We start from the raw sequence: 470,738 nt of genomic DNA on the forward strand, positions 1-470,738 counted from the left end.
CTTCTAGAACGAACACCAAAAAAGATGCCCTTTTCATCATAGGGGACTGGAATGCAAAAGTAGGAAGTCAAGAAACACCTGGAGTAACAGGCAAATTTGGCCTTGAAGTACAGAATGAAGCAGGGCAAAGGCTAATAGAGTTTTGCCAAGAGAACGCACTGGTCATAGCAAACACCTCTTCCAACAACACAAGAGAAGATTCTACACATGGACATCATCAGATGGTCAACACCGAAATCAGACTGATTATATTCTTTGCAGCTAAAGATAGACAAACTCTATACAGTCAGCAAAAACAACACTGGGAGCTGACTGTGGCTCAGATCACAAACTCCTTATTGCCAAATTCAGAGTGAAATTGAAGAAAGCAGGGAAAACCACTAGACCATTCAGGTATGACCTAAATAATATCCCTTACAATTATACAGTGGAAGAGACAAATAGATTCAAGGGATTAGATCTGATAGAGTGCCTGAAGAACAATGGACAGAGGTTCATCACATTGTACAGGAGACAGTGATCAAGATCATCCACAAGAAAAAGAAATGCAAAAAGGCAAAATTATTGTCTGAGGAGGCCTTATAATAGCTGAGAAAAGAAGAGAGGCAAAAGGCAAAGGAGAAAAGGAAAGATACACCCATTTGAATGCAGAGTTCCAAAGGATAGCAAGGAGAGTGAAGAAAGCCTTCCTCAATAAACAATGCAAAGAAATAAAGAAAAACAGTAGAATGAGAAAGACTAGAGATCTCTTCAAGAAAACTAGAGATACTAAGGGAATATTTCATGCAAAGATGGGCTCAATAAAGGACAGAAATGGTAGGGACCTAACTGAAGCAGAAGATATTAAGAAGAGGTTGCAAGAATACACAGAAGAACTATACAAAAAAATCTTCACGACCCAGATAATCACGATGGTGTGATCACTCACCTAGAGCCAGACATCCTGGAATGCAAAGTCAACTGGGCCTTAGGAAGCATCACTACAAACAAAGTTATTGGAGGTGATGGAATTCCAGTTGAGCTATTTCAGATCCTAAAAGATGATGCTGTGAAAGTGTTGCACTCAATATGCCAGCAAATTTGGAAAACTCAGCAGTGGCCACAGGACTGGAAAAGGTCAGTTTTCATTCCAATCCCAAAGAAAGGCAATGCCAAAGAATGTTCAAACTACTGCACAACTGCATCATCTCACATGCTAGCGAAGTAAAGCTCAAAATTCTGCAAGCCAGGTTTCAACAGTACATGAACTGTGACTTTCAATGTTCAAGCTGGATATAGAAAAGGCAGAGGAACCAGGGATCAAATTGTCAACATCCACTGGATCATCACAAAAGCAAGAGAATTAAAAAAAAAAAAACTACTTCTGCTATATTGAGTATGTCAAAGCCTTTGACTGTGTGGATCACCACAAACTGTGGAAAATTCTGAAAGAGATGGTAATACCAGACCACCTGACCTGCCTCCTGAGAAACCTGTATGCATGTCAAGAAGCAACAGTTATAATTGGATATAATTGATTATAATTGGTTCCAAACTGGGAAAGGAGTACATCAAGGCTGTATATTGTCACCCTACTTATTTAACTTATATGTAGAGTACATCATGTGAAATGCTGGCTGAAGGAAGCACAAGCTGGAATCAAGATTGCCGGGAGAAATATCAATAATTTCAGATATGCAGATGACACCACCATTACGGTAGAAAGTGAAGAGGAACTAAAGAGATTCCTGATGAAAGTGAAAGAAGAGAGTGAAAAAGTTGGCTTAAAACTCAACATTCAGAAAACTAAGATCATAGCATCTGGTCCCATCACTTCATCCCAAATAAATGGAGAAACAATGGAAACATTGAAATACTTTCTTTTCTTCAGCTCCAAAATCACTAATGGTGACTGCAGCCATGAAATTAAAAGATGCTTACTCCTTGGAAGAAAAGCTATGACCAACTAGATAGCATATTAAAAAGCAGAGACATTATTTTGCCAATAAAGGTCCGTCTAGTCAAAGCTATGGTTTTTCCAGTAGTCAAGTATGAATGTGAGAGTTGCACCATAAAGAAAGCTGAGTGCCTAAGAACTGATGCTTTTGAACTGTGGTGTTTGATAAGACTCTTGAGAGTCCCTTGGACTTCAAGGAGATCAAACCAGTCAACCCTGAAAGAAATGTACCCTGAACATTCATTGGAAGGACTGGTGCTGAAGCTGAAACTCGAATATTTCAGCCACCTGATGGGAAGAACTGACTCATTGGTAAAGACTCTGATGCTGGGAAAGTTTGAAGGCAGGAGGAGAAGAGGATGACAGAGGATGAGATGGTTGGATGGCATGACCAACTCGATGGACATGAATCTGAGCAAGTTCCAGGAGTTGGTGATGAATAGGGAAGACTGGTCTGCTGCAGTCCATGGGGTTGCAAAGAGCTGGACACAACTGAGTGACTGAACTGAACATTTGCAACTTCCTTTGAAATGTGTCCCTCTCCATCTTCTTTTTAATAAATTATTGATGGGTATAGAAATAATTGAGGCATAGAAAATTTATGGGCATATGTAAAGCAAATATAATAAAAACTAATCATAGAATTAGATGGTGGGGTGAACAAAAAAAAGATGGTGGGGCGATGGATACTTGTTGCACACCTTTCAACTTTTTATGTTTGCAAATTTTTATAATAAAATGTTGAAAACTGAAGAATGGTTTTCTTTTAGTACTGAGATTATGGGTTATATATTTTCTGCAAATCTCCATTTGCTATAATGATATATTTTAAGTAAAGTAGTTTGAATGTAAGTCAAGAGATCTTAATTTTTATTTTCAAAGAATTAAAACGACATCAGTCTATAATCATACAATATTTCCCACAGTTGAAAATGGATTTAAACTAGAAATCAATAACATAAATATAACTGGAAAATACAAAATAACTGGAGCTTAACTCTTTTCTAAGTAACACATGGACCAAAAAAGACATCTCATGCGAAACTTTAGAGTATTTTGAACAAATGAAAGTTATAATATAACATCAAAATTTGTGAAATGCAGTGAAAACAATTCTTAGGAGGAAATTTATAGTATTAAATGCATACATTAGAAAAGAAAGATCTAAAGTCAGTAATCCAAGCTTCTACTTTAGAAAACTAGGCCACAGGTGCAAGCCCAGTGCCAAGGTCACCTCCAAAACTGACTGAGCCTCTGTGTCACTGTTGACAAAAGGCCCCTGATCATCAACAGCAAGGTTCCTGACTCCAAATTAGGTAAAAGGCCCACCTCAGTGCTCACCCTACAGTGCCCTCACCTAAGGCCAACCTTAGAGCATGAACTTTATTTGCCTTGAGGCTATAAAAATTGGCTACTAAACCACAGGAACTGTTAACTCTCCCTGGTCTGTCAGGAGGTCGGTCCTCTGAGCTCTCAGTGCCCTCCTTATCTTGCTCTTTGCTCTTAATAAGTTCACTCCCTTCTGCAATGCTGTCTGGAAATTCTTTTCTAGACTGTGCTTAGACTGCCATGACAGAAAGAAGAAAAAATTAGTCCAAAGTTAACAAATGAAAATAAATAAATAATAAGAAATGCAGCAGAAATCAATGAGGTTGAAAACAGGATATTAGCAGGCAAAAACAACAAAACCAAGACCTGGTTCTTTGAGAAGTTCAAAGAAATTGATAAACCACTAAGCCAGGCTAACTAAGGGAAAGAGAGAGAGGACAAAAGTTACTAATACCAAAAATGAAGAGGGAACATTCATGACAATCCTATGGACATAATAGGATAATCACAGAATACTGTGAACAACTGTACATCGATAAATTTGATTACCTTGATGAACTGCATCCATCTCTTGAAAGGCACAATCTTCCAAAATTCACACAAGAAGAAATAATCAATATGAATAGGCCTCTATCTACTAAAGACATTCAAGCAATAATCAATAACCTTACAAAGCAGAAAATTTCAGGCACAGATAGACTCACTGATGAATTCTACCGAACAGTTGAGAAAGTAGTTATACCAATTCTCTAAAGTGTCTTTCAGAGGACAGAAGTAGAGGAGACACATCCTACTTCATCCTATGAGGTCAGCATTACCTTAATACCAGAACAGGAAAAGACGCTGCAGGAAAAGAAGACTATAGACCAACATCTATCATAAACACAGATTGAAGAGTCCTCAACAAAATCATGGCAAATCAAATCCAACAATGTATAAAAAGAATTCTATTTCACAACCAAGTGGGATTTATCCCAGGTATGCAAGGATGGTTTAAAATTCATCAGCTGACTAAGGAAGAAACATCAAATGATCATATCAACAGATGAAGAGAAAACATTTGACAAAAGCCAACACCCACTCATGATAAAAAAAAATGAATAAATTATGAATAGTGGGGAACTTCCTCAACTAGATAAAGACCATGTACAAAAAACTAGAGCAAACATTATACTTAACAGTGAGAATCCCACAGACAGAGGATCATGGTAGACTATGGGCCACAGGATCACAAAGAGCTGGACATGACTGAAGCAACTTAGCATGCACAAAAACTCAAAGCTTCCCCACTGAGAACAGCTATAGAGAAAGGCTACCCCTCTCACCACTCCTCTTCAGCACGATACTTGGAGTCCTGGCTAGTGCCTTCTCCAAGGAGAACTATACAAACTGTCCTTCATTTCTCTTAAAATCTGCAAGATAGCATTCTACCAGGTAGAAGAAGCTACTGTCCCTGTTGAATGACTTCTCACATAGGCATGTGACAAGCAAGGAGTCTCCATCAGTCACAAGAAAAGTTAGATTCAACAAAATCATTTAGTAAACTGGAATATATAAAATAAAAATCAACCAGTTAAAATAAACGTTACAGATTTATGACTACATTTTCTACAAGGACATTGTTGCTATTATTATTTTTATTATCAGCATCATTGTTGTGGTAGTTATCATCAACAACTACTCTTCGTTGAGTCAGTTCAGTTCAGTTGCTCAGTCATGTCCGACTCTTTGCAACCACATGCACTGCAGAATTCCAGCTTCACTGTTCATCACCAACTCCCTGAACTTGCTCAAACTCATGTCTATCAAGTTGGTGATGGCATCTGACCATCTCATCCTCTGTTGTCCCCTTCTCTTCCTGCCTTCAATCTTCCCCAGCATCAAGGTCTTTTCCAACAAGTCAGTTCTTCCCATCAGGTAGCCAGAGTATTGGAGCTTCAGCATCAGTCCTTCCAATGAATATTTGACTGGGGATCAAACCAAGGTCTCCAGGATTGGAAGGTGGATTCTCAACCACTGGACTACCAGGGAAGTCCTCTTTGTTGAGTACTTATCATAGCAGGCAGTCTGCTATGAGTTTCAAAAATAAACTTATATTTCAAAAATAACCTCATTTCAGCATTATGACTATCCTACATCAAGACAGTGCAATTACTATTTCATAACAAGAAAAACTGGGCTCAGTGGGACAAAGTAATATATCCAGTGCTAAAAGGCAGAGCCAAGATCTAAACTTAAGGAAATCTTATTCTAAGGCCGTTAATCTGGATACAAACATATGCAATATATTTGCATGCAAAACATCAGAAATCTGAATCATTTTGGAAACCATCTGGTAATGACACCTGTTGAAGGTCATAGGGAAGATAATGTTTTCCCACCATCACCAGACTGCTCTACGTAAGCTGCTGAATGGTCATTTATGTCCTTATCACTTTATAGACACATGGACACACAGCAGAAAGCTTCACGTTATTTTTGTTTCAAAGTACTTACCTAGCTTTTGCTATTTCGATCAATATTAATTTTGTTATTTTCCTGAAAAATACTGCATGATCTGCTAACTTTAAAAAAAGGATTATTGTGAACCATCAATACTTTCAAGATAAACACATAGTTTACTTATTGTTAGGGAAAGAAGAGAGGGCAATCCAATTATTTTTAATACTGTTGAATCTGAGGATCTCACAATATTGTCATTTTATAAGCTATAAATGTCAAAGGTTGAAAATTACCCTATTGTGGTTGCTACTTGGACCTTAGAATAGAATATTTACAAAATATGGCTAATGTTTTTTATTTTGTCACCTCTAAATTGACTATATTTTATGTAAATAGCATTCTTGGGAAAAAAAGAAAAATAAAAAATGCACTTATACTTACAATAACAAAGAGAATGAGCAAAAACACTAATGGTAACAAACTTCATGGAATAAACAATCTGGTGGCTAAGATGGACACTAATCAAATAATTACACAAAAAATTTAAATCATAAATATGACAAATGACACAGAGCTCAAAGGTAGCTTCCTTGAAGGTTTTGGGCCTGACAGCTGAAGAATCAGTACTCCCTTATAATCCGTCCCATAAAGACAGTAAAGAGTGACGGAGGGAGGGTTCAAGGTGGTCGCGCAGGAAGAGCCTGAATTCACGTCCTCCCAAGGACACCACAAACCTACAACTAACACAGTAATTCCCTGAACTGGATAAGCAGCCTCCACAACAAAGGGTAAAAAGACAGCCTCAGGGTGAGCAGAAGAGCAGAGACAAAGCTTTGCTGAGAAAAAAGCCACAGCCCAGTCTCAGGATGTGCGATAGATAGCTTCCCAGAAAAAGGAAGGATGACTCCAAGGTCAGAACCTCAAGGCCAGAAGGTAGAGCCCAGAGCCACAGAGCATTGTGTGCTAGAAATTTTAATGTCTTGGGACCAACCAGTAACTCCTTTTTTTCATTTTCTTCTTTTCTGAACAGGGAAGTTCATAACTGGCACCTGCCCCTGTCACAACACCCCATCTTGGGCACAGATGACCTGCCTTCTAGCTCCATGCTACTTTGATGGAAAGGATGTTGGCTGAGAATGGTTCATATGCAGCAGCCTCACCCATACTTGATTTAAATAATTTAACTGATGATATTTGGATGCCCTGAGCTGATAAGATTTAGATGAAAGTTTGGACTTGAGGTGATACCATCATGGGTTGAGGCTTTGGGGGACTTTGGGATGGGGTGACTGTATTTTTCATGTGAAATAGATGTGCGTTTTTCTGGGCAGAGAGTGGACTGTACGAGACAAATAAATGACCCCCAGTGAATGAAGTCCATGCCCTAATCTGCAGGACCTGTGAATATTACCTTAGATGGCCAAAAGAACTTGCACATGCCATTCATTCATTTAAGGACTTTGAGATGGAAGATTATCCTGGATTATCCAAAAGACCCAATATGATCTCAGGCAGGCAGTTAGAGAGGAGAGAAGTGCCATGCTACTGGCTTAGAGATGGGGGTGGGCACATGACAGGTATTGAGGAACCTCTACAAGCTGGAAAAGACAAGGAAACAGATCCCCCCAAACCCCCTGATGTAACACAGCCCTGCTAACACTTTGACTTTAGACTTCTGATTATCAGAATCGAAAGAGAACAAATTTGTGTGTTTTAATCCAATAAGTTGGTTGGAATTTGTTACAACAACAATAATTATTCAGTACAACTAACATTTACCATCAATTCCATTAAAATAATCAATCCACTTCCATCTTTGAAACACCTGTGAGATTGAGCCCACACCCCACTTCACTTACTCTCTTTCCCTGTGGAAACTTGCAGGGTGTACATGCTCCATCTCTACCCTTCCCCTTCAAACTCCTGAAGGCGGCTGAGTTCACCTACTTTTAGACCAAACTTGCACTAGAGCTCCTCTGCCAAACATCACCAGTGATGAGCTATTGACAGCTAAATCCAAACAGCCCTGTTTAGTTCTTGAGTTACTGACCTGTTGTCAATATTTGAGATGTTCATGGCATTTCTTTTTTGAAAGAGTCTCTTCTCCCTCGATTTCAGCTACACTATTCCCTTCCAAATCTACTCTTCTTATTACATCTCTGTGTGAATGCTCAGTCTCTCAGTTGTGTCAGACTGGGACCCCATGGACTGCAGCCCACCAGGCTCCTCTGTCCATGGGATTCTCCAGGCAAGAATGCTGGAGTGAGCTGCCATTTCCTCCTCCAGTGGATCTTCCCAACCCAGGGACTGAACCTCTCAGCCCGCAGTGGCCTCTGGCTCACACACAGCTGAATTCTACACTCTTACTGTATCGCCCGTTCCCTTGATGGGAATGAGCTCTGTGTTTTGTCTGCCCAAGTACTTCCTCCCACGTGTAAGCCTAATTATGTAACTCCCTGGTTTAAAATCCATTAACCATACTTCATAGCTTTCAGATTAGATCTGCCTGTTCATATTTCATCTTCTTTTAGCACTCCCAAACACCATAGCTTCATGGTGACAAATGAGTATTCTGATTCAGATGATCTGTCTCATACCAGCTCCCCTACACATTAGCTCCAAGGATAGCAGATGAGGTAGGGAACTGGCCTCAAATTCTCATCTGTGAAATCCATGCAGATAATATGGCCCAACTCATGGAGGTGTTAAACGAGTAAATGAATTAGTTCTTGTAAAGAGGCCAAGGACAAAGCGATAGGATGCAGGTATTATTATTGTTGTTGTTGTTCTTATATTATTATTATTCTCTTCAGGAACCATGAATGGGGCACTAGACTGTGGGTCCTTCCCTGAGCTGTGAGGTAGATGCAGGACTCAGTGCCTTGGTGTCTTTTTGTTTGCTGCATGGGTTTTTGTTTGTTTTTTTTAGCAGGTTTATGTTTAATCATTGTGGCTTCCCAAGTGACTCAGTGGTAAAGAAATCCGCCTGCCAATGCAGGAGACACAGCCTCCACCCCTGGGTCAGGAAGATCCCCTGGAGAAGGAAATGGCAACCTGCTCCAGTATTCTTGCCTGGGAAATCCCATGGACAGAGGAGCCTGGTGGGCTACAGTCCATGGGGTCACAAAGAGTCAGACACAACTGAGCAACTAAACAACAACTTTCTTTTATGGTTTTTATCTTTCAGTTTGTTAATATGATGTATCACATTGATTGATTTGTATATATTGAAGACTCCTTGCATTCCTCGAATAAACTCAACTTAATCATGGTGTATGAGCTTTTAGATGTGTTGCTGAACTGTTTGCTAAAATTTTGTTGAGGATTTTTTCATCTATGTTCAGTGATATTGGTCTTTAGTTTTCTTTTTTTGCGTTTAAACAACAACATTTAATCATTAAATTATTTTTACTAAAAATGATTCAATAATTCCAAATTCCAATATCTAATTTAGAGTTACACAGCATGTGGAACAAAACTGGGAAAGAAGTACTTCAAGACTGTATATTATCACCCTGTTTATTTAAATTATACACAGAGTACAAGATGTGAAATGCCCAGTTGGATAACTCACAAGCTGGAATCAGGATTGCATGGAGAAATATCAACAATCTCAGATATACAGATGACACCCCTGTAATGGCAGAAAGCAAAAAGGAACATAAGAGCCTCTTGATGAGAGTGAAAGAGGAGAGTGAAAAGGCTGGCTTAAAATTCAACATTCAAAAAATGAAGATCATGGCATCGGGTCCCATCACTTCAAGGCAAATAGATGGCAAAAAAATGACAGATTTTATTTTCTTGGGCTCCAAAATCACTGCCGATGGTGACTGGGCCACAAAATTAAAAGATGCTTGCTCCTTGGAAGGAAAGCTATGACAAACCTAGACAGCGTATTAAAAAGCAGACATCATTTTGCTGACAAAGGTCTGTTTAATCAAAGCTATGGTTTTTCCAGTAGTCATACGTGGATGTGAGAGTTGGACCATAAAGAAGGCTGAGCAGCAAAGAACTGATGCTTTCAAATTGTCTTGCTGGAGAAGACTCTTGAGAGTCCCTTGGACAGCAAGGAGGTCAAACCAGTCAATCCTAAAGGAAATCAACTCCAAATATTCATTGAAAGGATTGATGTCAAAGCTGAAGCTCCAATACTTTGACCACCTGATGGGAAGAGCTGACTCATTAGAAAAGACCCTGATGCTGGGAACAACTGAAGGCAAGAGAAGAAGTAGGTGATACAGAATGAGATGGTTAGATAGCATTACCAACTCAATGGACATGATTCTGAGCAAACTCCAGGAGATAGTAAAGGATAGAGGAACCTGATGGGCTATAGTCCATCAGGTTGCAAAGAATTGCAAACAGTTGGACACAACTTAAGTGACTGAACAACAATAAGAAGCATGTGAAAAGTGGATAATTTGATTGAGTGGCAACAGCAGCATCAGGCCAATTGCATCCAAGCATCATATTTTCCAGGCATTCCTTTAGGCATTTATTGACAATCTAAAGACTATGTCCCAGGCACTTGTTATACATGGTTGGTGGAAAAGCAAACAAAACACAAAACCCCTTCTTCAGAGCTTCTGTTCCAGCGGGGAATATAACCAATAATAAAGAGAAGCAAGACGAGCATTGTGTTAGATTAAGAGAAACTACAAAAGACAGAAAACACAGGCATGAAGGGACGTAGGTGCTAAAGGAGAAAGGAGGATAAACTGTAGACTGCTGGGTAGGAAAGCCAGCCAAGAGCATGACTTCTGCCTGAAGCTGTGAAGGAGGGATGGACCCAGTGTATTGTACTCCCTGGGAGCTGCTGTGTCTAGCAAAAGGGCAGCCCAGCACTGAGGCAGTGAGACCATCCAGGGACGGCAGAGAGGTCTGTGTGGCTGAACCAAATATCAGGTGGCCGTGGACAAGGGGAACCCCAAGGTAAAGTGAGGAGGCAGACCCCCCCACAGAAGGATGTCAGTGGTCTCTCTCAACATGGTGGGAAGTATATTGGACATTTTGGCCTTATTTAAGTTTCCTTATTTTTACTGAAAATTTGAATAATTCATATACATGTTTCTTTTGCTTTGGATAAATTTTCTTGAAAAATCAAGAAACAAAACAATATAAAAAAGAGCATAACATATTATACTCCTGAAGTGTTTGACCATATAACACTTTACATATGCTTTTTTCCTTTTAATACCGATAGGATCACTGTTGTAATGGCTTTTCTCACAAGTTGCTGGTGAGATAAAATTAACTCAAGGGAGTTTAATATTTTTTAGGATTAAACTGTCAACACCCTTTCTTTGAAAAGGTTATTCTGGATCACATTCATATATGTATCAGCTGTACAATCATGGGTACGATTTTCGATTGATAAATTGGAGATAAACATGGTATTGACCCTAGCATAGGCTGTGTCTATGGACAAGCAATTGCCTGGAAGTGTTGTAAATAACCTCCTCTGCTTTCCCCCTGCAGGAAGACTCCTTGATAAGAAACCACACATTCTAGCCAAACTACAGTCCCAGTGACAGGAGTAATATGAACCCCCGGGTGTGTGACATTTCTGACACAGGCTTCTCCAACACCTGCTCGTCAGTCCATCAGAGGAAACCTCGGGGCTGAAGACCTGCCAGCTCCCTGCAGATTCCTTCCCAGAATAGCAGGCGCTGAGCAAAGAGCAAGTCCGGCCGCAGCAGGCCAGGGCAGAGCCGGAGTTCCTGTGGACAGCAACTGGCCCCCACGCTGGCCTTTTCTCAGCATCTAAATCGTTCTCCAACAGCCGCTTTCCCCTTTTGATATTCTTCCTTCCTGTCTGCTTTCCCCAGGGAGTCCTGGCCACATGGTCCAGGGCAGGCTCCGTGGGGAGCTGCCCCTGAAGCTGTGGGCAGCTGTCCCCATGTCCCCACTTGTTGGAGCAAATGCTTCCCAGGCAAGTCTGATGCGCCTCACCCCATGTCTCCCCAAGGCAGAGAAAACAAGACCTCTAGGAGAAGCAGAGGCTGTCAGCTGGGATTGAGGCTGTGAAGTCTCAAAGCCACTATTAGACATCGAATTATCCTGGCAAATCTGCCTTCCCATCTAACAACAACAAAAAAAATCAAACAGCCTCGTACAGTTTGGAGAAGTCTTTACATTTGTTGAAAATAGTGAAGCATTTCAATCTAAACCATTAGAACTTTCAGCCATACAAAGATTGTTTTAATTAAGTTATATTCAAACTGTAAAAACTGTTGAACTCAATGGCTGATTCGTGTCAATGTATGACAAAACCCACTGAAATGTTGTGAAGTAATTGGCCTCCAACTAATAAAATAAAATTAAAAAAAAAAAAAAAAAACTGTTGGTTTCTTTCCCGTTTCCCTTTTTCCTAACTAATGCAAATACTTCAAAAAAGTCACTTTTTGTGGCCACTTCAAAACTCCCTGACTTTGCTAAGCTGTATTTGAATTGCTTCCATTTCCTGCTACTGTAAACAATATGAAATTGAATGTGTTTTGCATACAGCTCTTGCTATAGTTGAGATTATGTCCTTGGAGCAGACCTGGGATGAAGTGGGTCAAAGGACGTGCCATTTTGATGTTGGCCAGGTGAACAGGACCGTTCACAGACGCAGAGTCATTTAATCTGCCTTTTGCTCAGATTAAACAGCGGCAAATCAGCAAGCAGGGCCTGACCCATAGAAGAGGGACTCTGGTTTAGGTACTAACATCAGTGAAGTTTATTTTTAACTCTCTAAATTGAAACATACTGAATTCAAAATTTCTTGATTACTCTCTATTTTATACCCAAATGACTTCACAACTTTTTTACTCTCTTGCAGGTTCACCAGGCAAGAAAGGAGGTAAAAAAATTAAAATGGCTTTAGCTCATTGTGTGGTTAACTTGTTTGACTTTTTTTTTTTTTTGATGGTTCATGTAATGAATGCACACAAATGCCAAGTATAGGAAAAAGGAGCTGAAAGTTTTCTTTAACCCTCCACAGAGAATAACTAGGACGGAATGTGCTTGTTGCCCTTAATAATATATTTGGGACAGTTTTTCCATCTCACTTCTTGGTATATCAGAAAGTACATGTTAAGAATGACTACAATTAATTAGGCAAAGAATAAAGAGAAAGAACAATCAGAGTCAAGATAATGTCTGATGCCATTTTTAGAAGGAACACTGCATGGCGACCTTGGGGCCATGTCCTGCCCAGGCCTGCTCACACGGTCTGAGGGCACTCACTGCCAAGCTGACCACTGTCACCCTCCAGCAAAACGTAAGAATGTGTCAGTTATGTGCCAGAAAGAGAGAAATAACAGACATCGATATAGACATAGAGATGTATTTATACACATATCTATATAACATATAATGATGATGTTACACACACCGAAATGTACCCTATTCTTATCCTAATCCTGTCCTGAATATACTCCTGTAACTGCATACTTATTCACTCATCCCACGTCCCTTTTTCTGTTCAATTTGTGTGAGCCTAACGAGCTTTCCTTCTGCTGCAGGAAGTGAAGTGGATATCAGTTCTTAAACTGTAATGAGGGCCAGGTCAGTGGAACTGGACAAGAACAAGCAGCAGATGTAGTTGGTGACTGTGGGCAGCTGTTTGAGGGAAATGTTCTTCCTGTACCAAAGTAAGACGTCAGCCCATTCAAGCCAGCGCCCCTCCCTGTCTCCCATCCCCTGGGAGCTGGTGTGCATGCCATTGGTCTCAGAGCTCCCCTCCAGCCCTGGCCCCTTTCTCACAATCCTCCTGCATATTTTGCCACAATAATTCCTCTGGATAAACTCACATCAGTCTTTCCAGCTCCCCCCCCCCAAAAAAAATACTGTTTTAATTGAGGTTATACAACATTTGTAGAATATTTTTATAGAGGATTTTTTATATCACAAAATCAATTCTTCCCACAGCACTCCATCTATTCCCTTACTCTGCCCCCCTTTTCTTCAGAACAGGCTAAGGCATGCATTTTGTGGTTAGTGCTCCTTGGGTCACTACCTGATGCATCTTAGGTGCGTGTGAATGAATCTGTGTATATACAAGGCTGGACCACATACACATACCCTTCAGTATAATTAATGTACCATATGACAGGGGAATCCTCCTCTCCCCATCCCATTGAGGGATTTTTTTAACTGAGAGTGGATGTTAAATTTTGTCCAAAGGCTCATTAATAACCTATGGTAATGGGCATATAGCTTTTCTCTTTTGACTTATCAATATGGAGAATTAATTAAATCTTCAGGTGTTAATTAAGCCAACCTCTATAACTTGGATAAAACTCAACTGTCCATGGTGTAGTCTTCTCTCAATATACAATTTCTATTTACTAATTTTTTTTTCAAAATTTATATCACTATTTCAAACACAATCTGTACTTTTCTCTTTATTCAATGATACCCATGTTATTCTTTGCAAAAAATGTCAAATGTAATAATCCAATAAATGTTATTGGATTATCCAAAAAATGTTAAATCCAATAAACACCACTTTGAAATTAATGTCACTGGTTTTTAAGCCCTAAAGAATAAAACTTCTCTACAGTTAGGCCCTAAGAGTCAAGCTGAAAATGAGATTATTTCTGCTGAAGATCATAATTCCTAACAAGGCCACAATATCCATTTAAAATGTGCATTACAGAAGCTATTCTCAGAAATGTCAACTCTCCTTTGATGACTACTGTGATAAAATTACCTTTCTCTAGTCATTTTTGTGCACATACACAAATTGGCAAACATCCCAAGTAACAGAAGCCTGTGATCAAAAGACTACCTGTAGGCTTGGGCTACACAAATGCAGCAGATTTAATCACAGTTCCTACAGCATAACTCATGAGGGGCAAATCTCAAGTTTACTGCTATGTACAGCTGGACACAGGGCTTCTCAGATGACTCAATGGTAAGGAATCCACCTGTCAATGAAGGAGACTCAAGAGACGCAGGTTTGATCCCCGGGTGGGGAAGATCCCCTGGAGGGAGAGCCCCTGGAGAAGGAAATGGCACCCCACTCCAGTGTTCTTGCCTGGAGAATCCTATGGACAGAGGAGCCTGGTGGGCTACAGTCCATGGGGGCACACAGTCGGACACGGCTGAGCAACTGAGCACACATACACAGACGGACATAACCTGTTTAAACAAGCAAGGCTGTGGGTCACACCTGACCCTGTGACCTGTGTCCAAGCCACATACACGGGAGGGGGAAGATGCAGGGAGCCTGTCCATGGTTTGAAGGACACCTGTTCCCACAGTGGCCAAACGGACCAACAAGTGCTCATTAGAACAACTCTGCAAGCATTTTATGCCTCTAATTTTATTTTATTCCTGATTTCTCAGTTTACTATTTTATGTGCTGCTCCATGATCCCTGTTTGCTGGAGGACCATACAGTGAGTGAAGGGGGAAAGAAAATGTTCAGAAAGAGGGGAAGGGGATCAGCTCCTGGAAAACCAGAGGGTTTTCAGAGCTTTCTGGGCCACCTGGGTGAGAAAACATCAAAGAAGGATGAAGGGGTAGGTCCTTTTCACATCCCCTCTATCACAAAAGCTTTGATTACCTTCGCCTGGTGTTTGTCTGAACAACCAGGGTCCTTATAATCTAAATGGAAGTTTATACACCTGTGCACCAAAATATGCACATGAGTGACGCCCTTGGAGGCAGATTCCAGAGCCCAGTCCTGCTTTCAGAAAAAAGGAAGCACGTGTAACATCTGGATGTCAACTCATGATACCCCGACCTAGGGGTCAGCAGTCTCAGACTGGACAGCATTCCTGACACACAGAAACAGTGTGATGTGATATATATTTATTGTTCTAAGACACTAATCTTCTCAATAATTTGTTATAAAGCAGCAGTTAACTAGTACAGGCTGTTCAAGGGGGAGCAGGCCCCCTAGGTCACCTGTGAGGAGAACGGGGCGGGTGGGGTGGTGAAGCTAGCCTGACCTAGGCAGGTGGAGTGCACCTGGGGGCAGGGGAACAGACAGCAGGCTGACGTCACAGGACACGGGCCACACACCTGGAGAGAAGCAGGAGCTCAGCCAGAGCGGAGGCTCACCTGAGAACATGTGGACAGAGGGCAGACTGCTCAGTGCAGGCCTCGGAAGAAGCAGGAGGTTTTACACAAAGCAGCCACTTGGAAGATGAACTAAGTAAGATCTAGTGGCGGGGTCACACCCCCACCCCTGACTTTGGTGCTCACAGAAATGCTCTGACAGTAAATAAAGTGGGCCTCACAGGGCATGACTGTGTACACACAGGTCTCATCCTTAACATCCCCAGACCCTTCCCATGATAACTCAAGAGCCTTGGTCAAGAGTCTCTTCCAAGGAAAATAACTTTTTGTGTCCCGATTTTTATAATACTTGGTAAACAAGCATGGTTTGCTCCATGCTCATGTTATTCAGGAAAAGTCACTTTCTTAGTCTTTCTTAATAAAGTCGTATCTATCTTTGATGCGTCTCAGGACAACAAGCTATCTTTTTATTTCTGTATTCTTCTTACAGTCTCATGGCTTCCAGGCCTTTAGGAACCTGGCAGTCCAGGAACATGTGGGCCAGGCCTCCCTCTGGGCTGAGAAACAGCGCACCCACCTGAGATTCACAGTGAGACGTACTGTCCACCCCGAATCCGTTGGCAGGCGGAGGACCCCACCTCTGCCACTTGGCCGCCAGGCCACAGTGCTCTCATCAGCCTCCTGGGCCATCACAGAACCTGCCACCCCTCTGTCCCTCCAGGCTCTGAGAAGGCATCTTCCCCAGAAGCCCCATCCCCCACCTCCCTGCAGATACACCAACAATACTGTTCCCATCCTACACACCAACTTCAGTTGCTTTGATGCTTTTCACACCTGCAGCTTTTAACTTTTCATTTCTACAAAAAGGTCTGAGTTGTCTCCTGTGACCAAGGTACCTTAAAGATCATAAAACTTGGCTGTACTTCCCAGAAAGAGGATGGGGAGATGTACTTTCATTCCTTTGTGAATGACTCCACAACAAAAAAGGCTGAGCCGCTAATTTATCAGTAATATGTTACAGTTCTTTTTGTCATTCCATACAGCGAATGTTTACTAGACTGCATTCCCATCTCTTCTCTTCCTAAAAACTGCAAGAATGTGCATCTTCTTGGTAATGTGTTAATAAGAGAAAAATACTAGTACGAGTATGCATGTCCTAGCGCACACACACTTTAGGTGGGTTTTAAAATGAAGCCAAGATTTACAAGTTATTGCCTAGGTGCAGTCTGGTGCAGACAGAAAAAACACTTGGTCCCTCCTGAATAATTTACTATTAATACAACAGTAAAGTCTGTTAAAACGCTGACATGAAGCTTGGGTCATATGGTTAGCATCCACTTATCTTAAAATGAAGGAGGAGGAGGAGAGAGTGGGGGGAAGAGGGAGGGGAGGAGATTGCTACTGCATTCATTGTCCACTGGCCTTCGTAACCACCAGCCTCCTTGCTCTCAGGAACTCTTTCCTTAACTAACACCCTGGAGCGGTCACAACATTTTAATTCCTATCATCTCTTTCACTTGCACTTTGCTGCAGGACACAAGAGAGGATTTCTTTAATTTTTGATCATGACATTTTTAGACACCAGAAGCACAGATATTCGTGTCACAGACACAGCAATGCCAAGCTGTGTGGAATGTGACTGTCTTTCCACATCCCCATCATTCCTCTGTTCCAGAAATAGGATGCTAGTCCAAGCCCCTGTTCCCTCCCCCCACCCAGCTCCCAGAAATTTTTCTCTAGGCCTCACCCTTTCCTTCTGCCGTGTGGTGGTCCCAGTCCTGGGGACTGTCTTGTACACTCCAGAGAACACAGCTCCCGTCCTCTCCAAGGGTTAAGGGTGGTCTGTGGGACACGGAAACGGCTGCAGGTCTGACTGTTCGGGGGGGTTCTTTCAGTCAAATCCCGCTCTCAGCGCTGGCCTGCTCCAGCAACACCAAGACTTGCCAATTAAAATGATGTTCAGGGTGGGGCCAGGTGCCTCCAATTCAGTCTTTCTGTAATTCTGAACAAATCACTGCTTCCCCAAGGCACCTCCTCCTGCAGGCACTTAACTTCCCAATTTAATTAGCCCATTCATCTGTGTATTAGCCATTTCCCAGCCATTCTGTCCATTTCTAGAATCTCCCACTGTCCTCTCCCCCAACTCTTATCCTTCCAGGTTTTTTACTATTATCTTAAGGGCTTTAGTAAGAAGAATACATAAACACTTTTGTTTTTACCAGCCACCCCGCCCCCCACTCGCCTCAAGTCATTGAAACAGTCCAGGCATGTGCCTGTTTCCAAGGACTGATTAGAAAGGACCAGAACTACCTATAAAGGAAACTTTAAGAGCAGCCCTTTTTAAGTGTTCCACCATCAGAAAAAGATTTCTTCAAAAGCAAATATCTCCCAATAAAATTTTTTTAACGTTTTTAAAAAATAAAATATTTTTATAAAGAAAAGAAAAAATTTATCTAGATAAGAACCTGCATCGACTAGAACAATATTATCCAGACAAAGGAAGAAGTGGCCCTGCATTTCCAAATTTACTGCACCAGGAGCTTCTGTGTGATTATTTTCTGCCCCTTCTGTTCGACTCTGCTGCCTGACCTTGGAACAGAAAAGCTTTCTGTTTTGTTCTTTGGAAGTTCAAAATATTAGAACACGTTACAATGTGCTGTTACAGAATAAGTAATGAGACTTTTTTTTACAAGTGTAAGAGAGTTTCGACATGTCCTGAACAATATCTGTTCAACATCTATTTATTCCATTGACAGATACTTGCTGGATGGTGAGGATGTGCGAGGCCCTGGCCTGAGTGCTCAGCACTGCGATGTGCGTAAGATTCAGGCTCCGGTGTGTTCATGTCTGTCTCATGTCTGTTTAGTCCTGTGCTAGACTATGTCCTGCATACACAAAGTCATATCATAATTTTTAATTAACAAATTGAAGTGAGAGATCGGGGGGCTCTCTTCTCCATTTGACAGGTGCCTTAACTTCTAAATAGCTACTGGATATTTTAGGATAATCTACCATGTGACTAAGTTAAGTGCACAGAGCAGAAGATTATAGACAAAGAGCCTGCCTTCCTTAAGAGGGTCACTTTTTCTTCTTAGATTCACACACTGCACATTTTAATTGATTGAGAATATGTTTAAAAGACAGGTGGTGATTTCCAGTCACAAGGTCAGAGAGCAGAGAAACATGCGTAAATCCCATGTTTATTAGATACATAAATATAGTTCCCTCTACACCTAGTGCCTTTAATTTCTAAGAACCCGGCCCTTGGAGCTGGGCTGCTGGAATCCCTGGCCAGGGCCGTCTGCAGAAACATGAGTTCAGTTACCAAATATAGCTGAGTGGAGGACGAGGACAGATGGGATCTGAGGCCATAGTTGCCTCAAAGTGACCACAGACCAAGCAGTGTGTCACAAAGAGACAAGGCCACCTCCACTCCCCCGGGAAAGAAGAAACACTCCTCTGAGATCCATCACCTTTGCGGGGTCCTCGAGGAGCCAAGGATCGAAAAGGTCTGTAAAATGTGTCTTAATGTACTAACTAGTAAGGCAATATTTTTAAACTCTTTATTAAATGCTAAAAACATTACAATCATTTGCCAGAAGATATAGCACTGTTTAGAAGATGTCTTGATTTCTCTCTTATTTGGAGAGAAAAAGTAATGGGAATTTTGTACTCGTCTCAAGAACAGAGACCATATAAGATTCACCTGCAGGCTTTGTTTCTACCTATGCTGTCAGAGAACTGCCTTGCCTGTAATAATCATAAACTAAATTGGTGCTATTCATTCCAAAAGAATCAAATGTAATGATGGAGCCAACATTCATCAAGTCTGTGTCTGTTTTGTTTTATAGAAAGTAAGAATGCTGTTAATTTGAACCTTGCCTATACTTAAGCTAACGACAGACAAACGGCTTCAAATGATATAATTTAGGTTGTAGTAACATTTTAAGTTGTTAATTACACTTTCAGAGAACTTTTTAAACATTGAGAGTAAAGGCAGACATTTTAAATTCTATCTATGCACAAAGCTTGTCTTTTTTTTTTTTCAAAAGATAAAGCTTATCAAAGGAAACTATAGTGCAGTCAAATTTAAGCTTTACGGTAAAATTTTATATCATGTCATTGTAAGTTACACATGAAATTGTCTCGAATCCAACAGATGAGGTTGATACAGAACGATTTCAGGCTCATGTTACTTTTTCAACATTTGCTAAAAATACTAATTACCTTCTAGTATGAATAATGTGTCCACACCTAGAGACCACTGCCTGACAATATAACACTGACCAAGTTCCCTCGATCATGAACGTGCAGAAACGAAATCCTTATTACAGGATAGATAAGCTTTTCAATATACTTTTTACTCAAAGACAGAACCCACCTCCATTACCCAGATTTTAAATATCAGAGTCAATCTGACAAATTATTACGACTAGCCCATCCCCATGTGTGCTCAGCGTGGTCCGACTCTTTGGGACCCCATGAACTGAAGCCCACCAGGCTCCTCTGTCCATGGGATTCTCCAGGCAAGAATACTGGAGTGGGTTGTCATTTCCTCCTCCATTATGAACAGCAGACAAGGCCTAAGAGATTCATTAAGGCAACATGTGAATACATGATTACATTTTCCTAGAACACAGATCTGTCCTTCTGCATTCCCATGTCTAGTATGACTTAGGGTCCCCATCTCAGCTCCACCCAAACCACTGTGTGTTGCTAAAGCAGAAAGGGTCAGAGCATACTTAACAGTAGAAGAAAAATCTGGATTACATGGGACAGTTACAATCACTTTGATTTCTTTACCTCATTTTTGTTTAAATGTAGAGGGTAGAATTAGTCTAGGTTCAAAATAAATCTGACACATACTTAAAGAGACACCAGCTGAAATCTCCAAGGCCAAGACAAGAGCCTGCACTTCACTGATACGTGTGTGTGTGTGTGTGTGTGTGTGTGTGTGTGTGACATCAAAGGGAATTGTGATATCTGAGCTCTAGCCAGTAATTCAGGCATCTGGAGGCGATGGCCGTGCCCCAGTTAAATTCCAGTAGAGAAGCTCCCACAGATTCAATATGGTGGATAAAATGGTATCTGAAGAGGACACCAGTAACTGTGAAAACTTTCTCTGGAAACACTTCATATAACTGTTGTGGGCATGAAATCAGCTATCATGTTATGTCTCTGAAGCTGAGGTACAATACTGTCTGGGAGTACTTAAAGCTGGAGAAAAAATATGCCATGCCTTCCTATGATGACAACTTACTTAAAGATTAGGAAAGAGTGGAATCCACATGTGTTTATTAAAAAATAGTTGATAAAATTGGTGTGCATTTTTTTTTCATCAAACAGGGTTTAACAAAGTTTTCATATTTGCCTTTTGTCCTATAGGGCCCTTGGTAAAAAGAACATTAGAAAGAAAGAAAGGAAGGGAGGGAGGATTGATTTTAAAATGATGATTACACAGCTGATTCACTTTGTTGGACAGCAGAAACTAGCACAACACTGTAAAGCAATTACGTGCACTGGTGTGTGTGTGCACTCAGTTGTGTCCAATCCTTTGTGAGCCCGTGGACTGTAGCCCATAAGGCTCCTCTGTCCAGGGGATTTTCCAGGCAAGAATACTGGAGTGGGTTGCCACTTCCTTCTCCAGGGAATCCTCCTGACCAAGGGATGGAACCTGCATCTCTTACATCTCCTGCGTTGGCAGGCAGATTCTTTACCACTAGCGCCACCTGGGAAGACCCAATAAAATAAAAACATCTTTAAATACTTGGAGAAATTAAAAAACAAATAAATGATGATTAAAGAAGACAACTGAGGTAACATAAACATACTTTGTTTAACCCTTCATGAAGTGGACAGCCTGTTTTGGAAGAGCTGCACCCTGAGGAGGAAGGCATGAGGCTTTATAGGAAGAGAACAGGGAAGAGAAAAATGGAAATAAGTTGATTGGCTGGGGTTGCAGAGTCACTGGTTGTTTGGAGTGAGATGAGCAAGGAGATAAATTGGGAAGCCAGCACTGGTCTGGCTTGGGGCTGGCTGACCGCATGCAAATATTTCAAGCAGAGTGTCCCTGGTAGCTCAGCTGGTAAAGAATCTGCCTGCAATGGAAAAGACCCAGTTCGATTCCTAGGTCGGCAAGTTCCCCTGGAGAAGAGATAGGCTACCGACTCCAGTAGTCTTGGGCTTCCCTGGTGGCTCAGATGGTAAAGAACCCAATGCAGGACATATTAGAGACATGGATTTGATTCCTGGGTCGGGAAGATCCTCTGGAGAAGGGAATGGCAACCCTTTCCAGTATTCCTGCCTGAGAAATTCCATGGACAGAGGAGCCTGGTGGAATACAGTCCATGGAGTTGCAGAGAGTTGGACACAACTGAGCAACTAAGTAGAGAGTGTCCTTAAGGACACAGAAGTTCCCCATGCTTCAGTTTGCTGGCATGGGCCCCCAGGCAGGAGCAGCTCCATGTTGGACCTAACCTAAAAAAGTTAATTCAACAGAAGGAAGAAATTTCATATAAGAACTGTGTGTGCTTCCAGGACAAGAAAAAAAAAATGCTTTAAAGCTTTTTCAAATTTGGTTTTTATAGTTTGGGTTTTATTTTAAAATACTTTTAGTCCTGAATCTTTGTACCAATAGTTTTTAATACTTTTAGTAATTGTTTAAATAGGAAAATAAACAGAAGGCAAAATGCTAAATTCAATATTGAAATCACTCAGAATTTCCATTCCCACCCCAAATATAACAGCAACCAAAGATTCCCCTAACTGCATGACTCCTTACCCACCACAGATGTAATCAGTGCCCACTGCCTGATTCCCAATCTTGCAACCTTCCTGTGTATTTATATCTAAGTATCTATGTACTTTTAAATGCCCTGTGAAATGTTGCTGCCACTGTCTCGACTCTCTAAAGGACCTGGCCCCTATGGTTCAGAATACTGAGTGATCCTTGCTGTCAGTCTTTTTCTAACATCAAAGACTTTTCCCCTTCAAAGTTGTAGTAGCTTATCAATACCTGCAAACTATTCCATAAACTACTCCAAAAGCGCTCCCTTTATCTAAATTATTCGAGTAAATATACGTAATGTGCTCACCGGGAGAAGACAACGTGGCAGTTCCATGCAGGTTTCAACTGTTAAGTCTCCTATTTCTTGCCGGTTTAACTTTGGCCAAACAATTGGATGTTCTTATGCCACAGGTTAAATAATCAAAAGAAATACAGTGTTTACCCTATTATTCTCAGGATCCAATGGTTCACTACAGATTTTCCTGGACTTACACGGGGCTTCCTCCTGGCACACCCATCCCAAGTTGAAAATGCCTTGAATACACCTCATTTACTGACCAGCCCAGCCCACCTTTGTTACTAACCAGGGCTCTTGGACTCCTTAATCAATAGAAATTGATCAGAGGCCTGAGGAGAAATTCAGACAAGGCTTTACTAGGGCCCCTGCTGCAGAAGCAGGGATTGAGAACAACAGGTTCCCTTGCTCACTTGCTCCCTAAGCGGGTGGTCAAGCCGCCCCGTTATATGGGATAAGGGTGGTGGTGTGTCCAGGGGCCGAGCTGGAAGGGCGGCTTAGGTGGCGTGCCCCCCCCCCCCCACCCCGGCGTTGGCGTGTGCAGAGGGCATGTGCAGCGCCTGCTTGTGTTTCAGATGCTTCAGACGTGGCAGCTGGGCTTTGTGGTGTCTTTGTATCTTGCCATCCATAATTTAGGGCTTCCCAGGTAGCACTAGTGGTAAAGAACCTGCCTTCCAATGTGAGAGATGTAAGAGAAGTGGGTTCCATCCCTGGGTCAGGAAGATCCCCTGGAGGAGGGCAAGGCAACCCACTCCAGTATTCTTGCCCGGAGGATCCCATGGACAGAGGAGCCTGGTGGGCTATGGTTCATGAGGTCACAAAGAGTCGGACATGACTGAAGCGACTGAGCATACACGTCCATAATTTGCCCCAACCGCTCATGCAGTTATTTTTAAGCCCTTATAGCTTGTTTGTATTCTGTTGCTGGAAGAGACGACTGTCCAGGTGCAAGAACTGCAGCAAAGGGCCCCAGGTTGCGGCCTGTCTCACCGTCAGTGTGCCAAGAGCACTTCCAAGAGCCTGCAGTTGGGCAAAACCATCTAACGCAAAGCCTGCTTTTCAATAAAGTGTTGCGTATCCTGTGTAAGTGATTGACTACTGAACTGAAAAGCGGAGGAGTTGTCTGGGTTCAGAAGGGTTGTAAGTACATCAGTTGTTTACCCTCATGATCATGGGGCTGACTGGGCACAGTGGCCACTTCCCAGCATCTCCAGAGAGGATGGGATTATGTCACTGGCGTGGGAAAAGAAACGAGTTCAAAATTCCAAGCACAATTTCTACTGAAGGCCTATTACTTTCATAAGGGAAAGCCTTCAGCCCAAAACTTGCAAATGGCACTTCTTGGGGAAGGCAACCTATCATTGTTTGCAACTGAATTCTTCTTCCTCCAAGACTCTGTTGCTTCTCATGAGGTGCTTTATCTTCCTCAACGTCTCAGTCAGGGAATCTTTTTATCACTACATTTCAACAGCCAATGTGCCTTGCCTCTGGAGATGGTGCAGGGGGTGTTCACAAGTGTTTTCTGACCCACAAAATAAAGGGTTATCCTGGATAGCATAGGTCTTGTTTTCAGATAATTGTCCCCCAAGATCAGCAGCTCTAAACACAAATGTTATTCATAATTTTAAAATCTATCTTTCTGTCTTCTCTATTAGTTATGCATTCATCTGTGAATCATATACATTTATATGTCTATTACATATTGAGAAACTCAAAAATAAGTGTTTTCCCAATCACCAAGATAGCAATGCTGAGACAATTTAATAAAAATTGCTTATGTCAGAATGTGATATGCATAAGAAATATTAAATGTTCAGTGAAAACTTACTTATAGGCTCTATATTTCATAGTTGAATATGGGTCCAACAGACCAGATAATGTGAACTTAGGGAGAAGTTGTACACCATAAAATTAACAGTGAGAAATAACCTATAAATTGAGTGGCATGAAATTCCTTAAGAATGGATGAAATATGCACAGGGGTGCAACAGCATAGGTGACCACGTGAGTTAGCATCTGGCAGCAATGCTTCATTGGGGTACACCAGGTGTGGACAGCTGCCTGCCGAAGGTCAAGACAGACAGGCAGCGACGATGCCTCCTAGCATTTTCAGACCCTCCCAAACCCGTGCTTTACCGAATGTTTGCTCATGACTGACAGTCTGGTACCACGTGTGACTGTCATCATCACCGGCTGGAGGAGGGCGCCCGCAGCTCCTCCACTGCACAGTTCGGGTCTGAAGCACTGCTGGCCCGAAGTGTCCTCTTGCTGTCACTGTCACCCCGCCCCACCGTGGGAACAGCCGCAGTCTGTGAACACTCATCCAGCCGTGCCACTTCACTTGTTCCCTAACAACTTTGGAAGGTGATCCGAGGGATAAAACAAATTACAATTTCCCAAGATCAACTAACAGAAGATCAATGACCAAATCAAGCCTAAGAAATAAGAACCTGACACCTTCTGTTGCCTAGTTTTTGGGCGTGTGTACAGTCGCACAGTCATGTCTGAGTCTTTGTGACTCCATAGACTGTAGCCCACCCTCTGTCCATGGAATTCTCCAGGCAAGAATACCGGAGTGGGTTGCCATGCCCTCCTCCAGGGGATCTTCCCGACCCAGTGATTGAACCTGGGTCTCCTGCAGTGCAGGCAGATTCTTTACTCACTGAGCCAACAGTGGAGCCCTTCCACTTTTTATTTTTCCCTATTAAAATGGCAGCTCCTTAGGGCAGAGAAGCCCCCTTTCCTCATGGCTGTGTCCCCAGCCTGCAAAAGAGGCATGTAGTAGGCACTCAGAGAATCATTGCTGATGAATAAGAAAGTAAGACAGAAACATGCTTTGACTAAAACCATTTGTATTTCTATGACTCAGAATTTAACTCTGAACTTGCTGGGACCCATGATCAAGGGTATCAACTTTCATAGAATTCCCCTCATCTAATAGTAGAGATGCCAGAAAAGGAATGTCTATCTGGTTCTGAATATTTTCACAACAAACTTTTCTTGATGGTAATGAAAACCATAAAAATCACTATCTATAGATAATGGTTTTCTTTCAGACCTACCACTTTTGTTTTTGTACAGTAACACCTATATATATTTTGTGTGTACTTGTTAATGGCTATGAACATGCAACACTGATTACTTTATCAAGTCCTTCTCAGAAAGCAGAGCACAGGCGTTGAGTGACCACTGATAAGACAGGTGACAAAACTAGGCAAAGAGCAGAACGCCTCCTCAGTGAAGAGATCCCAGCCCAGGGAGGAGCAGGGGCCAGGGGCTGAGAGCAAGAGGAGATCACAGACAGGTCTGCATCTGCCATGGCCATGTGGCTCCCTCTCCTGTCAAATCCCACCCAGGACTCAAATCCAGCTCAAACACCAGGTTGGTTCTTCCTCAAGTGCCATGATCATGACCTACCCCCTGCCAGATGTCTGCCACACAGAGGCTGTCACACACCTGCGTTCCTGACCTTCACAGGGCTCTTAACTCATACTTATAGTTCAATAAAATGAGTGTATAGCAAAATAGCTGCAAACAAGGTTGTTGTTGAGTCCCTCAGTCATGTCCAACTCTTTGCAACCACGGGGACTATAGTTCTCCAGGCTCCTCTGTCCATGGGATTCCCCAGGCAAGAATACTGGAGGGGGTTGCCACTGCCTTCTTCAGGGGATTTTTCTATCACAGGGATCAAATCTGTAAGTCCTGCATTGGCAGGTGGATTCTTTACCTCTTCCCTGAGCCACCAGGGAAGCCCTCAGAAGAAGGAGTGAATTTGACTGACTGGGCGGTCACCAACAAAAAGTGAAATTAAGTACAGTTTTCAAGGAGCTGGAGTTGGAAACACAGAATAGACAGGAAGCGCAAAGAAACTGCATGCGCAAAGCGTGGCGATGTGGCAGAATACAGCTGTTGACAGCAGTGAGTGGACGGCTGGACACAGTGACACAGGACCCGTCCGAGTGACGTGGGGCGTGAGACCGGAGAATTCACGCTTCACTGGCCGTCCAGGAGCGCACAGGGAGCCTGCCTCCTACCTCCGGACCTCCCCTTCCTGGGGTGGGGGCCCCACTGGGGACAAAGGAGCACAGGAGTGACACGGCCAGACTTGTGTGACTTCTCCCACCGGCAGATCTCCCGTGTCAACAGCCGTCACCACGGCCCTCCCTCCTCCTCTTTGGTTTCTCTGACCTTGTCTAATCCCTCTTCCTGGGTCAAGGTTCCTGACAGAGGACGAACCTTGCCTGGCTCACCTTCTTCCTTGTATAGTCAGCGAGGAACAAACAGTTGTCAACGGAATTCATGCAGTTGGGATGAATGACCCACTCTGGGAAAGGATGAGTGACCAAAACCCACAAGAAACGTTTCTTCCCCTGAGGCGGCTGGACCCACAGGCTCTCGAGGAAACCAAGTGACTAACCCACTGACAGGGAAGACACGAAGACGATGGAGGGGAAGCGGAGGGAGCCTGAGGAGATTCTACTTCCCTCAGAGAGGAGACAGAGGCGGGCAGAGACGTACAGACGTCCAGGAGCCTCACCCAGACTTGCCCGCCATCCACGCTGCGCTGCAGCGGACACTCACCTCAGGCCCTCTTTACTTGCTTTTCCGTGAGCTGCATTTTCTTTCCGTTTTTGCCCCCATAAAGTTGCTTTATTTTGATTCCCAGTAAAGCAACGGAGAGAGAAGAGGTGACTGCAGGTCAGAGTGTCGACTCCGCCTGGGGCCCCGAGTCTCGGGCGGGCTGGGGCCGGGGAGAGCCGTCCGGTGGTGCAGCGAGCACACGGCTCTTCTGGGGGCGGGGCCCCGCAGCCGCACCCTGCGCGGAGGAGCACGCTCAGTGCGGCCGGACTTCCGCCCGACGCCCGGGCGGGGCCCGCTGAGGGCCAGCAGCGCCCGTCACCGTCAGCGGCGTGCTCAGGGGTGCCGCTGCCCTTCCCCGCTGCGACCCCTCAGCCCCGGCCCACGCTGCGCACTCGGAAGGCTACCAGCTCGGGCACGTGCGCGTCTCCGTCCTCCACCCCAGAGCAGGCAGCTGCCCTCGGAGCGGTGCGACCCACACGGAAAGCACCACCTTCCTCCTCAGGGAGCCCAACACCTTTCCACCCGCTAACTCCTCACGACGTAGTGGAAGCGGGAGGCGGGAAAAGGCAAGGGCCGCGGGGACACGCCATCATCTGAAAGCAGGCCTAGAGTCGGAGGCGTGAAGGGACCCAGGCCCGGTCAGTGAGCAGCCCTTAGTGGCCCACTCAGCCAGCCGTCGGGGGAGCGGTGGTCGTCAGGCTGAGCAGTGAGATAAGAGGCGGGTCTGGTCTTCTCACCCAGCCTCAGGCCAGCGGGTGTGCTGGGGGCCCAGGAGCAGTCTGGGGGCTCTGTCCTGCGGGCTCCGGAGCCTCACCAAGGCCGCTGCTGGCCAAGCCCAGGCCTCCGGGTGGCAGCGACCCTCTCCCCATGCCCGCCTCTGTGATCTGATGGCATCACCCATCTGCATGGCACCTGCCTGGCTGGGTGTCCTGAGGAGCCTGACGCCAGCCGGGTCCTAGGTGCCCAGCTCCCACTGGCTGAGCTCTGCCTTCTCTCCAGGACTGGGGCAGGGGAGGGTGACAGCTGCGCCTGGGGACCTAGCCTTTCTTGTCACATCAGAGAGGAAAGTTGGTTTGGTGGAGATTTACAAGAGCATTGTGACGGTGCCCTGGCTCAAAAACAGAGGCTGTAACACCTAGACATTTGCCACAACTCACCACGCCCTCCTTCCCCTTTCCAAGATATGGACTCTGCTGAGAGCTTTTGGAGTTTGGAGTTTTAAAGGCAGAAACCACCGGTCACCTTACAGGACCTGCAATAAACCTTTCTCTGCTCCAAACTTCCCAAGGTTTTTATGCTTTTCTGCCTCATTGTGTGTCAGCCACAGGGATCACAGATGGGGCTCTTGAGGTGCCTTGAAGTAGCTGCCCCTGTAGTAGGCGTTGGGGGTCCTGAAGATGCCCACCTCCCAGTCGTAGGTCACCCTCATCCAGCAGGGCACCAAGAGGCCCACCCCAGCTCCTCCTGCAGCTCCTTGAGTGGCAGCAGTGCCTCCTGTGATCTGGGCCACCTGCCCCCTCGGTGTGCCCCCAGCACTCGTGGTGTGTTGCATTTTGTGTCTTCTCACCAACACACAATTGCCAGAAGCACTGGGGGGAATAAGCCATGAAACCTCAGCACTATAATGGAGATGTCTGCAGTTGTGTTTCTTTGCTTGAAAGTGAAAGTGAAGTCGCTTAGTCATGTCCGACTCTTCCAGACCCCATGGACTGCAGCCCACCAGGCTCCTCTGCGCATGGGATTTTCCAGGCAAGAGTACTGGAGTGGGTTGCCATTTCCTTCTCCAGGGGATCTTCCCAACCCAGGGATCGAACCGGGTCTCCTGCACTGCAGGCAGACACTTTGCTTACAGCCTCTTAATCTGGGGATTGGTTGAATAACACGGCAATCTCTGAAGCATACTTTTCTGGTGAGTTTGGGCCACATAGAAACCTCTCCCTCCCACATTATGAGCACTTTCCTGAGTCCTGTGCATTTTTTAGCAGTAATATCGGGGTCACAGATTAAACCTGGACTATATATGCCCTCCTGCTATGATTTTCTCTTTCACCATGCAAGCAGTTTATAAATGACACCTGATTCAGACAACTGGATCCCATCAGGTGGCACCTCTTTAAAACCACAAGTGTGAGATGAACAGTATGGGCTCTGGGGTCATCATATGGGGTGGAGTCTTGGCTCCCTCTTGAGTTATTTTTCTTTCTAAACAGGGGCTGCCAGTTTTGCGGTCTTCTGTTTGGGGTGTTGGCTTTTTTAATTTATTATTTTTAGCTGCACTGGGTCTTCGTTGCAGTGCTTCGGCTTCTCGTTGCAGTGGTTTCTCTCGTTGTGGAGCACTGACTCTAGTGCACAAAGGCTTCAGTAGCTGCAGCTAGTGTGATCAGTAATTGTGGCTTCCAGGCTCTAGAGCACAGGTTCAATAGTTACAGTGAATGGGCTTAGTTGCTCCTCAGTATCTGGGATCTTCCCAGATCAGGGATCATCAAAACTCTGTCCCATGCATTGGCAGGTGGATTCTTAACCACTGAGGCACCAGGGAAGTCCTAGTTGTACAGTTTTTAAGGGAAATAATGTGTATACTGGCTGTGAGTAAATGCCTCCCCCATGCTGAGCAGTCCAGTGATTATCTGCCCCTTTATGAGGAAGTTTGCTGACTAGAGCAGAACTGTCCATTTGCACCTGAAATGCAGTAATCGATTTTCAGCTCTGCCTTGAATTAACTAATGAATGAATGTGAATGCACATATGGGCACACCAGGAAAGGAAGAGCTGAAAAGGTTTCAAAAATTTCTTCAAAAACTAAACACTAATGAAAACAAATCAAAGTGCATTTTGTGGTTTAGAGTGACATAAGCAGAGTCAGATTTGCTTAAAATCTCAACACACTCCTATTCTCATAACATCAATGAAATTAGAGCTGTAAGAGAGGTGGCTGGGGGGGATGGAGGGGGGCCTGAGAGGTGAAAGCCCTGGACCACTCACAGCACCAATGGCAGAGTCACCCTCCTGAATTATTTAAAGAGCTTTAGTGAGATGCTTGGGCTTCCCCAAAGTGCCAGGTGGAAAGAATCCTCTTTCCAGTGCAGGAGATGTGGATTTGATCCCTGACTTGGGAAGATCCCCTGGAGGAGGGCATGGCAACCCACTCTGGTATTCTTGCCTGGAGAATCCCATGGACAGAGGAGCCTGGTGGGCTATAGTCCATAGAGTCACAAGGAGTCAAACATGACTGAAGCGACTTGCATGGCACGGCACAGAAAGATGCTTAGTATTCACTCAGCGGCAAATATATCAAATTAAAATAATGAACAAGGAACTTCCCTGAGGGTCCAGTGGTTAGGACTCTGTGCTTTCACTGCAGGCAGTGCAGGTTCCATCCTGCACTTACTTACTTCCATTCTGGAAGTAAGATCCCACAAGCCAGATGGTCGAATAAATAAAAATAGAATTTAAAAAATTAGGGAAAGTAGTCAACGATAAACACAGTATGCTTGACACTTCTTCCAACTTATAGAGGAAAATTATTTAGAAGGTATGTTTCCCCTTAATGTTTCTCCCAACTTGTGGATGAGTAGTACCGTGGTCACACGCGCGCGCACACACACACACCCACACCCCCCCCCCAAGTCGTTCCTACTAACGCAGGTGTATCTCCTGTCCTTCAGAGCCTGTGTTCAAGACACCGGCCTTCCTGTGGAAGCTGACCGAGTGCATGAGCGCCTCTCGACTATGTCCGAGACGTCCTCCCACGACTCCTTCTACGACTCGCTCTCGGACCTGCTGGAGGATGGCGAGAATGCGGCCTTCTTCCCAGGGCTGTCGGCCTTCCTCAGCCAGGAGGAGATCCACAAGAGTCTGGACCTGGCCCGCAGAGCCATAGCCAGCTCGGAGACGGACGACTGCGCCTGTGAGGAGGTCCCGCAGTGCTGCAGCCCCTCGCCCAGGAGCCGCCGGAAGCCACCGGCCCCTCGGGAGGCCCGGCCGGGCGAGCGTGCATCGCCAGGGACACCTGGGGACGGTAGGCGGGCACCTGCCACGCCTCCACCAGCCGAGCAAGCCGAGCGCATCTCCTCGCCCGCATCGCGGAGGAAGCCCGGAGTCTCGCCCCTGCTGGCCAGGCCCAGCTATATCCGGAGCCTGCGCAAGGCTGGGAAGCAGGTGGCCAAGGCCCCCGGAGCCAGTGCCAAGCCCAGGGTCGCACGCCCTGGCAGGGCTGGCCCCCAGAGCCCGCTGGATGACAAGGCGGCCACCCTCATCGAGGAACTGACCTCCATATTCCGAGAAGCCGCCAAGCCCAGAACCAGGAGCCCGGACGGGGAGTCCTCGTCCCCGGACAGCGGGTACCTGTCCCCTAAAAACCAGCGGTCAGAACCAAGGAGCTCCTCGGCCAGCCACAACCCCACCCGGGACCAGCAGGACGTGGAGGCCAGGGCCAGGCTCCCAGCGCCCGGGCATCACCCCACCCGGGACCGGCAGGACGTGGAGGCCGGGGCCAGGCCCCCAGCGCCCGGGCATCACCCCCCGGTGGCCCAGGATGTGGCCCGGCCCAGCCGCAGCCCCTCGTCCCCACCGCCCCTCAGCACCCGCCAACCCCCAGCCGCTCCCAGGTTCATCCAGAAGCTGCGGAGCCAAGAAGTGGCAGAAGGTAGTCGGGTCTATCTGGAGTGCAGAGTCACTGGGAACCCACCTCCTCAGGTCAGGTAGGACTCTGGTTGCGGAGATGCGATGCTTTGCATGGACTTCCACTCTTAATGTGAGAGAAGAGATTTCTGTTACAAGGCAAGGGCTTGGCTCCCCAAGCGCACAGAAGCAAGTATTATGGCCCTGGCTTTTGAGAAAAAGAAAAAGCTCCATTGCGAGTTGAACCAGCAGGGAGACAGGAAGCAAGGTTCAAATCCAGTTCTCGATCCAGGGATCAGGGTGGAATTTAAGGGTTTAGGAAATTTCAAGCTTGGAAGCTGCCTTGTTGATAGTCCACAGTTAGCACCTCATGCTGGAGCCAGGTCGTCCTCACTGAGGGACTCCGCGCTTTGTAAAGCACAAGTGTGGCAGCTTTTCTATGCTCTGATATCTGCAGACTGCAAATGCTGGGTTTGTGGTCATCCTGGAGGCAGCTAGGGAGCAGGGGGTTGGGGGGGCGTGAGGTAGGGGGCCTGTCTTGTACTTGCATGGTGCTGTCTCTCTACAGTAACTGCAGGTTTCCTCAGTACACCTACGTAAGGAGCTATGTTCGTTTAAGCTCGGTGATATTTTACATGCGTTTTCTTTGTTCGTGCCTCAGTCTTGAGGGAAGTAGGGGTGAGGCCTTCTGTTAGTTGCTTCCAGCTGATGAGGGATTTGGGTTTTTATGAGAGGAATGAAATTGTTTTGCACTTGCCTATAAATATTTGTGTGTCCCACCTTGAACTCTTAAGTCTCAGGCAATCATCCTGTGAGTCTGGGCGGTGGGGGCGGGGGGTAGGTTGTGGGGGGCGGTGCTCTTTAAATGTAGGAGGTGGACAATGAGGACAGAATTTGACGAGGATTAACCCTGAGATACACAGAACAATGACTCCTAACTTTAACAGGCCTTCCAAACAGACCTTATTTCTTTGGGAATCCATGAAAACCTGTTTTTAACATTTTAGTGATTGAATTTGAATTTATGTAGGCCTGTCCCAGACTCTTAGGTCAAAATGGTCTGCTTTTGAGATGCTACTGTCTTCTCATCTTGGCCAGGTGGAGTCTTAGCTGTCTGTTTCCTTTTGAAGAGTTACTTAAAGTACCTGGGAGTGGGGTGGCCAGGGTGTGACTACTTTAGCTTTCCTGGAGGATGTGTAACCAGGAGGACGTCACAGGGGCTATTTCACATGCCTGCACGGATTCTCACTGTATGGGTTTGTTCAAGTGTGAGGAGGATGCAGTACTGGGGCTTGTGCAGTGCGAGCGGATGTCCGTGGGAAACCCTAATGGGCTAGACACATATTTATGTATAGAAGAGAAGACAGCTCCACATTTTATCAAATGTAATGCTGTCACCATTGAGACCTTTAGGAAGGTCTCCCGTAGAACATCGTGTACAGGCTCAACAGGAGCTTGTTTTCTGGGCAACTCTGACCCTCAGCAGGGAAGCTGGTCAGACCTTATCCCAGGTTACTCTGGTTTCTTGGCTTGTCTTGGCGACTGTCTTTTTGAAGGAATGATTCATTGTTTCCCCATGGACTGAGGTCTCCAAGAACCATGAGCTTCATCATGTTCCAAGGGCCTTGACACCTTTGAGTCACCTCAGCCATGAGAGCTCCTCTGTCATCAGTTTAAATCGGAAGAGGCGACCTTGGGGGATTATTTCTTGGGGGAAGGCCTCTGTTACTGCAGAACCTTTCTCTGTCCTATGTGGAAAAGCCTTGCCACCGCGATGGCATCACCAGCACCTAGACGTTTCTACAGTGTCCCTGGTGCTTGGTGTAACAGTGAAGTCTATTTAACCACCATCCCCTGGATCTGTCCCTCGGGCATGCAACCCTTTTATCATCAGGGTGGCCCAGTTTTAGGACTGTTTCTGGTGCAGATCAGCAGTTAGGATTACCTTTTGGATGCTCATTTGCACTTACCAACAATGAACTGCTAGAGTCCATGACATGTCGCAGCCCTCCCATCACGGGTTCCTTGGTGTAGATGAGTAAAATTCTGTCCATTAAACATTTGGGATAAACCCATCATAAACCCGGCCTCTGTGGCTGTTTGTCCTGACCGCCATCTAAGTCCCCAGAGTCTGCATGAACTCCCCGTGTATGCTGGATGATCCATTTCCAGATCCGAGGCTTCAGCAAGCATGGTCCACACTCAGAATTAGTGGTAGGGTCTCTGAATCTGGGCCTTTGGTTCTGGATGCTTGTTGTGCCGCCGGATCCACCTAATTATTTCCTTTAATTAACTGATAATCCATTTTGGGTGACCCAGGCAGCACCCATCGGCTGCTCCTCCTGGCATTTTAACAGCATTTATTAATAATAAGGCTTGTGTCTCCTCTGTGTGTTTCATTTCTCTCCTTCCTGACATCAGTGGAGCTCTTTTTCCATGTGGCCCCACACACAACAGAGAAGGCAGACTTGGAGTCAGTGTGTGTGGTCACTGTCTCTTAGCTCCTAGGCTCAGGGTGTGACGAGGGCAGTGAGCTCTGGGCAAAAGGACCCGGACGCTGGCTTATGCTTCCAGGGCTTCCTGATGAGCTACAACTGCACACCCCCCTCTTGTTTGTGAAACTGGTCCCATCCTTGAGTATTTCTAAAGGCTGACCAGTCAGGTCAGGTCTTCAGTTATTTGTATACAGTTGTGAGCAGGCTCTCCTGTTGTCCTGGGCAGCAGAGTGGCTGGGTCTAGAGTAGATACTGCCTGTAAGGTGACATTCAGGATGTCGAGTGGTGTGCCTGGTATTTGCCCCATCTCCCTGAAGTAATCCCATATCCACTGTTTTGTTCTAGTAAAGGCAGTGCATGTTGTGGGGTGTGCCGAGGGTTCATTTTTCAGCCTCTTGTGAAAGGCTCCAATCACAGCCCAGAGGCAAACTGGCAATCCTTGATGTAGGTGCCCGGTTGTTGAGAAAAGGAAGCTACAGGCCTTCTGTTGATATCTAAGTGTTAACTTAGCTCCAAGACTCATGCCCCGTCTTTCATGCACAAAATACCTGGGCAACCAAATGCTGGGCTCTTCAAAGTTTCTCCTCGGTGGTGTGGAACACATTATGACAGCTCAGAGTTCAGCTTAATGGCTTATTGTCATTTCCTTTAAGAGCCTCATGTTTGTGTTTGGCTGAGTCCAAGATCAAAAGTCCAAAGACGACAATACTCAGCCATTCCTAGGAATCCTCACAAGCGCCTTCTGGGGGTGACTGCAGTCACCCTAGTTAATGTCTGTCTTCCATCTGGCAGTAAATTTCTTTGTCCTTTTGATACTTCAAACCTTAACTTGTTTAGAGTTGGTTGAGAAATTATGTGCTCTTCCCTTGCAAACTTTATCTAAGCATATTTTGGTCTTAAGTTTCCTTAGTACTACTAGCAGTTATTCAGTCACACATTGGAGTAAGGTTCCCTCATTTAATGGGAAATCCATTAAGTCCATGCTGAAAGCTTCCCTGAAGATGGTGGGGGTGTTCTTAAATCCTTGTGGGAGTTCTATCCAGCAGTGTTGTTGTTTCACATCAGTCTCTGGATCGTCCCATTGAAAGACAAACCCCCAGGACTCAGGACTTAGGGGTATTCAGTAAAAGGCATCTTTTTTCCAATCCAAAACTATAAACCAGCAAAAGTCTCCAGATAAAGCTGTAAGCAACATCTACGGATTTGATATCATCACATTATTTCCTCTACAATTTGGTTAATGGCCTTCAAATCATAAATAGAACAGTTATCTCTGGTCCTGGGTTTTTGTATGGATGGGATGGAAGTGTTACATGAAGATCAACAAGGTCTGAATAATTGATATTTAAAGAAGGTGATTGTCAGAGGCTTTATACCTTCCTTCATGTGCCTCTTTAGATGCCTGTTGCTTTATATTTGGACTTCCTTGATGGCTCATAGGGTAAAGAATCCGCCTGCACTTCAGGAGACCTGGGTTCAATTCCTGGGTCGGGAAGCTACCCTGGGAATGGTTACCCACTCCAGTATCCTTACCTGGGAAATCCCATGGACAGGAGAGCCTGGTGGGCTACAGTTCATGGGGTGGCAATGAGTCAGACATGACTGAATGACTGGTACTTACTTACTTACTTAAATTTGGAACCTTGTCCCCTGGACAGAGTTTTACTGCTACTGGGACAGCTGTCTTGGCTCTTTCTGGCCTTCCATCATTCCAAACATCGCTCTTAACCTTTTGCAGAATTTCTTCAGGACGTCCAGGTGAAGCTTGATCTTCCAACTGTAAAGGTGAAGCTTGGAGGGCAGAGGCTTGACCTGGGAGTGCGCTTAATGTTCCCCACAAGGGAAGAGGGCATCAGGGCAGGTCCAGCTGCCCACATCCACAGCAGTGTATCATCTGTCAGCCTTCAGCCCTCTCAGGGAAGGGGGAGGTGCTTGCTATACTCCCTGGATCTCTGTCAAACTATTTGGTTCAGGAACCCCGTTGAGGTCTGGTTATTAAACATTCCTTAGCCTTGCTCAATCCCCTTAGGTCACTGGGGTCCCTTCTGGGTCAGCTCCAGGCATGGTCTGTGCCTCCCAAGTCCTGATTTGATGTCTTGGTTGTGATTCAGGCTGCTGCTGCTAAACCACTTCAGTCGTGTCTGACTCTGTGCAACCCCATAGACGGCAGCCCACCAGGCTCCCCTGTCCCTGCGATTCTCCAGGCAAGAACACTGGAGTGGGTTGCCATTTCCTTCTCCAATGCATGCGTGCATGCTACGTCGCTTCAGTCATATCCGACTCTGTGAGACCCAATAGACAGCAGCCCACCAGGCTCCTCTGCCCGCAGGATTCTCCAGGCAAGAACACTGGAGTGGGGCCCCATCTCCTTGTTCTGTGTGATTCAGGCAGCCTTCCCTAATACCATCCTGTGCTTCTCCACAGGAGGGTGTTCATGAAGGCCTGCATGCAGCCCACTTAGGGTGATGAGTAGTGAAACATGTAAAGAGATTCTCTGTTTTCTGAGGGTCATCTCACTAAGATGGCTTATTATTTCTCCAATTGTGTAAGTTCAAGCTGAAACTTGTGTTGGCCTTGGTCAGAGTCCCCTGTGTTGGCCTTGGTCATCTAAGCCTTCTGGGACCTGCCCTAATAGAAATGCCCTGCCTGGGGTAGAGTGCTCGCTAGGCAAACTGAGCACCCTGGTGGGTACGGGGAGGAAGGAGTGTTCCTTTATGATGATCGAATAAGGGCAGCCCTGGGAGGGCTGTTGGCACCCTTTGCACTGCTCACAGGAAGACCCCCTTCATGGGCGGGGGAGCCACGCAAGGGGCTCCTGGAGGGGCGTCTGGATGTAGTCGATCATTATTCAGCTTTGACTTGATGCACACAGGCTTTTCCTGAGGTTCTTCCCTCTGAACCACAATCTTACCTCTCTTCTGCAAATTCTTATTCCAATATAAAGGGCTGAATGATTGTACGATTAACCCCATTTTTCCTCTCTCTAACAAAACAAGTCTAATTTTAAAATAGTATCATAGTTCAAAGACCCATTCTCTGGCTATTTTCCCTGAGATTCCACCTACTACCAGGACCAGGCAGTGTTACAGAGAAAATAATTTTCTTCTTTTCCATTGGTTTATAGTTAACCATTGACCAGTTCTGCAAGAGTTCATGCCAAGGGACTACAGTCAGGTGTGCTATTAACATTCCCCATTTGAAAGGTTGCTCTCAGGATGACAGAAGCAAAAGGATCCCACGGAGGGGCCTTGGGTGGAAAGTCCTGTCTCCCAGGCACAGGGTAGGTTCTTCTCGGACGGATTCCTGTGAAACCACTACAGGTCACGGGGGCAACGACCGGCAGTCAGGGAGCAGTGTCTTCTGTCTCCTGAGTCAGAGGGCCTTCATTAAATCAGGCTTAAAACTTTTCTTTCAGTCATCCAACAGCCTCCCCCTATTAGCCAATGCTAACAAACAAGGCCCATCTAGTCAAAGCTGTGGTTTTCCCAGTAGTCATGTATGGATGTGAGAGTTGGACTATAGAGAAAGCTGAGCACCTAAGAATTGATGCTTTGGAACTATGGTGTTGGAGAAGACTCTTGAGAGTCCCTTGGACTGCAAGGAGATCCAGCCAGTCAATCCTAAAGGAGATCAGTCTGGAATATTTATTGGAAAGACTGATGCTGAAGCTGAAAACTCTAATACTTTGGCCATCTGATGCAAGGAACTGACTCATTGGAAAAGACCCTGATGCTGGGGAAGATTGAAGGTAGGAGGAGAAAGGGACGACACAGGATGAGATGGTTGGATGGTATCACTGAGTCGATGGACATGAGTTTGAGTAAGCTCTGGAGTTGGTGATGGACAGGGAAGCCTGGCGTGTTGCAGTCCATGGGGTTGCAAAGTCAGACACGACTGAGTGACTGAACTGAACTGAACTGAACAAACAGACATAAACCAACCTGAACAAAGGAATCCAAGGCTCTGGAGCTTTAACCCAGGGTTCAGGACTGTAACTTGAACTTTAGAAATGAATTGGGGGTACAGTTACCCTGCTGTGTTAGTCTCAGGTGCACATCAAAGTGACCCAGTTATTGTTGCTCAGTCGCTCAGTCGTGTCTGACTCTGCGACCCCATGGACAGCAGCACGCCAGATTCAGTTATACATATACATATATCCACTCTTCAGATGCTTTTCCCATTTGGGTTATTTCAGAATATTGAGTAAAGTGTTCCCTGTGCTATACAGTAGGTCCTTGTTGTTTGTCTATTTTTTTTATGTAGTACTGTGTGTGTGTTAATCCCCAGCTCCTAACTATATTCCATACATGAGTGATATCATATGATGTTTGTCTTTCTCTGTCTGACTTACTTCATTTAGAATGATAATCTCTAGGCTTATCCATGTTGCTGCAAATGGCATTATTTCATTCTTTTTTATGGTTGAGTAGTGTTCCATTGTATATATGTACCACATCTTCTTTATCCATTCATCTGTCAGTGGACATTTAGATTACTTCCATGTCTTGACTATTGTGAATAGTCCTGCAGTGAACATTGAGGTGCATGTATCTTTTTGAATTATGGCTTTCTCTGGATCTGTGTCCAGGAGTGGGACTGCTGGGTCATATGGTAGTTCTATTTTTAGTTTTTTAAGGAAACTCCATACTATTCTCCATAGTGACTGCAACAATTTACATTCCTACCAATGGTGTGGGAGGGTTCACTGTTCTCCACAGCCTCTCTAGTATTTATTGTTTGTAGACTTTTTGATGATGATCATTCTGAACAGTGTGAGGTGATACCTCATTGGAGTTTTGATTTGTATTTCTCTGATAATTAGTGATATTGAGCATTTTTTCAGGGCATTTTGGTCATCTGTATGTCTTCTTTAGAGAAATGTCTATTTATATCTTTATATATTTTTTTATTATTTTTTTTATATTGAGCTGCTTGAGCTGTTTGTATATTTTTGGAGGTTAATCCCTTGTCAGTCAATTCATTTGCAAATATTTTCTTCTATTCTGTGCGTTATCTTTTCATTTTGTTTATGGTTTCCTTTGCTGTGCAAAAGCTTTTAAGTTTAATTAGTCCCATTTGCTTACTTTTGTTTTTATTTTAAGTACTCTAGGAGTGGGGGTCAAAAAAAGATAGTGCTGCAATTTATATCTAACCAGAACTTTTGAGGACTTTTTATATTTCTCCCCAGGGTGGGGCTCTAACCCACGATCTTGATGAGGTTATTAGACAGTTCAGGCACAGGCATGTTCCAGTAGGGTTACGTCAGTAACTACATCTGACCCAAAAGCAGCACAAGGAGCCGGAGTCCAGAGGTGGGGAGGCAGGAAACTGACACCCGCTCCTGCAGACAAGTGCGGTCAAGGTGGCCACTCAGAGTCAGGGCTGAGGGCCCACATACCCGGGGGCCGCGGGGCCGTGGCAGGGGGTCATGACACCCGGGTCCCTTCGTGGTCACCAGAACTTATGACCGAGCAAGGGCTGGCTGCCAGACATGCACAGGAGCTAATATGGTCGCCCTGGAAAGCACTTCTTTTGAGGAAAGAAAGTGCTTCATTGTGAGGTCGACCAGCAAGGAGACAGGAGCACGGCTCAAATCCATTTACCTGCTCCAGGGATCAGGGCAAAATTTAAGGGGTTCAGGTAATTTCAAACTTGGGAGCTGATTTGCTAATCAGCACATGTAAGCTCCGGAGCTGGGAGTCAGGTCCTCCTCTGTGAAGGGCTCTGACGGCAGTACTTGCATGCTCTGTTCCCGGACTGAAGACACGAAGTTGGGGCCATCCTGGAGATGTGGTTTCCCTGTTACACATGTGTGTGCAGAGCTGCCTCTGTAAAATAATTCAGGTTTGACCAACCCACTAGCTACCTAAGGAGGCAAGTGAATTCCAGCTAGCCAGTGTTTCACGTCCTGCACAGTGAGCCCCCTGGAGCAGGAGGTCATGTTTTCAATGACCCGCAGGGCAGAGGTGTCCCGTCGTGGCAGACATCGGTACATGGTAGACATCAGTACTAGCTGTGCTCTGGTCCCTGGCCGGTGGGTCTGCCGTCCTGAACCAGTGCTGCTGAGGGGGCGGGGTGGGAGGGGGTGTTGGCAAAGGATGGGGCAAGCAGACAGAACAGCATGTTGCTACAGGGGGCCCAGAATTAAGGTAGCCAGTAAGATGCCCAACTGGTACAGTCAAGTGCTGGGCATAATTTGAATATTTACTGGAGATGGTTAAAGTGTGGCTGAAACCAGAAGTTTTCTGGCAGATGAAAGACACAGGGTGTGTGTGACCAATCACAAGGTCAGCCCCAGCTGTGTCCGGTCTGAGCATGGGGTCCATGGGCACGTGTTCACTATGCTGAGCGCACCACACCTTCAACGTGGCAGAACTTACCCATGAAGACAGAGACACCAGGCAGGGTGTGGACAGCCTGTTGCCCATGCCCAGGTTTCAGCCATGAGAGGGCAGACAGCAGACAACAGCAGGTGAGGAGTGTGCAGTTAGTGGGAATCGCTGATCACTGACACCACCATGCCCACTGTGATTTCTCTGCATCCTTCTATAGGCACAGAGGGTATAGCATCTGTACCTCCTGTGCAAAGAGGATGAGGAGCGACCCTGGGGTCAGACTCCAGGGTCTCCCATCACGACTCCACTCTTCACCAAATGTGTACCTAGACAAGTCATTTTGTGATTCAGTTTATTCATCTGTGGGAATTATGATACCCACTCCCACTGTATTTTGTGACTAAATAAAATAGCATGTGAAAAAATAAAACAGTGCCTTGCATCTAGTGACTGTTGTTTTACTATTACCTTTTATGGCTAATATTTCTCATTTCTTAATTTCATATGCCAAAATGAAAATAACAGTTCAAGTCAGGATTATGCTATGGAAAATAAGCCATTAATGCATTTATTTGGAAAGTTTTGATTTTATTAATGAACAGTGTTTTACCTAAATTACATAACTATAAAAATTAATTCAAAATTAAGAAATTCAGCAAAAAGGTAAGGAAGACACCACTGGCTACAAGCTGCAAAGGCTGGTACTTACTAATGTAGCATTTCACAAATCACAAACCAGCACCCACTGACACACACTTTGTTGCCGCTGGCTCCTTGGGCTGACAGACCATCACTCACAGACATGAAGTAAGTCAGCATCACTGACAGGAACTGATGGAGTCAGAGGCAAAGAATTTTTTTTTCAAACCAGTTTGCTCAACTAATTCACCTTGAGTCAGTTTTTACACAGCTTGTGTGCATGCTATGTCACTTTAGTCGTGTCCTGCTCTTTGTGACCCCAGGAACTGTAGCCCGCCAGGCTCCTCTGTCCATGAGATTTCCCAGGCAAAAATACTGGAGTGGGTTGCCATTTCCTCCTCCAGGGGATCTTCCAGACTCAGGGATGGAATTGGCAGGAGGGTTCTTTACCACTAGCGCCACCTGGAAGCCCTTTTACATGGTTTACATCTCTTTTAGAAGCTGACAGCAGGGGGCAGCAAAAAACTTCCTAATGAGTTTGTTTAATTAAATATCTCATCCTAAATTCTGCACTGGGCTTCCCTTGTAGCTCAGCTGGTAAAGAATCCGCCTGCAGCGCAGGAGACCTGAGTTCTATCCCTGGGTTGGAGAGATCCCCTGGAGAAGGGAAAGGCTACCCACTCCAGTATTCTGACCTGGAGAATTCCATGGACTCTGTATAGTCTATTATTTATCTTTTCTATAAAAAAATATTCTTATCACTTTGCTTGTGATAGAAGTGAAATTATTTCTTTTGGATTCTATTTAGATGTCTTTAACCCACTAACCATGGGAACAAATAATTATTTGTTAGAAATGCATTCATGTGTCACTCAAAACAGTTCCACAGGTTTTCAAACTGCACACTGCTCCACTGACGTTGACTCCAAAATAGCCCCCTTCTAAACACATTCTTAACAAAAAGTAATCCATTTACCCATCAAAGGATTAATTCAAGTGAGCCTACCTTAACTTCTGTGTTAAAGTTCACTTAACCATTTCATAGTTTGGGGGCCATCCAGTGCAGGCTTCTGCCTTTTCTCCTTGGGGGGAGAGGAGAATTAATGTAGTTAGTAGCTACAGGATTATTAACTAGTTTCTCTTGTCATCTCCCAGTCTGCCAGAGCCCATGACCAATGTTAGTCATTAATATTGTGCCTCTAGAGTAATTAAGTTTCTGATGAGAATGCACCATTTTTTAAAGTTAGCCAGGTTGTTTTGTTATCCTTTGAGGGTTTTTTTAGGGGGAAAGTGTAAATGTACATTGAAGTTTCTTAATCTCTGTTCCAAAGATCTGGTCCCTCTGCCATGCATTTGCAAATGCACCAAATGCCTAAAACCTTTGAGTTCCTTTCCCCCATGAGAATGGGAGATCCTGAAGAGGAAACCTCCTGGGAAGGGAATTTTGTATAAGGAAGACAAATTTTAATAAAGAGTTGCCTGAACTGGGGCCGGTTAGAACCCGGATCCCACTGAGTCAGTCCGGGGGTCTCTGAACCCAACACTGGGCAGGCCTGGTGCTCGGCAGGCCACCTCGCAGGGCCCCGGAACAGATGACAGAAGTTGTGGAGAGCAGGGGTCCAGGGAGCTGGACCCAACACGGACAGGGGCTGAGAAGTTGGTGACGGGTCTGGAGATGCAGGGTGGGGGTCCAGGCGGAGTTAGAGGCAGGCGCCCCAGGAAGGCAGGGCAGTGGGGACCAGGGACCAGACCCAGGGGTTGTGCCTGGGAAGCAGATCTGCCCTTCAGGACTCGAGTCACTGAAACAGGGACTCAGACGGGGCCGAGTGAGGACCACGCCCATGATCAACTCTTGCAGGCTCCAGGAGGGGACAAATGGCCAGGCCAGCCTGTGGCTCACCAAACTGCAGGCCTGGAGCTTCTTAGATTTGGCCCAAGTAGAGCCATTCAGACCTGGACCCCAAGCCAGTGAGCTGTACAGAGTCAGACGAAGGGGCCTAGCTCCAGGGAGGACTGAAGGACGCATGGTTGAAGGCGTTTCCTCATCATATCCAGTCACTTCACCCCACCCTTGTCAGGTATAACCAGCACAAGGACCAGATATAATCACAACCAAGACTGAAAAATCTCGTTTTCCTTCTTTACTTTTGCACAGTTCCACCAAAACCCCAGCAAAGCAGAGAAATGCTGATGGAACTAAAGTTTATCCACAATAACTGAAGTTACATACAATTTAGATACAACTTAAGTTATGTGCAAATTATTTGTCAACACTTTGAATTATCACCTCACATCAGATGTTCCCTATTTGTCATGCACAGCTGACAACAGGACAAAGACATAATCCCTCACCTCCCTGGCCCCCTTTCCCTCCACTCTCAACTTTTCAGAGTTAGTGAAAACTTTATGAAGAATTTTAGTTCAAAGTACCTCTGGTATTATTAAAATGAGGCCTTACATTTTCACCTTATACTTTAAAAATATTTCATCATGGCAACCATGTTTTTTGTCACTTATTTTTATTAGTTGGAGGCTAATTACTTTACAGTATTGTAGTGGGTTTTGCTATACATTGACATGAATCAGCCATGGATTTACATTTATTCCCCATCCCGATCCCCCCACTCACCCACCTCCCTCTCCACCCTATCCCTCTGAGTCTTCCCAGTGCACCAGGCCCAAGCACTTGTCTCATGCATGCAGCCTGGGCCGGTGATCTGTTTCACCATAGATAATATACATGTTTCGATGCTGTTCTCTCGAAACATCCCACCCTCGCCTTCTCCCACAGAGTTCAAAAGTCTGTTATGTACATCTGTGTCTCTTTTTCTGTTTTGCATATAGGGTTATCGTTACCATCTTTCTAAATTCCATATATATGCGTTAGTATACTGTATTGGTCTTTATCTTTCTGGCTTACTTCACTCTGTATAATGGGCTCCAGTTTCATCCATCTCATTAGAACTGATTCAAATGAATTCTTTTTAATGGTTGAGTAATATTCCATGGTGTAAATGTACCACAGCTTCCTTATCCATTCATCTGCTGGTGGGCATCTAGGTTGCTTCCATGTCCTGGCTATTATAAACAGTGCTGCAATGAACATTGGGGTGCACGTGTCTCTTTCAGATCTGGATTCCTCAGTGTGGATGCCCAGAAGTGGTATTGCTGGGTCATATGGCAGTTCTATTTCCAGTTTTTAAAGAAACCTCCACACTGTTCTCCATAGCAGCTGTACTAGTTTGCATTCCCACCAACAGTGTAAGAGGGTTCCCTTTTCTCCACACCCTCTCCAGCATTTATTGCTTGTAGACTTTTGGATAGCAGCCATCCTGACTGGTGTGTAATGGTACCTCATTGAGGTTTTGATTTGCATTTCTCTGATGATGAGTGATGTTGAGCATCTTTTCATGTGTTTGTTAGCCATCTGTATGTCTTCTTTGGAGAAATGTCTGTTTAGATCTTTGGCCCATTTTTTGATTGGGTCATTTATTTTTCTGGAATTGAGCTGCAGGAGTTGCTTGTATATTTTTGAGATTAGTCCTTTGTCTGTTGCTTTGTTTGCTATTCTTTTCTCCCAATCTGAGGGCTGTCTTTTCACCTTGCTTATAGTTTCCTTTGTTGTCCAAAAGCTTTTCAGTTTCATTAGGTCCCATTTGTTTATTTTTGTTTTTATTTCCAATATTCTGGGAGGTGGGTTATAGAGGATCCTGCTGTGATTTATGTCGGAGAGGGTTTTGCCTATGTTCTCCTCTAGTTTTATAGTTTCTGGTCTTACATTTAGATCTTTAATTCATTTTGAGTTTATTTTTGTGCATGGTGTTAGAAAGTGTTCTAGTTTCATTCTTTTACAAGTGGTTGACCAGTTTTCCCAGCACCACTTATTAAAGAGGTTATCTTTTTTCCATTGTATATCCTTGCCTCCTTTGTCAAAGATAAGGTGTCCATAGGTTCGTGGATTTATCTCTGGGCTTTCTATTCTGTTCCATTGATCTATATTTCTGTCTTTGTGGCAACCATTTTTAAACCATGTAAATATAAAGAAACTAAGAAAGTTAGGAAATTTTTTACCTAGGAACAGAAAAAGAATCAATTGGTCCTAGAGAACACAACCCAGGTCCTGAATTCCTGGCCATGCCCTGCAATGACTCACCATGAACATCTTCAGCTTTGGAATTCAGTCTTCACCTGTCTTTAAAGAAAATGGTACCCTGATGATTTCTGCGGTATTGATTTATATTTTTAAAACATAGCTATTTCTGGTTATTCTCTCTTATTTTGCATTCAGTTAATACTGTTAAATAAGTCAATCAACGTAAACCAAAAAATGTTTAAAGACAGGGAAGGAAGATACTATCAACTACAAACAAAGCAAGTTATTCCCAGTTTCTGAACAGTATCCCAAACCATCCTCACAGTCGAGTTACACTGTAAGCTAAATCTGTGCAAACTCATAAGGAAAAGAGCCAGTTCTAGACACCCACTTAACTGCAGTGAAAGTGGAATCCAGCCATAGTCCAGGAGTATTCAGTCTTCTAGGACAATGACTCATACCTGCTCATAATCATAAGATGCCTATTAGGTCATTATTAGCCTAATAAAGTTTCAATTAATATATGTAATTAAACATAATTAAATTCCTTCTTTTCACAGTCAAACCTCAGCACCTGCAATTAGTTTATATTAGTGAAACTTTGATCATCATCAAAGCCGGAACAAGAGGGATTAGCTCTATCAAACCTATGCAGTGCCATTGGCTGCTCAGTCACTCAGTTGTGTCCGATTTTGCAACACCGTGGGCTGTAGCCCGCCAGACTCCTCTCTCCATGGGGTTTTCCAGGCAAGAATACGGCAGTAGATTGCCATTCCCTTTTCCAGCGGGATCTTCCTGACCCAGGGATCCAACCTGTGTCTCTTACATCTCCTGCATTGTCAGGTGGATTCTTTACAGCTAGCGCCACCCGGGAAGCCCAACACGATTGGTAGAAATTCCCATCTCCTCCAAAGAAAGCAGACATGGAAATAAGCCGCTGACTCACTTTTCACTGGAAGGGGTTCGGGTTGCAATGCGTCCCCTTTATTGGACACTTTAGTTGAGAAAAACGTGGCAGGCAGCTAGTGAGGCTGCAGTACTTGCAAAGTCACGATCCACACGGCTTAGCCCAGGGTTGCTGCTTCTGCTGAAGACAGTTGTCAACATCGACAGCAGGCTGTACCCTCAGAGGAGCTGCGTGACAACTGACCACTCAGGGGTCGCTGCAGTGTGACAGGTTGAGTGGGCGCAGACAGCGTGGGGTGATGCTAGGGCATACAAAGAGTTAAAGCAGCAGCCTCTGGACTTTGTGCGGTACCCATCCAGAAGTCTGCCGGGCGTCTCTGCTTGCGTACCTGACAGGTGCTTCATGTGATGTAGTGAAGCAGGTGTGGTGATGTAGCCACAGGGGGATCCCACATCTCAGCTCCTCCAAGCCCTCTCTTCCTCGCTCTTCTCCAGGCCAGCAAACCACAGCCATCCTGCCAGCTTTTGCAGGACAAAACCTCGACCTGCTTCCCTCCCACGTTACATCTCCCAGTCTATCCATGAGTGCAGTGGGCGCCCCCTCCATCACCTGGAACTCGACCACCTTGTGCCTCCTTTCTGAGAGAGGCTCTGTTCAGTCACCCTCTCCTCCCACCCTGGGCATCTGCACACCTTCCTTATCTGCTCACTGTTTCCACCCAGCCACCACAGGCTGCACTGCGCCTGGCTTGGTTCTTTTTCATGGGCTTGTGATCACAGCACAGTGCAAAGCTGTCTGGTGCCTGCTGCTTGCTCTCAGAGTGAAATAGTCCTATACGCAGTGAAAGGCCCCGTCTCTCCACCACCACTCGTGATTCTCAGCCCTGCCTCATCCACTGCAGCCGCAGCGGCTTTCTTGCTGGACTCTGCATGCCCAGGGCCCCCACACCTGCTGTTCCCTCCACTTTCGATGTTCATCCCAAGGTGCACACAGGCCTGGACCTGCCATCTCTCTCCTCGAATGTTGCCTCAAAGCCAGTCTTCTATGACCGACCTGGGGAAAAGAACAGGCCTGCCCACTCTTTTGTTTTGCTTAGTTGAAGTAGGGTTAATTTACATTGTTAGTTTCAGGTATTCAGTAAAGTGATTCAGTTTATACAGTGAATATACATTCAGCTGTGTATATATAGAGATCCTTTTTCAGATTCTTTTCTCTTACAGGTTATTACAAAATATTGAGTACTATATAGCAGGTCCTTGTTGGTTATCTGTTTTATGTATAAAATAGATATACAATAGTCTGTGTATGTTATATATATAAACTGAAAGTGTTAGTTGCTTAGTTGTGTCTGACTCTTTGCAACCCCATGGACTAGTCCATGGAATACTCCAGGCCAGAATGCTGGAGTAGGTAGCCTTTCCTTCTCAAGGGGATCTTCCCAACCCAGGAATTGAACCCAGGTCTTCCACACTGCAGGTGGCTTCTTTACCCTCTGAGCCATCAGGCAAGCCCGTATATAAAAGTAGTCTGTATATGTTAATCCTAAACTCCTGATTTTTTCCTTCCTTCTCTTTCCCCCTTGGGAACCATGTTTGTTTCCTGAGAGTCTATTTCTGTTTTGTAAATAAGGTCTTTTGTATAATTTTTTAGATTCCATTTTGGTTTTCTCCATAGAACTTACTGATACACTCTACACTTGTTTTGTTTATTTTATTGTTTGTCTCCCTTAGTAAAATATAAACCCCTGGCGTGTTGGGACCTCCAGCTGATTCTCGCTGTTGTGTCCCTGGACCTAGAATGGTGCCTGTAGGTAACAGGTGCTCAGTGAGCATGTGCTGAGTAAATGAATTAATGGACCTCTCCCAGGTGTGTCTTTATGCCTGGAGGAGGTGACCATGTGGATAAGGATGCACGGATATGAATGGTCATAGCAGCGCAGTTTCCAAAACCTGGAAAGGACCTAAACAGTCATCAAAGACAGTGGACCTGTCTGTGAGAGGGTGACTTCATCTCCTTCAGGTAAGTGCCAGGAGCGGGGCTCTGGCTTGTGGGTGTCCTCTCTGTCGTGGTTTGTGCTACTGCCACGCTGTTTCGGGTTCCAAAGAATGCGGGGAAGGAGGGCCCGGGGCTGCGATCCTGCGGCGACATTCTCTGTCAGGTGGGTGGGGCAGACACGGGTGTAAGTTACCTTACTCTTTACTCACTGAAAAGTGTGGGCTTTGTATGCCCTCTACTCTCCCAGTGATGTACTGGGACCTTCCTTCATCAGTATTTCTGACGAATGGCACGTGCAACCCACAGGCACAGTCAGAAAACGCCTCGAGTCTGGGTGTTAAACAGCAAGAATTAAGTACATTCATGCTTACCCATTTGCCCTCATGAGATATGAGTTTTTTCTGGGTTGTTTTACTTATATTTTAGAGCTTTTGAAAATGTTCTTATTTTAAATTCATGGTGTTCCTCAAAATACTACATGTATTTGGTCTTATGCGAAAGATCTTTTATGGTGTCATCCACACAGTGCTGCTGAGGGTACAAAAACTTGTCTGTGAACTTCTTATTCTTAAGAAAGAATGGGCATGTCTAGACACAAATACACACACACACACACACACACACACACACACACACACAATCATTTTAGAATTAGCAGACATCTGAAGAGTAATGAGAATTGCAAAAACCAACTGTCTCCCCGCCACCATCATGTTTGGGTGACAAGAGCAAGCAGAATGGGACAGAAGCCAAGGGAAATGGCACCACTTAGTTTTATACTTTCCTATTGTCCCATTCTTAATTATCACTTCCTTTAATTCTTTCCATCGTTTTCCTTTCTCTGCACATTTGCACTGAATTGGAAATATTAATCTTTTATATTTTATCAATACAATACATGCTCTGTGGGACACTGAACTGCCAGTGAACCAAAAGCCAAAAGAGGTGAAGCAACAGGGCAGCATCTTCAGTTTCACCGCAAAGACAGAGATTTATCTCTGAGTCCTGCATTCCAAGAGCTAATAAATGACCGGGATACAGCTTGCCATGCTGTTTGTCCTCTTCCCCAGCCTCTGCATTCTTTCTCAATCCCTGCTTCCCCCCAGGATCGGCCCCCTTGTAATCTCACTTGAAAAGTTAGTCCTACCTCTGCAAGCCTTCATGCACTTGAAGACATCAGTACTAATCCTTCTGTGGACCTGTATGAACTCCTTGGCCCAGGAAACACTGCCCACGTTGTGTGGAGCTGCTGTCCTGTGGTTTGAACATTAGAGAGTGACGGCAGTTGCCTGTCGCCGCTGCCTTGTCGACCCATGGCCCACGATACTGTGACAGGCCCACTGCACATGAGGACTTGCACGTCTGACATCTCCATGATCCAAGAAGTACCTCTGATGTCCAAGGCAAACATGGGGTATCGCCCCAGCCAAAACCTGAATCCACTGTAAGTCATCAGTGTCCAGCTGTACAGCAGCCGCAGCCACTGGTGCTTGCTCTGATCCTTTCAGGGTCCATTTCAGTGGCCAAGTTTCTGAATTTAATGAAAAACCAATCAGTAAACAAACACTGGTATAAATTTTCCTAGGAAATAAAGGTCGTTACAAACAATCCCTTTAGAATTAAAAGTATGCTTATGCATAAAGTATTGTGTTGTTGTAGTTGTCCAGTCGCTAAGTCCTGTCTGACTCTTTGCAACCCCATGGACTACAGCACATGAGGCTTCCCTATCCTTCACCATCTCCTGGAGTTTGCTCAAACTCACATCCATTGAGTCAGAGGTGCCATCCAACCATCTTATCCTCTGTCACCCCCTTCTCCTCCTGCCCTCAATCTTTCCCAGCATCAGGGTCTTTTCCAATGAGTCAGCTCTTCGCATCAGGTGGCCAAAGTATTGGAACTTCAGTTTCAGCATCAATCCTTCCAGTGAATATTCAGGGTTAATTTCCTTCAGAATTGACTGGTTTGATGTCCTTGCAGTCAAGGAGAGAGTCCAGCGCCACGATTTGAAAGCATCAGTTCTTTGGCACTCAAGCTTCTTTACGGTTCAGCTCTCTCTCACATGTACAAGTTGTGTGGAACAAACAGCAGAAGAGCTTAGCGGCTGACAGTCAGATTCTGTGAATCTCTGGTTACCTCAGCAAGCCATTTACCCTGTCTGTGCCTCAGTTTCCTTATTGGTAAAATGAGAGTAATAACATTACTTACCTCTGGGGTTATCGGGCTTCCCTGGTGGCTCAGACAGTAAAGAATTTGCCTTCACTGCAAGATACCTGGGTTTGATCCCTGAGTTGGGAAGATCCTCTGAAGTACAGGATGGCAACCCACTCCAGTATTCTTGCCTGGGAAATCCCATGGACAGAGGAGCCTGGCAGGCTGCAGCTCACAGGTTCACAAAAGTCGGACATGACTGAGCAACTAAACCACCACCACCCTACAAGCTAGCTTTTCAAAACTCCCTGGATCTGTTTCATCTTTTTAAAGTCTTCATGCTGCAGCTCTCTTTTGTACTAAGTATCCACAATGGTGCAGAGCTTATGGAAAGGGAATGTGTAAACATCACAGGCTGAACAAACAATTCTTTCAGGAATATAATATTTCTTGGAGGTGTTCCTGACCCTGCTTGGGCAGGAGTCCCAGGTTAGTGTCTGAAAATCAGAATCAGCCCCCAGTCACGGTGGGTTGTGGAACCCTTGCCCTCTCTCTGATCTACTGTCCTCTTCTAGAACCTTCGCCTCATGTGGCCTTCTGTTCCTTCCTGCTGCAGGAGTGTGCTCTTAGCCAACGAAGGCGATTTCTTCCTATCGCCACCCCTCCCTCCTATGGCTAATTATTTCCCCATCCTCTATCCAAATGTCAGCCTTATTATACATGACTGTCAACTTGGAGAGCCTTCCAAAAATCAAATCTCATCAACTACTGTTTTGTTGCTGCTTTGAAAACTCCATGGCTGATTCATGTCAATGTATGGCAAAAACCACTACAATATTGTAAAGTAATTAGCCTCCAACTAATAAAAATAAATGGAAAAAAAAACTCTTCAACAATTTTCCTGAGTTTAATTCACAGTTGCTTGTTAAATATTTGCTAAAGCCTGTTGAAAAAGGTGGCCCAACAATTTGACCACTCCCTGTTTTTGTATTCCAATAATTTCAGCAGGAAGAAAACTCCAAAAGCAATCTGAGTAACAAAGGCAGGCTTTTCCCTCAGCTAAATAATTGGCTTTGATTTTGTATTTTCTTCCTACTAAGTATTTTACCATACAGCAAGGCTCTCAAAAGGAAAAGAATGTGCTTTTTGGAAGTTTCATTTACTCTCATGCAAACAACTGTGAAGAAGTCTTCTTGAAAGAATCTGACTCCAGTTTCAGATACTTTCACTGTGGAAACCGCTCAGCGTCTGGAATCCTCGCTGCCATGCTGCTTTAAGCACCCCTGCCATCTCTTCGTTTGCCGGGGGCAGTGCCACATGTGGACTTCTGCATCTGCTCAGGCATAATTACAACAGTCCTCCATCTCCCAGTGGAGGATGCATTCTTTTGATGGAGTTACTTTATAAACACAACTGTAGCAAATACAGTGATCAGTCTGCAACTTGCTCCAACTCTCAAGCAGACCAAGGTGCAGAAATGTACCCACTCCTGTGAGGCAATGGAAATGATTTTTTCCTATTTAAGTTTAGTTTCTTTAAGAGATTCTGGAGACAAGATGATGCAGTAAAAGGACATTGAGCCCACCTCCTCTCATGAAAATCACAAGTAACTGCTGAACACGTTTGGGGAAATGCATCAACTGCAACAGCCCTGCCTTGTCAGGCCCCACAGCAACCATCCCTGGGAGTTATTTTATGACAGGAGGCCCCAGGAAGGAACCCTAAACTAACAAGCAACCACCAACCGAAGGAGTTTGGGAGGGTCCAAAGGAGACAACAGGTGTCCCACTGCCTCCCAGAATCCTCCTCGCTGGCATCCACCTTGGCTGAGCAACACATGCACCACCAAGAAGGACCCTGAGTCAGAGAGACTAGCCAGAGACACCCCGGAAACTAACCACATCACCATAAAACCCGAGACTGCAAGCCACATGAGAGCAGTCCTCCCGGGCTCCCTCACCCTCCCCGCCCCCCCCCCCCACGCTCCTGGCGCCCCCCTCACGCTCCCGGGCTCCCCCCCAGCCACGCTCCGGGGCCCCCCTCACCCTACCGGGCTCCCCTCACCCTCCCGGGCTGCCCCCACGCCCCCCCGGGTCCCCCCCCCCACGGTCCTGGCCTCCCCCCTCACGCTCCCGGGCTCCCCTCACCCTCCTGGGCTCCCCTCACCCTCCCGGGCCCCCCTCACGCTCCCGGGCCCCCCTCACGCTCCCAGGCTGCCCCCACGCCCCCTGGGTCCCCCATTCACGCCCCCAGGCTCCCCCTCCCTCTCCCGGGTCCCCCCCCTCATGCTCCGGGTCCCCCCCCTCACGCTCCTGGGCTCCCCTCACCCGCCCAGGCTCCCCTCATGCTCCCGGGCCCCCCCTCACCCTCCCGGGCTGCCCCCATGCCCCCCGGGTCCCCCATTCACACCCCCGGGCTCCCCCTCCCTCTCCTGGGTCCCCCCCTCACCCTCCCGGGCTCCCCTCACCCGCCAGGCCCCCCTCACGCTCCCGGGCTCCCCTCACGCTCCCGGGTCCCCCCCTCACGCTCCCGGGCTCCCCTCACCTGCCCAGGCTCCCTTCACCCGCCCAGGCTCCCCTCACGCTCTGGGTTCCCCCCCCACCCCCACCCTCCCGGGCTCCCCTCACCCTCCTGCTCCCCACCCAGGCACCCCTTCCCAATGAAGTCTCTTGCTTTGTCAGCACGTGTCTCCTTGGACACTTCAGCTCCCAGTGTTAGACAAGAGCCCCCTTTCGAGTCCTAGAAGGGGTCCCCCTTCCTGCAACAAACAGTCATCGATTTAAAAAAAAAAAGATTGGAACCTACTTATAGTCTCTTTGAGTCAAGAAATAGCGTCCTATTTAATATCTGCTGGAAGAGGAGTAAACCGCAGAGTCACCTGAGCATTGATAAACCCAATCAGCATGTTCTTGCCAGAAAAATAACTAGTTTTAAGTGGAAACTTGGTTATAAGCTCTAACAGTGAAGTCTGGTTTTGTGTACCAGCATATGGCAAACTAGGCCACGTAAACAAGTTTCCAGTCATGGGTTATATAATCCACATATGGGCCAGAAACCCTAAATAAAAATAACCTCGGGAATGAGGATTTTTCCCTAAGGTAACAGCTTTTAGCCTTGATTGCTGGAATTAGAGAAGTATTCTCTGACGGAAAAATAGAAAACAAGTGTGGGGGGAGGATTTCCAAGTAACCAAGGAGAACCTCTAAAGAAGGAGGAGGGGATGAAGGAGAAGGGAGGGCTGGGGCTTGGGAGGTAATTCACAATCTGAGGTAGTTGATTCTTCCTATAAAAGACAGAAAGATCTCCAAAATCAGTTTTACCATCATAGATGTTATCACAGACCAGTTGCATCTTCAGAGAACACTCAAGTTATGCTTCTGTGCAGAAAAGGCAATAGATGTGAAGTCTGGGAAAGCTGGTGGCTCAGATGGTAAAGCGTCTCCTACAATGCGGGAGACCTGGGTTCAGTCCCTAGGTTGGAAAGATCTCCTGGAGAAGGAAATGGCAACCCACTCCAGTATTCTTGCCTGGAAAATCCCATGGACAGAGGAACCTGGTAGGCTACAGTCCATGGGGTCCCAAAGAGTCAGACACTGAGCGACTTCACTTTCTGGGAGGTGAGATGGCAAACGCCTCTATTTCCATTTTGGACTCTGAACCACTACCTACAGAGATTAAGAATTCTCCAGATAACTGAGTGAATTTGGTAATGACGAAGGGACCAGTATAGGGCAGCAAGATGCCTGGAATGACAATACTGAGAAGGCATGCTTCAGAGACACGAGGATGAGGTCAGGGTCAGGGCACCCCTTGGCCCACTCACCCCTGTCCAGGGCCGGCCAGACCCACTCAGGAGCCCTGGGAAGTTAATTCGGAGACTGAGGGTGGTGTGTGAGCAGCGCCACACGTGTCTGTGGATCCTCGCGCAGAGATGTCACACCACCAAAGCGCAGAAGCTTATGCTGCGATGCCCCTGACGTGTGTCTCAGCTCTTTGCTTGTCATGCTAGGTCACCGACCAGAGCACTTCCTCCTCATTTTTCTTACAGAGCTACTCATGTTGGCACCTCATGAACATTGCAGTCGTTTCCCTAGTAATAATAATAAATATAATGACATTAATAGTCAATACTCCTTGAGTACTTACCGAATGCCAGACACCCCTCAGTTCAGTTCAGTCGCTCAGTTGTGCCCGACTCTTTGCAACCCCATGGACTGCAGCATGCCAGGCCTCTCTGTCCATCACCAACTCCTGGAGCTTGCTCAAATCCATATCCATCGAGTTGCTGATGCCATCCAACCATCTCATCCTCTGTCGTCCCCTTCTTCTCCTGCCCCCAATCCCTCCCAGCATCAGGGTCTTTTCAAATGAGTTCGAACAGAAATGAACAGAGCCACCTGTTCGCATCAGGTGGCCAAAGTATTGGAGTTTCAGCTTCAGTATCAGTCCTTCCAGTGAATATTCAGGACTGATTTCCTTTAGGATGGACTGATTCCTTATAGTCCAAGGAACTCTCAAGAGTCTTCTCCAATACCACAGTTCAAATGCATCAATTCTTCAGCGCTCAGCTTTCTTTATAGTCTAACTCTCACATCCATATGTGACTACTGGAAAAATCATAGCTTTGACTAGACAGACCTTTGTCAGCAAAGTAATATCTCTGCTTTTTAATATGCTGCCTAGGTTGGTCATAGCTTTTCTTCCAAGAAGCAAGCATGTTTTAATTTCATGACTGAAGTTACCATCTGCACTGATTTTGGAGCCCAAAAAATAGTCTGTCACTGTTTCCATTGTTTCCCCATCTAGGAAACACCCCTGGGAGACTTTTATTTATAAACTCGCTTATTCCTATAAGGTAGATACTATCATAATTCTTGGATTCTAAGACGCATTTTGTCACATTTTCTCGTCTTTGTAATCAGAACACATTTGCAGTAAAGGGCACTTTATAGTCACTGCCAGACCACAGTCATGATGTGGTTGTCTTTGCTTCTGCACACACAAATTTGGTCAGAGCTGTTTATTTTGTTGCTTTAGTTGAGTTATTTGCATCATGGTTACTACATGCTCTCTTTTTCTTTCTTCAGGGTTTATAAAATAATGATGGCTTGTAGTGAGTGGCATGTCACATTCAATGAACTACAATATTATCTCTGGAACTAATGTTACAGAGTTCAAGCTCATACTGCTTATAGGGTAAGGGAGTTAGAGAAGGCGAGGTTCGGAAAAAGAAGGACACGGGCACTGTACAGGAACAGATCACCTTTAATGAGGCAGAAGTGGCAGCAGTCAGATTAGTGAGCTGCTGCACTAACCCAAGAAAAGAGTAAGTATATATACGCATATATGTCTTAAGGGGGCCTGTTCTTCTCCAAGGTTGTTTGGAGTAGTTATCTCTTAAACGACTGGGGCAAGGAATTCTGGAGATCGGCCAGAGGCTGGATCGGCTGGGAGCTGGGAGCAATCAACCTTAATGTCCATTTTTCCCTTCGGGTGAGAGAGTTCTTTGTCTTGCATAGAATGGTGGGGAGGACCGGGAGGGGAGTTTTAACTCCAGGCTATTTTGAGCCTCATAACTTTCCTTCATTGCTTATTGCAGGACAAGCCAATAAATTGAGAGGACGAGTTGGGGCAAATGAATAGTGACTTTAGTTGGAAAGCCAGCAGACTGGAGATGGACTAACATTCCAAAGAACATCCTGAGTTTGAGGTCAGGCTTCTTTTCTACTAAGATGGGAGGTGGTGTGGCTGGTTGTTGCTTCTCTCAGTGTCCCAGTCCTTTGTTCTTGCGGCTTTCCTCATAGGTCAGGGCATGATGCTCCCGTAAACTTCCAACAAGACAAACATCATTCTCTGCTCTGAAACGTTTTAGCTCTCTCTGAATGGCAAGTGTCATAGCTTTAAAAGTCAGAGCCTTGCGGATGGGCTCTCCTGTGTATTTCTGGCTGCAAAGAACAGTCTTTCGTGATTGCTGTGCTGTGCTATTTCTTCAGTTGTGTCCGACTCTTTGCGACCCCATGGACTGTAGTCTGCCAGGTTCCTCCATCCATGGGATTCTCCAGGCAAGAATACTGGGTTGCCATGCCCTCCTCCAGGGGATCTTCCTGACCCAGGGATCGAACCCACATCTCTTATGTCTCCCGCAGTGGCAGATGGGTTCTTTACCATTGCTGCTGCTGCTAAGTCGCTTCAGTCATGTCCGACTCTGTGCGACCCCATAGACAGCAGCCCACCAGGCTCCCCTGTCCACGGGATTCTCCAGGCAGGAATACTGGAGTGGGTTGCCATTTCCTTCTCCAACTATTAGCAATTAACACATAGCAAAAGCAACAGAATACAAAGGTTTAAGTAAAAGACAAAGATCCAATATGAGTCAGATTTGTTCTTCCCTAGTACATACAGTAAGACATGAGTTTAGGGAAAATGCCCAATTAGAAAAGATCCTGATGCTGGGAAAGATTGAAGGCAGGAGGAGAAGGGGACGACAGAGAATGAGATAGTTGGATGGCATCACAGACTTGCTGGACATGAATTTGAGCAATTTCCGGGAGTTGGTAATAGACAGGGAAGCCTGGCATGCTGCCGTCCATGGAGTCTCAAAGAGTTAGACACTACTGAGCAACTGAACTGAACTGTCCACTACACTATTCTGCCAGACAAAGTAGACTGGGATGTACAACACTTCATTCACAAGGGCACCCCCAAAAGAGAGAGATGAGCCCAAGTTTACCTTTACAAATGCCCAACACAGGAGTTGCTGTTTCTCTAAAAATAAATTCCCATCAATGGCTTCTTTCCATTGCCCCAGATACAGTTAAGGAGACCTGAAAAGGGAAAGGGTCATGGTCAAAGGTCACTGGTCCTCCTGAGAAAACAGTGCAGTGTCCACTCCCAGGCCATCGTGGTGTGGATGAGGTGGGGGTGAGCACCTCTGTGGTGATGCAGCTTGTGGTGGGTGGGCTGTAATATCCACTGGCAAAGCCACTTAGCCAGGTCTGTGGTAACCAGAGCAGCAATCCCCAGCAGAACAGACAGATGTGCTTTGTGATATGCAGTTCCTGTGTTCAGCAGCTAGCATTTTAATCAGGAAAGTGTTGGCATACGTTGACCAGAATCCTGCATATGGACCCATCTCTGCCCCAAGAGCAAGGACAGGTCATCACTGCCTGAGAGAGAAGGGGGACAGGCCTCAAGAAGCCAGCCTGTTAGTTTAATTGCAGATCAGCCTCTTCTTAAAAAAGGCCATTGTAACTTAACACACAGTAAGATAACTTTTCACAGAATAAATCATTTCAACTTTGGACAGGTAGCTATTAAGAAGGGGGTTTTCTTGGTGGCTTAGATGGTAAAGAGCCCTCCTGCAATGCAGAAAACCCAGGTTCAGTCCCTGGGTTGGGAAGATCCCCTGGAGGAGGGCATCACAACCCACTCCAGAATTCTTGCCTGGAGAATCCCATGGACGGAGGAGCCTGGCAGGCTACAGTCCTTGGGGTTGTAAAGAGTCAGACATGGCTGAATGAGTAACACTTTCTATTCACTTGATCCTTTTTAAAGAATTAAATGAACTTGTAGCAACACATAGGATAAGTGTGGTGATTACATGAAAAGTCCATGTATACAACCAAATGGCAGATACACCTCAGCCCAGCATAAAAGCCTCCAGGACCTGTGTGGTGTGGGCACCCAGGCAGGATGGCATTACCTGTGAAGCTGGGATTCTCTGGGAAAATGCCAATTTCCTCAGATTTTGGTCTATTTCATTCACAGAAAATAAGTGCTACCCTGTTGTATATACTCCTCTCCACAAACATCTTGACCAGTGCATTTCCATCCTAGGTCCCAAAGTTTGAGAACAATGTTAGTTGGGAGTGGGGGAGATGGAGCATCTGACTTAAGAACAATGCTAATGGCGGGGGGGGGGGGGGGGGAGCATCTGATTTAAGCGCTCCACTCGTCCCACTGTTTCCTAAGGGAACAAGGTAAGGTGCTGCCTCAGAACAGAGATGATGTTGTTTCCACTTAAACAGTGGCTGCACCACAGGAAAACAACCCATAGAACCACTCTGGTATGAGAACTACTGAATTTGGATTGCATTTCTTTCCCATTCCTAACAGGCCAATGCAGGTAGAAAGATGAATCCATTAACAAGGCGTGTCTCTCCCACACCGAGTCAAAGTAGCTTTACCAGCACTGTATAATAGACAGTGTATACCTGGAATACTTATGTTGCCAATTAAAAAATTACATATGCACCTAGTCCTTTCATCTGTGGATCTTAACATCTTAACATGCATTCATCCAGTGTACTGTGTAAAATGGCTTTAGCCCATTGGAATTTAAAGGTGTATCTTCCAAGGAGACCTGGAGGCCACCTGCAGCCTTCCAGTTCGGGGTGCAGCTGCCCACACACCCCCTGCTTCTCTGAGAGCATAGCCCCACTTTCCACCCGCTGCCTCCCGGATGCCCCCAGGGCCTCAGCGCTCCCTGACTCCACTGGTCTGCCTCGAGTTCTCAACTGTCACACATGTGTTTCTCTTCTCCTTTTGATGCTTTTCTGGCTTTCAGATTGTGACGAATCATAAAGAGATTAAACCCAGACGAAACCTGTCTTTCATTACAATTTGCTCAGGTTGAAATGTTATTTTTGTGCGTCTATGGAATCAGAGTAAATTATGACCCAAACTGAAGCAGAGTTGGGTCCATCCTCTCTCGTGCCCACACCGCACATCAGCTCTGTCTTTTGTCCCCTGGCCTCATGTTGGCGTCAGAGGCCAGCTTGCCCCCAGGTAGGTTTACAGAAACATGACCTGGTTCCCTCTCACTGTTAAACACAGCCCACACCTGGGCCAGCACCTCTGCCTCAAGCTGCAGGTGACGGATGATGAGGACGGGAAACCCCGCCAATCTGGGGCTCTGAGGTGGAGAGTGGTCCTTAACCCCTCACCAGGTGGCTGTTTGGTCAGTCAGACATGGTCCACGAAGCTTAGATTAGCAGAGCAGTGAGCAAGTTTGAAGTCAGGTTAGAAAATTCCCAAGGAAAATGAAAGCTCCAGAAAGAACCGGAAAGGGGCAGCAGAAGTGCTCCAAGGAGAAAGGAGCAGAGACGGCAAAGCTGGGGAGCAGAGCGCTGGGGCCGTGGGGGCCAGTGAACGAGCAGCCTCCCCTGGCTGCCCAGCCTCCCGGGGGCTGCCCCCCACAGCACTGACCACAGCCCTTCCCAAGTGTGGGGCGACACTCATGGTGGCCCTGTTGACATACAGCTCAGGAACCAGGGATGTGGAGAAGCACCCCCTGGGGTCCCAGTGCCTTCATGGATCAGAAGGGAAACCTGAAAACATCCCTTTGGCCCAAGATGCCACAACACTGCACCTGAGGTTATAAAAGTAAGAGTATTTCAACCTGAGGATCTGTTAGACTGCTCCTGGCACTTTTGCCCTGTGTGTGTGGGACCTCCCTTCCCCTCCTGCACCCTTCTCCTGCCCCGGGACATGACCTGCATGAACCATGGCAGACTCCAGACTCTCATGGGTGCAGCCCCCAGGGAGCCCTGGCAGGGGAAAGGAGGAGAGGAATTCGAGGTCCTTAGACCCCTGGCTCCCTCCCCACGAGCTTAGGCTCCATCCAGTGAAGGCCCCCTCAAGGTAATGGTGTGTGCCTGGTCTCGGAGCCCTCCTCCCTGCAGGCAGCCCTGGGGTTTCCTGAAACGCTGACGCCTGTGGATCCATCCTTTCACGAAACCCTCCTGTTACCTGGGATGTGGTGTGTCCTCTCCTCCTAGCTGGGACCACAGTGACGCGTGCTCCTTCTGACGGCCCATTCCACTCTTAGAAGGTGATCCATAGTCCTCTAACCCAGATACGGCAGCATGAACAGGTCCTGAAACCCTGTACCCTGAGATTGCTTAGGTGAATTCTGGGCCACTCATGGCTCAGAAGTGATTTTTCCAGCTCTTTGCTCCCTATCACGTCTCACTGTTTTAGACTTTTTAATGAAACTTCCACTCCAATTCTATTATTTGGTAAAAGAATCACATTGATGTGAAGGTGCAAAATACATTTTATGTCATTCGTGGATTCTCTGTCATTTATGTCATGTTATATCAACTGTCAATCAGCAAAATAATGAGGAGCATGGAACTGAGCATTATTTATGCCTGATATTCCTCCAAGGACTGTATATACATTCTCTCTTCCAGACCCCACGAGAGCTCCCTGGGGTGGGTTCACAAGTACTGCACCAGCATCTCACATGGGGGGAAACTGAGGCTGGAGGAGGTGAATAATCACACAGAGAGCTGGTTAATGGTGTATTTGGGGTTACCAAGGCCAAAAGCTGGCAGTTCGGCAGCCTTGCTAATCCTTGGTGGTTTATGTATTGAATATTTGAAGTGCTGTTTTGTACACCTAATGGGGCATGACAAACCACCCCAAAACTCAGTGGCTGAAAGCAACCATTTGTTACCTTCTTCCACTTGAGGACTTGGCCACCGCAGGTAAGTCCTCAAGTGACCAAGACGTCATCTCTCAGCCTGTTCAAGTAGAGGACACAGCAAGTTTTCCCCTCCAGAAAATTTACCTGGCAAGTTGCTACTTCAACTTGCCTCTGATTTATTAAAGCCAAAGAATTATTTAATGTGAAAAAAGTTGAGACATTTCATGTTTAAAAGCTACCTGAGGTCTAGGTCAACCACAGCTTCTCTGATGGAAGGTCTCAGAGGACAAAGACAATCACAAAACTGAAGGAGGTGGGAGAGATTTTAGGTCGAATAATTATCAAAGAAATGACTGAGTACTGACAATTTTGTTTTCCAAAATGAAAGCCATATTAAATAAATGAAATAAATCTTTAAAGAAATCAAAGCAAGATATATATCTTCTTTACCTAAAATATTGGCCCAGATGTTTATTTTCATTTTAAAGAAGACTGGCTTTCATACAGTGTACTTTTCAAAGTAGGTCTTCCCTCATAGCTCAGTTTGTAAAGAATCCACCTGCAATGCAGGAGACCCCGGTTTGATTCCTGGTTCAGGAAGATCCGATGGAGAAGGGATAGTCTATCTACTCCAGTATTCTTGGGGTTCCCTTGTGACTCAGCTGATAAAGAATCCGCCTGCAAAACAGGAGGCCTGGGTTGGGAAGATCTCCTGAAGATGGGAAAGGCTACCCACTCCAGTATTCTGGCCTGGAGAATTCTATCGGGTCGCAAAGAGTTGGACACACTGAGCGACTTTCACTTTCATGCTTATCACCCATTTTAAAAAATATTTTTATTTCAGCAGCTGCTGTGGTCCTCAGGTTCTGGTAAGAATAAGTCCACTTTGGAAGAATCTAATGAAATCTTGGGTGACGATTTACTCTCCAGAAGAGTAGATGAATTTAATTCTACAGAAATGGAAAAGTAACAGTTAATGCTAACTTATCGACTGGGCTTCCCTGGTGGCTCAGATGGTAAACAATCTGCCTGCAATGCAGGAAACCAAGTTCTATCCCTGGGTTGGGAAGATCCCCTGGAGAAGGAAATGGCAACCCACTCCAGTATTCTTGCCTGGAGAATTCCATGGATAGAGAAGCCTGGCAAGCTGCCATCCACGAGGTTGCAAAGAATCGGACACGACTGAGCGACTGACACACATACAACTTATCAACTGCAGTCAGCAACAGAGGACAGCTAGCTAAGATCTCAAAGACTGGGAGCCCAGTATCTTAACCAATAATCTCAACCTTCTCAGTAAATAAATGTCTCGTAGCAAATGGCCCAGTGGCCTTCCACTCTCATGCTGTTATTGAAGGTCTGTCGCATGGATTAGGAATGTGCTTTTCAGGAGATGAACATTTATAAACATGCCCTGAGGGTCAAGTTCTGTTGAGTGTCTGAGGTACAGGACTTGGTTCATCATCCAGGAAGCCTGGACTTTCAGGAGACAGACAGCACTGCTAGCTGTAATTGTGGGTTCTTGCCTCTCAAGAGATATATGATTATCTCCCTCTCTGGCCAGAACATGCCCTAGGGTTGCCTCCACGTCTCTCCTCACTCCCTGCACCTGAGGCTTCTGTGCTGCTCCCAGGGACTCTGATGTGGGAATTCAGCATTTCCCCAGGTTCCACATTTAGAATGTTTTCCTTCACGGGCTTGATCATCTTCACAGAAGGTATTGTGAAACAGATGCGAGATCACCAGAACACCACAGTATATGTGAGCTAAGAGAGCAAATAACCTGGGGATGAAATGACATCACAGAACTTCCTGGGCCCTCCCCATCCTGCTCTGGCCTCTCCGACCCCCTGCTCGGCCTCCCCTTCTCGCTTGGGTACTGACTTGTTTTCCTCCAATAGTCGGGATCACATTCTCCTCCTCTGAAGTTTTGGCACCATCTTTTTTAAAATTGAAGCATAGTTAATTTACAACTATGTGTTACAACACACAACTATTAGTTGTTAGTCAGTTAGTTAGTTTCAGATGTACAGCAAAGTGATTCATTATATGTATACATACATCCAGTCTTTTTCAGATTCTTTCCCATTATAGATTACTACAAGATATTGACTATAACTCCCCATGCTAGATTGTAAATCCTCATTGTTTATCTACTTTATACATGGTAATTTGCATCTGTTAATCCCAAATTCCCAATTTATCCTTCCCCCTGCTTTACCCCTTTGGTAGCATGACTTTGTTTCCTATGTCTATGAGTTTATTTCTGTTTTTGTAAATAAGTTCATTTGTATCTTTTTCTCGATTCCGTGTAGAAGTATCATCATATGGTATTTGTCTTTTTCTATCTGACTTCATTCAATATGGTCACCTCTAGGTCCATTCATGTTGCTGCAAATGGCATAATTTCATTCTTTTTTGTGGTTGAGTAATATTCCACTGTGTATGTACCATATCTTCTTTATCCATTCATCTGCCCATGAGCACTTAGGTTGCTTCCAGGTCTTACCTGTTGTAAACTGTGGACATTTGACTGCATGCATCACTTTGAATCACAGTTTTGGTCTTTTCTGGATATCTGACATCTAGATATTTCCAACTAAGAATTCTCTTCCTGGAAGAAATTCTTATATAAACTATAAAATATTATATTCTTTATATTTAAATATATATTATATATATTACATAATTATATAATAATTATTATATATAATATTTGTATTTAAATAGTCTCTTTCTTATCCATACTCCTAATTCAAGGCATGAGCAATAAAAAATAAGATGCTTTATTATTAGTGTTTCCTTACAGCAGGGAAATTTATTGATTTTATATGTACAAATATGTGTATATGTATAAATGTGTACAATTAGGGGACTGTGTGATGACTTTTCTTTTTCTACTACTTGTTAATGTATTTGGTAACAAGACTGTTTTAGAATAACAAGTAACATTGCTTAAAAGGACTAGATATAATTTTTAAACTGATGGTGATGAATCCAAAATTGGTAGTTAGACCAAGGGCCTTATGATTACCTTGTTTGAACAGTTACTAGACTAAATGTTGCCTCCAGGTCTCTGGGGGCTTCCCAGGTGGCACAGAGGTAAAGAACCCATCTGCCAATGCAGGAGACATAAGAGGTTAGAACTCGATCCCTGGGTTGGGAAGATCCCCTGGAGGAGGGAACAACAACCCAATCCAGTATTCTTGTCTGGAGAATCCCATGGACAGACTAGCCTGGCTACAGTCCATGGGGTAACAAAGAACTGGACACGACTGAGCATGCATGCACACCAGCTCTCTGGAGAGAAAGCCGGGTGTGGATGTCACTCCCCCTCGAGCACAGTGATGACACAGTGCCACCTGCTGACCTGGAGCACAGGTGGGGAGTCATGAGGGTGTGACTCTCGGTGGTAAATCCCCTACCTTCTGACCACCAGTGGCCTAAGAGCCTCCCCACATGAAGGCTAGAGATGAACCAAAAGAACAGGCCACACGTTCGGAAAACTCGCCAAACAATGAAGAACGCTGCTGGAAAGTCCTTCCTCAACTTAGTGCTGACACAACACTGTCTGCATAGACATGTTGGGCCCGGAACGAGAAGAGGGATCCCTGCAGGCCATCCGGGCAACAGTGACAGCTGCACTCCTGACGGCATGTCCACCGGGAAGGCACTCCATCCCTGGGGGAATTCCTTCCTGCCTTGACGTGTTGAGGGTGAGGTAGGGTATCTTCCATGGGAACCTCCCCCCCATAGCCCTGCTCTTACTGCAGAGAGCCCACAGGAAACCAGGTCTCGTCTGCTACCGGGTAACACAGTGCATTACTCATACCAGCCGTCCTGGGTCTTGACTCACTGTATGATCTAACACTGCGAGAATCGCCATGTATTGCAAGAAACTAAATAACATGAAACAACTTTGCTTCTCGCTCATCACCATGAACAAACAGGGCTGATCCCAAGAAGCGGCCAAGGTAGCTTAAGAAAAATTTCAAGATTTTTTTGTACTCCTAGTTACCAATAAGGAGATAGATCATTAGTAAGATAAAAATGCATCCTTCAGGGGAAAAAAGAATGGGACATAGTGACATCTGAAATAGAATTATGGAAATAGACATTTCAGTGGGTGGTCCAAATAATCAGAGAAGACTAATTATCTCATAAGAAAGGAAAAATGATGCAGGTTTTGAGAATGTGTATCACAAAGAAAAAGAGATGATAAATACAGACAAAAGGATATTAACTCCAGGGAGAGTCATGGGGCCACAGTCCATCCAGTTGGATAAGGAGAAATCAGAAGATGCAGGGAAGGAAAACACTAAGAGAAATAATAGAAGAAAATTGGTCTTTGTTGAAGAAATGCAGACGTCTCCAGACACCTGGGGCAGAATAAATCTTACAAGACTTACAGAGCTCTGAAGGAAATCTCAAGATGAAAAGAAAATTCTAAAGGCTTCTAAAGAATCAAAATGAGCTACCCAAAGGAAGGCTTGGACTAACACCCAACCTTTCACAGAAGCACAGAGCCCTGAGGGCAACCATGTTTCTGTGCACGTGTCTTAGAGCAAGGTCTGGAAGAATATCCATCAGACCTGCGGGAACTCGGGGAATAAGAGGAGGCTCACTTTTTCCCTTCTATCCTGCTGTTGTTCTAATTTTTACAACAATCTTTTATTACCTTTTAATTCAATTATTTTAAAAGAAAACATTAACCCTGGCAGCAGTGAATAGAATTAATTGCTGGGGAGAGACTTGAGGCTGTTAAATCAATTAGAAGGTCATTACGAAAGTTGCCAGAAAGAAGCGAAGGGAGAAAAAATCTAGAGCAAAAGAAAGGAGAGGCCATATGCAAAGAACATTTCAGAAACATGTGTGATGATCTGGTGAGTCACTGAAACTAAGAATAAGGTCTCTCGAAAAGGCCATCAGATGTCTACCTTGACTTTGAGCTCCAGAGACAGCATTCTCCTGAAAGGTCTTCCCTGGTCTGACATGGAGGCGGGAGCTGGGAAGGGTGTCCGGTGCATGCCAGCTGGGCCCTGGGTGGAGGGCAGACCAACAGAGTGTGGTGCCTGAGCCCCAGGGGAAGCCCCCCTGCTCAGGGCCCAGGGGCTAGTGCCAGGAGATGTCAGAGGGGAAGAGTCTGGGGAGTTTGATGTCACAGCTAAAGACAGGCATTTTCAACAGTGGGGAAGGCTTTGCCACATCAAAAGGAAGAGTATAAATGCAAGTTTTGGCCCCAGACAATGAGAAATTTCAGATGAATAAATATGTGGATAGTCAAATCATCTTTGACTCAACTAAACACAGAGTTTCAGAGAGTAACAAGGAGAGACAAGATGGCCGTCTTCACTCAACAATGCAGAGAAACAGAGGGAAACACAGAAGGAAAACAACTAGAGATCTCTTCAGGAAAGTTGAAAATATCAAGGGAGCATTTCATCCAAAGATGGGCACAACAGAGGACAGAAACAGTAGAGACCTAGTAGAAGTATCAAGATCAAGAAGATTAAGAAAAGATGGAAAGAATACATGCAATAACTGAACAAAAAAGATCTTAATGACCCAGATAAACACGACAGCGTAGTCAGTCACCCAGAGCCAGACATTCTGGAGTGTGAAGTCAAGTGGGCTTTAGGAAGCACTGCTATCAATAAAGCTAGTGGATGCAATGGAATTCCAGCAGAGCTATTTAAAACCCTAAAAAATGATGCTATTGAAGTGCTGCACTCAATGTGTCCACAAATCTGGAAGACCCAGCAGTGGTCACAAGACTAGAAGAGGTCAATCCTTATCCCAATTCCCAAGAAGGGTAGTACCAAAGAAGGTGCTAACCATCAGACTATTGTACTCATCTCCCATTCTAGTAAGGTCATGCTTAAAGTCTTGCATGCTAGGCTTCAGCATTATGCAAACCAAGAACTTCCAGATGTCCAGTCTGGGTTTAGAAAAGGCAGAGGAACCAGAGATTAAATATCCAACATTCGCTGGATCATAGAGAAAGCAAGAGAATTTCAGAAAAGCATCTACCTCTGTTTCATTGACTACACTAAAGCCTTTGACTGTATGGATCACAGCAAACTGTGGAAAGCTCTTAAACAGATAGAAATACCAGATTGTCTTACCTGTCTCCTGAGAAACCTGTATGCGAGTCAAGAAGCAACAGTTAGGACTCTGTATGGAACAGCTGACTGGTTCAGGATTGAGAAAGGAGTTTGACAGGGATGTCTGCTGCCATCCTGTTTATTTAACTTATACATTGAGCACATCATGAGAAATGCTGGGCTGGATGAGTTACAAGCTGGAATCAAGGTTGCCAGGAGAAACATCAACAACCTCAGATATGTGGATGATACCACTCTAATGGCAGAAAGCAGAGAGGACCTAAAGAGCCTCTTGATGGGGGTGAAGGAAGAGAGTCAAAAGGCTGGCTTAAAATTAAATATTAAAAAAACTAAGATCATGGCATCAGGCCCCATCACTTCATGGCAGGTAGAAGGGGAAAATGTGAAAGCAGTGACAGATTTCCTCTTCTTGGGCTCTAAGATCACTGTGGATGGTGACTGTAGCCATGAAATCATAAGATTGCTTCCTGGCAGCAAAGCGATGCCAAACCTAGACAGTGTGATGAAAGATAAGGACATCACATTGCTGACAAAGGTCCATATACTCAAGGCTATGGTCTTTCTAGTGGTCATGTACAGTTGTGAGAGCTGGATGGTAAAGAAAGCAGAATGCCAAAGAATTGATGCCTTTGAACTGTAGTGCTAGGGAAGACCCTTGAGAATCCCTTGGACAGCAAGAAGATCAAACCAGTCAATCCTAAAGGAAATCAACCCTGAATACTCATTGGAAGGACTGATGCTGAAACTGAAGCTCCAATATTTTGGTCACCTGATTTGAACAGCCAACTCATTGGAAAAGACCCTGATGCTGGGAAAGATTGAGGGCAGAAGGAGAAGAGGGTATAAGAGATGACTGGATAGCATCACCACTGCAATGGACATGAACTTGGGCAAACTCCGGGAGATGGTGAGGGACAGGGAGGCCTGGTGTGCTGCAGTCCATGGGATCGCAGAGTTGGACACAATTGGGTGACTGAACAACAACAAATAGTCTTACGTAATATATTGCATGGTTCATCAGGCTGTCTGAATGTGGGCGTCTCTTCAGGACTGAGGGTCTATGACCATCTTAAGACAGACAAGGGTAAGAAACCTTTTTCTGGCCTACACACTCACTAGACTTTCAGTTTGAGGCAGACCCTGAGGGTGGGTCTCCAGGGCTCCTGGCTGAGGTCAGACCACATCCGAGGGTGCCCGGCCCCCTAGTGCAGGACCCAGGGACCAAAGGCAGCAGGAGAGGACCAGAACCAGAGAGGGGCAGCAAGGGTCAGAGGACACTGGAACTGCAGCCTGGGGTCCTCTCAGCCCTCCTCTGTCCTCCTCTTGTAAGTGGTCACCCGCTTAGTGCTTCCCATAAAGGGCAGTGTTAATCACTTATATTCCCAAGATCTACAATCTATAAAAAATTCACATGGAGAAGACCGACACTGTTCTATTTGTATTATGATAAAAGACAACTGTGTCTCTCAAACAATGTAACAAGAGAGGTGGTTCCTTCATAGTTTTTAGGTTTTCCTATTTTCATTGAACACGTTTTCTCTTCTAAATGTCTCTAGTATGTGTTGCTAACATCACATGTCTGGTGCTAATCATTTACTATCCCTGTGTTGTCATTTTTAGATCATACACATTTATTCTTCCCTCTAGAGTATATTCCATTCCTGGTGGCTCAGATGGTAAAGAATCTGCCTGCAATGCAGGAGAGCTGGGTTTGATCCTTGGGTTGGGAAGAGCCCTTGGAGAAGGGAATGGCTACCTACTCCAGTATTCTTGCCTGGGAAATTCCATGGACAGAGGAGCCTGGTAGGCTACATTCCATGGGGTCACAAAGAGTCAGACAAGACTGAGTGACTAACTCTGGAGTATATGATCCATGCTTTATGCTCCTTTTAACCCTCTAGAGCCCCTAGAACAGTGTCTAAAACATAATGGTTTTTTCCTGCTAATTGTCATCTATTTCATTGCCTTAAAATAAAGACTGCTGAGAAATATTCATAATACTATTTCCCTATGGAGATTTTTAAATATTTTTTAAAGTATTTTAATGTACATAAGAGCTCTTGATTTTTAATAAGGATTTCTTAGCTAGGAAAGTCTATTACAATTTAACAGATCGATAAACTAAGGTTCAAAGAATTTAATGACTTTTTCCAAAAAATTCAGTATTAACACTTCAGTCTAGATTTCTTGAGTCTTCACTGGGTTCTCCTCCTACTATCTGAGCTGCTACTTACTTTCTGGAATAATTGAGAGTCAGGAAACTAAACTTCCTGTCATAGGCCAAGGGTTCTCAGGAGGTGGGGGTGGGGTGGGGGGGATGTTGGAGTGTGTGCATATATCACGCTGCAGTGTGTCATCACAACGGAGAGAAGATGTTTGTGGCACATAGTGTAAACACCCCAACACTGGAGGCAGGAAAGTGAGGGACAACCGGGTGGGACATCCAAGTGCTGCTCATCCCCACTGGAGAAACTCAGCAAGGTTAGGCAAACAAAGGGATTATAGTCATCCTGCAACTACCTGACAAATAATCTTCCCTTATGATCTGTATCAAAATCTGCAAAATAGTCATTGAGTACTTTCAGCCATTATCCTTTTCTTTAACTGAAGTATAGTTGATTTACAATGTTGGTTAATTTCTGCTAAATAGCAAAGCAATTCAGCTATACACATATACATTCTTTTTTATATTCCTTTCCACTGTGGTTTATCCCAGGATATTAAATATAGTTCCCTGTGTTCTACAATAGGACCTTGTTGTTTTAGCCACTATTCTTAAAAACATGGTAAGCCCATGAGGGCTTCCCTGGTGGCTCAGATAATAAAGAATCTGCCTGCAAAGTGGGAGACTACAGATGAAAGATAAATGTCCAAAAACTGGTCTCAGAGAATGTGAGTTAAGGAGGTGACAGAGCAGGCAGTGGACTCAGCCCACAGTCCAGGCTCATGTTTTTTCTATAGAAAAACATAACCAGTGCATCACCCCATAAATAATCCCATGAGCAGCATGTGTGTAATTTACAAGACTTGCAAGACTTGCTCCTTGGAAGAAGAGCTTTGACCAACCTAGACAGGGTATTAAAAAGCAGAGACATCACTTTACTGACAAAGGTCCGTATATTCAAAGCTATGGTTTTCCAATGGTCATGCACAGATGTGAGAGCTGGACCATAAAGAAGGTTAATCGCCAAAGAATTGATGCTTTTGAACTGTGGTGCTTGAAAACGCTCTTGAGAGTCCCTTGGACAGCAAGGAGATCAAACTAGTCAGTCCTAAAGGAAATCAACCTGAATATTCACTAGAAGGACTGAGGCTGAAGCTGAAGCTCCAATACTTTGGCCACCTGATGCAAAAGAGCTGACTCATTGGAAAAGACCCTGATGAAGGCAGGAGGAGTAGGGGACGACAGAGGATGAAATGGTTGGATGGCATCACTGACTCAATGGACATGAGTTTGAGCAAACTTCAGGAGACAGAGGAGGATAGGGAAGTCTGGTGTGCTGCAGTCCATGGGATAGCAAAGAGTCAGACAAGACTGAGTGACTAGATGACAACAAAAAGGACTCCAAGCACCTCAGGGTCAGTTAAAGACTTCCCTTCATCCAGGTTGTTTGTGAGTCTCTCCTGACACGCCTTCATAAAAGGAGAGTGAGGTAGAATTGCCCTGGGTCTTAAGGGAAGAGGTTTTCTGCTCCTCTTTCTTGGAGTATTACGTTCAATCATTGAATTTCTCCAATGCGCTTACTCTCCTGCTTCTCTCACAGAACACCCCTGACTTCAGTTTATCCTTTAACCCAATGAATGCCCTTTGCCCTTTCAGCAAAACAAAAGGAAACCACTGGCTACAGAGACTTTTCTCCCCACCCCTGCCAGGTTGCAGGAAGCCTTGCGCCAAGCACTCTTGGCATTTAAGGTGGAAACTTCCCATCTGATTCCCTCTCCCATTATCACCTCCCTGTATTAGCTTCTAAAATGCTTAGCGTTGACAAACATTTCCTAGAGGCTCGCATCTACAAACTGTCCTTACTGCAGACATTTCTTAAAATGAGATGCCTCTGGAATTTTTTTGTGCTGTTTAGGTGAGAAGGCAGAACAGAAGGAGCATTTGAGACCAGCACCTACAGCCCTTAACACGTTTGCTGCGACAACAAATGTTTGACTCCATCAACGGATAAAATGTTTTCAAACACTGAAACAATTCTTCTACATTTAATTTTCACTTAGCAGTTCTGGGAATGTGTCAATTTGCTTTATGCTCATCTGGATACGGAGCAAATTGTTTTGCTGGAATGCTCTATAAACCAACATGTATTGCCTTATATTTCCAATTAAGAAACCTCATAATTATCTTCTGTCAACCAGCCAAGAACAGAAATACCTCCAACTGAATCATACTGACACAAATATTGAGACCCTCAAGGTTTGGCATTTCAAACTCACCTCAGATAGGAGTCCAAAAATTGTGATGATTACCCAAACTCTTGAAACATCTTGAGTCTGCAGAATTTGGCTGGCAATCTTGTGGGAACAAGCTTTTTCGCAAGAGCCCAGTACATCTGCTTCAATTCCTGGCTCAGAGTCAAACTACAAAGGCAGATGAAAATGAGAGAGAAAATGTTATCTACTTATTTCAAAGCTTCAAAAATGGGTGACGGTTCACACAGGGGAAAACTTTGTTTTCTTTAGAAACCAGTTCAGCATAATTTATGCTTATTGCCACATCCATGCATAACCTGTTTCTATTGTCAGAAATCCCCTTAAAGTGAGATTAACTGTTCAAGATACTTTCTGCGAGAGATATTTTATATTCTTGGATCCCTTCCATGTTTTTTTTTTTTTCCTTCCATGTTTTAACACATGAGAGTGGCAATATCAAAGCTAGATGTTATTTTTTGTTTGAATTGCTCTAATATATAGGCTTTATAAGTAAATACTTAGTGAAATATTTACTTAAGTACAGTATTAAGATAAAGAAATATGTAAGTTGAAGCAAAATGAGAATGACTGTGGATAATGTACACAACTGTGAAATATGCCTCCTGATTAGAAGCACAGAACCAATTTTTCTGAGTCCGTTGACAATCCACTCCCTCTTTCCTACCTCGAATACAGTCAAATGTTTTAAAACCCTTGCCTTTAAAATGAAAAGGTGAGTCTACAAAGAGAACCTGAAGGTTTCACAAAGAAAAAAAGTCATGACATTCACAGTTCAGGTCAAATACATTTTAAAATTATGAACTTAATTTTAGCTCTAGACAGTCTTTGAAATGGCCCGTGTGTCAGTCCTACCTGCACTGTCCTGTCACAGCTTGTTCTCATCTGCAGAACAGAGGCTGTCACATGAAGGTGAACATGAAACAAATCTTAGTTTCTATTGAATGTCAAGTTACACCAGGGATATTTTTGGAATAATCCCAGTCCTTTAGGGAAAAATCTTCCTAATGTAAGCCACCGCCACTCTCACCGAAAAATTCTCATCTTAGGGCTATAAGAAACAGACCTTTCCCGAAGATCTAGCTAAATGTATAATGTGCGCCGAAGTTATTAAGAGCTTCCAGAATTGACATTTGGGGTTTATGTCTTAAGCCTGCTAAGGCCCTACTGAAGCGGAGACGAATTCTACTGACCTTATTTGTCACATTTAACTTGCACAACAGCTGTGCTGTCCCACTTTACAAATGAGGGAAACCGAGGCTCAGAGAAGTAAGGAACTTGTCCCCACGTGTCAGCTGGGAAATGAGACAGTCTAGGTTCCACTGTCGCAGTCTAAGGGGTCAGGGAAACTCTTTCACGGCCTCCATGGAGAGCTAAGTGACGGGACACTGGCCCTCGGGCGTCCTTCCCGAGCTCCTGCCTATTCTTTCCAACTAAACAGGCTGCATGTACTCGGGGTCTCCATCCTGTGTGGAGGAAACCATCCTGCACCGCAGGGACCCTAACCCTGAAGAAGCGCACTTCTCCTGACGCCGTCACAACCAGGCCCTTCCAGGGCGAGAACGGGCGCCTGAGGCGTTCCTGCTTCGCAGACGCCCCGGCAGGCCCACAGGCCTCCCGCAGTCAGGGCCCGAAGGGGCTGTCCAGGCCGGGGCCTCAGCAGCCAGCAGCCGTGCACGTGCCGGCGGGGCTGGGGATGAACGGCAGGCGCGCCTCAGAGTCCACACGGGCAGCAGGCTCTCAGCGCAGGGGTTCCGCTCTCCCCACGCCCCGCCCCACTTCCTGTGCGGGGCACGGCCTGACCGGTGACCTTCCGCCCTGGGGCTAAAGACACACGGACAAGTTAGAACGCGTTCCAGGCCTTCCTGGGTTTGTGCATTTTCCAGCATTTTCAAGAGAAGAGCAGGTATGTTTGCGTTTTCTTCACATTCTCCCTTCTCTGATTCTTTTACCTTTTAATGACTTCTTAGTATTGAAGGGAAGAAGTCCTTCCCTGGCTCAGTGGCACGGGGAACAGCGCGTGGGCCTGTGTCCTCACTTCTCGGAGCTTCCATGGGGGAGGGGCTGGTCGTGGTGGGAGGAGCTTCCTGCTGGTGGGAGGAGCTTCCTGCTGGTGGGAGGAGCTTCCTGCAGGGGCATGAAGGCTGTTGTGGTTCGGTTGCTCAGTCTTGTCCGACTCTTTGCGACCCCAGGAAGTGCAGCATGCCAGGTTTCCCTGTCCCTCACCATTTCCCAGAGTTTGCTCCTGGCCATCAGTGATGCCATCCCACCATCTTGTCCTCTGTTGCTCCCATCTCCTCCTCCTGCTCTTAATCTTTCCCAGCATCAGAGTCTTTTCCCACGAGTCAGCTCATTGCATAAGGTGTCCAGAGTATTGGAGTTTCAGCATCAGTCCCTCCAATGAATATTCAGGATTGATTTCCTTTAGGATTGACTGGTTTGATCTCCTTACAGTCAAGGGACTCTCAAGAGTCTTCTCCAACACAATAGCTCAAAGGCATCAATTCTTCACCACTCAGCCTTTTTTATTGTCCGACTCTCACATCCATGACTACTGAAAAAACCATAGCTTTAACTATATGGACCTTTGTTGGCAAAGTAATGTCTCTGCTTTTTAATATGCTAAGGTTTGTCATAGCTTTTCTTCCATGGAGCTAGTGTCTTTTAATTTTGTGGATGCAGTCACTGTCCACAGTGATTTTGGAGCACAAGGAAATAAAGTCTGTCACTGTTTCCATTGTTTTCCCATCTATTTGCCATGAAGTGATGGGACCAGATGCCATGATCTTTGTTTTTTTCATTGGCCTTCGCTTTTGAAGGCCTTTGGCACCAGAATAATCTGGACTCCAAAGCATGGAGCTGGAGTTTTTCTTTGGCCCTGCTCCTCTCCCCACCCAACCCTCCTCCCCTGTTGCATTTTTGTGAAAGGACTGTCCTTGTTGTGGAAACTGTTGACTCCTGGTGTAGTCTGTAGTTGTCTCTGTGTCCCAACTCCCTGGAGGCAAAACCCATGACACAGTCTCCCCCTTAATGAGTGTGTTCATTTCAATGACATTTATACTGAAAACAGTGGAAAATGTGGTACAAATGCACAGCAGCATTTATGCAGCTATGCAGACTCATTGTTACTTAGGGTGCAGTTCTTAATTCACCAGGGATTTGTTGTTGTTGTTCAGTCGCTAAGTTGTCTCCTACTCTTTGTGACCCCACGGACTGCAGCACACCAGACTTCCCTGTCCTTTGATATCTCCTGGAGTTTGCTCAAACTCAGGTCTATCGGAGTTGGTGATGCCATCCAACCATCTCATCTTCTGTCACCCCCTTCTCCTCCTGGCCTCAATCTTTCCCAGCATCAGAGGTTTTTGCAATGAGTCTGTCTTTTCCAGTGAATCAGCAGGAATTAAGCTTCATCAATGTATCTGCTCTTCCAACTTTTACTTTTTTCCTCTAGTTTTGCTTTTCTGCCTTTATTCAGATGAGCATTTCCAACAACAAAATCAGAGTCCTATCCTAGAGCTAACATGTGGTTTTCAGAGTCCTTGTTCATGACACCTACAACACCCATCCTTAGAGCGTGAGCCCTGGTTTGAAGGGCGTCCTTCCACCCGGCCATACACACACCACACCAAGGCGCCCTCCAACCTTTCCAGCCTTGGGACAGACCCCAAATCTGCACATGTGCATCACGGCTGATGCTGCAAGGACTTGAGTTCTCAACTGACACATCAGCGCTGCTCAGGCTTCCCCATGCTGGGGGGCCAGGGCAACTTCACATCTCCAGTTCTCTTAGGGCACAAACACACCACCACCACCATCCAGCCCAGCAGAGGCCAGTGTCATCAGGAAAAATGCAAGTCTGCTGTTCCAGATGGGGCTGTCCAGGCCTCGGACAGTTAGGCTGTGAAACGGAAGCAAGCGGTGGTTTCCAGAAACAACCCGCAGCTCTGACTATCTCCCCCAGGAGTTGTTTCTTTTCATTTTCACCCTCTCTGGTTTCCAAAACTCAGATTCCTTTCCTAGAGTCTAAAGCCTGAGCACCTAGCCGTAAATGACTATCTTCTTTACTTTCTTTTAATTGAGTTCAAGGTTGTCAAGTTTCTCTCTCTTCTGCTTCCTCCAGGTCAGAGGAAGCAAACTGTATCAAGCTCATGGCCACCTTCCTCTCCAAGCCATCCAAAGCCTTTTGTGAATCCTGTTCTCTCAGCTGCCCCAGCTCCATCCCATTAGTACGCCTTTGCACTGTTCTTTGATTGCATTGCTGTAACCCCCAGTATTCATTTATAATGACAGAACAACTGAGTTTACTTAAGATACATTTTCCATCTTCAAAATGAAGAACAGTTTCTATTCATACATGGTTACAATGGGGAAGGGGGAATTACAATGGGGAAAGGGGAATGCTCCCACACACTGCAATTTGAAATGAGCTAATTGCTTGAAATAAGTTAAAAGTATGAATTAGGAAGCCGCCATTTTCAAACCCTTCATTTTCCTGGTTTAGCAGAGGAATAAAATGCTACTTCAATGTCCATGTCCATTCTATAGAGAATGGCTCCTGCCTGGGAGAGTTGGAAGGGTTGGGGGAAGGATGCTTTAGAACTGCAGAGCGCGTGGAAACAGCTTCGAATGTGCACAGGTTGGCAGGCTGAGCTGGGGAGCCAGGCTGGAGGACAGTGGGCCGCCATGTGCCGTGATGGGAGAAACATGTGGAGTCCCACAGGAGAGGAGGGGAAGTGCCGGGAGCCCAGAGCAGGGAGCCTGAGAGCACATTAGCAGACGGAGGAGTTCCCAGAGGCAGGCCGGCAAGTAAAGCATCCTAAGAAGGGGATGTCTGGTTTTCAGTTTAAAATTCCTACTGCTCTTGCTCCATCAACCCTCCTTGTCTCCCCAAACTATCAGTAACATCTCTTAGCACTGAAGAGCCTCTTACAAGTGGGACTCTGAGGAAATCAAAACCAGAAGTCAAGTTCACGGGTTCTGCAGAAAGACTAGGAAGAGCACGGTGGGACCCTAGGATTCGACTCCAAAGAGGCAAGAGCTTAGAGCCAGAAGTGACAGGCAGCATTCAGCCCCTGTGAACTCACAGCTGTTCTTAAGGCCATTAAACTTTCCATAGGTGCTGGGGTAGGAGGGGTGGTCCAGGAGGACCTGGGATTTGAGGGTGCCAGCTGATGCAGGGTGACAGTACTCAGCCTTCTTCGAACAAGCACCAGTCTGGTCACTGTCCTCTCAAATATGGTGGCTCAAGCAGAGTGTGCCATTCTGATGGCTTCCCTCCAGCTCAGAGAAGAACATGGTATTCTTCTTAGCTCCGGGAAAGACCTCTCCTCCCATCAGTGCTATGAAAGCCACCCAACTTTGCACTAAGTGTTTCTGTCCGTCTCGTGCTTATCTCATAGTCGTACATTTAGTTCACGTGAACGGGCTAGGCCCCCCTGCCCCCACCCCCCAGAGCTGCACGTCTGAATATGGTTTCATAATTTAAACTGAAGACCTTATCTTCTTCCCCATTAAATTCCACATTTGGGGTTTTCTTGGCTGTCATTCCAAGCTGCAGAGATATTTTAGAGTTCTGATTCTGCCACCCTGGGCCAGCTGCAGATCTGACCACAGGCCCTCACCCTGCGGGGAGTCATAGGTGTGGTGGGTAGGGGAGGACAGATACCCACCTACACGCACCTCGAGCTGGTGTCCGCGAGCTTTTCTGCACCGGTTCTGCACTGCTTTTCTGCACTGTCCTTCAGCCTTTCTGAACCGGTTCCCCCACTCATGAAACAGAAAGGCTAACCTTACCTCTGGTAAATGTGCCTGGGATTATTGTGAAAACCAAGTGGGCTGTGTGTGTGTGCACATGAGTGCACACACACGCAAAAGCTCACAAAATCAGCTTTTTAAGCTAAAATAATTGTTATGTAAATATATGTATTAATAGCAAGCTTAGCAGCCCCTATTCTAGAAGAGCAAGAGACACTGTGGTGAGGACTTGGAGAGTGTGGGGCCCTCAGAGTGCCCAGAAACTTCTTCCCTGAACCTACTATTTCTTCTTGAGCACCTGCTGTCTACTAGACCAAGTACACCAGGGCTTGATGCACAACAAAACTAAAGAGACACACGTATCTCCCTTGCAGCCATTGATGAGACATTCTGAAAGATGAAAGAAGAGGTGAGAGTTCAGTCCCTAAGTGCTAATACTTACTATTGTTGCTCAGATTCAAAGGGAAAGAGCTGTTTCTCTGCTCTCATCAGATGGAAAAAGGGGAAAGGAATCATTTCCTTCTGACGCAGGAGAGAAAAAAGGAAAACAGGGAAAGCTCTAATGCTCTCGGCAGATCTTGTTTTTTATACTTCGTTTTCTGGTGTATCCAGAGGGAAAAAGCGATTGTTTGAGATGATTTTTGAAGACGTAAGTTCTTCCCAGTGATTCATTTGCTCTAAAGAGAGAGCCTGAGCATGAGTCTCAGAAGAGGCTCAGTGTGTCCCCCGCCCCAGAGGGTCTGATTGAAATGGCCTGGGTGTTATCCAGTGGGTGGTCCCAGTTGGGAGTCGCTGTAGGAGAGAGGAAACCTCGCAAAAGTCTAAGGGGAGAGCTCTGTGGCAGAGAGTCCTAAGAAACAATACAGGATAATAAAGGTCTAGTGAAATCACTATAAAACAATTTCCTCCATGTTGGTTGTTTTAAAGATTCTTAAAAATTATCTTAAATATTTGTGTTCTTGTAGTTAACTATTTAAATACAATCTGGGGAAGTTGGTAAATAAAATGAAAGTTACCATTTAAGCTTGAGGAGAAAATAACTATCCCAGGAAAAAACACCCACCTGATGATTTAAACCACATGAATGCCACCTACTGTTTAATTAAACTGCCACATTCTATGCTTTTTGAGTGAGTTTATTTTCTTTTGCAAAGATATTCCTGTAATACTTGTAAGTGATTGTAATATCACACTTCTTTTTAAAAAGTCAATGTTACAGCATTCTAAGCCAAAAGCAGAGAGCAAGTCAATGGAAAACAGATGTTCATCCTGGTGGGTGTGCAAACCATTTTTTAAAATCAGATGCTTCTCTGTAAGTGTTTGTACAGTCTCAAAACACAGATTCAAGCTAACAGTTTATATAGCTAAATGTGTGTTTGAGATGATAATGTCAATTAGATAAACATCATTTTTTTAAATCAACTGCTTGACTAGTTGACCTTGTCTGTCCTTATTCCCATGGATTTTTCAAATATCTAGTACTACAGAATCTTGACATTTTGAACCCAGTCCAATCTTTCCCTCTTATTAAGATTTCCCCCAACAATTTTTTTTAAATGAAGTATCCTATTTCTAGGGAAAAATATATCCCACAATTTATTTCAATATTCTGGTGAGAGATGAAAAACCAAAGATATGCATCAAATGGTTATTCAGTTTAAGAGAAGGTACCTATTAGACATTTGTGGTCATTTGTTCAAGGGAAAAAATGAGAGTTGGAACTTAAAAACCAACTCACTAACCCTCAGAAAACCAAGAAGTTTCTAAATATCTTATTTTTTTAGTGGCATTTGGCAAAACACATAGCAATTCTATCCCCCAAATGAAGAAGGTGATCACGATGCTGATAATAACCCATGTATTTAGAATTATACTATTTACAAAACTGTTTCATACATTTATTCCTCCCAATATTCTTGGGTAAACATCTCATAAATAGAGAAAAATCAGAGTAATTATATAACTTAACCAGAGCCAATGCAAAACATTGGGGATTAAAGCCCCCAATTTTTTCTAAAAGCATGGTACCTTTCCCTGGTCCAAAATATCCTGTTCAATGTCCAGCGTAAATGTGGAGCTGGGATTCGTGAAGGCTTGGAAAAAGGGCAGTGATCATAAAAGAGAAAGGGAGGGAGGTCCCCGGGAACAATACTAACCCAAAAGGGATGTGTCAGTACTAGCCCAGTATGCTCTGTCTGTTGTCACTGGTTGTTATCTGGTAAGTCATGTCCATCTCTTTGAGACCCCATAGATTGCAGCCTGCAAGCCTCCTCTGTCCTCCACTGTCTCCTGGAGTTTGCTGAAGTTCACGTCCATTGAGTCAGTGATGCCATCCAACCATCCCATCCTCTGTCGGCCCCTTTCTCCTCCTGCCTTCAATCTCTCCCAGCATCGGGGTCTTTTCCAATGAGTCAGCTCTTCGCATCAGGTGGCCAAAGTGTTGGAGCTTCAACTTCAGCATCAGTCCTCCCAATAAATATTCAGGGCTGATTTCCTTTTGGATTGACTGGTTGGATCTCCTTGCAGTCCAAGGGACTCTTAAGAGGCTTCTCCAGCACCACAATTCAAAAGCATCAATCCTATGTCTAAGTCAATGTCAAACCACAGAATCTTCAGCAGGGTAGAAAACAAAGAAAAGTGCTAAGTATTCCAATCACACCACTCACCAGAGAGAATTCCCATAACCAAGTCACCTGAGCTTCCTCAGCCTCAAATATCTTAGTTACTTTAGCTTTATCATCTTGGACAAAATATAATAAAGCCTTTCAGGACACAGGGAAAGCCAAATGTGGAATTAAAGCAAAAGTGACTTTTCTGTCAAATTGCAGCCATGAAATTAAAAGACGCTTACTCCTTGGAAGGAAATTTATGACCAACCTAGACAGCATATTTAAAAAGCAGAGACATTACTTTGTCAACAAAGGTCCATCTCGTCAAGGCTATGGTTTTTCCAGTAGTCATATATGGATGTGAGAGTTGGACTATAAACAAAGCTGAGCGCCAAAGAATGGATGTTTTTGAACTGTGGTGTTGGAGAAGACTCTTGAGAGTCCCTTGGACTGCAAGGAGATCCAACCAGTCCATGCTAAAGGAGATCAGTCCTGGGTGTTCATTGGAAGGACTGATGTTGAAGCTGAAACTCCAATACTTTGGCCATATGATGTGGAGAACTGACTCATTTGAAAAGACCCTGATGCTGGGAAAGATTGAGGGCAGGAAGAGAAGGGAACAACAGAGGATGAGATGGTTGGGTGGCATCACCAGCTCGATGGACATGGGTTTGGGTAAACTCTGGGAGTTGGTGATGGATGGGAGGCCTAGCGTGCCACAGTCCATGGGGTCGCAAAGAGTCAGACATGACTGAGTGACTAAACTGAACTGAACTGATTAATTTGATAGATTAAAAAGTAAATTCATTTTTATCTGCATTCTTTGAATATTAACTGTATTTAGAAATGTTTATCAGTCTTTTGATTTTCTCTTTTGTGACTTGTTTGGTCAGATTTTTCCCATCACATTAGTAATTTAAAGAAACTCAAGGCTCAAATTAGCAAGCGGTTAGCTACCTTTTTTTAATTGGCAGTATGACCTCATTCATAAGAAGGTTCCATGATTATACCTCAGACTATAAATCAAGAGTCACAATTTTTTGTGAGCAAGTTGAATTCTTGAGTACTTTATACATTAATTATTAAGAGAAACATGATAGTGAAACTTCAATAATACTAAACTGTGCCTGATTATCTTCTCTTTGAGGGGTACAAAACTGAACATAAATTTACTCAGACCTTCAAAAGTCTAGACTGCAGTTTAGAAAAACAAGGGTGATATTTTGGCTTTCACTTCTTTGTTTTTGTGTGTGTGTGTGTTGTTTTGTTTTAATTGGACCAGCAAACTGTTGGCCAATTTTGCTGAAAAGCAGCCAGTGTGAATGGTGGGTTTAGAGCATCCGTTCCACAGATAGTGAACTGGTTTGGAGGTAGGCAGCCAGGGCTCGATCTGTGATACAGGATGGAGCATGAGGCAGTAGTGTTCCCTCAAGACACCGCCGGAAATGCAAGACTCTGAGGCTGCAGTGAGCACTTTGCAGGAGGATGTGCGCTGTGACATTTCCATCATGCAAAGAACACTAAGCTACCCTGGGTTTTCCTTTTGAGACAGGAAGAGATGGGGAGTTTGGTTGGTTTTCTGAGTTGGTGAAAGAGAGGGAGATAGATTTGACTATGGACAAGTGTGAGATTTTATGTTTAAGGCAGTTTAATACTGAGAGACAATGAACCCCTGGAACCCTGAGCTATCTCACTCCACCCGTGAGGTGCAGGAGCTCCAAATACTAAGTGGCCAGTAGAAGTTCATCCAGCTCATCCATCCATTGTCCCTATTTGGAAACTCAGTGGCAAACGTTGTCCTTTTTGGTACAAAATCACACACACCATAGTAAGAGAGCTGTGGACATCTTCAGGGAAATTTAAAAGCTGACACTCATTATGTATTAATATTTAATAGATGTTAGATATCGTGCCAAAACAGGGCTCCCCGGTGGCTCAGTGGTAAAGAACCCAGCTGCCAATGAAGGAGGTGTGGGTTCGATCCTCGGGTTGAGAAGATCCCCTGAAGGGATAAAATAAGCTACAAGGATATACTGTACAACATGGGGAAGACAGCCAATAAACTATGAATCACTGTATTGTATACCTGTAACATATCATATTACTGCACATCAACTATGCTTCAATAAAAATCAGTCAAATGGACCAATGCCACTAGAGATTTACCCTGTAAATCGCTGTGCAAGTTTAATAAATTCCACACAATTTGCAACATTTTAGCCTGATCATTGTGAAGACACAGTATCTAACTCTCAGACCTCATCCTCTCTTTGTGGCATGTGGATGGAACAGCCTCAAGACGCGTCCTGTAGAGAGAAGCCTAGCGCACAGCACAGCTCCCAGCATGTACTCTGTGCTCACAGGATGCGCACCTCCCAAAGACGGGGACGCCTAAGGAAGTGAGGGAGCTTCCTCTCTGTTCACATGTACCTTTCTTTTCTTAAACACGTGTGTCCTCGAGGCAGAGTGCCTGAATGAGCACAGGCCGAGCACAGCAGGGCGGCGTCAGTGTGTGCAAGTTCATCTCTGGTAGCAGGACTCACCCCGAAAGAGCCAAAATACACACCCCACACATGGGGTGCAGGGCGCCCTCTGCCCTGGGAGTCACAGCAGAGAGGAGCACCAGCCTTCTCATCATCACATCCCAACTCAGAGCCGTCCAGGAGGGCTCTGAGAAAACAGGGACAAGCAGGCGTCAGGGCCTAGGAGCCAGGCATGCGGAATGTGTCAGAGTGCGGGGCGCTACCCTGGTGCTGTCGTGCCCTCAAAAGCTGGGCTGTCCCACCTCCCTGGGGACCACTGTGGAAAGTCTACAAGAAGTGGGCCTTTCAGCTTGTGGTCTGCAGCCCTGCTTCAAATACGGCACCTCCCACGGGCGCAGGGCAGCGGGACTCAGGGCACCCCTGCTCCGCGCCCCTGTGTCCATGGCTGCGTGCTTACCACACGTGGCCCCGTCGCGCTCCTTCCCGGAAGTGCTCGAGGACGCCCGAGTCCACTCCAGGGCACGTCTCCCTTGGACTCTCCGTGTCGCGTTGCTCTGGGCCGCCGCGTCAGCCTCGGAGGGCCCAAGTCTTCAAGTTACTTTTACTTGCTTTCTTTGAAAACCCAGATAGGCAGATTTGTGTCACACCCACACTCGGACGTGACGTCTACCACCCTTGTGCACCGGAAGCTGAAGCCAGAAAAGCCCGGAAGTCCCAAAGTGAACATGGAATTTCTCTGGAACGGCCTCTGCTGTCACGACGCCAGGGGCTCATTGTAATCAGCCTTCCAGAGGAAACGCCGAAGGAAGCAATAACGTCTGCCGTGTATTGTACCGCGCGACCCAGGTGTGTCTCAGGGTCAGTGCAACTCCGCAGAGCAACGGAAGCCGCGGGCCGGGAGGTTCCCACGGGGCCAGCTGGACGGGATGGATTATCCTTGATTTGATGTACTCCAGAGGAGCGCCACTAGTCCCAACACCACGCCGGAAACCCTCCCTCTAACTTGCCCTAGATCACAAACGCCTCTGGCAACACAAGCGGAAGTATTTTCTCCAGGAAAACACAGTAACGCTCAAAAGAAACCCTGGGTTTTGAGCCATAACAAGTTTTTCACACTTTATAGTTTCCGGTAAAGTACTGCCTTGAGGCTCTTTTCATGCGGGGTGTTTAATCCCTGAAAACCAAGTCACTTTCTCAGGTTAGTGAGCGAATGTCATGGCAAGACTACAAGAAAATGGAGATGCTCAGGGCAGTTTTTCTGAAAAGAGGGGTGACTAGGATACAGAGCATGGGGTATTGGCTCAACCCTTCTGACAAAGGGTATGAAAACAATTTGCTGTTGAACTGGGTAAACCACGGCCCCACCCTGACACTGGATTTTTATCTCTAGAAAACAAAATTATGTCAAAATTCAAACACAGCTGAAACATTTTAAGATAACGTGCTCAAATAGGCATGTTTCTGGTGAAGGTATTTATTGCTGTGAAAATATTAGAGCCACTTGTAGCGAACTTTTGAGTCTCTTAAAGAAAACAATATATAAGCATTTTACCTGATACTTTAAAAATAGTTGAGTCCATGTGAACTTTAAGTAGCGTCTTTTAGAGATTTCAACTTGTGTTTTATTGAGGTTAATACAAGTACCCTCAAAATGTAATGTCAGGTGAAACTTGAAGAACCATGGTTATCAATGCAGTAACCTCAGGACAGGTGACCTGAAACAGGTTCTAGAATATTCTTTTGAAGACCTATAACAAGATGTGTGGTCCCTTTGACATGGGGTGGTTAAAGGATCTGAGTAGATCAGATTCACACACAATCCGGGACAGACGGGGTTTGTTGTTGTTGTTCTTTTTGTGTTAGGGTACAGCTGATTAACAGTGTTGTGATAGTTTCAGGTGGACAGCAAAAGAATTCAGCCATACATGTACATGCATCCATTCTCCCCCAAACTCCCCTCCCATCCAGGCCACCATGTGAAACCGAGAAGGGTGCCCCAGGCCCTGCAGTAGGACCTTGTTGGTTATCTGTTTTAAATACAGCAGTGTGGACATGTCCATCCCAAACTCCCAAACTATCCCTTCCCCTCTGCCCCCCTGCAACCATAAGTTAGTTCTCTGAGTCTGTTTCCATTTTGTAAGTTCATTTGTATCATTTCTTTTTAGATTCCACATTTAAGGGATGTCTTACAATATTTTTCCCTGTCTGACGTACTTCACTCAGCATGACAATCTCTAGGTTCGTCCATGTTGACGCAGTATTTCATTCTTTTTAATGGCTGAGTAACATTCCATTGCATTAAGATATATGTACCACATCTTTTTTATCCACTTCTCCAGACAGATTTCTTTTGAAACTTCCTCTGAAAGGTTTTCCTTAACTGGAGACAGACTACAATTATCAGGACAGTGATTTTAGTAACCAAATAAATGAAAAACACTCAAATGGTTTGAGTCATAGTACCTTCCCGAGGGGTGTCTGTGGACCTGCTGTCGGGAGATCGGGGGAGAATCTCACTGAACCTTTCAGACTTACATCCGATCACCATTTACTGAACATCCAGTAAGTGCCAGGCTTGCAGTGAGGGCCAGGTGTGACCATGTTGGGGAAGGCAGACCCAATCCTATCCCCAGAGAACTTACACTTAAATACATTTTCACAGAAAGTGGATTTGCCATTTGTATATTCAAGCTGGAAAGGGACAAGGATTTTATTCTGTTGAAAAACACATGTACACACTTAACAGTTCTGCCACAGCTAGGCTGTTGGTTGCTGCGGTGGTTGTTTTGCGTTCACATGGCCGGGCTGAGGGAGTGCCAGAGCACTGATAAGATGTCACAAATGGGTGTGGCTGCTGAAGCCGTGTCCAGAGGAGACCAGCATTGAACCCACGGACTCAGTGGGGAAGACCTGTCCTCCCCGGGACTGGGGAGTGGGGTGGGGAGGTGACATTCAGTCTTAAGGCTCAGACGGAACGGACAGGTGAGGAAGGTTGAACTGTCTCTCCCTCTTTCTCTTCTCGACTGGACGCCCATCTTCTGTCCTGGACATCAGAGCTCCTGGTCCTCGGGCTGGCAACATGTTGCCATGTGGTAGCATGTCTCTGTATTCATAATTGTGTAAAGCGATTCATATAATGAGTCTCCTCTTTCAATAGATGGATGGATGAATAGAGGGTAATGGTAGATACAGATGTAGCCTGTTAGCTCTGTTTCTCTGGAGAACTCTGACTAGTAGATACAGAGGGTTGTGATCTGAATGTTTGTGTCTCTCCAAAATTCCTGTGTTGAAAACCTAATGCTCAAGGTGCAGGTGGAGCCTGTGTGGGAGGTGAGAGGTCATGAAGGTGGGATTAGTGCCCTTAGAAAGAGGCCCCTGCGCACCCCTCCCCCCTCCCCCCACATAAGGCCACAGGAACAGCTAGCGGCCACAGCCTGGCTGAGCCAAAGCAGGGATGCAGGGTCCTTGAGTGGTCCTTCCAGTGGGTCCTTCCAGTGGGGGGACGTCCCCAGGGACCACGACTCAGCAGAGAGGAAGGCAGAAGAGGGGGGTCCTAGGTGGGGTGGGAGGGGCAGGGGAAGAGTGGCACCGTGCATGGACCTGATGCTCTTGTTCTGGTTTCACTGGGAAATTCTAAGAGAGATAAGTGACCTGAGGTTTCTGATGTGGCTCTGGACTCTTAGGACAGACTGCGGGAGAGGATGTGAGTGGGAAGAGATGGTCCAACTAGAAATAGGGCTCGCCACAGCTGTGGAGATGGGGAGAGCAGAGCTCCTTATGATTTCTGGAGGCGGAGCTGGGAGGACTTCTGGATGGAGGGCAGGTGGCCATCGGCAGGGGCAGTTGAGCGGGCAGAGGATCTGGGGGCAGAAACGGGGCAGGAACCAGGATTTCTGTTCAGATCCTATCAGCGATCTACGCAGAGACCCCAGGGACATGGGACAGAGGGCCGTGTAGCTCAGCCTGAAGGGTGGAGCCGGGGTACAGTCGGCAGGTGGGCACACAGTCACTTAAGGAGCCACAGAGGTGCACCTATCGGAAACAAGCTGGACATCCTGCAGGGTGTGTGTCCTGCCATCAGACAGCTTTCACCCCATGTCAGTGATGGCAGCCAGATCTCATCACAACCAGGCACACCCAGCAACCCCTGTTCCCCTAGCGTGTAAAGCAGCTTGTTCGTTTCCTCCCTCAGCTTTCCCTTGCATTGTGTGCTGTGCTTAGTCACTCAGACGTGTCTGACTCTTTGCAACCCCATGGACTGTAGCCCTCTAGGCTCCTCTGTCCATGGGATTCTCCAGGAAAGAATCTGGAGATTGGAAACAGGAGTGGGTTGCCATGCCCTCCTCCAGGGAATCTTCCCAACCCAAGGATCAAGTCCAGGTCTCCCACATTGCAGGTGGATTCTTTACCATCTGAACCACCAGGGAAGCCCATGATTACTGGAGTGGGTAGACTATCCCTTCTCCAGGGGATCTTCCCAACCCAGGAATCGAACTGATGTCTCCTGCATTGCAGGCAGATTCTTTACCAGCTGAGCTACCAGGGAAGCCTTTATGTTGGTCATTTTAATATATGTGTAGATTTCAGGTGTGAAGTTCTAGCAAGAGAAGTCTATTCTTCCTCAATTAAAATGCATGTGAGCAAGTGGTGGGATCCCTGTCTGCAGATTCACACACATGAATGTTTTGCCTCCTGTGATGGGAATTACAACCAAGACCCCACAAAGGAGGCAGCTCCCCCTCCCAAGGTGCTGAGTTCCACCTGTGTCCTGCAGCAGGAGATGGACTGGGAGATGATTCTAGACATCCATGGGAGGCAAGCTGGCGTGGGCCTCCACAGGATGAGAGGGGCCACGCTGTCCTGCTCAGGGCAGCATGTGGTTCAGGCCTTCAGCTGGAACACCTGACGTTCAGGGCCCTTCTCCCAAGATACCGAATGAGCATCCCCAGGCCCCTCGCATTGCTGCAGCTGGAGGTTCTTATAGGTGAACTTCCACAAAGTCACAGACGCCAAACTGTCCCTTGCGAGGTGACCAGGCCCAAGCTTGTCTGGTGTGCGTTGTCACAATCTCCTTATAATTCTTTCTGTAAAAATGTCACTGCTTTTTTTTTTTTTTTGGCTGGACCAGTGGCATGTGGGACTGTGGGCCTCTGACCAGGGATGGAACCCTTGCCCCCTGCAGTGGGAAGTGTGGGGCCCTGGCTGCTGGACCACCAGGGAAGTCCTTAACAGTTTATCACTCATTCATCTGTTCACTTGTCTGCTCTTTGGGGCTCTGGCAATCTCTGGAGCCTGGCACTCTGTTCAGCCCAAACAGAAATGTGATGAAACACACAGCTCTCAGGTTGTGGAGACGCAAGATACAATCTGTATGTGGCCTAACAGGGAATAAAAATATAAGCCTGCCAACGTTCTTGACGGAGACTAGTGACAGGAGTCCCTGCAGGGATTAGGAGTTTGGAGGCTGAACCCAGGGATGGGGATCAGTGAAAACAGCAGGCTAGATAAGGTTGTATACTACACCCCCCAAGATTCCACAGGGATTTATGTAAGTGCTAACGTGAGGCCTGAATCTTCATGTTTTTAGAGAAAATCACTCCAGATTAGATTAAAGTCCTGGGGCTCTGGACTGATCAAAAACAGATCCAGTCTCATGATCTTTGCTCCCCAGAAAAGCCACTGCTGCTGCTGCTAAGTCGCTTCAGTCATATCCGTCTCTGTGTGACCCCATAGACGGCAGCCCACCAGGTTCCCCCGTCTCTGGGATTCTCCAGGAAAGAACACTGGAGTGGGTTGCCATTTCCTTCTCCAATGCATGAAAGTGAAAAGTGAAAGTGTAGATGCTCAGTTGTGTCTGACTCTTAGCGACCCCATGGACTGCAGCCTACCAGGCTCCTCCGTCCATGGAATTTTCCAGGCAAGAGTCCTGGAGTGGGTTGCCATTGCCTTCTCCCAGAAAAGCCATATGTTTTCCTAAAGTCAGCGTTGCTTTACCCAGGAGAAAACACTGGTCCTTCCATTGTTGTGGTTGTTTTCCTGACCAGTGCCACCAGCATAACATCTAGTCCTGCCCACTCTTGTTCCTTAAGCAAATATCTGCTGAGAGTTTACCTGTGCCAGCTGGACATTATCACAGGTTCTGAGGACGTGGCCCGGGACACTGACAGCTGTCCCGGCCCTTTGCGTGCAGGTAGTGACCCACGTGATGCGTGATGCGAAGAGGAAACCCCACGGGCTCTGGCAGCACAGGCCGTGCACGCCTCAGCTGAGGCCTGGAGACCCACAGATGAGACGTTCAGCTTCAGGCTGAGAGAGTCACGGGTGCGAGGCTGGAGGTGAAGTAGGATGCAGGGCCTTCATTCCAAAACCAGTCCAAGTGGGCTGCAGCAGGAAAGCTCCGGAAAGGGCCCGGGTGAGGCTGGAGAGGCTGGTGGCCGGCTCCAAGGTCACCGAGAGGGTGAGGAAGCCACGGGCTTCCAGCAGGAAGGCGCACTCTGAAAAGACCATGCCTGGCTTGCATGACTGCTGTCTCCTGGCTTTTTAGTGTGTTACTGAATCATGTGTTTACCGTATCACCATCACCTGCCATGGGGGAACAAAGAGGAGCGCAAAGAAGAGAATCTGTTTCAAATTGAAAGGAAAAGCTGTCATAATCAAAAGGCTGACTGCTTGCTCTATTTTTATATGCTCCATGAAATTTTATAGCACTGAGAAAATTTTGTCTTCTAAATGTAGCCAAATAATCCTGGTGTCTGTTGTGGAGTTAGTGTGGTTTATGTTGTGGAGTGCTTTTTTCTCCCTTTCATAAAATACCCACAGAACTTTTGACCCATCCTGTAACCAAATTCTGGACACAAAGGGAGTATTTTGATTATAATAGTGTGAAACAGATCAGAGATAAGGTAAGAGAAAGGCTCTGGCCTGTTAGCATTTAGCTAATCTGTTTGGCCATCATCCAACAGAAAATTTTCTCTGAGATTGCCAGAGTCTCAGTTACTAAAAGGTAATATATATTTAGAGACACCAATTTCAGCTCACACTCTTCTAGATTTAGACTTTGCTATAAACTTCTTCCAGTGCTAATAGGGGGACATGTCCTTGTCCATGGGACTCTCCAGGCAAGGACACTGGGGTGGGTTGCTGTTCCCTTCTCCAGGTTGTAGGGGGGCACTTACCTATAATGGCCGAATCTAAGTACCTGTAGTTTGGAAATTGTTTTGACCCATGAGTCCATGAAAACATAAACATGTTCTGTTTAATAAATATGGTTCTTCTTGCAGGCACAGGAGGATGGCAATCTCCATCTTTCCTTCCAACCCCAGTTTTACCAGGTGCTATAGGAATGTGTTGAGCAAAAGAGTTGTATGTTCTTTTTAACAAACTATAGTTGATTTACAGCATTGTATTCATTTCTGCTGTACAGAAAAGTGATTCAGTTATGCATATATATTCATATGTATTCATACATTCTTTTTATATTCTTTTCCATTATAGTTTATAATAGGATATGGAATATAGTTCCCTGTACTATACAGTAGGACCTTATTTATCCATTCCATATATAATAGTTTGCATCTGCTAACCCCAGCCTCCCTGCATCCCTCCCCACCCTTGGCTACCACAAGTCTGTTCTCTGTGTCTGGGAGTCTGTTTGTTTCATAGTTAAGTTCATTTGTGTCATATTTTAGATTCCACATAGAGTGATATCATATATTTGTCTTTCTCTTTCTGACTTACTTCACTTAGTATGATAATTTCCAAGTCCCTCCATATGGCTGCACATGGCATTACTTCGTTCTGTTTGTGGCTGAGTAGTATTCCAGCGCGTATGCACCACATCTTCTTCATCCATTCGTCTGCTGACGGTCATCCAGGTTGCTTCCATGTCTCAGCTGTTGTAACTAGTGCTGCAGTGAACATTATACAGGGTGCATGTGTCTTTTCAAATTAGAGTTTTGTCCAGATACATGCCCAGGAGTGAGGTTGCTAGAGCATATGTTTTTTAGTTTTTAGTCTTTTAAGGAGCCTCTCTGGGGACTTCCCTGGTGGCTCAGTGTTAAAGAATCCACTTGCAAGCTGGGAGTCGCAGGATATGCAGGTTTGATCCCTGAGTCAGGAAGGAAGGCACAGCAATGCACTCCAGCATTCTTGCCTGGAAAGTCCCATGGACAGGGGAGCCAGGTCAGCAGGGTCTGCAGGGTCACAGAGAGTCGGATACGACTGAAGCGACATAGCGTGCACGTAGAACCTCTACACTGTTTTCCACGATGGTTACACCAACTTGCATTCCCAGTCGCAGTGTAGAAAGGCTCCCTTTTAACAGCATGGGTGATAGAAACACCAGGATCATTCACGGGTGTGTTTCCTGTGTACGCAGCATGAAGAGTGCCCATGCAGCCCAAGAGGCCAGCAAAGGCACTGAGGCTGCAGATGCGACGGACCCTTCCCTGGAAACCCCTTGTCACAACTGGGGAGGAAACTCAGGGGACAGCGGGGGCCATGCCCACAGCCCCCTTCTGGGGGCTCTGCCAGCATCAGCACCTCACCTGCCCTGTCATCGTTCCTTGCAGCCCTATTTCAGAAATAGCCAACTTTCAGTAGCATCACTGGGTCGTCATATGTTTGAGCTCAAGAGATCTCTCTTTTAATGCCAGAAACTTCGCCTATTGGGATGTCCCCTGAAAAGTGAAAGTGATAGTCACTCAGTCGTGTCTGACTCTTTGTGACCCCATGGGCTGTAGCCCACCAGGCTCCTCTGTTCATGGGATCCTCCAAGCAGGAATACTGGAGTGGGTTGCCATTCCCTTCTCCAGGGGATCTTCTTGATCCAGGGATCGAACCCAGGTCTCTGGCACTGCAGGCAGATTCTTTATCATCTGAGCCACCAGGGAAGCTGCCCCCCACCCCTGCCCTGGGATGTGCACTGAGGTTCTTTTCAATTATCTGAAAACCTTTTCATTTTCACTTAGAAAAATACCCAGGATGAGAGTGGAGATTTCTCAGTATTCTAGCACAGAACTTAAAGCACCATGGTCCCTTATGGTTCTGTAAGAAACTTTATTAATCTATTATTATGAATCTATTATTTTGTTAGTTTTTATTTCTATTAATAACCAGTAAGCAAATATTTAGCAAAAAGTCCATTGTGCTTTACTTAAGCAGTGATAAAGAGCTAATTAGAGGTACATAGTATCATCGTGAATTAGTATCATCGTGAATGATCTTTTCGAGGAATTTTACAGCTGAGCCCTAAGAGGCATCCTACTTGTTAAGACAAGTAATTGATTCCACTTTTCTCTTAGTATTTGACACGCTGAGATCATTACCAGAAAGTATTTTCTAGAGAATATCTAACGTACTTGTTTTCCTGTGCCTCTGTTCATTACATGAACTTCAATTCAGGGCCTAAAGACTCTTCACACAATCCCACAAAAATGCACTCAGACTCAGTACAAGTTGAAAAAACAGTAGGGCACTTCTCTGAATACAAAAAGAAAAACATCTGCCTTTGAAGGTTTTAAAACCCTGCCTAAATTGGCATGTGCTTTACATTAGTCCTGTATTGCTCAAACTTCACGCATGTGTATGTGTACATGTACTCACAAGGCTTGGAGATGGGGTGTGTGCATGTACCTCTCAAGTCCAAGCTGCTTTCCTTGAAATTTTGGGAAATTTTCCTAATGTAAGCCTCCACTAAGTAGCAATAATAAATATATGTATATAGGAAGTGTATATTTTATATATACATGAAGGCACCAAGGAATGCTTTCATCATATTTTAGCGGGTTCTCAGAGTTGGGGTGGGTGAATTTTTCCACTGTATTTCATGTATAGTGTGCTTTGTAAGAAAGCAGTTAGGGTGATCTATTTAGATGTGCATTCCTGTAAGGGAAAACTCACTAAACAAGGAAGTCATCTCCTGGCTTGCAGAAAGTTCTGCAGCAGCTGTTAGGGGGACAGCAGAGAAATGTCTCCAAGTGACTCTACTTTGTCCCAGCAGAAAGGTCTCTCTGTCACTTCCTGGGTGAGCATCTTATCAGCACGCAGTGAGCGGAACAATAGGCGCCTTATCTGCAGAGGCCAGGTCCAGGCCGATGGAGGAGCTGGCAGCCGCCCTGTCTACATGGCAACGGGCAAATATTGTTCCCGGCTCCCGGGGACCAGTGTGAGGCCGGATGGTGCCGGAGGCGTTTCAATACCAGGAGCGCCGGTGCGGACAGGCCCTCCTCGCCTTCTCCTCTTGTGGATCCTGACCATTTCAAGATATGATCTCATCTGCAGACTGTAAATTCTCAGGGACTTTTATGAAGGGAAAATATTACCGATGCTGACGCCTGCGTCGAGAACAGCCTAGGTAGGCGTTCAGTTCAGCCCTGATGTCAGAAGTGGCATGGTGCTCGCCCATTTGTGCGATTTCTAAATGTTAGGGTGTGAATTGATCCTAGTGATAACTTCTGCGATTCTAGGAAGAGCTGGAGTGGCTGAAATGACATAGAGTGAGCACTCCTGACCAGTGGACAAACAGGCACCTTGTTCTGAGGGCCAGGCGGAGGCTGGGGCCTGCTGGTCTCTGGAACTCGGTGTGTAGGGACCTCACTGCTGCTTTCCGGAGGCAGAGGAGAAAAACTCACCAAGTGGTGATCTGAGAGGAGCTCAGAGAGGAGCCTCCACGGCTGGTTTCCCCTCGTCGCTGCACGGGCAACGCCCAGCTTCATCCTGCCCTGCAGTGCCCGCCCTGTCCCGTGTCTGTCCCCCGTCTGTCCCCCGTCCCCCTGTCTGTCCCCCGTCCCGTGTCTGTCCCCCGTCCCCCTGTCTGTCCCCCATCCCCCGTCTGTCCCCCGTCCCGTGTCTGTCCCCCATCCCCCTGTCTGTCGCCATCCCCCTTCTGTCCCCCATCCCCCCGTCTGTCCCCCATCCCCCTGTCTGTCCCCCGTCCCCCCGTCTGTCCCCCGTCCCCCCGTCTGTCCCCCGTCCCCCTGTCTGTCCCCCGTCCCGTGTCTGTCCCCCGTCCCCCTGTCTGTCCCCTGTCCCCCTGTCTGTCCCCTGTCCCGTATCTGTCCCCCGTCCCGTGTCTGTCCCCCGTCCCCCTGTCTGTCCCCGTCCCCCCTTCTGTCCCCTGTCCCCCTGTCTGTCCCCCGTCCCCCTGTCTGTCCCCCGTCCCGTGTCTGTCCCCCGTCCCCCTGTCTGTCCCCGTCCCCCCTTCTGTCCCCTGTCCCCCTGTCTGTCCCCTGTCCCCCTGTCTGTCCCCCGTCCCCCTGTCTGTCCCCCTTCCCCCTGTCTGTCCCCCGTCCCCCTGTCTGTCCCCTGTCCCCCTGTCTGTCCCCCGTCCCGTGTCTGTCCCCCGTCCCCCTATCTGTCCCCGTCCCCCTTCTGTCCCCCGTCCCCCCGTCTGTCCCCTGTCCCCCCGTCTGTCCCCCGTCCCCCTGTCTGTCCCCTCTCCCCCTCTGTCCCCTGTCCCCCTGTCTGTCCCCCGTCCCGTGTCTGTCCCCCGTCCCGTGTCTGTCCCCCGTCCCCCTGTCTGTCCCCTATCCCCCTGTCTGTCCCTTGTCCCGTATCTGTCCCCCATCCCGTGTCTGTCCCCCGTCCCCCTGTCTGTCCCCGTCCCCCCTTCTGTCCCCTGTCCCCCTGTCTGTCCCCTGTCCCCCTGTCTGTCCCCCGTCCCCCTGTCTGTCCCCCTTCCCCCTGTCTGTCCCCCGTCCCATGTCTGTCCCCCGTCCCCCTGTCTGTCCCCGTCCCCCCTTCTGTCCCCCGTCCCCCCGTCTGTCCCCCGTCCCCCCGTCTGTCCCCTGTCCCCCCGTCTGTCCCCTGTCCCCCTGTCCCCTGTCCCCATGCTGATGTTCCTTGAAAACAAACCCCTAGATGTTCTGTGGACCTAAAGTGAATCTTAAATATTAGATAAAGTTGCCAATTGCATTTTTCCATGTTTTTCTTCTGAGAGAGGAATAAAATTAAAGCATGTTACCTTGGCAGAATCTGTAACATTTTATGAGACAAAAGAGCCTTTTTTCCGCACAAATATCTGAGCCAGAGCATTACCCATTAAGGAAAGTAGACCCAGTTATCAGGACGTATTTCTACAGTCATGTCATAGAAATACTGAAGACCCAGTGTCCTGAGGCCAGACTGCAGGGCATAGCTGCTCACAGGCATCTCTGTCCTGGGCTGATAATCTCCTTAATTTCTGAACCTCAGTCAGTCCTTTGCCGACAACACACCTCAGAGTGCTCACATTTCAGGGGCAAGAAGGAGCCGAACAGGATGGAGGGCTTCTGGAGCACTATGCAGACTTTCTGCCGGCTCTGTTTTGAGCTTGATTGCTGTTCCCTGGAGCAGAGTCTTCGCTCTACTCTTTTAAACTAACGACAGACAGAACACAGTGATCTTGGGCCTTGGCCCACTCCCCTCGCTGCAGCCTCCCACCTTCCCTAGTCCTTCCCTAGTCCAGTGGCGTCCCACCACCGTCTGCTCTGCAGCCTCGTCTATGCCATGGCCCACACTCCACACTCACCCCCAAGCGCCTGTCTACTCCACTTGGGTCTGGCCACCTCCAGCAGGACACTCTCTGTAGAGCCATCTTGCAGGAGGAGAACTTGTCTTTTCACTAAACACATACACACTCTCCAAGTTATCCATCAAGTCCATCCATTTCAAGAGTTGATCTGATGCCATGAACACAATGTTAATATCTATGTAGCTTCTCAGCGAATTCATAGGCAAAAGTATAGCTAAGGAAAAATTTTAATGACAAGCCTTGAGTTCATTTGAATTCCAGCTGACTCCAAAAATGAAAGGTACCACTTTCCACAGACCTGGAATTTGGAAAAGTAGACCAGACATGTGTCTCTGTTTTCTGTATTCTTCTCGTTACCCACTGACAGTTTTTAGCATTTGTAGAAGTCCAGTTGTGTGTGGCAGAATGCAAGACTGAGGAAAATTTCACGCTGTATTGAAAATACAGCAGCAGCCTTGAAAAATTGCTTGCCGAGGGGGTTGCTGGCCTGAAGGACCTGGAAGTTTCCTCTGTGGATTCATGTTCTGAACAAGGCTGTCGCCTCCTGAGAAAACTGCGAACACTAAGGGGGTTTACAGACCTTTGTGTAACCATCGCACCATCGGTGCCAGCGTGAGCATGTGCTTGGGGAATGTCTGCTGAGGGAGAACATGAGCAGATGAGTTAATAGCTAACTGAATGCTTACGCTACCTCAGAACTCCTCCAGTGCAGCGCCCGTGTTCACAGCAGCATTTCTCACAGTAAGTGACAGGTGGGAACCGTCCAAGTGCCCCTGGACAGGTGATGGGGCAGAGGCAACGTGGCTGGTGTGTGCAGCAGAGGGTGGGGGTGAGGGCTGGGCTTTCCTGGTGGCTCAGACGGTAAAGACTCCGCCTGCCAGTGCAGGAGAACTGAGTTCGATCCCTGGATCAGGAAGATCCTCTGGAGAAGGAAATGGCAACCCACTCCAGTATTCTTGCCTGGGAAATCCCATGACAGAGGAGCCTGATGGATACAGTCCATGGGGTTGCAAAGAGTTGGACATGACTGAACGGCTAACACTTAGGGTTAGGGTTGGCGTTAGGATTGGGGCTACAAAAGTACACCCTGACACTCCTGAAACCTTAGTGATGAACCCAGAGGTCACTATACTCAGTGAACTGTCGCCGCAAGGGACGATATGGTGGGATTCCACTAATGAGTAGTCCCTTGAGGAGCCAGGTCGGGGAGACAGAGAGGGGTGGGCGGCTGGCTCTGGTGGAGGTGCAGGGGTAGGAGGAAGTGGAGTTTGTAAGGGGGACACAGAGTCTCAGTTTGGGACGATGAAAGTTCTGGAGAGGAACACTGGTGACAGCTGCCCAGCAATGTGAAGGCACTTCACACCACTGAAGTTACACCCAAGTGGGCTTAAGATGGTAGGTTCTTGGTTATGCATATTTTAGGGAAAATTTTAAAGCCTCAGAAACAAAAAGAAGCATTTTATTAGTATTCATATTACACAAACATTTTAGTCACTTGGGGAAGAGGCTCATGAGGCCTGAAAATAATGGAAAGGCAAAGTAGGAAGCAGAAGGCCCCTCCAGTGGGGACTCTGCACGCAGCCTGTGACCATCCACCCCACACAAGCCTGTCCTCACTGTGAGTCAAGCTTCCCCCATGCCTTATGTGCACAGTTTAATTCACGTCATGGCTATCCTGGGGTGGGTATTTGCCAGCAAGGAAAGTGGAGATTCCAGGAGGGTGGTTATCCTTGGAGCCTCGTCTGATTCCATAGGGAGCCAGGATGCAGATTCGGGCTGTCTCCTCCCAAGGCTGGATCCCGCCCACACGTCTGGGAAATAGTGGGCTCTCCTCCCATGGGCGCATCCTCCTTCTCGAGCCCTTCTGGCAGCTATAGACACTTAGCAGCCCTCCAAACCCACGTGTCCAGACAGAAACACCTGCTTCCAGTCTCCTTCTTGTGCAGTCTCAGCAGGTGGCTGCGCCATCCACACAGCCTGGGACCAGGCTCCTGTCAGTGCCCCCACCATCAACAGGGTAAGTGGGCATCCCCTCCAAGTCTGCCCACTCCCTGTGTGACCCTGCAGCCCCATCAGCATTGTGTCCCCCCCACCAGCAGACACCTCGGAAACAGCCGCGCCCTTTCCTCATCCATGTAACCATCAGAGGGGTGTTCAAAGACTATGAATCAATCGTGATACCAGCCTGCTGTCGCCCGTCAGAGGCTTTCTATAGCGTTTAGACCAGCGTCCATGCCAGGGGAGGCTCCTGAGCCCGCCACTCAGCCTCAACCAGCCCCCCTGCCTCACCTCTACTGTAACAGTGGGGCTCCGAGTCACGTCACCTCTTTCTCTTTCTCAAGACTCCCAAGCCCAGGAAAGCTCAGGGCATGAGCATTCACAACTTCCGCCTGAAATGCCCCTGAGAGCCTTCATCCTCTTGTGGTCACAGGTCACAGCGCAGAGACTGTGGCAGGAAGGCCGGCTCGGAGCAGGCTGATTCCAACCTCTCTCCCACCCCAGCTCTTCCCGACCCATTGGCTCACTCTGCTGACTGCATGCTATTCACCGCTACCTAAAGTTACTGAACTCAGATGAAAGAGTTCGTGCATCTCCCTCCACTAGAGCCTCCTTCATAGCCAGGGCTTCATCTCTTCCAATGCTGTGCCCATGCCTACAACAGCACCTGCAACACGTGTGAGCGAGTGAATGGCTAAGAAGACTGGGGTCATATAAGTGAACCTCCTGGCCTTCACCAGTGGGGAGAAGGGCACCAGAGAGGTCACTGCAGTTCAGAAAGGTGTATGTAGAGCAGGTGAGTGCAGAGAGGCTCCAGAGATGTGGGAGAAAGTCCAGGGGAAGTCCTGTTTCTAGAAGGCCCTCTGCCTAAGATCTGTTATTTTGTAATAAGACAGAGAAAGACAAAACCAAACAATATCACTCCCATGTAGAATCTAAAATAAACAAACAAGCTCATACATACAGAGAACAGGTTCGTGGTTGCCTTGCCTGAAGTGGGGGTGCGGGGAGGAAGGAGAAATGGGTGGAGGGATCAAAAGGTACAGACTTGCAGTTGATGTCATGTACATCAGATGACTACTCCCAAGTGGCTCAGTAGTAAGTTTGTCTGCCAGTGCAAGAGATGCAGGAGACGGGTTCGATCCCTGAGTCAGGAAGATCCTCTGGAGAAGGAAATGGCAGCCCACTCCAGTGTTCCTGCCTGGAGAATCCCATGGACAGAGGAGCCTGGGCTACAGTCCGTGGCGTCACAAAGAGTCAGACACGATTGAGCGACTGAGCACACACACACAGCATGTGACCATAGTTAACAGTAGTTCACTGTATATTTTATAGTTGCTGAGATAGTAGATCTTTAAAGTTCTTATCAGTTCATCGAGTCACTCAGTCCTGTCCAACTCTTTGCGACCCCTGGACGGCAGCACACCAGGCTTCCTTGTCCATCACCAACTCCAGGAACTTGCTCAGATTCATGTCCATCAAGTCAGTGATGCCATCCAACCATCTCATCCTCTGTTGTCCCCTTCTCCTCCTGCCTTCAATCTTTCCCAGCATCAGGGTCTTTTCCAGTGAGTCAATTCTTCACATCAGATGGCCAAAGTGTTGGAGTTTCAGCTTTAGCATCAGTCCTGCCAATGAATATTCAGGACTGATTTCCTTTAGGATGGATTGTTCGATCTCCTTGCAGTCCAAGGAACTCTCAACAGTCTTCTCCAACACCACAGTTCAAAAGCATCAATTCTTCAGTGCTCAGCTTTCTTTATAGTCCAACTCTCACATCCATTACATGACTACTGGAAAAATCATAGCTTTGACTAGACGGACCTTTGTTGGCAAAGTAATATCTCTGCTTTTCAATATGCTGTCTAGGTTGGTCATATCTTTTCTTCCAAGGAGCAAGCATGTTTTAATTTCATGGCTGCAGTCACCATCTGCAGTGATTTTGGAGCCCAAGAAGATAAAGTCTGTCGCTCACTGTTTCGATTATTTCCCCATCCATTTGTCATGAAGTGATGGGACCAGATACCATGATCTTAGTTTTGTGAATGTTGAGTTTTAAGCCAACTTTTCACTCTCCTCTTTCACTTTCATCAAGAGGCTCTTTAGTTCTTCTTCACTTTCTGCCAGAAGGGTGGTGTCATCTGCATATCTGAGGTTATTGGTATTTCTCCCAGCAACCTTGATTCCAGCTTGTGCTTCATCCAGCCCAGCATTTCTCATGATATACTCTGCATATAAGTTAAATAAGCAGGGTGACAATATACAGCCTTGATGTGCTCTTTCTCCAATTTGGAACTAGTCTGTTGTTCCATGTCCAGTTCTAACTGTTGCTTCTTGACCTGCATACAAATTTTTAAGGAGGCAGGTGAGGTGGTCTGCTATTCCCATCTCTTTCAGAATTTTCCACAGTTTGTTGTAATCCACACTGTCAAAGGATTTGGCATAGTCAACAAAGCAAAAGTAGATGTTTTTCTGGAATTCTCTTGCTTATGTGATGATCCAACGGATGTTGGCAATTTGATCTCTGGTTCCTCTGCCTTTTCTAAATCAAGCTTGCACATCTGGAAATTCATGGTTCACCTACTGTTGAAGCCTGGCCTGGAGTATTCTGAGCATTACTTTGCTAGCATGTGAGATGAGTCCAATTGTACGGTAGTTTGAATATTCTTTGGCATTGCCTTTCTTTGGGATTGGAATGAAAACTGACCTTTTCCAGTCCTGTGGCCACTGCTGGCTATTGAATGCAGCATTTTCACAGCATCATCTTTTAGGATTTGAAATAGTTCAACTGGAATTCCATAACCTCCACTAGCTTTGTTTGTAGTGATGCTTCCTAAGGCCCAGTTGACTTCACGTTCCAGAATGTCTGGTTCTAGGTGAGTGATCACACCATAGTAATTATCTGGGTCATGAAGATCTTTTTTGTATAGTTCCTATGTGTATTCTTGCCACCTCTTCTTAATATCTTCTGCTTCTGTTGGTCCATAATGTTTCTATCCTTTATTGAGCCCATCTTTGCATGGAATGTTCCCTTGGTGTCTCTAATTTTCTTGAAGAGATCTCTAGTCTTTCCCATTCTATTGTTTTCCTCTATTTCTTTATTGATCACTGAAGAAGGCTTTCTTATCTTTCCTTGCTATTCTTTGGAACTCTGCATTCAAATGGATATATCTTTCCTTTCCTCCTTTGGAGAAAGTTCTCATCACAAGGGACAAAATATCTGTATCTGTATCTAGTGAGGATGTATGGTAACTAGACTTACTATAGTGATCATTTCACAATATATACAAATATTCAATCATTATGTCATACACCTGAAACTAGTATAATGTTAGATGTCAATGCTACCTCATTTCAAAAAAAAGTCACAGAGAAATCTTTCTTTTCATTCATTAGTTCCTTTGCTAGCCATGCTACTAGCATTGTCATCTTGATGCTGTTCACATTATATTGTAGGAAAAGCAAATGATCATGCTCTTAGGGACCAAGATTCTCTGTAATAGAAAAGATATATAGAGTTGAGTTAGAATGCCATAAGCTGAAGTTTCAGTTGGGAAAAGCTCCTAGTATTCTCTCTCGCACAAAACTGCCCATGTTTCCTAGTTCTGTCCACTTCAAATGCCTGGAAGCAGTGGCGGCCCAAAAGTAAAAAGGGCCCAGCATCCTGAAGCAAGGTTTCTGATTCCAGTTGCCACAGAAGGATGAAGGTTTTTGGAGAAACTGCTGCTTTCAACTCTGGGCCGGAAATGGACAAGTTAAATGTTGGTCTGTCTTTTGAGCCAGGAAGGAGGAAAGCTGTCAGGGACCAAGGGGATCTTCTCAAAGGACACAGAACTGACTGGAAAGACTCCCACTCAGCTAAGAGGGGACAACATGAGCACTGAAACACAATGACCCCCGAGGTTGAAACACCAATTACATAAAACACATGATCCTTAAAGAAAAAACAAAACAAAGAGCACAAGAGCGCTCCTCTCAGAACATACGAAGCAGCGTAAGGTTGTTGCCATAGAGCATGAACTCTACACGCGGAGACATGGCCACTGCGATCTTTCCCCTAGAAATAGAACCTCTTACTTTTGGATCTTGCAGTTAGAGGGAAATGGGTCCTGGGAAACATCTCTCTGGTTTGTGAGCTTTGTCCTCAGCTGAAGGATAGCTTCATTTTTGGATGATCTGCACCATGTGCTGCTGTCTGATCTTATTGGTGTTGTCAGGCGCTTAATTAAGCATACTACTGGCATAAACAACATAGTCACGGAATGCTGGACATCGTAAAGAGGGTGTGCTGAGAAGCAGCAGACATTTACTGGAGAACTGAAAATATGGTTCTCATAAAACCTTCCAAAGTCAGAGATTTTTTTCACGAATGATTTTGAATCAGCCGAGTCACTTCTCATGCCCAGTCAGCTCAGTGGACACAGAGCTGACTGTAAGACGTCGTGTTTAGAAGAGGCTTGTATGAGTGTCCCAGTCACATTTTGTCACTGCTCAGAGTCCTGCTTTAAACCCTCACAGCAGATTTTCCCTGACCTTCCTCCTTCCTCTTCTCACCATCCTCATCTATCTTCGAGCTGCTGTTTGGCTGGTGGTTGTATAGTCAATGATGGCCTCATGCTTTCAATGCTCAGTGCATCTTATTGTGGTGAGATTATTTGCTGGCCGTGTCTGTCTCCCTAATTCTCTGGGTTCTCCTTGAGAGAAGGGGCTGCCCTTTCATCTTGAGTTCTCAGCGCCCCGTGTCACTGGACTGATGAGGGTGCTGAGGACGATCCAAACAGTCAATCATTCTGCAGACCCTTTGCGTTGTCAGCAGTCTGCTTCATGTAGTGAGGAAAAGGAGTGTTCAGGACCCACTCTTTCACCCTGAATTTGAGCTGGAGGTTGGCAGCATTTGAAAGTAGAAATTTTTAGGTTCTACAGGGATCTAGTAATAAGAAGCCTTTGTCAAGTAGATGCTTTGAAGAGTCTGGGGGAAAAATGCTAAAGCAAAAGATGAAAGCTAGAAAGATTCCTCAGGCTTAGAATGCATTTACTGTCTCTGACTCATTGAAAAATGAGAGCTGGACATTCACCAGTGTTACATTACCTGTCTTTTCCCAAGTGTTCTATCTGCTGTGACTTTAACATCTGGGATTAAAGGCTTACTTACCTCTTGAGATGCTACTTAATGCCTCTTAATCACCATGACTGCAAAGCTGGCGTCTGCCCCAGCCTAATCCCTTTGCCTTGACTTACCTTGAGCACTTGTTGTCAGGTGTGTGTAAGACGTGGCTGGGTGACAGCAAGGGTCCCCCACTTTGTCACGCATCAGAATCACCTGGAGGCTTATTAACACACAGGGAACTTGGGCTCCACCCTACCCCATCCCACAAGTTTCTAAATGACGAGGTCTGGGTTGAGGCTTAAGAATCTGCATGCCTAATGAGGTCCTGGTGCTGCTGTTGCTGCTGGTCTAGAAACTACCCTTTGAGAAGCCCTGGGGTCTGGGGCTTCTCTGACTTAAGTGGACCCATGTGGGTCACATGTGGGTTTGGCCTCAGTGGGTCTGAGATGGGGGCTGAGCTTCTGCACGTCTCAGAAGCACCCAAGGGACACCATTTTGTTGATCTGGGGCCACTTTCAAGTTCTCATCTCTGGCTGATTCTTAGAATCTCCTGAAAAACTTGAAAATTTGTGCTGCCCAGATCCTGCCACAGATTCTGCTCCAGTAGGTCTGCATGGGGCCCTGAAGTCTGCCCTGTAATGAGCAGCCCTGGGCAATTTCTATCACAGATGACCTGTGCTCCCCCATGGAAGGGGAACTGGTCTAGAAAGAACAAATCGCTTGTGGAAGTTTTGTATCACCACAACTGTCTAAAAAATAGGAACTACTTGTAGAATAGATAAGAAAATGCCAGTATGTTTAATTGGTTCTAAGATACGCTTTTTTCATATTTTAATGTCTCTCAAACGGGAAGATTTCTAGCCACCAGTGTCGCTTAAAGACATCATTGGCAGCATTTTATTCGTGGAACATAGATCATTGGTAGGTAAAATATGGAGGGTCTTACCTTCTATGAAATTCAGTCATTAATTTTAAATGATTTGAAGAAATACAAATAAACAAGTGTTATTCACAGAAGATCAATGCTTTCTGGTACTCTTTAATTTGGGCTTTCATTATATGTATGAGAAGGTTTTAAGATATATAAAAAGCATTTGTAATTTCCCTCTTCTTTCTACAGAACACAAAGGTTTTTTTGCCCTTTGTGTTTTTTTGGGGTTTTTTTGGAAATTTTAATTTATTTTTTTTTCTCCCAATTATTTTTATTAGTTGGAGGCTAATTACTTTATAATACTGTAGTATTTTTTGCCATACATTGACATGAATCAGCCATGGATTTACGTGTGTTCCCCATCCTGAACCCCCCTCCCACCTCCCTCCCCATCCTATCCCTCTGGGTCATCCCAGTGCACCAGCCCCGAGCACTTGTCTCATGCATCCAACCTGGACTGGTGATCTCTTTCACACTTGATAATATACATGTTTCGATGCCATTCTCTCAGATCATCCTACCCTCGCCTTCTCCCATAGAGTCCAAAAGTCTATTCTATACATCTGTGTCTCTTTTTCTGTCTTGCATATAGGGTTTTCGTTACCATCTTTTTAAATTCCATATATATGCATTAGTATACTGTATTGGTGTTTTTCTTTCTGGCTTACTTCACTCTCTATAATGGGCTCCAGTTTCATCCATCTCATTAGAACTGATTCAAATGAATTCTTTTTAATGGCTGAGTAATAGTCCACGGTGTATATGTACCACAGCTTTCTTATCCATTCATCTGCTGATGGGCATCTAGGTTGCTTCCATGTCCGGGCTATTATAAACAGTGCTGCGATGAATATTGGGGTGCACGTGTCTCTTTCAGATCTGGTTTCCTCGGTGTGTATGCCCAGAAGTGGGATTGCTGGGCCATATGGCAGTTCTATTTCCAGCTTTTTAAGGAATCTCCACACTGTTCTCCATAGTGGCTATACTAGTTTGCATTCCCACCAACAGAGTAAGAGGGTTCCCTTTACTCCACACCCTCTCCAGCATTTATTGCTTGTAGACTTTTGGATAGCAGCCATTCTAACTGGCACGTAATGGTACCTCATTGTGGTTTTGATTTGCATTTCTCTGATAATGAGTGATGTCGAGCATCTTTTCATGTGTTTGTTAACCATCTATATGCTTTCTTTGGAGAAATGTCTGTTTAGATCTTTGGCCCATTTTTTGATTGGGTCATTTATTTTTCTGGAATTGAGCTGCAGGAGTTGCTTGTATATTTTTTAGATTAATCCTTTGTCTGTTTCTTCATTTGCTACTATTTTCTCCCATTCTGAAGGCTGTCTTTTCACCTTGCTTATAGTTTCCTTTGTTGTGCAAAAGCTTTTAAGTTTCATTAGGTCCCATTTGTTTATTTTTGTTTTTATTTCCAATATTCTGGGAGGTAGGTCATAGAGGATCTTCCTGTGATTTATGTCGGAGAGTGTTTTGCCTATGTTCTCCTGTAGGAGTTTTATAGTGTCTGGTCTTACATTTAGATCTTTAATCCATTTTGAGTTTATTTTTTTGTATGGTGTTAGAAAGTGTTCTAGTTTCATTCTTTTACAAGTGGTTGACGAGTTTTCCCAGCACCACTTGTTAAAGAGGTTGTCTTTTTTCCATTGTATATTCTTGCCTCCTTTGTCGAAGATAAGGTAGGTGTCCATAGGTACATGGATTTATCTCTGGGCTTTCTATTCTGTTCCATTGACCTATATTTCTGTCTTTGTGCCAATACCATACTGTCTTGATGACTGTGGCTTTGTAGTAGAGTCTGAAGTCAGGCAGGTTGATTCCTCCAGTTCCATTCTTCTTTCTCAAGATTGCTTTGGCTATTCGAAGTTTTTTGTATTTCCATACAAATTGTGAAAGTACTTGTTCTAGTTCTGTGAAGAATACCATTGGTGGCTTGATAGGGATTGCATTGAATCTGTAGATTGCTTTGGGTGGTATAGTCATTTTGACAATATTGATTCTTCCAATCCATGAACACAGTATATATCTCCATCTGTTTGTGTCCTCTTTGATTTCTTTCATCAGTGTTTTATAGCTTTCTATGTATAGGTCTTTTGTTTCTTTAGGTAGATATACTCCTAAGTATTTTATTCTTTTTGTTGCAATGGTGAATGGTATTGTTTCCTTAATTTCTCTTTCTCTTTTCTCATTGTTAGTGTATAGGAATGCAAGGGATTTCTGTGTGTTAATTTTATATCCTGCAACTTTATTATATTCATTGATTAGCTCCAGTAATTTTCTGGTAGAATCTTTAGGGTTTTCTATGTAGAGGATCATATCATCTGCAAAGTGAGAGTTTCACTTCTTCTTTTCCTATCTGGATTCCTTTTATTTCTTTTTCTGCTCTGACTGCTATGGCCAAAACTTCCAACACTATGTTGAATAGTAGTGGTGAGAGTGGGCACCCTTGTCTTGTTCCTGATTTTAGGGAAAATGCTTTCAATTTTTCACCATTGAGGATAATGTTTGCTGTGGGTTTGTCATATATAGCTTTTATTATGTTGAGGTATGTTCCTTCTATTCCTGCTATATGGAGAGTTTTTATCATAAATGGATGTTGGATTTTGTCAAAGGCTTTTTCTGCATCTATTGAGATAATCATATGGTTTTTATCTTTCAATTTGTTAATGTGGTGTATTACATTGATTGATTTGCGGATATTAAAGAATCCTTGCATTCCTGGGATAAAGCCCACTTGGTCATGGTGTACGATCTTTTTAATATGTTGTTGGATTCTGTTTGCTAGAATTTTGTTAAGGATTTTTGCATCTATGTTCATCAATGATATTGGCCTATAGTTTTCTTTTTTTGTGGCATCCTTGTCTGGTTTTGGAATTAGCGTGATGGTGGCCTCATAGAATGAGTTTGGAAGTTTACCTTCTTCTGCAATTTTCTGGAAGAGTTTGCGCAAGATAGGTATTAGCTCTTCTCTAAATTTTTGGTAGGATTCAGCTGTGAAGTCATCTGGTCCTGGGCTTTTGTTTGCTGGAAGATTTCTGATTACAGTTTCAATTTCCGTGCTTGTGACGGGTCTGTTAAGATCGTCTATTTCTTCCTGGTTCAGTTTTGGAAAGTTATACTTTTCTAAGAATTTGTCCATTTCTTCTAAGTTGTCCATTTTATTGGCATAGAGCTGCTGGTAGTAGTCTCTTATGATCCTTTGTATTTCAGTGTTGTCTGTTGTGATCTCTCCATTTTCATTTCTAATTTTGTTGATTTGGTTCTTCTCCATTTAGAACAGGGTTTTTTTGTTGCTGTTGTTTTGTTTTCTTTGATTTATTTAGCTGCTCTGAGTCTTAATTGCAGCATGCAGAATCTTTAGTTGTGACATTCAAACTCTTAGTTGTGGAATCTAGTTCCCTAATCAGGGACTGAACCCAGGCCCCTGCATTGGGATCTTGGCATCTTAGCCACTGAAGCACCAGGGAAGTCCTTGGAAGAGAGTGTTTGCTGTGTGAGGGACAGAAGTGAAAATGGAGAGGTGATTTTGGGAAAAGAAAGAGGTGAAGTTGGTTTTTACTAAAAGAGACACCATGGAGGGCCCTGGACTAAGAGAGAAGGAAGTGAGGGTTGAACAGCAGGAGGTGATGGGAAGAGGGGCATGAATGATGAGGCTGAAGCAAGCATGCCAGGTGTGAGAAGCACATCACATCCTGGAGAAATGGCTCCAGAAAACCACACTGCCTTTCCGGGTCTTTGAACTCAATGTAATCTCCCTTTGGATGCAACACAGGCGATAAGGTGACTGGAGTATTCACCAACAGCCTGGTAATTTGAAGTGTGAGATATTTTAATGACTAACCTTGTTCAATCTCTGTCAAAAACCCCTTAGGGTAAAATTCTTCTCCTTTAGCGAATTTCTTCTTTCAAGTATTCCTTTCACCTTTAGAGAAATTGTGAAGCCTTCATCTGCTCATTGACAGTAAGTTTTCACATTTAGATGAAAACTTGGAGTGGATGCAGGTGCTTCTGGAAAGTCCTGAATACTGGATATTTCAAGGGTAAAGCTAGCTGCTCTCAGAAACACCCTCATTGGCCCTCAGAATGGCCTCTTGTGCAAAAGCTTTCATCTGCCCCTGTGGGTCATTTGTGATGGAACCAGATGGGAAGTTGTTGTTGTTCAGTGGCTAAGCCATGTTCAGCACTTTGTGACCCCATGAACTGCAGCATGCCAGGCTTCCCTGTCCTTCACCATCTCCTGGAGTTTGCTCACACTCATGTCCATTGAGTTAATGATGCCATCCAACCATCTCATCCTCTGTTATCCCCTTCTGCCTTCAATCTTTCCCAACATCAGGGTCTTTTCCAATGAGTCAGCTCTTCACATCAGGTGACACTTTAAGTATTGGAGCTTCAGCTTCAGCACCAGTCCTGCCAATCAATATTCAGGGTTGATTTCCTGGTTTGATCCTGGTTTCCAGAATTGACTGGCTTGATCCCTTGTTGTCCAAGGGACTCTCCAACACCACAGTTTGAAAGCATCGGTTTTTCGGTGCTCAGCCTTCTTTGTGGTCCAACTCTCACATCTGTCCATGACTACTGGAAAAACCATAGCTCTGACTATATGGACCTTTGTCGACAAAGTAATGTCTCTGCTTTTCAATATGCTTTTTAAGTTTGTCATAACTTTCCTTCCAAGGAGCGTGAATCTTTTAATTTCATCACTGCAGTCACTGTCGGCAGTGATTTTGGAATTAAGAAAATAAAATCTGTCACTGTTTCCACCTTTTCCTCATCTATTTCCCATGACGTGATAGGATCGGATACCATGACCTTTGCTTCTCAAAAGTGATCTCCCCAGTCCCTACTGGGAGCAGCCACAGGCAGGGTTCTCGCTGGTTCACCCCTCAGGGCCAAACAGCGTGGGCCAAGTCCTGTCAGGTGGGGGACCCCCCCCCCCAGGAAAAGCCCTGTCTGTCAGGCAAAGGACCCCCAGGGAAAGCCATCGGGCAGGGGACACCCAGGGAAAGCCCAGGTGCTTCTGGAAGCTTCTGGATGAGGTCACAAAGTGGCTCAACTTTCTCACAGAATTCTGAGCCAGAGTTTTAAAGGCAATTTCTTTCTCATTTCCTCCTGGGACTACCGGAGGGTTTTGAAGGCCCAAGATCTTTCCTATGTGAAACTGATTCCTTCCCTTCAAGCCCCCTCCACTACCAAGGTGGCCCAGAATCAATGTCATTGTCCTTGAAAGCTCAAGAGTGAAGGCAAGAAGTTGGAATTTCTATTCAGTATCATCACCTGGGGTGAGGTATAGGACAGAGAACCTCAGGGAGCTATTCAGGAGAACAGGCTCCATACAATTGTAAGTTGTGTTGTAATCCAGACTTGAGTCGAACCTTCCTGCCGCCAAGAGAATCACACTTCAAGGGCTCCTGGTGCCAGGCCTGTGGAAGCCAACACCCCTGAAGGCATCTGACAACCCCCTGCTTTTTCTCTCATGATCCCCTTTGCTTTTGTTCTGCACACGTGCATACTGTGGCTCTCTGGCCCCGTGGGTGTAAAAGGCAGCCTTTCACCAGTTTTTACAAGGACGTCCATGTGCACCAACTGCCACCCAAGGGAGAGTTTGCTGAGCCCTCCAGAGTGGAAACCTTTGCTCCCGGCTCTTTTTCCAGAAGTCTTAACCCTTTCTCATAGTCTCCACGTCAGTTGGCCTCCACTGTATATTTTAAGCTTTCCAACAAATAGCACTCTTCCCTAGAGAAAATCTGAGACTGTCACTGCTGACCTGGTATAAAATCATCAGGGACCCATGAGGGTAGCACTGACTTTCTGTGCTTTAATGGCACAGCACCAATCCATACTATCTGTTAGCCATCACATGGTCACTACCATCTCAGTCACATTGTCAGGGCCTTCTCAGTCACCTAGTCAGTGCCTTCCCAGTCAACAGGTCAGTGCCTTCTCAGTCACCTGGTCAGTGTCTTCCTAGTCAGGTGGTCAGGGCCTTCTCAGTCACCTGGTCAGTGCCTTCTCAGTCACGTGTGTAGTGCCTTCTCAGTCACATGGTCAGTGCCTTCTCAGTCACGTGTGTAGTGCCTTCTCAGTCACATGGTCAGTGCCTTCTCAGTCACGTGTGTAGTGCCTTCACAGTCACGTGGTCAGTGCCTTCACAGTCACGTGGTCAGTGCCTTCTCAGTCACGTGTGTAGTGCCTTCACAGTCACGTGGTCAGTGCCTTCACAGTCACGTGGTCAGTGCCTTCACAGTCACGTGGTCAGTGCCTTCTCAGTCACGTGTGTAGTGCCTTCACAGTCACGTGGTCAGTGCCTTCACAGTCACGTGGTCAGTGCCTTCACAGTCACGTGGTCAGTGCCTTCTCAGTCACGTGTGTAGTGCCTTCACAGTCATGTGGTCAGTGCCTTCACAGTCATGTGGTCAGTGCCTTCACAGTCACGTGGTCAGTGCCTTCTCAGTCACGTGTGTAGTGCCTTCACAGTCATGTGGTCAGTGCCTTCACAGTCATGTGGTCAGTGCCTTCACAGTCATGTGGTCAGTGCCTTCTCAGTCATATGGTCAGTGCCTTCACAGTCACGTGGTCAGTGCCTTCTCAGTCACGTGTGTAGTGCCTTCACAGTCATGTGGTCAGTGCCTTCTCAGTCACGTGGTCAGTGCCTTCTCAGTCACGTGTGTAGTGCCTTCACAGTCATGTGGTCAGTGCCTTCACAGTCACGTGGTCAGTGCCTTCTCAGTCACCTGGTCAGTGTCTTCCTAGTCAGGTGGTCAGGGCCTTCTCAGTCACCTGGTCAGTGCCTTCTCAGTCACGTGTTTAGTGCCTTCACAGTCACATGGTAAGTCTCTTCTCAGTCACGTGGTCAGTGCCTTCTCAGTCACGTGTGTAGTGCCTTCTCAGTCATATGGTCAGTGCCTTCTCAGTCACGTGGTCAGTGCCTTCTCAGTCACGTGTGTAGTGCCTTCTCAGTCACATGGTCAGTGCCTTCTCAGTCACGTGTGTAGTGCCTTCTCAGTCACGTGGTCAGTGCCTTCTCAGTCACGTGTGTAGTGCCTTCTCAGTCACATGGTCAGTGCCTTCACAGTCACGTGGTCAGTGCCTTCTCAGTCACGTGGTCAGTGCCTTCTCAGTCACGTGTGTAGTGCCTTCTCAGTCACATGGTCAGTGCCTTCACAGTCACGTGGTCAGTGCCTTCACAGTCACGTGGTCAGTGCCTTCTCAGTCACGTGTGTAGTGCCTTCTCAGTCACGTGGTCAGTGCCTTCTCAGTCACGTGTGTAGTGCCTTCTCAGTCACGTGGTCAGTGCCTTCTCAGTCACGTAGTCAGTGCCTTCTCAGGCCTGGGGCACTTGGCTCTGAGTCACTTCACAGGGGAGTCAGGGTTGACGCCTGGAGACCGCCCTGGGCCACCAGGCCAGGACGTGCCAGGGGCCGGCTGAGCTGGCAGGATGTGTTTGTAGCCCTCTGAACTGGTGATAACTAACATACTTGCTCACTCAGCATACCAGACTTCAGTGCAGAGGGACAGTGCTTCGTGGAGCAAAGTGTGGACAAAGCAGGAGATGAAGGGCATTTCTCTTCAGCCAGAGGGATCTAGGAAGGCTCACTCTCCATCACATCATAGCCTCCGCCAGCAGATTCACTGCAATGTTGCCTCCACACAAGGGCATCAGAGAGATTTGGGTAATAGTCTGGGTCTGCATCAAGATACAAAAAGCACAGGGTATCGTAATCAGGTGATGAGTTTAAATCCCAGTGAGTCAGATACCCTCCATGGACTTCTAAGGGTCCTTGTTCCCTCTAAGCCTGGATTCCCAATTTATGAAGAGAGAGCATAACCTCTCCCTATAAACCTGGGTTGAAAATTAGAGGTACAGGTTTAAATAACAATGTATCTTGGGCTATGATAGACACTCTACAAAAGGTAATCACAAGCATGGCTACTGTAGAATCCTTCTCATCACCAGTATAAACAGGCTTTCACAGACTCTCCCCTCACCCCTGAGTACAACCTGGGGAATTCACTCAACAGCATCAACCCTACATTTGTGTGTGGTTACTTCCTTAAGTTGATCTCTTCCAAAATTCAGGAACTCCACTGCATGGAGATGGCCCAGTAGCGGCAAAAAAATGAAGTTAAAATATCTTACTCCATTTCTCCATCTGACATTAGCTCATCTATCATGGCTTATTCCTTTGACATCAGATCACTATTGTCAACATAGCAATTATTAAAATTTATTTTTATCCAGAACGTGTGTCTCTTCTAACTTCACCTGATCTATCTTGAAGCCAAGGGATAAAGAACAGTGCTGGTGTGGCATGTGAGGCAATGCCCTGCAGAACCAAACTTGAACAGGACTGGAGGCCACTGTCCATACAGAGCTGAGCTGTAACATTCAGAAGACTCCCCTACATCTAGAAGGGTGAACTACACCACACCAGCACAGGAACAGAGGCTCTGCTTCTGAGACATACAGCTGAGCGAAATGCAATATTGTTGCCCCCTTCCTTTAAAACATAGTCAGCCAGTCAAAATAAAGAAATAAATAAAACATAGCCAATCAAAAACTACTGCAAGAGACTCAGCATGGTGTAACACACAGTGAAACGACTGCCTCCCCGATAATCTGCTCTGTGAAGTGTATTTTATAAGCTCTGTTGGATTTTTAAAGATTATAATATCCATTGTTCAGGGCTTCCTTGGTGGCTCAGATGGTAAAAATTCTGCTTGCAATGCAGGGGACCCAGGTTCAATCCATGGATCAGGAAGATCCCCTGGAGAAGGGAATGGTAACCCACTCCAGTACTCTTGCCTGGAGAATCCCATGGACAGAGGAGCCTGGGGGGCTACAGTCCCTGGGGTCACAGATTCGGACACGACTGAGCGACTAGCACTGCAGTGCATTCAGTGTTTAAATGTTCATGGTTAAGGGAGTCTCACACCTTCATAAGGTTTTCTGTCTCCTTGCTAGCAATGTCTCTTCTTCTAACTGAACTTTTTTCCAACCACAGTTGAAAGTTCCTGGATTCTTCCAAACACAGTGGCCTCCTCTGCAAGTCTAGGGAGGGAGCACAATGGCTTAGCATATTTTCCTCCTCAGGGCACTTCTCAGCCCAGAAAAGTGCTCTGTGTAAGAAAGCAATGAGCAGTCACCAGGCAAGAGCAAAGGAAAGATGGCACAGATAATACCAGGATAATCAGAAGTTTAGATCTGAAAGAGACAGCCAGAGCCCATGCTGGCTTCCGTGTGCTCCTCAGCACTTCCCTGCAGGCCCTTTCAGCAGCTTATCATCTTCCCAGAAACGGTAGGAGGAGGTCAGCGGCAGAGGAAGCTTGAGAGCAAATCAGTCGTCCACAGACCGTCAGAATGGAAACATGAATCTCTGCTGAAAGAGGACACACAGATCCCCAATTTTAAAACCCAGTGTTTTAGTTTACTGGTCAGTGGTTCTTTGGAACCAGAATATGCTTTCTATCAGAAATCATGGAGGGACTTCCCTGGTGGTCCAGTGGCTAGGACTCCACCTTGCAATGCAGAGGACGCAGGTTCAATCCCTGGTTGTGAAACTAAGATCCCACACGCTATGGAGCAACTAAGGCCACACCACAGCTCTAGGGCCCACACAGCGCAGCCAGAGAATCGGGGCGCAGCAGTGGAGATCCTGCATGCTGCAACTAGGACCCGACGCAGCTGAATAAATAAAGAAATCATGGTTATAGAGCAGGTGCATCACAAAAGCCCACCTAATTTGATATGTTGGGGCCTCTTTATGGACATGTGAGTTTGAGATGAAAAAGTAGATTCAGGGAGAGGCCTTACAGATCCTAAGACATAAAGGGAACTTTTTCAACTATTTTTCAGAAATGCTGCACTTCCGGAAAGATGCTGAGTTAGATGTGTTTAAACAGCTTGGAGAGTGGTGCTGTCTGAGTTCAGAGTGTGGGGTGTTTGCAGCCCTTGGTTTTAGGTGGGTTGTTCTTGGCTCTCTGACATTTCTCAGTCACCTGGGGGAAACTGGTGGAGTGATAGATGAAAATATCAGAAGCAGAAGTTACAGGAAAAGGAATTGTGTGTTTCTTTCCAAAGAACTGCGGAAGCTTTGAGAAAAGAGCAGAGAAGGAGGGAGTTACTTGGTGGGGTAAGTGGGAGTGGAGAAAGGTGCTGGGTGTAAGCAAGGGAGGCAGACATAGGAAGAGGGGCGAGCCCAGCCCTGGTCCCAAAGGGGCCCTTTGTTCCTGGATGCTTAGTTCCTATACCGGGCAGGCAGGGTGCTGTTTAAGGAGTCATCTTAGAAAGCAGGGGTCTGTGAGGGGAGAGGGATCCAGCATCCTATAAAATATCTGCAGGTGTCTGTAGCACAAGAAGGGATGCTTTATCAGCTTGTACAAAACGTAATGAAACCCGCATAGTGGGAAGGGCAGGCATTTGGGGCCAAACCAGCTTGATTTGAATGCAGGCTCTGTTCTGTAACCTTCGATGAATGGACTGACCTCTGTGGTCCTCAGTTGTGCTGTGTTGCCAATGAGCACACAGATGTCACCTAGAAGATCTTATGTACAGCTGGTGTCGACTGGACATTCAGTAACTGACACTTAATACGCTTCTGAAACCTGTCAGTAGCGACTTACAAGTTGTGTGTCCTGTGATGTATCTGTATTTGAAGCTGTCCCACACTGAGTAGACAGTGTTAATCTCTGGTACATTCAAGTAGATCACAACCGAGGAAGTCTAACTAACTCTCTGTAGAAACTTTGCTGGACTTCAGACTTTCAAAGAGGAATCCCAATGAACAGAATCTTCTTACGGAGTTATCCATTCCAAGTCTGTGATTTCTCTATTCCTACGGCTAGAAGTTGAATATGTTTGAACTTGTCACTGTGGGGCTCACTTTGCCGGGTGAATGACGGGTGAGCCGAAGATGTGGATGAACAGAGTGGACAAGAAGCCATTGGAGAACTAATGACTCCCTTCCTTCCCTGGTCTGCGTGGGGAGGGTCCTGAGAAATGTGGGTTCCTTAACAATCGCTGTCAGTGGGCAGGTCTAGAACCAAGTAATACCAGGCTATTTTAACCCCCCAGCTCCACTGTGCACCACAGAGGAAAGCAGGTAAGAGTAAATGAGAAACTCGCACCTCGCGAGCACAAGGATTTCCTGAGAAGGACTGTGTGTGTGTGTGTGTGTGTGCACGCTTAGTTGCCCAGTCATGTCCGACTCTTTGTGACCTGATGGACTATATCCCACCAGGCTCCTCTATCCATGGAATTTTCCAGCTTGCCATTACGTTCTCCAGGGGATCTTCCCAACTCAGGAGTTGAACCCGCATCCCTTGCGTCTCCTGCATTGGCAGGCAGATTCTTTACCAGTAATGCCACCTAGGAAGACCCACCCCACCCCAAGAAGTTCTGTACTGGGAAATAAACAGATGGGATGACACCAGAAGTATGTGATGTGCCCCCCTCACCCCCAACTCCCATTGGGATCTGCTTTCCTCTGCAGATCACATCACTTACCATATACGGTTCAAAGACTTTGAGGCCTTTATCCAACACACTTGCTATGTATAATTATATGATTGAGTATATATTAAAGTACATGAACTGTTATTTTGATGCCAATATTGTGCCTCTCTAGATGTTAGCAGTCTCACTTATGTAAAAGATGATTGTATTGGAGTAAATGAGTTTATAGTGAATAAACAGTGAATTTCCTGTTTATAGTGATTCGCACCCTTGTCTCCAGATTCTGGGGGATGTCCTTGAGCAGGAGAGAGAGTGTAGGTGCCCTCAGTCCCGGGGCACAGGCCTGAGACACCTGACTGTGAGATTCTGCCCTGCAGGTTTTACTTCCACCCCCTCAACAGAGCATTATGCGGTCAGTCACCACCACCTACCCACACCCACTTACACCATGATAAACGTGCCTGTGGCAAGATTTCCTGGTGGTTCAGGTGTACCACTTCATCCTCCCTTTAAATCATATTTCAAGATCTTGTGCATACGCCACAAGAATGTCCTGTTAGTGCCAGACCCCACACTGGGCTCTGTGGATTAAAAGATGGATGAGACACAGCTCCACCTGCAGAAGCTCCTGGTCCAACGAGGTGGAGGAAGTGAGCACAGAACACATCACACTGTAATGTCATGTCACGTTGCGGGGGGCGGGGGGTGGGCACCGTGACCTAGTGCTGGGGACTCACCAATACGAGGGAGACTCACTGCTCTGTGGGAAGCCTTTGAAGTGGCCTTAGGAGTGAGAAGGAGCTCACCAGTCAGAGTGAAAGGTCTTTACCAATTTGACTTAAAATAGCATATTCCCAACTCAGCTTCCTTTAAGCTTGGCCCCAAATGCCCCCCAGTTCTCCCAATTCCACCTGCCAGGTGAGGAGTATGATGGCAGGGGAATCACCACCAATTATAGTTAAAATATCTTACTTTGCTAATTTCCCAAAAATAATAGAAACAGCTACACATTTCAAGATTCCAGGCCTTGGAAGAAACCTATAGAAGTGAGGGATCTGAGCTGAAGTTTGATCAGCTCACCATAGACAGAAATGCTGGTCATGTATTTGGAGGAGAACTTGGCAGGATTGGCCACAGTTATGAATCACATCACCTTGGAGCCCACATTTCCACTCCCAGTAATTCACTTGGAAGGTGGACTCTCACAGGGATGGAAATTATGTAGAGGAATGGAAGAGACAAAAAAATGGAAACATTTCAAATACCGGTAGAGGACTAGTAAAATAAGTTATGGATAGTTGTACCATGATCAGAATAAGCTATGTGTGGATAGCTAGATACAGAGAGAGAGAAATGGATGGATGGATAGATAGATCAGTTCAGTTCAGTCGCTCAGTCGTGTCCGACTCTTTGTGACCCCATGAACCACAACACGCCAGGCCTCCCTGTCCATCACCAACTCCTGAAGCTTCCTCAAACTCATGTCCATTGAGTCAGTGATGCCATTCAACCACCTCATCCTCTGTTGTCCCCTTCTCCTCCTGCCTTCAATAGATAGATAGATAATAGATAACAGGGAGATAGATAATAGATAACAGGGAGATAGATAAATAATAGATAATAGTTAGATAGATAATAGATAAGTGGGTGGATAGATGGATGGATAGACGGATATAGAGATAGATACAGAGATGGATGTACAAATTATATTTTAATTGAGAAAAGTCAGTTGTAAAACAGTATATGTGTGGCATTACTGGTAAAGAACCCATCTGCCAATGCAGGAGATGCAAAAGACTAGGTTCAATCCCTGGGTTGGGAAGATCCCCTGGAAGAGGAAGTGGCAACCCACTCCTATATTTTGCCTAGAAATCCCATGGACAGAGGAGTCTTGTGGGCTACAGTCCATGGGGTCACACAGAGTTGGACATGAGAGCACACACACATCCATCCATATGTAATTCAGCCACAATAGAGTTTATACATAAATACATTTATGTAGACAATTTCTGCATAAGTACATATCATCCTACTTACAGAGGCCACTTCTGGGGCTTGAACTAAGAAGATAGAGGACTTCTACTTATAAATATTTGTATACTTTAATACTATTTCCTCCCTTTGCAAAACAAAACATTTGACTTTTATAATAAAAATATTTTAAATCTCTGCTCAAAAACTCTTTCCATGACTTCTGTTGCATAAATCACCACTTTCTCCCTTTAGGCACATCTTTTTTAAACGTTAAATAGAAGCTCATCCCCTGGAGAACTTCCACTTGGAAACAGCCAACCCCCCTTCTCACTCTTCTCTGTCATTTGGGGTTTTGTCTCTGCTTGCTCTATATTCATCTCAATCTTGTGACCCAACTCGAGGACAAAAGTAAACCCAAAATTTGTCAGGGTTTCTTGAATAATGACTGAGCAGAGTAAAAAGCCATGATGGTTGGGTGGGCAGGATGAGTTCTTCTCTTCTATTCAGAAAGCAGGATAGTTATTATGTCGTCACAATCCAGCAGGAGGTATAAGGAAGATCCCCCCCTGTGACTTGTGGCTCCTAGGGGACTGGAGGCTGGGAGTCTTGGGTTGTCTTGGGAGAGCAGTGGGTGTATTCTGGAACACTGGAGGGGGTCTTCCCTGCAAAGCAGCAGGTGACTCCAGAACAAGGGTGTAGTGTCGTGATGCAGAGCCAGCTCCACCTGGGGAGAGCCTGGCCAACAGTGTCCTTCCCTGACTCCTGTACATGATGGAACGGTATTGAGAAACCATAATTTATCACCGCTTTCTTGTCTCACTCCTTCTCCCTTCTGCAAGTTTGGATTTGCCATGAACCCTTTCTTTCCTTCCTTCTCTGCTTTAAAATATGCTTAGCTGGTTACAACCTAGGTCCAAAAATTCTAGCTTTCTGACACATTATTTATTTATCAACAAGAAAAGATCCAACACGTAATGTGCCTGTAGTCTAACAGACTGGAGAGACAGGATGGGTTGTTTCAGAGCAGAGCTGTTTGGGCACCAGTAGCCGCAGGTCAGCAAGGCAGCTCGTGGCCACTGTGATCCAGAGCATCTCGGGAGTGTCAGCTCAGTCCAAGTGTGTTAGAGCCAGTGGCCTTCCTTTTTTTATTGGCATGTACCTGATTCCCAATGTTGTGATATGTTTAGGTGGGTAGCAAAGTGATTGTTTTATATATATATATGTGTGTGTGTGTGTGTGTGTGTGTGTGTATAAAATAATTTTTCATATTCTTTTCTTTTATAGGATATTATTTTATATCTTTTATAGGATATTATAGAATACTGAGTATAGTTCCTGTTTCTATACAGTAGGTCCTTGTTGATTATCTATTTCGTATATAGTAGTGTCTATTAATCCCAAACTCCCAATTTATCTTTCCCCTACTTCCCCTTGGTAACCGTAAATTTGTTTTCAAAATCTGCGAGTCTATTCCTTTTATAAATAAGTTCATTTGTATCAGTTCTTTAGATTCTACATGTAGTGAAATCATATGATATTTGTCTCTCTCACTTCATTTAGTATGGTAATCTCTCAGCCCAGCCGTGTGGCTGCAGATGGCGTTATCTCATTCTCTTGTGGCTGAGTAATATTCCAGTGTGTGAGCACCACATTTTCTTCAGCCGTTCATCTGCTGATGGACAGTTAGGCTGTTTCCATGTCCTGGCTGCTGTGAACAGTGCTGCAGTGAGTCCTGGGGTGCATGTATCTTTTGCAATTAGTTTTCTCTGGGTCTGTGCCCAGCAGTGGGATTGCTGGATCATAAGGAAATTCCAGCGTTTTGATGAACCTCCACACTATTCTCCATAGTGGCTGCACCAGTTTCTGTTCCCACAAACTGTAGGAGGGGTCCCTCCTCTTCCCACACCCCCAGAGCAGTGAGTCTTCCATGCCACATAAGAAGCAGAGCCACATCTGGCTGGTGAGGAAGAGCCAGGCCTCGGCATTGTCAGCACTGACTGGGGGCCGTGCTGAGACGCCCTGGAGCTAGACACTACCTGGGAGGAAGGCCCCCTGCACAGAGCCCCCCGGATCCATCCTCTGTTTGGGTTTCCTCAGGCCTCAGCTGCCTGATCTGAACAAAGAGGAGGATGCATTTGTGGCAACTGAACAAGCTTCAGTCAGCACGAGCAGGAGAAGGTCAACGCGAGGACACAGGGGTGTGGAGGAAAACATGACCTCGGCCATCGCGTGGCCTGCTCTGGGATCTTGCCTGGCTCCCTTCCTGGCGAGGGGGGCCTGGCGAGTGCCCCTGCCCACTGGCCTGGGGCACAGCACTGCCCCTACTGCACAGTCTGGACCTCCAGGCACTCAGCCCTCCCTCCTTTCTGCCCTCAGGTCTCCCACGGCAGGAGGAGAGAGACAGACGGTGGGGACATCAGAGTCCAGGACAGGGCATCCCTGTAAGGGTGAGCCTGCAGACGTCCGTGCAGCCGTCATGGATGTCTGTAAGTGCTGAAACGGGCTGCACAGGAGCACGGGAGAACACACATCCTCCCCCTGCATGGCACTTGGTGTCCAGGGCGGGCAGCAGGCAGGTGGACACACAGGTGTATCCAGGTGACAAGTGCCGTGAGGGACACGTGTTCAGGAGCCAGAGAAACAGAATTCCAGAGGAGTGTCTGGAGGCGTGAACTTGGAGCTGTTCCACCCATTCAGGGACAGGAAGTGGGGAGGAAGCCCCAGCAGAAGGGGCTCCAGGAGCGGAGGCGCAGGTGGGTCACCCTTGACTCAACGGCAGCAGCTCAGCTGGGCTCCCCTCCCGCCTGTGTGGGCTTTCTCGGTCACCTCAGACGCTGGAAGAAAAATTAGAGTGAGGAACTGTTAGCATCCATGGAGCCGCAGAAATATGTGGCTCCTGGAGGGCAGCTTCGGGGGGTTACATGGTAAAACCAGGCTGTGACGTCCAGGTCTTCCTGAGCCGCCCTCAGCGGGGACTCTGCTCCCCTCGAGTCCGGGCTGGCCGCTAGTGACGTGCTGACTGGGGCTGAGAGCCTGTGCGGCCCAGAGCCGCCTGCCACTCCTGGTTTCCATCCACCTTCTTACAGACAGACCTCCTGACCTGCCTAAGCTACAGGTCACAGGCTCTCAGGACTGATTTTCCAGAGGCACAAAAAAGCAGCAGTCTGTTTGTCATCCGAGAATATTTCCGTAGGGGACTTCATGTCCTGAAGTCTTTTTAAGACTACTGATTTGCTCCTGAGTAGACTTGCAGGAGAGTAGCCGCATGTCCTTCACATGAAAATGTGCCCAGTTAATTATGAATTAGTAATTATGAACAATTTTATCAATAACATTCTATTACAGGTTATCAATAATTATAGGAAAGAACATTTTCTTGTATAATATAAGAAATCTCCATGTTTAGGTTTGCCTTTGTGTTTTCCTCTGGGTGCTGCCTCTCATTTTTAGAGTAATTCCCATTATAGGCTAGTATTATTCCTTCATTATGTACGAGGCCCATAGGTTTTATCAGGTTAGGGGGCTTATTCAGTGTGGTGGAGCTGGTCTCCTGCAATACTTCCCCAAATGTTCCAGGATGCCAAAAAGTGTCCGGAGGTCAAAGTATTGAGTTGGCCAAAAAGTTCATTTGCTCTTTTCCAGCTAACAAAAAGAATGAACTTTCTGGCCAGGCCAGTAGTCTGGGAAGCATTGGGATTAAAGGCACACAGTTTTTGTTTTTCCAATTGCTGACATTTCAGAGAGTGGATTGTGCTGATGCACCCTGTAAATCCCCAGCAGAGGGGAGACTGCAGCATTCCCCACACGTCCTCAGGCAGGAAGTCCTCTGGATCCAGAGCCACCTCATGGAGTTACTCATGGAATACAGTCTGGTGAGTGCTACCCTATGTTAGGTGCTGTTCAGTCATTATGTCCTGTCTGACCCTTTGTGACCCCACAGACAGCAGCTCGCCAGGCTCCCCCGTCCATCACCAACTCCCTGAGCTTCCTCAAACTCATGTCCATTGAGTGGGTGATACCATCCAACCATCTCATCCTCTGTTATCCCCTTCTCCTCCTGCCCTCAATCTTTCCCAGCATCAGGGTCTTTTCACATGAGTCAGCTCTTCACATCAGGTGGCCAAAGTACTGGAGCTTCAGCTTCAGCATCAGTCCTTCCAGTGAATATTCAGGGTGGATTTCCTTTAGGAAATCCTTTAGAGAAATCTCATAAAATCTCATCAATGGAAAGCACCACACAGCTGGCTTAACAATCACCCCAGGATTCTGACAAAACAAAGGACAAGCTTCTAAGCCTGAGCATCTGTGGACATAACAAAAGAAGAGCTGAACTCACGAACTCTTTGTGCCTGGTGGAGGCACAGAGTCTGGAGGGAGCAGAGGGCCTTTTTCTATAAAGTGAAATTTACAGTGTCACAATATGAGTGTTACTAGTGTGCGTGATCACAATAAACTGTGGAAAATTCTGAAAGAGATGGGAATACCAGACCACCTGACCTGCCTCCTGAGAAGTCTGTAAGCAGGTCAGGAAGCAGCAGTTAGAACTGGACATGGAACAACATGGTTCCAAATGGGAAAAAGAGTAGGTGAAGCCTGTATATAGTCACCCTGCTTGTTTAAATTATATGCAGGGTACATTATGAGAAACGCTGGGCTGGAAGAAGCACAAGCTGGAATCAAGATTACCAGAAGAAATATCAATAACCTCAGATATGCAAATGACACCACCCTTATGGCAGAAAGCGAAGAACTGAAGAGACTCTTGATTAAAGGGAAAGAGGAGAGTGAAAAAGTTGGCTTAGAGCTCAACATTCAGGAAACTAAGATCATGGCATCCAGTCCCATGACTTCATGGCAAATAGATGGGGAAACAGTGGAAAGTGACTTTATTTTGGGGGGCTCCAAATCACTGCAGATAGTGATTGCAGCCATGAAATTAAAAGACACTTACTCCTTGGAAGGCAAGTTATGACCAACCTAGACAGCATATTAAAGAGCAGAGACATTACTTTGTCAACAAAGATCCTTCTAGTCAAGGCTATGGTTTTTCCAGTAGTCATGTATGAATGTGAGAGTTGGACTATAAAGAAAGCTGAGCGCAGAAGAATTGATGCTTTTGAACTGTGGTGTTGGAGAAGACTCTTGAGAGTCCCTTGGACTTCAAGAAGATCCAACCAGTCCATCCTAAAGGAGATCAGTCCTGGGTGTTCATTGGAAGGACTGATGTTGAAGCTGAAACTTCAATACTTTGGCCCCCTGATGCGAAGAGCTGACTCATTTGAAAAGACCCTGATACTGAGAAAAATTGAAGGCAGGAGGAGAAGGGGACAACAGAGGATGAGATGGTTGGATGGCATCACTGACTCAATGGACATGAGTTTGAGTAAACTCCAGGAGCTGGTGATGGACAGGGAGGCCTGGCCTGCTGCAGTTCATGGGGTTGCAAAGAGTTGGACAGGACTGAGTGACTGAACTGAACTGAACTGAACTGAGTGTGCGTGATTAATAGGGAAGAGACTGAAGGAAGTGCGTGTCTCTGAGAATTCCTGTTGTGGTGACTGGGCAGGGCTGTCCTGGGGCAGCCTACTGCCAACTGTGTCCCTGTTGGTGACTCAGCCAAGACTCAGGCATGGCCCAGTGAGGCTGCTGGACCCCAGGCAAACAGAAGGTTAACCAGCTCTCAGCTGATTCACTTCTGCAGAGCTCTGCTGCTCTCGGAAGTGGAAACATAGCCTGACACTGGTCAGATGTCTGCGAGGCTGCCAGTGTCCACTCTGGTCATCAGGAGAGAGAAAAGCAGCGCAGTGTCAGTTTTATTCTATGTTTATTTGAAATCCTGCATTGGATGCCTTCTGAAGCTGAGGGTGTTTGTGCTGAAGGTCAAGCAGGCCATGACCCACCCTCTGGGACGTCCAGCAGTTGTCACACGCCCTTCAAGAATCTCCCCTGTGCTCCATCCAGGGCCCTGTTCTCAGTCCCTGGTGCCAAGGTCCTCCGGCCTGGCTGCCACTGGATTCCTTTTCGAGATGTTAACACTGCCCACGCCTGGTGCCTGGCTCAACCAGAGGCAGAACCTCTGGGGATGGAAAGTGTCTCTGGAACAAGTTCTCCAGGCAAGTCCAGGTGAAAGTCAGAGCCAGCCAGCACGGCCGTTCCCTCCAGGACTCAGGAGCCAGGCAGCTGTCTGCTTTCCAGTGAGGGTCCCAAACCTGCAGGGAGCGAAGTGTGAAGTCAGGGCTCCGGCCAGTGTGGAGGCAAGCGGACCTGAAGGCTGGCGTGGAGGCCAGTCCTGGAACCTAAGAAAATGAGCGGCGGACGAGCAAGGCAGCTAACTAAAGATGGGCCTGCGGAGCGTGGGCGCTGGGCCACAACGCCTGTCTGTGCCCTCACCCACCCCCGGCTCTGCACCTGGTGCCATTTGACCTCAGCACACTGTCCCCCCAAAACTAAAAAAGGACTTACATCTCATAAAACGTTTTAGGTAGCTTAAAATAGGTGAAAAGGGAATCCCCGCCACCAGAGGCCTTTACTGTTTATATTTTGGTGTTCTGACATTTTTGCTGTGCAAATATAAATGTAGGCTGTGGTACTTGTTTGAAGGTTTTGCCTTTTTCTTAGGACAGACTTCTAGGAATGTAGTTTTTTTCAATGAAGGAGAGGATGCAGTTTAAACTCATGTAATAATTGCCACGGTGCCTTCTGTGAAGATTGTGTTAGGTCTTACTGCTGGAAGCAAGGCGCTTCTGCCACGTTCCTGCCTGTAAGGTGGAAGCTGTCTGAACCCTTAACAGTGTGAGAGGCAGAAGTGAACACGTGTTTCTATTTGAATGTTTGTTGTATTCAATTTCTTTGAATATCTGGATGGACGTGCTAGGTAGACTGCTCTTGGTTTTAGGGTTTTTTTCCTTCTAACACTTTTAGTATGCCACCACTCCCTGCTGGCTGCAGAGTTTCTGCTGGAAAATGAGCTATTAGCTTTATGGGGTGATAGTTGATTCTTTGCTTTTTATTGCGGCCTTTAAAATTCTGTCACTTTTGCCATTTTAATTGCAACATTGCTTGGTATACATCCCTTTGAGTTTATCCTGTTTGGGGCTCTCTGTGCTTCCTACACCTACACATCTGCTTCCATCCCACAGCCAGGGAAGTTTTCACCACTCTTATGTCAATTCTCTGCCTTTCTTACTCTCCTCTCCTTCCAGGAAGCCTGTCCTGCTAGTATGAGTTGCTACTGTTTCTCCTCAAATTATCCTGATTGTTCTTAAGTCTTGTTTCCTTTTTGCTGTTGTGATTGGGCAATTGCCACTGATTTCTTCTCCTATATCATCTAACCTGCTCTTGATTCCCTGCAGTGTGTTTTTCATTTCAGGGACTGTGTTCTTCAGCTCTGATCAGGTCTTCTTTGTAGTTTCTAATGCTTATTTAAAATTAATTAGTTTTATTTGTCGGTGGTGCTCGGGTCTGTGTTGAAAGCTGCACGGGCTTTCTCTAACTGGAGGGGGGAGCTACTCTCTAGGTACTGCACAGGGGCTTCTCAGTCCAGTGGCTACTCTTGTTACAGAGCACGGGTTCCAGGGCTCACGAGCTTCAGCAGCTTTAGCACAGGCTCAGCAGTTGCCGTGAGCGGGCTCCAGCGCTCGCAGGCTTCAGTAGCCCCTGCCCGAGGGCACGTTAGCTGTGGCTCGCAGGCTCTGGAGCGCAGGCTCAGCAACTGTGCCACACCAGCTTAGCTCCTCTGAGGCGTGTGGGATCTTCCCAGACCAGGGATCCAACCCCGGTTCCCTGCATTGACAGGCAGATTCTTTATGATTTGTCTTGTATTTCCCAATGCTGTGTTGAAGTTCTGTGTTCCTCTGTTCTTCTCCCAAGTTCAGTGAGCATTTTTATGATTGTTCAACTTTTTATCAGGTAAATTACCAACCTCTGTTTCATTAGGTTTTTTTTTTTCTGGAGCTCTATTTTGTTCTTTCATTTAGAATGCATTCCCCAGTCCCCTAATTATTCTTTCTCTGTCTCTGTGGCCAAGGTAGACGGTCACATCTCCCTGTCTGAGCTTGTCCTTGGGCAGGAGCACCCTGTGCAGACTGCATGTGCTGGTGGCCTTGACAGGAGGCTGGGAAGTGAAGCGACTGCAGGTCAAGCGTCTTTCATGGCCACCGCCTTGACGGGGGCCGAGTAGGGCTAGAGCGGGAGCCCAGCAAGGCAGGGGCTTTCCCCAGATCCACAGGGGCTTCCGTGGTGTGGGGTGAGGGGCTGACAGGAGCCAGGGGCGCACCAGGGCCTTCTCTGCTGCCCCATGCTGGGACTCAGGGGAGTGAGTGTGTGCCTGGCCTTTAGGAGAGAAGTCCCGGCTTCCCACCACCCTCCGACTTTCCTGTCCTGAGCCCGGCTGCTTCTCAGACCCAGCTGAGCAGCTCATCGTCGTGGTGCAGGTCCCCAGGGTTGGGGTGCCCGATGAGGGGCTGGAACCCCTCATTCCTCGAGGGGGACTCTGCGTCTGTGACGTACCGTCGCCCTGTGTGTCAGCCGCTGCGGGCACGCGTCCGGGTCAGATCATGCCTCTGCCCCTCGTCCCCACTTCCCTTCCTTTACAGCCCTGGCGCTAGGAGAGCCATCCTGCTCTTTGACGGCTTTCCCAGAGGGAGTGTCCTCTGTGTTGTCATGACTCCAGTGCATCCTCGGGAGGAGCGGAGCTGAGAGTCTTTCTCTTGCACCTCCCCATTCCTGAGGGTCTAGAGAGAACTCAGCTATGCTAGCACCAGCAAAATAAATAAAACCTTGCAGTTAGGGTAAGAGACCCTGAGGACAGGGAGGTAACAGGGCCTCCATACCCTCAGGCTCTGCTCCTCTGCCTCCCGGATCACAGGGATGAGAGCACGGCCCGCCGGCTGCTCTCAAGTGTGGGTGCTGTGGGTCCTGCCTCTTGAAGAGCCACTCCCTGCCCAGGGGCTCACCCCGCAACTCCACAGAGAACTCTATCCCCCCACCAAGGGGCCAGCTTGCCCCTCAGCACAGGGTCTCAGCAGGAGCAGCATCTAGCAGTGTGTGGTCTGCACCAGGGTCCCCCACACACACCCAGCCTGCAACCCGCTCCTTGCCCTGGAAGCACAGTGGCCTGCACGCCTGGGGCACATCTGAAGCATGCCCACTGCCCTCCGCCTCACCTAAGACGTCTGATGTCATCTGCGTTAATCTTCTCCCGAACACTGTGATATTCATGGAGCGTCACCGTGTGAGTCTCCCTGAGACCTAGACCCTGTGGCCTGCATCAGCACAGCCTTGCTCCCCAAGAAACACAAGCCGTTACCAAAGCCCTTGAGCTACAACCGCAGCAGTGGTAGGAAGGTCGTCACAGAGGACCCTCGGCAGACGCTGCTCCTCTTCGCGCCCTTCTCCCATCTCACAGCTGCTGCTGCTGCTGCTGGTAGTGGCAGATTTTTGGTTTTGGGGCCCCAACTTACATGACATGCTCTGGTCTCTTTGGTATCTGTCCTCCTCTCGCTGCTCCGATCCATGTAACAGGTGCTGGAGGGTCAGGAAGGGGCAGCCTTCCCAGGGTGCATCCTCCTGAAATCCCTGCATTCCCACCAACTACAGATCATGCTTGGGGCCTGGGGCTTCTCCCGTCCTGTCCCACTCCTGCTTCCTTCCTGTCCTCCGCTGAGGGCGTGGCATTCTCTCCAACGTGCTGAGAGCAGGGCCTCTCCACAAAGCTGGGCGATAGAGAGACATCCATCCGGCTTCAGCACAGGCTTCCTCAGGGTAACGGTGGTAACTGAGCCCGGAAGAAGCTCCGCAGTTTCCCCTGATTTGGAGACGATGCTCCTGGGACCACAACAGTTTGTCGCCAATTGAGGCCTCAGTCTGTGTTTCCATAACTCAGCAATGGTGAGAGTGTTTCCTGAGTGTGTTCTGGGGTGATCATTCCATCCAAGGCGCAGCTGTGTCTGGTTCTCTGGGCCACACTCCGAGGCACTTCCCCAAATAGAAGCTGAACTAAAGCAGGCTCTTTAATTCAATTCGCCTCTGCTTCCAAGTCCATCTCAGCAGGTGACCCGTCCACAAGAAACAGACACGTGTCACCAAAATATCTTCAGGAAAAAATGACTTTCCTGTTTTACTGGCAACTCTTTAGAGGCTGAGCGCAAGGAGCTGAGCTCCCTGAGGGACTCAGACAGCGCCGCACTGAGTCCTCCTTAGAATGAGCAGGTGTGGGGGAAGGGGCGCTCAGCCTTAAGGGGAGTCTCCGGAGCTGTCCTAGAGTCTGAAGGCTGTCTGTGCTGCGTCCTCAGGACCGCTGGGCTAACAGCATCAGGAAGTCCCGCTGGCTGGTGCAGTGACTGAGGGTGCCACTTCTGAAACACGTCTCCCTCCTTCAGTGGCAAGTGGAGAATAACCACACATGTCCTGGGAGAAGACAGAACAGAAACATTCATTTTTAACATCACTCTGAAATGCACCACGAGCATTTACATTTCCAACACCTATGCACCCTGAAGGGTCACCAAACCTCTCATTTTTATTATGACTGAAGGGTCTCCTGGGACTCAGGGTGTTTGGTACTGAAACCAAGAAAGGTCAGGACAAACACAGATGAGTCGACCACCCCAGCTCCACACCCAAGATGAAGAGAGATGCTGCAACACGACTAAGATCAGTGTCCTGACCGAGGCCTCAGAGGTTTTGGCTGGCTGCAACGCATCAAAGCGCATCTACCATAACTCTTCTCAGAATCCCCAGTCTTCAGCTCTACCTATCCACATAATCTTTCCCTCATCTTTGGATGCCTGTCAATGCCCTCTCAGGTTAATTGTGCTGCACCCTGAATTCCAGATTACAGTGCCAGAAATGGATGCAGGCTTTAGGGATTGGTTGCCAGGGTCTGGTTGTGAAACATCTGTATTTATGTTCGAGAGAAAGTGGGGGAGACAAGAGCCCTCCCTCTCTTTGGCAGGCTCTCAAAATCTGAAGTCATTAGGAATAATGAGGGAGTGGCTGACCGGTGTCCTCCAAGAGATGCTAGCATGCCTCTGGCCATGCTGGCTGCGAAAACACGAGGACTCATTACAGACAAGAGCGGCAGAGTCAGACTGAACTAATTCATGGGCAGAGGTCCAAACATTATTTTAAAACGCAGTATTGGAACCACCTGAATAATACGTGGGTCACACAAAGTCAAGCTGGCATTGTGCAAGAAAACTGAGCGGAACAACTCTGTCCCGTCGCCCCTGGAAGCCCTAGCAACGTAAGTCTCCTGGTCCGTAGCTGGGAACTCATTTAATGGCTGCAGAATTCAGAGAATCTTCCTCTGCTCATGGAACCTCGTAAGGAACGTCCACCCGATAAAATTGTGAGGATGGCGCCCCACATAAACCCGCTGAGAGTCTCCCGTCTCATGAAGGAGATGGACAGTCTCTGATCATGTGACGCTACACTGGTCTTAATCGTTTTAAGAGTCCTAGACTTTAGTGTTATTAAAAAAGACACTGCCGACTCTGTTACTCATATTTAAGAAGTAATCATGGCAGTAAATTAATGGGACAGTAATAGTGCTGCCCAAGGGGGCCCTGCAGCCCCCACGGGGCCCAGCCAAGGGACAGGGCCGCCGCCCCGAGAGGCAGTCTGCCAGAGATCTTTTCTTCCCTGGGGACAGCTCACGTGTACCATACGGGTTTGAGATCTGGAAAACCATAAAGCAGCAGTAAACAGATGGAACTCTGGTGGGAAAAAGCTTTGGAAGTCCCACGCATGCTTTTACACGTGTTTATTGAGGGGTCTCATCTTGCCTTTGCTTTGGGAGGGACCCCCTGCTCAGGTCACTTCCAGATGTGTCTGGACCACTCCTGTCCACTGGCTGGGGTGTATGGGGCGCTATTCATTGTTTTTAAAAGATCATGAGAAAATATAAGCAGTACCTAGAATAGTCAGAAAGTACACTGGTGGATGCCTGGGGGCTGGGGAGTGGGGTTAGTGTTTAGTGGGGACTGACTTTCAGTTTAGGAAGGTGACAACCTCGGGAGATGGCTGATGGCGAGCAGGGCGTAGCACTGTGAATGTAGTCAGTGCCACAGCGCTGCACAGTTAAATACGGTTAAAGCAGTGTGTTTTATGTTATGTGGCTTTTACCACAATAAAAAAAATTTTTTAAAGAGCATAAGAAAAGAACCCAATGCTGGAAAAGGAGCCAAGAGGATAATAAACTAAGTGGATCCTCACAGCCTGGGCCCTGTTCTTTCCAAAGGGCTGTCCCTCTGCGGCCCTGGAGGGGCCCCACGCGGACGGGCTGTGCTGTCTCGAGGACCTGCTAGGGTCCTGCAGAACCAAGTGAATGCAGGCGTGAAGAGCCGTGCAGTGCTGATGGATTCCGGGCATTTAAGACAGGATGGCAGCAAGTTTCCCAGACTAGGCGTAGCCCGGCCCGCCAGCACAATGCCCGGGAGGAAGACACGGGTGGGCTGGAGTCTGACCGCGGCAGTGAGCCCTGTGTCTGGGGTCTGGCGCATCCTTCCTGCAAGACATCTGAGGACGTCTACCCTCACTCCTAGGAGAATGCTGAATTAGGGGGTGGGGGGAAAGTTACAACAGGTTACTTTAAAATTTCTTTCAATTCATGTGAAAGACATTGAGAATAGATACTGTATTCACACTTCAGTGTCACACGCTTTCTGTCCAAAAACAGACACATGGCTTTTATTCTTTTAAAGTTTGTTGTGGCCTGTTGTGCAGGGTTGAGGTAGCAAGCAAGGAGGACGTGATTTGTGCAGATTACGATCTAGTCACACACACTTTGGGGTCATGAAGATCGTCTCCTCATATTTCACACGGGCAGCAGCAGAGCAGGGGCGCCGAGGGCAGTAGGTGTCGGGCTGAGTGCATTTGGTAGGACGGGAGTCCTGAGGTTCTGAGACAGCAGCTCAGCGGGCACGGAGGCCGGGCTCACACTCCTGTCTGCGTGGGGTGGGGTCTTCCTCCACGTCCACTCTCTGCAGATATTCAGGAGCGTATGCTGCAAGCTCACAGGCGGTGGCCTGGATGCCATCACCAGGGAGGCCCTGGGGTCCTCAGGCTGAGGGCTGTGGCCTCTGAAGCCCCCGTGGCTGTGCCCAGCTTGGGGCGGGGGGGGGTGGCTTGTGATTCCTCTCATGTTTTCCATGGGGTGTCAGCCCCCAAAGTGACAAACATCAGTTGTTCTGAACCCCGCAGGGGACTCACTCTGAAAAACACACCAGCAGGAGCCTTCACTTTTAAATAATCACTGCCTTGTGGTCAAACCAGGGTGGAATATCCCAGTTAATATACGAGGTCTCTGCCTTCAGGCTGTGGATGAAAAGAATTTGCTGCTGGCTGGGGGAAGTTATTTATGATGTGATTGTTAAGGCAGGAATGATGGTGTTACCATTTTCCCTCTCTTTTCTGTTTTTCTTTAACAGTCCTTGTGCTTTGAGGATAACCTTAGTATTTTACTTTTGCCCTTTTATTTTACATATGCCTTTTGGCTGTGAATTTGAACTGGGATGTATTTCAAGGAGTCCACCTTAATTTTGTAACCAAAGAGTTTGTCACCATAGATTCCGTGCCTTCCTGTGGTACTCTGCACACCCTGGTTTCTTTCTAACTTACTTTAAATCATGGGGAGAAGCAATTCTAATGGCCGCGTGAGTCTCTTGAGATTGTTAAACCTTTTCTCATTTCAGGCTTTAAGGGTTAAAAACAAAACTACATTAGCTATTCTTTTTAAAGAATGAATCCTAGATTAGAAAAATATCCAAAATTAATTCAGAGGACTGTTCACAGAATTAACAGGCTAGTTTATCGACTTCATTCCTGTTTCTTACAAAGGAGAACTGACTTGCTTTCTTTCACTCCACAAGTCCCACAGTAGGGGTCAGAGAAGCAGGTTAGAGGCATGTCATTTCACTGGAGGAGATACAGGGGTTCATATTCTTGAATGTGAGTTGTGAGGGTCTCCCCAGACACCCAGTCTCTCCTCCTGGTTTCTGACTGGAGCCCAAGAAGCAGGTGGGTCCCTAACCCCTGGACCGGAATCTCCCGGATAAGGAGTAAGGGCTATGTGAGCAAAGTGGGGGCTCCTGGGCCCTGCCCCGAATCTACAAAACAAAGTCTTTAACCATGGCTCCCAGAATCGGAATCTTTCACAACTTCCCAGGAGAGGCTTCAGCCCCTAAGTCTCGGGGGTGACTGCCATGGGATGCCCAAGAGGCTCTCAGAGTGAGCCGGCAGCCCAGTCCATTTCTCACCCCACAGTTGCACCTCCCTCCTTCCCTAGGTGAGAGAGCACTCACGGCTGTCTAACCACCGGGTGGCCACAGAGCACGCCCAGGCCCTATGGAGCCGCGGGCGGAAGCAAAAGGCAGCTGCCACGAACCCTGCTGCCTCCCCCTTCTCTCCAGAAGAGGGGCGCAGGGACCAGCACCCAAACACCCACCTTAGAAATGAGGCCATGGGGCAACAGAAGGAAGCCACATCCCTGAGGTCATGATGCTGCTGTAGCATCCTAACCAGACGTCTCTCCCCATCCTAAGTCATCCATGTACGTGGTTCACGTTGCTTTCGGCCCGGAGGTAGGCAGGTCAGTGTTGCATACAGGTGCCCTCATCCTAAAGAATACAGACACTGAGGAGAACTGGCTCCTCCCCTCCGGAACCCCAGAGCCTGCCCAGAATAGATAGAGAGCCTGGTTTCTTAACAAGTGACCTAAGCCGGGGAAGCAGGCTGGGACTGGGCGTGACCATCTTCCAGCTTCAGAGAGAAATGCTGTGAGTGGCTGAGTTCTGGACAGAGAGGTGTTTAAACAGGGCCCTGAAGTCCCTACTGTGGCAGCACAAAGGCGTCACCAGCAACGTGCTTTACTGATCTTGGGGAAGAAGAGGAAGGGAGTGTGGAGAGAGCAGGGGAGGGGTGGGGGACAGGCCGGCTGCCTGTGGGTTGGGAGTCCCAGCCAGATCACGCCCTAGCCTCATTCTTCCTCCTGCGGGATGCGGATCCCAGTGTCTGCTCCCAGGATGGCTGGGGGGACAGTGCGGCGAGTGTGTGACACTGCGTGCAGCACAGAGAGCGGGAGACGTGCGGTGTTACCGCGTACTCACGCGGGGCTCAAAGCGGGTCTGCCCCCCGCTCTGTAGGGGAGTGGGCACAGAGGCCGTGTGTGTGCCCACCGCCTGGTGCTGGCGTGCGAGGGCTTACAGGAGGCCAACCCAGTAATGGGCACACAGCTCAGAGGCACTTCCGCTACACAGCCCTCTTGTGTTACTCGCCCGGTCACGTCCGACTCTCTGTGACCCATGGACTGCAGCCCGCCAGGCTCCTCTGTCCCGAGGATGCTCCAGGTGAGAATGCTGGAGTGGGCTGCCGTTCCCTTCTCCAGGGGACCTTCCCAACACAGGGATCAAACCCGGGTCTCCTGCACTGCAGGCAGATTCTTTACCGACTAAGCCACCCCTCTTAGTCACTATTTAATCCCTTCACTGGGCAAAGCGGAAGAGTTTTGAACAGCCAGTCAAATTCAACTATTAGGAGGAAAGACGGGCAACTCTTCTGAATGTAGTGTGTGTCTGTGTGTCTCTGTCTGTGTGTGTGTGTTTATGTCTATGTGTGTGTGTGTGTGTGTGTGTGTCTGTGTCTGTGTCTGTGTGTGTGTCTCTGTATGTGTGTTTATGTCTGTCTGTGTGTGTCTGTGTGTTTGTGTCTGTGTGTGTGTGTGTGTGAGTGTGTGTGTTTATGTCTATGTGTGTGTCTGTGTGTGTGTGTGTGTGTGTGTCTGTGTCTGTGTGTGTGTCTCTGTATGTGTGTTTATGTCTGTCTGTGTGTGTCTGTGTGTTTGTGTCTGTGTGTGTGTGTCTGTGTGTGTGTGTGTGTGTGTCTGTGTGTGTGTGTCTGTGTCTGTGTGTGTGTCTCTGTATGTGTGTTTATGTCTGTCTGTGTCTGTCTGTGTGTTTGTGTCTGTGTCTGTGTGTGTGTTTATGTCTATGTGTGTGTGTCTGTGTGTGTGTGTCTATGTGTGTGTCTGTGTCTGTGTCTGTCTGTGTGTGTGTGTGTCTGTGTCTGTGTCTGTGTTTGTGTGTCTCTGTATGTGTGTTTATGTCTATGTGTGTGTCTGTGTTTGTGTGTGTGTGTGTGTGTCTGTGTGTGTGTGTCTGTATGTGTGTTTATGTCTGTCTGTGTGTGTCTGTGTGTTTGTGTCTGTGTCTGTGTGTGTCTGTGTGTGTGTGTCTATGTGTGTGTCTGTGTCTGTGTCTGTCTGTGTGTGTGTGTGTGTCTGTGTGTGTGTCTCTGTATGTGTGTTTATGTCTGTCTGTGTGTGTCTGTGTGTTTGTGTCTGTGTCTGTGTGTGTCTGTGTGTGTGTGTCTATGTGTGTGTCTGTGTCTGTGTCTGTCTGTGTGTGTGTGTCTGTGTGTGTGTGTATCTGTGTGTGTGTCTCTGTATGTGTGTTTATGTCTGTCTGTGTCTGTCTGTGTGTTTGTGTCTGTGTCTGTGTGTGTGTTTATGTCTATGTGTGTGTGTCTGTGTGTGTGTGTCTGTGTCTGTGTGTGTGTGTCTATGTCTGTGTCTGTGTCTGTCTGTGTGTGTGTGTCTGTGTGTGTGTGTGTGTCTGTGTGTGTGTCTCTGTATGTGTGTTTATGTCTGTCTGTGTCTGTCTGTGTGTTTGTGTCTGTGTCTGTGTGTGTGTTTATGTCTATGTGTGTGTGTCTGTGTGTGTGTGTCTGTGTCTGTGTGTGTGTGTCTATGTGTGTGTCTGTGTCTGTGTCTGTCTGTGTGTGTGTGTGTCTGTGTCTGTGTCTGTGTTTGTGTGTCTCTGTATGTGTGTTTATGTCTGTGTGTGTGTCTATGTGTGTGTGTGTCTGTGTCTGTGTGTGTCTGTGTCTGTGTGTCTGTGTCTGTGTGTGTGCCTGTGTCTGTGTGTGTCTGTGTCTGTGTGCTCTGTATGTGTGTTTATGTCTGTGTGTGTGTCTGTGTCTGTGTGTGCCTGTGTCTGTGTGTCTGTGTGTGTGTATGTGTCTGTGTGCCTGTGTCTGTCTGTGTGTGTGTCTGTGTCTGTGTCTGTGTGTGGATGGGGCTGTACGCACTGCACCATGGTCAAGGCGGCAAGGGGCCTCATCAGGGCACAGAATGCCCCAGCCGCCTCGGCCGGCCACAGGAGTTCTTTCTGCACGAGGATGCCTGGGATATGAACATGGTGTGTCTGCTCACAAGGGTCACCCCGCTTCACACCTGCAACGCACTGTCTGTGGGGTCTTGATAAATCCATGTGCAGCGAATCCTTCGTACATGTTTTCACGTGACGAGCCCTTGCGCACTCATCCTCAGGTTTCTGGAAGGCACAGTTCTGTAGATCACATGCGTCAGCTGACACCCTGCGCCCCTGGATCTTATGCGCTGTGTGAGGATGTCAGGAGGCTGAGGCCCAAGCATGCTGGGCCTGACTGCCCTCCCCTGGGGGGAGTGGCCTTGGTGGGGCCAGCCCCTCCTCAGGGACACAGGGACCTCCGCTGGGTGGTGGGAAAGCAGACGGTGACTTAGGAGCTGGGCCAGCGGGGTGGGCAGGGGCAGGCGCTGCAGCTCTGATGGGACAGGCCAAAGGGAACCAGCAGCGGGAGAGGGGGGACCGACGTGGAGCGCGCCCGGGAGCTCTGCAATGGCCTTGTTCCCAGTCCAGCTGCAGTGGGAGTCGCTTCCTTACCCGACAGAATGGCCTGACCCAACCCCTAGTTGAGATGGGACCCCGGCAGTCTGGGGCTGAGACAGGGGCATCTGGCTTCTGCTCCTCGCATGCAATGGGGCTCTTTCCACACAGCCAGCTCGGATCAGGGGGGTCTAAGAGGGTGAGAGTGGCTGAGGAAGCTGTGTTGATCATTTATCACAGGCTTTGAGGTTATCTCCTCACGGTGTCTGAGAGGTCTGCTTGGAGTCAAGCTGACTCTGCGGGTCTCGCTGCTAACGGATTCCTGAAAAGAACAGGACCCATGAGTGTGGGCCACCTCGGGCCTCTTCAGCCAGCCTTCTAAACAGCAGCTTCTCCTGTGACCAAACCGAGTGCTGAATAAGACCCCAGGGCCTGGGGACGAAGAGCGCAGACCTGACAGGCTGGGGCAGGGCGCGTGCCCTCAGCGCTCTCCCCCACCCACAAGTTCCCCGGCTCTCAGCCTCCACACACAGCTGCCGAGGAACAGAGTGGGCCCAGGGAGTCCAAGCCACCACACCCCACTCACGACACCGTCAGCACTCCTGATCATTTCTCTGCTGCATGAAAGGCATCTGCAAAATCAGTGTCCTCCTGTGGGCCAAACACCAGGAACCCCAGGCAGAAAGTGTCTGAGAGGCCCTGCCCATGGACACCGAGAAATGCAGACTCACAGTGGTGCAGGCGGACTGCCACGGTCAGGGCTGTGTCTGCTGGACGGCACTGGGGGCTTCGGGGAGGGGCCAGGACGGGCTCTCCCACCCGGGGGTGCCAACCCACCTGAATGCCCTCCCATCCCAGGGAGAGCACACGCTCCTCGGGAGAACAGTCCAGACCTCAAATGCTAACCCTGACCACATGTCCAGCTGAGTATGCCTCTGAATGGCCACATGCCTCTGAATCGCAAAGGACAGGAGTGTGCCAACAGCGCAGGTAGTGAGAACTCAACTGGATTCTAACCCACATATCTTCCATAATGAAGTCATGTCAGGCTCTAGACCAGGGGGTCTCGGTGTCAGGCTTGCGGACCATGCCCATCAGCTCAACGAAGAGGCAGGTTTAAAACCCCAGATTGGCGGCCTTGCCCTCTGAGTCCCATCAGAGGGCCCGGTGACCTGCGTTTCTTCAAGAATCTTTGATTTGGACGCATACAACTTGAGAATCACATTTCAGAGCAGCACAGGGGGACCTAGTCATCCTGCAGCTGTTTCAAAGGCATGTGGGTTCGTTTTGCTGTGCTTACTCTGCCTGGCTGTGGCTAAACCTCTGGAAGCCTAGGGATGGGTTTTCCTCATAAGAGCCTGCAGAGGCCAGTTCTCCATAAGCACAGAGTAAACACTGGATCAAGCTGATGCACAGAGGACATCGTCCTGTGAATCTTCCCTCCTCACTGTGAGACTCAAACTCGTTCCGACATCACTACTGCCCTATAAACCCCAGTTGGAAGCTTCTTTCTGGTGAGAGGGAGGGGTTCCTTTATTGTTCAGTGGCTCAGTTGTGTCCGACCCTCTGCAACTCCAAGGACTGAGCACGCCAGGCTTCCCTGTCCTTCACCATCTCCCAGATTTTGTTCAAACATGCCCATTCAGTCAGTGATGCCATCCAACCTTCTCCTCCTCTGTTCCCCTATTCTCCTCCTGCCTCCAATCTTTCGCAGCATCAGGGTCTTTTCCAGTGAGTTGGCTCTTCCGCACCAGGTGGCCAAAGGATTGGAGCTTCAGCTTCAGCATCAGTCCTCCCAGTGAATATTCAGAATTGATTTCCTTTAGGATGGACTGGTTTGATCTCCTTGAAGTCCAAGGGACTCTGTTTGCTTTAACATGCAGCAATTTGAAGCTGATTACAATCTCCTTGTCCCTAGCCCCAAAGAGAAGTAGCATTCTTGTGCTGAGATTGGGCGCTGACCTCAGTTTGTCCATGAGGTAGCATCTTGTTACATAACCCCTGGATGATTTTAAATATGAATGTCAGTGATTACCATCTCCTGGCAGATCATCCTTCTGGGGCCTAAGTTTGGAAATGAAATGACACATCTGGACCCTGAGATGTCCTGCCTGAGCATTCCAGTGGAAGGGGACTCTGGAGGTTACCCAGACACGGGGGGCAGGACCATGCTCTCAGTGTCCTCAAGAGACAAAGCTTTTCTGCTACAGCTTCCTCAGCAGAGCAGATTCCACTAAGAAAAGCCTCCAGAGTTTCAGCAAGGTTAGCATTTCCAGAAGAAAAATAAACCTACGCTCACTTTACCTCTTATAATGTGAAGCTCTGCCTAGGGGCCCTGAAAAGCATCCATCCAGGCCCCTCTGTGGTACATCTGAAAGCTGCATTGTCTGACTGCTTGTTTAAGAAAGGATGAGGAACAAACTGTTGAGAAGCCTCAGCTCACCCTCTCCCGTCTGTATGAGGGGGATCCCCGCTCTGCACACTCAGTGCAATGGGAGGATCAGAGGGGCCCTGGATCAGGTTGCCCTCGGGGGTGTCATCTGTACCACCACCAGCATCACCATTCTAAACTGCATCCAAAAGCTCTCTTTTAAAGTCACTCTATTATAGAAATAGTGGGGACTCCTGAAAAACAATAGTGTAAATGTAAACCCAAATGACAGATACAGACACTTTGTTCAGGAAACAGCACATAGGTACTCAAATAAGCCCGCTAGCTGTGGGGGTCTCACAGAGTGCCAGGCTCTCCCTGAAGATGAGGGGTCCCCTGGAAAGGAGGAGCAGCAAGCTACAGTCCGCCAATGGTGAGAGCGGGTGCCAGAGGCCTTGAGGAGGTGGGGCGGCAGGGATCGCACTGCAGGAAGCATGATAGACACGGACAAATCAGGCGGCTCAGGACAGCGTGAAAGCCTAAGGAGAGACGCAGCAGGCGGGGGAGGCCGTGCCCGCACCATCAGAGGAGGCAGAATGCAGGCCACTGGACAGGTGGCTTATGAGAAAGGGCCCCTTGTAACGCCAAATGACACAACTCAAAATGAAGCTGTGACAGTTACGAATACACTGTTGTTGTTGTTGTGTAGTCGCTGAGTCATGTCTGACTCTGCAACCCATGGACTGTAGCACCCCAGGCTCCTCTGTCCATGGGATTCTCCAGACAAGAATACTGGAGCAGGTTGCCATTTCCTTCTCCAGGCGATCTTCCTGACTCAGGAATCAAACTCGAGTCTCCTGCGTTAGCAGGCAGATTGTTTACATCCCAGCCACCAGGGAAACCACCTATGAAGATATACTCACCAAATGATGTAGCATCCACCTTATAAAGCAGAAATTACAGTGGATGCAAGGAGAAATATACATAAATGAAAACTCAGTCCACTATAAATTCAAATCAAAATATCTGAAGTTCAAAGAAGACATAAATAACCTCATTAATAAGATATATGTTATTCAGGTCTATATCCTGAAAATATCGACAGCACTGTGTTTTCAAGTGACCAAGGAGCATACTGACAACTTCGCTGACAGCTCAGTTGGTAAAGAATCCACCTGCAGTGCAGGAGACCCCGATTCAATCCCTGGGTCGGGAAGATCCGCTGGGGAAGGGACAGGCTACTCATTCCAGTATGCTTGGGCTTCCCTGGTGGCTCAGCTGGTAAAGAATCCGCCTGCAATGCAATAGCATCAGGGTTCAGTCCCTGGGCTGGGAAGATCCCCTGGAGAAGGGAAAGGCTACCCACTCCAGTATTCTGCCCTGGAGAATTCCAATAGTCCATGGGTTTGCAAAGAGTTGGACACGACTGAGTGAATTTCACTTTCCTTTGTAAGGAGCACACATAAAAATTGTCTGTAAGTTAGGCTGCAAGGAAAGTCAATTGATCCCAAAAGACAAAAATTTTACAGATGATATTCTTTGATTGCAATGCAGTAACACACAAACTATTGTCAAAATCTCAATTATTAAAACCTATGCAAAATTTTTAAATAAAATATTAGCAAATAGCGTCAGTCAGCACATTAAAAAATAATTACTATGCATAAAGTTTATTATAGAAATACAATAACAGCTTATTCGTAGGAAATTTATTATATTCTATCAAATTGAAAGATCTAAAGAGAAACATTATATGATCATTTCTAAAGATACTTTAAAGAACGCATTTGGACAAAAGTCAATAATCATACTTGACCAAGAAAAAAAGCCCTCAATAAAATAAGAATAAGTTAATTATTCTTCAGCATAATAAAATGTGTTATTCTCAGCCCACAGGCCATTCCACACCTCTGGGGGAAACACTGGAGGCATTTTCCCCACTAAAATCAAGTATCAGGTGGCACTTCCCTGGTGGCCCAGTTGTTCAGACTCTGAACTTCCAATGCAGGGGTTACAGGTCCAATCCCTGGTTGGAGAACTAAGGTCCCACATCCCAGAACTTTTTTTAATGTGCAAAACATCAAATATAAAGCAAGAATGTCCACTATTACTACTGTTATTTAACATTGTGCCTAATAGACAATGAAATAAGAAAAGAGGAAAATTAAAATTATAAAATTTGGAGAGCAGAGTTAATCTTTGTTTTTAGATGATACTAGAAATACGTGAAAAATATCTATAAACAATAACAGAATTTAGTAACAGAATGGTACAAAATGAATACACTATAATTAGTTTATTATATCCAATAAGAAGATGAAAGGAGATAAAAGACTCCATTTATCCCAAATTGGGATTAGCAGATGCAGACTAGTATATATAGGATGGATAAACAGCAAAGTCCTACATTCAGCATCCTAGGGTAAACCATAATGGAAAATAACACAGACATATATCTGTGTACACACGGGTCACTTTGCTGTACCGCAGAGATTAACACAGCACTGTAAACCCACTATACTCAGTAACAAATCAAAATAAAAAACCTCATTCATGATCATAAAAAGTCAAATAGCTGAGAACAAATGTGACAGTAAATGTATAAAACACGTATGAAGAAAACTAAAAAATTCCTCAAAGTCATAAAATAAGTTTGAACAAATAGAAAGATCTTTTTTTCAACTAGGAAAACTTGATAACAAAAAGATGTTTTGTTAATTAAGTAACTTTATGTTAATCATGTAAATTTCATTCTAGTAATACAAATATTGTTAAGGGTTTCTACTGTTACTGTTTGTTTACTCTGAAGTTCATATGGGAAAATAAATAAGGATAAATGGGAACTCTGAGCTGGGATAGCCATAAGAGAATGAGCCTCACTGGGTACTGAAAGTGAAAGCCTCAATAATGAACACAAGTGACACTTGTGATCTGAACCAAGACCAGAAATAGCCCCAACCATACACAGGAATTTAATACCTGATGAAAATGGCATCTCAAAACAGTAGGTCAGCTCAGTTCAGTTCAGTCGCTCAGTCATGTCTAACTGTTTGTGACCCCATTGACTGCAGCATGCCAGGCCTCCCTGTCCATCACCGCCTTCCGGAGTTTACCCAAACTCATGTCCATTGAGTCGGTGATGCCATCCAACCACCTTATCCGCTGTCGTCCCCTTCTCCTGCCCTCAATCTTTCCCAGCATCAGGGTCTTTTCAAATGAGTCAGCTCTTTGCATCAGGTGGTCAAAGTATTGGAGTTTCAGCTTCAACATCAGTCCTTCCAATGAATATTCAGGACTGATTTCCTTTAGGATGGACTGGCTCAATCTCCTTGCAGTCCAAGGGACTTTCAAGAGTCTTCTCCAACACCACAGTTCAAAAATATCAATTATTCAGCACTCAGCTTTCTTTTTTTTGGGGGGGGGGTTGTAACAAATAGGTTTTATTATTTTTTTCCATTTATTTTTATTAGTTGGAGGGTAATTACTTTAGAATATTGTAGTGGTTTTTGCCATACATTGACATGAATCAGCCATGGATTTACATGTGTTCCCCATCCTGAACCCCACTCCCGCCTCCCTCCCCATCCCATCCCTCTGGGTCTTCCCAGTGCACCAGCCCTGAGCACTTGTCTCACTATCACATCCATACATGACCACTGGAAAAACCATAGCCTTGACGAGACGGACTTTTATTGGCAAAGTAATGTCTCTGCTTTTTAATATGCTGTCTCGGCTGGTCATAACTTTTCTTCCAAGGAGTAAGCATCTTTTAACTGCATGGCTGCAGTCACCATCTGCAGGGATTTTGGAACCCAGAAAAATAAAGTCAGCCACTGTTTCCCCATCTATTTACCCACGAAGTGATGTGACCAGATGCCATGATCTTAGTTTTCTGAATGTTGAGCAACGTCTTCACTTTCCTCTTTCACCTCATCAAAAGGCTCTTTAGTTCTTCACTTTCTGCCATAAAGGTGGTGTCATCTGCATATCTGATGTTATCGGTATTTCTCCCGGCAATCTCGATTCCAGCTTGTACTTCCTCCAGCCCAGCATTTCTCATGATGTACTCTGCATATAAGATAAATAAACAGGGTGACAATATGCAGCCTTGACTTACTCCTTTTCCTATTTGGAACAACCAGTCTGTTGTTCCATGTCCAGTTCTAACTGTTGCTTCCTGACCTGCATACAGATTTCTCAAGAGGCAGGTCAGGTAGTTTGGTATTTCCATCTTTTTCAGAATTTTCCATAGTTTGTGGTGATCCACACAGTTAAAGGCTTTGGCACAGTCAATAAAGCAGAAATAGATGTTTTTCTGGAACTCTCTTGCTTTCTCAATGAGCCAACAGATGCTGGCAATTTGATCTCTCGTTCCTCTGCCTTTTCTAAATCCAGCTTGAGCATCTGGAAGTTGACGGTTTACATATTGTTGAAGCCTGACTTGGAGAATTTTGAGCATAACTTTGCTAGTGTGTGAGATGAGTGCAATTGTGCAGTAGTTTGAATATTCTTTGGCATTGTCTTTCTTTGAGATTGGAATGAAAACTGACCTTTTCCAGTCCTGTGGCCACTGTTGAGTTTTCCAAATTTGCTGGCATATTGAGTGCAGCACTTTCACAGCATCATCTTTCAGGATTTGAAATAGCTCAACTGGAATTCCATCGCCTCCACTAGCTTTGTTCATAGTGATGTTCCTAAGGCCCACTTGACTTCACATTCCAGGGTGTCTGGCTCTAGGTGAGTGATCATACCATTGTGGTTATCTGGGTCATGAAGATCTTTTTTGTATAGTTTTTCTGTGTATTCTTGCCACCTCTTCTTAACATCTTCTGCTTCTGTTAGGTCCATACAATTTCAGTCCTTTATTGAGCCCATCTTTGCATGAAATGTTCCCTTGGCATCGCCAGTTTTCTTGAAGAGATCTCTAGTCTTTCCTATTCTATTGTTTTCCTCTATTTCTTTGCACTGATCACTGAGGAAGGCTTTCTTATCTCTCCTTGCTATTCTTTGGAACTCTGCATTCAAATGGGTATATCTTTCCTTTTCTCCTTTGCATTTCACTTCTCTTTTTTTCACAGCTATATGTAAGGCCTCCTCAGACAGCCATTTTGCTCTTTTGCATTTCTTTGTCTTGTGGATGGTCTTGATCCCTGTCTCCTATACAATGTCACCAACCTCCATCCATAGTTCATCAGGCACTCTGTCTATCAGATCTAGTCCCTTAAATCTAATTCTCACTTCCACTATATAATTGTAAGGAATTTTATTTAGGTCATATCTGAATGGTCTAGTGGTTTCCCTACTTTCTTCAATTTCAATCTGAATTTGACAATAAGGAGCTCATGATCTGAGCCACAGTCAGCTCCCAGTCTTGTTTTTGCTGACTTTATAGAGCTTCTCCACCTTTGGCTGCAAATAATAAAATCAGTCTGATTTCAGTATTGACCATCTGGTGATGTCCATGTGTAGAGTCTTCTCTTGTGTTGTTGGAAGGGGGTGTTTGCTATCACCAGTGCATTCTCTTGGCAAAACTCTATTAGCCTTTGCCCTGTTTCATTCTGTACTCCAAGGCCAAATTTGTTTGCTACTCCAGGTGTTTTCCTTGACTTCCTACTTTTGCATTCCAGTCCCCTATGATGAAATGAACATCTTTTATGGGTATTTGTTCTAGAAGGTCTTGTAGGTCTTCATAGAACCTTTCAACTTCAGCTTCTTCAGGGTTACTGGTTGGCATAGACTTGGATTACTGTGATACTGAATGGTTTGCCTCAGAAATGAACAGAGATCATTCTGTTGTTTTAGAGATTGCATCCAAGTACTGCATTTCAGACTCTTTTGTTGACCATGATGGCTAGTCCACTTCTTCTAAGGGATTCCTGCCCACAGTAGTAGATATAATGGTCATCTGAGTTAAATTCACCCATTCCAGTTCATTTTAGTTCACTGATTCCTAAAATGTCAACATTCACTCTTGCCATCTCCTGTTTGACCACTTCTAATTTGCCTTGGTTCATGGACCTAACATTCCAGGTTCCCATGCAATATTGCTCTTTACAACATTGGACCTTGCTTCCATCGCCAGTCATATCCACAACTGGGTATTGTTTTGCTTTGGCTCTGTCTCTTCATTCTTTCTGGAGTTATTTCTCCACTCTTCTCCAGGAGCATATTGGGCACCTACCAACCTGGGGAGTTCATCTTTCAGTGTCATACATTTTTGCCTCTTCATACTGCTCATGGGGTTCTCAAGGCAGGAACACTGAAGTGCTTTGCCCTTCCTTTCTCCAGTAGACTACATTTTGTCAGAACTCTCCACCATGACCAATTCATCTTGGGTGGTCCTACACGGCATGGCTCACAGTTTCATTGAGTTAGACAAGCCTGTGGTCCATGTGATCAGATTGGTTAGGTTTCTATGATTGTGGTTTTCAGTCTGTCTGCCCTCTGATGGATAGGGATAAGAGGCTTATGGAAGCTTCCTGATGGGAGAGACAGGTAGGTAGGTAGAAGATGACCATCGCAGGTAGAAGTAGGTGGAAGGTGACCATCGCAGGTAGAGAAGTAGGTGGAAGATGAGCACTGCAGGTAGAAGTAGGTGGAAGGTGACCATCGCAGGTAGAGAAGTAGGTGGAAGATGAGCACTGCAGGTAGAAGTAGGTGGAAGATGACCATCGCAGGTAGAGGTAGGTGGAAGATGACCATCGCAGGTAGAGGTAGGTGGAAGATGACCATCGCAGGTAGAGGTAGGTGGAAGATGACCATCGCAGGTAGAGGTAGGTGGAAGATGACCATCGCAGGTAGAGGTAGGTGGAAGATGACCATCGCAGGTAGAGGTAGGTGGAAGATGACCATCGCAGGTAGAGGTAGGTGGAAGGTGACCATCGCAGGTAGAGGTAGGTGGAAGGTGACCATCGCAGGTAGAGGTAGGTGGAAGGTGACCATCGCAGGTAGAGGTAGGTGGAAGATGACCATCACAAAGTGTCTGTGGAACAAAGCACGGCCAACAGAAGTAAGATCGTACAAGTCGGGGGACTACCCGAGAAGCAATGGCAGCCCACTCCAGTGCTCCTGCCTGGAAAATCCCAGGGACGGGGGAGCCTGGTGGGCTGCCGTCTATGGGGTCACACAGAGTCAGACACGACTGAAGCGACGCAGCAGCAGCAGGGGAACTACATTAAACTGCAAATCTTCTGTGTATTGAAGGACAGCCCACAGTGAAAAGCCAGATTATAAAATAGGAGCAAGTATTTGCGAACCATGTATCTGCTATAGAGCCAATATCCAGAATACATAAAGAATTCTTATATTCAACAGCAATGACGATAACATGATTTAAAATGGGAAAAGGACTTGAGACATTTCTCCAAAGATGATACTCAGTTAGCCAACTAGCTACTTGAATATCACAGAAAGGCAGTCAGAATCATCTTTTTTTTGTTTAATTTTTATTATGTTTAATATTTATTCTTGCTGATGTACAATGTTGTGTTACTTTATGCTGTAGAGCAAAGTGAATCAGTTGTGCATATACATATACCCACTCTTTTTCAGACTCTTTTCCCATGTAAGTCATTATGGAATATTGAGCAGAGTCTCCTGTGCTATCCATAGGCTCTCATTAGTTACCTATCTTATATATAGTAGTGTGGATATGTCAACTGCAATCTCCCAATTTGTTACTCCCCCCCACGCTTCCCCTTTGGTCACTGTAAAGTTTGATTTCAAGATCTATGAGTATGCCTCTTTTCTTTTTCCTTTTTTTCTGTATTTATTTATTGGCTGTGCTAAGTCTTAGTTGTGGCACACAGGGTCTTTGTTGAGGCAAGGGGAATCTTTAGCATGAGAACTCTTAGTTGCGGCCTGTGCGCTCTAGTCCCCTGATCAGGGATTGAACCTGGGTCCCCTGCGTTGGGAGCATAGAGTCCTAGCCACTGAATGCCCAGGGAAGTCCCTATGAATCTGCTTGAGACGTCACTCTTCACTCATCTGACTGGTGGACACTCTGACGTTTACCGAAGTGCTCTGCAGGCAAGGCCACAGTGAACAGGCAGTGGTCAGCATTGCTGGTGGGAGTGTGGGCTGGCCAAGCCCTTTGAGGGGCAATAGGGCCGTGTCCACCAGAATTAGGAATGTACAGCCCAGTAATCGCACTTGCTATGATGAATCCCTTAGACACATGCTGGAGAGGGTAAAATGTCACGTGTGGAAGCTTGCAACACCATTTAATAGCCGAATACTGGAAGCAGCTCAGTGTCAATCATTCGGGTCCTGCTGCAGTTGTGTGGCATCTGTCCAGGACAGTGCCCTGAGATGTGACACGAGAGCGATCCGTGTCGTGCCTTTCTCTGTCTGAGACCCTGCGACAGCTGACTGTGGCCCCCTGATTTCCCTCCCCTCCTTTGACATTCCACCTTGCTTTTCTCCAGCTGCATGGCCTGTTCCCCCTACCTCAAACATTCAGGTCAGCCTCCCCCATCGAGGCCTCTGTATAAGCCGTTCCCTCAGCCTCCCCAGAGAATCTCAGAGCTCACCCCTCACCACCATTAACTCTGCTTAAATGTCACTTTCTCCACAAGGCCACCTCTGACCACTCCATCTAAAATCTAAGTCCCCACCTGACATTTCCAATCTCCATTATCTTGCTCTATGTTTTCAATTATGTTTATTATATTCTAACACAACATATAACTTGTATGTTTATTGTCTGCTTTATGTGCCTCCCCCAAGATATAGATGCCATGGGGCAGAAATTGTCATCACTTTTGTTGACTTCTATAACCCTATGATAAACAACAGTACTTGGGCGTATTTATTGTTGTTTAGTCACTAAGTTATGTCTAACTCTTTGTGATCCTATTGACTGTAGCCTGCCAGGCTCCTCTGTGCATATAATTCTTCAGGCAAGAATACTGGAGTGGGTAGCCATTTCATTCTCCAGGGGATCTTCCTGACCCAGGGTTCAAACCTGATCTCCTGCATTGCCAGGCAAATTCTTTACCACTGAGCTAACTGGGAAGCCCTATTTGGCATGTGAAAAGTGAAAGCGAAAGTTGCTCAGTCATATCCGATGCTTTGCAACCCCATGGAAGATATAGTCTATGGAATTCTCCAGGCCAGAATACTGGAATGGGTAGATTTTCCCTTCTCCAGGGGATCTTCCCAACCCTGGGATCGAACCCAGGTCTCCTGCATTGCAGGCGGATTCTTCACCAGCTGAGGTACCAGGGAAGCCGCAATTGGCGTGTTGTTGTTGTTTAGTCACTATGTCGTGTCTGACTCTTTGTGACCCTATGGACTGCAGCAAACCATGCTGTCCTGTCCTTCCCTATCTCCTGGAGCTTGCTCAAACCCATGTCCATTGAGTCAGTGATGCTATACAACCATCTCATCTTCTGTTACCCGCTTCTCCTCCTTCCCTCAATCTTTCCTAGCATCAGGGTCTTTTCAAATGAGTCAGCTCTTTGCATCAGGTGGCCAAACTATTGGAGCTTTAACAACAGTCCTTCCAATGAATATTCAGGGTTTATTTCCTTTAGGGTTGTCAGGTTTGATCTCCTTGCTGTCCAAGGGACTCTCAAGAGTCTTCTCCAGCACCACAATTTGAAAGCATCAATTCTTTGGTGTGGCATGTAGTAGGTGCCGAATAAATGTACATTTCCAAATGAATGACTGATTGAGCATGTGATATAGAAAAGATCCAAAAGCATATTTAAGTGAAAGAGCAAATTAAAAGACAGTAATTGTTTTGCATATAATAATTTTAAGAAATAAAGAAAAAAGATTAGGAATTTATATTTGCAGGTATATGCATAATGAAACTTGGAAGTCTGCAGGAAAAAAATGGGTATCAGTGGTTACCTCCAGGGAAGGGTGTGGACTGGACAGAAGGGCCCCTGGTAGGAAGACTGTGGTGTCTGGACCTTTATTTAAATTACATGAATATTTCTTATTCAATTATGTGCGCGCGCGCGCGCGCACACACACACACACACACACACACACACGCACGCAGACTGACATCAGGACCCCCAGGCAGGATGATCCTGTGATTCAGCTGTTCTGAGCAGCGCCTGCGGAATTTGCATTTTCAGCAGGCTCCCCACCCATCCTGGAGACAGGTCTGCTGCAGAAGGCACTCTGAGAACACTCCCCGCTCCCTTGTTCCCTCTCCTGACCCAAGAAGCTCTACAGAAGGTTTAGCTCTGGTGGCTCCTCTGGACACATCAAAGGAGGGCAGGGGCACCAGGGCCCTTTGCAGCTGGGGCCTCCTGGTGTGGACCCTCCACTTCAGCCACAGTTGAACACAGGACCCCCAGAGGGCTGTCATCTTCAGCTGAGAGAGTTCTGCGTGGTGGCGCTCTCTGCACTTCCAGCTCCTGAACTGCGCCCAGGTCAGCAGAGTGGCTGCCAGGGCCCCTGTGGTCTTGACACACTAATCTTGACCCAGTTGGTCCTCCTGTTTGCCAAGGCAATGTGATCAGTGACGTGTCCCTCTTAATTCACAGAGGAAAGGTCGTCCTAACAGTCCTTCCTGGTGGTGAGAACATCAGTTAGGACCTGGCATGTCTACTAGTGATAGCCCCCTTCCCCAGGAAGGCCACAGCTTCACTTGATGCAAGTGAGGACACAAGTCTTTCCTTGGGTTATTCAGAGACTGGAGAAGCGAGTGCAGAGAAAACATAACAGGACCTCATCACACACAAAAAGGGGCTGAACCTGCCAGATGCTTCATATCTGAGAAGAATCTTCACTTCTATTAACCTTACATTGGTTCCCAAAGAAAGGGGGGCATTTAATAAGGGAGGATGCTGTTTCATGACCGCCACTTCCTTAGTGTAATAAAAAGGCACTAGACTCTCAACGTTTTACTTTCATTTCAAAAACTGTTTTTTGCACTATCTCTGTGTTAGAACTTTCAAGATGATTCTATTTCTGGAACACACTTTCTGATATGGTTTCTAATTGAGTTCAAGTCTGTCATGCTTTTGACATGTTATACGATACATTAAAATTAATAGCTTCATGGGTCTTATGAGTTTCTTCCTTAAATTTCCAAAGACAGCCCTGGCTTTCTCTCAGACTGACCAACCACAAGCAGTTCTGTGACTGCAAGGCAGGAGACAATTTTTGCAAATGTTTAAAAATGAGGCCGTGTCTGCCAGCGTGCTAGAGTTGGTGAGTCTTAGGTCTTTAAGACGGTTGGTCCTGTCTGTGCTATTGTCTCCCCAGCAGGCCATCTGTGTGGGAGCTGAGTCACTGTGGCGTTAGACTGCAGAGAAAGACAGTAGGATCACCGGACATACACTTGTCTGGCAGCCTTGGGTCTGTTCCCTGGATGGGGTGGAAAGGCTTGATTAATGACAGACTTGTTCAACATGAAAAAGAACAAAGCCTGGATTTATTCTTGGCATTCTTCTTCCTAGGGGCTTGTGTGTGTGTGTGGGGGGGGGGGGGTGATGTAGTAATTAATTTATAGCTTTGCAGCAAGGCAACATCAGAGAAGCAGTTTAATTCACAAGAACAATGCAGATGGAGAGTGTAATCGAGGGTACTGGGCACAGAAGAGTCTAGAAGGAAGCTCAGGCAGAAGGTGAGTTCTTCTATAAATGATACAGATTCACTACCAGTTACTACCTAGGTTCACCGCGCTCCAAGGTGTCCTGAGAGACACTTACCTTGACTAAAGGAACAGAGGTCTGTGGGAAATGCTTCTGAGACCCCGCCGGAGCTTGCTTGTTACCTGCTACGGGCTGATCGCTACCCTGCCGGAGGAGCAGGTCTCGCCAGGTGTGCAGAGGCTCAGAGCCCCTGAGGTTCGCTTGCCGTCCTCCCAGTTCCCCCAGCCCCCGCTCCCCACCCACCCACCCGCTGCGCTCGCCTCGCGTTATTTCTTACAGCTCACGGCTGTGCTCCCTGGGACACCCCTCCTTGGAAGGCACCCTCTCCAGCTCCAAGACACATTCCCCTCCCTTCCCCAGCATCTCCCAGGACACACCTCCTTCCCCCGCACCAGACCCAGGCACAGCCCTCCTCCTCCCAGCAACCCCTCAGGACACACCCCTCCCCCCTCCCCAGCACCCCCAATGACACACCTCCTCCCCCTCCCCTGCAAACCCGGGACACACCCCTCCCCAGCCCCAGGGTACACCCTCCCCCTCCCCCAAGACACGCCCCTCCCCCTCCCCAGCCGCTGGAGGACACACCCCTCCCCCTCCACAGCCGCCCGAGGACACACCCCTCCGCTCCCCAACCCGGCCCCGACGCTCAGGCACCCTCTGCCGCAGGCCGACTAAACCGAGAAGTCTTCCCGCCGCCCTCGCGCCGGCTTCAGGCCGCCTGTTGCGCGCTCTCCGTGCCCGGCGCTCCGCCAACGAGACCGAATTCAGAGGCCGGCGCTGCGAGCCGGGCAGGACTGAGTCCTGAGAGGCCCGAGCGAGCTGTTTCTGGGAGGAGGTGTCTGCGGCGCGACCGGTTAGTGCAGGCGGCGCGGTACGCGGGGTCACGCGGGGCCCGGGGGCGCGCGGAGTCCCGGCCGCCTTCTGGCAGGTCCGCGGGACCGGGGCAGCGCGTGCCGCCGCCTGTCCTTCTTCCTCCGTCGGCTCTGGGGGCGGGGAGGGGGTCCTGAGCCCTAGACTTCTCCGCGGTTAGGGCGGGATGGGGGAGGGGAGAGAGGCAAGAGGCTGAAGTCTCTCCCGCCCCCGTCCTTTTCCCATAAAAAGTGACACTTTAACAAAAGCTCTTTCAAGCGTTTGTGCTCCTGGAGCGGCTTGCACCGGTTTGGTGTAGCCCGATGTCCCTGCAGTCTCTCCATCGCTGGTCCAAGGAGACGGAACCTCTCCCAGGAGAGCGGTCCCTGACAGCCTGGCTGCGGGTCCGGGGCTGAATGAACTTCAGCTGGAAACGCCTCGCCCGAGGGTCGGGGATGCCTCTCTCCGCTAGGAATCCGGGAGCTCTCTCACTGAATGCTCTTCAGTTGCCTCCAGATTGGTTGCTTCTTTTCTTGGGTGCCACCTGGTTGCAATCCTTTGTCTGGTGGAGTCCTCCTGTTCCCCTGGAAGGCCCTGGGATGGAGTCCGCGCCTTGGTTGGTGTGCTGTTGGCTGCGCTCTCAGGGAACAAGTGGCAGGCTGAGCACAATGGGAAGAATGCATTCCTGATGACTCGCCTACCCTAGGAAGACTAGCTAAAATCTGATGGTTTTTATGGAAAGCTTTGCTGTCACTGTTTCATAAGTACTCGGTATTGGTGAGTTCTTGAAACTAGCTAATCCAGTGGTAGCCAGCATAATTTTTATGGACAGATTTACCCCAAACTTCCTGTGCCATGAGCGTGAAGACCCTGACACCTGGGCTCACAGGGATGCTGAAGTCACTGCCCTCCTGACGGGCAGGTGGTCTGTGGGTGGTCGAGGGTGACCTTGGTGATGGTGTTAGGCTGGGGGTGGGGAGGACTGCCTGAGGAGGGGCTGGAGCCTTCTGTTCCACCTTTGATGAAGGAGAGAGTCGTCAGGGTACTGGAATGCTGTGAGACAGGCTCGTAGGTTACCTTGAGTCTCTTTCCACATGATGAAAAGACTTTTCTGGCCCTTCTCACTCCTCCAGGTGGAGTTCACTGGGTGCTTGTTTGTTTCTGCCCCCAGTAAACCTGCAAGAGATCTCATGACCCCAGCAATTTCTTTTTTTTTTTTTTTTTTCAGTGGGTTTTGTCATACATTGATATGAATCAGCCATAGAGTTACATGTATTCCCCATCCCGGTCCCCCATCCCACCTCCCTCTCCACCCGATTCCTCTGATGACCCCAGCAATTTCTAAAGGCGGGTCCTGGCTCCTAACAAAGGCAAACAGGTTATTTTCATCAATTCTGGAGCCTTGCATTTTTCCCCGCCCATTGTTTTAGAGGTTCCATGAAGATATTATGAACGTGCACTAGGGCCCTCCCCTCACCTCCTCCTGAAATGGACAGTTATCCTTGGGTGTCTGGTGAAGATTACTGCCAGTGCAGTACAAGGCTATAAAATTGCATGTTTCTGAAAAGACTAGCCACTGGACATTAGTGCCACTAGCGACAATGTAATGTTTCACTGTTCCTTTAAGAATGAGGCCTGCTTTGATCAGCAGTGTTTTCATTTGTTGCTTGTTTCTGTGTTTGTGTGTGCTTTCACTGGGCCTGTATCCCCTTCTTGCTATTGATAATCCTTCACTTAGGTGGAATCACAGACTGGAATTAGCATCAGCCATGCTCCCTGGGGCTAAAATTAGAGAAGCCAAGGGAACTCTTCGGGCATATCCTTCTTGTCTCATAAAAGATTCTGCAGTCTCTCTGGAGACTCCCACTTTAGCACTTACTGTAAGATGCCGCTTAAATACTCTTTAAGATAGCATTTTTATTTGGACCATTTTTTCCCCTTGAGCTTTAATCATGCTTTACCAATACCTGTTGAACGTTGTTCCTCTGAGGTGCCCAGAGACACATCCAATACTTTTACCAGCCCTTCAGACACTGTATAGTTAACTCTTTGAACGCTTCCTTTAAAAACAATAAATAAATAAACGAGTGAAAGCTGCCGTGGCGCTTGCAGAATACAGCCCTGGTCCCCTGAGGTGAAGGCAGATGGCAGTCGCTGCGGCTTCCTTTATGCCCAGGATGCGCTTGGTGTCTTGTCAATTAATCATGAATTGAATAATGGATGTCTCACATTATTGGGCTGCTCTTGATCTCCAGCTCTAAATTGAAGGATAGGTTGCTCCCAAGGTCTGGTTCGTTTGAAAACCCTTCCAGAGTCTACTGAGCGGCTCCACAGCTGGGACCAATAAAGGCGTGACGCAGAGCACAGATGTGGAGAAGCGGTGATCCGCGTGGCTCCTCTGGCCCTCCGTGCCTGGCTGGGCTGCCAGGCACTCCTCACTCGCTCGCTGGTCGGCACCAGGGCCGTGGGGCGGAGGAAACAGTGGCTTTCTGTGAATGTAATTAAACTTGCCTCTGCCGGCTGCCTGCGGTATTCGCGAATGTTTTCCTAAGCAAGGCCATTCCCTGCTTTATCTGCCCGCTGTGGTTTGCGGCCCGCGCAGCCCCTTCCTGGATGGTTGAGCTCTGATGTCATGCGTGCTCTCAGCCTCGCGGGTTTGGGGGCTCCCCCCGGCGCCCGGGAAGCGGCCTGTCTGCTGCAGAGCATTCCACTGCCGCGAGACCAAAGCCACCTCATGATTTGCGGCTGGCGTGACTTGGGGCTGCTTGGAGATGATTTAAAAGGAAGGTTATGGGCACCTAAAGTGTAGGGTAAAGAAAATGTATCCACATGGCTCCAGCTTGGACTTTTAACTTTTTTTTTCAACATGGAAATTGTTGACTGAGTTGGCTCATGGGATTTTCCCCATTTTTTGCTCTTTTATTGCTTAGAGCAAAAGAGCTATACTGTCTGTTTTTTGTAGGCCTGACCTCAGCATTATTCCTGAAACGTGACACAGTTTTCATGCTTCAGAAAGCAGGGGACATAGGATTTCTCTGTGGGGCTCCTCACGGGCTGGACACCGTTGTCTGAGAAGAGGCTTGGCTCTCTCTGATGAGGAGGGAGGCGCCCCGTGTCAAGTGTGGGGGCCGTCAGGGAGGAAAGGGGCAGGTCTAGGCAGCCCCTGGGGCCCCATGGGCCGGTGGTCCTCGCAGTGGCAGGACGCACGTTCCCCGCAGAGAGTGCGGAGCTGGCGCCAGCCCACCTGCCGAGGGCACCTCACCTCCTGATCAGCCGAGGGGCGTGGACACCCTTTCCAGGCTCCAGCAGCCATGGGGTGGGCGGCATAGAGCCCTCAGAGGTCCATGCGTCATCCCCGGGGCCCGGCTGCCATCTCCTGCCTCTCTGTGCCCGACCACAAACGGGCAAGTGAGCCAGCTCTTGTGGCTGAGCGAGTTCCCAACTCTGTCCAGTGTGAGCTTTGAGGAGCCAGTATCTGTTACTTAGCTTGGTGACTCACCCGCGACCTCTTCCAGTGTTCAGGGTACAGGCTGTGGCCCACCAGTCCTCCACAGACCAGCAAGCAGCGCCCGCAGCACCCAGCCTGGGCCGCAGCGGCGGGAGGGCTCTGGGGAAAGCGCGTCCCGGCCCGGGCAGCTCTGGGTCCAGGTCAGAGGGCCATGACCCCGAGGCGGTGGAAGGCTACACTTCCTGAAAGTTGGTCTGTTTGAATCTGCACCGAGGGGCTTAAAGGAACGCTTGTGGAGATCAAATTAGTGTGGTTTACGAGAAAAAACAACCAGAGCCCTGGCGAAGCGTCAAGAAGACAAGACTCACACAACAGCATTCAGCCAGGGCCACCTTGAGCAAACCGCTTCATGTTGATGGAGCAATTCGTGACGTCGCCCCGTGTCCTTCACGGGTGTGCTGTCCTCGGACTGCCAGGACGAGGCGCGGAGGCAGCAGGAGCAGAGGGGCCTTGCCCTTTCCTCACTCCAGGGCACGCAGCGTGAGGTCAGACACGAGAGCACCTAGCTTCAAACCTTGTGCTCCTTCCACGGCTGCAAGTGGACCCCACGACTCTTAACCTCCATGCACTGCACTCTCCTTATTTGCAAAAATGAGACATTTGGCCTAGAATATAACAGTCCATTCCAGCTTCAATTCTAGGTCTGGTGAATCACTGGCTGGAAGGGACTCTAAGAAGTCATTTAGTCATATTGCTTGCTTCCAGCAGGACTCAGTCTAAACTATTTTGAAAAGAAAATATGCCCCCCACCTCGCTTTATTATCATTATTATTTTTAACAGTCCCAGAGCCAGAGAGTGTGAGTGCGTTCTGGAGAGAAGGGAGATGAGGGACGACGGCCCAGGGTCGAGGCCCAGGGCTGTGTGTCCGGCCTCGGTCGACAGGAGAGTCCCATCCGGGGGAGGAGGTGGAACAGGAGAGGCGAGTCCTGGACAGGCTCTGGGCCTGGGGGGCGTCCGGTGGGGAGAGCTCAGCAGGGGTCGTTGTGCCAAGAGGCAGAAAGAGCAGAGTGGCTCAGGAAAGACCTTCCAGTCCACTTGGGGCTAGGGAGAGCCGTGACCGCGACTCGGGGCCCGGGGCTCTGCTCAGAGACAGCATAGGCGTGCTCTTTGTCTGTGAGTGTGAGAACTGGCCGCTCGCGCCCGCCCTCTGCGTGGGGCTGGGAGGACAGGTTCGTCCCTGTGACAGCGCCTGCTGGACCCACCCGGGGGAACCCAGCGTGTTCGCCTTCCCAGTGCCAGGTGGGTTCTGGCGGGCTTCCATGGCTCAGGGTCGTTGGAGGAATGACCAATTCAGTCTCCTGTTCCCAAATTACTCAGCTGACTCGGTTGTCACTTTAGAGGATGTGTACACCTTCCACTTTCTCCAGGTTTCTCTCCCGGGGATGGATGTTGGGAGGATAGGAGCAACTGCGGAGCCAGGAGCCTGAGTGATGGCGATCTCAGCTGCTCAGTTGAGGCTCAGCTGCCCTGCTCCTCAGTGTCCCCGCCCTGAAGTGGGGAGGTAATAGCACCCCCTCCTAGAAAGTTCGGCGCTCCTGGGATCCGAGGGAGGAGCGGGGAGAACTGTCCACGTCTGCGGAAGCAGCCCGGCATTAGGTCTTGTCCTTGAGCTGTGAGTCACGGAGGTTTCTTTTTTCTCTGCCTTAATTCCATTCGCAGGCCCATCTCAGAATGATGGTAGTTTTTCCATCCTTGCTACGTGTCAGGCACATAATCATGTTTAATCCTTACGAAAAATACCATGAAGTGGATCTGTTACCCCCATTTTATTACGTGGAAATGATGTTCTAATGAGGATAAGCATTTTGCCCAAGATCACGGGCTAATAAACAGCAGAAGGAAAACGGAAACCTGGGCAGCCCACCCAGTCCCTTGCGGAGACCCAGGGCCTTCCTTGCCGGGCCCATCCCCACCCTCGTGTTCCAGCAGTGGCCTGTCAGCTGCACCAGGTCCTCCCCTCCGCTGCTGCCTGACCACAGCCTCCTGCACCTCCGAGTCTGAGCTGGCTCCTTGGCCTCCCCGTGCTCCCTTCCATTTGGGTCTCCTCTCCCCTCCTCCCCCCACAGAACCAGAGGACCTCCTGCAGGGCTGTGCAGCTGGTCTCCAAACCCAGATCAGGCCCCCACCCCACTGTACGAGTCCTGTTTTTGCTTCCTTGGAAGGAACATGTTTAACATGTTATTGAACACAGACACCACGTTCCCCTTGGGCCCACAGAAGGTGACTTTTCACGCTGAGGAGGGAGGGCCTGGGAGGCCGTCTGGACCATGACCTTACTTTACAGATGTGAAAACAGGGGCCCAGAGAGGTTAACTGCTTGTCCGCAAGCCCGGCTCCAGGCTAGGGCTGATTCTAAAGCCACTTGGCACTATCTTCCTTCCAGTTTTCACTGTGGTTTGAGTTGATGTTTCATCATCTCTGCCTGCCCAGGTTGGGCTGGACCCTGGGCTGCTGTTGGGAAAGGGGTCTTTCCTTTGCCCTGCAAGCCTGACCACACTTGGGATGCTCATCACAAACCCTCTTTTCTTTTCCTTAACATATACCATCCCGCTGAACCGGCCTCCTCCTCGGGGCATGCAGAGCCACGGTCACTCTGGATTCTGTGTCTCACCCTGGCTCCTCCTCTGGGTTAAGTGACACCAGATCGCTTTGCTTTTTCTCAGAGTCTTGCTCTCCATGGTCTTTTTCTGTCTGTTGAGCTGTGTCCAGTGCCCCAGGCCTCTCAAGCCATGAGAGGCATTGCAAAGGGTGTGGCAGCGATCCCAGCCTGACACTGCCTTCCCCCTGGGCTTCGGGGGTATGGCCAACTCCCCCGGGCTGTGAGTGGCAGCCGGCCTCACTATCATCATGAGCCATCTCCTTGCTTGCAGGACGTGGCTGAGCCTGTAGGTGATGAGGATCATCTCCTCCAGTGGTCGTCTGGAGCCTCCCTGTGGAGCTCCTCCTTCCTTTGCTCCTGACCACGTCTCCCATTCATCAGCTGCCCTGGGCCTCTAACCCTGCTCTTCCGCTTCTTAGCGCTTAACCCCAGCTACTGTCCCAAGGAGCTTAGCACATCAGATGTCCCTGGGATTCACCCGTGTGGGAGCCGACCCCTGAGACTACTGCCCCTCAAAGCCCTTCTCCCTCATGACTCCAGGATTTGAAAAGCATGGGTCCATCCCACAGCACAGGGCCTTCAAACTGACCACCAGCCAGAGTGGGAAGTGCCGGCTGAAGTGAGAGTCCTTTGGAGGACCTTCCAGGATACCCACAGCCAAGGACCATCCCCCTTAGGGACATCAGTTCAGAGATAGTGACCGACACCCGGAGCTGTCTCAGCTGCAGGGCTGGAAGCCTGCGAGATTGCACTTGGGCTCAGACATGACAATCGCGAACCTTCGCACTGACAGATTGCACTCTGCTCTCCATCAGCTCAAGCACTGTCCTGTGAAGAAGTGCGTTGTCCCCACTTTGCAGATGAAGAGCTGAGTCTCATGAGGTCCAGTGATCCCCAGGGTCACACGGCCGTGCTTGTAACTGAGCAAGTTTCCTGCCTTTAAATTCCTTGTGTTTGAACAGGCTTCAGTGGGCTTAAAGCTTTAGAATTCCTAAAAATCCCACGGTTGGGACATGGTGGGAGGGAGGGGTGTTGCTCGGCACAAACAGATTCCCAGGCTCTGAGTCCAAATGGTGTTGATTCCTGAAGCTCCAGGGGAGCTTTGGAATCTGTATTTCCCAAGCGCTCCTGAGGTGTTATCTCATCAGAAGAAACTGTCCCTTAAACTCCTTTCTAGACTTTTTGGCCACGCCTCCCAGCTTGCGGGACTGTAGTTTCTGGCCCGCCTATTCCCTGTGACAAAGCTGGCACACAGAAGCCAGCCATGGACACCCTACACCCAGGACCCGGTTGCAGCTCGCAGACTGGCCATCCAGCCCTGGCATACCCTGCGTTCAGGCCCTGCACTTTCCTCACTGAACTCCCGCCTCAAGGACTCTGCCTCAGTGCCCCATTCGGTTTCTGGGGAGCCAGGACCCCAGGTTCTGTCCATCTCTGCAGCTCCTGATCAGAGAGCCCGCCTCCCAGAGCCTGTCCAGGCACAGACACACGGTGGGCCTGCACCTGGGTCATCAGGGTCCTGTGATGACACTCCCCCCGCTGGTCCCTGTGGGGACCCCTCCAGTCCCAGACACCCAAGCTGGACATCACTTACTGACCTCTCTGAGAGAAGGCCCAGCAGCTCCCTCAGAAAGAAAACTCCTGGGGTCTTGCCACTCAGGAAACTCATGCCATTGTTCCTTGAAAGCCTGGTGAGTCCAGTGGGCCAGCAGGTGACCAGGGAACAGTGCGGTCAGCATCTGCCGGGGCCACAGCCCGCCAGGCATGACACTGGCACCTCTCCACTCCACGACGTGTGTCTCGTGATCCTTCCCTGATCAGACATCAGACATCCATCTAAGTGGTTGCCCAGGAGTTCGTTTCCCCATGTCTGGGCCCTTGGATCCTCTCTGTTCATGGCCCTGTTCCTGCCCCCTGGAAGTCACTGAAGGCTTGCGGTTCCCCAATCTGTGGGGTTCCTCCCTAGATCCTTTCATGTGTGCTTAATCACGGAGGAAGAGCAGCCCTGGAGGAAAAGGTTTCTGGGGTCAAAGCAGACTTACAGCGTGGCTGACAGTTTCCATGGGCCCATGACCTCCCAGGCTCGGGGGAGGGGGTGCATGTTCCACTCACTGCCCCCTTCACTACAGGCTGGCTCTTTGCAGATTTCTTAAGAAACACGAAGATTGTGATAGTGACACAGGAAGGACTCAGACACTTTCCCAGTCAAGGGCACAATGCAAAGACGGTGTTTTCCCCCAATGGTCCTGGCTGTTGTGTGAACCCAGGAGGGAAATTTCCAAATAGAAGCTCCTGAGTGATTGTCAGGTGTGTACGCCACCTTGTCGTGAGCAGAGGTGAGAGCCTGTAAGGAGACGGCTCAGTGTTTGGGCCGCAGGGAGAGGGATGTTTGGACCTTGGTGGAGCTCCATTTGGAGCCTTGGAATATTATCCAAACATGACAGCCAAAGTTTTGCTGAAATAAGCAGTTCCCTTTTATGTTATGACTTGGCCAGCTATGAAGGAATACTTGTTAAAGGCTCTCACAGCATTATGGCAGAGTTCTCCTCCCTGTCCTTAATTAGGTCAAATTAAACTGAAAAGGAAACGCAGTCTGGTTTGCTAACCGCTGGGGACATATTGCTTTTGGGCAGAATTCATACCCAGATTGTCTCACTCGAGGATAGTTCACAGGAAACAATTATTTTTTCTTTTGGTTGTGATATGTAAGCAACCAACAACTTGGAATCCAGAAACTGGCGTTTGTGGTGATAGTGGTGATGGCGGGGTGATGGCTGGAACGTCCCTGGTCAGGCTCTGGCTTTGTGCCTTGGCTCATTGCAGGCCAGGTCCAGTGTCCAACGCGCTCATCCTGGTCATCATCACAGCATGAGGCTCTCCTGAGCCAGGCATCCAGGCCCCCAGCGTCCTGCCAGGGCACTTTGAAACTCTGTCTGTTGAAAAAAACAGAATTCCCTTCCATGAGCTAGCATGTTTAGGAAAGCAGACTGGTGAGGGGTGTCAGAGGCAGCCAGGTGACAGCTCAGGGAGGTGTCTGTGTGTAGACGGGGGTGATCTCGTGGAAATTGGGGGGCCAAGCAGAGTTTCCACTGGGCGTCTCTGGAGGGTCTCCACTCTCGTGATCCAGTGTGTGCGGAGTCTGTCGGCAGCTGCTGTCCATGCGTCATCTCCCTTACTCTCCCGTGACTGAGGTGCTGTCAGCACCCCATCTGGCCACCGAGGGACTAGAGCTCCAAACCTGCCGAGTCTCTGGAGGGAAGGACAGAGCCAGGCTCCCGCCCAGCAGAGCCCTCGCTGCTGGAGGCCAGTCTCCTTTCTGAACCACGTGGTGCCTTCGGAGAGGGTAGCGGTTACGTGAAGGCCGCTGTTGGTTCCTGGTGCTGGGCACGAGCTCGACAGGAGCTCTCTGGACGGTGGTGTCCTTTAGGCCTTGGTGGAGCACCGAGTCTGTCTTGGGGTTCAGACGGGAGGTCCTTGAATCCTCTCCATGGACAGGCTTTTCTGGTGGGTCACCTGTCCTCTCCCACCACCCAGCGTGGCCTCTGGCCATGGGGTGGATGAAGGCTATTGGTGGTGCAGGACAGGGCATGGCAGTGTGAGTCCACATGGGACTCCGTGCTGGACACCCTTGCTCACGGTCACTCTCCATCACCCCCGGAGCGCTCCTTCTCTGCCACAGAGATAGTATTTCCTTCTGCCAGATAAGGAGTGTCACTCCTGGTGGCCTTGCTGGGGGGCTCCTGCAGAGGAGGGCTGTGGGGGGCCCTGACCATGAGCCCTTTGGTGCCAGAGGGGCCCCGCAGTCCACCCCCATGCAGGATTGTGGCGAGTGTGTGCCCAGGCCATGGCGCGCATGCTGGGAGCAGAGTTGTCGCTCTAAGGTGGTGGCCACCCGTCCCTCCGTGGCCCGTTACCATCCACCCCAGAATGTTCTTCTCTCCAGAGAGCCCCTGCTGACTCCGCAACAAGATCTGCTTAGACTGGTCTTCAGGCATCACTGGTGAAGTGAGAGCCACCATGGTGCCGAAGGGCCCTGCTTTCCCCTGATGTCACAGGCGTCAGACTGCTGTCCAGAGCTCCAGGCAGAGATTTGAGAAACGGCCACAAGATAAACAGTGTCTTAGCCTTGATGCTTGCAGTACAGCATCTCAGGAGGTTAGGGTAATGTCTGCAGGAATCTCATCATTCAAGAGTATAGTGCTCCATGACATGTAACATGTATTACAATATAAAAATACAGATCCTTCTCTATATAATAGTCTAAATATGATAGGATCTTAATCCTCAAAAAAAAATTGAAGGTGTTTAGGTAAATAGCACATAAAATATACCTATATGTAAAATATTATGAAAAAATAATCTGCCTCTCGATTTATGTAGTCAGAATAGTTTGGGAAAGAAACAAAGAAACTGGAAAGGTCACCACTGAGAAGCTTGTGGCGTCAGCTCTCTCTTGTGGACCCTCTTTTCTTCAGCCAGCTCAGAGGTGCTTTGCTGACCGTAAGATATAAAAGGAACTGAACACTGCAGTAGGCTTTAAACATTTTTTTAAATTTTATGTTGGAATATAGTTGATTAGCAATGTTGTGATTGCTACAGGTGGACAGCAAAGTGATTGAGTTACACATGTATATGCACCTATTCTTTTTTTCAAATTCTTTTCCCATTTAGGTTATTATAGAATATTGAGCAGAGTTACCTGTGCTATATAGTGGGTCCTTGTGGGTTATCTATTTTATTTGTAGTAGTGTGTATATGTTAACCCTACACTCCTAATTTATCCCTCCCGCCCCCCCCCCCCCCCGCCTTTCCCCTTTGGTAGCCATATATTTTTTTTTCTAAGTCTGTGATTTTTTTCTGGTTTGTAAATAAATTCATTTGTATCATTTTTTTTAGATTGTACATGTAGGTGGTATCATATGGTATTAGTCTTTGTCTGTCTGTCTTTACTTAGTATGATAATCTCCAGGTCTATCCATGTTGCTACAAACGGTATTATTTCATTCCTTTTGGGGCTGAGTAGTGTTCCATTGTATATATGTACCACATCTTCTTTATCCATTCATCTATCGTTGAACTTAGGTTGCTTCCATGTCTTGGGTATCATAACTAGTGGGTATCATAACAGTGAACATTGAGATGTATATACATATATTTTTTAATTTGTTGGAATATAATTGCTTTACAGTATTGTGTTTCTGCTATACAACAGTTGTGCAACTACATGTATACATATTACATGTATACATACTACATGTATACAACTACATGTATACATACATTCCCTCCCTCTTCCACCTCCATCCACCCCACCTTGTCTGGATGTCTGTCCAGGAGTGGGATTGCTGGAACATATGGTAGCTCTATTTTTAGATTTTTGAGGAACCTCCATACGTTCTTCATAGTGGCTGCACCAATTTACATTCTCACCAACAGTGTAAGAGGGTTCCCTTTTCTCCACACCCTCTCCAGCATCTATTGTTCATGGACATTTTGATGATGGCCATTCTGACTGGTGTGAGGTGATACCTCGTTGTGGTTTTGCTTTGGATTCCTCTAATAATTAGTGATGTTGAGCATCTTTTTATGTGCCTCTTGCCTATCTGTATGTCTTCTTTGGAGAAATGTGTATGTAGCCCCTCTGCCCATTTTTTGTGGTAGCCTTTGAAACTCATAAGAGGTCCTGGAAAAAGGTAAAAGTTAGAATTAAAATATTTCCTTGGACACTCAGTCAAGTTATTCAAAAAGGTTTGGCTGACTCTATTTACAATGCAAATGAGATTCTCTGGGTCACTTTTTATAGGGAATATATTATGCAATTTTTCTTCACTGTGCAGGTTTATTAAATTTTACAGAAGAAGAGATGTTTTTAAGGCTGCTAGACAGACAGCTCGAGACAGCAGATCCCCCAATAAGAAGCCTGAGTGGGAGAGGGGCTCTTGCACAGATAGGGGAGGGTGTACCAGACTGTACTGTCACAGAAGCCCTGCAAGTCTGCAAGATGTAACCGCCTGTCTTTGCACCCCCAGGGTAGAGAACTCCCGCCGTGTGCGAGTCACACATTTTCCCTGTTTGTCCTCACTGTGCGAGGAGAGCAGCGCCGCTCTATTCCTGCCTTTCCCTCTCCTTTCAGTGTGTTCTGTGGGGCTGCAGCAGCTTCGAAGGTGATGTCATGTGAACTCTCTGCTATTCTCTGGTTCGTGTGCTTCCTATGAAGAGCTGATACACCCCAGAGAGTTCCCGCTGCGCTTCTCACCCGGCCATCCCATAAACTACGCTTCTTTCTCTCACCCACCAGAGCCTCCGACATTCCAGACAGAGGAGAACTCTGAGCAGTTTGCAGGACTGCTGGAGGAAAGCTCCTCATTCCATAACAGCAGTTCAGTTCTCAGACCCAACCATATTCATTAAAAACAGATTGAGAGGAAAATCAGAACTCTGGCAGGCGACAAGGAGAACATGGGTCCTTTCTCTGTAGAGATGGACTCGAATTCTCCAGTAGGTCATGAGTAAAGGCTTCTTGGTCCTCGTGGGTATAAATAGGAGAGGATGTTCTCAGGAAAAGAAACTATAAATTAGGTTTGCCTAGAAGGTGAGGGATGTGCCAGTTCGTCCTCATACGTCCAACGAGGGGAATTTCTCAGCATGAATATTTTTACATCAGGCACCTGCTTTCAAGGCCCCCTCTTGAGGCTCCTACTGTGTGCTGGTGTCTCTCTTCTTACACAACTTGGTGGGAAGCGCCATTGCACTGTTGTAGCAGGAGGTGACCTCTGGTCCTCAGCTACCCTCCTGCCGTAGCCCCGTTGTGTGGCCCTGTCTGGAATACTGTACTTAGGCTGAGTGCTCATGCCCTTGCCCACCACGGCCCCTGGAGGAGCCACATCTGCATTCATCCAGGAGGAGCTGCTGTGTCCTCTCAGCTGGATCTTCACTATCCAGCCCAAAGGACGGGGTGAGGCAGGGGGCCCGGACCCCTGTGGCCTGCAGGCGTCACTGTCTCGGTTCCAGGGCATCCTTTACTCAGCAGAGCCAAGAATTTGCCTGTCAACTGTTGCTTGGTTGTTAAGGACAGACAGCAGAATTCAACCCTAATGTGCCACATTCTATAGAGGCTCATTTCTGGGCACTTGGCATTTTCACCTACTTTTGGAAGTGAAACAAGAGAATCCCCCGACTGGTGTGAATTTTTTCAGCATGTGTTTGCACCGTGAGATCCAGTCTCATGACCATCTATGTCAGTGTAGGGGACAGTCTACTAACATTTGGTTTTTTTAGTCAAGTCCCTTTAATCCTTGCTGGGACCATGTTTTTAGAAGGCATGCAGTGAGAAGCTTCGCAGACAGAGTAAGGGCAGGGGACAGGGAATAGACCCTGGGGACGAGGATTCAGCCATGCGCCCACACGGGTCGGCCCCCTTAGCTTTTGCCTGAAGGTGCAGAAGTTGGCAACCACTTTAAGTGCAGTACGTCCAGCCTCATACCAAAGGCTCAACGTGCACTACCTTATTTCAGCCTGTAACAACCTTGCAAGGTGGGGACAGATAAAATATGGGTCAAAGACCACAGGAAGTTAATAAGTGACAAAATGATAATGCAGGTCTCTTTTATTGTTCTCAGAAGCATAGATTCCTTTTCAGTTTGAAAATGCTACATAGCTTGGGGTTCTAATAGTACCATGCTTTTTCTTTAGTTTTCCTTCTTGTACACTTTTAACACATTTAATGTATATGAGGAATATTTGCTTATGGTAAAAAAGAAAATCATACAGGAAGCTACAAAATTAAAAGTGAAAATTCTCTAGCGTGCTCAGCATCAGTCTCTCCTCTCAATATAACTAAAAAGCTGCGCATTTCCTGTCTGCCCCCCCAGAAGTCTACTGTCCCTTCTCCAATCTGGTGGTTTACTGGATAGACCATGCCCTTTTACAGGTATTTTTAAAGCCTGCCTTGTATGGGATGCCAAAGTTGAACTGCCATTTCCTTTCTCAAGGACACTCAGGGCAACATGAGTGTGAAAACATGTTGTAATGAACATCCCTGTACATGTATGTGTCATGTGTCCTGTGCCCTTGTATGAGCCTGACTTTCCAAAAGTGAAGCCTCCAGGTCAGGTAAACCGGAGTCTAAATGTTACTGTTGCCAAATTGTCTTCTTAAAAGGTTACACCTGTCCCTGAGTAGTCCCATACTCGTTACAGTCATTTTCAGTGCATAGGAGCGCTTGCTTGTACTTTGCATTGCATTCACGTCTCTTCACACGCTCAATCAGCTCCCAGTTGGAACGCTCCTGACCCTGGTCTCTGCCACCTCCTGCACGAGGAGTCCAGCACGCCTTCCATGGACCACGTGTGTGTCACAGCTACACAGCACAGCAGTGCCCCTGAATACCCCGTTCTTTCCTGCTTCACAGGCAGTGTGCACCTTCTGATGATATTGTTTGCTAAGCTTATAAGATACTTACAAACGGCTTTCCAAAGATGAAATGATACAGTCCCAATTTTGAAAAAGCAAATTCTCTACCCCAGGGAGCAGGGGGAGGCCTTCTCAGGATCGTGATTTTAGTTCAATAAGTGCAGTTCAGAGATTGATGCAAGAAGGCATCAGGTTCAAGAGTGAAGTCAATTTTTCCTGAAGTTAGGAATAAGTCTGTAAATTCTGGTTATATGAACTGCTGAAGAATTATTGCACAGGGGTCAATAAATCATGTGCACAGCTGTGTTAGAACCATTCTGTCTCCTTAGTTTATTAGTTACAATTACATTATTAGGCTCCAGAGTGTTGGACAACCTCATTCTTTTAGCTTTAACATTGCAGCAAACGGCCTGGCAACAGATTTAACAATTTCTTTGAAATGTCTAAGATTAACTCTTTAGTCATTGGCTGAAAATCTGTTTATAATCCTACCAGAATGCTAGGGCTATTAAATACTTTGAGTTTTTAGTCACTTAGAAGTCATAATGATCCTTTTCAGAGGAAGAGGTTGGCGAGAGGAGGAATCTCTATTCCTGTCCTCTGTGGCAGGGGTCCATCCAGTTCAAGAGATGGGAGGTCATGATGATGAATGTCTGTGTATTATGTGTACTGATCACAGGTACACATTTTGCATCCTATTCAGAAGAGTTACTTTTGAACAAAAAGTGAAAACTTAAAGATAGTGATTCTGCACAATGACCTAAGGGGCTGATTTTCCTTTAGTTTTGTTGTTTTCCCTCAGCACTGAGAATGGACAGCATATGCCAGCGCAGAGGCAGGGGGGACCCTCTGCACAGAAGCTGAAAGGCTGAGAAGTTGCTGTGTTGGTGGGGGGGCAATGGGGACTGAGCTTGTCACACACACACACACACACACACACACACACACACACACACACACACTCCTGTACCAAATACAGACAAAAGTTGGGATTTTGTTCCAAAAAGGGTGGTATGACTTCTCCAAGAAGTGTGGGAAAAAATAAGGATGATATAAACAATGAGGGGAAAGGGTAGGATATTCAGAAAGCCATCAAAGAATCATTGCAAAATAAATTCCATGACAGCTGTTCTTCAGTTAAATGGCAAACATTTGTACGTCTCTTCAGAACTCTCAAATGCACTTTTGAAAAAGTAAATGACACCTCACTGAGTTTGAATTTGAGCATGTGATGTCCTAAGATACATCTTTAAAGCTATAGTTTCTTCACTGATGAAACAAGGCTAAAACGTGGACCACAGCAAAAGAAAATTGGAAACTCTAGCTTGTGTTAGTTGTTTAGTCGTGTCCAACTCTTTGTGACCTCGTGGACTGTAGCCCTCCAGGCTCCTCTGTCCATGGGACTCTTCAGGCAAGCATACTGGAGTCGGTTGCTGTCCCCTTCTCCAGGGGATCTTCCCGACCCAGGGATCGAACCTGCATCTCCTGCATTGGCAGGTGGATTCTTTACCATCTGAGCCACCTGGGAGACCTAGTACACTTCAAATAGATAAGGAATATGACTAAGTCTTGAAAGCCTTTATTTTAAAGGAAATGCTTAATGTTACCTATTGGCCCACGTTTTTGTACCAAGTATGAAATTGTTTTTTTAAAAGATACTGTGTGGTGCAAACTGTTTAGAAACTAGGAAACATAGCATTTTGTGTGTGTGAGTTTTTGTGGGCAGGGATCTCGAATGTGTTCATGTGTCCTAATTAAAAGCACCCGGAAAGCTCATCATTGTGATTAAATTAGGCTAATCTCGTCTGTGTGTCAGTGTTCAGCACAGCAGGCTTGGACCTTCTCTCCCACTCTCGTTCACCAGCTGTCGATCCATTGTTTGCTGAGAGAAAGGCTGTAGGCCCAGTCTTCCTAATCTCCCAACCACTTACCCATCTAGTTCGCGGATCTTTTCTATAAGATCCCTGCCACCTATTCCTCCAGCGTCAATAGATCTCATGACAAGGAACTCAGGAGTTCACATCTATCAGTTTCATCTCTGGGCACAGGGAATCATTTTAGCCATAAGAAGCTTCTGGGAACTTTTTCAGATCCTGAAAAATTGACCTGACCTCATATGTGGGCAAGTATTTTTAAGACCAACTTCATATAAGGTGGAAAAGCTGGACCAATGAAACATTAAGGGAGAGTGTGATTATTCTTAGCAAAGGAATTGAGAGGAAACACGAGTGTGACGCAGTGTTTATGTGCAGCTCAGGTGATGAAGAAGACTCTTGAGAGTCCTTTGGACTGCCAGGAGGTCCAACCAGTCCATCCTAAAGGTGATCAGTCCTGGGTGGTCACTGGAAGGACTGATGCTGAAGCTGAAACTCCAATACTTTGGCCACCTCATGCGAAGCACTGGCTCATTGGAAAAGACCCTGATGCTGGGAGGGTTTGGGGGCAGGAGGAGAAGTGGACGACAGAAGATGAGATGGCTGGATGGCATCACTGACTCAATGGACATGAGTTTGGGTAAACTCCGGGAGTTGGTGATGGACAGGGAGGCCTGGCGTGCTGCAGTCCATAGGGTCGCAGAGTCGGACACGACTAAGCGACTGACCTGACTGACTCATAGACGCCGCAGCTATCTACGGCACATGGCGAGCTCCTGTCTGCTCACTGTGCATGAATCACTAGGATGCTAGGTAGTGAGGAAGGGCTTTCTCATGAGGTACAGACTTGAAAGGACTGAGTGGGCCTCTGCTCACTCTTCCTGTCTCACAGTTCTTGGGAGCCAGGGGTTGCATGCTCCTGCTAGCCCAGTTGCGTCCTGGCTCTGAGAACCAGAAGCCGGCACCCGACACATTTCCAGGATGCTGTCAAAGAACACAGTGCGTCCTCTACAGCACACACACAGAGGCCTTAGCAGGAGTGACAGGTTTCAACTGCACAGGACGCATGTTTATTTTCTGTGTAAGGAAAGGAACTGCCACCATGTTCTGTAACTACTAAATATCACATGCTGAAGCCTTGTTCCCTCCCACAACCAATACCCTGTACTGGTTTTAGAGTTTTCATCTTGATTTGTCTTTTGCCAAGCACTTGGAAAACGTGCTTCTGAAGCTGGTTTTCAGACTGCGTCTTGTGTGATGACAGTAGCTTTGGGACAGGCGGAATATAAACTCTAAGCAGTGGAATATAGCAGGTGGCTGAGGGGCTCTAGGAGAAGGCAATGGCACCCCACTCCAGTCCTCTTGCCTGGAAATTCCCATGGACGGAGGAGCCTGGTAGGCTGCAGTCCATGGGGTCACTAAGAGTCGGACGGGACTGAGCGACTTCACTTTCACTTTTCACTTTCATGCATTAGAGAAGGAAATGGCAACCCACTCCAGTGTTCTTGCCTGGAGAATCCCAGGGATGGCAGAGTCTGGTGGGCTGCTGTCTATGGGATCGCACAGAGTCAGACATGACTGAAGTGACTTAGCAGCGGCAGCAGCAGAGGGGCTCTAATTGTCTGAAAGCTTTTTCATTCTAAAAGTCCACCTATTTTTCAAAGAGAAGCATTCTAGTCTGTATCCAAGCCTAACATTAATTTTAACATTTTTGAAATATGTAACCTGTTGGAATGAAATGCCGGCTGCCAGTAATTTGCTCTGAAAACCACTGCAGTGGAACCTGCCACTTTGTTCGTTGTTCAGATAGCCACATAAAATGAGGTGTGGCCGGCCCACCCTGCAGCAGCTCCTCCGGCTTGTAGCTGGGCTGGGGCTCTCCTGGAGAACAGAACAGTCTCTGCAGACTCTGAGTCAGTGATCGCTCCCGCTTGCTGGAGGAGGGCAGTTGCTCCTGAGGGGTCACCTGTGTGGCTGGAGCAGACAGGTAACTGACACAGTGTTTCTGGACTGTGGAAGGCTCTTGCCCAAAGTCCGTTCCAGGTGTGTGTCTGATGCTTAATCCAGAGTGGTGTGTGATTGTATGTGTGTGTGTGGTTGTGTGTATGTGCAGTTATGTGTGCATGAGTGTGTGTGGTTATGTATATGTGGTTGTGTGTGAATGTGTGGTTGTGTATTGGTTGTGAATGTGTGTGTGTGTAGTTGTGGTTGTGTGTGCTTGTGTATTGTGGTTGTGTGTGTGTGCAGTTGTGTGTGTATGGTTGTGCATGAGTGTGTGTGGTTGTGTATGAATGTGTTTGGTTCCATATGTGTGGTTGTGTGTGTGCTCGTGAGTGGCTGTGTGTGAGTATGTGTGGTTGTGTGTAGTGCGTGTGTGTAGTTGTGAGTGGTTGTGTATGAGTGTGTGTGGTTGTGTGTGGGTTTGTGGCTGTGCTTGTGACTGTGTGTGGTGGTTGTGGCTGTGTGGTCGGAGTGGTTTTGTGTGTGTGTGGCTGTGTGTGACTTGTGTGGTGCTTGTGGCTGTGTGGCTGACAGTGGTTGGGGGTGTGTGTGTGTGTGTGACCTGTGCAGAAGGCATCCTAGCCTGGGTTACGAGGTGGGAGGCCCCAGGCTGACCCGTGAGCGCTGAGCTCCCGCACTGCTGACCTCTCATGACCTGACTGTTTCCCTGTAAAGCTGGCTTCTGCGCACACTGCTGGAAGGCACACGGGGTGAGCGCCAGGGTCGGTACTGGGACGTGGGGCAGGTGGCCTTGCCAAGGGTATCCCAGGAGAAGCTTGCCTTGCAGGCCCACGTGTGCACAGGGTCCCTGCCAGGCCGGCGTGCGCAGGAGCTTAACTCACACGCACTCTGCTCTCCATGTGTCTGAGGCTCCTCAGGGTGCTCGTTGGCCTCTTGGAGGTTCCGGAGGCCGGATAAGGTTCAAGTGCGGGAGGCTGCCTCCCCCCTCTGGCTGAGGCTCCTTGGGGACGAGAGAGAGAACGAAGGTCTTTCTCCCCTAACGGTGCAGCGTTTCCAAGGAGGAGTGCCCCCCACCCCCAGCACCATCAAGGCAAGAAGCTGAGGCACAGGTCAGAAACCAGGTGAGCGGGGTGACAGCTCCTGGACGTGACCTTGGGAGGCATGTGCCCCTGCCGGGGGAGCATCTTCATGGCCTTGCTCGTCAGACACTTACTCCGGGCCCTGTGGGAGTGAGGTGGCCTGTTCTGTGTGGACTCAAGGACGCAGGAGGGCTGGCTGCCCTGTGCCTGCCTTGGTCTTCATCCTTGGGGTCTCCTAATGTTAAGGCAATCCTTGTGTGGAATGGACCCATTCCAGAAGCACCGTGTGCTTCTCATAAACCGCCTCCCGCTGTATTCCCTCCAGAATGCAGCCCTGATACAGCAACAGGTACCGACTGCCCACGGCCCTGCAACACGAAGCAGCTGAGGTTGCTCCTCTGGGTCTGGTGAGGCGTCTCCTGCCTGGGCTCCCAGGCTCGGAACATCAGCCCGAGTTACCAGGCAGGTAGCTCTGAAGCGACCTGTCGGGTCATGCTGAGCTTCGTGCTTGCATAGACAACTGCTGAGGAGGAACCTGTTTTCTCAGCTGGGAATCTGGGAGTGAGCAACAGGAGGGCTGGGGGCCTCTGTCCCTTCTTGTTCCTCATGTCAGTCAGTGAGTTAGTGGGGATCTGAGTGCCCATTCAGCACAGTCTGAGTCCCCGTCACGCTGGTCCTTCAGCCCGATTCTCAGAGCGTGTTTCTGTGGTCCAGTAAGATGGCCATCTTTCTGTCTGGAAAGTGCACATTGGCCCAGAGTTCTAAAAAGTTGTGTAGTGAAGACAGATGTTGAACTCTGTTCCCCCCGGTGCCCCATAAACCTATTTGGCCTCAGAATCCTTTCCAACGGTATCTGCCCACTGGTGGCAGAACTAGTTTCTAGGGATACCTAGGAGGAGACCCAGACAAGGAAACTCTGCCCCGGATAGAGATGGACTGGGTCTCCTTCAGCTGGGCTGGTCTATGAACCAGGCGGAACCAGAACCAGACTGCAGCCTGCCAACCCTAAGCCTCAGTGTGGAACTGATTAGAAGCAGCCTGAGAGTTTAAGAGCTCCTGGCAGCACACAGACTTGGTGTGGATCCCACTTGCCTGTTTTCATGTTTGTGTCTCAGGCACCGTGATTAAACATCTGTCTGCACACAGCATCCAGACGTGAGGCAACCTCTCATGGTTAGAACAAGACAAGGTCAGATCATTCTCTAGATTCTGCTTTATCTGAGCTCTTTGGTCCTCCTCTATTTTAATCTTCCCGTCTTGGGAGACAAAGTGATGATTAGAGGTAAGAATTGTTCAATTTGAGTCTGGTTTCAGTTCAGAATCTATTTTATCATTTCCTGTGCTTTGAATTTCAAGACATCAGTCTATTTATTGGTCTCTTTTGGACCATAAGGTTAAAGTACATCTGTTGTCCACACAGATTTAGCTGTTGGCCCTCGAGCTAGGCGGTCATGAAATTATAGACATAGTAAATTTAGCCAAGGACTAACTTCACTTTGGTCTGCCTATAAATCCACTCGACAGAATAAACATGGTGTGTCTTGCGGTTCATGTGAACACATGTAAAGAATTAAGAAATCTTTGGTGACAAGACAAAAAATGCTCTGTAAAAGTTAATTGCTGCTTAACTGAAGATGTATAAAATGGGATGTCTGCGGTCAGCCTGCCTGTGAGCTCAGCATGAGCGAGGTTCGTCTTGGGCAGAGGTTGCTGGCTCTGTGTTGGTGGTTCTCCACCTCAGGGCAGAGCACTGCCCTTCCTTAGGGAGCAGGAGCTCCTGGAAAACAGTCATTGCTGAACCACTCCTGTCTCTGGGCTCTTCCCCACCCTTGATTTCCGCTCTGTTAGCATTAAAGAAACTGGTTCCTTGGTTTACTCCCAACACGCGCTTCCACGAGGCCATGTGGCTGCTTGCACTTTGAAGCGACTGCTGTGGGCCCGATTTGCCAGCATGTGGTCACCACAGACGGGCTTACCAAGAGGCTCAGTGGTAAAGAATGTGCCTGCAATGCAGGAAACGCAGGTTTGATCGCTGGGTCGGGAAGATCCCCAGTAGGAGGAAATGGCGACTCACTCCAGTATTCTTGCCTGGAGAGTTCCATGGACAGAGGAGTGGTGGGCTACAGTCCATGGGGTTGTAAAGAGTCGGGCACAGCTGAGCAGTTGAGCACACACACATGATCACCACACACTTTTCTGAGAAGTACAGATCAGTGGAGTTGAGAAGCAAAGCAGAAATCTTTGAGCATAACTTGTTTTCCCCTTGAGCCTAAGGAAACTGCCTTATAGGAGAAAATGAGAACTCAGCCATTTTTAAAGGTTTGTATTTCATAAGCTCTCATTGTTTCAATTAACTGACTTCAGAGAGTTACCCTTTTTCTTGTCCGAGTTGGGGGGTATTAGCCAAGATCCATTGATGAGACTTTGTAAGTTTAATGAGTCAGATTTGTTCTTTTTAAAAGCCACATGCTTAAGATTCAGGAGGCAGAAAATTTCCATGACACATCATTGTGGTACAAAAAATAAGAAAACCCTCAAAAACCCGTCAGTCCCTAAAATATATATTTCCTTTTAAGTGATAGTATTATAATAGATACTAGTCAGTGTGGAAGTTGAGTGGTGCCATATGTGATTTTTTTAACATAAACTATCCATCTCCCATGCTGAGAAGTATACACTCTGCTTGGCCAGTGGATTTGTTAGTTCCTCTCAGTTAGCAGTTGGATTTATTGTCGTAAAGATCAGTGCTGTTGCCGTCTCGGAGGACTGGTGTTCTGAGCTTTCCCAGACGCACAGCCAGCTGCAGGGTGCCGCTCTGAGGCTGGCTGCCAGATGCCCAGGGCAGAAGGGCAGGAAACCGGGGAGGTGAGCCTTACGCTGCCCAAGACGAAACCACTGGTGGTCCCTAAAGGTGGCCGCTCACTCAGAAGCAGCTGCAGTGCCCCTGATGTTACTTATCCTCCTGCCCACTCCTTTCGCAAGCAGAGGCTTCCCAGGGCTGCAGTCACATGCAGGCCCTCTCTGCCAGCATCATACTCAGGCCAAGTCAGGCTTACAGCTCACCTCCCCTTGAAACGTAGAAAGTGAACAATTAAATAGTGAGCTTTTCTGGGTAAAACACCTTCTCAAATTTCAGTCCTCCCACATCCTGCGGTGCCATAAGAGCAACCTTGAATTTCTGGCACTGTCCCATGTTTAGGCTGGAAAAAAGACATTTTGCAACAAAAAGAAATATATGGGTTTGTATATTAAAACATTGTTGACTGCAAAATCCCAGCACAGAATAATATGAAGAAACATGCCATTTTACAGAGCTCTAATTACTACAATCCTTTTTTCCTATGTGTTATAATCCTTTCTGAGTAAAAAGGAAAACTACAAGACTCACGAAGTTCATCAATATAATCCCATCTCTAATAGATTAATTTCAGCCCAAGTATTCTATCCAGAGCAAGATGAATCTATTCCCACGTCCAGGTGGAAAAATCCCACGAGGGACCTTACTACTTAACTTGTCCCTTGCTTGCTTCACCTCAGTCATGTCCGATTCTGCGACCCCATGGACAGTAGCCCACCAGGCTCCTCTGTCCGTGGGATTCTCCAGGCAATACTGGAGTGGGTTGCCATGCCCTCTTTCAGGGGATCGTCCCAACCAAGGGATTGAACCTGCATCTCTTAACATCTCCAGCATTGGCAGGCAAGTTCTTTACCACTAGCGCCACCTGGGGTGGAGTGAGGGGGAGTCCCAGAACAAGCTGAATCTGTAAGTGAGAAGCTATAACAGTCTTCGGGCTTTTTTGGTGGCTCAGTGGTAACAAATCTGCCTGCAGTGCAGGAGACCCGGGTTCAGTCTCTGGTTGGGGAAGATTCCCTGGAGAAGGGAATGGCAACCCACTCTAGTATTCTTGCCTGGAGAACTCCATGGACAGAAGAGCCCGGCAGGCTACAGTCCCAGGGGTTACAAAGAATTGAACATGACTGAGTGACTAAGCGTACAATACGAAGCAATTTTTAAAGAGTTTTGAAGCGGTTCCTATTTCCATGTGTTGGAAAAACCTAATTTCATTAGATGAGCCAATGCCTATAGTCGTGGTTGCTTCTCTGTTTTCCCTACTACTAGTTTTCTCATGAGATGAGAAACCCAGTTAATCTGCTGTCAGTCGCTCAGTCGTGTCCGACTCTTTGTGACTCCGTGGACTGCAGCACGCCAGGCCTCCCTGTCCATCACCAACTCCCGAAGTCTACTCAAACTCATGTCCATTGAATCGGCGATACCATCTAACCATCTCATCCTCTGTCGTCCCCTTCTCCTCCTGCCTTCAATCTTTCTCAGCATCAGGGTCTTTTCAATGAGTCAGTTCTTCGCATGTGGTGGCCAAATTATTGGAGTTTCAGCTTCAGCATCAGTCCTTCCAATGAACACCCAGGACTGATCTCCTTTAGGATGGACTCGTTGGATCTCCTTGCAGTCCAAGGGACTCTCAAGAGTCTTCTGCAACACCACAGTTCAAAAGCATCAATTATTCAGCACTCAGCTTTATCATCCAACCCTTACATCCATACATGACCACTGGAAAAACCATAGATTTGACTAGACGGACCTTTGTTGGCAAAGTAATGTCTCTGCTTTTTAATAAGCTGTCCAGGTTGGTCATAACTTTTCTTCCAAGGAACAAGTGTCTTAATTTCATGGCTGCAGACACCATCTGCAGTGATTTTGGAGCCCCCCAAAATAAAGTCAGACACTTTCCACTGTTTCCCCATTTGCCATGAAGTCATGGGACCAGATGCCATGATCTTAGTTTTGTGAATGTTGAGTTTTAAGCCAGCTTTTTCACTCTCCTCTTTCACTTTCATTAAGAGGTTCTTTAGTTCTTCTTCGCTTTCTGCCATAAGGGTGGTGTTATCTGCATATCTGAGGTTATTAATATTTCTCTTGGCAATCTTGATTCCAGTTTGTGCTTCATCCAGCCCAGCATTTTGCATGATGTACTCTGCATAAAAGTTAAATAAGCAGGGTGACAATATACAGCCTTGATGTACTCCTTTCCCGATTTGAAACCAGACTGTTGTTCCATATCCAGTTCTAACTGTTACTTCTTGACCTGCATACAGATTTCTCAGGAGGCAGGTGAGGTAGTTTGGTATTCCCATTTCTTTCAGATTTTCCACAGTTTGTTGTGATCCACATAGTCAGAGGCTTTAGCATAGTCAATAAGGCAGAAATAAATGTTTTTCTGGAACTCTCTTGCTCTTTTGATGAGCCAATTTGATCTCTGGTTCCTCTGTCTTTTCTAAATCCAGCTTGAGCATCTGGAAGTTCATAGTTCATGTATTGTTGAAGCCTGGCTTGGAGAATTTTGAGCATTACTTTGCTAGTGTGTGAGATAAGTGCAGTTGTGTGGTAGTTTGAGCATTCTTTGGCATTGTCTTTCTTTGGGATTGGAATGAAAACTGACCTTTTCCAGTCCTGTGACCACTGTTGAGTTTTCCAAATTAGCTGCCATATTGAGTGCAGCACTTTCACAGCATCATCTTTTAGAATTTGAAATAGCTCAACTGGAATTCCATCACCTCTACTAGCTTTGTTCATAGTGACGTTTCCTAAGGCCCACTTGACTCTGCATTCCAGGATGTCTGGCTCTAGGTGAGTGATCATACCATTGTGGTTATCTGGGTCATGAAGATCTTTTTTGTATAGTTCTTCTGTGTATTCTTGCCACCTCTTCTTAATATCTTCTGCTTCTGTTAGGTCCATATTATTTCTGTCCTTTATTGTGCCTATCTTTGCATAAAATGTTCCCTTGGTATCTCCAATTTTCTTGAAGAGATCTCTAGTCTTTCTCATTCTATTGCTTTCCTCTATTTCTTTGCACTGATCACTGAGGAAGGCTTTCTTATCTCTCCCTGCTATTCTTTGGAACTCTGCATTCAAATGGGTATATCTTTCCTTTTCTCCTTTGCCTTTAGCTTCTCTTTTCACAGCTATGTGTAAGGCCTCCTCAGACAACCATTTTGCCTTTTTGCATTTCTTTTTCTTGGGGATGATCTTGATCACTGCCTCCTATACAATGTTACAAACCTCCGTCCATAGATCTTCAGGCACTCTGTTTATCAGATCTAATCCCTTGACTCACTCTGTTTGTCTGTACCGTGGTCACCTTCTATGTTGGAATTTAAGTACAGGGAGCCCTTTGCTGGTTGAATTAATAATTGGTTGATGAGGGAATGAATGAGTGACATTGCATCTGCTAGCCTGTTTACATTTTATTCCTAATTAATACAGGCTTATTTTCATACCCTGTTTATGACTTCAAAGTTTGACAGCCAGTCTCAACTGGCTTACTCTGACTTGAGCAAGTCTAAATACTTTTGATTGGGGATTTACCATGCTAACTGAGGTTCAAGGTTCGCTCCTCAGCAGCTGTGGTGTAGCAATCACATAGTTGCTTAACGACTCCACCAAGATTAGAGAAAGAACCAGGAAACTTCATTACAGCTTGTTTCTATCCATAGTTTTAAAAGCTTGATGAAAGAGGAAACTAAAAGTATTGAAGACAATGAAAGACACAGTTGAAGACAGTTGAAACACACAGCTGTCTGTGTTCTATGGCTAAATGGGAGCTGCCTGTATCTTCAGTACAGTAACAAACCACTTCATAAGGTTGATGGCAGATAAAAGGAGGCCATGTTTGCGAAGCATGTCGCATGTAATAGGCAGTTAATAAAGATTCATGCTCTTTCCATTAACTTGTATCAGATAAGCTCGTAAAAGCTGTCACAGCTCCCAAATCTTCTGTCATCTCCTCGTCCTAACTGTGAGATTGTATGAAATGTTTTACCCATTTTATACTAGCAGCTTAGTAGTATGCCGGAAGCTGAGACTTGGAGGTATCGAATGGGTGTGTAGATAGTTGGATTTGATTTCCCAGTCCACTGTCCACTGTCCTGTCCACTGAGTAAGTGGCTTCCAGGTTTTAGAAACGGGATGAGAAAGCCTCCAGGCATCCTTCAGTGGAATTCTCCCCAAGTAGGCGCTAAGCACAGGTCACGTGTCCATAGGCCACCTCTGCACCCAGCCCTCTGTCCACCCTCTCCTCCTAATGAAGAGAGGAGCTTTCAGGATCTGGAGGAAAACCAGTGTATTTTCTAGAAGGAGACCGAGGTGAGGATGGCAGGGCTGTTTCATTGCAGACTTGCACCTCGCTTGCTGTGTGACCTGCCACTGTAAGGCACTCGGTTTCATTGGCTGAGGACACTGTAACCCTTAGTTTCATTGGCTGAGGACACTGTAACCCTTAGTTTCATTGGCTGAGGACACTGTAACCCTTAGTTTCATTGGCTGAGGACACTGTAACCCTTAGTTTCATTGGCTGAGGACACTGTAACTCTTAGTTTCATTGGCTGAGGACACTGTAACTCTTAGTTTCATTGGCTGAGGACACTGTAATCCTTAGTTTCATTAGCCGAGGACACTGTAACTCTTAGTTTCATTGGCTGAGGACACTGTAACCCTTAGTGACGTCTGCCTCAGGATGGGGGTCGGGGGCGAAGGGACGGATGGGGGTGGGGGTGGGGGTGGGGGTGGGGGGTGAGGGGACAGAGTCTCATACCTGGGCTGTAGCTCCCCACCCGCCCACACACACACCTTTGTTGCACCGATTTTGTGTATTTATGCTGTAGCTTAAGCTGTGCTAGCAACAAGAATTTAATGGAGGGTGACTTTAAGATCAAAGTGGAATCAACAGACTTGACTGTTAACTCTTCTACTTTAAAGAAGACTAAATGTTCTTAGTCCTTTGCCAGGATGCTGTGACTGTGACAGTACTCTATGGATTAGTGAAAAACAGTCCATTTTCTAGATGGGAAGGTAAACCATAAATGTATTAGGTCTCAAATAATGGTATAAAGAAACCACACAGAGGGTAGGAAATGATATAGTATCAACTGCCAAATTAAATAATGCTATAAATTTTGCATTGTAGAGGAGAGAGAAACAATACAGTTTCACGGGCACTTGTGTGCAGAGGGTCAGAGATTAAGACATGCAGTGTGGTGTCTGTGCTCAAGAAGCGTGGCCCCTCAGGGGAGAGCTGGGGCGCTGTGATCAGGCTGGCCTGGCCCACTCGTGCCAGACCAGAACTTCTGCCCCTTATGTGCATGTGAATCACCAGGGTCCAAGCTGTCTCAGTGGGTTTGGGGTGAGGTTCTACATTCTGCATTGTTTTACATTTAGTTATTTTTTAACTTTGTATTGAAGTATGTTACTGCTAAGTCACTTCAGTCGTGTCCGACCCTGTGCAACCTCATAGACGACGGCAGCCCACCAGCCTCCCCCGTCCCTGGGATTCTCCAGGCAAGAACACTGGAGTGGGTTGCCATTTCCTTCTCCAATGCATGAAAGTGAAACGCGAAAGTAAAGTCACTCAGTTGTGTCCGACTCTTAGTGACCCCATGGACCGTAGCCTACCAGACTCCTCCGTTCATGGCATTTTCCAGGCAAGAGTACTGGAGTGGGGTGCCATTGCCTTCTCTGTGAAGTATGTTAATGTTGTGTTAATTTTGCTGTACAGTCAAGTGATTCAGTTATATGTGTGTGAATATATATATATATATATATATATATATATGTATACACACACACACACAAACACATTTTTTATGTTCTCTTCTATTATGGTTTATCCCAAGCTATTGAATATAGTTCTCTATGCTGTATAGTAGGACCTTGTTGTTTATCCATCCTGTGTATAAAAGCTTACATCTTCTAATCCCACCCTCCAAAGCCAACCCTCCACCGCCTCCTGCCCCTTGGCAACCACAGCTCTATTCTCTATGTCCAGGATTCTGTTTCTGTTACGTAGAAATGTTCATTTGTGTCATATCTTAGATTCCACATATAAGTGATACCATATGGTATTTGTCTTTCTCTTTCTGACCTGACTTAGTATGATTATCTCTAGGTTCCCTGTGTTGCTGCAAATGGCATTATTTCATTCTTCTTTATGACTCAGTAATGTTCCATTGTATATAGGTACCACATCTTATCTATCCAGTCATCTGTCGGTGAACATTTAGGTTCACAGTACGTGAATATTGCTGCAGTGAATGTTGCAGTGTATGCATTGTTTGGAATTAGAGCTTTCTCTGGATATATGCATGGGAGTGGGGTTGCTAGATCACAGGTCGCTCTATTTTTACTTTTCTCAGGAACCTCCAAAGATACTGCATTTCTAACAAGCCCCCAAATGGTGCTGATGTTGCTGGCCCAGGGATCACAGTTTTCCTATAAAATCCAGATGGTAACTGTTTCAGGGTTTATGTGCCATGCAGTCTGTACCAACGACCCAGGTGTCGCTGCAGTGTGAAGCCCGCCATAGACACAGGGTGAGTGCAGGAGCATGTCTGTGAGCCCCCAAAACTTCAGTTCAGTTCAGTTCAGTCGCTCAGTCGTGTCTGACTCTTTGCGACCCCATGAATCGCAGCACGCCAGGCCTCCCTGTCCATCACCAACTCCCAGAGCTTGCTCAAACTCATGTCCATCGAGTCAGTGATGCCATCCAACCATCTCATTCTCTGTCGTCCCCTTTTCCTCCTGTACTCAATCTTTCCCAGCATCAGGTTCTTTTCTAATGAGTCAGCTCTTTGCATCAGATGGCCAAAGTATTGGAGCTTCAGCTTCAGCATCAGTCCTTCCAATGAATATTCGGGACTGATCTCCTTTAGGATTGACTGGTTTGATCTTGCTGTCCAAGGGACTTGAATAATACCACAGTTCAAAAGCATCAATTCTTTGGTGCTCAGCTTTCTTTATGGTCCAACTCTAACATCCATATATGACTACTTGAAAAACCATAGCTTTGACTAGACAGACCTTTGTTGGCAAAGTAGTGTTTCTGCTCTTTAATATGCTGTCTAGGTTTGTTATCACTTTTTTTCCTAGGAGCTAGCATCTTTTAATATCATGGCTGCAGTCACCATCTGTGGTTATTTTGGAGCCCAAGAAAATAGTCTGTCACTGTTTCCATTGTTTCCCTATTTGCCATGAGGTGGTGGTTCCAGATACCATGATCTTAGTGTTTTTTTTTTTTTTGAATGTTGAGTTTCAAGCCAGCTTTTTCACTCTCCTCTTTCTCTTTCATCAAGAGGTTCTTTAGTTTCTCTTCCTCAAACTTACAGACTCTAAATGTGTCCTCTATGTAACTTCCACATGTCACAAACTATTATTCTTCTGAGTTTTTCCTAACCTTTAAAAACATGAGAACAGTTTCCTGACTCAGGGCCATGGGGAGACTTCTGGGGGCTGAGAGGCAGTGTGCTGCGTGAGATCAGGGTGCCACTCCGCTAGGGTGGCCGGCAGAGCTGTCCCCATGGAGCAGGTCTGACCAGGGCGATTAATTGTCCTTTCTTTTAAACCTTTGTTGCATTTTGTTCATGCTCCATTGTTCCTCTGACAGTTGGTTCTTATGGATGGTTAACACACTCGAGGTAACACACAGATACCTAGACTCTGTCTGGCTGGTTCAGAGTCCACGGGGCATGACTCCTGCAAAGGCCTCCTGTACTTAGCACAGTGCTGTCACACGGAGGGCACCCAGCCAGCCTGTGTCCGGAGACTTGAATCTGCTGAAGGCACCCTTCACTTGGCTGACAGGAGAGTAGCCCCAGGGTGGGATGAATGTAGAGGGTGGGGAGAGAGTTCCTGAGAGGGGAGGGGAAGCAGGAAGTACTTGAGGGCTGCGTAGGGAACAAGCAATCCATGCAGGATTCTATAGGAGTGTGATGGAAGAATCTGGGCCCAAGTTACAGGAGAGCAGACCAGAGAGACTGAAGTTGAGGGCACTGTTCATGGAGGGCAGTGTCAAGTGCACTCACCTGATGCGGGCTAGAGAAGGAGTCCTCAGCATGTCAGCGATGACAAGGTCAATTAGGAGACTTCAGATCAAGTAATATATAAGCCATAGTCAGTCCTCGAGAGTGAGGACCTGGATTGTGGTTGTGGAGAGAGCAGAGAGGAAGCAGCTAGAAGATGGTTGTAGGCCGGAATGTTCTCCAGGACTTTCTGGAAACAGGAAACCATCAGCTGCCCAGAATCAAGGAATACTGCCCTTCTCAATTGCCTCAAAAGCAATATGCCTTGCATTACATGATTGCTCAATTGGCTGGTTTTTCAGATGGTTTTTAATTCCCAAAGTCATGGCTGTTCTTTTCTAAGTATCCTGAGCTTGGTGTTTTTTTTTGTTTGTTTTTTTGTTTTTTTTTTAGTATAGTTTCTGTGGTTAATACACTGAGTACTAGCAAACTAGTTTGTTTTATTACCTTTCAGTTCAGTTAGTTCACTTGCTCAGTCGTGTCCGACTCTTTGCAACCCCATGAACTACAGCACACCAGGCCTCACTGTCCATCATCAACTCCCGGAATTTACTCAAACTCCTGTCCATTGAGTCCGTAATACCATCCAACCATCTCATTCTCTGTCGTCCCCTTCTCCTCTCGCCTTCAATCTTTCCCAGCATCAGGGTCTTTTCTAATGAGTCAGCTCTTCACATCAGGTGGACAAAGTATTGGAGCTTCAGCTTCAGCATCAGTCCTTCCAATGAATATTCAGGACTGATTTCCTTTAGGATTGACTCATTCAATCTCCTTGCTGTCCAAGGGACTCTCGAGAGTCTTCTCCAACACCACAGTTCAAAAGCATCAGTTCTTCTACGCTCAGCTTTCTTTATCATCCAACTCTCGCATCCATACATGACTACTGGAAAAACCATAGTTTTGACTAGATGAACCTTTGTTGACAAAATAATGTCTCTGTTTTTTAATAAACTGTCCAGGTTGGTCATAACTTTTCTTCCAAGGAACAAGTATCTTAATTTCATGGCTGCAGTCACCATCTGCAGTGATTTTGGAGCCCCCAAAATAAAGTCTGTCACTGTTTCCATTGTTTCCCCATCTATTTGCCATGAAGTGATGGGACCAGATGTCACGATCTTAGTTTTGTGAATGTTGAGTTTTAAGCCAACTTTTTCACTCTCCTCTTTCACTTTCATCAAGAGGTTCTTTAGTTCTTCTTTGCTTTCTGCCATAAGGGTGGTGTCATCTGCATATCTGAAATTATTGATATTTCTCTTGGCAATCTTGATTCCAGCTTGTGCTTCATCCAGTCCAGCGTTTCTCATGATGTACTCTGCATAGAAGTTAAATAAAGCAGGGTGACAATATACAGCCTTGAGGTACTCCTTTCCTGATTTGGAACCAGTCTGTTGTTTCATGTCCAGTTCTAACTGTTGCTTCCTGACCTGCATACAGATTTCTCAGGAGGCAGGTCAGGTGGTCTGATATTCCCATCTCTTGAAGAATTTTCCACAGTTTGTTGTCATCCACACAGTCAAAGGCTTTGGCATAGTCAATAAAGCAGAAGTAGATGTTTTTCTGGAACTCTCTTGCTCTTCTGATGATCCAGTGGATGTTGGCAATTTGATCTCTGGTTCCTGTCTTTTCTAAATCCAGCTTGAGCATCTGGCAGTTCATGGTTCATGTACTGTTGAAGCCCAGCTTGGAGAATTTTGAGCATTACTTTACTAACATGTGAGATGAGTGCTATTATGTGGTTGTTTGAACATTCTTTGGCATTGCTTTTCTTTGAGATTGGAATGAAAACTGACCTTTTCCAGTCCTGTGGCCACTGTTGTGTTTTCCAAATTCGCTAGCATATTGAGTGCAGCACTTTCACAGCATCATTTTTTAGAATTTGAAATAGCTCAACTGGAATTCCATCACCTCTACTAGCTTTGTTCATAGTGATGTTCCTAAGGCCCACTTGACTTTGCATTCCAGGATGTCTGGCTCTAGGTGAGTGATCATACCATTGTGGTTATCTGGGTCATGAAGATCTTTTTTGTATAGTTCTTCTGTGTATTCTTGCCACCTCTTCTTAACATCTTCTGCTTCTGTTAGGTCCATACTATTTATGTCCTTTATTGTGCCCATCTTTGCATGAAATGTTCCCTTAGCATCTCCAGTTTTCTTGAAGAGATCTCTAGTCTTTCCCATTCTATTGTTTTCCTCTATTTCTTTGCATTGATCACTAAGGAAGACTTTCTTATCTCTCCTTGCTATTCTTTGGAACTCTGCATTCAAATGGGTATAACTTTCCTTTTCTCCTTTGCTTTTTGCTTCTCTCCTTTTCACTATTTGTAAGGCCTCCTCAGACAGCCATTTTGCCTTTTTACATTTTTTTCTCTTGAGGATGTTCTTGATCACTGCCTCCTGTACAGTGTCATGAACCTCTGTCCATAGTGCATCGGGCCCTGTGTCTATCAGATCTAATCCCTTGAATCTGTTTCTCACTTCCACTGTATAGTCGTAAGGAATTTTATTTAGCTCATACCTGAATGGTCTAGTGGTTTTCCCTACTTTCGTCAGTTTATTACCCTTGCTTTCAGACTTAATAGAGACAGATACCTGTAGTCTGCTGTCCAAGTGCAGAAAAGACTAGTCTTCAGTGACATGAAAAGGCCGAATCCAGAGAAATCTCTGATGCTGATTAGGAGGTAACTGGACAGCTGTCAATCCTTTTAGTCATTGGTGGACATTCCTTCATATTTCTTTAAATCTCATTTTGAGGGGAGGGAGTTAGGGAAGCTTCATTATTTTCTTTTTGGTAAAAATCCTGTTGAGAGTTTGAAGTGCTCAGTGTGTGAGGAAGAACCCTCGTGAAAATGGTCCGACCTCTTGCCACCTCCCACATCGCAGACTCAGGGGATGGAAAGGGGTAAGACCCACAAGAATGAATCACAGACCGCCATTGGCCCTGCCCATACCGTGGGACTGGGTGTGCCACTGGAAAGGTCTCCAAGCAGCAGCGGTGTGGACAGTATTAATCTGCCCAGCTGGCAGCTCGGCAGGCACATTGCTGCCTGCGGCCGTAGTGTGACCCTCAGTCTCCCTGGACATACCACATCTTTTGAGTACCATGTTCATGTCACGTTCATATTTTTTTCTAGAGAAGAACAGTAGATGAAATTGTAACAGATGCAAGAGGCATTAGTGATAAAAATTTGTAAGACCTTGGAATTTGTGCTCCTGTCAGTTTGTAACTGGCCTGGGCTTTCCCAGCTTGATGATGCTCCTTCGTTCCACGTTGATGAAATGTGCAGGACGCTTTATGGTGAAGACCCAGGGGTGTAGTCTAGCCATGTATTTCATGGCCTCAAATGCAATAGCATTCAGTGATATCAGGAACTCGGGTCAAACAAGCATCTCATTACACAGCCTCTCACTCGTGCTAGTGCTTTGCTGTTGTAAACATCTCGTTTCCTTCTCTCCCTCCCATCCTGCAACTCCTGTTGGTCGGCAGATGGTTCTGTGAGGGGAGTGAGCTACACAGCAGTCCCGACATCCAGATCCTCTGGGACGGGGGCGACCTGCACAGCCTGGTCATTGCCGAGGCTTTCGAGGACGACACGGGGCGCTACACCTGCCTGGCCGCGAACCCCAGTGGCTCCGACAGCACGTCCGCCGAGGTGTTCATCGAAGGTACCCAGGGCCTGGGTGGGAGGGGACCCATCACTTCTTATGAACGTGGCTTTCCCACTTTGTGAATCAAACCTCAGTTGTCCCAGAAGCTTTATGGGTAAATGAAATTGTTCTGACACTTGGGCATACATCAATGATGTCTGATGTCAGCATTTGTTCCTTTTCATTTAAAACATTTCAGTTACGTGAACTTAAATTTATAACACTAAATATCTGACTTATTTTTTGTTTCTCTGGTAGATAAAGAATGGGAACATACTGAAGTACTAGGTCTGTCGACTAAAGTTCAGCTCTAAAGACTTAGGATATCATTCACGGGAAAGTTAAAGGATTGAATATTTTTGAATATTGTTGTTTTTATTAATTGTAGACCTCTTTCAGGGTCTGACCCTGGATGCCATGGTCTCTAACTTGATTTCACTAAATGTGGTCTTTAGCATGGCAGCCCCCCACACCGCAGTCCTGTTCTGCCTTTGGGGTCCCTGCATGAGCTACTTAACATGGGGAGACACCCACAGTTACACCGGCCACATGTGGTCGTGGGTCTGACTTCAGATCCCAGTGCTGTTGGGAGGATTGGTCTGGGCGGAACCAGATTAAAGAGCCTCCTGGAAAGCGCTGTAGGAAACTGCCGCTTGCCCCCGTGAAATCAGGGCGATAACTTTTTTAAAGCCTGGTTTTGGTGTATTTTTACTTTTAAGAATAATTACGTGAGATGGAAGAGAATTTCACACAAACTCTTGGGCTCCTCTTATGACTGAATGGAAAGGATGGTTCTGCGTTCCTTACTACGTGAGACTTGGGGCATCTCTGTTGTTTCCTGAACCTTGCTGCAATTGCTGTCCGCCTACAGCATGGGGCCGGTTACCAGTGGCTGGGAAATTTCTTATAGATTCAGAAATCTCAACGAAACCACCCCTAAAAGTGTAACAGCCTACTGGTTGGAAACTCTCTAAATTTCACTGTCTTGTGCATCAAATTTTAGAATGGTACTGAGAAAATTTCAGCTTAAGAACAGTAATGAGCTTTTCCTTGTTGTGTTAGCTAGGGACCAGGCGCTGGTCTTCATTTCTACGTGGATTATCCCATTTAGTCCTTAGGAAAATCACCCCCTTCTGTGGCTGAGGAAGCTACAGCTTAGGGAGACTTGTAGAGCTCCGGACCTCACACACACTGTGTCTACACACACAGATGCACACACAGAAAGACATACACACACTGTCTCTCACAGACACACACTCTCACACACACACACACGCTCACTTGAGTCATAAGGACTGGACCCAGGTAGTGTGAGCCCTTCTTAGCAGCCACGGAGGAAGACACAGGTGAACTCAGGATCTTGGGGCTACTTGGTCATTGCCCCATCCAGCACGGGCCTGGGATGTGCGTCTGGAACATCTCAGGACATCACTGAGCTTTGGGGCAGTGGCCGTGTGTTCCCCCGAGAGGCCCCTGGAGGGCAGGCAGAGGTCTGGGTACTGGGTGGGGACCCTTGCTGGACAGGCTAGGCCTCTGCCCTTGCTCAGGAATGCTCCAGGAGGGAAACACCCGCCCCCAGCAAGCTGGAAGAGAGCAGAGGTGGTGGGGGGAGTCAGAGGTCTTTCTGAGGGGTGGCATCTGCCCTCAGTCCCAGCTCTGAGAGGAAGTGTGGGGAAGGCCGAGGGGAAGGTGCTCCAGACATGGGGGCGTTGGGGGGAGGTAGCCGCAGGAGTGGCAAGTGTGTCCTGGAGCAGAGGGGGCAGCAGGGTGGCGGCCAGCTCACACGGGATGTGGGGCCTTGTGGGCACCATCGGCAAGCTGGCCGTTACTCTACATAAAATCATCACTTGTGCAGGTTTGCAGTGAAGAGCCAGAGTACCTGATTTCTGTTTTTAAACTGAAGTTTGGCTTGTAACTGGGAGCCCAGTAAGACGTGTGCTGCAGCAGGCCCGAGGAAAGGTGCTGGTACTGGGGAAGCACGCTGTGTAGACAGAGGGAGAGGCGGCCAGATCCACAGCCACGTGGTGGGGTAGGTGCGGGCCGTGGGGTCCCGGCAGCCAGCACACCCAGGGGTTTGGGCTTCTCCATTGGTGTGGATGATGTGGCCCGTCAGTGAGATGGAGGATGGGGAGCTGGGCACAGAGGGGAGTGGGTGCGGTGTCTGCATGGCCATCTAGACGGCTGAGTGGGCAGGCGGGCAGGAGTACGTTGGGTATAGTTAGGGCCCAGGCCGAGGACGTGTCCTGGAAGCTTCAGGAGGTAGATGGTAGGCCAGGGCACGAGACCGGACGGACCACGTCTGAGCCGAGGACGACCCCTCACCTGGGTGCGCCAGGGCAAGAAGGTGCCGCAAAGGAGGGGCCCGGGGTGGGCGGAGCAGGTCAGTGTTTGAGGAGGCAGGGAGGAGAGCCGGCCCACTCGGGCCCCTACTGCGGGAGGTCTCTCGCGAAGGACGAGGACACACAGCTCCGGGTGCCGATGGCAAGTTCAACAAGAGGGGCCGTGGGCACCTGGAGGAACCAGTGCCCCAAGGTCCTCGGACACGGAAGGAAACGTGGGGACGCCTGGGTGGCGCCCAGAGGCTCTGTCCAGACACTACAGGGCTGGGGCCGGAATTTGGACAGGAGCACAGGGTCAGATGCTTTTTGCAGTCTTTTTGCTTCTTGGTTTTCATAGCAGACTTAACTAGAGTCTGTGTGAAAGACTTCCTTTCCCTGCTGTGAAAATAATCCAAGGGAGAAAACAGACCCTGCAGAGGGAGACAGAGTAAGGTGCCAGGGGGCCAAGTCTGGGAAAGGAGAAGGAAATGGACTCCCCCAACAGTGTGTGGGTGGTGAGGAGCTGCTGTCAACAATTTCATGATGGTACCCAAATCCGTGGGTGCTCAAGTCCCTCAGAGCAGCAGTCCCCGACGTTTTTGGCACCAGGGACCTGTATCGTGGAAGAGTTTTTCGAGGGTCAGGGGTGGGGGTGGTTTGGGGATGATTCAAGTGCATTACATTTTTTGTGCACTTTATTTCTGTTAGTATTACATTGTGATACATAATGAAATAATTACACAGCTCACCACAGCGCAGAATCAAACGGATGGTCCCATCTCAGGGCAATGGGAGTGACAGGGACACCCGGAGTGTTTTCTCTTGTCCAGTCTACCCCATTGTCTCATTTTGGTTGCTGTCAGAAAACCCTGCTTCACAAAGATGGGATGTTGGAAATGGAAGCAGGCTTTTCAGTACTTTTGTAGAAACCTCAAGATATTCCACCTTGACTTTAATGCAGAGCAGATGGAGATTTGAAGTTGTATCAGACATACTCTTAAGGCCACCATCATTTGCAGTCTCAAGCAGTTGATCTTCTTGTAGCATGGACAAAGTTGATTCACCTGGCCTGTTCACAGATGGGTCATGGGTCCATTCTTCACAGCTCACGGGTCTTTTGTGGTTGGAAAGTAATGCTCAAGCTCCTTTGAAAAACTGAGGTAGGTGATCATGCTTCAGCTAGGAGAAAGAAGACCGTGGCTCAGTCTCTTTCAAAATCTCTGCTAATGTTTGAATTGTCCAAACTCCCAATACTCACTTGTCACCTTCACAGTTCCCGTTTGTTCTGAACACAGCTACTTTGTCTGCCAACTTGAGCACAGCTGAAGTGACAGAATGAGTTCATTGAGCAGGTTGAATATGTCACACAAGTGAGCAAGGTTTGCGATCCACCCTGTGTCACAGGTATGTGCTGCCAGTGGTGACAGTTTTTTCTAAAAGAAATCTCTGGAGTGGCTCTCATAACTCAGAAACTGGCCAGGGACCTGCCTTTAGAAAGCCATCTCACTTCTGTGTATAAAAGCAGATGTGTGCATTCATCTCCTCACAGGGCTGTGCCAACAGATGTGAGTTAAGGGCATGTAATTTAGTGTGGTTGATAATTTCAATCACATCCTGCAAAGAACTGTTATGTTCAGGTGGCGTTTTTTGGCTAGCCAGTGTTTCTCTGTGGATGACACAGGAGGTAGACTTATCCAGAAGCAAAATCTTTGACCGAGTAGTGAACCAGAAAGCCGCCCACTCTTGGCAGCCACTCCACCCATGTATATGCCGATACAGTGTATACTGACGCACAGTGACCCATTCCGTTTCCTGATATGTAGTCATTCCAAGACTTAACAGTTCAATGGCTGTGGTATTGACTGGCAACAAAAGTACACGTCACATGTCCGCTTGCACATCCTCCTGGAGAGCATATCACACAGAAATAAGCATTGCTGTCTGTTGCCCACGTCAGCAGACTCGTCAGCCTGGACTACATCCCACAGGGATTCCTTAACCCCCCTAGCAGTCCTGCCCCAGCACCCTCTGCTGTTTCATCAGCTCGTCTAGTTACGGAGCTGGCCACCTTCTGAGCTGCAGCGTCTCCCAGAAGTTCAGGACACATGTCCTTAGCGGCAGGCGGGATCAGCTCCTCGCCAATAATGAAGGGCTTCTTAACTTGAGCAATGCGGTTAACCAGTGAGAGTGATGCTCTCAGTGCAGACACATTAGATGAAGTGGTGCCCTTCAATAATTGCTTCTGTTTTTTGTGTTCATGTTTTTTCTTTTAAAAAAAACTCCAAAGCCTTGTCTATTTTTTTAAAAAGTAACTATTTATTTATTTATATTTGGCTGACCTGGGTCGTTGTTGCTGCACGGGCTTGTCTCTGGTTGCAGTGAGTGGGTGCTCCTCGCTAGCTGTGGTGTGCAGGCTTCTCACAGTGGTGGTTGCTCTTGTTGCAGAGCACTGGCTCTGGCTTCAGTAGGTGCAGGACGGCGAACTCCCACAGTTACCTGAGCAGGGCACTCACCCTCAGTAACAGCTGAGAAGATGCTGTCTGCAGGCAGACAGCCGACTGCAGAGACACATGTAGTGTGATTCTGTTTGTGCAAATATGTACACAAATATACAGTCTCCCCTCATCCGAAGTCTCAGGAAAAGTAAAACTGCACTGTGAAAATATTAAACGGAAAGTTCCAGAAATAAACAGTTGATCACTTTTGAATTTTGCGCCATCTGAGCAGTGTTGATGAGATTGCTCATCTCAGCTTTGGCCACTGGGCCATGAGTTATCCCTGTCCCGCCTGTCAGTCACTGAGGTTGTTAGACTGAGGGCCCAGGGCTTGTGTTTACCGACCATAGTTTTACTAAAAATGACCCCACAGTCCCAGGGTAGTGATGCTGGCAGTTTGGACATGCCACAGGGAAGCCACACAGGGTTCCTTTAAGTGAAAGGTGAGAGTGAGTGAGAAAAGGGGAGAAAACCATATGCTGAGGTTGCCAAGATGAATGGTGAGAATGACCCTTCTATCCATGAGGTAGTGACAAAGGAAAACGAAATCCACATTGTTTTGTTATCATGTCTCAAACCCTAAAATTTACAGCCAGTGTATAAAGGCATTAAATTTATTCAATAAGATATTTTAAGAGAGAGATACCATAGTCATATATGTTTGTTGTTATTTTTATAATTGTAATGTAACTACATCATCATAGTTGTTCTATTTTACCATTAGTTATTGTTGTTCAACTCTTACTGTGCCCAAAGTGCAAACTACACTTTATCTTAGGTATGTCTGTATAGGAAAAATACAAGTGACAGGGTTTGGTGCCGTCCATGGTTTTGGAGTTTTGGAATGTATCCCCCACTGATAGCAGGGCGGGCCACTGTACGTTTGTTAATACACTCAGTTTATCTGAAAATTGCAGCCAGATTGTTAGCCTATCCAGGATGGCATGAGGGACGGGATGTACTGTGCTCACTCTTACGTCACACAGTTCTGTGCCACTTGGTTACCTTTCTGTTGCTGTTCAGTCACTCAGCCGTGTCCAGTTCTTTGCAACCCCACGGTCTGCCAGGTGCCAGGCTCCCCTGTCCTTCACCATCTCCTGAAGCTTGCTCAAATTCATGACTGTGGAGTCAGTGATGCCATCTAACCATCTCATCCTCTCTCGCCTCTGTCTCCTATTGCCTTCAATCTTTCCCAGCTTTACTTTTCTATAAGTATATATTATTTTACTTTAAGATATTCTAAATAGGTAATTTAAATAACTCGTGTTAAATATGTCTCATCAAGGAATTATCAAGAATGTACTTCTAACCATCACAGTTTTTCTAAATGTCACCTAAAATCTCTTATCACAAAATACATGAGCATTAAAATGTAAATACAACCTGCCTTTTGGCCTGAAAACCCAACAAGGTGACCCTTAATTTAAACACAGCAATGAAGCAAATGAACTTGGGAGGGTATAATCCAAACTTAGAGACGCCCCCCCATTCAAGAGTGAAGCCACAGTCAAGTCCCAACTGATCAGAGTCAGAAAGCATCTCCTCATTAATGAGGAGTGAAGGTATTGATAATTCACACCATGTAATCTGGGCTTCCAGATGACACAGTGGTAAAGAATCCTCCTGCCAGTGCTTGAGGTACAAGACACACAGGTTCAATCCCTGGGTTGGAAAGATCCCCTGGAAGAGGAAGTGGCAACCCACTTCAGTGTTCTTGCCTGGAGAATCCCATGGACAGAGGAGCCTGGTGGGCTACAGTCCATGATGGTGCAAAAGAGTCGGACATGACTGAGCACACACAGGGCTACTGCTACCATGCTTTCTGCTGGAAAGCGCGGAAGTTTAAGGCCATGGCTGTCTTTACACACAGACACACACACATTGATTCCATAGTTGTTCAGCCATTTAAAAGTTTGGTTACAATGCCCAAAGGGACAAAAATGAAACTAGGAATAAATCTGACACTAAACATATACTGATTTGAAGAAAACTTTTTCAGGACTTCTTTTTTAAACTGATTATCTGAAAAAACAGACTCAGTAAAAATGGTATGAAACATTCTCTGTTTCACAGTAAGACTCTGTATGTTACTGTCTGAATGAAGAATATTACCCTTGGAAGCCGATATAGATGCTACATACATCTTTGTTTTTTTTTCACTCAGGTGCCAGCTCATCAGACTCTGACAGTGAAAGTTTAGCTTTCAGATCGAAACCTGGAGCCATGCCTCAGTAAGTGTGTTGATTCCGTCAGTTTAAGGAGAAAATGTCAGCAGGCTTGTGCTCAGTGGCGCTGCTTGCATTGTGCGCTGAAGGCAGAGGTCAGCCAATGTCAGTCAGAGATCAGATGCTTGAACCTGGAACACAGTCTTTGACTTTTGAACTTTGAAATCTACATTTCATCATCAGTGTCCCAAAATCTAACCATCCACAACGTTAGTTCCAGTGACACCTGACTGCTTATAAATGTGTAGAAGGAGCAGTCACATTGAGAGAAAATTATTTAAATCATTACTAAAATGTAAATGACAAACAATTTATCACATAAATTAGAAAATATCTAATTAGACTAGAAATGGGTTTCCATTTGGATAAAGTGTGTCTCCAGTTAGATCATGTCATAAAAATCTCAAAATTTCATTCTCCCCACAAAGACATAGGGATTATTAGTAATATGTTAGGATCTTAATTATTTTGCAAAGATAAAATCTACCAAGATTTTGTAGAAAACTCCATGAATATTGAGACTGTGCTAGTAAATTTGTTCAATTTACTAGTATATACATAACAATCACAGCCATTCAGCATCAAATTATCAGTGACCGTTCATGTTAAAGGGGGCTTCCCTGGTAGCCAAGTGGTAAAGAATCTGCCTGCCAATGCAGAAGACATGGGTTTGATCCCTGGGTTGGGAAGATCCCCTGTAGGAAGGCATGGCAACCCACTCCAGTATTTTTGCCTGGAGAATCCCATAAGCAGAGGAGCCTGGTGGGCTACAGTCCATGGGGTAGCAGAGAGACATGACTGAGTGCTAACTGAGCATTTGTGTTAAAGGGATCTTAATAAGATCACATACTCTGCTACCTGTGCATTCAAACAAGGATCTCAAGTTTAGTGAAGTTACATGACTCACTTGAGATTACACAGCCTGAGACTTAGCAAAATTGGACCTAGAAACAACTCTTAACTTTTATGCACTAAGAAAAGACCACAGTGCAAGACATTCTCAACTTTACACATTGTGGAACTGCAACGAAGAGCAGCTGCTGGACTGAAAACCAACCTCCAGAGCTTTGAATTAAATATAGAAGCCCAGTCCTAAACATTTCCTAAACGTATCTGCTTACTGCTATAGACTGGGCTTTTCTAAGTATTATCTTTTCTCTTAGGATTTTCCAGTTCAGTACTTTCTGCTTTCTAATAAGAGCTGAGATACATAGTTACATGACTTACTTTCATCTGTGTGTTTATTTTGCTGATGTCTGGGGGGTCGTCTGAATATATACTGAGCACCGCTGTTCTAACTATAGGTTGTGGGTCCCCATTTCTAAAGCAGTTACAGTTGAAGCAACTTGAGCAAACATAAAGAAACTGGCCTGTTCTGTGGAAATGTTTCAAAGAATAATCCCTGTTTAAGAAAATCTGACCCAAGATCTCACTCCTTACTTTACAGAGCTCAGAAGAAAACCACTTCTGTGTCCCTGACCATTGGATCATCATCCCCAAAGACAGGAGTGACCACAGCTGTGATCCAGCCTCTGTCAGCCCCTATTCAGCAGGTGAGCCTTATCCACAGCCCGAGGGGAGTCAGACTCTTTAGCGTAAAGACCGCAACTAGTCCTACCTTGAAATATCTCCTCAGTGGACACACAACTGGGAGAAAAGAAAATGAAAAGTTCTTCCTTTTAATGCACTAAAAATAATTTTTAATCCGAGACACACCACTGATTAATCAACATCTGCGTTTCCTTTGGGAATTTCTTTTTCTCGCAGCTAATACTCTAATAAAGTGGTATCTGTCTTGGCTGTTACTGCTTGATTCCCCCTCACGTATGTGCCATCTTCCATGTAGCCAAGTTCGTTAGCTCGTTTAAAAGAAAGTAGAAAATGAGAAAAGTCCACCTTATCCACAAAGTCCACCTGATTGATAGGGCTCAGAAGTCCACCTGTCCTCTGAGAGCTTAACAGATAATACAGGAATATTCAGATTCCTTCACTTCACTGTGCATTTTCATCCTGCTTTCATTTCATTGTAAGACTGCTTTATCCAAGAACAGTAGTATGCATGACTGGGTCACTATAGTGCCTTCACTTGGCAAACACAGAAGACCTGAAGCTTTTTTAAGTAAACAATTAGCATCTAGATGTCCCTAAGTCAAATGTGATGCTTTGCGTGGTGCTGTGATGGGCATCTGTAAACCGAGGAGTCTTGCAGCGTGAGCTCCTCCCTGAGTCATAAGTGCGTCTGACGAACACTGGTGTGCCCTCCGGCCACTGGACACCTGAGGGCGTTTTAACAAATTACGGGCCTCCCCTGGTGGCTCAGTGGTCAACAGTCCACGTGCAGTGCAGGGAGATCTGGGTTCGATCTCTGTGTTGGGGAAGATCCCCTGGAGAAGGGAATGGCAACCCACTCCAGTATTCTTGCCTGGAAAGTTCCGTGGACAGATGAGCCTACAGTCCATGGGGTCGCAGAAGAGTCGGACGCAACTGAGCGACTAGCTCTTACTCACTTACTCTGTGGCATGTTGGGTATGCACACCGTAGAGAAAGCACATCTGAGATGAGACACGAGGGAAGAGCCAAGCAGTAGAAGTCGCTCAGAGGCGGCACGTGTAGTAGACACTCCCTGTGCACCCCCGAAGCAGAGTGGGACTTACAGAGCCCGTTCTGGTTGAGCCAGCGGACTTGTTCGTGTTCGCTCTGTAGGCACTGGCAGGTCTGCAGGGAGCGCTTAGCCCTGTCGTTGACCGTGCCGCCCCCCACGCGGGTCGTCTTTTCCTGGTTTGCGTGTTCCGGGTCTGACCCATTGTGCCTCTGCCCTCCAGGCCCCCAGCCCCACCTTGTTCCTCTGCCGGCCGGATGGACCCACTGCCGCCTGCCTCCCGCCTGTCTTCACCAAGGTCAGAAATGGTCCCATGGGGTGTTTCTCCTGTCTCCTCCCCACCTCTTTCTGAGAAAATTATAAGTTTTGTAATTGGAGTTGAGTTGATTTACAGGGTTGTGTTAGTTTCAGGTGTACACAAAGTGATTCAGTGATACATGTACTTTTTTTCAGATTCTTTTTCCTTATAGAGTTTTAAAAAACATTGACTAGAGTTCCCTGGGTAATACAGTAGCTTCTTGTTGATTATCTATTTTATATAGACTGTGGTGTGTACATATCGTCCCAATCTCCTAGTTTATCCCTGCCCCCTTTTCCCTTTGGTAATAGTAAAGTTTGTTTTCTAAGTGTGTGGGTCTATTTCTGTTTTGTATGTAAGTTCACTTGTATCATTTGTTTGACTGAAAGATATTTAAAAGGCACAGTTGCAGAGGTGCCCCATGCTGTGACCAGCATACTGTCAGAAGTCACGCCCCAAGCCCAGTCTCTAAGTTCAGTGTAATATCGCTCAAATTCCAACAGATCCTTGGTTTTATCTATGTTTGTCCTTGAACTTGCCAGTCTGATTGTAAATCTTTTCTGGTTTAGAAAGTGGCTGAGAGCAGCCGGGGTCCTCCTACAGGGGCAGGCTGAGATGCTGTTAGGATCTGAGATGTCAGGGCTCCCTAGAGCAGAGCGCCAGGATGGCAGGGCTGACTCAAGCCTGGACAGACAGACAGATGAGGCCCCGAGAGCGCCCACAAGATGCCCCAGCACCACGAGGCTCACTGCGCAGGGTGGGCTCTTCGGAGGTGGGTGCCACGCCACCCACCTCACAGGACCAACCCCAAGTGACAGAAGACGAATGTGACAGTATTTTCTGCAGTCCATTATCTGAAATCTGTGAATCTTCCGCAAGGCAGCCAAGAGGAGGGTCTGTTTTCATCCAGGGATGATGCTTCCTCCTAAGCCAGCCTGCAGCCAGCTTGGTTAAAGACCTCTTCCTACAGCGTGTTTACGGAGGACACAGTCAATGAATGAGGGTTGTCGACACCAACAGTGACGGTCCACCTCCCCCTACCCAGGATAAAATGCCCGAAGAAGGAAAAAGTCCCGTCCTGCCTATGAACAGCGGTGTTGGGATAACAGCCCATGGGGCATCCATCCATCCATGCTCAGAGCAGGGGTCGTTCACAGAGCGGCTGGCACGAACGCTGCCTGGCGCTCAGGAGCTGCTCACACACAGCCCCATCCGTGAAATCTGTGTGAGCTGCTGAGCTGTTGGAACGCTGTCGGCTTTGGGGCCAGGGCCCCAGGCACCTCCAGGCTGAGCTGTCACATCCATCCTGGGGCACCCAGCGGAGAGAGACCTGAGACTTCCCTTTCCTCCCGCAGGGCTGCGGGGCTCCTCTGGGCCAGCCCCAGCCCATCCTTGTCCGCACAGCGCAGCCCAGCTCCGGGGGCAGAGATCCCAGCGCAGTGTCCCTTAACCCCAAAGAAAGCCGGGAGGCATGCTCGGAGCCTAGTAGTCCACATTTTTCTAAAGCTTGAGTTTTTAAGCCGCAAACAGAAGAGTGGCTGCAGCGCTGCCTCCTAGGTGTGGACAGTGACTGTCCCCGCCTGCGGTGCGGGCCTCTTCCTCCTCGAGTGTGCCTGCAGCACGCTTCCCCTGGGGGCGGTGCCCCTCCCTGCCCTGCCCCATACTTCAGGGGCCTGGGCTCTGCCAGTCCTTGGGCGCCTCCATCCGTGTCCCCCCACACCCTGGTGGGGGTCCCTGGGGCTGAAGCCGGAGCTGCCGACCTGGTGGGGACAGCAGCTCATGGGCCCCAGGGACACGCTCGGGGCCAGGAGAGCAGCCGCCCCATGTGGCATTTCTCCCTGGAGCTGTGGACCTTGCAGGGAGTCTTGGTACCAGGCGGACCCGGCAGCACGCGATGCCTTCCTGTGGACCTCAAAGCCCCAGGGCCCCGGACCAGCCTTCCAAGGTCAGCCGTGTTGGCGTGGCTTTGGTCAGGAGAAGCAGCTCCCTCAGGAGGAGCCGTGCGGCAGACTTGGAAAACTGCGGAGACCTGTGTGTGTGACACGCTTGCTTTCTACCCAGGCCTTCCTTTGTGATTTTCCAGTGTGAGCAATATGCACAGTCCTGGGAGCAAACCAGAGGCCCCTAGGTGTCTGGAAGCTCACACGTGGAGAGCATTTGTGCAGCGTCTGTAACGCGCTGTGAGTGCTCCCTGGACACACTGGGGAGATCAATGCCTCCATCCTCACTAGCCGGACCCCGAGGGCCACATCTTCCCTGCTGACCTGCGAAGTACTGCTCTCTGGGCCAGTCAGAAAGTGGAAGTCAATTTAAAACCAGAGACTTTTCTACATTTAAAAGTAAGAACGAAGAGAATGGACTCAGAAGTAGGTAATAATATTCACCTTTTCATTTACCAAAAAGGCTTTTGGCACCAAAATTCTCACCAGGTACATTAGACTTTCCTGCTTCTGCCCACATTGTGGACGTCCAGGGTTTACACAGGGCCAGGTGCACTGCAGGCCAGTTGCTACAGGACCTGCAGTTTTTCTGAGGATCTGTGTTTTTCCCCTGCATACCATTGGCCGTCTCTTGAGGAAAATGTAAAATAAAAAGCAAAAATGGAGACAGGAAAAAAAAAAAAAGCATACTTCCTAACGTGAATTTGTTTGCTTTGGTTCTATGCATAATCATTTATTGTATCTGACTTACTTCAAGAACTGTACGTGTCCTTTATCAGATGCAATACCCTGTAGGCACACATGTAGATAGTAGAACGTTTCGGTGGGCCCGTGGCCAGGCAGTCCCAGGGGAAGAAGGCAAGGGAGGCATCTGGAAGGGCCAATTATTCCTTTGGATTTCAGTAGCCGGTTTACAAGCTTCAGCTCTTTGCATCTGTGAAGCCTCCCTCATTTCTGGTCTGTTGGGCTGTAAAAGTTTATGGGTCTGGAGCTGGAGTGGGTGGGGCACCAGGGTGACGCGCTGGTCAGGGGGAGGAGGCAGGGAAGGTCAGGGGGTGCCGTGCTCAGAACCTGCAGGTGAGTGGGATCTGGAAAGGGGTCCTGGTGCCCCTGTCTGTGGGGCAGCAGTGCAGACACGGCGTAGAGAACAGACCTCCAGGCCCGGGGAGCGGGGCTGGCAGAAAGAAGAGGGTCAGATGAGTGGAGAGAGTAGTGTAGAAACATATACACTACCATAGGTAAAATAGATCGCCAGCTGGAGATTTGCTGTGTCACTTAGGGAACTCAAACCAGGGCTCTGTGACGACCTAGCATGGTGGGGCGGGGAGGGAGGTTCAGGAGGAAGGGGCATATCTGTACCTGTGGCTGACTCATGTTGATATTTGGCAGAAACCAACCTAATATTGTAAAGCAATTATCCTTCAATTAAAAATAAATTTAATTATTAATAAAAACAAAACCTGCAGGTGAGGAAATGCCAGCCCTCCTTCTGGTATAGCTGCCCCAGGACGCTGGTGGACAGAGGCGGGTCCTGGGGGAAGGTCAGGGCTTGGGGCACAGATGGGAGATCCAGGTTCAGCCCTTGGGTCGGGGAGGTCCCCTGGAGAGGAGTATGGAGACCCACTCCAGTATTCTTGCCTGGAGAATCCCATGGACAGAGGGGCCTGGCGGGCTCCTCTGGTGGACACGTGGCATCGCCTTCCCCTCCTGCCCGGTCCCCCAGGACTCTACCCCCGGATGGAGCACATCCTCGTGTAGATAAAGACAGGTCATGGCGACACTGAGTGCCATGGGTGATGGAGCGTGTGTACTGCAGTGCGGGCCAGGGGCCTCCCTCACCATCACCTGGGATGCAGCGCCCTGTGCTTGCTGCTCTGAGTCACGAGAGCGTGCCATGTGGCTGAGTGAGCCCAGCCCTGACGGGTGTGTCCTGGTGTTTCAGGAGCTGCAGAACATCTGTGCGTCCGAGGGCCAGGTGGTCGTGCTGGAGTGTCGTGTGCGAGGCACGCCCCCACTGCGGGTCTGCTGGTTCCGACAAGGCAGTGAGATCCAGGACTCACCGGACTTCCGAATCCTGCAGAAAAGTAAGCAGAGGGGCCGCCTCACAACGCTGCCCACAGCACCACCTGGGTCTGACCAGGCCCTAGTCTCCAGTCCAGGAGAGCCAGGAAGGGTTTAATCACTGACATGCATGGATTTCTTCTTTGTTTCTTTTTTATTTTTTGGCATTTTATTATTTTTTAATTATTTTTTATTCCTCACTCTTGAACCTCCCACCCCATCCCACCCCTCTAGATATTTTTTAATTTTTATTAAAACATAGTTGATTAACAATACTGAATTAGTTTCAAGTGTACAGCGAAGTGATTTAACTATACATATATATACATCCGAGCTTCCCTGCTAGCTCAGATGGCAAAGAATCTGCCTGCCATGCAGCAGACCCCAGTTTGATTCCTGGGCTGGAAAGATCCCCTGGAGAAGGGGAAGGCTACCCACTCCAGTATCCTTGCCTGGAGAATCCCAAGGACAGAGGAGCCTGGCGGGCACAGTCCGTGGGGTCACAAAGAGTCGGACACAACTGAGCAACTAAGCACAGCATACAGACATCCATCCTTTTTCGGACTCTTGCTCCACATAGGTCGCTACGGAGTATGGAGTCAAGGACCCTGTGCAGGACAGGCGGCCTGGTTGTTTGTCTGTTTATGGACAGTGGTGTGGGTGCATAGATTTGTGATCTCAGAGTTGAGGGGACATGAGTTCCAACACATTAAAGCCATTCTGCTGGCTGTGGGTCCTCACACGCCCTGACTGAAGTTTTCTTTTCTTCTTCTGTGAAATTGCACATCCACATTTGAAATCAAAGTTGGGCCAGTCATCTTATGAGGCTCTGAGCCTTCTATGAACTGCAGTTGAAAACCTTGCTAGTGAGAGCTGTTAAGGGGATTTTAGTTTATTTATGGGAATATAGATTGATCTACCGTCCCTCTCTCTTGTACGATGGGGCTTGTCTGCAGTATTTCTGCAGACATGTCCTAGACAAGGTCACAGGAAAGGATGGGCAAGTTTAGTATGAACGGAAACTGACTCAAATCTCTGTTTTGATTTCTTTTTTTTCCTCATGTGGGGAACAGAACCTCGATCCACAGCTGAACCTGGTAAGAAGCTTTTTCTTTTTTCCTCTCTGCTAATGTATCTCTTCAGTTTCAGTAGTTCTTTGTTTCCGTTTTAAACCACATGCGGAACAATGTTTTTGCAGTTCCCTGGAAATGTGAAACCCCCTTACAGACAATATCTTCTTTATTGTGGGGTCTGCACACTGCATTTTACATCCAGTTGTTTTATTAGTGAAACATTAAGTTCCATTCAGACAAGGAGATCGGGCTCAGTGACTTAAGGCTTTTAAATCCATGATCTTTTATACTCAGAAAGCAAACTAAGCTAGAGATGAAAAAGCATCCTGCTAAGATTTCAGTGGAAGAGTGGTCTGCGGCACATTTCTGCTGAACAGAACACAGCTAGACTGCGGCCGGGAGATGTGTCTCCTGGCAGAGCAGCCTGACGGTGTCGGCAGAGCGACCCCCGGGGCTCCGTGTGAGCGCCCTGAGCCGTGACCGCTTCCTGTGCTGCGGCAGGAGTAAGGGCATCTCACCCTGTGGTGTCTCGCTCACACACCCCTGGCCTCATCAGGGCCGTGTGCTCCAGAAGCCTGGTCTCCTGCCCTCCGCCTCACTCTTCTCCTGCTTGCCTGGCTTCTCACAGACAAAACTGAAGTCTAAAGAGAAGCAGAGATTTCTGTCCACGTGTTCCTAGCAGGTCCTCCTGGAGGACACTGTCTCAGTGTTTTTCCCAGCAGTGACGTCACCAGCTTCGGTCTTCTTGCTGAAGGTTAGGAATGATGTGTCTCTGTTTCACCATGGTTGCGTCTCTCAGGAGCCAGACTTGGCTCTGGCTCTTCTTGGAGAGCGTGGAGGCTCCTGGTCAGAAAGGCCAAGGTTGGTCCGGAAGCTCTCATACCCCAGCAGGCGGCCTGAGGGGCAGAAAGTGAGCTAGTGAGGATCCGAACGTGAGGGATGCTCAGTGCACCCTGAGGGGAGGCTGCACTGGATCTGATGCCTTCCGCTTCCTTTTAAATCTTTACTGGACAGTTGGTGATTTAGAACATTGTTAGTTCCTGCTGTTCAGCAAAGTGGATCAGAGCACAGTCCATGGGGTCTCACGGAGTCAGACACGACTGAGCGCTAAGCACAGCACACACGTGCACCCGCTCCTTAGGTTCTTTTCCCGTGTGGGCCACGGCAGAGCGCTGAGCAGAGGCCCTGTGCTGGCCGGCAGGCCCGCGTGCGCACTGTCGGTGTGTACTAGTGTGCACGCTGGTCGCAGTCTCCCAGCTTATCCCTTTCCCCCTTCTCCCCTTCGTAACCATAAGATTATCTTCTGCACCCGTGACTCGACTTCTATTTTGTACATTAGTTCATTTGTACCATGTTTTTAGATTCCACATATAAGCAATATCATATGATGTCTTTCTCTGTCTGACTTACTTCACTCAGTATGACCATCTCTAGGCCCATCCTTATTGCTGCAAATGGCATTATTTCATTCTTTTTATGGCTGAGTAATATTCCATTGAATGTATGTGCCACATCTTTTTTATCCATTCCTCTGTCAGTGGATATTTAGGTTGTTACCATGTCTTGGGCTTCCGTTGTAGCTCAGTCAGTAAAGAATCTGCCTGCAATGCAGGAGACCCGGGTTCGATTCCTGGGTCAGGAAGATCCCTTGGGGAAGGAAATGGAAACCTACTCCAGTATTCTTGCCTGGAGAATGCCATGGACAGAGGAACCTGGTGGACTATAGTCCCATGAGTTGCCAGAGTTGGATATGACTGAGCGACTAAACTACTAACTACCACTCTGTCTTGGCTATTGTGAATAGTCCTGCAGTGAACATTGGGATGCAAGTATCTTTTTGAATTATGGTTTTCTCCGGGTTTATGTCCAAGAGTAGGATTGCTGGTTCATTTGGTACTTCTCTTTTTAGTTTTTTGAGGAACCTCCAAACTGTTCTCCATAGTGGCTGCACCAATTTACATTCCAGCCAGCAGTGTAGGAGGGTTCCCTTTTCTCCACATCCTCTCCAGCATTTATTGTGTGTAGACTTTTTGATGATGGCCATTCTGACCAGTGTGAGGTGATACCTCATTGTAGTTTTTATTTGCATTTCTTTAATAATTAGTGATGTCAAGCATCTTTTCCTGTGTTTTTTGGCCATCTCTGTGTCTTTTTTGGAGAAATATCTATTTAGGTCTTCCATTTTTGATTGGGTTGTTTGTTCTTTTGGCATCATACTGTATAAGCTGTTTGTATATCTTGGAGATTAATCCCTCATCAGTTGCTTTGTTTACAAATATTTCCTCCAGCTCTGTGGGTTGTCTTTTCACTTTGTTTTTGGTCTCCTCTGCTGTGCAAGCACTGACCTGATGCCTTCTGTTGGGTGTTATACCCGGACCCAGTGCCCACATGTATAGTCCCCATGGCTGGTGCTGTGATCACTTTCCAAAGTATGGAAACATAACTGCATATTTTGTCTGTGACATGGTTTCATTAAAATTGATGCTGTTTAATGATGATGCTGTTCCCCGATAGAGGGAACTTCTAAGGCTCAGTCTCCTGTGTGAACTGGTGTGGAAACCCTATGGGAGTCAGGGCACATCTCTTACATTGCTATTTTAAATAGACTAGATAGACAGATGAATGGATATAAAAACAGGAGTCAAATTTCTCCTTTACCCACAAGAAAGTTTGTATGAAAAAATCTATGGAGAAAGTATCTCCTGATACTTTATTTATTTACAAATAAAACTAAGTCTTGGGCCAAACATTCTGAAAGCATTTCTGGTGGAATGGATTAAGAGTGCACTTGAGGTTGCATTTTGGATTCTATCTGAATTCATGCAACTCTTCTTTCATCGTGTTTTATCCATTGTCGTCACCTACTCAGGTGATGTGATTTATTAAATGTCTCTCGTGACCTGTGTTGGAAAATCAATTTCCAATCATCTGAAAATTCAAAGCGTTGGTTAGAAATTGCATAGTTCAGTTTCTGCATATGTGTGTGTTTGAAAATTGAAAACACTCAGTATGCTAACTAAGAAGGATTTGGTGAAGAGGGAGAGAAACTCCACATACTCTCACCCCTCACACAACATACACGCCTGTCTCGGTTATGTTTGCTGTTTTGCTTCTAGAATTTGGTTGAATTATTTAGTAAAACCAGTGCTGAGCAGCTTCTTTGGGTAATCTGACCTCTAGAGTGTCCTTGAATGCCTTTGGGTTAGTGACAACTCTTGCCAGGAAGAGCAGGATGCGGAAGGCCTTCCTCATAATCGGCACATCCTCCAAACGTATGGAAAAGTCGGCCCTTTCTGGCTCCGGTTTCCTATTTTTCTTTTCCCTTCGATTTGATCTGGAAGCATTTAAGAAAATAGATTCCTTCATTCCAACCACAATAATAGCATTTGCTGAAGACAAATATCAGTATTTTTTTGGTTGAATAGTATTTCAAGCAAATCTGTCAATACAAGGCAAACCACAGATATAGTCATCAGTTATGGAAAAAAACACAACTAGTCTTCTCTGACCTCTGGTAATTCCTCCACAATTGTGTTTCTCACAACACAGCTGGATTGCTCCTTTCTTTCATGGAGGACTATTACAGTATTTGGCTTCAGGAGTCCCCTTGGCATGGAGAATTACATAAAATCCATAAACATGAATAACGATCCAAGTGACCACTTACATGAGTTGTTGAGTTAGAACTTCAGAACAAGCAAATATTAACACATATTTGTAGTTGAACAGTGTCCTGGCTTGCCTGACAAAACCACATACGATTATGATTCCTTTACTGGGAGGCAGAGGTCTTCTAACATTGACCTTGAAGTTGACTGATGCTTCCAGGGTAGAAAACTCAACTTTTATTGAACCTTCTACATTCTTTAAATGACTAGATGGGTAGCTCCATCCCACAAACGGACCTGTGAGCTCTTCGACCTTTCGGAATGTATGTAGGAACTGGCTTCCCCCCTGGCTATTTTTAGCCACTGTTCAATGGAGAGGAGATAAATTTTGTTAAAGGACTAGGTTGAGGGTGGTCTCCAAATGCTAAGGCGTACGATGGCTTGAGATTCAGAATGCATCCAGCCTTCCCCCACTTCCTGACCCGCTCACTCTTGTGCTCTCCTCCCTGGCTGGCCTCTTCCCTTCCTTCCTTTCCCCATCTGCCCTCTCCTTTGTTTATATCTCTCTTTTTCTCTTCTCTTCATTCTCCTTCCTTTCTCTTCTTCGTGGGTAAGATAAAGACCTGGAAATGAAAATGAAATTCACTGGTGCCTGGACGCAGCCCCTGGAGGGGTTAGATGTTTAGATAAAGAAGGAAATAGCCAGTTCCCTCAGTTGTATTACACAATGGAAGCAGGTTTTTCTCGTCACTCCTGCACTGTCTGTCTGATGTGTCTCCGCTGCCTTCTCGTCTAGACAGAGGTCTGCCTGCATCACCCATCTCCTCAGCCGCTCAGTCCACAGCAGCCAGTGTGCTCAGGACTCACATGTCTTTCAGAGAGACTGCCCCACCTCCTTGACATGCTGAGCTTATCCTGATTGAGTCCTTCAGAGACCTGGGGGGTGGGAGGGAGGGGGAGGGGAGGGGAGCGGGCACAGAAGACCCGTGTGACGGCTGTCAGCACCCAGGCCCCGACTCAGCTGTCTAGAAATGGCCACAGCCTGCATTGAGTTACTCCTACGGCATTGTCTCATGGTGTGTAAAGTCCAAACTCCAAAAGTGTGCCTTATTGGTTGGGGGATGGTGCCTGAGAAAGTGTGGCTCTCTGCTCACCAGGGCCACCCGCCCTCCTAGCTCTCAGAGTGGAATCCTGAGTCAACGTGTGAATGAATTATATTTTGTTACATGAAGTGAGGTGCTGAGTGGTTGGAGGGTGACTGTGAGGATGTTTGAATGCAGTTCCAGGTTAAGATGGTAGATTAAACAGAAGTGGCTTGGATAAACCCTGTGGTTCCCAAACTGTGTGGCCAGACACCCCATGCACCATACCTGCCAACAGAGTTACTGGAGGTGGTGGAGATTTTCAACAAACACAGTGAGACTTGACATATAGATAAGGACTGCTGGCTTGAGACGGCTCTGCATCACAATGTTAGATCATTCTCTGTTCTCTTCGGTAATATGGTGGTGGTTGTTCAGTTACGCAGTCATGTCCAGTATGCTGCAACCCCATGAACTGCAGCATACCAGGCTTCCCTGTCCTTCACCCTCTTCTGGAGCTTGCTCAAACTCATGCCCGTTGAGTCGATAGTGGCATCCAGTCATCTCATCCTCTGTCGTCCCCTCCTCCTCCTGCCTTCAATCTTTCCCAGCATCAGCGTCTTTTCCAGTGAGTCAACTCTTCACATCAGGTGGCCAAAGCATCAGAGCTTCAGCCTCAGCATCAGTCCTTTGAACTTTGTGAAACTGAGTTTTTGGTGTGTGTGTGATGAAAACCAAGTCCCACATGCAAACCAGTGTGGACCGTGAGAGGAGGGTGGCGGGTCCAGCATGGACCATGGGAGGAGGGTGGCGGGTCCAGCGTGGGCCATGGGAGGAGGGTGGCGGGTCCAGCATGGACACAAGAGGAGGGTGGCAGGTCCAGCGTGGACACAAGAGGAGGGTGGCGGGTCCAGCGTGGACCATGGGAGGAGGAGGTGGCAGGTCCAGTGTGGACCATGGAAGGAGGGTGGTGGGTCCAGCATGGACACAAGAGGAGGGTGGCGGGTCCAGCGTGGACACAAGAGGAGGGTGGCAGGTCCAGCGTGGACCATGGGAGGAGGTGGCGGGTCCAGTGTGACTCCGGGAGGAGTTGTGCCATGGTCCAGGGCTGAGCACACATAGACACATACACACATGAGTGATCATGGGGATTTAAGAATAAAATACTGATATTTTTCCGTCAATTTATGTGTATTTTTAAAAACAGTAACTTCTTAAGACCTAGATATTATTACATTCTTGGGAAGAACTACTTAGTAAACAAGGCTGTTCACTGCATCTTTTGGTTTGGAACACCATGAAAAATTTCTGAGACAGTTAGGGTCTTGTGAACCATGAAAGTCTGGTTTAAGGTCTGGAGAGTGAGGGAAAGACTTCAAGCAGGAGACAGAAGGACCACATCACTCTGAGGACCTGAGACCTGCCTCCTCCCCCCCAATGCCTGCTGCCCTAGCCCTGGGAAGCCCGGCTGAGCTGAGATGCTGGGTCTCCTCTCTGGGCAGCTGGAACACCCCGAAAGAAAAAACCCCACCCGTGACAATCTAGGAGTTTCTTCAACACAGAGGCAGCTGCGGGAAGACCAAGGTGCCCAGAGCTCTCTGTTGCTCCGAGCTTCCACACGGCTCAGAACCATGAGGATGGGAAGAGATCAAAACCGGATGGAGAAACTGCCCTCTGTGGTGTACAGAAAAGCAGGATGAGCTCCCCAGAATGCACTGTGGAGGAAGCAGACCCACTAAGAGAAATCATGGAACACAGCAACGCTATCATCAGAGAGACAAGAGAATCACCACACCCAGGAAGCAAAACTAAAAATACAAGACCTGGGAGGAGAGGAGGGTGTTCAGAAAACGAGGAGTTCGTGGAATGAAAAGACTGGTAACAGAAAGAAAAGCTGGGAAAATGTCTGACAAAGGAGGAGGAAAAGACAGAGGAGGGATGTGAGAGAGAGAAGGATTGAAAATCAGACGGTAGAGACCCGCCAGGGTGGACTGCACGTTCGCACCTGGGATTCCAGGAGGCGAGGGTGATGGGGAGGGATTATCCGTGAGACACTGTGTTTATTCCCCAAACTGGAGGGAGTCTGTGTGCAGACTGAAGGGACCCTGAGCCTCAGTGTGTGGACACAGTGATGGCCACGTGTCGTGTGAAGTCCCTGCGCTCGGGACGAGGCCATGATGGCCCCACACCCGAGGAGGAAGCCTTGGCGCACAATAGTACGTGGATCGGAGAGACCGGGCCTCGGAGCAGGCTCAGAGCACTCAGAGGTGAGGCAGGCCTTCCACGTGCCGCTGTGATGTGCTGGACCCCAGCCGAGCCTCTGGCTCCACACAGAGATGCGCTCGGGATCTGTCAGACTTGCATGGCTTTCGGGGGGCCCCGTACCACCTGTCTGCAGGCTGCGCTCCTGGCAGCGAGAGACCTCACCGGCCGGAGCGAGACGCAGGGCAGCAAGGAGTGTGACAGCAAACGCGGGCAGGGCTGGGGCGCCCACGGGGCACGGCCGCATTGGGATGTGGCGAGGACAGACACAGTGAGGCGTTCCCCACTCAGAGCTCAGGGCCTGCGCCCATCTCCTGCCCTGATGACAGATGATGGGGGAGGCGGGTGCCTGACCCCAGGTCGCATCTCTGCTGGGCCTGACCCCCATCCCTGCCTGCGGGATCGGCTGGGAGCACACTTGTACCTGCTTATGGACGTGCTCTGATCTGACCCAGAGCTAAGAGCAGAAAGTCAGCCAGGTTAAACTTCAAAGCGGTCACATGACAGATGCAGACCCCGTAGGTCTTCCGGCCAGCTGCTCCGCTCCTGCCGGTGCTCAGCCCCTCCACACAGCCCCCAGCCAACCCGGAGCCCCAGATTTCCCAGGAGACCCTGCGGCCGGGACCACTCAGGACCCCTATGTGCTTTGGTAAACCCCTGGGGAAGCTCAACTTTTTTCTGACAGTGGCAAGTTGGCCTTTTCTTTATACAGTAAGATAAATGCTGGTTGTGCTCAGCCATGTCCGACTTTTTCAGGTGCTGTGGACTGGACCCCCCCAGACTTCTCTGTCCTTAGGATTTTCTCAGTGAGAATACTGCAGTGGGTTGCCATTTTCTTCTCCAAAATCCTTGTTAGTCAACATTTAAGTGAAGTCAGAAAAAATAAGTATCATATGACATCACTCATGTGACATCCAAAATAATGATACAAATGAACTTATTTGCATAACAGAAATAGTCACAGATGTAGAAAACAAGGTTCCGGCCACCAACGGGGAAGGAGGCTGGGCAGGGATAAGCTGGGAGATTGGGACTGAGATGTTCACAGCGCTGCTTGTAAGACAGGGAACCATCAGGGGCCCCCTGGGCAGCACGGGGAGCGCGGCCCAGGCTTGCAGCAGCTCGTGTGGGGAGAGGACCTAAAGCAGAGTGGGTCCATGTCCACGCATAACTGACTCACCCTGCGTTACACCTGAAGCAGCACGATGTGTGAACCACCCACGCGCCGATGAAAGTAAGTTACAAGCAAAGTGAACCTAAAGGGCGCACTGCTGAAGAGGCTACAGACGTGTGGTAAACATACGAGGACGTCAGACGGAAAGGAAGACTCAGCCGGGGTGGGTGTTGGGGGCATTTCTAAAGAACTGGTCATCTTTCTTTTCTTAGATTTATTGATGAGTCTGCTGTGGTTCCTTTCAATGTTACTCCCTAATCTGTGCATTTTTATTTTTTTAATTTTTTCATTGAAGTGTAGTTGATTTATAATGTTAGTTTTTGCTGTATGTTAAAGTAATTCAGTTTTATATATGTGTATGTATATATATATATGCATTCTTTTCATATTCTTTTCCACTATGATTTATCACAGGATACTGAATGTAGTTGCCTGTTCTGTACAGTAGGTCCTTGTTGTTTATCCATCCTATATATAAAAGCTTATTACATCTGCTAAACCCAGCCTCCCAGTTGGTCCCTTCTTCCCCCACCCCTTCTTGGCAACCACAAGTCTGTTCTCTATATCAGTGAGTCTTAAACTGTGCACTTTAAATATCTTTCTTTATATATGATAGAGTTGGTAATTTTTAAAAGTCCTTTAAAAAATGTATATGTCTTACAGTTACCCACACTGAATCACATCTTGCTAACTTTAGTCCAGATTCCTTTTTTATTATTATTAATAGTTGCATTAGCCAAATTATGTGGTTTGGAAGGTAAAAGCTGCATTTTATTTTTAGTTAGGCTGGACCCCACAGGGGAAAAACAAAGTCCCGTGAAGGAAGACATTTATGAAAACATCTCCCAGTTACCCAGAGGATCCAGTAATATAATCCATGCTGCTTCCTTATTTTATGTTTCCGGAAACAAAATGGTTTTGTTTGTATTTAATGAAAAGTTAAGCATGACCAAGAAGTTGAATGAAATTTGGGATAAACCTCTGAGAGGTAGTTATATGATTAAGTAACTTTTAAGTAATGGTAAAAAAAATAGAATTTACCACCAGCAAAAAGATTTCTGATTTAGTAAGTTGTTATATGTCTTCAAATCAAAGCTTTCCAGTTAGGAAAATTGGATTCGAATAGATCATAATTAGAGTCATTAGTAAATTTAAACTTTTCCATTTTTTAAAAGGACAGATTTTTAATACAAGCAAGTGAGCCTCTGTCTTTGAGACAAGCAGTCATTTCCTGATTCCCATCCCTCACCAAAATGTACCTCACAGATGTCTAAAGGTCTTTGTTCAAAGCAGATGCTCCCGGATGAGAACTGAGTGCTGGCGCTGGGCTCGTGCCCTGTCTTCCTGGCTTTCTTCTTCCCTTAATGTCAGAAGCATACGAGCCAAGATGCTGCTTTCTCAGCAAAACATGAGCCTGTTGTCACTTTCGGATGCAATTTTCCAAGAGAAGCAAAGCTGAACACCTTCTAGGGCGCTGGACTAAAGCTTCATCTTGTGAAAGCCCCTGAGACGTGGCAGTGTCTGAAGATAGCCCAGAGAACTTGGTCGTGCTTTTTTATTCTCTTTTGTTCAGTCTGTAAACTGTCCCGTCGGTCATCAGCTCTGTGCATGGACATACCTCATTTTATGCAGGTGAAGTGTCCCTGAGAATTTCTAGAAAATGAAGTTTGTGGAGTCAGATTTGAAACCCAAAGCCTTTTCAGTCTCTGAAGGGTCCTCTGGGTGAGAAGGGGCAGCTGAATAGACAAGCTGGGGTTTTCTTAAAATGGCATGACTTTAAAAAAAAGAGATCACAAAATTGTAGATAACATAAGAGGGCACTCTGAGAGTTAACGAGGTCATTGCTCCCAGACCGATTTCTCTCCTCCCTGCTAGGTAGGACCTTATCCTGATTTAAAAGGTACCTTTACAACACAGCAGTGTATGAACTGTAAACAGCATGCTTGCAAGGAAAGCTTCTCAGGCATTTCTCTGTCTCCAGAAGCTCCATCTTCCAGGACAGCGCGATGGGGAGGAGGGCACGGGCACCCAGCAGCAAGTGCTGCTGAGCCCATCTCCCAGAGGATGGCCAGCACAGGGTGGAGGGTGGGGGTTTTCCCCAGATCTCCATAGACTGGGCTTCTCTTCTCCTCTCTTCTCTTCTCCTACCAGCAGGGCCCTGTGACAGCGCCCTTGGGGCTGGACTGGCGTCCTCCCAGTGTGTCTGTCCCTGGAGGACGCAGAGCCCAGCTTTCGTGCAGGTGGGCTTGCAGTGAGTCACTTGGACACTGAGAGTAATTCAGATGTTCAGATCCAAGAAACTCCCGCTTTCCCACCTTTCGCAGCTTCATTTCCATTGAGCTCCCCATCTTCTGGATGAGGAGAAAATGCAGAACACCCAAAGGCCTTGTGCTAAGGAGCTCATGGGAGGCAGGGTATGACCTTCAGCATTTGAGCCTCAACATTAATTAACTGTGACCTTGGGAGGATCCCTTGGGACCTCGCCCAAAGGAATGAGCAATTTGAGCTAGTCCTCATAGCCCAAATTTGTGTGTTCACTTGACAAATCCCCAGTCCCCGATGCACTTCCGGATAAATCTGACTTTCTCCAGGATCCGTCTTACGTGACACCCCCCACCCTCCACTGGAATTGTTTCTTGCTTCGTGTCTTTCTTGTCGGTGGAAAGTGTGGAAGTGTGTGCAGGGCAGTCAAGACACACAGGGCACCCTCCCCCTCTTCCCTGTCTTCCTCTCCTGGTCACTGAGCCTTTGCATCAGGAGTAGTCGTGTGCTAGAAATGCTCTCAAGCCTTTCCCTGAAAACCCTTTCCCTAATACCCCAAATAGCTCCATCTAGCAGGATTCCTTGATGGTTGTTGAGCCAGGAACTCCAGTGGGCCCCCTAGGGCAGTGTTTTTAAACTGTAGATCATGACCTATGAAAGCAGATGGCAACCCCCCCCCATTAGTTTAAAACAAACTAGAAGAGAAAATGCATAGTTCCTGGCCTTTTCCCACTATTCATAGCACAGGAAGTCTTCCATGATACCGTTATTTCAAAAAGGGAAAATAATTTTGTTTGTTGAAAGACAGCAGTACATTATTGAGAACTCAGCATATCTTGTGATTGAAGTCAAGGTCAACAAGCTCTCTTGGGATATAAAGGAAGACTTACTTTCATTTTATTTACTGTTTCATTGGTCTACCTTTTATTTACTTATTTTTGGTTTTTGCTGTGTTGGATCTTTGCCGAACTTTTCTCTAGTAGCATCGATGGTGGGTTGGCAGGGTCCTACTCTCTACTTGCAGTGCTCAGGCCTCTCATTGCAGTGACTTCTCTTGTTTCAGAGGATGGCCTCTAGAGCAGCTGGGCTTCAGTATTTGTGGTTTCCAGGCTCTAGAGCACGGGCTCGATAATTGTGGTGCACGGGCCTAGTTGCTCCACAGTGTGTGGATCCTCAGGGATTAGGGATCGAACCCACGTCTCCTGCATTGGCAGGCAGATTCTTTACCGTGGAGCCAGCAAGGAAGCCTTAATTGATCTACTTTTGCATTTCCTACTTCTGTTGGTCTGTAAAAGTTAAGAGATGTAATTTTAATAAATAGCAGTATTTTTATCATAAGATAGTACTTCTTAAATTGTTTTGAGGCCAGTTTGCTGCTCTCATCACTGGTGGTTGACTCCAGGGGAGATGCCTTACTCTGAGCTCTGAGCTCTGAAAAGTGTGCCCTCCGCACTGTCAGAGGAAGGGAAGTGCGGCCCTCATCCAGGTTTGCCAGCTCTGGCTACAAGGCACAGGGCTCAAACACCAGTGCCTCCACGTGGCGACCCCCTGTGTGGCGCCTAATTCTGTGGTTCGGCCATCGGCAGCTCTGTCAGGCTCGGCCCCCACCCCCTAGGCGCACGTGGTGGGCATAGTCAGCCTTCAGGGTGGCTGGGAAGACAGTGGTCTCGGGTGGTGGGCAGTGGCCCATCTCAGCCCGGGGTGCCCTGAGCTCCAGGTCACCAAGGGTCCATCAGGGCTCTCAGAGATGGAGCAGAGGGACAGGGCCCCCAAGACTTTGGCTCTGAAGGGACATCATTCCTACCGCCTCCCAGGTTAAAGCGGCTGCCAGGCCAGCTGAATCTCAGGGTTGGGACAGAGCCCGGAGCAGGGAGGCCTGGGTGTTGGAGGGGAACCCCCAAGTCCCAAGCCTGAGACAGGACTAAGAGCCTTATGTGGGGGGACCTAGGTGTAGGAGGGGAACCCCCAGATCTCAGGACTGAGACAGGACTGCAGAGCCAGGTGTGGGGGGTGCCTAGGTGTAGGAGGGGATCCCCCCGATCCCAGGCCTGGGACAGGACTGCAGAGCCCGGGATGAGTGGGGCTGGAGTATAGGAGGGGATCCCCCGATCCCAGGCTGAGACAGGACTGCAGAGCCCGGGATGAGTGGGGCCGGAGTATAGGAGGGGATCCCCCCGATCCCAGGCTGAGACAGGACTGCAGAGCCTGGTGCCCAGGGCCTGGGTATAGGAGGAGCAGCCGCAGTCATTCCTGCAAACAATCCACAGTCTCACGTATTCCACATGATGTGCAATTAATCAGAGTGTCTGTGGAATCAGAAATACACTTTTCTTAACATTTACCAACACAGCCATCCTATGTCACTGATGCAACATAGACCATCATTCCATGTGATAATAGTTAACAGACTCCCAAAATGACACATGCATATTATGCATACATTGATTAACTAGGAAGCTGCTTTTTAGTGAAACCACCGGCAGTTGCTTACGATGCAGCGGTTGCCCTAAGTCACCAGGCAGTGCCCTGACCATAGTGCGTGTCTTGTCGCAACCATAGATGGTCGTGAGAGTGAAGTCTGGAGCCCGACCTTGTTCACATTCTGATTTTGCCGCTTATGAACCGCGTGACTTTGGGTAAATCAGTTAGCATCCCCGTGCTTCAGCTATCCTGTCTGTGAAACAGGCTAATCATAGCAAACGTAACTTGTGAGGTTGACATGAGGGTTAAATCTAAACTCGTGTCTGTTCAGTGCTGGAATTGGCACCTAGCACTGGAGCAGGGCTTCTGTAACTGTGAACGGTTGTGATGGTTACCAGCATTGACCCTCACGACAACCCTGTGATGGGTGATTTATGAGTCATGGTTCATACAAGACCCAGAAGGTACTTTCTCTTACTGTCTCCATCTTTAGGTAAGAGGTGGGCCAGAGTCACAAAGGCACCATGTGGCAACACCCTCATTCGTGCCCCAGTCTCTGGTCCCAGAGTCTGAGCTTCTTACCCCACAGAAGACAACCACGCTGCGTAACAGTAGCTTCCAGAGTAACTGTCTACATTTCCCCGTTATATTCTCTTTTCCCCATTGTCAGCTTCTCAGAGAAGCTTGATGTCCCCAGTAAGGGCTTCGGATGAGCAGCTCTTTTGTTATTGAGAAGTTCCATGAGCATCAGCCAAACTAGGCAGGGCTGGCATCTCCCACGTACCGAGCGTAGGGGCACACACTTTGCAAACCTCTTGTGTCCTCATCACAGGATCCTCACAAGGAGTACGTTATCCCTGCTTTATAGGCAAAGAAGCCAAGCCTGATAAAGACAGAGCTTGGTCACAATCACCAAGCATCCATCTGACTCCAAAGCTTTGCCACCAGGTTGAATAGCTAAATTAAATGTCAATAGATTACACTGTGAATACTTCGTAAAGTGACCCCATGATAACTGTTACCGAATTTGCTTGGGTTAGAAGGCAGAAGTCTGGCTTCTTGGGAGCAACCCTGTGGGTGCCCTCTGATGAGTGACTCGGTTCTCTTCCTTCCAGAGGAGATCTGCACCCTGGTTATTGCAGAGACGTTCCCCGAGGACGCTGGCATCTTCACATGCTCGGCCAGAAATGATTACGGCTCAGCAGCCAGCACTGCCCAGCTGGTGGTCACCTCAGGTACGCCAGGTCCCCACTGCAGAAAGGACTGCCCAGAGGACTGCCCAGCCTCCAGGAGTCATGCTAACAATCCATGCTTCATCACAAAACAGAAGGCTGGGGTGGGGGGCGCTGGGAGCGGGGGGAGTGGGCTGGGGACAGTGGGGAGGGGCTGAGGAGCCAGTGGGGGTGGGCTGTGGGAAACAAGTGATGACAGCACAGGGTGATGATAGTGTGGTGAGACACACACCTAGGCCACTGCTTCGGGAGTGTGTTCTCTGTCCTGGGAACAATGGAGCTGGCTGCCCATGTCCTCCCGCCTGCCAGAATGACATGAGCAGCAACCCGGGATGGGGAGGCACCAGGGCGAGTCAGTCAGTGTTTAACCCCGCGCAGTAGACCTACGGAAGCGGCAGAGATCGTAGAAACCAGATTTCACTGAGAACTGAGTCCTACGAGAAACTCAAGCAGTGCGTTTTATTGTTCAAACCAACCTCCAAGAATATCGGGGCATTTTTGTAAACTCAGAAACTTAGCACTTAGGGAAAGTGTGAAACCGTTCTTTTCCTCTGTTTCTTTGACCTTTAGTTAACTGTTTTCTGGGGCTTCCCTCATGGCACAGTGGTAAGGAATCCGCCTGCAATGCAGGAGACATGGGTTTAATCCCTGGGTGGGAAAGATTCCCTGGGAAAGGGAATAACAACCCACTCCAGTATTCTTGCCTAGAGAATTCCATGAACAGAGGAGCCTGGTAGGTTATAGTCCATGGGGTCACAAGAGTCAAACATGAGTATTCTGCTATTATTAACTAGCTTTACTTGGGTTTTATGGCATTATTTCTGTTGTTTATTTTACAACGGTTATAAATTACCTCTTTGACCAAGTCGGCACCTAGTATCGCAGTCCTCAGCTGGAGGTGGATTCAAAGCTCTGCAAGTTTCAAAGGGATTTCTCTGGAAGCCGGCGCGCTGGTTGGTAGGGGGCGGCAGAGACACAGACAAACCAGTTTAGGGCGGTAGGAGGGATTCCTGATTCTTCATCTTCAGTAAGAAAGGAACTATAAAGTTCTCCTTCACAGGGCTCCGTTGGCAGGATTGAGGACTGTGTTAACAGGAGGCTCCAGGGTTGTGATCCGAGCCACAGAGAGGGTCCAGTGTTTGATTTGGGGCTGAAGATGGCCCCAGCGAATGGCCCCAGCACAGGTGCAGTGCTCTGACCATGCAGCCAAAGCTCCAGCTCCACGTTTGTGTGACCGAGATTAGCAAGTAGGATTCCAGTCTTTCTCAGGGATAAACCTACTCTCGGCCAAACGTGACCAAGAGCTGTTTTCAAGCTTTCTGCTCACCCCAGGGAGCATCTTAAGGACACTCCAGAAGCCCTGCTTGGTGCTGGGCGGGGCACAGGGTCCTGGGAAGACACACCCTTGTGTCAGGATGCTCTCCGTTACCCACTGAGAGTAATGAGCAGTGTTCTGCTCTGAGTCACAGTTGCAGCGGTCACTTGAACGGGGAATAATTCCCTATGAGGTCGTAAGACATTTCCCTCAGAGCCTCGCTTGGCTTTAGGACCGATGAGTGAAGGGGTGACTTCCCACTGCTCAGCAGAGGACCTCTGTAGCCTGAGCTAACCTCAGCGAAGCACAGGTAGGGTGTTCTAGGCTGAAACAGAGAATAAGAGGATGAAGTGTCGTCTGTTGATGGTGTCTGTGTGGTCTTTTTCTTTTTTAAATTTATTTAAAGTGAAGTCACTCAGGCGCGTCCGACCTTTGCGACCGCATGGACTGTAGCCTACCATGCTCCTCGGTCCATGGAATTTTCCAGGAAAGAGTACTGGAGTGGGTTGCCATTTCCTTCTCCAGGGGGATTTTCCCGACCCAGGGATTGAACCTGGGTCTCCCGCATTGTGGGCAGACGCTTTACCGTCTGAGCCACCAGGGAAGCCTGAATTTGTTTAAGTGAAGGATAATTACTTTACAGTATTGTGGTGGTTTTCGCCATACATCCACATGAATCAGCCACTGGTGCACATGTGTCCCCCATCGTGAACGCCCCCCACCTCCGTCCCCCCCCCCCCCCCATCCCGCAGCGTTGTCCCCGAGCACCGGCTCTGAGTGCCCTGCTTCACGCATCAAACCTGCACTGGCCATCTGCTTTCCATATGACAATATACATGTTTCAACGCTGTTCTCTCAAATCATCCCACTCCCGCCTTCTCCCACAGAGTCCAACAGTCTGTTCTTTACCTCTGTGTCTCTTTTGCTGCCCTGCATATAAGATCGTCCTGACCATAGTCTGCTGTCATTTTTTTAGCTCTTGTTTGAAGTTTGTTAATGGCCTGGTAGCTGGGGTGCACTTGTGAGCCCCCTGGGAGAGGAGTCCCGCCAGGGGAACCGCCCGCCCCGCCCCCGCCGGCCCGGCCCGCAGCAGCCCCAGGCCCGGGCTCCAGGCTGTGGGCGCGGGGGAAGGGGCTGCGGCCGGCCGGCTTACCGAGCCCCCCTCACCTCCCTCAGCCAGCACAGACGCCTGCGGCTACGACTCGGCAGGAGAGTCCGGCAGTGGCCGCTTCCCGCCGCCGTCCCCGCTCTGGGAGCCGAACGCCTTGGAGCTGGCGCCACAGCAGCCGGCGGAGGCCCCTGCCGTGAGCGGCCCCGAGTCGGGGCTGAGCCCTGCCGCCGACAGGGAAGCCACCGGCGCGCGCCCCGCACGCGGAGTGAACGGGGTGGTGAACGGCCGAGCCGACGGCGGCCCCGCTCTCCCCAGCCCGCCCGCCCTGCTGTCCCCCGCGAAGGAGCCGCCGCCTCTGCGCGCCAAGCCCAAGCTGTGAGTACCCCTGCCGCGTGCACCGTCCGGCCTCTGCCAGGGGCCTGGGGTCCAGACCTCCCCCGCAAGGCCTCCTGCAGGCAGGCGTCCGGCTGGTGTGACCTCGCTACTCAGTGGGGCCCCTCACATGGAAAAACACCCCAAAGCAGAGAAGCAAGTGAGAGGCTTGGTTCAACCTGCCTTTTGCTAAAGACCGTCGCTGGTTTCAGCTGCGGAGCTGTCCTGCCGGGGGGCAGAGGGCTCCTCAGAGGGTGGGGAAGGGCCTGCTCAGAGCTGACCTATGAAAATCCTGCCGCTGTCTTCAGTGGAGGCGCTGGTGAAGAAATCTGACTGAGCACGGAGCCTGCAGCTCGAGATGGAGGTTGCGGGTGTGGCAGGCTGCCGGAGGGGTGGAGGAAGAGCGCCTCCCGCAGCCCAGGCGGCTGGGTGCAGGGCTCCAGAAAGGCGTGCTCCCACCCGCACCGCCTTCCTACGTGGTCCCCACTGTTACAAAAGGGTGGTCACGCCTGTATGGGCGGTTTGTGCCGCCACCACCCGGGAGGGTGCTGGTGAACCCGTTAGAGAGTCAGTTAAAGGATCCCTCTGAGCAGAGCAGAGCGGAGTCCCTGCCCTGACGGAGGTCGGCGGGAACCTCAGGGTCCTATCACCGAGGCCGTGATCCACGAGGGTGGCCTCTGCAGGGCCTGTGCTCCCCTCGCTGTCTGGGGGAGGGCTGTGCTGTGGGGCAGGAAGGCGGCCTCAGGACAGGAGTGACTGCTTCCTCCCCCTGCCTGTGGCTCCTTGTGGGAACAGGCCAGTATTCCGATTAGGATGGCATCTTACATTCGTTCATCACTTTATTGTTTTGGGGGCAGTTTCATGGGCATTATTAGACCACTTAAAGAACAAGTCAGCCAGACTAGTGCCTGAGTCAACAGATGGGAAAGGAAACTTCTGCACTGCCCTGAATCGCAGCTTCAGAACTTGCTTTTATTATGTTTTACAATGAACACCTCAGGCTTCCCCCTGTATCTGCCGGGCTCGTTTTGTGGGCGATGGGCTGCTCAGCTGTGTACAGTAGCATGTTCCTCACCTAGACGAAGCCCCCCTGAAATGCGGGACAGGTCTCAGCAACTCAGAGAGACCACCTGAAGAGAGGTTTATGCCCCTGTAGCTCCAGCCCTCTGAATTAATTGCCTCTGCTGTCTGCTTTTATCTTTGCATCGTGAGTGTGTATTTGCAGTGCTTTTGATGAGGCAAGGGACCAGCCCTCCTGGGGTAGGGAGGGCGGATGTCCACTGACAGCACCTGCTGGCTCTTGAGTGTAAATCACCGGAGAGCGAACGGGAGGGGCTGCTCACAGGCCTCGCAGCCTCCGTATCTCAGGGGTTTCAGCAGCTCTTCAGCTCTAACTCGACTGTGTGCGGGGTGTCTATAAGAGCTGGACAGAACACTTCTGTGGTTGTTAAGAGCTACTTGAATGGCTCGGGCACAGGTTTGCAGACTGACATGATCTGCTTACTAGTCAGGAGTTCAGTTAAAGTCGAGTCCAGGGAAGGTGGAGTTCAGTGTCTAAATTCCCTTCATGGGAAATTGAGGGAAACTTGGTAGCTTAGAAGTCACACTGCTGGCGGCAGGTTTTCGTCCTGCTTTCTGTTTTCAAGTCTTTGTGTGTTTAAGTGTATTCTTAAAGCATCCCTTCATGATGTCCATGTTGTATGAGTACCTTCCAGTCACTACGGAGGAAATAATATGTGATTGACCTTTCCAACATATATATCAATTTTTAAATTTTCTTAGGAATTATAGCATTTTTTGGATTTTGTTTTCATCACAAAGCGAGTGCATGCTTGAAGTGGCAGGTCAAACAATACAGAAGTGGTTGAGGGAACCAGTGCCAAGGTCTGGTATGAGGCCTTCCACCCCTTTCGCTGTTATCGTGGTCTTTTCTGAGAAGGTTGGCTTGTTGTTTTAAAGGCTGTATCCATTGATAGGAATGCCATTGAATGGCATCTATAATTGGAATGATGTCCAGGGTGTCAATGATTAATGTAACCACTAAGTAAAATTCTTACAATAAGTAAAATTCTTATAGATGTCTGTTTCTTTTCATACTTTGGGGGGAAAATGAAGCTTTGCATCTTATGATTAGCAGTGGAAAAACTGATCCACTCGAATCTTTTTTCATCAACCCCTGATTTTACTCCTTTTCATAGAAAAGGAGAGGCTTATATTTGGGGGGTGGGTAGGGAACTTTATAGCATACCATTCATCTGAATCATTTGTAAGCAAACGGGAAACAATTAGGAGGGACTAAAAATAATAGGAATTTAAATATTTACTCTTATTAAGTGCACCTGAAAAAGTATTTGATTTGTTAGATTCCTGAAAAAGTGTCGTTGTCAGAAGGAAAATCTCTTTGTATTTTTCCTCTCAAATAGCTCAGTAGCAATCATAGGACGGGAAAAAAAAGACTAAAATGAAAAGGTGGGAATGTCCTGAATTCCTTTCTGCAGCCAGGTTCTGGAACACAAACCCCCAGCATGGGTCTTGCCGCCCTCCCAGCCCCTGGCTGTCTGCCTCTGCCCTGAGGGAGCGCCCTGGCCCAGGGTTGTGGGTTCCCACGTTCACCCCCAAGGCGGTGTCCTTGGCTCAGACTCTGCCCTTCCAGTGTGAGTTCACTGGGGTTGAGCGTAGCCGTTCAGTGAGTTCCAGGTGCCCACACACCACACCACAGACCAGCGGGCACGTTCACTCCACCCAGGGAGAGAGTCCGAGAGTCTCCGTGTCTGACACCCAGCGTCGTCCCTCGCAGTGCACGGGAGAGAAGTCAAGTGCGGCTGAAATCATAGTGCTTATCAGAGCGAAAGAGGAGGGAAGGAAGGTAAACCAGCTTGTGAGCTACTTGTCATGTTGTCCTTGTTCAGAGCCCACTGAGTAAGTCTACAAATGCTGCCTGAAGAGGCAAAATAAATACACCACTCAGTTTGTTAATGGGAAATAAAATCCCATCTCTTTATTCTTGCCGAAAAGCAGTCCCTGAAAGACACAGGTGTGTAGTGTCTCCAGGGACAAACCTGGAGGGACCTCGGGGCCTCACTGAGCAGGGGCATGTGGAAAACACGGAGAAGCTGGTCCCGTCCTCTCACCAAGAGCATCTCCTGCGCCAGGCCCAGAGGCGTGGGAAGAGCGGACGCTGCTTTCAGACCCCGTCTCTTCCTCCTTCTTTGATGTTCTTCCTCTGTGTGTGGAAGGAGCTGATGAGGCGTCCGAGAGGAGATGAGAGGAGGGGACGCCGGGGCACGTCCCCGTGCTGGACGCAGGCCCGCTCAGCGGGGAGACGGCGCATGCTTGTACGCCGAGCGCAGGTCCTCCGCCCCTCAGAGCCCCCTCTGTGTCTGAGGATGGAGGCGTGACCCTGAGGTGCTCCCTGCTCCGTCACCTGCCAAAGGTGTGGATGGAGCTTCCTCTGCATGCTTCTCCCTGCCGTCTCCTCCCCCGGCTGCTGGAGGAAGCAGTGTCAGAATTCCTACCTGAAAGGGCCAAATGGCTGCTCAGAAGGGCTGCTCCTCGGGATCCTTGCGTCTTCCGTCCTCCTTGCTCTCACTCCCACCCTGAGCGCCGCGGTTCTTCCTGCAGCACTTGTCTGACAGCGGGACAGGCCCCATAGATGCACTGCTGCCTCCACGTCGCCTGGCCCAGTTCTGGGCTGACATCTGCATGATGAGGAGCAGTGGTGAGAGCGGACAGGAGGAGGAGGGGCAGCCTGGACCCCTCTCATCAGAGGGTCAGCTGAGCCAGACCTGCCCTGCCTGGAAGCTCCCCGTGGTCCCACCCCGCTCCTAGACATGATATTGGGCATGGGGCTCCCTTGCCTGGCGTGTCCACTCCCTGGCATGTCCTTGGGCTGCGGACGGCTGGCTGTGCCTTTCTTCCTGTTACCACCTGCCCTGCTGTGTCCCCAGCTGTCCCCATAAACCACTCTCTGCTGTCCCCACGGCACGGAGCTACTTCTGATCTCTGCTCACTTGCCTGCAGGCTGGTTTGGGTGATGTTTCTTCCACGGTGATGCTTCTTACTGTGGAAGACCTCACTGTCTTCTCACTGCGTTTTGCTGGGTCCTCAGTCAGGGCCTGACAAAGTGTAAACACGCAGAAATATTTTGAATGAATGAAACAAGAACAGACCCACAAAGAGAAAGAAGTCTCTTCTGTTTAGAGTGACCTCATTTGTCGGGCTTGCTTCTGACCCAGGTCCACTATAGGGTTTTTACTCTCTGTCCCCACCAACCACAGAGGTTTCTCACTTGATGGTACTTCCCACTGACCTGCTTGTCCTAGAAGCTGAGTGAATATGAAGGATCAAATCAAAACCCCACTGATGGAGTTACAGTAGAGAAGGACATCCAGGGTACTTGATGTGGGAGCCTTTGCACTTCCTCGTTTCTTCTATGTCCCCTTTTATGAATATCTTACTTTGCAACACTGTGGATACCGTGAGGTGTGTGGGGAAGCGAGGGACCCTTGCACCCTGCTGCCTGCTGGCCGGAGGCCAGGCACCCTGCTGCTTCAAGGTGTGTGTCCTTGACAGGTCAACACCGTCTGATGCAGATGTCTGCTTACCTTGCGAGAGCGGCCGGCTGCTCTTCCCCATCCCGTTTACGGGGGACGTGGCCCAGGCCCCAGGTACAGCCCTGTCAGCACACTGGAAGTTTTTCTTCCTTTCACCTTTGCTGTCTGGGGTTCAGGAGCTCACTCTTGCATTATGTCACTCTGCCAGTTTGGCTCTAGAACACAAATGGTCTCCTAGGTTCTAGCCTAGGTTAAGCCTTGCCTGCTAGATCTAAACACACACAACAACCAGAAGATAAGGAAAGCAGTTGGGGGCAAAGTAAGGAACAAAGGTCACATCACACCCTCTCCCAGCAGATGTGATGAGGTCCTTAAAGGTACAGAAATGTCCTAAAAGAAGCTTGAGTCCTCCTTGTGTCTAAAATAGAGTTGGAAGTATTTGCTGATAACACTACGTATATTTGAAGTAGTTCTCAGCACCCAGAAGGATGGTTTGTGTTCATAAGTGTTAGGCGCTCTCCGTGAACGAGTGCATGATGACGCAGTGTCCCTTCAGTGAATCCATCTCGTCTAAGTGCACATGAGGGCCCCTTGGGTGATCACAGAGTGAGCTGGAAAATGTAGTCCCTGCTGGCTAGATACTTTTATTTTTAAAGAGGCTGGGGAAAAGAAAAGACAGAGAAAAGACAGAGAAAAGACAGAGCCATGTATGAACCACATGCCCAGAGACAGTGCTATGAATCTGGTGTCCAAATATTAACAAAAGTGTTGAGCAAAAATTACTAGCAGAAACTGATGTATGAGCTGAATACTAATTTTGTGAAAGAAAACAAGTACCATTTCAACAGACTAAATGTGTATTATGTGGGAGTCTCTGGCAGTCCAGCAGTTAGGGCTCGTGTTTTCACTGCTGAGGGCACTTTCAGTCCTTGGTCAGGGCACGAGGATCCTGTAGGTCATGTGGCATGGCCAAAAAAATAAATCAGTATAAGCTCCTACTGTGTGTTAGAAGGAAACACAGCAGCTGTCACCAGGAGCTCTCAGGAGGTGGGCTGCTGAGCAGGTGACGTTTTCTTGTTCACTTGATTTCCCAACTGATTTTTCAACAATATGAGCTCTTTTATGCTTACAAGTGTTATTCTAAAGGAAATAAGCCCTGGGCCTTCCCTGGTGGTCCAGTGGTTGAGACTCCATGCTTCCAATGCAGGGGCCTGGGTTCTGTCCCCGGCTGGGGAGCTGAGATCCTACATGCCTCATGGCATGACCAGAAAAAAAAAAAGACAGTTTTTTTAAAAATCAAATTTAAAAAAAATTATTAACAAAATAAGCCCTTTTGGAGCCTGTCTCTCCTGTCCTCCGCCCTCTGTTCAGCCTCAGCTCAGTCACCAGGGTCAGTCGGCTCTGAGCACAGCTGGAGGCAGGAGGCTGTGGCCCTGTGAGCTCCCACCCCCCACCCCCGGCCCCAAGCCCTGCTCTCCCCCCAGACACCGGGGGCTCCTGGATTCCCCCTGGGCTGTGACCGCATCCCGGGAGCCCTCCCTGGAGAACACCCTGTGTTCCAGACAGACTCCGCTCCCCACTCATGTCTGTGCTCCTCTCCTCTCCGCCACCCCCACCCGCTTCCTCCAAAGGCGTCTCAGGAGCTGGGATGAAAGTGAGAGGAGTCAGAGATTGCCATCTTAAAGCCCAGATGAGCCAAGTATTTTACAGATCAGCCTTGCGTGGCCAGTCCACACAGGGCCTCGCCCAGAAAGTAGGGTGAAACTCCCGGCTCAGAAGCAGTGGGGAAGGAGAAGAGATGCAAGGAGGAAGATTGAGGTTCCGAGTCAGACAACAATGCTGTCAGGAAAATGCCTGCCGACAGAGGAAGGGGTCTGTGGCGAACGGGGTGAAGAAGAGCCAGGCTGAGGCCAGCGGTGAGAGAGGCCAGGGAGTCCAGGACAGGAGCTGTGTGCTTGTGAAAATGGGGAGGACCCATTGGGGTTGGACCCTGGCCCACTGGCCCCCAGGGAGCCTGGTCTCAGGACTAGGTTACAACTGTGGCCTGCCCTCCAAGGTGAACACCCCGTCACAGCTTTCTCCTTGGCCGGCACCACCGGCCGGCCCTTGCTGGGTCAGAAAGGGAAGCAGGTGAGGCCGCATTGGGACTTGAGGGGAAAAGAGCTAGGAGCCAAGGGAATGGACACCAAGGATGAAGATGACTCAGGAGGGGAGATGGGAGAACAGGGCGATGGGGAAGCAAGCGAAGTGAGAGAGGATGCTGAACGTTCAAAACCTCAAGACAGAGGGACTTGCAAGCGGTTGAGGTGCTGCAGGGAGGCCTGAGTGTCCAGGGGAGGTGCCGGACAGGATGTCACAGCCTGGAGAAGGTGGTCAGGGAGCCTGAGGTAGACACTTTGCTGGGTCTGACTCTTTGCAACCCCATGGACTGTAGCCTGCCAGGCTCCTCTGTCCATGGGATTCTCCAGGCAGGAATACTGGAGTGGGTTGCCATGCCCTCCACCAGGGGATCTCCCCAACCCAGGGATCAAACCCGGGTCTTCCACAATGCAGGTGGATTCTTTACCATCTGAACCACCAGGGAAGCCCAAGAATACTGGAGTGGGTAGCCTATCTCTTCTCCATGGGATCTTCCCAACCCAGGAATCGAACCAGGGTCTCCTGCACTGCAGGCAGATTCTTTACCAGCTGAGCTACCAGGGGAGCCTGAAGTGGACACTTTAGAGGGAACATTTACATGGATGACAACTAGGGGAAGCAGTGAAGCTGTCAGCAGAGTGAGGACCTGGCCAGGGCTGGCGTCGAGCTGGGGACAGGGATGGTGGGAGGGGCGCAGAGACCTTGAAGAGAGGGGGCCTCCCTGGGGGGGGTCAGCACTGTCCTCGGAGTGGACCAGGGAGTCCAGGACCACGCAGGATGCTCCTCGGTCAGAGAGGATCACGACAGATACCCTGACATTCTCAAGACTTCAGTAACGTGCGTCAGTACAGAAGCATTTCCAATGACACTGTTCGAGGAGGCGGGGTGTTGTGTGGGAACAAGGTCCCCACAGATAACCCTGCAGAGGGGCTCTGTGGGGCCAGAGCAGGGGGACCAGGAGGAGAGGCAGGGGCAGGCTGCCTCGGGGAGGGGTGGGGCAGGACCGGCAGGCGCCCTGGGTCACCTGTTGGGGTTCCACACTCAGCGCCCCAGGCGGTGTTTGTACTGAGAAGCAGATGGCCATCTCCAGTCCAGTTCACACTTTTTTGTTTGTTGCTTCTCATTTTATTTCCATAGTAGCAGTGTGTTCATTCTGTGGTTACCACCTCTTCCATCCAGGCAGAACCGTGAGTGGGTTTTTATTGCACAAGCCTCTCCCCTAGATTTTGATACTGTAAGACAGTCATTCTTAGCTAGTGACTCTCTAACCCATCGGTATTGAATTTCAGTTTGTGTCTAAAACTTTTACTACTAGAGAATATATTTCTGTCTGCTGCAACAGACCAACATTGGGTTGCCAGTTTTGTTTCTGGTTTTTTGTTTTTTTTTTTTACCATCCATTTCTTTTTTTCTGTGAACATGTAGATTCTTCACTGAAAGGAATCCATCACCTAATGGTGAAAATATTAGTCACAGGGAGCTTTATTTGAGTTAATTCCTCTTACATGTGTAAAAGCAGACTGCTCATTTTCTCAGCAGACCTAAGGATAACTGTTTCCTTACTTGACTTAAGTTATGATTACACAAACCTTGTGGAGAGCACTGGAATGGATGTCGGTTTTTGAAAAGTTTTTCCATATGTGGCAGGGAACTGGATATTCTTTCATTTGGTTTTGAGAATAAGGTCCTTATTAAATGAGTTGGATAAAACACGTAGATTTTCGTGAGACACATTGGCTGGATAACCGTGCGTAAATTGACACACAAGTTTGCTCCCTTATTCAAAAGGAAGCTATGAATTAATTGTAGGCAGGACGTGCAGCTTTGCTGTGCGAGGTTCACGTCTTCTGACCCTGGGTGTGCAGGTCATACGAGGGTGACGTGGGCGCCTCCGGTGATCAAGGCTGTGGGAAGGATGTGTATTGACTCTGAAGGTTTTTGATGATGCTCAAAAGCCTTTGTAAACAGGAGCATTCAGTTAGTGTCCCTGTGTCTCGCGTCTCTCCCCTATCTTAACTCAGAAACCCTGGAGTGTGCCTGCTTATGCCCTGCTTTGGTTCACAGCGTCCCATGGGTCCCCTTTGTATGTCTATGAGGGCGAGGGTGTATCTTTTCAAGTGGTCTTTGTGACTCCAGCCTCCTGGTATGAAGCTAGTGACACCGCGGATTCACTAACATACTCTCCAAGTATTTTTCCTCCTCTCTGCATGTTGGGAAACACAAGGAGTAGGTCCCGCTCACTGGTGTGCTTTTTTATCTCACAGGATTTTATAAATCGGTCACATATGGGTAATTATATGGCTCGGCTATCATTGCAGACTTTTCTGCTTTCCTAGTAATAGCCATAAAATGTGAAGGTTGTGAAAGATTTCTGGAAAGACCACAAATATTTTCTTGTCCTTGTTTCTTTCTTCATTGGAAAATAGTTCCCGTGCCATCTGGTTTCTGGGATGTATCATTGTGTTCAGTACCATCTGCAGCAAGAAAAATAAAGCGGTCAAACACGGCCTGAGTACCGTGCAGTGCACAGTGAAAGATCTCCTGTCTTTTCTAACTTGGACTTTGTAGCTTGGCCTCTGGACAGTTTGGCCTCGGAGTGAAGCCTCATTTTGGGGGACTTGTTTATCGTTGGTTCCCTCCTCTCCTTCACAGCTGTCGTTTCCTTTGAGCAGCATCCTTTACATCCAGTGTGCATTCTGTCACAAAGCAGCCTCACACTCAGAGGGGCCGGTTCCACAGTGAGGCCTGAGAAACAGCAGGAGTTTCACTTCATGTGTTCTCATTATCCTGCGTTTAAGAACTGTATTTGGTCTCGTCCTTACTGTGACAGTCTGACACTAAACAGCTGTCTTGCTAGAGAGAAAGATAATGAAGAAGTTTTAATTTTTACCCAAAAATGGCATACGGAAGTTTCTAGAAGCAGTGAGATGGCCCCTGTCCGAGCGTTCCTTGAGAAGTTGATTTCCGCCAAGGGCCACTGCCCCCGTGGTCACTGTGTGTCGCCCACGGGGAAACAGCGAGGCTTTCTCTTGCACATAACAAAAGGTCAAAGACCGCTTGCACACAGCCCGTAGGAAGCAGTGTAAGTAAACTGGCATTCTCCCGCAGTCGTGAGTGGGTGGAGTGAGGAAGGGACGGCTCTGCAGGGCCGCCTTAGTTCTGGCTCCTCTCACTCAGGACGGAGGAGGGCGCCTCGGAAACCGGAACCCTGGTGCCGGGACCACCCGCCAGTCCGCCCTTGCCCTGCATCCGGGCCTGCCCCTCCTTGGCATGCCCTCCTGCCTGAGTGCCTGGCAGCGTGCAGGCAGGCTGGTGATGCACTAGACCCAGATGTAGACCAGGCCTCAGACCTAGAGCTGGATTTGGGTGGAACCCCGTGGCTGAGGGGGTCCAGGCAGACAACAGGCATCGGGGACAGGGCCCAACTGGGTGTGTCTGGGGAAGCCATCCCGCCAGGCTGGCTCTATGTCGTGGGTTTGGGTGGGACATTGGCCTGAGCTGAATGTCCTTTTGCTTAAGAGCTTGACCTCTGGAAAATGACCAGAAGTCGCTCCAACACTGTATCTGTAGATGATAAATTAAAGTTTCGAATTGCTCTGTCTCCCAGATCCTTCCCAGCCTGCAGTGTACACTCCACAGGGTCTTGTTGTTCAGTCATGCAGTTACCCAGCCGTGTCCGACTCTTTTTGATCCCATGGACTGCAGCATGCCAGGCTTCCCTGTCCTTCACCATCTCCTGGAGCTTACTCAAACTCATGTCCATCGAGTAGGTGATGCCATCCAACTGTCTCATCCTCTGTTGTCCCCTTCTCCTCCTGCCTTCAATCTCTCCCAGCATCAGGGTGTTTTCCAATGAGTCAGCCCTTTGCATCAGGTGGCCAAAGTATTGGAGCTTCAGCTTCAGCATCAGTCCTTCCAATGAATATTCAGGACTGATCTCCTTTAGGATGGACTGGTTGGATCTCCTTGCAGTCCAAGAGACTCTCAAGAGTTTTCTCCAGCACCACAGTTCAAAAGCATCAATTCTTTGGCGCTCAGCCTTCTTTATGGTCCAACTCCACAGAGTCTAAAATAAACTAATTTAGGGTTGTATAAGAAAATAACTGAGTTCCTCTAGCTTGCTGCGTCCCACTTGGTTGTGAGCAATCTCTCATTTACTCTGGATTTATTCCCAGATTGAGTCATTTTCCCCCAGTGTCAAATTTCCCCTGTGATCTACTTTCACATGAAACTAATAGACATCAACTTTTTTTATCTTTTTTTATTAATTTTTTTCCTTGAGCTATAATTGTCATGGAACACCATATTAGTTAAGATGTGCAGTGTGTTTCCTATACATGATTGTGAAACGGCCACCACAATAAGTCCACTTAATACCCATCACTGTGAGGAGGACACTGGAGACCTACTCTCTTAGCAGCTTAGGATTGTACGGCACAGCATTGTTAACTGTGGCCAACATGCGATCCGTCACATCCCAGAACAACTGGAAGTATGTAGCTTTTGATCCCTCTTCACCCATTTCACTTACCCCTCACCACCTCCAGACTCTGGCAACCATCAATCTAGCCTCTGTATCTGTGACTTCAGTTTTTTGGGTTTGTGGTTTTCTTTTAAAGATTGCACATAAAGATGAGATCACACAGTTTTAGTCTTTCTCAGTCTGTCACGTACCATAATGCCCTCAGGGTCCATCCACGTTGTCAAAAAAAGCAGAATTGCCTTCTTTTTATGGCTGAATGTTGCGCGCACGCGTATGTGTGTGTGTGTGTGTGTGTGCGCGCGTGTAGAAGTGGGGGAGAGAGCGGGGACACCCTTCTGTCTTTATCATTCATCCATCAGTGAATGCTTAGCCTGCATCCATGTCTCGGCTGTTGTGAAAGGAGCTGTAGCAAATATTGGGGTGCAGCTGTCTCTTCAGAATAGTAATTTCATTTCCTGAAGATAAGTGTCCAGAAGTATAATCACTGGCCCAGAAGGTAGCTCTGTTTCTAAGTTCTGTGAAGTCTCACTACTGTTCTCCATGCTGGCTGCACCAATTTACATCCCCACCATCAGTGTGGGAGGGTTCCATTCTCTCCATGCCCTCTCCTGCGTTTATCACTTACAGACTTTTCGATGATGGCCATTCTGACAGGTGTGAATGGATACCTCCTTGCAGTTTTGGTTTGCGTTTCTCTAAGGATTAGTGATACTGAGCGTCTTTTCAGCTGTCTGTTGGCCATCTGTGAGTCTTCCTTAGAAAAATATCTGTTCACATCCTCTGCCCATTTTTAATCAGGCTGTTCGTTGTTTTTTTTTTTCTCCCTGCTGTTGAGTCCTGTGAGATGTCTGTATAGTTTGGGTATTAACCCTTTATTGGTCATATAACTTCTGTTTTAGTGGGTTGCCTTTTTGTTGATGGTTTCCCGTGCTGTGAGCATGTCTTGTTCTAAGAAACAATCTGTTCACTTATGGTCCATGTTGACTTGAGTGTGTAATCAGAACACTGTCTAAAGGTGAAACAGGATTATCGTGGAGATTACAGGAGGGAAAAACCAGTCTATACAGTCATAACCTGAGAGTCTCCACCATGGGTCGAACGCTCCCCCCCCCCCCCCGACAAAGGCACATGGTGGGTGGGTTTATCCTTATGGGAGCAGTGACTGCTGTCCTATGTGAAGAGTAAGTAGACACATTGGACATTTTTCCTCTGAAAATGCTTAATTGCTGCTACTTATACAACCTGGATGTGTCACACTGATGTAACATTTCAAAATAAGGAGTTGCATAAGTCACAGAGAAATTGTTTCAGCACTTTTTGCAGGTGCAGGAGACCCAGTCTGATGATTGGCGTGTCTGGGAGATGGTGCTTAGGCTCACCCAGTCTACTTCCCGTCTTGGTCGTGGCCTTCTTTTTATGATGAACTGTCTGTAGCCTTGTCGGGTCTTGTTGAGACCACCAGGGCAGCTAGTCAGCACCTTCTGAACACTGTTGCTGCTTTTTCTTTTTTAACTGAAAAAGTTCTTTTTTAACAGTGTTTTCTTCATTTCTGCTATGCAACAGAATGACTCAGTTATACGTGTACAAACACGTTCTTTTTCATATCCTTTTCCGTTATGGTTTGTCACAGGACACTGATTGTAGTTCCCTGTGCTGCCATTCCGTATGTAATGGTTTGCATCTGGTAGCCCAAACCCCCACTCCATTCCTTCCTCCTCCTTGACAGCCACAAGTCTCTTCTCTGTGTCTGAGAGTCTGCTTCTGTCTCATAGATAAGGTTGCTTGCATCATATTTTAGATTCCACATATGTGGTATTTGTCATTCTCTGACTTCACTTAGTATGATAATGTCTAGCAGTGGACCATTGCTACGGATGGCATTGCTTCATCATTTTCATGGCTGAGTAGTATCCCATTGTGTGTATGCACCACAGCTTCTTTATCCGTTCATCTGTTTATGGACATCTGGGTTGTTTCCTTGTCCTGGCTGCAGTGAACATTGGGGTGCATTAAACGCTGCACTTCTTGTGTTAGTTTCCTGCGGTGACAGTATCTGAAATGCAGGTGTGTCCCGTGCAATCCCCGAATTCTCTTCTCCATTCTTGACCAACTGTTCTATGGCTCAGGGCACAGCTGTTCCTCCTGACTCCTCTTCACTGTCATCCTGGCAGTACCTTCCCCTCTTTCTTTTCTTGGTTCCTGGCTCCTAAATGTCAAGTGTTTCATTTTTTCGTTTTCCTCTCTCATATGCCAAAAGCTCACACCCTCCAGTAGCTTTCAAAGAAAGCATAAAGGACCAGTGGCTTCTGGAACCAGACATGGAACAACAGAGTGGTTCCAAATCAGGAAAAGAGTACGTGAAGGCTGCATATCATCATCCAGCTTATTCAGCTTATTTTACTTATTTGACATCATACAAAATGCCAGGCTAGATGAAGCATAATCTGGAATCAAGATTGCCAGGAGAGATATCAACAACCTCAGATATGCAGATGATACCACCCTAATGGCAGAAAGTGAAGAGAAACTAAAGAACCTCTTGATGAAGGTGAAACAGGAGAGTGAAAAAGTTTGCTTAAAACTCAACATTCAAAAAACTAAGATCATGGCATCTGGTGCTATCACTTCACGGAAAATAGATGGGGAAAAATGGAAACAGTGATAGTTGGAAAGAAAGCTGAGACAAACCTAGATAATGTATTAAAAAGCAGAGATTGCACTTTGCCAGCTAAGGTCCATAGAGTCAAAGCTATGGTTTTTCCAGCAGTCATGGACGGATGTGAGAATTGGACTATAAAGAAGGTTGAGTGCCAGAAAATTGATGCTTTCCAACTGTGGTATTGGAGAAGACTCTTGAGAGTCCCTTGGACAGCAAGGAGATCAAACCAGTTAATTCTAAAGGAAATCAACCCTGAATATTCATTGGAAGGACTAATGCTGAAGCTGAAGCTCTAATACTTTGACCACCTGTTGGAAAGAGCCAGCTCATTGGGAAAGACCCTGATGCTGGGAAAGATTGAGGGCAGGAGGAAGAGGGGGCAAAAGATGGTGAGGATGGCGTCACTGACTCAATGGACATGAGTTTGAGCAAGCTCTGGGAGAGGGTGGAGGACAGGGAGCTCTGTGTCAGGGATGACATCATGCCCTGTCTCTCTCTGCAGCTATTAATCATTGGAGGGTTTTTTGGGGGGAAGGTGACTGTCATTACTGTTACTTAGCTGTCCCCCACCATTTTTGGCATTTTCTCTATTCTCTCAAGTTTCTTTCTTTCTTGCTTTCTTTTTTGTATCCACTTGCCCTGAATTCTGTGTTTGAGGTTTTCCTTAGATATCTCATGATCAGTGACTGGAAACTGTCTGGTTGGCTGCGACTTGCTGGCGGGTAGCAGTCCCCCTAGTATTCGGCAAGGACTCCAAATGCCAGGGTCTACAGGCCTTTCCTCATAGATTGCTCAGTTTCTCCAGAAGGAAAAGTGTTCATTTCCTTCCCTGGCCAAGACTGGACAAGCAGGGACTGCTTGGCAGACATCTGGAGGCTGGGAAGAAGGGGCTGGCCTCATCCCTAGGTGGACACGTCCACCTAATTCCTGTGCTCATCTTCAGCTTCTTTCCTCGCCCCTTCCCTCTGCTGGTCAGGTGTCGCTGGGTCTGACTGTCCCCACAGTGGAAGCCTCCTGACTCTGAAGGACAGGAGGAGGAGGTGTGGCTGAAGCTCCCGGAACGGGTGGAGCTGGTCTCCCAGGAACCCCAGGCTGCCTGCTGCCCTGCCGCCCCCCACCTTCGGAGGAGGCTAGTGGCCAGGCCTTCAGTTGCTCAGGGAGCGTCCTTCCTGTTGGTGTCAGCTCCTGGGGCACCTGGCTCCCACCCTGCTGTCTGGAAGTCAGTGAGGCTCCCTTCATCCTTATCCCAATGAAACTGCAGTGGTTCTCCCTCCCTCCCTCCCCTCTAACACCCCTGATCTAAGAAAGAAACAAAAATAGAATGCTTCCATTGAGCCCACCACGTTTTAGTAAAAGCCTGTTTGTGACCTTGGACCCTGTTGTTAAGGGGCACCGTTTCCAGTCTCAGGAAGCAGTGTGGACTGAGGAGAGTCCCCTGCTGCAAACGAGGTGACCTTGAACAGGCCTCTCAGGTCCCGTCTCAGTTCCTCCTTGAGTCAAGGGCGTGTCGATGTACCTGCTTCATGGGACTGTGGTCTTAGGAGCAATGTGCTGGGACAGAGCGGAGCCACAGGGCGGGCACCCAGCTGGTGCTGCCTACGTTTGTTGGCATTATTTTCATTAAGGCAATGTGGACAATGACTCTTTTGTTCCTTGACTACACATAGAGAAAGTTTCTGAAATAAGCAACTTGCAAATCTTGCAAAATACAAGTGAATTTTTCCTAGGTTATGTTCCCTCCCACCCCTCCACCCCAGCTTCACCTTGAAAATCTAGTGAGGAAAAAAAATTGATGGAAAAATCACTGACCAATTAGGAGTTCTGGTTTTCATTCAACTCCCCTAGAGTTCCTGAAAATTACATGTTTGAACCTTTTTATATGCTGAATATCAGAAATGAGGGGAGTAGGGACTTCCGGGCAGTTCAGTAGTTAGGACTCTTCCCTTTCACTGCAGGGGGAACAGGTTCAGTCTTTACTGGGAAACTAAGATCCCCCTGCTGCATAGCACAACCGAAAAACAGAGAGAGAGAGAGAGAGAAATGGGGTGGGGCGGGGACGCTTGTGCTTACATAAGGCTGCAAAATGTTGAGTCTGTCCTCTGGGGCAGGCTCAGCTCTGTAGCCATGCAGGAAACACTGCTCACGGACCACAGGAGGCCCTCAAAGCACTTTAGTAACCAACTGATCTGTCATGAAGGAGAAGTTTCTAAATTCACCAAGGCCTGCCTGCATCTCCTCCCGTGACAAAGAGCTCTGGAAACTTCAGGCAGCCCAGGACCCCTGCCCGTGTCTGTAGCCCAGGACAGACTTCCAGCGGGAGTTTCTGCAGGACGCTTACTGGTCAGCTCTCCTGAAGCCCCTTCCCTCTTTTGTTGCCATGCAGGTGAGTGACTTAAGCTCAGTGCCAGGGGGTGAATAACTCGAAGAACAAGCGTAGCGATGATTCAGAGGGCTGAAAGTCATGAGGGAGAGAGGAAACTTAATGTGTGTTGCTGGGGCTGAGCCCAGAACAACCTGAGCTGGTGTAGGGCAGGCTGGTGGCCTTTATTGGAGAAAGCCAGCTGCTGCCCACCCAGTCCAGAAGTTCAGGGTCTGTTGGAAATGATATTTAGGATCAGGGGGCATAATCAGAAATTTCAGAAGAGTGTAGGATGTTTATGAATGGCTCCAAAAGTAACCATGAGCTCAAAGGGCAATTCTTCCCTTTTCTAGCCTTAAAATAATGCCATTCCTAGTCAAACCAAGGTTATCTGAGGGCAAATCAAGGTGTTAACTGATGTAGAACGTGATTCATCAGAAACGTTAAAATATACATGATACGTTTATTTTATATAATCTGGCACTGTATTCTTCACAACGAATTGTTTTCTCCACTGAAATGAATTCACATGAAAGAAATCCTAACTGGAATGTGATTCGAAAACTAGGAGCTCCATCTTCAGGGTGGAATAGTTTGGAAAATTTACAGAAGTGTTTCTCACTCCTACAAGGAGAACATTGATATTATTTAGCACATAAATCAGATAGACTAGAAACTAATGGAAGGTTTTAAGGACCTCATGTTGACATGGATTCTTGGTATTCTTAATCCAATTCTTAAATATTTTCATTCCTAATCCTGAAACTGTATAAATTTATGTGATTCTTTTATCTTGTCTCTTCCTTTTAAGTGGATAAGTGCTGAAACTTAGCCAGCTTTTGTTAACTATGTGCCTAATTCATTTTCCTTGTTCTAACAGCTTTAATGAGACATAATTCACACACTATACAGCTCACTCATGTAGAGCATACAGTTCGGTGGTTCTCAGTGTAGACACAGTAGGCCCACCCGTTGCCACGGTCATTTTTTAGAACATTTTCATCAGAAAGAAATCTGGTGCTTTCTAGAGTAAGCCCTCCTCCCAACCCCCCATTTCCCACCCCTAAGCAACCTCTCTTCTGCGTGCTTCACATAAATAAAATCTTACTGTATATAACCTTTGTCTCTGGCTACTTTTATTAGCATGATAGTGTGATCACTTACCTAGAGTCAAACATCCTGGAGTGTGAAGTCAAGTGGGCCTTAGGAAGCATCACTATGACCAAAGCTAGTGGAAGTGACAGAATTCCAGCTAAGCTCTTTCAAATCCTAAAAGCTGATGCTGTGAAAGTCCTGCATTCAATATGCCAACAAATTTAGAAAACTTAGCAGTGGCCACAGGACTGGAAAAGGTCAGTTTTCATTCCAATCCCAAAGAAAGGCAATGCCAAAGAATGTTCAAAGTACCTCACAGTTGCACTCATCTCACACGCTAGCAAAGTAATGCTCAAAATTCTCCAATCTAGGCTTCAACAGTACGAGAACTTCCAGATGTTCAAGCTGGATTTAGAAAAGGCAGAGGAACCAGAAATCAAATTGCCCACATCCTTTGGATCATAGAAAAAGCAAGAGAGCTCCAGAAAACCATCTACTTTTGCTTTATTGACTATGCCAAAGCCTTTGACTATGTAGATCACAGCAAACTGTGGGAAATTCTTCAAGAGATGGGAATACCAGACCACTTTACTGCCTCCTGAGAAATCTGTATGCAGGTCAACAAGCAACAGTTAGAACCAGACATGGAAGAACAGACTGGTTCCAAATTGGGAAAAGAGTACATCAAGGCTATATATTGTCACCCTGGTTATTTAATTTATGTGCAAAGTACATCATGCAAAATGCCAGGCTATATGAAGCCCAAGCTGGAATCAAGATTGCCGGGAGAAACATCAATAACCTCAGATACACAGATGACACACCCTTATGGCAGAAAGTGAAGAGAAACTAAAGAGCCTCTTGAATAAAGTGAAAGAGGAAAGTGGAAAAAGTTGGCTTAAAACTCAACATTCAGAAAACTAAGATCATGGCATCCGGACCCATTGCTTCATGGCAAATAGATGGGGAAACAATGGAAATGGTGACAGATTTAATTTTTTGGGGTTCCAAAATCATTGTAGATAGTGACTGCACCTCCTTGGAAGAAAAGCTGTGACCAACCTAGACAGCGTATCAAAAAGCAGCGACACTACTTTGCGAAAAAAGGTTCATCTAGTCAAAGCTATGGTTTTTCCAGTAGTCGTGTATGGATGTGAGAGCTGGACCATAAAGAAGGCTGAGCTATGAAGGATTGATGCTTTTGAACTGTGGTGTTGGAGAAGACTCTTGAGAGTCCTTTGGATAGTGAGGAGATGAAACCAGTCAATCCTAAATGAAATTAGTCCTAAATGTTCATTGGAAGGACTGATGCTGAAGCTAAAGCTCTAGTACTTTGGCCAAGTGATGCAAAGAACTGACTCATTAGAAAAGACCCTGATGCTGGAAGAGACTGAAGGCAGGGGAGAAAGGGATGACAGAGAATGAGATGGTTGGATGGCATCACTGACTCAATGGACATGAGTTTGAGCAAGCTCTGGGAGAGGGTTAAGGACAGGGAGGCCCGGTGTGCTGCAGTCCATGGGGTCACAAAGAGTCGGACACGACTGAGCGACTGAACAGCAGCAACAAATACTGTAGTGTGGATTTCACTGTTCAGTATTCCCTTCTTTTTAAGACTGAGTAATATTTCACTGTATGAATTTACCACGTGTTGTTTATCCATTCATCTATTCGTGGACATTTGTACATTCTCTTTGGAGATATATCTTTTCAAGTCTTGTGCCCATCTTTTAATTGGGGTGTTGGACATTGTTTGTTCTATAATCTGGCTAGTTGGCCTGTATCAGATATGCAATTGCAAATATCCTTCTTATTTTGGGGGATTGTTTTTATACTCTCTTGGGTGTCCTTCGATATACAGAAGTTTTTAATTTTGATGCACTCAAAACTGTCCCATTTGTTTATTTTTGCTTTAATTTCCTTTGCCTTAGATCTAAAAAGAACATTGGTAGTGATTTATGTCAGAGCATTCTGTGTTTATCTCTTTTTATTCTTTTGTGCTTTTTGGTATCATTTCTAAGAAACCATTGCCAAATCCAAAAATTATGAGGATTTACTTCAATGTTTCTTTCTAATAGTTTTATAACTTCAGGCCTTCTTTTTAGGTCTTTGATCCATTGTGCTTTACTCTCTGTGTGTGCTGTGAGGTTAGGGTCAAGCTTCTTTCCTGTGTGTGAATATTTAGTTGTATTAATACCAGCAGTGTTTGCTGAAGAGAATGTTCTTTCTCCATTGAATGATCTTGGCAGCCTTGTGACCATTCACATACGAATTTGGATATACACCCAGGGAGTGGATCCTCAATCATATAGTAGTTCTATTTTTAGTGTTTTAAGAAGCGTCCATACTGTTCTCTATGGCAGCTGCACCAATTTACCTTCCCACCAACAGTTTAGGGGGGTTCCCTGTTCTCCATGTTTTCACTAACGTTAATAGTTTGTGTTCTTTGATGATGGCCATTCTGATAGGCGTGAGGTGATATCTCATTGTGGTTTTGATCTGCATTTACCTGATAGTGATTTTGAGCATTTTTTCACGTGCCTGTTGACCATCTGTCTTATTTGGAGAATTGTCTATTCAGGTCTTCTGTTTTTTCTAATTGGGTGTTTGTTTGTTTCTTTGCTGTGGAGTCATATGAGCTGTTTATGTATTTTGGACATTAACCCCTTATCATTCATATCATTTGCAAATATTTCTTCTACTTGGTAGGTTGTCTTTTCATTTTGTTGATGACTTCCTTTGCTGTGCAAAAACTTTAAGTTTAATTAAGTCCCATTTGTTTATTTTTGCTTTAATTTCCTTTGCCTTAGATCTAAAAAGAACATTGGTAGTGATTTATGTCAGAGCATTCTGTGTATGTTTTACGGTTTCTGGTCTTACATTAGGTCTTTAATCCATTTTGAGTTTATTTTAGTTTATGGTGTGAGAAAACTTCTAATTTCATTCTTTTAGCGAGTTGGCCAAGAGTTCATTCAGGTTTTTCCATAACATATTCTGGGAAAACCCAAATGGACTCTTTGGCCAACCCACTGCATACTACTGTCCAGTTTTCTCAGCACCACTTATTAATATTACAGTGACTCTCTTTTCTCCGTTGTATATTTTTGCCTCTTCCGTTGCAGATTAATTGACCCTGGTGAGTGTGTTTACGTCTGGGCGCTCTATCCTGCCCCATTCATCTGTGTGTCTGTTTTTGTGCCACTAATTCATCTTGTAAAATTATTGACATGTGTTGAAGAAATATGACCAATGTGATGAGTACAATTTGATCATAAATGTAATTATCAAATATTAGTGTGTTTCGTGCTTTGTACTCAGACACTCGGGTGTGTCTGACTCTTTGAGACCTCATGCACTATAGTCTGCCAGGCTCCTCTGTCCATGGAATTCTGCAAACAAGAATATTTCCTTCTCCAGGGAATCTTCCTGACTCGGAGATCGAACCCATGTCTCCTGCATTGCAGGCAGATTCTTTACCACTGAGCCATCAGGGAAGCCCATTATTGTGCTTTAGTCATTAGCAACTAATGAAAAGTGAAATGATTTTACCAGTTATGTCACTGTCACTAGCAGAATCTCAAATCCTGATTACCTGAGGTATCAATTTTATCCTTAAAAATCACAAAGTCTGGGAACATTTTTGAAATTGTACCTAAGATTCAAATTTACATCCTAATTAGGAAGCTCAAGTAACTATAGCTACTCATTTATTACTAAAAGACAGTGTTCAGTACTTTAAGTTTCAGCATTAAGTGGTGGTGTAAGTCCTGGAGTTTGGTTTCTTTTGGAGCTGAGAATGTTATGTGTCCAGCAGTGGAGGGAACCACGGGGGCCTTGGCCACACCAAGTTGGTCAGACAGCTCCGTCAGACAGCCCCGCGGGGTGTCTCAGCCACAGTCTGTATGTCCAGCCTTTCTGTCTTTAAAGGTTTGGTGGCGTGAGGTGAAGGCCTGGCATAGCCCGAGGTTGTGCAGAGTGGGTTTGGTGTGGTGAGGTGGAGGCATGGAATATAGAGTGGGTTTGGTGGGGTGAGGTGGAGGCGTGGAATATAGAGTGGGTTTGGTGGAGTGAGGTGAAGGCGTGGAATATAGAGTGGGTTTAGTGGGGTGAGGTGGAGGCATGGAATATAGAGTGGGTTTGGTGGGGTGAGGTGGAGGCGTGGAATATAGAGTGGGTTTGGTGGAGTGAGATGAAGGCGTGGAATATAGAGTGGGTTTGGTGGGGTGAGGTGGAGGCCTGGCACAACCCGAGGTTGTGCAGAGTGGGTTTGGTGGGGTGAGGTGGAGGCATGGAATATAGAGTGGGTTTGGTGTGGTGAGGTGGAGGCGTGGAATATAGAGTGGGTTTGGTGGAGTGAGGTGAAGGCGTGGAATATAGAGTGGGTTTGGTGGAGTGAGGTGGAAGCGTGGAATATAGAGTGGGTTTGGTGGAGTGAGATGAAGGCGTGGAATATAGAGTGGGTTTGGTGAGGTAAGGTGGAGGCGTGGAATATAGAGTGGGTTTGGTGGAGTGAGGTGGAAGCGTGGAATATAGAGTGGGTTTGGTGGAGTGAGATGAAGGCGTGGAATATAGAGCAGATTTGGTGGGGTGAGGTGGAGGCGTGGAATATAGAGCGGGTTTGGTGGAGTGAGATGAAGGCGTGGAATATAGAGTGGGTTTGGTGTGGTGAGGTGGAGGCGTGGAATATAGAGTGGGTTTGGTGGAGTGAGGTGGAAGCGTGGAATATAGAGTGGGTTTGGTGGAGTGAGATGAAGGCGTGGAATATAGAGCGGGTTTGGTGGGGTGAGGTGGAGGCGTGGAATATAGAGCGGGTTTGGTGTGGTGAGGTGGAGGCGTGGAATATAGAGTGGGTTTGGTGGGGTGAGGTGGAGGCGTGGAATATAGAGCGGGTTTGGTGTGGTGAGGTGGAGGCGTGGAATATAGAGCGGGTTTGGTGGAGTGAGGTGGAGGCGTGGAATATAGAGCGGGTTTGGTGGGGTGAGGTGGAGGCATGGCCCAGCCCGAGGTTGTGCAGAGTGGCCAGTCTCCTTCTTTCTTGTCCAGACGTATTTTTGGTCTGAGCGTCTTTCTGCTCCGGGCACCACTTTCTCGTGTTATTTCATGCCTGTCATCAGCGTTTATCACAGACAAGCTACTGGTTTTTAAAAAGCAGCCTTGAGGAACACAACATTCTCTCTAAGGAAACCTGCCAAAAACCCGTGCTATTCCTCTAAGCACCAGAACTAAGAGAAGGAGGGAAGAGAATGGGGGGAGGAGGCGGGGGTGGGGAGTCTCCCATCACTGGGGTCGTGACCTGGGAAGTGCTCTCCCTGGGGCTCAGGGTCAGGGTCAGGAGCATCAGAGGTGGAGCCTGTTAGCCGTCAAGGAGCTCGGACAGGAGCAGAGCTGGGCAGTTAGCCCCTGATGATGTCCTGTTGACTCAGGCAGCGTCCCTCTGAGCTCACGGCCAGACAGCCTGGCCTCCCCAGTTCCTGGGCCAGCCCGGGTGTCCGGCCCTCCGCGTGCTCCGTCTTGGGGGTGTCTCTGTCTGCATATTCTCTAGGATGGGCCCATCGTGCTCCAGACTCCTCTCCCCCGTGTCGCCATTTCGCTGGCTGTTTGACCAGCTTCCACAGGTTAACCTGAACCTTGCCGAAGGGGGACGCAGACAGAAGACCCCGAAGCTGTCCCGAGGTGTCGGGAGAGGAGCCGTGGCGGGCCTCTGCCTCAGAGCTGCTGTTGGTATCTCAGCTCAGTGCCTCAGTTTTGGTTCCATTTTTCCTCTCTCAAAATGCCACTGCTTTGTGGCTGGTAAGGTGTTTCCCTTAGTGATTATATGCCTTAGTTTTGTTATGTGTGCATACTGAGGCAAACATTATACTCTCTCTCACACACACACACACACACTGAACACATCCACACACATATACACGTACCCACTTCACACCCACTCATACACGTGCCCACTCCACACTTCCACACACAAACTCACATACACTCACACACTCTTGCACGTCCACACACACACCACCACATCCCCCCACACATACACACACATACATACTACACTCACATATGTATGCACACTCACACATACATTCACACACACCACACACACACACACACACACTCACAAGCCCACACACACACCTCCACACACTTGCACTCACATACTAACTCTCACACTCACACTCACAGATACACACACACTCACAACCCCACACACACACACCTATACTCTCACACACTCACACAGACACCCACACACACCACACACACACATACATATACACACTCACACTCACACATGACACCCCCCCACACACAGACGCACATACCCACACACACTTGCACATGACACGCACGTGTTGGTGGCCAGGGCCTCTTTTGGGAGCTCGCAGCCCTGAGGGTGCATGTGGTGTCCCCCTGCTTGTGACGTGGCTGCAGCCCCAGGTACCAAGTCCTCACACCAGCATCCAGGGCACAGGGCTATGTCTTGTGAGGCTCTGTTTATTTTATTCTGGACACATTCCTTTCCAGTGGATTTTCCCCTAAGTACCGTTGACCACAGCTGCATCTCGGGTCCATGTTTCATTCCCAGAAAGGGCGGGAGAGTGGGGCCCCTGGCAGTCCTGGGGTCCTAGAGTAACCCCATCCCTGAGATGGGTCACAGCTCAGGAACCCAGCCCTGAGAGAACCCCCGTCCGTTGTCTGAGAAAGCAGAACTGGACACGGGCAGTAGGGAGGCTGTTGGGGAGCTCACGCGCAGATCACCGGCTGCCCCAGCATGCTTAAAAACGTTCCGGAAGGGACCCTCGAGGGCCTGGGTCCAGTTACTAGTGGCCCCAGGGTCCAAATGTGCTGAGAGTGGTGGTGGGCACATGGAGAGGGGCAGACACCACGGGCAGCCTCGGAGGGCGGCGGGGTGGGCACTGACTGGCTGTCGCGCGTCCCAGCCTTCACCTGATGGACGCAGAGGGTGTGCACACGGGGCCCTCCCGAACCCCGTTCCATCACAAGCACGCTCTGAGCCCTTGGGGGCACACAGACGCATGCGGGTAGACACCCATGTTTGCTCTGCCTGCTGCCGGGGTTCTCTGCAGAGTGAGGTGCCAGTCTGCGTTCCCTCCCCTTCAAACACCCGATCTCATCTGACCTCCGAAGGGAGTGGGGCAGAGTGGGGACATGCTCATCTTTAGTACTCAGAATTGGGGGATTAACAGAATGCCCCCAGCTCAGATAACTCAAGAGACGGCTGATGTCGAACACACTGGAGCCTGCTTTTCTAAAAAATAAAATTATGTGCTCGCTTCGGCAGTACATATACTAAAAAATAAAATTGTATGTGAATATTACTATTTTTGAGTGTCAGATGCAGAAGACAGCTGGAGGGTGAGACACTAAAGAAACACTCTTGCAGCATCTGGGTTCATCAGAAGGAAGCTGTGGGGAGGAGGTTGCAGAAGGTTCTGTCTGTGTGCCCTGTGTTTGCCATCACACAAGCAGCAGGTGCCAGGGTGTTTGCTGGGAGAAACTCCCTTACTAACAAAGTGCTCCGCAGTAAGACGAGAACTCGCTGTTCCACTTTCCCCAAAGTCCTTGCTGTGACCCTACTCAGGTTCTGGTCTCTGCACAAAGTGGGGGCAACCTGTCGACTCACCGAGGGCCTCTTGGGGAGACTCTGCTCCCCAAGTCCCAGGGCCCAAGAGTCCTGAGCCCACCATGAGGGGCAGAGAGAAGGACCCCTCCGCTCTTGCTTCCGTGACTGCTGGGAGGTCCGCATCTTGCTTCAAAGGCCAAGGCCAGCGCCGCTTTCTGGGTCTTGGGGGCTCTGGCCATGCTGGCTGTGGGCTGCCGTGTTCCTGGCCGCAGGCCGGCTCCCTGGGGCAGTGTCTGTGAGCTCAAGCACAGACCGAGTCTGATCCCCTCACTCACATTTCTAACCATCCTTGTCCTAGTATCAGCTTTCAAAGCTGTTCCGTGGTGTATTTTTCCATTGATTTGTGATTAGAAGCTGATTGAAAAAGGGGAGCTTAATACCGGTCCGGAGTCGGGTCTGGACTCAGTGATGCTGCAGAAGTCGTTGGCTGTAACTAAGATCTCACTCTCAGCCACACGCATGAGGACAGTGACGTGACCACGGGGTGGGGGGCACCTAGGAGACTGGGGTGGGCGGCATCACATACAGCCCATGGCAGTGGTAATTGCAGTTTCCTTGCCTGACTCTGTGTCCCCTTACCACACGGCCCCTGCTGCCCAGCCAGTGCAGGCCTGAACGTCTGTCACCAGGCTGCTCCGTCTGCCTCTGGCCTCCCCCTGCATCAGTCCTTGTTGACCCTCGTGTTCACAGCAACTCCGACTGATAGCACATTAGTCACCGTCATTTCTCTTATTCTGCTTTTTTTAACTTAATATGCAGTACTGAGATTATTACAAGATGTAAATGGAAAAATGAATAAGTAAAGTGTCTGTTGGACAGTTTAAATTATAAAGCTCTCTTAGAAAATGAGAAGGCGGCTCTCAGGCCTAAAGTCCAGGCAGAGGAAACGGCCCCTTTGGTGAGCAGTGGCGCAGGAGTCGCTGGCTGCCTCCGCACGCGGCGTGGCCTCGGGGGCAGACGCCATCCCCGTGGGAAGCTGGTCCTGGGGCCGCGCTCTCGCTGCTGAGACCAGAACCCCCGGCTCGCCTGCAGCATCCACCCGCCTCTTCTCTTCCCTGACTAGCAGACGTCAGCGCTGTTATGTTGGAAACGACGCCTGACTTGCAGTTGCCAGGGTTCTTATATATACAGCAGGCATCATTCTCATCTTGTTTGCTCTTAATTAATTACTGTGTCAGGAGGGTTTGAGAAAACGGTCCAGGCCATGCTCAATAGATGGTTGAGTGCTGTGTGGATTGAGCCGTTGTTGAGGTAAGCTACTCAGAACACGTGTCCATTTTGCTGTGCTGTCTCAGACACTTGGAAAGAGAATCGTTCCAAAAGATGTTTGAAAAGATGATTTGGGGAAGAAGAGAAATAGTGATGAGACTCTGTTTTCCTTTCTGGTCCCTGTTAAACTGTCTGTATTTTCTTTCTATAAATGCACTTTTGAGGAAAGGAAACCTGCTTCATCCCACAGTCTGATTTGAAACTTTGATTGTTTCAGAAAGATGTGGCCACTTTGAATTGTGGATATAACATTGTAAAAAGACTTTACAAGTGTAATCATGGCTGTCTCTGCTTGTTCACTTTGATTTTTGTCTCCAACACACATCATCATGCTGTGATTTTTTTCTGAGCTGAAACAGATATGAAGTTTCTTAGGCAACCTAGCAGGTGCGTTCAGGATAACTGAGCATGGGATGACCAGAAAGGACCATAAAAAAAAGCTGAAGTCAGAGTTGCTGAGATGGAAATTTCTTTTGAGAGATGGAAAACGTTAACTTAAAAGAGTTCAAGAGTTGAAGCCAAAAGCGCTGGCCAGGTTGTGTAGGAAAAGACTCTGCAAGACTCCCTAGCCACACTTCCCTTTGAAAGGCTTGTCACGCCAGTGACATGAAGTGGATGCAAGCCGTCCCCTTCCCACCCCTCAAGAACTTTAGGGTGGGGAGCGATAGCAACTACAAATGAGTTTAAGAAAACAGGCGGGATGTCATTAAAATGTTTTTAATGTTCTGTGACATCTATTTTCCATTTTGCTGTGCTGTTTAATTAGCTTCAGTCTTGCACAACTGCAGAAATCTTACTTGCTCGAAATAGTATCTTGGAGGAAGTGACCTTTGTTTAATAGAGAAAAATGTTAAGTGCCATATGGGCTCGATTAACTTCATCCCAAGTTTTAACTGTTCCCCTGGGCTTCAGAGTCCATACGGCCCGTGTCCATACAAATCAAACTCGGGGTGGGGGGGGCTCCCCCAGTGGGTGCTGCTGTCATGTCTGAGATACCAAACATGGAAGAAATTTTAGAGAGAGCAGTGACACTTGAGAAGACTGTTCCTCTTTGCCTTCACATCTTTTATAGAGGTTGCTAGCTTCTGAGCCAGTGAGGAAGTCAGGTTCCGGGAGTGTGCAGGGTGTGCAATCTTTTTAAGAAGAACTGTGTTCTCGAGGGCAAGCAATATACGCTGGAGCACAGGCACCTCTTTGCGGGGGCCTGGCGGCCCTGGGAAGCTTGACTGGGACGCGTCCTGGAGGGCAGACAGGAACGTCGTGCAGCAGAGGGAGAGAGGACGGAGACACTTCAGCAGCGGCTGACTTCATTCTGCTATTTGCCCGAGCACTCCAAAGCCAGCCCCAAGACCAGGACGCCGTGGGGAGGGTGCATGTCGCCCTGTGCTCCGGCCCCCGGGCAGGCTCGCTGGTCCCCGCGGGCTCACATGCTCAGTGGTGCCCGGGGGCATGTGGGCAGCGGTGTGCACTGCGCTCTGCTGACTTTCTCTGCAAGGGAGTGCGTGCGTACATGCTCGGTCGCTCAGCTGTATCAGACTGTGCGACGCGGGGGTCTTCCTGACCCAGGGATCAAACTCATGTCTCCCATATTGCAGGCAGATACTTTACTGGGAAAGCCCTGCAGGGGATGCTGCTGCTGCTGCTAAGTCGCTTCAGTCAGGTCCGACTCTATGCAACCCCATAGACGGCAGCCCACCGGGCTCCTCCATCCCTGGGATTCTCCAGGCAAGAACACTGGAGTGGGTTGCCATTGCCTTCTCCAGTGCATGAAAGTGAAAACTGAAAGTGAAGTCGCTCAGTTATGTCCGACTCTTCACGATCCCATGGAACACAGCCCACCAGGCTCCTCTGTCCCTGGGATTCTCCAGGCAAGAGGACTGGAGTGGGTTGCCCTTGCCTCCTCCGTGCAGCGGATGCGTGAGTGTTAGTTACACGCAGGTCACCGTGCACCACCCTGGCGGTTCCCAGCTCCTCCTTGAGCGCTGCGCCCACTTCTGAGCACACCTGCCGTCTCTGTCTGACCCAGACTGGTTCCGCCCACCCAACTCCAGCCCCTCCTTCCCCCTCAAAGGAGGTGGCCTGGCTCTCCCACCCCAGCTCAGTATTGAGGCTGTGTTTGTCCTAGAGAAGGAAGCAGTCTCAGAGGAGAGGCGTGTGTGCTGAGAGTATCACAGTGGCATCGAGGTCTTTTATGGTGCAAACGCTTCATTGTCTGAAGACCACACCCGTGAGCATCATGGGGACAGATGCAGCTTCTGCCCTGTGAACACGCCTGACCCAGGACTTCTGTCTCCAGAGGCAGCCTTGTGCTTCAGACACAAGCCTGCTAGGGGAGTGTTTCCAGGGAGAGTGTGGGAAAGTCGGTGAGAGGAGTGACAGGAGTCTGAATAGTCTATGTAGCATTTCAAAAGATCTCGCAGTTGCACAGGTCAGCTGAGACCCCTGTGTTACTTGCACTTGACTGCCTCTCTCTTCATTCACCACACAGCCCTCCCCACACTGACCAGATGCTCCGGTGGATAGTTAGTTATCATCCCTGTTTAGCACCAAAACGAGTCGTTTCCTGCCAGTTGTTGGATTTCCTTTAAACAGCCGAGGACACTGGACCATCTCGCGCCCTGTTCTCAGTCACTCGGGTGCTGCCCCGGATGCCCCACCTTCCCACTCATGGGTCTCCAGCTCCGAGCCCAGCTCCTCCCGCCAACACTCTGTGCCCTGCTATCCCGGCACAGGCCGGCCGGAGGGCCTCCTGCCCGGGGACCCTCCTGCACTCTCTCTGAGGGTGGTCTCCCCACCAGACTAGAGCTCTCAGACACCAGGCTGTGTGTGTCTTGCTCTTGGCTTTGCCCCAGTCCTGGCGCACGGGAACACTCAGTAACCACAGGCGGGTTTAAAGGATGGGCTGTATTTATCATCGCACCGGGTGGCATCTGTCCATTCAATGCCTCATTACATCGCTATTGTGTCCTTTTCCGGAGAAGGAGCTCGTCTGTGAAGGCGTCAATCGTCACAAGTGTCTAGGACAGAAATTTACTTTAGTTCATTTACACTTGGCACTTTTACACAAGGACCCTCTAGATTTTGGTAAAGACTGTAACGATGCTGTCTCTTGTTCTATCATCAGGCAGTGCTGTGAAAAGTCTCTCCTTTGCTCAATATTCCACTCCCCTTGACATGAAGATTCTGTTGTGTCCAATTTCTAGTATATGAGCTGTGTGATCCGAGGTCTGTAAGCAGCTGACATGAAGATTCTGCTGTATCCAGTTCCTAGTATGTGAGCTATATGATCCGAGGTCTAAGCAGCTGACGTGAAGATTCTGTTGTGTGTGATTCCTAGTATGTGAGCTGTGTGATCCAAGGTCTGTAAGCAGCAGACATGAAGATTCTGCTGTATCCATTTCCTAGTATGTGAGCTGTGTGATCCGAGGTCTAAGCAGCTGACGTGAAGATTCTGTTGTGTCCGACTCCTGTATGTGAGCTGTGTGAGGTCTGATAGCAGCTTAAGGTCAAACAGAGCAGGCTGGAGCAGGTCCCAGGTCTCCGCTACACCGAGAGTGTGAACGAGGCCACAGAAGGGACGCCAGCCTTCAGCCTTCCTTGTTTTCTGCCTGTTTGGTTTGTTCTGGCCTGGCAGGGGGCTCAAAGATGAAAGGCTCCTTCAGCTGGACTTTGACTGCGATTCGGCCTTGCGGTCCTCAGCACGCCTTCAGGTGCCCTCTGTCTGTCTGTGCACATCTCCCGGGTTTTCCAAAACCAGCGCAAGGTAAATGGGGAGGGGGGTTTGGCAGTTTCCAAGTGTAGCAGATTGGAAGCTTCTTCCTCAGTCTGCGTGGCCTTTGAGCTCAATAGAGGGCTTTCTGGAGGAACACCAGCCAGTGAGCTCCACGGGGGTCTGTTTCCTTGGCCTCCTGACGGAGTGGGGTATGGGGAGCCACCCCCAGAGCCGGTCACCCCCACCCCCACCCCGTGAAAGCCCTGGGCCTGGAAGACCTCCCTCAGTGATGGGGGTCATGCCTTCGCAGACCACCCAGGAGAGACCCCCTGCCAGGGAGAGAGAGGGTCTGATTGACCAGAACCGTGCCATCTAGGGGAAAATGAGCTGCGGGGCTGCCCCCCGGGGGCCCTCCCCTCTGCTCCCCTTTGCTGGGCTGTGTAGGGACGGGGACCAGGAGGCAGGTGTCCCATCGCACTGGGGCTTTGCGCCCCATACAGTGGCAGGCCCACAGGGCACCTGCTTGGCCGCCCCATCCCGGTGTCACAGACATACTCCCCGAGTGTCTCACGGGCGTGAAACAGAACAAAACCGAGTCAAGCTGAAGTTCTGGGAAAAACAAGATTCTAGTCTCATGGGCTGCCAGTGAGGGACCAAGGGATTCGGACAACCTCACAGCTAGAGAGACCCTCCAGGGTCGCTTGTTCAGCACCTCCCTTCTTCTGGGAAACAAGAGGAGACCGCTGATCGTAAGCCTCTCGGCAGGAGGGGGTCTTGGGACCAAGAGGACTTGCAGGCTCTGGGGTCAGGCCTCAGGTGAGTCCCCACCACCTGGCCGTGACCTTGACTCGGTCCCTCACCCTCTCTGAACGTCAGTTTTATCATCTAGAGAATGATGTAATGGTAGTACTCACAGGACTGTTGAGATGACTGCCTGAGAGAACATTCACGTAAAGCCCTCAGCCCAAGGCCTGGCACATGGCTGCAAATCCACGGCATCATCACCATCAAAACCGGGGCCCAGGGCCCAAGTTTCCTGGCTCAGTGTTTCTTTTACTACACTCCTTTGACTCATCTTTTTGTGTAGGGAATACTATTTGGGGATACCGCACTCTATGAGGTATTTTAGTTAAAGTACAAACAGAGGTGATGTCATTAGTTTAGAGTCCACGAGACGCTGAGTAAATGATGATGCATTTTTTTTTTAGTAGTTTTATTTACTTATTTGTAATTTTTGGCAGCAGTAGGTCTCTGCTCTGCTGGCTTTCTCTAGCTGTGGCGAGCAGGAGCTGCTGTCTAGCCGTGGCACGCAGGCTTCTCATCGCAGTGGCTTCTCTTGCTGTGAAACACGGGCTCCGGGGCGCCTGGGCTGCAGTAGTCGTGGCTCAGGGGCCTAGTTGCCCCGTGGCACGTGGGGTCTTCGAGGACTGGGGGTTAAACCCGTGTCCTGTGCATTGCAAGGTGGATTCTTAACCTCTGGACCACCAGGGAAGCCCTGAGACAGTCTTTAGAAAAGAAGGTAACATTTAAAAAGAGAACTGAGATAACAGCTGAAATTTTACTTTAAATTATGTGTTTCTATATGGTTACATCCACATAGCTGTATTTTAATAATGTTTCCTTTTAAAAGCACTTTTTTTTTTCTTTTTGCTGTGCCTTGTGGCACTGTGGGATCTTAGTTCCCCAACCAGGGATGGAACCCGTGCCCCCCACAGTGGACGCTCCGAGTCCTAATCCCTGGACCATCAGGAAAGTCCCTAAAAACACTTTTTCTAATGTCTCATGAAGGGTGTGTTCAAACTAGTTCTCTCCTGCTGTTTTCATTCCTTCCTCATTCCAGTATGGTCAGTCAGCTTTTAAATTGAATACATTCCACTTAACAAGATTCCAAGTGATTGTCATTGTTGGTGATAAAAGCGTTATTGATACAAGAACTACCCGTGCTGTTTTCAATGTGATCTAAACCATCCCAAGGAAGAGTTACGTTTCGGGGAGACGCCTAGACTTGTGTGCAGGAGAGAAAACGCGGGTTGAGTAAACCTTTTCAAGTTTAATTTTTTTCCTGCCATGTGTGCTCAGGAACGTTGAGCTCATCCCTGAGACCCGCTTGCTAAGTTTTCCCTTATGGTGACCACATTGAGGCCAGGAAAGTCCTGGTCCAGAATGAAGCCAGCTGTGCACCCCACCTCCTCCTGGCCAGTAAAACGTCATTGTTCTTCATCACTTTACTCTCCTCTTTCACCAGCTTGGGTCTATTTTTTCCCTCTTTAGCACACAGCATGTGTATGGGAATTCTAGAAGACTGTGTGGATTATCAGATCTCCCTGGTCAGGCCATCCCCTTCTTCAGGAGAGGGACTGAAACCCCAGCATTCACAGTCCAGCCCGAGACAGAAATCAGGCCGGGACATAGAAGGTGCAGCCTTGAGGGCAGACGCTGTGTTTGATTATCACGTTTTCAGCATAAGCAGCGCTAAGCGCGGAGCACATCTCAGGAAATAAATATTTGAATGAATGACAAACCTTTCTCCATCTCTGGTCAGTTTATGGGCATAGCAGCAATTCTTTTCCCAGGGCAGAAAAATGTTAGGAACCTGTGGATCTTGTGCAAGTTGTTATTTCAGTGACTTAGACATTACTTTCAGAATTAATAAACTCTAGTCTAAACGGCAACCCACTCCAGTGTTCCTTGCCTGAAGAATCCCAGGGACGGGGGAGCCTGGTGGGCTGCCGTCTATGGGGTTGCACAGAGTCGGACACAACTGAAGCGACTTAGCAGCAGCAGCACAGTCCATCCAGATAGTGGAACATGATTCATTCCTAAAAAGAAGCGTACTATGAAGCCATGAAAAGACGTGGACACAACTTAGATGCTTGTGACTGAGTGAAAGAAAGCAGTCTGGAAAGGCACTATGTGATTCCAGCTCTGTGATATTCTGGAAAAGACAAAACTACAGAGACAGAAAAGAGATCTAGGGTTCGGGGAAGGGCGGAATGAATAGGGGAGCGTGGAGGATTTTTAGGGGTGAAACCACTTTGGCCATAGTGGCGGGTCCATGTCGTTTCACCTGTCTCCAAACCCATAGAACACACAGCCCCGGGAGTGAGCCCTTCTGTCAACTCTGGACTCAGGGTGAGGCTGATGCGTCGGCATAGGTGCATCAGTTGTCGCAAACATCCCATCTGGTGGGGGCATTGGTGGTGGGAAAGATTCTACATGTGTGTGGGGGAGGACAGTGTATGCTCAGTGACTCAGTCCTGTCTGACTCTTTGCGACCCCACGAACCATAGGCCGCCAGGCTCTCTGTCCATGGGATTTCCCAGGCAAAAATACTGGAATGGGTTGTCATTTCCTTCTCCAGGGGATCTTCCTGCCCCAAGGGTCAAACCCGTATCTCCTATGTCTCCTGCACTGGCAGACTGATTCTTTACCGCTGAGCTGTCATACAAAAGAACCTCTGTACTGCTCTGCTCAGTCTGGCTGTGAACCTCAACTGCTGTAAAAAAAAAAAAAAAAGTCTGTTAAAATACGGAAGAAGTAAGTTGGTATATCAGGAGGCCAAGAACATACATGGTAACAACTTGGAAGCAGTAAAGCTCTGGAGACCCTGGCTGGGAAGGGAGCAGTCACGGGAAGGGGAGACGGTGGCTGCTGGCTGAGAGTCTGATGAGGCTGCTGTGAGGAGGGTCTCAGAAGAGGACTGGAGGTTTGTGCGAGCGAGGAACCGGCAGGATCCACAGCTGTGTGCGGGCGGCACAGTGTTCAGAGCCAGCGCCCACACCGGGACACCCACCGCCGAGAACCAGGGCCGGTGGAGCTCCTCTGGTAAGCGGAGACTTGGGAGCTCAGTTCTGAAATGAAGCGGATGGCAGGCCCACGGGGAGTCTGCTTGCTACAACTCATCTCCGTGTGTAGACAGAGACGCACATAGGCACTTCCCAGCAGAGCTCTTGTCGTCACTACTGATGTGTGGTCTGTGCCCTGAGCTTTGCCGTCTCCCGGGCGGGAGGGCAGACATGGCCCCCGGGGGAGGATGTCCTGTCCAGGGCCCTGCCTGGGCCGCGGCTCTGGGCCTTAGTGTGAAGGCCAGTTTCCACTCACCCACAAAAGCACGTCCGCTCTCAGCAAAGGTGTGGAAATCGACAGGAGACTGTAAAGGGAGAAGCTCCACGGCCCGTTTCTATGCGCAGGTGCTATTCTCACCATGAGGGATGTGATGTGACGGCCGCAGGTTTGAGTCAGACACTGGGATGCGTGCTCTGACCTTGAGACAGCAGGTCTGGGTCCACAGCTGAGCCAGGAGATGTGGGCCGTGTGGCCCGTGTCTGTGGAGAGCACAGGGAGTTGAATCGTGTGTAGACAAAGAGGCCAGAGTCCCTTGCGGAGCGGATGGAGGGCCAGGGCGGCCGGTCATCCTGTCTCTCCCCTAGTCTGGGGGGGGGGGGGGTGCCAAATCGCTTATAGCTTTTCAGAGAATATTGACATCTTGTGGTTGAGGTACTGTTGATATCGTCAAAGGAATTCCAATATTTTGAAAAATTCCAACTTCTAGAAAAAGAATAATTATTTTTGCCACAGAGCCTGACCCTATTTTAGTAGAATTTTAGTGTCTTTACCACCACGTGATGACTCAAATATTGGGCATAGCCAAACCCCTTTTCTCATCACTTTTTATCCCATATTCCCACTGTGTTCTAGTCTCAGAATTCATTTGTAATTGTTTCATCAGAAAAGAGAAATATGGATGACGGATGCAGAGCGAGGAGAAAATGACATTGAGACAAAGGCTGTGGTATTTTTGATGGTAATATTTTGAAAACTAGTCACTGCAGTACTTTTGCTTTAGAGAGTAAACTGGAATAATACCATCCAGAAAGTAAATTGGTACAGATGGAGGTTTGCAAAATGCAGTCCCCAAACCAGCAACATCAGCATTAGGAACTTGTGGGAAAGGCGGGGCCTCTGGCTGGGCCCAGAGTCACTGAATCAGAACCCTCCTCAGGGCGGGACCAGCAGTGTGGAGTTACAAGCCTCCCAGTGACTGAGCACTGAGGCAGACGAGTCAGTTGGACAGACACTCCCGGTTCGGGAGGTGATTCAGAGCAGTTTGGGAAGCTTTGTTGAGTTGTGCAGTGTGCTGGCTTCCTAGCAGTCTTCAGCCAGCTTCTGCGTGTGGTCTCCCGGTGTCTGCAGGTCAGCGCTCCAGGCGGGGGCTGGCCGAGTCCTCCGCTCAGGGCCTCCAGCCGCCGACGTGGTGTCTGCAGGGCTGCGTCCCCTCTGGCGGCTCAGCTGAGGCAGGTGGGCTCCCGAGCTCTTCCGGGCAGTTTCCTGAGCTCCTTTCCCTCCAGAGCAGGGCGGGGGCCCCTTTTGCACCCCCCACCAGTGCAGGTTGGGTTGTTCCAGAAGTCCTGCCATGCGGCCGTCCCCACAGCAGGTCACAGGGGCAGCTTGCTGCCTCAGCTTCCAGGCTGGGGAGAGTTCAGCTCTGGTTCGCGTGAAGTCCCACGTCAGATGCCATGACATGGGGCGACATCCCACTGCCCCGGCCGTGAGTTGCGGCTCAGTCAGGTGGGGGCCTCCCTGTCACCGTCCCACACTGAGTGGGATGCAAGAGACAGCCCGCCTACACTTGGGGGCAGGCTGTGGCTGTGGTCGTGTCCACCCCGGGCGAGATTATTTGTTTTACAAAACTGACCGCAACCTGTACTTTTTGTACTTAGCGTACTTTTCCTTTTAAAGTGAAACCATTGGGAAAAGCGTGGGCTGCCCAGGTGGCACAGCAGTAAAGAACCCACCTGCCAATGCAGTAGATGCAAGTTTGATCCCTGGGTCGGGATGATCCCCTGGAGAAGGGAATGGCAACCCACTCCAGTATCCTTGCCTGGGAAATCCCATGGACAGAGGATCCTGGTGGGCTGCAGTCCACGGGGTCACAGAGTCAGACATGACTGAGCACACACACACACAAACACACACACATATCTGTTTCTCGAAAAAAAAAAATGATCTCTGAGATCTTAGCAAGTTGAGATCAAAGATGGTGTTTGCAGTCTTCAAAGACAGACCCCATCAGCTGCATCACCTGCTCCCCCCTCCCCCACCAAGTGCAGGTATTTACAAAGTCAGCCTCAGACTTTAAGGTCTGGCTGGAGCGCCAGGCTGGAGTCATTTCATTCCTGGTAGTAATCGAATTCGTTCCCATAAGTTTCTTTATAAAAAGGCGACCATTACAGTACTTTTCCCTAGAAGGGAGGAATTGTTTTCCTGTCCAAAGGATGCACTGGGGAGCCTGGGGCTGGAACGGTTCTGGATCTGTGTCTCTAAGCGCCTGTGACCCGTTCTGTGCTCCGAGACTGGGTGAGACCGTGCTGGCCGGGTTTTGCCCCAGTGTCCACATGGTGGACCTCTGAGACCCTCGTACGTGATCCCTCGTGACATCAGCATGGGATGCTGTGAAAATATGCTGATGTATTTTGCCATTATGTCTCCTGGCATCCTCTGTAATTCACAGCTAGATGTCAGCACCCTCAAAACTCCCTTAAATTCCCAGAGTATTTTGGTTGTTACTGCTTGGAACTCTGAGGTGGAAGGTGCAAATAAATATAAAATAGCATAGAGGTAGGCTTTTGAGGGAAAAGAGTAAGCAGAAGAGTAGAAAGTGGAGGATGAGGGAGAGGAAGCAACCTCAGATCATCACCAAAATTTGTTGGGGATAAAAGCCCTGAAATATGTTAATAGTGTGTTCACACAACAGGCTTCCTCGCTGGCTCAGCAGTAAAGAACCCGCCTGCCAATGCAGGGGACACAAGTTCAATCCCTGGGTCAGGAAGACCCCCTGGAGGAGGAAATGGCAGCCCACTGCAGTATTCTTGCCTGGAGAATCCCTTGGACAGAGGAGCCTGTTGGGCTGCAGTCCATGGGGTTGCGAAGAGTCAGATTTAACTAAGCGTGAGCATGCACGTGCATGTGCACACACACACACGCACTGTTGATGCAGCAGCGGCAGGGGAAATGAGCAAGTAAGTGAGTTTTTGCAAATAGTTGAAGCTGACATTGTTCACACCACATCTGCATCACGTCCCCTTGGAAGACACAGGAGTCATGAGATGACAGAGAGTCATGTCTTGACTGCTGAGAGGAGCTAGTGACTCTTCAGCCTTCTCCTTTTAATGTCAATAACCTGATTGCCAGCGTGAGGTCCATGTTAAGTGGAAGGAAGAAGTATGGGGTATGCATCTACTTAATTCTTTCAGTGTCTGAAAGCCCCTCTGGCCCCACATGCAGACACCTCAGTGTTTCTACTAGTCGCCTCCTCCCTGCCTCCCTCCGTGCTGGCTTCCTCCCTCCCTCCCTTCCGTCTTCTCCTCTCTCTCTCAGCCCGTCTGTTTTTTCCCTCGTTTCCGGTGGAAGGCGTTTGAAAGGCATGGGTTCACAGGCACATTCAGGACGGGACCCCTGTGGGCCTCCCACTGTCCCGGCTCCCCGTCATCTCCCACGCCCCCTTGCACTGGATGTCACCAGTAGTCTAGTGGAGGCCACGGGGCGTCCCTGCTGAGGCTGACATAGACAAGGGGCTGTGGCTGCCCACTTGGCTGCTCGGCCAGGCTCCATCTCCTGGCCCTCAGCAGTCTGTGCAAGAGGGCACATGCGTGGGGCCTCAGGCCTTCCACCGAACACCTGGACCCATCGCTGGCCATGGGCGTGAGCCAGCTTGGAAGGGGCCCCTCCATCCTCAGCCCTGCCAGCATCATGACTCTGCTTCACCAGGCACCATGGCAGAAACACCAGGCGGGGCCAGTGACAATGAGATAGTAAGTCTGTGGTTCCCTTACACCAGCAAGTTTGGGGGAAGTATACAACAAATATAGGGCTTCCCTCATAGCTCAGTTGGTAAAGAATCTGCCTGCAATGCAGGAGAGCCAGGTTTGATTCCTGGGTTGCGAAGATCCACTGGAGAAGGAAACGGCAACCCACTCCAGTGTTCTTGCCTGGAGAATCCCATGGACAGAGGAGTTTGGTGGGCTACAGTCCACAGGGTCACAAGAGTCAGACACTACTTGGCAACTAAAGAGAGAGAGATACAAGAAATACGTGCTATACAGTATGTGTACACTAGGAGACAATATGACAAACACTTTAAACAAAAACATTCAGAAAGGATTAAAAAGTCCCAAACTTTTTTGTGTAGTAAGAATTCTGCTTGTATGAATGCTCACAGTCTATGATAATTGCCCCAGTAAACATTTTAGAAGGATGCACCAGGACTTGTTTTCTTGGTTGTTTTTAATAGAAGAAGCTGAGAAGGAGACCAGAACTCATATAAGAAATCACCATTAATCTACCCTTGAGAACCTCATACATAGCTAATGTTTTTGGGCATATGATCAACACTGCTCCACCCAGTGTTTTTAAAGTTTTCATCATCTTGACCAAGTTAAGACTGTAATCACGAGCACACCTTTGGTGTACTTTCTCTTGACATGGTTTATTTCCTAGGCCTAGAGCAATGATTGAATTTATGTTCATTCAGATGAGTTGCTCTGAATGCAAATTCCTCAGTGTTTTTCAGTAAAATTACTATTAATGTCTTCCAGAACAAATCTGAGATAAGATCATTATTGTGGTTTTCCAAATATCGCTTTCCACATGCTATTAAGTTATGCTGACTATTATTTTCCGTTGTGAAGCTTCTTAAGCTTATTACATGGTGATGATTTTTATATGAGAGTCATCTAAAGAAAAACAATTGTGTGATTTTTAGATAGAATAAAAAATCAGGATTCAACCAAACTATCAGTGTCACCAGACTCACCCTCAGCCTGTGGCTCCCAGTGACCAGCCTTCATCCAGAAGCTCCACGTAGGCCACAGAAAGGCCACGGCTATACAAGGAGCACCCCCAGTGAGACAGGGCAACCCGGCCAGGACACCCCAGCCTCAGGAGGGGACGAGGCGCACCCCAGTGAGACAGGACTCCCCAGAGAGCAGTGCCAAAAGAAAAAGGGGTTTCCAGACAGACTGAGAGCTGGCCCCATTAGAGCTGCTGAGAAGTGGGGACTGAATTTGCCAAAAGGGGGTCCTATTAATTTAATAAGGGAAGCTTTGAGGAATCATGGAGACAAAAACTGGGGTGAACATGATGGAGTGAACTGAACGGTGGCAAAGCTGACACGGACCATGAACACATCTTCCAAGGGGTCTGTTTTGAAGACAAGCAGAAAAGCAGTGTAATGCCCAGCTAGGAATGCTGTTTGCTCAGGGTCACATCGCACAGCGAGAGGTGGCAGAGGCTCCGTTTCCATGTCAGCAAATACCTTGGAGTAAATCTTGAAGGGCCAGCCTGCTGGAGAAGGGCTGCCCAGGCCTGGAGGCCCTGTTCTGGCGTCCTCACTGCCCAGAGGCTGCGTCAGCATCCTTTGCATCAGATGGCTATGTGATGCCTTGGAATAATGATAGAAACTTTAAGAGGTTGTTTCAATATTTGATTCTGAGAACAACTTGCACTCATTAGTTTACTAATAGCCATGTTTATGATTCAGACTAGCACTGTGATCACTTTCTGACAGAAAGACCTAAGTCTCAGGATAGATCCTATGTGTCTGCATGCAGACCTCCAAGTGCATGGACCAGAAGGAAACGAAAGAACAACATGAAGGACTGACATTATGGTAGTCTTTTCACAGAAATCTATTGAGTCATAAGACCATTAAGAACGCTCTTTCAAATACTCCAGTCACCAATCAGTTTTGCACATGGCTCGGTGATCCCGGTGACACCTTCCTGCTTTCATCTCATTTTTAAAGTGTTTGCAACTGAAGTCTTCAGGCTCTAGAACTGTCGCTTTGGAGAGGATGTGGGTGAGTGTCTGAGATGTCGCCTTTTCACGTTTCTGCAGCTGCTCTGAATGCTTTCCCATGCAAGTCAGAGGTGAATGGGGACACGGCCGGCCCCTGGCTCTGGTCTTCTCTCCAGTAACAACTGTGTCTCGAGGGCGATCACGGGTAGGACAGCCTGGGTAGGAGCCCACCCCTGTGCTCCTAGGAGCTCAGAAGGCGCGTCAGGCATCTCTGGCACTGACAGAAGCTCGTCGGGGTGAATCATTCAGCCTTGGAGAACTGCAGACCTCTCCCCCTGTGGATACAGACTTGCCGGTATTTTAGTCTGCCTGGAAACAGTATGAGAAACATTAAACCCAGCTTTCTGAGGTTAGTCCAAGTTATTTTTTTAGAAGAGGGAAAAAATATTATGTCTCCCAAGGAAACTTGTAACCATGAACAATAAATTTGAAAGGTTTTCAAATGTGTGATTTTTTTGTTCCTCCCACATCCCCTGCTTGTGGATAGTTTCTGTCCCTCATTTCTCTCATCAAGAAATAAATGCTAGACTGCAGATCCACAGGTCAGCCTGTGCAAATGCATTTCCTAGGTTATGAGTGTAAAGACAGTATGTGCTGGGTGATGCTAACCCACCAGCCTTAGCCTGTCTCCAGCCCCCACTTCCGGAGTCCACTGCATACCCGTGTGTGGGAGATTTCAAACTCCCCTACCATGTAAATCAGCTGTACCCCAATGTAAAGTAAAATATGAATGGAATATAAAATATATTTTTAAAAATACACCACCATTCACATGCAGAAAAGCACCTTTATAGCGTATGAACTCGGTATGCTCTATCTATAATTAAGCAAGTGAAAGTCGCTCAGTCGTGTCCAACTCTTTGCAAACCCATGGACTGTACAGTTCTCTGGGCCAGAATACTGGAGTGGATTGCCTTTTCCTTCTCCAGGGGATCTTCCCAGCCCAGGGATCAGACCCAGGTCTCCTGCACTGCAGGCAGACTCTCTACCAGCTGAGCCACAAGTGAGCCATCTGGTGGGAAGGAAGACCTCAGCTCACCTGTTCAAGGTACCTGGCCCCTTCCTGCTTCAGATGTAGGCTTCTTTATTCCATGCTGGAGTGTAGCTGATTTACAGTGTTTCTGTTCGTTTCTCGTAGACAGCAAACTAATTCAGGTATACACATACACATATCTATTCTTGTTTAGATTCTTTTCTAGTATAGGTCGCTACAGAATATTGAGAAGAATTCCCTGTGCTGTACCAGAGGTCCTTGTTTACCTATTTTATATATAGTAGTGTGTATATGCGGAGAAGGCAATGGCAACCCACTCCAGTCTTCTTGCCTGGAAATTCCCATGGACGGAGGAGCCTGGTAGGCTGCAGTCCATGGGGTTGCTATGAGTCGGACACGACTGAGCGACTGCTCTTTCACTTTTCACTTTCATGTATTGGAGAAGGAAATGGCAACCCACTCCAGTGTTCTTGCCTGGAGAATCCCAGGGATGGCGGAGCCTGGTGGGCTGCTGTCTCGGGTCGCACAGAGTCAGACACGACTGAAGCGACTTAGCAGCAGCAGCAGCAGTGTGTATGTTAACCCCAGACTCCTAGTTGATCCCTTCCCCTTCCCCATTGGTAGGGGGGAAGAAACTTCCCCCTAAGAAACTTCCCCCCTAAGTTTCTTTTCTATGTCTGTGAGTTTTTCTGTTTTACATGTAGGTTTATTTGTATCATTTTTTTTAGATCCTGCATATAGTTGATATAGGATACTCTCTTTCTGTGTCTGGCTTATTTCAGTTAGTATCATCATCTCTAGGTACATCCAGACCTCAGCTTTTCCAGGTTAATTCTGTCTCTAGGGTAGATGCTCAGCCTTAAAGGAACACACCCACCTCTGTTCTGTCTCCTGGGAGGTGGGGGGACCTGTGAGAAAGGAAGGCTTCTTGGGGGGAAAGCATGTAGGGAAAGTTTCTGCTGCTCCCCCGGCCTGGGGTTGGCACCCACTGCCCTGCGGTGGGAGGCTGGCAGAAGGCTTTTCTATTTCATTCATCGACTGCCTGGCCCTGGACGCTGAAACCAGAACACACTGCATGTTGCTTTTCTCGTAACTTTGAATGATCTCCCCACTACCCACTGGGTTCTGCCTCTCGGAATGAGTGGACAGCTCAGCCTCAATGGGGCAACGGGAATTACTGGAAGGAAAGCGAGCAGTGTGACGTTTAGAAAATCATCAGACACATTTCTAGTTCTCAGTCTTTCTCTCAACCAGAGAACGGGTTGGATGTGCAGGGATCATGGATGTTAACCTGACCCTCAGATCTCACCGAGGTCCTTGTTCCTAAGAATCTTGGGTGGTGGTGCCCTACGGGGAGAAGAAAGGCCTCTAGTTTCTCATGCGGAAGAGGGTGAGGACACACATTCCTGCGGGCTGTGTCTTTCCCACAGTGTTTTCCGATGCTGGCCCTCAGGCTGGGGCCTCTCTCCAGCTGGAAGATCCCCGCCTAGCCCTGGCCTGTGCTCCTCTGTGGGATGCTGTCCAATCTCTGCTTTGTCTGTGTCTGAAACCCTGAGATCCTCTCCCTCCACTTAAGATCCTGTTCACTGATTCCTGTGAATGATGGGATCGCGTAGGGCCTTTTCTCGGGAGATGCCTGGGAGTCACCCAAGGAAGTGCTCCACCCTCGTGGCCAAGGGACCGTACTTTTCTCTGTTTCTTGGCCATCGGGTCTGGGACCCCCAGGGGTTATGATTCCAGACATTCTTTCCTAATGAGCTGTATTCAGACCTTGTTACACAGAGAGTTGTAATGCTCTTTAAAACACTCTCTAAACTGAAAGTCTTAACTTCTGTGTGATCTTTGTTTTTAGGGAAAGAAGGAAGGACAGACAGGTCTACTTTTGAGGAGTCAGTAGAAATTTGTTTCATAATACTTGTAAACATTGTGAGATACCTTAAGGCTCAAACACATGTGCTCACTAATTCTGATTCTTTAAATTGTTCCATAATAGAAATGCTAAGATTTACTGAACATTTACACATTTGCACTTAAAATACGTAAAAACTGTCATTCTTTATGAAAAGATTTTGACGTCTATGTCATCTCAGAGCTTGAGAGCTATCACTGCATTGATTTCATACGTACAGTTAAATATTCCAGTGTCTTTCCATGAAATTTAGGCCCTGTGGCATTTAGACGCTGCAGAGAACCTCTGATGTGCAAGTGCCCTGCCTGGAGCATCCACTTTGTTGTTAATTAACTCCCCAAAGAATTCGTCAAAGTAGACGATTTGCCTCCTTTTCACCCATGAGAGAGCAGCTGCGGAGCTGCCAGGCGGCTCCACGTGGAGGGAGGGCCAGGGTGAGACGTGGAGGCCTGTGGGCTCCGGGGGGTTTGAGTAACGAGGCAGAGGGCAGGCTTCCGAGTTCAGCCACAAGCTCTCAGGTGCTGGGAGACGAGCTGAGGAATCGGCAGATGTGTGAATCAGGGGAGGGGTGAGGGGTAGGCTCTCATGATTTAACACAGGACCAGCGCTGGCTTGCTTTTCTTTGCTTTATGTTGTGTGCTGTGTGTGCTCAGTCATGTCTGACTCTTTTGTGTCCTCATGGACTGTAGCCCGCCAGCCTCCTCCCCCCACGGTATTTCCCAGGCAAGGATACTGAAGTGAGTTGCCGTTTCCTCTGCCAGGGAATCTTCCTGACCCAGGGATCGAACCTGTCTCCTGCCTTGGCAGAGGGATGCTTTACCACTGAGCCACCTGGGAAGCCCACTTTATATTATATGTGATATTTAGCGTAAAATATGCTTTGTAAATGTGCTCCCCCTGGACCACAAGCCTCCCTGCATACCTTGGCCCTTAGGAGCATTTTACACTTTCTCCTCTAGATCAGGAATCGCACCGCCCCCCCAGGAATGTTTACCCCCAACCCTTGCAGCCGACATCCACGTGTTGGGCAGGAAGCTCCCTCCAGCCTCTCTGACCACATGGAGCCTGAATGGAGCCCCCTTCTCTCCCATCTCCCCACCTCTCCCCTTGGGCGGGGCTTCGGTCACTCCCAGGCTCACTCTCCTGTCTGACAGCTTTGCCCCATGATACACCGTCTTCTACATGACGTCCAATCTCACGGGCAAGAAGACTGACCTTCGCAGCAGGCAGGCTCCCCCTGGGACCTCTGTTGTAGTCACGGGCATGGCAGTTGGAAAGGGCTTGTTTGAATTCCGTCCCCGGCCCTCGGTAACGTTGACTTGGGCGAGTGAGTTCAAACATCTGAAGGATGAGGATTAAAGGGGTGATCAACACATGAGATACTGTACGTAAGACACACAGCACAGTATCCGACAAGCAGGCTATTCAATATGCGGACGTGATGGTGAAGGGATGAGGAGGAGGAGAGAGTAGTCTCAGTAAGCGGAAGCCCCCCACCCCGAGCATGGCCCCTGCGCATGGCTGCAGGACATGAGCCGAGGTCCAGTTGCGCTGTGACAGGTGCTCCAGGGGCCTGGAATGCACTGGGAGCATCGTCCAGACGTGCTGAGGGCGACTCAGGTCAGTGTGGGGGCTGGGGCGCTGTGTGACCAGAGAGAGGGCACCCGAGGCTCTAACGGCCTCTCTTTAACAGTCCACCTGAGGTGAGCTTGGTCACATGCGCAGGGACGTGGAATCTGGGCCAGCTGACCCTGCAGAAGCCTTCCGGTTTGCAGGCCAGCTTACTCTGCACCAAGATCGTAATCTCTTTCCCAGAGAACAGACTTAGCCGGAGCCAGAAAAGAGCTCTAATTAATGAATGTGTCGTCTGCAGTTCACTGCTTGTGAGGGAAGTCCTGGGCTGGGCCTTCTTTTAAGTGTCGATTCCGGGTCTGGACATGGGGCTCCTGAGGTCAGCAGTTCAGCCCTTTTCCTCAGATTGTGAGCCAAGTGAATGGCTGAGTTACTAATGGGCGTGTGAGGCTCCTTCAGTGAGGGGGTGGGCGGGGGAGAGGATGGTGGGGCGCAGTGAGTGAAGATGCTTAGAGTGTTTACATAATCCTTCTGGGACTCCTGGGCGGCCTCTGCCCTTGCTCAGAACACACCCACATGACCCCCTCCCTTCCCACGGGACCCCACGCCTTCCAGTCGGCAGGGGAGGGGCCAGAGCAGGCAGACGGTGTGTTCCCCGCCCAGGGCATCTCTGGCTCCTGGCAAATGGGAGGTGTGGGGGAGCAGTGCCAACATGGCCCCACTGAGGGTAACTGCAGAGGGTCCTGGGGGGAGACTGGCAGCTACACCACGTTGCCGCCACCTTCTTTGTACCCCAGGCACTGAGTTCCCAGACTTCCCTTTTTAAAATTTATGTTTCACTAAAGTGTAGTTGAATACAAATACCATATGATATCACTTATATGTGGAATCTAAAATATGACACAAATGAATCTGTCTATGAAACAGAATCAGGGACATAGAGAACGGACTTGCGGTTGGCAAGGAGGGAGTGTGGGGGGAAGGAAAGGATGCAGAGCTTGGGGTTAGCACATGCGAACTAGTGAATCCAGGACAGATAAACAATAAGGCCCTACTGTACAGAACAGGAACTCTGCCCGGTATCCGTGATAAACCAGACTGGGAAAGAGCAGGAAAGCGTTTGCTGTGCAGCAGAAATGCACACAACGTTGTGCATGAGCTGGGCTTCTCTGCAGTGAGTAGGAGAACTCGCTAAACATAATCCTCGGTGTCAGCTCATTTACGGAGTTCAAGCTGCAGCAGCGTAAGTTTGAAAGCGCTCTCCAGGGTGGCCCCTCCCCATACTGATGTTCCCTGGGGGCGTCCTTCGGGTGGCCACCCAGCCCGTGCTCGGACCCGCCTGGAGCACTGGGGCCCCTTCCTGGGCGTCTGCAGGGGCCGGGGCACCACTCGACGGGGGCAGGGAGAGGAGCGGGCAGATGGGAACGATGGAGGTGGGAGAAGGGCTTGGTCCCTGTTCTCCTAAGGATCAGCTGACGGGTCTTGGGCCGCAAAATGACTCACTTTCGTCCACAGTGAGGCTGTTGGCTATGACCTCAGGCTCCTCTCAACGTGTCCCGGTGGTTTACCATTGTTTCTCCCGTGTCCAGCCCAAGCTGGCCCCCCTGAGTTCCAGCTTCAGTGTCCGTTCTGACAGAGGGCGGGGCTACTCTCTTATTGCCTTGGCAGCTCACCAAGTATCTGAATGTGGCCGTGAACCCCATGAGCGGCCGGTCGTCAGGGTAAACATCTCAAGACATCACGAATCTTCCTTTTATGACTTGGCTTTCCTACAGTCCCCTCATCCTGTCCTCTTCCAGACAGACAGCTTTACCCCTTTAAATTGTGGCCCCCAGAACTGGTATGACCCTTGGGAACCTGAGGAGAATTGGCCTGTAACCTGGACCTTTGTGCTTCGTTCAGGTGAGCATCTCGGCCTCCACGGCCGCCCTGTGGCACAGACCACACACTGTGATGGTGGTCAGCTGACGCCACTGAGTTCCCTCCAGGCCAGCTCTGCTTCACTCGCTTCTTCCCTGTTCTGTGCATGCAGGTTTGATGGCTTTCCCCTTTCATAACTTCTCCTCCTGGGAATGTGGAAACTGAGAAATAGCTTCCAGAGTGGCAGTACCCAGAGAGTACAGTGTTAACTTCTCGTGTGTCACTTTGTAAAAATTTTTTTTTACCAAAATGTCAACATGCGTGATTTCCCTACACTCTCGTGTTGACAGCACTCCCGTGTCTGGTGTTACCATGTCCCTGCCCTCCTGAGCATCCCTGAACCCACAGCAGGAAACCTCAGTCCACGGCTGTTTTTATGCTACCATGGGTCTTTCTAGCCATGTCTCCACCACTGCCCAGCTGTGGTTCAGACTTCCGTACATGCTGTAACTTCCTAAAATCTCCCCTTTGTCCCCTATTTGTCCTTTTAGAAAACTCCTGTTCACCCTTCAAGACCCACCCCAAGAGTCCCTCCTCCAAGAATCCTGCCTGGCTTCCTCTCCCATCCCGTTAGAACTCACCTCTCCTTAGCTGTGTCTCTGCAGATCTTGATTGCAGATCTTTTACAGCCCCTGAGAGCACAGGCTCGGTTGTGTCAACAAAGTCCCACCCTGGGAGCCACACATCAGTCGACAAAGTCTGGTGTGTCAAATTGTAGCGTCTGAAATCCTTGTCAAAAAACGGAGAGCCAAGTCGGCCCTTCTCTCGGCAACAGCTCTCCTGATATTCACACGAGTCACCCTGCACCTGGGACACTTGCCCTAAGACAAGCAGTTGCCTCTTGGAATAAAGGTCAAGATTCAGAGGAGACAGAGGCAAGAGTCTTTAATAGACTCAAGACAGTGGATTTCAGCAAATTTTCTTAGAAACATTTCTACTTTTGTCTGTTCATGATTCACAGGCATATGTTCTATTTGTATTTTCAAGCACGCTCAGTCTTGGAAGCATGTGGAAATCCATGCCTGCCTGTGAGTGTCCGGAGATGTCAGTTCCAGATGTCCTCACTGTGACCTGGGCTGATTTGCTTTGTCTGTGTGAGCTTCCGGGAGGAGGAGCCCGGGAGCTGCAACCTGCCTCCCTCAGAGAGCAAGGCTGTGACAGGGAGGCTGTCAGCCCCTCCGAGCACCCTGCCCGCTCCGGTCGGAGCCTCCCATGGCCAGAGGAGCCGGTGCCCCAGACTGTCTGCGGGCCTGGGACGGGAAGGAAGCCTTTCATGTCTGCACGTGGGGCCCAGGGGCGTGGTGCTGGGGCTCCATCCGAGGAGGCAGTTCTGGGGCAGCAGGGGCCAGAGGAGACCAGAGCGCTGGCAGGTCGCAGGGGCCGGGGTGGAGCTGTATTTCTCCTGAGTGGGCAGCGTCCTGTCTCAGCCTTTAACTGTCCCAGGCTTGGCGTGGCCCCTAGGGTCCACGGACGTCAGCCCCGCACACGGCCCACACCGCCTCCTTCCGCGTGCGGGGCCCTTCCTGGACGGACAGCCCATCTGCTCCTGCTCCTCCCATTGTGTGGGCGGCGGAGGGTGGGGGCCGAGGCTCGGAGCCAAGTCTGGAGCGAGCAGCACTGCCCACAGCTCCTCCCCGTCGTCAGGGCCCGACTCAGGAGCCGGTGTGTAGAGTCGGGTCCTGCTGTGAACACGCACGTGGACGCTCACAGCTTAGTTCATGGATTTAGTCCTTGTTCAAGTTCGGGCGCTCAGGACAGAGGCATCTGGGTATCTGCAGGCGGGCCGAGCCTGCCCCCCCTGCCGCCAGTCGGAGCATGGTGCTTGGCCGTGGGATTTGCGTAGCCTGCAGTCAGGGAGCCGCAGGCCTGGAGCTCTCGAGGTGGCCTGCTTCTGCGGCAGGTGGACCCTCAGAGCGGATCCCAGCTGAGCAGAGGACTCCCACTCACGCCTCCTTCCTGGAGGAGGCAGTGGTCCTGGCTCTCATGGGCAATGAATCTTTTCTGTGCTTTTCTCTTTCCGTGGAAGCAGACCTGTCCACTCCTCCCCAGAGCAGCCCCGGATCAGGTGGCTCTCCATGACTTTCCACAAACATCTCTGGAGTCCCCATTTTCTATAAACTTAGAGCCAGAGCTTCAGAGACCAGAGAACAAGTTCTTAAGAACCAAATGCAAAGAGCTAATTGTCTAAATTCTTAACTTGTAAGTATCCATTTTATTGCACTGAAGAGCTGGTTGTCACATGACTTTGACATGTGTCTGGGTGAATCCCTAGACAGAGATGCAAAATGCAGGAGAAGGAAGTATCTGTCAGTACCTCTGCCTAAGAGGTGTGCAGGTCCAGTGTTCAGAGCACCACACTGCTATTATGGCAGGCATCATGGGCAGAATTAGAACTTGAAGATTCTGTCCTCTGTCTGCCTGAACTTCAAGCACATATTTAGGATCGAAGCCCCAGCAGGTGTTGCATGGAGGAGCATTGCTGAGCCGTGGGTGCCCAGCCTGCCCAGTCAGTGCCCCGTGTCTGACGCAGCCTCATGGAACCACGCTCTATACAGTTTGCTTCTGGCAGGTTCTAGTGCAGCCCTGGAAACACCTGCATCCTTGGTTGAGCTAAGATTTGAAGTTTGTAAGCTTAAAATTCAGTTGTGATACTAGTCACCTGCTTTCTGCATGTCAGGTTTCATCTGTAAGTGCTGGACAGATGTTTCTCACTTCACACAAAATTTCATATGAGCTCAGCTTGTTTCAAATGAGGAGAGTGAAGCAGAAGGCAGGCAAGGGCTTTTCTGAGGGTGAAATCAGACCATGATCCCAGCTGGTCACAAACCACCTGTGATGGTCTCCTTCTCCTCCCCCTTTTATAGATTTTTTTGAAAACTGGAGTATAGTTGATTTATGTTGTGTTATGTTGTGTTAGTTTCAGATCTTCAGCAAAGTGCTTCAGTAATACATTCTTTATCAGATTATTTTCCCATATAAGTTACTACAAGATATTAAGTAGAGTTCACTGTGCTATACGTATGTCCTTGTTGGTTATCTATTTAATATATAATAGTGTGTATATTAATCCCAAACTCCTAATTTATCTGTCCCCAACCCCTGACCCTTGGGAACCATGAGTTTGTTTTCTATGCCTGTGATTCTCTGTTTTGTAGGTGCATTTGTAACATTTTTTTCCACCTGTAAGTGATATCATATGATGTTTGTCTGACTTACTGTACTTAGAATGATAATCTCTAGGTCCATCCAGGCTACTGCAAATGGCATCATTTCGCTCTTCATTATGACTGAATGATACTCCATTGTGTGAATGCACCACATCTTTATCCATTTACGGGTCGGTAGACATTTAGGTTGCTTCCATGTCTGGGCTACTGTAAGTGCTGCTGTGAACACTGGGAGGGCTTCCCAGGTGGCACTAGTGGTAAAGACTCTACCTGCCATTGTAGGAAATGTCAGAGATGTGGGTTCAATCCCTGGGTCAGGAAGATCCCCTGTAGGAGGGCATGGCAGCCCACTCCAATATTCTTGCCTGGAGAATCCCATGGACAGAGAAGCCTGGCAGGCTAAGGTCCCTGGAGTCACAAAGGAGTCAGACATGACTGAAGCTACTTTTGTTGTTGTTCAGTCACTCAGTTGTGTCCAACTGTTTGTGACCCATGGACTGCAGCATGCCAGGCTTCCCTGTCTTTCACCATCATCTGGACCTTGCTCAAGTTCATATCCATTGAGTCTGTGATGTCATCCAATCATCTCATCCTCTGTCGTCCCCTTCTCCTCCTGCACTCAATCTTTCCCAGCATCAGGGTCTTTTATAATGAGTCAGCTCTTTGCATCAGGTGGCCCAAGTATTGGAGCTTCAGCTTCAGCATGGGTCCTCCCAGTGAATATGTAGAATTGATTTCCTTTAGGATTGACGGATTTGACCTCCTTGCAATCCAAGGGACTCTCAAGAGTCTTCTCCAACACCACAGTTCAAAGGCATCAGTTCTTTGGGACTCAGCCGTCTTTATGATCCAACTCTCACATCCATACATGACTACTGGAAAAACCATAGCTTTAACTGGACAGACCTTTGTTGGCAAAGTAATGTCTCTGCTTTTTAATATGCCGTCTAGGTTTGTCATCATTTTTCTTCTGAGGAGCAAGTGTCTTTTAATTTTATGACTGACTGCAGTCACCATCTGCAATGATTTTGGAGTCCAAGAAAATAGTCTCTCACTGTTTTCATTGCTTCCCCATCTATTTGCCATGAAGTGATGGGACTGGATGACATGATCTTAGTTTTCTGAATGTTGAGTTTTAAGCCAGCTTTGTCACTCTCCTTTTTCAGTTTCATCAAGAGGCTCTTTAGTTCTTCTTCTCTTTCTGCCATAAGGGTGGTGTCATCTGCATATCTGAGGTTATTGATATTTCTCCTGGCAATCTTGATTCCAACTTGTGCTTCATCTGGCCCAGCATTTCTCATGATGTACTCTGCATAGAAGTTAAATAAGTAGGGTGACAGTATACAGCCTTGATGTACTCCTTTCCCTATTTGGAACCAGTCTGTCATTCCGGTTCTAACTATTGCTTCTTGACCTGCATACAGATTTCTCAGGAGACAGGTCAGGTGGTCTGGTATCCCCATATCTTTTCCACAGTTTGTTGTGATCAACACAGTCAAAGGCTTTAGCATAGTCAATGAAGCAGAAGTAGATGTTTTTCTGTAATTCTCTTGAGTTTTCTATGATCCAACGGATGTTGGCAATTTGATCTCTGGTTCCTCTGCCTTTTCTAAATCCAGCTTGAGCATCTGGACGTTCTCGGGTCAGGAACTGTTGAAGCCTAGCTTGGAGAATGTTGAGCATTACTTTGCTAGCGTGTGAGATGAATCTCCTTAGCGCAGCACGTGAACACTGGGATGCATGTATCTTTTCCAAGTATCATTCTCTTCAGACATATGCCCAGAGTGGGATTGCTGGATTGAGTTTTTAGTTTTGTAAGGATCCTCCACCCTGTTCTCCACAGTGGCTGCCCAGTTTGCATTGCTACCATCAGTGTAGGCAGTTTCCCTTTGCTCCACGCCCTCTCCTGCATTTATTGTTTGTAGACTTTTTGATGGTGGCCCTCTGACTGCTGTGAGGTAATGCCGCATTGTGGGTTTATTGGCATTTCTCTTTGCCCTTGCCTATCTTCCTTGTTAAGATCCCTGCAGACCCCACCCACCTGTCCCGACTCTGGTGGGAAAGGTCAACTGGGACACACCCACTCCAGAGAGCATTCAGTACGCTCCCCTCACACTGAGGAAATGGCAGTTAAATGCCAGCCCTGGTGCATGTCTGTTCAGTTGGACCACACATCATTTCAATTTCCTTTTCCCCAGCCCTGTGGAGCCTGGGGAATAAAAGCTGGAAACGCGCCTGTCGTCAGCTGCGTCACATTTTATGCATCTCTTCCTCTCAAGCCGCTGTTTTCTTAACTTGTTTTTATTTTTTTACGGATTAAAAAAAAACTTTTTATGGTAAAATAAAACACAGATACAGAAAATCATGCAAAACAAATATATTGCTTAATCATTATAAAAATATTATCTACTCTGAGTATAAATTCACAGTAGATAAAAATATTATCTACTTTTTCTACAATTATAAAAAAATTATCTACTTTGAGTATAAATTCACAGATATGAATGACTGTAATGGAGGCACCCTGGTGTTACCATCAGGTCAAGAAAGCCCTTGCCACGTGCTCACCCCACTTCCTTGTCACCCTGAAAAGTGGTCTCAATGCTCTCACTAGTAGTATTCACAGCCTGGTGGGCTGTTTTCATTTCAGGTAATTTTTAACATATTTAGGTGTAACTGGCATGCAATAAATACAGCACACATCTGGTGGGTGCAATTAGATACATTTCGACATGTATATTTGCCCTTGGAATCATCGCCACAGTCAGGATAGCAGGTACACCGTCATTCTCAGAAGTGTCTTCCCACCCCCAGGGAACCCCTCTGCCTGCCTCCTCCTCCTGGAAGACCACTGTCTGCTTTCTGTCCCTGCATGCTCACCTCCATTTTCGAGAGATTCATGAAAATAGAGTGATACTCTATGTGCTTTTCTGTCTGGCTTCTTTCACTCAGCATAATTTTCTCAAACTTCATCCATATTGTGTGTAGAATGGTTTATTTGTTTTTATTGACAGGTTTATATATATTGTGGAATATACATGCAATGGAATATGTATCTCCTCACAACAATATATAATATGTGTGATTTATCTCTACATGTCATAATATACCATGATTTGTTTATGTGTGTAGTTGACACATATTTAAATTGTTTCCAGTTTTTTTTTATCATTAAAGCAAAGCTGCTTGTGTACAAGTCTTTGAATGGACTTAAACTTTTTGCTTGGATAAACACCTAGGAGTGGAACAGCTAGGTTATGTGATAGGTGAATGTTTAACTTTTTAAAGAACCACCAAATTGTCTTCCAAAATGGTATGTCATTTTTACCTTCCCTCAGTCAGTGTGTGAGAGTTCTAGTTCTTCCACATTCTGCTATCATCATTTTTTCTTCATTTTAACCATTTTAATAAGTATGAAATTGTGTTTCAGTGTGGTTTTAATTTGTGTTTCCCTAATAGCTAATGGCAATAAGGAGTTCATGATCTGAACCACAGTCAGCTCCCGGTCTTATTTTTGCTGACTGTATAGAGCTTCTCCCATCTTTGGCTGCAAAGAATATAATCAATCTGATTTCAGTGTTGACGATCTGGTGATGTCCATGTGTAGAGTCTTCTCTTGTGTTGTTGGAAGGGGGTGTTTGCTATGACCAGTGCGTTCTCTTGGCAAAACTCTATTAACCTTTGCCCTGCTTCATTCCATACTCCAAGGCCAAATTTGTTTGCTACTCCAGGTGTTTCTTGACTTCCTACTTTTGCATTCCAGTCCCCTATAATGAAAAGGACATCTTTTTTGGGCATTAGTTCTAAAAGGTCTTGTAGGTCTTCATAGAACCTTTCAACTTCAGCTTCTTCAGCATTACTGGTTGGGGCGTAGGCTTGGATTACCGTCATATTGAATGGTTTGCCTTGGAAACGAACAGAGATCATTCTGTCATTTTTGAGATTGCATCCAAGTACTGCATTTCGGACTCTTTTCTTGACCATCATGGTTATTCCATTTCTTCTAAGGGATTCCTGCCCACAGTAGTAGATATAATGGTCATCTGAGTTAAATTCACCCATTCCAGTCCATTTTAGTTAGCTGATTCCTAGAATGTCGACATTCACTCTTGCCATCTCCTGGTTGACCACTTCCAATTTGCCTTGATTCATGGACCTAACTTTCCAGGTTCCTATGCAATATTGCTCTTTACAACATTGGACCTTGCTTCTATCACCAGTCACATACACAACTGGGTATTGGTTTTGCTTTGGCTCCATCCCTTCATTCTTTCTGGAGTTATTTCTCCACTGATCTCTAGTAGCATATTGGGCACCTACCGACCTGGGGAGTTCCTCTTTCAGTATCCTATCATTTTGCCTTTTCATACTGTTTATGAGGTTAACAAGGCAAGAATACTGAAGTGGTTTGCCATTCCCTTCTCCAGTGGACCACATTCTGTCAGACCTCTCCACCATGACCCGCCCATCTTGAGTGGCCCCACACGGCATGGCTTAGTTTCATTGAGTGAGACAAGGCTGTGGTCCTGTGATCAGATTGGCTAGTTTTCTGTGATTGGTTTCAGTGTGCCTGCCCTCTGATGCCCTCTTGCAACACCTACCGTCTTACTTGGGTTTCTCTTACCTTGGACGTGGGGTATCTCTTCACAGCTGCTCCAGCAAAGCACAGCCGCTGCTCCTTACCTTGGACAAGGGCTATCTCCTCACAGCCGCCTCTCCTGACCTTGGACGAGGGGTAGCTCCTCTCGGCTCTCCTGCACCCGCGCAGCAGCTGCTCCTTGGAGGTGGGGGCGTGACAAGAAGAGAAGTGAAAAGCAAAGGAGAAAAGGAAAGATATTCTCATTTGAATGCAGAATTCCAAAGAATAGCCAGGAGAGATAAGAAAGCCTTACCTAGGTGATCAATGCAAAGAAATAGAGGAAAACAATAGAATGGGAAAGACTACAGATCTCTTCAAGAAAATTAGAGATACCAAGGGAACATTTCATGCAAAGATGTGTTCGATAAAGAACGGAAATGGTATGGACCTAACAGAAGCAGAAGATATTAAGAAGAGGTAGCGAGAATACACAGAAGAACTGTGCAAAAAAAGATCTTCACGAGCCAGATAATCACAATGGTGTGATCACTCACCTAGAGCCAGATATCCTGGAATGTGAAGTCAGGTGGGCCTTAGAAAGCATCACTACAAACAAAGTTAGTGGAGGTGATGAAATTCCAGTTGAGCTATTTCAAATCCTGAAAGATGATGCTGTGAAAGTGCTGCACTCAATATGGCAGCAAATTTGGAAAACTCAGCAGTGGCCACAGGACTGGAAAAGGCCCGTTTTCATTCCAATCCCTAAGAAAGGCAATGCCAAAGAATGCTCAAACTACCACACAATTGCACTCATCTCACACGCTAGTGAAGTAATGCTCAAAATTCTCCAAGTCAGGCTTCAGCAATATGTGAACCGTGAACTTCCAGATGTTCAGCCTGGTTTTACAAAAGGCAGAGGAACCAGAGATCAAATTGCCAACATCTGCTGGATCATCTAAAAAGCAAGAGAGTTCCAGAAAATCATCTATTTCTGCTTTATTGACTATGCCAAAGCCTTCGACTGTGTGGATCACAATAAACTGTGGAAAATTCTGAAAGAGATGGGAATACCAGACCACCTGACCCACCTCTTGAGAAACCTGTATGCAGGTCAGGAAGCAACAGTTAGAACTGGACATGAACCAACAGACTGATTCCAAATAGGAAAAGGAGTACATCAAGGCTGTATATTGTCACCCTGCTTATTTAACTTATATGCAGAGTACATCATGAGAAACGCTGGGCTGGAAGAAGCACAAGCTGGAATCTAGATTGCCAGGAGAAATAGCAATAACCTCAGATATGCAGATGACACCACCCTTATGGCAGAAAGTGAAGAGGAACTAAAAAACCTCTTGATGAAAGTGAAAGAGGAGAGTGAAAAAGTTGGATTAAAGCTCAACATTCGGAAAACTAAGATCATGGCATCTGGTCCCATCACTTCATGGCAAATAGATGGGGAAACAGTGGAAACAGTGTCAGACTTTATTTTGGGGGGCTCCAAAATCACTGCAGATGGTGATTGCAGCCTTGAAATTAAAAGACACTTACTCCTTAGAAGCAAAGTTATGACTAACCTAGATAGCATATTAAAAAGCAGAGACATTACTTTGCCAACAAAGGTCCATCTAGTCAAGGCTATGGTTTTTCCAGTGGTCATCTATGGATGTGAGAGTTGGACTGTGAAGAAAGCTGAGCACTGAAAAACTGAAGCTTTTGAACTGTAGTGTTGGAGAAGACTCTTGAGTCCCTTGGACTGCAAGGAGATCAAACCAGTCCATCCTAAAGGAGATCAGTCCTGGGTGTTCATTGGAATGACTGACGCTGAAGCTGAAACTCCAATACTTTGGCCTCCTCATGCGAAGAGTTGACTCATTGGAAAAGACCTTGATACTGGGAGGTATTAGGGGCAGGAGGAGAAGGGGACGACAGAGGATGAGATGTCTGGATGGCATCACCAACATGAAGGACGTGAGTTTGAATAAACTCCGGGAGTTGGTGATGGACAGGGAGGCCTGGCGTGCTGCGATTCATGGGGTCGCAAAGAGTCGGACATGACTGAGCGACTGATCTGAACTGAACTGAATAGCTAATGATTGGAGTGTCTTTTCATATACGAATTTGACAGTATCTGTTGAGATATTTTTGCCTGCTTTTTAACCGAATAGTTTGTTTTCTCATTATATTCTTGTTCCTGAGTTTCTTATTATATCATTTATATATTCTGGATAGAAGTCCTTTATCATATACATGGTTTGTAAATTTTTTCTCTTTGTCTGTGGATTATCTTTTGTTATCTCTGTGCAAAGTCATTTCAGTCATGTCTCTTTGTGACCCTCTGGACTGTAGCCCGCCAGTCTTCTCTGTCCATGGAATTCTCCAGACAAGGATACTGGAGTGGATTATCTTTTAATTCTCCCAAAAATGACAGCTGAAGTCTTTAATTTTCATGAAGTCAAATGTTTCAGCATTCTTTGGATCACGCTTTTGACAGCAAACTTAGGGAAATCTTGCCTAACCTAAGCTCACAACGATGTTCCCCTATGTCTTCTTCCACACATATCTGTTACAGTTTTGTGTTACTGGTTTAGACCTATGATCTATTGTGAGTCTGTCAGTTTATTTGGTGTCGAGTCTTAGCCGTGGCACGCGGGATCGCTCATTGCAGGGCATGGACTCTCTTGTTGTGGTGCATGACTTTAGTTGCTCCACAGTATGTGGGATCTTAGTTCCTGGACCACGGATCACACCTGCATCCCCTGCATTGCAGGGTGGATTCTTGAGCACTGGACCACCAGGGAAGTGAGTTAATGTTTGTATATGGTGTTAGGTTTAAATTGAAGTGTTTTTTTTTTCTCTCTCTCTCTTCCTGCACACATGGATATCCAGCACTGTTTGTTGAAAAAGTTATCCTTTCTCCACTAAATTTCCTGTATAACTGTCAAAAATTGGTTGTCCATAGATGCGTGGTCTGCTTCTGGACTCTCTTCTGTCCCACTAGTCTGTCTCTTTGCCAGTCCTCCACTGTTTCAACTTCTGACACTTTATGACACATCCTGAAAAAGATCACGTCAGCCCTTCACCTTTGATCTGCTTCACAGTGTTTTGGCTATTCTGGGCTCTTTGCATTTCCATAGGAATTTTAGACTCAGCTTGTCCATTTCTATCGGACAACCTGCTGGGGTTTGAATTGCGATTGTTTTGTGCCTATACATCAATTTGAGGAGAATCTGCATCTTTCAGACTGAGTCTTCTGGCTCATGACCAAGTATCTCTCTCCATTGACCAGGTCTTCTTTAATTTCTCTGAAATTAAATGTAGTTTTCAGTGTACAGATCTTGCACATGTTTTGTTAGATTTATTCATAACTGGTTTGTATTTCTATCATAGCATAAATGAGTATTTTAACTTCAGTTTCTGCTGGTTCCATTCCTGGTGTATAGAAATACAGTTGATTTTGGTATATTGATCCCATACTATGCAACCTTCCTAAACTTGGTTATTAATTCTAGTAGGTTTGTTGTAAACTCTATCAGATTTTCTATATAGGCTATAGTGCTGTTTGCGAATAAAGACAGTTTTACTTCTCCTTTCCAAACTAGATGCCTACTGTTTCTTTTTCCTGCCATATTGCCTTCAATAAAACATTGAGTGTTAACAGAAGTGATAAGAGCAGACATCCCTGCCTTGTTCCTGATCTTAAGAAGATGTTGTCTTTCATGATTAAGTATGATGTGAGCTATGGTTTTTCATCATCTTTTTGAGGTTGAAAAATTTCTGTTCTATTTCTAGTTTATTGTGGATTTTTATCAGAATGTTAGATTTTGTAAACTGCCTTTTCTGTGTCTGTAGAGATAATTATATAGTTTTCTAAAATGTGATGAATTACACAGTTGGTTTTCAAATGTTAAAGAACCCCACTTCATCATGATGTATTATCCTTTGTATATACAGTTGGATTTGATTTGCTATGATTTTACTTAGTTTCCTTACATTTTAAACATTCCTAGTACTCTGATTATTTGGATTCCCAATCTGTTAGATTTCATTTCTGTGAACTAAACTCCAGTTAAGCTTAGCCACAGCTAACTTAATGGTGAGGAGTAACAATGTTTTTCTCCATTTTAGATATTTGTATGACTTTGGCCGAGGATCATTGGAAAATCAAGGAGACACACATACACACATATACACAGGCACAGACACAGACACACACGCAGACACACACACACACACACAGACACACACACGCACACGCACACACACACACACACACACACACACAGTCTCTATCGTCTCACACCGAGATTGGTCCTGATAGAGGTTTATCAGGAGAATAGTGAGAGACAGAGGAGACGGGCCAGCGGCCTTTTCAGCCCTCTGAGTAGCGTTAATGTAAGACTCGGACGGCTCAGCGAGCCTCAGCGAGGCCTGGGGAAGGCAGACGCAGCAGCGGAGCCGTGAGCTCAGCCACGGCGCCTTTGGGGAGCACCATAGCCCTGTCCCTTTTGTTGTGAGTCAGCCTCACACGAGCTCTCCTGCTGTCTGCACCTGAGATAGAGTCTCTGCCCCAAGACAAATGTGATGGGGTGGCAGGGTTTAGGAAAATATGTAAAGCCACCTTGTTCCAGAGAGCTGCCCCCTGGCCATCTTCATCACCAAAGACCAGTATTTTCAGCTCCCTCCGACTGGAACTAGGAGCCCTGGGCTCCAGTCTGGTAGATTTTAAGTCGAAGGGCTGAGTGATGATGGGACACCTTCACGACAGCAGACATTGCCGGGTGAAGCACGGAGTCAAGAATGAGAGGAACCCAGTGGTTTCCAGGGTTGTATGTGTCAACTCAGATAACATCAGTAGTGGCTGGGGCTGAGAGGCCATCAGGGTTTTCCGACCCAGCGCACAGATGAGAAAACCAAGATGAGACAGTTAAGTTGTTCACCCAAGAACACACTGTCCTCTCTCACCCCTGCTCCCACCTCTCAGTCTGACGCTGATTTGTTCCTGAGAGAGCAGGCCTTATAGTGGTGGACACAGGGCACTTGCTCACCTGGCACGCTCACCACCTCCTCACTCCACACGGGCTAATGAGCACTCACCCTGGGGGCTCCGCTCGCTCCTGGAATCAGCAATCCTGCCATAAACTCCGGGAACCAGCTGACTTGTGGAAAAGAAAATACCTCTGCCAGTGACTTATGATCATCTCAGCCTGTTAACAGTCAGCCTGAAGCACCCAGAGAGGGTACCAGGCCCACCTAACCTTGGACCATCCGTCTATGTCCACTTTTCTCCCTTTCAGATGGACTTGGGGTGCCGGGGGGGAGGACTCGAACCCCCAGTTCAGAGAGCTCTTCCTTCCTCTCATCTCTTTCATGTTTTTTCTTTTAAAAAAGTCTTTAAATGCTCCAGTCTCTGTTTTTTTGCAAGAATAGTCAGTCAGTCTCTTCTTTGTAACTTCGAGTCTGAGCCCTGGGGGAGCATGAGAGGCTGGACACTTTGAGCACATGTGTGTCGCCTGGCCGTCTCCGAAAGGACGCCCTCATCTCTGCAGGAGTGATCCAGGTTCTTACTGTGCTACGGTTAGGGCAGAGAGATGGAGCGCCTGTGTAAGCCTGGATCCAGTGTGTGAGGCCTTTATGGGAACTTGACTGTAAGTCTGAAGCAGCAGAGTAGGGGCGTAAGTGTGCGTCTGCACCTGTGGCCATAACTGTGACTGAGCCTCTGCTGAATCCTCTCAGGGTGGCAGAGGCTCAGTAGACTTTGGCACCATGAACCTTCCATGGTGCTGATCTGTCTGAATGCCTCAGAAATTCCAGCTCATTTGTTCCTCTCTCACTGTGAGGAAGACACAGCTATTGTTTTCATTTCACAGATGAGAAAAGTGCACCCAGAGAGACTGAACCGCTTGTGTGTGTTGTTAAAGGCAGGAGCCAGCCCTAAACTGAGGCAGACTGGCTCTTAACATTTGCTAAGAGTATATTGACAGTGAATTTTTAATCATTAATGTTATCAATGCTTAAGAGATTGTGCTACAACTCAGCAAGGAAAACGGGGATTCCGTGAGGGCTTCATTGACCTAAATGATTTAAGCACCAGCCATCAAGACTGTACCTCCTCCTGCTCCTGATTATCTGCCGCTGATGGACCCCATGTTACTTGAGTCGTAGGAATTGTGTATTTATTGCAGTGTATCCCTCACCCCAGGTTGCCTTTTGGGTTAAAAGAGCAGCGTTACTCTTCTTACTGTATAGAAATAAAAGAATCCTATCACCTTTTTGTTGTTCGGTTTTTGTATGATGCATTTGTTGTTGTTCAGTCACTCAGTTCAGTTCAGTTCAGCAACTCAGTCATGTCCGACTCTTTGTGACTCCATAGACTGCAGCATGCCAGGCCTCCCTGTCCATCACCAACTCCAGGAGCTTGCTCAAACTCATGTCCATTGAGTCAGTGATGCCATCCAACCATCTCATCCTCTGTTGTCCCCTTTCCCCCTGCCTTCTATCTTTTTCAGCATCAGGGTCTTTTCCAGTGAGTCAGTTCTTTGCATCAGGTGGCCAGAAGTATTGGAGCTTCAGCTTCAGCATCAGTCCTTCCAATGAATATTCAGGGTTGATTTCCTTTAGGATTGACTGGTTTGATCTCCTTGCAGTCCAAGGGACCCTCAAGAGTCTTCTCCAACACCACAGTTCAAAAGTATCATTTCTTTGGCACTCAGCTTTCTTTATAGCCCAACTCTCTCATCCATACATGACTACTGGAAAAACCATAGCTTTGACTATACAGACCTTTGTCAGCAGAGTAACGTCTCTGCTTTTTAATACGTCTCTGTCTAGGTTTGTCTAGGTTTGTATAATACGTTACAAACCTGAAATCACTGTTTTTTTTTAACTGTTCATTTCACACTCTCCAATACAAAGGATGTTGGGAAGGAAACATTCTCTCCTCTCGGTGGTGGAATGTTGCCTAGTCTTGCAGCTTAGAAGTACGCTCATTTTCAGCATCTGATACACCGCCCCCTGTCATCTACCTTACTGATTCTGGGTGACCGTGAACACACACTATGAGTTCTGTGACTTTGGTGTTGAAGGCAGCACGCGGACTCCTGCCACTCTGTCCTGTTCTGTTTCCTACCCACGTACCGGAGCCTCCAACTGTGTGTGCGTCCTTAGTCACTCCTGGACTCCAGACGCTCCCTGTAATGTCCTAGTGTGATGACCAGACTCTGAGATCCGTTTCTGGTTGTCAGCCCTGTGTCACTTTCTCTTCAATATCTCTGACGACTCTTTAGTGCGGTGTGAATTCTGCCCTGCCTCCTTGTCTTCTCTAATGTCCTGTGGATTCTGAGTGCGGTTCCGCACGTCAGGTCTGCCCTCGCCCCCGACGTGGAGCAGGGCCCTCTCGGGCACACTGTGTCCCCAGCTCCGGGGATTGGCGCACTGACCTGAAGCTGAGGTCCAGGCTGGCACCATCTTGCCCTCTGAAGACCTCACCCCAACTCTCCTGTTCCTCCCCCACCTTACAGAGCACTCACTTGGTGAGTATGCTACTGCTTCTTGCTGAGATTCACATCACTGTCATACTGTTATCTGTGCTCTCATTCTGGGGTCCGACACACGTGCTCAGGGGTCTCCCCTCCTCCTGTATGCCTTCCCTTCTGTCATGAGAGGCCTGGCCATGGACAGTGCAGGGGCCAACTGTGAGACTCGTCCACAGGCCAGGGCCACAGACTGCAAGACCTGCACACGCGTGTGCACGTGTGTACACATATGTGATATATGTTGCTTCAAAAAGGGCCATTGGACGAGACTGTGTATTTGAAAACATTCAAAAATTTCAGTGTTGACATAATGAAACTTGCCCAGAAGAAAGGGCCAGCGACCTGCTGGCTCGTTTTCGGCTTCTGTGATGACTAAATTGCTGAATGTGGGTTCTTGGTGGTGTGGATGCTGGTCCCTGGGGCCTCTCCTATCTCCAGTGTGGAGTGAAAATTAGAAGGTTCCCAGACGGTGGCTCTGTAAGTGCCTGGCTTGTGCTTGCTGAGGCTACGAGGCCGAGAACGGGTGTGAACTCTGCTCCATCCTGTGGCTGTGGGTCATCTCCCAGGGGAGGGCAGGGAGGGCCCCCGGCTCCGGCAGAGGTGTGTGCAGGGGAAGGGGGCCCCAGAGCCGGGGGCCCAGGAGGGCTGGCCCAGCGCTGCAGGGACACAAGGGCAGGGAGCCAGGAGCACTGCCTGGGCTCGGAGGGGCCTGAGCTGGCTGTCGGCAGGCAGCAGACACCCCTCCCCAGCTCCCGAGGATGGTGAGGGTCATACGTCCTGGGAGGTCTGGGAACCAAGCAGGTTCCGGGGAGCAGAATGAGCAATGAGGGCCAGGACAGACAGCTGTGATTCCCAGAAGCCAAGAATGAGGCTAGACCCAGACAAGCTCAAGTGACAGCTGGGTGTCTTCCTGCCTCTGCATGAAAGTATGTGGTTCTAATTCACCCCTTGACGGCTTTGCGGCTGGATGGAGAGCGATGAGAAGGCTGTGGTCACTGCCTCAGCCTTCGAGCAGCCATTGGAGCTACATGCTCCCACCTTCCCACGCCAGGAGAGTGCCTGCAGTGACCTGCTCGTACCACCCAATCCCCTCATCCCCACTGGCCCAGAAAGTCCGGGTGACCACGAGTCTGCTGGCCCAGACCACTGAGGGACTAAGGTTTCCTGTGACTCTGAGCATCACCCAGAGACGTGGATTACAAGGGAACCCTGGGGTGCAGAAGAAGCTCTCCAAGAGGGAAAGAGGGTTTTCAATGTGTTCACCGCCTCTGCCCTTGCTTCTCAGGTACACGCGCGCCTGCCTTGTGATGCAAAGTAGATTATGTGTGCGGGGGTTCTGCGCCCAAACCTCGGGTAGATGCTTGATTTTAATAGTACACAGATAGTGTCAGGAAATTAATAGAGAAAAAGAAATTCAAATTAAAAACTGAAACAGTGAGCAAAAGTGTTTCCTCTTCAGGAGCTGGATCTGCACTGTCTGTAATGGGGATCAGCACCCTTCGTTCGCTAAAGGCTGCCAAGTAAACGTTTGGGGTCTGCCTGCTGCGTACGCTCTGTGGCAGGTGCTCAGCTCACCCCTGGAGAGAAGGAGCAGGCAGGGCCCATGTGGACCAACCCCTGGTCTCAGGAAAACCAGAAAACCAAACTTCTACCCACAGTTACAGGTGATAGGCTGTTCTCAGTGAACAGAGGAGAATATGGACTCGAGAGAGAGATGCAAAAGACACCTTTAGGTAATGTTCTTCTTTCTTGGGTAACGGCGATATTTATCGTTTTCTGTTGTTGCTGTTAAACTAGTTCCTGAGTACCAGCCGTGTTTCCACTCGGCTCTGTAGACAGATAAGCGCGTATCTTGGTGACCTCTGACCTCCAGATTACAGTCTAGTTGGGGCAAGGAGCCAGTGAAATGACAGCTCCCGAGTGTGGGGGCAAGGGAGCCCTGGTGACCTGGGGGCGACTCGTGGCACGAGTGGGATGGGCAGTGCTGGCGGGCCTGGGGGGCGTGTGAGCGGGCAAGACTGGAATAAAGCTCGGGCTTGGACGAGAAGCTGGGTGACCAGACCCTGGAGGAGCGGCCACGCCGTCCGCACCGCAGAGGCCTCGTCCCTGGGAAGGGCCCGCGACCGTGGGCTTGTCTTGAGGACAGAGAAAGGTAACATTGGTGCCGCACCCTCGGCAGCTCCTGGGGCCTGGGAAATGCCCACGCATGTCAAGTAACTGAGCGCTGCAGGTGGACGTGATGACTGCCTCATAAAATACGGTGAGGTGGAGGTCCGTGGAGAACAGAGTAATGTTCCAAGAACACCATGGCCATGTAGTCTGGTCAAGAGTCTGCTGTGTCCTCTGCTCTTAGGATAGCGGGAACCCCTGCGTTAGGACTGTCCGAGCCCCAAGGGCCGGAAGGGAGTGACGGGCGAGAGGAACGAAGGAGGCAGCTCGGGCGTCCTGGCACCCGGGACACTCACCCCCGGGGAGTGAGGGGAGTCACGGCTGCTGTTGGAGGCGCTGGTAGGGACACCCGCGGAGATACCTGCAGGAAATTTGAGGGGTGGGGAGCTAGGAGACTAGACCTGTCAGCGCAGAAGGAACTCCAGGTCCTAAGTCACGGCCTGGGTGGGAGGAACATGAGGGCGTGCAGTCTCGAGTCCAAGGTCCACTGCTGACCCAGCCCTGCACGGGGCTCCCTGCCTTCCCTGCAGAGGCCAGAGGGCTGAGCAGTGGTTGGGGGTGCAGAGGGCCAGGCCGTGAGACCCCCGCAGTCCCGAGCAGACCTGCAGAGCCTCAGGCATCTCTGCCTGGAGGCCCAGCCAGCCACAGGGCCGCGGGGACTCCTTCCCGTCCTAGGAGACCCTTCCAGGACATAGGAGGCTGCCAGCCAGGGGCGCAGCCAGGCCCAGGATGCACCGCCAGCACGCTCCTGTTCATGGGGCTCCAGCTCCTTTGTCCTTCTTGACTTTTTTCCTCTTTTTTTTTTTAAAGGGTGGAGGAGCTGCGTGCTTCCAGTACCTTTGGGAGGGTGCAGGGTGAGGAAGTGGCTGTCTGTCCAGAAGATGGGGCGAATCATGGTCCTCCCCGGCCATGGGTGCCAAGCTGGTGCCTCAGCCAGAACAAACTGCATGCCCTTGGACCCCCATCTCCTCTGTGAATATATCATGATCCCTGAATTAATTCAGTGGAAATTCTTTTCTTGCACTGATGGTCAGAGTTAGACCAGAACACTGATTCTGGGGCCAGAGAGGACTTGGGGCATTTTCACTGTCTCACTCTGGGCAGCAGTGACTACTTGGAAACTCTCCGGGAGTCATCTGGAGGCCCCATGCTCGCGTCAAGCATGGGACTGTCTCTGCCTCACCCCAAGCCCTCCTCTAGCCCGGGAGCTCTGCGTCGTGCTCCAGGCCTTGCATCCCACCCCCCGCAGGGGACAGTGTCCCTCTCAGGACTGAGGTCCCACCACGTCAGGGAGAGACAATGGCAAAGCTGAGAGCGGGTGATAGCCCTGTGGGTTCTGAAATGAAGGCTCGAGGGGTGGGGGGGGACAGAGTCCAATTTATTTATTTATATGTAAGTATTTATTTATTTATTTATAAATTCTAATAAAGTGTAGAGATTTAAGTAGAATTTGCTTTTACATTAAAAAAGTTTAATTGAGCTATAATTACTTTACAGAATTCTGTGGTTTTCTGTCACGCATCAACAAGAATCAGCCGTGGGTACACCCTTGCCCCCTCCCTCAGAAGCCTCCCTCCCATCTCCCTCCCCACCCCACCCCTCTCCGTTGTCGCAGAGCCCTGTTTGAGCTCCCTGAGTCACAGAGCAAATTCCCGCTGGCTGTCTGTTTTACACATGGTCATGTAAGTTTCCGTGCTACTCTCCCCCTACATCTCCTTCCCCCTCCTCTTCTAACCTCCGTGTCCCTAGGTCTGCTTCTCCATTGCTACCCTGCAAATAAATTCTTCAGTACCATCTTTCTAGATTCCATATATATGTGTCAGTATATGATATTTATATTTTTCTTTCTGACTTACTTCACTCTGTATAATAGGCTCCAGTTTCATCCACATCATTAGAACTGATTCAAATGTGTTCTTTTTAATGGCTGAGTAATATTCCATTCTGTATATGTACCACAGTTTCTTTATCTATCCGTCGATGGACATCTAGGTTGCTTTTATGTTCTAGCTATTGTAAACAGTGGTACAGTGAATTTTAGGATACATGTGTCTCTTTTAGTTTTGGTTTCCTCAGGGTATATGCCTAAGAGTGGGATTGCTGGGTCATGTGGTGGTTTTATTCCTAGTTTTTTTAAGGAATCTCCATCCTGTCTTCTATAGTGACTATGTCAATTTACATTCCCACCAACAGTGTAAGAGGGTTCCCTTTTCTCCACACCCTCTCCAGCATTTATTGTTTGTAGACTTTTTGTTGAGGGCCAGTCTGACCGGTGTGAGGTGGTATCTCATTGTAGTTTTGATTTGAGTTTCTCTAATAATGAGTGGTGTTGAACATCTTTTCATGAGCTTGTTAGCCATCTGTATGTCTTCTTTGGAAAAATGTCTCTTCAGGTCCCTTTCCCAAATTTTTTTGATTGGATTATTTGCTTTTCTGGGATTGAGTTGTATGAGCTGCTTGTATATTTTGGAAATTAATTCTTGTTCAGTATGTAGAGCTTTAAAACTAGTTTGAATAAACTTGTTGGTGTGGCATCAGAAAGCCACATGGAAAGCTGCATAGACCTGGGAGGTGACCACATTCGTGTTTGGGGCAGTGGACTCCTGTGAGGCCGGTAAAAAAACAATGAAATAGCTTGGTGGGGGTGCTCTGATTGGTCTAGAAGCATGTGCACCAATATTGGAACATTTGAAAAACAGATTAAATGTACTATTAAGGACAACCCAGTTTTAATTTGCGTATTTTAGAATATTGCAGGTACACATTTGTATAGTCAGCAAAATAGAAAAAAGGCTGACTGGATAGACACCAACCCCAACTGCTGTTCCCTCTGGCTCTGATACTGCAGGCAGTTTATATTTCAGAGGAGCTCTGTGGGGCAGACGTACATGCCAGCCTAGGCCAGAGCTGCTGTTACACTTTTTTTTTAAATTTATTGATTTTTAATTGAAGGATAACTACAATTTTGTGTTGGTTTCTGCCATACATCAACATGGATCAGCTACAGGTATACATAGGTCTCCTCCCTTTTGATCACAGTGTTTTAGTTATTATAAAACAACTAAAATCCGCTCACAGCTCTTCATATAGGTGTTACACCTCGAGTATCCATCTTTTCTGCAGTTTACTCTCGGATGGCGCTGTAGGTCATTAGGACTCGCAGACCTAAAGCACAGTGCAGCGCCACGCGTGTGTGTCCACGGGGCCAGCTTCCCTAATGCAGTGGCAGGCGACACTGGTGCGGATGGGAGGCAGCAGGAGACCCAGCCGTACCTGTTCATCTTAGTTCTCATTTTGAGGGTTCTAAGACTTGACTTGTATAATTTGTAAATTGTTCTGTAAAGTGCACATCCTTCTCATGAACTGAATGCTGCCCTTGAGGAGTCATCATTTCTGAAATACATAAATTTAAGATATATTTCAGTGACGAATTTAGATGATATTTGAACATCTTATTATTAATGAAGGATTCCTGGCTAAGGGCAAAAACAGGACTTCATAAAGTGACCCTGGGCCTGGCTCTCTCTGGTTTTGTGAGGACCAGGAACGTGGGAGCCTCAAAATCCTGTTACTGCTCTAAACTGAGATTTTGTGCTTTAACTTTTTTTAATTGAAAAAATTGAAATCATCTGAAATTTATGTTTCATATAGTGGGCTTCCCTGGTGGCTCAGTGGTAGAGACTCTGCCTGCCAATGGGGGGAGATGTGAATTTGATCCCTGGGTTGGGAAGATCCCCTGGAGAAGGAAATGGCAACCCACTCCAGTATTCTTGCCTGAAGAATCCCATGGACAGAGTAGCCTGCTGGGGCTGCAGTCCAAGGGATCACAAAGAGTTGGACACAGCTGAGCAACTAAACAACAAAACAATCGTGTGAGGTATGGATTGGCATTTGTGTTTTCCTGGAGTTCATTGAATAATCCACACACTCACAGATTTGAAATGGCATATTTAACGCCGCCCCCCCCCCCCCACTGCCCCGAGCAAATGATGCATGCTTGGGAATCTTTCTGATGTTCTGTTCCTCAGACTTCAATGTCTACAATTGAGCTAGCATCACACTGTTTCAGTTATTGTACCTTCAAGAGATGTTTGTTAGTATGGGTGTCACACACATGCATACCAGGTATTTCTCTTTTTCCTACTGTTTGATCTCAGATAAACTTTGCATACATGTATCAATTTTAAAAAATCCCTTGCAATTTTGAGATATTGGTTTAAAATCAAACATTGATTTTGGGGAGAATGGACAGCTTCAGGTCACTGAGTCTTACCCTTCACACGGATGACTGTCCTGCCACTCATTTTCCTAACCCCTCATTGAGGCATCCGCACCATCTCCATGCAGACTTGCGTCTTTATTTCCTGCTGCTATGACCGTCATGCTGCCATCTCCATCAGCTATTGGCATCTGAGCCACAGGAATGACCCCAGCACCTGCACCGTCCACCAACCCCCACCCCGCGGCAGGAGGGCTCAGAGCAGCTGCATTTACTGCCAAACCTAGCTGCCCACTTCCTCATGCACACTGTGCCCCCGCTGCCTGCCCCGTCCAGGGGCCAGAGGACGTCCTCCCTGGGGCCCTCTCCAGAGCAGTCCGTTCTTCAGAATTGTTGTTTACTGTTGTTTGGTTGCTGAGTCATGTCTGGCTCTTTGCAACCCAATGGACTGCAGCACGCCTGGCGTCCCTGTCCATCACCATCTCCTAGAATTGCTCAAACTCATGTCCATTGAATCAGTGATGCCATCCAACCATCTCATCCTCTGTTGTCCCCTTCTTCTCCTGCCTTCAATCTTTCCCAGCATCAGGGTCCTTTTTTTTTTTTAAAGAGTTTACAAGCTCTTCTTTTGTTTTCATCCAAAATTAAAATAACCATGAAAAAGGAATATGTCTCTTTGGATCAGTCAGGATCCTAGCAGGGACAAATGGTCTTGCAAAGTACAGGGTCTCTCTAACTGGGACAGTAGCATTGACACATACAGACTACCATGGATAAAACAGAGAGCCAGTGGGAAGCTGCTGTGTAGCCCAGGGAGCTCAGCTCGGCGCCCCGGGATGACCCCGAGGGGCGGGACGGGATGAGGGAGGGGACACATGCACCCCGAGACCTGACCCACATCAGGGCACAGCGGAAACCGACGCAACATTGCAAGGCAGCTACCCTCCAGTTAAAAAAATTAAGGGTCTGTTTTCAAGGATGTGAGATGTGTCAAGGTCAGCAGTGCCCAGCTAGGAACCACCGAGATGTTACTCAAGCCTAAAGGGCAAGAAGAGGGAGGGCTTTTCAGAACCCAGCACGTGGCGGCGGTGGGGGGGGGGGGTGGGGGGCACACCACAGCTGTCCACCAGGAAAGGGGCCAACACAACAGGCCCCAAGCCCCACTCCTCCAGCCTGCACCCCTACCATGCTGGCCCTTGTCAAACGCCATCAGGAGCCAGAGGAACAGGAAACCTTCTGATGCTGACCCTGTAGGTCTGCCTCTAAGGCACAGAGGAAGGAGGAAGGTGTCAGGTAGTGATGGAGAGTAGAAAGTGGTTTTGGAGAGACAGGTGCAATCAACCAGCTGGAAATTACCACTTGGAGTATGCATACTGTCTAGAAAAACAACATCAAAGAAATTGACCCTGCTTTCAGCTGTCTTATTTTTATCATTAAAATGTTAAATTTTGGGTGATTGGAAGATAGCCTTTAAAGTCTTTCATACTAAGGCTGCATTACAGGCCCTATAGGAAGGCCAGGCAGCTAGCTATGGATGAGCTGTTCATCTCCCTCTGAAAATTTGATTTTTGGTAACCAGCCTTCACCATCCCCAGCCTCATGTACTTAGGTTTTTTTTTTTTAATTTATTTATTTTAATTGGAGGCTAATTACTCCACAATATTGTAGTGGCTCCTGCCACACACCCACATGAATCAGCCATGGGTGCACACCTGTTCCCCATCCTGAACCCCCCTCCCACCTCCTTCTCCATCCCATCCCTCTGGGTCATCCCAGTGCACCAGCCCCGAGCAGCCTGCCTCATGCATCCAACCTGGACTGGCGATCTGTTTCACACATGACAACATAGACGTTCAATGCCACTCTCTCAAATCATCCCACCCGCGCCCTCTCCCACAGAGTCTAAAAGACTGTTCTATACATCTGCATCTCTTTTGCTCTCTCACATGTAGGGTCATCGTTACCATCTTTCTAAATTCCATATATATGTGTTAGTATACTGTATTGGTGTTTTTCTTTCTGACTTACTTCATCCTGTATAATAGGCTCCACTTTCATCCACCTCATTAGAACTGATTCAAATGTATGCTTTTTAATGGCTGAGTAATACTCCATTGTGTATATGTACCACAGCTTTCTTATCCATTTGTCTGCTGATGGACATCTAGGTTGCTTCCATGTCCTGGCTATTATAAACAGTGATGTGATGAACATTGGGGTACACATGTCTCTTTCAATTCTGGTTTCCTCGGTGTGTATGCCCAGCAGTGAAATTGCTCGGTCATATGGCAGTTCTAGTTCCAGTTTTTTAAGGAATCTCCACACTGTTCTCCATAGTGGCCATACTAGTTTGCATTTCATGGTCTTTTCTAATGAGCCAGCTGTTTGCATCAGGTGGCCAAACTATTGGAGCTTCAACTTCAGCATCAGTCCTTCCAATGAACACCCAGGACTGATCTCCTTTAGGATGGGCTGGTTGGATCTCCTTGCAGTCCAAGGGACTCTCAAGAGTCTTCTCCAACACCGCAGTTCAAAAGCATCAATTCTTCAGCACTCAGCCTTCTTTTTGGTCCAGCTCTCACATCCATACATGACCACTGGATAAACCATAGCCTTAACTATGAGGATTTATAAATAATTTAAAATGTGTAAGTAAACGTATAGAATGGAGAGCAGCGCTTTCACAGTGTTCAGGTTGAGTTGTCCGGTTCCGCCTCGCTGCCCCTCAGCACCCCATCCGTGTGGGGGGAGGGCATGCACTGGTGCTGTCTGGGCTGCAGTCCTGACCCCCGTCCACCCGTGACACGTTGGCGAGAGACCACTGAACCGCTCTATGAAGATCAGGGTCCTCGTCCGTACAAGCGAGGCCCAAAGCGCTCTTGCCGTGGAGTCGCCGCAGGATTGCAGCGTGGTGTTTTCAGTCCTTCGAGGACATGCGGACCCCCACAGGCGGCCCTGCTCTTCACTCTGTTGCTTCCCCGTGAGGACTGGCTGAAGTTCCAGGGGGCCCCAGAGCTTTCCAGTGGCTTTGAGATGGTTTTCTCTCATTAGAGTGGTTGCAGTCCTGTGTGATACAGTCGTGTCCCAAGCAGGACCGTCCTCCCTGGCCACTTGGGGGGGCGCGACTAGGGGTGATGGGTGGCCTCATCCCTCTGCCCCGCACACTTGCCTCTGGCTGGGGTGCCCCCGGGCCCAGCTTCCTTCTCAGAGGCCTCCTTCATGAGTAGATTTCCTGTCCTCGTGACCCCCACAGGCAGCCTCCTCCCCAGCCAGACTGGGCCAGCACTCAGCAGCCTGGATCCCAGGAACCTTCCTCCAGCCCACCCCTCCCCAACGCAGGAGACCAAGGACCCCCACGCCCTCTGCCCCTCATGGCCTTGGCCCGACTCCTTCCTCCCCTGAAGGGGCAATCGTGGGGAGGGAGGCAGAGCTGGGTTTTCTGTCCTGTTTTGGCCTCTGGCCTGCTGAGTGGGTCGCCACTTCCCTGCAGGGGGTACATCACCCCTGGCGTTGGTTGACTGTCCAGAGCCTGCGAGGGCTCGGTCAGAACTGAGGCTGAAGGGTTTGCCAGGCTAACAATCTGTGACAGAGGAGAAGGTATGCGACCCTGTGTTTGGCATACAGGAAACGCTCAGTGAACTCGTGGAGCCATGGAAGTCCTTTCTCCTCAGGGTCTCATAAGGTCTCTACAGAGCCTTGTTGTCATTTAGCAAGTGAAGTCCTTGGGAGTGTTCTTTACAGCCGCTGTTTACTGTGAAATCACTGTAAAGGTTCTCACGTGGAAACTTTGAAATGATATCAAAGCATAGGAAAAGCAAGACTGCATATCTCAAACCAGGTATTGTTTTGTGAAATTCTTGCTTTAAAATTAATAAGTAAATATGTCCTGTGTGTATACTGAGATTAAAAATGTATTTATTGGGACTTCCTGGTGATCCAGTGGTTTGGACTCCACACTGATACTGCAGGGACTGAGAGTTCTGTGCCTGCTCGGGGAACTAAGATCCTGCAAGCTGTGGTGGGCGGCCAAAAAAACGCCCTTATTGTTGTTTATGATCAAAACGTTTGGAAGCTGCCAGGCTGTACATAGCATAGCACCTGAGGTTTTCCTCCACGGTAATTCCCAAGTGAGTCGAGGTGGAGTTACTGAAACAGGTGTGTTGTGAACCCCAGGCCGTGTACTGGGCTCGGCCCCTGTTCTCTGCAAGGCACGCAGGGAATCTGTGGGCACTGCTGGGGCTGTTCATGCTTTTCCCTCCTTGGCTCGCAGAGTAGGGGTCCTGCTGGGCCCTGCGTGACTGAGGGTGCCTGGGGGGCAGGCAAGGGGCTGAATCACGGCTGCCGCCATGGGCTCGGCTACTTTGCCTGTTCTGCATGGGTGCTGGAAGGAGTTACTGACACGGCTGCATTAGCCCATGGTCATCAAGACATGCGCCAGGCAAGACTCCATCCACCAGGGCCTGAGCCATACCCGCTGCTCGGAAAGATCCTTGAGGTGAGTGGGGTTCCCTCTGCGAGACTGGTGGCTGCTGAGTTTTCAAATGGCTTATCTCCTGTGAAAGTGAAAGTCGCTCAGTCGTGTCCGACTCTCTGTGACCCCATGGACTGTAGTCTGTAGAATTCTCCAGGCCAGAATACTGGAGTGGGTAGCCTTTCCCTTCTCCAGGGGATCTTCCCAACCGGGGGATCTCCTATATGTATATGCTGTATTCCCCTTTATTTTTTAGCTCCTTACTTTATATCGGAGCACAGTTAGTTAACAACGTCGTGTTAATTTCAGGTGTGCAGCAAAGTGGTTCAGTTACACGTACACACGTATCCTTTTTCAGATTCCCGTCTCAATTTGATGTTGTTTAGCCGCTAAGTCAGATCCAACTCTTTGCAACCCCATGGACAGCAGTCCAACTCACACCTCCGTACATGACTACTGGAAAAACCATAGCTTTAACTATACGGACCTTTGTGATCAAAGTGATGTCTCTGCTTTGCTGACTGTTCTGCCATCATAGCTTTCCTTCCAAGGAGTGAGTCTTTAGTCATATTCTGGGGATGCGATCACAGAATTTCTCCTAACAGTAGTTTGACCACATGGAGGGGACCCTCTCTCACCTTTTGGTGCTGACAGTAAATTTGTGACAGAAACCACAGTTTACTTTCCCTGTCATAGATTTTGAGAAGCAAAGTCCGTCTCGTTCCACAAATGCCTTTTCTGGTGGATGTGACTGTGGACACCGCCTTGTTCTATAAAAGCCAGGAGGTCACTTCACGCAGAAAACTTGACTTCCCAAGAAAGTCACAAAGATAAACTTGCGCTATTTTTATTTTGCTTACAAAAAAACATAGTATACACTCGGTATAGTAGGAGTGTTAGTTTGCTTGTGTTTCTGATCTGGTACAGTCTGTGAAGATTGTTAACTTTTTTATCTCTCTGAAAAACTCCTAATTTTGAAGAATACATAGTTGGATGAGCAAAGAAAAAAAGAACCAATCAAGTGACTTCCAGGTGTTTTTGGAGGAACGTGTGCTTGTTCTGAAACCCCTGTGTCTACACCGCACTGATCCTGTCTTTGCTTCTAACCTTCTTTACCAAATACTATGGAGCATATTTGTGACTGTCCAAAAACTTAGTATACTTAGGCAACCAGACAACCAAGCAGGATAAATAGAACTGCTCATCTGTGTGTTCATCTTTATCCTTTCTGGGGAATGTTTAATTCCTAGTGTGTGAGTTTATCAGATCACCCTGAATGATGTTACTTTGAGATAACTTCATAACCAAGGAAATTTCAGGCATTTTCACCTTGGAAAAGAGTAGGTGCCTTAGGAAAAGAAAGCAGAGGTGTGAGAACTGGCCTTTTGTCCCGGCTTTACCGTGAAGAGAGGGCTTGGAAGAAGGGGCAGACCCAAGAGAGCCTGGCCAGTGTCCAGGGGAGGTGAGCCACTCATTGTAGCTCACAAGGAAAAAGTCAGTGAAAGAAAAATCAGACCAAATTCACCATCGAACCCACAGCCGAGTTCTAGGTGTAGCTGCCATCAGATGTGTGTCTTGCTGCTGTTTGACAGCTGTATTCAACACGCTTCCCATCCCCCACCTACTGCGTGTTAATCCCACAGTCAGTAAATTCCTCATGGAACTTTGCAACACTCTGTAAGTAAAGTTTGGTATATCTGATGCCATTTTCCTATTAAAAAACTCTAGTAATTTAACATTAAACATTAGATTATTTTCCCCTGAGGCACAGAATTTTAATAATATATTCCCCACAGGTCACAACATAGCTGATTCCTATAGGTCTTTACAAAAACTGTCCAGGATTTATCAAGCGTTTGTAAAACTGTGCATGAATATGATTCACACACATGTGCTTTGGGAACTCTGCCTACATGGGGCCTCAGACACACAGACTCCTACTTCCCAGTGAATTAGTAGGTTCACATTCTATTGTCTGTAAGCAAGATATGCAATCTCTTTGCCTCTCATCAGAGGTAGGCTATGTAGCTGCAGTAAAGGAGGAAAATATAAAACATTCCTGCTAAAAGTTCCTCTTCTTATGAATAATACCTGTCAAGTTGTATGCTTATGTTTTTTTTAATGAATTTCCTCCTTATACCATATATAAGAATTAGCTCCTAGATGAATTAAGCAAGACATAAAAGGAAATGGTTGATGAATTTAAATTCACTAAAATAAAAAAACTCCTGACCATCAAAAGACACCACAAAGAGAGTAAGAAGGCAGGCCACGGAGTGGAGGGTATCTTCAACTCACGGAACAGCACTGGGCCTCCTCCTGAATACACAAGTTATCAAACAAATTCCTGCAAAGAAATAAAGAACTCATACAATCAGTAAGAGAAAGGTGGTGAGGCGAACAGGAAAAAAATAAATTGGGTGAAAGATGTGAACAACCACTTCACGAAGAAGGAATTCAGATTGCCGATAACCTTGAAGTTACTCAGCCTCACCAGAAATGAGGAAAATGCAAATGAAAGCAACAAGGAGATACTATTCCCTTCCCAACTTATTGGCAAAAAAGTGAAAAAGCCTCATGGTCCCAGGTGGTGGCAAGGACTGAAGTGGCAGGATATCCCACACTCCGCTGGTGGGAGTAGACTGTGTGGAGAGCACGCGGTGAAGACCGGGAGTCATTCGGTAGACTCGAGGAGATGCACGCTCTGTGACCTGGCATCCACTCCTGGAGGTATTCCTCAGAGAAACACTCGCTCACGTGCCCCCGGGGCTCATACCAGGACAGGCGAGGCCTGGCCACGGTAGCCCCGGAGGGGACCGCCTCAGCAGTCAGACAGTGCGGCAAACGTGGGGATCGGAGTGTGGTTGTTCAGAGACGTGTCATCCGGTAGGTAAGTGAAGCGCAGCCCTTTGCCACGCGGATGGACCTCACAAATATAACACCGAACAAGAGAAGCCAGACGAAACGGGTACATCCGCAGTGTGATTCCCCTTCAGCACAGCTTGAGGCGGGGGGGCAGGCCGCGGGGAGAGGCGTCCACGGGCTGGCGCCCCATGGGGACGGCCGGCATGCAGGGGCTGGCACAGCTCAGGTGAGGAGGCCGCATGCGGGCACGCCTGCGGGCCTGCCCGGCTCTGACTGGCCTTGGCAGGGGGACAGGAGGGTCTGCTCTGTCTTCATCAAACGGTCAGTGGAGAGTTGGCGCCCAGGAGAGGGGTGGGATGGGAACACCTGTGCTGTGGGCGGGCACCCACTCCCTGGCAAGCCCTCTGCTGAGGCACCCCCAGCTGTGAAATGGGTCCCTGTGAGCAAGTGAAGACTCCTTGCCGGCCAGGGCGGGCGCGGCCCAGGCAGTGCCCATCGCTGCCTTCTTCCAACCCATCTCTAGGTCGACCGAATCGTCTGGCTGGGTGCCAGCAGCGAGCCACCACACCGGCCTCAGCACAAAACCCTTATCCCTCCGTCCACTCACCACATAGGGAGTGTTTGCTGGCCTACGGACGTGAGGCGTCCTCCTGGGAACCCCAATCACAGGGGCATCCGCTCTCCTCACCTGTGTAGCACACGCCACCTGGTTCACAGTCTAGATTCTCACAGCACAGGCAGCATAAACCAACACAAAGAACTCCACAGTGAGGGTCTGCAGAAAGAGGCCATCTGCCCAGGACACTGCTCGCTGGCTCCCCCGGAAATGCCAGCTTCTGCACCCTAGCTGGAAATGCTCCAGGGGGTGTATTTCTTCTTCTTGGATCTATCACAGCTGTGACGGGGCAGGTTCATAGATCAGTTTCTGGACCACATTGTTTAGGAGCCGGGGGTCTTCCGCTGCCCTCAGCCTGGTTGGGGGGCCCTCCACTGACCTTGGCCTGGTGGGGGGTCCCTCCGCTGACCTTGGGCTCGTGGGGGGTCCCTCCGCCGCCCTTGGCCTGGTGGTTGGGAGGCTCACTGACCTTGGCCTGTTCAGGGCGGGGGCCCTCCGCTGACCTTGGCCTGGTGGGGGGTCCCTCCGCCGCCCTTGGTCTGGCTGGGGGGGGGGACTGCACAGGGTGCACCACTGTGTGGGGGTGGGGGCTGCATGTCCGGAGTCATCCTCCTGGAGCCTGAGGGCTCCTGGGCCCGCTGTCCGGGCACGTCTCCCTAGCGAGGTGCTGTTGTCTTTTCCATTCACAGCATGTTGAGCCGCAGCTCTGTGAACGGGCTTGGCTTCTTAATGATGACTCACCGTGCGTGGGACCCTGTGTGTTAGTGACACAGCCATGGCTCCTGAAGACAGCGCCCCACACGCACCCGGGAGAAAAGTCATCCACACAGGGTTGATTCCCGGATGCAAGAAGGAAGCGTGTTGCCTGTACAGCAAGTTGGAAATAAATTGCACTAACTCAGAAGCCAGGCGCCGCTTGGCACAGCCTGGGTGCACAGTAGCTGGAACAGTCCCCTTCCGTTTCCGGGTGTTGCATGTCTGGTACTGTCTAGAGATGGGCCGAGGGCCCACAGACACACGTTTTTCAGAACAGTATTCAGAATTTCAAGACCATTGTATCTCAGTGTAGAGTAGCATCAAAACCTTCTGCAGTGTCCACAGCTCCAGTCATGTGGGTACCTCTGGTTCAAGGTGATGACAGATGTGGACTTGGGGTCACTTAACCGCAGTCCTCCCCTTACCTTTGATGGCGGCCATGGTCTGCCGGCCACAGTACCTGTCTCGGAGGGCACAGCTGCCTTCTTACTAAAGAGGCATGTCGCTTAGTTTGCTGTGGGCTGTTACCAGGTGAATATGACAGTTTATGGTCCATGACAGTGAACGTGTGTGTGTCCTAAAAGGAAGCTTTCTTTTCATGGCAGAGTCCTGAGTGCAGGATGGAGAGGGGCAGATGTGTATCTGCTCCGTGAAGGAACACCACTTCTAGTTTCGTCTTAAGGGCCTCCCAAGTGGGAACTTCAGCCGGAAGCCGGAGGCGGAGCTGTGTGTGTCCTGGTGTCTTAGGCCTGGGAACCTTCCCCCCAGCAATGAGAATCTGAAGCAGAGGATGGAGCCTAGGGGCTGCTCAAGAGGAAGCCAGGCTGACCAGGAAAAGCAAAAGTATTTAGGGAATTGTGATCCCATGTACTAAGCGGACACTGGCCCACATCCCTCAGGCTCCTGGGAGAGCAGATTCCCTGTGTTGAGCGTGCAGGGCTCTTGCACAACTTCAGGCCTCTGTGTCCGGTTTGCCCACACGCTGGAATGTTCCCCCCACCCCCCATGCTCCTCCTGGCTCATCCTGGGAGCACCTTGTGACCTGGTCACAGGTCCTTGCTTTGGCCTTACCTGTTCCACCTCCTGGGAGGTCCTGGCATTTAGTGCCTTGTGGCCGCAGGGCCTTGCTTCTGTTCCTCTGTTAGGATGAGCAGTCTTGGGAGTCAGGGAATTTGAACTCCTTGCTCACAATTGCATCGCTTGCAGCGACGCAGCATTCAGAACAGCCCTGTAGATACTCAGCAATATTCACTGTGGAGCTTAGAGACCCAGGCACCCACCATGTTTAAGGACAGGACCAGGCTACTGATCACTCACCACTGTCCACTCCTGCATGAAGATTTAGCTACACGGTCTCCCTCCATCTGGGAGAACTGGTCGTTTAACCAGCAACTTTTATCAAGCAGCAGTTAGATTTCAGGAAGAAAAAAGAAAAAGTAAGATATCTGTTCTTCTTTTCCTGAGACTGACAACTCATTTGAATTGATAAAATGTGTTTGCGTGCACACATCTATACAGACATATATGTACACACACACACACACCCATCCACACAGACATGTATGTACACACACACACACAGCCCTCCACACAGACATATATATCCACACACACACCCCTCCATACAGACATGTATGTACACACACACCCACATCCCTCCCTACAGACATGTATGTACACACACATCCCCCCATACAGACATGTATGTATACACACATCCCTCCACATAGACATATATGTACACACACACACATCCCTCCACACAGACATGCACACTTTTGCTTGCTTTTTTCCTCCAAGCAAACAACTTTTTATTGAAGTGTGGTTGGTTTATAATCTGATGTTAGTTTCAGTGATATATATTATTTTTATATAATCTATATTATATACAGATTCTTTTCCATTACAGGTTATCACAAGATACATATACTGAAATGGTTCCCTGTGGTGGGTCCTTGGTGTTTACCCGTTTTGTGTATAGCAGTGTGTATCTGCTAGTCTCAAACACACGGCCTGTTCCAGCCCCACTTTCCGCTTTGGTAACCAGAAATTTCGTTTAGTTTCTGTGTCAGTGAGTTTGTTTCTGTTTCATAGACAGGTTCATTTATATAATTTTTTTAGATTCCACATATAAGTGATGTCATCTGTCTTTTGCTGTCTCACTTACTTCGTTTAGTATGACAGTCTCTGGGTCCATCCATGTCGCAGCAAATGGCATTATTTCACCCTTTTTATGGCTGAGTAATACTCTGTTGTATACGTCTTCTTTATCCATTCCTCTGCCGAAGGACGGAGGGTTGTCTCCCATGTCCTGGCTATTGTGAACTGTGCTCCTGTGAACACTGAAGTGCATGTATCTTTTTGAATTCGAGTTTGTCCGGGAGTGGGACTGCTGGGTCAGACGGTAGCTGTTTAGCGCTGCAGAACCTCCATGCTGTGTCCTGTAGAGGCTGCTTCACCTCACTCCCTTTCTCATACGTGCACGCTGAGTGATGAACAAGCCCCTGAGCTGCATGAGACCCTAGGGGTCGGGTTGCACAGTCAGGTACCAGCCTCAGCACTTAACTACTGTGCAGTGCAGGACGTGAGCCCGAAACAAAATGAGGAAGAGAGTGTTTTCAGGAGCAGACGGAGGGGAAGAGCTTTAAGGTGGGGAAAGCAAATGAACCAAAGTTTGAAGGTAAAAAATGAGCGTGGACTTTACAGGGGGCAGTGAGGAAACTGAAGCCTTCATAGTGAGATTTTGGAACCAGTGAGAAGCTCGAATACAAAATGTTGCTTTTGCACTGCACGGGTCTGAGCGCCTCAGAGACTGTTCAGCATGGTGAGTGACTTTGTATTGAGCAAGATTCAGCAAACCTTGTTGATTTCAGCTGTGTAGAAAGTACCAGGACAGGTACATGACACTTTCAGGGATTTTTTTTTTTTTTTTTTGGCATATCAGATTTTTATTTTTCTTACTGTTCTAGGAAGACAATAGATAGGTAGATAGATTGAGAGAGAAAGAAAGAGATCTCACTAGAGACCCTCCAGAGGTTTTGAGCCCAGCTATATAATCTCCCCACTCCATCCCCACTACATCAGATCTTACAAATATCTTGTGTGGAGAGCACTTTTGTGTTTGAGGCACTCCCCTTTACTTTTTTTTTTTTTTTTCATTTATTTTTATTAGTTGGAGGCTAATTACTTTACAATACTGCAGTGGTTTTGTCATACATTGACATGAATCAGCCATGGATTTACATGTGTTCCCCATCCCGATCCCCCCTCCCACCTCCCCCTCCACCCGATCCCTCTGGGTCTTCCCAGTGCACCAGGCCTGAGCACTTGTCTCATGCATCCAGCCTGGGCTGGTGATCTGTTTCACCCTAGATAATATACATGTTTCGATGCTGTTCTCTCGAAACCTCCCACCCTGATTTTTTTTTTTTAATCAGAGACTTTTTAAAATTTAATCAAAGAGATTTAAAAAAAAAAAAGACAAGCTTTAGATTCATAAGAGCCTACTGTCCATTGAGGAAAACTGACCTTTCTGTAATGTGACATGCTGCTCTCTACTGTAGTCCATCCGTGGGAGCGTGAGAGAAAATACCCCAGCTCCCTCTGGGCAGATCTGAGCGGGCTTGGTGAGGAGTGTGGTGCTGAGCTGGTGACAGGCTGAGTGTGTGCGTGGGAGGACACGCGTCCTGATGAGCGGAGCGCGCAGACCACAGGCAGGCCGAGCGTTTCCAGCCTTCGCAGTGGGGAGCAACTCAGGGCTTTGGACAAGGAAAATGTTTAAAATATGTTTCATTTCTCTAAACGTGATATTATGTTTATATACCCTGTATCTGATACACCCAATATTGGAAGGGTCTGTGGGTCTGTTCCTTTGTTCTTTCTCCTGATTCTTGCTCACGATACCGCGTTTCCACGCATCCTTTGTGATTTTGTCTACTTACTGTTGTCATTACTGTTACTATAAGCCACTGGTGTTCCTTGGAAGATTGTTTGTGAGAATTCCTTGCAAGGAGGGCCTGCTCTGCTAGCCATCTAAAGAAACTGCCAGCCTGGGACTGTTTCAGACCAGATTCAAGGCTGGGGGATGTTTTCATGATGGTAGTCTAGGTTGTAAGTCTAGACAAAAGGTCTCTTGTGGTTTCACCTTCTCTGGACTTTTCTCCCCCTGCTGTCCTGAAATGAGGCAACGTCCTTTGCCAGGTTCTGGCCACACTTGTGAGTGGACAGTCCTGGCGTCTGGTCCACGCTGACCAGGGGGGCCTCTGGGGGAGGGGTCTCTGCTCTCTAGGGAGGGTGCTATGATTATGAAACTCCTCACCTGAAGCCAGCCCGGGGCCTCTTCTTCTGTCTGAAGTCTTTATGAGGCTGTGAAAACTGAGGCCTGTTCTCTGGCTTCTGGAGCACCCCTCAGGGTGAGCGAGGTTTCAGAGCTCTGCTCTCCACTCGGTGCTCCACCCGCAGGGATCCTTACTTCCTGAGAGCACTTCAGTGTTAGAAGATGAGGTTTATGTTTCATCAGGCTTTCTCAATTGTTTGCAGTGAAGGATCGAAATACCTAGCCAGCCCTCTTACCTGAAACAAAAGTTCAAAATAAGATTTGCATTTTAGGAAGCCCGCTATGCAGAAGGTGTGTTGGAGGAAGAGGTGGGAGGGGACTGAAAACGTACAACTGGCAGGTGATGGGAGTCAGAACCAGGGTGATGGGAGTGGAACCTGGGGAAGGATAATGTCTCCTTTGGGCTTGTGCTCCTGAGCCGGTGGGTGTGTCATAGAGGGGACTGGAAGGAAACTGGGAAGAGAGGTTGAGGTTAAAGATGTGTGAGGTGTGAGAAATAGCCCAGGGGGAGCCTGTTAGAGGGGAGGCGGACCCTTGAGAAGTGCGTAGAGGTCAGAATTGGACACAGAGCGAGGTGGTTCACGCACACAAGCAGGCAGGGGTGGCCAGGAAAGCAGCGAGAGGCCGGGAGAGCTGTCACGCGCGATGGCGGACGTTGGCCTCCAGGGAGGCCAGGGCTGGGCCCAAGGGGCTGAGGACCGGCCGTGTTAGAAAGGCTCAGCGGTTTGATGCTCTGGTGACCGGGAGGGCCTCTGAGGCCCGTTGTGGGTACTGCGCCCAGGGAAAAGCAAGGCCATGAAGGGTGAGAAGGGTGGGGAGGAGGAGGATGCAGAGGGAGGGAGGACAGAGCCCTGCTTGCACAGAAGCGGGTCACGAGGTAGAACAGGGGAAATGGCCTCAGTGGTGGAGGAAGGTTACTGGCAGGTGGTCTGAGGACAGGAGACGATTCTCAGGAGCCTACTGGCAAGGAGAAGACAGGGTTGAAAGTTCGAGACAGCAAAAGTGTGGCCATGGGGTGGACCCAGGACAAGCCAGGAAGAGCACGATCCTAAACACACGCTGGGCTTAGAGATTGGGGAACCCCAGCTGACCATTTGTCAGATGACAGAAACCTCCGAAACGCAGAAGTGTTGAGAGACAGGGAGAGATCGGGAGCTGGAGGAGGATGGGAAAGGGCCACAACCATTATTGCAGTGGCCCTTGTACGGAGCCAACTTTTCCCCCACCCCAGTCCCCAAAAGAGTAAGAGCGTTGAAGGGGACAGCCATGTCCGGATTTGTGGTCCAGCTTGTGTGGAAAGTCACACGACCACCCAGCAGGTGCTGTGGGTGCCTCTCGGTCTCCCGCCCCGTCTCCCTGGTTCCCGAGACCCCTTCCCTGAAGCTGCAGCCCCCATCTGTCTCGTGGAACCATCATGCCTCTGGTTGGAGGGAAGGCTGAATACCTCTGTCCTCTTTTGTCACCAGTAGATGAGGAAGTATTTTTAACGAGTGAGTATTCAAAACAGGTTTACCTCCTCAAAATGCTAAACACAGAGTTGCCATATGATCTAGCAATCCCTCTCCTGGGCATATATCCAGAGAAAATTATAACTTAAAAAATACGTGCACCCCACTGTTCATGGCAGCACCATTCACAGTAGCCAAGACCCTGGCAACCTAGGTATCCATCAACAAATGAATGGAGAGAGATGTGGTGTATATATATACAATGGAATATTATTACCCAGCCATAAATAAGAATGAAATAGTACCATTTGCAGCAACAGGGATGCAACTAGAGAGTAACAAACTAACGGAAGTAAGTCAGAAAGAGAAAGACAGACTATATGGCATCATTTATATTGTCATTGTGTAGTTGCTGAGTTGTTTCTGACTCTTTGCGACCCCATAAACTGCAGCATGCCAGGCTTCCCTGTCCCTCTGGGGTTTGCTCAGAGCAAACTCATGTACATTATGTTGGTGATGCCATCCAACTACCCTATCATCTGTCGTCCCCTTCTCCTTCTCCTCTCAATCTTTCCCAGCATCAGGGTCTTTTCCAGTGAGTCAGCTCTTTGCATCAGATGACCAAAGTATTGCAGCTTCATCTTCAGCATCAGTGCTTCCAATGAATATTCACGATTGATTCCCTTTAGGATTGACTTGTTTCATCTCCTTAAAGTCCGGCAGACTTTCAGGAGTCTTCTCCAGCACCACAGTTTGAAAGCATCAATTCTTTGGCGCTCAGACTTCTTTACATTGTTCAGCTCTCACATCCAACATGACTACTGGGAAAATCATAGCTTTGATTGGACAAACCTTTGTCAGCAAAGTGACGTCTCTGCTTTTTAATATGCTGTCTACGTTTGTCATAGTTTTTTCTCCAAGGAACAAACATCTTTTAATTTCATGGCTGCAGTTACCATCCACAGTGATTCTGGAGCCCAAGAAAATAAAGCTTGTCATTGTTTCCATTGGTTACCCTTCTATTTGCCATGAAATGATGGGACTGGATGCTATGATCTTCATTTTCTGAATATTAAGATTTAAGCCAACTTTTTTTAAGCCAGCTTTTTCACTCTCCTCTTTTACCTTCATCAAGAGGCTCTTTAGTTCCTCTTCGCCTTCTGTCCTAAGGGTGGCATCATCTGCATATCTGAGGTTATTGTTATTTCTCCTGGCAATCTTGATTCCAGCTTGTGCTTCATCCAGCCCAGCATTTGGCATGATGTACTCTGTATATAAGTCAATAAGCAGGATGACAATATACAGCCTTGACATCTCTTTTCCCAATTTTGAACCAGTCCATTGTTCATGTCTGTTGTCCATGTCCAGTTCTAACTGTGGCTTCTTAAGCTGCATACAGGTTTTGCAGGAGGCAGGTCAGGTGGTCTGGTATTCCCACCTCTAAGAAATTTCCACAGTTTATGTGATCCGCACAGTCAAAGCCTTTAGCATAGTCAATGAAGCAGAAGTAGATGTTTTTCTGGAATTCTCTTTTCTATGATCCAACAGATGTTGGCAATTTGATCTCTGGTTCCTCTGCCTTTTCTAAATCCAGCTTGTACCTCTGAGGATGAGAGTGAGCCTGAGAAGCCCGGCTCCCAGCCTTCCCCCCACCGTCCCCCCCCGCCAGCCAGGCTGCCAGGCTGTGGAAAGAATGCGGGCTGGCAGGAGGATCCAGCCCAAAGACTGGAATGCTGCTGTGGAAGCATGTTGCCCCTGCAGTGCTCACTGTGATGTGGTTTCTTTTGAGAAAGATGATCATTTTAAAAAAAAGAAAAGAAATTGGAATCTATTTCCTGCCTCATATTTGAAAGTACAAACGATGCCCATTTTTTTCCTCAAAGGAACTTATAACTGCAAGTAAAGATTTAAGCCAGTGGAGAAGGATGATATGAAAATATTATGGATTTAACTGAACTCACAGAAGCTAATGGTCTTCTCCCTTCCAAGTCAGTGCCCGTCTTACCATGTCGTGCCTCCAGCACTTTGCTAGGTCCAGGGCTGCTTCTAAGATAAATAAGAATAAAAGCATCTTGAGAACCCTACCATGCCTCAGAGCAAAGTGGTTGCTCTCTGCTTAGGATGGAGAAACCAAAGCACAGTCAGGTTTATCCTGACTGGTGAACCTGATTATGGACTTCCCTAGTGGCTCAGACCGCCTCTTGACTCCCAGTAACTATTGTTGGGATCAGGTACTGTGCACCCAGCCCTTTTCTTCCTGGCTCTGAGCCGTGCCTCCCTGGGGGGCCCACAGCATCCCTCAGGACTGTCCGACCTCCTGTGATGTGAGATGTCAGGAGGATCAGGGACATGGCCTAGAAAGGACCAGATCCAGGGGGGAAAGTGAGCGATGAAGCAACAACCCACAATTGTACTTAAAATCTGCCAATAATGGGTTCTGCCTTCAGTCTTAAGTTGCAAACCAGCCTCACAAAGTTCATGATCCCAAACTCACTCAGAGAAAGGCTGCTGTAGCTCAACCTAAATTTCTGGCTGAATTTGGGGCCCACAGGTCAAAACCATAAGGACAGTCACCTTTCTCCTTTCAAGAGTTTAGCAGTTTAGGTTCCAGGAAATTATTTCAAATTATTTTAATCTAATTGTTCTCGGTTTTTTTCCCTGAGCGCTCATACTTCAAATTCCTCCACTTTACCACGTTTGTCTACCAAGACAGTGGGGGCAATAGGGTGGAAGTCAATTATGCAATAGCCTGTAAGGTCTGTCCTGAGGAGGTACAGCGTTTCTGCTGGGCTCGGCGGCCTAGAGCTCTCACCACGCTGGGAATTCTGGCTGGACATGGTGCCGATGTGTCAGAGATTCAGAAAGTGAGGGTCACCGGGGTGAAGGGATCTACTCCAAAGTGACACAGCTGCTTTGCAGCAAAACTGGCACAAACACGGGTTTGGAAGCCCAGTCATGGGCTAGTTTCTCTTTTTTTTCATTTTTTAACTTTTTATTTTATCTTTTATTGGTGTATGGTCAGCTGGGGCTGCCCAGATGGTGCAATGGTAAAGAATCTGCCTGCCAAGCAGGAGATGCAAGAGACGCAGGTTCAATCCCGGGGTTGGGAAGATCCCCTGGAGGAGGAAATGGCAACTCACTCCAGTATCTTGCCTTGAGAATCTCATGGACAGAAAAGCCTGGCGGGCTACAGTCCACGGGGTCACACGGGGTCACACAGAGTCGTATATGACAGAGGTCAGCACAGAACGCGTGGTTGCATAACAGCGCTGTGTTAGCTTCGGGTGTACAACAAAGCGATGCAGTTATTCACATACATGTGTCTGTTCTTTTTCAAATTCTTTCCCCATTTAGGTTATTACAGAGTATTGAGCAGAATTACCTGTGCTATACAGTAGGTCCTTGTTGATAATCTAATTTAAATACAGCAATGTGTACATGTCCATCCCAAGCTCCCTAACTGTCCCTCCTCCCTACCCTTCTCCCCACCCTCACCCCCGGCCCCAGTAACCATAAGTTCCTTCTCTAAGTCCATTGAGCCTGTGTCTGTTTTGTAAGTTCATTTGTATCATTTTTGTTTGGATTCTGCGTATAAGGGATGTCATGCAATGTTGAGCTCACTTCTTGATTCAGTATTTCCTCACGAGGCTCCTCAGAACGCTGGACTGAAAGCAGACCTTGATGGTGTTTCCCAAATCGTGTTATAATGTTCTCAGTTTAAAACTTTCCTCCTGTCGAACAATGAATGTTTTAAATCTTTTAGTGGCTGATACCAAATTTCTTCTCAGCAACACCAGGATGGATGTACAAATGTAAACATTCATTTTAAAAAACTCAGAAACAGACTTTCAGAGAGTTCTTTCTCTGAGAAGCATGCTTGTGACCGCTTCACCATTGCAGGCATACCATGCCATTTTCTTTCAGTAGCCTTTTGGGGTTTCTTTCTTTTGAATGAAATCACTATGTGTTATTTCATTTTGTGTTTATTCATCTAGTTTTGGCTGTGCTGCGTCTGTGTTGCTCTGCGGCCTCTTCTCTACTTGCAGCGAGCAGGGGCTTCTCTTCGGTTGTGGTGTGTGGGCTTCTCATCGTGATGCCCTCTCTCGTTGCAGAGCACAGGCTGTAGGCGCGCAGGCTTCAGTAGCTGCAGCATGCAGGCTTAGTTGCCCCGCAGCACGTGAGACCCTCCTGGTCAGGGATCGAACCCATGTCCTCTGCACTGGCAGTCAGATTCATACCCGCTGCACCACCAGATGGGTCCTGTGTGGTGCTTCTATGATGAAATTAAGTGTAAGTGTCACAGCTCCCTTGTCTCTAAGCCCTGGACAAGCTTGAACTCACCAGCCTAGTACAAGGCACATGAGTCCTTGCCGGCACAGCCAGTGGGGCTGATTGCAAGTGTATTTATAATCTATACCCTGCCTGTCCCCCAGCCGGAGACGGCTCTACACAGCAGAGGGTCCTATACTTGGGGAGTTCCGTTCAGCTGCACGCTGTTCCCACACTGGTCACTGTGATGAACACAGTAAGCAGAGTGGACCGAGCGATGAGGGGGCAGGAGAACCGTGCTTCTGTGGGGCGTGGCCTGCTCCTGTGATGACCAGGTGGCCACTGTGAAGGCTGGTGGCAGCATCTGGTCCAGTGCCTGGCAGAAACAGGGCTTCAGCGATTAGCATAGTGGACTAGGGGAAGCACAGACTATTTTCAGTGCTAAATGAGCCATGATGTGAAGTGACAGGATATCCTGTATGTTTATATTACTTACCTTTGGGAACGGCTCTGATTCCTTTGCCCAGCAAATCTTGGGAACAGACTGTGGGCCTTGAATCACCCCAGCGCCTTCGTCTGGGAAAATTGCTCGGTCTTTGTCTCTCGGTGGAGTTAGACGAGAGCCAGTCGCAAAAGGATCAGAACCTTGAAAACTGCTTTGTTCAGCTGATTTTTCCAGGTCTCCTTTTGCAGTGTGGATGATATGTTTATTTTACATAAATACCACCATCCGTTTTGTTCTAGGAGCTGAAAGGCCGTGTGCTTGCCCAAGGAATTTCTCCCTGTTTACATGGGAAGGAGCATGGCTGTGTTTTATGGGACGGGCCGGCAGCTTCTTTCTTCACTAGGGGATGCACAAAGCTGTGCCCTCCCCACAGGTCTGAGCTCAGAGGTCAGAAAGCACGCTCTGCCCCAGAGGAGCTTGCAGGCCCTTAGGCAGAGCAGATGGTGGGGGACTGGACTCTGCAGGGTGGTCCTGCAGTATGTCCAGCTGGCCTGGTAGTCCATCCCTTCAGACCTGAGATGGGGTGTCTGGTGGGCTCCCTGGGCTGGGGACAGTGAAAAACAAAGCCAGACCTCTCTACCCCCAGCCACAGGAGAAGAGCCAGAACCCTGAGGAACTATGGAACCACAATGAGGAACCCTCAGGCTTTTCGGGCTTTTCAGCCTTTTCGGGCTCCTTTACACTCCTGAGATGCATGCCCTGCCCCTTGAGGGGGCATGCATGTGAAACACAGGCTCTGCGGTGACTCGGAGTGTGTGTAACAGGGAAGACTGCAGACAACTGAAAGCTCTCTGCCCCTTACAGTTTCCACAGGCACTCCTTAAATGGGCATAAGCGCTGGGTGTTTGGCGCACAAAGGCAGGGGAGGCTGAGTCAGTGACGTGAGTGCATGTGTGCGTGTGTGTGTGTGTGTGTGTGCGCGCGCGCGCGCGCTCGTAGGGGGGTGCAGTGGGCGGGGGCGGGGGTTGCAAGGAGGCTGCAAGCTTAGCAGAATGTTTGACCCAGGCAAAGAGCAGCTCCAGCAACCAAATAAGGAAATTGGCGCTGCAGGATTTCAGGATAGAAGCCAGTGGAGGTTCTAGGCGATCTGGGAGAGTGAAAATAAGCCAAGAAAAATGTCAAAGGAGTCTGGTTTCACTTGCTCACACTAAATACAGAGGGCAGGCAGGATCTCTGGTCTTTAAGCAGCAGTGAGAAATACACATTATGTCTCTGCCCTCTGGTAGACCGGCATCTGAGAGATGTTTAGAAACGCTCAGAACAGCTGACATAACAAGCTTCTCTTGTTTAACATGGAAAAACACAAGCTGTACCTCAGAAGCACCGTGGCACTCCTTTTATGTCTAATTTGTGAAACTTTTAGCTGAAGATGATGAAAGTTTCCCAGAAGTCACAGAGATACCTTGACTCCCAGTTTCAGACATGCTCTGAACATGGAGTTGTGTCCTTAGAGAAAGAGTGAGCCTTCTCACAAACTGGGGAAATGCCCCTGAGACACACCGTCTGACCCAGACGTGCTGGTCATTAGTGAAGATGTCAGAGGAGGAGGTGATGCAGAGAAGCCACCGGGGCCTTGTTCCCTCTTCTCAGCCACGTCTCCCAGGCTCTGCAAGTGCTTGACGACCTTAGTTGCTGAGCAGGACCGACTTCACTTCGGCACTTTTCTGTAGGAGGAGGGGGAGCTTAGAAGAGGAATTTCTGCCCTAAACACAGTGAGAACTGCCTTTTCATGGCATAAAACCAGCATGGGGAGGTGGCAATTCCTCTTCCCTGAGCAATCAATGTGTTTGTGTTCAAAGCTAGGAATAGATACAGGATGTTGACCCTGGATCAGAATTTTAAAAATCCGCAATAACTTGACCTGTTCATAACTTGAAGGTAGGCAGGGAAATGGACCCCCTTTCTGCTCACCCCAGATACACAATCGAAAGCCCACTCTAAGTTCTGAAACTTCTAAAACACTGCCTCGTGGAAAAGATGGGTTTGGGAAGGGAGCTGGCCAGAGGCAAAGGGCAGGAACCCACAGCCTCCGAGACTGACCCTGCATCAGGGTGCGCTCAGGGGCACGTCCAAACCCACACGCAGGAACAAGCCCTGTTTAATGAGCCGCCCCTTTACCCTCTTCAGAAAGAGGTAGTCTTATGAGATCATGCTTGCCATAACTAACAAAGGAGTGAATTTTTGTAAAAAAGCTACGTAGCTGTAAATGTCAACAGTTACACCAACAGTGTGATCTCACAGTCACACTTTTTAGTATTTTCCTGAGGAAATAATTCAAAAGATGAATAAGTTTATAGGCCTGAAAATATCTCCTGCATTTTTAAAAACAACTTCAGAAGAAAGGAAAAAAAAAAAACTAGAGTCAAAAAGTGCAGAATGTTAATTCTCTCATCTCAGTGAGTAGAATATTATGCAGCCACTAAAACTAACTGCGATTCAGACAGGGACAGCATGTACATTTGTGAGAAGTAACGAAGCTGAAAAGTTTATGTGATGACACATATTTGTATGTGCTTTGAAGATAGGAAACAGGAAAAGAACGTGGAGAACATATCAGTGTTAATGCATTATGAATACGGATTCATTTTTTCTTGCCTTTATGGTACATTTTCATAATAAACACCTTTTAAATTTAAAAACAAAGCACCCTAAGAGACAGTTTCCAGGGTAAGAAAGAACTGAGATTTCAGTGTTTATCTGAATAGCAGATAAACTCACAGTGTTCTCTTTTTGTCCCTAATGATCTTTTTACCAGCTTTTGTGATGTCAAGAACTGTGATTTCTGCTTAGGTGTGATATGTTGATTATTTGCTCTGCCCACCCAAAAGAGTTCATTGTAGTTTTCTGAGAGTAAAGCAAGGGAGATGTAACTGCAGAGAGACCTGGCCCACATCCCTGCGATCTGGTCAACTTGGGGTGACCAGGGCTGGATGTCCATGCAGGGCTCCTCGGCCTCACCAGCAGCCCCCCAGTTTCAAGGGAAAAAGATACCGGACTCCCACGTGGGATGGTCTCAAAGCGCTGACCGCCTCTGGTAGCAAACCTCTGCTTGCAGCCAGAGCAGTGCCTCCAGTCTTTCCATCAGTGCTTCAGCCGCCGTGGTCCCTCTGCCACTGAGAGGGATTCTAGGGACTCTGGGTGATGAGAAAGCAGTTTGCATCACCTGCTCGTCTGAATTCTTCTATTTACATGGCAAAGCTAGTGGAGATGTAGAGCAATGCACAGATCCTTTACAGGCCCTGGTGTCAAAATGCAGGGAAGCAAAGAAATCAGCCTACCTTCGTGGAAATTCCTGTGATGACCTACAGTAACTATTCAGTAATTACAGCCGTTAGATGTAATCTCGTCCAGCCCCCTCTTGTGCAGGTATGAACACACAGACACAGGCCTTGACATGAATCGTGGGCGATCTCACTTGAGTTCACGGAGGAGTCGCTGCTGGGGTGAACAGTGTCTCTGGGTCTCTAGAGGGTGTTTTGCATCGTGGTTCCCCTGGCCAGCAGTAACCCGTGTTCTGGACTCAGCAGAGGTGACGCCTTAACAGTTGCTTCGTCCAATTGCTCACGTGGAACGTAAGCTCCTGCGTGGCTCCGTTTCCCAGCAGTGGCTGTGGGCATTGCTGACCGTGTGTACAGCCTCACCTGTGTGCTGGGCCTGCTGACGGGGCGTCTCCCTGGGTCAACACACTGTGTGTGCTGTGCCCATTTCCCGGGGGGGAGAGACCGATGCTCAGAGAGCTTACATCGCCTGCCCAGAGACATGCCTACAAGGGAAACATTGGGTTCACACCCACGAGCTTGAACTCCTGGGTGTGAACCTGCGTTACTCCGTAGGTGTGAACAGATGTGTTGGAGGGCACGCTGGCGAGTCCCTGGTAGATGGCAGTTCTCTTAAAAATGTCTGAAGGTACGAGAAAGAAGTTCCACTTCAACTGAGGATAAAACGCTGGCTTCCAGGAGCCAGGTATCCAAGTGGTAATTTCTCAGTTTGAATAGGAGGATGATAAATACAGAAACAGCTCCAAAAATTACCTGTGTCAGTACAGATGTGGAAGACAGACACACACATGTTGAAATACACGCTGTCAGTGAGGAGTCTCACGATGCTGTGCTTTGCGGAGTGAGGACCTCAGCAAACATTGTGGAGTGATTTAATGTCTCTGTGTTTCTGTGGCTTCTGGGTCCTTCCACATCAGTAGGAACAAAGATTTGGCGGGTCGGCCTCTCCGCTTATCCACAACATCCAGGTCCCAAACGGCAGACCCAGAGCTGCACCCGTAGGACTCTGGTAACGTGCAGGCTGGGCGGGGGTCCTGGGACGCAGGTTCCTGGCTTTCTCAGGCCTACAGCTGTCTGGGGTAGTTAAGGAACCTCCTGTAAAGCTGAACAGTGGGAAGGAATTACCTGCACTTGTTCCATCTCCCTCCCCAAACTACTGGAAAGTGGACCCTACTACTTCATCTCCAGTAAATTTGCAAGTTTGAAGCTCTGCGTCTTTGAGCCAGGCCATACTGAAGCTGACTCCAGAGATGGTGTCCCAAAGCTGACCCTTTGCCACATGTCACCTGGCGAATTGAGTGCAATTCGCTTACGCGTTTCTTTGTACCTTAAAGCCATGGGATGTGAAGTTTGGGGGTCATGTATGCCCTCTGTTGTCATTTTCTCTCTTTCTTTTTTGGCTGTGCTGGGTCTCCATTCTGGCACACAGGTCTCTCGAGTTTGGGGGTCATGTATGCCCTCTGTTGTCATTTTCTTCCCTTTTTGGCTGCACTGGGTCTCTGTTCTGGCACGCAGGTTTCTCGAGTGGTGGCTCACGGGCTTAGCTACAGCATGTGGGACCTCAGTTCTCCAGCCAGGAACGGAACCCAAGTCCCCTGCATTGGAAGGTTGATTCTTGATCAGTTGACCCCCATGGAGGTCCCCATGTGTAGCCTTTAGTAAAATATCTTGTATAGACAGTCAGACCTTGCTATGTTGCGCTTCACAGACTGTTGTTTTTTATTAATTGAAGGCTTGTGGCACCTGCTTGTCAGATGTTAGCATTTTTTAGCAATGATGTATTTTTAAATGAAGATATGAACATTTTTTTTCCAGATACAATGCTATTGCACACTTGATAGACTGTTATACCACATAAACACCACTGTTACATGTACTGGGAAACCAAAACGTTCATGGAACTTGCTATATTACAGTATTCACTTTATCACTGAGATCTGGAACTGAACACACAGTATCTCTGAGCTCTCCCTATGTGTACATACATATATGTGTATGTGTAAAATACATACATGCATTATGTTATTGCATATATTAAAAATATACACAAAGATGCAATTTAAAGGATAAGATAAAGATAAGGCCAGTGGATTTTTGCTGAGAAGTGTAACACCTCGTGTAACACCTTAGCACTGCCTGGAAGAGGTGCTGTGAAAGTCCTACACCCAGGCCAGAGTGGGTTGATCCGGGGCCTAGTCCCACAGTCGTTATGCTAAAGACAGCCTTAAGGATCATGCCATCTAACCCCTCTGCTGTGCAGTCAAGGAGACTGCGCAATTAAGGGACTTTGACCTAAAGACCTCATTTCCAAGAGGATGCAGGCCTAGATGAGCTCTTTCATTAATGATTATGTTTAAGCCTGGTGTAATAGGAATTTTGCTCAGAGAGCACATCCTCAGTGTTTAGACACACATACACCCACACACACAAATGGTCACTCAGGTGTTGGGCACATTAATTAGCTTGATCATCATTACACAAAGTAAATTTACATCACATTGTACCCCTTAAGCATGTACAATTTTTATTCGTCAATCATCCTTTAATAAAGCTAGAAAAGATAAAATAACTCAGGCTAAAAAATAAAGTCTGAATAGGTATCTGATTCCAATGAACCAAACTTGGAATTTTTTTTACCAAATAGAGGTGTTTGGGGGTAACCAAAGCGCTCTCTTATCACCACGAACAAGTTGGAACTGAAAAGGGACTCTTTAGGGATTTAAAAAATGACATACAAAAGATTCTGCACACGAGATGGACCCCTGACCCAGGATGGGTAGGGAGTCTGGAAGGTGTGGTGTCTGAATGGAGACGGGGAGCCACAGACAGGTCAGGAGGAGCCCTCCCACATGGCCCTCATCCTGGCCCTCCCTCATTCTCCAGACTTGGCAGGAGGAGGTCCTGCTTTTTTGTTTGTTTCTTTGTTTAATTTTTATTGTAGTATAGTTGGTAGTTGGTTTATAATGTTAGTTTCTGTGGTACAGGAAAATGAATCAGTTACCCATATGCATATATCTACTCATTATTAGATTCTTTTCCCATACAGGTTATTACAGAGTATTAAGAGTTACCCGTCCTATCTCTTGACTTCCTACTTGTGCCTTCCAGTCCCATATGATGAAAAGGACATCTTTTTTGAGTGTTAGTTCTAGAAGGTCTTGTAGTTCTTCATAAAACCATTCAACTTCAGCTTCTTTGGCATTAGTGGTTGGGGCATAGACTTGGATTACCATGATGGTGAATGGTTTGCCTTGGAAACGAACAGAGATCATTCTGTCATTTTTTTTGGTTGTTGTTTTTTTTTTCATTCTGTCGTTTTTGAGGTTGCATCCAAGTACTGCATTTCTGACTCTTCTGTTGTCTATAATGGCTACTCCATTTCATCTAAGGGATTCTTACCCAGAGTAGTACATATAAGGGTCATCTGAGTTAAATTCACCCATTCCAGTCCATCTTAGTTCACTGATTCCTAAAATGTCAGTGTTCACTCTTGCCATCTCCTGTTTGACCCCTTCCAATTTGCCTTGATTCATGGATCTAACATTCCAGGTTCCTATGCAGTATTGCTCTTTACAGCATCAGAGTTTACTTTCACCACCAGATACATCCACAACTGAATTGTTTCTGCTTTGGCTCAGCCTTTTCATTCCTTCGGAGCTATTTCTCCACTCTTCTCCAGTAGCATACTGGGCACCTACGGACCTGGGGGGTTCATCTTTCAGTGTCATATCTTTTTGCCTTTTCATACTGTTCACGAGGTTCTCAAGGCAAGAATGCCAAAGTGGTTTGCCATTCCCTTCTCCAGTGGACCACATTTTGTCAGAACTCTCCACCATGACCCGTCCATCTTGGGTGGTCCTACATGGCATGGCTTTTAGATACCTGGAGTAATAGGCAAGTTTGGCCTTGGAATACAAAATGCAGCAGGACAAAGACTAACAGAGTTTTGCCAAGAGAATGCACTGGTCATAGCAAACACCCTCTTCCAAAAACACAAGAGACAATTCTACACATGGACATCATCAGATGGTCAGTACCGAGTCAGATTGATTGTATTCTCTGCAGCCAAAGATAGGGAAGCTCCATACAGTCAGCAAAAACAAGACTGGGAGCTGACTTCGGCTCAGATCATGAACTCCTTATTGCCAAATTCAGACTTAAATTGAAGAAAGTAGGGAAAACCACTAGATCATTCAGGTATGACCTAAATCAAAGGGATCAGATCTGATAGAGTGCCTGAAGAACTATGGGTGGAAGTTCATAACATTGTACAGAAGGCAGTGATCAAGACCATCCCCAAGAAAAAGAAATGCAAAATGGCAGAATGGTTGTCTGAGGAGGCCTTACAAATAGCTGAAAAAAGAAGAGGAGCAAAGGAGAAAGGGAAAGATAAACCCATTTGAATGCAGAGTTCCAAAGAATAGCAAGGAGAGATAAGAAAGCCTTCCTCAGTGAACAATGCAAAGAAATAGAGGAAAATAATAGAATGGGAATGACTACAGATCTCTTCAAGAAAATTGGAGATACCAAGGGAACATTTCATGCTAAGATGGGCACAATAAAGGTCAGAAACGGTATGGACCTAACAGGAGCAGAAGATATTAAGAAGAGGTGGCAAGAATTCACAGAAGAACTCTAAAAAAAAAGATGTTAATGACCCAGAAAACCATGATGGTGTGATCACTCACCTAGAGCCAGACATCCTATAATGTGAAGTCAAGTGGGCCTTAGAAAGCATCACTACAAACAAAACTAGTGGAGGTGATGCAATTCCAGTTGAGCTATTTCAAATCCTAAAAGATGACGCTGTGAAAGTGCTACACTCAATATGCCAGCAAATTTGGAAAACTCAACATTGGCCACAGGACTGGAAAAGGTCAGTTTTCATTCCAATCCCAAAGAAACGAAATGCCAAAGAATGTTCAAACTACCACACAGTTGCACTCATCTCACATGCTAGCAAAGTAATGCTCAAAATTCTCTAAATGAGGCTTCAACAGTATGTGAAGCAAGAACTTCCAGATGTTCAAGCTGGATTTAGAAAAGGCAAAGGAACCAGAGATCAAATTGCCAACATTCATTGGATCATCGCAAAAGCAAGAGAGTTCCAGAAAAACATCTACTTCTGCTTTATTGACTATGCCAAAGCCTTTGACTGTGTGGATCACAACAAACTGGAAAATTCTTCAAGAGATGGGAATACCAGGCCACCTTACCTGCCTCCTGAGAAATCTGTATGCAGGTCAACAAGCAACAGTTAGAACCAGACATGGAACAACAACTGGTTCCAAATTGGGGAAGGTATACATCAAGGCTGTATATTGTCACCCTGCTTATTTAGTTTCTATGCAGAGTACATCATGTGAAATGCTGGGCTGGATGAGGCACAAACTGGAATCAAGATTGTTGGGAGAAATATCAATAACCTCAGATATGCAGATGACACCATCCTTATGGCAGAAAGCAAAAAGGAACTGAAGAGCCTCTTGATGAAAGTGAAAGAGAAGAGTGAAAAAGCTGCCTTAAAACTCAACATTCAGAAAACTAAGATCATGGCATCCAATCCCATCACTTCATGGCAAATAGATGGGGAAACAATGGAAATGGTGACAGACTTAATTTTCTTGGGCTCCAAAATCAGTGCAGATGGTGACTGCAGCCATGAAATAAAAAGACGCTTGCTCCTTAGAAGAAAAACTATGACCAACCTAGACAGCATATTAAAAAGCAGAGACATTACTTTGCCAACAAAGGTCTATCTAGTCAAAGCTATGGTTTTTCCAGTGGTCATGTATGGGTGTGAGAGTTGGACCATAAAGAAAACTAAGCACCAAAGAATTGATGCTTTTGAACTGTGGTGTAGAAGATTCTTGAGAGTCCCTTGGCCTGCAAGGAGATTCAGTCAATCCTAAAGGAAATCAGTCCTGAATATTCATTGGAAGGACTGATGCTGAAGCTGAAACTCCAGTACTTTGGCCAGCTGATGGGAAGAACTGACTCATTAGAAAAGACCCGGGTGCTGGAAAAGACTGAAAGCAAGAGGAGAGGGGCCAACAGAGGATGAGATGGTTGGATGGCATCACCGACTCAATGGACATGAGTTTGAGCAAGCTCCAGGAGATGGCGGAGGACAGGAAAGCCTGGTTTGCTGTAGTCCAAGGGGTTGCAAAGAGGTGGACACAACTGAGCAACCAAACAACCACCTGTGCTATACAGTAGGCTGTTATTAGTTATCTGTTTTTTAATATAATAGTGTGTATATCAATCTCAACCTCCCAGTTTATCCCTCCCCGTCCTTTGCCTCCTGGTAATCACAAGTTTGTTTTCTACATCTATGACTCTGTTTTGTAAATAATTTCATTTGTGCCATTTTTTAGATCTCATATATGCATGATATCATATAATATTTGTCTTTTTCTCTCTGACATTTTTCACTCTGTATAACAATCTCTGGGTCCATCCATATTGCTGCACATGGTATTATTTCATTTTTTTCTATGGCTAAATACTATTCCATTGTGTATATGTACCACATCTTCATTATTCGTTCCTCTGTTGATGGACATCTAGGTTGCTTCCATGTCCTGGCTATTGTAAATAGGGCTGCTATGAACTTTGGGGTTCAGTTCAGTCGCTCAGTCATGTCCAACTCTTTGTGACCCCATGAATCGCAGCACACCAGGCCTCCCTGTCCATCATCAACTCCCGGAGTTTATTCAAACTCATGTCCATCGAGTCAGTGATGCCATCCAGCCATCTCATCCTCTGTCATCCCCTTCTCCTCTTGCTCCCAATCCCTCCCAGCATCAGGGTCTTTTCCAATGAGCCAACTCTTCGCATCAGATGGCCAAAGTATTGGAGTTTCAGCTTCAGCGTCAGTCCTTCCAATGAACACCCAGGACTGATCTCCTTTAGGATTGACTGGCTGGATCTCCTTGCAGTCCAAGGGACTCTCAAGAGTCTTCTCCAACACCACAGTTCAAAAGCATCAATTTTTCGGCATTCAACTTTCTTCACAGTCCAGCTCTCACATCCATACATGATCACTGGAAAAACCATAGCCTTGACTAGACGGACCTTTGTTGGCAAAATAATGGCTCTGCTTTTAACTTTGGGGTACATGTGTCTTAATTACGGTTTTCTCCAGATATAGGCCTAGGAGTGGGATTTGGGGTTACAAGGTAGCTCTGTGTTTAGTTTTTCAGGAACCTTCGTACTGTTCTGCATGGTGGCTGCATGCGTTTACATTCCCAGCAGCAGTGTAGGAGGGCTCCCTTCTCTCCACACCCTCTCCAGCATTTATTGTTTGTAGCTTTTTTGATGATGTCCATTCTGGCAGTCCAGCTTCTGAGTACATCAGGGTTCTCGTTAAGCCTTTTAAGGGATGGTTGTGCTCCACCTACGCACCAGTAACTCACTCTCAGTGGGCAGTTTTATTTTCCCAGATGTGCATTTTGCCCATGAGGGAGTTATGACTAATTAACTCATAAAAGAAATGTCCACATGAATGAGCCATGGCAAAGCACCTGTTGTTAACAGCTGACTGTCTCCCACTTAAACGATAAAGAGTCTGAGAACACAGAACCTGTCTTCTTCTTTGAAAAGCATGTGACACCTACTGCCTTAGGTTCACACAGCCCTGCAGAGAGGCAAGGGGGCAGACATGATTTACAGCCAGTGAAACAACGTGTGCCGGGCGCAGACAAGCAGCAGCCACCAATGACCAGGCTGACCTGGGACGTTCATAGGCCACAGGCACTTCTGCCTTTGAGGTTTCTTCCTCCATTAAAAAATCTGAATTTTATAACAGCATCAGCATAACGATAGATGGAATCCAGGTTAGGTTTATTGTTACATAGTTATCCTGGTAACAGCCCTGTGTACTCATTTTCCTTCCTTTTGAGTTAAAAAGTACGTAAAGCTTAACGTTTGTTGGTGGGCTGCCACCGGTGGGAGGACATGAGCCAGAGCCCACACTGGTGGCTGAGCCAGCCCTGCCCAGGGATACAGACAGTGGCTGTCCTGGCCTTGGCTGGCCTGCTGGTGATGGAGCACTAGCCCTCTTTCGCTTCTTTTTTTCTTGATGCTTTTCCCCAAGCAACAGGGGGCAAGGCACCAGAGTGGGACCAGCCCTCTACCAGCCGCCCACAAGGGAGGCAGAACCCACGCTGCCATCCGTGCACTCAGGAACCAAGGCCGGCAGTGGCTGCGACGTGTCCAGTCCTGCCACTGACACACCCATGTCCAGCAAGGCTGTCCAGCGCAGAGGGCTCGATCTGAAGGAGGCAGGGGTACCGTTAGTCCTTCCCCGTGGGTACTGTCTTCCTGCTTCTCCTGCTTGAAAGCTTTCAAATCTCACTTTGTCAACTTTTGTCTGAAACTACAACTTCTTAAAGGTGTTCACTTTCACACATTTAATCTTTGCATCAATCATGCAAAGAAGATAATTGTATCAATATCTTCATTTTTTAGTTGAAAACACTGAGGCTCTTCTTTAATCTATTTTAAAATTTTTATTTTATATTATAGTTGATGAACAGTGTTGTATTAATTTCAGGTGAACTGCAGAGTGATTCATTCCTACATATACATGTATCATTTTTTAAATTCTTCTCCCATTTAGTTTGTTACAGAGTACTGAGCAGAGTTCCCAGTGCTCTAGAGTAGGTCCTGGCTGGTTCTCTGTGGCGTATATGTATATATGATACACACGCAGTGATGTATATACATCCGAGTGCACACTTTAAACAGGTGCCCGAAACTCGTTTCCCTCACCAGTGTTCTCTCTTCCAGCTCTCCACGTGCACATTTCATCACAATTCATTATTTGTTATAAAAGACAAGGCCATCTGAGAACACTGCTAGGACAGTCAGTTCTTTGAATTGAAGACTCTCTTGACATTATCCCATGAAGTGACCAAATTACCTCAGATTCAGTTAACTCTTTCTGAGGTTACTGTAAACACAGACAATATGATACACTGATAGAAGAAGAATCTCAATTCTTTGTAACAGTGGGACTATTCCTTAATCTAATGGAATCTTGGAGGAAAGTCTTTTTTTCTCTTGAAATCTAGTACTTTGTTGTATCAAGGTGGTATAATGTAACTCACTCATAGCCCAGTCAGTTGTTTTACTGATCAAACACATAAACTATATATCAGATAAAATAAGTTGTTTAATTACTGATGTTACCAACATTTCCTCTAGTGTCTTAGGATATACAGTCGGGATTTTCTAATATAAAATGCATCCATTAAATGTCTGTTCTTAGAGCAAATTTAACTGGAGTATTTGATTTCACCATACTGCACCCTCTCTCCTCATTCCCTTTCAGTACCAGAGTCTGTGTATCAGAGATCTCTGTCATGAAATAATCCCAACAGTTCTCTTAGTACTTGGAAATCTCTGTTAGAAAACCGTTCACTGCAGCACCCAGTCATATTTCCGTAAGCGAAAATAATTAAGCACTTCAGATAACATAATAGCATTAATTTGAACCAGAGGATTAGTCTACTAAGGCAAGGCACTGGACGGATCCTCTGGTTTAGGAAGTGAGGGATTTGGTGCGGGGGGTTTCAGGGCGCGGGAAAGAGGCTCGACTCCTCCTGTAACACGGTCCCAGTCTGCGCCCGTGGGCTCAGTGCTCCCCAACGCACCACCGGCTCTGCCGCCAGGTTGCCTGACATCCTGTATTTCTGGGAGCAGAGTCGAAGGATGGCTGGTCTGCTCATTTTCCAAGCGTCCAGAGGAGTCTACACAAAAAGCAACACAAGATTCTTTGTCACAGCATCATCGGTTTCAAGAGAAACCTCATCTGTAACTTCATAAACTGCGATGGATATACAGTGTCACACTATGTCCTTTGTGTGTGTATCAGTGACTATGTTTATAGGACTCAGCTTAAGGTTTTTCTTATGCAGGATAGAGTTAAACTGACCAGCCAGTTGACTGCAGTATTTCGTCATTTCCTCAGCAGAATCACAGAAAAAGGCAAACTCCTACTTTTAACCGCGCCTTCTCAGTAACCTGTGGAATCTAGCGGTGACTCCACTGGAGCCGGCACAGCTGCTCTGCCTGGGAAGTGGGCACTTGGGGGGAATGAGTCAGACTCTCCGTGAGCGCAGCAGGACGTGTTCAGAACTGCCTGAGCCACAGCATGCCAAGCAGACGTTCCTGTGCACGGTACAACTGGGCGAGAAAGAGGAAGGATTTGCTGATGGAGATTATGGAGTCCCGAGACTGTTGACGGGCCTTCCACTCGCACGTACTTTTCACTGCAGAGTTAGACAGCCTGCGGTCTGGGCTCTAGAGGTAACATTCTAACAGTTCACGCTGTTGCTCCTGCCCTGGCCTGCTCTGCCTCCTTGGCCAGGTCACCTGGCCTCTGTGCTCACTCTTCTGCATGAAGGGCCGTGTGGTAGCAGCCAGACCTCCCGTGGGTTCAAGAAGCAGATAAAATGGGAGACTATGTGTGAAATGACTGGCATGGTATCAGATTATTACTTTTTACTCTGTTCCTAAGTACTGTGTTTTGTAAAAAACAGAAACAAAAACAAAACAAAAAAAGAAGAAAGAAAAAGAAAAGAAACTAGACTTCATTTTGGTAAAAAAAAAAAAAAAAAAGAAAGAAAGAAAGAAACCAGTCCCTTCCACCCACTTACCAAGCACTGTGGTGGGGCTGCCCAGGCAGCATCTCGTTTATCTTCTCAAGGGCACACCAAGGGAAATGCCTTTCCATCATTTTACAGATGAGAATGCTGAGTTCAAGGTCACAGCAACGGCCTAGCAGGGACTGTGGCTCCTGCTGGTCTGCCTCTGTGATTTGCCTGGAATCCTTTACAGGTTCAAGGCCTCCTGTACTCGGGCGAGCTCAGCCTGCTCTTCTGTTTACAGTTTCACCGTCTTTCTTTAACTTCCACGACTGCAGCCCTTCTGGCGGCCACGGTCCCTCTGACGTGGCATTACATATCCACTGGGCTCCAGTCACTCTTACACAAGTACAACAGCCCCATGTATTTCCCCCCAGCCTTTCTCCCTGCCCTTGATAAAAAGTTACGTACAAATGGAAGAGCCAGAAAGCTCTTGGCCACTGGAATACACTACTCTGCTTTTATGCTGAAAATATGAATTGTCTTTGGAGTTGTGCCCTCCCTCTACCCCACTGGTCCGTATTCATGGTCAGATAATGCACGGGCTTAGCCTTTTGAGGAGATCCATGTTTTAAAATCTTTCGCACTTTCGTTAAAATAATTTGATAATTGACACAGAAACATATGTTTCTTAAGTGATGCAGTTAATTACAAAGAGTCCAAACTCAAAGTGGTCCAAGACTTCTTGAAGGTGTTCATTTTAAACATGCATAGAACAAAGGCTGGTCTTAAGCACTGTCCTCTCAGAAACATTTTCCCAAAAATACTATTATTTATAGTTGGAATCCATATCAGTCACAATCTAAAACTGCTCTGCTGTTTTTCTGTCTGTTGTTGTTTGCTGAGCATATTTGGAATTCCTTGCAAAAGTAATCTCTGCAATTGAAGAAATGGGCCATGGAGCCAAGATCTTGTAGGTTTTAAAAATTCAACAAGAGCTAAAGAAACAGGTTTTGAAAAATAATATCAAAGCACCAGAAGTGAGTGGAAATAGACCCTTATACTGAATTGCTATCAGAACATCTGTTACACTCACCATTCATCACTCAGAGGAAATACATAGCAAAAACCTCCCAACAGAGGATGTGCCAGCCCACTGGCCAAGAATCTTCTGAGAACATCTGAAGGTTTGGGTAATTTTCATTGAAATACTATTTTAAGCAAAACACCTGAAGATATACTAGCATCCTTTTACTGCTCCATGTATGTAAAAGGAAGGGAAATAGAGATGCTTGGCTCTAACACGGCTGGGTGCCGACTTGTGGTGGTGGTTTTTCCAGTGGACATTCTGTGAGCAGTCACCGCATTCACTCGGTAAAGCGTTAGCCCCAGCTCTGAGCGTGTGCGACATCGGGGCCGTGTGCTGCCAGCCAGCGGTCAGCGCTCTGTCTGCATCTGGAAAGCTCCTGGGAGTCGGCCTCTCCGACAGGATCATGTTTGTTCAGCGATGCCATTTGCTCTTTGGTGTCTTTTGCCATTTTGCTTTTTAAACACCTGCACTTTACTCTTTTCATGAGAATATGAAAAGGAAAAAAAAAGAATGGTTTGAAAGATTAGCTTCACTGCCCCATACTCCTCTCCAGACAGACAGCTGAGCACATTACTTCATCTCAGATTAAATCTGAACATTTGAAGCTTAGGTGTTTGAGCCCCAGTGTGCCAAGTGACCCTAGAGATGGAAACTCTAAAGGAGACTCAGCCGGATGCCCCTGTCCCGCCCCCAGGGGAGGCAGTGAGGGTCCCAGATGCAGCCCCTTGGGGTGAGACTGGATGCAGGTGTGTTCTCTACCGTTTCCTGCTTCCTCCCTGCCAGACAGTTCTAAGCTGGAGCTCAGGGACAGTGAGGAGGAAGTCTAAGGAGAAGGTTGCTGGTCAGCGTCTCAGTGTGCACCAGGGGAGGCGTGTTCTTTCTCAAGCTTGGCAGCACTCCTATCAGCACTGATAACTCTTGTCACAAATCCTGGACGTGCCAGCGTGATCGCTAAGATGTACCTACGCCTCCACCGCTGCATGCATAGAAACTTTAAAAGTTGAAAGCATTAAAAAGCTCGGTGTTCTCAGTTCTGAAACTCAGAACTGAAAGTCCATTCTCAGTTCTGCTGGACCTTGGAGAAGTGGAAACTGCTTCCCGTTTCTGGGCTCCTGAGTTGGAGTAAGGCAGTGGTGGTAGATCTCTGGGTCACCCTTCCATGCTGCCTCTAGACAGGAGCAGAATGGATGTTTTCAGGCAGTTCACCAACCCTGTGGGTCTCATCCATCCTACACACTCTCCCAAGCCAGGTAAACACTTGAGGTGCTGGTGGTTCTTATCCAGTCACCCAGTTGTGTCTGACTCTTTGTGACCCCATGGACTGCAGCACAGCAGGCCTCCCTCTCCCTCACCATCTCCCAAAGTTTGCCCAACACCGATGTCCATTGCATCGGTGATGCCATCCAGCCATCACATCCTCTGATACCTTCTTGGGCCCTCAATCTTTTCCCAGCATCAGGGACTTTTCCAATGAGTTGACTGTTTGCATTAGATGACCAAAATACTCGAGCTTTAGCTTCAACATCAGTCCTTGCAATGAGTATTCAGGGTTGATTTTCCTTAGAATTGACAAGTTTGATCTACTTGCTGTCCAAGGGACTCTGAGGAGTCTGCTCCAGCACCACAGTTTGAAGGCATCAACTCTTTGGTGGTAACTCATGCTTACCTCTGGAGGAGGGCATGGCCACCCACTCCAGTATTCTTGCCTGGAGAATCCCCATGGACAGAGGAGCCTGGCGGGCTACAGTCTATGGGGTCGCAACGTCAGTCATGACTGAGCACCTAAACACAGCGCAGCACACGGCAGACTCATCCACTGTGTTCTCTCTGGGCTTACAGAGAAGAATTCTGTGTTGAGAATGGACTTCTACATCATCAAATCATAACCTTTAAGAACTGTAGCTTTAAAGTTCATCAAATTAATCCCATCACTATGAAAAAAAATTTAAACTCCAGAGTTCCACAGTTAAAACGGCACAGACCACTAAGTCCTAACTCCCATTTCAGAATGTCAACTCCAGCCTCCGAGAAAACCCTGCAGAACACAAGTGGTATCATTCCTGTATCCCTAACAGCCACTTGCCTAGGAATGAGCACACCAAAGTTGAAAGGCAAAGTTAAGCCGTGACGTCCTGAACTTTTTACCTCTGTTCCTTGCAAAAATCAAGAGAGAATAAAGTTATGTAGTAGACCTGGAAAGGTGGCTACAGCATCTTGTAGGTTACAGACTCATCTGTGAGTGATGCTCTAATCTGTGCATTGAGTGTGTGTTGAGATGCACAGGCGGGAGTCTGGACAAGAACACTGCACCCTCTAACAGAGTGTTTTATCTCTGAGGCTTCAATCACGGGCAAACGTCCTCTTTGGGTATCTTACAGACATCGTGTTTAATCTAAAAATCATTTATTTCAGGGAGAGAGAGAGATGGTAGAGTTCCTGTCTCAGGTCTGTGAACCCAGAAAGCCTATTGTTCCATGTTAATACTGAAGGCAGGGATAGGATTACTGGACTGGTTACCACGGCCAGTGGCCCGCAGACCTAGACGGAAATGACTGGCATTTTCTTGGTGACCATTTACAGAAAGGGCTAGGCACAACCCTGGATGCTCAGCAACTGTGAACCGTTAGTGTTTATCTGCTCGTTTTTGTGAGAGTTGGTCCTGAGTAGGAGAGCTGTGGCTTTGGCGGTCAAGGAGCGGGCGCTGTGTAGGAGGAGCAGGCCGGAAATAACTGCTGACCCAACTGCTCGGGGGACCCCCCAGAGCGAGGGTCCTGAGCTGGGTTAGTGATGGGAGAAGACACAACCTGGCTTCAGGGTGGAGGCCGCCGAAAGTCACACGGTTACATGAGGAAGTCTGGAGTTTAGGAGTCCATTTCCTCCTTGAAAACAGTTCCATAGAAATCCCTGCGTACTGGGTTAAACCAAGTGACTCAGGGCCTCTAGAAGTTTATGACCGAGATCACAGGACAGGGACCGCGTTCCTGAGACATTGCGAAACCGGAACGCCTGGCGCTTCTCACCCTCAGGGCCCCGAATTCAGTTATTCATTGATAAGCGAACAGAGTGAGCGGATTCGTGGAAGCCCAGACATTGTCACCTCTCCCCCTCGGAAAAGAAAGGCGCCTTCCACGCGGTCTTTGTGCTGCGGGGTTTACGCGGCGCCGACTCTGCTGGCACTGGTGGCTAGGTGCTGAACCCTGGACTCCCGCCCGGGGCGCTGGAATGTGCCTGGGGCCCAGGGCCTGGCCGCTCCTCATAAAGATAAAAACCTGGGGCAGATCACCCGGCAGGCAGCCGACATCCCTCTTGGCTTAGAAAAAAGGTGGAATTCTTTCCCGTTATCCATTACTCCTGGAAGTTTCCCGAAAGCCCAGTTGTCCCAGTGCTGCCCGGGACTCGGGCCGACCCGGGGGGCGCGGCGGGTGGGGGGCTGCCTTCCGCCGGGCCCTCCCCTCCGCCCCCACCGCTCCCTTCCCGGGCCGGCGCCGCCCCCGCCCCGCCCCGCCCCCTCCCCGCGGACTCTTATTGCCCGGGCGCTCGGGCGGGGCGTCCGGCCTCCGGAGGCACCCCGGCGGGTGCGCGCTCCACGCGGGTCCTGGGCCCGTGGCTCTGAGGGTCCGGAGCGGCGGAGCGCAGCCGGACGGCAGGTAGGAAGGCCTCGAGGACGGGGAAGGGGGGTTGGTCGGTGGGCGGCAGCCCAGGGCCCCGCCCGCCGCGGTCCGCTGAGTCCTCCCGGCCCTGCGGGCAGAGCGCAGCTCGGGCGCCTGGGACCAGATCGGTGCCAAAGAGTAGGGGACGGCCGTGGACCGCGGGCAGCTTGCGAGGAGCGGGTGGGAGTGACCTCGTTCCGCCGCGGGCGGCCGGGGGAGTCCGGCCCTCCTTTCACCCTGCTCTGCAGGCGCCGGCACGCCGAGAGTCCCAGCTCGAGGGAGGAGGCGCCGGCCCGCCGGGGGCGCGGGGCCGGGAGGCCTTGCGCTCGGAGCCCAGGGGCTCCCGCCGCCCGGGTCTGGTTCACCGCGGAGCGGGGTGAGGTTGTGGGCCGCGAGTGTGCTGGGTCCGGAGCCGCCGTGCTCGCCAGGGGACGCCCAGAGGCCCCAGCCGAGCCGGGGATCTCTGAGCTCCGAACTCGTCTGAACTGGGTCTCCAGGAGCCTGAACAGACCGGGCTGCTTGAGACCTGGGGTCCCAGGGTCCCAGAGACGGGCAGGGAGGACACACCCTGGCCTCAGAGGCGGGAAGACCGGAGTCTCCCTGGTGGCGTGCGCGGGGAAGGCCGCCCCTTCCCATCCTGCCCCACCCCGCCCCTCCCCCACCCTCCCTCACCCCCACACCCCTCCCCCACCCTCCCTCACCCCCACACCCTTCCCTCACCCCACACCCCTCCCTCACCCCCACACCCCTCCCCCACCTCCCTCACCCCCACACCCCTCCCCCGCCCTCCCCCACCCCACACTCCTCCCCCACCCTCCCTCACCCCCACACCCCTCCCCCACCCTCCCTCACCCCCACACCCCTCCCCACCCGTACCCTTCCCTCACCCCACACCCCTCCCCCACCTTCCCTCACCCCCACACCCCTCCCCCGCCCTCCCTCACCCCCACACCCTGCTCGCAGTGGTCTGCGGGCCTCGGACACCGCTGGGCTCTGCCCTGGAGAAGAACACAGTCTTGGTTGGTGTTATGAAGGGTCTTGTCGCAGTAACGGACACTGCCTAAGGATTAGTCGTCCAGGGAGTGAATGTTGATTTGCTTCTGAGCACAATACAAAGTCATCAACTTTTTACTGAATTTTCTCATCACCAACGAAAGAGGGGCTTTTTCTCCTGAAAAGCTGGTGAGCTTTGATTTAGTGATGAGAGGTTTGACTGAATTTTGTTTTTTCCCTGGTCTGCTCTCGTGGGTTTGGTTTAGTAAAAGTGGGCGACCCTGTGTCTTAGAGTGACCAGAAGAGTTCCACCTGGAGAGAGGAAGTGGCTGTATCAGAAATAGACGACCGCTATATATGATCAACATGCTTCCCAACTTACCCCTTAGCTGTATTTTTATTTATTCTGTTTATTTTGTACAAAATTAGAGTTACTTGGTGTTTAGTCTACTTTGTGTTTTGAATAAGAAGGAGCAGGGGATGTTGCCCGGGGCCCACACCACATCCCTTAGTAAGAAACTAGGCCTGTGAGCATCCTTGCTATCATTTGGGGCGTGTGAACGCTCTGTGCTCTGGGTGAAGTGATGGGGGTAGATGATTGACAATAACACAGCTTTGTCTTCTGTGGCTGTGAAACCCGTGAATCATAATACTCCGACAGCTGGTCTGGTCAGTAGCCCGCCTGATGGAATGCTGTAATAAGTGCACACTCAGTGAGTTCCCAGGTGAGGACGAGACTTGGGGAACAATAGGTTGACTTGGGGAACAATAGGTCAGTGTCCTAGTTAAAGGGGCCCTCTGGCGCTTCATTAGAGGCTTGTGGGCTCTGGGTTTCACTTGACTCTTGTAGTACCGGTGGAATGCCACCTACAACACTGCATTGCCCTTGATCTTGAAAAACTTTATTGTGTTATTTTCTCAAGAGTTGTAATTCTTGTATTACTTTTGAGAATAGTTCCTTTTTTTCCCCAAAATATTTTCCGTAGACTGTACTGAGTCTTACACTCTATTTAAAATCACTCATTATTACTGAATTATGAAGTATTTCTTGGAAATTATCAAGGAGTCTACATTGCTCAAGATGCTGGAGTCATTATTTCTAAAAAGTTACCAATTCATTCACACAACTATTGATTGTCCAAACAATTATTGATTTTTTCCCCCCAGTTTCCAGATTCCATTCACAGTTGTTGGGAACAGTGAAGATATGTTTTAGACATTGCCATCTCCTTTGTGTATATTTCCATGTAAACAGTTTCATATCAACATGTGATGTGCTTTTTCAGCTTGTTTCAGAAGATCCAGATAGACACTGGGCAATGGAGATTTATTTCTCAGACTGCCGACTCTTCTTTAGGTGGCAAAGCAATTCTCTTCTCCAAGCAAATGAAGGAAGTAGACACTGAATATACACTACAAAAGTATGTCACTGAGCACATTTTCGTGTGAACATCTTCTTGCATTCATGCATGTCAGCTCTTCGGAGACACAGGGGCAGTGGAATTCCACCAGTTCGTAAAGATGTGGGCTGGTGGCCGTAGAGTGGGCCTGGGGCCTTCCCCTCGCTGCCTCCCAGGTTGCTGGCTCTAGAAATGCCCTGCAGGATTGCACTCGGTCAGTCGGGTTTGTTTCCTGGGGCAGCTCTGATCAGACTGTATGGAAAAATGAAAAATGAGAGGTGCTGGATGAGAACAGTTTGCTCCAGGAGAGAGCAAGAGCTGCAGCTTGTAGGAGAGGCAGGAGGGAAAGCAGCAGGAAGGCAGGCCTGAGGGGTCAGGAGGGAGAGATGCCTACTGACGCCAGTGCCCTGGACGGCTTTCTGCAGCCACCACGATCATAGGAGGACCTTTCCCCGTCAGCAGGACATCTTTGCTGCTGGCAGTGCTTTATGGTTGACGGTGACGGATGAGCCTCGCCCTTCTGACTTGTGTGTGTGGATCCGGAGGACCAGGGGGTGGGCCGAGAATAAGGGTGCCGGCTCACGGCAGCTCCGTGTCAGGCCACCTGGTGCCCAGTGGCCCAGCTGCTAGGGTGCCTCCGCTGCAGGAAAGGAAGACACTGCTGTCAGCGTGGCCTGGACGTAGGGAAAGTGGAGAGGCTTATTTGATGGGAAAGAGTTCCTCCTGAGGGAGAAGCTGCCCTTTGCAGGCCAAGTGTGTCAGCCAGAGAAATGAGCAAATAGTGGTTTTAGGAGTTTTTAGTAAAACTTTCTAATTTTTTCCCACATAGACATGGTCAAAACAGATCGCTAAGAAGACATACAAAACCACATTAAAAAGAACTGACACCTGTGGCCGGGGGAGGAAGGAAACTTGGGGAGGCAGCTACCACTTCCTGGGCCCCGAAGGGCATGTGCCCGACTATCTGGAATGGGGACCAGGGGCCCACACCCCTTGGGAAGGAGGCGCCCTGGGCCTCCGGGCACAGACTGCACACTGGCCCACTCTTCGTGGCACGTGAACCGTAAGCGCTGTGCACTTTAGGATGGGCTGTGTGGGGAGTGTGTGTGTTTGTAAATCCTATGCTGGGAACTTTGAAAACTCTTTCGTGGAACCGTGTCCTCTGGGGTCAGGTTCTCAGGACAGGTCAGAGCATTCTGCTTTGTTAGTGAAACCATAGCATGGAGCCACATAGATAACACAGTCTTGTGGGGAATGCACTCAGAACTCCAAGTCGATTTATTTTTTTTCTAGATTCTAATCCCAGCAACAGTGGCCAAAAGGCCCCCACCTTCTGTTTCTCCATTTAAACCCTCAAAGATAAAGGCACCTAGAAAGATACATTTCCTCCCATGCTCCCCCTGTACCCACAGAGACGCCATCCTGGAGACACAGAGCTGGGGGCGTTGGGGGGCGTAGCTGTAGCTAGCACCAGAGGGGGTGAACACGGTGAGTCCAGTGGTCCAGCCGGCAGGCCGGGATCTCCTCTGATGGCCCGTCAGCGGGGACTGCCTGATGGTGGATATGACCTCGTTACTGTGAACATCATCTTTCCTCTAGAACCCTCACGTCAGCATTGCTAGATTTTGCATTCAGTGTCTGTGAAGTCAGGTTCAAAATCTTTAATAACAGAAAGTCCCAGGTGTTTTATTCATTCACTCATTCATTTTTGATGCCAGTGCACAAAATTCCCAAACAAATATCTCTTGGGTTCAGTTCATTTGAACGCTGGCGTATAATTATGATATTCTGAATAACCATGTTGTAAATACCCTTGTGCACTTGCCCTCTACCAGAAAGTGTGCTACAGTGTGTAACATACTTCATGCCATTTAATCCTCACCATAATCCCACGTAGTAAATACTGTCAGCACCCCCATCTTAAAAATGATGCAATAAGCGGGTAAGAGTTTTCCCAGAGCCAGCAGGTCTCCAGAGGCAGGGCTGGACCGGTCTTGCTGGACATGTCCCAAGCCCCAGGCCCTGGCTAGACTCTGGGAAGAAAGTCAGGACCCAAATGGACACCTCAATAGGCAAAACCTTTGCCTTCATGCAGCTTGTCTCCTAGTGATGGGAGACAAATGGTAAACAAAGCGAGCTAGCCATCCAGGGCTGCAGCTAGCTCTGCTGGTGTTGGGGGGCAGGGGAGGGGATGGACCCCCGCGGAAGGAGCAGCAGCGAGACTGGGCGTCTGTCCAGGGAGGCAGGAGACAGGCAGAGGAGCGACTGTGGACAGACAGAGCGAGTCTGGGAGTGAGTGGGGCGGCGTCGCTCCCCCAGGCAGGCCCTGGCACTTTGTAGAAGCGGCTGTTACACCGCGGCCACCCTCAGCCTAACATCCCATCCAGGTGCCTGGGGAGGCACCTGGGCGTGTGGACCAAGGGCTTGACCTCGTCCGCCAGAGCTCCGGAGAGACACAGGGACAGCCTGGGTCAGAGTGCCTCATCGAGCGCCTCAGATGGCTCATCTGTGGTTCTGCAAAGTAGGTGGGGTCCGCGGGCCAGGGGGCAGGTGTGGATAGATGTAGCCGTGGGACGAGGGGAGGGTGGAGGGGAGGGTGGTCTTCCTGTCTTCTCAGTGAAGCAGGAAGCAGGTCTTTGCCTGCAAGCAGGTCTGGGTATTTGCTGAGAGGAGGTATGACGGTCACCTGGGGAGGCGCCTGCACCTGACTGGTGGCCTGTCCAGGACCCCAGAGACGCACCATCCCCTGGCCCTCCGGAGCGGAGGCTCTGCTGTTCTTCTGGGTGCCTTACATGGAGTGGAGCCTGCACTTGGTAGACGATGGTCAGGCTCTGCCGAGTGACTGCAGTCCACCTCCTGCATGCTGACCCAGAAATGTCACTGCATGCCTCCTACCCTGGTCATCAGTGATTGCTCCCTGCTCTGGGGCGCTCGATAGTAATGATTCCTGAGACAGCAGCTCCTTCTGTTGGCGGTTAACTCGCTGAGCCGCGCTCCCCTCTGTAATGGTGAGGTCGAGTCTGGACTGTGAGACCGCTCTCAACTGTGTGCTCTCTGTGTCCCTGCCTGGCAGGGACCTGAATGAAACCTCACTGCTCTGCGTGCTGCTGGGTGACCGCCTCCTGGGGCCGGGGAGCCACCGGCTGGTTGGAACCATGCTGGAAAGACACTTCGGTCTCAGTGAGCTGGTGGCAGAGGACCTGGTTGAAGGGTTTGGAGTCCTCGTTCATTCCCTAGTTAGAAGGTGAGCTTAGCTGCAGCTGGCTTTGGTGGTGTGTGAGTGGTGGGGGGAGCGTTGTGCCCAGGGTCCTGCTGAGTAACAAGCCAGGGCAAGAGTTGGAGCAGCCCCGAGGGAAAGGCCAATGGTGCGTTGGACCAGAGAGGTGACCGGGAGGCAAGTGAGCACCCGTGTGCGGTGTTCCAGGAAGCCGGAGTTGGGCAGAGCTGCAGGATTATCACCACAGGTAATCCCTGGGAAGAATGGCCCTGCCCCAAAGGAGAGCGGAGAGTGGGGACGTGGGACTCCCAGTGTTGGGAAGTGGCATGAAAATCCTGTCACTGGACTAAGTTCTGGTCTGAAAAACCTGTCCAGTGAAAGAGCACAGAAGTAAAGCATGTCCAGTAAAACCACAGGTGAACCAACTCAGAACTGGAGATAGAGAGTTTGTAGTTTCTCCTGGAAGAGCCTTGTTTTCCACGCGTCTTCTTAACTACACCTTGGATGAGTTTGTGTAGGACATGTACAAGTGTCTGTTTGAGGCACTCATCAAGAGAGACGCAAATTCGGGTGCCCTCCATGCTTCTCTCGGGGCTCACACGGTTGTGTCATACAGAGAGTGTGAGTGCCCAAAGTCTGCACCAGCACTTGTAGACTGTCTTGGCAGCTGAGGTCAGGATGCCCAGACAGGGGGCAAGGGGCTGAGTGTGGTCTCTAAGGGGAGCTTTAAAAAAAAAATTGTTTTCTAGGTGTGGTGGGTCTTTGTTGCTGCTCAGGCTTTCTCTAGTTGTGGAGAGTAAGGGCTACTCCCTAGGTGCGGCGTTCTGGCGGCTTCCCTCATTGTGAGCACGCGGGCTTCAATAGTTTCGGCTCCTGGGCTCTGGAGCACGAGCTCAGGAGTCATGGTGCACGGGCTTAGTTGCTCCCAGATGTGGGGGATCTTCCCAGATCAGGGCTGGAACCTGTGTCTCCTGCATTGGCAGGCAGATTGTTTACCACTGAGCCACCAGGGATGCCCCAAGGGGAGCTTTTATTTGCAGGAGAGAGTGGTACCTGAGCCCGCAGGTCTCTTTGCAAGGCAGAAGCATCCTCCAGGGATGTGAAGGAAGTGGTCCAAGCTCAGCATCTTTCGCCCGTTTTCCCGTGACGGGGGCGGGGGCGGGGGGTGGGCGGGGCTGTCAGCTTGCGGACAGACAGAATTGTACTGCTTCCCCGCAGAGCCACTCAGCAGCCACTGTGAGCGCCAGTGCCCTCCACCCGCACAAAGCTGCCAGACTTCTCTACCCCAGTGGGCATCCTTGCTCCACGGTACCAACGAAAGAGAAATTGTGTGGAATGAGTTGATACTTGGAGATTTAGGAAAGCCCGAGCATGCGCCCATGACAGGCATGTCAAGGTCGAGACTGTGGGGCCCCGGGGCTGGGTATGAGGCCAAATCCTGTTCATGTCACACTTCAGGACCTTCGTGGTCCCTGCAGGGGGCTGGGCGGGGCGGGGCAGGGGTCCTGCGCTCCACTGGGCAGATGGACAGTGTGACGCATGCACTCGGCCAAGACTCCCTGAAGCTGCAGGAGGGCCGGTCCCCTGGCTCCTGCTGGCTTCTCTTTCCAGCTCTTCCCCCATCCCACAAGGGTGGCGCGGGGGGCTGCTACATTTGGAAGTGTGCACCCAGCATGGCTGCAGGGTTTCCTGGGGGCTTCCTCACAGATGGCAGATCTGGTAGAGTCCGATCGAGAGCACTGATTGCAGGTTCAGGAGGAAAGCGGTTCAAGGTCAGTGTTACATGTTGAGAATTCCGGACCCCGGCTCACCTGGGGAAGCAATGCTCGTGGAGGCCTCTGGGTGGGTTCTCCCCCCCGCCCGCCCCTTCAGTGTCTCTGCGGCTGTAGCTCCCAAGCAGGACCCACGTGGCTCTGCCCCTCTGCCCAGGGCTCCTTCTACCTGTGGGTTTATCTTCTTTCTAATCCCATTGTTTGATCTTCTCTAGTTACTAAGCCAAATACTTCTCTGAAATGTGCATGAAGAGAGGGATAATCAGACTGGAGTCCTGAGTGTTTACCCAGTGGTTCAGTTTTCCTGCTGTCTTTACCTGAATCTGTAATCGTGTGTATTTGAAAAGTCCCCTGATAGTGCAGAGTGCCTGGCCTGTGCTGTGCGGCGGTCATGGCCCCCTGCGTCTGACCTCAGAGCAGCTGTGTGCAGTCCCGGAGTCGCACGGCCAGGCTGACGCTGTCAGTCACCTGAGAGCCGTGAAGGCTGAGTGTCCGGGGAGGGGGCTGCTCTCAACCTTTGGTTTGAGTCTCTTTTACAAAGTGTCTTTTGGATCCTGTTCTGACTTTGAAATAACCCGCTCATCCTTCCATCAGCGTAATTAGGTCAGTTTCAAATAGTTTGTCTTCTGCAATTTTCATTAATAATTAAAAAAAAAAAAAGCCAGACAATCACTTTTGTTGCCAGCAGGCCTCAGCTGAAATTAGGAGTCAAGGAGGTCCTGTGGGCACTGCTGCTCCCGGCAGGCCCACTGAAGCCTGCGGTGTTTGCAGCCACAGGTCGGGCTGACCGGCCGGGCCTCCTGGTGAGGTCTGCAGCACCTGGTTTTGGCCAGGGCCACCCCCAAGCCTGCGCCTGGTGGAGGTCTGTCTCACTGATGATGTAGCTCTGCGGGCTTGACATGCACCTGTGACCTTCTGGTCTGTCGCTCTAGGTCACCCCCTTTTGCTTCCTGAACCATTCACAGAGAGCCAGTCTTCAGACGAGCAGGTCCTTCTGGCTCGGGCCGTGCACAGCCGGCTGTTCCCCCGGAGCCCCGGCGTTGCCCCGTCTCTGTTGTCCTCCAGCAGAGTAGCAGGCTGGGCAAGATGCCCTGAGGCGCCCCTTAGCTGTATGGGGACAGAGATGAGAGCCTCTCGCCCACCTCTGCCCCTCGTCAGCCTGCTCTCCAGGGGAGCTAGACTGAACACTGAGGACTCTGGGATACGGTTCCCGGGTCTTGGACCACGAAAAGCTTGGATCTCAGACAGGAAGTGCCACGTTCTCGTTCAGAGTATCAGCCTATGCATCATCAGCAAAAAGCTGTTAGAAAGAAAAGCGCCACAGAAACCTCAGGTTCCCATTACCCCACGATGGTGAGAGCGGTGTTTACACAAATATGCAGCTGTGTTAGCTGTGCACGCATGTCTTGGTGCACGGTGACCAGGGAGATACCCCACGTCGTCTGACCCAGCTCTACCCTCTTGAGTTTGGCCCCGTGGCCTTGCCCGAAGGGAATTGTGCCTGCCACAAAACTCACTGCCGTGCACCATGTAGCAAAAATGAGATGTACCGCCAAGCCTCCTGGAACATTGTGTGCTGATTTATATTTCAGGAGATAACACCCTTCAGATAGAGTATAATTTGGGAAACACAGGATAATTAATGAGTTGCTGTAATCTCTAAGCCAGGCCCCGAGAAAGTTTTCAGAAATCTCTGGTTCCGCCTGGTCAGGGGCTGCTCGTCTCTGTTGAGCTGTAGTGATATTCACATACTTTAGAAAGAGCATTTCAGGTTTCACTTTGATTTCCAGAGGTCCCATGTGCTGGACCGTGGGATGCACAGGGCTGGGTGGTCCTTGCTATAGTCAGAGCTGCCAGGCTGGGCAGCGGTGCTGTGGAGCAGGCAGCCTCTTTGAACGGGCGCTGGTTGCCAAGTGTGGTTAGTAAACGCTCTGCTATTTTTTAACAGCCGAGGCGGTCTAGCCCGTGACTCAGAAGTCTTCCATATTAGGTTCTGGGAGACGCAGCCGAGCTGGGTAACGGGGCTCATCGAATGCGGAGGCCACTGTGAGGCGCGGTGTGGCTCCAGCGATGTCATTTGGGGCAAGCCCAGGCCAAGGACCAGGCACCTGGGCCAGAAGCGGCATTGCAGAGGCCCAGACTTCCTGCCACAGCTGCATGCCTCGCCGAGCCTGGGGGCCCTCCCACTGCCGCAGGCATCACCGCAGCGTCTCCCACGGGCGCCTGTGTTGGCGCCGAGGGCAGGTCCGGCCGTCTTGGCACTCTGCTTCCTGGTGCAAGCAGGAAGCTGGCCTTGTCAATGCATATACCTGCGTCGTCAGCCACGAAGCAGCTGCACGTCCACAGGCAGAGGGCTCTGTGTTTCTTTCTGTTCTGCCTTCGGCCGCAATTCCTCCAGAAAGCCGTGACTCAGTTGCATCAGAAGTTGGCTCTCATGAGCGGACGTGCCTGGTGGTAAAGGCAGTTCCTGGCTGGCCTGTCTCCATACCTGAGTGCAGACGACTTCTTTATACATCAATTCAACAGATATTCAGCAGATACCTAATGGTACTGTTCATTTTCAGAGCGTTTTGTGTGCTTCTGTATTGAGTCTTACAACACAAGACCTCACTGCACGGTATCCGTGGAACTCTAATGTGACCTGAGATTTATTAGACTCAGTGAGGGGGAAACAGCTGTGCCTCGGAACCTGAGCTGTGACTTTCCACGGCCCGTCTTCCCTGCCAACTTCCTAATGAAAGGAAGATGATTTCCAAGTGTGACATGATGGCAGTTGGGGAGGACATACAGGGAACCTCTCCTTATGCTCTAAAAAGTGAGCACTGAGTCAGTGTCAGCCACTCAACGGAGACTTGGGCACTCACTCACTGACCCAGAGCATGTACAGCCCCCCCACCTGAGTGAGTGCAGGGTGGGGGGGAGGCCAGCGGTGGAAGTGGATGGTGAGGAGGCCTTGGAGAAGCACGACCAGCCCTCCTGGTGCAGGGGAGGTTGGGGAGACAGCAAGCAACGCGTGGCCGGGGGAAGTTGGCTTAAGTGACCATGGCTGCAGAAGGCCTCTGGGGGGTCATGTCCAGAGGCCGTGTGTGTGCAAGACAGTGGGGTGTTCAGCTTCGTGGCTGGAGCGGACCCCACGGGGAGGGGGTTGCAAAGGCCTGGCCGGGCTCTCACACCAGAGTGTCACAGGAAATGTGCAGATAGCTCTGCCAGAGGGCCACGTTCACAGACTGAGCACAGGGCTGTAGACTCTCTCCAGAGGCTTTCAAAAGGAATTCAGGGACCTGCTTGTCACTTTTTTCAGTAGCGTCTGATTTTGATCACCTATAAGATAGGAGTTTAAAAAACTCCAAAATCATTTTTAAAAAATTTTTTAAAGAAAGATTTATTCAAATTAAAAACTCAACTGACCAAGTCTTGGAAGGCGTTGGCCAGAAGCACAGGCTTGGCCTTAGAGGACAGTACAGCACGTGCCCCTGGACCTTGGCGGACCTGCCTGCTGGAAAGTGCCCATGTGCCCAAGGATCCCCTCCCAAGAGGGTGGGGCAGGGCTCAGAGGCACCGCCTCTGAGATGGCGCATCCTGTTCCAGAAAGGCGTCTCTGCACCTCTGTCTCCTCCCCCTCGCGGACGGCCCTCCGGCCGTTTTGTCACTAAATCATCCACTGTAACATGAGTTCAGTGTGCTTTGAAAACCGTGAGCCAGGTGGGTCACACCCGCCAGGGGAAGAGCCTGTGGCGTGACGTGTGCCTTGCAGTTCTGGGTCTTTGTCCCGTGACCTGCACTCTTCCTCCCAGCAGAATCCACCATCCCGACACAAGTACAGAACATGAAGCTTGAGTCACCTCCACACCCGCGGCAGTCACGCTCAGACCGCAGACCTAGGACAGGAAGTCCGTGGCAGTGCCGTGCGGCCCACTGCCTGCAGTCAGGTGGAGCTTCAGGTTCCCATCGCCTGTTCTCTCCCGTTTGCTTTCAGAACGTGGGTCACTGAGAGCTGAGTCTGTCAGTCTGAGGTGTGTCATTCGAGTGTCTGTACGTACCTGGTGATTACCAGAAGGCATCAGTGTCAGTACCTTTCACCATTTGGTCAACAAAGAGTGTCCTTTGTGAGAAACACAAAGAGGTGGAATTCTCCTGCGGTTGTGTTACGTGCACTCAAGTCCCAGTTCCTGTGCGGAGTGGGCGTGGGGCAGAAGGGGGGCTCGGCGACCCGTCCACGTGGGCGGGGCAGCTGGCTTGTTCCTGCCCGGTGCTGACCTGGAGCAGAGGGAAGGCTTGGTGTGGTCGTTAAAGGTAACTGACTGTTATCTAAACTCCCGTAAATTCAGTCTTCTCAGAGTCAGGTGGTGGTCCTCGAACTGCAGATTTCTGCCCAGTGATTCCCCTGTGGCTCAGCAGCAAAGAACCCACCTGCAATGCAGGAAGCACAGGAGACATAAGAGACCCAGGTTCCATCCCTGGGTCGGGAAGATCCCCTGGAGGAGGACATGGCAACCCACTCCAGCATTCTTGCCTGCAGAATCCCATGGACAGAGGAGACTGACGGGCTACAGTCCATGGAATGGCAGAGAGTCGGATACGACTGAAGCAGCAGCACGTGAACACACCCAGTGACTAAAGAGCGTCCTGAAAAGCCATGCTCTGCACACCAGCATCACCTGGAAGATCTTTAGAAACCTTGCGGGTCGGTCCTTGAGGCCTGGGTGACTGTGACACGCACTGAATTTGAGAGCCACACTGTGAGGGAGTGTTTTGTCCATTAAACAAGGGAAAGCAGAAAGTGATGGCGCAGCAAATGCCAGGAGCTGTCTCTTAGCCCCTTGTAGACAAGGCGGCACTTCCATTTCTGGCTAGCCCTGCTGCCAAGGGGAAAAGCGTTCTTCGGCAACTGAGACCAAAGCCAAACAGTCTCGATACTTGCTCGTGAGGACAGGGCCTAGAAGGCATGGACTTGCTGACAGGCGGCTGGATCTCATGCCACCCTGTCCTCTGTTCTGGCTTTAAAGTGTCTCTGTTGAGCTGCATTGAATGTTCAGTTAGAAAAAGATGGGGAAAGGATCATCTGTTCTCGCCTCCTTTTACAGATAAAGATGAGGTCGTAAGATCTTCTTAAGGGCAGCGTGGCTGCACTCATTAACTGAAATTCACACACCCTTGGACCTGACAGGGTCTGGAAACTTTTCCCATAGGAAGCTCAAAGCAAGCGCTCATGTTGTGCAAGGATCTTCACGGCTGCTGGGCTCCTGCTAGTGAGCCCTCGAGGACGCGTGTGCCCTTGATAAAGCCTGGCCTGTCTGCCTGTGCACCTGGGGTGCGGCTCAGCTTGGGGGTGATGCAGAGGGGCATCCCTGACGGCCGTGGAACATGAAACGTCACCAGGGAAGATGCATACACATGATCCTGCTGCTCTCAACACACAGAAGCCCAAACTGGGAGCTGCATGCAGGTATCCACAGTGGAGGCCCTGGGGGGAGAGCTCTGAGCTCAAGCAGTGCTGATCCCTGGGGTCAGGGCCGGGGAGCTGTGAGGCTGGGTGGTTTGGGGGAAGACTCCACTTGACTTCATTGTCCCAGCACTTTGACTTTCTGAGACTTGGACTTTCTGCAATGACTATTCCTTTTGAAAAAAATTAGGACAGGAACAGCATCCCAGAACGATAGGAGACGGCTCATTAGCAGTAGAGCTGACTCAGGCACCCTGGTCTCCCGTCTCCGGTTGGTGTTATTCAGGATTATTTCTCACTTCCTGAAGCAGATAATCTGAACTTTAGAGCGAAAATGTAGCCTGCTCTACTGATTTTGCTTGTGAGGAAGCTGAGCCCAGAGGGGCTGCGACTGGAGAGCAACCCCCAGATGGTGACAGAGAAGATGAGACCTACCCCCCAAGAGTGACAGGGACGCACGCTGAAGGCGGCTTCATGCTGTAAACTGTCCGCCCAGGGTCACCCTGCAGCTGTGGGCCGCCCCTCGTCTCGGGGCCTGTCCTGGGTGCTCTGAGCCTAGTGAGGAGAGCTGGGCACATGCACAGTTCAGGGTCAGATGGAACACGGGGACCGCTCTCGTGGTCGGAGCCTGGGCAGCAGGAGCCTCTGTTCACTGGCGTTCAGCCCAGCAAGGATGCCCTGCTGCTTGGGCATAGCTGTACCTGGACTCCCCGCTCCCTGCCTCCATCTTCTCTCGAAAGAAAGCTTTTCACGCCGTCATGAGAATAACATGTTTTGCACAAAACATAACTACAGTCAGGGTAAGAAAGGAGACAGTGCTGAAAACAGAAAGTGGGGGCACTTGTCAGACTTAGAGCTGTACATTCATTTGAGCTCTGAGCTCTCAGCACTGGTGGAATTCAGACCTTCAAGCAGGGTCTCCTGTGCGGTAATTAGTGGGAAGGAAGGGCTTGGATTCAGAGGACATACTCCACACTGAAATATGCTGGAGACAAGTTATCTGACTTTATGAAATAGCCTGAATCCTGATCTTTAGCAAAGTAACGAAAGGTTCAGTTTTATGAATCTACTTCATTTCTTTATTTTAAATCAGTGTCCAGAGCTACTTGAAGCTCTGAATTCAGGACAGAAGCAACGTTCGTTCATTCCTTGTGCCTATTTCATGATCAGATTAGCATCTGCCTTTACTGCGGACACATGTGGCCTTTCCCCTGAAACGCAGCGTGGGACCCCCACGCACCCTGGGGACAGGCGGGGAGGTGACCTTGCAGTGAGCTGAGGGCTTTTCTCACCAAAGCAGCAAGTGCTGATTGAGACCGTAGTGCCCGAGCAGGCTGCCACCCAGTGTGCGCCTGTCCCTGGGCGGCCACGTGGCATCAGGTGGGGCGCTGACCCCCTGGCATTCTTCCTTGGCAGTGCACAGCTTCAGGGCTCCCGGGGGCTCAGTCGGGGGACGCTTAGGTGTTGGCTCTTGCAGGAGTCAGACCGTGTTTCCTCGCGGGGGCAGCCGTGACGGGCGGGAAGCCTCCGGCTATGAGGTGGACTCTGCTGCCTGCAGACGTGGGTGTGAGCACGGGGCAGGGGCTGTCTCTCCTGGGCATGGTGGGTTCATGGACCAACCTGTGGAGAATTCGAGTCTGCTTTTCAAAGTCTGCCTCAAATACTGCACTAGGTTCTGAGATCCTAGAGAGGATTTCCTGCAAACCAAACTTAATCTTCGTATTTTCTGAATATTGAGGGAAAGGGAAGGACACTAGCATGTTTACATCCCGATCTCGTTTAAGCGTGCCAGGAAGTCATAGCAGTAGGGGCTGTTATCCCCAGTTTTAGAGAAGAGGACGGTAAGACCTGCAGACATTCCGTGAGTGGCAGTGTCGGGGTCCAGACCACGCGTGGCTGGTGTGGTGCTGTGCGCACAGGAGGATGAGGACCAGAGCTCTCTGCCCCGTCCCCGCCTCTCACCCCACACACACCCACCAAGCGACCTGGAAGATGTTTATTCTCTTTCATTATGTCCACTTAGGAGTGGATCTGCTGAAATCTAACGTCATAAACTCCTACCGACGTGTTCAGTATACTTGTTTCATAAACTTCCTTCATCCTGCTAGGACTTGAGATCATAAGAAGCAGAGGGTCTCACCTTGAAGCTGAGGAGCTCTGATGGCCTAGTCCCTGACGTTTACATGACCGGCCATCCTGGAGTGGGGCAGCATATGGGGCCTGTGCAGTCCCGCGTCCCCCTGCCCCAGGGAGGGGCTAGACGGGCTCCTGGGGGCAATGCCCCCCTGCAACCAAGAATTCATGAAACAGGTGTGAAGCGTCTCCTGGGCTGTGAAGCTGTGCACCCACACTCTAGACTCCCCCCCCACCCCCAGCCCGCCAGACATGCTCTGAGGACGACAGAGCATGCCAACCTGTTTGAAAAGCCTGGGAAACCAGGAGATGTTGGTCTTTGTCACTGGGGTGTTTTCTGACGGGGTCACTGCTGACTGTCGTTTGTCACCTGCTCTCCTGGTGCAGCTCAGGATCAGGCAGGCATGTGCATGCGTACTGCTGCTCCTCCCACGGGTGAATATCCCAGCACTTGCGGCGCACTCCCCACGCTCACACCAGCGTTACTTACCGCTTCAGAGGCTGCTGACCTCTCTGTTCCCGCCCATCCCCGTAAATCAGATGTGACCTGCATGTGTGAGATGGAAGGAGGCACAAAAAACTTTATTTGCAGAGTTGATAGGACAGTTGTCTAGTTTCTTAAATTAAATTGGAGAATCCCTGTGGATTTTTTGTATTCATCCCAAACCAACTTGTACCGAAAGTTTCATTATCTTTGCAAGAAGTAATTGATCAAAAAACCATTAAGGCTAGAAGTGGAAAAAACGTTACAGGTTTCTTATGCCCAGTGGATTAGCCCATAGGTGGCAGAGATGGACATGCTACATACTGGCCCTTCCAGCAGAGCAGTCAGTGTTGAACACCCGGCACGATCCTGTACCCTGGAAATGGGTTAGGGTCTCTGGGGAAATGGAGTTGCTGACATGCTGTTTACAGCAGACGGTGGGAGTCCGGCCGCCAGGATTCAGTGACCATGCGGCTGACTTGGAGGTCACTGCCTTCCGGGATCAGATGTAAAGGCTGCCAGCGAGGCTGGGGGTCTGCAGGGGCCAAGGACACGGCTCCCCCCACACCCCACCACCACGCCAGCTGAGCAGGAGTGCAGAGGGATTTATCTCAGACCTGCTGTGCTGCCCGCATTTGAGTAAATCAAGCTGAATAGTGAAGAACAACAGGCTGCGTTCATGACGAGGCCTGCTGTCCAGCGTGGAGCAGAAGCCCGGGCCAGAAGACAGAATGGAGGGGTGGATGGTGCCGGAGTCAGTGGTGCAGACAGGAGTCTGTTCCCTTTAAGTGTGAAGCTCGTTTTCATCAAGGGATGCAATTGACATGTAGCATTTTGTTAGCTTCGCGTGTACAGTGTACTGATTCTGCATTTGTAGTGTGTATTGAGAAGTAGTCACCACAGTAGATCTACTTAACATCCCGCACCATACATGGTTACAAAAGGGGTGTGTGTGTGTGTGTGTGTGTGTGTGTGTGTGATGAAAACTTCTAAGGCCTGCTCTTAGCAGCTATCGAATACACAGCAAAGTATTATTAACTATAGTCATCACGTCCAAGTCACATCCCAGGTCTTAGTTTATACCTAGTGGTTAATACTTTTGGATAACACAATGGATGAAGAAGCGTCAGAAAGTACAAGCTTGAATTTGGGGTTATTTCTCCAGGGGGCGTTAAGGCTTGCCTTGAACCCCAGTCATCAGAATGACTCTATTTTGTGGACTTTTAGATGAAAGAAGTGAGTGGTCCCCGCCTCTCCTTGCTTCCTGGGCATGCCAATCTACACACTGTACTCAGAATACTTATATTTGACCCATTGACACTAACGGATGTAGGACTTTGAGCTGAAATTGCCTTTTTTTTTTTCAGTTGATCTGTAAATACTGCTTATTCACTGTTAAACTTACCCCCAAAAAAGCTGTTTAGGATTCATAAAATCAGTTTTCATAGTTCTAGGCTTTTGGGGGGAAACAGAAGACCACCGTGCTATGAGGGTGGAGAGGGGTCGCAGCCAGCTGATGAGCGTCAGGAGGTGGAGAGATGCGCGGGCAGCCTGGGGAGGGCCTCCCAGACCAGCGTCTGTCGCAGCGTCTTCTTTCACACTGGGCAGTCGCCAGCCTCTGCTGTGTGTGTCAGCGATGACTTTCAGTAGGAAACGTGGTGTTAGACTGGTACCAGCTGTCACAGACGGGATGCAGTTGAGACAGGGCCACCCTGGGCGAGGCTGCCAGGTGAGGACAAGAGGCCGGAAGCCACTGCTCCCAGGGTGGGGGGCTGGCTGGTGGGGGTGAGGCCAGGTCTGCGTCAGGAGGACCCCGGCAGGGCAGGCTGAACCCAAAAATGGGGCCAGCAGGCCCAGGTCAGGGAACTCAGGACTTGTCCCAAGAGCAGGCCAGTCAGGAAGTTTGCAGGTGCACCGCTTGAGGAACTCTGGGCTGCTCCAGGAGAATGCAGTGGGAGGTGTCTGGGAAGGGAAAGGCGGGGATGGGGCGGCTAGATGCCTTGCTGAGGTCAGGGAGGCTGCATGGGGTGGTCCTGCAGTGCTGGCTGGAGGAACTGCCCTGTGACATGCCGTTTAGTCGCGGGAAGAGAGATGACATCTGAGCACTGTCGCCAGTCACCTTCCCCTCGTGTGGAGCAGAGAACTGAGCTGCGAGGAGTGGTCTGGGTGAGTGCACCCACCAGCCCTGCAGAGAACGTGTGTACACACACCCAGGCCGGGTGACCATCCGTGTGGCTACACACACAGCTATGGGGGCAAGGGTGGCGTTCGCCCCTCCTGCCCGCCCTGGTCCGTGGGCTCACCTGTGAACGGTGTGCTGAGCTTCAGCTGACAGTAGTAGAGCAGGCATGGGCCTGCCCTAGACAGACTGCAGCCTTGCCAAAAACCAGGGGTGGTGATGCCCAGCCGGTCGGCGATGGGCCGCTCTGAGCCTTGGATGGACACACTCTTGTCACCTTTGAAGGGACACATGGGGGTGGGGGTGCACACCCTTGAGCCCAAAAATGCATCCAGATGCTCCCCAAGGTCCCACGGCAGCCCCAGGAGTTCGTCAGGACAGACCTGGGCTGGGTTCTGTAGGCCGAAGGCCCGGGAGCCGGCTCCGAGGTGTCGGGGCCTGAGGGGGTGCAGGGCGGGGTCTGGGTCACTCCCCTCTCCTCCCCAGGCCCAAGGTGCTGGGGGGCCCCAGGCGGCCCGCTGTGTGCACGGGTCACGGCCAGCTCCCGAGCTCAACTATATATAGTCAAGAGGGAGCTGCCGAAGGGCCGGGAGGAGGAGAGGGTGCCAGCAGAATGCTTTCCGCTGAAGCTCATGTTTAACAGGCGTGTTTCCACGTTGGCTGTTCCCAGGTGGAGGGAGGCGGCCTGGGTCCCAGGAGACGCAGGTGCCGAGCTCTCCTGAGCCCGGGACGCACCCTGCATCCTTGTCTCTTTGCTGTGACTCCCGCCCGCCTCCCGGATGTCTGTGCGGAGGGACTCTGACGTGTGCCCGAGACCATGTAAACGGATCTTTGTAGTGTGTTTGGGGTGATGTTGCAAAGCAGGGTTCTGAGCTGAGCAGAACAGGGTGGTTATCGTGTGACTAGCTGTCAGGTCTGTTTTAAGAGAATCACTGTAAATTGCAGTTAGTGATTTGTTAAGGCGTTCTTCCTACATCTAATCTCACACCCTCTGGTACCAGTGACACACATTTAGTTGATTTTCTCAATGGGTTCATCTCTGCATTTTGGGACCTTGGCATGCAGAGTGTTAACGGGGTGCCCCTAGGGTCCGCTTCTCCCAGGACCGTCAGCCTGCCCGTGGGGGCGAGTGCTGTCCAGGCCAGGACGCTGCCCTGGGCAGAAGGGTCCCTCTCTGGACACTGATGTACACGGCCGTCCTGGAGGTGAATTGCTGCACTCCCTGAAGGTGAGCTCGAGTTGAGCTCTGCGCGTTCCATGTGTCATAACTCATCTCACCCTCTCAGCGCAGGACAGAAATGCATTGTGACCGCCCCTTGAGGGTGCGGACATGGGCGCAGGAAGGTGACGTGGCCAAGGGCACTCAGCCAGTGATTGAACCCAGGCTGGCAGCTGACCCGCCTGCAAGGGACACTCCACCTCTAATCCCTGAGTCGGTTAGCTGGCCGTGGATAAAGCTACCAGGAGCCCAGAAGCTCTGCGCTCTTAAATGGAATTGCTTTCCCAGGGCCACGCCCAGCCCGCATGGAAACAGGGAGGCCAGCCAGGTCCCGAGTCAAAGACATTTGGGGGTGTTTGTTTTTCTTTCCTTTGAGAGCGTTGAAGTTAGAAAAGTTCAGTCATGAGCGAGATGTTGAAGTGCCAGCCAGGGCCAGTCAGCACTGCCTTCCCAGGCTGTCTCCCATCTGTCCACCGCCCTCCTATGAACACCGGTCCTCCCTGCATGATCCCACGAACACGTGACTGATCTGGTTCTGCTGGGGACCCTCTGTGGAAACTGGGGAGGGGTGAGCAGTCTGTCCTCTTGACTGCCCATCACGAGGAGCTCGCTGTATGCTGAGCAGGATCCCTGGGGGACCCTCGCTTCTCAGGGTTGCTGGTTTCTCAGTTCATCGCCTTAGAATGTAATGGTTCCCTGCACCACTGTGGACTGGAGACCTAGGACTTTTTGTAACCCTTTCTTTTCAATGAAAATAGGCCTTATGTTGGGATGAGAGAAAGACGTCAGAGAGAATGAGCACACTGATGAACAACCTCATTTGTGTTTATGGAAAGGTGATTATTAAAGGCAGAGGTTTGCCTGCATTAGTTTTTGCTTTACAATTACATCTTAACTTTGCAAATCTTACCTTTCAAACAAATTTATTACATAACATTTTAAAGTCTGAGTCTCTTTTTTTTTTCCAGTGAAGTGGTTCTCCACAATAAGCCAACATCCATCACCTTATGTTGGTACAAATTTTGTTTCTTGTGGTGAGAATTTTAAGATCTGCTCTCGTCAGCTTTCAAACATACAGTGCAGTACTGTTAACTGTAGTCCCCAGGCAGTGCTGTAGTGGTGACGGTGAAGGACGGGAGCCTGGCGCGCTGCAGTCCATGGGGCTGCAGAGTCGGACACCACGACTGAGCAGCTAGACAGCAACAACCGCACGGCACATCACGTTTCCAGGACTTCCTCATCTCGTAACTGGAAGCTTGTACCCTTTGATCTCCTTCACACATTTCCTCCACCCCATCTCTGATAGCCACCAGTCTGTTGTCTATATAGTTTTCTGTTTGTTTGTTTTAATAGTCCACATATAAGTGATAACAGAGTGTTTTTCTGTGTCTGACTAATTTCACCTAGAATCTAAGTCCATCCATGTTGCTACAAATGACGACGTTTCATTCTCTTTATGTCTAAGTAGTATTCCATCGTGTACGTGCGCTGCGTCTTTACCCTTTCGTCTGTTGATGGACTCTTAGGCTGTTTCCATGTCTTGCCGGTTGTAACTAGTGCTTCAGTAAGCATGAGCATGCAAATAACTCTTCAAGATAATAAATTCATTTCCTTTGGATAGATACCAAGGAATGGGATTGCTGGATCCTATGGTAGCTCTATTTTTAATTTTTTTAGAACCCTCCACTCCATACTGTTCTCCCTACTGGATATACTGAGTTACATTCCTACGAACAGGGTAGGAAGGTTCCCTTTTCTCCACACATTCTCCAGCATTTATTTGTGGTCTTTTTGATGATGGCCATCCTGACAGGTGTGAGTGGATATCTCACTGTAGTTTTGATTTGTGTTTCCCTGATGATTAGTGATGTTGAGCATCTTTTCATGTGCCTGTTGGCTCTTTGAATATCCTTGGGAAAATATCTAATCAGTTACTCTGCCATTTTTTAATTGGATTGTTTGAAGCTGAGTTGCTTGAGTTCTCTGTGTATTTTGGATTTTAACCCCTTATTAAATAAATGATATACAGGTGTTTTCTCCCATCCCATAGTTGCCCCTTCATTTTGTTGATGGATTCCTTTGCTACAGAAGCTTTTTATTTTTATGTAGTCCCACTTGTTTATTTTTGCTTTTGTTGCCAGGTTAACATGATAATATGGTAACATCCCAGGCCAGAGGGTAACACAAAGTTGTCTTGCAAGTCAAACATAGTAGTAATGGATCTTTGGGGGCCAGAGGGAGATCTTAGCTTCATAACTTCCACAACATCATCTTAGGGTGAGATACCAAAATGTTTGGTCAGAACCAATATTGCAATTGTGATAAATCAAGACTTGAAGAATTTCTGATTTCTCCTCTTTGTTCATTATAACACGTGCCTATTTCAAAACGTATGTAGAAGCAAACGTTTGAGGAATAATAGTAAACGTGCTTCTTAAATGTACCTTCTTTGGGGACGTGAAAGCTCCTCAGTGGCTTCCGTTACAGTGCCACTGTTTAGAGAAGAAAAATACCGTGGCAGAAATGTGCCTACCTTCACCCACGTTCCTCCTGACGTTTAGACCCTTCTGATTAGGGCAGCTCTCCGCCTGGGATTGCTCATTGAGAATTAAGCTCTGATTGTTTCAGGCAGAATGGCAGATTTGAAGAAGCTTTCCTAATAAGGAAGAATGATGTAATGTTGTGGAGGGGGGCCAGGCCTCTCCGCATGTTTTATTTCCATCAGCCGAATTCCAGGGGAGAATGGTTGCCAAGCAGGGGGGCTGCTGGCTATTTTTAGCCGATTGCCTCAGTAACACCAGGAGGCCTTTCTTCCAGCCCTGCATTCACCAGTGTGCTGGTAGATATTTTTCCTGGCATCTCATTTTTATAAAGTTTGATCAAGCATAAGTAATACTTTTATTAACATTTTAACATTTTCTCAGAGAATGGACAGAGCATCCTTTGTGATCTCTTTTTAACTTGGCAGCTTTTCTTTGAGATAGTTTCTCCAGTCAGCAGATAGATACTTTGTACAGTGGTTGAGGAGGTTGTATTAACTTTGCAGAACAGACTTTCCAGCAGGAGGCCCCTGCAAACCTATCTGTCAGAGCATGTTGAAGACCACTGTTCTGCCCACAGGATTCAGTCTAGATTCTCCCCCTCCCAAACCTACTCCAGGTATAACAACAGCCTGTATTTCAAGGCAGTTGTTTTTGTACTTTGACATTAAGGTGTTTATTTCAACATTTTTATAAATTAGAAAAGTGAAAGTGTTAGTTGCTCAGTTGTGTCTGACTCTTTGCAACCCCATGGACTCTAGCCTGCCAGGCTCCTCTGTGCATGGGATCCTCCAGACAAGAATACTGGAGTGGGTTGCCCTTTCCTTCTCCAGGTGATCTTCCCCACCCAGGTCTCCTGCATTGCGGAGATTGCAAAGGTGGATTCTTTACCACTGAGCCCCAGGGAAGCCCGTTTATAAATTGGAGGAAAAATCATATTTGTGATGAAACTTAAGCTCTATGACCTGGTCACTCCCTCTCTGGGTGACATGCTGCCTTTTTTACTTTTGCTCCGTTCTGTGCATTTCATCTTCCCCTTGAGCTGGCGGCCCCAGGCCGGTCTCCTCACAGCCCCTCACCCCCAGCCCCTACCCAACGATGCTCGTGTTCCTGGTAGTCGGCGGTGCTGACCTTCCCGCATCACTGTGGCCCTGACGCATGACCTTTAGCAGGGGAGGCTCCCTGTGACATTGGGGTCTCCCCTTACTGCCTAACGGGGGGCACTGGGCCTGAGATGACCCCTGGCCAGGGGCCCTAAGCAGGCATGTGAATGTCTTAGAAGAGTGGGACAGGTCAGAAGCACCGTGTTAGAAGGATTTCTGATACTGTTGGCTGGGAGGTTGGCCAACAAGATAGAAAATGAGTGAGTCGCCGGGGGCTGGCTTGTGCCCCTGACCTGAGCCGCTGTGTCCTTGCTCCCGTGGGCGTGGCGCCTCGGGGCGGGCCCTCAGCCTGCCAGGCCTGCAGAGCAGTCCCGCCCCATGGTCCCCGCCCCAGGAGCAAGCTCCGGAAGTCGGGTGTGCGCTGCCCACACATCCTACAAGGCCACGGGCACAGCTTGAGCGTGTCAGTCAGCAGTCGGACCACAAAGGAAAAGGAAAGAGATTAAATTCAGCAGTGTGTCATGTTTAACCCAACAGATGGAAAATACCGTGTCAACATGTAATATAAGCAGGAAGAGCAAGATCATTTTTTACACTCTCTGTCTTTGAACGAAATCTTCAGAAACAAGTGTGAGGTTCACACTCAGAGCACATCTCGGGACAGGTCAGCCACGTGGCCAAGCTTCAGTGGCCGGTGGTCACCAGGATCAGACAGCACAGGCTTCAAGGGTTTAGAGTGAGAGTCACACAGACCTGCACCCCCACATCAGTACAGCAGAAACGATGTTAAATACTCTCCACGGCCATCCCTCTGTGTCACATCCGACCGTGTGCCTGCCCTCCACAGCAGGGCAGTGGGGTCTCTGGTGCAGAAGGACCTGCTGAGGACAGGCTGTGTGCCAGGCTCCTCTGGGCCCTCCTCCGTGAGCCAGGGCCATGGACCCACCCCCCCAGGCCACACCCTCACAGGCCACACCCTTCCAGGGCTAGAACAGGTGGGTGGAGGGCTGGCGAGCAGGCCGAAAGTGTAAAAGACATGTCAGTGGTAAAAGCTGTGAAGCAGGATGGTGAGCTCGAGGGAGACACAGGTCCTCTTCTCGTCCATGAAGCTACTAAATGGGTCATTAGGAGTGAACTGGGCTCTGTAGCGGGGCCGTGTTTGCAGGCAGATACCTTCTCTCAATAGAAAAGACCCTGATCTGGGAAAGGCTGAGGGCGGGAGGAGAAGGGAACCCCAGAGGATGAGATGGTTGGACGGCATCACTGACTCAAGGGACGTGAGTTTGAGCAAGCTCCAGGAGATAGTGATGGACAGGGAGGCCTGGCGTGCTGCGATCCATGGGGTCGCAAAGAGTCAGACACGACTGAGCGACTGAACGGCAACATACTTCTCTAATTATCAGAGTGACTGAGGAGATTCTCAGTTTTACTTACAAGAGAATTTCATCATTTGAGAACACTAAATAGGCAAAGGAATGGAAGCAGCTGAAGAACTGGTTTCTATGTACAGCAAACAGTGTCTCGGTGCCAGGCCCCAGATGACGGCGTCTCTCCCCAGGATCCCGCAGCTGACACAGCTGAGCTGGGAAGCATGGCCGCAGTCGTGCAGGGAGATGGATAGTGTAGGAAGTTTCATGTTTCCACCAAGGCAAGCAAATTAAAGTGTTTGCTCTGTTTCTTTTCCATATTTGCTTATATAAACTGATACTGATTACTCCCAAAGAATCTGGCCCCCACTGTGTGCGTGGCCGGCTGAGGCCACCAGGAGCATGGCACCGAGTGATGAGGAAGTGTATCAGATGTGGAAGTCTGTGTTTTGGGAAAACTCTCTTTACAAAGAGCAGTAGAGCCTCCATGTCTTACGGGTCTGTGTGCTGTCCTCACGCGGGCTGGCCCGGGAGGGACCAGGGACTGGGCAGGCTGTGTGCCGAAAGCCGGGGGGAATGCTGATAGGAGAGGGAAAACTTGCTTCTCACAGCCTGCTTTTTGTAGCCTTTGCATTTTGAAGGGCAAAAAAAGTCTTTTTTTCTTTCATGGACCACGCTTTTTGGTATTTGTCAGAGAAATCTCTGGTGGCTCAGACAGTAAAAAATCTGCCTGCAATGCAGGAGACCTGGGTTGGGAAGATCGCCTTGAGAAGGCAATGACAACCCACTCCGGTATTCCTGCCTGGAGAATTCCATGGACAGAGTAACCTGGTGGGCAATAGTCCATGGGGTCACAAAGAGTCCGACATGGCTGAGTGACTTTCACTTTCTTTCAAAGAAATCTTTGCCTGACTTAGTCACAAAGATGTCCCTATGTTTTCTTTGTGAAATTTTACAATTTTAGGTTCATATTTAAGTTGAAGATTCGAGTTAAATTTTTGTATAAGGTGTGAATTGAGGTCCAAGAAGGCTTATTTTGCATATAGAAACCCAGTAGAATTTTTTTGGCTTTTTTTTTTTAATGATGTGCACTTCTTTAAGAAATATGATTTAATTTTAAAAGAGATAAAAAGAAATCTTGTGTAGCAACGTCTGCAGTTGTTAGTTACAATTAAGAGTTCATTTTCAAAGAGACAAAGTTGTATTATGACTTTATCCATTTTCAAAACTATCATTGTACTTTAATTCTAAAAGCAAAACTGTTAGATTCTGTTGGTCAAAAAGATTATGTTGACACTTGTGTGTTTTGGTTTTTTTTTTTTTACCAACTCTATAATCAAAGTTTGGTGGTATTTTGTTACAAGGTAAGAAAGTTAACATGTTGTGAGCCCTGGGTGAGGATAAATTTAAGCTAAGTGTTTAGATCAGCTGAATTTATTTATTTATTTATTTTTCCATTTATTTTTATTAGTTGGAGGCTAATTACTTTACAATATTGTAGTGGTTTTTGCCATACATTGACATGAATCAGCCATGGATCCACATGTGTTCCCAATCCCGATCCCCCCTCCCACCTCCCTCTCCATCCCATCCCTCTGGGTCTTCCCAGTGCCCCAGCCCTGAGCACTTGTCTCATGCATCCAACCTGGGCTGGTGATCTGTTTCACCCTCGATAGTATACTTGTTTCAATGTTATTCTCTCAGAACATCCCACCCTCGCCTTCTCCCACAGAGTCCAAAAGTCTGTCCTGTACATCTGCGTCTCTTTTTCTGTTTTGCATATAGGGTTATCGTTACCATCTTTCTAAATTCCATATATATGTGTTAATATACTGTATTGGTCTGTATCTTTCTGGCTTACTTCACTCTGTATGATGGGCTCCAGTTTCATCCATCTCATTAGAACTGATTCAAATGAATTCTTTTTAACGGCTGAGTAATATTCCATGGTGTATATGTACCACAGCTTCCTTATCCATTCATCTGCTGATGGGCATCTAGGTTGCTTCCATGTCCTGGCTATTATAAACAGTGCTGCAATGAACATTGGGGTACACGTGTCTCTTTCAGATCTGGTTTCCTTGGTGTGTATGCCCAGGAGTGGGATTGCTGGGTCATATGGCAGTTCTATTTCCAGTTTTTTAAGGAATCTCCACACTGTTTTCCATAGTGGCTGTCCTAGTTTGCATTCCCACCAACAGTGTAAGAGGGTTCCCTTTTCTCCACACCCTCTCCAACATTTATTGTAATTTATTTATTGTATTTATGTATTGTATTTATTGCAGTGGTACCTCACTGTGGTTTTGATTTGCATTTCTCTGATGATGAGTGATGTTGAGCATCTTTCCATGTGTTTGTTAGCCATCTGTATGTCTTCTTTGGAGAAATGTCTGTTTAGTTCTTTGGCCCATTTTTTGATTGGGTCATTTATTTTTCTGGAATTGAGCTGCAGGAGTTGCTTGTATATTTTTGAGATTAATCCTTTGCTGTTTCTTCATTTGCTATTATTTTCTCCCATTCTGAAGGCTGTCTTTTCACCTTGCTTATAGTTTCCTTTGTTGTGCAAAAGCTTTTAAGTTTCATTAGGTCCCATTTCTTTATTTTTGTTTTTATTTCCAATATTCTGGGAGGTGGGTCATAGAGGATCTTGCTGTGATTTATGTCGGTGAGTGTTTTGCCTCTGTTTTCCTTTAGGAGTTTTATAGTCTCTGGTCTTACGTTTAGATCGTGAGTCCATTTTGAGTTTATTTTTGTGTATGGTGTTAGAAAGTGTTCTAGTTTCATTCTTTTACAAGTGGCTGACCAGTTTTCCCAGCACCAGTTGTTAAAGAGGTTGTCTTTTTTCCATTGTACATCCTTGCCTCCTTTGTTGAAGATAAGGTGTCCGTAGGTGTCTGTGGATTTATCTCTGGGCTTTCTACTTTGTTCCATTGTAGACCAGCTGAGTTTAAAAGGGTTGATAAAGACAACCTTTCTGTCTTCAGGGGAGGGTGGGGATACTGAACCCTGACTGATCTGAAAAGATGTGGATAAAGGTGTTTTTGCCAGAATTCCTGAGGAGGGAGAGTGATGTGGAAGGCCCCTGGTGAGAAGGGACCTGCCCTAGATGCGCATCAGTAGATGGTTCTCCAGTTGCCTTGCTCAGAGGAGTGGCCCTGTTTAATGCTTTTTTTGTCATTACTTTGAGTCAACCTGAGGCCACCCATACCATCTTCTATGAGAAGTCTGAACAAATGATGACTGCTGCCTTGAGGATGCGCTGATTTCTTAGCAAGGGGGGCCGTACATCTGAGATTATTTCAGACTTAGGATGTGTGAATGATGTATGGATATTTAAGGGGTTACTGCTTTAACCTGTTCAAGTTTGGGACCATTCGCGTGACGAATTGAGGAGTCAGAAAAGATCCAAGCCTCAGATCTGTACTAGAGGAGAAGCCTGTGTCATGAGCTCGTTGACACCTCAGCCTTGAGTGGAAAAGCTTACCTGTCCCTTCACAGATGCTTTGCCATATCTACCCCCACACTCATCAAAGGGAGGAGGGGTGGGGGATGAAGTACAGGCAAGGAGGGCTACCCCCAACCTGGAAACAGGGGAGGAGGGAGTGCCTGGACCTCAGGGTCCCAGCATCCTCCTGACACCACACAGTGACAACTTTTAAGAGATGACAGCATGGTGCGCTCGCTAAATTTAGTCGTTATTAGGTCATTAAACATGTATCATAAGTGACTTTAAATGTCTTACAGCATATTTTATAGATTGATAAATATCCACAGAAAGGAAAAAGTCACTCATCAGTTCATTCTTTTCTGCCTTTGTACTTAAAACTGTAACATTAATCTGGATTTATTCAGAAGGCATTAGCAACAAAGATGTGAATTCCTTGGTCCCTTAGTTTGAATTGCTTATGCTTCTGAGATTACAGACATCATTTTGTTTACTGGTAGCCACAACCAAGGCAGTAGATCATACATAGAAGGTCAGGGTAGGAATACAAGTGTAATTAAACAGATTTTGCATCATTTTTACTCAAAATTATCATCTTCAGGCAATAATGCTATCATATTTAAACCTGAAAATATGCATTATGCTCATACTGCTGTATCTTGTTACATGTGTAGACGTATGACGTGTGTGGATGCATGACACATGTAGACATGACGTGTGCGGATGTATGACACATGTAGGCTGTGATGTGCGTGGATGTATGACGCATGTAGGCGTATGATATGTGTGGATGTATGGCATGTGTAGAGATGTGACGCGCGTGGATGTATGGCGTGAGTAGAGAGATGACGTGTGTGGGTGTAAGATGTGCGTGGATGTATGACGCATGTAGGCGTATGACGTGTGTGGATGTATGGCGTGTGTAGAGATGTGACGCGTGTGGATGTATGGCGTGTGTAGAGAGATGACGTGTGTGGATGTAAGATGTGTGTGAATGTATGACACATGTAGGTGTATGACACGTGTGGATGTATGACGCATGTAGAAATATGACGTGTGTGGGTGTGTGACATGTGTAGATGTATGACGTGGGTGGATTATGACACATATAGACAATGCATGTGGGTGTGTGACACGTGTAGAGAGATGACGCGTGTAGACGTATGGTGCGTGTAGGTGTATGACACATGTAGACATATGGCGCGTGTGGTGTGTGATACGTGTGGATGTATGGTATGTGTGGGTGTGTGACACGTGTGGACATATGGCGCGTGTGGTGTGTGATACGTGTGGATGTATGGTATGTGTGGGTGTGTGACACGTGTGGACACATGATGCGTGTGGATGTATGACACATGTAGACGTATGGCGCATGTGGTGTGTGACACGTGTGGATGTATGGTGTGTGTGGGTGTGTTACACGTGTGGACACATGACACGTGTGGATGTATGACACGTGTAGAGATATACAGGCAAGCACACACACACAGGGACACAGACCCGCTGGGCTCAGCTCTGTGCTGCTGCTGAACCAGGCTCACCCCACACATCAGGGAGAAGGTGGCCCTGCATGGAAGCAAAATAAATTGGACCCCATCGTTCTTTTGTTCTTTGGAATTTTTATCTATATTCTTGTTAGAAAAGACTTTTTGGTTTAATTGTTAGTGCAAGATGTTCACACTTTGGTGTTTTCCCTCGGGAGGCCAGGAGTGAGGAAACCTGGTTACTCCCTCAGCTCCTCACCTCACACAGACTGCTCGGGGGTGGAGGCCCGGGGGCCCTCCCTCCGCTGGACCCCTCGCCCCCCCATGTGCATTGTCACACAGGCGCTGTACTCTCTGCCGTGGCTTTTTCCATTATTTGTCTCATGTTGCAGAAGGAACACGGGCGTTCCTTGGCGGACCAGTGGTCAGTACTTGGCACTGTCTGTGGCCCAGGTTCAATCCCTGGTCCAGGAACTAAGACCCCGCAAGCAGTGCGACTCAGCCAGGAGCAAACAGCAGCAGCACGTCCAGGTGCATGTACTGTTCTCTCAGTGAAGGGCAGCTCGCGTATCAGACAGCACAGTGTAATCACAAACCCAGTGTGTGCGGCAAACTGCAGTATCTGCGTGTCTTGGAAAAGATCTGTGAAGTTCAGCAAACAAGTGCGGCGCAACAGCTGTACTTTCTGTGAAGTTTTTCTTCCGAAAGGCATTTCAAGATGTTGCAGGGTTTCCCTGTGTTGGAGATGGGCCTGAAGACCATGTTATAGAAAATTCCACTTGCTGGAACGCCAGATGAGTGACTCTGGACTGTACACAGTCATGTGTCATCCTGCTGGAAACCTCCTGCAGTTCTAATAAATCTCCCTCATTTTTTTCTTAAGAGTCATTTCAATAAATAATTGGGTTTTTTAAGGGTTATTTTAGTGGTTTTAGTCATTTCTCAGGAAGGGAACATTTATTACAGTTCTTCCCAGGACATGTTTGGATAGACTTCATTTCCTGCCGGGAGGAGTGGGCCAGCCTCTCAAGGGAAGACCCCTGGGTATCGTCCCCAGCACCCCTCCTTCCCACCACTAAGGAATGTCAGGGTCAGCCGGTCAAAGCATGAAGGGTCACAGCCACTTAAAATTGATGATTCCTTCCACAGTCACCAGACTCTTAACTGACCATATCTCTTGAGCCTGCTAGAGTGCCATTCTGAGTTTTTTCAAGAACGTTTTCCTTCTTGGATGAGAGGTTGGGGCTGGAGCCTGGTGGTCAGGTGATGGTGCATCTGCACCGTGAACCTTCGGACGGTGACTCTGAGCCCAGCAACAGCTGACCTCTTGGAGGAGCTAGATTGCGCTGCGTACCTGGGCCCACCTGCGCATTCCTTTCACTGCTTTACCCTCAGGAGGCTGAAGTCATTATTTATCACGAGTTGTTTACTCAGAATGCTTCATTCTTCACAGACGGCCTGTGCTCACACAAACCTGAAAATCTTCTTTATAAAGTAGTGGTGTTTGTCAGCATGTCAAAGGTAACAGTGTTTTAAAAATCCAGCGTCTTCAATGATTCAGTCTCTCAGGAGATGGAGTAACTTAGCAAGTGAGTGGTATTCAGATTCCAGTCTTGAAAGACACAAGAGTGCATTTTACACTTGGAGGCATTTTAAACGTATTTAAAGGAACAATTTAAAAATAGTTCAGCTTTGCATTCCACAGACAGGAGGAAGCTGAGAGCTGCCTTAGTCAAGACCTCCAGGTCGCTGGTGGCCCTCGGTCCTGCAGGGAGGCCTGTCACCAGGGGCAGGGGTGCTGGAAGAGGCATGCTAAGGGCTCAGTGCCAGCTCTTCACGCATTCTTCTTCTTTCTGTCTCTTCAAGTTGCGACTTCTTCCAAGAGCACAGTAAAAGCCAGAGCTGAGCATACGTGGGAACTTCTGTGCCCTGAAACCCATGCTGGGTTTTTATGTGTTAGGTGGCCTGTCTCCTGACAAACTTCTCTAGAAGTTTGGGTTCACTTTTAACTTGTGAAATATGCAGTGAGACTCTTCACTGGTGTGTCTCACCGTCTGTCCCTCCACTGTGTTTTAGACTGAGATTGGGTAGCTCTAAATAGTTGATGTTTAGTAGAGACTGAACATTTCCTACAGGTATGAGTGGCACAGTGGTAACGGATCTGCCTGCCAGTACAAGAGATGCAAGAGACACAGGTTCGGTCCCTGGGTTGGGAAGATCCCCTAGAGTAGGAAATGGCTCCAGGATCGTTGCCGGGAAAGTTCCGTGGACAGAGGGGCCTGGCGGGCTACAGTCCATTGCTTCGTAAAGAGTTGGACATGACTGAGCAGTGCACACACATAGAACATTTAGTAGTCCCTCAGCGTAACATATGCTGGTTGATAATACAAATACAGGAATAAGAAATTCTGGGAGCAAACTAATTTCTTAGTTTCACAGCTCAACTCCTTCAGGTTACTTTAGAGTTCCTCCAGTGAGTGAAGGTTTGTCAAGTCTGGCGTAGACGTCAGCATTACCTCCTTGGGTATTATGTCAGTAGTTCCGTTATCACATGAACGTCTTCAGCACGGGTAGCGGGTTCTCTGTGTATCTGGTTCAAGCCCCACTGCAGTGTCTGGTCCCAGTGACAAGGAAGAACAGACATAGAAGGGACAGACGCACACTGCCGTGGTCAGAACCCACACCAGAAGGGTCCTCTGTGGCTGGAGAGACCCCAGTACCCGTGGATCCGGATAAACCTGCCGTCTTCATGAGAGAGGCCAGGGCCGTGGTCACGGGCCAGACCCCCGGGTTCAATCTGCGTTTGCACCACTTTCCAGGTGTGCAACCTTGACAGCTCTTTCATTGTATCTCTGTGCCTCCGTTTCCTCTTCTGTAAAGTGGAGATGCTAGGACCTGTGGGCGTTTTAGATTAAATGAGGCAGTGTGGACTCAGAGTCACAGTGGTGTTTGGTACCTGGAAGGTGCCCGGTGACGGCCATGGCGCAGGAGATAAGCGACAGTGGTAACGGGAGAGGCGAGGTTGAGCGCCCCCCCCCCCCGCCCTGTACACACACGCACACACGCACGCACACACACAGATGCACACACATGCGCACAGGGCCGGCTCCTCGGCTTCCAGATGCCAGCTGTGTGTCTTTTTTAATGACCTGACCTTTCTTAGAAAAGTAGCTTCCGGAGTCATTCTATGTTTTAAGAGTTATATGTTTATAATTTATGTTTTAAGAATTTTATATGTATTTTTACCATCATATTTTTTCTGTGCCCAACGTTAAAAAGTACTCAGACCACAAGTGTAGAAGACTGTGAAAGCAGAAACAGGAGACCGCCCTCCACCGTGGTCTGGTTCCCACTGCAGAGATGAGCGCTTGGGAGCAGGCGTGTGCTCCACGCGTGGGTTCGCCAGCTTCCAGCAGGGCGCTGCATTGGTCTCGGCGTGTCCCCACCCACAGGCTGTTCCGCTGAGGCCTGTGTGGCCGTGTGACCTCTCGTGTGTCCAGTTCCGTGTCTGTACACCAGGGACGCGGGAATGGCTCGGCCCCAGGCCACATTCTTCAGTGTGAGAGAACGTCTCAGATGACCTAAGCCAGAAATGGGGGTGAGGCAGGTGTTAGTACAGGAAATTCAGTGAGACTGGTGTTGAGGTGGCCTGCCCTGGCCGAGGCGCCTGTCCGTCTGCTCATCTTTTCTCTCGGGGCTGTTTTCACATGTTGGCTCTCGGTTGCCTGCCTTCCCCCGGGGGTCCCGTCCGAGTGTCAGTCAGCTGTCGGAGCACTAGGAGACCCCTCCCTGTCATCCTCGGTGAGAACCCCTGACGGCCTGCCTGGTTGTGTGTTTGCCCTTGAACATCTGTCTTGTATGGGGGAGACATGGTGAGGAGTGAGCAGGGCTGACTTAGATGCGCTGAGTTGACATCAAGTGCGGCGTTTCTGGCGCGTGGAAGTGGGTTGTCGAGTTGTCATTCTGGACCCGTGCGGGGGTGAGGGTGACGCAGAGTAGGTCGGGGACGCACAGAGCATGCGGGGACCCACGGCAGAAAGCTGGGGAGACCGTGGGGGAGATGAGGCCTGGTCAGAGGCCAGCGAATGAGGCTGGGCCTGCTGTCAAAGGTCAGAGGAGAGGGCTCCAGGAAGGAGGCTGGGGGTGGCATCAGGTCACAGTACCAAGGGCAGAAAAGCTTCTGTGGTAGGAAGAGGAGAAAGATTTATTAACACAACAGGGAGTTCACAGTTCAGGACCGCACACTGCGGTGGAAACACACCCAGCCACGCAGAACCCGAAAGCTGTTTTTCTTCCTTTCGGGATGGAATGTATCTGCAGGTGTATCTGCCTTAAGAAAAGGCATTGCCTTTCTTTGGGATTGGAATGAAAACTGACCTTTTCCAGTCCTGTGTCCACTGCTGAGCTTTCCAGTTTTCCGGCATATTGAGTGCAGCACTTTATCAGCATCTTCATTTGGGATTTGGAATAGCTCACCTGGAATTCCCTCACCTCCACTAGCTTTCTTCATAGTGGTGCTTCCTAAGGCGCATTTGACTTTGCCTTCCAGGATATCTGGCTCTAGGTGAGTGATCACACCATCATGGTTATCTGGGTCATTAAGATCTTTTATGTATAGTTTTTCTGCATATTCTTGCCACCTCTTCTTAATATCTTCTGCTTCTGTTAGGTCCCTACCATTTCTGTTCTTTATTGAGACCATCTTTGCATGAAATGTTCCCTTGGTATCTCTAATTTTCTTGAAGAGATCTGTAGTCTTTCCCATTCTATTGTTTTCCTCTATTTCTTTGCATTGATCACTGAGGAAGGCTTTCTTATCTCTCCTTGCTATTCTTCAGAACTCTGCATTCAAATGGGTATATCTTTCCTTTTCTCCTTTGCCTTTAGCTACTCTTCTTTTCTCAGCTATTTGTAAGTCCTCCTCAGACAATCATTTTGCCTTTTTGCATTTGTTTTTCTTGGGGGATGCTTTTAAATACATGTTAATAGTTACCTTTGCACTCATAGCCTCCCTTGAACCTAATGCGGTGCATTCTCGTTTGGCTCCTGCTAACTGGTTTTGATGGGGTAAGCGGTTGTCCTCGGGACTGTGACCTGTAAACCTGTTGTGTAGTGTGCTCAGAGGTGCTCAGTGGTGTCCGACTCTGTGTGACCGCGTGGCTTGTGGCCCACCAGGCTCCTCTCTGGGATTTCCCAGGCAAGAACACGAGTGGGTTGCCATTTCCTCCTCCAGGGGATCTTCCCCTCCCAGGGATCGAACCCTGGTCTCCTCATTGGCGGGCGTGTTCTTTAGCCCTGAGCCGCCTGGGCAGCCCTTGTATACCTGTCTCCAGGGGCGGTACCCGGGTGCTGGGTCGCTGTCACCCAGTGGGCATTGTTTCTGTGCTGGAAGACGCACCCTGACGCGTGCATGCAGGACACGGGCGCTGAGGGACTCCTCTAGCAAGTCACAAAGGGAGCTGACCCAGTTCTGAAGCCCTTCCTGTCTGTAAGCGCCCAGCATTAGTCTGCCGGGCTCTCAGACATCCGACACTCAGCTCATCCCAGTGGGAGAGGACTCCGTGTGGGAGCACCCAGCACTTTATCCCATAGGTTCACTTACCTGCCTTCGTGTGAAAATGCCTGGCATTGGGCGGTCCCAGGTGGGCCTGTATCGGCCGCCTGTCTGAACACGCCAGGCGGTTGTGCTGGCCCGTGACGTGTCCCCGCGTGTGTGAGCGGGTGCGGGTCCCCGCCCAGCCTTAAAGTCCTTCTGAACCGCAGGGCCCGCTTCGCAGAGTGCAGGGCTTTTCTATCACAGTTGGAAGGGAAAGAGAGCATGCACCCCACAGCCTGTTTACTCTGAGAGCGTGACTGCTTTCCAGCCTCACGACCCCAGGCGTCTCTGCGGACAGTTGTGATTGCTCCATCTCGTTGCTGTGAGCCCTGGGACTTTCCAAGTCACACAGAAGCTGTTTTCCAGAAGTCTGCTTTCACTGCGTTCGTTTTGACCTTGGGCTACAGCCCCCAGGGACAGAGCAATCTGTGGTAATAACAACTAGCATTTTCATAACCTTTTTCTGTTTACTGAGCAGTCGGGATGGGACGATGCAGCGCATGGCTTTGGAGCCCCCCTTCCCTGACCTCACCTAACCCACTGGCTTATCAGCCCCGCTCCCAGGCCAGCACCACCCCCCCGTGGCTTTGTGAGCAGAAGGTGGGGAGCCCAACCCCGGCGCAGTCCCTGCCCCTGTCTCCAGGCCCCCTCCCCACGCGCCCCTGTTGTCCACTTGCCCATGAAGAGGGCAGTCCCTGCAGGAAGAACGTGGTCCTCTCTGAAAGGGAGCCAGGGCGGGTGTGGCCGTGCTTGTGTGGGGGGCGCTTGTGGGGTTCATAGGGGGACAGTGTGCATCTAGCCAGTGCCTCCCGGGCCAGCCTTTGCCCCCACGCTTGGCTGCCCAGCTGCCTGGCTTCTCCAAGGCTGCCTTCATCAGGCGACAGAGAGTACGGAATCGGAAACTGAAAATGGTTTCCACAGCTCTGTTTCCCTCTGAAACCTGAATCTTCCCCATGCAGCCATCCATAAATTCGCCCAGACGGTCGGGGGTGGAAGAATGGGGAGTCGTGATTCCTGTGAGAGGGACAGGACCCCTCATTAGTCCTGACGCATCCCCTCCGGGAGCTGCAACACCTCACCGTGGAAAGAGTCCATGCCTACATGTGTAGACATTTAAAGCATCGCCCAATTGTCAGATCCGAAAGGCGCAGGTTGCTATGGAAGCAAAGAGGCATGAGAGTGAAGGGTCCTCATGAGGGAAGGGGACCACAGGCTCCTTGGAAACCATGTTAAAGGTCCAGGTTCTCCGCGTACCTGCCTGGTTCTCCAGGAACTAATGTGACCTTGAACAGGTCACTTAGCAGGTTCCCCTTTGTACATAGGCTGTGGCAAGTGCGTCAGAGTCCTGCAAGCTCGTTCTTCAGAATTGAGGGAGAGAAGAGCAGAGAACTGCTGAGACTTTCTGAACTGGGGTGTGGTGGGGTGAGGAGGGGAATGGAAGGGGCTGGACGGGGGCAACTTTAATAGGATGGCCTCATTGTCTTGCTTCAGGCTGGGAGCCTTCACCCGAGTTTCCCACCTTATGCAACGTCCCTAGGACACTCACATCAGTTTCATATTCTTCCTTCGTTTTCAGAGAAAGGGCAGCAGAAACAATGGGAAAACCAAAAAAGTGCTGAATTGTTTTTTACCGAATAGTTTTTTGAAAGGAATTTTACAAATGCCAAGTGCTTCCTTTTCTTATGTGGGTCTCAGGTGTAGAGCATGATGGTGCCATGTCCCACACGCTGCAGTGGGCCCCACTTGACCCCACACCCGCTCACCCCCCAAACCGCGTCCCTCCGGTAGCAGCTAGACTGATGTCTTCGCCTGTATACTTTGTGTGGAGTCCACGTATGAGTGACAGTCACATGGCACCTGTCTTTCTCTGACTTACTTCATTTATTAGCACAGTAGCCTCCAGGGCCGTCCGCGTGGTCTCTCTGCTTTTATGGCTGAGTAGCACCCCGATATGTGCATGTGTGTGTACATACGTGCGTACTGTATGTACACACCACACGTTCTGCATCCACTCATTCCTCAGTGCCTGCTTAGGTTCACTTTATATCTTGGCTATTGTAAATGTGCTGCTATGAACATTGGGGTGCGTCTGTCTTTTCAAATTAGTGTTTTCATTTTCTTCAGATACATAAGAGGTGGGGTTGTTGGATCATACTGTAGTCATTAGATTTTCAGTTTCTTGAGGAGCCTCAATACTGTTTTCCATAGTGGCTACCCCAGTTTCCATTCCTCCTAGCAGAAATTTTTTTTTCTTAAAATTTTTTTCTATTAATATTTTTCAGATTCTTTCTCTAATTTAGGTCACTGCAGGATCCCAAGCAGAGTTCCCTGTGCTAGGCAGTAGAAATTTCCTCTTCTTGCCACATCTTTTCCAACATTTGTTATTCCTTGCCTTTCTGATAATGGCCATTCTCACGGGGGAGGTGACACCTCATTGTGGTTTTGATTTGCATTTCCCTGCTGGTTAGCCATGTTGGGCATCTTTTCATATGCCTATTGGCATCTGTATATCTTCCTTGGAAAAATATCTGTTCAGGGCCTCTGCCTTTTTTTGTTTGTTTGGGTTGTTTGTGTTTTTGTTGTTGAGTTGAATGAGTCTTTATATATTTTGGATATTAACTCCTTACAGGATATACAGCTGGTAAAGAAACCACCTGCAATGCAGGAGACCTGGCTTAGATCCCTGGGTTGGGAAGATCCCCCGGAGAAGGGAAAGGCTACCCACTCCAGTATTCTGGCCTAGAGAATTCCATAGACTGTGTAGTCCATGGGGTCGAAAAGAGTCAGACAGGACTGAGTGACTTTCACTTTCACAGGATATACAGTTCACAACTATCTTCTCCCACTCAGTATGTTGCCTTTTTGTCTTGATGGTATCTCCTTTCTGTACATAAATTTTAGATGGATGTAGTCCCACTTGTTTATATTTGCTTTTTTTCCCCCTTGCTTTGGAGTCAGATCCAGGAAAGCATCTCTAAGACTGATGTGAATGTGACAAATAACTGGGTAATTTCCTGAAGCCACAAGCAAGCTTGCCTTTCTGGGACCTTTCATTTCATTTGATTTTTTGTCTCTGTGAAAGCCTAGTTTTATAAAAATAGCTTGGGAACTGAGAAAGGAACTTAGATTCATGCATTTCGTCATCTCAGAATCCAGGTGTAAGAATCATCTAATTCAGTTTTGTTTTTTTTTTTTAATATTAGAATTGGCACAGAAACCAAGTCAGAAATGTTCAGATTCAAAATAATTGTTCGGCTGTCTTCCCCCAGCCCTGCTATGCCCTGCCTGTTACAGCCTCACCTGCACAAAGTGGGGGGTGGAAGGCGTGGCCCAGTTCTTCATGCAGGATGTTCTCGGAACAGATCACCAGGATGCCTGCTCACTTGTGAAATGAACAGAAACTGCACTAGCTTCTTGAACTGGCACTTACTGCTAACAGTAGCATCTCGCAGTTTTAAGCCCTTGCAAGTTAGCAAATGTGGTGGGGCTCTTAATGCCTGGATGAGGAGGCTTGAGCCCATGGACAACATTAGAACCAGCATTGTGATGGTCTGAGCTTCCTTGGCAGACTTCTTTGAAAAGCCTGGCTTGTCAGGGGCCATCCCTGACCTGGGGCAGGGGAGTCCCCACACAGACACAGAGACAGTGTGATGTCTAGAGTCATGTGCCAGAGCAGCTTCACACAGCCAGGCTGGAAATACCTTCAGAGCGAGCTGAAGCCCTGGCTGTCGTGAGCCCAGCTGGCCCAGAGGAGGGACAGTGCCTTCCACGGGCTCACGGATCACCCAGTCCTGGGGCAGATCAGCTGGATGGTGGGGGGATAGACGGTCCAGGGGTAGGATGCATCTTCCGGGGGGTAGGAATTAAGAAGAAAGTAAAGGCAGGGAGGTCAGAAAGGAGCATCTGGAGAGTCAGAAAGTCACCATTGGTGGATGGTGTTCATGAGTCCCATTCCTGGGTCAGTTCAGTCTACCCAAACCACAGAGACTTCTGTGATGAACTTCAGCATCCAGTGTATCCCAGCTGCAGCACGGCTGCTTTTCAAGCATTGGAACCAAGCTCCGTATTGTTGCGCACCAGTGCTCTTGGCCTTCCCCAATCAACAGAAATCGACCAGAGGCCAGACAAGAAATTCATACAAGGCTTTTATTGGGGCCCCTGCTGCTGCAAAGGGGCGGGGGCCAGGTGGGCAACAAGAGCAAGTAACCCGTGCCCTTGCTCGCTCACTCCTGGAGCAGAGAGAGGCTGAGCCGCTCCCTTCTGTGGGGTGCGGGTAGTTGTGTGTCCAGGAGTTGGGCCAGAGGGGTGGCTTGGGTGGCTTGCCTGTCTCTCTGGTGGTGGTATGTGCAGGGGGCATGCGAAGTGCCTGCTTTTGCTCCTGGTTCTTCAGAAGTGGCAGCTGGGCTTTTCGGTCTCTTTGTCTCTCATGGTCCATAATCTGCCCCAGTGCACAGGCACGCCGGTGTCATCAGACCCTGCAGTTCTTCGTCACTCGAGGAGTGGTGGGTCCCGGTGCACGTCCTGCAGCAGAGCGTCCCAGTCTCAGCCCATCCCACTGGGACTGCCCAGACTTCACTGCTGTTGGGAGCCTGGCTGCTCCACTCAGGTTCTCGCGTGTTGGTCCTTTAATGGACCAGAACCTGGTGATCCGGAGTCCACGATAAGAAAGTAAGAGAGAGAGAGAGGCTGATAGCGCTTGTTGGTCCTTTAATGGACCGGAACCTGGTGGTTCCGAGAGTGAGAGAGAGAGAGGCTGATATCCCCTGGTTTACGCAGAAAACCAATAGAGCCCTGTTCTTAGGGCTCGCGCTGCTGCACGTAGGCACCAGGCGCCCTCTCGAGTGGGTGAAGGCACAGTGCGCCTTCTCGAGAGGGCCTTAGAAGCCCGGGCAAGAAAGTGAGCTCAGCGGGCCTCTGCACTCCAAGGAATTAGCCAGAAATAGAAAGACAGAAAGAAGGAATAGAAAGAAAGACAGACATGGGGACCAAAGCTCTGATGGAGCAAAGGTGTTTTAATCAACATGGCGTGGGTATATATACTGTCTTACAAGGTGGTTATTCTCAGCAAAGACAAAGATTAAAATTTCAGACTTAAAAAACATAAGGTGATCCCTATCAAAGAGAGAGTTGCAAACCTTTTACCATTTGGTTCATAATAAGGAAGAGGGTACTTATCACTGTAATGAGAAATGCCTGGATTCCTCAGCCCCGGGAAAGGCGTGCCTCTCTCTTCTCTTAATTCCTGAGTATTCAGGAATCAATAAGGGCCAGAGGGTTCCTGACAGATCCAAAACAGCACACAGGAAGCCTTTTGTTAAATGCTTCCTGACACTCGCGTGCAGCCCCGTTGTCCTTACACTTTTCAGTTCACGAGAAGGCGTCTTCATGTGCTTCATTGTAATCACTTCACTGTTAAATTATAGTGGGGAATCATTCGTGGGAAGGAGTTGAGCGATTCCTTCGCCCATTCCTTCGCCGATGTTGTATCTAGTGACACTTGATAGCAGATCTGAATCTTTTTCTTTAACTTTTGATCAGGAGCTTCAGTTTCTCTTATTACTTTGAATTTGAAGATTTAATGCCTATAGATAAGGAAGGCTTGGGGGGTTAATTAATTGATGATAATTGGAGGCTAATTGCAGTATTGTGGTGGTTCTTGCCATACACTGACATGAATCAGCCACGGGTGTACATGTGTCACCCCCCATCCCGAACCCCCCTCCCACCTCCCTCCCCATTCCATCCCTCTGGGTTGTCCAAGTGCACCAACTTTGAGTGCCCTGTTTCATGCGTTGAACTTGGACTGGTCTATTTCACATATGGTAATATACAGGTTTCAATGGGAGGGTTGCTTAGTTTTAAATGGTTTCAGCTTAGCATAGCTCTGCCTCTCCATGGACTGTTCCGTTTTACTTGTGCTTAGAACGCCACCTGCTGTTGACGCTTCTTCTGGCAGCCGTGGTCACTGGTGTGGATAAAGGAAAACATCTTGGATGCAAAACTCAGCTCGAGAGGAAAGGTTTTACGAGTAAAATGAGAGTACGATTTTAGCTGATTGCTAGCTACTTTATAAAAAAAAAATTCAAACTCTCTGCTTGGTGGAAAATACTTGAGGAATTAAAGCTGCATTATTGTAAAATACCAGAGCTTCCCTGGTAGCTCAACTGGTAAAGAATCCACTTGCAATGTAGGAGAAACCAGTTCAATTCCTGGGTTGGGAAAATCTGCTGGAGAAGGGATAGGCTACCCACTCCAGTATTCTTGGACTGCCCTGGTGGCTCAGACAGTAAAGAATCTGCCTGCAATGCAGGAGACCTGGCTTCGATTCCTGGGTTGGGAAGATCCCCTAGAGGAGGGCATGACAACCTACCCTAGTATTCTTGCCTGGAGAATCCCATGGATAGAGGAACCTAGAGGGCTGTGGTCCATGGGGTCACAAAGAGTTGGACACAACTGAGAGACACAGCACAGCGCATTGTAAAATTAATAATTTGTTACTGCTTATTGAACCCCTGCACATGAACGATGGGAGTTATATGTATGTTTCAGATGTGATGCCAAATGCCAGTATGTATTAAGGTTTGTATAAATAAATAGTTGGCAGTTTCAAAATTGGGGTAGAATAAACTTTGCATGTGTTTTTTAGGGAGCAAAGGCAGAAATCAAAGTGGGTCTCCCCCCACCCCAACCCACCCCCAGACCAACCTGTGGTATTTATTGACTAGAGTTGACAGGAGTGAGGTAGGCAAATTGGATTCAGGTAAATCTGCCAAAAATAAGTTAAATCGGTGTTTCTTTTAACTTTCCCATTGTGATAAATTTTTCCCAAAACGTTGGCCCCAGATGAGAGGGTGAGAGCTCACGTTAGAAGTTTTCCACTTAAGAGATTCTGGTTCTGTTAAAATGCAGTGCTGTGGCTCCCGGGGTCAGACAGCGTCCCCTGGCATGTTAGCCGGCTCGTCTCGCCTCAGGTCTGAGTCCGGTGAGACGCTGATCAGCTGTGTCCTCGGTGGCACTCGGGCTCCTGGGGGATGCGGTTCCTGCCGCACATCTGAAGGTGTCCTTTTCTCCCCGCAGGGACGCGCTCAGGATCCAGCAGCTGCAGCAGCAGATCCGCCGGGAGCGCGAAGCCCGCGCGCGCCCCTCGCCGCCCGCGTCCCCGGAGCCCCTGGAGTCGCGCGCGGAGCCCATGAGCGCGCTGGCTGCCCGCCCCGCGCCCGCCATGCAGGCTTCCAGCTCCTTCAGCTACGCGCGCCCCAAGCAGTTCATCGCCGCCCAGAGCCTGAGCCCCAATGCGCCCCGGTCCCCGGCGCCCGCGTCCCCGCCGACCTCTGAGCCCGAGTGGGGCGCGCTCCCACCGCCACCCCCGCCGCTCAGCCCGCCGGCGCTGGCCGCAGGGCCCGACTTCTTCCCGCCGCCGCCGCCTCCACCTCCGCCTGGCCCGGGTCCCGCGTCCCGCGCCGCCCGCCCAGGCCCCGCGCCTGCAGCGCTGCTCCGCGCCCTGCTGCCCTCGCAGCCAGCCACCGCCAGCACCGTCTCCACCGGGGTCTCCGCCCTCGGCCTGCCGCGCGCCGCTCCCGCTGCGTGAGTGCCCACCACCCCTCTGCACCGGTCTGCACACGGTGGGGGCCCCAGCTGGGGGCTGGGTGCGCGCCGAGGGGAGGTGGCAGTCCCTTCGTGCCCGGGATCAGGAAGTGAACTCGTCCACTGCATGTCCATCCGGGCAGTGGTTGGAGGGAACAGACGTGTCAGTGGCTACATTTCATGCAGATACGTGAGGCCCTGTCCCAGGCCTGAATGATGCAGCCAGCCCTGGCCCCAGCCCCCCACCCCATCTCTGCAGGGTTCCATCATCTTCTGCCGGACTCCAAATGGCTTTCCTTAGGTCACAGTGCTGACGTGGCAGCCCTCTAAAATCTTCACTTAGAAACCCTGTGAGGATAAATAAGCTGGCAAAACAAACCCATGGGAGGCGTCTGGCACGTCTTGAAGTGTAGTAAGAGCTGGCACTCACCCATCCACTGAGGAGGTCAGAAATGCCTGCTGGCCAGGGCGAGCCCAGGGCCACATGTCAACCCTCTCCCTGTCGACATCCTGCTTCAGGGCTGGCAGGACCCCAGTGCCCTTCAGAGAGAAAAGGAGGAGACCCTCATGGATTTCATGTGGGAATAAAAGTGAGGAGACCCTAGGATTCGAGTTACACTCACAGCAGGCTCCCACCCTGGGGTGGGCTTGTGGCTCCTGCGAGACGAGACTGCTGTTTGCCCTCCAGGTGTGTCCAGAAGTGCCTGTTGGGCGCGTCCTGCATTGTTAGGCATTTTCTGAAGGCTGCCTGAGGAATTCTGCGATTGAGATCTGGCTTCTTCTCAGGTCCTTATGGGAAAAAGCTTAGTCAGGTGACTGTGTAAATAGTCACATAAGGAGGGGAGCGAGGGTGGTAGTGGTGTAATCATGGGCTTCAGCCAGAGTCGAGTCCATCCTCTGGCCTGAGCAAACCTTTGTCTCTTTGTTACGTGATACACTTTGTCCTCTTACTTTGGAAGGGCTATGAAAACACTTGCTCTTTGGAAGAAAAGCTATGACATACCTAGACAGTGATTTTAAAAGCAGAGACATCACTTTACCGGCAGACGTCTGTCTAGTCAAAGCTATGGTTTTTCCAGTAGTCCAGTACAGATGTGAGAGCCGGACCATAGAGAAGACTGAGTGCCAAAGAATTGATGCTTTTGAGCTGTGGTGCTGGAGAAGACTTCGGAGAGTCCCTTGGACTGTCCATCCTAAAGGAAATCAGTCCTGAATATTCATTGGAAGGACTGATGCTGAAGCTGAAGCTCCAATACTTGGGTCACCTGATGCAAAGCACTGATTCATTGGAAAAGACCCTGATGCTGGGAAAGTTTGAGGTCAGGAGGATGAGGAGAAGAGGATGAGATGGTTGGATGGCATCACCAACTCAATGGACAATAGTTTGAGCAGGCTCCGGGAGATGGTGATGGACAGGGAGGCCTGGTGTGCTGCAGTCAAGTGGGGTCTCAGAGTCAGACACGACTTAGCAAGTGAACAACAACAACACTTGTCAGTTGGAATTTGATGAAAGATGAGTCCACCACCGCCTTGGACAGGGGGGCAGTGTCACACCTTTTATCATCTTAGGCAGAAACAGTTCATTCTGGTCTCCGACTTTGAAATTCCCTTGTATTCAGCAGTTTTACAGGCTCATCTGAAGTAACAGAAGTGCTTATCTCTTAGCAGTCTCTGTCATGGTTACTCATATGGAGTCATGGTATTTTATAACTATTACCAGAGAGGAGACCAGCAGCTCCTGCCATTTCTTCAAAGCTAATGGGGACATCACTCTGATTTTATGGCTGTGGGAAGCTGTACCCAGGGGAGCTGGGCCCTTTGACACCACGTTCAGTGGTGACCCCAGGCCTCCAGCTCTATGCCAGCCCAGAAGCCACAGATATGTGGTCACCTTTTTGTCCACAAAAAATTTCCCGTTGCAAAATCACACACACTTAAAGAATTCCTTCTGTTGGTTTGATTCATATGACTTTGGAGCATTTTTCCTCTGCAGACTTGTGGGATCACTGGTTTGCATTCTGAATTAAAGATGAAACAGTAACTTTTTAGCCATCATAGTAACTCAGATGGATCAGTTCAGACTTGCCCAAGACTGGGTGTCCCTCTCGGCCTGCCATGACCAGTCGGCGCCCTTGAGCTTGTAGGAGCCGCCCAGCCCTGGTCAGTCGACCCTCTTCAGTCACTTGTTTCTCTCGTGGGGCGCTTGTGATTGTAACAGCAGACTCAGGTTCACTCACCTGTTACTCGTCTGGTTGGACAGCTTTGCCATATGTGTCAAGTGCACGTAGCAGACCGATTACAAGTGACTTGGTGAAGTAGGAATCTGTTAGTTCGGTTGGTTTTTTATGGTGCTTCCTTGCTTATCTGATACCAAAATCTTAAATGCAAATTTCAGATATCTTTATTTTATTTATTTATTTATTTATTTATTTATTGGTGTTGCTTTTAACTTTTAATTTATATTGGAGTACAGCCAATTAACATGTTGGTAGAAATTCAGGTGGACAGCAAAGGGCCTCAGCCACACATATACATACATCCAGTCTCCTGCAAACGTTCCTCTCATCCAGGCTGCCACGTGACATTGAGCAGAGTCCCCTGTGCTATCCGGTAGGTCCTTGTTGGTGACCGTTTGACATGGCAGTGTGTACAGGTCCATCCCAGTCCTTGTTCTGTGACCTGTGCAGTTTTCTTGCTCAGCCACGAGAGGCAACGGTGAGTTCTCTTGACCAAGACACAGAGCAGGCCCTGGGGATGCAGGAGCTAACGCGGTGTTCAAAGCCAGACAGACAGAGAGGTCACAGCTGCACCCCCGTGGAACCAGAGGGCATAGACCGTAGAATTCCTGGGGGGCAGTTTATCTTTTTTTTTTTAATTGAAGGATAATTGCTTTACAGAATTTTGTTGTTTTCTGTCAAACCTCAAGATGAATCAGCCATAGGTACACATATATAACCTCCGTTTTGACCCTCCCTCCCATCTCCCTCCCTACCCCACCCCTCTAGGTTGGTACAGAGCCCCTGTTGGAGTTTCCTGAGCCGTACAGCAAATCAGATATCTCTATTTTCTTAATCATCAGTTGCACTGATGGCTATTTCATTGTTTGTGTTTAGCATCGTCTTGTTCTCATCTGTAAAAGAGTAGCTTATAAACAGTCTGTGGAGATGTGGTTTTGTATCTGGTGTCTGCGCAATGGAGGGCCGGGCAGAGGGCCGAGGCAGCTATGGGCCACAGTGGCAGCAAGGCTGGATGGCCTCCCCGCAGCCCGCGGCGTTGATGTGGGTCAGGGTTTAGGGGATTCCTGTGGATCCAGTCCCTCCCTGCTTTCCCTCCTGAGGCCGTGGGGTCACCGCCCTTCCCAAAGCTGGTTACAGACACACGCGTTCAGGCAACGGCGTGTCTCCAGTGGCGGCAGTTCCCACCCCAAGCACGCGAGCACTGGGTCGTGTTGTCTCCGGTGCAGACGGGGCCGGATGCTCCTGTGGGCTCGATCTGACCGTGTTCACCAGGAGGTCAGCACCCCAGGCGGGTGGGGCTGTCACTGACTCCCCGGCACTGTGAGGAGTGCTGGTTTGGGTAACAGTTTACTTTGAAGAAATGTCTTAATTTTTAATTGTATGAACCGTTGTGAAGGGAAAGCATCTCTATCAGCAGACACATTTTTGTTCCTGAGGAGTGGCTCTTTGCTCCTCGGAAGTCGGTGGGTGGCGTGTCGGGGGCAGATGCTGCGTCCTGCTTTCTGCCTGACCCTTACTCTGTGCTCAGGTTTTAACATAATTTCTTAGTGTTTGCTGAATCACGTTAGTAATTAGTCCAAATGAGATATTCTCAGAAAAAGAGGTTCCCTGTTAAATGGAGAGGGTGCCTCACCCCGGCTCCCTCTTCCCGGTGCCCCATCGACCCCCTGGGCTGGCTCTGGCCGCCCCTCCCCGATGCGGTCCTCCCAGTCCAGCTCCACCTGGACCCTCCCCTCCTGTCGCCTGGCAGCACCGCCTCCCCACCTCCACTGCAGGAGCTGATTTTCGCAAGAACAGTGGCTTGAGGCTGCAGCGCAGTCTGCTCTGGTGCCCGGAACAGAGCACGGCCCCAGCCAGCGGGTCAGCAGGGGTGTTGGCAGGCTCCCGGGGCTCCGAACAGCATCCTAGGGTCCTCTTCCGTTCATCCCCCCTCTATCCCCTCCCGGCCTGCATCCATTCCTGCTTCCTGTTTATTCCTGTCCCACCTAGAATTCCTGCCACATGGTGTGTTCTGTGATCTGTTCTCCAGCTTCAGCATCAGTCCTTTCAATGAATAGTTAGGGTTGATGCCCAAAGTCACAGCCTGACGCGGCAGAAACCCAGGTATGCACACAGACGGCGCCTCTTCTGCCTCGGCGCTCATCTCGGCCCCAGCGTGTGCCAGCGGTTCCGTCTGGGTCACTGGTCCACACCCAGCAGGATGGGCGTGGCCCCAGGGTGGACTGCACGCCCGGGGCCCTGAGCGCTGGGCTGGGTGTGCCCGCCGGACCAAACCCTGACCCTGCCTCCACTGTGTGCTCACCCGCAGGGGGCTTCCCAAGAAGGCCAGCAGACCTGCTAGGATGGCCTCCGACGAGGAGATCCAGGGCTCCAAGGACGCCGTCATCCAGGACCTGGAACGCAAGCTGCGCTTCAAGGAGGACCTGCTGAACAACGGGCAGCCGGTAGGGGGCGGTAGAGCGCGGGGCCGCGATGAGCAGGAGCGGGTGGTAGGGGGCGGGGCGGGGCGGTCACTGGAGCCGCCCGAGATCCGCCCTCACCAGCCTTAGGGCTGGAGCCTCACCTTCACACCTGGCCTTCCGCCAGCACAGAGCACCGTCCTGACAGCTGGTGTCGCCCACCCCCCGCCCCAGCCCCCACGCGCCTCTCCGGGTTGAGGTTTGCTTGTGGAGGGGAGAGCATGGGGGGAGGCTTTGCTGCCTCCCTCCATGAACCATTCCTGGGGGCTGGGGGGGATGCGGCCGCTTGGAGGTAGAGGGGGCAGGAAGCCCACGGTAGCACACTGAGGACCTTCAACGCTACAGACAAAAGGGACAGGCTACAGCCGCCCCGCCCCATCACACCCGCGCTTGTCCTGCTTGGAAGCTAAGCAGGGTCGGGCCTGGCAAGCCCTTGGGTGGGAGGCAGAGAGAGGGAGCCAGTCCCGCTGGAGGGTAGGGCTGGGGGCTGTGCCCCACGGTCGGTCTCTGCCCAGAGGCGGTGGATCGGAGCTCACTTCTGGGCTCTGTGCCCTGCCCTGCGCTGCAGAGAAGGCCGCGCGCCTTAGGAGACCGTGCCGGTCTGGTCTAGACGGTCCAGGTGCGGTTCCTACCGCGCTTGTCCTGGTCTGTGGGGGCAGCTCAGCTCAGTCCTGGAAGGGAGTGGTCACTGTTCCGAGGCTGCGGGTTGTGGATGGACGAGGACACAGTCCACACAGGCGCCTCCTCCACGGGCCCAGTCCTTCCAGGTCACCTGTTGGCTTGTTTGTTTTCTGGGCTCACTGCTCGTCATCACGTCCGAGCTCCTGAAGGGCGTTGGCGAACGAGTCTAGGAAATGAGATTTCTTAGGCGGTGGCCAGTGACCTGTGTGCTTTATGGGGGCATCGGCCTGGCTCTTCAGTAGACGCAGAGAGGGCCCTCTTGTGTAAAGTCTCCCTCAGCACCTTCTCCAGAGGACAAAGCCTGCGTGCTGACTCGGTTTTCTGGGAGCTGCGGTTATCCCGCCCTGATACATAAAGACATAAGCACAGACCACTTGGATTGGAAGGCTGGGGCCCAGAGGAGGGGCTTGGGTACTGATCTTAGGGGCTGAGGAAGACTGACATGCTAAAGAGACCTCACATTACTCACCTCACTGAGATTTTCACACAGGGGAAATATCTTCTCCCTGAAATAAGTGGTTGCATGTGCAAATGAACACATTCTGGAAGTTTTCCCTGGCTCTGTCAACCAGAGCCTTTGAAAGATTAAAACAGAGACTTATGGGATCTTTCTCAAGCCAGGTAAAGGCTTTTTTCAAGGTTTTTTTGTTGGTTTGTTTAAATACTCCTTATGAACTAATAACTCTTGGTTTAAAAGATAAGATTTCTATAAGCTATTATTATTACACTACATGTATTTACATTTGTTGCATATATGTCATAGATCTCTTTTGCAGAGAGGTATATATTATTTGTATTTCTTCAGCAGTGAATGACATTTCCAATATTTTCCATACATTTCCACATTTGAGAATTTTAAAAGGACAAGTAAGGTTTCCGTTCTTAGAAAATGTGACCGTCAGACAGCTTCTTCCTGACGCTGCACGTGTCTCTTCGCGTTTCTGGCGTCTTGGTATATGGACTTTATGTTCACACGGCGCAGAGTGGTTCAGAAGCACAGCAGTGAGTGAGCCTGGCTCCTGGTGGTGGCAGGTGTGTCTGACGAGGGCCTGAATATCGAGTGATGCTTCTGCTCCAGAGGAATGGGGTGGTACCAGGCCGCCGTCCCCAAACATTAGGAAGGCTTTTTAGGAGAGCAGGTGTTTAAAACAGTATTTAAAACTGTGTCTGAAAATTGAATCCATGATTCTTTAATGCATGTTGAGAAAATTAAACAGCTGCATGTGGACGAGCCGTTCCGTGCCACAGATACACCTCTCCTCACCCTCGGCCCCTTTTCCCAAAACAAGGTCATTGGAACTTCAGGTCCGTTTGCCATTTGGCACGTGTCCTGCTTCTCTTCCCGGTTTCCACTGGGACTGAAACCAGCAGTTACTGGAAAGCAGCGATTTACCCAGCATATTTTCCTGATTAGAGAGTTTCTAGGAGAGTCTATGTCTGGATTCAGAGGTTTGGAAGTTCATCTGAAATAATTTACACATTTTTTTAAATTTTATTTTGTGCTACTAATTATTCTCTTTTGAATCAAAAGCTTGTTTTTAAAATGCCCCAGTGAATGGGCTGATCGTTTTGGAGCCAGCTCTCAAGTGCACAGCCCATCAGACAAAGCAAGTGGGCCATTTGGTTTGTGTTCAGCCCAAAGCCCTGGGCACTCAGTGCAGGGGCCTCACCACCTCCGCTGGGAGCAGTCTCCTGGTCGGCTCAAGGCCACTTCCGGCCCCTCTGCTGGGTCAGCATGTGCAGCCAGCCTTCATGACTTCCTGTGTTTGCCTGCGTTCAAGCCCCGTGCCTGGCCCTGGAGAAGAGCTCTCGAAGTAGCCCTGCCCGCCAGCCTCGGACTCCCTTCCCAGGCTCGGAGCTGTTCTGAAGCCTGTGACAGCTATGACCATACACGTCCTGTAGAAAACCTCTTGCTGGCTACAGGTCTCTGTCTTCGTGTTCATCATTAGGCATAAACGCGTGACACACACCTGTAGGTGACTTCTGCCCTGCGGCTCGCTGTGCTCGCCTTCAGTCTGTGCTCCGTTCGTTGATGGCGCTCGGGACAGGCCACCGTGGCTCAGCTCAGGGTCAGGACTGGAGGCGCAGTGGGAGCAGGTGGACACAGAGCAGAGGGCTCCTGTCCGCACAGGCGTCCGGAGGCGGAGGGGAGCGGTCAGAGACCCACAGGCCCGTTTGCTCTTTGCGTTCGTGTTCTCAAGGCGCTGCAGCACTGTGATTTTTCTGACTCGTGTGGCTTCTTTGCTTAGAGGTTGACCTATGAAGAAAGGATGGCTCGGCGGCTCCTGGGTGCCGACAGCGCGACTGTCTTCAACGTCCAGGAGCCGGAAGAGGAGGCGGCCAACCAGGTATGCGATCCTTCTGGCTTCCCGGGAGAGCAGAGTGTTCTCCGCCCACCTCCCCCAGCCTCCCTAGGGACCTGGTCCTGGGCCAGCTCTGTGCAGAACCAAGGGTGGGTCACAGGCGGCCTCTGGCCAGCAGCGAGTGAGCACACCCTGTGTTGGGGGATAATGGAGTTATTTCAGTCGATGGCACTTGTCCTTTTTGTCTTATCCATTAGTTTCTCTTCTTTCAAGTATCTTTCTGATTTCCCTGTCCTGTGCTGTAATGCAAAACAGGTCTGTGGAGGAACATGCATTCACTGAGATTGTGTTAAGTCACTTGTGACTAATTTCAGTTACATTCTTAATACCTCATCCAGGTGAAGTATCTATGTACAGAAAAGAGTGTTTTTCTTCACAAATGTAGTTGAAAATCAGTAATGAGCAGGGAATCTGCTTTGTTCCCCTGCTAACACCAGAATCACTTCATGGATTTGCTTCTATTTGGAGTCTCCACATGTACTGAATAGTTTTAAGATGAAAGAAAGCTTTTGAACACAAGTTTAAAGGACCAAGTAAACCCTTTCTCCTGTCTATTGAGAAATGGATCAGCCTTCAAAATCTGAAAGTTTTTCTGTGTTAAATATTGCTCCCACCGGAGTTTCCCTTAAAGCTAGAAATCGGGTTGGATTCTTGCCGCTTCTCTTCCTGGGCTTCACTACTCCTTTTCTGCTGTTTCAGGACTCCTGGCCATCTCGTGCTTCTGTAGAGAGTCCTCTGGACGGTCAAAAGGTCGCCTTTACCTCTCTTCTCCTCCCAGTCCTTCTGTGTCTGTCCCTCTGTTCTGCCTCATGTACTTGTGTGTCTGCATTTCCTGCCCTAAGATCATTACCTACACACTCACCATGTCTGTTTTCATTGTATCAGATGGACAGAGTTACTGCACTGTGATTTGTCACGTCGTTTATTTACAGACACGAATTTTATTCTGTCCTTTATGAATACTCTGAATTTAAAATTGTGAGAAGTTTCTCATTTGTTAAAAGTTTTCTAGGAGAAAGAAGAGCTAATTCTTAAACTGATTAATTTGATAATAATTAGACAAAGCAACTTGTGTATTTCCTGCAGTTTTATTCATACTGCTGAATTTCTTCCCTCAAGCCAACAGGCTTTTTTGGGTTTGGGGGCATGCCATGTGTGACATCTTACTCGAGCCCTGCCCCCTCCACTGATAGTGCTAGGTCTTAACCACTGGGCACCAGGAAAACCCCACGGCCAGACTGTTTTTAAAGATTGAGTAACTTCAAGAGAAAACCTCGTTTGAAACAACGTTTCATTTACTATTAAATAGAGAATGTTTCATAATGGGCTGCCTTTTCTATGCTTCATGAGCAGGAGGTCTCTTGTACCCCTTCATTACTAGAGGATGCTGGCGGGCACTTGATGCCTATTTTTTTAACCACATATTTGACTGGGCTTTCCATCCCTTTTTCCTTTAAAGAGGGTGGAGAATGGTTGCCCAGAGCTGGGGAGCAGGGCGGTGAGGACCGTCAGGAGAAGGGAGTAAGGTACCGCTACTCCGTCACCCACTGGAGAACAGGCCAAGTGAGCCACATCTGCCCGTCTGGGAGGCGCCCACCCTCAGACAGGGAAGGGTCAGCGTGGTGTCAGTGCTTAACTTTTATGAGCAGTTCAGGAGGAACCGTTGCCTTTTTCTTCTTCTCACCATTCTAAGAGAGACGAGGAAGAAACTCATTCTCCTAGTTGTGTGACTGTGGTGTTTTTTGGTTGATAGGACTTGAGGATGGTTTGAAACACCACGCATCCTTCCAGGTGTTCTTTGTTCATGTGGGAGTGACTGGGGTGCAGACTCGTTGTTTAGTTCTGTAGTGAACACATCGCTGCCCTCTGGGAACATGCCTGGAGAGGGGCTGAGTCCGGTGGGGCACTCTGTACCGTGAGGGGCCCAGCCAGTGACGCAGCCCCTCCATCTGACTCAGGAGTACAAGGTCTCCAGCTGTGAGCAGAGGCTCATCAGTGAAATCGAGTACCGGCTGGAGCGGTCCCCCGTGGAGGAGTCAGGGGATGAGGCACCCTTCGGGGACACGTCTGTGGAGAGCGGAGTGGCCCCCTTCTTTGAGGTGAAGCTGAAGCATTACAAGATCTTTGAGGGTATGCCTGCGACATTCACGTGCAGAGTGACCGGTGACCCAAAGCCCAAGGTGAGTGGAGACAACAGCCTCTTCAGAGCTGCGTGCCCTGAGGATGGGTCTGGCTTCCAGCCTGCAGGGTGGTGGTAGGAGGACAAATGCCAGAATTGAAACTGTGAAAGTGTCAGTCGTTCAATCGTGTCCTGCTCTTTGTGAACCCATGGACTGTAGCCTGCCAGGCTCCTCTGCCCATGGGACTTTCCAGGCAAGAATACTAAAGTGGGTTGCTATGCCCTCCTCCAGGGGATCTTCCTGACCCAGGGATTGAGCCCACATCTCCTGCATTGCAGGTGGATTCTTTACTGTCTGAGCCACCAGGGAAGCCCCTAGACTCGGACAAGGTTGAACAGAATAGGGTAGGATAGAATGGGACCTAAGAGGACAGGACAGATAGACCAGGAGAGTAACTGGCAGGGAGCGCCTCACACCCTCCCCTCTCTCTCTCACACGGAGCCACGGTTGTGACACCCACACTGCAGGTGTCGGACTCAGCTCCAGCAGGTCGGCCGAGGCCAGGAGGCTGTGGCGGCCAGGCCTGAACTTGAACCCCGCCCATGCTCTGTACTGTACGGAGCAGTGAAGCTGCCACTAGTGGCGGGAATCATATCTTTAATCCACAAAGCCAAGGCCACCTGTGTATACAGAGGCGGAGGGGGCAAGAGTCCAACGGCTGTGGCTAGCCCGGCCAGAGCCTGTCCTGCAGGCACACGGGGACCCTGGGTGGCGGGTGGCCGTCTCTTTAGACAGAGACTAGGATCACTGCTCACGGCCCCATGGAACAGCACACAGGCCTGCACTTTTCTGCAGAACTGGAGGGAAGACAGTAAGAGAGGCACAGTGAGAAACGGAAGCTCTGCCTGGCACTCCCAGGATATTCTGCCCTCGGGAGGCTTGTCCCCTTGAAACCTGAGCAGACTGAAGCGGAGTTCTAGTTCACACTGTTTTCCTCTGTTGTATCTTCCCCACACTGTCTCAGAGCAGTCTTGGTAGAATGTTGGCACTGTCTCTTAATCTGGGCTTCCCTGGTGGCTCAGATGGTAAAGAATCCACCTGCAATGTGGGAGACCTGGGTTCAGTCCCTGGGTCGGGAAGATCCCCTGGAGGAGGGCATGGCAACCCACTCCAGTACTTTTGCCTGGAGAATCCTCATGGACAGAGGAGCCTGGCAGACTGCACTCCATGGAGTTGAGAATACTCAGACATGACTGAGCAGCTCAGCACAATACATCTCTTAATTCTCATTGGAAAGTTGTCTTCTAAGTATAATACAGGTGAAAAATAGGACTAAAGGGAAAAAAGAATTCTAAAGAACTGGCATAGCAGCAGGAATGTGAAAGGGAGACACTGTATACTGATCTGAGCTTCTTTATTCCTTCGGAAATAATCCAACCAGTAAGAGCATGATAATTATGAAGTGTCAGCCTTTATGTAACTTAGCTTTTGGAACTGGAAGTTACTAGTCTGTTTCAATGGTGAACTTTTAGGTTCTGGAGACCGGTAATATTGGTAATATAGTTTCCATAAAACTAGGGAGAGAAAGGTTGCAGCTCTCAGACCCTCGTTTTTGGCGCACTTACTTCATGTTGTCCGTTTCTGGCCTTTTCCTACCTTAGACTTGGAAGGTTTAAGAGCAGTTTTTCAGATTCAAAGGCTTTGACAGGGAGTAACAGTGAAAGGCCAGCTGTGGTCTCAACTTGCCAAGTGATGTACATGCAGGAGGAAGTTCATTTTATGGCAGGCTCTAAAGTAGGTTTCCTCTGCTGGGAGTCAGCTCGGAGTGCCCTGGGCTGCAGGGAACAGAGGTGACCGCATCCTGCTTAAAAAGCGAGGATGTCGTTTCCTCAGTACACAGCGTACTGGCTGTGTTGGTGCTGTGGCTCTGTGACCATCACTGTGGCCTCTCTTCTGCGCTCAGATACAACCAGCAAAACGTGAGAAACCGATGGCCCTGGGATCTTGCTTAAAGGAGAAAGAGGGGAGGAGGGACCTGTAGAAGAGATGGTATGACCATTTAGAACGTTTCTGTCTAATCAAGATGTACTTTTATTATATTTTTCACAATTTTCTATCACTCCAAGTTATTATTTGAAAATTAGTTTAAATGCTGCTGTGTTTAACATAGTGGGGAGAGCTGGTGAGCTCTAACCTTCAACCCTGTGCCCCCAGCTGCGCCCCCCACCCCTCCCTCTCACCCTGTTCTGGGTGTCCGGCACAGACGAATTCACTGGACTTTAGGGTCTGGTTTTTTTAATCTTGAGATAATGTTTTTCCCTTTACAAGTAATACATGTCCACTTAGATCATTTGAAAACAGAAGCAAAAAGAAAATTGTGATGCCAGCTGAGAGTTAATCACGTCTTCCATGTAAATAATGGGTGAATGTAAATGCCACTTATGTACGTCTTTTATCTATATATTTATTGTTTATTTTATTAATAATTTAATATATTATTAATCTATCTTATTTAATATTACTTTATTATTTAAAATATACTTTAAATACTTCCTACTTTATTATTTGGCGGCAGCACGTCTGAGTTGCAGCATGCAGATCTGTGATCTTGGCTGGGGCAAGTGGAATCTAGTTCCCTGACTGAGGGTTGAACCTGGGCCTCCTGCAGTAGGAGCAAGGTGTCTTAGCCACTGGGCCACCAGGGAAGTGCCTATACATCCTCTAGAAAGAAAGAACGTGTAATTTCTGATAGACTAGAACTAGCCTTGTTCGCTGCCCCCCTCGTCCCTCGGAAGCCAAGGTCCCACCCAGGTATCCAGTCTCATTCTGTCGCAGGAGCTCAGAGCAGCTCCCCACCCACCCCGCACACACAGGCCTCACCTCCTCTCTGCCTCTGCCCGCAGATTTACTGGTTTAAGGATGGAAAGCAGATCTCCCCCAAGAACGATCACTACAGCATCCGCAGCGACCCCAGCGGGACCTGCTCCCTGCACACCGCAGCCTCCACGCTGGAGGACGACGGCAATTACACAGTCATGGCTGCCAACCCTCAGGTGGGAAGCGCAGCCCGGCTCTGCTCTGAACCGGTGGGGTCCCCAGACGAAGAGGCGGCTCGCCTGTTGGGGCGCTGGACCCCCACGTTCTCTGTCCAGCTTGGTTTCCCAGGAGAGAGATTTTTCTCTCCTGAGTGTTTGTTTATTCCATTAGACATTTGTGTGCATGATTCACAAATGTGCACCATTTATTTCCACAAACATTTGTCGAGAGACTGCTGTGCATACCTCTCATGGGGGGTGGGGCTGCCATTCTTGGGAGGACGAGGTCCCAAGACAGAAGATGAGCCAGTAAATAGATGCACAAACCATGTGATTTCATGTAGAATAACATTCCCAGGAGAAAGGGGAGTGAGGGGTATGTGTAAGATGTGGTAGGAAGACTCAAAAATTAAATATTTAGAAGAAATACATGCACATTTAATTCAGTGGAATTTAAGTAACCTATAAGTGTGGACAAATTATAATTTTGATAGAATATAAATAGAGCACTCAGGATTTTGTTTTGTTTTCTCTTGTATTGACCTTTAGATTTAGGGTCAAAAAATTAATTGACTACTTAGAATTTAGTAGGCAGCTACTGGCTACTAGGTTCCGATTCAAGCCTGCAAATTCTTTTTTATAGGCTATCTTGTATATTTTAGGAACTGTACTGAATCCACAGACATGTGTAAGAAGTGGTTTTGTGCTTGAAACACTTGACAGAGTATTTTACAAAGTCTACAAAAACCACATAATCAGTCGTGTCCGACTCTTTGTGACCCCCATGGACTATACCAAGTCCATGGAATTCTCCAGGCCAGAGTACTGGAGTGGTTAGCCTCTCCTTTCTCCAGGGGATCTTCCCAACCCAAGAATCGAGCCAGGGTCTACCTGTATTGCAGGCAGATTCTTTACCAACTGAGCTATCAGGGAAGCCTGTAAATAAGACTTTTAAAAAAGAAAGCTAGCAGTTTTGTTATGTAACTGATGGAGATTGCTCACAAGTCATCCTTTTAAAAAAATCTCTGATCTATTTGTATCATTCTATATTTCATTATTTCTTTTGAAAGAAACATAAGTGTTAGAAAATGATACAGGTAATTTTAGCAATTTTTGCATACTTCTACAAGTGCATGCCGTGTTGCAAACAGTGTTATCCTGTCCTAAGGTTACATTGTCATGGAAAGATACATTACTGCAGTAATGTTAAAATTAGACTGAGCTGAAGTCTCACACATTTCACCGCAACCAGCCTGTGATCTGGGACAGTGGACTCCTCACTGACCAGGAACAGTTTCCAAGTTCATGCACCTTCTTGAGGCTCTGATATTTCAATCAGTGAACACATGACCTCTGAAAAACAGTCACAGTCATGACCTTTACGAAATAATTATGTTTGAATGCTTGTTTGTGTTCACGGTGCATTTGAGGGAATGAAAGTGGAACTTTTTTTTAATTGTATTTTTAGTATGCTTTCTTGACTATTACTGATTCCCATCTTATGTTTTCTTCCTCTTAAAAAAGTAATGGAGAACTCAACAAAACCCAGAGTTTTCCTTCATGTTGGGTTCTTGATTGCTCTCGTGCCCTGAGAAGTCTGGGGTAGGTGATGGAGCTAGAGTTCACTGTGTCCCTTCCACAGCCGCCACTACCGGGTTCTGCTGTTCGTGTCCAGGCGTTTTGCCTGCTGCACATTTTAAACTGTTGTTGGAGTGAGCACCTTTAAAGAACAGAATAACGCAAATGTCAAACTGCAGTTTGGAGTCTGCGTGTAGTCTCCTTCAGGTGGTATCACACCTTGAGGGGGCGTTCCCAGCCAGTGTGGCTGAATCAGGACTGCACAGCTGGGGGCTAGGGTGAGGGCTTAGCTAAAGATCCACCTCCCACCCCCACAGCCTGGCTGGCAGGAGCCACACCAGGGCCAGGAGGAGGCCCCACCCTCAACCTGGGGCCCTGAGTTCGGCTCCCTCAGCAGAGAGCCGGCCACGCCCTGTAGATCCCCTCGTCTGATTCTTCATGCTTTACCTCTTGGAGTCAAAGAGACGGGGAGTGACCATTTACCTCAGGACACCAGAAGCCCACTTTTCCTTTTTAGTCTGTTTATTTGGCTGTGCTGGGTCATCACGCTTTAGTTGCAGCATGCAGAGTCTTACCTGTGGCATGTGGGATCTGGTTCCCTGACCAGGGATGGAACCTGGGCCCCTGCATTGGGAGCGTAGGGTCTTAGCCCCTGGCCACAGCGAAGTCCCGAGCCTGGTTTTCTGACAGTGTCTCCATCCCGCCTGTGGATTGAGCAAACAGCAGGGGGACCACTCCGGGCCCCAGAGGCTCCCCTGCCAAAGCAGGTCCTCATGCCGGAATCCTGCTGTCTCTTGAGGTCTGATCCACCAGGATTCTCATTAACGGGGTGTGTTCTTATCACTAAACTACTCCTTTCCTATCTGAATGACCAAGAGGCAGGTGTCGGAGGGGAGACTCCTAAGCAGAGTCTGGGGAGACCCTGAGAGTGGATGTGGGCCTCAGGCTGACGTTGCTGTGCATTTGGGGTTTGTGGTGCTTGACAGCCGCTGTTGTGAGCTTCTGAGCACGTCTCCTGGTGGGTGTTAGTTCAGGGGTGAAATGCCTTCTTGTCCCAGGTCTTCAGTGGCAGGTCCATGCACACATGCCACATGTGGGTTTTGTGAGTCATCCAAGATTGTGCGTCCAATTTTGTGAAAATTTGGAATGAACTTCCTACCCACTTAGGAAAACAAAGTGGTATTTCACCTGTGACCCGCGAGAGCCTGTTTCTTTGCCTGATCCTTGGTGCAAGTTGTCACTTGTTGCCATGGGAACATGATGATAGAAACACCTCACACTCCATGTTGTTGTGTAGTTGCTCAGTCGTGTCTGACTCTTTGTGGCCCCATGGACTGCAGCACACCAGGCTTCCCTGTCCATGGAATTCTCCAGGCAAGAATACTGCCACTTCCTTCTCCAGGGGATCTTCCCAATTCAGGGATCAAACCCCTGTCTTTCACATCTCCTGCATTGCAGGCAGGTTCTTTACCTCTAAGCCACCAGGGAAGCCCAGCACTCCATAAACTCAGCTTTATAAACAGTTGCTATGGTATAGTAAATGGCTTTGCCATTCTTGTAATTTGTGAATTTAAAAATGATTTAAAAGGAACGTGATGTAAATAGGTACTGGAAATAAATCTCAAAAGTAAAAGCTAAGTTTTCCAGGATACACAAAGCATGCACATATACATATGCTTCCAGTCCCAGAAGCATAGCATGGGGTTGCCTGACGTGAACTCCCTGCTTCCTTGACGCCCTTTGGCGCCATGATTTTCTTCCACGTTCTAGAAGGATTCGTGTTTGGAAGGGGGACAGCACCATCTCCCTTTTCTGACACCGTGGCTTCCACAGTGGAGCGGGAGCGGCTGGGCTCTCCAGGCCGGGGAGATAAGTCCTGAGGGTAGCCGTGAGAGACGGTGAGAGCCGGGAGGGAGGCGAGCATGGCCAGCAGTTTATTCCAGAGAAGACTTTCCCACCTGCTCGGTCTTCAGGGATAAGAGGCGTGTGAGAGGCTGCTGACAGGTCTCCGTGGGGACGAGCTCAGAGCGCCGGGCGTGCTCGCCTGGCTGCCCCCAGGAGACAGCAGCCGCAGGTTAGCGAGGTCAGGAGGGGCCGCGCTGCGTCCCCCTGTGCCAGACTGGGACCGCAGGCCCCGGCTCTCAGGCCTCCTGACAGCGCAGTGGAATGCGGACGCGGATGTTTGGCTTTGTTTTGCTGCATTGCTAGGAGCCTGGTCCTGCCCCGGGCTGGAATGGCCGTCGCGGTTTGCGCCTTCTCCAGCTGTGCTGTGTGTCCGGGCAGGCGACTATCCTGGGCCCTGGGCCCCGTTAGCCTCTGTGAGCCAGGACAGGCAGATGCTGTTTCCACAGCAGGTGAAGAAGCAGCCTTGCCAGGCATCACGTGCGCCTCACCAGCCGGGCATCTCGCGCAGAACCACCTTCAGAGTTCACACTCGGGGCTCGTGTCAGCCTCCAGCCAAGGACTTGGTCGGAACAGAAGAGCTGCGAGCAGCAGAGTTACACTCAGAAGTCTGGCTGGTTGGGGGTCTGTGTTTCAGCCTCACAGGGTTTCCCGGCTCCTTCCGAGCTTCACTTCACACGTTCACTTCTGTTACTCCTTCATGTGTTAATAAGACAGTTAAAAGTGAACAGATAGCATTGAGGGGCCCCACAGCCTGTGATGAAGCTACGAGGCAGAAAGTTTGGAAAGCCTGTCCTGAGAACAAGGGGCGCTATCTATGTGAAATGCACAGCTCCTTGTTCTCAAGCTCCGGAAAGAACCACGGGGCTTCCATGACCACCTGTTAGACCGGCCGCGGTGAGTCGTCAGCTGTGCGATTTGTAACAGGCTCTTCTAGGCACGTGCACCTGCACAAGTCCACGTGGGACAGGTCAGTGAAAGTGATTCTCAGATGTCAGGCCGTGTTGGGGAGTCCCCGGCGTGTGCCGGGGTCGGCATGGGAGAGCCTCTGTTGCGTGGCCGGGACCTGTGAGGCAGTTGGTGCAGGGCAGGGGTTGTTCCCTCCTGAAGTTAGCTGCACAGTACTTGGGGATGTGGTGGCCTCAGTGAAGGAGGAGCCTGCCTCGCGGTTCAGGGCCACTCGAGCTGTGTGTTCCCGGCAGCCGTCCTCCTGGGGCTGCCTCGCCCTCCTGTCGGCACTGTTAGTGTGAGTCCTTGCCTTTCCTGGGGCCTGAGGAGGTCCAGGCTGAGACGTGCAAGCCCCTCCCTGCATCCTGCTGGGGTGCCTCCCTCCGTGTCCCCACCAGTGTCAGCCCACTCCCAGGGGAGCTCAGAAGGCGGTTGAGAATCCACGCAACCCTCAGCTCTGGCCTCCCATATGTCGGCCACTTGGGATGACCGTGGGGGTCAGTGGTCAACTGTGATGTGAGTGCACACGGGGCTGCCCTTCAGCCGGGAGCTCGAATTCACCAAGGACTGGAATGAATGATCAGTGTGCTTCTCAGGTTCCTGCCCTGGCTCCTCCCTTTCGGTCATTGTCAGAGTTTAGAAGTCCGTCTGCTTGTGCTCCTGGACCTCGAGAACAAGTGGAGGAGGAAATCTGCTTTGCTGTTCTGCCAGCCATGAGGAGAAAGAGGCGCCTGTGCCAGAAAGCTGAAGCCCCTGGGTCCCTTATTCCCATAGTTCGGGCCCCTTAGCACTGCTCCATGCCCCTAAGACGACACATGTCAGGCTTGCTGTTGACAGAGAGAGACGGTAGTGCATGCAGCATGCTTTGTCACCGCTTTATAAGGGGTATAAGCAACAAAAATGTTGACTCATGTTTTACACCTGAAACTAATATTAAGTCCACTATACTTCAGATGAACTTGGATGTGTTGGCCAAGATGATTGTAGACCCATCAACTATACTTCAAATTAAAATATTTTTAAAGATAAAATTTTCGTTAGCATATCTAACTAACCTTTATCATGTGATCCTCACGTTTCAGGCTATGACTGCTTCTGGTTCATAAATCTCAAATGTGCTCATTTCATGGGAAGAATGTTGATGGGTAGGGAGACCTTGGCAGGTGACAGTCAGTTCGTAGGGGGTCTTCATCTTAAACGGCCTCCTGGATGAAACGGTAAAACCAAGTCAAGCGTCAGAGGGGGAGCGTCTTACTCAAGTGCTTCAGATGAATGTGGAGTCACACGCCGAGCCCCGGGGGCGGGCGGGGGCTGGCGCTGGCCGCAGGAGCGGGCCCCGGACATCCCTCACCACTGTGGTCCTGTCCCCGCAGGGCCGCGTCAGCTGCACGGGACGGCTGATGGTCCAGGCCGTGAACCAGAGAGGCCGCAGCCCCCGCCCGCCGGCCGGACACCCTCATGGCAGAAGGTACATCCCGCGCCCTTCCCGGGCGTTGCTGGGGTCTCGCTGGCTCCTAAACCCGGCACCATCAGCGTGGTGGGGAGCCCACAGAGAGGCCGTGCTCGGGGGACAGTGGGCACGTGAGGGGAAGCGGGCTCCCTGTGGCTGGGGTGGGGACACCAGCCAGGAGGCGTGCCCAGGCCCGGCCATTGTCCCTCACTGCGGCCCTCCAAGAGGGCCCCTGGTTTCCTCTGACCACCTTGTGCCTGAAGGTTTGTGCTGTCGTCACTCAGCACACAAGCTTACCCGAGACCCAGACCTCAAGGTCAGACTGGCCACATTTTGGACACTTTCCGTACCTGCAGCCCCCGGGGCCTACGAGCATGGGCGGGCGCTGGTGCCCAGTGATGGGCGCGGCCTCATAGGAGCTGGTGGGCTGCTGGCCTGGGGACGCTGCGAGGGGATTCAGGCGGCTGGGGTCCTGCAGGGCCACAGAGGCAGGGAAGCCGCAGGAGGAGCAGAGATAGCGAGCAGCTCCACAGCCCGCGGCCCCTGCCTGTGTCTGGGAGGCAGCCGCAGGCCTGGGGCTCGCAGTCGTGATGCTGCCCTCCAGGGCACGGCCCGCGCACAGCGTCCCCTGTGCCAGCTGCGAGCCCAGCACGGCTGAGCAAGTCCATCTTCTGCTGCTTTTCCGGGGCCGTCAGCTCACTCCAGCTGTTCGTGGGTCACTGCTTCCTGGAGGAGTGTCGGGCTCATAAACTAGATCTGATGGGTGAACTCTGTGTTGAAGGGTGGATAATTCTAGCCCATTGTACTAACTTTTCTTTTGCTTTTTCTAGTTAAGTATTTTTTAACTTACTTTCTGATGATCACTGGCAGAATTAATTTGAACATCTTGCCCTTGGATTATTACATCTTCCCTGCAATCACTTTATTTTTTTATTTTTTATTTTCTTTTTTGATAGTGGAGTGCAGTTTATTACACCGGCGGGCCTGCAATCACTTTAAATCATTTTACTCTTAAAGGTGCCTCTAGAAACATACTCAAAAGCAAGAAAGATGCACAAAATCTGGGAGATGTGCACAATTTTATTTTAAAGCAAAAAAAATTGTCTTTAGGTACATGGATAATGGATGCAGACGACCTGCCTAAAAATTTAATTGTTTTCCTGGTTAATATGAAAATAAATTTTTATTAGAAATATATTAATTTTTTAAAAAATAAGAACTTCTGATTTCCTACAAACTTACACTCACAGTGGAAAGTTATAGTTATTGATACTTAAAAATATTTGGTAGTAAATGAGCTGCTAATTGTCATACAGTTCTCATCCAATTTTAAAAATATTTTAAAACTTTCTTTAACCTATTTTTTCCCCTTTCCCAATTCATGATTTATACTAGTCATAAGGATTAGGATAGCAGATTAAGATCTGCAATTAGCAGACTATTAAATTTATATTAAACCCCCAAATGAAACAAGATTTTGCCTCCTGACTTTTTCTTTGGTGCAAAGGTTGAGATTAGGGATCAGGTAAGCAGGTAAGGAAATTATGTTTTTGCCCCTGTGTTAAAAAAAGCAGATGCCTGGAACCCTAGAAATGGCCTGCTGTCTAGGTCTGTTTATCTGTACCGTCTACTGACTCTCTCTGCTCTGCAGGCCTCGCTCGCGGTCCAGGGACAGCGCTGATGAGGGGGAGCCCATCCAGGAGCGCTTCTTCCGCCCGCACTTCCTGCAGGCGCCCGGGGACCTGACCGTGCAGGAAGGCAAGCTCTGCCGGATGGACTGCAAGGTGAGCGCGCGCGCCCAGCCTCCCCCGGTGCTGAGGCTCTCTTCTCTGGTTTTGCCCCATTTGTTGACCTTGAATTTAAATTTCAGCTCGGAAGTATGAATGTTTTGAAAAATTACTTGGCCTCCCTCTGCTGGTTATCTCTGGAATATAAATGTGAGGCACTTAAGAGTTTACTCTGGACTTACAGAAATGTTTGAAAAGGATAAATTCATTCTTAACAGGAGTGTATTTTCCAGAGTAGCTCTCTTTTTTAATTTTCGTTTTGCGTTGGAGTGTAACTGATTTACAGTGTTGTGTTAGCTCCAGGTGTAGAGCAGAGTGATGCAGTCATACACATGCATCTTTTCCTGCTTGTTCCCATTTAGGTTATTACAGAATATTGAGTTAGTTCCCTGTGCGATACAGCAGGTCCTTGTCGGTTATCTGTTTTAAATATGCTACCCCTTATATGTCCATCCGAATCTCCCAATTCATCCCCTCCTTGCTGTGTGGGTGCTAAGTCACTTCACTTGTATTCGAATCTTTGTGACCCCCATGGACTAGCCCGCCAGGCTCCTCTGTCCATGAGATTCTCCAGGCGAGAATACCGAAGCAGGTTGCCATTTCCTTCTGCAGCGGCTCTTTCTGAGCAGGGATCGAACCTGAGTTTTCTTATGTCTCCTGCATGGCAGGCAGGTTCTTTTCCATAAGAGCTACCTGGAAAGCCCTACCTTTCTCCCCTGGTAACCATAAATTCATTATCTAAGTAAGTCTGTTTCTATTTTATAAATAAGTTCATCTGTATAAATAAGTTCATCTGTATCATTTTTTTCAGGATTCCATATATATATATATGTGATATCCTATTTGTCTTTCTCTTTCTGACTTACTTAAAATGACCATCTCTAGATCTACCCAGGCTATGGCAAATGGCATTTATTTCATTCTTTTTATGACTGAGTAATATTCCCCTGTATATATGTACCACATCTTCTTTATCCATCCATCTGTCAGTGGACATTAAGGTTGCTTCTTTGTCCTGGCTATTTATAGTGCTGGTGTCAAATTGGAGTGCATTAGTGGAAGTCCTTTTTGGGGTTTGTAAATTAGAGTGAAATGTGCTACAAGAAGCCACCGAAAACTTGTGTCTCATCACTTTAATTTTTTTAGCTTGAACATACATATGTATGTATGTGTTTGGAGTAAAGTGGATTTACAATGTCATGTTGTAGGCATACAGAATCTTACTCAGTTATAAATGTAGATATTCGTCTCTGAGTTTTTTCCATATGTAGGTTTTTACGCAGTGTTTGGTACACCTCCCTTGCTATACAGTAGGTCTGTGTTGACTATGTGTATACATGTATGAGTTAATGCCACCCTCTGATTTACCCCTTCCAGCCCACCTTTCCCCTTTGGTGACCATAAGTTTGTTTTTCCAAGTCTGTACATTCCTTCTACTTTTGTAAAGTAGTTAGTTGGTGACCATTTTCACATTCCACCTGTAAGTGACACCACACGGTATTTGTTCTTCTGACTTACTTCTCTTTACTATGATTGTCTCTCGGTCCATAGGTTACAGCACGTGGCATTATTTCATTCTTTTTCATGGCTGAATCATTTGCTCATGCGAATGTGTCGCTTCTGTTATTTTATTTTTGTAACTGGAGGATAATGGCTCTACAGCGCTGTGTTTCTGCCCTGCGGCAGCGCGAGTCGGCTGTGGCCACATGTTGATTCCTCCCTCTCGAGCCTCCCTCCTCCTCACCCCCCATCCCCCCAGGTCATCACGGCGCCGGGCTGAGGTCCATGTGCCCCGCAGCGGCTGCCCACTGGCTCTCCGTTTTACACGTGGCCGTGTGCATCCGTTAGCCCTACTCTCAATTCGTCTGCCCCACTCTCTCCTTCCGCTCCCCGTGTCCACAAGTCCTTTCTCTGCATCCTGAGTCTCTATTCCTGCCCTGCAAATAGCTTTATCAGTACTCTTTCTAGATTCCATATTGATGTGATTTATATATGTGTGCATTAATATACAGTATTTGTTTTTCTCTGACTTCACTCTGTATAACAGACTGTATATAAACTGTATAGCTTCATCCACATCTCTACAAATGACCGAGTTTTATTCCTTGTTATGGCTGAGTAATGTTGCACTGTGCATGAACGTCTTCACCCGTTCATCTTCATCCCTTCGTCTGTCGTTGGACGGCTGGGTCTCCTCCCTGTCCTGGCTGTTGTAAATACTGCTGCAGCACACTCTTGGGTGCACTTTGAATTCTGTGTTTTTTTTTTCATTCTTTTTTCCGCATAGACTCAGGAGCGGGCTGCTGGATCACAAGGTGGCTCTATTGAACATTTTAAAGACACTTCCTCACGCTTCTCCACAGAGGCTGTTACCATGACATCCCACCAGCACAGCACCTTCAGAGGGTCCCCTTTTCTTAACCCCACCCTGTATTTATCATCTGTTGGCTTTTTGACAGTGGCCATTTTGGCTGATGTGAGCTAACACCGCATATTTTTTATTTGCCTTTCTCTCATAATTTGATTTTAATTTCTCTAATATATTTAATGATGTTGAGCATCTTGTCATGTACCTCTTGACCTCCTGTATGTCTTCTTTGGGGAAATGTCTGTTTAGATCTTCTATCCATTTTCTGATACTGAGCCTCATGAGCCGTTTGTAAATTTTGGAGATGAATCCCTTGTCAGCCGCATCATTTGCCACATAATTCTTTCCACAGTGTAAGTATGCAGATGTCAGTGTGTATATTTATATGTGTGTAGTTATCGTGGGTCTGTAAGAATTTGCACAGACCACCTGTAAAATGACATTTTAGTTACAGAACCAAAATGAATACAAACATAAGTATACATATAGTCAAAAGGTAAAATTTTATTTTAATCAGGTGATACCAAGGGATTAATATTAATTTTAGTTTTATGTGTAAAAGTGAAAGTCGCTCAGTCATGTCAGACTCTTTGCAACCCCATCGACAACTATACAGTCCATGGAACTCTCCAGGCCAGAATACTGCAGTGGGTAGCCTCTTCCTTCTCTAGGGGATCTTCCCGACCCAGGAATCGACCTGGGGTCTCTTGCATTGCAGGAGCTGTCAGGGAAGCCCTAGGGAGCTGTGAATGTGTAAGAAAAATCTGCTTCTTTTAGAGAATGATCTTTACTGCCCAGAGTCTCCATTCCCTGACCAAGGACTGAACCTGGGCCCCATGCAGTGAAGCACAGACTCTCTGCACTGGGCCCCCTGAGGACCCCACCTCACGCTCCTCTCTGTTGCTCTGTAGGAGATGTTTAGAAGTGAGCCTGTCTGTGCCAAGAAGAGAACCGGGACCCACACTAAGAGCCCGTCTCCTGTGGGTGGAGCGACCCATTTTGGCATCAGAGGAGCTCACATGCATTTCCCTCCTTCCTCAGGTCAGTGGGCTGCCCACGCCCGACCTCAGCTGGCTGCTGGACGGCAAGCCAGTGCGCCAGGACAGCACCCACAGGATGCTGGTGCGGGAGAACGGCGTGCACTCCCTCGTCATCGAGCCCGTCTCGGCCCGGGATGCCGGCATCTACACGTGCGTGGCCACCAACCGGGCGGGGCAGAACTCCTTCGTCCTGGAGCTCGTGGTCGCAGGTAGGCCCGGGAACACACGCTCAGGGCAAGGGGAGGCTCGGCAGCGACCCCAGCATGAGCCGCACACTCAGCAGACAGAATAGTGGGCCTCGCCAGAGTAGCCAGTCAGAGCCTGGAATGAGACCTGCCAAGGCGGGCTGTGACTGCGTCTCATTTCCCCATCAGCAGCTGGACCGGAGCAGGGGCTCTGAGTGGCTCTGCTGGGTGTTTCTGGTCCTGGGCCCCAAGGGTTTCTCGGGGCAGAGAGCACCGCCCAGTGTCCATGAGCCAGCAGTGTGGGAGGTGCAGCTTGTACACATTTCTGCATGTACACCACTTAAGTCACCCACAGTGATTTCATCATTTAACATTTGAAATCATTTTCATTAATGCAAACATAGGAAAGATAGGATACACTCATAAGGATTATAAAGTTAACTTAGCTGTGGGCCTTCCCCGGTAGCTCGGCTGGTAAAGAATCCGCCTGCAATGCAGGAGACCCTGGTTCGATTCCTGGGTCAGGAAGATCCCCTGGAGAAGGGATAGTCTACCCTCTCCAGTATTCTTGGGCTTCCCTGGTGCCTCAGCTGGTAAAGAATCCACCTGCAATGCAGGAGACCTGGATGATAAACTTTTTTACTTTAGCTAAGGAAAATGAGTGTGTGAAGATGTTTAGAGAATCCACAAGAGTGGAGAGAGTGCGTTATGTCCGTTCCACACCGCTGCATGCAGAGCCCTCCAGGAGCGTGTAGGGAGCCTGTGCTGTGTCTGTCTCTCTCCACTGTTTGCAGAGTGCTGTGTGTGACCTCACCTGGTCCTCAGCACATCAGCTGGTTTCTTCCTTGTTTCCCAGAGGTGGGATCTATGGAGACCACACCCTCCCCTGGTTGTGTAGTTGGGTCCATCCCATTTCTGGTCTTCCTCCAGGTCCGAGAGCCCCGCACGCTTAGTAGAGACAGTGAGCAATGCAGACACTGGGTGTCTCCTCCTGAGGATTCTGCTGACAGCAGCTAGACACGTGCACACAGGCGTGCGGTCAGCTTGTGGTCTGTGTCCAGTTTCACTCCCTCCTCCAGCCCCCGCTGCTCACTGTTGTATAGTTTTGTCTGTTGACCATGCCTGTCCTCGGGCCCAAGATGTCCCGTTGGCACTTCTGGGAGAAGTCAGGGCTCAGTCCTCGTCTCCTGGCTATGTCCTCTGGCCGGCCCATCACTGCTGCTCACTCTCCCTGCTGTAAATGGGCCGTGATGCTCACACTTTAAGGACTAATTTCCCAAGGATGAGCTCCCATGAAGCATTGCATCCCCGTGCCCTGCCCAGCACAGCCTCTGAATGCAGCTGTCTGCTGTTGTGACGTGAAGGTCCGTCCATCGTTATCCTCTTACGAAAGCAAAGGCCCAGAAAGAAAGCTAAGTGAGGTCTGCTCCCACCACCTGCGTCCCCCAGAGTAGCTCAGATGAAAAAGTCCAGTAAAAATTAGCTCCCTACATAATTTAAGGTCAGACAGGGTCCTCGTTATTTACAGGTCTGGGGTAGAGCCTTTGCCTTGATGTGGCTGTCTCTGAGGAGGGCGGGGAGAAGGCCGGATGCTCTCTCTCTTGCCGGCAGCTGCAAGATGATCACGAGGCCACAACTGTCCGCGCTGGTCTCCGCCACAGACCCTAGGCGACACGGAGGGCAGAGTGAGGGTGATACTGACAAAGCCTTCTGACTCCCTGCCGCCGAGAATGCCGGCGGGACCCGTGGTGCGGTCCTCCTTGCTAGTCGTCAGGCGCCCACTGACAGCCCGTCCCCCGCCCGCCCGCGCAGTGCCGTCTCCCTGCAGCGGGGCCTAGAAGTCCTCAGCACCTCCCAGCCAGCAGGGCAGGCAGCTCGCGGATTGACCGCAGCGGGCGGGCCTCAGTGTCGCCGGGGGCAGCGGCGGACTAAGGAAGCGCGGCACCCTTGTTAGTCGACTGCCAGCCTGCGAGAGGCCCCGGGACCAGCAGGCAGGCGCTGTGGGGCGGGCGCAGCCTCCACCCCACAGAGGGACAGGGGGTGCGGGGTGAGCACAGGCTCCCTCCCGGTGAAGGACCCTTGGCGGAGGACGGGCCTCTGGCCCCGCGTCGTTGAGGGCAGCTGCGGGCTCCGTGGCGCTGCCCTGTCTCCCGGGCAGGACACCGCTCTCCTGTCTTCCAGCTAAGGAAGCGCACAAGCCTCCGGTCTTTCTGGAGAAGCTGCAGAACACGGGCGTGGCGGACGGCTACCCCGTGCGCTTGGAGTGCCGGGTCTCGGGGGCACCCCCGCCACAGATATTCTGGAAGAAGGAGAACGAGTCTCTGACCCACAGCACGGACCGCGTGAGGTGAGTGCCGGGCCCTGCCCGCCGCAGGGTCTGCGGGTCCTGAGGCAGCAGGGCTCCCCCTGTGGGGTGCAGGGGCAATGCGGGCCTCCCAGCCCCACCTGCAGCGCTTTGTGAGGGCTCACCTGTGCCTCAGACGCGGGAGGGTGACCCGCCTGCCAGGGGGTGAGGGCAGAGCCTGCAGGCTCCATGCTCGCCCGCTGGAGAGGCCGCAGCCCTGCAGAGGGGCCCGGCAGCCCTCACAGCAGGTCCTCTCCCGCAGCATGCACCAGGACCACCATGGCTACGTGTGCCTGCTCATCCAGGGCGCCACGAAGGACGACGCGGGCTGGTACACGGTGTCGGCCAAGAACGAGGCCGGGATCGTGTCCTGCACGGCCCGACTCGACGTGTACAGTAAGTGCCTCCCCGTGCTGGGCGCCCGAGGCCTCCGGGTCCACACCGCAGACTGATCTGTCCCACGCGGCCCCGGAGCGTCCCGCGCCAGACTTCATCCTGCTCTTTCTCTTTCTGTTTGTAGTTTCCCGACAGTAATAGTGACCCTCGCCAGGAGAACAGTGCCCAAGTATCGCTCAGAAGCTGTGTGTCACAGTGCCGCATGTGCCTCTGCTTCTGTGGCCTGGGCTCCCCAGCTGTGCCTTCTCCCCCACGCCTCTAGGAGTTAACACTAGGCGCAGGCATAGTCACGGACGTGTCCATCCCATTACCGCATGGTGCACGGGACCGCCTCTAACATTCCTCCTGTGTCCTGACCCGTCAGGGTCTGGCTGTGAGCGGGGCCCGCTGATGCTGGCGGGCGTGTTTCCCAGGGCTGAGCGCCTCGTGTGTGTGTGTGTGTGTGTGTGTGTGAAGTAGTTTGGCAGTAGGCTTGTGTGTGTGTGTGTGTCTCCTTGTGTACCTGCATCCCTGATTTTAAAAAATCGGCCCTTTTGAGTTGACAGACTAGGTCAGTATCCGTCTATCACAGTAGCACTCTAGGACAAGTAAGCCCTGAGGAAAAATTCAGAACCGATTTCTGAATTAAGAAATACCTCCGTGAAATGCTTCAGTAACTGTGACCTCAGCCAGGCCCCCCTCCCCCGTGCATCCAGAATTCCTGACGACTGCCACTCCTGTGGCATGCCTACCTGTGAGCTTTGAAGATTTTTCTTAAAAGGGGAGCTAGGAAGCTCAGTGGCCTTTTCCGAGGGTTCCCCAAGCTGCAGCGAGTAGTGACAGTGCGGTGAACTGCACTGTCTGTGTTACCCCTGCGGTCTTCACAGCCCGTGTAGACAGCGCTCCGTGACAAGGGCGTGCAGGCCTCTCAGGCCTCCTCGGGGGCGTGTGGGGTATGCTGCGAGCATGCTCTTGGCCCCGCCGCAGCCCCTCACCTGCGCGTGCTCGGGTGTCTTGCAGCGCAGTGGCAGCAGCCGCCGCCGAGCGCCAAGCCGAAGCGGGTGCGGCCGTCGGCCAGCCGCTACGCCGCGCTCTCCGACCAGGGCCTGGACATCCGAGCGGCGTTCCAGCCCGAGGCCGGCCCGTCCCCGCTGGCGCTGAGCCCCGGCCTGGTGGAGAGCGAGGACCTGTGACCGGCGCCCTCGCGGGAGCACAGACCCAGACCACGCCGCCCAGCCCCGCCTCCTGCCGCGGGACGCAAGTGCACCTCGACTCCGAGAGACAAAAGGGCACCTCGACTCTGCTTTTCTTCCCGTAAACCAAACCAGAGGCTGCGCACACAACGCCAGTAGATGCACACCTTGCACAGAATTCACACTCATCAGCCAGTTCAGACTCCAGGAACTGCTGTGATTCAAGGGGTCTGAAATGCCAAAGCCCTCACGGAGAAGTGACCCCGCTCCGTGTTGTCCCAAGTGCCTTCAACACTGGCTCAGCGCTGCCACCCCGCGTGAGCGCGGGGGCTTCCCGGAGGCAGCCCCACAGCAGCAGGGCATGGCCGGGCAGTGTGTTCCCGCCACCAGTGACCCCGTGCGGGCAGCAGGAGGGCACGACCAAGAAATCCACGCAAGTGCCTTGTCTGTGCAAACCATTTTCTACTAAGTCGTACAAAGGAACCGCTTGCCTGCAGTTCTAGCGACATCCTGAGTTTCTGTCAAGGTTAAGAAAGTGCCTTGTCTGTGCAAACCGTTTTTACCAAGTCTTACGAAGGAACCGCTTGCCTGCAGTTCTAGCAACATCCTGAGTTTCTCTCAAGGTTAAAACCTTCGTTGTTAGCTTTTTCTTTATGCCTATTTTCCTTTTGTGTTGCCTTGGTAGGGAGTTTACATACTGAAATGCGTAATGTACTCTGAGGAAAGCAGAAACAGACCACAGACCATTCCACGGAGGGCGTCAACCACCCAAGTGACCACGGCAGGCGGGGTGTGTTGGGGGTGAGGGTCCAGGGAGGAGCGGAGGGAAGAGGGGAGAAATACACGGTGCATGGTGACGGTGTCCACGCAGGTGACGGGGGGGGGCGGGAGCCAGTGGAGGCCAGGCTTCCCTTGGTTCTCTTCAAATTCCATCTACGATGCTGCCGTTCCTGAGTCAAGAAGCTGGGGTTCCAGCGGTGGGGGCCCTGGGGATACTGCAGGGTCAGAGCTGGAGGTGGGATGCACAGAGCAAGTTGGTAATGGGCTGAGCAGCGAGGTCGTCACGGGTCGGAGGCAGCCTGTGGGCACTAGTCTGCTGGGGGTATGAGACTGGGCCAGAGCCAGGTGGGCGCCGGGGTGCGTGTTCTCCACGGCGCCGACGGCGGGTGGGAGCATAATTTCTCCTCCCTGCGGCCATGAGGCCGCTGACTGAAGAAGGTGCTGGGCTCCCAGTCATCCCAAGGCCGTCTCCGGCGCCCCTGACTCTGGTCAGCTGGACGGAGCGAATTCTGACCAGGCTTGACGGTTTTAAGTTGGAACCAGTCCACTTTAAACACGAGAAAATGGGGCCTGCTATGATATAACGGTACTTTGCTATGAAGAGAACACACTGTATTCCTTACGCAAAACACATTTATCTCATTATTTATGATAAAGACGGCAAGCTCTCTTAGCTCAGTTACTCGATATGTAGTGTTTTTTAATGATTTTGTACCTGTGTGCCGCCCCGTGTAGCCCACTTCACTGCTTCACATGCACAGCTCTCCACGTCCTTCTCGACACGCCAAGCAAGCTCTGCGTGCCCAGTGTGAGCGCTGGTGCCTGCAGCCTGGGCAGACCGGCACGCGAGGCTCTCCTGGACCTCTCTCTCTCTCTTGCAGAATTACGACTGATGTCTTCTCGTACTTGCCAAATTTTCCCGAATGTGACATTTTGCTAATTTGCTGGGTTTGGGATTAAGCAGCGTTATTTTGCCACCTTTCATGTATTTATAAAAACAATAAGTACTATCTTACTACTTTGGATTGTTGTGCTGGTGTAATGTGGATTTAACAACAATAAATATTTAACAAATAAGAGCTGCAGTTTTGTGAAGCACATGGTCAGTTGCTTGGTTTCCTTCACAGCCTTCATGAACCGTGCAGACTAAACCCACTGGTAACTGCACTGCACTCTCTCCTGGGTGCAGGAGACCTGGACAGGATCCAGCTCCACGCGGCCACTGGACAGGACTCACGGGGCCTGTCAGCGAGGGCCACTCCGCCCCCATGGGCCACCCGCTCCCCTTGGCACGGCGCCCCCACGCCCAGCACGAGACCCTCGGCACACATCCTCACACACTATAACTCTTGTTGGGAAGAAGCCGTACTTTAAGGGACCACCCGATGCGGGATCTGCAAAGTCCCGTCCACACAGAGCCTGGATGTGGGCTGGGGGAGAGGGAAGGTGGGCACCCGGGAGGGGCCTTGGGAACCCTCTCGAAACCGCGCCCGCCTCAGCACTTTACCTGGTACGTGCGTGACACCGGTTTCTGTGACCCCACAGGGAGCACCTTCGCACCACTTAAGCGCCACCTCTCAGGAACTGCGTGCACGGCGCTGTGGCTCAGGACGTCAGCACGAGACGCTGAACACTCCTCCCCGCAGACACACCAGAGCTCCTGCTGCGCGCACAAAAGTTTCCTCGAAAGTGACCTCGGGGGAATGAGCAAACACCACGTCAGAGCCTCACGATCCCACTGCCGGGCACAGTGACCCACGTCAGGAGGGAGCTAACCCCGAGCTTCTCCCTGGGGAGTGACCCCAGCTGTTCAGCTCTGAGTCCAGCACCAGACACAGCTTTGAAAGCAAACAAGAGTTAGGAGTACAAACACAGAAATCCTAAAAGCCTGCACAGTCGCCCATGGCACGGGAAGCGGCAGAGCCAGCCAGCGGAGAAGCACACAGACCCCGAGGGACGGTCGGCCTGAAGCTGTGCCATTTGTGGAGACTTGGCTAGACCTAGAGACAGTCACCTAATGAATGAAGAAAGTCAGAAACACAAACACCATACTAACGCGCACATGGGAAATCTAAAAAGTGACATAGGTACCCTTACTTCCAACCCGAAATAGAAACAGGTGGCGAACATGTGTGTGGGGAATGGAGCGGGGTGAGAGGAATTTAGAGACTGGCATTGACATATACACAACTATTGCTGCTCTGTTAAAAATACATGAATATAGGCGTTTGTGTATGTGTATAAATCTAGATTTCCTAGAGGATGCATACACGGGACCACCAGGCACATGCTCAGCAGGTTCATCACGCGAGAAGGGCAGAGCCGACGTCCAGTGGGCTGCGCCCTCGCACGGGCAGGCCCGCGCGGCCCTCTGACACGGAGGGCACACACCTGCTGTTCCAGGCGGGGTGGGGACCCGTGCAGCCACAAAGAGAACAGCATGGAGGCTCTTTACGAAACTAGACACGGGTGCAGGGCCCAGGAACTCCGCTCCTGTGCCGACACCCAGAGAGTCATCATCCGAAATGACATTTTCACCCCATTTTCTCAGCACTGCTATTGAAAACACTCAAGACCTAGAGTCCACCAGACTATCCACCCAGAGAAAAAGACTTCATGGTACAGCTACTCACTGGGACCCCACTCAGCTGTAAAACAGACACATCATGAGCAGACCGAGATAGTACCAGATTTACTGAAGTCAGGCAGACAAAGACTACCATCATAAAACAGCAGTGGAGCGTACAGTTTATGATAATCACAAAGGACCTACCAAATTGCAAGCAAGTCTACTAAACCTGCTGTAACACATATATGGGAATTAGAACTCCCAAAACAATAATGTATGTGCCTATATACCAAAATCAAGTTCCTGTACACCTAGGAGAAACATTGGAGGCCGACTCTGCTCCAGTATAAAAGACAAATGAAATTATGGGGCAAAAAAAAGTGGCATGAAGAAATGCCGTTGTCTTGTGGCAGTTTGGGGGAACTACAACTTTTTAAAAAGATGCTGTTAGGCAAATCGAATTCACAAGATCTGCAGGATCCTAAGTCAAACCCTCCTGCCTCATCCCTATAGAACATGGAAACCCTATTCAAAAGTCTCTAACAACCCATGCCAGAAGACAACCAGATAAAGACACACGCTTCGGGTGCTTCTTCCAGCACACTGCACTCTCACCGAAAGAAAACCCAGGAAGTGACTTTTCCCTGAAGGAAGTCCGTATCCATCCGCATGAATGGATACAGAAGATAGAGGACACATACACAGGGCAGTATGACTCAGCCATGAACAGGGAAAACTGTGCAACTTCAGGCCACAGGGAGGAGAGCAGGCCTGACTGTACAACGTGAAGGAAGGGACACAGGCACCAAAAGCTGATGTGTCCATCCGACTTGGAATCCGGACGTGGTAGGGAAGGACTCATTCCCAAAAGACAGACAGCCTCACGGGCTTCGAAGGGGAGCGCTGGGTTACCAACGGGAAAGTGCAGGGTGGAGACAAACTTTCTGGTTCCCAGGAACATAGAAACACGACTCGTAAATGTCCAGCATGGGCCCACCCTGGAGCCCAAGGAAACGTGACTCAACACACTATTACAACAGCCCCGATTGGAAGACAGCCAGAAAAGAACCCGGGTACTTCCGTGGGTGAGGGAAGGAGGGTGCTGGACACGCGGTTAGGAAACAAAATACGCGCAAAGAAACCCAAAAGAGCCCACAGCACTGCCGGTTACCTAGACACACCTCCAGAATGAACATGGGAACAAAACGCCCACCGTACTCCCCTCAGGCCTCGGGGACTTGGCGGGCTGTCCATCACCCTTGCAGGCGGAGCAGGCCTGGGTCCCAGGGAGCTGGAGAGGACCTGCCAGCCAGTCAGCCCCACGCCCCCATGGGCCTGGAGTACCGGGGACCCTGCAGGAGTCCACCATCTCCAGACCAGGCGGGACTGCTGCCTCAAAACCCAAGCCAACGGGGAGCCTCCGGGCGGGAGAAGCACTGAGACGTCCCCTGGGTTCCGTGGCTCCTCAGGAAGCAGGGGCGCGTTCCCGCTTCCACCCTCCTTCCATAGCGTTCACCCCCCTCCTGTGGATGACCGCACCCCTCAGCAGAGGGACGCTGCAGGCATTGGGATGTGCCCACGGGGGACGGCTCCAGGGAAGATGCAGCGATACACAAGCTTTGGGTGTTTCTTCTGCACATTGCACTCCCATGGACAACCTAGGAAGGGTCTTTCCCTGAGGCTCTGGCCGCTGGAGGAACCGCAGCGGGGCAGGAAGAAATGCTGCCTCCTTGTGGCGGCTTTTCGTTACAACCACTTGAAAGCCGGTGCTCACGGGCTCTTCATAGAGTCACAAGGCTTCTGGGGCTGTAAGCGACTCCTGCCCTCAAGGAATGTCCTGGGATAAATCATCAGAGAAGAACTCAAAACAGGGCCGACTTACAAGAAGTCAGCTTCAACAGGTAAATGGGACTCTCACTGTATGACTTACAAAAGCGCATAGGAAGATAGTCCACATCACTAATTGGTAAATCAAGGCAAATTGCCGCTGTGAGGTGCCGACTCTTCCCACCCATCAGAACAGCCACCATCCGAGAGATGTACACAGAATAAATGCTGCTTGGGACGTCCAGAAAAGGGAATCCTCTTTCACTCTTGCTGGGGATGGAAATAGGGGCAGCCACAAGCAGACATTACGGGGTTTCTTTAAGAAACGAAACATAGAGGGACCATGTGATGCACTCATCTCAGGGCTGTGATGCTGAGACCCAGTGAAAATCATAACTCGAAATGACACGCACATCCCTGTTTTCATGGCACCACTATTTACCACAGTCAAGACACAGAATCCACCAAGATGTCCATCTGGAGAAAAAGGAAGACGAAATGGTACAACTCTGAAGTGGAACACGACTCAGCTATAAAACAGGGACTCAGTGTGACTGTCGGCAGCAAGGGTGGGCCGAGAGACGGCCAGACTAAGTGAAGTCAGTCAGAGAAGAAAGACCAGCGTAGAGGACCACTTACACAGCGAACCTGTGCATTCACACAGGAACTGACAGACCGACACACAGAACGCAACTTTTGGGTTTTTTTAAATGGGAGGGTCAGGGCTAAAATGAGATTTTGAGATAAACATATACACACTGACTTATATCAAACAGATAAAGAACTTACTTAATAGCACCGGGAACTCTACTAAACCTACTGTCACAACATTTGTGGGAATTAGAACCCCCCCCAAACAATAGTTACAAGTTATGTATAACTCAGTCAGGTCCTACACACCTCAAAGAAACACAGCAATGGAGATCCACTCTACTCCAATATAAAATGCAAATGAAATTACAATTTTAAAAAAAGTGGGGCATGAAGTAATCTTCTCACCTTGTGGGCGTTAAGTTTATTTAGTCGCTAAGTTGTGTCTGACCCTTTTGTGATGCCATGGACTGCAGCCCACCAGGCTCCTCTGTCCATGGGATTTCCCAGGCAAGAATGCTGGAGTGGGTTGCCATTTCCTTCTCCAGGGGATCTTCCCGACCCACAGACTGAACCCGTCTCCTACCTTGGCAGGTGAATCTTTACCACTGAGCCACTCAGGAAGCCCTGTAGAGAGAGGTAGCCCACGTTATACCTGAATAACAGAAGGGTACCATGAATACCCTGCATATTCACTGGAAGCACTGATGCTGAAGCTCCCATGCTTTGTCACCTGACATGAAGAGCCAACTCATTGGAAAAGACCATGATGCTGGGAAAGATTGAGGGCAGAGAAGGGGGCGGCAGAGGATGAGATGGTTGAATGGCATCACCAACTCAGGGGATGTGAGTTTGAGCAAACTCCAGGAGATAGTGAAGTGCAGGGAAGCCTGGCGTGCTGCAGTCCGTGGGGTTGCAAGAGTTGGACACAACTTAGTGACTGAACAGCAACAATGAATAGCATGTTAAAAAGAAAGCAAGCGTGTAACCAGGGAAAACCTGTATCAGAATGGGAAGGTAGAATCCCAGGACAAAGGAACTCAAGTAAGAGTGTGATATTAAGCAAAGTCCTACAGAAGGTAACCATGTTTGAATCAAATGTGGGGAACTTAAAGGCACAGAATCATAGCTTCAAGCTGTCCCATCAGGGGAGGGGTGGGGGAGAGATGGGCATAGCAATGCCTCCCCCCCCCCCATACCAGTGAATCCCTGGAGAAGGGCATGCACCCCACTCCAGTGTTCTTGCCTGGAGAATCCCATGGACAGAGGAGCCTGGCGGGCTGCAGTCCACGGGCTCACACGGAGTTGACACGACTGAGCATGCATGCAAAAAGTGCAGAATGCCAGTCAGTGTCTGCCCCCAGGGACATAATACCTCAGGCCTTCTGTCGGCAGGCACACCCCCAGGGCACCCTGTCAACAAAGACACAAAGGTGGTTTGCCATGGGAATGAAAGACAGCAATACCAAGACTAATATTGCAATTTTTTTTAAATGGCAAAAGTTCCAAGGAAATCTGGGTAGAGACCTGCCAGGTTCTGCTACATACACATCTCCTGGTGCACAAGTACAAGAATTGACTTCGGTTAACAGTAGGGTTACGTCCTCACTTTACAGGTTACCTACCCATCTTCCCAAATGTCCCAATTTATACTCCCAACAGCAATGTGACATTTAACAGACCCTGTTGGTCTACAACCTGAAGTGGAACTGTGGTCCACAGGCCATCAGCATCAATTAGAAATTTGTTAGAAATATAGCTTCACAGATTCCGTGCAGATCTGCTGAGTCAGGAGCGGCAATGTTAAAAGATCATTTGATGTTAAAAAAAAAGTCTGATAATTCCAGTGATATGGAGCAGGCTTTCTCAAATTTTAATATTAATCCCTTAAAGATCAGGGATTATTTTTGCCACTTGAATGTCAAGTGAACTCTGAGCATGGTCTTGATTTGCATACCACTAATTGGTTTGAACTTAATGTTCAATACCTGTTGGCTATGTTGCCTTTTCTGTAAAATTCCCATTTTGTATCTTTTGTCTGTTTTCCCACTGTGTTATGATTTGTCATTCATTGGATACTCTTCGTCAGTTATCTGTGTTGCATAAAATCCTCTCTGTAATCAGCCTTTTTTTTTAAACTATTTTTAAGGTGTTTTGCTATAACAGAGGAGGGTCTTAATGTTAACACAGTTTAACCAACCCCTTCTTTTTGTGTTTAAGAACTCCTGCCACATCCCAGGGTCTGAAAAGTGTCCACCAGTGGACAGGTGAGCCTCGAACGGCACAGGTCTGAGCCTCCAGATGCTGTCTGTTCATATGCTGTCCAGGAGTAAGTGCTCGGGGCCATCGGCCGTGGTGGGAGCACCTGGGGTCACAGCTCAACGGGGACAAACGCCCGCAGTGTCCTGGGCTCAACTGCACTTTCTGCTAAACATGTGGACATTTAGGGCTTTTTCTCACAGGGAACTGAGGTTTGTAATGTGAGTTAAAGTCCCAAATTTAATTTCTTCCCTCACAAGCTTTGCCTGCTGAACCCATCAGCTCACAAATTCACTCTTGTTCAAGGAATCAAAGACTCCTGCATCACTCAGTTCAGTCACTCAGTCATATCTGACTCTGCGACCTCATGGACTGCAGCACGCCAGGCTTCCCTGTTCATCAGCAACTCCGGAAGCTTGCTCAAACTCATGTCCATCGAGTTGATGATGCCATCTAGCCATCTTATCATCTGTCGTTCCCTTCTTTTCCCGCCTTCAATCTTTCCCAGCATCAGGGTCTTTTTCAATGAGTCAGTTCTTCACATCAGGAGCCAAAGTATTGGAGTTTCAGCTTCAGTATCAGTCCTTCCAACGAATATTCAGGACTGATCTCCCCTAGGATGGACTGGTTGGATCGCCTTGGATCGCCTTGCAGTCCAAGGGACTCTCAGGAGTCTTCTCCAACACCACAGTTCAAAAGCATCAATTCTTTGGCGCTCAGCTTTCTTTATAGCCCAACTCTCACATCCATACATGACTACTGGAAAAACCATAGCTTTGACTAGATGGACCTTGGTCGGCAAAGTTAAGGTCTCTGCTTTTTAATATGCTGTCTAGGTTGGTTACAGCTTTTTTTCCAAGGAGCAAGCAGCTTTTAATTTCATGGGTGCAGTCACCATCTGCAGTGATTTTGGAGCCCCCAAAAATAAAGTCTGTCACTGTTTCCCCTTTTATTTGCCATGAAGTGATGGGATCGGATGTCATGATCTTCCTTTTTTGAATGTTTAATTTTAAGCACTCTTTTTCACTCTCCTCTCACTCTCATCAAGAGGCTCTTTAGTTCTTCACTTTCTGCCATAGGGTGGTGTCGTCTGCATATCTGAGGTTATTAATATTTCTCCCGCAATTTTGATTCCAGCTTGTGCTTCATCCAGCCCAGCACTTCTCATGTTGTACTCTGCATATAAGTTAAATAAGCAGGGTGACAATATATGACCTTGACATACTCCTTTCCCAATTTGGAACCAGTCTGTTGTTCTGGTTCTAACTGTTGCTTCTTGACCTGCATACAGATATCTCAGGAGGCAGGTCAGGTGGTGTGGTATTCCCATGTCTTTCAAAATTTTCCACAGTTTATTGTGATCTACACAACCAAAGGCTTTGGTCTAGTTAATAAAGCAGATGTTTTTCTGGAACTCTCTTGCTTTTCCAATGACCCAACAGATGTTGGCAATTTGATCTCTGGTTCCTCTGCCTTTTCTAAAACCAGCTTGAACATCTGGCAGTTCACAATTCACATACTGTTGAATACTGGCTTGGAGAATTTTGAACATTACTTTGCTAGCCTGTGAGATGAGTGCAATTGTGTGGTAGTCTGAACAATCTTTGGCATTGCCTTTCTTTGGTATTGGAATGAAAACTGACCTTTTCCAGTCCTGTGGCCACTGCTGAGTTTTCCAAATTTGCTGGCATATTGAGTGCAGCACTTTAACAGCATCATCTTTTAGCTCTTTTTATTTGCGACTCACCGTATCCAGCAGAAATGACACGCAGAATGCCTTCCTTCCAGAAAACTTTCCCTCAACCAGGGCATCCTGACCCATCACTCCTACCTGCTAGCTAGTCTCAGGCGCTTCCTTGGACTCCCCTGGCTCCCCCAGGCCCCACCTCCCTTGTGGAGAACATCACGGGACTTGCCTGGCCTTCCCCCCACCCCAGGCCCTGCCTCCCTGGCGGAGAACATCTTGTGGTCCGCCTGGCTCCACCCCCAGGCCCCGCCTCCCTTGTGAACTGCAAGTGGCTCACCAGGCCCCCACAGGCCCCCCCTTCCGGACCAAGAACTGCATGGGGCTCGTGGCCTGTATCGGGTGCTACACAGATAGGCGGTTGTCAGCGTTAGTTCCTCGCTGTGACCCCTCTCCTGGGCACACTCCTCATGCCTTCATTACCGTTTATACATAGATGAGCTGTGTGTGGTGTTCTTCCCAACACCCTCCTGGACGTTCCTAACGCGTGCGCACTTGAGGTCTCCCCTTAGCTACTTTCATGATCTCAATTCAGCTGGCTTAAGGTGGTCCTAAATCACTGCAGATGGTGACTGCAGTCATGAAATTAAAAGACGCTTACTCCTTGGAAGGAAAGTTATGACCAACCTAGATAGCATATTAAAAAGCAGAGACATTATTATGCCAACAAAGGTCTGTCTAGTCAAGGCTATGGTTTTCCCAGTGGTCATGTATGGATGTGAGAGTTGGACTGTGAAGAAAGCTGAGTGCCGAAAAATTGATGCTTTTGAACTGTGGTATTGGAGAAGACTCTTGAGAGTCCCTTGGACTGCAAGGAGATCCAACCAGTCCACCCTGAAGGAGATCAGTTCTGGGTGTTCATTGGAAGGACTGATGTTTAAGTTGAAACTCCAATACTTTGGCCACCTCATGCGAAGAGTTGACTCATTGGAAAAGACCCTGATGCTGGGAAGGATTGGGGGCAGGAGGAGAACGGGACAACAGAGGATGAGATGGCTGGATGGCATCACCGACTCGATGGGCATGAGTTTGAGTGAACTCCGGGAGTTGGTGATGGACAGGGAGGCCTGGCGTGCTGCGATTCATGGGGTCGCAAAGAGTCGGACACGACTGAGCGACTGAACTGAACTGAACTGAACTGAAGGTGGTCTCTGGAGAAGGACATGGCAACCCACTCCGGTAGTCTTTGCCTAGAGAATCCCATGGACAGAGCCTGGCAGGCTACAGTCAATGGGGTCGCAAGAGTCGGACACAACTGAGCAGCTAAACCACCGCTCCCGAGGTGGTCTCAGCAGCTTCCCTCTCCTCCGAGCTGCCCACATGCTGCTCCCTCTGAACAAGGCTTCCCTTTCAGTTCAGCCGTCCTGCCGGAGGAGCCGCTCTTGACCTGCCAGAACAGGACAAGTCCCCAGCAGGAGTGGCGGTGAACAGGAGCTTCTTGCCCCTCCATGCTCACCTCAGCTGTGCTTTGCCGTCTGGTATTGGCTTAAGGTCTGCTTGCCCCCGACCGAACCCCATCAGTCTGTGGGCTCCAGGGAACCCAGGTTTGTTTTTGTTTTTCCCACCACTGTACTTCCCACGACTACAGTGTCTCGTATACAGTCGGAACTTACCGAAGTAATGAACACTTTGAATCACTGGAAACATTTCCTAAAAACATCTCCACATTTTCCTCACCCCACCCTAAAGAAAGAAAGTGAAAGTGAAGTCGCTCAGTCATGTCCGACTCTTTGCGAACCCATGGCTTCTCTGTCCATGGGATTTTCCAGGCAAGAATACTGGAGCGGGTTGCCATTTCCACCCCACCCTACCACAGCAAAATTCACGTGGACCGGGCTGCTGACACGTCTTTAAAATTTGGGGGGAAAATTTTTTTCCAGCTGATACCAATACCATTCCCCTTTGGATTATCAGTCCAAGAATTCCAAATTAAATTGCTGGTAATTACTCTGGGTTATTTCTGTTGCTTAAGAGATAACAGTTGATGAGCTTAGCATTTGAATTGTTAGGAATGGAAAGTAAGGATCAGAGATACATACAGAAGGGAAGCTGAGTGACAGACTATTTCAGGATGTGTACTGAGAGAACAAGATGCATTTCAGTGACCCACCCCACTGCACCGCCATAGAATAGTGTAATGACCGATGAAGTGACGTGAAAGTCGCTAAGTCAAGTTCGACTCTTTGCAACCCCATGGACTATACAGTCCATGGAATTCTCCAGGTTAGAATACTGGAGTGAGTAGCCTTTCTGTTCTCCAGGGGATCTTCCCAACCCAGAGACAGAACCCAGTTATCCCGCATTGCAGGCGGATTCTTTACCAGCTAAGCCACCAGGGAAGCCCAAATGACCCTGAATCAAACATGTAAGGATTTATCAGCGCACTTCTGAAACGTACCCCATGTTCTCAGGGCTGAACGGGAAAGGTGGAGGAATCAAAGGAAGTACAAGACACTTGGTATTCAACCAATATTTACTGAGTTATTTAACCAAAGGAATGGAAACACAATATGGTTTCTGCCCTCCGGTGCTTACAATGTAACTGAAAGATGATAATTATATAAAAGGAATTTTAAAATTATTAAGTATCATACGTTTTTCAAGTTAGGGCTGTGGTATGACTTTTCAGCTTACACATATTTCTGTCTTAAAAACTTGGGAAAATGTTCCAGCAATGTAAGGCATAATGCGAATTTTAGAATAATCTTGCTTCATTCTAGATAACACAAGCATACGCATTAAATCATCCTCATGTAAATCATCACCCCCAAGATTATAACATACAATTTTCTCCTAGAAAGCAGTTTAAAATCCTCTTATAAACTGATTATGGGTGGGATGTTTCGAAAGAACAGCATGTATATTATCTATGGTGAAACAGATCACCAGCCCAGGTGGGATGCATGAGACAAGTGCTCGGGCCTGGTGCACTGGGAGGACCCAGGGGAGTTGGGTGGAGAGGGAGGTGGGAGGGGGGATCGGGATGGGGAATACGTGTAACTTGATGGCTGATTCATGTCACTGTATGACAAAACCCACTGAAATGTTGTGAAGTAATTAGCCTCCAACTAATAAAAAAAATTTAAAAAAAAAAAAGAAAAAAAACTGATTATGGGGAAAAAAAATAAGAGGCACAAATTTAAAAACCTTCCATGCAAAACTGTTAACCCTAGCTTTAACCATAAACCAGTTTCTAAAGAGCCCTTGATCCAGGCTGGACTGTTGGCACACAAGCACCAGATTACAGCTGCAGATAAGTTTTCTTGTTAAGAAGTCACTGAAGCTCTGGCACCTCTGCACGTGGCTGACAGCCGACACCCGGCTGCAGCCATCTGGCCCGGAGCACCCGGGGCCGAGGCTCACCGTGCCTTTTCACGGCCTCACTCCACCCTCCACCAGTCATGTCGGCGGGAGCAGTGGACAGTGTAAAAGGGCTCATTTCTCAACGTGTGAATACACACAACTGAATGTTAAATCCACCTGTAACTCACACCTCAGTGTCGTTATTTCAAGTGGTACCTGTTTCCTTCCTGACCGCCAGCCAAGGCGGCCTTGTGAGGAGCCAGAGGGGAGCCGGCCCGGGCAAGGCGCTGGCAAGGCGTGTCCTGTCTGCGGAGCTTGAAACCGCCGCCTGCTGCTTCCCCACCCGGTGTTCAGCAGGCGCCTGCCATGTCTACACTGAGCAGGCAGCCTGGCTGATAACAGAAACTTCTGACCTGTTACCTCCTGAATAGACTTCGCCAAGTAAAGACTATTTTGAAGATCAGTTTAAAAGAATTTTAAAGGAATCACAAATCTTGATTTAGAACACAGATTTGACTTTATTATTTTTATTTTTATCAGTCTGCATTTATGTCGTATATCCTATTCATACTTTTGTACCAACTTTCAATGTAAAATTAATCTGTTTACATAAAATCATGTTCAGCTCCAATAAAACTGTAAAGAGATTACTTTTTAAAATGCAATATTGAAAACATTTGAAACAATAAAAAACCAACATGAACCCAGTGGTAAGTAAAATTATCATGCTATTCTCACAAAAAAGATCAATGCAAAATAGGTATCATCTGATGTTTTCACACAATTTGCGTCATTTCTAATCTCAGACAAGTATTTTCATTCAAGACTAATGCTTTACCTGCTCCTTGTAAAGACACTGCACTCACTGTTACTGCATGGTTACTAGTGATTGTTCACAATTGTTATTCTTCTAAAATTTCACATAAGAATCATTATATTCATTAATGCAAAAATTCTTAATTTTTAAAATGTCATTATTTCTTATGCTGTTTTTAAGAAGCCAGCTAAATTGAGAGTTTTGAGGAATTAAAAAAAAAAAAACTGCAACCCAAGAAACACCAGTTCCACATCCTAAGCTGATGAGGTCTATGCAACTCACAGCTGGACCAGGTACTAAAACCAAGGGTTAACCACAGCGCCCCTGAGATTTCCACAGGACACATCAGCCACCCAGACTTGCTGTTTAGTCGCTCAGCTGCGTCCAGCTCCGGCCCCATGGACTGTACCCACCAGACTCCTCTGTCCAGTGTGGTCTGTTGTACCCAGCGGCTCACAGAGGCGCAGTGCCACTCAAAACCCAGACTCCACAGTCAGGTCTGTGTCTGACTGTCTTTCTCAGCCTGTGTGACAGCTGCCTATTCAGGGGACGGGCAAAGGGCTACACTGGCCAGCCCCAGCAGGCTCGTGAAGGCACCTGCCTGATGCCCTTCGAGTCCTCCTGCTTCGGTGCACCTGTCTTGGCCTGCCACGCTAACTCCTAGAGTATCTGGCCCAATGCAGCTGAGAGCGCCAGTGCCTAGGCAGGCTGATAACAAGTCAGGGGTCCCCGAGGAGAGAGAGGTCTGGGGTTCTCAAGCAGGAGGAAAGGACAAAGATTTTCCCTCTACATTCCTCAGTCTTAGTCACATAAGACATTTTTTCCTTAAGCCCAGAACTGATGGTTACACAACAAACAGCTCAGCTGAAACTCTGTTCCAAGGACGGTATAACAACAGTGCACCCTGCCTGAGGGCAGTCGCTCCTCCCGAAAGCCTCCTGCTGAGCCTGGCGTCTCAGAACGCACGCTATGGGGGTGGGACTGGTGGGGTCTCTCTGCTGTTAAATTCTGATCCCTTACCCTAAAATGAAATTGCGGGAGTGGGCCTGCTAAAATTTTCACAACCTTGAGGCATTCTTCTGACGCATTGTAATAATCAATTACAAAGTACATACCTCCCTTGCTAACACTAGTGAGGGGGCACTCTCCACCCACTTCGGAAGTCTGTGTCAGAAGCTTTCCCAGTCCCTTTCCACTTTAATAAAACTCTGCTACACAAAAGTTCTTGGGGGATCAACCCAGGTCCCTGGTCCCAAAGTTAAATCTTCTTCTTCGGAGATCACGGAGATCACGAATCCAACACTGTTCACCGTAAGCTATCACAACAAAGTATCTAACGACAATCAGATCACGTAATTTTTTCCACTTTTGTAACAAAATGCATAAATTAAGATAACATCTGTTTTCATTACTTGCAAAATGTCTAGACACTTGGCCCTCTGCATCCGGCTTCTACATCCATGGGTTCAGCCAACTATGGATAGAAAATATATTTTTTAAAGTTTTTAAATTTCTAAGTATGTTTTTGAAAGTTCTAAAAATCAACTATTTACATAGCATTTACACTGTATTTCAATTATTTACACAGCATTTACACTGTGCTAGGCATTATATGTAATCTAAGAATGATTTAGATTTGGGCTTCCCTGGTGCACAGTGGTAAGGAATCCACCTCCCAACGCAGGAGACTGAGGAGACAAGGGTTCGATCCCTGGGTCAGGAAGATCCCTTGGAAAAGGAAATGGCAACCCACTCCCAATATTCTTGCCGGGAAAATTCCATGGACAGAGGAGCATGGCCAGCTACAGTGTGAGGGGTTGCAGAGAGTCGGACACAACTAGGTGACGGAACAACAACAGAGATGATGTGCAGTATACAGAGGTTACGCACAGACACATGGACACTGTTCTGTAAGGGGCGGGAACATCTGAAGCCCCCAGGGCTGGAGGTAACCCTGTAAGGAGGGACTGCACACCAACGCTGCCCAGAAGACACGTGTCATTTGGAAAACGCAGCTGCTCTCACACTGTCTTTACAGACATACTTGTATGAAGACAGAAGCCAACATCGGCAGCATCAGCAGCTTTGATTAGCAAACAGAGGTGTAACACAGACTGCCCCTGACTCCAGCAACAGTGACAGGAGTCGGCTACATGGTGAGCTGCAGGCCGCCGTCCACCACCAGGACGTGCCCTGTCACATACGGAGACTCCAAAAGAAACACGACCGCCTGGGCCACATCAAGGGCGTCTCCAAACCTTCCCAGAGGGATATTCTTCTTTAAATGTTCTTCATTCAAGTCTTTCGTCATATCTGTGTGAATGAATCCTGAAAGAGAAATGTGTGCCTGTTTAGTCGAAAAGGTTAGACACTAAGAAACACTTGCTCAATTAAAAAAATTCCTGCTGGAAATTTAATTTGAGATCATTAATAAACCTTGTTTTAGGAAATAGAATTTTGCTAATAATCAAACATTCAAGTCCTTATTTTTTATTCAGTTTAATTCAATGAAGAGTTACTCAACACTAAAATATTTGACCACCAAATATTTGGTCCAACTCTTAGCACAAGGTAAGTGGATGGATACAAACGTGAATAAGAATTCAATTCCTCACTTCCATTCGTTGAATATTTTGGCCGCCTGATGCAAAGGGCTGACTCATTAGAAAAGACCCTGATGCTGGGAAAGATTGAGGGCGGGAGGAGAAGGGGACGGCAGAGGAGGAGATGGCTGGATGGCACAGGTACTGTCAGTGTTAGCAGCTAAACCAGAGATCAGAAACAACAGCGGAAGCGCCCGCTGAGGGGGCACAGCTTACATGGCTGCCCGCGCCCCCGTGAAACACATCGCCAGCTTCTACTTCAGGCAGTAAAGTGGCGCGGCGGTCACAGCAGCGCACACTTCTGTGGACAGATGGGAGGCGGGTGAGAGGCTGTGAAAGGCTGCGGCGACTGAGGGAAATGGGGACTCCTGAATGCTCACGGCTCCAGGGTTTCTTCTGGGACGATGAACATACGTGTTCTCCAGTGGGTCACAGTGATGATGGAACAAGTGTGTGACTGCACTCAACCCAGTACATCAGACACTCTAAATGGCGAATCACGCTATGTCAGTTACACTGCCACCAAGCCATTATTTAAAAAGTACAACAGTTCTACATGCAACAGCACGGAATCAACTCCAGCAGAGATTGCTCTATGAGGAAGGCAGTTCCATCAGCCTGTGTCCTCTTACACGTGCGTGCTGTGAATGACACGTGCTGCTGCCACAGGAGCAAACAGAGGCTGCTGCAGTCAGCGCCCCCACGGCGGAGCCCTGGGGGCCTCCGGGCAGACACGGGCGGGCTGCTGCCCACCGCCAGCCCTCAGCCCTGAGGACCCCGCCCCAACATGCGCCTGCAGGGGCTCAGGATGGGAGCCCGGACACTCCATCTCCATACGCAGAGAAGCACTAAGTTCCTCAATTTGAGGGGTCTGGTTTTCTCTAGTCAACAGTAATCTTGTGATGTTCTGACGACCTGGTTTTCGTCACAAAAACTCCCATGTATCTTGGCTCTTTGCACCAGTCCCTCAGAGCTGTCGCAGAGGCTGCCTCATGGACAGCACACACACACACACACACACACACACGTCAATGGCTTATATATGAGCCGCAGAGAAAACGACACACACACACTTCTAGCTTCTAAGTGAAACACGGAGAAAACCAGTTGCAGGGGCTGCCTCCGAGGACGGCAGTGCATGACCAGAGGACAACTCACTTTTCACTTTAAGCTTCTCTGTACTTCTGAATTTTGTACCATATGTCTGTGTTATCTATTGAAAACACACTTTTAAAAGTAATGTATCCAACAGATAGCTGCAATTTATCAAATATTCTGTTTCTCATGTTCAATAATAATCAGTAACATTTATCAACATGGGAAATTTACTGCTAATGTAATATCAAAATTAGCCACTAACTTATCTTTAAAAAGTTAAAAATTATTAGGAAGCAAATGATAGGCTAATTTATTAATTTGCTTGTTCTTTGTTTTTCCTATTATGATTTGCTTTTTAACTGATTTTTCCTTCATCGGCATCTCCATCTGAAGGTGACCAGGAAAACTAACATTAAAAATAAACATATTAAACAATCCAATCAAAAAGTGGAAAAAAGACCTCAACAGACACTTCTCCAAAGAAGAAATGCAGATGGCTATTAAACACATGAAAAGATGCTCAACATCACTCATTATCAGAGAAATGAAAACCAAAAACACAATGAGATACTACCTCACACCAGTTAGAATGATCATCATCAAAGTCTACAAACAATAAATGCTAGAGAACGTGTGGACAAAAGGGAACCCTCTTGCACTGCTGGTGGGAATATAAACTGATACAACCACTATGGAAGACGGTATGGAGATTCCTTAAAAAACTAGGAATAAAACCACCATATGACCCAGCATATACCCTGAGGAAACAAAAATTGAAAAAGACACATGTAACCCAATGTTCACTGCTGCACTATTTACCATAGCTAGAACATGGAAGCAGCCAAGATGTCTATCAACAGATGAATGGATAAAGAAGCTGTGGTTCATACACACAATGGAATATTACTCAGCCATAAAAAGGAACACATCTGAGTCAGTTCTGATGACTTAATGGATGAACCTAGAGCCTATTATTCAGAGTTAAGTAAGTCAGAAAGAGAAAGATAAATACCTTTTACTAACGCACACATACGGAATCTAGAAAGATGGTACTGAGGAATTTATTTTCAGGGCAGCAGTGGAGAAACAGACATAGAGAACAGACCTATGGGCACAGGGGGAGGGGAGGAGAGGGTGAGATGTATGGAGGGAGTGAAGTGGAAACTTACATCACCACATGTGAAATAGACAGCCAATGGGACTTTGATGTATGATTCAGGGAACTCAAACGGAGGCTCTGTATCAACCTAGAAGGGTGGGATGGGAGGGAGGTGGGAGGAAGGTTCAGGAGGGAGGGGACACATGTATACCTATGGGTGATCCATGCTGATGTTTGACAGAAAGCAACAAAAGTCTAAAAGCAATTATCCTTCAATTAAAAAATATAAAAATATTAATTCTGATGTTTCTCAGCTCTGTTCAAAGATCTGAAGAATGTGGTTGAAATCACTATCTAAAGCTGCGCTAATGAACAATCCACAGACTCAGTCAGACGCGGCCATTCCAGCGTGAACCTCACCGCTGGCGAATGAAGCACGCTCAGGCCAGGCTTACGGCACAGCCAGCGCCACATGCCACACTATAGCCCATGTAATACAATAAAGGTCACTCCACTCAATGTCCACATTTCTGGCAACAGGTTTTTTCTTTCCTGCAGTGTAAACTGCACTGGAAAATAGTATCTCTAGAAAGGCAATACAAGCACACTTCCCTGACACTCATAAAATTTCCCTTTGGACACAAACTGGATTCACACTGTTTAGTCTGTTTCCTTGACAACAATTGACTGACAAAATTAAGCATTCCTTCTCCAGCGTTTCCATAGCATCATGCGGGTACCTACTTTGCATTCATCACGTGGCAGTGTAATTATCTGTCTACACGCCTGTCTTTCCCACTGCACCTCATTCCCTGTGACACAAACACCTTATTCGTGTTTGTAATCTGGAACGCTGCCAGCCCTGGCACACGGGACACACTCGGGGAGTCTGTTGAATGAATTACTAGGAGTGAGGCTCACTTGCATCACGCTCAAACCATGCAGCTTGTAGCTCACTGTGACCGAGAGCTGACTCTTCATCACCCACACTCCTGCAATCCGAAAAGTGGGAAGCACATAAGAGACCCCCCAAACCACACATCATCTACTTTACACATTGAAGTCGGCTAACACCAACACCCAACCAGGCCGCACGAAGCACAGACACCTCACAGCGCTGTGACGACCACAAGGCCGCTCGGGATTACCTTTTAAACAAAGATGCACCTACATCGTGTCACTTCTCAAACGTTTATGGATTTGGAGCTAGTGTCTGACTAACACTCAACGGGGACGCAGGACACTCCTGACGGTGCCCTGGTCCCTGCCGGTCGACAGCTCTGGGCCACACTGGACAGAGTGGCCCAGGTCGCCCTCAGCCTCCTCGCGAACCCCCAGCGCACTGGCCACAGGGCCCTCAGCATGTGGGACAGAGGTCCCGTGCAGCCAGCAAGAGTAAGAAGGGCATTCATTGTCTTTGAAAGTGCAATAACCAAGCCTACCTTCACACCAGCTCACAAGTCATAACCAGATTTGAGTTTTAGCACCTTTTTATTAGTCTCAACTAATCCAGGCAATATTTATAAACTAGTAATTTGTCAAAAGGCAAATAACATAAAGGTAAAAGTTGTAAAATTGGAAGATCCAGACAGTTTAGAAAGACCATATTATGAAAAACACAAAGATACCTAAAGTTTGTATCACACAGAGGCCCCTTCACAGCTACAATCCCTGTTAAAATTGACTACTTCAGAGTCACTTTTCAAAAGAATTTCTCCCTCCTGAGTCTCTGTAAAGTATCTTTTTTCCTTCAAATTTTTCTCTGTGTTGAAATTCTAATGTGAATACAGGGTAGCTCTCTGAGGCACGATGACACCCAGGGAAAGGCATCTTCTCCATTTTGAAAACAAACATATGTGACCTGTGATATTAACACCTTCTTCTCTGTACAAACACTGGCTTTCTGGAGTACAGGCCAACCTCGTTTTAAGGGGCCTTGCAGATACTGCATTTTTGGTTTTTTTACAAGTTGCAGGTTTGTGGTAACTCTGGATCAAGCAAGTCTACCTGCCATTTTCCCAACGGCCTTTGCTCAGTTCATGACTCTGACTGTTCATTATACTGAACATTGTATTTCTGACTGTTCTTTATACTGTTATTTGTTGTGGTGTCTGTAATCAGTGACCTTTGATGTCAGCACTACAGCCTGACTTGCTGAAGGCTCAAATGATGGTTAACATTTTTTAGCAATAAAGTATTTTTTAGTTTCTTTTTAAATGGAGTGATAACTGCTTTACAATGCTGTGTTGGTTCCTGCCGCTCAACAGTGTGACTCAGCCACAGGTACAGACAGAAACCCTGCCTCGTGATCCTGCCTCCCACCCACCCCCATCTCAACTCCCGGTTGTCAGAGCAGTGGGCTGAGCGCTGCGTTATACGGAAACTCCCCATCAGCCATCTATTTTACGTACAGTAATACATGTCTCAAGGCTCCTCTCCCTGTTCATGCCCTGCTCCCCTCACATGCTCTGTGTCCACACGTCTATTCTCTGTGTGTATGTCTCTACTGCTGCCCTGTAAACAGGTTCATCAATAGCTTTCTTCTAGATTCCATATATATGTACTAATATACAATATTTGTTCTTCTCTTTCTGACTTACTTCACAGACTGTAGGTTCCTCCACCCCAGTTCAACTGAATCAAATCCATTCCTTTTTATGGCTAAGTAATATTCCATGTGTAATAGGACGGGGAGACCACTTTCTCCCCCACAAATTCATCAAAAAATCATTTGAATGCTGAGCAACTTCCACAAAACAACTTCTGAACACTGGTGTAGGATACCAGGTACCCAGAAAGGCGGCCCATTCTCTTCGAAAGGAAGAAGGAGAAAATATAGAAGACAAAAAGAGAGACAAAAGAGTTAGGGACAGAGACCTGTCCTGGGGAGGGAGTCGTGAAGGACGAGAAATTTCCACACAGTAGAAAACCCTCTCACAGATGGGTCTGTAGGGAGACCTGGAATCTCAGAGGCAACATAACTGGGAGAAAAAAAAAACCACCCACAGAATGCACACCTAACTGCAGAAAAGAGAGCAGCCCAGGAAAGGCTCTAACCTAACAACCTATCATGCAGCCTGGCCCTCACACAGAACAAAGGACTGAGCAATACCAAAGATTACCAAACACAGCCAGCCAGCCCCTCCCCGCCCGGAGGCAGAGAGGCAGGCTTGACAGCTGGAAGGCAAGGGGCTGCTACAGTCTCAGCCCCAGAGCATCTTCCACCAAACTGTGAGCAGGCTCCCAGCTGCTAACCACGTCCTCCTGAGATCCTGGATGGCTGACATCTGCCAGGAGGGTCACAGCCTGCTATCAGCTCTCCAGAGGAGACACACGGCGTACCCGGAAAGCTGAGCGGCCGGGACCAGGGAGGTGATTGAGACACACGGCCCACCTGGGATGGCACACTTGCCAAGCACCTGCTCGCCCAGCTGCCCAGACCTGGGAAGGGCACAAAATGCAGGCCCGACCCACAGAGGCTGAGCCAGAACTGCGTCTGAATGTCTCCTGTGGAGGTCCGGGTCAGCAGTGGCCTGCCCCAGGGGCTCTGGGTGCAGCAGACCTGGGTATGGCTTAAGCCCTGTTGGAGGACGTCGCCATTCACCCCACCACAGAGCCACCAGAACTTACACAGGGCTGGAAACAGACCTTTGGAGGGCACAAACAAAACCTTGTGCACCAAGGCCCAGGAGAAAGGAGCAGTGACCCAGACAGGCCTGTGAGTGTCCAGGAGTCTCCAGTGGAGGCGTGGGTCATAGCAAACACCCTTTTCCAACAACACAAGAGAAGACTGTACATATGGACATCAACACTAAAATCAGGTTGATTATATTCTCTGCAGCCAAAGATGGAGAAGCTCTATACAGTCAGCAAAAACAAGACTGGGAGCTGACTGTGGCTCAGACCAGGAACTCCTTATTGCCAAATTCACATTGAAATTGAGGAAAGCAGGGAAAACCACTACGCCATTCAGCAATGACCTACATCAAATCCCTTACGATTATACAGTGGAAGTGAGAAATAGATTCAAGGGATTAGATCTGATAGATACAGTGCCTGAAGAACTATGGATGGAGGTTCGATACATTGTACAGGAGAGGCAGGGACCAAGACTTTCCCCCAAAAAAAGAAATGGAAAAAGACAAAATGGTTGTCTAAGGCGCCCTTACAAATAGCTGAGAAAAGAAGAGAAGCTAAAGGCAAAAGATAAGAGGAAAGATATTCCCATCTGAATACACAGTCCCAAAGAACAGCAAGGAAAGATAAGAAAGCCTTCCTCAGTGATCAATGCAAAGAAACAGGAAAACAATAGAATGGGAGACTAGAGAGCTCTTCAAGAAAATCAGAGATACCAAGGCAACATTTTATGCAAAGATGGGCTCAATAAAGGACAGAAACGGTATGGACCTAACAGAAGCAGAAGATATTAAGAAGAGGTGGCAAGAATACACAGAAAGTGAAAGTGAAGTCTCTCAGTCATGTCCGACTCTTTGCGACCCCACGGACTGTTGCCTACCAGGCTCTTCGGACCATGAGATTTTCCAGCAAGAGTATTGGAGTGGGTTGCCATTTCTTCCTCCAGGGGATCTTCCCGAACCAGGGATTGAATCCAGGTCTCCCGCACTGCAGGCAGATGCTTTACTGTCTGAGCTACCAGGGAAGCCCTAAAGAATACTGGAGTGGGCTACCATGCCCTACGCCAGGGGATCTTCCCAACCCAGGAATCGAACCTAGGTTCCTGCATTATAGGCAGATGCTTTACTCTCTGAGCCACCAGGGAAGTCAGAATACACAGAAGAACTATACAAAAAAGATCTTCACGACCTAGATAACCAGGATGGTATGATCACTCACCTAGAGCCAGACATCCTGGAATGTGAAGTCAAGTGGGCCTTAGGAAGCATCGCTATGAACAAAGCTAGCAGAAGTAATGGAATTCCAGTTGAGCTATTTCAAATCCTAAAAGATGATGCTGTGAAAATGCTGCACTCAATATGGCAGCATATCTAGAAAACTCAACAATGGCCACAGGATTGGAAAAGGTCAGTCTTCATTCCAATACCAAAGAAAGGCAATGCCAAAGAATGTTCAAACTACCACATAATTAAACTCATCTCACACGCTAGTAAAGTAATGCTCAAAATTCTCCAAGCTAGGCTTCAAACAGTACGTGAACTGCGAACTTCCAGATGTTCAAGCTGGATTTAGAAAAGGCAGAGGAACCAGAGATCAAACTGCCAACATCCACTGGATCATCGAAAAAGCAAGAAAGTTCCAGAAAAAACATCTACTTCTGCTTTATTGACTATGCCAAAGCCTTTGACTGTGTGGATCACAACAAAGTGTGGAAAATTCTTAAAGAGATAGGAATACCTGACCACCTGACCTGCCTCCTGAGAAATCTGTATGCAGGTCAAGAAGCAACAGTAAGAACCGGACATGAAACAAAAGACTGGTTCCAAATCAGGAAAGGAGTACGTCAAGGCTGTATACTGTCACCCTGCTTATGTAACTTATATGCAGAGTACATCATACAAAATGCTGGGCTGGATGAAGCATAAGCTGGAATCAAGATTGCCAGGAGAAATATCAGTAACCTCAGATAAGCCGATGACACCACCCTTATGGCAGAAAGCAAAGAAATAAAGAGCCTCCTGATGAAAATGAAAGAGGAGAGTGAAAAATCTGCCTTAAAACTCAACATGCAGAAAACTAAGAACATGGCATCCTGCCCCATCACTTCATGGCAAATAGATGGGGAAACAATGGAAACAGTGACAGACTTTATTTTCTTGGGCTCCAAAATCACTGCAGATGGTGATTGTAGCCATGAAATTAAAAACACTTACTCCTTGGAAGGAAAGTTACGACCAACCTAGACAACATATTAAAAAACAGAGACATTACTTTACCAACAAAGGTCCGTCTAGTCAAAGCTATAGTTTTTCCAGTAGTCATGTACGTATGTGAGAGCTGGACTATAAAGAAAGCTGAGTGCCAAAGAATTGATGCTTTTGAACTATAGTGCTGGAGAAGACTCAAGAGTCCCTTGGACAGTAAGGAGATCCAACCAGTCCCATCTTAAAGGAAATCAGTCCTGAATATTTACTGGAAGGACTGATGCTGAAGCTGAAACTCCAATACTTTGGCCACCTGATGCAAAAAAACAATTCACTGGAAAAGACCCTGATGCTGGAAAAGACTGAAGGTGGGAGGAGGAAATGGTTGGATGGCATCACCGATGTGATGGACATGAGTTTAAGTAGGCTCCGGGAGTTGGTGATGGACAGGGAAGCCCGGCGTGCTGCAGTTCATGGGGTCACAAAGAGTCGGACACGACTGAACTGATATGTACCTCAGCTTCTTTATCCATTCAGCTGTTGATTGACATCTAGGCTGCTTCCATGTCCTAGCTACTGTAAATAGTGCTACAGGTAATGCTGGGCTACATGTGTCTTATTGAGCAATGTGGTGCATATTTTCACGTATCTATTGCTCATCTGGATGTCTTCTTTGCAGAAATGTCTGTTTAGGTCTTCTACCCATTTTCTGATGGGGTTGTCTGTTTTTCCCATATTGAGCTGCATGAGCTGCTTATATATTTTAGAGATTAATTCTTTGTCAGTTGTTTGTTTGCAATTATTTTCTCCCATTCTGAGGGCTGCCTTTCCATCTTATTTGTATTGTCTTTTTTGTGCAAAAGCTTTTAAGCTTAATTAGGTCCCATCTGCTTTTTTTTTAATTTCCATTACTTTAGGAGATGGGTCAAAGAGGATCTTATGGTATTTTTAAATTAAGGTATGAACACTGGTTTTCTAGATACAGTGTTACTGCACATTTAATAGACTACAGTATAGTATAAACGTAATTTCTATATGCACTGGGAAACAAAGTTTGCTGATTGCTTTACTGTGATTCGCACTCTCCTGCGGTATCTGGAACCAAACCCGCAGTCTCTGAGGTTATCAGTAGGTCAGTTACTGCAGCCAATGATGCCATGGAATGTACAAAGGACATCACCAAGGCAGCCTTGTTGGATTGCCTCCTCTGATTCGTGCTGTTATGAAAAGCACATCATACGACAGTGCTCTTCAGATATTTTAAGTATACAGATGTGTTACTTCTTTAATCTAGATGCAGGGACTATATTAGGTAATGGATGCATTGTTTGAAAAGTTATGCTTTGACAAACTGACAATGTCTAAATTAGCAAACACTGTATCCCAGTGAGTAGCAAATCGGTAACACATCCCCAAAGAGGACAAAGACAATTAAAATGCAAACAGTTCTGCAGAGGGACACAACTTCGGCCCACTCAACTGCAGTATATACGTCACCAACACGCCTCACCCCACTTACTTGACATTCGTACATTCAGTTCTTGAGAGTTCCAAGTTATACCTGACTTTTAAATGGGGAGTTTCTCTTGTGTCCAGCACGGATGCAGCGTGCCTGGCATGAGTCTCGGCCCCCAGCTCCATCAGACAGAGTTCAAATCCCACCACCACCCTGCTCCATGTCCCCTGTGGGTTCCCTGCTCCTGTCCCCAGACCTCTGAGAGTGCTTGGTGACGATGGCATACTTACCGACACAAGACCAGCCTTTGCTATTATTTTATAAAACCACAGATTCACATAAATTAAAAGAAAAAAGAAGTTTCCACTGACCTGGTGCAACTACATTCACTCTAATTTTCTTTTTTGCTACTTCTTTGGCAAGAGCACGTGAAAATCCGACTAATCCTCCTTTACTGGCACTGTATACAGACTGGCCAGAATTGCCTTTTAGACCAACAACACTTCCTAGAAAAAGAAATGAGAGCAAATTCAAACCACATTCATAGGGTTATTATTCTGCACATTCAGATAGTCTATAGTAAACAAACAAGGTACACACCCTTACCTTGTTCTTTGCTAAAATGAGGAATTCTAACCATTGTCATTTGAGTAGCAAGACTTAGAGTCTGAGTCTGCTCAGAAACAGGAGCCAAAGAAAACTCCCGTAGAACCCGGAGGACTAGGCGGTGGCTGAGAACTGATCCACTAAGTCACAGGAACCCACGCTCATCTCTGAGGAGGGGAAGCATGATAAAAAGTCTACAGAGTTTATAGAGGCTTCCAGGAGGAAGAGGTTAAAACCAGAACCGACAAGCCAGGTAAAGACTGATTTTATGACCTATAACACAGGCACAAAGTTTTTATTTCCAGCTAAAAAACAGTTCATTCGAAGAAAAATTTTACTAAATTTCAACTACTGTTGATTAAATTAGCAAAGCTTCTATTGTAAACTTCTTGTAAAATTGCAATTTAGTTACCTTCAGATATGTATCAACTTGTACTGCCTAATATAAAGATTCTTGGGTGGCTCAATTATATGAATATGAAAGAATAATTTATAACCCAAGTATCAACTGTATGCAAATAAATTCTTGCAGAACAGAAATTGGGGAAGTCATTTTCTGCATCAATGACCTGTATATGTAATGTAGGGTAAAGAGTTAGAGAAGGCGAGGTTTGGGAAAAGAATGAGACTAGCACTGTACAGGAACAGATCACCTTTAATGAGGCAGAAGGGGCAGCAGTGAGATTAGCGAGTGGATGCACTAACCCAAGAAAACAGTAAGCATATAGAGGCATGTATGTGGAAAGCTACTGTCTTAAGGGGGCCTGTTCTTCTCCAAGGTTGTTCGGAGGAGTTATCTCTTAAACGGCTGGGGCAAGGATTTCTGGAGATCAGCCAGAGGCTGGACTGGGTGGGAGCTGGGCATAATCAGCCTTAAAGTCCATTTTTTAATTTGGGTGAGAGAGTTCTTTGTTTTGCATAGAATGGTGGGGAGGACCTGGAGGGGAGTTTTAACTCCAGGCTATTTTGAGCCGTGTAACTTAACTTCATGTAATATAAAAAGTAATCAAGAACTTCATAAAATTTTTGAGAAAGTAATTTAATTTTAGAAAATAAAAACACTCCACATACTTCTTATGATCAGCAAGTCCAAGGATAAAATATTTATCCACATTAGGTATTACATGTCAGTTAAAGACAAAGGAAGAGAAAGGATGAGTACAGAGAGAGTGAGAAAAGTCACTGATCAGACAGAGGAAATGCAGCTGGATAGAGAAAGGGATTTGGGGGAGGAAGAGCAACAAGGAGAAACACAAAAGGAAAAATACAGACTTGGAGGCAAGGCTGAGCAGGAGGCTTGAGCAGCCGAGGTTCCACCACACAGCTGTTCCTCTGCAAAGCAGTAACTTTTGAAATACCAACGTCTTTCCAGAAATTTACAGTAACCTCTTTGGTCATAAGAGTCTCCTAAATTATTTTCAATAGTCTATTTTATTGACTTACAGCACAAGTCTAAAAGTCTGCATGTAAGCAAAAGACTGATATGAGATTTTGTTTTATGTATGTCTAAAAAGGGCATGTTTTAGACTTGAACAAATACACCCTCCTTTCCCAGGATGTGGTAGTATACCAGCTTACAAGAAGCCATATCATTATCTGGCTATGTCAGAAGGCAAAAGTCAACTTAGTTACGAATCTTTTAGAAGAAATCGACCTCTCACATTTTTAAGGGTACATGCCCAAAATGTTCTAATTGTTACTAGCACAATATTCTTTCCTTTGGTCAATATCAAAAAGGAAGCACTCTGTATTCTGGCTTGGAAAGACAGTTCCTGTATTAGAGTAGGGTCACCTACTCGAAGAGCAGCATCCCTTTTTTGTGGCCTATAAGGTATCACGGCTTAAATGGGAGATGGCAGGCATGCTGCTAGTCTCAAACCACCACACTGAAACGAAATTTCAAGTCACTCTGCATTTTAAAGTCTACAGGCACATACTCTACTCTGCCCTGTAGGGCAGGTGACCTGAAGCCCAGGAATTACATAACATCCATTCTAAACACTGAAAAGGTTATTCTCTTAAAGGTTATTCTCTTAAGAAAACCTCCCAGACCTCTGTGCTGGATTTACTAGTGACACACGCAGTCACTGCAGAAGTCATTTTTTAGCCCTCACCAACTACAAGTTTTTCATTCCTTGATCACATTTTGAAAATTTGGTTTCATGTAAGAATCAGGATGTCCAATTTCTCTTAAATATGCAAAATATCGGGTCACACTGAACCATATTTGTGCACAGCAACAACCTGCTGGATCGGGGCTATTCCACACAGCCTCTGGACACCAAAGCTGGGTGCCTGAGGTCATGTGTCTCCCAGCGTGAGCTGTCACTGCCCCAGTGCCCGGTGGTGTCACTCCATAACACCTGCTTGACCGCTAGAAGGATGTGGATTGGTGATTCCTGCTTCACCTATTAATCAGTTAATAAAATCCTTTTTCCATGGATAACAAAGACACATTCTGTCCAAGTTTCACAGGTAAATAAACTGCAAATCAGTTGACTAAATTTCTGTGGTGCCATAGATAATACCACACACGCAGAGGTGAAGACTCACCCACATTCACAATGGACCCGCTCTGCTGTTTAATCATCGTCCTCACGGCAGCTCTACAGGTCAGCATGGAGCCCAGGAGGTTAGTGTGGAGCTGAGACAGCATCTCTTCAGCATTTGTCCTTACTAACAGGTTATCCCTACCAAAAAGCAGAATCAAACCAAAACAATCCCATGTGATTTAAAAATGGGGCAAGACAAATTAAAATCAACAAATAGATAACATTATTTTTCCAGAAGTAGAATATAAGAAGAGCTTTGCCTCTGAGTTAGAACACCTGGACAGCCCATTTTAAACTTGATCTGCAAGGAAACATAAATAGTCACGACAGTGGTCACCTAAAAGGAAGTACTAACTGGGAAGAAAACAAGAGAGTCTTCTGGATTTCTGGTAAAGTTCTTCAGCTCAATATGAGTGTTGATTACAATGGTAAAACTAAACTGTACCCCTAATATGTACACTTTCCAGGCATCATATTATACCTGTACTACACACACATATAACTATTCCAATAGCACACATTTAGTTTAAAGGGGTTTTTTCCCTGTAATAACACTTTGACACACAAAAAACTAAATGAAACCCTTATTATAATCTCAATATAAAACAATGAAAAGAGCGTGCAGCTTGCAGACCAAATTTTAAAATACATACCTTTGCTTCCAATTAGAAGTAAAACAATTTAATATACTAACTCATATTAATCAAAAGAAAATTAGGAGGAAAAAAATTAGAAATGTACTTAAATTTGTGACCAACCTGTTAATTCCAGCTGCATTTACCAAAAAATTAACGCGACCTAAGTTTTTCTCTATCTCTTCAAATGTATTTTGAACATCATGTTCCTTGGCAACATCACAGCTCAATGCCAGATGATCTCCTACACAACAAAATTAAAGTTACAAATAAAGTATACCTTGTTTGTAAACATGATTCAGTACACATTCATCAAACAACTACGATGAGCTAGTGTAGTAGTGTCAATCATTCAGTCATGCCCCACTCAGTAGGGTCTGACTCTTTGCAACCTTTCAGGCTATAGCCCACCAGGTTCCTCTGTCCATGGAATTCTCCAGGCAAAAATATTGGCGGGGGTAGCCATTCCCTTCTCCAGGTGATCTTCCCAACCCAAGGATCCAACCCGTGTCTTCCTGCATTGCAGACGGATTCTTCACCATCTGAGCCACCATGGAAGCCTTACATCTGTTCTATCCAGAACTTGAGATAAAGGACGATTAAGTTCCAGATTCCTGATCTCATGGAGTTCAGTCTAAGAAACTGGATGGAGGAAGGTGGGGAACAAGCAGGAGCAAATTATGCAACCTTAAAACACTTTTTTAATCAACAAAAGTGCGGGAGCACCTTTCTCATGTTCATAACACTTTGTATGAGTCACCTACCAATATTTACAGTTTTGACACTGACCCTATGCCACTTAATTCAGCAGTTTTCTCAGTTTTATATTCCTTTTTTGGAAACTTGATACATTCCCAGTGGCTTAGTGGTAAAGAATCTGCCTGCAATACAGGAGGCACAAGAGACAAGAGTTCAATCCCAGGGCTGGGAAGACCCCCTGGAGAAGGAAACGGCATCCCATTCCAGTATTCTTGCCTGGAAAATTCCATGGACAGAGGAGCCTGGCGGGGCTACTGTCGGTGGGGTTGCAAAGAGTGGGACACGACTGAACACGCTTGCATACATAAGCTTAATGTTTAATTCAGTTACATTCTTGTCGAACTGGTTTCCTGGCTTTGAAATAAACACTACCGTTTTTTCTGTTTAAACTATAGCACAATCTTATATAGCTAGTATTATAGCGTGACTATTAGAAGGGATGAAACAAAGCAAGAAGCCATTTTTTAAAATGTTGAAAGCACAAAATCATGAAAAAAAAAAAATTTACTAAAAACTGTTACCTGGTTTTTAAAGTCCACTTTCTGCGAATGTTTAAATACAAAAAAAAAAAAAAAAATTCAACTTCAAAGAAAGCAATCTTTATCAACATTATACCACTTAACACTGCCATTTTTTTTTTAAAAAAAAGGAAAGGTAAACAATTCTTTGTCTTCTGGCTAACCTTGCGTGGTACATTAACACTAAAATTACCTTCTTAAAGCTCTGGAGGCCTATGTGAAGTCGGGGTGACGTTGCGTAAAGGTGCCCCGACAGTGAACAAGGTGCCTCTGAGCCCAGCCCTCCTAACTCTTAGCTGCGAGCTCGAACCTTCACAGCACCCCGTCTCACTACCAGCCAGAGACTGAAATTCGCAAACCAACTGCGAATCCATTTCTAATAGACAGGAGAAAACGGGACTTAAGCGGAATCTGGCGGAACAATCTCACTGTCCCTTGGTGAAGGTCATCAAGGCATACAGTGCTTCAACGCTGCGGACGCCAGGAAAAGAGCCCACCCACAACCCGGATGCCCAAGGCGGCACTGCCTGCACATGCGCACACGCCCGAGGCGCGGGCCTCCTCGCGAGACCCAAGCACGCCTGCGCCGCCCCTCAGCACGGCGGGTCTGCCGCCTGCGGGCGGAGGGCGCACAAGACGGCTTCTCAGACCCACACCGGCCGCGCAGAGGGGGTGCGACCCCGGTCGGTACCCACCGCCCAGGTCCCCGGCCGCGGCTCTGGCCCCCTCCAGATTCCGGGCGACGATGGCCAGTCGATAGCCTCTCTGGGCCATCAAGCGGGCCACCGCCCTGCCGATGCCCCGGGAGCCTCCGAACACGGCGCACACCTTGTCCATCTGGGACGCGGAGCCGCAGGCCCAGGGGAAGAGGCTACAAGAGACGGCCCTTCCCAACGGCCTCGCAAATTTACACAGCGCGGCACCCTCAAACTGAATCGCGGGCCCACAGCTCCCGCCGCCGGATTGGAACCGGTGCGGGCCCAGAAACTCAGAGCGCCGCAACCGCCAGTCACGTTGGCACGTCGACGTCAGCGCGCACGTGCTCCGGGCGGCGCGCCCCCGGCGGATGCCAACGTGGGCCGGCGGGACAGTACAAGGGCCGCGCTGCACGCTGGGACTTGTAGTCTTGGTGCAGGCGGAAGGGCGTGGGCTGGTGCTGGGAGAGAAGGGTTCCAGGCTCCGGGGGCTGCCCGGTAGGAAGTGGGTCTTGGGCATCGGGGTTGCTAACACACTGGATTCTGGATGTTGTGGGTTAAATCAAGGCCGTGACAGGCAGGGACTCGGGCATGAGGACCTCGGATATGTGCTCCAGGTTGTGTTTGGCTGAGACCCAAAGGAGTGGCACGTGGGTCAGACTCCCATGGGACCCCAGTCCTCCTGTTGTGGAATTTGATTCCTGTGCCTGCCTGCATACCCTGCATTGCATGCAGATTCTTTACCCTCTGAGCCACCAGGGAAGCCCATCAAACCAAAATTTTGGAGTTTGGAGTAAAATACGTTCTATTGCAAGACTCTAACAGGGAAGAACAAATCTGACCCCATATTGGGTCAGTTGTTTTACTATAACCTTTGCAGTCTATGGTTTTTGCTTTGGGTTAGGAATGTTGTCTATAGCCTAAAATATACAGGCGAGCCCATAATCAAGTCCCTGCCCTTTTAAAAGTTAACACTTTTCCCACCAAATAGAGATTTTTTTTTAAAAAAAGTTGTAAAACAGAATAACATTTGTCTTGTAGCTTTATAGGATCTTTGTGACCTGACGTACTTGGACATCTGTGAGAACATGGAATTCTTGTGTCAGGTCTGCAAAACCAGCCATACCTTTAAAAATGGCCTTTGAAAATGCTTTGCTGAAACCCTTCGGTGAGTTTGGGGGTTCCTTGGATACAAGGCACCAGTCTCCTTGCCTAGCCCTTCAGTAAAACTTTCTCTGCTCCAAACTGTCTGCTGTTGGTATCATTGGCCACACTGTGCATTTAGCACAGGAACATGCATTCGGTAACAGTTTTGGCAAAGGTGTTTTTATGGGCAAAATTTCCTAGGAGGTTTGCATAGTGTGTGGAGCTTCCAGGCAGCTCAGTAAAGAGTCCACCTGCCAGTGCAGGAGCCAAAGGATACACAGGTTCACCCTGAATCGGGAAGATCCCCTGGAGAAGGAAATGGCTACCCACTCCAGTATCCGTGCCTGGAGAATCCCATGGGCAGAGGACCCTGGCAGGCTACAGTCCAGGAGGTCACAAAGAGTCAGACACAACTGAATGACGAATAACACAGGCCGCAGAGTGCCTAACCCTCCTCTGACTGGTTGGTGGTGAGGTGACAGAGTGGTGCTCTAGGTATCTCCAATGTCAGCCTCTGGTTCCAAACACTCTGGGGTCCTCTTGCTTGCACTCAGCCGGAAGTCACCACCTCTAACTGGGTGGGGCTTTAGTTCCTGCAGAACAACTCAGACACATGTATCGTGTTGTTATGCATGTCCTCTGAGCAGGAACCAGGACCCGGCCCCATCTCATGCTATTGCTTCTTTCTGCTTCCCCATCCCGTAATGAGTAACTGTTTGAATCTGCCCTTTGGAACTCAGGAAAGGTCTAGGATGCTGAAAGCCTCCTTCCTACCAGCAAGAAATCGGTGACACAGAAGCTTTTATACCTGGAGGGCCCGCAGGGTCCTGCTCAGTCTCATCTCCCGCCTGTCCCTTAATTCTTCATCTTGAGGAGAACAGGCGTTGGACAAGAAAAGGACTCACATTTTGGAGAGAGAGGTTCATCAAAAACTGGGCAGATGAACTCAGTTTTAGGTGGACTTGGTTTCACTCCCCAGAAGGAGTGAGCACTGTGGGGGGCACACCCCAGACCTCCCTGTGGAAGGTCTGGGACTGTGGAAGGAGTGGGACTCAAGGGTCAGAGCCCATCCTACCTGCCCCTCCCCAACCCAGGCCCCCGTTCTCCTCAGAGGGTGTTGTTGCAGAGCCAAGTGTGTCCAGTCAGAAACACACAGGAGGAGCTCAAGAAGTTACCCAAGTGAATGGTCTCCCAGATCCAAAACATGAGCCTCAAGCATCCTTATAGTTTCCTGCAATTCTGAAGAGGATACGCTCAGTGTTCCCCAGGTTAATAAGGTGAAAGCTAAGTTTCATTACCATTCATTACCATTATGCTTGCTATAGTATCATATGAGATGTTTCAGAAAAGTAAGCCATGGTCCCCACTGGTAAAAAGTAGATCAGGTGGGGCAACAGGACAATTCCACATGAAACACTAGTGAGCAACCACAATCATGACCTGCGGAAGTATCTTAACAGGAGAACTCAGAGAAAAGGGAGGTCAATGAAGAAGAAGATATGCATGGAGAAGCTAGGTTACAGGACTGGATGCAGATGAAAGAAGGAAGGGGAAGAATCAAATAAAACAGAGCTAAGCAAACAGCATCATTTTTGTCCCACCTCACCAACAAAGGTCCCTCTAGTCATGGCTATGGTTTTTCCAGTGGTCATGTATGGATGTGAGAGTTGGACTGTGAAGAAAGCTGAGCACCAAAGAATTTATGCTTTTGAACTGTGGTGTTGGAGAAGACTCTTGAGAGTCCCTTGAACTGCAAGGAGATCCAACCAGTCCATTCTAAAGGAGATCAGTCCTGGGTGTTCATTGGAAGCACTGATGCTGAAGCTGAAACTCCAATACTTTGGCCATCTCATGCGAAGAGTTGACTCATTGGAAAAGACTCTGATGCTGGGAGGGGTTGGGGGCAGGAGGAGAAGGGGCCGACAGAGGATGAGATGGCTGGATGGCATCACCAACTCGATGGACATGAGTTTGGGTAAACTCCAGGAGTTTAAGATGGACAGGGAGGCCTGGCGTGCTGAGATTTATGGGGTCGCAAAGAGTCAGACAAAGCTGAGCGACTGAACTGATCTGAACTGAGCCCCAAGAGGGATGTGAAGTGGTCTGCAAAAATACACAGTAAAACTTCACACCCTTTAGGATGGCTACTATAAGAACAACAAGCATTGGAGAGGATGTAGGGAAACTGAAACACTTGTGCTCTGCTGATGGGAAGGTAAACTGGTACAGTTGCTCCGGAAAATGGAACGGTAATTCCTCAAAACAAAAGATAGTCTTTCCACATAATTCAGCAACTCCACCTTTGAGTAGATGCTGAAAAGAATTGAAAGCAAGGTCTCGAAGCAACATTTGTAACCCCATGTTCATAACAGCATTACTAAAATGTAAAAGCAACCCAAGTGACCAATGATAGATGATGGATAAGCATATGTAGCACGCGCATGCACGCGCACGCACACACACACACACACACTCACACTCTGTAGTATATTACTCAGTCTGAAAAAGGAATTCGGCAATATGCTACAACTTGGTTAAACCTTAAGGGCTTCCCTGATAGCTCAGTTGGTAAAGAATCTGCCCACAATGCGGGAAACCCCAGTTTGATTCCTGGGTCAGTAAGATCCACTGGAGAAAGGATAGGCTACCCACTCCAGTATTCGGGCCTGGAGAATTCCATGGATTAGTCTGTGGGGTCTCAAAGAGTCAGACACCACTGAGCGACTTTCACTTTCACTTTTGGTTGAACCTTAAGGACATCACGCTAAACTACATAAGCCAGTCACAAAACAACAAATACTGTATGATTCTACCTGTATAGGAGGTACTGAGAGAAGTCAGTATGGTATAGACAGGAAGTAGGATGGCAATCGCCAGAGACTGGGCAGGAGGACGAAAGAAGAGTTGGTTAGCGGGTATGATGTTTCAGTTCTGCAATAGGAAAAGAGTTCAGGAGAGGTGTAATGGTAATGTCTGTGATCATAATACCACTAATCTGTACACTTACAAGTGGTTGAGAAAGTAAATTAAATTCTATGTGTATTTTACCACAATTTTTAAAATTGGGGAAGAAAACAACTCCAGCAATAGCAATATTAACATTGACAAGAACACTGGATGCAGGTTAAAGTTTCTTTTTTTTTTTTTTTTTTTTAGGTTAAAGTTTCTTAATAGGGTTATCTTTTGTCCCTAAAGTATAGAGTGGTAGTGTCAAAATACTGTGATTTAAAAGCACTTTGAATATTTCTCCTCTGAGGAGTTACAGCACAAACTTGATACTGGGTTGTTTGCAGTTTTTAGAAATTGCTTTATGATTTTGTACTTAATTTTGTCTGAAGTGTAAACAACAAAGCAGGCACATTCGGAGAACACACTTTCATCCTTGCCTCTGTCTCCTGTTCTCTTCCTACCCGTATAAAACATTGTTTTCATTGATTTTTATTTATCCTTCCATTCTTTCTTTTTGAAAATATTAGAAAATGCTGGCCTCTTTCCTGTTTTACTCTTTTTCTTACACAAAGGTGGGACACTGCAACTATTGCTCTTTTCAAAATAAAAATATATTCTGTAAATCATGGCATGTTTTTGTTCACACTTGAATAGTCCTCCATTCAACCCAATACTCACCTAGGAACCACGGGGAAGGGGATTTGAAGATGTAATTAAATCACAATTCAATTAACCTTAAAATATGTGGATGAGCTGGGTGAGCCTAGTCTAATCAGGTGACACTCTTAAAACAGAGCATTTTCTCTGGCTGGTTGCTGAGGATGAAGTCAAAGACACTAAAAGCCTGCTCAACAGCTAAATAACCAAACAACTGGAAAATGGGCAGAAGACCTTAATAGATATTTTTTTCAAAGAAGACATACAGACGTCCAATAGGCACATAAAACGATGCTCAGCATCACTAATTCCTAGAGAAATGCAAATCAAAACTATAATGAGGCATCACCTCACACCTGTCCGATTTATGGCCATCATTTTAAAAATCTACAAATAACAAATGCTGGAGCGGGAGTGGAGAAGAGAGAGCCCTCACGCACTGCTAGTGGGGATGCAAGTTGGCGCAGCCACTATGGAGAAGAATATGGAGGTTCCTCAGAAGACTGAAACTAGAGCTCCCATATGATCCTGCAATCAAACTCCTGGGTGTATACCCCCAGAAAATAATAATTTAAAAAGACCCATGCACCCCTGTGCTCACAGCAGCGCTATTTGCAATAGCCAAAACACAGAAACAACCTGTCTGCCAACAGGCGGATAAATAAAGAAGATGTGGTACATATCTATACAATGGACTATTACTCAGCCATAAAAAGAATGAAATAACGCCATTTGCAGCAACACGGATGCAACTAGAGATTATCATACTAAGTGAGTTAAATCAGAAAGAGACAAATACCGTATGATACACCTTATATGTGGAACCTAAAATATGGCACAAATGAACCTATGTATGAAACAGAAAGAGACTCATAGCCATAGGAAGCAGGGTTGGGTTGCCAAAGGTGTTGGGGGAAGGAAACGGATGGATTAGGAAATTGGGATTAGCAGATGCAAACTAGTATACACAGGACGGATAAACAACCAGGTCCTACTGTAGCACGGGGAACTGCATTCAATATCCTGTGATAAATCATCATGGAAAAGAATATAAAAAGAATGTATATGTGTATAAGTGAGTCACTTACTATACAGCAGAGACTGGCACAACACTGTAAATCAACCATACTTCAATTTTATAAAATGGGGGGGGGGGGGGACACAAAAAACAAAGAAGACAAAGACAAAGAATCCCCGTGGGGGATTCAGGGCCCAAGAGGTGTTCCTGCTGGCTCTAGGAGGGAAGCAAACAGCTGTGCTGTGAATGCTCCCTGGAGGCTGGGAGTAGGCCCCAGCTAAAGCCATCGCATAAGTAAGGACTCCAGCTCCGGGGACAGGAGGTAGGTTCTGTGAACAGTCCATGAGACGGGACGGGGATCCACGCCGCAGGGGAGAAGTCGGTCCCAGGCACGCCTGGACTCCAGATCCGTGAGGCATGGTGCCGGGACTCCTGAGCGTGGGAAATGTCAGATGAGCAAACATCTGTCCCCTTTAAAAATACAGACATGCATTTTAAAGGAAAAAGAGACCACCCTCGCCCCTCAAGGCAAGAATGACGTGGGTCAATGGAAAAGCTGCAACAGTCAAGCCGTGTAGTAAGGACCTGTGCAGTACGAAAGAAGCGATGCACAGGAGAGTCTGGGCTTCCTAGTGGTTAAAGCAAACCAACTGAAAGTGAAAGTGAGGTCTCTCAGTCGTGTCCGACTCCTTGTGACCCCATGGACTGTAGCCTAACAGGCTGCTCCGTCTGTGGGATTTTCCAGGCAAGAGTACTGGAGTGGGTTGCCGTTTCCTTCTCCAAAAGCAAGCAGAGGAACACAATTGATGACACATCGTCATTTCTGGAAGAGATGAAGATGCTGGTTGTACAGCAGAGAGGTCTGAGTGAAGCTTCCTCCTGTGGGTCTCATAAGCAGCACTGTAAGTATTATAGTGGACTTTGCTTGTTGTGAACAATCTAATGTCACTTTAAAATTTAATTTCTTTATTCTGTTTAGTTTGGGCTGTGCTGGTCTTCGTTGCTGTGCGCACGCCTCTCATTGCGGTGGCTTCTCTTGCTGCCGAGCACAGGCTCCAGGACGTGTGGGCTTCAGTTGCTGCCGCTTGCGGGCACAGTAGCTGTGGTGCCCAGGCTTAGTCGCCCCATGGCATGTGGAATCTTCCCAGACCAGGGGTCAAACCCGTGTCCCCTGCATTGGCAGGTGATTTCTTATCCACTGCACCTCCAGGAAAGTCCTGTAATGTCATTTTATAGCATCTATTTTTGTAAGTTGGGGATGGAACACCAAAAGAGGCTTTATTAAAATTGAGTGCAGTAGGAATGTAAACAGTATAAGCAAACATTCAGACCCAAGAATGGGTCTTTGTGGGTCTGAAACATTGAGGAGATAAGGCTGATTTCAGCAAAGTTGGGCTAATGCTGGTTTGCTGTGAGTGCTAGTTGCTCAGTCGTCTCTGACTCTTTGCAGCCCCATGAACTGCAGCCCACCAGGCTCCTCTGTCCATGGGATTCTCCAGGCAAGAATACTGGAGTGGATGGCCATTCCCTTCTCCAGGGGATCTTCCCAACCCAGAGATCAAACCTGGGTCTCCTGCATTGGGAGGCAGACTCTTTACCATCTGAGCCACCAGGGAAGCCTTAAAATCATATGCAGGTCTTAAATAGGGAGGCACTGAAACCCCAGAAGTCACAAGATAAAAGCTGAATTTAAGAACATGGTCTAGTAGTGACATCAAGATGGGTTAGACCAAATTTGCCTGAGCCCCTCTGCCACTATACACCCAGGTGCAATCTGGGGAAAATACTTTTAGACCAATTGCCAACATATGTGTCTGTCTACTTGACAGTTATATTCCTGGCAGCCAGCATCATGGGGCAAAGCAGAGAGGTTCAATCATTGTCAGGAGTTCTGTCAAGATGAATGGATAAAGAAGCTGTGGTACAGAGTCTATACGGTGAAATATTACTCAGTCATAAAAAAAGACACATTTGAGTTATTTCTAGTGAGGTGGATGAACCTAGAGCCTGTTAAACAGAATGAAGTCAGAAAGAGAAAATTATTGAATATTAACATATATATATACATATATATATATATATATGGAATGTAAAAAGATGGTACTGATGAACCTATTTGCAGGGCAGCAGTGGAGATACAGATGCAGAGAACAGACTTGTGGACACAGCCGGGGAAGGAGAGGGAGGGAAGAATTGAGAGAGTGGCACTGAAACATATACATTAGCAGATGTAAAATAGATACCCAGTGGGAATTTGCTATATGATGCAGGGATCTAACCTGGTGCTCTGTGACAACCTAGCAGGGTGGGATGAGGCAGGAGGTGGGAGGGAGGCTCAAGAGGGAGGGGACATATGTATACCTGTGGCTGATTCATGTTGCTGTATGGCAGAAACTAATGCAATATTATAAAGCAATTATACTCCAATTAAAAAATAAACTGAAAAAAAAGAGTTCTGTCAATTTCAAATAAGAAAAAGGTTATACATTTTTTCTTGCACACTGTTTTGGAAAAAGCCTGGTTTTTAGATACACTGCATCTACCACAAAGATTATATACACAGGAGGTGGGATGACATTCAAATTCTCGAAGCCTTCTGATGATCCTCACTGTGTACACACACCAGTGCTTGGGTGGAGCTGCTCCTGTGCAACTAGCTTCAGTTTAAACCCCAAGGCAAGTTCTGAGTGCAGTGCCAGCAGCACCCAGGTCAGGACACGCATCACCACCTGCCAGCCGTCAGGCAGGGGGTGGGGAGGTGGCCACGGCAGGAGCAGGGTCTCCAGAGCCCTGGAGAGGGGCGCGAGGGTCTGTGAACTAAGCTGGGTCTCCTTCCCCCGTAGGACAGTGAACTGAGCCACGGGGGTGGGCCACGTCTGGGCTTCCCTCCTCACTCCACATGTCACTTTCGTAACAGTACGATGACCATAGTTTACCCTTCAGTTTACACCAACCTAAGGACATGTGTGTGTGTGTGTGCGTGCCGTCATGTCCGAGTCTTTTGCAACCCCATGAACTGTAGCTTGCCAGAACATATTTTCTCTTTGCTTCAATCATTGGAGATACTCAAGAAAATTCCTTATATATAAAGTCTACTGTACACATTTTTAAATATACATACTTTGCATTAGTTTTCTTGTTATAAAAGGAATGCCGTTTGATTGCTAAAAGAATTTTAGGAAAAAGTAATTTTTTTCTACATTAGTATAACTTAAAAAAATTTTTTTTTAAATTTATTGTTTTTGGCCACACCACACAGCTGACAGGATCTTCATTCTCCCGTCAGGGATCTAATCCGGGTCCCGGGCAGTGGAAGCGTTGAGTCCTAACCACTGGACAGCCAGGGAAATCTCAAAAAAAACAACCCAACATTTTTAGTAAGTAAAATTTAGTTGAAAGCACTGTACCCTTTATTTTTGGCTGTGCCGGGTCTTCATTACTGCTCCGGCTTTCTCTAGCTGCAGGCGCGTAGGGGGCTACTCCAACCTGTGATGTGCGGGCTTCCCATGGCGGTGGCTTCTGTTATTTCTGAGCGTGGGCTCTAGGGCATGCGGGCTCAGCAGTCGGGGCTCCGGGCTCTGGATACAGGCTCAGTAGTCGGGGCTCTGGGCTCTGGGCGCAGGCTCAGTAGGGATATTAGAAACCTGCCTTACACACAACCTTTGCGATGAAACAACAGCATCAGTTTCCTCTGGATGTTCTCCTAGCCAATCTGCTGGGTCACCTACATTGTAAGGAATATCCTTTCTATCATTTACAAAAGCTTATTTCATTTTGAATGGGAAAAAAAGTGTCCCGTGAGCACCCTTATTCTGTCAGCTTGGCATTCATGCAAAAGAGGAGGGTGTTTGTGCCCAAGGATGCCTTTGGAAACTATTTCAATGTGCACTCAACTGCTTAAGGCAAAAACCTGGAGTTTATTCCCGCCATCCTGCACATGGGTGACCTGCAGTCAGTCAGAGTCCTGCTGATTCTCCTCCCTAAGTGCCATTCCAGCCTGTACACGCCTATCAACCCCAGAGTATCACCCGCATCCAGGCCCTGGACCTGAATGATGGGTACATGGGAACAACTGGCCCCCAGGATCTTACCCTTCCATTTGTCCCCAGCTCCTCAGCAGACAGCTCCCCCTGAAGTCACGTCTGGTTCTCCCGCCCGAGGGATAAGGCATTGCAGCACCTTCCCACCCCGCAGCCACCCTCTCCCAACCTGCTGGCCAGTTCCAACCAACACACCCTCCCCCAGCACGCCTTCTTGTCTCACGCTGGGTATTGTTGTTTTCCAGTCGCTCAGTCGTGTCTGACTCTTTGCAACCCCATGGACTGCAGCATGCCAGACTTCCCTGTCCATCACTATCTCCCAGAGCTTGCTCAAACTCATGTCCATTGAGTCAGTGATGCCATCCAACCACCTCATCCTCTGTCGTCCCCTTCTCCTCCCGCCTTCAGTCTTTCCCAGTATCAGCATAAGGCACCTCTTCGCATCAGGTGGTCAAAGTATTGGAGCTTCAGCTTCAGCATCAGTCCTTCCAATTAATATTCAAGACTGGTTTCCTTTAGGATTGACTGGTTGTATCTCCTTGAGGTTTTTCAGTTCCCCCAGTGACACATCTCTTCCCGCTCCCATGCTTTCCCAAACACAAGACAGGAAAGAAGGGGTCAAGGCACAATCTTTAAAGGAATCACACAGCCAGTGAGGACATGACATAAACTGGTAAGAACCAACTAGGCCCAAGATGGCAGAAGAAATTCGACTTCCAGTGGACCTTGAGCCACATTACGTGCTCATTGTAATCAGTTCAGTTCAGCTGCTCGGTCATGTCTGACTCTTTGCGACCCCATGGACTGCAGCACGCCAGACTTCCCTGTCCATCACCATCTCCTGGATCATGCTCAAACTCATGTCCATCAAAGCAGTGACCCAACCATTTCATCCTCTGTCGTCCCCTTCTCCTCCTGCCTTCAATCTTTCCCAGCATCAGGGTCTTTTCCAGTGAGTCAGTTCTTCACATCAGGTGGCCAAAGTATTGGAACTTCAGCTTCAGCATCAGTCCTTCCAGTGAATATTCAGGACTAATTTCCTTTAGGATTGACTGGTTTGATCTCCTTGCAGACCAAGGGACTCTCAAGAGACTTCTCCAACACCACAGTTCAAAAGCATCAGTTCTTCAGTGTTCATCTTTCTTTATGGTCCATATATGACTACTGGAAAAACCATAGTTTTGACTAGATGGGACTTTGTTGGCAAAGTGGTGTCTCTATTTTTTTAATATACTGTCTAGGTTTTCATAGCTTTTCTTCCAAGGAGCAAGCACCTTTTCATTTCATGGCTGCAGTCACCATCTGCAGTGATGTTGGAACCCAAGAAAATAAAGTCTGTCACTGTTTCCATTGTTTCCCCATCTATTTGCCATGAAGTGATGGGGCATGATGCCATGATCTTAGTTTTTTGAATGTTGAGTTTTAAGCCAACTTTTTCACTCTCTTCTTTCAACTTCATCAAAAGGCTCCTTAGTTCCTCTTCACTTTCTGCCATAAAGGTGGTGTCATCAGTATATCTGAAGTTACTGATATTCCTCACAGCAATCTTGATTCCAGCTTGTGCTTCATCCACCCTGGCATTTTACATGATGTACTCTGCATAGAAGTTAAATAAGCAAGGTAACAGTATACAGCCTTGACATATTCCTTTCCCAATTTGGAACCAGTCTGTTGTTCCTTGTCTAGTTCTAACTGTTGCTTCTTGATCTGTGTACAGGTTTCTCAGGAGGCAGGTCAGGTGGTCTGGTATTCCCATTTCTTTCAGAATTTTCCAGTTTGTTGTTATCCGCACAGTCAAAGACTTTGGTGTAGTTGATAAAGCAGAAGTAAATGATCTTTTTTGGAATTCTCCTGATTTTTCGATGATGCAACGGATGCTGGCAATTTGATCTCTGGTTCCTCTGCCTTTTCTAAAACCAGCTTGAACATCTGGAAGTTCACGGTTCACATATTGCTGAAACATGGCTTGGAGAATTATGAGCATTACTTTGCTAGTGTGTGAGATGAGTGCAGTTGTGCGGTAGTTTGAACATTCTTTGGCATTGTCATTCTTTGGTATTGGAATAAAAACTGACCTTGTCCAGTACTTCGGCCATTGCTGAGTTTTTCCAAATTTGCTGGCATATTGAATGCAGCACTTTAACTGCATATCTTTTAGGATTTGAAATAGCTCAACTAGAATTCTATCACCTCCACTAGCTTTGTTTGTAGTGATGCTTCCTAAGGCTCACTTGACCTCACATTCCAAGATGTCTGGCTCAGGGTGAGTGATTGCACCCTCGTGGTTATCTGGGTCGTGAAGATATTTTTTGTATAGTTTTTCTGTGTATTCTTGCCACCTCTTCTTAATATCTTCTGCTTCTGTTAGGTCCATACCATTTATGTCCTTTATTGTGCCCATCTTTGCTGAAATATTCCCTTGGTATCTCCAATTTTCTTGAAGAGGTCACTTGTCTTTCCCATTCTACTGTTTTCCTCTATTTCTTTGCGTTGATCACTGAGGAAGGCTTTCTTATCTCTTCTTGCTATTCTTTGGAACTCTGCAATCAAATGGGTATATATTTCCTTTTCTCCTTTGCCTTTAGCTTCTCTTCTTTTCACAGGTATTTGTAAGGCCTCCTCAGACAGCCATTTTGCCTTTTTGCATTTCTTTTTCTTGGGGATGGTTTTGATCACCACCTCCTGTAGAGTGTTACAAGCCTCTGTCCATAGTTCTTCAGTTCTTAGTTCTTCAGATCTAATCACTTGAATCTATTTGTCACTTACACTGTATATTCGTAAGTGATTTGATTTAGCTCATACCTGAATGGTCTGGCTTCCCTGGTGGCTCAGTTGGTAAAGAATCTGCCCACAATGCAGGAGACCTGGATTCGATCACTGGGTTGGGAAGATCCCCTGGAGGAGGGCATGGTAACCCACTCCAGTATTCTTTAGGGCTTCCCGGTAGCTCAGACAGTAAAGTGTCTGCCTGCAGTGCAGGAGACCTGAATTCAATCCCTGATTCGGGATAATCCCCTGGAGAAGGAAATGGCAACCCACACCAGTACTCTTGCTGGAAAATCCCATGGTCCGAAGAGCCTGGTAGGCTACAGTCCATGGGGTCGCAAAGAATCGAACATGACTGAGCGACTTCACTTTCTTTCTTTCTTTCTGAATGGTCTAGTGGTTTTCCCTACTTTCTTCAATTTCAGTCTGAATTTGGCAATAAGGAGTTCATGATCTGAGCCACAGTCAGCTCCCAGTCTTGTTTTTGCTGACTGCATGGAAACTCTCCATATTTGGCTGCAAAGAATATAATCAATCTGATTTCGGTATTGACCACCTGGTGATGTTCATGTATAACACAGTTAATGACACTCATCCAGGGGTCAGGATCATCCCCAGGCTGACCATAAAATGCCAGCAAGTGGGCAGTGGCCCAATTTCTGGAAATCACCACCCCTTCCACCAAATAGTTGGACTAATCTGTCCACTCATTAGCTGATGGAATTACCCAGCCCATAAAAACAAATCATCCCATATTTCAGGGCTTCCAGCCTTTTTGGCAGACCACATACTGTCTATGGAATGTGTATCTCTCTGAATAAATCCACTTTTTATCTGCTGCTTTGTCTCTCACTAAGTTCTTCCTGCAACGAGATGTAAAGAACCTGAGCTTCCTTAAGTCCTGAGACCGGGTGTGTGGTCTCGATGAAAAGACAGTGGGTTCAAATCCCACTCTGAGTTGTGCGGTTTCAAACACTGTCTGCGCCACCTGTCCTTATTCCTGAGGACATCAGATTTAGCACTCAGAATGTGGCTCAAACATCTTTTCCAGGGAAGCATTTCTCAACCCAGCAGGACACTCTGATACCCTCCTTCACTCCTCTCTTTAACTTGTGTGTGTATTTTTTGTTTTTCTATTTTTTGGCCATGAGCAGGGCATGCAGAATCTTAGTTCCCCAACCAGTGGTTGAACCCGTGCCCCCTTCAGTGGAAGTGCAGTGTTTTAACCACTGGACTTCCAGGGAAGTCTCAACTTGTATGTGTTTTCAAGTCTCAGTTTCATGGCAGGACCTTGGAATTTAGGGAGTTTTAGGAAGATGGTGAATAAATTCCAGGGACCAGGGAAATTTAGAAGACAGTGAATAGACTTCAGGGGATCTATGAACATTGCAAGCCACCTACAAAATCTTGCTTCCATTTAAAATGAATATGGTAGTTTCTGGGGAGAGGGAGCATTGTTTTCACCAGGTTCTCAAAGTTAACCTTCATGGGTTAAGACCTCTGCACTACATCATAAGCTCCTTGAATGCAGACCTGATCATGTCATTTTTTGTGTCCCTGTTTGTAGCACAGTTCTGAGAGCTTGTTCTAAATGCGTTAGCTAATGGATGAATAGACGAAAGAATGATATAACTCATTTAAAAAGAATTTATTGCTATGGGCAAGAACAAGTGTTGGCTGCAGCTATGATTAAAACAGACCTGGTTCCTGCTTTCATTGGGAAAATAATCTGGCAAGGGAGACAGGCATGAAACAATTAATCAAGCAATTGTTATTTCATTGCAACAGTGGGAGGGCCTGTGTGGGGGAGGAATAGGACACTAACAGAGGACTGTGACCCAGTGGGGGATCCGAGGTCAGAGCGGGCTCCTCTGAGAGTATCATGCTCGTAAAGTAAAAGAATAATAACTCAGAAATACTACAAAGAGTGATGATGGCAGTTACTGTCCACCAGTAGGTTACGAGGTTCCCTAGGAGATAGCACTGTTCACACACAAGGAGCACAAATGCTAACGTAAGGACTCTCTTCATTGAAGAGGGAGGCTGTGGGGAAGGCAGGGCTGGTAGGTCTCCTTGAGGACGTCACTCGGTGCACATTCCACCAAGAAGCACCATGTGCTGTTGAGTCGCTCAGTTGTGTCCAATTCTTACAACCCCATGGACTGTACCACACCAGATTTCTCTGTCCGTGGGATTTCCCAGGCAAGAATACAGGAGTGGAAGAGTGCAATGCCTGAAATTTTATGAAACTATTTTAAAAAACATCTCTCCCCCAATTTCTAATGGTTAAGGCCAGTTAGGGATTTAAGATCAAGCCCCCAGGGCAGCATGTCTGCCAGGCTCAGTGTCCCGGCAGTGGTTCTAAGTCTGACCTCAGTCCTGACACCCACCCCCCATTTCCACCACTGCCCTCTGGCTAGAGGGTCAGCTCACCTGCCAAGTCTCCCAGCTTCAAGGGAGCCTCCCCAACACCCCCATCCCCAAAACCCCACCCCCGACTGAGAGGTCTGTGTCCAAGGTCCTGGCTGGCTTGGCCCCTCCTCACTAGAGAGTCCAGTCAGTTGGTTTTTAATACAAGAAAACTTCCCTTCATTGGCACATGGGCTCAACACTTCACACGCATTCTCCTTTAAAGGATTTTTACTAGATATCAGTGGATACAATGAATTAAAGTTCTGTATATTGTTTTAAAGTTTATATATGTCCCTATTTAAAATAGCTCATAATCACATAAAATCCAGGTCTTTTTCTCTGTTATGTTTCAAATTCTTTTGTATTCCTGATTGAGAACAATTGAATTGCATGCAGACTCAGGATCCTTGTGTCAGGATGACTTCAAGACCATGCTTAGCAGCCGTAATACAAAGTGAAGGCAGCCCAGCATTCAGTAGAGACGTGGCACGTGGAAGACCCCGTGATAGAGGTCACGGGAAGACGAAGTACAGACTTTTGCTAACAGTCTCACCGAGACTTCAGTCGAGAGCAATGTTGTGTTAGCTTCAGGCATACAGCAAAGTGATTCAGCTTTATACTGTTTCAGACTGTACTCCATCACAGGTTATTACGAGACACTGAATATCGTTCCCTGTGCTATACAGTAAGACTGCATGCTTATCTATTTTATATACCTGTGTGTGCTAGTCGCTCAATTGTGACACCACAGACTGCAGCTCACCAGGCTCCTCTGTCCATGGGGATTCTCCAGGCAAGAATACTGGAGTGGGTTGCCATGCCCTCCTCCAGGGGATCTTCGAAACCCAGGGATAGAACCCAGGTCTCCAGCATTGCAGATGGATTCATTATCTTCTGAGCCACCAGGGAAGCCCAAGAATACTGGAGTAGATAGCCTATCCCTTCTCCAGGGGATCTTCCTGACCCAAGAGTTGAACCAGGGTCTCCTGCATTGCAAGCAATGCATTTATCAGCTGAGCTACCAGGGAAGGGTTTTATATATAGTAGTGTGTGTATGTTAATCCCAAACTCCTAATTTATCTCTACCCTCCCTTCCACTTCAGTTACCATAAGTCTGTTTCTGTTTTGTAAATAAGCTCATTTATATTATCTTTTTTTAAGATTGCACATATGAATGATATCATATGATATTTGTCTCTCTCTGACTTTCTTCACTTAGTATGATAATTTCTAGATCCACCTTTTGCTGCAAATCGCATTATTTCATTCTTTTTATGGCTGAGTAATACTCCACTGTATATATGTACCACAGTAAGAAAGGAAGTTTCCCCCCAAAGCTTTTACTGTCTAATTGGAAAGACAAGTGGTGAAGATACAAAAAGAAAAATAGAGGAGAGAGATGCAACAAAATGCAAGAGTGTGTATGACTCGCTGTGAAATGCTTCCCAAGTGGCACTAGCGGTAAAGATCCCACCTGCCAATGCAGGAGTCGTATGAGACATGGGTTCGATCCCTGGGTCGGGAAGATCCCCTGGAGGAGGGCCTGGTAACCTACTCCAGTGTTCTTGCCTGGAGAATCCCATGGACACAGGAGCCTGGCAGGCTACAGTCCGTGGGCTCACAAAAGAGTTGGACGCGACTGAAGTGACTTAGCACACTTCACTTGTGACTTGCTGTGAAATGGATATTTTAAGAGAGGTTATAGGGACTTTTCTGGTGGTCCAGTGGCTAAGACTCCATGCTCCCAATGCAGGGAGCCGGGGTTCAATCCCTGGTCAGGGCGCTAGATCCCAGATGTTGCAACTAAGAGTTTGCATGCTGCAACTAAGATCTGGCATAGCCAAATAAATAAATAAATTTTTTTTAAAAACAGAGAGAGGCTACAGTCATGTCCCATGAAGGACATTACAGGTCTCTCAGGTCCAGGGAGACAGGAGACAAGGAGCTTGGCTTGTTTCTGTCCAAAAGAAAATGAGTGAAGCTCAACAACCCCCTGAAGTAATAAAAAGTGTCAGTGGGGCACAGCTGACTCACGGTGTGTCCTCATCCCAGGGGACAACTTCCAGAGGCTGGTTTTCCGTTCACAGGACACAGCCTCTGAGTGGTCACTGCAGCATCTGGGACCTGCTCCTACCCTTCCCCTCCGGCTCCACCAGGGACAAGTCGCATCTCCACCTCGAGTTTATTACAGAGGCCATACCTCATGCTGGCAACCTCCCGAGAGGGTTTGGTGCTGTCCTCTCAGGCTGATTATTTGAGATTTATGTCCTGAAACGCCAAGTCACACGTTTAATGTCATCCATGGAGGTCATCAGATCCCGAAATCACAAGACGTAACGCACAGTATTTCATGCCTAAGACTAACAGCGAAAGCAGCAGCGTGTGTCCCCACATTCAAAGTAAACACAAAGTGCTAACGGGCAGTCTTTCCTCCATCACCAAATAATTACAGGTTCCTTCTTACTAAAAACAAATTACTTTTATTTCCCTTAAGAAGACTGTGATTCATTGTATGAAGTTACACTTGTCTCTAATTGAATAGATTTCCTTCTTTCCTCTGTGTTAGAGAGATGATGCGTATTATTAAACAGTGGGGGAAAAAAGAGACAAGAATGGCTTCACCTTCGGGACTGAAGCTGGGCTGGCAGTAACTCCTACAGAACTGTGCCTGCTGGGTGGCAAGCTTCATTCCTTCCCTATAGAGATCGACAGCAAGCAGAGCATCAGTACCTCACAGCCTGTCTCACTCCATCCTGGGCATCTCATAAACAAAAGACGTTTATGTCTCACAGGGGCTGGGCATTTAAGATCAGAGGTGACTTGTCCATGGCCTCATCCAGGTTCATGATTGGAGCCTTTCCTATGTGTCCTCATGTGGAGGAAGGGGTGAGGGGCTCTGTGGGGCCTTCTTTATATGGGCACTAATCCTATTCAGGAGGGCCACACCATCATGACCAAACACCTCCCAAAGCACCCCTCTGTCTCTTGCTAACACCACTGTGTCAGGCAAGATTTTCAACCTGTGAATTTAGAGGCATGCAATCCAGCCCACAGCAAATGGGCTTCCATCTGCTGGAAGCACATTGTGTGTGTTAAGTTACTTCAGTTGCGTCTGACTCTTTGCAACCCCATGGACTGTAGCCTGCCAGGCTCCTTCGAGGCAAGAATACTGGAGTGGTTGCCACTTCCTCCTCCAGGGGATCTTCCTGCTTCAGGGATCAAACCCATGTCTCTTACATCTCTTACATCTCCTGCTTTGGCAGGTAAGTTCTTTACCATTAGCGCCACCTGGGAAGCACATTGATACCTCTCTAATCTCACCTAAGAAGACACTAGCTGTGGAAAAATTTCCAGAAAAGAACAAAAGGAAAGCTGAGAGACGTTAGCATGTGGTGAGCGAGGGCTCTCACCACGCCACTACTGCATGATGGTTGAGTCCTCGCCTGTGAGCCCGGCAGAGTGTTGAGAAGCATCTACACTCGATGCCAGGACATGTGCCCAGTTACGACCACCAGCAACATCTCCACATGGGGCCAAGCCTATCCTGGGGGGCAATGTGTCCCTGGCTGAGAACCACCGCCCAAGATGACACCACTCCTTCCTGTGCCAAACCTAGAGGGCAACGTACCCGACCCTGCCAGGCATTCCTTGCTGTTTGAAGTTCAGTTCTGACCACGCATGTCCCCGCCAACCCCACAGCTGCCTAGTATGGCGACCACACTTTCCAGCTTCTCACAGCCAAACGAGGGCGAGGTTGATAGGATTTAAGCAAAAATTATGTGGGCCATCTTCTGGTCATCCAGAGAAGGGGAGGAGGGTCTTCTCTCATCCTGCCCCCCACTTCCTGCAGGTGAGAGATGAACACAAGGGAGAGGGCTGCTCAGGCTGACACAAGACTGGAGTGGCCTGTTGAGGATGGTGGAGAAACCAGATAAAGGCAATTGGTTGGTTGACATGCAGAGGTGTCATATTAGCTCTGAGTCCAGAGAGAGAAATACATTTCTGTCTTCTGTAAACTGCTGTTACCTTGGGGCCCTGTGACAGCACCTGGCATTTGCACCATCACTAAGGAAGGCGATCCCTGACCACTGTTGCAGATGCCAAGTCAGGAAGGCGCAGTAAAGACGTGGGGAGCTTTCTCTGCACCCTGGATGGAAAATGCTCATTTTTCATCCCCAAACCACTCCTGGGGAAGAGCTGTGAGCAGGGAGGGAGGAGGGAGTCAGGCACCCAGACAGCTGGAGCGGTCAAATATACACAGGAACTGAGGCGGGAAGACAGCGCTAGGAGTTCCTTTCTGGGCTTACGCTGAGGCTCACGTCGGGCAGGTGAGTTTGCTCCACGGCTCCTGTTGACATCAGACACTTTGTCACAGAAAGGGCATCCAGGATGCGCTTCTTCTGTGAGTGTCAAGGCTGAGGAAGCCTCCCTCATCAGTGGGAAGTGGAGTTGGTGGCCGCCCACCCGCCCAGTGCACGGATGAGGTGGTCGCAGTGGGGAGGGCAGGTTTGCAGGTCACCTGGGAACATGGGTCCCCGAGGGGCTGCAGGGGACCGCACACAGCATGTGGAACGCGTGTGTAGAGCAGGGGGCTGGGGAGCTCCCATGTGGGCAAGGACCAGTCCTCAGGATGACAGTGGGGAGACCGTGGCCAAGGCCTCAGGTGTGGACACCTCCGAGCTCCGTGCGTCAGGGCTTTGGACACACCCGGACCACCACCCCAGCAACCCCTGAGAACACGGCCGTCCCAGCAGCTCACCCCGACCTGCCCACAGATACAGACTGTCCCGCGTGGAGAAGAGGGCTGCCTGGCCCAGCCACTCTCCGTGACTCCACTTCCTCCACCACTCCAGTCGGGAGGGACTGGGTGGAGATGGGATCAAAACACAAGATGCTCCCAGAAAGACACGCTCCTCTCTGGCACTGCTAGGAGAAACAGAAGACGGTCCAGCCACCCTTGGGAAACAGCTCAGCAGTTTCTCATAAAACTAAACATGCACTCTGCATGCAGTCCAAAGGCCTAGCGATCGTACACTTGGGCATTTATCCCAGAGAGATGAGCACTCCTGTTCACAGACTCAGACACAAAATCCTGTGTTCACAGCAGCTTAGTGTGTGGTCACAGAGGCTTGGAAGCAGCCTGAGTATCTTTCGAAGAGTGAGTGGTTAAAAGGAATCTGGAACCATCCACATGAAGGAACGCCACACAGCTTGGATGGACCCAAGGGCGGTGTGCTGAGCAAAAAGGCCAGTCTCACGCACAAGCACATACACATGTGCACAATTGCCTGTGGAAACTGGTGAAACTAGGCAAGGCCCCCACCCGGTTCGCAGGTCACTACTCTGACACTGGGCTCTGCTGACCTAAGATGTCACCATCCAGGGGAGATGGGAGAGGAGAAAATGGAACTCAGGGTATTGGTCTCACAGCTTTCTGTGAGTCCATGGCTGCTTCAAAATAAAACCCTTCTCAGAATCAGCCTTAGGAACCAGCAGAAAAGAAAACTGACTATCCACACATCTTTCCTGATACGGAATCTACAATTAGCTTCCTTCAAATTTCTCAGACAGTTTAAGCTGCATAGACACTTTGCCTTATCAAAGTTGTTAATGAAAAATGTCACCTGCCATATCAGTAAACAAAGGACGTTGCAGCCTGGCCATCGAGCTACTGCGTTACAGCCACCACCCCTCAACGCTGCCCCCGAGGGGACTCAGGATGGGAAAGCAGACAGTGGCCCCAGACAGCCGTGATGCAGTCAGAGCTACGATTTCAGTTAGCCCAGACTCCTGCACCTTCACACACAGAAAAGCGCTAAATTCCTTGACATGTTGGGTTTTCTTTAATTAACAGGAATCTTTCAATGTTTGGACTACCTGGTTTTTGGTGCAAAAACTCCTAGATACCCTGGCTCCTCCCTTGTCTCTTGGGACCAGTCCCTTGGAGCTAACTGAGCTGCAGTGTCCTGGGCTTAAGTTCTCAGCTTTGCCCACCAAATAAAACCTAACTCTCGACCTTTCTGGTTGTGCGTTTTTTTCCATCAGCAAAGTAAAGGAAGAGTGAGTGTGGGGTGTAGAGGAGGAAAGCAGGGAACAATATACAGATGAACAACAATGAAACAATGAAAGTAGTCTTGATATTTTCAGGTTTTTAGCTAGAAAGTTAAAACTTGAGGGTCTTGTTCAGCTAGAGCAATGGATCAAACTATTAATATAAAGTAAATATAAATGCCATGCAGATGAGTTGTTTCAAGACATATTATTGACATATCATTATTTTGAGAAATTCTTGATCCAATTACACTTTATGGGCCAAAGAAAGACTCACCCATCACACGATTAGTCATTTTTTCCCACCTTTCTTGGGAAAATAAGATGAAATGACCCAAATTAAAGTGCTAGTTGCTCAGTTGAGTCTGACTCTTTGCAATTCCAAGGACTATAGCCCACCAGGCTCCTCTGTCCATGGGATTCTCCAGGCAAGAATACTGGAGTGGGTTGCCATTTCCTTCTCCAGGGGATCTTCCTGACTGAGGGATCAAACCCAGGTCTCCCACATTTTGGGCAGATTCTTTACTATCTGAGTCCTCAGGAGACCAAAATGACCGAACTGTGACTATTATGCACTCTGCATGGAGACATTGTACATGTTCAAAACAAGCAGAGCAAAACACAGCTCACAGGATTCTGACACAAACCCTTCCTGGGTGTGGGGCGGGGCACCACTTTGTGCTAAGGACACAGTGAGTGACAGTCCCCAGTGCCAGCTATCCTGAAGGCTATCGCCACCCTTGTTTGCAGCTGGAGGGGGCAACAAGGCTGTCAAAAGTGTTCCCTTCTGAAGTCATCATCTGGTTTTTTCACAGAAGTAGCTATAAATTATGGACAAGTTTGCAGGAGTAGGAGGGGAAGTCTAGGTGTTGTAACTTTTGAAACAATGACTTTTGCCCAAGTGTGTGGGGGAGGGGTGGGGATGGGACTGAGAATCTGGGGGGAATAGAGGATCCAGCAGGGACGCTGGTTCCCCTCCCTGCTGTCCTGAGCTTGGACCCTGGCTAATTCCAAACTGGGAGTCAGCCTCACAGGCTTCCTGGGTGCTGCAAAGTCCTCTGAGACTCATGAACTTCCACTTTTTTTTTTTTAGCTTTACCTGCAACCTCTGGTAGTTTGCAAACATATATAGACTTGAAATGTATCCTGGAAGCAAGTTGCACCAGTGGGAAAATCACATGTATCTTCTCTCTGATCATAGCCCAGCAAGGCAAGACACACATTAACATTGTTACAAACATACTAGCTGCTGAGCAAACACCTGAGTAAAGGAAATTTAACATAAACATCTAATCTCCACACTAATTTCAGCTTCCCAGGTGGCACAGTTGGTAAAGAAACTGCCTGCCAATGCAAGAGGCATGAGAGATGCAGGTTCGATTCCTAGGTTAAGAAGATCCCCTGGAGAAGGAAATGGCAACCCACTCCAGTATTCTTGCCTGGAAAATTCCATGGACAGAGAAGCCTTGCAAGCTACAGTAGTCTGTGGAGTCACAAAGAGTCAGACACAACTGAGCACACACACAGTTTAAAAACATCAGCTGGGGATTGCTGTACCATCAAATTCAAATTTCAATAGGAGTTCTCAGAAAAACTAAAGAACTAAAATGTGAAATACTAGAAGAACCTAGAAGAACTAGAAGAATAATGATTGAAATTATTTATTAGGATGAAGGGCTTCCCAGGTGGCTCAAGTGGTAAAGAATCCACCCACCAAGCAAGATGCAGGCTTGATCCCTGGGTCAGGAAGATCCCCTGGAGGAGGGCATGGCAACCCACTCCAGTATTCTTGCCTGGAGAATCCCATGGACAGAGGAGCCTGGTGGGCTACAGTTCACGGGGTCACAGAGAGTCGGGCACAAGTGAGTGCCTGAGCATGCATGCACACACCGACATTAGATGAAACCTTTTGGGAAAAGGAGAGAGCCATGGCGGGGCGGGTGATGGGGAGTTAATTTGGCATCAAATCTGTGGAAGAACTGCATCTTATAAAGTTGAATTATGGCACTGATTTGAGGGCCCAGAGTGTCCAGCTGTCAGGAGGGAGCAGACGGGGGATTCTGTCACCGTGACCACAGTTCGAGATGTACAGTCGGCCGATCCCTTTATCCCTGAGAGTGGGCACGGCAGATGTCAGAGCTGTTATCCTCCCCTGACTCCTCCCTATTCTGCGGTGTGACTCACGTCATGTGGTGACTCTAGGCTGACTTGAAAGGCTTTCTGGGACATCAATTCCCAGGACTCAATTTTCTCTATCAGATTGTTGCAAATAAATCTCGTTTTATATCTTGGCTTCTAACAGCAGGCAGAACGCATTCCTACACCCCTGCTTCTCGTGCTGTGTTTACTGCTGCAGCTAAGCCTGACTGGCCCCCATGAGACGCAGAAGATGGGACACCCTCCCCCTTCAGCTCCCAGAAACAACCGAGCAGTAAATCACCATCGTAATTGTCTGGATGGAGCCAGTCAGCTGGCTTAACGAGACGGGAAGGAGGCAGCCGGGGAAGAGGGATGACGTTTTAACAAGACAACTCACGTCCGGCTATAATTCACCCTTCACAACATGTTTCATTTTTCTGGGGCATTTTCAGAAGCACCAACACCATTTTGAAGATGCCAAACCCTGTGTGGCCCTTTTGGATCACTTCATTCAATCAACGGAGGCATACAACACATTCTTTAAATGTTTGAAAATACAAGCTAGCAAAATGAAATTTCTGCTCCTTTTCTGCTGGTTCTGCGGCGCTGGCGATTTAAAACATCCTCTTTGAAAAACCAGCACTCGCCCAGTACTGCTTTCTCATTCTGCAAGGCTTGGCGAACTCCATCCCTTCTTTCATGCACAACTGTCTCCTTCTGATCAGGAGGAAGGGACCATGCTTTCTCTGCTGCTTAATATGCTGTCTAGGTCTGTCACAACTTTTCTTCCAAGAAGCAAGCATCTTTTAACTTCATGGCTATAGTCACCATCCGCACTGATTTTGAAACCCAAGAAAATAAAATCTGTTGCTACTTCCATGTTTCCCTCCATCTGTTTGCCATGAAGTGATGGGACCGGATGCCATGATCTTTGTTTTTTGAATGTTGAGTTTTAAGCCAGCTTTTTCACTCTCTTCTTTCACCTTCACCAAGAGGTTCTTTATTTCCTCTTCTTTTTCTGCCATATACTTCCGACTCAATGGACTTCCCTGGTGGCTCAGAAGGTAGAGTCTGCATGCAGTGCAGGAGACCCAGGTTCGATCCCTGGGTCAGAAAGATCCCCTGGAGAAGCAAATGGCAACCCATTCCAGTGTTCTTGCCTGGAGAGTCCCATGGACAGAGGAGCCTGACAGGCTATAGTCCACAGGGTCACAAAGAGTCAGACACGACTGAGCGACTTCACTTTCAATGTCTGCAGGGTAGACAGCAAATTCCGGAAGCGTAGATAAATAGATGACTGATAGTTTATTAATATTACATGATGAAATAATTCTGTGTCTAGACTTGGTGTCCACCTTGCACCCCCGCAGTGGACCTACAGCCCCAGCAGGGGAGGCGCAGCGGGGCCGGACTGCTCGCTGTGTTATCACCCAGGGCACCTGTGCAATAGGGCTCCCCAGGCACCGACGCCCACGTGGGTCTTGTAAATACATTCATACACAATAAAGAGAGAATTGCCTCTACAACCAAGTAGCCTCCAGTCACAGGAAACACTTAGCAGGATAATTAGCAGCATTCATCACTCTCCCTGCCTCCCAGGCCCCCCGGAATGATTCACGCTAAATCTTGAGTAACCCAAACCCTTCTGCTCAACCTGCAGCTGTCTGTCTCCAGCCTGGACACACCATCCCCTGCCTTAGATGGTCAGCAGTGGCAAGATTGTGCTCATGTTTAAAAACCACTGTGGCCTCTCTAGCATGGTGGCCTCCGTGTGGCTGGACATCTTCTGCGTCCACTAAGAGCCCTGAAGGCAGGAGAGAGATAGACAGAGACAGAGAACAGAGAGACAGACACAGGCACCCCGTCTGTAACCTGGCCTCAGCATCCTGCTTGCTGTGTTCTATTAGGAACAAGGAGCTAAAGCTGCCCCATTATTGAAGGGAAGGGTGTTAGACTTTACGTTCTGATGGGAAGAGTCAGACAGTTTGAAGATATGTTTAAAAATCATTATAGAAGTTTCAGGTCCTTGCACAAGATAAAATGCCAGGAGAGGGATCCCAAGGCTTTGCAATGGTTTAAATACACTTTCCTTGTGGCTCAGTTGGTAAAGAATCCACTTGCAATGTGGGAGACCTGGGTTCAATCCCTGGGTTGGGAAGATCCCCTGGAAAAGGGAAAGGCTACCCACTCCAGTACTCTGGCCTGGAGAATTCCATGGACTGTATAGTCCATGGGGTCGCAAAGAGCTGGACATGACTGAGCAGCTTTCACTTTCACCTTCAGATGTGTTTTCAAAACACAGGCTCCTTCACCCCTTCTCAGGACTTATAAGGACGAGGCTTCTCGTGTTATGTTCAAACCATAGCCGCTGCCTCTCCAGCCATCACATCTGTCCTCCAGGCAGGATGAAGGCAGAACGATGCTTGCCCATCTATCCACAATTCTCTGCCTGCCTGAGCAGGAAAGTAAAAGTACACCATCCATCCTCTTAGATCTAATTGCCTAAAATTGTGTGACATGGTTGTCAGGAGCTCAGCTGAGCTGGGAGACAGCACTGAACTTCCAGGGGCTTAAGAGCAGCCAAGGAAGGTAACAAGGGTGAAGCCTATAATCACCCACTGCAATGGTACAAGCTCCCATCTCCATCCTCCACCCCCCATGGCACCCTGTACCCACCATTATGGGAGAGGGTGGGTCAGCTCAGATGTGGGGGTCTCACTCTCCAGGGAGCCAGAGCACAGGGACCGGATGATGGGGGGAGCACCAGATTCCCTCAACCTGCACCGCAGCTCCCCTTAGAGCCTGCAGTCTCCTGGGGAGGGTTCATGGCCAAGGTCTCCTGAGAAAAGCCTTTCTAACAGTCTTGTCAGGCCTGAGAAACTGCAGGCAGGTTTTAACCGGAGCAGGGATTCTAGAGAAGCTGGGAAGCTGAGAGATTCTCTTCTAACCTTTATGATAAGACAAGACAGTGGACTGGGTGGCATGTCAAGAGGACAGATCAACATTATCTGTCAAGCAGCATAAATTCCCAAAAGGGATGCTTGATTTCATTTTAGTGTGGATGCGTGATGATTCAGCTGTGAATTTTAAACATTTTAATGTGTATGTGTAATAGATATAGATATCTATAGAAAGAGAGTAGCAAAAAGAGAGAAAATGTGAATGTAAGGAGAGAAAACATGGGGAAAATTTGGGGGAAGAGGAAATGAGAGGAATATGTAGGGACACAGCCAAGAGGACTCCCCTGAGGCCAGGAGGACGGGGTTCAGTCAGGGACCCGGGAGGATGGGGGGCGGTCAGGGACCCGGGAGGATGGGGGGGAGGTCAGGACTAAGGAGGATTGGTGGGAAGTCAGGGACCCGGGAGGATGGGGTGAGGTCAGGGACCCAGGAGGACGAGGGGAGGTCAGGAACCTGGGAAGGTGGAGGGGGGGTCAGGGACCCGGGATGATTGGTGGGAAGTCAGGGACCCAGGAGGATGGGGGGAGGTCAGGAACCTGGGAAGGTGGAGGGGGGGTCAGGGACCCGGGATGATTGGTGGGAAGTCAGGGACCCAGGAGGATGGGGGGAGGTCAGGGATCCGGGAGGATGGGGGGAGGTCAGGGACCCGGGAGGATGGGGGGAGGTCAGGGACCCGGGAGAATGGGGAGGTCAGGGACCCGGGAGGATGGGGGGGTCAGGGACCCAGGAGGATGGGGGGAGGTCAGGGACCCAGGAGGATGGGGGGAGGTCAGGGACCCGGGAGGATGGGGGGGAGGTCAGGGACCCGGGAGGATGGGGGGAGGTCAGGGACCCGGGAGAATGGGGAGGTCAGGGACCCGGGAGGATGGGGGGTCAGGGACCCAGGAGGATGGGGGTGTCAGGGACCCGGGAGGATGGGGGAGTCAGGGACCCAGGAGGATGGGGGGAGGTCAGGGACCCAGGAGGATGGGGGGAGGTCAGGGACCCGGGAGGATGGGGGGAGGTCAGGGACCCGGGAGGATGGGGGGGTCAGGGACCCAGGAGGATGGGGGGGTCAGGGACCCAGGAGGATGGGGGGGTCAGGGACCCAGGAGGATGGGGGGAGGTCAGGGACCCGGGAGGATGGGGGGAGGTCAGGGACCCGGGAGAATGGGGAGGTCAGGGACCCGGGAGGATGGGGGGGTCAGGGACCCGGGAGGATGGGGGGAGGTCAGGGACCCGGGAGGATGGGGGGAGGTCAGGGACCCGGGAGGATGGGGGGAGGTCAGGGACCCGGGAGGATGCGGGGAGGTCGGGGACCCGGGAGGATGGGGGGAGGTCAGGGACTAAGGAGGATGGGGGGAGGTCGGGGACCCGGGAGGATGGGGGGATGTCAGGGACCCGGGAGGATGGGGGGAGGTCGGGAACCTGGGAGGATGGGGGGAGGTCAGGGACTAAGGAGGATGGGGGAGGTCAGGGACCCAGGAGGATGGGGGGGAGGTCAGGGACCCGGGAGGATGGGGGGGAGGTCAGGGACCCGGGAGGATGGGGGGAGGTCAGGGACCCTGGAGGATGGGGGGAGGTCAGGGACTAAGGAGGATGGGGGGAGGTCAGGGACCCAGGAGGATGGGGGAGGTCAGGGACCCAGGAGGATGGGGGGAGGTCAGGGACCCAGGAGGATGGGGGGAGGTTGGGGACCCAGGAGGATGGGGTCAGGTAGGGATCCCAGGACAATGGGAGGAGAGATTAAGGACTTGGGATTCAGCTTCTCAACCCCAAGTGAGGTCAGTGTTGGTTCTGTTTGATATGCCCCGTCCTGCAGCCTTGCCTCAGAGCATCATGAAGTTGTTCTGGCCTGCTTCTGGCCAAAGCAGATCCACTCCCTTGTCAGCACAGAAGACTGATCTTCCAAAATGAACCTTCTAGCTCTCCAGACTCCTCTCCAGGCAGAAAGTTTTGAAAACAGCACACCCTGCTCCTGGGTTTATTTACCCTCTCCTCTGCAAGATTTCTAGCAGCTGTAGGGTCATGCTCATGAAAAAAAACAAAAAAAATCCTGCTCGATTTAACAATTAATTTTTTTCTGCCTAAGTCAGGGATAAATTAACAATGACCTGGCAGTCAACTAAAATTCATATCAATAACAATCTATTTTGTGACCCGTGGGTGAAACAAATTTCCTACACACCTCAGGAGGGATCTTCTGGGTTTGTCCAGGTGAGAAATTCCCATCATGCTCTGGGTCCTCAGCTCTGCGCAAGGTGATGGTTGCATGCTCCTCAAGCAGCATCTATGTAGCCGGGAGGCTCTGTCTTCTCTTCTTGGAGATTTCCCAGTGAAGTGGGGAGAAGACCAGAGGCTTCAGCTGCCAGTGAATGGTTCTCAGCGGCAGGTCCCTGTCAGCTGTGGACCAAGCAGAAGCCACAGGCGAGGTGAGAGCGAGGCTGCCCGTCTCCCCGCTCCCATGGCTGGACCACTCTCCTCACCAGGAGGAGAAAGGACACCATCACCTCAGGTTTCACAGGGGTGACGGACATGCTGACAGTGAAGTCAGCCTTCATTTCCCTGAGTTAGCACTGTACAGTCCAGGAACTGTCACTGAAGCTCCACAGATGGAAAAGTCTATTTTGAAATTCTTAGAATTTCCCATTCTAGCAGGATTAGCAAAATCTCAAATTCCTAGGAGCTGACTAATCGTTTCTGTTGATGGTCATGCCACTGAGGGGAAAAAAAATCTTGGATCTTAAGTCGTTAAAAGGATTGGATACATGCAACATGCCCTTTATGTCACTATATTCACAGAAGAGCAAATGCTTTGCAACAGGTTGTACCGTGAAGATCGCTGCTGATACCATGCTGTGAAAAGGAGAGAAGGAAAAGAGTCACACACAAAGAAAAGTAAGTGTGACCAGCTGGTTAGCCAAGAGGGCAGAGACAGGGTGACCCACATTAGCTGGATCTCCACAGTCGCTAAAAACCAGACAAGGGAAATATGAATTTTAACCAGCTGCCAAACAACGGGGTATCTGTGTGTGACACAGAAAACAGGGAAGACTTTCATTTTCTCCTTGTTGGTTTTTGTTTTGTTTTGTTTTCCATTTATTTTTATTAGTTGGAGGCTAATTACTTTACAATATTGTAGTGGTTTTTGCCATACACTGACATGAATCAGCCATGGATCCACGTGTGTTCCCCATCCTGAACCCCCCTCCCACCTCCCTCTCCACCCGATTCCTCTGGGTCTTCCCAATGCACCAGGCCCGAGCACTTGTCTCATGCATCCAGCCTGGGCTGGTGATCTGTTTCACCTTAGATAATATACATGTTTCAATGCTGTTCTCTCAAAACATCCCACCCTCGCCTTCTCCCACAGAGTCCAAAAGTCTGTTCTGTACATCTGTGTCTCTTTTTCTGTTTTGCATATAGGGTTATCGTTATCATCTTTCTAAATTCCATATATATGTGTTGGTATACTGTATTGGTCTTTATCTTTCTGGCTTACTTCACTCTGTATGATGGGCTCCAGTTTCATCCATCTCATTAGAACTGATTCAAATGAGTTCTTTTTAATGGCTGAGTAATATTCCATGGTGTATATGTACCACAGCTTCCTTATCCATTCATCTGCTGATGGGCATCTAGGTTGCTTCCATGTCCTGGCTATTATAAACAGTGCTGCGATGAACACTGGGGTGCACGTGTCTCTTTCAGTTCTGGTTTCCTCGGTGTGTATGCCCAGAAGTGGGATTGCTGGGTCATATGGCAGTTCTAATTCCAGTTTTTTAAGAAATCTCCACACTGTTCTCCGTAGTGGCTGTACTAGTTTGCATTCCCATCAACCAACTAGAGAAGGAAGAAATGAAGAACCCCAGGGTTAGTAGAAGGAAAGAAATCTTAAAAATTAGGGCAGAAATAAATGCAAAAAAACTAAAGAGGCCATAGCAAAAATCAACAAAGCTAAAAGCTGGTTTTTTGAAAAAATAAACAAAATTGACAAACTGTTAGCAAGACTCAAGAATCAAAGGGAGAAGAACCAAATTAACAAAATTAGAAATGAAAATGGAGAGATCACGACAGACTACACTGAAATAAAAAGGATCATAAGAGACTACTACCAGCAGCTCTATGCCAATAAAACGGACAACTTGGAAGAAATGGACAAATTCTTAGAAAAGTATAACTTTTCAAAACTGAGCCAGAAAGAAATAGAAGATCTTAACAGACCCATCACAAGTAAGGAAATCGAAACTGTAATCAGAAATCTTCCAGGAAACAAAAGCACAGGGCCAGATGGCTTCACAGCTGAATTCTACCAAAAATTTAGAGAAGAGCTAACATCTATCTTACTCAAACTCTTCCAGAAAATTGCAGAAGAAGATAAACTTCCAAACTCATTCTATGAGGCCACCATCACCCTAATTCCAAAACCAGACAAAGATGCCACAAAAAAAGAAAACTACAGGCCAATATCACCGATGAACATAGATGCAAAAATCCTTAACAAAATTCTAGCAAACAGAATCCAGCAATATATTAAAAAAACATACATCATGACCAAGTGGGCTTTATCCCAGGAATGCAATAATTCTTTAATATCTGCAAATCAATCAATGTAATATACCACATTAACAAATTGAAAGATAAAAACCATATGATTATCTCAATAGATGCAGAAAAAGCCTTTGATAAAATTCAACATCCTTTTATGATTAAAACTCTCCAGAAAGCAGGAATAGAAGGAACATACTTCAGCATAATAAAAGCTATATATGACAAATCCTTGTCGGTTTTCAATGGCGAAGGTGTCATCTGAGCAAGCACAGCTACCACGAAGGCTGCAGAAGGGCTCCATCCTGCCAACACCCTGCCTCAAGGGGACACAGAGCACAGAGTGGCTGCAAGATCTCCCTCCATCACGTTTCAATCACCCGCCCATGCTGGTTCTCTTTTTGGAGTGGCACCAGCTCCCTGGGCTCTAGCTTCCATTCTCATAAAGGGAATGTATTTGACATCACCCTTTTAATTAGTGGCCACTTTGAGCACATCTTCCGGGCCACTGTTCAGCCCCATTAAAGGGAATTCTGGGGTCACATGTCATTTACCCAGTAACTGGTCTGGTGCTAATTTAGTTCAAGTCAATTTAACACAAAACGTTTTATGCCTTAGGTTACTCAGGTTCTGCGGCTCTAGGTCATGTCCCATGTTTCCAGATGTGATTTCAAGAGAGTGGTCCAGTCCGCGGCACCCAGGTGATAGTCACAGGCATCCCCAGAGAGCTGGCAAGTGTGGAGGAAACGTGATCCATGTCACTTGTGTATTGAGAGCCCCTACCCTCCTATTCTCAAGAAACTTCCAACTTCCTACAGAGCTTAGAGTGTCTGTTCTCTAGAATAGAAAACACACTAGTGAAGAAGAGCATCCTCAGATGAGTAATGGGGACGGATCCCTCCCGGGAGGTGCGTGAGCTGAGCCCAGGATGATGGGGCGCTGGTTCCAGCCCAGCGCTGAGGCCAGAATAAGCTCGTAGAGAAACAGGGGGGCCTGAAGAAGGAACAGACCCAGGAGGAGGGCTGGTGAGACACTGGGCTTATCCCTTCGCAGCAGGAAGACCAGGAGGGTCCAGCCGGGTCACAGAGCATCCCGAGCCTCAGAGCGAGAGTGAGGGCAGGTCCAGGTCGGGTCTGGCTGCTGGCCACTCGGCACCAGGAGTGAACCATCCTGTCAGCTGACACTGAAACGTTGAACCCTACATGAATCAAACGCCTGGGGTGCGTCTGACGGGCCAATTCTCAATCACGCATTAGATCTGAAATCCTTAGAAGAGGCGGTTCCCCTGACTGTTATAAGAATTGCTGAAAAATTCACTCTGATCCACTGACTCTGAATGTGTCCCCTTGAAAACGACAATAGGCCTGGGAGAAGTACAGGCCCGGGGCTTGACTCTGAGGCTGCGGAATAAGAGTTTATGGATCAGCCGTCCCTCGTGCTCGTCCCTGTCCACAGCTGTGCCCCCGGCACTCAGCGCAGACGCTGACGTAGATATCTGTTCAAAGAGTGCACGTATCAGCCTGGCAAAAGTTCAAGAAACACGACAGCTGAAGCCCTGTAATGTGGGTTTCCAGGGTGGCCTGCAATGCGGGAGACCTGGGTTCGATCTCTAGGTCGGAAAGATCCCCTGGAGGAGGGCATGGCAACCCACTCCATTATTCTTGCCTGGAGAGTTCCATGAACCGAGGATCCTGGTGGGCTACAGTCTGTGGGGTCTCACAGAGTCAGACACGACTGAGTCACTAACAGAACACAGACCCCTGTATCACAGCTCCGCAGCCAGCGACGTGAATAGCCGTGGACGCCAGCCTGGTGTGTGAGCACCATTTTGGTGAAGGCAGGATGCACCCACTTTGCCTCCAGTCTCAGTGTGTTGCGTCCATGGCCTCCTGCTGCCCAAGCCTCCTGGGCGGCCTGATCATGAGGACAAACCCGATTCTGGCCTGTCCCCCATCCTCCCAGCACTCAGCCTCCAGAGAGGCTGGCAGCCGCACCTCCTGACCCCCGGGGCCCCTCGTCCTGCCTCCCAGTCAGCTTCTTCTCTGCCCCAGCTCCCGCTCTGCACCATGAATAGGGGAGTCTCTCATGGGAGCAATCGAGCTGTAAATCACTATTTTTATTTCTTAGAGTAAGAAGGCTGAGAAAAGTTTCTGGAATGACTGCCCTGGGGAACTGAAGTCCGTCTGGAAACGTGAATCATGAGAAATTTATCCCCCCACGGAGCCCCACAAGAACAATTACGGTATCATCCTTTCCGAGGGCTCCTGCCAATTCTTTGTGGGGTCAGCAGAAAGTAATATCTTCCATGAAAAGTGCGCAGAGTTCTATAGAGGGGAGTGGACCATCGGGATGGGGGTGTGCGGAAGACAAGGCGGGAACAAGTGAGACCCCCACAGGTGGTCTGGGTGCACACCAGGCTCCTCATCTCAGGAGGCAGGGAGAGCAGGTCACAGCCTCTCCGGGCTTGCTAGGAGACAGCTGTATGCCAGGCGCTGTGGGCACCGAGGGGGAACCACTACCCCTCGGGAGTGGACCCTGTCCGGTGTTGGAAGGCAAGCCAAGCAGGGCTCTCTAGACGCGGAGTCAAGGTCAACACGAGACTCTGGGTCCTTGCGTGGCTCCGACGGTGAGAAGGGAGCATGCCTTTTGTTTCCTCACAGTTCAGAGTGAGACAGACTCATGGCCGTCGTTTGAAAACCCCCGGGATAAGGAGACTTGGCACTGGCGCTTACTCACATACCTTTCTCCTCTCGCTGCGGAGCTCGGCTGCGAGGCATTTGGCAGGAGGACTCGCCTGCCGAAGTGGTCGGACAGCACATGGTGCTCGGGGCCAGCCCGCTTCCCGCTCAGCCAGGCAGCTTGATGAGGTGCTGAGCGCGTGTTACATGAGTCTGCAGAGCAGCTGTAACTCACCCCATCGCGGCTAGAGACAGTCTGCCTCCGAGGGACAGCGTGAACAGCGGTCATCTTCTGCAGTGTCAGCACTTCTTAAATGTTAGTTTCTGAAGAGTCTCTTGACGAGCCTGTGACTGAGAGGTCCCAGCTTCTCCCCTTAGAATTTGGCTCGAGGAGGTCTGGGGAAGGGTCCGGGGTGCGGGTTTTACCACCGTCCCAGCTGATCCTGTGGCAGGGGGCTCTACTAACCCTGAAAAGGAGGGTTCAGACCCCCAGGTCCCTGCCCACAGATGCAGAGGGTCTTTGCAAGGATCTCCTCCTTGGAAGGAAAGACGGTTGAAACAGCCTCCTTTACCGATTAAGTGCATTCCTTCCTCTCGTCTCTTCAGCAAACACCCATGAGTAACCACGGTGCTGCGGTGCGCTCTCTGCACTGGAGGGAGGTTGTCAGGATGAGCGTGCTCCAGCCGCTGCCCCTGAAAGTGGAGGGTCTTTTACGGACAACAGTGGACCAGACTGGGCTGAGCCTGCCTGACTCTGGCTCTCCAAACACCCATGTTTTCTTCCCTCATCTCCTTCAAGTCTTTACTGAATGGTCTTCCTGAACTGAAACCCTGCCAGGTCACTTTGCACTAAGCTCAGCCCATCAAGGGCTGAGCCCCTCTGTCCCCCAGAGTCCTGGGGGCTTGAAAGAGCCTGGGAGCTCTGTTCTAGGCACTCCAGGCAAGAAGGGTATGCATTCACCTCTCCTGCTCCCAGTATCCGATCCATTGCAAGTCTCTGCTGAGATATGCCCAGAACCCGTGGCTTCTCCCAGCTCTCCTCCAAGCCAGTGCTGCCATCTCCCTGGCCCACTTTCCTCCCTTTCCCTTCCCGTTGACCTAAAGAACAAACCACAACCTGTGTGCCTCTTCCCTGGAAGCCTGCTGTGACTCCCAGGCCTGGGTCTGGGGTCCCCATCCTTCCATGCTGTGGTACCCCCGCCACAGCCTGGCTGCCGACTGTCCGTTTACTCTTCTGTTTCCCCCAAGAGGTTGTAAGTCTCTACAGGCAAGTGGCATTTCACATGGCTTCCCTGGTGGCTCAGATGGTGAAGAATCAACCTGCAATGCAGGAGACCTGGGTTCGATCCCTGGGTTGGGAAGATCCCCTGGAGAAGGAAATGGCAACCCACTCCAGTACTCTGGCCTGGGGAATTTCATGGACAGGGAAGCCTGGTGGGTTATAGTCCACAGGGTCACAAAAGTCAGACACGACTGAGCGACTAACACACACACACATACATTTCACATAACCCGACTGCCAGTGGGCGCCCAGTGAGGGTTGATCAGTTTAACGGAAGAGGGAAAAGGAGACTCAGGCAGAGAAAACAATTGAAGAGGAGTCAGAGGATCAGAGAGGGCAAGCAGTGCCGTGTGTCTGGGGCCCACGAAAAGACATACGTGCAGACAGAAAAGATTAGGAGGGGGCCTTTCCCGGTGGTCCAGTGGTGAAGAATCCGCCTGCCAATGCAGGGAACACAGGGTCCATCCTTGATCTGGGAAGATCCCGCCAACTGTGGAGCAAGTCAGCCCGTGCACCACAGCTACTGCGCCCTCACCCTAGAGCCGGCGCGCTGCAGCCGGGGAAGCCACTGCAGTGAGAAGCCTGCGCACCGCAGCTAGAGGCATCTCTGCGCTCCACAGCGGGAGAGGACGTGCGGCAAGGAGGAGCCTGTGCGCCACATCACAGACCCAGGGCAGCCACTTTCATTAATTAATAAAAAACGAGTAGCGAAAATATAGGCGGTTCTGGGTACAAAACGGGTCCCTGGTCAGCTGTGGGAACTGCTGGATTATTTTGAGCGGGCACAAAATGCTCCTTTTAAAAATAATTTTGTGCCGAGACTGGACTAAAAGGACAATGGGCAAAGGCAGACTCAACTGCAAGAGCCACCCCATGGTCAAAACGCCCCAGTCCAAGTGGCGGCAGGAGGCATGGGGAGGAGCAGACAGAGGTGAGAAATGTTTCCAAGGAAGATGCTGGTGGGTGAGGATCAAGGCGCTTGAGGCCAGATCATGCGGCTGGAAGAACAGAGGTGCCTTTTGTGGAAAAATGGAGAAGCTGCAAAAAGGGCATCATTCAGTGGGAAAATGTAACTCTGCCGCCAAGCCTTCCGAGTGGGAGACAGCCTCCGGACAGTCTGGTGGAAATGAGTGGGTCTGGGGATTCAGGACTAGATTCTAGGAGAGCCATCTAAAGCCTGAAAGCCTCAAAACTCCAGCCTGTATCGCCAGAGAACAAACATTTATCTTTCGGACATGGACATCTAAACGGTCCTGCACATTGTTTCAAGGGCTGGTAACTTTCTGCACACGTTTACTATCATTTCTAATTAGATGGGGGCCAGACCCTGAGCAGTTCACTTGTACTTTTTTGCACCTGGAACTTTCAGAGCCGGAGGGGTCCTGCTTTTGGTGGGGATGGGTATTAGCCCTGTGGACATTTGGTAGGCTGATGGAGAAAATCTGGAGAGTGTAAATCCGAGAAAACATGCTCAGGCACTGAGCCCATCTTTACGGGCAATCCCTCTGTTTAAGGCACATATCTGGGGCTTCCCTTCTCTGCACAGATCCACGAGGTTTCCGTTATCTGGAGGCTCAAAGAGGCTACTGTGTGTACCCAGCAACCTACTAGAACTGAACGTTTGTGCTTTTCCACTGAACAAAACTAGATATGCAGAATATTTAATTCTAAATGCAGTTGTACAAATGTCTGATACAAATGGGGCAAAATGTTAGTGCTTGCTAAAGCAGGCTGATGGACTCTTGGAACCCTATTATGTTATTTTCTGCACTCTCCTACATGTTCGACACACAGTAGTTCATCATTAAAAAAAAAATTTACACACAGTAGTTCATCATTTTAAAAAAATTTCAAAAAAAAACATGTTAAACTGAGCCAAAGACTGAGCTCCTGAAAGTCAGGCAAGTCTGAGAAGATGACCTACAGAAGCTAGAGAGGCTCCACTTTGCAGAGTTCCTGCCCCCTCCAAGGACAAAAGGCTAAGCTGGTGACCAGACTGCATGAGGTCATGGGACAGAGAGGGGTGGACTGACCCTCCCTGCCAGCTGCGTGTCTCACGTGTCTGTCACTGTGTGCCCGAGGTCACTGCTAGCCTGGGAAGTCACAGACCCCTAGGACACGCCCCCCTGTGGACGGTCACGTGGGACACAGCCCAGTGACGGGAACTTCCGCTTCATCCAGGCCGCCCTGTGTTCCTGACCTCGGCAGGGCCATGGCATCACCGGCTGTCACGGTGCAAACACACCCACGCTGTGAGTCTTGGGGACAGTCATCTCCTGGATGCGTGACCAAGGAAGGGGGTGAGATGCTGCAGGGACAGTCCCTCCAAGCCCCCCCAAGCTCTCCAGCTCCCTGCTCCCTGCCTTTGGACGACCAGCTGAGAGCCCCCTCAGTGGGCTCAGGATGGCCTGTCTATGATTTAGGCCTTGGGAAATCCAGCATTTTCCAAAGTCAACAGAGGGCTCCTCTGCCCCTTACTTCACGCATTCACTGGGCAGACAACCATCATTACCACTGGCCCCGCGGCGGGCGCAGTGTGGCCCCGGCAAGTCTCGCTGCACTGGCCTTTGAGACCGAAGGCGCCAGCAGCCCCTCTGGAAGAGCGGGGCCCTGGGGTCCACCTGTGGGCTTCAGACTTCAGCAGGGGGCCGGGGGAGAGTGGACAGTTCCTCCAGCCAGATCCCAAGAGGAAATCCTGTCAATAAAGCAGCTTTTAACAAACTGAAGCTAAGCTGCGTCTGGCTCCAAGCCCTTGAATACAGTCGGCATGCAAACCACGGCTCATTCCCTCAGGAGCAGCTCTCCAAGAGACCCTGGGCCCACCACCAGCTCCCCTAGGGCTGTGCTGTCCGAGGGGCTCCAACCGCTCCTCCTCCACCGATGGCCGGGTGTGTGATCTCGTGGTGTCCTGCGCCAAGCAGCCAGGGTTTCCCGAACAAGCGAGACTGAACATTCAGCCCTGGGAGCACCCCAAAACCAGACCCCCTGAAATCTGCTTGTTCCCACCAGAGCCCTGGTCCCCAGACCCCCCATGGGACAAGAGGGGAGCAGAGACTCTGAGTCATGCTCACGTCCCCCTCCCTCCCAGCATCTGGGGACCCCAGGCCGCAATGCCACCCTGGGGGCTGGGCTTCATCTCCCGACCTGGCACCTGTGAACCCCACATCACCACATTCTCCTTCAAGGACAACCTGTAACGACCCCCGGCGCCCCTTCTCTGCAGCCAGGCTGTGTCCAGCACGGCAGGCATAATGGCTATACCCTTGGCCAGCCACCTGGGTGAGCTCCCTGGGTACAGAGCAGGTCCACACGCCCTCATGAGGGTCAAGACACAGAAGTCATCCTCTCGGCGGGGTCACCACCTCTGCTTTGCTGGCGGGTGTAGGGAGACAGCCCAGACAGAGGGGAACAGGGCCCATCTCCTCCACGGGGCTCAGGGCTCTGGAAAAAGGGAGCCAGAGGCTGCCCCCCGCAGCCCAGCTGGCCGAGCACCAAGGAAGTGCATGAGGTGTGTCCTAGCTGTCAACCGAAGCATCTGGAATGGTTGTTTTCAGGCTGAAAACACTGAATACCCTCATGAGCATCCATTTCTTGCGCCAGACACGGTTTATACAGGCAAGGAAGGTAGGGGGAAAATGTTTTACAGAAGTACAGAGAGCTGTTAGTTAATTCAAATAATCGTTATTATGTTTCTGGATTTTGTGATTTTATTTGTTAGCTTTTTAAAATAGGTAATCTGCTATGATTTCTTTATGTCATAACTAATTCTGTGCACATAATTTTTAATTTTTTTTAATTTTTTTTTTTTTGCCATGAGAAGTAAGGATCGATTACTTGCAGCATGTAAGGAGAACACCGGGGCTCTCTCCCCAGGCGGGGTCTCTGTGTTCTTTCTTAAAGAGCCCCCCACCTCCCGCGATCCTGTCAACCTCAGGCGCCACCTCTGCCCCCACATGGAGAAGCTCAGGGGAAGTGCTGAAATAGCCTCAATGTCCCTCTTCCTCGTTGGAATCCCGTCCTCTGCTTTTTCTCCCCTCTGCCTGCCTCCCGAGAAGCCAGCCCCAGCTGTGTCCACGCAGCTGCATCTCCCAGGCCACTGCCCATCAGGGTCCCCACCAAATGCCCATCAACACTGATGAGATGCCACTGGCGTGGATGAGATGCAGGCCACTGGTGACAGTGGGCTAGGTGGAGTGGGAAAAAGTGACCCCCAGAGGTCAGGGGCCATGGGGAACGGCTGCACACAGACGGCCTGGGGCCAGAATATCCCTCAGAAATCGCTGCTGCTGAGCCTGCACCATGGTCCCCACACGGACACCTGCAGAAAGTACCATGGAGACGACAGAAAACCAGCCCCGGCAGACTCCGAGCACAGAAGCCCAGCTTCCTCTGAAACATAAAGTCTTTATGATAAGAAGCCACGGCGCAAATCATGACTACGGTGCTAACTTCAAAATGGACCCAGACTTTATGGATTAAAGCAGGAGCTCAGGTGGTCTAAGCCTCCACTGAGTTTGAGGGAAGGCAGGGGACCCTGTGATTTTCTCCGGGAGCCGGTGTGGAAACAAAGAAACCCTGACCGATGTGGTGAGTTACTCTGAGATATGACGAGGGACCCCGGCTTCTCCTTGCTCAAGTCACACCAGGACGGAGGCAAATCAGACCCATATCGTCTCGGCTTTTGCTCACACCTCCATTTATTTGGAGACGAGGCATATGGGTTATACAAGGTTTAAAATTTGAAGCTAAGGTTCTTTTCCTTCCAGGAGCTGTTGGTTCTCTACCCATGGGTCTGATGCCGTGATGAACTCAGGAGAAGGTGCAGACAGCCTGAACACAGCAGTCAGCGAGGCGCTGAGTGGAGCCGTAATTCCCAACATCTGTAGCTGAAGACACTGGCAAGAGCTAGTGGTGTGCGTGTGTGGGGGTGGGTGGGGAGAGAGAGAAGTGGCATTTGGTCCTGAATTTCCAAAGGGCTTGGCTTTAAGAAGATGGTGAAACCTTGGAGGAGGAGTGCATAGGATAGGTGTGAACCTCTAACACACAGGTCATGGTAGAAGCTCATTTCCCCATCAAGAAAAAAGCAATGAAAATATTTCCTGGACAGGACAGGCAGGGGCAGAGCCTAGACAGGAATGTGGAGAGGCCCTTCAAAAGGAGTGGGCAGTGGGGGGCTGCAACCCCAGGGCTGAGACGCCTGGGGCTGGGGGCAGAACAGGGGGTGAGGGCAGAGGGCTGTGTCCTGAGTCTCTCCCCTACCCTGCAGAAACGTGGGAAGGGCAGGCCTGCCCTGATGGGGGTCTCAGACAGCCACCCGCCCACGCCCCCCTGAGCTCTCTTCGAGGAACCACAGCTGCTTGGGAGCCAGGTAAAGGCGGCAGCCGCAGACCGGCTGGTGTGGGAGGGTCAGCAGGGGGCAGGCACCACAGTCCTCTGGAGAGAGCAGACGAGGAGGTCAGTGCTGAAGGCACTGGGCCAGGACAACACCTGAAGCAAGGTGACAAGGCGCCTCCCAGGGAAGGGGACGGGCCACAAAAAGCACAACCTCACCCCCAGGGTCACAGGAGAAGGGGACGGGGGAGACCAGCCCTGAACAAGTTGAAATCCCGAACTGACCGAGGAGTTGCCCAGAAGAGGCTTCGAGGCTGGAAGGGGTTCTCGTGCCCTCAAGGGCCAAGCCGAGGTTTCCACCACCTCACAAGCAAATGCAGCGCAGCTCCAGAGAAATAAAGTCCAGCTTGCACATCAGAGGTGTCACCAGTGTCAGCATGAGGGTCCCTGAAGCCCTCTGGACTCCCTGGAAATCCCTGCCCCCACCACACCCCCAAAGATCCCAGTCACAGAGCGCATCTCCTGTGCAGAGAGTGTGCCTGCATTCTGGGGTGTGATCAGCAGGGCCGGGACCAGTCGGACTTTGAACTCCCAGGAATCTGCTGCTATCATGCTCCTTGGCACTCAGTTCAGTCCAGTTGCTCAGTCGCATCCGATTCTTTTTGATCACATGGACTGCAGCATGCCAGGCCTCCCTGTCCATCACCAACTCCTAGAGTTTACTCAAACTCATGTCCATTGAGTCGTGATGCCATCCAACCATCTCACCCTCTATCGTCCCCTTCTCCTCCTACCTTCAATCTTTCCCAGCATCAGGGTTTCTTCAAATGAGTTCTTCGTATCAGATGGCCAAAATATTGGATTACAGCTTCAGCATCAGTCCTTCCGATGAATATTCAGGACAGATTTCCTTTAGGATGGATTGGTTTGGTCTCCTTTCTGTCCAAGGGACTCTCAAGAGTCTTCTGCAGCACTACAGTTTGAAGCATCAATCTTCGGGGTTCAGTCTTCTTTATGGTCCACCTCTCACATCCATATGTGAGTACTGGAAAAACCATAGCTTTGATAGACGGACCTTTGTTGGAAAAGTAATGTCTCTGCTTTTTAATACACTGTCTAGGTTTGTCATAGTTTTCCTTTCAAGGAGCAAGCATCTTTTAATTTCATGGCTGCAGTCACCATCCACAGTAATTTTGGAGCCCAAGAAAATAAAATCTGTCACGATTTCCACATTTTCCCAATCTATTTTCCATGAAACGATGGGACCAGATGCCATGATATTAGTTTTTTGAACGTTGAGCTTTAAGACAGCTTTTTCACTCTCCTCTTTCCCTTTCATCAAGAGGCTCTTTAGTTCTTCTTTGCTTTCTGCCATAGGGTGGGGTCACCCCCAGGTCTGAGGTGGCGGTGTGGGGTCTGCTCTCTCTTCCCTTCTCCCCCTTTTGCCCGCACCTGACCTGGCGCCCGCCATGCTGAGGGCCCCGCCCAGCTGGTGCAGCCCTCCTGAGCATCGCGGCTGCCTCTGCTCATCCCCTGCCTGGTTTCGCTCCTGGAATGTGGATGAGAGGCCCGCACTGTCTCCTCCAGGAGCCCTGAAGCTGACCGTCCTCATCTGCTTTCTCTGGGCTCCCTGCACTTGCTGCCCACCCTGCATGCGGCTGCAGGCTGGCGTGACTGTCTGACTCAGCAGGAAGTGAGAGGAAAGCAGGGCTAGTCCTGCGGGCGGGCGCGGCCATCTCCCACCTCCACTCCAGTATCCAGCAGAGACCAAGTCGCATCTAAAACGCTCATGGGTACATTAGAGCTGCACATGGTACCTTCCTAATGCCTCACATTTTCATAAAAAATAGAATTTTAAAATGCAAAGTTCAAAGTAAAAGTTATCAAGTGGGACTGCCTCAAACTAAATGCTTCTGCATGGCAAAACAAACAAACAAAAAACCCATCAACAAATGAAAAGGAAATTTACTAAATGGGAGGAAGTATTTACAAACCATATATCTGACAAGTGGCTACTCTCTTAAATATTTAAGAACTCATACAACTCAGGAGCAAAAGCAAGTAATCCAATTAGAACACGGGCACGTTTTTCCAAAGAAGACACAGAGCTGACAGGCCCGTGACAAGATGCTCAATATTGCTGATCATCAGGGAAATGCAGATTAAAGCCACAATGCGGTATCAGCCTCACGCCTGTCAGGATGGACGTCATCAAAGAGACAACAAATAGCAAATGCTGGAGAGCGTGTGGAGGAAAGCAAACCCTCCTCACTGTTGGTGGGAATGTAGATTGGTGCAGTCGTGATGGAGAACAGTATAGACACTCCTCAAAAAACTAAAAATAGAACTGCCATCTGACAAAGAAATTCTACTCTTATTGGTCTGAAAAAATGAAAATATTTATTTGAAAAGATACATGTACCCAATATTCATAGCAGCACTATTTATGAAAACCAAGACACAAGCAACCTACGTGTCCATCAGTAAATAAATGGATAACGAAGATGTGGTATATGTATACACACACACACACACACACGTATACATACATACATACATACATACATACATACATACATACACACAATGGAATATTACTCAGCCCTGAAAAAGAAGGAAATCCTGTCATTTGCAACAAAATGGGTGGACTTGGAGGGCATTACGCTAAGTGAAAGGAGTCAGAGAAAGACAAATACTGCTCACCAACAGTGGGGGATCAGGGGAGCCAGAGGGTGTAAACTTACGGTTACAAAATAACTAAGTCCTGGGGTATAATGCATTGTAAGGTGACTACAGTTAACAATACAGCACATAACATTCAGTAGAGTTCCCTGTGCTAGACCATAAGTCCTTGCTGGTTATCTGTTTTGAATATGCACATGACTTTCCCAAACTCCCTAACTATCCCTTCCCCCCACCCTACCTCCCTGCCCTGGCAACCGTAAGTTCACTTTCTAAGTCTGTGAATCTCTTTCTGTTTTGTAAGTTCATTCATATCATTTCTTTCTAGATTCCACAGGTGCCAGCCTGGATGGAAGTGGGGGTTTGGGGAGAATAGATCCATGTGTATGTATGGCTGAGTCCCGTCCTTGTTCGTCTGAAACCATCACAGCACTGTTAATTGGCTATAGTGAAAGTGAAAGTCGCTCAGTCCTGTCCGACTCTCTGTGACCCCATGGACTACACAGCCCATGGAATTCTCCAGGCCAGACTACTGGAGCGGGTAGCCTTTCCCTTCACCAGGGAATCTTCCCAACCCAGGGATCGAAGCTAGGTCTCCTGAATTGCAGGCGGGTTGTGTACCAGCTGAGCCACAACCACAGCATGGTTAATTGGCTATGCTGCTGCTGCTGCGTCGCCTCAGTGGTGTCCGACTCTGTAGATGGCAGCCCACCAGGCTCCTCTGTCCCTGGGATTCTCCAGGCAAGAACACTGGAGTGGGTTGCCATTTCCTTCTCCAATGCACGTATGCATGCTAAGTCGCTTCAGTCATGTCCAACTCTGTGCGACCCTATGGACAGCAGCCCACCAGGCTCCCCGTCCACGGGATTCTCTAGGCAAGAGTGGGTTGCCATTTCCTTCTCCGGTTAATTGACTATATCCCAATACAAAATAAAAAGTTTAAAGTCTGGAAAAAAACCAATACTGTACTGCATATGTGAAAGCTGCTAAGAGAGTTGATCTTACAGGTTCTCATCACGAGGAAAAAAAACTGTAACCTAGACAATGTGACGATCATTTCACAGTACATACATATACCATATCATTATGCTGTGCCTAATATGCATAGAATATCATTAACCTGACACTGAGTTGGTGTTACATGTCAATGATATCTCAATATTTTTAAATAAAAATATTAAAACTAAAAGAGCTTAAAAATGAAGTTCATTTAGTCCAAGCTTAGCTGAGTGTCCCCCAACAGCACCTTGACTGCTGACCATGGTCCCTCACCTGAACACGTTCAGGGACAGGTAGGTGTGACCCCCACCCCCGCCCCGCCCCAGGCTCTTCCAGCTCAGCTGGGACAGCTTCTTCCTGTTGTTGAGGATGCCCTGTGGTTGGCTGGACTGGCCTCAGTTTCAGCCCTTGACCCCCTGTGGGCTGGATCTCACCCTTCTCCCACGCTCAGATTCTGGTAACTGGCGACCCTCCAGTGGTCATGTGTGGATGTGAGAGTTGGACTATAAAGAAAGCTGAGTCCAAAGAAATGATGCTTTTGAACTGTGCTGTTGGAGAAGACTCTTGAGAGTCCCTTGGACTGCAAGGAGATTCATCCAGTCCATCCTAAAGGAAATCAGTCCTGAATATTCATTGGAAGAACTGATGCTGATGCTGAAGCTCCAGTACTTTGGCCCCTGATGTAAAGAACTGACTCATTGGAAAAGACCCTAATGCTGGGAAAGATTGAAGGCAGGAGGAGAAGGGGACGACAGAGGATGAGATGGTTGGATGGCATCACTGACTTGACGGACATGGCTTTGAGTAAACTCCGGGAGTTGGTGATGGACAGGGAGGCCTGGCGTGCTGCAATCCAGAGTTGGACACAGCTGAGTGACTGAGCTGAACTGAACTAACCCCTCTTGCTCTGCTCCCCCCAAGACCCCTCTTCCTGTCTGGGTGCTGAGCCCACTTCCCTTCCTGAATTCCCTCTGGGCGTCTGTGGCTGGCCTGCCCTCATGGCCCGCGGTGCCTGGGCCTTGGCACAGGGCTCGGCTGTGGCCCATGAATGTGGAGCCAGACGGCTTTGTTCTGAGCACTGTGTGCCCATTTATGCAGCCTAGGGTTTAATTAGCTTTCCTGGCAACCACATTAAATGACAGCTTGTTTCTTAGCAGCGGCAACACATTTGAGTGGTTGGGTTTTGAAAACCTGAAAACAGAGCCTGCCATTTACTTACTGATAGACTGTGTCTCATCACACAAGCTGGCTGATTCAGACTCCCAGAGATCCTTTGTGATTCTGATTTTGCCCTTGGATGTATTAGCATTCCATGCTAGTTCTATGTCACCTGCAGATAGAATAAGCCACTGATTTAAAAAAAAATTCTTGTATAGCACAAAAACACAGAGTCCTGCGGCTCTGTGTTATGCCAGTAACAACCTTCTTTTAGATGAAAAAGGATGACTAATTAGCAACTCTGTGATCCTTCAACCATTGATAAACCTGCCCAATTACCCTCTCCCTCAACCTCTGTGAGCAGTAGCAGGACATTAGCCAATCTCCGTGGCCACCATGATCTGAGCCCCTTTTCTATTTGGGGCAATTATCTACCTTAAGAGTCTTTCTGGAGTGGAGACCAGCTCCCGGGATGAAAGGAGGAAAATGCCAGTGGCTGGCTTTCCCAGCCCCCCTTGCAGTTGGGGTACGGCCGTGTGATCTGGGCTCTAATGGTGGAGGATATCATGCTGAACTCTGACCCAGGAGCTCAAGAGAGTGGGGACAGTCCCATACCCTTAGGGGCACCAGGGTCATTGTGTTGGTGGTGGGAACAGTGGTGTCCAGGCTACTGTTGACAAGCGTCTGTGTCCTCACAGGACCAACCCCGTGATTTTGGATGTGGTTCTGCGTGTGATGCCCAAACTCGACTCTCTAGCCCTTTCCCAGAGTCTGTAAGCAGCTCTATATCCTTGAATAATATGCCTTCTCAGCTTTAACTAGCTAGAATCTGTCTCTGTTGATTTGATCTAAAAACAGTCAGTGAGGCCAGTCTCCTTTCTCATCCCCTCCTTCCTGGACCGTGGGACATCAGCAACCTCACTTACACGTTTGCCATCAGATGTTCTTGCTAGGAAAGGAGGTGAGTGCACTGACGTGTGTTCTGAGGCCGGGGCTGGCTCTTCAGAGTGGCTGATGCCCTCTGTGAGAGCTTGAAAACCACCTTCTCAGACATCGTTCAAGATTCTGGCCAAGAGTCAACATCAAGCTAAGTTGTCTATACCTCAAGGACCTGCCTTCTTTCTCTTTTTGAAAATTACACTTGCCATTTCCTTATCTCTCAGGGCTCTGTAATTTCTCATGATTCCTTCGTGATTATCCCAAGGATTTCTCGGCTGCATCTGACTGTTGTTGGGCATCTGGGATCTCCTTTTTCCTGTTTGGGGCAGCTCTGTGCCATCCTCTCAGCTGTTCGATTTGCACTTCTTAGTTTGCAGAAGACTCCTCTTTGAGAAGATAGAGCCACAAAAGGGCTGAGGGGCAGCACGCAATTATGATCTCTGAACATCCCCACCCAACTTCCAGAGGACTGTCCTCCCCAGCCTTGCCTCATGCTGCCCCTTCCTGCAAGGAGGGTACCTGTGAGATTGGTGGCCCCTCTATTTCTAAGTCAGGACTGTGGAGGAAGTGCAGGACCAAGGACTCGGTCTGTATCAGCCTAGGACAACCTTCCGCCACATCCAGGGACAGCTGCCCTAGGTCCATCTGCGCATTTTGGAACATAAGAATCCATGGTCTGGACTCGCCGTCTTTGAGGATCAGTGGGGTTGTCTGGCTCCCGAAATGTTTCTTTCCTTTGAGGGAGAAACAAACAATTCTGGGTTCTTCTCTCTTTCTGTCCTGTCAGGAAGGAAACACATTTTCAAGTCACCCAGTGTTCCTGATCTTGAGAAAGCACCAGCAGAGTTAGTAGACAGAACCACCAACAACATGTGTTTCTTCTCTCTCCGTGGCCACATGCCCAGAGAGGAGGGTGTAATAAAAGAAGCAGAGAAAAAGATTCGAGATGGAAAGAAATCGCGTGAAGGAAGCATCCAGCCAAGATGCGGGTCCAGACAGCAAGGGGGATGTGTGCCAGTGTTCCCAGCGGGGCACCTGCTGAAATCTCTCCTGTGCCGGGCTACGGGTTCTCTGCACATGGCTCCATGCCCAGCACAGCGGCCGGTGGGGCGGCTGACTCACAAGTGTTCTATCCTTACTGTGCACAGAACACTCGGTGTAAGAAACACCCTCATGTTTAGCATCAGCTCTCAGGCTGTGCTCAGTGGGATGTCTGTGTGATTCTACAGACATCCTCCCCGCCTGCTAACCCCCATCAGCTCTGCCGGCACAATCTCCATGTCATCACACGCATTACAGCAAGCACACAGGGGTTTTGTTTCGGCTCTGACTGGGTCTACTAGGTCTTTGCATTCTTTCCTCAAAGAGGAATAGTTTTAAATTTTAAAAAAGAAATTTTTTTTTTTTAAAGAGGAGAGAAAAGGATGAGGACGGCTGCCAGGAACTTCTTGGTTTGGTTCCAAAGTTTTGTGAGCAGAATCTCTCCAAGGTCAAAAGGAAGCCCCCATTTAGGGGCTCCAGGTAGACAAGATGGAAACACAACTTGTTCCTCAGCATCTCCGTCTGCTGTCCTGGGTCCTGCTGGCATTTCCTGCTGGAAGCTGCTCTCCAGGTGGCTGGGACCTGTGACCTACCCTGACCCTCTCCTCGCCCATCACTAGAACACAGTTCCCATCCCAGGAGCCTTTCTAAACTGCAGATGGTGGTCCTGGTTCATGCACCCCACACACCCCTCATCCTTGAAGGAACTCAAAGTCACCTGCTTGGCAGTTTCTCACTGCTGTCCCACTTGAGCTTAAATGTCATGCTTTCAGCAGGAAATTTACAGCTGAAACTCCCGCCATTGTTTTGAGCTCCATGTTCTCAAAGTGGAACTTCCCATCTTGACCTGGAATCACCCCTCCTGCCTGCATGACCATTGTTCTCGAAGGCTCCACTGTTGCCATGGCAACAGTGAAGCAGATCTTAGATGCTCTTGCCCCCTCTCCTCCATCTCCTCTACTCTTCAGTCATGTATTCCCCTGGCTCTCTGCTCTAAGCATCTTCTCTGCTCTCTGTGTCCCCTCTGCCTCCGGGAGCTGGGGGGCAGCTCCCACCTCCTGACTCCCAAGCTCCCGGCCCCCCATCTGATCTCACACACAGGGCCCAGGCTGGCCTCCTGTCCCCATCGCTTCTGTGTGGGGGAGCCCTCAGCAGCCCCAGGTGAGCCTCCCACTGGCCTTTCCTGGCGCGGCAGCATCTGGTCCTCCGCTCACTCCAAAGCACACGCCTTCCGTGTGAGCCCCAGCATCCCTCTCCCCACAGACGAGCTGCCTCGTGTCCACTGCTGAGCCTCTGCGCTTGGCCCTTCCTGTGTCTCCTCCACCCTCACAGTCTGCAGAAGATGCCTCTCCATCCTCATCACCCAGGTCTTGGCACCTTTTTATCTACAATGTTCTCTCCCTTCTTCCATCAGCTTCTGCTCTGAGCTCATGTTGGGTTTGTCGTCTCCGCCTCAGAGCCACTACAGTGATGGTTTGTCTTCTAACATTTCTTACCATTTTCAGTTTGCATTTTTCTCCCCATCCATACTGTACACTCCTTGAGGGCAGGGACAATGTCCCTTCCAGTTATTGCTTCCTCTTGTTTTCTACGATCCTAATTTTTAATTTTATCATTTTTTATTGTACATGTCTTCATAAGCAACCTGCAAATTTGCAGGATAAAAAAATAATTCCTTCTGTGTCTTTCACACTGCATGTCATTGAAGTAGCCAAACACGCACTGGCTTGTAAGAATTTGCTCAATAAATATGGAGTTGGTTTTG

General features: G+C 48.3%; 2 protein-coding genes and 2 long non-coding RNA genes across 10 annotated transcripts; 1 reads left to right on the plus strand and 3 right to left on the minus strand.

Moving 5' to 3' along the window:
- Positions 1-19,115: 19,115 nt before the first annotated feature.
- PALLD (palladin, cytoskeletal associated protein) lies at positions 19,116-392,304 on the plus strand. 7 transcript variants are annotated; one of them, XM_065908292.1, is made up of 23 exons: positions 19,116-19,229; positions 31,049-32,083; positions 182,712-182,890; positions 189,850-189,916; positions 191,358-191,463; positions 192,733-192,807; positions 196,690-196,831; positions 197,882-197,905; positions 211,806-211,925; positions 214,414-214,723; positions 361,876-362,382; positions 366,928-367,063; positions 370,009-370,107; positions 370,822-370,872; positions 372,081-372,302; positions 375,146-375,295; positions 381,079-381,173; positions 382,807-382,939; positions 386,352-386,559; positions 388,717-388,882; positions 389,142-389,275; positions 389,400-389,444; positions 390,275-390,415. In XM_065908292.1, exons 2-22 carry the CDS (start codon positions 31,113-31,115, stop codon positions 389,411-389,413), a joined length of 3,909 nt encoding a protein of 1,302 aa, XP_065764364.1. In that variant the 5' UTR covers positions 19,116-19,229; positions 31,049-31,112; the 3' UTR covers positions 389,414-389,444; positions 390,275-390,415. The 7 variants fall into 7 exon arrangements, with proteins under 7 accessions (XP_065764364.1, XP_065764362.1, XP_065764363.1 ...); XM_065908290.1 differs by lacking the exon at positions 389,400-389,444 and having other exon boundaries at positions 390,275-392,304; XM_065908291.1 differs by lacking the exons at positions 370,822-370,872; positions 389,400-389,444 and having other exon boundaries at positions 390,275-392,304.
- Positions 61,895-82,925, minus strand: LOC136148641 (uncharacterized). The gene is made up of 3 exons (XR_010659535.1): positions 82,910-82,925; positions 71,613-71,756; positions 61,895-61,997 (listed from the first exon to the last, which is right to left on the minus strand). It is a non-coding gene; the product is annotated as an uncharacterized lncRNA (long non-coding RNA).
- LOC136148639 (uncharacterized) lies at positions 254,629-262,379 on the minus strand. The gene is made up of 3 exons (XR_010659533.1): positions 261,460-262,379; positions 258,602-258,727; positions 254,629-254,758 (listed from the first exon to the last, which is right to left on the minus strand). It is a non-coding gene; the product is annotated as an uncharacterized lncRNA (long non-coding RNA).
- An 11,703-nt stretch (positions 392,305-404,007) lies between the features above and the next one.
- On the minus strand, positions 404,008-422,511 carry CBR4 (carbonyl reductase 4). The gene is made up of 5 exons (XM_065908146.1): positions 422,199-422,511; positions 420,350-420,470; positions 419,593-419,729; positions 416,805-416,939; positions 404,008-406,665 (listed from the first exon to the last, which is right to left on the minus strand). The coding sequence occupies exons 1-5, from the start codon at positions 422,338-422,340 to the stop codon at positions 406,487-406,489; spliced, it is 714 nt and encodes a 237-aa protein (XP_065764218.1). The 5' UTR covers positions 422,341-422,511; the 3' UTR covers positions 404,008-406,486.
- Positions 422,512-470,738: the final 48,227 nt, after the last annotated feature.

This window comes from Muntiacus reevesi, chromosome 17 (assembly GCF_963930625.1).
Source record: "Muntiacus reevesi chromosome 17, mMunRee1.1, whole genome shotgun sequence".
NCBI lineage: Eukaryota > Metazoa > Chordata > Mammalia > Artiodactyla > Cervidae > Muntiacus > Muntiacus reevesi.

Excerpts from the sequence above, each read along its gene's own strand:
- CBR4 (XM_065908146.1), bottom strand. The coding sequence starts at position 422,340 with ATGGACAAGGTGTGCGCCGTGTTCGGAGGCTCCCGGGGCATCGGCAGG. Across the intron at positions 420,471-422,198 it reads CGCGGCCGGGGACCTGGGCG|GAGATCATCTGGCATTGAGC; the intron begins GTGGGTACCGAC and ends TTTGTTGTGTAG. Across the intron at positions 416,940-419,592 it reads CGGGTCCATTGTGAATGTGG|GAAGTGTTGTTGGTCTAAAA; the intron begins GTGAGTCTTCAC and ends TTCTTTTTCTAG.
- PALLD (XM_065908290.1), top strand. The coding sequence starts at position 31,113 with ATGTCCGAGACGTCCTCCCACGACTCCTTCTACGACTCGCTCTCGGAC. Across the intron at positions 182,891-189,849 it reads CGCCGAGGTGTTCATCGAAG|GTGCCAGCTCATCAGACTCT; the intron begins GTACCCAGGGCC and ends TTTTTCACTCAG. Across the intron at positions 197,906-211,805 it reads TCGATCCACAGCTGAACCTG|AGGAGATCTGCACCCTGGTT; the intron begins GTAAGAAGCTTT and ends TCTTCCTTCCAG.